This window comes from Corvus cornix, chromosome 3 (genome assembly GCF_000738735.6).
Source record: "Corvus cornix cornix isolate S_Up_H32 chromosome 3, ASM73873v5, whole genome shotgun sequence".
NCBI lineage: Eukaryota > Metazoa > Chordata > Aves > Passeriformes > Corvidae > Corvus > Corvus cornix.
The window spans coordinates 3,601,844-4,124,667 of record NC_047056.1 but is presented as its reverse complement, the minus strand read 5'-3'; the positions used below and the strand labels follow the sequence as shown (position 1 = coordinate 4,124,667).

The 522,824-nt window shown below is 42.8% G+C and overlaps 10 protein-coding genes and 3 long non-coding RNA genes across 44 annotated transcripts; 4 read left to right on the top strand and 9 right to left on the bottom strand.

Moving 5' to 3' along the window:
* The first annotated feature begins 10,044 nt into the window (after nt 1-10,044).
* XPO1 (exportin 1) lies at nt 10,045-46,875 on the top strand. 4 transcript variants are annotated; one of them, XM_039568789.1, is made up of 26 exons: nt 10,045-10,178; nt 10,708-10,763; nt 14,405-14,536; nt 18,235-18,336; nt 22,192-22,264; nt 29,608-29,669; nt 29,749-29,793; nt 29,881-30,062; nt 30,535-30,583; nt 30,675-30,794; nt 30,897-31,025; nt 31,622-31,780; nt 34,155-34,352; nt 34,926-35,064; nt 36,361-36,542; nt 37,366-37,522; nt 37,629-37,792; nt 38,383-38,517; nt 39,385-39,568; nt 40,599-40,705; nt 41,059-41,253; nt 41,711-41,879; nt 42,626-42,760; nt 42,878-43,037; nt 43,116-43,212; nt 43,927-44,073. In XM_039568789.1, exons 3-26 carry the CDS (start codon nt 14,411-14,413, stop codon nt 44,071-44,073), a joined length of 3,216 nt encoding a protein of 1,071 aa, XP_039424723.1. In that variant the 5' UTR covers nt 10,045-10,178; nt 10,708-10,763; nt 14,405-14,410. The 4 variants fall into 4 exon arrangements, with proteins under 4 accessions (XP_039424723.1, XP_039424722.1, XP_039424724.1 ...); XM_039568788.1 differs by lacking the exon at nt 10,045-10,178 and having other exon boundaries at nt 10,290-10,763; XM_039568790.1 differs by lacking the exons at nt 10,045-10,178; nt 10,708-10,763 and adding an exon at nt 11,384-11,404.
* Nucleotides 46,876-51,783: 4,908 nt separating this feature from the next.
* USP34 (ubiquitin specific peptidase 34) lies at nt 51,784-164,158 on the top strand. 8 transcript variants are annotated; one of them, XM_039569383.1, is made up of 81 exons: nt 51,784-51,932; nt 69,295-69,382; nt 72,741-73,161; nt 78,331-78,381; nt 78,544-78,693; nt 82,908-82,975; nt 90,019-90,211; nt 93,124-93,185; nt 99,728-99,809; nt 99,902-99,994; nt 101,979-102,104; nt 102,513-102,642; nt 103,226-103,261; nt 103,617-103,747; nt 104,198-104,814; nt 105,313-105,527; nt 107,231-107,346; nt 107,430-107,557; nt 108,854-108,943; nt 109,463-109,558; nt 110,642-110,724; nt 111,309-111,463; nt 112,324-112,437; nt 113,116-113,215; nt 113,356-113,515; nt 113,928-114,054; nt 114,151-114,298; nt 115,942-116,042; nt 116,398-116,607; nt 117,224-117,349; nt 118,107-118,229; nt 118,346-118,429; nt 118,754-118,840; nt 119,661-119,861; nt 121,242-121,303; nt 122,443-122,483; nt 124,247-124,371; nt 125,448-125,600; nt 126,274-126,402; nt 126,885-126,940; nt 127,043-127,163; nt 128,732-128,915; nt 132,012-132,175; nt 133,187-133,252; nt 134,622-134,768; nt 134,858-134,914; nt 135,012-135,089; nt 135,774-135,868; nt 136,832-137,004; nt 137,311-137,464; nt 138,270-138,348; nt 139,218-139,271; nt 139,367-139,462; nt 140,388-140,452; nt 140,549-140,624; nt 140,722-140,769; nt 141,145-141,276; nt 142,412-142,492; nt 143,646-143,731; nt 144,907-145,075; nt 145,159-145,233; nt 145,773-145,924; nt 146,330-146,378; nt 146,472-146,576; nt 146,699-146,743; nt 147,760-147,864; nt 149,917-150,064; nt 151,049-151,683; nt 152,712-152,869; nt 153,682-153,760; nt 156,038-156,164; nt 156,516-156,623; nt 157,650-157,754; nt 157,879-158,003; nt 159,028-159,180; nt 160,065-160,188; nt 160,882-160,961; nt 161,530-161,670; nt 161,797-161,943; nt 162,374-162,533; nt 162,792-164,158. In XM_039569383.1, the coding sequence occupies exons 1-81, from the start codon at nt 51,890-51,892 to the stop codon at nt 163,394-163,396; spliced, it is 10,872 nt and encodes a 3,623-aa protein (XP_039425317.1). In that variant the 5' UTR covers nt 51,784-51,889; the 3' UTR covers nt 163,397-164,158. The 8 variants fall into 8 exon arrangements, with proteins under 8 accessions (XP_039425317.1, XP_039425323.1, XP_039425318.1 ...); XM_039569389.1 differs by having other exon boundaries at nt 121,221-121,303; nt 126,298-126,402; nt 141,145-141,210; XM_039569384.1 differs by having other exon boundaries at nt 121,221-121,303; nt 126,298-126,402.
* Nucleotides 164,159-166,732: 2,574 nt separating this feature from the next.
* LOC104691509 (activator of 90 kDa heat shock protein ATPase homolog 2) lies at nt 166,733-176,404 on the bottom strand. The gene is made up of 9 exons (XM_039569390.1): nt 176,270-176,404; nt 175,984-176,174; nt 172,218-172,303; nt 171,486-171,600; nt 170,086-170,174; nt 169,756-169,878; nt 168,886-168,987; nt 168,034-168,085; nt 166,733-167,788 (listed from the first exon to the last, which is right to left on the bottom strand). The coding sequence occupies exons 1-9, from the start codon at nt 176,347-176,349 to the stop codon at nt 167,613-167,615; spliced, it is 1,014 nt and encodes a 337-aa protein (XP_039425324.1). The 5' UTR covers nt 176,350-176,404; the 3' UTR covers nt 166,733-167,612.
* A 389-nt stretch (nt 176,405-176,793) lies between these two features.
* LOC104691559 (protocadherin Fat 4-like) lies at nt 176,794-207,504 on the bottom strand. The gene is made up of 37 exons (XM_039570070.1): nt 207,487-207,504; nt 206,773-206,863; nt 206,097-206,206; nt 205,699-205,872; nt 205,117-205,245; nt 204,699-204,854; nt 203,672-203,852; nt 202,568-202,701; nt 200,634-201,578; nt 199,525-199,650; nt 199,133-199,390; nt 198,734-198,832; nt 198,460-198,632; nt 197,376-197,524; nt 196,162-196,469; nt 195,281-195,550; nt 193,975-194,112; nt 192,966-193,182; nt 192,175-192,333; nt 191,610-191,761; nt 190,327-190,495; nt 189,208-189,416; nt 187,648-187,827; nt 186,841-187,060; nt 185,698-185,834; nt 184,874-185,017; nt 183,529-183,773; nt 182,940-183,049; nt 182,094-182,228; nt 181,802-181,938; nt 181,426-181,623; nt 180,995-181,089; nt 179,768-179,923; nt 179,056-179,253; nt 178,354-178,476; nt 177,753-177,963; nt 176,794-177,283 (listed from the first exon to the last, which is right to left on the bottom strand). Exons 1-37 carry the CDS (start codon nt 207,502-207,504, stop codon nt 177,071-177,073), a joined length of 6,867 nt encoding a protein of 2,288 aa, XP_039426004.1. The 3' UTR covers nt 176,794-177,070.
* Nucleotides 207,505-209,518: 2,014 nt separating this feature from the next.
* LOC109145084 lies at nt 209,519-211,643 on the bottom strand. The gene is made up of 4 exons (XR_005604057.1): nt 211,499-211,643; nt 210,365-210,409; nt 209,921-210,019; nt 209,519-209,599 (listed from the first exon to the last, which is right to left on the bottom strand). It is a non-coding gene; the product is annotated as an uncharacterized LOC109145084 (long non-coding RNA).
* A 6,857-nt stretch (nt 211,644-218,500) lies between these two features.
* KIAA1841 (KIAA1841 ortholog) lies at nt 218,501-240,980 on the bottom strand. Of its 4 annotated transcripts, none has more exons than XM_039569632.1 (21): nt 240,815-240,980; nt 237,624-237,789; nt 235,542-235,728; nt 232,284-232,377; nt 231,070-231,308; nt 230,164-230,222; nt 229,368-229,528; nt 228,458-228,565; nt 228,216-228,326; nt 226,326-226,449; nt 225,998-226,150; nt 225,629-225,804; nt 225,184-225,283; nt 224,150-224,182; nt 223,445-223,544; nt 222,381-222,475; nt 222,245-222,273; nt 222,079-222,152; nt 221,341-221,429; nt 220,887-220,978; nt 218,501-220,484 (listed from the first exon to the last, which is right to left on the bottom strand). In XM_039569632.1, exons 2-21 carry the CDS (start codon nt 237,771-237,773, stop codon nt 220,448-220,450), a joined length of 2,211 nt encoding a protein of 736 aa, XP_039425566.1. In that variant the 5' UTR covers nt 237,774-237,789; nt 240,815-240,980; the 3' UTR covers nt 218,501-220,447. The 4 variants fall into 4 exon arrangements, with proteins under 4 accessions (XP_039425566.1, XP_039425567.1, XP_020440384.1 ...); XM_039569633.1 differs by having other exon boundaries at nt 228,458-228,544; nt 240,815-240,979; XM_020584795.1 differs by lacking the exons at nt 235,542-235,728; nt 240,815-240,980 and having other exon boundaries at nt 237,624-237,704.
* A 2,865-nt stretch (nt 240,981-243,845) lies between these two features.
* PEX13 (peroxisomal biogenesis factor 13) lies at nt 243,846-250,261 on the bottom strand. The gene is made up of 4 exons (XM_039569434.1): nt 250,078-250,261; nt 247,402-248,099; nt 246,843-246,968; nt 243,846-246,602 (listed from the first exon to the last, which is right to left on the bottom strand). Exons 1-4 carry the CDS (start codon nt 250,143-250,145, stop codon nt 246,307-246,309), a joined length of 1,188 nt encoding a protein of 395 aa, XP_039425368.1. The 5' UTR covers nt 250,146-250,261; the 3' UTR covers nt 243,846-246,306.
* A 114-nt stretch (nt 250,262-250,375) lies between these two features.
* PUS10 (pseudouridine synthase 10) lies at nt 250,376-275,954 on the top strand. Of its 3 annotated transcripts, XM_039568240.1 has the most exons (18): nt 250,376-250,454; nt 252,090-252,226; nt 253,208-253,474; nt 254,752-254,838; nt 259,000-259,034; nt 259,478-259,589; nt 261,200-261,261; nt 263,750-263,795; nt 265,971-266,035; nt 266,461-266,546; nt 268,720-268,845; nt 269,660-269,716; nt 270,624-270,700; nt 270,794-270,849; nt 270,977-271,094; nt 272,219-272,361; nt 272,923-273,022; nt 273,272-275,954. In XM_039568240.1, exons 2-18 carry the CDS (start codon nt 252,101-252,103, stop codon nt 273,308-273,310), a joined length of 1,602 nt encoding a protein of 533 aa, XP_039424174.1. In that variant the 5' UTR covers nt 250,376-250,454; nt 252,090-252,100; the 3' UTR covers nt 273,311-275,954. The 3 variants fall into 3 exon arrangements, with proteins under 3 accessions (XP_039424174.1, XP_039424173.1, XP_039424172.1); XM_039568239.1 differs by having other exon boundaries at nt 272,923-275,954; XM_039568238.1 differs by lacking the exon at nt 273,272-275,954 and having other exon boundaries at nt 272,219-273,013.
* REL (REL proto-oncogene, NF-kB subunit) lies at nt 275,794-319,959 on the bottom strand. 5 transcript variants are annotated; one of them, XM_010403008.4, is made up of 12 exons: nt 316,238-319,959; nt 315,450-315,556; nt 315,178-315,210; nt 300,351-300,493; nt 297,557-297,705; nt 293,608-293,699; nt 283,522-283,662; nt 279,769-279,873; nt 279,273-279,485; nt 278,853-278,921; nt 278,674-278,751; nt 275,794-278,326 (listed from the first exon to the last, which is right to left on the bottom strand). In XM_010403008.4, exons 2-12 carry the CDS (start codon nt 315,466-315,468, stop codon nt 277,614-277,616), a joined length of 1,755 nt encoding a protein of 584 aa, XP_010401310.4. In that variant the 5' UTR covers nt 315,469-315,556; nt 316,238-319,959; the 3' UTR covers nt 275,794-277,613. The 5 variants fall into 5 exon arrangements, with proteins under 5 accessions (XP_010401310.4, XP_039424167.1, XP_039424171.1 ...); XM_039568233.1 differs by lacking the exon at nt 315,178-315,210 and having other exon boundaries at nt 316,238-319,958; XM_039568237.1 differs by lacking the exons at nt 315,178-315,210; nt 315,450-315,556; nt 316,238-319,959 and adding an exon at nt 314,131-314,217.
* A 918-nt stretch (nt 319,960-320,877) lies between these two features.
* On the bottom strand, nt 320,878-339,912 carry PAPOLG (poly(A) polymerase gamma). Of its 9 annotated transcripts, none has more exons than XM_039568225.1 (23): nt 339,840-339,912; nt 337,088-337,246; nt 336,930-336,996; nt 336,222-336,303; nt 336,029-336,138; nt 335,399-335,452; nt 334,173-334,284; nt 333,206-333,295; nt 332,489-332,627; nt 332,276-332,348; nt 332,073-332,193; nt 331,699-331,783; nt 331,351-331,404; nt 329,716-329,835; nt 329,394-329,503; nt 327,437-327,558; nt 327,180-327,349; nt 326,178-326,266; nt 325,862-326,100; nt 324,890-324,961; nt 324,241-324,294; nt 323,443-323,537; nt 320,878-321,129 (listed from the first exon to the last, which is right to left on the bottom strand). In XM_039568225.1, exons 1-23 carry the CDS (start codon nt 339,854-339,856, stop codon nt 321,069-321,071), a joined length of 2,295 nt encoding a protein of 764 aa, XP_039424159.1. In that variant the 5' UTR covers nt 339,857-339,912; the 3' UTR covers nt 320,878-321,068. The 9 variants fall into 9 exon arrangements, with proteins under 9 accessions (XP_039424159.1, XP_039424158.1, XP_039424162.1 ...); XM_039568224.1 differs by lacking the exon at nt 339,840-339,912 and adding an exon at nt 339,415-339,795; XM_039568228.1 differs by lacking the exon at nt 339,840-339,912 and adding an exon at nt 339,415-339,795 and having other exon boundaries at nt 326,030-326,100.
* Nucleotides 339,913-389,599: 49,687 nt separating this feature from the next.
* Nucleotides 389,600-410,706, bottom strand: LOC104691504. The gene is made up of 3 exons (XR_752195.4): nt 410,632-410,706; nt 390,763-393,538; nt 389,600-390,633 (listed from the first exon to the last, which is right to left on the bottom strand). It is a non-coding gene; the product is annotated as an uncharacterized LOC104691504 (long non-coding RNA).
* Nucleotides 401,621-406,850, bottom strand: LOC109145103. 2 transcript variants are annotated; one of them, XR_005604051.1, is made up of 2 exons: nt 406,278-406,850; nt 401,621-406,038 (listed from the first exon to the last, which is right to left on the bottom strand). It is a non-coding gene; the product is annotated as an uncharacterized LOC109145103 (long non-coding RNA). The 2 variants fall into 2 exon arrangements; XR_005604052.1 differs by having other exon boundaries at nt 406,434-406,850.
* On the top strand, nt 407,375-483,117 carry BCL11A (BAF chromatin remodeling complex subunit BCL11A). 4 transcript variants are annotated; one of them, XM_039568119.1, is made up of 4 exons: nt 407,375-407,973; nt 413,622-413,951; nt 468,981-470,708; nt 478,303-483,117. In XM_039568119.1, the coding sequence occupies exons 1-4, from the start codon at nt 407,919-407,921 to the stop codon at nt 478,392-478,394; spliced, it is 2,205 nt and encodes a 734-aa protein (XP_039424053.1). In that variant the 5' UTR covers nt 407,375-407,918; the 3' UTR covers nt 478,395-483,117. The 4 variants fall into 4 exon arrangements, with proteins under 4 accessions (XP_039424053.1, XP_039424055.1, XP_039424054.1 ...); XM_039568121.1 differs by having other exon boundaries at nt 468,981-470,860; XM_039568120.1 differs by lacking the exon at nt 478,303-483,117 and adding an exon at nt 471,083-471,610 and having other exon boundaries at nt 468,981-470,976.
* Nucleotides 483,118-522,824: the final 39,707 nt, after the last annotated feature.

Genomic DNA, 522,824 nt, shown 5'->3' with positions numbered 1-522,824 from the left:
CAGAGGAGGGCTGACAATGGCACATTTTCTTCTAGAACAATCTGCTGCAGCCAATTCCCCCCAGCCAAGAAAACAACTGAACTATTCTGAAAGGTTAGAGATTAGACTACTTATTTAAAAGAGCTGAAGAATAGATTTTAGTCTTCCCGTTATCTGTTTCCATGAGAAAATCTCCATGCTTGCCCCAGAGTTCTCCTTTTGTGTCTAGTCTAGACTATCATAATAGATGTGACAATTGTTTTTATTACATAACTTTGGAAACAGACTCCGAGAACTTGGTTATTAGAAAAATTCTGCTTTGAATAAGATAGGACAATGTGTGGCTTTTTAAAAGCAAACCATGAATGCCTCTATTGTTGGTTTGCTTTCAAACTTGATTTCTCACTCTAGAAAAAACCAAAAGCCATTAGATATATTTTAGATTGCGCCAAACAGTAATATCCATAGGAAGATTTCCTTTTCCTACACTTCTTCCCGTGCATAAGGACATAGCAGAATTCTTCATGCAGGGAAAAATAGGATTTGACCTTAAATTGCTGTCCCAAATGATAGTAAAGTGATAATCCCAAATCAACACTAGATGAAACTCATGGTCACCAGTCCACCAAGTTATCTATTAAATCATCAAGGCTGGACATCCTGCCAGTCACAGCTAAAAACTCTGAAGTACTTGTGTCATCCTTTACCGTTATTTGCTCCTCCAGGCTGGATACATTTCATACTTCTGAGGAGTGAGGTGTAATAAACCTCTGTAAAGCAGAGATTCATGGCCATGATACTCCCCTCTTTACTGAAGAAGTGCCCTCACTGTGCCTCTCAGCTGGACAGCAGGCACAGGCAGGCTTACAAGACATTTTGTATTAAAAATAAGGCGCTTTAGATGTGGTTTCTGCTAAGTACCTTTATATTAAACTATTTTTGGTGCTATTTTGACTTCCTCCACAGCTCAACCTTCCAGATTACTTCTCTGTCCTGCTTTACACTTGGAAGGGATTGAAAAACTTGTTAGTGGTGTTAAATGGAACAGAGATTCCTGCTAATGGATTATTGATCATACAAGAGTGATCTTTAGAGTATCACAAGCAGAATGCCTTTCTCCCCTCTGTATAAAAATCTAGTACTAAAAATACTAGCATTACATGCTGATTATTTTCATGAGGGAAAGCATTAAGCACAAAACATCTCTGCTGTAAGAGGAGGTGGCTTCTCTATTTTTAGCTACAGATTTTATAGGGTATTTCATCAAACTCAGAGAACCCCTTTACCAAAAAAAAAAAAAAAAAAAATCAGTATAAAAGTTCTCCATTACTTGGCCATAGCCACAAGCTTGTTTGGCTGAAACTCATCACAAAGTATTTTGCTAACTCCCCACAATATCAGTTTTAAACAGAGCAAGAATGAAGGACTTGGCAGATGAAAAGTGCAATTTTATTTCATGTCCATTGTCCTAGAAACTTTTTCCACCTTTGTGAGTTGTATCTGACAGGCATCTTGAAACTAACCCAAAGTCCTTTTCCATCTACAATCCAGGATATATTAATTTGGGTTTAAGGCTAATTTGCTGTTAGGTGACACTTGACTAAATCATACCATATTTCTTGCCTTCAGCTGGAGTCAAATGGCAATAGTTTAGTTTTACTTTATAAAAAGTCAGTTTTCAGAAATAGTTTGGGCAACAGTCTGGTAAAAAAAAATCATATGTAAATATAAATCTTCATCTAAGATCCTGCCAGGGGAAAAATCATCAAACTGGAGACCCTATCAATAAAAACCCCCTGTTTTCAACTAAGTTTGCAATGAGGTTAGAGTGGTTAAAGGCACCCCAGGTTTGCATCTGTACAGCGCTGTCACACTGTGCTAATCCAGCCTTTCACTCTGGCCCAGACAGCTCCCTGGAACTCACAGCACAACACATGCTTCTAATTACCCATTTTCTTTGTGCAGGCAGCTCTCAAGACCTGCATTTCCCAAATCGTTGAGGTCTAATTCCCCAGCAAGAAAACACATCCAGCATCTTTTCTGCAGTCCTAGAAGGCAAGAGGGAATGACAAAAGGCCTGTCCATCCACACAGACAAATTGATCACCTATACCAGCATCTTTCACATTTTGGGAAGTAACTGGAGGTATTTTGACCTAATCCTTCACTACAGGGGGAAGTGAAGCTGGCTTTTGCCATGGAAGGTGTCGCTGATATCCCCCTCGGAAGCGTAGTGACCTCTGTCACATGAGGAATGTGTGGCAGCTTCTTTGGCAGCCCTGTCATTTTCAGTCTGTGATGCCAATTTCTCATTCTACCCTGGCTACAAAATTGCATATTGCTACCTGAACACAGAGCTTGCAGGGATGCTCCCTTAAAATAAAATTCTCCAAGGGATGCTCACAGGGGAAAAAGGATTCTAAGGATAGAAATACTTTTTTTTTTTTAAGTTCTAATTTTCCCTTCACAGTGGAAAAGACCAGCCACAAAGGAACGTGATCAAAGACTAAGTTTAGCCACAGGTATGACAGAAGAGAGCAGCATTTTAAAAATACAGATTGCCAAAGGGTGAACAATAATTTATGGACTGAAATAGAGAAATGAGTGAAAAGACACAAAAAGCTCAAACAAAAAACCCCCATACCTAAAATCAAGGAGTTTACTGTGAAAATATGAGAAAAATAATAAACAAGAAGCCTAATGAATTGGATGATGATTGTGTACATATTATATACATTCAAAAAGCTACAAGCTCATCTTCAAAACCTTGGGAAGGATGTGAGATCTTTTCCTTCAGCACAGTTATTTGCCCAAAACTGAAAGCTGCAGCTTCCTCCAAATTGTTTCTTAGTATCACCTCTCCAAGAAAGACCTAAATAGTGATTTAGTTTCTACTCCTTCCATCCTTCTACCTCTTTCTTTTTCCAAAGAAAAAGGTGTTGCTGATTTCCAAAATGAGCAAGCTAAAGGAGCTTGTTTTGGAATCATAGCCCTATGTTCATCACTTGGGGAATACATTTTAATCTCAAGGCTATTCACTGTAGAAGGGAAAGGACAGCCAAGTTGTACGTGCAACAACATGGAAGGTAAAGGCAATGCAATAAAAACACCTGGAAATGCTGAGGGACAGTTTGGAACTTAGGCTCAGTTATAAAGCTGAGACTGGACTGAGATAAATCAGTTATAAAACAGTCTCACTTGGAGCTATAACCTGTATTTTATCCTGATGTGTTTACAAATTCGGCAGCCACTAAAGCCACCAATTATCATGGAAGTGACATCTACCACACTCACATTAATACCCTGGATTCATATCCTGTGGTCCACAATTCCAGGTACAGAAGGATGCAAGAGACTGGCTGTTACTCCAGAAGGGGCATTACTGTTACCCCTGGATATAAAGTAGAGTTTTCTCAGGTTAAATCAGAATAATGACTGAAAGTTATCACATGCCCACTAAATCATAGAGAGGACAGGGCTTCACCAATCTTGTAAATATTAAGAACATACTGAAGACAAAACATTGATCTTTGGTGGATCTATTCCTCAATTGCCATCTGGAGTTATTTTACTTGTTAGAGAGAAAAGATTGTTGCCTCAAAAGCTAAAAGATCGAGTAATGCTCCAAATAAAGACATTACCACAATGAAGTTAGCAGTTCCATTTCAAATACAAAGTGGACCTAAGTAACAGACAATTGCCCAGAGACAATTGTTAGATTTAACACCGTGTAAAGTTTATTGGGGAGAATCAATAGTCTCTGCCAATGGCATTTAGAGCACTGACACTACGGAATATTTTATCTCAGATTCCTCAACCTTTACAGTTTGATTGCTGTTTTGGAACACAAATCCTACTACCTACCTTTCCTTAAAAAAGCCCTTAAGGTCCTTTAAAAGTTTGTTAGACCAAAAAAATAAAGCGAAGTTATTACATCCAAAGCAGGTAAGTAAAAAACAAACAAACCAACAAAATAGCAAAACCAACAAACAAAACCCCCAACACTTTCAGAACTGGTGAATGTTTCAGAGATGACCAGATCTGGTTTAACAGAAGTGGGACAACTTGGGGTTTGCCTCCTTGCAAGGTTTTATTAACATGGCTTTACGGTAGTGCCTGTGTCAGCAGAACAGCTCAGCAAACTTCACACCATCTTTCTGACAGTCACAGCATCACAGAAGATGGTTCACAGCTGCAGATTCGAGAATTGTTCCTAAAGCTGAGCCTGACAGAATTTGTGCTGAGTTTATTACAGTTAAACAGTTCTTGAAGAACAGCTGACTTCTCTTAAGTTAGGAGTATTACTTTATAGGTATACAATGCAAAAGCAGTATTGATAGCTCACTGTGCTCACTTGTTTACATGCAGAGTCCCATGTTAAAGAGTTTTCTCAGTAAAAATTTTGTAAACTCACTTATTTGAACTTTACTAGAGGAAGGGGGAAATTTCTTACCTTTGTCTTCTGACCTCATCTCAGCATCAGCACAATTCACATGAATGTGGAAAGCAAGATTTGGCTAACAGAAGAATTCAGTTATCAGTGAGACACCAAAAAGACGACATCTTTAAAAGACTGCAGATGGAGAATTTGTTCCTTGCAATATACAGTGTTTTCTCCCAGTGGTTTTTTTCACTTCCTTCTTAGAATCTGTTTTTTATGGATTGGTACATAATGTGAAAAGTTACTCCACAGTCTGAAGTTTAATGCCTAATCCTTATTGAGAGCTATTTTAATTATCTCAAAATATTCATGAACTGTGTTTACAGTTCATCACTTTAGGAAGTTTATTGATGAATAGATCCCTATCCAGTTTTTCCTCAGATATTTCATTTCCTAACATTTCCTACCATGTTTTCCACATTTCAAACCTTTACTCTCTCAAGTGTTAATTACCAATCATCTCTGAAATTGTGCCCATCTATTTACAACACACTGATAATGAGATACCCGGCTTTAGTTAAAATATTATTTGAGTGCTCTAAAATTACTTTAGGCCACTGCCCTGCTGCTGTTCCAAGAAATGCTCACAGATACTCCCTAATTATGTTGTCCTTTCCATTGCCTTGTCACCAGCAAAGGAATAACTAATTTGCTCTCCACTTTCTCCCTGAGCTCTATTTTCCAAGTTTTCCCTTGGACAGAACTTCTCATTTTTTCCTTCCCAAGGACACATCAGTTTTTATTTCTCCTCTCCACTCAGTTACATTCAATTTCCTGTTTCCAAGATTTTTAGATTGTTGTATTATTTCTTCCTACTTGTGTTTGTAACACCTGACTTAAGATCATCTGCAAATGCTGTTATTATTCTTCTTACATCCAGCCTCCTTGCAATCATTGATCTGGGACATTCATCAAAACAGACCAGTTGCTTTCTTCCACATAAGAATAAATGCAAATAAATGCAAAACTTGTTTGGCCAAAGACACAGTAAAAGTGGAATCAAACAAAAGTAATTAAAGAAAAAAGAAGTACATTAGAAGCTCTCCCAAAGAAAATAAATCAATTAAGAATGGCAGCAGATGCTCAATGAGAAGAGGGATGCTCAGGCAGGATTAGTTCTGCCATTTCTAGAATGACATGAAGCAAGAGTGGAAGGACAGAACAAATTCTCTGCATTCCTTTCATTAGCCAAACATATTTCCTGGTCCTATCATGTCAATAATCCCAGAACTAAGTGGGACAGCTGCAGGAGAAAGTGGAAACTACAAGGCATCTTTCTCTGCTTTGAGAAGAAATCTTTGGCAATGGACACAGCATGGTAAAGTGAAAACTCTGCAGTCAGGACACACCCCCCACAAAGGCACGGATGGGGAAAGGGCCTTTCCTGAAAGATGAGGTGGAGGCTGGAGCTGTTTACAATGACATTCATGACATTAACAGATTGTTTTAGTTGTGTGTTGCCCAGACATCCTTGAAAATTTACAGCTGGCAATTTCCTCTGAATGCTTCATTCCTTTCACTTCAGCCTCACTCAACACCTGCCTTCTCTTTGCCTTTTTTCCCCAGCCCTATTTTTCTCCCTTCCCTGGTCTTTCCATTTACAAGTCCTACTTCACCAGTCAAGAAATTATGACACCAACTTGATATTTTTCTCTTATTTGTATGCCTCCTCCTGCTATCAGAAGCCCAGCTTTCCTGGGTGCACAATCCCTAATGCTGGCACACCACCCAAGAAAATCATACTGGTTCTGAAAAACCAAATCGACCACAGCTAAAGGAGATGATCTGCTAAAGTAAATTTACAGGAAGGGTGTCCAAAAACAAACAAAAAAAGCTTTAAAGAGTAAAAATTCCTGCATAAAAGGTAAAAGGAAGAGCTCTCTAACTTCAGGGTGAAAGCTAGCAAGCACTGCTTGCCCATCCATATAACCTTTATTTTGTGGCACTCTCAGACCTTGGCGGCCCACCCCATCACCCCTGAAGAGCATGTGCAGGGATTAGACAAGCATTCAAAATGTATAAACTCCCACAAATTGTAGGGCCCTTGTGAAGAACAAACAGACAACAAAAGCTTAGTCATTTAATTCTGCCCATAGAGTTCCCACTCCCCACTTTAGTTTGTGCTGCTGGGTCTTCCCTCACCCATTTTTTTTTCCCAGGATGAAGAAGCCCAGTTCCCCCAGTCCCTTCTCCACCTTGGAGATGGGCTCTGTTGGACTTGTACAGGGTTTTCCATCTCTTTCTTGTAGTGATGGACGAAAACCCAGCCATGGTGTGCCAGATGCAGCTGCTGAGAGACCAGCAGAGAGAAAGAATCACTTCACTTGATGTCCTGGTTATGTTCCTTTTGATCCAGCCTAGTGTGCAGTTAGCTTTTATTACTACCAGGCCACACTGCTGACCTGAAACCCAAGCAAATTTTTCTATTGATTCCAACAAGGCTGAAATACCAGACTGAACATCTAATAAAGGAGCCAACAGACAGGGAACAGTGGCAACAAAACAGCAAGCACAAGCTTACAACAACTCCTGATAGCATGTGTGGGAGAAAAGTTGCAATCAGATACACCCATCCTGCTAAAACAGCTGCTTTTTACTGACTGCCCTGAGTTTCTGAACCAACTTTCACCTGGCTCCTTACAGAAGGGAGATGGGAAGTGATCAGTTTTCCCAGACCACAGCTTGCAGGAAGACAGGGAGGCTATTTCTAAAAAAAATTAATGTGTTATTTGAGATAACAGAGGCAGTGATAGTGATGAGGCAGGAACTCTCCCCTACTCAGGCACAGGATTTAGTAAACAAACTGGCAGAGCCAACCCCTGCTGTGTTTGTTACTTCTGCAATTTATTAAAACCACATTGCAATCTGGGGCATTACCAACACCTGATGTAATTGTGAGGCTGTATCTACTCCCAAAATAGTTAACATTCATTTAACAAACTGATTTAAGGATTAAAACATTTGTCTCTTACACACACAAAAAGAAAATAGAAGCAAGTCTTCACCACAAGCAGAAGGAGTTAAAAGCATCTGACTTTCTGGTCTCTTACATCACCAGAGCTAGCTAGAACATCAACACACACCTAGGAACTGTTTATTCTATGTGCTAGAGTTACAGCCCTGCTCTTAACCCACCAACAGCTTGCTATGCCTGACCACTCTACTGGAATCACTTTCAAATTCAATCCCAGCAGCTCCACTGCTATCTTCAATTACAGTCACTCTGCAAAAGCCAACCCAAGAGAGCAAGACAAACAAGCTGAATTAAACAAAGCACTGTTACCACCCTGACACAGATGTTAACAGGATGCAGTTCCTTTTAGGCATGATAAAAAATAAAAGACACCATTCACATTCCAGCTCTTCAAATCTTAAATGCAGCAGAATTTTTTCCAAGAAACTTAACTGAGGAATTAAGTGCAGTAATACATCACATTAAGCCAGTATTACATCACCCAGGATCTGAGTTGGCACTACATGGTCTTGCATCCTCTGAGATTCTGCCCAAAACACAAATGTGTATTTGAACACAACATTTCCCCAGTTGTCCCAGAAAGAAAGTAAAGAAACCACATAAATCACACCCACAAAATGAAGACTGAGGAACTGGAATCTCCACAGCACTTCTACAATTGGTCAGGCAATCAGAACAGTGTAAATACGTGTAATTGTATTTATTTATTCAAGTAGGTTATGGTTTTCATTGTACTGGCAATCTTTTGGCGTTGACAGATGCCTTAACTTTAAACTGTTGCATTACACAGAAGGTATGGATCAAAAAAATCATGTGGAAAAAATACAGGTTTTGAGCCCCATCCAGCAGCCAGATGGCTGAGCACACATTATCTGTAAAGTTAGAAAGCCAACAAAGGCTTCAAAAACATAGCTAAGCGTCCTTCTTACGACTTACTAGCAACAGCACAGTACCTGCCTGCTAGACACAAACTTCACAGCAGTGGTAATTTAGCCATGACCTCCACTACTCTGGAGTAGCCCACACACCACACTATTTTTTTTCCTTTTAAAACTGTGCAAAAGTGCTTAAGCATCCCTCCCACACTCCCAGCCACAGCACAGGTGAACGCCACCTCAACAAAGCTATAGAGAAAGTTTCCTTTGGAAACCACCCACAGGGCATTCCACAAATCAAAAGTATCCCTTCTATAACAAGTTTCACTGACCAGTGTAACGCCATCCCAAAAACAAAGTAACTGCTTCAATTTAAGTGATGAGAAAGAAAGTTTGTTCCTGGAAGGCTATTGAAGTATTTCATAATAGTAGCCTCCTCATAGAAGTGAGTCATAAGTTGCCTTTTTCAAATAAGGACGTAAGACTCTGAAGAAATGCATATGTAGGTACAGAGTACATCCACTGATAGGAGCTTTTCCACATCAAAGTTGGCAAGCACGTTCTCTGCTCCTTCAGGCAGTGATGAGATATGCAACCATAGCCTGCTGAGTTTGCGTCGCCACTGAAAAGCCCTGTTCCCGTCTGGCCATCTAATACACCTCACACAGCTCGAGACTTAGATAAATCTAAAGCCAGCCTTGCCTGAAGCGCACTTTGGAGGGCAGCTGCAAGCTGGACACCTCATGGACAGAGGCATCGTAGAGGGGACACACCTCACTTGCGATCTGCACGGGCTTTGGTGGAGAGCACAGGGCTGCCAGGGTAAGGGACGGCTAGCACCCACCCAGGGCTGGCCCCTCCTACTCACAGGGCCCACTCTACAGCGAGATATTCTACTCCACTCCCTCCCAGAGACAGAGACCGGGTGGGGTAATGCTCGCCATTGCCATAGAGCCCCCTCACACAGGGTGCCCCCATCTCCCCGCTGCACGCCCCCAGAAACAGCGCCTCAGCACAAACGGGATGGTGCCCGAACCCCTTCCCCTGACGGACCAGAGACCCGAACCCTTTTCCTCAAATCCCTTCCCTTCACGGGCCAATTCCACTAACATCCTCCCCTCACGGGCCAGGCCCCTGGATCTATCCCTTCACCTCATTGAGCAGAGCCCCGCGAACCCCTTCACTCAAACCCCTTTAGCTCGCTAAGGAAAGCCCCCCGACTCCCTTCACTTCACTGCGGAGAGGCTCCCAACCCCTTTCAACTCACTGAGAAGAGCCCCCCCGGCCGCCCTCTCCTCACACGGACCAGCCCCCCGAGCCCCGTCCCCTCACGCACCGCCCGCCCCGCTCCCGCCATTGCCCCTCAGGCACGCGCCCGGGGGCGCCCAACGGCCGCACCTTTCCCGCCCCCTCCCGCCGCAGCCCCGAAAGCCGCGCTCAGGCGCGCGCGTCACGCCGCCACCGTCGCCGGCCAATGAGAGCGCGACGAGGCCTGCGCCCGCGCTTTGCGAACTCGGGGGCGGGGCCGCTTTGAGTGACAGCTCGTCTCGGCCTATCGAAAAGCGGCGGCCCCCCCCTCAGCGCGCAAAGCGCTGCTGAAGAGGGGGCGGGTCCCCTCTGCTCACCCCCCCCGCCGCCGCTCGCTCCCCCCGCCCATCCGAGGCGCTCAGCGGATTGACAGCCCGTTCAGCCAATCAACGTGGCGGCCGCCTTCGCGGCGGCACATCTCGGGGCCAATGGGAGCGGCGGATGGGCGGGGCCCCCGAGGTTTCCAAACGCTCCGCGGCGCCATGGGCTGAAAACTAAACCGAGATGGAATCTCCCAGTCTGAACCGGTTTGAGCCGGTTCCGAGCCTGTGGCATTAGGAGGGGGGAGACGCGCCGCGCTCAGTCCCCGCCGCCGCTGCCGCGTGTGTGACCTGCTCGTAGGGGACCCGCAGCTGAGGGGGCGAAGTTTAGTGCGAGCCGCGGGGGGGGGCGGCGGGAATGGGGGCGAACTGAGCGCCGGGCGGGGAGGGCGGCAGCCGCAGGGGCAGCGAGAGCCGGCGGGGCCGGGCCTGGGCGGCGCGGGAGGCGCAGCCGGGTAGATCCCCCCGCACTAGCGAGGCCGGAGCGCTGCGCCGGCCGCTTTCCCGGGCTGAGGGGAAGGCGCGGAGCCGAGAGCGGAGCCCCTGGGGCCGCTTCGGGCGCCTGGTGCAGCCAGGCCGGGCACGCTGCGAGGGGAGGAGTGGCGCCACTAACCCCGACCCACCACCGAGGAGGGAGCGCTCGCCTTCCCCCCCACCTCCTGCCGTGGTGGTTTTTTCCCTCCTTCTGTGGTGGTTTTTTTTTCCCTCCTTCCGTTTTTTTTTTTTTTTTTTTCCTTTTGGGAGGGGGTTATTTTTGGTGGTCTTTTTTTATTTTCTTTTTTTTTTTTTTCTCGTGGCGTGTGGTGGTTAGAAACTTGGCTTGCCCGCCCCTACTTTCTGAAGGAAGAGGCTGTGAGAAACCCGTAGGTAAGCGAGGGTTGCGGGGGGGTCGCGATGGGCAACGGGGAGGGGGGCAGAGGGGGGGATTTTGGGGGGCAGAAGGGGGGATGTGTCCGTGCAGGGGGGCACAGAGCCTGGCCTGTGCTAGGAGAGATGTGATGGACCCCGTGGAGAAGCCCTGAGGGGCGGGGGTGCACTTGGATGGGGTTTGGGGTACGAGCATCCCCGGCCTGGCCGAGCGCAGCCACGGATGCTGCGGGGGATGCTCTTCGTTAGGAGGGGGCCGGGCAGGCTGGGATCGGGTGCGGGCAAACCCGGCGACATAATCTGTAAATTATTAGGAGTGGAAGTTTCCAGAAATATTTTTTTGTGTGTGTGTGTGTCTGTGCAGCAGTATTGAAACGTCCGCCTGGATCACGTGGGGAGCCCTGTATAGAGCGCAGGGCTGGAGCCCAGGGGAGGAGGAGGAGGAGGAGGAGGGAGGGGCTGCGGGGCCGCCGCGCTCCGCAGGGCCCCGGCCCGCCCGACCCACCGCCCGGGCCCGTTCCCCGCCGGGAACCGGGGCCCTGCCGGCCCCAGCCGGGAGCCGGAGCGGCTGCCCGGAAGCCAGGGCGCTGCCCGCCCGCTGGGGCGCTGCGGCAGGAGCCGGGGAAGGGCCGCCGTGCTGGGTGGGTGTGAGTTATTTCCAGCCGAAAATGAACGCTCCGAGGTGTCGGGCAGATGTTACTTAATCCGTCTCGTCCTTCTCCTTCACGTGTGTGTGAAGGAGCGAAGGGAAGGGGCGGTTTCGTTGCCATTGCTGGTTTGTGGAGTGTGATGCGAACGCGTTTGTCGTGCGCTGCGTTTCAGAGCCACTCACCCCTCCTGGGTGGGATTTACAAGTGATGCAGCTAATTCCTTGGAAGAGGGAGGCAATTCATTTGCATTGCGTGCTTAGAAATGGGGCACAGTGACTCTCCCAGGGTGGGTTTGTTTTTTTTTAGTTGCTGCCCCCAATGAGCTTTAAATATCTGGGTTGAAGGTGCTGTAGGATTCATTGTGAATGCTCAACATTTCTTACTATTAAATGCCTGCTGTTCTTCGTGTGTGCTACATGCCAAAATGAATCGGGTCTACCACAACAAGCTAACTGTTGTGTTAAAGGTCCAGGGTCATCGAGAGTTGGGATAACTGTGTAAACAGTGCTGTAAATGCAGTTCTTTTGACCTTCGGTAGATGTCATATTCTTGCTATGTTGTAGTTCAGAATTTTTGGGGGGTTTTTTTTTGATTTTTTTTTTTTTTTTAACTTTTTGTCTTTTGTCTCTGTTTGCCCATTTATTAAAGGACTGATCAGTGGTGGTTCTTGGAGCTGAGGCTTAAACATGTTCTGGAGTTCAGGCATGATGGGGGAGGGAAAGTGTAGGAGTACCGTAAATCAGAGATTATGAGCTTCATGTGGGTACAGTGTTAGGAGTGGGAGATCGAGTTGGTTGCAGGTGGTGGTGGCCACAAAGCCGCCATTTCTGTGTTTCGGCTGGCGAAGTAGGTAGGTCATTTTGAAGATAATGCTGGGAGTGGTGAAGGGCCCCATTCAAAACATTTCCTTTCTGCTTCCATGTGGTGAATAACTTCTCTTGGTCACGCTGCTTCTCCTTGGCGCTCTCAGGGCGGCCTGAAAACCACCGAAAGAGGCTCAGGTCTGAGATGAATGGCCCTACCTGAGGAGCGACTGGTTCACGACATTTATTGTAGTTTGAAAATTGCTTTCCTGGCTTACGGCTCAGCCATGGAGGCCAGATGTGGACAAAAAGGGGCGTGCCTGGGAGCACGAGTGGTTGAGGGGAGCATTGACTGCTCTGAGCCTCTTCATGGGTGCAGTTTCCTTCTGGTGGTGCTGCTCACTGCCTCTCATCTGCCTGGTGACGTTTTCAGCCTCCTCCTGAGTCAAAAGAATGAAATGAAGAATGAAGTCAGCCTTTCCTGCTGTTGTGTTTCTTGCTTCCAAACTTAACATTGCGATTTTGAAAACATTAGGAGTCGAAGGAGGGAAGAATAGGCAGGGATTGTTAATTTTAATATATTTTGTTCTCTACTTGATATTTATTTTCTCCTGGTTTTGCAGGTACATGTTGTGAAAAGACTTAATAGGATGTTGAGATGAAGCCCTTAAAATGGTTGTGTTAGTGTAATAATATTGAGTTTTCTACTTGAAAATCCAATTAAAATATTCGGGTTTTAAGCTATTTTTATATATTGAAGTAAAAGAAATTACTGGACACTACTTGCAAATACACGTTTCTGAACAAAAGGTTTTCCTTGTCTGAATGCTACTGCAAGACTTTCACTTAATTAGTAATTACTAGGGTTGAGGCACAGGTTTGTCTTGCTCCTTACTTTTGAGCATGACTTAAACACATAAAGCATAAAACAAATTCTTACTTATACATGGAGTTTAGTAAGAGCAAATCTGACTTTATGGGGTGTGTTTCTGGAAGAGTTTCAGGTTGTATCTTTCTGAGTATGCAGATGACTCTGGTGTAACTTTTTGATTGATCTTGCACTTGCCCAGGCTTCTGGCTGTTTGTTCAGTGAGCAGTTTTATGTGAGATTTGTAGGTTTACAGGGTTTGAAAAGGAGGGTGAGTGGCACAGAGGTGCTGTAGATGGCAGGGTGAAAATATGTGTCAGAGTTGCCATTGACTGTGAGAAGAGGGCAGTAAACTTGATTAGGTGTTTCACACGTGGGGGAAGATGGTGTGGAAAAAGTAGAGTTTAACTTTACCATCAAAAATTCTGTGGCTTGTGGCTTGCTTTCCTGCTTTTCATGAATGTCTTTATCTTGCACCAGTCTCTAGCTGGTAAAGAATCTTACGTGCACACCCCACCTGACTCCCTTTGCATAATATCAAGGCTGCTCTATCTAGGACAAAGAGTTAATGCATGTGTTCCTGGGTTTAGGGGACCTGAAACCTCCAGTAGAATTCCGTTTCAGTTTGAAGTGATCTCACGTGGAACACAGAAGTAACCTGCTGATTTAACAGTCCCTTTGCTTCAAGTTCTCAAAGTGCCTTCAGTCAGCTTAGTTTCAGTGGTAATTTTTTACTTGGATGTGGTTAACTTGTAAGGTGGTTTTCTTTTTTCTCCCCAACTATTTGAAAAATGCCCTCTGGCTAATTTCTTGCTCTGTGTGTAGATCACATTTCACCTCCATACCCAAGTGTTTAAAAGCTTTTGGAACTGAATCTTCTGAATGTGCATGTTGGCCTTGGGAACTCGATACTCGGCTGACATTGCCAGTATGGGTTTTGGTTGTAGTGACACAAGGCTTTTCCACCAGCAGAAGTGTTTAGGGATGGTGGGGGTTGATACCTGCTTTTGAATAAGCTCTAGGGTGCTGGTAACACAGCCTGTTCTCTAGTCAGACTGCTATTATGTGTTCTACCTGTTGAAGACCCTGAGAGTTGAGCTGGGGTATTAATGTGTGAATTTTTCAGGAGGGAATAAGAGAAGTTTGTCCTGGTATGTGCCCCACAATCAAAGCAGTGTTGTATTCAGTGTTATCTACTACTGCTAACATAAGCATCTTGTTTCAGTAAGACAAATGAGCTAAGTTGAAGCACTTGCTTTGCAGCTGCATCTGATAATAATTTCTTATTAATTGATCAGTTTTTAAAAATTTATTTTGCAGTAATCTATGCCAGCAATTATGACAATGTTAGCAGACCATGCAGCTCGTCAGCTGCTGGATTTTAACCAGAAACTGGATATCAATCTCTTGGACAATGTGGTGAACTGCTTGTACCATGGAGAAGGTGCACAGGTAAGGTGGATTTGGAACCTACATTTATTGACCATGTTTAATCTTACAGCAAATCAGCTGAGCAAAATCAATTCACTTAAATAACAATTAGTAGTATTAGTGAATTTACTGAGCTGGTGACTGGAATATCACTGGCAGTCACGTGAAATGTGAATTCACATTGAAATGACACTTGGAGAAATGTTTGTTTGGCCTGTGTTCATTCCTAGCTTGCCTTCTGCTGTTGAGAATTATTAACAAATATGATTTGGTAAGGACACCATGCAGCTCACCTTTTCTGACTTAGTTCTTCAGGAAGGTCTGAGCTAGCTGTTACTTGATATCATGGACAGGATTGTGAAGCCACAAATGTAATGTTCGCTTCAGTGAAGAATTGTATTTAAAAGAAAAATCTTAGTGATGTTATTGCTGTGTTTGTATTTATAAAGGAGCATGTCATGCATATTTAATAGAAGAGTTTGTTCCTTTCTTGTGTCTGGTCTTTTTTATTTCCTGTTACAGTTTGCACAGGTTCTTCTTGCACTCTTTGGACTTAGTGCAGATTGCGAAGTATTAAGTTGAAATGGAGGCACTGTGCATTTGTGTGTTTGCTTATATTGCCTTGAAAGTGAATCTTGTATTGCTTTTATCTATTTCTTGAACTTCTTTGGAAACAAGACTTAAATGTTGAGAGCAAGTTTTGCTACAAAGGGTGTTGGCATAGTTCCTCTTCCGGCAGATTTTAATTGTTCAGGCTCAACAAATTGGGAGTTTCAGTGTTAGGCATCTCTTACTAAGATAGTCTTGCACAACAATAAGTGAATTAAATGGGACAAAGTAGCTGATGCTTTTCTATTCTTTCCAGCTGTTAGAATAAACAATGATATGTACTTGCTTTGTTTATCTTTTTAGGGGGGGGGGGAAAAAAAGCTTTTGTAAAGCTTACTAATGTGAATTCCAGTAGGTTTTGAAATACCTTGTTGTTTTCTGAAATATTTGCATTTTGAGTGTTCTAAATTCAAGTAGTTACTTGCTGTAGTTTTCTAAGTGCTTGAATGACAGAAAACTCCTTGCAGCTTTTTGCCCTAAAAGTGTGGACATCTGTAGCATTTGTTTTGTGATCTGCTTTACTGCCCTGCAAAATAGGTGATGCTTGTAATATTGTTTGGTTTGAAGAGAGTGGAAAAAGTTGGGAAAAGTTTATAAGGAAAATAAAGGATTAACACTAAATACAGTGATCAAATTGCCATTGTTCCGGCATTGTGAGAAGTTGCTTCACTTGAAACAGCTGGGAAAAGTCTCCAGTATCTAGAAAATCAATGCAGTAAGAAGCAAAAATTCAGGAGGTGGTGTTTTACTGGCAAAAGTGAATTATGATAGAAACTTGTTTTAAATACATATATCACCTCAGTGAAGCTTCAGTCAGCTGTTTGGGTGCACTTCCAAAATGGAGACATTTCAGGGAGTCTGAGCTTTTCCCTCTTCAAGGGGGTTCAAAGGTTCCTGCAGGAAAAAATGGTTCTCAGTGGAGTCTCACAGCTCAAGCCCGGTACTAAAGGGTGACAGGAATAATAGGAGTTGAGGAAATTAAATATTAAAATTGGGAGATTACCAGTGGTTTTCCTGGAATAGGTCAGGGTAATGTCAGGGTAAAACAGGTTTAGAATGCAACCTGAATGGCCTGTGCTGAACTTGCTTTCAGATTCACCTGCCTCCTCCTTCTGCTTAGTTCTTATCTCTGCTTGCAAAACTGTTATCTGTTGATCTATATTAGTCAAGAAATAAGCTATTTTCTGTCCTGGAGATTTAAATTTTTTTCTCTTAGCTTTTTTGGGTATACTTCTCTGAAAAGAAAGAATGTCCCCACCCCAGTGCAACACATGACTAAGGGAGATTTCATGCAGTTCACAGATATTTACCTGGACTCATTCCAGCCTCTTAATTCCATTGATCTGTTAGATCTTCACATGTCCAGAAAGATTATTTGCAAATTTTTTTTTGGTACCAACAGTACCGTGAGACTTTGTTCTTGATTAACCATTATTACTAAATTTATACTTACATTAAATTTATTATTAGTTTATGAAACTACAGTGTTTGATGTCCAGAAAAGGGGTTAATGGGTATGAGAGCAAACCTCTCAGCGCTGGGAGAAGGATATGGAGTGTCTGTTTTGTTGGTGTTGAAATTCGATCCTGGGATATGTCACCAGTATTAGAAGCAAACAGGAGGCCAATATACAAACACACTTTCAGATTGAACCTGGAAGTAATACAGCTATTTCTTCCCTTTTAAAACTAAAGTGTATTAAAAGTGCTGGTTTTCTGTTTGGTTGGTTTTTTTTTTTTTGAACTCTGATGTCATACTGTAACAATATGGCTGCACTGGTTGTGGACTTAAGCAGAACATTTGTATGGTACTTCTCCATGTCAAATCTGCAGGGACCTACTTGCTGGTCCAGTTGCTCTGCTGTACTCAATTCTATCAAGTAGGGGTGCAAGTAGTGTTGTACAGATAGTTTAGACATACTTGCTCTTTCCTGTTGGAACCTCCAATTTTATTTTGTAAATCACATGCCAATTTTGTCTGTTTCTTGCATTTTATGTATATAGATTTGGGGTCTTGATTGGGTTTCTAAGTTAACTGAAAATACGTGTTTTCTTACACCAGTCGATGGTGTAAGTATGGCTCAAGTATGTACTTGGATGAGACTAGAAGTCTGCATGGCTGTAGTAAGTTCTAACTTTTGAAGTTAATCCTAAAGTAAAGCTTTAATTGCTTTGCAGCTCTGTTGAGTTGGCTCTGCAGTGCAGTGAGAGAATGAGCTAAGTTCTGTTAGTTGTGTTTTAAGATGTCCACCTCGTTGGGAAGGCAATGCCTGATGCTTGTAGGGGATACAATTTGCAACAAGATTTGTCAGTACACTGCACTTTTGGAAATGGCTGACATCAGTTCGGCTCCCTAAAGATTATTGACTTGAGGACATCCAGGATTTTGAAAAGGATGGCTAAAATGAGTTCAACTATTTCAGTGTGTAATTGCTTCAGATGAGGTTTTCAAGAAACCACAGTATGTAGGACAGTAATTGATAATGTCAGTCCGAAGGAAGAGCAAACCATTAGCATGACCAACTCCCTTCCTCCCGCCAGTAGGTTTTTATTATGGTTTTGTAGGTTGTTAGGTACACCAAGGATCCCTCAGAAGGAGGGATTGGAGACCTCTAATGCTCTGCTCTGTGGTTCTTCAGAATAAAATCAACAGTTCCTACATCAGCACCTTTGCAGCACAATGCAGTGCTCCTTAAAGCTGGCAACTTCATATGAGTGTTTCTACTGGAACTAGAAAGTTTGGGTACCCTAGAATTAAGTTTTATCTGGATGACTTTGTGGAAGGGGAGAAAACTTCATTCCCTAGTAGGTTTTCCCCATAATGTGTGCTGTTCTTGCGTGTTCACTGCTGGTCTGGATGAATCATTCGGGATGGAAGAGTGGAAGTGAGTTATTACTGTCCTGCATCGATGGGCTTTTGGAGTTTGGTTGTTACTAAGCTTCAGCTGTTACAGAAGGAGGCTTAAGAGACTTGTTGCTGCTGGTTGAGTTCTGCCTAACGCTTAGATAAGTAGTTTAAATGCAGTGTTACATATTGATATCTTCACTGGCAGTATATAACTTCTTAAATGATCTAATGCTAACAATTTTTCAAATCAAATTTTCTTTTAGCAAAGAATGGCACAAGAAGTGTTGACTCACTTAAAAGAACATCCTGATGCATGGACAAGAGTTGATACTATTTTGGAGTTCTCTCAGAACATGAATACCAAAGTAAGCAAATTAACTTTTATTTATTTGGGTTTCCTCTTTCTTCCATTCATAAACTTTGAGGAAGGTGTCTCATTTTTAGCCATAGACTTTCTTGATTCAAAACACATTTTTTTTTAATTGTCTTGTTCTCAAAGTCGGCTTTAAACAAGAGCTGTAAATGAAAAAATATTCAGACCTCCTTTTACATTGCCAAGAGTTTCTCCCTCCCCTTTTTTTTTTGAGGATGAGCTAAATTGGATACACAGAGTTTTTTTCAAGGCACTTACAAGCATTATGCCAGTTCCCAAGATTGGTATTGTGTCTGTATAAATCTGAGTAATGAAAAGTCTCCTAGAGCCACATTTTGTCCTTGGATAAGTGCTTGGCTATTTGTGATCATAATGAAAGCCATGTGCATGTATCTGAGGAGAAAATTTGTGCCTAGGTGTGTTAAAAACAAAATAAACCTTATTAGGCGAAGGTTTTGAGAAATCAGTAAAGGTTAAGCACCCCGAAGTTTGTAGCACATCAATTCTTTGCTTCTGTGCAGAACACATTTGCTTTGTACTGCTGTTGGAAATCCATCCATCATGGTAGAGGCTAAAATGGGCAGCATTCAGGGCTTTTTCTGCAATTTGAAATGCTTTACCTGAGACTTGTGAAGTTTGAGCCAAAAAGATGATCAAAATGTGTTTTCACTGTCTTCAGTTTGATGATTATTATCTCAAATAACTGACATGCATGTTTTTCTGCTGGATACACGCTGTGTTCAAACAGAAAAAATTGTGTTTGGATGGTTTCTGAAATCATGTGGTATTCATGAAGCAGTTCATTTTTTTTTTCATTGCTCTCTGAAGTTGAGGGGAAAACAGTTTAAAGAACTTCCTCAAAGTAACACCTTTAAGCACCTTTAAGTAACAGTGTTTGCCTGTTTGCTTGCCTGGTAAACTTTGCTTTTTATACTGACAGACATTACTAATGTTTAAGTTGATTTATCAACAGTATTTTTAAAAACTCAAATTTGTCTTGTGAAAAATGAGATGATTAGAGGAACAGAAAGAAAGCAACAGGTAAAGAATTCTTCAATTTACATAAATTGCGAATGATTTGGTGCTAAATTTATGCACTATGACATTTGGCTTTTATGCAATCATATTTTTTCTTTAATTAAAGCTGTTAACACTACCTGATATTAATCATAATGTTCCATTATGTTGATTGCTTGTAATAGGAAGAAAAGGGGTGTCTTCCTGTGCAACTGACACAGCTAGGCTTTGACGGCAGGCCTCCACAAGGTCTACCCTTTTGATTCCCTTTAACTGAATTCTGTTCATCAATTGTTTTTTGTTTCTTGGGAGGTGGGAGGGAAAGGGATTCGGTGCATAAAATAAGTAATAAGGGTGCCATAGAAATTTCTACCATAGGGATCATTTCATGCCTTTTTTTTTTTTTTTTTTTTTTTTTGAGTCTTTGCTGTTGCCTGTCCCTCATCTTCATAACTGGGCAGTGAATTAGAGATAGACAATTAGCAACAAGCAAACCAGGAGCAAATGAGTTTTTGAGAGGCTTCTGTCTTACACGAAGTTAAAAAGTGTTCACATGTACTGTTGCAGCAGTTGATTAAAAGGCAGAACTTTGTATTGCTGTCAGTGACTTTTTTGGGAGTGGTGTTTGTCATTATCAGAGAAACGAGAGTAACTAGACCTGTTGAATCAAATGAAACAAAGTAAAAACCCCAGAAGGCCCCTTGCGGGTTGGTGAGGCTGATGGAGCCCTTTCAGTGTGGTGTGGCAAGGAGGATGTGCAGGTGAGGGTTGTACTGCTGCTGCTTTTCAGTGTCACATGTGAGTGTTAGGGGAAAGGAATATTTTCAGGACAGAGGAAGAAGTGAACAAGACACTGCAGAGGGCAGAACTGAAGTCACTTATGTACAAAAGAGTGAGTAGAAACCTTTACAGCATGAACAGCTTAAGGTCCACGAACCCAAATGAGATGTTTGAGCAGGTAATGAGGGATAGGTGTGTCAGATTGCTAGAGGTGTCTGTCCTTTTCTTTGACTCGAGGAAATTCTAAGTGAAGGGAAAAACCCACTAAAGATGATGTCTGTCCTTAGTCTGTTGTTAGGTTTTTCATTTAAGTTTCATTTGGTCATCTGATGTTTATTTAAAATGAAATTAGACTTGCCATTTTGGTGTAAAAGCTAAGTAAGTTCACCTGTGGAAAAAAGTTTGGAAGAAAATGAACATTTCTAGTTAGTTGTTACCTGAAAAATTAATGTGTATGCCTGTAGAACGTAGAAATTTCACTAGTGTTTAGATGTGCTTCAGGAAAGTTAGCACTGTCTGATATAAATATGCATACTGTCAACATTGTTAGGAGCTTTTGTAAGTATGTTTTGTATCCTGAGCCTGGATCAGTTGCAGATGGTGTCTGTAAGCTTATAGCAGTGGCTGAAATCACTTCCTGTGAAGCATTTTGCACGTTTTCCTTCATGAAAATTCCCTTGATTTCATTTAGCTTTTATGTCACATAATTAAGTCAATTTGCAGGTTAAAATCTAGTTGATAAGCTTTTGCTGCTGACCATGGAGGAAATAAAACTACCCTGCCAACTTTCTGTAATTCATAATTTTTCTTGGTGCCCAAGGTTTTGGAAGGGGACAGAATATTTTGCAAATACAGGATGTGCACCTGAAATCTCCTGGGAACTGGGATCAGATAGAAAAGCAAAGGGATGTGTAGGTTATGTTAAGATGAGAACAGCAAAAATGCTCTTTTAGTACAATGTAGTTTGGGACAGTCTACATTGTGTTTTTTTAATTAAACAGAAGTCTGTATGATCCCTTTGGTCGAAATGCTAATGATCCTACTTTGTGTAACAACTAACCATTTTAAAGAGGAACTCTTATTCTCAGCCAAACTTGGAACTGTGAAAACTTGAGTTTACCTTTCAGGCATTGATGTGACTTTTTTTTTTTTTTTTTTTTTTTTTTTCTCTTCCTAATCCACTGCAGATAAAGTAAATGCAAAACTCCTCATCCCCTTTTCTCTCCTGTCTATTCATGCTAATGGGGTTTTACATATTAAAGTTCTTTGATCATACCATGACAAACTTCTTTCCCTGTTACTGTGAGTTGGCAGTAGGGACAAATGGGCAGAGGGAATGGCCATTTGCAACGTTAATGGTTTTGGGTAAGAACATAGGAAGGAATTCCTGAAAGGTAAAATGATTTCCAAGAGCTTATTCACATTTTTATTGTTCTTTGACTGAGCACAAAAGTTCATCTTTAAATAGTAGAAATAGCTGCCATATTGGGGTGGGGATTGAAATTAAATAAACCTGTGGGTTGTCTTGCTGTTCCTAAAGTAACACACCAGTGAAGCTTGGGAAATACTTTCTCTAGAAAGTGCCAGTGTCAGGACATGTGATGCTAAGACAAGATTTTTTTTTTTTTCCAGCTCTTAGAGGAACAATAGGTAGCTTGAGACACCATCCAAGCTGCTAAATATTTTAGGAGCCTGGTTGTGTTAATACTCAAACGTAGGAGCAGTCATTTATGATACAAATTCATATCTGGCTGCTGCTTTTCCAGATAGTCAAAATTGTCTGCCAGAGGGCTTTTCATTATAGTTTTTTCCCCCCCTCCTGGTGTGAGCATGATCAAACAGCAGGACTTAGTATAGCCAAGAATAAAACAAGAAAATGCAATGCATGAAACCTCAGTAAATGGGTGAATAGACATATATTTAATAAAATTGTTAGTTTAATAATCTTGAAGTCTTAGACATTAAGTGTGAATGTCTGATTGAATGAGAGTCCTGCAAGTTAGTTAGTCCTACAGTAATGTACTCACATTTTGTTCTTCTCCAATTTCAGTATTATGGACTGCAAATCTTGGAAAATGTGATAAAAACAAGATGGAAGATTCTTCCAAGGAACCAGTGCGAAGGTATGGAGAGATTTTTGTCTTCCTTCATAACTTTGTGTATTAGCTGAGATTCAGACTGTCAGTCTCTAAGTAACTTTCTGTCATGTGTCATGATCATCTTGAATGATGAAACCACGTCTTTCCCTTTTGTGATAGTGGTCTCAGTGGGTTGGTGAGCAGCTAAAATTCTGTAAATTTGTGGAAAAGGCGTGACTGGTAGTTTTGAAACATCTGAGGTGAGCCCCTGGCATTTGAGGTAGAGGTTTTCATTCTCTGTACTTGGCACAGGGGGTTTTCTTCCCTCTCTCTGAGCTATGTGTGCAGTCCCAGCAGTGTTCTGTCATTTTCTAGTACACTCTGTGGTCCACTTGTTACCTTGTGTAGGTTTATGTAATTACTTTGAAATTGTAACCAGCGACAATGGTTTTAAAATAGAAACACTAAGTAAATGCACTTTCTTACCTACTGATGGTCACTCATTCTGTTAGGCTTAATTCATGGAGGAGTATAAACAGGCAGATTGCTGTAGTTGGTGCAGTGTAGGGTAACCCCCAGTCTCCCATCACTGCAAGGAAGCTGGAAGTCTTAAAATAAACGCTGTGTTTGGTTTTTGGGTTTTCCCCTCTCCTATAGCTTGCAGTGTTGCTGGCTTTTAGACATTGGCTACAGTAAATGGAGGTCCACCTGTGGTACAGGGTTAGTGCTTATTCACATGGCTGGCTGTCAGGTCATCACAACTTGGACTTCAAAACATAACGTGCAACCACTTTAAATTCTTCACATTAAATGCTGTCACTGTTCTATACCTGGCTTTTTACTAAAAGCTGGTCTTGGAACTAATTAAAAGTATTCCAGATTTCTGTGTTCTGCTGTGAGCTTTTATTAACCGTGCTGAGACATGCTTTAAATTTTTACTGCCAGTGTTTCAGTTCTGAAACTATATTCATTAAAACAGATTGTAAATGTTGATGAAAACAAATGCATAGAGAGACTTACTCATTTTTGTGCTTATTCCTCTTCTCACCTTTCCCCCATCTCTTCCAACTATAGGTTGGCAAGGGGTAGCTGTCTTTGAAAGTAAAACTGAAAGTGAAACATCTATTCATTCTGGAGGTTTCTAAGGAACAGCTTCAGCTCAGGCTCAGATACAGCTATCCCCTTTTGAGAAACTAAAAGAGAGCACCTTAGTTAGCTAAAGTTAAATGTTCTTTGTGCCTTTAATTATTGGAGTATCTTAGCTCAGCCATATTTTGTTACTTTCTTGACTATGAGAACTTAGTTTCAGCATTTGGAAGTTTTCTCCTAAAGTTTTTGGCTGTGGGAGCCGAACAGGAGGAAGAGGAGGAGTTGTTAGTACCTCCCACCTGTGAAGGGAGGTGTAGTGGAACAGATGTCACAGGGATGGACTTGACTTGATAGTTTGGAACTGAACAAGTGCCAAATACAGGATGTAATGCAGGAGTTCAAAGTCTTAAAAGTTATGCTCTTAATCCATAGGAGAGCTGAGAAGTAGTGGTGGTAGGATGAGGTTGCTGCTGGCTGTGCTTTGGGTCATTTTATCTCTAGCAGTGATAGTGGTGTGGAGTGGTTCCTGCCATCTAAGAAGATGCAATAACTCCATGTGTTACAAGGCAAAATAAAGTTACTGTCTGTAGTTGTCTAATCATCTTGAGGTATTTTATTCTTATGTTTCCTGACTTACGTATCTATGAAAACTCCAGAGGAAATAAAAAAATCCTTTATACTGGCAAAAGTGTGTTGTTTGTTCAGCTTTTAAAACATTTTCCCTTTGACAGCCAAACTAAAATTGTGAAATTGACTTTTGTCCTGTTTTAGGGAAACTGGGTTAGCTGGGTTTGTTTTACTTGTGTGGTAGAAGAGGAACCAAATGTATTTACTGTACCATGGCATTTTATCCAGCTTGGCCTCAGTGGTGTAGGAGGGAGAATCTGTTTCATCTCTAATCCAGTTTGATCTGGTCTGTGGTGGTTGTTTTTTAATTTTTTTTTTTTTTTTTGCTGATGATACTGGCTGGTGCAAGAGAACTGCTCCAGAGCTTATTCAGGTGGCTTGATTACTTGGGAGATAGTAAGGCTGGTTAAATTGAGGTTTCCTTGACTCCAGCCATTCTTTGGTTGACAGGATTTTCCTGTTTGAAGTGTAACTGGTGGAATGTGTGTGCAGGAAACTGAAACTCAGCATGCAATGGAATGCTTAGTGACAAAGCAAACCATGCAGGTTTCAAATCAGTTTTACTTTATATCTTAATTTATAAAAGATGTTTTCTGTATGTCTCATTGGTTTGTGTAGTAAATACAGCTGACAAATCTTACTCTTGGTTAAGAGGAAACTAAATGCATTTATGAGAAAAACACTGTTCCCCCTTTGTAGCAACAGCAGCTGAAGTTAAGAGCAGATCTGAATTAAATTGTCAGTGAATAAAAAAAGTTTTTGAAACGACTTCCTGAGACTTGTTGGGAGAAATAAAGCAATGCTGTTAATTTCAGAGCCTGAACTGTAACTTTTAAAAAAAGTTGTTGTTGTTTTTTAACGAGTCGTACATCAGAATGAATTGTTGGGCCTTGAGGTTAGCCAGAGGCTTGTTACTGCTTCTGTCTGAATGCTGGGAGGTTTCAGCTTCCAGCCTGGAATTTTAAATGCAAGGAGGAAAATGTTTTCTTCAGATACATTCTTTAGACTTGAAACTCTGTTCTGAAGTTTGCTTTTGTTTTAAAATAGCTTTTGGGTTTGGGCTTTTCTGGCCCTGGTGCCTTTAACTTTTGTAAAGTAGCTTTCTGCTCCTCAGGTGGTGGTGTTTGTGAGCACTTTTGAAGAGTTCATTTTTATCTTTCCATAATTCTGAAACAGGATTTGGGCAAAACAATCAATTTACAGTTCTAAAGTACTTGTGACTACTCTGCTTTTTGTTATTCTTGATTTTTGGTTTGCTTTTGGAGTTAGCAGTGGGAACCAGTTGGTTCTGTAGACAAAGTGGAGTTTATAAGGCACAGAAGGGGCAAAATTCAGTTAACTCAGATGCCTGGCCTGCGTGTTCAGCCTTGAGACATGTTTGGTCATAGCCCCCAGCAATGGTTAGCCTTGCTCTGGGTGATTTATGTAGTCCTCGGGAGAGTGCTTGGAATGGCTCTTCCACGTACACAAATGATGTCATGTGGTTTTCATTGAAGCCTCGCTGCAGCGGGTGATGTATTCCAGAACATCCCAGGCAGTGCTGAACTTGGCTCATTGCCAGGGTATTTTGCCATCATTCTCAAGTTGAAGTTCTCAGTTTATTGAGGTGTGATACTAAATTGCTTTAAATTCTGATATCCTTTGGAGTTGATTGTTTAATAGCACTCAGAAAGGATGGCATTTGATTAGTGCTGTGGTCTCAAAAGGATTTTCTCTGGCAGTGTGAAAACCTGCCTGGAAAGAAAGGCTTTTTGGTCTTCAGTGCAGTGATACGTTTCATTAATCCTGCATTGTGAAATGGAATACTGTTCCCCTGAACAGAGCGAGCTTGTCTGGAGTGTTTGGAGTTGGAATGGATAAAGCACTTCTTCATTACGAAACACAAATTGCTTGTACCATTTTTCTCATTCTGAAATGAGAAAGTGAAGTGTTCAGAGATGCAGTTCAGCGTTTTCCAGGAAGGTCCTGGAGTTGAGTGTAAAGCTTTTGGTGCAGTGGAAGCTGCTGTAGAGGAGGTTTTTCTGTGCAGTGATGAGATATTTTAATGGAAATTCCTGGCCTGCTTCATGAGGAAGATGTTTCCTTGGTTCTTGGTAATGAAGGGGGGGATGAGCTACATGGCACTTCCGTGTGTGTGTGTGAAGACAAACTCGGTCCCTTTTTTCAGAGTTTTCTTGAGTTTTCTGTTGAAAAACAAATAAATTATGAATTGATTCAGTTCATCACTAAGGGGGAAAGATCATTTGTGGGACTGTATGGGAAAGAATTGTTTCTTAACACTAAAAATAAGATAGTGTTTCGACTACCTTTTGGGGCTAAACAGTTCAATGTAAGTGTGTATGCATATCAACATCCCCAGAGGGGACAGCTCAGCTTTAGCATTTGAAATTCTAATTTTGATTGCAAAATAACGTTAATTTGCTGAGTTACATTGCCCACCTGATTCATTTATGCCTATTATTCTTTAATACAAGCACAAAATTTAGTAATTTTAGTAAATTAGAGTGAGCTTGCATCTGCAGCACCAGCTAGAATAATTTCTGACACTTGTTAAATGCTTGTGCTCTGTGACTGCACAGAAGGCTGTGCTTGTGTGCCTTGAGGACAAGAAGAGGGTTTGTTGCAGGTGTGTGTTTGCTGATTGTGTCCATGGTTATTTACCTGCTGTACTGGGCTGTGACAGGAACTCTGTGCTCAGGTACACAGAGTACAGGAGAGGTAATGGCTTCCTAGAGCACATCCAAAGGTTAAACTGTAGGATATTGCCTCAAGTTCAGGCTGCAGAAATTACTCATATTGGATGCTGTGACGTTCCTCACTGTCCCAGTTCCACTCTCAGCATTGGGTCACTTGGGAAAACAACTTTCCCTCCAGGAAGTGTTTCAGTTTTACTGGATGTTTGCCTCTCTGTCGAGGAGCAACTTTCACAGAAGGATGACAGTATCTAATGGACATCCAGGAATGTTCTAAAAGGCCTCGAGTTCATGTCCTTGCTCTGTCATCCCTTTTATGGTACTTGATACAAAAGTAGTTCCTGGGCTTCACTTTCCAGAAAATGCCAGCAGTGGGGCTGGTCCAGGCCTGAAGCAGGGTCTGCTCCCTTTGGTTGCATGTTGTCCTGAGATCAGTGCAGTTGTAAGGTCAGATGATCTTTGGAGAACATTTTGTGTGTCCTGGGTGTTGTGGTTGGTGTGGCTTTTGTTTTGTTTTATTGGAAGGTCCTGCACTGTCTATCTCTTCCTGCTTGGCTCCATGAAGGGCCTGAACTTGGCAGTTGTGGTGTTGGCATCTACAAGACTTGTTCAGCGGCTTCTGTGATGGAAGGAGACCTTCTAGGCAGTGGTTGTGGGGCTTGTGCATGTCTCGTGCTTTCCTTTTTAACATAACACTTCCTTTTAAGTTCCCCAGACATGGTGCTTTTAGCTTATCCCATGGACTTCTACCCCTGAACAGTTTCTTGGACATGTTCTGCTGAAAAATGGTAATGAGCCTCTGGGTTGATTTCTATCAGAATATAAATTTGACACATATTTGTTCTGCTGAAAATTATCTTTCCTATGAAATGACAAATAAATGAGCAATTAAATATGGAGCAGAAACTATAACACTTGAAGTAAAAAAAGAAAAAGTAGAAAATGACATCTGATCCAAAAAGAGCATTAGCGAATTGGATAGCTGCTGCCTTTAAGGGATTAAGAATGTGACTTTGTTCTCTGGATGGACGACCTCAGGAGCCTGCAGCATGATGTGTGAAAAGGAGCAAACTTTGGAGGTTGTCTTTTGAGCTGTGGTCACCATTTTTACTTTTATTTTTCTAATGGAGAAACTGTGGAGCAGAGCAGCTGTTCTCCTCTGCTGATCTCAAAGCTGGAAGGATGGCAGCACAATATTCAAGTTGTTACTGAATTGCACAATGCCATTGATGCAGCAAGATGGAAAAGACCATGGATTTGCAGTTGGAACTCTAAGAACAACTTTTTAATTCCTTTTTGAAACGCAAAGAGTTGCAACAGTAGGCTTCCCTTAGTGGTTTGGCAGATGGTTATAATAGTTTAGTTTCTGGCACTGCAGACCTATTACCGTACTATTCTGGGGGCTTTCATATCTCATTTGTGAATTACTGTAATGTTTCAGCAAAGAGTGTGTTTTAGGTTTAAAATATCAGACCAGGCCTATGATGTCAGACCAGCGCTTGGTAATAACTCTTACCCAGTGATACTTTATTAATGACCATTCTCCTGGAGTAATGTGGATTGATCCCAGTTGGTGATGATGAATAGTTCACTTGTAATTGGAACTGCCTGTAGAACAGCTCCTGGCTAGTATGTATCTAATGGCTCAAAGTCTGGATCTAGTTTTTCCAGTTTTCACGAGGATGCAATTAATAAACTGTCCCCTTTAATCCTGTTGCTTAAGCCTGAAATGAAAAAAAAATTCTTAACTTTGGCTGAGTCTTAGACAAGTTTTAAAACTTAGAACAGAGGCTGTGGATTATGTCTGCAACAGAAGACATTCTTCTCCTTGAAGTGACAACTTCTGAAGTCTTCAACATATGCATGTTGTCTGCGTGAGTCAGCTGACTTGTCTGGTTGAAGAAATGATTGAAACAAGATTTTTGGGTTCATGAATTTGAATAGTAAAGCATCCACCAATTCTCAAACTTCCTTATGACAAGAAAACACTTGCCCGGTTTGAAGCGTAGTGTCAGGGCTGAACTTTTGGAATGTTGCCTGGGTCGTGACTCCAGGCCCTCTGTGCGTGCCTTTTCCTGGGAGTCAGGTGTTCTTGTACAGAATGGGTTTAGACACGGATATTGTCACTTGGAAAGTCATTGTTTCCATGGATTTAGGAATTAGGAGTGAGCTGGGGATTAGGTGGCAAAATGAAACTTTTGGCAGTGTGGCTTTCTACAGTGATTGGGGATTTTTTTGTTTTATGGTAGAGCTGAAAGCTAAAATAATTCAAAAACATTTGTAGAAGAAACACACTCTGTGCCCCTGGTTGGCCAATTGCCAATGTAAGAAGAAAAAAAGCAATAAAGTAGAATTTATTAAGAGTTTCTGGACTCACGGCATCCATATGTGCTATAAATGCACAGTGGTTCACACTCAAATGAATTGTGCTGTATTAGTGAATGAAGTTTTAAGTTCTGTTCTTGTAAGATTTCACAGCTAAGCTCTGGCACAGTGCTTGACTTTGAAGTGCTGTGTTTAGGAATTCCTGTCTTTAAAATGGATCACCTAAGTAGACTGGAGCATCTCTGAACTTCTGCATGCAGTGCAGGTGATGTGTCAAAGCTTTCCGTGCAGTTTAGCAAACTTGGCCTTGAAACTGGAGTCACACTTAGTTAAGTTCTGTTTATTCTTTGAGTTCACTTCGATCTGGTACAAACTACTGCAAGGACACTCTAATCCTTAGTGTGTTTTCCTTTTGGTTTATTGAAATAGTTTAGGTGTAAAGCCTTTTTGTACATCTAAAATATCCCCTGTCAGGACTGATAAAGGTGAATTTTTCCCATGTAGCACACAAGAAGGATGCTCACTGATGCATGCTTATCTGACCCTTAGAGGTGTTTCTTGTTTAAAAACATGAAGAATCTGAATTCAGAAATATTTATTGCTACATCTGTGATATCTGGCATAGCTGAAAATAAATTCCTACATCTTCTGCAGGTATTAAAAAATATGTTGTTGGCCTGATTATCAAGACCTCATCTGACCCAACGTGTGTAGAAGTAAGTGAAGGGTTCTCAGGCAAGGGTGAGGGAGGGGGGAGTATTATGCAAAACTTGACTCTTCTCTTCTCTTCTCCAGAAAGAGAAGGTGTATATTGGGAAACTGAATATGATTCTTGTTCAGGTAAGCCAGAGTTCACAACATTTTAAACCTTACTGTAAAGTCTCTGACTTTGCTGTGTGTCTCACGTGTGGCTGCCTCACTTTGCAGATCCTGAAACAGGAGTGGCCGAAGCACTGGCCGACGTTTATCAGCGATATTGTGGGAGCCAGCAGGACCAGCGAGAGCCTCTGTCAGAACAACATGGTGATCCTGAAACTGCTGAGTGAAGAAGTGTTTGATTTTTCCAGTGGCCAGATTACTCAAGTAAAAGCTAAGCATTTGAAAGACAGGCAAGTATATATGTTTAAATCTTAATGATCAGAGTAGACTTTGTGCTTGCTGCTAAATAGTTGCTCTCACTTGGAGCCTTTGTGTGAACACCTACAGCTGTGCAATTCCATTTCTGAGCCCAAGAGGGTTACTGATTTTTCTTTGAAGCAGTACTCCTAGGGGATCCCTAACTTCATTTTGAACACACAGGGATTTGTACCTTGCTACAAGTAGCATCTGTTGACTGATGGTTCCCACCCTTTTAACACAGCATTCAGCATTGATTGATTGTATTTTCTTAGCCAGAATTTGCAGGCACAGGCTTCAAGCTACTTAAAATATGCATTATTACCATGAAAATGGGGAAAAGCCAGGTGGCTTTTGAATGCCTCCATGGGCATAGGTCTTCAGGACCTGTCCTGTGAGCATAGATATTTTGATTTATGAAATGTGGAAATGCTTCGTTTTTAATTTTTTTTTTTTTTTTTACAGCATGTGTAATGAATTCTCTCAGATATTTCAACTGTGTCAGTTTGTGATGGTAAGTCATATTTCTTTAATTATGTTTTCAAAATTCCCCCTTTGTGCCTAGCAGTGTCACAATGTCATAAACTCTAAATGGTCATTTACAGGAAAACTCCCAAAACGCTCCCTTAGTCCATGCAACTTTGGAAACTTTGCTACGATTTCTGAACTGGATTCCTCTGGGATATATATTTGAGACCAAGTTAATCAGCACACTAATATACAAGGTACTCTTGCAAAAAAATGACAGCTCTTAAATTTAAATACAAGTTGTGGAGAAGCTGTACAACACTTCTGTAATACTCGTTACTTTTTTCTTCCCTCAACAGTTCTTAAATGTTCCCATGTTTCGAAATGTCTCTTTGAAGTGCCTCACAGAGATTGCAGGTGTCAGTGTAAGCCAGTATGAAGAACAGTTTGTAACACTTTTTACACTGACCATGATGCAGTTAAAACAGGTAAATGGTTTTCGGAAGTCTTTGTATTTCATATCACAAAATCAATTTCTGTAGAACCTAGTTGAGTTGACAGGTTCATGTTCATTATAGAGCTCTTGATAGGAGAAGTGTTGTTCTTCGGTGGTATTTGTGGCTTGATCAGAAGATGCCAAGTGTGCTTTTCTGAACTTGATTGCAGCTGTATTTCTGCTGTATTGATTTGATTAGTTTAGGAGATATTTTGAGCACTTGGGCTGTCTGATGCGGAACCATGAACTATGCATCTCAAGACCTAAACTGACCTAACTTCTGCAAGTTATTCTTTAATCTTTGGAACAGATAGAAAAAATTTTCATAAAAAGCCATACATCAAATTTATATAATTTGATGATTCCCCTCTGAGCAGTTCAGACTCAGGTACATGAGTCCTTTCCACAGTGTGTTTATATCATAAGAGGATGGGTGAAGGGGTTTTTTTAACAGTCTTTCCTTGTCTTGGCAATGTTGGTCTGTCTTGGGGATTCTTCATAAAAAACGAGCAACATCTTTGTTAATACACAGTAGTTGTTGTGTATAAAAAGGGAAGCTCTTGATGATGTCTGTGCTCTTTTTGTTAGATGCTTCCTTTAAATACCAATATCCGACTTGCGTATTCAAATGGAAAAGATGATGAACAGAACTTCATTCAGAATCTCAGTTTGTTCCTCTGCACGTTCCTCAAGGAGCATGGTCTGCTTATAGAAAAAAGGTTAAATTTGAGGGAAACACTAATGGAGGTAAGTAGCTTGGTTTATCTGGTTTAAAAATGTAGCAGGTGTGTTCTCATGCTCAAAGGATGTGATACTAATGTAATTTCTAGATCATTATACTTGAAGTGGGTAAGAGGAAAAAAAACTAATCATAAATAGAAAAACCCCTTCAAAGTGTTTGTTTCCTGGTGTGCTTCAGTGGCATTCTGCTTTCGGTGATCCTTCACCAGTATAATGTCTGAAAACTTAACTCTGTCTCACCCTCTTCTTACTTGTTCCTCCATGGAAGTGTCAAATAGTGCTTCAAAGTAAATGGATATATTCTTCTTCCATGGGTATACGTGTTTCTGTTTAACTCTCACATGAAGAAGGTGTGTTGCTGTGACTTTCATCAGTCTCTGTTTTCACTGAGCATCCAGAGCAGGGTTTGAGCACATGCTGTAGGCCAGTTCCTCCTTCTTGATGTGGCTTCTTGCCTAGTTTGCCATTTCCCACCTGAAAAGCTTTAAATAATCCTCAAGGACAAGTCTGTTTCTGTGTAATAAAGACTGTGTGTGCCAGTGGCAGAGCCCTACCAAGTGACTGTGACAGTAAAACCACTGGGACTGTGGCAATTACTGGAGATTCAGATAAGAATGAAGGGTTGGAAAGGCTGAAACACTGAGGGTACAGCTTCATGCTCTAGTGGGGGTAGATCACAAATTAGGATTTTCAGTTGTGTTGTTCTAATTGTGAATAAGAATTTTGCTGGGACTGAACTATTCTATGGTGACTTTTTTGCTACTGCTGCACTCCAGAGGAAGGAAAGCGGATCCATAGCCCTTGAAGCACCATTTTCTGTGTGCAGAATCAAGCCCTGTGCAGGTTTGGAGGTTGTAGGCTGAGGAACTGCCCTGAGACAGGGAAAAAAACACCACCCCAATTTTTAAACCTAGAGACCAGATTCCATTGGGAGGGGGAAGTGCATCTTGCAGGTTGATTAGCTGTAATCCAGCGTATCCATCTGAATTCCAGTCTGTGTTCCAGCCAGTGTTCTCAATATATTTCTTCTGGAGGTAGCCCTCTACAAAAAAAAAGGCATTTTAATAAAATTGCCTGCAAATATTAAATTGTAGCTCATTTAGAAGATGGACTCAGAGGAGTATCACTTTATTTTCAATAGAGCAGCTGTTAACAGTTCCAGATAATTCCTGAATTTGCAAGTAGTAAGCTTTCAAAATGACTGGGAATCAGGGATGCACAGCTCAAGGCTCAAGTTTCTATTACGCTGAGGCTGTATTAGGAGGACCTGTGTAAAACAGGCATTTACAAAACTGGATTCTGAAGACTTTCAGTCATGGATAGATTGGTGAAATGTTTAACGAAGTTCTTACGCCTGTCTAAAATGGTTGCAAATTCGACTTCTGTAAGCTCTGGTGTAATAGAACCTAGGCACAGCTTTTCTTTAAAAAGCTCTGTGTCATTTTAACCTGTTAATTCCTGCACTTTGGATGTAGCAGATCTCCTGAAATTGTTCCATGGATTCATTGGATCTCTGTAGACTAGCAGAGGAATCTACATAAGTTATTTTAAGTGAAATTACCAAGAGAAATTGATGTGTAAAGATTAATGTATGGCTGTTCTGAGTCCCTCTTTTGACACTGTAGGTGGAGATGCTGAATCAGGTCTTTACCTTCTAAAATGCTCTAAGTTGTTGTAGTGCCTAAGCTATGAAAATATCCTCAGATTTTATAATTTCATTCTGTTTGTTCACTAATGGGCAATTGCTTTGATATCTTTCACCAGGGACTGCATAATAAGCTTAGGCAAAAGAGGTTTGTCTGTGTAGTTTTAATTTCTCTGGTTGGTATCTGAGCTTGTCAGAATTACATCAGTGGCTTTCCCTGCTCAGCCTGCTCTGGCTGTTCTGTCAGGAAAGAAGTTGAAAATGTTCTGGTAGATGACTTCTGTGGAAAGCAAAGGAGCAGTATTCCAGGGTCAAAGGATCCAGAACAAAGCAGCAGCAATAGTCTTGAGAACAACAATTACTGACACCAGCTGATGAGGGTTTTTTGAGGTTCTGAAAATGCCTTGCAGAAGCTCCAGAGGCTGTGGGTTTGATAATTTACAAACAGGCTGGTTTGGTGATGGCATTTTTGAAGATGTCTTTAGGCTATTTCAGTTTTAAGAATTCATACGGACTTTGAAAATAACAATAATTGACAGGAGTCCTTGGTTTTTAGTTGCTCTGCCAGTCACAACTCTGACTTGTAAGTAATGTCATTGCAATGTTAATGCCTCTTTTTCCAAACTCTGAGATTAATTTGGCATTTTGTCAGGACTTGGATAACTGAACTTGAAGCAATGTGGTTTGACCTGCAGATACACTCAGTAATTGGATGTTTAAACCACTGTTTTCCAGGCTCTTCATTACATGCTGTTGGTATCAGAAGTTGAAGAAACTGAAATTTTCAAGATTTGTCTGGAGTATTGGAACCATTTAGCTGCTGAGCTCTACAGGGAAAGTCCATTCTCAACGTCTGCTTCTCCACTGCTTTCGGGGAGTCAACACTTTGATGTTCCTCCCAGGAGACAGCTTTATTTGCCTGTTTTGTCCAAGGTAAGCCATGTTCAAGTGAAGGCACTGTAAAGATTCAGATTCTGTTTGTGAATTAGAGATTTTGCTTCATGTAAGGAGTGACATAAGAACTTATCTTAGTTGATGGTTGATTCAACTCTAGTTACATAATCAATGTGAAAATACTTTAAGATGATACTAGTATATAATAAGAGTATTAATGTGCTGTTTCAGCTTTTTTAAGGTACTTAATTTAAAAATAAATCTGTATTGAACAGTTTCTGTAAACAGAAAGGCTGGAGTGTTAGAGTTGGAGGAAAACCTCTGTGTTTGGGAACAGAGGTCTTTAAAAGACCCCGAATATGACATAAGCGTTTTGAAGCTCTGGAAAGTATAAACACTACATAGGTTGGGTTTTTTTAAAGTACTCAGCTTGATCATTGGAGGGAGAGAAGTCAGCAGGCTCTCTCCTTAATGGCTTGTTAGTTGGCATTTCTGTATAGCTGGATATAACCTTCCTGTGGTTGAGGCTGCCTGAGCAGAGTGCTCTGGAGACACTTGTGGAGCTGGGAGAGTGTTGGTGTTGCAGTTTGATGGAGTTTTAACTTCCCCCAGGTTCGATTGCTCATGGTCAGCCGCATGGCCAAGCCTGAAGAAGTCCTGGTTGTGGAAAATGATCAAGGGGAGGTAGTTCGGGAATTCATGAAGGATACGGATTCCATAAACTTGTATAAAAATATGAGAGAAACGTTGGGTAAGTGAACTGGCTGCAGCTTGTGTGCTGTGGGTCTGTGCAGCTGCATCAGTGTGTTGTCTTAGGATCTGAATTGTTGTGTGGGTAAAAGGGTTATCAGCAAGGTGTACTACACAGACTGGAAAGGGAGAAGGCAGTGGCTGCTCTGAAGTTTCCTGTTTGAGGCATGTAGTGTGTTATAACCTGGTGTAATACACTACTTAATTTTTGTCCTTAGGTATTGCAGTGATAACAAGTTTTTTGAGGCAGGAAAAAATAGTGAGAGTCCTAATTGTAACTTGAGGGAGCAAAGGAAGTAGAGTTGTCAGATTTTTTTTTAGGACATTAGACCTTCAATAATCAATTTATTTTATCAAATGCAGATGGGAACACTGAGTGTTTAGCAACAGGTTTATGCACTAGGAATGTGTGTATTGGAAAGCTTGTGAGATGCAAAGTGTATGTGGGTATTTTTATTCTCACCTTTCTACTTGTGTTGTAGGTATAGCCAGTGTTAAATTAATTGTTCTAATGCATTTGCAAAACATTTTTGTTTTATGAAACAATTACTGCATGTCCTGAGCCTAGGTTGTGTTGCCAGATACAGGATTATTTATATGAAAATGCAGGTCAGGTTTTTCTTGCTTATGTTGTATTACCTATAAGATTCACTTGGCAAAAAAGGGGGAGAATGTGGTGGAAGCTGTATTCTGTGGTACAGTAAAAATCTATTTCTGAACCTGGCCTTAAATTGCTCTTGACTTGCTGGGATTTAGAGTTTTATATTGGAGACGCTAATCCTATTAGGGGCTGATGCAAGTGACTGAGTTGTGATACCTGAATCTTCCACCTAGACCTGTTCAGGAGCACCAGCTCCACTTTAATCGTGGGTTATTGCAAGCAGCACATGTGGTGACACTAAACTACAGAGCTGAAGAAAATGCATGGGTTTACACACTGTATAATGTCCCCAAAGGCAGCCAATCCCATATTCCCTATAGACCATCAGTACAGATGCCTTTTGATAATCATTTGCCTTGGCATTATGTGGGACATGCATTGATTTAGACTTTCCACATCACCTGCATGTGATGTTTTGCTGAGATCCCTTAGAACATAAATTCTCAATAAAATTTATGGTCCATCTTTAAAATAATTGTAACAAATTTCTGCCTCAGTTATTACTTCATGCTGTCATGACTTCAGGCAGGAAACATTACACTTTTACCTGACAGCTTCAGTGGGTTTTTATGTAACTGCTTATGGAGTTGAGATCCAGGCTGCTGCTTTAAAATGTTCCATGTTGATATCTTTCAGTTTATCTCACGCATCTGGATTATGCAGACACGGAACGAATTATGACTGAAAAGCTTCACAATCAAGTGAATGGCACTGAGTGGTCGTGGAAAAATCTGAACACCCTGTGCTGGGCTATCGGCTCCATCAGCGGTGCCATGCACGAAGAAGATGAAAAGAGATTCCTGGTTACTGTAATTAAGGTATGGTGGGGCAGAACTAACAGCTTGGTCACACTTCAGTTTATGCTGAAGAAACCAAGTTTGTAGAAATACTGCTCTGTGATCTTAGAAAGATGCCTTGGTGGGTGCAGGGGGATAAGAATGAATTAATGGGAAATCTTACATCCTGCATTTAGGGGTGACGAATAAGTTAGCTATGAACAACACATTGATCCAAGTAGCCTTTTCATCAAATAAAATTTAGTTTATGATGAAATGTGTTCTTTGGGGATTCAGAAGAGATGGAAAGGGATTGCTTATGAAATACAGCAGAGTGGCAAAGTAACCTTTGATTGTAACTAGCCTAGCACCTTGCTCTTTTGCTGTATCTCTATATTCATTGATTAAACTCAGTTTGATTAATAGGTGGATAATATCTTTACAAGACTAATCGGCTTCAACAATTTATACAAAGATTCTTACAGAATATGTAGTTGTAAGTCATACAGCAGATGTAGTTTAATTTCTTCTATATGATGTGGAGTCTTGAGTTTTTATCTATCAGCTACTCAGGCAGTATTGGGTACTATAAGGCTTGTTGAACTCCCCCTGCAGGAATCCTTAGTTATAATTTTAAATGGAGATTCCTTAGTTTAAAACAGTGGTCAGGGTTTGGATGAAGCTTAAATGATTGCATTGCCCCAATCTTAACCCACTTGTGTGGGTTTTTATTTCTTTATTTGGATTTTGAGTTTGATTGTGGCAACCATCTTTAATACAGCTGCTTATAGGATGTTATGCTTGCAATGCTTTTAATGGAACTGGACAAACTTGAAGAGGAAACTAAGAATCTGTTGTGTTGTAGGATCTCCTGGGACTCTGTGAACAAAAGCGAGGAAAGGACAACAAAGCCATTATCGCATCAAATATAATGTATATAGTAGGTCAATACCCACGGTTTTTGAGAGCTCACTGGAAATTTTTGAAGACAGTAGTCAACAAGCTGTTTGAATTTATGCATGGTAATTATCTGCTTTTTTTAATTTGCTGTTTTAATTATTAAAAAAAAGATGCCTATACGTGGAGGGGGAAAAAATACAACGCAGTAACTGCCTTGATTTCATTTAGAAACCCACGATGGCGTCCAGGACATGGCTTGTGATACCTTCATAAAAATAGCACAAAAATGCCGCCGACACTTTGTCCAGGTTCAGGTGGGAGAGGTCATGCCATTTATTGATGAAATCCTGAACAATATTAACACAATCATCTGTGACCTTCAGCCACAACAGGTAGGTTCGATTTGGGGTTGTGGATAATCCCTGAAGATTAATGCAGAGTTCCTTCCTGGGGAAATGTTTTGCAGGGGTTGAATTGTATTCTTCAGTTTTTGTTAGGGACAGTGTCAGGGTATAAATACCATGATCAAGTTGCATTGCTGAGATCACAGTTGGAGTGTTTGGAAGGAGAATTAAAGTACATTTAGTTGAAATTTTGATTTCTGGAATGCCTTCAAGAAAGAAGACACTCAGTGTAACTTGGTGATTCTGCTTTGGGAAAGAGCAATATCCTACTCTAACAGTATATACCTGCAGCTCTTGTATTTGTGAAGGAGGGGGTGAGGAACAGTTCAAAAAGGGAAGATCCAAAATCCAGTCCTTTCTATACAAGGAGGGGGAAATCTGTCTAGGAAGGGCATGGCTCATGACATGAGAGTAGTCTGCACCTGCACTAATGTACTGAAAGTTCAGGTAGAGTGGATCTGGCATGTGGAAAAAGATACTTCCAGGATTGATGGGAGCCAGTGCATAGCTCTGGTAAAACAGAATTTTTCCTTGGTCCTTTTTAATCTCTGTGTTCGTGGTGTTGCTGTTCCCATCAGGTGCACACATTTTATGAAGCAGTTGGATACATGATTGGGGCACAGACAGACCAGACTGTGCAGGAGCATCTGATAGAAAAGTACATGTTGTTGCCTAACCAGGTGTGGGACAGCATCATTCAGCAGGCAACAAAGGTGAGCTCATACATTTTGATGTGTTTGGTGCTCAGGTCTAAAACCCTGCTAAATGTCTGCCTTCCCCTGGTTGGATTTTTCACAGTAAGTGCACGGAGCTGGGCTGGACTTCATTACATAATGGCTAAGACAGAGAGTGACATGACAGTAAAAATGTTGTTTTGAGAGAGGAGACTTAAATGACAAAATAAATATTTGTTTAAATCTGCTTTAAAGTACAGTCTGTTACTGTACAGTATTTATTTCAGTAGATTTTTCTAATGCCTCCCTTTCACTTGGCTTTTGGGTAACAGAAAAGTTAAAATGCTAAAAATACTGTTCACTGTTCTTCCTTTCTTCTCCCACCATTCTCTTAAAGTACATCTTTTCCTACTTTTATCTTCTATTTCTTTCAGTCTTTTGAAAATACTTTTATCTTTCTCTACAAGTCCTGCACTTCACAAGAGACAGTCCATTTGCAGTTAATCTAATTAAAGGACTTGAAACTTAAGCAAGCTTGAGTTACTTTTCCTACCCTGACTTCTCTCAAGAACATGCTGCATTTCCTTTGGACCCCTTCTATCTGTTTTTAACTTCTTCGTCTCCTTAGTTTTTTGTCTTTCTCTAACGAGAGTAATGCTTGTACCACTGCAGCAAAAACACTTCAGCAGAAAAGTAGAGTGAAATGAAGTTTTATCCTGCCTCTGTTGGAGGTAGTGGTAAATGCCATGAAATAAACCACAGGATCTCTATAAAAAGTCCATAAATTTGAGCGATCTGTTCTTTAAGGCAGTGTATAAAATAAATAGTTTAAATGTAGCCTTTTATAGTGTAAGCCAAAGGGTGGTTGTATTCACTAACCACAATGAACTCTAATTTTTTTCACAGAATGTTGATATTCTAAAGGATCCTGAAACAGTTAAGCAGCTTGGTAGCATTCTGAAAACCAATGTAAGAGCGTGTAAAGCAGTTGGCCACCCCTTTGTGATTCAGCTTGGAAGAATTTATTTAGATATGCTGAATGTGTACAAGTGCCTAAGTGAAAATATTTCTGCAGCTATTCAGGCTAATGGTAAGAAATTCCATGTTCTTCCTGAAAATGGGGGTTGGCAGTGTCTGCCATTAGGTTTCAGAGTACATCCCAGTTAGATTAATTTTACTGTTTGGGAAAGTGGAGAAGGACTGAAGGTGCTCACTTAAATCTTTTTTTGTTCACAGATGTTGTATTCAAATAAAAAACTCCCAGCTTTAGAGGGAGGAGGAAATATCTATGAATGAGCAAGTTTAGGAGAATGCAGAACCCCAGAGATGCTTACTTAGAATTAATAGGCATCTTGCTGAGATGCAGTTGTAGCCTGTGGTCTTGTAGCTAACCCTGGTTTTGAGTGTTAAAGGACTGTCTGTAAATAGGATCTCATTCATTCCTTCAGAAGATGTCAGCAGGGTTTTGAGATGAGACTGTGCTGCTACAAGGCTGTATTGCAGAAATGTAATGAGTGAAGATCCCTGAAAGTCATGGTAAACCAGGCTTGCAGTCACAGAAGGAATTCTCAATTACCTCCCCTATTTTTACCAGCTAACTTAGGGCCTGTGGCATCTCAGTGGAATGTGCTTCTGTAGTAGTTCATTTTGAGATGAAATGGGTCAGTTGCTGAATTCTGTGCTGTGCCCAGTTTTCTGGCCAGTGCACAAGATGTACCTGGAAACTGGAATGTTAAATGCAGCTTGGTACCTGTGCAGCTGGTTTACCTTGAAGTAGCTTCTCAGAATTCAGACTAAAACTGGCTGAGAAATCAATAACTTTTCACTCAGCTGATCTAATGGCCAGAATTTATCGTTGCCAGACACAGTGAAGTTGAGGAAGCGGTTGCTGGGGCTGTGGGCCTGGTGAACTCCTCGAGCAGCAACTGCTGTGATTACAGAGAACGTTTTTACAACTGGCAAAGATTAAAGGCAAAGGAGGTCTTTAATAGTCTTTGCAATTCAGATATAAAAATCAAGCATTCTCTGTTTTGTTAATATTGAGTTAATTTGGGGGGGGGTGGAGTTGTTTGGTTTTTTTGAGACCTCACACAATTAACTGAAGCTTTAAAATTTTCCAGGTGAAATGGTAACAAAGCAGCCCTTGATTAGAAGTATGAGGACTGTAAAAAGGGAAACCTTAAAATTAATTTCTGGTTGGGTGAGCAGGTCCAATGATCCGCAGATGGTAAGTGGATGTATTTTATACAAATAACTTCTAAGGCAGAATTGGGAAGAACTCTGGTTTGCGTTCAGTTGTTGGTCACAGGAATTTGCTTCAGGTGGTGTGTAAAATATAATGGAGGAAGTGGAATTATGATGTAAGCCTGAACAGTGTTTGAGATACTTCAGTTAATTTTAGCTGAGAGTAATCTTAAAGGGAGCCAAGGAGATTTAAGATGGAGAGAGAGGATGGGAACCTATTTCAGCTTCCTTAGGAAAAGTGTCGCCTGTAACTAAAGGAGGAACTTGGCTACAAACTGTGCTGGAGACTTGGCTCAGTAGCTGCACTGCTATAACCTGGCTTACTCTTCCAACCAGGTAGCTGAAAACTTTGTTCCTCCGTTGTTGGATGCAGTTCTCATTGACTACCAGCGGAACGTGCCGGCCGCTCGGGAGCCCGAGGTGCTCAGTACCATGGCTATCATTGTCAACAAGCTGGGGGGACACATCACTGCTGAAATACCTCAGATCTTCGATGCTGTTTTTGAGTGCACATTAAACATGATCAACAAGGTATTTATATTTAAAACCTGGGATAAGACATCTCCCTCTGAACATCACTACAACACATGGGATCTTGTGATTCATCTGGTTTTTTGCCAGTCAGAGCACATTTGTGGCACCTGATGAAATTTCGACTCAAATGAGCGTACTTGTTTTATAATTGAGCTGTCTAGTTGGATGTCTTAAACTGCCTTAAACTTCTCTGGTTAGTTCCTGGTTTCAGCCATTAGTAATTCTGCTGGGGCCTCAGAGTGTTGCACTTCTGGAAGCAGAAGTCACATGTCAGTGTAGGACATGTAACTGCTAAAATTGATAAATATTTAAAGTGTAAGAACACTACTAGTGGTAAGTCATGTTGAGTATTTCCTCGCTAAGTGTGCAGTATTTACTGACTTGCTCTGTTTAGTGGAAGATGTTAAGATGGAACTTAAGGAGACTTGGCTTTTTTCCCCTCTTTCCCTTCAAGGACTTTGAAGAATATCCTGAACATAGAACAAACTTCTTCTTGCTACTCCAAGCTGTAAATTCTCACTGCTTCCCAGCCTTCCTGGCCATTCCACCTGCACAGTTCAAACTTGTCCTGGATTCTATTATTTGGGCTTTCAAACACACGATGAGAAATGTTGCAGACACAGGTAAATGAAAGTGTTTAATACAGATCAGAGATTTTCTGGTAGAATGGTGTTCTTTTTCTTCCTTTTCTTTAATCAAACTTAGCATATTGTTGACATGATTCTGTAGTGCATTTGCACAAGGATAGAATTCCTCTGTCTCAGCTTCAAGGTGTCAGCCAGGTATCCATGGATGGGCTGAGATGTTTGGTTGTTGTTTCATTCCGGTAGCTGGAAGAGAGCACTATTACAGCTTCTACTTGCTTTCTTTGCCATGTGAGCATTGGCACTCTTCTGAAATGGCGGAATGGGTGCACCAGCTCAAAATGGTGTCACGAAAAAACTGAGAAGCCACTGATTGTTTTAGCCATTTGGGATGGGGAGAAAAGATGTTGTTCAGTTGTATTACACCAAGTAAAGTAACTAAAGTTTCCATTTAAATCTAAACATTAAAACACCTTTCCTTGTTTAATTAGCCAACACTTATCTGGATAGAGGGTTTTGCTCATCAAGTGGTGTGATTGGCTCTTTAGGCTAATGCTATGCTAATAGTATGATAATGAAGCCAGAGGGGCGTGCTGTGTCTGGGAGGCAGTGCTCTCTAGTGCCAGCCTGGGGCACTGCCTCACAAAGCCATCACGTGCCATGCTGGGCATCCTGCCGCCCGTCAGGATTTCTTGGGATATTCATGTTGTTTTGGAAAAGGTCAAAATCTCCCAGCTCTTTGAATGTTGTTCTCTTGGTCACTTTCTTCGTGCCTGTTTTTGCAGGACTTCAGATCCTTTATACCCTGCTACAGAACGTTGCACAGGAGGAGACCGCTGCCCAGAGTTTCTATCAGACGTATTTCTGCGATATCCTCCAGCACATCTTCTCCGTGGTCACAGACACCTCGCACACTGCAGGTGAGAATGTGCCTGCGTGTGAGGCAGGTGATGGAAACCATCCCTTTGAACATCAAAATAATGTAACACGTCCTGTTCTGAATAACAACTGCGTGTGTCTGACTTTGATCTTTGCAGGTTTGACAATGCATGCGTCAATCCTTGCGTACATGTTCAACTTGGTAGAAGAGGGAAAAATAAGTACTCCTTTAAATCCTGGAAATCCAGTGAACAACCAAATGTTTATTCAGGAGTACGTGGCTAATCTCCTCAAATCTGCATTTCCTCACCTGCAAGAGTAAGTCTGGCATGATTTAGTAATGCTTCTCAGTGGGTTCTTACCTCTCAGAATTCTAACTGATGTGTTTGCTGTTAGTGCCCAGGTTAAGCTGTTCGTAACAGGACTCTTCAGTTTAAACCAGGATATTCCTGCCTTCAAGGAACACCTAAGGGATTTCCTGGTCCAAATCAAGGTATGTTGGGTGTGCTTTTCTCAAGAAATTAAAAACAGTTTTCAGCAAGGTACTGTTGGAAAGCTTTTTGACAGTGTGGAGTCAGTGTTTGTTTGAGAAATACAAGTTATTTTGCATCTTTTTAAAATGCAGTGAGAACTCTGTCCAGTGGCTCGTGTGACTTGAGTGGTGTTCATGGAACCTGCTTCACTGGGATTTAATTTCATAAATTGGACCTGAACGTCATTGCTTGTGTTTTACATTGTGCACACAATCCTTATGTCTTAGGACAACTGCAAAATGAAATCTAATGGGAAAAAAGTTGGTTTTTAACCAGCTTTTTTTCATTCTGCTTGGAATTCGGACCAGTTTTGAAATTCGCTCCACCAATGCTATGCCTTTATTTTCCTAAGGATGCTGGAAGTCCAAGATTTGTAGGGAATAGTTTGTTAATTAGTTCTGAGACTGCAATTGTCAGGTATTTTAGAATTGTAATGATTCTGCTTTAATGGTGATACACTCCAGATGCTGGGTTACTGTGGCATCCTGTTCTGTAACACACGGTGAACATCTTTCAGTATTGCTTTATTTTAATTGTGACTGTAGGAACAGAAAACCATGCAAGTAGCCTGTCAGGGAACAGGAAGGGAAGATGTTTACTTTGTAATTTTGGAAGCTATGACTCTGCCTAAAGCATTTGACAATAAACTAATGTTTTTATGTGAATTATCCCAGGAATTTGCAGGTGAAGACACATCAGACTTGTTCTTGGAGGAGAGAGAAACAGCCCTTCGGCAGGCTCAAGAGGAGAAGCATAAACTTCAGATGTCTGTACCTGGCATCCTTAATCCACATGAAATTCCTGAGGAGATGTGCGATTAAAAACAAAAATAAAACAAGTTTTGCAGTTTTCTTTCTGTACAGCTACTTTGTTGTGATAGAAGAAAACAGCACTTGGATATTTGTTGACCAAAATGATGCCAATTTGTAAATTAAAATGTCACCTAGTGGCCCTTTTTCTTATGTGTTTTTTGTATAAGAAATTTTCTGTGAAATATCCTTCCATTGTTTAAGCTTTTGTTTGGTCATCTTTATTTAGATTTGCATGAAGTTGAAAATTAAGGCATTTTCAAAGTAATTACTTCATGCCCATTTTGTGGCTAAGGGGAAAATAGGCAAAACGTAACTTGTAAAAGACTATATTGCAAAATAATACAATTTCCTGTAAGAGTATCAATTTTTAATTCGGAGTAATTTTCTTTCTAGTCTGTCCTGCAGTCTAGGAGAAAAGGTAAAGAGTAAAGCAGATTGAATTAATTGTTAAGCAGAGGATTCTAGTGCTGCGTTTGTTCTGATCAGTTAGCAGCTTTCTGGACTGAGTGGTAAGGCTATAGGCTACGTGTATTTGCAAGTTGTATGGCAAGTTTGCAGCAAGATCATGTGCATATCATCCCATTGTAAAGCAACTTCTAAAGAGTATGGGAACACAGTACAGTTAGTTATTTTTACACAGTTCTTTTGTTTTTGTGTGTGTGCTGTCGCTTTGTCGACAACAGCTTTTTGTTTTCCTCAATGAGGAGTGTTGCTCATTTGTGAGCCTTCATTAACTCGAAGTGAAATGGTTAAAATATTTATCCTGTTAGAATAGGCTGCATCTTTTTAACAACTCATAAAATAAAAAAAAAAAAAAAACTGGCTTTTGAGATGACTTATACTAATTTACATTGTTTACCATGCTGTAGTGCTTAAAGAACACTACTTAAGAGCAAAATAAACTTGGTTTACATTTATTTTTCTTTCTTTGGCTTATTCTTTTATTGGATGAAAATGCTGTGATCATATTTAAGATTTGTATTTGAAGGCGTAGGAAAAGTTCCTTGAGGTCTAGATAACTTGCTTCTGGCTTGCCTCATCTCAAGGACTTTGGCTGTGCTTGAAGTTACCATGAACTAAGTTGGGTTCCATTTGGAAGTACAGTAGCTGTTCTGACTTACCTCCATGGATAACTATTCCATACCACGTTACTATAAAATGCCAGGAATAAGGTACTCTTGCTCTTTCTCTCTCTGGACTCTTTGCAATTTATTTCAAAGAGGTATTGCACTGTATCTTGACGAAGCAGTTAATAATAGTCCATGTTAATAACATGTGTAGACAAGATCTATGGTTATTTTTCTACCTAAAGTTTTGTAGTTAAATGATTTTCACAGATTTATGAAGCAGTATGAACACTACGGTTGTGTACAGTCTTGGCTTCCCTATCTCTGTCATGTCTTGTCTCTGTTCTCTAAGTTGGTGTCGAGCTCTCCCAAAGTTTCTCCATGGATTTGGTGTTCAGTCTCCAGGTTGTTACTTGGAGGAAGTGTAGCCATTCTCAGAGAGCTGTAACAGGAGGCCAGGCAGGCGCGGGAGTGTTGTGTGTCCGTTTGGGTACTGTAGTTATTAACCTTGTGCTGTGTGTTCCTTTTGAAGTAGAAGTGCATGAGTTAGCGGTGTTCCTGTAGGATGTAGCTGTGCCCAGAATGTTCCCAGGCTGAAGTGTCGGCCCCTTTGTGTCTGTGAGCATCTCTCTGTTCGTTTTGCGTGGTCAGCCCTGGCAACGCTCAGCCGCTCCCACAGGAAGGGCCTTGGGCAGTGTCACTGTGAGCTGGCACTGCTTGGAGAGGTTCCTCAAACCCTAATGGCTGCAACTGCGTACAGCCTTCCAAAACTCTTAATTACTGCCAGAGTAACAACACTTGTTTCTTACTCTCCTTAAAGCTCCAAGTTCCAGCTTTTTCATGTCTTCCCGTCAACGTGGAGCTTTCTGCTCCACCCTGCCAAGGCATATTGTCTTTCTTGGGCAGTTTAAAGTGCAACAGTTGAAGTCCTGTTAAAGGACACGTCTGGAAAGGACATGAAATGGCTTGTGACCAGGCTGAGTCACAGCATTAGAGCTGCAGATTACCAAAAGCTGTGCAGTGCAGAGCAGTAAGAAAAGGTTATTAAAATGGAAATAAATCCCACCACTAGTGGGATGGCCGATCCCATCCCGTGAGTCACAGAGCTGAACACTGAATTGGTTCTGATGTGCAGTGGCATTAACTCTGCATTCAGAACAGTTCTGAACAAAAATATACACCTATGCATTTATGCACCTTCCTTCCTTCCTCAAAGGTTCAAGTTAGTCTGAGGCTCATGGTCTGGCTGTTCACTGAAGATTTAAATGTGACCTAAACTCTCAAACAACAAACCCAAAATGTATTTTTATGTTGATTTCAGAGAAGAGTTGTTTCATTTTTTTTGGATACATTATGAGTTATCTAGTAACAACATTCTAATCTTAGGTTTTGCTTCCCTTTTAGATCTAAAAATTTAACTGTGGTCTTGTCTTGTTCTCTTAAGATAATTGGTGCCTTTCCCTGACCTCTGCAGCTGTTATAAAAATACAGCTTCTGTGGAGTTCTGGATACCATTAAAGATTTGACTTGTGTTTGTGCATATTTCTAGTGCAGTTATCCTGAATGTGAGAAAAAAAACCAATGTACATCTAAAAGTTTTAGTTCTAATGCACACTCTGTAAATCAAAATATATGGATAAAAAGCATGAACCATCATATAAACATCTCCATAACTTGTAATTATATGTAAACCAATGTTTTGTGCATATTTCTATACAGATTTTACAAAAAAAAAAAAAAAAAAGAAAAACAGAACAGTTCTGTGTACTCCAGGTACATTGATAAATACAAATATTTCAGGGTGTTTTCTGTGTTTACATGAATTGATTGTCAGCTGATGAAGACACCCCAAGTACTTGTTTCAGGCTGCCATGATGTGTTTGCTACTGTAACTGAAGCAGATTATCTTCCAAAGCATTTTAGGTTAGTTGGGTTTGGTTTTTTTAAACTAGAATAATTTGGTGTGTGTTAATCTGATTGGTTTAAGTGAACTATTTTCCAATAAAGCTAATATTTATGCAAAAAAAGCTTTAGAAATGCTCATCTCTCTAGGAAGCTTTAAGAGTTACTGCTGATAGTTTTTAGCACTGGAAAGGCAATAAAACTTTCAGCTTAAAGGGGAAAAAAAAAGAGGGCAAGATGCTGAAAATGACGCATTAAAATGCAGAGACTGCCCGAGGTGAGGAACTTGCCTTGGTGCTGTGACACGGGGCCAGGCTGTCCAGAGTCCATTTGTCACTGGGTAAATGACAATTACTGATCCCAGACTCCCGGAGTGCTGGAAGGTGTGGCTAAACTTCTTCCTTCTCCCCCTTACTAGGTTTGTCTCCAGATGTCACAGAGCCGAATTGAGATGTTGGCGATAGCTCTTTAAAAAGCATCTTGGTGCCAAAAATCAGTAAAAGAATAACCATCTCCATCTGCCCATCAGGAATGCACCTCTGCACTTCATTCCTTGAGATTGAATTCATTTTCAGGCTTTCAGCTTCAGGACATCCTTGCTTCATTGTCCAAGGATGTCCTTGTCAGCAGGGTTCCCTTGGGAAAAGGCTCGACCATTCCTTTGAGGGTATCATTTTTCAGGTCATTATCCCATGTACCATGCTCCTCAACTACCTCAAAGTTCCAGATTTCAAACCTACAAACCTGTGAGCACATTTTTTGTGCTCTAAGTGTGTACAGGGAAAGATGGGATTGAAGAGGGATATTTTGGAGGCTAAGATTATGGAAGAAAACAAGATATTCAGATTTTCACTTTTATTTACTCCCTGTGAGTTAAAAGTCACACAGCACTTTTTTTGGGTGATCTCTTGGGTAATCTCTTCCCAGTCTCACCTAGGCAGGGGCCTGTTTTTTGGTTGTGAACACCCTTTAAATCTTAAATCCTTCTAAATAGTCTCAGCTTTTCCTGAGTCTTGAAGTCTGCAGTCTCATGGATCCTGTGATTTCAGCAAAGATTATCAGGAAGAATGGGCCAATTTAACAACTGGAGTGGGGAGGGGAGTTAAAATTTTCCCTCAGTGTACCTGTGCTGGAGAGCAGGCTCCAGCCCACTTCCTACCCCACTGATATTTGTGGCCCGATATGGCCAAAATTTGAGTATCCTCTACTATTTGGGGTAAATCAAGTTGCATTTGTCTTCTCAGGGTGCTGGGACACCAAAGTCTAGCTAAACATGAACCCTGTTAAAAAGTTTAAAATGCTACAAAAGCAATGAAAGTCAAGTGCTGAAACTTAAAAGTGGGTAAACCTAAACGGATTCTGTTGCATGTGGCTTCCAGCAGCACTCCAGACACGAGCTCACAGATTTAGCTAGACTCCAGCAGTAGCTCGGTGTTGGGACATGAATTTTGGGAAGTGCATATGTTCTTGCTCTTAATCCAGCCCCAAACTTGGATTAAGAATTTTAGTTTTGCCTAAGTCTTGCATTTATCTAAGTTACTCCTCTAGAAGAACTGTGCTGGCACTTTACCAGAGCAAATATTTCCAGATGAGGAGCACTGCAGCCAGGGGAAGGGAAGAGGCCTCCTGGGGATAAAACAACCTTGCTGGGATGGCACACTGAGAGAATAAAGGTTAAGAGGAAAAACAAAGCCTGCAAGAGCAGGAGGCGGATGATCTCTGTAACCAGGCCACTTACAGCTCTTGTCTTCAGCTTGGAAGCTAACATTTAATTTAAAAGAATTCAATTTAGTCTCTAGTTTTAAAAAAAAGAAGAATGTACGCAGTAAAAGGAATTAGGCTTTCAGTGTTCTGCTCTGCTCAAAAGCCGGAGTGACTCAAGGTCACCCATGCTCTTCTGCTGTATTCCTTGAGCTTGGCATGTGACACCACGCTCCAGAAGGTCCCTTCTGCTGACTCTGGTGTTTACATGGGGCTGCACTCAGATCAGACAGCTGATTTGTCAGGAAAGCGATCTTTGAAGATGTTCTGGCAGCTCATTTTGAGTCTGCTACAAAAGTTACTGCAGGGCCTGAATAAGGAAGAAAGAGCAGGCAGAAAAGTGCAAATTCAAATCAGATGATGCAGATTGTAGAATGAGGTGTTCTATAATAACTGCAATAATCTTGGACACACAGAAGGGAGCACATCATCAAGTGAAAACTAACATGAAAATGCACAACATAAAATCCTCTGATCTAGCTTTTGAGGGACTTCAAGCTTTGAAATCGGTGCTGTAGAAGAGAAGGGTGGTCACTACATTAATTCAGGCAGGAGCACAACATAATTGCAATATTCTGGACTCCTTTCATTCTTCCATTATGAGTTCTCAGGCTAGCTGGAAGAGGTGAAACAACCAAAAAAGGCTTTACAGGGTCCAGTACCTCAGTGTCATTTTATTAACTAACCCAGTTAGGTATTAAATAGTAACTATTATGGAGGTTTAGTGAGATAACTAGTTAGTTTAATAGCTACCTAGCTCGTAGTGGTCAGATTTCTATCAATAGAAAATACATAATGTAGAGAGACGCTGTCAGGAATTAAAACATCTATAAATGAAATCTAAGGAGAAAGATCAGTAAAAAGTTTCAGGGAAGTTTCTGTGGTTTTACTCACAGTCTTCATCTTCTCTCTTGCATTACTACTCTTTGTGATTCTCGGAAATCATTTGAAATACACTTGCATTTACATGTTATGTGAATTGAAGTGACAGATAAGGAATCTATGTCTCCTGTAGACTCTCAAGTTAATTTTCTGTATTAGTTTCAATTAGTAAAAAGGAAATGTCAGCAGGCAATATTTATGAATAACTATCTTCATTGATAAACCTAACTTGGAAAGTATTTCAAAACCAAGCAGTGACAAGAACTCTGGGTGAAACATCATCATTCTAGTATATTCCTGACTTGCACTGTAGTTGTTCCCTACCTGTTGTTTACAGTAAATTGTCTCTTATTTTTAAACAGCAGGGGAATTTTCTGTCTTACTTTAACAAAGTGATGCCTTGAGGATTGTTTGGAGGTGAGCATTCTGTGGCCCTGGAGTGGGAGGTTACACACAACCACCATGGTGTTATCATCCTAGATAAATATGCACATGGAATTAAAAAAAATAACCAGAACTGCATCTGCACAATGCCATCAGATTTATTTCAAGTGGAAGAAGTATGAGACAGCCACTAAGGAATTCAAAACAAATCCCACCCCCCTTATTTGGTGATTCTATTTTACTTTCTACTAAACTATATTGCATCTGCATTGCGGCTATTAATAGATTTGGGTTTTTAATCCTGTGTACAGGTCGGTAAACTCGAAGCGTTCAGAGTAACACACGGACTCACCACTGGGTGGTACTACAGAAGTAAAAAATAGCGCTTAATACTCGGGAAGTGCCTACTTTGGGGAGAAAAACCAGCCAAGCTCTATCATGTGATCCATATTCCAGTTACATGTACCTGGGAGAGGCAGCAGGATCGAGGGATGGCAAAAAAAAAAGAAAAAAAAAAGAAAAAAAAAAAAGTTGGTAATGGTAAACAGATGTTTCCCTGAAAATTTGTCATCCACGGATTTGAACCCTCATTCAAAATCTATCCAAGATAGAGTAAACTAGCCGGTAGTTGTAACAGCATAAATTATGTATCCTCAATTAAAGTTTTTCGTTTATTTTGACCGTGTCTTTTATTTAGAAAAGGCTAATTCCAGCCAGTCAGAGATGCCATTGCTCATTGTACAGAATAAATCACGGTCCAAGAAGGGGAGGCAAAAAAACCAGGGCAGAAAACTATGAGGTAAAAATAAATTCATTATTAGCAGAAAACGCTACCGTAGCCCTCCAAATGCCCATTTTCGGGATCCGGGTCGGCGGCGCCCACAGGTGCCCCTGGCTCCCCTCAGCCGCGCTGGGCGGGAAGGAGATGGCGGCGGCTCTTCCGTCCCGCTCCCCGACGGCGGAAAACGCCAATAAACCACCCAAAAGACCTGGAAACCCGCCTGGAAGCCGGGAGCTTCCTCGCTACCGAGCTCGGCTTAGCGTGCTAAGCGCTCCCTTCAGGCGGGAGGTCCCCGAGACAGCCCGGCGAGCGCGGCAGGAGCGCGGCTCCAGGCACCGAGGGAACGGGGACGCCGGAGAAGCCGCTCCCACGTCGCTGTCACAGCGGCGGCGTGCGCGCGTTCCTGGCGGAGATTCCCGGCCGCGGGAGGCGGGAAGAGGGCAGGGAGAAGGGGAGAGGGCAGGGAGAGGCGCTTCCCGCCCTTCCCCGGGCGCGCGCCCAACCGCCGCCGCCGCCATTTTACCCTCCCGCCCCCTTTCCTCCTCCTCCCCGCTCGCCATCCCGCCGCTCGGAACCGCGGTGGGAAGGCGGGGCGAGAGGGAAAAGGGAGGAGGAGGGACTCGGCCACCTTCGCCTCCCCCTGCCTGGTCGGAAACTGCCGAGCGGCGCCCGAGCGCCCTGTCCCCCGCTTCGCTCCCGTCCCCTCCTCCTCCTCCTTCCCCCTCAGCAAAATGGCGGCGCGTGGAGTCCCTGGGAGCCAGTGAGTGACTCGGCTTCTCCTCCTCCTCCTCCTCCTCCTCCCCGCCGCTGCCGCCCGCCGCCGCCGCCACAGGCTCATTTGCATTGATCAGCCGCCCCGGATCCCAGACCGGCCCCTGCCTCTCCCCCCCCCCCCCCCCCTTCTCTTCCCATTCCTTCCCGCCCCCTCCCTCCCCTCCCCCCCGGTGACCCCCGCCCCGGCCCCCATCAATCATCAATCAGCAGCACCGAGCGGATCAATCAATGGTCGGGAGGAGGCGGCGGCGGCGGCTGCTGCTGTTAATGAACAATGTGTGAGAGCTGCGCCGAGCTGCTGGAGGTGTTAAATGAGAGTAAGTGCGGCCGCCCTCCCCCGCTTCCCTCCCCCCGGGCCGGGACCCCGCGGACCCTCCTCTGCACCGGGTTACAGCCCCGCTTCTCCTCCTTCCTCGCCTCTCCCCGCCCGCCTCGGGCCTCCCGGGCGCGGGGTTCCCTGTCTCCCCGGCCATGGAGGAGCTCCCTCCATGCCCTGCTCGGCGCTTCCTTCCCCCTTCCTTCCCCGCGGCCTGGGGCGGGCCCGCCGCCGCCGTGTCCCCGCTCCATCCCCCCTTTCCCTCGGGATCCGCATCCCCGGCAGCCGCGGCGAGGCCTGGCCGGGCTGAGGAGCTGCCCGGGAGCCGCTCCGGGGGCAGCCGGGCCTGGGCTGGGTCCCTTTTAACCAGCAGCAGCAGCAGCAAAGGCGGCTCGAAGTGATCCTGCCTTCTCCTCCCTGTGCCTGGCCTCGGTACGCGGTGCAGGTGCTTTTCGGGCACCGATTCTCCCGAAGCTGTGAGGGAAGCGGCGCCTGGAGGAGCCTGGCTCGGCTTGGCGAGGTTGGGAAGGTGCTCCCGGGTGTTCGGCTTCGGGGGTGGTCTCTGGCTCCCTCCCGAAGTTTTCTCTTTACGAGTGTTACCGGCAGGGTCGGAGGGGTGATACAGCAGGTGTTCCCCCCGCTGCCGCTGGAATCAGGAGCGTTAAGGGCACAAAATTCCCTGTAGGCCTCGTGTGTCCCTTGGAACCTGCGCTCCGTGGCAGCCGAGGTACCTTCCCAGCTTCTCAGGAGCTCTGCCTCATGAACAAAGACCAAAAAAACCACCATTTGTACGGATGCTGAGGAACTGAAACAACTTACCAGCTGAAGTTTGTGATTAGTGGGAAGTTTAACTATCTTGGATCTTGAACATGGCATTTTTCCTGGTTACACTGCAAATCCTGTTCCAGGAGAGTGGAGCATAGAATGCTGCCTAGGACAGGGTTTGGGTAGAGTTGTCCTCACTCTCCTGAGGCCCACTTCCATGTGCAGTTTGTTCTTCCTTAGGATCCTACAGTGCTTGAATGTTGGCTTCTTTCTTGCTGGGGAAATAGAATATTTAGTGGTGGCCAGCTTTGAGAAGTAAAAATGTAGGTGTAAAAGTAACTTTCAGGAGAGTTCAGAGGCTGGAATAAGTCAGATTATGTTGGTATTACACACCAAATGGTTATTTAAACAGTAGGTTCAACGTAAGACTAAATTATCGATGGTATATGATAGCTTCTTGTTGGAAGAGAAAACTTCAGTTGCTTTGAATGGATTGATAAGTAATCGTTGCTTAAACTTGATTGGGATTGGTATGATCATGTAGAAAAAAGTTGCCACATTAAATTTGGTATTTCAAGGAATCCCTGAAATTCCAGTATGAATTGATTTTTACAGGTGTTTTAAGGTAATTGGGATTGATGTAGACAGATATTTCCCTACAGGTAAAGCAAGGTCTTCAATCACTTTAACAATTCTTTTCGTATATAGATATATATATATATATATATATATAGCAAACTGGGGTATGGATAATTTAATGGTTCTGCATTATACAAGATATATCTCTGCTATTAAGTAGAAGGAAATATGTATTTGAAAGTCAAAATCTATTAGGAAAATTCTGAAGTACTACTGCTATGTAGTTAATTTCCAAAAATGCTGTTTAAGTAACATTAGGTTTGGCCTTCCCTTCAGAGAAAGAAGCACACTGAAATTCACCAGAACTGTTTGGTGTGTGTGTGTTTGGATACAAAGACATGTGATGGTGCTCCCTTCTCACTGGATGAGACTGAGCTGTGAGGGAGGGATGGTTTCTTTTGTAACTTCCAGTTGAGTTATTTGTGTTCCTTAAGTAATAATGAAAGGTACATAATACAAAAATGATGTCAAGCCTTGGTTTTTTAAAACACTGCAGCAGAAATGAAAAGTGGTAGTAAAGAATGAGGTCATGCCCGAAATGTGTGAGCCACAGGCTGCCAGCAAAACGTTTCCTTTGCTGCCCACGGAGCATTTGGGAGCAGCTCTGCACCGGAACTACCCAAGCAGGGTTTTCAGAGAGGTCCAGGAAACAGCATCTCCTTGCTTTACAATCTTCTTGCTAAACAAAACATTTTTACATGGCCACACATTGGCTTTTGTCTTCATTTGCTTTAATGTTTACAGAATATAATTTGGTATCAATTGCATGACAGGTGACTTGGAAAGGGAGTTGACAGCAGCTCTCAACGTGGTGTTTGGGAAGGAACACGTGGGAAGCTCCTGTTTTCTTCCTAAGAGGTTACCAACTGATGGGTGACAGAAGGGTGAAACTGAGCAGCTCTGCCAACAAACAGGCATATTTTTATCAGAAGCATATTAGTTCCACTGCAAACTGCTACAGTATTAACCCACACCCCATAACAGTGTGCAGAGCTGGGGATTTCGTCCAGCAGCAGTGACCTTTGTGTAGGCCCAGGGTTATGTCCTGGGAAGACTCCAGGTCCTCAGGCCTGGTTTTGTCACAGGCAGTCAATGGTCCTGGGTCTGTGGCACTCAGGGGCTGCCTGAGGTGCTGAACTGGAAACCTGTGGATTGAAAAGCTTATTTTTTTGGCCAAAGGTGTGCAAGTGTGCATGTATATATTTAACATATATTGCTGTGCTTAAGCATGAGAAGCAGGCAATATTCTGTGGGCAGAATCAGCAGTGTTGGTTTTTTTGGTATATATTTCTTTTTCTTCTCTTGCAGCATCTTGATTTTCAGCATTTGATCTGCATGTTAGACCCAGTAAATTCCCTGATCTTGAAGTTAGTTCCTGAGAAGAAGTAGTAATTTCAAGTTATGATTTGATCCAGGAACTCAGTAAAATGCAAATTCCCCTATGAAATGCCCAGACTTTAGAGGAGTTTTTGCACAGTAAGACAATCTGTTCAATCAGAGCAAACAGTCTTAATTTCTCACTGTAGGTTTCTTAGCATCATTTACATTATCCCAGGCAAGGTTTAATAGGAGTGAAGTCTATAAAGAGTCTGATTTTTCTTTAATTAATCTTCCACAATATAAACATTTTTAGTAGCCTTTATTAGAAGAAAAAAGGGAAGACACAATGGGCTGTTTTTTAAGATAAGGCCACTTATTTACAAAAGGCTTAAGAACAGATTCTCATGGCATTAATTATAGGGGCTCATTTAAATGTGCACAGATTTTACAGGAAAAGTGCATTGAGGACATTCTGTGCTTTTATGTTAATTTACAGCATTCTGTATCCCAAAATGAACCCTGATACACTTTGCATTCCTTGGTTTCTTTGGATGCCAGGTCTTGTCAATCTAGGAGGGTTTATATTGAGTTTCATTTGTTCTTGTGTAATATTTACATTTCTGTGCTGTCCAGAGGCCCTGATCAGAACAGCTCTGTTTTGCTGGGCACTGCACGGATACCCAGATAATCTTAACCCTAAAGTGAGCCAGAAAATACAGAAATGGAGCATCAGAGGTGGGCTTTGCTGTCTCAGGTCTCTTACAGGAGTTCTGCAGGTTGCTGTGTCCCACCTGGAGCCATGGGCATAGTGTGAGCTGCCTGTAGATTGATGCCATCCCTGTGGGGGCTTCACTCCCAAGTCTTGAGGATGTGGTGCTCCGTGCTGAGTGTTTGTTGAGTGCAAGACTGTCCTTGTGTGCCTGGGAGTGCCTCTTCTTAGCTGGAAGTGCCAGTCTGGTTCTCAGACCAGTCCTGAGTCAGCATCCTCACAGTCCTGGCCGTGGCGTGTCCCAGAGAGCCCAGCTCAGCTTGGTTGCCTACGAGGCTTCCCTTTGGGACTGCAGCTGATCTTGATGTGTGTTGACTTAAAACCCCGTAGATGATTTTGGTTTAGGTTTGGTTTGTTCTTCTTGTTTGGTTTGGGTTTTATGAAAGTAAGAAACAAAGATTACAACATGGAAAAATAGGTTTTATTATGTAGTGGCAGCCGTGGTTTTAGGTTACCTTGGTAGGCCTTGGTTATTCCCAGTTCTTGGTTTCTGGGAACAAAGTTTGTTTTCTTCCCAGCATTCTGCTTCACTTTTTTTAATTACTACCTCTTTAGCCTGGGTTTTTTTTTTTCCAATCATCTCTAAAATCTTATAGAATCAGTTCACACTGACGATTAGAGCCTTCTAGATGTTTTTCTACTATGCCAGCTTGCAGGCTGTCTTTCACCTTATGTTTTCTCTTTAGTAAACCAGAAAAATAAAAAACCCCAAGGACCAACCCAAAGCACCCCCCCAGTTTACTGAAGCACAGGAGATGAATGTGGACTCACACTGTTGTTTTCTGTCTGTTATCACTGTCAGCTGGCCTGCAGAACTGCTCCCAGAATGATCAGGTCCATAAAACCCTTGAGGTACTGGAGTGCTTTACTGTTTGTGTAGTTTCAGGATAGCCCTGTATTTGGATGCTGGAGATTCTTGGCTTGACTCCTTGTCATGTTGTTTTGGCATGTAGGAGGTACAAAGAGTAGCCTTGGAGGTTGGATGAGGGTATGTTTACCTTGAGGTAGGTGAGAAATTGTATTCCGAAACATTGCAGCATTCAGTTTGCTCCTTGGGATCTGGAGAGGATCAATATTTTATGCTGTGAGAACTCAAATATTGAGGGTGTGTTATAAAATTATTACAAATATTGCATCATTAACATCACTTGGTCTCCAAGAGCTGCTCTCACTTGTTCAGTGGTTACCTGTAAACTTCAGGATTGATTATTCGATTACCTCTAGTGTTTTGTGCAGATCTAAAGTTTCATTTGGCTGTTTGATGATTCCTCTTGTGCAAAACTGTAGAAATTGTCTCTGTTGCATGGCTTTTTTCTTTCCTTTTTTTTCCTGCGTTTTTTAAAAGATTCATCTTTTTTCCCCCCCTTAAATGATATTTCCATGTTCAGAACCTCTGCAGAGGTGCCATGGAGGATTTATTGGGGTAACTGCCCAACCTTATAGATCTTTGCTGTCTCCTGTTGAAGAAAAGAAAGTCACTTGTTTATAACACTGAAATTCACTAATTTTTTCTTGTTTACTTTTGGCTTTGACCCTTTTTAAGGCAATGAGCCGCCAGGCTTAAAGGAAAATGAAAAGAACCTTTTATTTATAGCAGTACTGCCAAATTGCAGTTGTGGATTGTGCTGAGGTGCTACTCCAAATGAACTGGAGTAAACAGAGGCAAAAAATGGAAGGAGGAACTTGTATCCTTGATAACTGTGAACTTTCTAAAGTGAAAGGGAAGGTGACACTAAGACAAAGTTGTTTTCTTTGTAGTTGTAAAGCAATTGAAGGAAAAGCTCTGTGACTTTCGTAGCTAAAAGGCTTCTATTTTTGGAAAGATATTTCAGCTTTTGTTCTGTACAATTATTTCGGTTCATGTTACTTGATGTGATCAGAAACGATTTTGTCCTGAGACTTTTCCTGTTCAGGCTGCTGCAAACTGGTTCCTTCTCATTGCTCAAGCCACTTGATCAGTGATGCCGAAGACGAGTTACGTAAATCCCATTCTGCTGAGTTTTGTTGTGAGTTACAGACCATTGACGAGTATTTACTGAAATGCTTTTCTTTGTATATAGGGAAATCTTCTGTTGGAAGTACTTGGAACAATATCCTTAAAGCCACGAGGCTCTACCACTGTGGAGTGGATTAGTTAGTGGATAACTTCAAGGAAAATGAAGAGAGCAAGAGAGGAAAAGAAAAGCATCCCTTGCTTCACATTCAAAAGATACTTGATCAGTGTAGAGCTAGAAGTCATCATGTTTCCCGTGTAGGAAATCTTCCTGTGTGATTATTCTTCTGATGTGTTTGGTGCCATATTGCTTTCCCTCCACAAGGGTAGTTTTCAAGTTCCCAAGTCTCAAGCAATTCCTGAGCCAAGTCCAAGGTAATGTGTTTTAGGCTATCTGGGATGTTGTTGGTGTCAGTTCTTCTACCAGAGCCGCTCTTGGGGCTGTCCTTGGATACAGAGGTGGTGCAGAGTGTAGTGGGGCACTACAGATGCTTGGGCTCAGTGTCACTCTGGGGTTCAGGGGGCAGGATCTTGGAGAGCAGACTTGGCTCCATTTCCTTTGGCCTGCCTTGGAGGTGATGCCTTGGTTTTGGGAGGATTGATGGTTTTGTCTGCCATGGAGACGCTTCAGGCCATTATGAGCCTCGCCCATTCTTTTAATTCATAGAATTCCTTTTTGCTTCTTTTTTCTTCCGTGTTAAACAGTAAAATTGCTGATCCAGACTTTCTGTGTTACAGGTTTTAACTCCTTGCTGCTTGATTTCTCCATGTCACTGCAGTTTGCTCCCGTCTTCCTGTGTTCAACTGACATTGAGTCAGAAAAGCAAATCCTGGAATCGTGTTCTGTGTCCAAGTGATGAGCACGCTGTGATTTGGCATTTAAGTGATTGGGAGGGAAGAGCAATGTTTACTTCTTGGTTCCTTTTATTGGATCTGTTTACTTCTTTGAGTTCTTTTCAGGTAGCTAATAGGGGTTTCTGTAGCCCAGGCTACACCTTTGTAGTTGTCTGGATGTTGGGACAATGTGAAAAAGATTCTTACCATCCTCAGGAGCAAGTGGTTGTGCTGATTACTCAGTGCTGCTCATAGTAACAGCATGCTGCAATTAAACAGAGTTGTGGCCATTTAATTTCTGTTGTTTAAGCTGATATTGAGGTGATTTCTTCTTTCATTTTGTGCAGCAAATTGGCAATTTCTTGAAAATGTGAAGAGGTGAGAAGCCGTTCTTTCCACTTTGTTCCTTTCCTTGTATGGGAATTGATTTGCAATCTGAATGCTAAACATGGACATGCAACTGTGAGGATTTCTGTGGTGTTCTTGTCACTTAGTAAAAATATCCAGCTCGTTTGTAGATTTGCAAAGTCTTATTTCTGGAATTGTTCAGATCCAGTGCGTCTGATGTATGGTGAGCTTCTCAAGGGAGCTCTGGTGCAAGTGCATTGCAGTTCTGTGCATTTGTATAGAACTGCTCATGAGATTTAGTGCTGGAACAACCGGTGGAAGAAGTTGAAACTAGTCAGAAAAAATCCTTGTGGAAAATGCACCTTTGGGAGTTGACCTTTATTCAGTTAATTTGTAGAAGGGCTGTAAATAAGACTTGAGAAACCCGTGACAACTGAGACTTGGTTTCTAGATCAGCATCCCTGCAGACCATTGGTTCCCATCAAGGAGGTGAGTGGCAAAACTTCTTTTGCCTTTTTCCGTGCTTTCCACACATTGAAGAAGCCTCCAGTTCATTGCACTGACTTCCACTTGAGAGTTTTTAATCTATGTAATTGTGTATAGAAGCAGGAGATACATGCTTTATGCTGTGCCACTACAGTTGTTCAACAGTCATTGTCTTTATCTTTCTATTGTGCTTCCCAGGTCATTTTGGGGGGATTTGATAAATTTTATCAAGAGTTTAATTTCATCTTTAGGAAGTGTTCGGTTGCCTATTTATTATTCTGTGACATGTAACTATTAAATTCTTCATCATTTAGGTTTCAATACAAGCCCCATGGTTTTCACCAGCAGTAAAATTACTTTTAAGTGGGTGTGAATTGAAAAACAGAGTCATTTTCTGCCAGTAGTTTCTGTTCTTTGCAGATCTCTTCACCAGATTTCATTCTGAACTCCGTGGGCATCAACAAAACTGACAGTGCTTTCACTTCTGTGCTCTATCTGCTTGGAGAAGCTGTGAACAGTGCTGGAAATGGACAGTGGCATGTTTGGGAGGGCAGCTCCAGAAAAGCTGTAGAGGGGCCAGAATATCAATATCTACTGAGGAATTTGGGAAATGGGCTGTCTGTGAAAGGCATGTGTAGCACAGTTTATCCACCCTTGTCAGGCACCTGTGTTCTGGACAGGAGGTGCATGGTGGGATTACACTCTGGGCTCACAGTCAACAATTGATACAAGATATTGAAAACTTTATTTTTTCCTTCTTGGAACTTACGGGATAACACTGGGGAGTGTGAGCTCAAAAGCTTGGTAAAAGTAAGTTCTCCTGCTTAGTTGAAGGACAGTCAGTGAAGTAAATCCTTGTCTGTGTTGGCTGGTCTCTGACTTCTTTCACAGTTAACAACAAACTGTTGCTGGTTTACTTAAAGGTGAACTATTTTTTCCTCTAAACTACTTTCTTTCCTTAATGTATGACGTGAAACTTGAATACCACAGTATTTCAAGTCACAGGTGTCAGTGCTTGATCTGCTGATGTAGTATTTAGAGTAGATGCAGTCTGATCAAGCTGATCAGAAATGGAAATCAGTTTCCATCAGTGTCTTGGAAACTTGATGGTCTGAACAACAGCGCCAGTTTGAGTCTTTCCAGAGTGACTTGGATTTGAGCTCTGTGTAGCCATAGCTACAGATACTGCCCCATGTGTACTTGCTGATATGAGACCTGTAAAAACATTTGTTTATATCAAAATGGCATCTGTAAATACATTTTCTGGTTGTGGGGGATGCTTGTCAGGGAACTTCACTGCTGTCTTGGATGTACTTGTATAGACCCCATGCATTGCCTTCAGCCATCTCTTATTTTTTATTTCTCTTATTTCTTTCAATCCATCATCTTCTAAAAATTATATGTTTTAGCCAGCAAATTACCTAATACATTGTGTGTTTGAGAGATTTACTAAATACAGATTATCAGGCACAAAGGAATGCAAAATTTGAGTGTGTATCTGAAAGTTGAAAGACAGTGACTTTATTGCTTGCCTATCCTTCCTCAGGATTTTATTGTCCTTTCTGAATGAGTGTTGCTTGCACCTGTGCTGATGGAAACAAATAAAGCCTTGGAGTTCAAATGCTGAGCAAGCTCTTCCTGGGCTTTCAATGAACTGCCTGAAGCTCCATTGAGGATAATGACCCATTGCCCATTTACCTCTCATCTCCTTGTTTAAGGAGGCTTAAATATACTTTGTAAGAAATGAATTAATCATATTTTCCTCTCACAGATTTTGTCCCTGAAACCTGGAGCACAGTCATTACATGCTTTTGTTGTAAATCTACTGGTAATCTGTTGCTTCTTATGGGCCAGGGTGGCTCAGTCGTGGGCCTTTTCTTTCTGGTTGTGGGGGAAGGCTGCTGTTGTTGTCTGAAACTGATTCACAGCGTGCCAAGTAGTACAGCTGAACTAATTTGCAAAGTTCTCTCTTGAAAATAGAATGCTTCCTGGAGTAGGTATTTTAATTTTTGCATTCCTTGCTACTTCTAATTAAGACTAATAGAAAACCTCTTTAGTTTTTGGAACCTTGTTCATGTAATTAAATCTTTGTTTTACTTACGAAGTAGTTTGATAGACTGAGTTCTATGTCTTCACCTTAAAGGAGTATTTTTAAAGAAGTCCAGAGCTGGAGTATTAGAGAAAAATTATTCAAACGCAGAGTCATTCAAGTACTGATACATTATGTTATTGAAAGGAAAGAATGCAAGTACTCTCTTGTAAACTGAAAGCAAGCAATCCTTTATCTGAGCAGTAGTTTTGGCAGTGTCGGTGTCAGCCCTAGCTTTGAAATTTACCTTGGGATAATTAGTGATATGCTAGGAAATGCTGGAATTATGCAGTGCTTGTCCAATCCTGCATTGATTCCTTAAGAAACTTGCAGTGGCTGTTGTCAAAATATTATGATGGGCAGCCTGACTTTCCACATCTAGTATGTGTTTTGGTGATGTCAGGCAGACTTGATTGTGGAAATACTGCCTAAATTGAGATGGTTTTTTTGGTTTTGTTTTGTTGGTTTTTTCTTAATTAAAAGAGGAACTATGACGACTTCAATATAAAGAAAAAACCACAGTCTTCCCAGAATTGTAACATCTTGGAGTCAAAGACAATTCACAATCCTGAATTAAAATAGGACTCTGAAATAAGACTGCTACTTTTTCTTTGGGTTTTTTTTTTTTTTTTTCTGTTGCTAAACTCCAATGAGTGGCACAGATGCTTTGAAATTGCTTTTTGGGGTTTTTTTTCCTTAGTAATATGTAACTTGCCTTTCCCTGGAGAGGGAGGACTGCAATATCTTGTCTGCTGAGAATTCCAAGATAACAGAAGCATTAGGAGGTGCAGAGATCCCACAGATCCTTCAGACTCCTTCTGTCTGATATGATTGACATGGAACCAGTGCTGATGAACGCTCCTGGGCCCAGGCTCAGCCCTGCTGTACTGCCAGGCTTCCATGGAAATGCAGCAGCGTGGACATCCCACTGGCTGGGAGCAGCTTTGTACATTCCTGCTGTGCTGTGCTGGGCCCGGGGAGCCCTCTCAGAAGCTGGGGGTATGAAAAGGACAATGTGGAGACTCCTGGAGACTCTTCTTGGGCCAGCAGAGCCAGAGCAAGGTGCAGTTTGGCCCCGTTTATTCCATTCCCAGCCAGATACTCCACAAGCTGGTCTTACCCCATTTCCTACTGGTGTTTGATCAGAAAGGCTGTATGTGCATTACACAGTGTTTAACTGATGGAAGCACATTCTGCTCTTTGAACCTTTGATGGGAGTCTCCTCCTTCTCTGTATCCGTGCCACTCTGTGCTGCATGGGATACTGCTTGTTCCTCAGTCCTTGGCATAATCCAACCTGAATTACGTATTTCACATTCCCATTTTATCCAGGCCAGATTTCCACTGTTAGGCATTCTTGGATTCAGTATTGGTGAACTTGGAGCTGTGGCTCATTGAGTGGGAACAGTGTGAGTTTACATGGTGTAGCAACTTGGGCTTGGCTTTGTGTGGAAGGTGCAGTGCTGCTGCTGGACCTGGCGTGGCTCGTGCTGTTTTACACTTAAGATGCTGTATCTAAGAGTTTATTTAGATTGTAGTTGACTGGGGTAGTTCTGGGTAGACCCAGCTCCAGTGTGCTGGGTAAATCTGGGTATCGTCTGCTCGTTAGCATTTAACTGCATTTAAAACAGTGTGGAACTGTTCCTGGAAGCAGTGCCTGTGGCAAGTTCTCTTCGGGAAGGTGAAAGTTGTCAGATGCTCTTAAGGACAGCTGTTGGCTTAGGTAGACTTCTGCAGCCATTCTAAAGGGGGCATTTTAACCCAAAGCAAACGTGACCTAGCATGATGAAAACTTTAGGGTGGCATCACTGCTGCAAGGTGCCAATTCTTCAATTTCATACAGCTGCCCAGAGCCAGCTGCTGCTGTTTTGCTCCAGATTGCATTAACTTATTATGATTAAAGGAGAACAGGTGTTTGCTGGAGAAGATAAGGGAGGTGGGATGGGAAGGGAAATGTAGAGATTGAAAGAGAGAACTTGCTGGTGTTTGCAGAGAAACAGGAGATAAAAGGTAGCGGTTACCTGAGGTCAGCTGATTTCCCTGTTCTGGTGAAATTGTATCTTAGAAATGCTGTCTGGTTGATGAACATACCAAGGCTTGTTCTGCTCTTTGTGCAACTGTGCTGTGCACTGGAATACTGAATTAGAATTCCTTAGGTGCTTCTGATCTCATGGCAGCTGTGAGGAATTACTCAGGTGCTGAATAACCAGCAGATGACGTTGGGGACACCAGTTGTAACTGCTTTTTCCTTATTCTTTTGAGTAGCTCCTGTATTTCCATTCCTAAGAACACGGTATTGTTTAGACTTGCAAACCTTTGTCAGATTTGTTGAAATTGCCTTTGTTCAAAAGTTTGTCTCTGACACAAGTACAGCTTGTTTTTTTTAAGGAAATGAGACTCTTAAAGTTGCTAATTCCTGTCCTTAAGCCATTATGTTGTCTTCACGATATTTGTGTTTTAATATTTGTATACTTCATAGTCAAAATCTTGCAGGAAAGCAATCTATTTACCGAGTTGTAATATTTATAAATACAAGAAGTATAGAGTTTGATGTAGACTTAAAATGAGTTGAGGTGTGTTGTGGGCTGGAGGTGTGATGAGTGCTCTGGTGGTGTGATGAGTATCATCAAGGTAGCATTAAAGGCACTCAAGCACCCTAACCAGGCCATTATAGAATTGTATTGCTGTAGTGTTTGGGGGTTACAGATCTGATTGTTCCTGACATTTGAACAGTGTTTCTAATACCAAAGAATTAACTTTTTGTGTTTTCTAGTACATTCTGCAGTTGTGTTTCTCTTTTATTATGCATATCTAGTCAGTATTCTGGGATGCTTTTGTGTTCTGGAGACAGAGAGGTAGAAAGACGACGTTTTTTCCTCACTGAAAAGTTGTAGGGAAGTCTGGACAGTTAAACTCTGGCCATTGAACTTCAAGCTGATGCTGTCCTATTAAATACTTGTCAAGGATGGCTCCAATAAAGGTCGGGAAGAACTGTGGTGAATCAATCTAAGGCAGTCATAAATTCTTTATAATAAAAAAAAGTAATTCTAATACGTGAAAGTAGAAAGGGGATGGGAGATGCTGAACTCTGTGGCTATCATCTTACATGCTGTTGATCCTAAGCAAAAAGAAACCCCCTACTAATCACTGAAAACATCTCAATGCATTGAAAAAAATGTGCTGGTTCTCTGTGCGAACAATGGTACTCACACAAAAAGTTACACATTTTTATATCTATATACATATATATTTCTGACAAGATTAGTGTTATTGCTCCTAATGCTGTTTTGTTTAGTGTATGGCTCATTTCCTCTGTTTATTCTGTACCGGTGAACAATTTCTGAGAATAATGTTCATTCTGCAAGTGATCTGGTCTTTCCCATGTGAAGCTGATATCAGATGAGGCTTGGGGGAGGAGGGGGAGGGAACACAATCCATATGCAACTGGACCTCGTTACAGTTTGGAATATGGAGAAATTAAAGATTTTAAAGAGTTTTGTATTATTTACTTTTGACTAGGTTGTGTTTCTGAAAGTAGAGAAAAAGTATGCTTTCAAAAGTGATTATTTTTGCTTGCCATTTGATTTTGTACTTGGTATGATAAGTGACCTTTGGATATAAGATATTCCCCACAAGTCCAGCATGATGGTTGTCCTTGAGGTCTAATTACAGTGTGTTCCTCTAGCTCTGAAGTTCTTGCTAAAAATGCACTTAGGAGCTCAGCTTCATTTGGCCACAGTTGTATTCTGAAATTGTATTGCCCTGTTCTTTGCAGTTGATTTGTATTTTTCTCATCTTCTGTCATTTTTTTGGTTTAGTCAATTTATTTATAGGGTTTTTTCTGAGTTTGGGAGCTAGTGTTGTTTCTAGTACTGTAACACACTTTTAGCAAATCACCCTTCTGTGAAAGATTAGGTAAATCACCCAAGGTTTCATTTAAAGCTGGCCAAGTAAAACAGGAGACTGGGGAAACAGCAAGGAAATACTATTTTTTAATTTTTTTTTTATATGAAATGTTTTAAATTTTTACTTTGACCATTGTGTGTTTTGGCTTCTCATCAGCTACTTGAATAAACAATTACGCTTTAAGTCAGTCTGATTTTTTTTTTTTTTTTTTTTTAAGAATATCTGAAAACTTATAGACTAGATGATGTTAAATCAGGTTAGTTAAGCAGCTCAGCTTTTTCTTCTGTGGTGTTACTGTGATAAAAAGATCTCTAAACCATCTTGTGACTACTCAGTGAGATGAGCCCTTGCAAGTATGTGGAAAGACCCCATTTACTGCATTATATTGGTAGAATATATTTAGCTGGAATTTACCTACATCCTGCTCTTCCTCTTTCTGCTGGTTAGTTCTGTCTTGAATGGATCTGTTTAAAGCCTTCAGTGTTCTGGTTTTTTGAGACTTTAATAGTAACCACGTCTTTGCCTGCAGATGAGCAATATTGGGGTGAAGTTGTTCCAGATGGGGTGTGGCAATTTTACAACTCTGGTTACTGCAAAGGTGTTTACTTCTCCCAGCTTCACATTCCTCACATTTCCTAGCTTCCCCTGCTCTCAAACTGCCAGCCTGAGTATTCCATGGCTTACAAAGCCAGCAAGAATGTGGGTAGTTTTCAGCTGGATTGGAAGCTGGATTTGTGCGGTTCCCTCACTGTCTCTCGGGGTTCCCGCAGGAGTGCTGATGGTGTTTGAAATGCATGGCTATAGGTGCCATTTTAGTGTGGGCTTGAATTGGGATATATTGATTGTGGAATTGGATCTAGTTCAGGATGAAGGTGTTTGTGTGCCTGGAAAGTAAGAGGGAAACTGGAGGGTAGAAAGGTTTAAGAGGCTTTAACTGAGAAGAAAGATTTGGTAGAGCAAATTTAAGGAAGGAGGAGAAGGTTGAGCTTAGAGATAGGGAAGGAGAACATCTCTGATATTGCTGCCTTGTGAGTGCCTGGAGAAAGAAGCAGCCAATGCAGACACGAAGGAGCTGAGCCTAGGATTGGACTGCCACTGCTGAGACAGAAACTTAGAGATCCTGGAATGCGTGGCTGGGAAGCTCTGGGGCACATATTATCGATTCTTACTGGGGAGAGCACGTAGGCTGCCACTTTGATGAGGTTCAGAGGCTCTCAGAGCTCACAAGGATACCATAGTGCATCCTGTGGGAATCACTGCCTTAGGTGTGAAACTAGGGAGAAGTCCTGTCTACCAAATCAATTTGCAGGAAGGAGGCTGGGTGAAGTAGAAGTTTTTGGAAAAGTTTGACATGGTTGTTACTGCTGGATTTGAAACAGTGAAAGTGTGAGAACGTGGGGAGGCAGCAGATTGAGGAGGTTCTGAGGCATGGCAGGATGCTGGAGCATGGGAGAGAATAAAGGGCTTGCTTTATTCACAACTGAATGAGTCTGGTATAACTACTGGCCCATTCAAGGTGGAAGAGAACTAATTTAAAAGGAGAGGCCGACACCATCATTTGGAAGTGAAATCATGTGGCAAGGAAGTTCTTACAGAACTGACAGAAATCAGAAAATGCCCAGGACTGACAATGAGTGTGTTTGTTCCTATTGCTTTTCTGTAAGTACTTTTTTCAATTAAAAAAATCTTAGAAATGCTTCAGAACCAATTGTTTCTGTGCTTCAAGCTGCATGTGTCCCTAAACAGAGGTGCTGTAAATCAGGGGTATCCACAGAGCTGATACTCGGAGAGGAACTCAAAAGCCTAAAATTGAAATTTTGTTGTGAGGACACAAATTAAGAGGTGAACAAGATAATTTCTGCTAAGGAGCAAAAGAGAACTCGACCTAAGGTCCAGGAGAAGAAGCCCTGCCACGTGTCACTGCCTGTTTTGGTAGCACAGACCTAGCTGAGCTCCATGGAAAACTGCAGCCTCAGTGTGGTGCCTCCTGTCTTTTCAGGAATAAACTCAGTATTATTTCTAGGTACAGAAACCCAAAGGGAAATCATGTCTGTAGCCACTGTATTAATTAGCAGTGATTTAATAAATAAGACCAGTTGAAGTTGGTCAGTGTGTGAGATGTAGAATGCGTAAACAGGAAAATAACAGGTTTCTCCAACTTGGGCAAATACCTCCCTATTTTTTGACCTGAGGCATTAGTTTCAGTATTTCCATAACTTCTCTATTCTGTCCCCTTTACATGGCAATTGTAGCTTTGAAGGGGCCAGTTTGCTTAACTTTCAGTTCTTTATAATCTCAAAGAGGGAGGTTTGGGAGTGATTCAAACTTTTGCAGTGAAAAAGCTGCTCTGGAAGTTGGAGTTACTGTCCTGCTTGGTACAGTGTGTGTTTAATCAGGGTGATGAGGGGATGAAAGTAGTGTTAGAAATGGATGTGTAAGATCCTACAAGGTAAAATTAGCTTTGTTGCTACTAAATTGCCAACAGTTTTTCTGTCAAGTTTGAAGGAATTCATCTTAATGAAACAATGCTGACAAAATTGGGAAAACAGAGATTTATGAACCTTTGATGCTGGGCAGGGTTTTTTTTGTTGTTTTCTTGGTTTTTTAGATACTATCTATAGCTAAGGATCTGTCTTTTGTGGTAGGCTTGACCTAAGTTGTGTGATGGAGTTCTTGGTTTCTTCAGTGCTGTGCTTTGGCCTTGAGAGAGTCAACTGTCATGGTAATTAGTGGTGTTTAAAATAAAAGGTGGTATTGAGTGGTACCCATCTTTTAGTCTGCTTCTCCATCTTGTGCTTTGTCCAGTGCTGCGTAGGATCTTTAAAGCCTTACAGGAGTGAGACAGAAAAGTGGTTTTTAAAGTTTGATGGTATCCTGTTCAGAGGCTGCTTTTGGGATGTTTTTATATTTGTATGTATGAAAATGTGGATGTATGTGCATACATGATATCCTTATTTCAAAGAAGTCGTAAGTATTTGTTCAGTGTGATTATGCTGTGAAGTGGTTTTCTTCTGAACTTTGCTTTCTGATCCATGCCCACAGACATTCATTAGCTTTAGTTTTTGGAAACCTGTGTGGATGGATCACACAGGACCTTGCAAGGCTGAGGTTGGAGAGAAGGTTGAGGCAGGGATTCTGAAGAGCTTGCTGCTGTTCGAGAACCTTTCCCACAAAGTTTGCTTGTGAAGTGGATTTGTGAACATGTAATACTTGAAATTTCTTGTGAAATGTGGAGATGAAAACTTAGTTGTGTTATAAATGCAAAGATCCACTTAAAAGGAATACTTACCTTGATTTGTGTAGCAGTTAGATAATTGTACAAGTGTTTGGAAATTTAAGACAAGGAGGAAGCAAGAATTGTGCACTGGTAGTTGGGGAAAGGTGTGTGGCCAGGAGACAGAATCCAGTGCTCTGGGATATAAATAAGGTGCTGCGTAAGTGGAGCTGTGGACCTACTGATGTTGGCCTTATTTGAGTGTAGAAGCATTTTTAGAGGGAAGTGGGGCATTTGATAATCCCTCAGTGAAGTGTTCGGGGTTTGAACTCAGTACAGAACTGTTCTGGTTTCCTCTGTAATAAATGTGGTAAGCCTTTATCATTTTGCCGATTAGTGATTCATTATGGTTAAATGTCACGATAGAGGTGTCTATATTTGAAAGCAATAATCATCAGCTCAGTCTGAAATAACCTTATATGTACCCAGCACATTGTTCTTATCTTGGTAGTTCTGTTGTGGTTTGGTTTTTGTTTGTTTTCTTGTTTTTCCCAGTCTTTATTTGATCAGGAAAAGGAAATTGAGGTCTCATGGTCATCTCAAATGCAGACATTTAAAAATCAGAGCGGAAAAAAAACCCCAGCAAAACAAAAAACCAAACCCAAGGCATCTGATTAATGAGTAAACTTGTTGAAAGTTCATACTTGAAAGTGCACATCAGATAGGGGTTCCCAGAAAGCTTATGAGGAATATTTCATAAAAATAGGATTACGAGAAGGGTCTGGTCTCAATCATGAATTTTTGCAGTGGTATTCAAGAACATTGTGCACTAAGAGTTTTCAAGTCACTTGCATCTAAACCTTACCTCTTTTAACCAAATCTACGTGGTTTTGCTTCAGTATTTATTTTTTGTGCTGTCAAAGGTAATTTCTAATAAGAACAGAGCAACTGCACATTGGGTTTTTTCCTTCCTGATGTATTTATGTTTTTGTTTTCTTTAGTATCAGACATTGAAGGTGGTGATGCTTTGCAGCTCAGAAAGGAACATGCCCTCAAGATATTTGCTTACATCAGTTCCTGGACGCAAAGGTAATTTTGGATTGAGTTTGAATGCTGAGGATGCTGGATCTCAACAGCAGTTTCCCTTTTTAAAATACAGTACGGTGATTAGAATTAGCAAATTATTATTGTGTAGCTAAGTGATACTTGGGGAGTAGAGGCTATTTTACTACTTAGAAAATAAAAATAAACTCATTACCCAGTGCATTTTGGGCAAAGCATATTTTGAATGCAGTTGGCATTCTGGAGGCTGTAATAATTGTGTAGAAAAACAAATAGCTATATTGTGGTGACAAACAATGTGCCTTGCTGCTTTAACGTGAAATTTTGTGACCGTCTTCTGCAGAGGCAGGGTAGGCTAAGAAGATTTTAAAAAAAGGTGACTGAATGGAACCATCATGTTAAATTTTCCTCCATGTCCCAATACTCTGAGTCAAGGCGTTGAAGGATTGCAGCCCATAGCTACTAAATTGATAAAGAAAATGCTTTGCACATGGTTGTCTTAAATCAACTACATTATTCCTTTTAATCTAGTATTTAAATTACTGTTTTGGGATTGTTTCTTTAAAGTTATGATACCAGCTATTGTGCTGAAGAATAGTTTATTCTTACTTCTCAGCTACTTCTTTCAGCACAAGGAAGTATATGGATATTACTTTTTAGAAAGAATTTACAGTAAAGATGTTTGGAATTTAGTGTTCAGCAGTAGTTTTAAGACCGAACTGAATCCACTAAGTCATAAGAAATATTGGGGGAAGCATGTAGAGGATAAATTGGAAAACATTACTTGGGTATTTAGAAGATTGCAAAAGAAAAAAAATGGATTTTGGATACCTGTGAAAGTGGAAACATCCTCTTTCTCATTTTGCCCAAAAATTATAAGTTAAGTTCATTTTCTTCTAAAAGCCATGTACTTTTAGACACAGAGAAGGAGTTTTTAAATCAAAATAAACAGCAGGCACAGAAACCAGACTCCTGTCATTTTGTGACAGGTCCTAGATCCCAGGTTTGTCAGAGAACAATTGCAACCCAGTTTTCCAGGTCATCATCTGTTCAGAGTTTTGTTCTGTTCTACAGCTTGACAAATCCAACCTGAAGAAAAAAAATAAAGACTGGATAACATTTAGCTCTTTTTTTTCTTCTGGTTTCCTTGTTACCTTCCATATGTAGTGGTTTCATACTGGAGAAGTCTGGAGAGCAGTCCTTATGCTGTTTAAAGGAGAATCTAACAAAGAGGTCACAGGAAGGAGTTTTACTTGACATTTTAATTTCATATCCTGTCTCTACTCTGCCAAATGGGCTTTTGAGAGTTCTGCTTGTTTTGAGTTTGAGGCCTTCCTTAAAAACCACTTTTTACTTTGTTGTCTGCAGTTTAAATCTCTGCTTTCCTTCAGAAGATCATTTAGCAATACGTCCTGAAGAGCACCTTTTTCTTCCATCTGCATGTAGTGTTTCCATTTTAGCTTTCTTCTGGAAATCATTACGTTCGAAGAAGTAGCATGCTCATTTTTTATTGATCTTCTCAATTTTTGGTGGAGCTCTTCTTCCTGTGAGCTCCACATTCCAACAGAGGAAGACTTAGAGGTTTTGCACATACCTCTGTCTTGGAAAAGAATTCTCCAATATGTGAGAAGTCTTCACCAGACTGTTTTCATTGTTATTGAGGATGATTTGTTATACCCGAGGTGGGCAGTAATTTGTAGGCATAAGTGGTGGACCTTTTGAACATAATTTTCCCCCAGGACAAACGCTTGAGGATACACTGGGTTTTGCCTGCAGTCCCTTGCTGTCATTTGTTAATATGGAAATACATTTACAAGTAAATGGCAAGAGTGTTTTTCACATGGGTAAGGGCACACTCCATTTATACAATATTAACGGGATTTTTCTTCCTGCAAAGATGGAACAAAAGGGTTTAGATGCTTCAGTCACTGTTCTGTGCTGGAATTAGGGAATCCTGAATGTTATGTTTTTGTTTAACCCACTGAAAAAAAAATAAATGTCTGTATTCAGAAAGTATGTGCTTTAAGAGCTGTAGCTCAAGGGCATGTTTGTGTTCCATCAAGAGAGGCAGCACCCTCTACCTGTCACAGCTCTGGGTTCTCTTGATTTTTTTCCCTAAAAACTAAAATTTGTTAATCCCAGTTTCTCAGTGAAATGCTTTGGTTGCAGAAAAATTTTTAATTGCTACTTATTGATGATTTCTCGCCCTGTCTTTTGTCTGCTGATTTCTTTTAGAAATGGTACATGTGATTTTTATATTATTTTAATATCTCAGAACTCTGGTTGTGGACTGGAGTCCATTATTCTTCATCTAACAGAAGGTGGAGAAGATCTCTGCTGCAAGAAAGCTCCCAGTTTATGTAGCAGAATTTGAGTAAGAAAGAGCTGAGTCCATCTCCCAGAGTCTGTTACAAGCACGTAGCCTTTAATTTTGATTTTCTGTAAGGACAATGCAATGATGGCTTTCTTTTCTGTGTTCTCCAGGATTTAAATCCTTTTACAGGAATATCCTCCACCTTTTTTTTTTCAGAATGAGGGAAGTGCTTGTTTGTATGGAAGAAGCAGCTGTTCCCAGACAATAGGTTTAGAGTACCTACCTTAGGGGTTTATGCACCCAGAATCTATTTGGCATACATAGTTATCCTTGCCCACAACTAGATATGTTAGAGTTTTTGAACTTCATGATTTAATTGATTTTTTTTAATGATATTGTCAAAGGGTGTAGGGTTTTTCCCTCTTGTTCTTTGCAGTGTGTCAGTAGATAATCAGGGGAATAATCGCTGAGCCTGCCAAGTGAAGAAAGTACTGAAGATACTTGAGCTGCTTTTTCCTAGACGGATAAAGGATATCAATGTGCATGGGATCACCATGCAAATGCAGATAAAGGAAGTGAACTTAAATACTCCATTAAAAATAAAATTACTTTGGAGCCCTGTTGATTTGAAAATAACAATAACGAGTTCTTACACAGCTGACAAGAATGTCAGGATGATTTATTGCAGTAAAGAGCAACAGAGAAAGCCAGATGAGGAAACGGAGTCAGAAACATACTGAAAAACGTGACTTCTTCAGTAGCACAGTGACCTTGCCCACAGGACTTTTTTTTTCTATATTTTACTTGCTGTAGCAGCTGCTCAATGATAACAGTTACTTGATAGTTTTGGTAAGCATTTGGAAATAATGGGATGTTCTCGAGGAGGAGGGTTCTGTGACTCCCACTTGCTGCTGGGTAGAGTCTGTTTCATTTGGATTTCCTTTATTTTATGATTCTGTCAAATAACTTGTTGTTTAACATGTTTTAATGTGAAGAGTTCTCTTGGTTAAGTACCTGCCTGATTTTAACTGTAGGAATTTTTATTTATGTTTTTCTTCTGTTTTCTTACAGACAATGTTTGTGCTGTTTCAAGGAGTATAAACATCTGGAGATCTTTAACCAAGTAGTTTGTGCGCTTATTAACTTAGTGATTGCCCAAGTCCAAGCTCTGCGGGACCAGCTCTGTAAACATTGCACTATTAATATAGATTCAACATGGCCAGAGCAGAGTAATCATGCTGATGAGCCCCTGAATGTAGAAAGAGAGTCTCACGAAGAAGAAAATGGAGAGCGACAAAAATCTCTAGAGAAAAAGTTTGATTCCGCAAGAACTTGTATCCTGAGCGAGGAGGAGCCCACAAAGAGCACGGATGCTTTTGGCTTATGGAGCACTGATGAGAAGGAGAAGCTGCTGCTGTGTGTGGCAAAAATCTTTCAGATTCAGTTTCCTCTGTACACAGCTTATAAGCATAATACTCATCCCACAATAGAGGTACATGTTCTCCTTGTGTCTATCTGGAATTATTTGGTGAAAGGTTAATTGTTCTCGTTAATGAGCAGTTTTTTTTGGTGCTTGTTGCTTTCACACGGGATGGGCACATTCAGCTCTCCTGTTGACTTCAGTAGAACTTTCCAGAGAAACTTTCAAAATGACACATACTCTTCCACTTTCTTTAAAATATGCTGAATTTTTATAGGTAATACATTGATAAGTGTTGGCTGGAACTGTACACTGAATTATTGTACTGTTTAAATAACAGGAAGGCAAAAAGAGGAAGCCTTTCTTCCAGAAGGTAACCCATTAACAGTTTATTAATTTCTTTTCATTGCAATCTGTGGTTCTAGAAGCAAAGCTTCAGAAACTAGACTTTGTGCAAGACCAAACTTGTTAGAACAGCTGGTTAATCAACTGGAATAACTGAGCTTTGCACAGGTTGCTTTGTTCCAGGGTACTGGTTTTTCTCTCTGATATTTGTTATGGCTGCTATTCACATCTTCCCTATTTGCCTCTAAAAAAAAAAAAAAAGAAAAATTTTCAAAAATCCTGCCATGCTTAAATCACAGTTTCTGAAATGAGTATGATGGTGTCAGCATTTCCTAGTGGAAACATCACGTTTTTGGAAAGGTTGGCTTTTGATCCAACTTGTGGTAGTCTAGTAACAAGTAAACAGTTATTTTACAGTATTTGTATGCAAAGAAGATGTACAGTTCACTGTCTAAGAAAAGCTTCTATCCAACAAACTTCTGAGAATGTCAAAGTGGAGAATTAAAGTGCAGCCAACCTACTCTTTTTTATTTTTTATTTAGAGACTTGTGGGAGCTCACTGGAGCTCTGAGGGGTGAAGTTTGCTTTATAAACTTAAGTCCAAAATGAGAAGATGCCGGGTCAGATACAATTATGTAAGTTAGGGTGGTCACAACATCTGATCAGTTTTTACTGAATGAATGCTGCCATATCTGACCATAAATGTAGTTAAAACCCCCTACACAGTGGGTTTTTTAGGTGGGCTGGATTTTGGTTCTTGTCCTACTCCAAACCATATGGGTGTAAGTTAACAGAGGTAGTTTCAAGTGTGTGTGTGTATAGATATAAAGTGAATTGATTTATCTTCTGCACTCCTGTGGGACATGTACTAAGACTGGCTTCAGAGGAATGTGGAATGAACAATTCCTGGAACAGCTCTTCTGTGGACTATCCCACCTGATTCTTTTAAATTACTATTTCTTCTGGTTTTTTCCTTCTCTTTGAATTTCACTTCCAAAGAATCAAAAGAAAATCTCCAAGTGCCTGATGGGGTTTCTTTTTCCCTTGGTGTGCAGCCTTGGAGTGATTTAGATCCAGATCTGCTGTAGGTTGCTGTACTGTGATGATGCCCAGCACTCCAGACATACTAATGTGTATATTATGTATGTACCGTACTGTTACACATCACTTGAATTACCTAATACATTCATTAGCTATCCTAAAAACACAAGTTAAGGGGAAGCTGAGAATGAAAACCACTTTCCTGAGGTACAGGCAGGTAAGGGAAATTTTTTTTCCTTTCTGCTAGACTTGGTGTGTTTGCAGGTCTGGATTATGGAGGTGTGCCAGCCTGCCGTATTTGTGTACCTTTTGGGGCGGGGTGGGGGGGTGGAGGTTTTTAATTTTGCTTTTCAAAGGTCCCAGCATCAATAATTTTTCTTACAAATTGATATTTTCCTTATTTGGACAGCACTAGGATTCTGTTACTCTAGAGTAGTGTTAGCTATTTAATGTCAAAACTTTCTACTCCCATGAGTGACTCACTGAGGTTTAGAATTTAATTTTGGATTTCAGTCTAGAGCACATCTTAGTTGAATTGAGACAAGTTATTAGTCCCAGTAACAAGAGCACTTCTTATTTTAAATCAGGCTTGCTCTCAGTCCTCAAGAGATGCTAAAATAAAAAGTCCCTGGTTTAAGTGCATTATCTATACTTGTAAGTTAAACAGATTCCTGAACAGCTGGAATCTGCCAAGAATTTGTTGGGAGAAGCTGCTGTAGCTCTCTCCCTTTCCCATTAAGCATTGTGTTTGCCCTGGAAAAAGGGAAATTTGCTGATTCAGAACAGACTCCAGTCTCCACTCTGACTGACTTTAGAAATTCCTTGTTCTAGATTCTTGAGGTGAATTTCCACAATTTCATGGAGTTATCACACCCACTGAGGTTTCACTGTGCCTAGAAATGGCCTCTTAGGCTGCCATTTAAAAATTCCCAATGTGAGGCTTTCCCACGGTAACAATTAGCAGTGTTTCTGTTATCTTTTGCTCTGCAGACACCTCCAAGGGCTTTGTTCTCAATGGTAGCAGACAAGTCTTGAAGTTGGATCCTCTTCTCAGCTGCTTGCCAAAGCCATTTTACACTGGGCTGTCTGGTGGAGAAGAAAAACATTCATGTGGAAGCAGGAGGCTTTCCCTTGTTCAGGACTTCATAAAGTTGGATTAAAATGAACAGTAAAGCAAGATTTGTTGTAGTCAAAAAGGTTTCTACCTGCAGGATCATCCAGCTCTCTCCTTAAATGATACAGGCTAAGAATTGCTTTTGTCCCTTGCAACATCTCTAAAGTGAGAGTGAAGACCATGACAGCCTGATTGGTAGCCAGAAGGCCCATGTACACATCTCTCTTAAAATCTGTCAATATTTTTGGTGCCCAGAGGGGCCTTTGTGTCTATTTTTCATCCTAAACAAAATTAACTCAAAATACTTTTAAAAATCTGGTTGGTTTTTTGAGAAATGTTCATACTTTTTTTTTTTTTTTTTTTTTTTTTTAAATGGGATATTTTTAAGAACTCTTGCATACAGGGTGGTTTATGGCTGTATGCCCTATCCTTTTCATACTTTGTGCTGCAAGTGAAATACCTGGAATGGACACTTTCAGGAGGGGAAAAAAGAATCTATAAAAGGAGGCTCTTAAAATCCTGTAGAGAAAGAAGCAACAATGTGAAGTGCACTCCTGAACCTGGCACTGTCTCAGAATGAACGATGAATGTGGAGGGAGTTACCCGACCATTTAGCAGATCTTGACAGAGGATGAAATGAAAGTGGAAACAAAATCAGTTGTTGAGGTGTCTGTAGCTGCAATCCCTGACTCTTTGGGGTCTTGTGCTCTCTGCTTCTCCTTTTCAAGTAAATATTTTCTTGGAAGATGTCTGTGCTTTCCACCAAGGTTGTCTCCAGGTCAGACCTCAGCCAGTACATTTTATTATGGGATGTTTGGAAGGGGCCTTAAAGCTCATCTCATTCCAATCCCCTTCCACTATCCCAGCGTGCTCCAAGCCCTGTCCAGCCTGGCCTTGAACACTTCCAGGGATGGGGCAGCCACAGCTTCTCTGGGGAACCTGTGGCAGGGCCTCACCATCCCCACAGGGAAGAATTTCTTCCTAATCCCAAATCTAGCCCTGCCCACTGGCAGTTTGAAGCCATTCCCCCTTTTCTTTTTGCTGTATGGCTTTGGGCCAATATCCCTGCCTGCCTTTCTCCAAAGTCCCTCTGCAGCTTTTCTCCAGGTAAAGGTCTTGGGGAGCTGCTCGAGGTTCTGCTGAAGTGATAGTGGGATTTAATGCCATATGAGATTCTCATGAGGAATTCTCTTATTTCCTCATAAACTCGAGCTTAAGGAACTCTCAGACTGTTCTGTTTCCCATCTGCAAGAACAGAAGTCATGTTTCCAGACTCAGTCTCTCAACTGCAGCCTTTTCCAAGCTTTGCAGGACTCATGCAACAGCCCTCTGTGAGTTTGGGATTTCTGCATTCTAAGAACTGCAGTTCACTTGGCAACAAATCTGCTTTTTTCAAGAAAACTAATGAAATTTCTCACACCATTTCTGCAGTTTTCATGAGCAGAGCACTGAACACCTTTTCTTGCTGCTGAAAAACATACCACCTACTGCCTTCAAAGCTGTTTTAAAAATAACTGGTAGAGTATCACGAGTTCAGGCATGACTTAGAGTTCAGCAGAAGGAAAAAAAAGAAAATAAATGCTTAGCTATAATATGAGCATATTGAATAATTCAAAATGTTTGTATCACACTTAATCCATCCAAAATTGCTTGCCTCCAGCATCCTCTGGTACAGTTCTAAGAAGCTTACTCCTACACAGCTATTTAAAATATATTCAGGAAATTTCATTTAAAAACTTTACTTTATGTTAAACTTGCATTTGATTTGTGACTATCAGTACTGGGTGTTTGGCATGGAGGGGTGAGAAGAAAAGGAATGTGTCCTTTACCTACAAGTATCCATGGCAATGTAGAGTTTTACAGCCACATTTTATACCTTCAGTGCCCTTTTGCCCCCAGCAATGTGCATGAAACCCACAATAAGTTACAGCCCTAATAAGGAAGCTTCCCACTCTATACTGCCCAACAAGTGGATGTTGTAGACATTAAAAAGAAAAGCTGTTTTCCCAAACCCTTTCCAGTTTAGTGCTTCCAGAAAATAGATTTCTTGTTGCAGCAAGTAGCCAGCAGAGTGATAAGGTGATACAATTCCTTCCCCATCGTCACTTAGCTCACTCCTGTAAAAATTTGGCATTTATTAAAAATAAATATATACTACATATATATAGTATATATAGTATATATACTATATATAAAAATATAGTAGTTGAAATTAAAGATTTTTAATATTTATGACAATGAATATTTTGACATTTTAACCCTTTAAATCATTATATGTAGGATTGTAGGATGTCCTGGATTTTCGTCTAAATTCAGATGTTTGCATAAATGTCTCATGTTTATTAGAAATTGCATTCCAAAGTCCCTGGGTTGGTTATGTTCTGTATTTCTCAGGCTGGTGTGACAAACTATCCCCTTTACCATATTCCTGTTAAAAAAATTGGTGATCTCAACAGGGGTGGGATTGAAGAATAATCTGTTAATCCAGCCTTTGAGAGCCACTGCTGAAATGTTCTCCTAAGTATATTTGTGTATTCATATATATTAGCAGAGGTAAAAAGTACAGAAAAGTCTGTTTTGCATTGTAAAAGTGGAGCAAAGCTTGAGCTTCTGTCCTCCTCTGAATTAGGAATTTGGTCTTTCTGTTGTTGACTGTGATACCTGGTAAATGGCAGTTGCTTTTTTTTTCTATAAATGTGCTTTTATTGCTTGAATTAATTTTAATTTTTTTCTTTAAACAGGATATTTCTGCTCAAGAAAGCAATATATTAGGGGCGTTCTGTGATATGAATGTAAGTTGTCCACTTTTAAATAGGTGCACATTTCCTAGAAACTTAAAATAACCATATTCATTCCTCTGTATGGATTTGTGTTACACTGATGTAGCTTTTGACTTTCCTGTATGTCTGAATGATCTACTATTGATTCTTCTCCTGTTTTTTGACTGTTTCTAGGATGTAGAAGTACCATTGCACTTGCTTCGTTATGTTTGTCTGTTTTGTGGAAAAAATGGCCTTTCCCTCATGAAGGATTGTTTTGAGTACGGAACCCCCGAGACGCTGCCATTTCTTATAGCACATGCATTTATCACAGTGGTGTCTAATGTGAGTATTCCCTTTAAACTCTGTGACTTGAGCACAAAAAGTGAAAGGAATCTGAAGTCTGGAGGAACTCTGTGGGACCAGGGAGGGATAAAAAGGCTGTAAATTTTCCGTGTTGGGAATGAGGTTTGCTCATCCGTAGAGCATTTCATTGTCCAAACCTTCTGCATCTCCTGGAAGCACACAAGTAGTTTTCCAAGTTCGTACCTAGATAGGAAGATTGTAACAGCTCCAAAAGATACATACAAGAATGTTGTCAGAGGCCATTTCTGTCCCTGAAATTGTGCCGTGGAAGTGGTTTCAGTTTCTTTAGGGTATTCTAACTTCTCAGCTATTCCCTATGAGGCCCAAAGGATTTATTTTCGCTTCAATTTCATGTGATTTTATACCATTATACACATTTGCAGCATAGAGGTAATCATCTTTTTTCCCCCTTAGTTTTAGAATGCATCTCCTCCATCATTTCTGCATTTTGAAATCTCAGGGATTTTTGTCTGGCAGAATTACGAACTGATTTTAGTGGAGATTTGAAGGAGATTGGTGATAAAAATAAAACCCAGTCCTTGAAGGACATATGAAGACTTGGTGTAATGTGAGGGTAGAAGTTGTGACCTGTCTTGGGGATGGGCAAAAAGGAAACCAGTAGTTTGTTATGCCTTGTACAAAGTGAGTTTGACATCATTTTGACACTGTTTGCAATTTTAAATACTTAAAATCTGATCCTTCCTCCCACACATCTTCCCTTCCTTGTTGCTGTTATCCTCCAACCAGGAGGATGTTCTGAGTAAATACTGGAATGGCTTTGCACAGAGGGAGCCAGTGACTGAAATCAAGCTGGTGTTGAGGATCTGTATCCCACTCTCCTGATCCTTTAGTGTGGTAATTCCTGACTTGTAGGTCAGAGACCAAATGGGCAAGGCCATGGTCTGCTCCATTCTTCTAAAGCTGCCCAGGGGGGCTGGTGCAGTGCCTCCCTATGTTTGATTGTGAGGTATGTTCTCAGCCTGTGAGATTATGTTCTCTTCTGGCCCTTTTTGTGTGAGCTGATGAGTTCTTCATCTCCAGCTGCTGTCAGTGCAGTCCTCATCAAACCATCTGCTGAAAGCTGTGTTCTTGTAGCTTATTCTGGTTCAGAAGGAAATTTTGGTTACAAAACGTTTTTGCATTTTTGTTTTATTTTTTGTGAGAAGGGGCAAAACTGCTTGAACAATGAGTGGCAGCTCCCTATCACACCAACATGTTTTTAAACCAGCATTCTGACTTCAAATCCCATTTCCTGAGTATCCCATATCAGTGCAACTGCCTTTCTTCTTTTTCCTTTTTGAAAGTCTTTATTTTTCTCCACATAAATTGTTTATTTTCTTTATTCTTAGTGATGTGCCCTATTCCAAAATACTTCTCAGCCAAGTTTCTCCTTTCAGTTACTTAGCAACTTTGCATTTCTCTTTGGTTCTAGTAGGTAACCCATTAAGCTGGCTTTTGCAGCTGTTTTAGAGGAGTTCTATGGTTAAACTTGGCAGATAAAATGAAATTCAACCCAAACCATTACCAAAAGAACTGTTTCTTCAGCCTCTTCCAGCATTGCATCTTTTCCCATTCAGCGAGCACCTTTCTTTTGTACTCTCTCTGGCTTTGCTGGCAAATCTGTGTGTGAGCTGGAGGAAGACTGTTTAAAAAAATTATATTTAGATGTTATTTATATGTCAGTTCACTACAGAAAATATAAGAAAATATTCCACTGTAATGTGCTTTATTCATCCACTTGCTGCATTTTGATGTCACTCAGTGTACTTGGTAGCACTGCTGCTGCCTTTCAAATGCAACATACTTATTACAGCCAAATGAAGCAGCTAATTTTTTGGACAAAATACATTTTACCTTGCCAATATTTAAAAAAAAAAGGTATTTCTCCCCCTCTATAATGATGCATGAACTTAGGATTTTGTTATAATGTTTCTCTTTCTCTTTTGGTTTTTATATCATTTCACTGTATAGTTCATATCAGTTAGATAAATATAAATAATTTAATAAATTTTTCTGATTGTGGACCAATACACCAAACTCCACTAAAACAAAAAGAAGCATTCACAAAACTGAGCAAGGGTTAGTTAATTGGTGGTCTCAGCAAGAACTCTGCTAATCTGACTTGGTTTTATCCCAGAGCATTTGATTTTATGGGATTTAGAGATATTTATTCCAATAAGAACTCTGCAGCGTCAATTGTTAACTTGTTCCCAATGTGTAAAGCAAGACCACAGTGTGTAGTAACCCTTAAATGCATTTTCACAGCTGTAGTAGCTCTTGAGAATGGCAGTTAAGTAGCCATTCTTGTAAAGATTCCTTGAAATATCCATGCTGGAATTTATTTTCAAGTCTGTAAGGTGAAGGAGTTCTTTAGCCACTACCTTCTAGCAATTAATTACCTCTGATAAAGAGCAAATAATAGAAAAAAAAACTCGTTGAAACTTGAGAACAGAACAGATGCAGTGACTACTTTGTCTTAAAAGCAGGTGGAAACAAAAAGTGATGTAATTTCATGTTATTTTTTGTCTTTTTACAGGTGCGAGGTGATGTAATTTTATATATGTTACTTTCTGTCATTTAAACAATTTAGTATGCAAATGTGAGTCCATATTCAAAATCACAGTTTCATTTGTAACATATGAAATGATGCATTAATTGAATTCTGAGGCTGAAGGTTGTGTGTAATACAAGTTTACAGATGCATGATTTCAACTTACGAGTTTGAATTGATACAGAGTGAAATTTCTGTGAACAGTGAAAGCTATAAAAACAAAATGATAACATTTCATACTTTTATTTCACAAAGAAATGTATTTTCTTTGGTGTTTCATACTGTATTCGAAGCAGAGTACATGGTGTTAAAAATCAAATAGTGTAACCACAGTAGTATCTTTGTCATCCTTGCAATTCCTTGTCAAAATGTTGTTTAATTCCTGTTTCTAGAACAAGCATCTTCTAGTGACACTTTGTATCTTTGGGATGTTAGCATTTTTTCCTTCTTGAGGCTGCCAGTTGGATCAGAGGCTTATTCCAAATGTGGTCTTTTTTGCAGTGTGAAGATTTGGCTGGTTTGTCTTGCAAAGTAGGTTATATTGTTTCTGTGCAGTGCTTGTTGCCTTGTAAAAAGTGAGCCTGCAAATATTTTTGTCAGAACTGACTCAGAAAGTTCCTTGGCAAATGCTGGAAATGTTGAAAAGAAACTGGTGATAAGTTTGACTGCAGCCTAATAGTTTTCTCTCCCGTCAAAAAGGAATATATACATTTTCTGCATGTGGAATTGAGTCCTTAGGCAGATTTTCTTGCATCAGTTGCAAAGCTGAAATTCTTTTAAGAGCAGAGGTGGGGATGCAGAGGGCCCTGGGTGAGTGACAGGGTTGCTTTTCACAAGGGTTCTGCGTGCACATGATTGAATTTACGTGGGCAGGAGCAACAGCTGCTGCTGTTTCATCTGTGCTCCATCCCTTACCTGGCACGGAGTAACAGGTTTAGCAGGCTCAGAATTCCTGTTTGAAATGCAGATGGCACTTCTGACTTTGCCTGTGGAAGTTGTTTGGTTGGTGCTTTTCCTCACAGCGGTGCTAAGTAGCTGTTTCAAGGGTTTTTTCTCCTCTGCATATATTTTCTTCCTGCATTCAGCTTTGCTAAGGTGGTAAAGGCAGAATGGTAAATACGAGAAATGCAAATAAGGTAGTAAAAAACTGTGCTTAATCACTGCTTGTAAAACATTTTATAGGATATGTAAGCCCTGAGATGGAAAACAACACAAGTCAATGTTACTTGGTTTAGGAGTGGTTTGCAAGGAAGTAAAAGAGTGGAATAATTTTCATGTAGCGTTTTAAGGAAAAAAGAAAAGAAAAACAACCCACAAGGTGGAGTAGCAGTTTTTCCTACTAAAGAAATTACAGAAAATAAAAAAATGAGACACCTGGGCAGTATGATACTATTTATACAAAGTTTGTATTTTCCAGTTGACTAGCAGGAAAGATACAAATCCTCTTTATAAGCCATGAAAGCATTCCTCAGATAACAGTTTGGAAAATTAGAAAAGTAAGGAGTTGAATGGAAACCACCAAGAAAGCCTTTTCTTAAAGGGGGGTTGCATGTGCAAATGTACCGACAGTATTTCAGTTTTTTGCTGATCTCTTTAAATGTCATTAATGAAATTTTTATCTATTTATGTTTTTGCATTATAGATCAGAATATGGCTACACATCCCTGCTGTCATGCAGCACATTATACCCTTTAGGACTTACGTTATCAGGTAAATTTTTATTTTAAGAATTTTTCTTGTGGGGCTTTTTGACGGCACCTATTTCTAATTGCAGCTGATACACTTTTAATTGTACAGGTTGGTGCTCTGACTGTCATTTCAACAAGGAGGGTGAAGGTAATGTTTAGAGTTAGTTTGGGCAGCTCCTTGCATCGGATTTCAGTATCGATCAGATCAATCTTGTTAAGAACATTCTGAGTGTGACATCCAGCCCCATTCTGACGTGTTGGGTCAGGTTCAATTGTACCACAGTCTCCCTCAGAGTGATACCTTCATAAAACTGTACATCGAGTTTGCAGCGAGATGCTGTAAGTAGAAGAGCAATCTGCAGTCACCGAGAATTCAGATCCTGAGTTTGAACACAGCTTCACATTCTGATGTTCGGTGTTTCCAGCTGGCAGGAACCGAAGTGCGATCAAAAGTCTACTCACACTTTCATGTAGCTAAATATATCCAGCCCCAAAGATTTCCTTTCTATCAAGCTGTCTATCATGGAAAACACTTTTAAACTGAAGTATTTGTAAGGGTATTTAATTATACAAGCCATTTGTTTTTATTGGGTTTCTCAGGACAATAGAAACATTTCAGTGAGCTGCTGATGAAATTATCTCTGTGTGTATCTGCCTGGAGGTGGAGGGGTGTGGTCACAGCTAATTCCCCTTTCAGTGGCCCAACATTAAATTTTCCTGGTGCAGGCCACTGCTTTTGCATTGGTCCACAGCTCCTCCAGGGTTCTGGGTTTCCTCTAACTGTAATGTTAGAAATGTGCTTACACTGGTCATAGCAAAAACGGCCTTCACACATTATTCTGTCTTAACTACACCAGTATAAAATAACACTCAACAAAAATAATTACATTGGCAACAAACAGGTTCCCAGAACAATGAGATTGGGAATTGTTTCATATTTTAAAATGGTCTGGTTTTATTTTGACTGTAAAAATTTAAGTACTGGCTTGGCTGTCGATCTATTTTGCTGTACTATGGTTTCTACTAAAATCATACCAGCAGAGAGAAGAGTATTTTGATCTTTTATTAAAACACATCACTCTTGAGTTACAGTCCAGCCAAGTGCACTCCTTTAATGCTGATGTGCTATCTTTGAAATCTTATAAAGGTAATCATTAATCATGAGGCAGTCAAGAGAGAGCAGGCAGAGGATTTTCAAGTGCTTGTCTCCATACATATTCCATTAATGCTTGTTGGTGTTCCTGGGAATTTGGTCATGAGCCTTCCCTGTCTTCTTGCAATGTATGGAAATGAAAAAGGGCATTGAGGCATCAGCAGTTAGAGTTAGGCTGATAATAAGGAACTACTTGAGGGAGACAGAATAACATGTCCTGTAGTTTTTGTTGCTAATCCTTGCTTGTCATCCTGTAATGCTTAAAACATTTTCTATTTCATAACTCCAGTTGTAATTGGGGTCACTGGAATGTATAGAAGATTTTTTTGGGGGAGTTCTCATGTCTTCCTCTTTACCCATTAGAATATTCGCATCTGGTTTGAAATGTGATTTGTCAGCAGCTTCTTGCCATAAATAATGCCCTTGATGTCTGTTTGTAGAATTTACAGTAGGTTTACATCAATCAGGTAACATTGACACGGGATACATCTATGGAAAACCTGGTTTAGAGCAGGATGGGGATGTTCTCCCAGTTTTTATTTTTCACAGTTGAATCCTGATGGGATCTGAGGTTTCTCAGTGTTATGAAATCCAGAGCTTTTTTAGTGATGATTTGCTTATGGAGTGGGACTGAAGCTTGGAGGCCATAGAGCAAAAATAACCTCTAGTGCTGTACCTTTATGTGGGACAGAAGTGAACACAGATGCCTTCAGGGAAAGATGACTCTTGATGGATGCAGCTCACCCCACGTGGCTATCAAACTTACAGATCTTGCCTTAGCAGCTTGGGTCTCTGGGTCTCCGTCTCCTTTTACTTCAGGAAAAAGACAAAAAAAAAAGGGGATACAATGCTGGGCACAGCAGCACAGCACCTTTTAAAGAAATCCTGCAGAGCTTCTGCTGCCCTGCAAACTAAGAGGGCTTGGAGGAGGTTTCAGTCTAGAATGAGCTCCTGGGACTCTGATTTAGTTCCAGTTGCTGCTCCTGTAGGTTCCCTGCAGGAAGTACATTTTGCAGAGCTGACCAGCATGAGCAGCAAGAGAGATCACCTGACCAGCATCTTAGCAGAACTTTTAGTCAGCTGAGGTTACCCTTTATGTTATGGTTATTTCCACAAGGAGTGGATGAAGGAAACAGCAAAGTGTGTGTACTTGTAGAGAGGAGACCACTGCTGGAATTTGCAGAGATCATGGGCACAATCCTGCTGTCATTATTGCTGCTCCTAGAAAAAGATGAATAAATGTTATCTTCTGCCTGGCCAGTGGAGCACAGACATTCACATCTTGCCTCTGAGGGGCCTGTGTTTTTAAGCAGTTTGGGAAAGAAATAAAGGATTAAATTGAAAATTACCTAAATTAAAATTTACATCTTTCAGTAAGGAAGCAAAGTGATTCTGACCTCCTCAGAAGGAAGCTCTTACTGATCCTAATACCTTAGAATTCTGCATTTAAAATTGCAAAATTCTCATTAAAAGACACTTGAAAAAGTGACTTGAGAAAGTAAGTCCTGACTTCCTGCAGTTATAAATGAGGGTGAGTTGATGATGTCTCTTTATGAACAAAGGTGTTGGTTCCATCTGTTTTGTGTCTCAAGATCAGAGATGAGAGATGCTCTCCAGGGTTCCAAATCCTGAATGTCTCAAGGGTGCAGGAGCTCTCACCAGTGGTGTTTTGAAGGCAGTTTTTCAGTGGTGAGACTGTTGACTGAAAGTGCCATGAAGAGTTCTGTCCTTTAGAAAGTGCAGCAGTAGCACTGACCAGGAGCATATTTTGTTCCACCCCTTTCTGCTCTCATCCCCTTCTCGCTGTCTCCTGCTTGAAGATGGATCTGAGACATTTTTTGCGAAGGATTCCTGTCTCTGCCCCAGTTAAGCAGAAACAGAACGTTCTGTGATGGAGCGCATTGGGAGGAAATTCCAAGTGGCAGTGGCTCCTGTGTGGCTGTGGCATGGGGTGCACACAGCACTGGTAGCTGCAGAGGAAGTGGAAACTCCAAACAATTCCTGATCCATGGTGCTTCCCATAGAAAATGCAGCTGAGAGAATTCAAATTACTCTCCTGTTAAAAATACTCATCTTGAGATGGATTTTATGGGAGTACCCAAACTACTCCTTGCTACTACATGTCATGAAAACCTCTTGTAATGAGCCTTGAAGGTTTTAATCACAAAAAATATTTCCATCCTCCAAAAAATCTGAAAATTTAAAGTAAAAAGAATAGATAGGTCAGAAGACAATAACTTGAGAAGCACTGACTCATTCTGCTGGATGCCCTTTTGCAGCTGTGGTCCAAAGGAGTCAGATTAAAGGAAAAAAAGATGATTTCACAGCTGAGTAGCTGAAGTCCTGAAGTATAAGATGTGATTGTAAGCGTTACATTAGCATGGAACTGCATGTTTAAAACTGAACTCTCTCTATCCCTGAATACAGCAAAATGAAATAATTTAAGTAGGTTAAAACCGATACTTTAAAAAATTGAATGTAGATTTTATATATGAATTGATTATTTGAAGTATGCCAGGCTGGCAGGACAGGTCCTATAAACGTGGAGTATCCTTTTTGCAGATTTATGAAAAAGGTATGTTTCATTCTGGAAGTCTCATTTAGGTAAAAACTCCAGATTAAGTAGATTACCCAGGTCCTGTCATATCATTCATCTCTTCTTTTGAGACTTAATGCTCATCAGACTCAAAAAGATAAAAATGTAGGAATTAAAAAAGTAATGAAGGACAGAATGGAAGCTATTATTAAGCCATTATATGAGTCAGTCACACATTCACATTTCTATACTGTCTATATAGTTCTGATCCTTCCATCCTGCAGATAATAACAGAACTACCTCGGTGGTAGGAAGTGTGACAAAGAAGGTGGCAATAAAAAATTTACGTTGAGAAGAGGAGAGACAGTCTAGGAGGGTTTTTTTTTTTGACAGGGCAATTCATATCGTGTATGAATGATATGAAGATAATAAGTAGGAAATGGTAATTCACAGGTTTTGAAAAACAAGGAATGGAGAATGTGCCACCCAATTGTCAGGTTGCAGATTTAAGAAGTGAAAGGAGTTTGTTTTTCACACCAGCATAATTGTCAAACTGACTGGCACAGGTTAATGAGAAAGCCAAAAGTATAAATAGAAAGAGATAAATGAATTCACAGTAGTAGATAGGTTCATCCATTTTTTTTATACGTGGGGTAAATCTTTAATCCGCTTTTAGAGTGGCTATTTTGGGTTAAATAGACCTTTTGCCTCCACTGTTCTTACATGAGGCAATGCAGCAAATTTACAGGTAGTCAGTGTAGGGAAAGATGTTAATTGCCAAGTGCTCGGTAAAGATTTCCTTTTTGTTAATAATAATAATAATAATAATAATAATGTTATACCTCTAAAAACATAAAATGTTACTGATGCAGACAGGTTTAGGCCATTGCGTCTTTCCACAATAAAAAAGGAGGTGTGGCCTACTCTGCAAGTTTCTGTGGTTTTAATCTTTCTAGTAAAGATATGATCATGTTTGATTTATGACCAGTGTAGTAGTGCCAATAAATTTTCTAGTGTTGGCTGCAGTTACACTTCTAAAGAGAAGTTTGCCATCTTCTGCTTTTTTACTGGTTAGTACAACCCAGTTGTGTCAAATACCTGGGCTGAGTGAGTGGTGACAAGTGCTCTGTTCTGTAGCTTTCATTAGGGCCTTGGCAAAACAGAAGGTTTTGTTAAAGTACTTCTGTAGCTATGAAAATGCACCTACACCACAGTTTCACTTACTATAACTTGCAGTTTTTTTAACAACACACTCTCAATACTGTAATACAGAAAATATGACACAAGCCTGATTCAGGTTAAAAATGTGGGTAAATGAAAGTAGGTTTAGACTGATAATATTGCAGTAAAAAAAGAAATGTTCTGTTTTATAAACTAGATTAATGTAGTAACTTCACCAAACTTTGTAGTATGAGGAAGATTTCAGGTCCAAGTCCTGTTACAGAAATTGAGTGAAGCCAGCAAAGCGCCCTTGCTTTGTTTATGTGGGTGTGTCCATCCCCCTGCTCAGTGCATGCAAACACTCATCTGTCCTTTGTAAAATGAGAGAGTTCATATGATGTGTTTGAACATGCCTGAGATCTTCAGAAATGCTTCACCAATCTACTGACTCTGACTTGATGTGCATTATGGACATGGGAAAGCTCTGGGAACAAGGGCTGATAGGAATTTGCATACAAAAATGGGGAGAGAAATTGGTCTGATATTGCTGAGAGTCATAGAATCATTAAGGTTGGAAAACACCCCTGAGTCCAGCCTTTAACCCAGCACTGCCATGTTCACCACTAAACCATGTCTCCAAGTGCCACTTCTGCCCTTTTCTTGAACATTTCCAGAGACAGCAACTCCAAAATCCCACAACCCTGTACCTGCTTTTTTGTGATTGGGTGTGGGAGCTTAATTATGGCCTTGGTTCTTTCATTCACTGCCTCCCCCATAAAATAAATCCTCAATATTTGATTTGCTGTTGGCACAGCTGGGCAGAGATGCAGGATGTCCCTTTGTCACTAGGGCAGGACGTACATGGATGGTGGCTGGAACACAAGCGCTGTCATCACTATTTTTTGATGACAAATCACCTCATTTGCTAATCACAAATAATTATGTTTGGTAACACAGACCAGGACATTTTTCCCTCAGAGTGTAACTGCTCTCACCTGTCTGTAGGTTAAAGGCAGGTCACTGGGCCTGCTTTGCTGCTGGACTTTTTAAATGAATGTTCCCTTTCCATCCCTACTTTGCTTCTGTTTAGAACCCATAGCACAAAAGCAGCACTTTCTTGCCAGGATTTGATTTCCAGTGCTCCACGTGAGAAGACAAATTTCACAACTAAGAACAGGGAAGGATCTGATTGCCTTAGCCTGGAATGTTCCTTCTTTTGTTCTCCTGTTACTGATCTGTGATTCCTGTCATACATCTCCAGACTCTGGGATTATTTGCACTGAAGTCTCTTTTCTCTGTTTGACAGTGTTAAGTATCATTTAAGTGTGTTTATTTTAAGGCCTCTACACAAGAGCTGTGAAAAAGAACCATAATCTAAATAAGAATCTGGGCCTGTAGTTTTGCTTTTGAAAAAAAATTTACTGATGTTTATGTGATGTAAATGCAAAGGAATGGTGCATAAATCTGGTTAAGTGTAGTTTAATATCTCGTGTGTTTTTTAAAAGATTCATCCATCTATTTGGCCAGTCTCCAAGGATGGATCCAGGCTGAGGCTGTCAAACAAATGGATTTTTAACGCATTCCTGTGTAGTTAAATCTAGTTTGGATGTAGCTGAAACTTCAAAACGCTGAAGTACAGCAGAAAAAATTAATTATGCTAACTTCATATGCATGCACCTTTCAGTGTGCCATCTTTAATGGCATCAAAATAAGCTCAGGAAAGCTTGTTTCTAAACGTTTTTCTGTTACATGTTCAGAAGAAACTCTCAGTTGTGTTGGTGTTCTGTATGTGAACTTTACAGGAATTTCACTCCAGATTCTCTCTGTGTTGGTCTTGTAGTTGCTTAGGTAAGACTGAGGTTCCACCAGGTTCTGTAAATTAGTTTTTATAAGTAATTATTTCTTATGCCTTCCATTTGCAGAGAATACTGTGCAGGATTAGATGAGCCTTCATCTAAAATGACTGCAAGAGAAAGGACTTAACTTGTTTGAAATCCTTTAGCAGTTTATTTACTTTGTAAAAAATTTTACATATTTCTGGTTTTCCTTGGTGTTTTTCTTTCATTGTTGCCGACTTCCGATAGTGGTATTTTAAGGCTGAATATTCTTAGAGCTATTGGTCGTACGTCTTGGCTAGAATCAAGATGGTGCTCCAGGAACATTCTAGTTTGAATCATACCCTTTTTGTTTTTCTTCCTTTTGTAATTTCTTCCAGGTATTTATGTAAACTGTCAGACCAGGAGTTGCGGCAGAGTGCGGCCCGGAACATGGCAGATTTAATGTGGAGCACAGTGAAAGAACCCTTGGATACAGCCTTGTGTTTTGATAAAGAAAGTCTTGATCTTGCATTCAAATACTTCATGTCACCAACTCTAACAATGAGATTGGCTGGGCTGAGCCAAATAACAGTAAGAACTTTTAAAAAATATCAATTACAGTTAGCAAAAAGTGTTTCTTGTCGCAATTTACGATTTACAGGCTTGTTTGGAGGGCGTTTTTTAATGTGTGAACGCAGCAGGATCCTCTTACATGCAGCCTCAGGAAATTATAGTGATGATGGTGAGTGTAGGGTTTGCTGAGAGCTGAGTCCAAGTGGTGGCTGTGTTCTGCACCATATGGAACTGGCTCACGTTACCTGAACAATTCACATGCTAAACAACACGCTTAGAACCGTGGTTTGTGACAGCTGTGTTGAAATGAAGTCCCTTACCACGGCAATATTTGTTGTTTGGAAAGGCTTTCAATCTCTTTGCATTTTTACCTTTGCAGCATCTTGACTCTGCTGCAATTAGCTGCTGTTTTGTATTGCACAAACCTCATTTTCTGTTTGTTAGTACAGTCTGTTTCTCGAGAGAGAGCATTTCTGCATTAATTAGCAGAAGTCTGAATTGAAGAGGTAAATATCAACAGCATTCAATAGAAAACAATTAAACCAAAAAAAATCCCCATCTTTCCCTTTCCCATGGAAATGCTGCACATTGCACCAGGCAAGAGACACTAGGCATTCTTGATTTGTCATGGCTTCCTACAGCCATTAACAGTCCCACAGGAGGGCAAAAGTGAAGTTTTTTATCCATCTGAGCCTTTTCAGTTTTGTGTTTTCTAAACATATTTGGCCTTCTCCCTTCTAACTGATGATGTGGAATCACTGAGGGACTGTCACTGAATACAAGTTTACTTAAAATTGATTTTGTTTCTCACTATAGTTAGAGATAGAAGTACTTTCAGTTGAATAAAGGGCAATTTAAAGAGATCTGTAAGTACTTTTAATCAGATTATTGCTGGCTTTTAACCAAAGTAAACATTTATTTACATACAGGTAAATTACTAGGTTGTGAAAAAAGGCTGTGGGCTACATCCACGCAGTATAATTGGTCTTAAAATATATTTCCACTTTTGCATAGTTTCAATTGCATTAGATTTTTAGATTAGATTTTTACAAAGGATTTAGAATCCTTTCCTTTGGTTTTATACAATGCTCCTTGTTCAACTACCAGTGTATGTCTTTTTGTGTATCCTTGCCAAAACAAAGTCCGAAAATAAGAATACATCAACTGCTTTATTTATTCAGGCATTTAGCTCACTTAAGGGAGTGTGAAGTTGTGTTAAGTAGTTACATGTTTTCACCTGTTGTGATTGATAAATACTGCTGTAAAAATGAGAGTTTTTAAATAACAAACTTGTATTACCAGAAGAAAAATTTTGCAGTATTTTTAGATGAAAGCCAATAGTTTTCAGCTTGTAAAAATGGAATATTGTATGCTACTAAGTTACTGAGTCTGTCTCTTTTATGTGAGTAGTCTTTAAAACTGCTCTGGAACACTGCGACAATTTATTCCTCTTTCTCATTCAAGTCATGGAAAGTTTTATTTTTGTTGTTACCTTGTTTCTCTTCCATTTCACCTCTCAGTAACCTGTTGAGGTGGTTCAGCTCCAAAATACCTTCTCTCTCTACTATTGCCTCACAAATAGGACTTTCTTTTCCTGTCCTTTGGTGCCTGGCTCTGGAGATGAGACCCGGGAGATGCTTTTTAGTGCTCAGCGTTCCTTGCTGAAGCCTTTCTCCCTTTGTGTCCTTCATAACTGCCCTGCCACATTTGTGCTGCATCAGTTGAGTGTCTGGGCACAGGTGCCTTTAGTTTCTGACCATGTTTTGTCGATAGTAAAAAATGAAAAAGGATTTTATTCCCTCTGGCATTCAAGGAAACAAAACTTGAAGTGAAAAACCTGTTAGGAGCTGAGGGAGAGCAAGGTGTTACAACCCTGTCCCACATGTGCTTTGTCTTGTGCTGCTGTGTCAGAGCTCTGAGCTTTTAGTTGAAGTTATTGTAAAAATTGTTTGCAAATCCCAACATGAAAAAGAACATATTTGTCAGAATTGCTTTGGAGAAGGATTTAGTGTGGGAAGTGTTGCTCAATGGTGACCCTGGATTTAAAATTGGTGGTAGGAACAGTTCAAGACTCTGTCACTCTGAGCCCTTTCAAAACATTTTCATGTGGAGGTGAATGTTCAGAAAAGTCAGTGAGCTTCCACTGCTTTATGTGACCCAGTTCTAACTGGGCACAACAGCCTTTTCCTGAAGTTCTTGTCACGTGTTTTTCCACGCCTAAATATGTTTCATTTGAAATTCTCTATTAGTAACCAATCTATTAATAATTGTGTAGTCAGGCTCTCATGTCTCACCAATTTCAATGCATATTTTCCATTTTGTTTCTTCAAAACCACTTTTGCCCCCTGAAAATCGTTGAGATTAGACACAAATAAGTCTGTGTGAAAAGATTTGAGAAGATTAGTGAATTCACCTGAATTGTAGAGTGCATGTACTAGATTTGTTTCAAGAAAGGAGTAAATATTTTGACAAAGTTATGCAACAAGTATAATTTTAACTTCAAAAATCAGATTACTGTGCCTTTAAATTTTTTTTTTTTCAAAAATAAGATGCCAAATAAGTTCTGTTGCGTAATTTAGAATCTTTAAAAAGATGTTATGTACATGCAAAGAATTGGATACAGAGCCATCACTATGTCTGGAAGGTGATGCTGAGGGAAGAAGTGGAAAAGAGATGTAAAACTTCTAACAGGCTTTTTTTCCCTCTGTAATGTCTTAAATTTATCAGTTCAGACGTGTTTGAAAGTTTCATTTCATGTAAAAATACCGGGGTTTCATTCTCTAATTTTGTCTAAACAACTTACTGAAAAACATATAAAGTCTTATAAAAATTTGTTTAATGTCACTAATACTATTTTGAAATACAAGAAAACTACCTCACCAAATATTTGGATAAAATTGTAATTTTTTTCTTCCTTTTTCTAACCATAGAATCAACTTCATACCTTCAATGATGTGTGTAATAATGAGTCATTAGTTTCAGACACAGAAACGTAAGTAGGAACCTTATTCTGAATACTTCAAGTGTTTCCTATGCTTGCAGTTCTTCTCTGTTGTTGCTATGGTTTATACACAGTGGGGGAGCAGTGATAATCTGAGACATTGATTAGAAATATTCTAATCAGGGGGTTAATAAATGGTTTTAAATGGTGACTATAAAATATTTCTAAATGTTTCTGGATTTTTTTTTTTTTGTATTAACGTGTAGAGTCAAGGTAAGCTTTAGAAAAATGTAGATCCTGAAGTAATAAATACCTATAATGGGTATTATTTCCATTGTGATATATAATAAGAACCAGCTAATTCATATCCATTTCATACAATTTTTACCATCTTCTCATTTCTCTGGATTATTTATTTAACCAAGACTTGTCTTGCCATCACTGGCTCCCAGCCTTGTTATTAGTTTTCTACTGAGTTTGTGAGGCAGTGCTTTTGGGTTTTTTTTTCAAAGCCATTATTTGTATAATTTGGGTGTGTTGAACAATTTTAAAAGGACTCACATAAATCTTCAAGAAGATTGACCTGTGGGATTGTATTTCAGCCAGGAAATGTTCATTTCTGTAATAACTCAACTTAATGTTATAACTGTCAAGAATTTAAATTAAAAATACATATTTTGATATTTGAAATAATTGTTCTTGTGAAATAACAGGCAAAGTGTTTAAATTATAGAATTTTACTCATACTATACTTTTAAAGTTTCTCTTGGGGGGTGATGTACTCTGTTTATCTTGGGGGCCACTGACACACTCTCCAGTACCTTTTGCTCATTAATGGGAAGTCTGTCGCAGCAGCAGTGTCTTGCTTTTGTCTGGATACTTTAATTACAAATAGTTCTATTTGTAGTGAAATCTGGCTGCAGTCGTGACCACAGTTCTGTAGATTTCATGTAAAAAGCACCATAGATATTTGAAGAGAAATTTGTGGGAGTATGCTGGTATTTTAAAAGAGAGAATCAAAATCTAAGGCACTTTTGCTTTCGTGAAGATGTGGAAATACCCTGGGAATAAGAATTAAATAGTAAATACTCCAGGAGGGAACATGTTGGGAATGTGAGGTTGGCTGGGGTGTTTCCTACATGGCACTGCCAGTTCATGGGTGAGTTGTTACACTGGGACTGACAAACCTCAGCTTTATCCTGTTCTTCTCCTTCCCTCGCACTGATAATATGAAACAGAGGTAGTTTTTAGGTCATGGTAACAGTAACAAGTGATTGTGCCACTTAAACCTGATACAAAGCTGTTTGATTTTCTGTGTCAAATGTAAAAAAGAAAAGTTATCAATGTGGAAAAAGAGAAGAGTGGTTAAATTTCCCTGCAGAAGAGCAGATGTACTCTGCAAGAGCATCAGAGTTATTTTAAAGCTGAAGGAAATTGTCAAATTCTCCTTTGGGATATTACTTTCTTGGCAGGGGCATCTGTAAACAGGCTGTCATTTGAAAGGAATGCAGCACGAACAGAAAACCTTCTTTTCCACTTTTGTAATATGTGATTTTTTTAAAAAATCAGCATTACAGTTGTTCTGGAGTTTCACCTGAAAGGTGGTTGCAAATCAGTATCAAGTATTGCTGCTCATCTTCAGATATCTTTTGGAATCACTGATGTCTTCCAGCCAAATAATCAGAAAGGGCTGGAGCAGGAGGATGGGGAAAATGTCTCACTTCTCCAGTTTGTTCAGTACAAAGCTTCCCTCTCATTACAGACTCTGCTCATGAGAAATTTTTGGATGAAAAGGCACTTAGGGAGTTGGCAGTGACTGAATGAGCAGCAAAAGGAAAGCTTTTCATTCCTGTGTTCTTTCCTTAGTGGAGAAAGGAAGTCTGAAGTTTTATTTTGTACCTTTGTAGCCTCTGCAGATTTGCCAAAAGAAGATGTTCTGCATTATGTCTGGTCATCCCCATTATATGCTTTGACTTTTCCAGATGCGTTTGGAACTGTCAACCTTTGGGATTTCTCCTTCTGTATCTTGATAAGGTGGGTTTGCGGGAGGTATCTTAAAAAAGAAACCAGCTTTCAGTTAGTCCTAGCTCTTCCTTGCTCAGAATTGATATCAGGATTTTTTAGCAAATATTTTCCAACGGTAGCTTCCCACTTTTATCCTCCTCACTGCAGTTTTTCCATGGTAAGACAAGCTCTAAAGCATCTTCTGTCTAGGAAAACGCTGGATGTCACAAATTGCACTTGAAAGCAGCAGAAAGCTGAGACACACGGATCTGTTCTGTAGCTATCTGTGTGTCTTTTGAGATTTCATTTCCCTCCCTTCTCAAAGGTTGAGGCTTTGTGGTGACTGAGGATGGGCGTGGTCCAGATGTGGGCAATGTCTCTGCCACTCAACTGCATCATATCCCTCAGAGATGGACTTTTAATTGAGCTGTTCCTGGCTCTAAAGATAGAATCAGATTCTTTGCAATCTGAGGTACTGAGGAGTGTGAAATCTACTGAAGCTAAAAATAATGAGACTGAACAGAAGAGTCTCCAAGTCTTTGAATAAGTGATTCCTGCAACTGTTTCACTGATGTCACAGTGAAAAATGACGATGCTTTTCAGGAAGTGAGAGATACTTGGTTTGTTTTTTTTTTTTGGTGTTACTTGGACCACAAGAGGAAAGCGTGTTGTTTTTTTCTTTAGTGAGGATACTGTCAGCTTCTGGAAATAACATGTGTAAAGAGAGATTTTGTTTTACTCTTCTCTTGGCAGGCAGCCAAGTATTCGGGTTTCAGGTTCCAGGTTGACACTGAGACAACTTCCTGACTCATTTAAAAACCTTGATTACCCTCACTTAAAAAGCTTTCTGCAGATCACTTTCAGGTGTCCAGAATTCCTTTCACCTGTGAACAGAAAGAACTGGATTGTTTCTTCTCCTTTCTTTCCCTCTCTTTCCTTATTTATTGAGATACTCAACTGCAAGTTCTGTGTTGCTTTTTCCCTTCACTGCAATTTCTTACCTTATGTTGACTCTTGCTTTCTCAATTTTTATTTAAGCTTACCGACTTCAGTTTCTGGCAGCTTTATTTAAACACCTCTTCTCCTCTCTCTCAACCAAATTTCAGAGATCTTTTCAGATTTTCTTTGGGGGGGGAAAAAGAAAAGTGCATTTTTTCACTCAGCTCACTAATATTTCTTTCTTGTGGCCCACACAGTAGTTAAACAAATATTCCAGATGATGTCAGAGTGGCGGTTTCAGAGCCTGCAGAGCATCAAAGAGGAAAATTTGTGCTCAGAAGCAAAAACATGTGCTTGAATGGGTGTTGGGAAGGTGCCTTCTGTATCCTCTTCGCATTTCTGATCCTAAATAGTTGAGATCAGGGTTTCACATCTGTTGTGTTGTAGATCCTATTTCAGTGATGTTGTCAAGAGGTGTTAGCGTTCCTCCCTTGCAAGCTGCCAGTTACAGAGCTGCAGTTTTTCGTTGGAGCTTTTATATTCTGTTTCTCAGTGATGTTGAGGACTCAGTGTTGTATTTCATCCAGCTCTGAGCTGGTGTGTTTTTGTTGCTTCATGGGGAATTGACTGGTTGAATAAATAAGGTTTCCTTTGAGGGGGGGTTACTTTGCTGTGGGATTTGTTCCTGGATTTGGGTCATCATGTGGGTACCAAGTATTGCACCACAGCTTTAGATTAAAATGTTTTTAGGACTTTAACCCAGTCCTTTCATAGAGAGGTGTTCTTTGACTTACCAGGAAAATGCATAAACTGGAGGACATGAACAAAAATCAGGCTCTGCTCCCCCTCTTTGTAAGTGCAGTTCCAAACATCAGGTTATATCACCAACTGCACAGCTCCCACTCTCTTCCTTGCACTCTCATGGAATGCCTGGGGAAACTTAGGTCAAAAATGCTTGAATTTCATTTCCTGGAAGTAAACCAGTTATTTTTGACAGACATGAATTATCAGTGAGTTTACATGAAAAGTTCTAGGGAGAAATGGATTAAGTGTTGTGTACATTTCCAGTGTGAGAGAGACAATTAAACCAGAGTAGCTGCTACCTTTGCCTTTTTATTCTCTTCTCCTCCCTCAGCCACAACACAGACCCCCAGAGAGTATCAAGTTCTTTAAATGACTTTTCCTATTGCTATCCAATTATTAAATCCATGAAAAACAGCTAGTATGTGTTACTCCCAAGGTGAATTCTCTTACTCCTAAGGTCTGTCTGAATTGGATATCTAATTTGTAAAACCATTCCTTGTGCTGCTGCTTTCATGTGAGAGGGAAAAGCACATCTGTGCTTTGATCATAACACATGATTTTTACTCTTGCCATTTCCTTTAATACGGAAGAGTAATTTTTTTCAAGAAAACCTTTCCTGAAGTGGAAGTGTTCAGAAAGAAGTCAGACATCCTTCATTTGCACTGAAGTCAGCTTTTTTTGATGAATCCTTGAATCTGATAGTGTAAATATATTCCTTAGTAAATCAGAGAGCAAAATACTTTGTGGGAGTAATAACTTGATCATTTTAAAAGGTAGTGATTGCTATGCTTTCAGCCCTCAGTTTCTGGGAGGAACAGTTCTCTCTGGGAAGCACAAGGGCTTCATTCTGCTTTGCACAAGGATCCTCTTGTTTTTGGTCCTCCTCAACAAATCCATATCAAATGAACATTTGATGTACCTTCAGAAATCTGAGATGTCGTTTTACCACAGTTGAGCTCACCAGAAGGATAAAGAGTTTGTTACTGCTGAGAATACATCCATTAAAAAAGGCATTCCTTCAAAAGAATTATCTGTGGTTTTTCAGAAGAAACATGGTGTGAATTAGAGACAGAACTGCCATGGTAATTTAATAAAATGTGAGGGAACTCACTCCAGAGGAGAGCTTTTGTTCTTTCCTTTGGAGTGGTTAAAATGCAACATACGACTGCTTACAAAGCCTAATGGATATTGTGCCATGAGCAGGAGTGTTTGGATAAAGAGACCCCATGAGGAATATGTCCTTTCGTACTGGCATTGCCTAGTGAGCCTGGCAGTGTTTGTTTATCCAGGATTCCTTCTGAAAACTGCACCTTGAAAAATTCAGATCCAGGAAGAAAGGAAATGTCTTTCTTCAGACTTTGGTAGACAGAAATCCAAGCCCTGGTAGAGTCAGAAACGTGCATGTGCCAAAGTTTGGGTTGGGTGGGCATCTTCTGGGTATTGGGGATAGTTGGGTTTTGGTTTGGTTTTGAAATGAGGCTGTGGGAAGTTAAGGACATCTTGGATTCATGGAACAGATGTAGCTTATCTTTTCAATCCCTCTTTGAGCAGATCCCCTGTCAAACTAACTTTACAGTGTGAGAACTAATTTATTGATAAGCTGTAAATGATAACTGTTGGCAAACTTCTGTACCTTGTGAGCCAGTTATTACTTAAATGACTTAAATTACAGGACATTATCTTTGAACAATGTGAGAATATTTGATTCCCATGTCCTGGAATTAGAAGAGAACAGTATGGAAATGATGTGGAGTAACAGGAACTTTGCTCCTTGAGTTCAACCACAAGGATCAGGCAGTTCAAAACAATCGAAGCACTGGCAGCGTGCCCCTGAATAGTGAATCCTGTTTGGAAAACCTGCATTGGCAATCTCTTTTTACCTAAAGAATCCTGTTTCCTTCTTGAGCATGATAAAGATTCGGCAGTCCTGGATTTTAATAGTAACCATAAATGTGACATGGAGAGAAGTGGTAAAAATAACTCTTCCTCAAGTCCTCTATGACACCCCTCCCTCCATCCTCTCCTCCCTGTGAAACAGAGCACTGTTATTCCAGGGCCTTTTAAACCAAAGGCTGGGCTTTAAATACTCTGATGTCCTGTAATTGCTTCTGGTGCCAAAATGGGGGTAAACAAACGTTTGCTTGAAGAGAAGGAATAAAAAGGAGCTTATGCACTGCTTTCCAGACAGGGCAGTGCTTTCTGGAAGTTCAACTTTTGTTTTGGAAAATTCAGTTTCCTTATCCTGGTCAGTTTGAATATTTGCTTATGGAATGGCAGTGGGTAAGTTCCCTGTGGTTATGGATGAAGCAGAATGAGGATTTGGAAGTATCTGTGTGCTGCACGTGTGTAAGTATGACCATGGCAAACATGGTTTGGGAGAGTTGCCATTTGTGTAAGAGAATCTAAAACTATGTACATGGCTTCTTTAGAAAATAATTTCTGTCACTCCCACCTTTAGCTACATTTCAGTACTTTGGAATTTCATTATAAACTTGGATTAAATAGCAGTGTCAAAATCTTACCTGTGAGGTCTTTGGAATTGTTTGCACGTGGTCTGTTGAGCATTAACTAATAAAATTAGTAGAATGATTGGTTATGTTTGCTGATGATCCAGAGGGGAAATGTTGATATTTGGCCTTAGTCTTCCAGTTAAAGAAAAGAAATATGGAAATCATTTGCTTCCTGCTTGGAGAAATGAACATTGACTATGGTTTGTGTTCAGAAGGTTTTTGTGCCCTCACTACAACTGCAGATATCAACTTGCAGGATGTGCTATGCTAGGGAAGAGCACAGAGTAAATATTACAGGGAGATAATTTTATATTTCCACTCTTATTTCATCTCCAGGTCAATTGCAAAAGAACTTGCAGACTGGCTTATCAGCAACAATGTAGTTGAGCACATTTTTGGACCAAATTTACATATTGAGGTTTGTATTTAATTACTGTTAATTTGGTATAAACATGGAGCATTAACTTGTTGTTCTAGTAAATCTTTCCTCACTGTGTTCTCACTTTGCAGATCATCAAACAGTGCCAAGTGATTCTGAATTTTCTTGCAGCTGAAGGGAGACTTAGTACTCAACATATAGACTGTATTTGGGCTGCAGCACAGGTATATATCAAATTTTTGTAATTGCAGGAGTGATAAAAGAAAAACAATATAAAATAAGTTGATTTTGTTTCACATTCCTAAAGTTGAGTTTTTTTGCGTTTTCTTGGCTGCCTGAGGATTTTGCTGACCAAAATGTCAAGTTAGGTAACTGCCACAGTTACTGGGTTATTTATTAGATGCAAAAAATCACCCTGGCTACTTTTTTTTAAAGGAAAAAAATGAAGTTGCATAGCAAGGACAGTGTTTTCACCAAGAATGGGGATGAAAGTTGGAGGGTAGTTGCAATATTTTTACTATTGTGCAAAATTGCCTTGCTCCTGTGTATTGTGGCTTCCATTTCTGGTACTCCTGGTGGGAACAATCAGGTGAAAATTGTGGCAGTGAAGTTTACAGCTGTGCTCCTCTGCTGGTGTTAAAATCTATAGAAGGCACTGAAATTTTATTTTTTGCTTGCTAAGGCTGGAAACTCTGATAGGCTTTTTGCCTTCAGGAAGATTTATTTGTGTGCTACTTTTAATGGATCGCTGTGCTTGTTATTTTAGGTTGTGACATTTTTTATTTAGGGGTTTGAATACAATAGGTCTGAGCAGGCCTAGGGAACACGCTGTTACACAGGGTAGAATTTAAAGAGGGTTTTTAATGTGTTCAATATTTCTTTGTAATTTCTTTCAATCAAGTAGTACTGAACGCACATTCTGAAACCAGTGTGGTCCATTGTCATTAAAACATGCAGCTGGAATGTTAGTAAATGCTCATTGGAACAGCATTTGCTCCAACATTTTTCTGTATTAGAGTAATTAATAATTACTTATTTCACACTACATTTTTAGAACAATATTTTCACTTCCTTGATGTTTCCACACAGCATCTCACACAGTGTTAGACCTCTGGATTTTTTAATACATTTTATACTGCTTTAAGAATAATATAATTACCTAATATTGATAATCCTTTTACAGTTTAAGTGTTCATTTTGGCAGAGTGACGTTTTCAAAATATGTTTGATATCAGAATTAAGTACATCCTGATTACTTCCTGTCAAAGGCTTAAACCTCCAATGTTGTTTAGAAGCCCGACACCTTTAGACTAAAAGAATAGAAGACCTTAAAGTGTATTTTCCACTTTTTAAATGTACTTTTAGACAAAAACTCATCTTCCCTAAGTTGAAGTTATCTCAAGATGTTTAAATGCTTCCTTGTATAGAACCCACGTGATTTCACTCTGCTGTGAATCCTGTGAAAGTTGGACTGTACTATCCTGTACATAGTAAATTGCTGACACAGATATTTTCATGCCAGGAAGGCAAAATTAAATAAATGAAGAATTAAAAAAACCTCTTTTGAGGTGCATGTGTGGTAACCAGTGTAAGAATTTTTTTCTAGAAGTTTCCTGTAACCATTATTTTATTTTTTGAATAACAACATCTTAACAAACATAATGAAACTCTTTTAAGTGACTCTGAAAAGCAGCATTTACCCAAAGAGGAATCATCCAGGAGCCCTGGTACTTTAATGTGGAAATAGAGTAGTTACCTGAACACACTGCCGTGTTTTTTGACATCCATTACTGGAAAGACAAAAGAATTCTTTATAATCCTCACACAGTCTCTTCCTGAGTAGTCTTCCTTTGTATTTACCGCTGCTAATAAGGTAATCATTGCAAATACTGCTTCCCTCAAGATTTACCGTATAAACGAATATTTTAGAAGTTGTATTTAAGTTCAAACACAAAACAAACTTCCAGTTCTTCTTTTCACCTCATCTCTCAGAACTAGAACTAAGGAAGGAACTGTTACATTTGATTGGTACATTTGCAGACTTTACAGTGTCAAAATAACTTTAGTCAGAATTGCAAATCTGCTGGAGTTTGGAATCATTCAATAACTGCTTCCTGAGAATTTGTACAAATATGTTTATTTGCTGCAATATTTGATTGATTTGTTTATTTTGCTGTTCCTGTTACTTTCTCTGTCTGTACCTTGTAGCTGAAGCATTGCAGTCGTTACATACACGACTTGTTTCCTTCTTTGATCAAAAACTTGGACCCTGTCCCGCTTAGACACCTTCTTAACCTTGTCTCAACTCTTCATCCCAGTGCTCACACTGAACAGGTAAAGACAAGGCCAACAGAATCGCTGTCATGAGAAAAGCAAGTAAATGAGAATGTTAAACAATAATTATGGATTTGTCTTCCTGAAGGAATGCAATAAAAGGAATATTCACTAATGCAGAAAGGGAGAACTCTATGAGTAAAGTTGTCATGTTTCTTCAAGTACACCTTTTCTGGCTTTTGAAGTCTAATCTTTAGAGATTTTCAAAGACTTCATAACCACTGACAGAAGATTTTAACTTCCTGTCTGAAGTTAGAATGTGTTTCACACAACATTAGTTAGTTGATTTGTTTATTTTGATGAGTTTATTTTGGTGAGCTGTAATATTGGCATAGAGAAAGATGAACAGTGGATCTTTATATCCAAAACCTGCTGCTTAATGGTACTTTTCCCTGGTTTTCTTTCCAGACCTTGTATTTGGCATCCATGCTGATAAAAGCCCTGTGGAATAATGCACTGGCAGCTAAGGCTCAGCTGTCAAAGCAAAGCTCCTTTGCATCTTTACTGAGTACCAACCTGCCCATGGGAAACAAAAAAGGTGCGTGGTTTTCCGGTAGATCTGGGAGTTAAATTTGGAATTTTCATAGTCTCCTTGTTGAGTTTGAACAAAAAGCAGGTATAGAACTTTCTCCTTTAAGTATTTTTCAAAAGTGTCATGCTGGCATATTTTTCCAGCAGAACTTGAGGCTGTAGATGAAAGCATTAAAAGTCTGTGAGTGCATTTGGAAAGCTTTGTGTTTCAGATCCATTCTGTTTGTATAGCTAAAGTAGTCTGTGTTTTTCTTTCTTCTTTTCTTCTTAATTCAGAAGATGATCCCTAACTCATCAGTTAACTATTCTTGTTCTACTGCACATCTGTAACATAATAGCTACATAAAATCTTACAAAAGCTTACCTGCTTTTTACCTAGTTTTTGGTATTGCATGCTGTTTCTGATTTGGTTGTTTTGTTTTTTACTTGACTGTGTCTTTCCCCACAGTCATTACTAAAGGTGCTGCCAAGCCATTTTACTGTAGCTTCCCTTTCTCTTCCTACTGCTGGTTTTTGTGAATTATGGACAACTATATGCTGACAAAACGATTTTTAGTCACTTATTTTTCCATTCTGCTTTTTTCCTTCAGAAGAAGAGGAGCTCAGAAGAGCAGCCCCTTCCCCTTGTAAGTATCGTTTTAGTTGTACACCACAATTTGATACCACAGTGCTTTTGAATTTGAGCAGGATTAGAGTAAATTTGAAGTTCTGTTTTTATGAGAAGTCAAATGAAATGATATTTTGAGTAGAACCTAGGAAATTTGTGTAACTGTGGCAAGAAGAGACATCGAAATACAAACTTTGTAGTAAAATGCTCAGTGTTCTAAATTAAATTATTAGTGTTTCGGTACACAGATTGTTTGAGTTATATATCCCTGTTTGCTGGAAGAATGCTCAACATTTGAGGCAGATTTATGCAATGCTGTTACATTCCAGTAATTACCTGTCACAGAGTAACTGGGAAATGTGGTTTTGAATTAGGGTCACCAGCAGCAAGCCCTCAAAGTAGTGACAACAGTGACACCCATCAGAGTGGAGGCAGTGACATTGAAATGGAGGAGCAGCTGATTAACAGAACAAAACATGTCCAGCAGCGACTTTCGGACACAGAGGTATGAGTGAGAGTCTGAGTCTGGGAATTCTGTTACTGAGTTGCCTGTTATTAGCTATTAAATGATATTTTAATCTGTACTTGTTTCAAAACCACTTCAGACAAATGTATTCCTGCATTTAAATTGTGTTTCAGTTAGGTTAATCTCTTAGTAAGGGACTGCCAGACGTCGTTTCTGTGTCGCACTGTGACTCTTAGCACGTGCAAAGTCTGCACATACACCCTGTTAGCAGCAAGGTAATGCAAAAAATCAATTATTAAATATGAATCTTGCTCAGAGCATTTTGTCATCAGCAACCAAATTGAGAAAGAATGAATTGAAACTTGTAGATGTGACACATTTCCTCCTAAAGGAAGAATGATGTTTGAATGATGATGATGGTATTAATTATGTATTTCCAGTGGTCCTTTATTTTCCCACCAATCTTAAAAAACCCCAAAATAATTTCAGGAATCCATGCAAGGAAGCTCTGATGAGACAGCCAACAGTGGTGAGGATGGCAGCAGTGGGCCTGGGAGCAGCAGTGGCCACAGTGATGGATCCAGCAACGAGGCCAACTCTAGTCACGCCAGCCAGTCCGCTGGGAGCCCTGGCAGCGAGGTGCAGTCGGAAGACATCGCAGATATCGAGGCTCTCAAAGAGGAGGAGGATGAAGAGGAAGAAGACAGGAGTCACAACCCCCAGAAAAGCAGTAGGAGCACAGATCTACGAGGCAGAAAACTGGAATCACAAGCGGGCATTTGTCTGGGAGATGCCCAGGGGGCGCCGGAGAGGAGCGGCGCCAGTAACGGGGCGGGCAAGGACCATGTTTTTAACACGGATGCGGTGCCGCCGGTGGACAATCGCATCCGTATGCTCGATGCTTGTTCTCATGCTGAGGATGCAGAGCACGACATGACAGGGGAAATGAGCACTGCTCACATTTCACAAGGCTCTCAAGATTCTTGTATAACTCACACAGGGGACTTCCTCGGGGAAACTATTGGGAATGAATTATTTAACTGTCGACAGTTCATTGGGCCACAGCACCACCACCACCATCACCACCACCACCATCACCATGATGGGTAGGTAGCTTGGCATTTCTTCTGGCTCCTTCCATAACAGAAATAAAAGTGGTAGCAGAATCCTCCATTTGGGCAGAAATTGGTGTATGGACATTTTGCTGTAGCTCAGGATAATTTTGTCCTGCAGAAATGACATCATTTATCACAGACATTTATCATGCTATCACAGACAGTTACACAGAAATCTGATTTGTTGACATCTGATTAAAGGTTTCATTTAAGTTTTGCTGTTGAATAAATAAGACAGCATTTAAGAAAATGTTAAGAATGTTTTGGAAAATGCTGCATTTAGTTAACATTAAGAAGCCAACTCAGTCATCATGCTAGTGAGGCCTTCAGTTTATTTATCTGTAATTGTTTTTCTAGTTCATACAAGGGCTGCTGTTCAAACAGATGATTCATCCTGACTTTAGCTTTAGGGAGATGTCTGCTCACTTGTAGTCTGCTTTAAACAAGTTCCTCTTTGATATTGTCCATTCTGATATACTTCTTTTACAGGCATATGGTCGATGATATGCTTAGTGCAGATGATGTCAGCTGCAGTAGTTCTCAAGTCAGTGCAAAATCAGAGAAAAATATGGCAGATTTTGATGGGGAAGAGTCTGGCTGCGAAGAAGAGCTTGTACAGATTAATTCCCATGCTGAGCTAACATCTCATCTTCAGCAGCACCTCCCTAACCTGGCCTCTATCTATCATGAACATCTGAGTCAAGGTAAGAGTGATAAAACAAAACCTGAAAAACTTAGTTTGTAATTCTGAATTAGTCTCCAGTAATTAAAATAAAATAATGAAATTATTTTAACCATTTTTTTGTATTTGTTCTAAGAAGCCATGATGACTGCTGAGAACTTAACATTTCTCCAAGAGATAGATTTTTGAATCTGTGTTCATTAGTGAACACAGAAACGTTCATTTGTGTTTAGTTGTGTTTATCTTTTTAAATCCCTCCCCCCTTCCCATTTCTTCTGGAGCTTTTAATGCAAATTAAAACAAATAAAGGCACAAAAGAACCTAGTACGTGTGTCTTCTAATAGCTTATTTAAGTGTAAAGAAAGGTGGTACTGAAAGCAAGATTTCTTTCTATTTTCCTCTCTGAAACCTTCTGCAGTTTTTGTTCTGGTGGGTGCATATTACTGTGAGTTTGTACATTTGACATCATAAATTAACCTATAAATGAATTAACCATAATGGGCTCTAGAGAAGAGAATTCTGGAAAAGTGACTTAAAATATGACTTGATGCTTTTGGGAGCTTGCTCTAAAGGGCATTTGATGCTATTTCATCTTACACTGCCAAATCTTCTAGTTTACTTCAGGGTGCAATTTAAGATGCTACTAAAACACTTCTCAAGAATTATATCATCTTTCCATATGCTATTTTGGCAGCTTTATTTTCTCTTTTACCCTCTTTTTAAACATAATGGAGAGCAGAGTTGATGAAGGGTTCATGGTTTTGTTCACTGGCCTGGAAGAGCCAAGTTTGCTCTTATCCAGCAGACAGCAAACCCAGTGCTGTTTATGTATTTCCCTGAAATAATTGAGTAAGAAGTTTTTATAATAGTAATTTCAGCCTGAGATTGAACATTGGGATTTTTTTCTCCACTGCAGAGTTGAATAAACTATTAAAACTTCATAAATCTATAAATCAGCATATTTTTTTCAATGTTTTCCATAGATATTACTCATCTAACTGAAGATTCAAATTACTGGTTGAGCATGAGGCCTTCAGTGCAGATTATTTTTGACACCCCTAGTTTTGCATGTGCAAATAATTACAGTGTTCTATGTGCAGTCTGAATTTTCTACTTGACTTTGCTGTTGCATGAAAATAGTATCAAATAGTAGATCAATGAATGGTGCCAGCTGTGGGCACAGAGAGGAAGGAAAATGTCTATCAGTGTTTATGAAAACATGATGAGTTTCTAAAATCCTGCACTTTGATGCTTTAGCACATGGAAAAATGGTGTTTGTTTTTCCTGGTTTTCAGTTGGATGGAGGGAATCTTGTAGCAGGAGGGGAATTTATTAAAATGTGCTCCTTTCCTGCATTCCAGCCAGGGTGGTTATGGAGATAACTCCCTTTGGACCACGGCACTACAGAAAGGCTTAAGAAACATTTTAATTACAGTATGAATTAAATTAAAAAGCAATTGCATCTGCAGTTCTTCAGTGCTGTTTTTAATTGCACTTTGCCATTAGCCAAAAGCAGTGTAAATATTGGCCCAACTGCCCTGTTGGCTTCTTGTATGGTCTTTTAAGAACCCATATGTGGAAAAAGGCTGCAATTACAGTGTCGTTGCACTTTGAAATAGCCAAGTTAACAAATAAAATGTGTTGTTGTTTGTGCACTTAGGGAGTAATGTTCAATTCAGATGGTTCCTTCTGTTTACTCACTAATGCTCTTTATATTTTGTCCAGGACCAGCAGTTCACAAACATCAATATAACAGCAATGCAGTGACGGACATTAATTTGGATAATGTTTGTAAGAAAGGAAATACCCTGCTGTGGGATCTGGTCCAGGATGAAGATGCAGTAAGTTGAATACCTGAAAACACTGGTTTTTAAAAGAAAATAAATACATAGTATTCATTGACTTTTCTTTCTACTTGCTGTAGATTCATCTTTCTGAAGGGTTAATAAATGAGGCAGAGAAGCTGCTCTGTTCTTTAGTGTGCTGGTTCACTGACAGACAGATTCGAATGAGATTTATCGAAGGCTGCTTAGAAAATTTAGCAAACAACAGGTAACTTTAATCATAAATTGTCTGTTTTATAAGTATTTTATTTCTGCAACATACCAGAAATCCAAGTTGGCTGTAATAGTTATTTCATTTTACAGGAAGACAACGTAAACTAGGCAAAAGCAAAAGAATAAAAATAGTTTCCAAAGTGTTGTGGATGTTTCTGATGCTCCATTTTTTTTGTGTCTTGGTTTCCTGAATTTCTCATTTTGTTGTATTTGTCTGTCCTCCCTTCTGCAGAGGTTTTTGCCTTCCTGCCTTTGGTAGAATCAGGTCTGCACCTCAGTCAGTCGAGTGCAAGGTCAGGTGCCTTGGCCATAAGCATTTTGAACTCAATATTTAGATTTTACATACAAGTGGCTGAGGAACAGACAAGTTCTTTTCCACCAAGTCTTTTATGGGGTCTCATTTCTGTGGGGAAGGAACAGCTTGACCTCAGATGACTTGTTTTAATACCAGCTAAAGCTGTGAGATTGTACTGGGCAAAGTGGCATTTATTTTCACGATACAATTGATAGCTGGACATCACCTGCTTTGTTGTGGTGTTACCTTTTTGCTGAGAACTGCATTTGTGAGATGAGCTTACAAGTATGCTGAGAGATTAATCTCATCTGTGTGTCCAGGGAGTTACATGTAAAGAATTTGAGGTATGTGTAGTTCAGGTTCAGAAAACTTCTTGGTTGACTTGATGGGAGATTGCACAAGCACGGGAAGGACATGGACCTGTTGGAGCACATCCAGAGAGGTTGATTAGAGGGATGGAGCCCCTCTCCTGTGAGGAAAGGGTGAGAGAATTGGGACTCTTCAGCCTGGAGAAAAGAAGACTTTGGGGTGACCTAATTGTGGCCTTCCTCTACCTGAAGGGAGCCTGCAAGAAGCATGGAGAGAGACTCTTTACAAGGGCCTGGAGTGAAAGGACAAGGGGGAGTGGCTTCAAATGGAGAGTAGGTTTAGAGTAGATACAAGGAGAAAATTGTTTATTGTGAGGGCAGTGAGGCCCTGGCACAGACTGCCCAGAGAAGCTGTGGATGCCCCATCCCTGGAAGTGTTCAAGGCCAGGCTGGGTGGGGCTCTGAGCAACCTGGGATAGTGGAAAGTGTCCCAGCCCATGACAGGGGCTGGAATGAGGAGACTTTTGAAGTCCCTTCCAGCCCAGATCACCCTATGATCTATGATTTACAGAGCTTTCCTTTAGTCAGTTTGCTCACAGAACCTGAGCTTCTCAAAGGAATTTTTAAATCAATTATTTCAGTTTTGTAGCAGTCACATGTTGTCATTGTTTCTCTCTTTCTCCCTTAGATCTGTAGTAGTTTCACTTCGTCTTCTTCCCAAGCTGTTTGGAACATTCCAACAATTTGGGAGCAGCTACGATACACATTGGATAACAATGTAAGTAGGCCCCTGTCCCAGCAGTGCTGGCATTTAGGGGGCTCTTTGGTGTATTAAAACCTTTGAAAGTTGAAGATAAAACGGAGTACAGCATTTCTTTGCAGAACAAACCATGCAACTGCCTGCTGTAACTGTAGAGAACAGACTGACGGAACTTCTGGGAAAGTGACAGTGATTATGAGGAACTTTTCTTGGCCTTTTTGACATGACAGTTGAACATATGCCCAGTCCTGAGTTAGACTTTTTCTGTATTAGGGCCATGAGGAACAGTTTTCATGGGCTCAAAAGGGAGTGTTCTGTCAGTCCTATGCCTGAAAATCACATTAGGAAACCTTAAGAATTGCAAGGAAGAAGAGGGTACAGTACTGGAAAACGCTCCTGGATTTGTGGTAGATGGAAAACTGAATGTGTACTTTGGGGTTATGTGTGTGCCATTTTCCTATAACAGCTGTCTGCTTTCTGTGGCTTTTCTGATCTTTTGAAGCAAACCATAATACTTTGTCCTTTAAATTGCCACAGGTGGGCAGAAAAGGAACTAAATATGATGAAACTTTTCTTCGATAATTTGGTACACTACATCCAGGCAGTCAGGGAGGGACGACACAAACACGCACTGTAAGTACACAGCTGACTTGGAGCGTTGGATATTTTATGGTTTGAAACATTTCTGCTCTCTTCTGTTACTTCTGATGTGTTCTTGTAAGTAAATACTTTCTATAGGGACATTTTCTGTTTAGGGAGACAAAGGTCTGTAAAAACATTTTAAATAGCTCCTTTTTCTTAAAAAAATCCCAACTCTTGTCATTTTTGTTAGACATCATGTTGAGTATTTGTGTGCAAATAAAAGATGAAGGTTTAGATATTCAAGTTAATTTAAAGTGATTTCATATCACTATTCAAATGGTTTAGTTTTAAAATTTGTCATTAGCCTTTGCGTAATTTTTTTGTTTAAACATCCAGCTGCACTTTCTAATCTGTGTGATTAAAATCAGGTATATATAAACAAGCAGTACAATTTCCAGCTCCCCAATCCCAAAGGAAGAGACTGTTCATGTTTTGACAGATGTCAAAGTCAATATGGGCACCCACATCTGAAAAACGTTGCTATTTTTGGGTCCAATTTAGCTTCTTCAAATGTAACTTCACCCTTTATATTAGATGTTGCTTTAGTGAGGAATTACTTAGAAAGGTGGGATCCTTTAAATTCAGGTAAAATGATAAATTATTCTGCTCCTTTGACCATCAAGCTTTTACTGTATAAACAGAAATAAAGGTAATCTTTTTATATAAGTTATGAAAATATTTTTATGAAGAATATGTATCATCTGGAATCGGAAATTCAGAGTAGAAATACCAGCATTTTACAAGTTTGGGGGAAAAGAATTAAGTAGATCCTGCCAGGTGACAAAATAATGCACTTGAATTGGACTGTAAGCCAGAAAGCCCAATCCCATTCCCCTTCTCAAATCCCAACAAAAAAAGGATTTTATCTAGTGACAACTATTGTCATTCCGCTCCTTGGGGTGGTTTTGCAACATCTGCAGCTGGAGCCTGGGCCATGCACTGAACTAGAAATTCAGAAAGAAACTTGTAAGAAACAATTATTAATGCTTTTAAGAGGCATGTGTCTGAGTAGGATAGGAATTATGACAATAAACAATCAAATAAAATTCTGTTTTTATCCAAATTTACATTTAGATACAGCCACAGCGCAGAAGTTCAGGTTCGTCTTCAATTCTTGACGTGTGTGTTTTCAACTTTGGGATCTCCAGATCATTTCAGTGAGTATTTGAGGTTATCTTACTATAGAAGCACCTCAGAGTAAGCAAAAATACTTCCTAGTAATCCATGTCAGCTTAATACGGTATTTTAAACATGCAGTTTAAAATAATCTCTGAGACAGTTTCAAAAGAAGGAAGATTTTCTGGCAAAAGCACAGAACCAACACTGGAATTCAAATTCTGTTGCAGTTTTGTGAGAACAAATTTTCATGTTCTCTGTGCTTTGGTTTTTCTAAATAATAGAATAGTAATTATTAAAGGAAGATAATACATTATGTGCTTATGGGCTTTGGTTTGTGTCCATAATGTTCCCAGAGATCTTTTACTGAAGTACTGTATTTCAAAAAGGAATAATTCCTTAAATTTTAATCCTGTCAGAAATAAATTTTCTTTATGAAGAAAGAAATGACACTTTTTACAATTGGTATTTGAGTGGTCTCATTACAGATAGTCAAAGTTACCATACAATACATTTATGTGTTGTGATCTGACATAGATATTCTGATTTTTCTGTGTGTATCCTTGGGTTTTGTGGAATATTTGGTGTTATAAAGGAGTAGTTAAAAATACTTCCCTAATTGTAGGGTTGAGTTTAGAACAAGTGGACATCCTGTGGCACTGCTTAGTAGAAGATTCTGAATGTTATGATGATGCACTACACTGGTTCTTGAATCAAGTACGGAGTAAAGACCAGCATGCCATGGGTATGGAGACTTACAAACATCTCTTTTTGGAAAAGGTACGTAGAGAGTTAATTGCAACCCTGTAATTCCAATAGAGATGCTTCATTCCTATCAACACTATTTAGTGGATTTAAAATTGTTTCTATGGAAATCATCTCTTCAGTAGCCCAGGAGGGCCCCACTTGTCATGCAGACGTTTTTCTCTGCTTGGAGAGAGGAGGGAAATGGATTAGTGGGAGTTCTTTTCACACTACTATTTACCCAAGTGTTTCTTTACAAATAGCCCCTGTGTTGTATCCACAGCTGTGTAGCACTTTTATTTCAATTAGGAAAAAAAAAAAAACCTGCACAAAACTATAGTTTGCTTTATGCTGTACAGCTTAACCTGACTGAAAAATGGACTTTTGTTTTTGGGAGAGGCCTATACATCTCAGCAATACAGACACCAAAAAGACAAATATGCAGAGCTTTTTCCGAGGGGTTCCATTCATCCATTTTGACAGATGACATTACAAAATGGATAGATTGTGCAATAATTAATGTAGTCTAGTTCTTTCCCAAGGTTACACGGGTTTTTGTCTAGTTTTGTAATGTATAAGGTTTTTGAATGCTAACAAATTCTTTTGCTGTTGATAAGTTAAGCAGCTGATGTTGAAATAACTTTTTTTTCCCCTCTCCATTGTTCAAATCAGTGGTGAACTGTTTAAGACAATTATAGTTGATTTTTTGCATTGTGTCTAAAATTCAGGGTGTGATCTTTTGCAAGAACAAATTCTATTTGCTCTACTACATTTGAATATGGTGAATAATAACAGTGATTAGTAATAACAGTGCTAGTGAAATAAATACCCTGTAATTGCTCTCTATTCCATCACTGAAATTTTTTTGCATACTAAAGCACGTTGATTTTGTTTAGATGCCACAACTAAAACCTGAAACTATCAGTATGACTGGCCTAAACCTCTTCCAGCATTTGTGTAATTTGGCTCGGTTGGCTACGAGTGCTTATGATGGTGGCTCCAACTCCGAGGTGAGCCTGAGTTCTGTCTCTTGCTTTTCTTCTCTCTGGCATGTGTGGATTTTGTCTCTAAAGGCAGAGATAGAAAACCACAAAGTGATACCTGTTGCCTGCATCTCTTTGTCCAGTTTATCATATTGTTAACATAACTGACATGTATCTACTGTTGAGTTCAAGGAATGGATTTGTAACATTTACTTATCTAATGAAGAAGAGTGAGGTGACATTCTATTAGTCATACTTATTTCTGACTAGAAATCTGTTGTAAAATGTGCCTCAATTTATGTATTATGTGCTTTAGAAGTTTTTTATCCAGAGAAATTACCTCATAAATGAAATTATACTTAGAATATATTCTCTGAATTTGAGGCAATATCTTTTTCTTGCAATGAATACTGATTATAGTTGTGATTTTACAGCTTCATTTGAAAGTATTTCTTTTTGTCAAAAATGAAAATCGGCTATTTTGAATTTCAGCCAGTTCTCCTCATGTTTCAGACTTTGAAAGTGTTTCTGAGAAACCTTGAGTTTTGTAGTAATTGGGTGTGTGCAGTGATGACAGTGCAAGCAGTGGAGAAAATGAGATATTGTTAGTGATTGAGTCAAGAGGCAAAAAGAATGTCTCAGATCAGAAAAAAGTAAAATAATGAGGCAGTGTTTTGTTGCTGTGTTTTTCCTTTTGTCAAACAGTTGTGTGGCATGGACCAGTTCTGGGGCATTGCTTTGAGGGCACAGTCTGGTGATGTCAGTAGAGCAGCCATCCAGTACATCAACTCTTACTACATCAACGGTATGAACTTTAATTTTTATCTTTTTTTTCTGTTTAAAGTGTTTTAAAGAATACTTAGCACTATTCTTTTTTTATTCTTAGTGTTAAAATGTGTTGTTCCAAGGCTGTGCCTATATAATTGACTTGAACTGGTATTACAGGTAAAACTGGTCTGGAAAAAGAGCAGGAATTTATTAGCAAGTGTATGGAGAGTCTGATGATAGCTTCGAGTAACCTGGAGCAAGACTCTCATTCGAGTCTGACCATTATTGAAAGAGGGCTCTTAATGCTGAAAACACACCTGGAGGCTTTCAGGAGAAGGTAAAAAACTCTGTTGACATACTTGGATGCAGAATTTATTTCTACTCCTCTTACCATAATGATGAGTGTGTTAAGAGTTAATATTAATTTAAGGAATGGTTTCTTTGTGTAAAGGAAAGCCAGTAGGGAATAATTGTGAAATGTAATAAATAAAGTTTAAACAGTTACCAGAGTGGGCCCTTGTTCTTGTATGAATGTGTGGATGTGGTTCATATTTCCCCATCCCTCACCAGAGAAACTTCTTTAAAGTTATTTTATTAGAAAAAGAGTGAGGATGTCATAACTTCCTCTTATTTTGAAAAAAAAAAACACCCCAGAAATTATTTGCAGGTTTTGTCTTTCTCTCATTGTTTAGCAAACATTTGTGTTAAATAGGCTTTGACAAAAACACTTTTTCTATGTTTTTCCTAAGGTTTGCGTATCACCTGAGACAGTGGCAGATTGAAGGCACTGGCATCAGCAGTCACTTGAAAGCCCTGAGTGACAAACAGTCGCTACCTCTAAGGATTGTCTGTCAGCCAGCTGGACTTCCTGACAAGGTGAGTGAAAATTCCTTTTCCTGGCAGACCCTACCCTGTGAAATGTTAGGAATTCCATAGTGCTCTTGGGAAAATAAAACACCTGTTTTCTTTCAGATGACCATAGAAATGTACCCTAGTGATCAGGTGGCTGATCTCCGAGCAGAAGTCACACATTGGTATGAAAATTTGCAGAAGGAGCAGATAAATCAGCAAGCACAGCTTCAGGAGTTTGGCCAAAGCAGCCGCAAAGGGGATTTCCCTGGTGAGCTGTTTCTACCTGGAAATTTTGCCTTTACAGCTTAAGTGATGGTGGGGTTTTTTTCCCCCCCAGATACCCCAGCTAAGCAAGCATTATGATTTATTTTCTTTAGCTCTGGTTCTAATTAGTACCACCCTCACTTCTAATTAATAGTGTTGTTTCTTAAGCACTACAATTTATTTGAAATTGCAAAGAAAATATGCATCTGTCAGAAGTCCTTGGATCTATCCAAGTTCCATGTTCCAGTAGATTTCTCCCCCAGTTTATTTTTCTTCTTGTTGTTTGAATTATGTTATTTTCTCTAAACTGGAGATACTGTTCCACACAACTTGATAAAGTTCTATATTTCTGTATATCTTATTCTGTATTGCATCTGATTCATACACTTCTGGCTGTGCCATTGATTTAGAGTTTGAAGCCATAATTCAAATTCATAATTTATGCTCTAGATACATGTATTCCAGTCAGGTGGAAGATCTTCTTTACTCCTGCAATTGCTTTTTAATTTATGGTCATCCTGTAGCAAAAATTATTCTTCTGCCTGCTTTGAGGCTTCTCATTTGGAGTGTCACCTTGCTCCTGAGATGGCCATTGCTTGCTTAGTATAGTGAATATGCATCCTGTTGTTGTTCCCTCTTAATGTGTTTGTGAGTAAATGAGAATTCCTGCTCTATCCTTCAGGAGGATGTTTTCTAAATCCTCTTGATGTTATATATTACAGCATTCTAATCACTTACTGCTGTTCAAAATGTTTTCTCAATTATCTTTATGTTTTCTTGGTTTTTCTGTCATTGTAAGCATGAGATAGCATGTAATGAATAATTATCTGAACAAATTCTGTCCATGAACAGCTCCATCCAGCACCACTGTTAGTATATGTTTAAACATGATTCAGACTTGCTTTTCACAGTTTAACAACTTTTAAAAAACATGTTTTAGTGAGACACAATGTAAGTAAACCAGACTGAATTTTGGATGCATTAATTGCCTTCTTTGTAAAATCCTTTTCCAGCCACTCATCAGAAGCAGTTTTAGTAAAGAAATTGTCTTGTTTTCCACCATTAAGCAGAAAATATTTATTTTTGTTGTAACTGGGATTTTAGAAACATGTGGTCGTGTTGGGCAAAGTGTGCTGTAAGAAGAGAGGCTTGATTGTCTGCACCAAATGAAATTCTTATCTTTTAATTGGTCGGGTTTCTTGTTCGGTGATGAGTTCTTTGCAGGGTGTTCTCAGTTTTTTGTTTCTCAAGTGGGTGTGACTTCTTTGCTTCCAACTTACATTTAAGTGAGATTAATCATTGCTTCTTTGATTTGACTACAAGTGTGTGGTACAAGGGGATTTTGTTGATGATCACAATCATTTTCCATTGTCCTTCTGTGGCACAGTGTCATTTACTACAAAATATGGAAGGCATGTTTAAATTTCTAGTATAAACACTTTTCACTACAAGGTTGGGTGACCTGTTATTGAAAAGGTTATTTCTTAATACATGTAAGTAAATTTAGATTAATGTAATCACCACTTTTCTTAAGGAAAGGACATTCAGTTTTTGCCTCTTTTTCTTTGCTACTGAAGGGTGTACTATTCAAACTATGAAACTGAAGCTATGATTCCAGAATTTTGCTGAAATAAGCTTTTGTCCTAGGTGGCCTCATGGGACCTGTGAGAATGATTTCATCTGGGCATGAACTGACAACTGACTATGATGAAAAAACGCTCCACGAGTTGGGGTTTAAGGATATGCAGGTACTGCCAGCATGGAGAGCAGTCACTAGAAACAGTGGCCAATACTTTGCTTTTAGTGTTCTGCAGCTGGTTCCTGTGTGTGGGGCTGGGTGTGATCAATGTGAGGCTGATACCAGCTCAGGACTGGAGTCTCCCCAGCCTCAGGGGCAGAATAAAGGAGTTCAGCTACACCATGAATGCCTTAAGTGAAGGCAAACCCGAACTTCATTTGTGGCAGTTGTTGAAAGTGCTGCAAAGTAAAGCTTTGATTACAGAATAAACATTTATCTTTAAGTTTTTAATTCTGATCTTTGTGAAAAAATTCCATGGCTTATCATAAAATTGTCTCTCTGCACCTTGTCTCTCTCTGTTCCAGATGGTGTTTGTGTCCCTGGGTGCCCCCAGGCGAGAACGGAAAGGTGAAGGTGTCCAGCTCCCAGCTTCCTGCCTACCTCCTCCTCAGAAGGACAACATTCCAATGCTTTTACTCCTGCAAGAACCTCATCTTACCACCCTTTTTGATTTGTTAGAGATGCTGGCCTCTTTTAAGCCTCCTTCTGGAGAAGTGGCTATGGAAGACAGTGAGGTAATTTAGAGTAATTTTATTAGAACAATTACATTTAAGTCTTACTTAATTGGATCTGGCTTTCCTGTGTAGCCTACTTCTTGTGTGCTCTGGTCAGTTGCTGGAGATGTTTATTGCCTGCTTTTTCACTTATGGTAAAATCTTTATCATCATTTCTCTTATTTTCTTAGCAATATTGTTCTGATATATTTTAATGTTCCAAATACTGTAGAAGCTGTAAAAGTAATTCTTAAGAAACAATATTGATTATTTAAGTAGGTGTGGTGACTCACAGTGGGAGGTGGCTTGAAGACAGGTTTGTAAAGTTGTATTGCAAAAACTCAAGCTTTGTCTTGTATGCTATCATTAGCTTGAGGAAAATTAAATAATACATAGTAGATTTGAACCTGTAGTTTACTTATAAGGTTAATGTGCATTTAAATATTCCAAAATATGTGATATGATTTAAAGATCATGTAACTTATTTTCTTACAAGTTGAGACTTCAACTATCATGTCCTAATTATTTATTAGATAGGAAACAGCTGCTTAATTAAGGATAAGTACATTTTTGGGCTTTGAAATCTCATTTTCTCAAAGAAGTTCCCAATAAGAATGGCTGTGGTTTGGTTTTTCAGAGTGCAAGGTGTGAAGAGCTCCATCTCCATGCAGAAAACTTATCCAGACGTGTCTGGGAACTGTTAATGCTCTTACCAACGTGCCCTAATATGCTGCAGGCATTCCAGAATATTTCTGATGAGCAGGTGAACAACGTTTTACATATTTATCTCTATTATACATGAATGTTTTGGCATGCAGTGTTTTAGTTGAATTTTCCCCAAATAGGAATGTTAAATAGTAAATATGTTAAGTGTGCTGAGATACAAGTAAACCTAATAAATCTAAAACTAAACTGAGACGTCAGCTTAGCTCCCAAAGTTTTTTATCATTTTTTTTCAAAACTTATTTTATAAATGAAAAGAATAGTCAGCACTAATGATCACAATCTTTTGGCTTGAATTCAAAGAGCAGTTTCTTCAGCTGCAGCCTGGCTTTAACACTGTGACTGTTGTGATAGTGATACTTCTGTACTCTCTTCTCTAAGTTCACAGCATGGGTTGGTTGGAAGCATAGTTGATTTTGTGTCCCACAGATGAAAATATTATTCAACCTCTTTAAAAGTGGTTGAAAGTACATCCTAACAGATCTTAGATATAACAGCTTTTTATGCACATATGCATCAAAATTTTGGTGGAAGTTACAGTTCAGACTGTAACGTTTGCTTTCCTCTAGTTTAAAGTTGTGTGTATGTTAGCTTGCAGTAATGTTGCCTTTTCATTATTCAAATTGTTAATCATGTATACAAATATGCTTGGAATTGTCTAATTTCAGATAACAGGTGAAATTAAACTCCAAATAATTTGTCCATGCCACTTGAAAAATCTTCTGCCTTAACTTTTAGGTAAGCAGCATTACATATAATTGTGTTAATTGTTTTCTATCTTTTTTTGCTCTTTTAAGGGTAATGATGGCTTTAGCTGGAAGGACCTTCTGCGAATAAAAAGTGCCCATAAACTTTTGTATGCCCTGGAAATTATTGAAGCTTTGGGAAAGCCCAACAGGAGAATAAGACGTGAATCCACGGTAATTTTCTTGCACAGAATATCTGTGTTCCTCTGAACCAACACATATATCAATGATTTATTTTATAATATTATCATTCTTTAGCTGTTTTTACAATTAATCTTGTTTATCTTTAGGGAAGTTACAGTGATCTTTACCCAGACTCAGATGATTCAAGTGAAGATCAAATAGAAAACAGTAAAAACACGTGGAGCTGCAAGGTTTGTTTTTCCTACAGTATTCTATGATACTTAAGACAGTTTTTCATGGGAGATATAAAATAAAAACCCTTTTAAAACATCATCTATCTTAAAGTTTCTTATCTCAAATTTAGGGATAACATTTGCAAGTTTTTCTGTGTTATCAGGCCTGTAAATTTGTCGCAGCCATGTACAATTATTTCGCTTGTTTTCATGAAATATCCAGCTGACTAGTTTATAATTTATTTATTCATTAATTTACAAAGCTTAGGTTGGTATCTAACTGATCTTAGTGACATTTCTGTGTCTGCTTCATCTCACATTGGTTCCATAATATACTTACAGTTTGTTGCTGCTGGGGGGCTCCAACAGTTACTGGAAATTTTCAATTCTGGAATCCTAGAGCCTAAAGAGCAGGAATCGTGGACTGTGGTAGGTCTTTATTCACCCTTTCTCTCCAGAAGAATATTCCTGTTATTTGTAAAGACTTTTAATACTTTGACCCTTTGTTACAGTTATTTTTCTGTTGTGAAATGGATTCATTCTCTGATTGAAGCCACCAGAATCTATGCCAGTAGCATCTGTTTTTTGAGTATTTTATATTCCTGGAAGAGTTTATTTAAAAGAATAAAGTGTGTGTGTGTGTGTGTGTGTATATATATATATACACACACTTCTGCTTTTTTATGTTTTAAAATCACCCTTCCTGTTTTTCTGTGTATTTGGGGTAGATCATGGAACCTTAGAGGGACAAAAACCCAGGTTCCTTCCTCAGGAATGATTGCAGCTGCATTGCTATTACAATAACAGATCACACTTTTTTAAAGATTCAAAAGTAGGCAAACAAGAACGGAATACTTTATTTTTGCTCTTTTTTTTGCTTATTTTAGGGAAGGTTGTTATTTGGAAAATTATTTATTATAGTCTGTATTAAAAGCAGTGATCTGTTAATTATCTTTCCCTTGAAGAGGCCAAGAAATACCATTTTCCCTTGCTGTCAGTGAGACAATTAGCACAGTGGCTGTGGTGTTAAAAGACACTTCTCAATAATGAGCGTGATTATTAGTCATTCTTACATAATGTCTTTTTCATTATTATTCTGTCATTAGTTTGAGCTAAATCCAACTTACTTCTGGTTTTTTATCCCTTATACCTTGCTGAAGCTTTCAGTTGCAAATTCCATAGTAGGCATTGAATTATGTGTAAAATAAATCCCTCAAAACTCAAGATTTCATTTCCTCCTTCTTCCCAGTGGCAGCTGGACTGTCTTGCTTGCTTGCTGAAGCTGATCTGCCAGTTTGCAGTGGATCCCTCAGATCTGGATTTGGCTTATCACGATGTCTTTGCCTGGTCTGGGGTAGCAGAGAGCCACAGGAAAAGGACGTGGCCGGGTAAATCCAGGAAGACAACGAGTGACCACGTGAAGGGCCTTCATATCCCTCGTCTGACAGAGGTAGGAGACAGACAGAGGTTCTGTGAGCTTTACAAAAGGACTCTTTTTCTGAAAGAGTAAATGTGAAGTCCTTATTTTAGTGTAAAATACTGTAGTGGAAAAGGTAGTAGGACTAATTGATATCAGTAATGTTAATTGATACCCTACTTGTTCTCTAAAAAAGTATTTTAATAGCTTTAAACCTGGCAACCAAAAGGTGTTTTGGTGATTGGTGAACACATTAATTGGGAATTCAGAATGCCAGTGCTTTGTCCCTGTTTCTTAGATTTTGTTTCCTAAATTGGTCAGTCTTTTTTTACAGTAACATATTATTATTAACTTATGCTAGCATGGTTATAACACGAGCTGTCCTCATCCTCGCTAAATCCATTTTGGATTCCTTTAGTAAACACTAAAATAACTTCATTAGGGGTATCTGAGTGAGTGTATGGTGAACTTACCTGCAGCTGTAAACCTTCCTGCCAGATTCCTGCATGCTGATTCCCTAAAGCAAGCCAAGCACATGGAATATTTTGGCATCAGGGAAACATTCACCGTAAATCGACTTTCTTGGGCCCAGGACCAGCTGTGACTGCCAGAAAGTGCAGGTCTGAACTCTGAGCTGGAGCCAAACTTCCCATTTGTTATACCTGGAAAGACCTTAACCATTCTATTAATGTCAGCCATTTCTGACAAAACAAATCCCTAAATCACCAGGGCTACTGTCATACAGGGAAGTTATCAAATGTATTAAATTTTTAACATGTAAATGCTGCTGTCGGTTTCTCTAACTGGTTTTAAATTTTTAATTGTCAGTTGATTAATATTTTTGATTGCAGTGGATTTGATATTTAAATATTTTAAGGTTTTCTTCAGACTTGAAGTTTAAAATTCAGTGTAGTCTGTCAGGTTCTCTAAAGATGAATTGTTTAAGTGAATGTGTAGTCAATAAAATGTGTTGATCACAGAGATAGGCAAAATGTATGTGTCCAACCTCATCCTCAACCCTGTCTCCTCAAGCTTAAGGTTTTTAAAAGGCAGTGAGTAGTTTATGCTTTAAAAAAAATACCGTGTTTTTACTGGAAGGATTGAATAAATGGTTGATTTTCCTATTCAGTTGCATTGTCTTTCTTAGAGAAACAGAAATATTAGCATCTAGACCTAGTCAGTGAAACGTGGGATTTTAGCTGTGCTTTAATAAAAACAGTAAATTGTTAACTGTGAAGATGCTGTGATTTGCTTTTGGCTCTTCCTCCTCTGCACAGGTGGGTTTATTTAGATTCACACAGTGTGTATAATTGAAAAACAGATCAAAAAGCTTGTTGTTATATTAACTTGTTTTTTTTTTTTTTTTTTTTCTTTTGACTTCAATTTTTAAAGGTGTTTCTTGTACTTGTCCAGGGAACCAGTTTGATTCAGCGACTTATGTCAGTTGCTTATACATATGACAACTTGGCACCTAGGTACAATATTTTTTTATTTTTGTGATAAAGCTGATCGAGTGTGCACATTTTCATCGCTGCTTTAGTTCACAAGTCCAGGGCTCTTCCAGCTGTGGTCCCCATTGACAGCCACATCAGAAATTGATTCCAGAGGCTGTAGACTTGCTTTTCTTAGTCACCTCCTGTGGTTATCCTGCCCTCAAAGCAGTGTGGCGCAGAGGAGAGGGGTGAGAACTCTGTGGTGAGGGTGTAAGGCATGGATATATCACCTATATTTTGTAAATTCTCATGCCAAAATCCCTTCTTCATTTTCTCCGGAGCATTCTCAATTTCAAGGCAGCGTAAAGGAGAAATTAAAATAAAAATTCACTTTTATGTTGCTTAGTCGTCTGCCAGTTTTGACTTTATTTTTTTCATCCTGCTGAAATTACTGTTTTAGCCATTGTGCAGATACTGAAGGCAAAATTTTACCTATTGGAGATTTTGGTCCCGTTGCCTTTTTGTCCTGAGAAAAGCAATTCTGTGTAATTGACTGCATTGTGGCAGTCAGTCTGATGCTGGGAGGTCAGATTTTTGTTACGTTGGTGTTGTAGAATTGATTCCAAGTGATGGATAGTGTGCTTTACCATATTTTTAGAAGATTGTTAAGGACATTCAGAGCATTTCCAGTCAAGTCTGCAAGTGTGCTTAACTTCGACCAATAGTTGAGTTGCAGGAATAATTTTAAGTATATATGCAATGGTTTTGGTTTCATAACCTTTTATTGTAATTAATAAAAATGTAAGTAAATAAATATAAGCATTAAATGTTTATTCACAGTGTGGTTTCTTTAGAAGAAAACTAGATTTCTTCTGTGTGGGTCAGTTCTTAGCTCTGTTTGACATCTGTATTTTGGATAAAATAAAGGGACTGTGGGTACTTCTCCTTGACTTTTAATCTTGTAGTTAGTAAAGCTTTATGGGGGTGACTTGAAGGTTTTCATAGTTTTATTATTGTTGCTAATTTTGAATACTGCAAGAAATGAATCCTTTTAAGATGTGTAATTTTCCGAGTGCTTACTTAAGAGTAACTGTGTTGTGCCTGTGTGTACTTGTATTTCTAAGTGATAATCTGTTACGTTCTGTGATAAAGTTCAAATGATTTTCCCTTCTTCCCATCAGGGTGTTGAAGGCTCAGTCTGATCACAGGTCAAGGCATGAAGGTCAGTGCTGCAAACCAGCTGTGTCAGGACCTAATAATAGGGACAGCAAATTGATGATGATAATAAGCTATGGGTTTGATTTATTCCACCATTAGAATGATGGAAAATTGTGTTACTCCAAGGAAATAGCCATGGTTTCTGAGTGAAATCCGGTCTGGGTTTTTCCCTGATTCACTTTCTGGCTTAAATCCAGTCCGAGTTTTCTCCCCAGTCTTGATTTAGGGTGAAGTCCGGTCGTGGTTATTCCCCGATCCACTTTCCAGGCGAAATCCAGTCCGGGTTTCCCCCCCGATCCTGACTTTGTGTGAAATCCGGTCCAGGTTTTTCCCTGAGCCACTTCCCAGGGGAAATCTGGTCCGGGTTTTCCCCCAGCAAGTTTCCCAGAGAATTCCTGTCTGGGTTTTTCCCGATCCTGTTTCTGGCTGAAATCTCGACTAGATTTTCCTGATCCACTTTCCAGGCTAAATCCCATCTGGATTTTCCCCCACTCTTTCTCCCAGCCCTGATCCCCAAACTTTATATCAGACTTGGAAGGGAGGAAATTCAGTTTTATTTTAGAAGTGAAGCTGGGGCAGGGGTTGGAAGCATCTCACATCCAGTGAGTTTTTCCATGGGCAGTAGCTGCTTCCCTCTTGCCTAACCATTCGTGCTTGCGCTTGTGGCAGAAACTCCATGTGAGAATTTTCAGCCCAAGTGGCTTCAATGAGAACAGCAAATGCAGACAAATCCCATACAGCGCTTCATCCTGCATTAGTAACCAGTGGCAGAGGTATCCAGGCAGGGTCCTATCAAAATGGAACAGTTTGCAAAGAAGAAAATACGAAATTCAGGTGGAAGTTAAGGAGAAGATGAGGGGGCTATCAAGAATAAACTCTTGCTGCACTGGAAAAGTTGAAATTAGACTTGATTCCAAGAGCAGCTTTCTTTAACCTGCCAAGAGAAGCAGCTTCCTTGGCAAGACAGGTGGGATCCTATCCCATAAAAAGTTGTCCTAGACACCCTTGGACACATCTGTAATTGAGTGTTCCTGCCTTGTTTACTTGAACAAACCCCAGCAGTTGCTGTCATTGGGTGCGTCTGTGCCTGGGCTCCTGCTGCTGGCAGTTTCTCTCCTCTAATTAAAGATGAAGAATGGTTTCTCCGTTGATAATTCCGTTAAAAAATGGGGTATTTAGAAGTGTAGTCCTTGAAAGCATTATTGAAACTTGAAAGTCCTTGAAAGCCTTATAACCAGAGGAGAGGTGACACTGGATGGAGTCTGAAGCACTCCAAAATACTCATTTCTTGCTCTAATTTCCTTACAAAGATGCTACCTCAGAATTTTCAAAGTTACTTGGGGGCTGCGAGATGATTGAAATGGAACTTCTGTGTGAGGCAACACAAATGTGGCCCCAGAAATTAGTACAGAACAGGAAATAAGTGTGAAGATGTGATGCAAAGCACCAGCTCACTGCTTAAGAAGTAGAGAAGCAGGAAAGGGTTGTGCCCCTTACTGGTAATATTTAGTCTGATTAAATGGTCATCATTAGTACAGAGTCAGTATTTAATAAGCATGTTGGTAAAACTCTTGAGTTTAGGTTGTATCCTGTGTGCCTGGGCAAGATTTGGTCTTGCCTGTTAATATGACTGAAATAAATGTCAAAGATTTGGTCTTGCCTGTTAATATGACTGAAATAAATGTCATTTGGGCTGGAGTGTGCAACCCTTCCACCCAAAAAGCCTTTGTTGTTACTTACAGTGGCATTTCTCTCCTCCTCTTTCAGTCACTCACTATTCCATGTGGCTCTTGGTGAGCTGGGCTCACTGCTGCTCCTTGGTGAAATCCAGTCTGGCTGACAGTGACCATTTGCAAGACTGGCTCAAGAAACTCACCCTTCTTATTCCAGAGGTATGGGAGAAGGGAGGTTGTTGCATTCCTAATTAGTGCCATTAGCTTTGGTTTGCCATTAAATTCAAGACATGTATTTTCCTGCTGAAAGTGGCAGGATCTGCCTCAGGTACTTGCAGTGCTGTGTAAGAAGTGATCATTGTAAGGTGGCACATCTGTGGTCGGTGGCAAACCATGTTATGAATTCTCACCTTTGTTCTTGGCTTGTGTTTGAAGGCCATTCTTTCGTTGTAATTTGTTAAAATTCCTGGGTAATTTGTTGAAATTTCTGGGTGATGCCACCTGACTTGAATTAGCTTAAATGTACTTCCCCCCCTTACATTTTCACGTTATTTTTTAAATTATTATTTATTTTGCTCTACTTAGAATCACAAAATGAGGTGAATGAGAATGGATACAAAAATCTTTGTCATGGCCAAACCTTTGTCTAGCTTTAAGTAATTCTTTCTCACATAATAAAGGCTTAAAAATTGCATCAATATATTCACAGTAGATAATTTTTGTATTTACAAGTTGTTGCTTAAAGGTGCAATGTGGGTATGAAGTGATAATTCTTATCTGTTGCTTTATTACTCAAGCACAGGAAAAGCTTACAGGCTGACTCCATTTAAAATCCCTGGAGATGAGAGAGTGCAAACTTCCAAAGCTGGGTTAGAGATAGACTGTGGGTATTTTTCTTAACAAAAGAAAGAAGAAAACAATTCTTCTAGTGAAATTAAATTAATTAATTGTTAGGAATGGGTAAGGGTAAATTCAGGATTCACATAGATTTCCTTGATTTGCCAGATGGGATATTTTCTGTTCTAGTCACTGTAATCTTTCCTGTAGAAAATACATAACTCAAGAGACACAGGGCATGGACAAATCATCGTTTTAGTTAGAACAATATAGTTTACATTTTTCTGAAAGCAATTTAAATGCAATTTTAATTTATAATAGCTGTTTTTAGAAAGACACATTCTACTCTGATAACCTCATAGATGAGAGGAATTTATGTACCTATGAAAGGAAAACATAGAAAAGAAAAAATCTTCCAAATAACGTGGGTAATCATTTAATTTTATGATTTTTCCTAGACTGCTGTTCGCCATGAGTCTTGCAATGGTTTGTACAAATTATCTCTCTCTGGCCTGGATGGGGGAGACTCAATCAATCGCTCCTTTCTGCTCCTGGCTGCATCAACCTTGCTAAAATTTCTCCCTGACGCTCAAGCTCTGAAGCCAATTAGGGTAAGAGTTTAAGAACTGACAAAGCTTTATCAAAGATATAGTTAAATATATTTTTTAATATAAAAACTAAAACTGGTAGCACATTATCATTATGTCTGACATGCTGTTTCAGATACACAGAGATAATAAGGCTTCTGGTTTGGATGTTTCCAGAACCTTTAAAAAAGTGGATAAACTGTGACACTGCAGTAATTTACAGCTTAGCTGTGCCTGGAGAAATGCAGAGCAGCTTTTAGAAAGTGCTCTTGTTCTTGAATTTCAATGTCCACATAACAGATATTTTTAAAAGAGTTAAATTAAAACACTCTACGGAAGATTTTGCAGTATTTGTCTCATTTTCAGAAGAGTTTAAAATTAGATCTGTATTAACTAATATTGAAATCAGCCCAAGTTCTTCATGTTTTGTCCAGTTGAATCCTGAATTTTTGTGATCTGCAGTGGGTGGGATGAACTCCACACTATTCTACAAATTTTTTACAGGTCTGGCAGATCATCCTGACAATTTTTCAAGAAAATTAATAACTATTGCAGAAGAAAAATAGAGCACACACAGTTACCATTGTAAAATACTTTGTTCTTATACCTTAGAGACTTGAAGAAAGTAATATTCTTCTAACACAGTTACTGGCTTCGATGTGTTTTTTTAATACAGTTATTTTGTCTTGTACTTCAGAACAAAAGCAATTTCTTTCTACAGATAGAGGATTATGAAGAGGAAACTGTGCTGCGCCCTGGTTGTAAGGAATATTTTTGGCTGCTGTGCAAACTGATTGATAACATCCATGTCAAAGATGCAAGTCAGGTAGGTTTGCTTTGCATTCGTACCAATGTTTGTTTCTTTTTAATTTGTGTCTTCAGACATTTTTTCTTAAGATACGGTGAACTGCTGTGATCTTTCCCATCTCCTAGCTTTCCCTACTCTGATGTGCATTTAGTAGCTCTTGGAAGCTTCAGGTGGTGACTCTGTGGAGTCGAGAAAGGGGGGTTGTTTAACACATAGAGAAGGTGAACTTAGTTGAAGGTCACAGACATGGGAATACTTTAATTATCTGTGAGATTCACTGCTGATAATTTCAGTGTGTTCCTAGGAGGAGCTAATCAAGTATTTGATTAAAGCTGAAAGAGTTAAATTCAGTTAACAGCCACTTAGCAGAAGTTAGAAAACTTATGTTTGACAATGAGTTTTAATTATCTCTGGTTTTCTGTGTGCAATAATAAAATTTCCTTCAAAAGAAGTCCATAATTATTTCCCTTTTGTATTCCATTTTCTTTATTTTGAATCAGACAACCCTGCTTGATTTAGATGCACTGGCGAGACACCTTGCTGACTGCATTCGGAGGTGAGCTTTGCCCACAGCAATTCCACGTGTAATTTGCGTTGTATTTATTGTTAGTGGGGCAGAGTTGTGACATTGCTTCTCTCTCTCTATGTGCACATACAGCAGAGAAATCCTTGACCATCAGGATGGTAACATAGAAGATGATGGGCTCACAGGACTGCTTCGCCTCGCAACCAGTGTTATTAAGCACAAACCACCCTTCAAATTTTCTCGGGAAGGCCAGGTGAGTAGGACACTAAGAGATCAAAAGAGTGCCTTTTTTTACCACATTTTCATTGCAGGGCTCAATATGTGAAAGTACATCATATTTCCAGCCTTAGGATGATGGACAAACCTATACCTATTCCTGTATTAACGAGTAGCCTGTACAGTGCCTTCTCTTTCTAACTATATTTAATTCCAGAATAGAGTTCTTATATCCCTGAAGTTTTATTTATTTTCATTTATTATCTTTAGGTGTCTTTACTATTAATCAGCATTAACTGGTTTAAGTCCTTAAGCACAGCTGGTTTTGACTGAATCCTGGGACAGTTTGATCTAAAAGTAACATTTAAGCACCACATCTGTGCAGTGGCAGAGATCTGTTACAAGGATATTACATTCCACTTGTGCTTGTAAGGTGGGAGAGTGGTGAGGCAGGGGAGGTTGCTAAAAAACTTTTCATTTTGTTTTTGAGAACTACATTGTCTTAAAAAAAGCAAATTGTGTGTAAAAACTGATTCAGACGGATGGTTTTTTCTGTAGACTGTACAGAACTTATTGGGCCTTCAGTGAGGTTTGAACTGAAAAGTAGGCCCTGGTGTCTAATGATGTTGTTTATATCTTGTCTGTTTATTCTGTTACCGTAAAATGGCCCTGAAGGTCATTTGATTGTCCAAATGTGACATTGCTGACAGCATTTTAAAAGGCTGCTCCTGTAGTTCTACTGGATAAGTGTATTTTACTTCTGGAGAGTTTGCAGATTAAACTAGAGTAAGAATTCAGTTCACAGAGGGCAGCGTCGGGGAGGATGTGCAAATTGAAAGAGGTGTTTGTAAAGGTCAGATTTATGTAGCTTGGATGTATGGAAAGCTTAAGAAGAAAGGAGAGGGGAAAGCTAAATAGAAAGGAGTGATGCTATCCAGAATCCTAAAGCACATGGTGAGCATGGAGTGTATCACAGGGAGGCCAGTAATGTGCAGTGATGAATGTGAGCAGAGCAGTGTCCACAGCAAACTCCTCAAAAAGAGTTTGGCTTTACTGAGGGAAAGGGACTTAGTACCTTTTCTAAAACTAAGTCTTCATCTAGTATTAATTTTTTAAATTGTGTACAATTAAGAGCACTTGTTAACTGCGAAGTACATTAGTGAAGAGGTTTGTGTCCTGGTCAGTGCAATAGAACAGGACTGTGAAATCACCTTGCTTCCCTCTGGGCAATTGCAGTGCAAAAATTTACAGTGAAGTGTAACAGCTGGATTGGCAGCTTGTGTTCTACAAATGGGGGAAGAATTCTGTCCCTTCTTTTTTTTTTTTTCTGTGTAGAAAAGAGGTACCCAAGTTCAGACAGCTGCATGTGTTTTTTAGTGTATTATCTGGCATGGTGAAGATAAATAACAGTGTGAAATATGTGTTCATTATCCAAAGACAGCCTGACTTGGTGCAGCAGGGCTTTGTGCATGAGACAGGTCTGGAAAGTTCTGCATGGTAGAGGTCTGGAAAGTCTGCAGAAGTTCCTAGAAAATTGTTAATACATGATTTATCTTTGAAGAATACATTCAAGATGCTAAATGTGCCAATTTAACTGTTTTCCAGGAGTTTCTGAGGGACATCTTCAATCTCCTGTTCTTGCTGCCCAGTCTGAAGGACAGACAACAGCCAAAGTGCAAGTCCCACTCCTCCAGGGCTGCCGCTTACGATTTGCTGGTGGAAATGGTGAAAGGCTCTGTGGAAAACTACAGGCTGCTCCACAACTGGGTCATGGCACAGCACATGCAGTGTAAGAACCTTAGTTACACACAGCTTTGGAGTGTTTTGTGGCCACTAACACTGCTCTGGGAATTCCACTTTATAGCTCTGCTATTTATCCCCCATTACCTGGGGTAGTGTCACACAAGTGTTGGCATCTTCTGCTCCCCTACCAAATCAAATCCCGTAATAATTTCCATGTCACCTGTTCTTAAATGTGGGTTATTTAGAGTGTGTGGGCCTGTTAAATGACACGTACACACAGATGACATTGGATTTTACATGTATCATCCTCTTGTGCTGGATTTAATTTCTCTTTCTCCTTTCTAACGTGAAGAAACATGGAATCTCTCTGCACAAACCCAGAGTGTATAAACCACACTGAGGTACTGGGATTGTGCTGGCTGTGAACAGCACTGTGATGTTTTCAGAGTGTGATAGCATTGTAGTTGACTTCAGTCTGTACCCAGATATCTGCATAAAGCAGTTTAGCTGTGCCTCTTGGCTTCCATGCTTTCTGCCTTTTGGAACCACAATTGCTATATATAATATGGAAATCACCAAAATTTGGAGTTAGTTAATATTTTATCTTTGATTTGCAAATCCTCAGTATGCATTTTTAGCTTGCTAGATTTCCTTTCACATGCCTGGTTTAAATTCCTGTAACCTGAGGTTCTGTAATTTATTATAATCTATGGAATTGATTTTAGTGCCTTACAATTCAGGAAGCAAAAGAGAAATCTGATCATAATAATGCTTTGTGTTCTATTCTCATATGCCTGGGGCCTTCCAAGGGCTCCTGTGCTCAGAAGAAATATTATGAAGAATATATTTTATGAAAATATTGGATATTTATGTTTGCTCTGAGCACATTATCTGCTGCTGAGGTTGTCTGTATCTCTCCAGGTGCAATCATTCATTTTTTACAATCAGTGTTTTCCTCACTCCAAATCTCAGTAATTCCTTGGTGTGGAAGTTTTCTGTACCATTTGCCACAGTTGTTACTTTCTTCCAAACACTCTTCTGTAGGTTGTTTGTTGCATCCCAAGTTCTCTAGAGCCGTCTGCTCTGTGCCCCTGCTCCATATCCAGTGTTTCTCACTTGCATGGATGTTAATTTTGTTATAGCTGACAGAGTGCTGTTGTCTCTGTGATGTGCACCCAACACAGGACTTGTTATTCCATTGATGAGATCCAAAGATCGTTGAAACTGGGGTTTTCCACTTTGTTATCCCTGTAATCTTTCTAGGTTCCAAAAATCTTAGTCTTAGACCTATCTCTCCATTCTTCTTAGGAGAAACATTAAGGAAAGCATTAGGAATTTCCATCCTGTCTTTGGTTTTAATGTGTTTTCTTAACAGAGAGAGCTCACAATTCATTCAGGTTGTTCTTACTGAAGAGTAGATATAGATACCTTCAGTTGTTCATAAAATTTCATGCAGTGTTTTGGATTTTGGCTTCTTTAAAGACTGATAAAACCCTTTAGTTCAAAGAGCAGGTGCTTTGCTTTCCAGCGAGGTTAAGATCATGTCTGGTGGTATGGATGGAGCAGGAGCATCATCAGAAGGTGGAATACAGAGCAATGCACAGTCATTCTGAGGAAAAATCGAGCTTCATTTTGCTTAAAATAGAATATGAATATTGCAAGTTTGGTTTCAAGTTTCCTCATCTCTTCCTGAGAAAAAGCTGGTTTCTGTAACAACAGAGAGGAATAAAGGAGATAGACATCCACGAGCCTCAAATTTGCATTTCTAGTTAAGATCCATATGGAAGACGGAAAAACTTTATTACACAAATGAAGACAGTCACTTAAAAAACCCCAGGGTTGTCCTGAGAAAGTCCTTGTCAAATTCCTGAATGCTCTCTGTCAGATGGAAGGAGGTGGAAGATACTCCCAGCTGCTCTGTGAAGTGCAAAGAAGTCAACTGATTGCTTTGCAATTCCAGCTTGATGAGCTCTAAGCAGTGATAGATGCTGAGTCCTTGCATCAGAAGGGGTGAATTAGGATGTTGTAATTTAGCGATTGCAGTTAAGGGAGAGAATTTTGGATTCTTCTGCCATGCTGATGACCTTCTTTAGGAGGTGAAACGTGCAGGGGAGCTTTGTTGCAGCTGGCTGACCAGCCCGTGGAACCAGGTTAGCCGAGGTCACACCACTGAGATTTGTTGTAACAGGAGAATTAAACCTCTTTCCTTCCCTCCTTGGAGCTTCAGGGCTAATAGTTGTTTTGATGCCAATGCCAAAATAAAGATTACAACTATTATTTGTTGTGCAACAGAACATCTTGTGGGGCTGGTCTCTGAAGATGTGAGGATGCCAGATAGTTTCCTGAATTTCTATCTGATAGTGTGAATGGAGAAGAATCCTTAATGAGTCTTTCATCTGTGACAAAATAATTAAGGATTTAAAGTTTAAATCTTGAACTCCACGTAGCTTTTGTGGATTGTAAAATAAATAGACCATTTTGGGGGATATTTTTTCCTCTTTGAACATGTACTTCAGTAGAGGTACTGAATTATTTGTGGGACACTGTGTTTTTGGAGAATGGTATTTTTGCGGATGAACAGCAAAGCTGGATGCATGGCAGGTTTTTGTGTCCAAATCCTTGGATACCAAGGAAGATTGTCTGAGCTGGTTACCATCTTCCTGACTGGCAGGTGAGGAGAACTTCCCCATTCTTCTGATTTCTTGACAGCCATATCAGACCAAGGCTGATTAAAGAGTCCCTCAGAACTGCCAAACTTGTGTGGTGCCTCCCTGTGTAAGAAATCCATCGCTACATCTGGTATGAAATACAGGAGACTAGAAAGCTTAGAGGGAAAGAAAATGGCTTTCTCAATCTGATTCACGTGTTGCTTTGGGGAGAGCACAGCGAGCCCCTTGCAGGCCGGAGTTGTGTGACAGGAAGGCTGCTGCTCTATCTAAAGATTTAAAAGATTTTCCTGAGGAATATATAATCCATTTTCCTTAAGATCGGGCACAGTGTGGCTCGTGCCTCTAAATGAACAGTGCATAACCAGGTGACATTTTGTTAGTGTGAGGATCAAGCTTTTCATTGTATTTCTGTTTTTGCATATTGCACTTTGAATTGATTGTTTTCCTGCCTGTGTGCTTCCTGTTTCTCACAGCTTCCCATGCACCTTACAAGTGGGATTATTGGCCACACGATGATGTTCGTGCTGAGTGTAGGTTTGTGGGTTTAACCAACCTTGGAGCCACATGTTACTTGGCCTCCACTATTCAGCAGCTGTACATGATCCCAGAGGCTAGACAAGCAATTTTCACTGCAAAGGTGAGTGTGGGGCTTGGACAGAAATTTACATTTAGAGTCAGTGCAAATGCTGAAAAAATACAGATTTACTTCTAAGACTTACTTCTAGATAAAGAATATTTCCTCAGCAGTTAATTTGCTTTTTGTTCAGTTGGGTTCTTTTGCTGGTGTCTGAAGTGATTTTTTTCTTAAATATGTGATGTGGTAGGTTCTTAAGGTGGCACTGAAATAAAATGTTCTAAAAGTCTTATTTCTGTTGCTTTCAACTAGGTTGATTCAGGTTTGGGTTTATGTGAGTTGTCTGTTGTTTCTTAACTGCTGGTTTGCCATTTTGGTAACAAATTTTTTTTCATGAATGTTTATCGAGTCCCAGAGTGTGTATCTCATGCTACCAGAAGTACAGCAGGTGCTGTAAATTATCATACATTGGTTAACTTCCAGAAATGCAGTATTTTTAGCTCTTTATTGTAACAGAGAAAGCATCATTTTGGTCCCTGACATCAGCAAGGCAGATAGAATGGGTGAAACACCCTCTCTGGCAGTGACCTCATCATTTTCTGTTATTGTTAATTGCTGGTACTTGTCACTTAACTTCTGGAGATTCCATTTATAAATGAAAATAAAAAGCTAAATAAGAGAAGCTGCTGGTCTGCTCATGAAATGCATTGTGGAGACGGTTGTTCAGAACCCTCACAATATCTGTGAATTAAAAAAAATTATTCCAAAACCACTAATACTTTGTAATACTTTCCCAAAAGCTCCTACCTGCAATAAATTCTTAGAAAGTAGAGTTCTTTTTCTCTCAGGTGTAATGTTGACATGCCAAAAAAAAGTGTAAAATAAGTATAAAAACAATAAATGTAAGATTATAGACTGTGGGTTCTTGTACACAATCATTTTTCTTAATGGTCCATAATAAAGTAATTGGGTTTTTATTTGAATGTTCCATCTTTTTTTACATTACATTTTAATGTCTGTTTTTGCAAAGTAATAAGCAAAACCATAAGCTCTCCTTTTATTAATTTCTGTTAGTACTCAGAAGATATGAAACACAAGACCACTTTACTGGAACTCCAGAAGATGTTTACATACCTAATGGTAGGTGTGAAAGAGTATTTTAGAAAGTATCCTGTTTTTGAAGAGGGTGGGGAAGGCAAGAAAACCATAGTTGAGACAATGGACCAGTTTGAAACTGGGTAATTGGCTGTATTCTCCCAAGGAAGGATTTGTCTGATTGTTACAGGAGCCCTCCAGGTAGGCCTTTGGGACAGTCCTGCTGTGTCTAGGCCACTTCCCAAACTGATTTTGCTAAACAGTCGATAGAAACTGTCCCTGCAGAAATGACCAGAGTCCTGTGTATGGATTTTAAGTATTTAAGGGGTTCTTTGTGCATAGTTCAGGTGAATCAACAGTATTGAATTACAGAGGTGCTGGGGATGTGGAGATTCCCTGGTGATACAGTAAAATACATTCTTTTTATTCACTGCATTTTCCTTGCTCCAATATTTAAAGATTAATCCATTGAAATAAAGTGAAAAGTTGAGATTCCAGGACGAAACAAAATTAAAGCAGTTCACAGGTGTTCACTGCTGTTAAAACACTGAAACAATTCTGAAATAATGAAAAAAACCTGAGGAGAGATGAGTGTCTGGACACTGGTTGTGTGTAAGAAGTTCACAACCACTTTGAAGACAAATGGGGAAAGGAATGTTGACTTGCAATGCCTGCCCATGAATCATAGAAATTATTAAATTAGGTGTTCACATAAGTAGAAAATAATCTAGGAACATAAAGTCATACAAAGACTTAGCACTATTCAGAATAGTCTTTCTTCAAGATCTAAAACAGGCAATATTTACAGGAGGTACTGTCTTGCTACATGTCCTTAAAAGAAAACAGAGTAAGTAAGTCCTGCATTCCCAGTGTGCAAGGCAGTGGAATGGAGATATATTCTAAAGAACTGCTTTATACTGCAGATTCTTTTCTCTGGCTAAACACATCCTGTTGAAAACTAGATGATAACACAGGGTCTGAATGAGAATTGAGCACTTGGCAGGATTTAAGTCAGCGGTGTCCAGAAATACATAAACACAAGCTGATGTTCTCACATTTTATTTTGTGTCAGAACAGATATGCAGGAACTGCAGGTGTCACATCTTCCGCCAAGCTATTTTATTTTAATGATTCATTTAATGAAGTATTTACTAAATATTTTAATACTTTTTTACTAATGGTGTTTTACTAATTGGTATCACGATAATAGCAATCAATTAGTTAAAAGCTGCTTTGCACTTCATCAGAAACCTTTAAACATTTAATAAACTATCCTGCCTAATAAGCATATTGTATGTAAAAGTTTGTATTTTTAAAAACAGATATTCATATGTGTGTGTGTGGTACATCTGTGTAACTTGAAAATAAAAGGGTTTGTGTTGATTTGGTTTTGTTTGATTTCCTTTATCCAAAGGAAAGTGAATGCAAGGCCTACAACCCAAGGCCTTTCTGTAAAACCTACACCATGGATAAGCAGCCCTTGAACACCGGAGAGCAGAAAGATATGACTGAGTTCTTCACTGACCTAATAACAAAAATAGAGGAAATGTCTCCAGAACTGGTGAGTTATTAAGAGGGAGCAAAAGGGAACTCGAAAACTTACGGGATTTGCTCAAATTTCCTTGACAGAATTTATTCATTCATTCCCAGAAAAACACAGTGAAAAGCTTGTTTGGAGGTGTTATCACAAACAACGTCGTTTCTTTGGTAAGTGTTCCTTTTCTACCCTTGTCTTCTAAAGATTTTTTTTTTTCTAACTTCTCAAAACAAGTAATTTCATTGCTTTTCTCTTCTGTTTGTTCAGGACTGTGAGCATGTGAGTCAGACAGCTGAGGAGTTCTACACAGTGAGGTGCCAGGTGGCAGATATGAAGAATATTTATGTAAGTAGTGCCAGGCTGAGATGAGTCTCATAGATCTCAGTTACAAAGGGCACAAACCGCTGCCACACGCTTGAAGGTGTCGATGCTTTTTCTGCACTCTAGTTTTGGGGTGTTTACAGGTTGATATTATGAGGCAATTTAGTTTCATCTTGTCAGTGCAGTGTGCTATCAGCTGGGGCTATTTGCCATTGACTGTTGTTTTAGAGTCAATAATCACTATTTATTTCTGTTCTAAACATGCTGTGGCCGCTTTATGTAGATCTGTAAATGTCAAAAGATTTAACGTGTTCAGGTAGTACTGCTTATTAAGTTAATTTAAAGCTTATACCAGCATAATTCTATGTTTTCAAGCTTTTTAAACAATCATTAATCTCCACCCTTGGAATTTGAATTTAAAGGACTTGAATTCTTTGAGAGAGCTTGGAATATTGAGTACCACTTTTATGAGTTGGATCCTTAATTCTGCGTACGGGTTAGGAACTGGTTTTCCTGTCAAACTCTTAGTTCAAGTGTTTGCTCTTCCGTGAAAAATTTTGGGGCCTTTTACCACCTTTCTTTTCATAACTTGTGGAAATGTTAATTAAAGTAAAATTGAAAGAGAGGATTTTGGAAAGCAGGCCATGTAAGCACAAGATAAAAATATCCAAGATAAATGTAAAGTCCTTTTTTGGTTTTTCCATGCAGGAATCTCTCGATGAAGTAACTATTAAAGATACCTTGGAAGGTGACAACATGTACACGTGTTCTCATTGTGGGAAGAAAGTGCGGGCTGAGAAAAGGTGTGACTAAGGAGAAATAAATATTCTTAATGTTTCTTTTTAGTAAATTACTAGAATTACACTTGGAATAACAGTAATCCTTTAGATGGAACAGGACTGCTCTTTCATTCAGTTTATACCCTGTAGGCCTATAAGGATGTGATCCCTGTGCAAATCAGAAATAAGAAGGAAATCAAATTTCCAAAACCAAGAATCTGAAGTATCTTAGCAAAAGATGACAGAAAAATGTCCATGATCTTTTCTAATTAAAAAAACCCCCAGAAATCAGTACCTATTGAAACATTAGTCCTGGGTTTAAAATATTAAATGCTTTCAAAGGTTGGTTACTCATTATGCAGGATAATTGCTTAAGTTTCATCCATCACCCCAAATTTCTTAATTAAAATCATTAGCTTTAAAAATATTTCCATGTTTTGAAAAGTCTGCTAATAAAGAGAGAGTAAATAAAAATGTTATGTTGTCTTTGTATTGCAGCTAACAAATTTCTTCGTTAGAGTTGGAAAGCCTCATTGTTGTTTTAAATGACATGGGTGAAAGAGTAACTTACTTGAAAGTCATTATTGCAAATTTTATGAGATTTAATGCAGGAGATGTTCTGCCTTGAAGGTTCTCTTTTGGAAGATAGTAACTCCCTGCAGTGAGGGGATTTGCATTGTCGAATTCATTGACGGCTCATTTTATGATACTATTTTAGAAAACTGGTTCCTGCCGTATGAGTAAATTTGCTGTTTCTCCCAAGGTACAACGACAGCCTAAATAGAATTGTTCAGTGGGCTAAATGTGACCTTCCTGCTGCTGGTCAGTCTGCCCTGCTCTGGGGCACTGTGAGAGCTGGATTTTATACTGATGTGTCTTAGCAACAGATCTCCAATGTTACAGTTGAAATAAATGTTTAAGTTCTCTGTGAAAATACAATTCACCCTGCTAAGGTTTTATAAATCATGGTTATTTCTGATCCTTCAGGGCATGTTTTAAGAAACTACCTCGTATCTTAAGCTTCAACACCATGAGATACACATTTAATATGGTGACCATGATGAAGGAGAAAGTCAATACCCATTTTTCATTCCCTTTACGTTTGGATATGACACCCTACACTGAAGATTTCCTCATGGGAAAAAACGACAGGAAAGAAGGTATGCTCATAAAATGGATTCAGCAAGCTTTGGCTCTTTATCTGTGTATCACTTTCTGTATACAGAACAGAAGCAAAGAAAATCAAACATAGCTTTAATCAACCTGTATTCCCAAAGTCTCACACTGTGTTTCACATAACAAAAACAGCCAGTTTTTGGTTTCATATACTGTTCAATTTGAATTAGTCTTAAATTTGTTTTTAAAACATGAGAGAAATTGCAAACAGTTACATACAGTTTGTGGCTGATGTTGAAGTTTGGGTGTTTAGGAAATAACTGATTAAATACTGTATTGAATTATTTCAGGTTTTAAGGAAGATGGTGGATATTTGAAAGAAACAGAGAGTTATGAGTATGACCTGATCGGCGTGACAGTTCACACAGGAACAGCAGATGGGGGGCATTACTACAGTTTTATCAGGGACATTGTCAATCCTCATGCTTACAAAAACAACAAGTGGTGAGCTATGCAATTTATAGTTCCATATTCTTAATAACTAAAGCTTGTTGGCTTTGTTAGGTGCAGTTATATAGGGGGTACATCCTGGAGGTTCCTCTGAGAAGCACAGGATGTTGGACTTTGATAGGTGTCAGGATATTCGTTTATTAGCCTACAAATTAGCATGTTGTAACCAGGAGAGTTGTGTGGTCCCTTGGACACAGGGGTGGCAGGGAATGCTGTGCTGGCCTCACCAGAGCCAGCCTTGCTTCCTGATGGGACTAGATTTGAGTTATTTCAGTACAAAAGATTTCCTAGATTGTCCTTCATAAAATCTACTTGGTACCTTGGATGAGGATCCAGCTGCATTTATGGATGTAGAATTTGGGAAAGGGAAGGGACATGGTCATGGAAAGGAGGAGGGTCCTGTTAGGAGGAGGGTCCTGCTAGGAGACACAAGAAAGCAGGGAACACTCGGCCTGTAATTTTTGGATGTGGTATCTCCATTTCTCACTGGAGCCCTGGAATAGGAGACAAGGTTTCCTCCTCTATTCCTGTTCTCTAGAATAGCTGGAGCATTTTTGAAGCAGGACCAGCTCGTGACCTAATCCCTGCTCCAGTGGGGATCCACAGCAGTACCTCCTTCTCTGATCTTCCTAGAAAGAAGTCACTTTTGGGACCAGATTTTCATTTGCTGGGATCTAAACAAGACATCAGAAATTAATGGGAATATTTCAATCCAAGGAATCATTGGAAGTGCTCATCAGGCTTTATTTGCCCTTAGAGATGAGCAGCAGTTGTTCCAAGGCTTCTTCCTGTCTTGCAGGTACCTTTTCAATGATGCTGAAGTAAAACCCTTCGATTCTGCCCAGCTCGCTTCCGAATGTTTTGGTGGAGAAATGACTGTAAGTTTAACCTGAATTTTTGTCATGTTCAACTCTAATACCTGTTACAATCTGGTACAATCCAGGTCTTCTATGAGGTTTTAAAAGAAAGCTAAAAGAAGTAGAGTACAGGTATTACTAACGAAGCAAAGTTAATTAGTGAAGTGTCTCTCCAAAGAAGAGGTATTTCTTTACTATATCTGGTTTTTATCATACCATTTATTCAAGTGTAAAAAAGTGAGTTTGCAGTTAATTTAGGAACCCTTGCTTGGGTGGCTGCTTTGTTCACACCACTGATGAAGGAATAATTACTTCAAGCTGAGGTGTATTCTGGAAAAAAAAAAAGAGCATTTTGATCTTTGTCTATGCCTTGTGTCACTGCCTGTGATATCAGTTGGAATATTTTTACACACTATTAATACAAACAATACTCAAATGTTCTCAGTCTGTGCTTGAATCGATCATTATTTACAGCTGTGTACATGGTATAAAGCACATTATAAATAACACAGTATCTTACTAAAGCAATCCTGGGCATTAGACAACTTTTCTTGTCTGGGAAAGGCAATATGCTGAAATAAAATGAAAAAATTCCTTTGTTTGGCAAATGGATAAAATACTTTTCGGTGCCTCTAAAGAAGAGGTGTCCGTGAGATGGATGAGCCAGGAAATTGCTTGGGATGGAGGTACAGTATTGCATAGCAGATTTGAAAATTCAGAAGAGGTCACTATAGAGGAAAAAAAGAAACAAGACTGCTTTGAGCAAGAACTAAACTATCAGCAGCCCTCATAAGTGTCATGAAATAAATGTGCAAGTGAGCTATCACAAGCTGTTAGAAACTAAAGCATTAAAAAGCTTGTAATTAATGGTTTTACTTTCTTCTTGACAGACAAAAACTTATGATTCTGTTACTGATAAGTTTATGGACTTCTCCTTTGAAAAGGTATTTCTCTTCCAAACCCTTGTTCTATGATTATATTTCTGATTTCATGATTTCTCTCTCAAAGCAAAAATTATACAGATGTTTTTTTCTCCAAGACACACAGTGCTTACATGCTGTTTTATAAACGGATGGAGCCTGAGGAGGAAAATGGCAAAGACTACAAATTTGATGTTTCATCAGAATTGCTGGAGGTACAAGTTGATTTGTTTTAACACCAATTTTAAAGCACTCTAGAAGACCCTAAATACATCAGAAATCTGAATAAACATAGGAAAGCAAAAATAATTTAAATCACTAAGATGACAGTCCTTTGTTTTCACTGTCTTCCCTAGGAGATTGTCATGGGATAGGAAGGGAATTAGGATTTACATTTCACGTGAATTTTAGACATTTTCTCATTCTCACCTGTATAGGGAATATATCCCTTTTTATCACCTGGAAAATCCAGTGTCCCTGCTCCCTCTGGCCAGAAGTGTTGTTTCAGCATCTGCCACATTTTAGATTCTTAATTGAAAAAGACTCTTCATTCCTAGCCAGCAAATCAGATCATGCTTTTTCCCTTCTCAGTCTTAAAAATATTAATAGATTTTATCAGAGTTAAATGTTGAAACTATATTGCTGTGAAAACCACTCTGAACTGATTTGATCAAAAACATCGCTTTGGAGAGAGGAACAGGAGGATGTGGCATGAAATCCTGTTCTGGTTTGATGATGGAGATTCAAATCTTACTCTTTAGGAATTTATCAGAAGTTCTCAGGGCTCATCAAGCTTTGGGTTAGACTTCAGCTGTGGTTCTTCTTAAACTTGTTGGACCAATTCTCAAAATCTTAGCCTAAAACTCTGAATAATTGAATTGTAAAAATGAGGTCACAGAAAGAGGAGAAGGTTTGAAGCTCTGTTCTGCAGTCCCATGGCAGGCAAAACCAATACTTGCTATACTATGAATAAAACAACTTCGAGCCAGTTCTTTAAACTAAAGTGCTTCCAGAAATAATTTTTCATACCAAAAAAATTGGTTTTTTTAGCCTTGGCAATCATTTAAATATTTTTAAAATCATGCTTAAGTAGTGAAATAAACTGCTTTCTTGTATCTGATGGTAGCATTTTTTCTTCAGTGGATATGGCATGATAACATGCAGTTCCTTCAAGACAAGAACATTTTTGAACATACATATTTTGGGTAAGTTTTTCTTTAAAAATGTAATATTAATGCTTCTTTTCTTCTTGCAGATTATCATTATTTATTTTAATTAACAAATAAAATTACTGACTCTAGGTTTATGTGGCAGTTGTGTAGTAGCATCCCAAGCACACTACCAGATCCAAAAGCGGTTTCTCTGATGACAGCAAAGGTAAGGGTTTCCAAAGTATCTCATCTTCTATTAACTATTTCCTTGTTGACATTTTAATTCATGCATTCTAAATTAATGGTGCCATTTTTTTTTCCAGTTAAGCACTTCCTTTGTACTAGAGACATTTATTCATTCAAAGGAAAAGGTATTCTATTTACTTGTAAATTCTCATTAAGTAGCTGCATGAATCTAGTGAAAAGCTTATCTGTACTTCTCATTCTGCAAGTGGGATTTTGAGCTGTAAAAGTAGCATATAATGATGCAAAGTTAGTGTTTAGAGTGTCATTTACCACATTTATAGTGAGCACTGCACAATGGAATAGAAAATGTATGCGAAAATGTATGGACTGGTATTTTTCTGTAGGTGCAACTTATTATGAGTTCATGAAATGTTTATTGTTTATAAAATGTTGTGTTGTTTATAAGATTTGGTGCTTTACTGAACCACTTAGAAATGTTTAAAGATTATGCTGGAATTCGTTATTTGAAATTATAGTTTTTTCTGTATTTCTTTTCACAGCCTACAATGCTTCAGTGGATTGAACTGTTAACAAAACAGTTTAATAACAGTCAGGCAGCTTGTGAAGTAAGTGACTTAGGAACTCAGCAAAGTACAAACCAACTTTCTATATATTGTTTAACTTTCCTGGAGGTTCGTATCCCTGGAATATTTTGGACTATGAACTACTGTATTTGGTATATTTGTGCTCTGTGAGATGAAATTCATCCTGATTACTGCAGATTCTGGGGAATGACTTAACTTTTATTTGCAGAAACCTATGTTGAGATCACAGACCAAAATCATTTTGTCACTGGAATAAGAGAGAGCCAGTGTCACAAGCTCTTGATTTGATTAATTATTATTTGGTTAATTATTGTGCAGTGATTTCTGTTTAGATTAAGTCACACAAGAGACATGGAAAGACAAGGAATTTGCTGTGGTCTTGTTGAAAGCAATTTTGAGATACTGAAGAAAAGTTTGATAGTGTTTCTGTGATAATATAAATGTCCAAGGAGCCCAGCACAGACTGTGTCCTGCATTAGACTCATTCAGTAGAAAGGAATTAAATCCATTATTCTTTTATAAATTGATTCTAGGTTGATAAATTATGTGACATTCATTATTTGGGTGTACAGTTGTTTCAGTGGGGTGTAGTCCTAAGATGTTTAAGTGAAGACATTAAATATAGTAAGGAATTCTTGGCTACAATTAAAATAAAAGGAAGAACGTTGATTCTTTATTTTAAACTGTTTTTCCTTGTGACTTGAACAAAATTCTGCGAGTCAGAAGACTGAGCTGTATTATTTGCTGAGTCTGACTTGGAATGAGTCATTCTCTGTTAGTTTTATACCTTTTGGGTCTCTGGAGGCCGTGAGGCTTTTCCACGTGTTAAAATGCAGAAGGGATCTAATTTGGGAAGCACTGTCTAATCCTATTACTCTTCTACAAGATCCTTCAGCTAATGCTTTATTGTAAGCATAGTTTTTATTCTGTTGACATCACTTTGCAGGACAAGTGTGTTCTTCCAGATAATTTTCTAATGGCATGCAGAGCACAGGGATAAGAAGATACCAGATATAAAATTATATTGCTGTTTACTGCTATTGATCTTTATTTCTTTATTCCTCCATGCACAGAAGACTTTTAGATTTCCCTTGGATTAAAACTTGCCTATTCCTTAATAATAGTAACATCGATTTCTCTTCAGACTTTAATATCATGCAAAAAAGAAGATTGGACTAGAGCAAGTGTGGAACAAAACTAACACAGTATGTATCTTCTGCAGTGGTTTTTGGATCGTATGGCTGATGATGATTGGTGGCCAATGCAGATTCTAATAAAGTGTCCCAATCAGATTGTGAGGCAGGTAAGAAAAAATGTTCCCTTCCAAGTCAGGTGACTGCTTGACCTGTGACCAGAAGCAGACAATTACAATGGCAGATCCAGTGATTCTGACAGTTTTAGTGAATACCTGTAACTGTCTGATTCTTCTCCATTCTTGCAATGATTTAGGGAAGGTATTTGGCCACGGCAGTGTGACTGTTTGAAACAGCCCCAGCAGAGCTGTACAGTCAGGATCACTAAATCACAATAGATGCAAATTAAGGTTTCTACGACTCCCCCATGATCTCTACAAATCTGAACACTTTACATTAAAAAAATTGGGGTTTTTTCTGAATTAGTTCAACAATAGTTCATCAAGATCCACATTCAGAAGACAAAAAGGAATAAACTGTTTGCATTCAGTACTCCTCAAAGCTCCAATTTGAAACTTCTGTAATAAGTTTTTGTGGGTAGAGTTAATTTTACAATATTATGCCACAAAGCTTTGTTAAAACCCTTTTCTGAAAATACTTCTTTTTAAAAAAACCCATATTAGTAGCATTTGGACATTGACAAATACAGCTATTAATAGTGTCACTTACAAGTATACTTACTTTCTTTGCAAGTTGCTAAGGTATAAACTTTACAGTTACTTTATCTCAGCTGAATTCTTCAGTTGGATTTCTGGTTATTAAAGTGATACTTCCATACAGACTCATACATCATTTTTGTATGTAATGCATCAGTGAAGGAATATATTTCATGGGAAAACTCTATGCAAGGTCTTAGGCAAGGTCTGCTCCTCATGAATGCTTTACAAAATCAAAATTACTGGAGGGAATTTCCTTCAAATTTTCACATTAATGCCTGTGAGCCAGCAGCAAAATTAAAAAGCATCTTGCCAAAAATATCAAAATGTTTCAGAAAATAGAGATAGAAGGAAAAAAGAGAGTCATGTTTCAGTGCACACCAATAGTAAAAGCTGGGTTTAGGGTTCCTTCATGAAATCTGTTCATAAAAACCAGGTTTGACTCTTCTGTTAAAATACGATCTCAGCTTTGCCTTTCAAACTTTGAAGCTGTGAAGAGCTGGCAGTGGGACTTGGAGACAGAATATTCTTTGCTTAGGAATGACATATTGACCTTTCTGTAAAGGACTGAAGTTGGAGTGGAGTTCATTCCCTTCTCCGTTTGCAGATGTTCCAGCGCTTGTGTATCCATGTGATCCAGAGGCTGAGGCCAGTGCATGCACACCTTTATCTGCAGCCAGGAATGGAAGACTGGTAAAAGAAACCACCTGCAAATTTCTCTTTATTCCCTGCATTGCTGTAGCTGCTTTTATTAATTAATTACTCAAAATAGTCATGTAAAGCTGAAATAGTGCTAATTGTTCTTCATTATTCTGCCCAAACTGCTCTGATGTATTGAAAAATACCAGTAGGGTTGCAAGAGGCACTGTCAAAGAGACATTGTTTGAAACATTTGCTCCCTTAGAGTAGGTTTTCAGCATGGTCTTTATTTTCTCTGTCACTTGGACATTGCAAGTGTAAATCTCACTCCTTAGACTTGAGAGTCCTACTGTGAATTAGATCTGGAGGCACAAAGGTGGAAGTTTTTATTTGTACATCCAGTCAAAGAGTTTGGAGATGAGAGGTTAATCCTGTAACTAAATCACAGGTTTTCTCAAAAAGGAGGAAGAACCCTCTTGGATTCTACTTTGCTCTGCTTATTATCAAGAAAAGTGTCACTTTATCTCCAAATATGAAATGCTTAAACTCTTTTTGATACGAGATAAGGAGAAAAAAGTGGTTTTGCTTTCACCTCTTGAGTTAAAGTTGTGATTGTGATAATAGCTTGTTACCCAGAGTGAAAATGGCAGAGTTAGTAATAACTGTGCTGCTATATCAAAACTCAGGACACGGAGATCCAGTTTTCATGGCAAAAAGTAGAATTTAATTTGCCCTGGAAGCCTTACTTGAAAAGAGTCTGTGACTTGTTTTATTCAGTGATAAGATCCGATTTTGAGCAGATGTCTGAGGCTGAAGGTGAATGTTCTCTGCTTTGCCAGGGTGCTCTGTGTGTTCAGGAGGGTGCCTTGCCTTGGTTCCACAACCTAAATAGCTATACTTGCATTCTCATTAAATTTGCCTTGCAAACCAAGAGGATGATTTTAGGTAGAAGATCCCCAGTACTGTTTCTCTCAGAATTCTTTTCCTGATGGGAATCTTGATTCAGAGCACTGATCTGATGAACCATTCAGCATTTCAAGTGCCTGATGCTCCCTCAGGTTGAGCTGTGTTGTTATCCAGGGGCTTTGATCAGCGGTGAAAGATCTGAGAGCAGGAGAGAGCAGCAGACAGGAGTTTTGGTGCATTTCTTTGTTTGGACTGGCTCAGGATGACTTTATGCTGCGTGTGCTGTGGGAAATACCCAGCCTGGCTCTTGTTGTTGCTGGCAGTTCGGATGACATGGACGGGCCCGTGGAGGACATCGGGAGCCGCTCGTGCGTCACGCGCTTCGTGAAGACGCTGCTGTCCATCATGGAGCACGGCGTCAAACCCCACAGCAAGCACCTCACCGAGTACTTTGCCTTTCTTTACGAATTTGCCAAAATGGGAGAAGAGGAAGTGAGTATAGCCTTGACTTGGGGGACTTGGTGGTGTCTGTGCACGAATGTATTTTCAAGTAATTCCATCCCTGCATTTTTCAGAGCCAGTTCCTGCTCTCTCTGCAAGCCATATCCACAATGGTCCATTTCTACATGGGAACCAAAGGGCCTGAGAATGTACGTCTGAGTATTTTCTATAACGAGAACTAATCTTTCCTGTTCTACATCTGTGATCACTGCTGCTGTGTGTCTTGAATCATCTGTCAGCTGTTAAATTTAAATTGCTTCACTTACACAATTTTTTCAATGTTTAAGTGAATATAATGCTTTTTAAAATACGTTGAATTAAATTTTTTTGTTTAGTATAGAAATAGGTACTGAGGAAAAGCAATTAAAGCTGCCCCTAACTTGATGCTAATGGTAATGCTGTTAACGATTGGTTACTTACTCCTATTGTACAACTTAGGTTCTTAAATTGACCTGCTTTTTTTGTTCAATAGACCATATCTTCAGCCAGCCTACTTCCTGCATTTGTAAATACAATTTAGCTTATGCAAAATTAATATATCAATGTGAAAATCAATTGATTAGCTATTTACCTTCTTTGATTCATGCAAGTTGATGAAGTTGTTTGGAATAAAGGACAGGATATATGCAAAGGCTGTTTGAAACGACGGCTCAGAATGTCCACACTGAAGTTCTCTTTTTTTCCCTAGCCCCAGGTTGAAGTGCTTTCTGAGGAAGAAGGGGAGGAAGAGGAGGAAGAGGAAGATATCCTTTCTTTAGCAGAAGAGAAATACAGGCCTGCTGCACTGGAAAAGATGATTGCCCTGATTGCTCTTCTGGTGGAACAGTCTCGCTCAGAAAGGCAAGAGCTCCTGAAAAACCAAAAAACAATTGAGAATTGATGGTTTAGAAAGGAGTCCGAGATTTTATGGGTTTGTCTGAGGGTTTTATTGGGGGCTTTTTTAACAGCATAAATGAGCTTGTGTAAGAACCCATTATATTTTTAACCATTTAAAAGAAAAAGGGTGTTGACCAAATGTAAGACTTGGGTTAAAGACTTGAACACATTCAATTGCCCACATCTGATTCTTTTTTTTAATCTGGTCTGAGTACAAAATTTTGGGGTTTTGGTTCAGTTTTGCATCAACACCTTTATTGTCTCTTGTATATTGTGAAACTGAAGAACGTGAACCAACACTCAGTCTTGAATGTCTCCCTGACCATAACCATGGCTGAAGTAAAATGATCATTTTCTTTTGTATTTTAGGCATTTGACCTTGTCACAAAACGACATGGCAGCACTGACAGGAGGAAAGGTAATCAAGTTAAAAAGGACTGCTTTAGCCTCCAAAAACCCTCTGTGTGCGTGTACTTGTAGGCAGTGTACTGCATCTGCTTATTTGTTGCAGGGTTTCCCTTTTTTATTTCAACATATCCGTGATGGGATCAACATCAGGCAAACCTGCAACCTCATTTTCAGCTTGTGCCGGTACAACAATCGCCTTGCAGAGCACGTGAGTATCAGGGACCTGTAGCTATTGATTGAAATCTTCTCTAATAACTGTCACGGGGTAATTGGTATTATTTTAACTGATTAAGCACAAGTCTAATGAGTTCTGTTTGTTTTCTTTTCAAGATTGTGTCCATGCTGTTCACATCTATAGCAAAGCTGACTCCTGAGGTATGTAAACACACTCCCTGTCTAGTAAATAATCTGTATTCATATTTTCCTGGTTTAAATCACAGAAATAAATCCTTTGCTCATCAAAAATCTTGCATGGAAGTTCTTGTGCCATTAAATGAAGTCTAACTGCACTGTCTGTGAAGTTTTCTAAAACAGAGATTTGCTGTGCCACTTCGAATGAGTTTTATTCAAATCAAATAATAGTTCTAGATTCTCCACCAGTATGAATTTCTTTTAAAAAATTGGTAACATTAAAATATGTGTGCAAGAACAAGTGGAACAAGAATAAGTAATTATTATCTGGCTGTTCAAGATGCGGGGCACTATTTTGCAGTTCTGTGCGGGCAAACAAATTTCTCATTCAGAGTAAATTCCTGCACTTGTAACAACAGAAATACTGAGAGTTCCAAATGGATTCCAGATGCAAAATATGTAATTATAGTTGTAAGCACTTTGTTGAAATGTTGTTAAAAGCTGGGTGAGTCTTGGCAGTGTAAAACCTCAAAATGAGATGCTTTTGGATAAACTTTCCAGGATCCATATTCCATGTTATGTAAATACATGAAAATAATAACTTATCTGAGCTAGTGAAATTTTCTGTAAATACAAACCAGGATAAATTGGTGAATGCTTCAGCAGTGGACAGCTTGATTCCTTTCCTTTTTCCACAATAAGAACTGACTTAAAATGTCACTGTTATTTCCTATATATTTCCTATAATATTATAGAAATATGTAAAATATCTATATTTCCTATAACTTCTTCTAGACTGATCCTGTTGCTTTGCAGTAACTGTAACCAGTGGCTTAATTCTGCTGTATCCATGTGTGAATATAGATATATATGGATTATGTACAGATTAAATAGTAAAGGATTAAAGTGTTATAAATCTTCATGTCTGAAGTTCATAGAAATCTTACAGACATTGGGGTTTTTAAAAAATTACTCTTAAAAAATGTGGATGAAATTAAATAGATCAAAGTGAATATTTTTTTCCCTTTTCTGCATTACAGGCAGCCAATCCTTTTTTCAAATTGCTCACCATGCTCATGGAATTTGCTGGTGGACCTCCAGGAATGCCACCCTTTGCTTCTTACATCCTGCAGAGGATATGGGAGGTACAATATGTAAAATAAAACAGAAGCTAAATTGTCTTTCTCTTGTTGGTTCTTTTATGTCTGTTTTGCATTTTGTTGTCATCCTTCCTGCGTCAGTCCATGTTTTTTTTATTACTATTCCTCTTCTGAATAAACGGCAACAGCCAATAGACATTAAGAAGTTCTATTGTTACTTTTAATGTATTTTAGCAGCATTTGGGTTAATGGCTCTTTCAGTTGAACTTCAAATTTTAGTTTAATGAGAAATTAATTGATTCATAATAAGGGTTGAAGAATGCTTTTTCTAGACAAATTCTACATAGTTTTCTCAGTTATCCTTTTGCAAGGACTGTAAAATGTTTCAAGACCCATCATTCGTTTGTGGGTTTTTTTGGCCTTTATGTACAGATTCCTTGAATATTCATTTGCCATGTTTGGTTCTCTGTAAAATGTCCATTAACACTTTCAACCCTTAAAATAGTGCTGAACTGAGTCTGGTGGAAAATCACTGTGTGCAGGGCCAACCTTGCTTGTGTTTTAAAGTGAGAAAGAGGCTTCTTAACCAAGTTGGCACAGGGATGGCACAGATTCCTTGATCTGAGCCATAGATGAGGAATTGAAGCTTTCTCTTTGCTTACCTGCTCTTTGAGTTCCCAGTACAATTTCCTGTCTTTATTCCTGGCTGAGAACAGCATGTCCAGCCTGGAGACTGCTGAGGACAAGCTCATCCCCTTTAAATCCCCTTAAAAAACAGGGCTGGAGTTTTGTAAAAGGTTTTTACTGTGCAGCATTGAGACCTCTGGTGAAACACAACCCTTCCTTACCCACTGGAACACTGTGGGATTGGACATGGATTGCTGTTCCAAATGGTTTTGCTCCTGGTCAGGAGCAGCTGTAGGGTCACAAGTGTTGCAGGTGATGTGATGGATGAGCTGTAGCTGCTGCACCTCAGGTAAAGGGAGTTCAAGCAGCACATCTCAAGGTCCACAGTGACACCCAGCTGGTGACACAGGCCCAGGGATCTAAATGGTGTGGGCAAGGGTGTGAGACCCAGCAGTGAATGTCCAGGCTTGGGGTGCAAAACCGACTTTTACAGCCACTCCAGCTTCTAGAAGTCATTAAGGAGTGATTGAGCTCTGCAGACACTGAGCAATGATTGTCTCTTTCTCGGACATTCCCTCCAGTCATTACCCAGGAAACCTGACAGAGCAATTTGTCATTTCTAAATAAAGGGAGGAGAATGTTCTTAAGGTGTTTATTTTTAAATTGAGATAAAAATTTTATAAGCAAGAGTTATGGTCGTGTCAGCTGCTCGTATTCTTCAGGTGGAGTAGAGGAACTGGGAACAGCTTCAGCAACCCAGTTATTACCGCTGATTACTTAGATAGGGTAGACTTTTTTCTTGGATGGGCACCTGGGCCTTGAGGTAAAAAGAAAGTAGTTTTTAAAAAACTAACAAAAGAACAAACTACATTTATTGGCCTCATGTCAACAGATTTCCAACTACAGAGAGCCAGAAAAGCACAGGAAATTTTCTCCCTATTCTCTGAAGGTTTGCTGACTGCATAACAGTACTCATTGCTTTTGGAAAGTGCTGGATGAATTTATTCCTTGAAATTGTATATTCAATAAAAAATGTAATAGTTACCCTCAGCATGAAGCTGTGTGAAAATCTTTGCATACCATTTATGTTCTTTTGAAGTAACTTATAAAAATACTGATTCAGTGTTAAGGTTTTGTGTTAGATATTTTTAAAAGATACTTGTTTATAAAGACAAGGATGTTCCACTTTAATATTTCCTAAATATCTCATAACATGCAGAAAAAATAAGCAGAGTAATTGCCTGGGCTTAGACTGAACTTTCAAAACTGTGAACAAGGTTCAGAAGCACCAACCAGGGAAATTTAATAAGGGTTTTCTTTGTGTGCAGAGCAGCTCAGTCTTACAGGTACTTTCATAGCCCCAAATGATTTTAAAAAGAAATGTTGAAAGTGATTTTAGGGTTTTTTAATGCAGTCAGTACATAGTAGGAAGATTAATGCATTCCTTTTGATTTTTCCCCTCTCCTTTAGGTCATTGAGTACAACCCATCGCAGTGCCTGGATTGGCTGGCTGTGCAAACACCTCGGAACAAACTCGCTCACAGCTGGGTCCTGCAGAACATGGAAAACTGGGTTGAACGTTTCCTCCTGGCACACAACTACCCTCGAGTGAGAACTTGTAAGTGAAGTTTAATTGAAGGGAATTTGTCACCTGTTGCAGTGAGTTGCATGCTCCTGTGTTTGTCTTTTCCTCCTTTTCCAGTGGTTTTAGAATTGCTGGGGTTTAAAATCTTAGGATAACTGTGGTGCCTCATCCAGAGGTGTTAGCAGTTTTGATGAACACTGTGGGTTCATTTGGTACCTTGAATGATACATTGGTAGGCTCTTTATCTGAAGTGACAAATCTACAAGGTCCAGGAAAACCTAAAGAAGGAAAAGAGGTAATTCCAGAGGTTTTCCATCGTGTCCATCACATGGCTGTACAATAGGTGGGAGTAGTACATGTTGTTCTTTCACAGTAATCTTCAGCTGAGTCCTCTGAGCTTGTGGATCAAGGAGAAGCCAGCTGTGCTTTCCCCCAGATCCCCGGGTATCCTGGCTCTCCAGTTTGTTCTGCCAGGAATCACACTGTCACATTGCTAGAGAACGTTTTCGGCCTTCGCTGTGTCCATTTTTTTTACAAAGGAGATTCCACAGGTACAGGCCACTGACCTTTAACACATTTTTGTGGCTGAGGGAGATGTGAAAACTTGAGCTACAGCTTTGCAACAGGCTCCAGTTGTAAACATCTCTGAGGAGGTAATGACCTCTTGATTGAGCAGTGGACAGTTCAGTCATGGAAAACCTCTGGGATGCATTGTGTGATGGGATCTGGGATCACATTCTGTGGTGGGGTGCATTGTGCTAGCCCAGGGAGAACCAGGCAGCAGACAGGGCTGTAGGTGAAGAGGCCTGAAAGCACATCCCAGCACCACTTTAACAAGCTTTGTACTACTCTTATCCACTTGGGTTTTTCTTCTAGTGTGAATATAGTGATACCAGGTTGTGTAAAATGCTTTGGAATCTGTAAATGGAACGTGCAGTGCAATTTAATTGCTGTTTACATGGCTGTTAAGCAGGTATGTCACTGTCAAAGGTGTAACAAATCTGTTTTTATTTGAAGCTGCAGCCTATCTCTTGGTGTCGCTTATTCCAAGCAATTCCTTCCGTCAGATGTTCCGATCGACCCGCTCTTTGCACATCCCCACACGGGACCTGCCCCTCAGCCCAGACACCACAGTAGTTCTGCACCAGGTCTACAACGTGCTCCTTGGCCTGCTCTCACGAGCCAAACTCTACGTTGATGCTGCTGTTCACGGCACCACCAAACTGGTGCCCTACTTCAGTTTCATGACGTACTGTTTGATTTCCAAAACCGAGAAACTCATGTTCTCCACCTACTTCATGGACTTGTGGAACCTCTTCCAGCCGAAGCTCTCGGAGCCGGCCATCGCCACCAACCACAACAAGCAGGCCCTGCTGTCCTTCTGGTACAACGTGTGCGTGGACTGTCCCGAGAACGTGCGCCTTATCGTGCAGAACCCCGTGGTGACCAAGAACATTGCCTTCAATTACATCCTTGCGGACCACGACGACCAGGATGTGGTGCTCTTCAACCGCGGGATGCTGCCTGCCTACTACGGCATCCTGCGCCTGTGCTGCGAGCAGTCCCCTGCCTTCACCAGGCAGCTGGCTTCTCACCAGAACATCCAGTGGGCCTTCAAGAACCTCACCCCTCACGCCAGTCAGTACCCAGGAGTAAGTGACCAACACCAAAATGCACCAGCCCATTGCTCCCCCTCACCCAGTGTCTCTTGTAACTTAACATATCCGGTGGCAACAGTATTAACTGCTGGAAGTAATTCGTGTGTTTAGATCCATTTGCTGGACTTTGTGGGGGATTGGTTTGGGTTTTCGTTGCAGTGTAGCAGCTGGAGAGCAGTTGTTGTTTTCTGGGAGCAGACACTGGTGTTTCCACTGTTCAGTATTCCAACGGAGTCATAAGAAACAAGGAATAATCTTTGATGGTGGTCTCTAGGAAGGGGGTTGCACTATAGCATGCAAAGTTGGAGGAATTCCCCAGTTTCTTTTTGCTTTCAGTTTCTGGAATAGGGCCAAGAGTTAGCCTGCTGCATTCCAGTGGAGGGACAGCCTAGTGTTCCCCTTGGGAACGCCCACGTACCTTTGGGAGTTGTGCTGTCACTACAACAGTGACACCTGCAGCCGAGAGCAGGTGCTAGTTAAAGTAGGCCATGTGTGATGGTCAAACAACAGGCTTACAAAGGCTGGAAGAGACAAAGGGCTTGGGTTTGCATGGTCACGCAGTGAATATTGCTTTGGGCTCCTTCAGGGGTGTGCAGGACAGAAAGAATACAAAGCTTCCCCATCACTGTGGAGAGGAGGATGCGTGGAGTCCTCCATGTTGAACTTCTCATAGCTCAGCTCACAGGGAAATTTACCACTCTGACAGTCCTGTTGCTCTTCTTGTTGGCATCTCCCCTCAGAAGTCTCACTTTGTCTTGCAAGGGACACGAGTTCCTCCACTGTGTTCAGTGTTTGCCAGGCATGGGACTGCAGCAGGTTTTGGCGCAAGCAGCTCTCTGAATGTTTGGTCCCAGGGATGGGGATTTCAGATTCCTCTGTACATATACAGATGTACATATAAATGTGGCTGTGAGCTGTGCTCTTAGGAAGCATCAAAACATCTAATCTTATAACTTTGGAATAAAGTCTGAACCACAACACAGTGAGAGAGCTGACTAACCAAGTATTTCTGTGTGTTTTAGGCAGTAGAAGAGCTGTTTAACCTCATGCAGCTGTTTGTAGCTCAGAGGCCAGACATGAGAGAGGAAGAGATAGAGGACATAAAGCAATTTAAGAAAACCACCATAAGCTGTTACCTGCGCTGCTTGGACGGACGGTCTTGTTGGACGACTCTCATAAGGTACAACCCTGTGCTCATCCAGCATCTCAGCTGGAATTCCATCCTCAGCCTCCCCCCATGAGCAGAGCTGTAGTTCCAGCTGCTCTTGTTGGCAGTTGTTACTTGGGAGCAGAAATGTGATGTAGAAATTGTGCCTGTGGGACAGTTTATTGTATCGTGTCTTCAAAGAGTTTTTCGTGTCTAGTTGTAGGAAGTACAGCTGAAAGTGCTGCTTGGGCATTCTAGCAAAGCTAAAAATTGCCTGTGCATGTAGGTCAGCTCTGGGGTTTTAAATGGAACTGGTGGTGCACTGAAACCCTTGTGGAAAGGACAAACTGTGTTACCTGGAGGGGCTACATGCACTCACCCGTCACAGAGCAGAGCCACATTGTCCCAAATAATCTTTATGTTGGGAGAAAACATTCATTAGCGTAATCCTTTGTTCTGCTGTAAGCATAAAATACTCTGATTAAAATGTTTTCAGACATTTAAAAGGCCAAACATATGCTTGACTGAGTCTGTTTAAATGTATCATTTAAGAAGCATAAACTTCTGTCTGTGGAAGTACATTATTTTCCACATTTTTGCAGGGGTTGTATAGGAAATATTTCTGTAAAGGTTATTTATCAATTACTTTCCATAACATAAAGGAGGTCAACAGCAGAGGCATTTTTAAATTAAAAAGTAGGGGGGTTAATGATGAGAGGAATTATGTTCTTTTGGGGCTTCTTTGTTCTTTTGTGATTATTTTCCAAAATAACAGCATGAGTGTAACAATTTTAAGCTTGGGATGCGACTTTCAGTGTTCTCAATGTTTGGATATTTTTTCCTAGTGCCTTCAGAATATTATTAGAATCTGATGAAGACAGACTTCTTGTTGTGTTCAATAGAGGATTGATTCTGATGACTGAGGTAATTATTTGTTTATTTAGTTAGAGCAAACATCTCACCCTGGTACTTTTCCTGTCAGCTTTAATAAGATTTCTTTTTAGTACTAAAAAGATCAGGAAATTGTTTGTCTGCTTCTCAGGACAGAGGGAAAACCACCAACAGATTATGCTGAGAGGAATAAATTTATGCTTTTTTGGTGTCATTCTCTTTATTACAGTTAATTGGGAATGAATGGCTGAGTGCAGTCACACAATTGTTATTAGTTAAGCAGTGTTGAGGTAACAGGTTAAAAACCAGAACTAACTTAAAGGGTGCTCAGCTGCAGTTGTGGTTAGTATTTCTGACCCTCCTTTGAGGCCCTCCTGAGGCAGTTCTCCTTTTCTTTCCTACCTATTGTGCCTTTGTTTGCAAGGAGTGGTCTAAAAACACATAAACTCAATTTCTTTCTGATGGAACTACACCTAAAATGCATTTCTGGAGCCCATTTAATATATTCAAGTTTTAAGTGGGGATTTGGTCCATGAGACCAGACCAGAATTAGTTCAAAATCGAAAAGAAAAAAACTTAAATAATGCACCTCTGAAATGGATACAGTTGGAGTGTCAAGCCCCTGCCCTCAGCAGTTTCACTCTACAAATCCACATGTCCTGATGAGTGGAATATCCTGGATTCCATTCAGCACTTCCATTATTGAGGTGATGGATGAGAACCTGTGTTCACTAAAAGCACTGGCAGTGCTCCATGGGGAAGGATCTCTTTGAGAACAAGAATAAAACTCTGGATGTGTTGGAGAAAGCATAAAAACAAGATTCAGTTCATCCTTGGCACATGTAGAACAGTGTATTCAGGAGAGATATTAAACTGGGAAAATCCACGGTGCAAGACAAGTATCTCAGAGGTAATTGTGGCTGTACAGAAAATGGGATTTTGGCATAGGTTCCTGCAGGTGGGGGCAGCCAGCACAACTGGAAGTTGTCAGGAGGTCTTGGAGCAAACATCTGTCAAGGATATTTAGTCTGCCTTTAGGCACGTGGCTGGATTGGATGATGCTTCGAGGTGATTCCAGTCCTGTTTTTATATAAAAATTCTCTTAATTCCTTTTATGTCACTGGTTTGCATTTTCTGGGAAAAAGTGTGGTAGAAGGAGCTGGAATTACAGGAACAGCACAGTGCTATTTGAAAATTGAATTTCAGGAGCTTGTTATAAATATAAGCCTATAGATTAATTAATTGTAGTTAATTACTCCAGAATATCTGTTCCTTTTTGTTATGAAAATGCCTCCATCCAATAAACTGGGTGTAAAAAGTCAGGAACTGGGCTATGAGGTTATCCACACATGAGATGTAAGTAGATTAAGGTACATACATAGAGATGTATAAAAAGAATTTGTTTAGCTTAGTTAGCCCTCATCCATACTAGCAATGGATAATTAAGTTTATATGAAGTGTGTAATCTAAAATGAATTTATCCCGTGTAAAACATTGCTAGAAATTAGGCTAAACTGGTGTTACATTACAGCTTGAGGTTAGCTGGTCTTACATTGTCACTTGTTGGCTGGCAGTGTTTTGCCTGGTGACAAAACACTGCATTAAGGAGTTGTCATATCCAGAAAAGTTTTCTACTTAGGGGTGGCTGTGTGTCTTTTATCTTCACTGTAGTATAAAAAGTGCCTGGCAAGGGTTTGCATTCTAGGGACTGAGGCTATCTTTCAAATACCCCAGCAGATTAAGTATCTTTTCTTACATCCTGTGCTAGAATTTTTGCTGTTCGGAAATGAGTTGCTTTTCCTTCTTTTTTCCTTCCTTTATATTTCTATAAATCACAGATGCCCAGAAGGTATAAAAGGAGAAGTAATTCATCTGATGTACAACCATATGTCCTTCAGCAGCATTTTGAAAAATGACTGGCATCTATCTTAATCCTACCTTTATTTCCCCAAATTCATACATCTGTGTCTGTCTTTGTGCACCTCTTATATGGCTTTGTCTGCTGGCACAGAAAGTTTGGGATTACAGGGATATAAAAACACTGTCTCTCAAATGACACTTTGTTCATTGGGTTGTAGATAAAGGTGTGAAAACTTGGCAATTGTTTCAAGCTGGTAACACAAAGCTTTTACCTTGAAAACAAATTAAGAACTTTGTGATTATATCCAACACCTTCTATTCTCTGAGCATAAAATACCTTGTTTGAGCATAAAATAAATGTAAATGTATCTGCAGGATAACAAGAGGAATACTAACAAGTACCTTCCTTTGGCAACATAAAGTTTTGGCATTTTTTTTTCTTCTTCCCAGTCCTTTAACACGTTGCACATGATGTACCACGAGGCCACAGCTTGCCATGTGACTGGAGACCTGGTAGAGCTTCTGTCCATTTTCCTTTCGGTTCTTAAGTCCACACGTCCATACCTGCAAAGAAAAGGTTTGATTATAACTCTTGAAAGGTTTATGCCTTTTGTCTCTACATTAATTTTCCTCACCCAAACCCTAGGTTTTTTTGTCTTGGTCAATGGTTGTGTTTAAAAACTTGCTGTACAGTAGGATATGTGCCTGTTAATGGATATTAAATTGTTAGTTATTAAATTACTTGTTGACTTAATGTGAAACTAGGTTTCATAAATTTAATAGCAGTAGACCAGTGAGATTTAATCCTTAGATGGATTAAGATCATGGTAGAGGAAAAAGAGATTCCTCAGCAGTAAAATTCTGTGCTTTATATAACGAGCTTTTGAGCCATGAGCTAAGCAGCCTCCTGGGATGTTTGCATTTGCAGATGTGAAGCAAGCTCTCATTCAGTGGCAGGAGCGGATTGAATTTGCCCATAAGCTCTTAACTCTGCTCAATTCCTACAGTCCTCCCGAGCTTAGAAACGCCTGCATTGGTAAGTCCTGGCCATGCAGGACCTGTCCTGCACAGGGACCTGCTGTGAGATGGAAATGCCACTTATGCAAGTGCACGTGCTCTGCTAGGAACTCTGGAGGTCGGGATTGTTTGTGTAATACTGTCAGTGCATCAGCACTGGTGTTCTTATTCCATAGAGTTCTGGGTTTGGCAGGTTTCGCTGAATATTCCTGTTCTCAGTTAAGGCACGCAGACTGGGGGCACAAAAAGTCACCTGTCACTTTGTGAGACCAACTCGCCCCCTGATAAGGGGCATGACTGAGGAATTATTCCTCAGTTCAGGTGTCAGAGAGTTTAGAGTCAAATCCCAAAACTGACATTAAAGTTCAAACACGAACTAAAGCTCCCCTCAGAAGGGAGCGTGGAGACCAGGTTACTCTGAGAAACAGCTTTGCTTGTTCATTTTTATGATCCAGTACTGTGAAGTGTAATAGTGGAAGTAAAGCTTAAATAGCTTGTAGAAAGGAATGGGTTTGCTTTTTAAAGTGTGGACACAGATACTTTATACAAATGTCTCTCTTGCATTAGTGGAGCTATTTCAGGAAGCTCCAGGTTTTTTCTAGTTCAGGCTTTTTTAATATTATTTAATGGATTGCTGATAAAGGCCTAACACTGTGTCCCAAAGTACTTTTTTTGTGTGATTTGTATGCATTTCCCCCTATTTTGAGTATTTTCTCGTTGTCCTCCTGACTGCTGCTGGTTGCCATTTTCCAGACGTCAGACCTGCTCTGTTAAAGAAGAAGCTAAGAGGGTAATTTTACTGAGGTTCTCATTCTGCAAGCTGGCCCCTCCCTGCTGGGTGCTGCACCACTGAGCAGGGTCTCTCCCAGTGGCAGAGGTGAAGGGAATCGGGATGGAGTCAGGGGTGTCACTCAGGTGTTGCTCACGGCGGAGCTGCGGCAAAAGGGATACGAGAGAGAGTTTGCAAATGCATGAGCCTTAAGTTGAACTGTTTGCTGTTAAGAATTAACAATTTGTAATAGCAAAAACAACTTTTTGTTCGTAGATGTCCTCAAGGAGCTTGTACTTTTAAGTCCTCATGATTTCCTACATACTCTGGTTCCATTTCTACAGCACAATCATTGTACATACCACCACAGTAATATCCCAAGTAGGTATTTCAGTGATTGTATTTTGAAGTTCTCTTACACTATTATTACTCTATCGTGTTCCTTGCTGATGTCAAATATTGACCTTTTTAATATATCCCTATTTTATCCGAACTTACACTACAGTGTCTCTTGGACCTTATTTTCCATGTCGTGAAAATTTGAAATTAATAGGGGGGAAAAGCAATATTCGTCCTCCGCGTCCCGAACTCAACATGTGCCTCTTGCCCACCATGGTGGAAGCCAGCAAGGTATGTAAACAAGTGGTCCTGTAAAGAATTGTTTCTCTATTGTTTTCCCATTTTTATAAAAGTATTCGAAGAATCCAGTAGCTCAATGTATTTACCTTTTCTTTGTAAGCAAAGCATAATTCTTCTTCAAGATGTGTTGTCCTCATATACTCCATTCTAGATGTGCACTCCAGAAGCACCATTTCCCTGCCCTTGGTGATACACAGCTTCATATTCCAGACACCATAAGGGTTTGGGCCTTTTGTGGTAGGAAAAAAACCCATAGCACACATTTTGGTAATTTCCCAGTCTGTCTGTGGCATTTATAAAGGAAACTGAGGCACCACCCAGGGACTGTCCCGATGGGTTTCACACTATGTTAAGGTTTATTGCCAGACAGCCAAGTAGACCCCGCAGGTTCCCTTAGAGTCCATTCAGCTGGGACTGAGGCGTAATCTCCTATTTGTTTGGGTAAAATCCAGTGCCTGAAATGTCATACAGGGCTTTTTAAGTCTTTCCACTTCCCATTTTCCCTTCTGTGGGCTTCCTGATGGGATGCCAGCTTTGGTGGGGCTACTCCATAGTGACTTGCCACGTCCCGTTGTTACAGCTGCAGCAACGGTGGGATTCAGCTCACGTCACTTTGCCTATCTAAAAGGTCAGCATCCAGCTCTTCCTGGGGCTCATGGCCATAAATAGTTACCCTGGGAAGGAGAGAAAGAGTTCCCCTCCTTCCTGTCCCAGGCACCTGAGTGTGGATGAGGCGACTCCCTCTCCACGGAGTGCAGGGAACACCAGTGACTAGATTTTAGATAGCTAAAGTCAGGTCAGGTGAATCCCACCCAAAAAGGAATATGTATGGACAATCATTTGAAGCAGGAGAACTGGTTACTTGCTGTCCGGTAACTGTGGTTCTTCAAGATGCTTTGTCCACACAGATTCTGTGCTCCTCCTGCTGTGCTAATTCCGAGTCCTGTCCTAGGGGATTCTTACGGGTGAAGGAATTGAGTGGTGGTTGAAGCCGCCATACCCCTTGTGCCCTCAGGTACAGTGGTCGCAAGGACACACTGGGTGCAGGCACAGCCCCAGTGGACACAGCTATTCAGAAAGAATCCAATCTCCTGCACATGGGGCCTATGTGCACGTAGATGGGAATCTGTGTGGGCAACACATTTCGAAGAAGCACGGTTACTGTAGGGTAAGTAACCCTTCTTTTTTAAAGCTTTCAGAATGATGCTGTGTCTATTTGTGCACCATCAAATTGACTGTGTAATCCGAGTGTTTGAAAAGATGTTAGAGAGCCAGAAACTGTCTCTAGTGGGTTTCCCCATCATGCATCCAGAAGTGACACTACATAATGTAAATATTTGGACTTAAAAAGTTGTCATATTACATGGCACAGTATTTCACCCTTTATATCGAATTCCTGATACATTGGGAAGCAGAATATTTTTAAACCTCTAGAAACACATCCACAGTCACATTCCCCTGTGGTTTTGCATGCTTGTTTTTCATTCAGTTGCTTTGTATAAGGTTGCATTTGTTTGCTTGAGTTTTAGAGGTTTTCTCTTGGCTCTCTGATGCCATTTTAAGCTTATACACGTCCAAAATATTAAAATATTGATATATACGTATCACTGGGTTTGAGACATTCCTGAGAATTCTGCTCTGATGCTCGGTCTCGAGAAAATTCTGATTTCTACAGATCAGAACTGGCAAGTTATGATTTAAAAAGCAGTAGTGTATATATATTTAGGTGTCTGTATGTGATACAAAGTTACTGCATTCTTTTCCTGTCCTCTTCGAGCCGTGGTATTTGCACAGCTTTGCACCTTCTCGGTGTTGGCTCAGAACTCTCCAGTAAAAGATTTTACTGGCAGAGAATTGCATTTGCCATCTGTCCTCCTATCACACCCTGGTGCTTGCCAAGGGCTGGGTGAGGAGGCACCTGGAGATTCCCACTGTTCGCCTGTAGTACAGGATGAAACATTGCAGGGCAAGTGACAGGAAGGGAGATGCTCAGGGAATCTGGGAGCTGTCCTGTGGCTTTGTAGGTTAAATGAGGCTCTCTTAAATCTTCAGGGCAAAGACGATGTTTACGACCGGATGCTGCTGGACTATTTCTTCTCCTACCACCAGTTCATCCACCTCCTGTGCCGAGTTGCAATCAACTGTGAAAAGTTTACTGAAACTTTAGTTAAAATGAGTAAGTATCAAGGTGAAACAGCCAAAGGATGTTTTTTCTCTCATAACTTGAGTACTTCTGCACTAAGTGTTATATTCAGAGTTTTTAAGAAAAAGCAGAGCTTGTGAAGCTTGTTGTGTTTGGATATTACTTTTATCCACAAAACTGTTACCTGTGTATAAGACAGTGCAGCCTTGCCCACGTGACTGGCACATTTCGGGCCTGTCCACAACGGAGCTGAGGTAACCACTGCGAGTTCAGTCTTGCTGTACGTTTAGAGTTCAATGCAGGACTCACTAAGGCTGTTTTTGGGTGGTTGGCAGTTAAAATGGCTTTGGATCAGATCCTGGATCCTCAGCATCTCAGCAATGGCAATTAATTGACAATATTTACATTTTTGTGTTCCCACACAAACCTGAGGGTGAGTTCCTCAGTGTGCACAGACCTCAGTGTCACACCAGTAATCTTGTCCAAAGAGCAATGACAGAATGTCCTTTTATCCCCTACATCACCCATCTGCTTGTTGTTTGTCACACTTTTCCAATGTATTTATTAAACAGACTGTAAAAACCTGGCAGACACTACAGCTTTCTGATCATGGACAGTGCTTGCAAGGTGATCCTATAAAATGCACCTTGGCACTGCTTTTCTGAGGAATTTCCCTGTCTCCCACAAAGTTCTCCCAGACTGACTTCTTCCCTCGTGCCATTGCAGGTGTCCTGGTTGCTTATGAAGGTTTGCCACTTCACCTTGCGCTCTTCCCCAAACTCTGGACTGAGCTTTGCCAGACTCAGGTAAGAGCTTCAGAACCAACAGTATGGAAGCACAGGCAAAACACTGAATGTGGAACAAAGATCCCACAATTGTAACGCTGGGTGGTGTTTAATAAAACACCTCTGCCTGTGTTGCTGCTGTCTGAGAAAACCTTTTCTATTTCAAATACAAAAATCTGGTTCATTGTATTTGCTCGCTGTATGTCCTGCAAAAGCTGAACACAGCAACTCCCCCCAGTAACACTGGTGGCATGGTGGGTGTGCAGAAAGCACCTCATCCTGCCTCTGAAATTCCAGCTTTTTATGTAGCCCGAACACTGGGATGATGAAGGAAAAATTAGGAGATGTCAAAACCTGGCTATCATTGCAGAGGACCCTGTGGCTGGCTCACAGATCAGGGGCTCTGTCCCTTCGCATACACACTGGTGGCCTTCCTGGGGAAGGAGCTTCATCACAGGAAAATGGGAAACGAGAATTGGCAGTAATTGATTTGTACAATTTACTGACACCTGATAGCTCTGAACTATTTCTTGGTGGGCCTGGCCTGCACATGCAGTGCTGACTCTGCCATCTTCTCTCTCCTTGCCAGTCTGCGATGTCCAAGAACTGCGTGAAGCTCCTCTGTGAAGATCCAGTTTTTGCAGAATATATCAAATGTATTCTGATGGATGAAAGGACCTTTCTTAACAACAACATTGTCTACACCTTTCTGACCCATTTTCTTCTCAAGGTACACTGTCTTTTAGCAATAATTATTGTTCCAAGGAATGCACGCACTGATGCTGCTTCATTTTGGGATGCTGCTTTCACAGTCCCAAATTTTTGTGGCTTTTAAAAAAATACTTTGTTTCCACAGGTGCAAGGGCAGGTATTTTCTGAAGCAAACTGTGCCAACTTAATCAACACTCTAATTACAAATCTAATAAATCAGTATCAAAGCCTAGAATCTGACTTCAGCAACCAGAGAGTCGAAATTTCCAAAGCAAGCTCTACGTTAAATGGGGTGAGTCTTTTCTAACAAACACGAGCAGCGTTCAGGAGGCAGCTCATTTCCTACAGAAACTATTCAGTGCCCTATGCCAGGTGTCAGGCACTCTGTGCCTCAGCTGGGCTCCTGGGCAGGGCATGGGAAGCTGGGAATATTAACCTGACTTCGGGGAGCAAAGTAATGCAAGTGCAGGAGCATTATAATGGCAGGCGTGTTGTAACCCAGCAAGGTTTTGTGTCTCAGCACGGTATTGTCACCCCCAGGACAGAGCTGTGTAAGGTCAGCAGGTAGTGAGGGGGGAATTTCAGTGCTGTGAGCAACTCTAGAAGGGGATCTTTGGGCTGCTCAGAATATGAACAGCACCTCCTTATTGCACAATCTCTGTGTGCAGGGTTCACCAAACACCAGTTCGAAGTAAGGCTGAAGTTTGTTTCTCTGTTTCCAGGACCTCCGCGCACTTGCCTTGCTGCTTTCAGTGCACACTCCCAAACAGCTCAACTCGGCCCTGATTCCAACTTTACAAGAGCTTTTAAACAAATGTAGAGCTTGTCAACAACAGAGGAACTCATTACAAGAGCAAGAAGCCAAAGAAAGAAAAACTAAAGGTTTGGTGTTACTCTAATCTACCTTTTACAAACTTGTATCAAATTAATGTAATATTTTATCCCTGCAGGGTGGGCCATTCCTTGGTTCCAATTCCCAGCAGCACACAAAAATATCATTGTATTATGGAGCTAAAATTCATGAATGGCATGAATTCTCTGCAAGGAAATAAGTATTTCTTGAAGGGCTGTGTTTAATGTGGAGAAGGGTGGGAATGTGAGCAGTGCCTGTTCCCTGAGCCAGTTGCCCTGTCCCTGCAGACGATGAAGGAGCCACTCCGGTGAAGAGGCGGCGGGTGAGCAGCGACGAGGAGCACACCGTGGACATCGGCGACATCAAAGCCGAGCCCCGCGAGGCGCTGACCCCCACCAGCACCTCGGACAACGAGACCAGGGACTCCTCCATCATCGACCCGGGCACGGAGCAGGACCCGCCCTCCCCCGAGAGCAGCTCTGTCAAGGAGTACAGGATGGAAGTGCCCTCTTCGTTTTCCGAAGACATCATGTTGGCCGCGCGCTCGCAGCACACGGAGGAGCAGCCGGGGAACGGGAAATTTGAAGAGTGCAAGGAGTTCAAAGACCTGCAGACTTCCAAGGATTCCATGGGAGCCGAGGAGGACTCGGAGTTTCCTTCCACGTCGATTTCAGCGGTTTTATCCGACCTCGCAGACTTGCGCAGCTGCGATGGCCAAGCCTTACCATCCCAGGACCCCGAAACTAATTTATCAATCAGTTGTGGCCATTCCAGAGGACTTTTTAGTCACATGCAGCAGCATGACATTTTAGACATCCTGTGCAGGACCATTGAGTCTACGATTCACGTGGTCACACGGATATCCGGGAAAGGAAACCAAGCTGCTTCTTGACATTAGATGGAGCATGTCTGCTTTTAAGTCTTTTTTTTTTTTTTTTTTTTTTTTTTAAAATCCTTCTTCCCCCCAAAAATGCTGTTTGTATAAGTTTTGCTTATTTCTGTTTTGTGCTTCAGTTTGTCCAGTGCTCTCTGCTTGAATGGCAAGATAGATTTATATGCTTAATTCTTGGTCAGGCAGAACTCGAGATTTTTTTTTTTTTAATTTTATTTTATTTTGCATCTACCGTACACTTTCTTAAAGGGCAATCAGATAATGGCTATGTTTTATGTAATTAAGAGTTCACTGTAGTGGCTTTCATTTAATATGGCTGTCTGGGAGACAGGGCCTCCTGGCCCTGTATGATGTAATTTAAACTTATGGCATTTTTACTGTGTATAATATGGTGTCCTCTGTGCCAGTTTTGTACCTTATAATCGAGGCAGATTGCCTCAGATCGCTGTGGTTCTTATTATCAAAATTAAGTTTACTTGTATACTAAACAACCACAAGAAATTTGATTCTGTAAAGAATCCTCTTTAGCTGTGGCCTGGCAGTATATATATGGTGCTTTATTTAACAGAATACCTGTGGAGGAAATAAAGCACACTTGATGTAAAATTAATTGTTTTATTTTTATTGACATGATCAATTGCTATTCTGTGCACTTCATTAAACTGATTGTGATGACTTTTCATTTGTTTATAATATGTTGCTTCAGTCTTTGGCTTTCTCAGCAAGGAACTTCGTAAGTGAAACAGCAGCAGGGAGAAATGATGGTCTGAGGTTCAGATTTGATGTAAATTCTGGTGCTTGTTTACTGTCCATGAATGTCCAGCCACACAGTGGAGAGGGGGCTGGTGGTTGGTGTTGGAACATGAAGTGCTGTCAAAAGCCAGTGCAACTTGGCATCTCTTTTCCCTTATTTTAACATCTCTTACGTCACTTTTCTGCACCAGTTGCAACTTCCTTTCTTTTTCCCCTCTGCTCTATCTGGCTCCATTTCCTCACTTTTTGACAGCTTCTGCACCCCTGGAATGACTTTACCATCTCTCCCATCATATTTGCTCCTGTTATTTCTGAGTAATACCAGTTTCCTATGTGACTCTTTGGACTGTCAATGCTACTGGTTTTAATATCTGATTAAACTCCATTTTCAGCTTCATTTTACTGTTGCTCAGCTCATTTGTTTTTCTCTTGTCGTCATCTACCTTGGTCTTTTTTCTTCAAAGTTCTTTCCATCTACCGTTCACTGCAGTTTTGCATCACTTGCTTCTCCTTGAGTCTGTGATGCTCTTGCTGCATTTGAATTTACTCTCATTGGTTTTAACCTTCTGTAATTAATTCGTGTTTCAAGTATACAATTTATATTCCTGTTTAATTAGCATTTTTATCCTGCATCTACAGATAGTGCCAACACTGGTAAGTGCTTAAGGTGGTCTCCTCATTACTCAGACATGAAATCATCATGATTTTGTTCTCTTTGGGAATAATTTTATTACCTTTTCTGATTAGCTTTCCCCAGATTCTAACTCCAGAGAAATCATCAACAGCTTCCAGTCAAAACTTGTACAATCAGAATTCGTCTGTCAAGGAAAACATTAGCCTATGGATCAAAACCTGGGATGCAGCAGCTGTTGGAACCCTTTGGGTGAGTAGTTTTGTTAATTAGAACAGTGCAGCTGATTGTTGGGATGTTGTCTGAGCTGGTGCCCTTTCCTGGCTTTAGCATCTCCTGCAGGATGGGATCACCCCAGAGTTGTGGCATTCTGGATTTGGGGTGGCTTTTTTTAGCTCATTTTCAAGCAGACCAACTCTTAACAGTACTTGATAATTATTTCATAAAGGATACACAAATGCTGCACCACTGAGCATGTCAGGATTACCAGAAATACGATTACTCCTACTGCTCTTCCCTTACACTACCTCCTCATTTCCCTTTTGAGTATTCCTGCAATTTTTACAGATTTTTTTTCTCAGTAGAGTTTTTTTGAACAAAATCAAGCAGCACCTGCTCAAATGTGTCTTTCTTTTCCAAAGCCTGGTTCCAGGTGTTTGTCCTCTGGCTCCTGCACTTTCCATGCTCTCTAAGTCAGTATTTCTTCCATTCTGTTCCCCTTCTCTCACTTTAAATCAGGTTTCTGGTTTGTATTTTTTTGCCTTCAGAAACATCCCCTTATCCTCCCTTTGAAAACCTTTAACCCTAAACCCTTTAATCTTCTACTGGCTTCCTCAGTCTCTTAAAGCTTTGATTTTCTTCCAGGCTTGATCCCACTTCTCATTTATGATTATTTATTTCTTCCTGGAAGTTCCACCTTCCATTTAACCCCTTCAGAATTAAGCTTTTAAATACCTTCTCCATGCACAGTCAGCCTCTCCTCTGGCACTCAAACTGCTGAGATCTGTAAAGAATTTTGGCCATAATCTCATAAATCATGTTCTTCCTATTGAATTATTTTTCCCTTTGCCTTTCTCAGCTAATTAATCATCTAACATTTTTTACTTTTTATTGGAAAGTCTAGGAGAAATTTTAGCACCAATCTTGGAGGGGCGTGGGGCTGTTCCTCCTCATTTTCCAGGGGTTTTGGCAGCCCCACACCTGGAGCAGGGACTGCAACACTGGAAGCACAAGTAAGTCCTGTCTTTTTTAATACCAGTGATTGGCAATTGCTCCATTGCAGTGAGGTCAGGGAGACAGGAAAATTCAGAGGAAACCTGTTTGTGACCCACAGAGGGAAGGGGATTTCAGTCACGAGGGAAAATGGGTGAGGCACAATTCCCAGAGTACTGGGTCTGCAATTTCACTGTTTGAAGAAACTTGCAATTGCATAGAACCACCTACTCTCAAGTATTAAATTGTTGCAAAATCTCTTCAACCATCTACCCACAGACCTGCTGAAGCCTGAACTGTCTTAAACCTTAATTTCCCTTTGTCAACCATTACCCTAAATCGTTTTTGTATTCAGAACATCAGGCTTTTCTTCCTTGAGTATTGAGGGGGAAAAAAGGTAGCTAAATTTTGAGCATTCAGAAGCAGACCCTAAAATACAACACAACTGAAGAGGTTGTTCCCCACCCACCACCTGGACACCTAAGGCAGCAGCAGCAGCAGCAGTGCAACACCCAGGAACTGCTCTGTGCCTCTCCTGTCCCTGTGGGGCTTTGTTCTGGTTCCTTCCAGGAGACCCTGGCATGTAGCAAGGAGCAGCACCTCTGTCTCCTCTGGAACATAGAAGCTTTTTGGTGGTAAGGTTGCCAAGTGCTGGCATTCTGTAAAAATAAAAAATATAGGACTTATCTTCTAAGAAACCTGATTTAGTGTGGCAGGATCAGTGTATGGAGAAAAGCAGCTTGATGCAAAGTCACATTTTTATTGAGCCAAGCATGTTTTTCCAAAGGCAGCCTGCCCTGTTGTGGCCAGTTTGTTTCAGATTGTAGATTTCATTTGTACACTTTACTTATGAAGCACTTCAGAAGTAAGTTATCCTTGCTCACCTCAAGATGGTTTAATTAGAAATTACAATGTGTTCCTGTCAAAATTCTCTTAACAGTTGTTCTCTCTGAGGTACAGCAGTGCAGAGGGCTGTAAATCATTTCAGTGGAAGGTTTTACAAAGCTGCAGAAAGAAAGCACTATTACTGTTTGTTTCTTCCTAAATAAATGTCACACGGAGGTCAAGTAAGGGAGTACAGTGCATGCAGACCTAATAATTACATGACATTGTTCATTATCTTTCCTAAAACTGCAACTGGAAAGAGTCTGCAGTGAAAAGCATCTAGCAAGAGGCTGTAAATGATACCCCCATTTCTTGAAATGGAGCAGCAGTTTTGTAATCCCTTTCAGCTCACCTCTGCTGCGAACTCCGTCTCCTACAGGGATTTAATTTTGCCACTTGATACACTGAGTATTAAGGAACTGGAAATGTTTCCTATTGATTGGTGTAGCTCACCTACCTCTGAGGGCAGGACTCACTGCAGCTGAATCACTGTCACTCTCTGAAGCTGCAGGCAAGCAGAACAGAGATCACTGTCCCCAAGTAAAGCTGTTTATATACACAGTCTGACTTGCCTCTCATTCCCTAAAAACCCGTAAATAGCACTTAAACTATGTACAGTCTCATAGAAGTGGGTCTTTATTCTTCCCACAAATAAATTATATATATATTTTTTTAGAAAACCAAATGTTAACAAAGTATAAAAAGTAATGCCCTAACAAAACTACAGTGCTGTTATCATTCCATGTTGTCTTTAGACTGCTGCAGTAAAGTATGTATTTCTTCAAAATATTGATTCTTCCAACATTGTCTTGTACTCTCTTCATGGGACACAGGAACCCCTTTGCATTCCAGCTCCAGTTCTGACTGAGCCACCAGGTTCTGGAAGTTCAAGGCCACTGTTGCATAATGTTCTGAGGGAAGAAAACAGGACCCTTCAGTGAAGTGCTTTTTAAAGAATGACTCCTGTTGTTGTTGCTGATTCCCTCTCTGCTCCGCCTGTCTGAGCACAGCCTCTTTTCACAGCTCGCTGGGCTGGGCTGTTCTCCGAAGGACACACACCGAGGAAGTGTCCAGCTAAGGCTGTTCCCTGCCAGCTTTGGTCCTTCCCCCTGCCAAGGAGCCCTCCAATGAGAGAGAGATCCTTGGAAAAACTCACCATCAGGCCAGCTCCTACACCGCCACTTCAGGACAATTCTTTGGCTTGGGACCTGTGGGAAGATAAGGTTCTCCTCATTAGCAGGGGAGAGAATTCCCATTACAGTTCTCCCTGAAATACAGGGAGAGGAGCATTATCTTATGGAATATTGGACACATGCATGTAAACAAGACCAAGGTTGGGGTTTGTTTTTGAAATAAACTCTTTTCATGGAGGTCTCAGCGTGCTGCATTCCACTGTTACGGTTTTGCCGTGGGAAAAGATCAGGACTCACTGGTTACTGCGCATAAAACACTGATTTTCTTGCAGACTTTGAAACAAGGACAAGCCCAGTTTTCCCCACTGAAATTCTGAAGTGTGACGGAGTGATTGTGTTACACAACCCAGCCTGGCCCAATGCACAAGTCGGGCACTCTTGCAGATGAAAATGATTTTTCGTTTTCAAGGACATTTCAAAAATGCAGCTGAGCTCTAATTATCAGGTTTTCCCTTCTAGTTGCACCAGCGTTCAGTTGGGACAGGGTAACATCTGCCCTGAATAGAACAGAGCTCATTTCCCCAGTTAAAAAGGGATACAGATTTGGGAGATAAACCTTAAACCTGCTTTCTCCCTCCTCGTAGTTACAAAGGATTGTGCTGGGTTTTCTCCTCCCCATGCAGGTCCTTAGGTGTGGTCAGCCCCGGCTCTGTTAATGGGACAGAGAAGCCACACACCAAAAGAGCAACTGTTTGGCTTTGAAACAGAGGAATATGCACTAGAGAAACTGAAATTCATAAAATGACGCTGCTTTTTAGCTCAGGGAAGAAGCCACCACCCCCTCCCCATTTTGGAAGCAGAGAGGAGCTTTTTACCAGTTCTGTGTATTCCCCGGTGACACAGCCCTCAAACATCTGAAGTTTGCCTCCTTTCTCTGCTTCAATCACAGCTGGGCATTTGGAGAACTTCTGTACCAACTAGCAAAAAAGAACAGAGCACAAAACGCACCATGCTGGGAGACAAGGGCGGGGTGCTGAAGGAATTAACACTGATACGCATCGGGCTTCTTGATTTTACACAGCCTTGCTGGGGTGGCGGCAGGGGCCAGTGCGGTGCCACAGTGAGACTGCAACTGCTGAGAAACTTGCACTGGCAGCCCCAGGCCAGGACAGGCTCTGCCCCCAGCACATACACAGGCACAGACACCACTGGCTGGGCCCAGACTGGGACAGGAGGGAAATGGAGCAGCAGCTTTAGGAAGGTGCAGAAGAGCTGCCAAGATCCATTTCTATTTCCCAGAGGTAGCCCTGGGATTGTAATTTAAAGTTCTCCAACACCAGCCCAGACTCTGGAAGGACACGAACCCAAAATTAGCGATTGTGTATTTCATACCCTATAAGCAACAGTATCATCAGCACCAGTAATTAATCTAATTAACCTGCAAGCTATGGGTAACAGCAGTGCCAGTACTGAGCCCCTCAGGCTCCTGAGCAACACCTACAGCAAACTGCAAAGCTTTTGGTAAGGACAGCACAAGGAAGCTGCACCCAAACCACATAAAGATGCAGCTTCACTTTGAGTACTTGGCTTTGTTAAGGTACAAAAACAGGTCTAAGGCAACCTAATAAACTCTCATCAGATGGAATCTCTACTTGACACAGTGACTGTGACACGTCTATTACACAACACTTCAGCTGCATCAACATCCACATTCAGTTAAAATGCCTCCTGAAAGTATCACTTACCTCCTTCTTTGTGAAGATGCTGTAAAGTTCATCAGCTGGAGAGTTGAAGACTTCCCTCATATGTATCCTCACTGTTGGAATTTTTACTCCAACCATATCCAGAGACTGTGGTGTAACAGCATCCTGCAAAGAAAAAAAAAATATTGACAGGATTGAGTGTGACATCTTAACACTTACAATGTTCTGGCAGGGCAGGACTGTTGGCACCTGCACATTCTCAAACACAGAGTGTGAATACATGGTAATTATACAGTGTATTTCTGTATTTACTCAGCAGGATTATTAATCAGGAGTCTCTAAATCCAGTGAAGAAACCTGAAGCCAACATACCTGCATTGTGCTCCCACTTGGTTTTCGCTCTGTGGCCAGTTCCTGACCAACGGGAGCTTTTGTTGGCAGAATCATTCCCAAGGTGAACTCTGCAGTGAAGAAAAGCACTTTCCAGTGTGAAATTGAGCTGTTCAACCCCCCCAACATCCACATACACAGTGAAGATCACCAAAACCCCGGGGAATGGGTATAACTGCAGGAGCACTGAATAAAACTCCAGTTTCCCTTTCTGTTTCCATCAGGAACAGACCTAAGAGCAATTTCCCTTAAAAAGGCTTTTCTGAGTTACCTGACCCCAAATCAGTAACATCTGCACAGACTTCTGGCAGCACAGCAGATGTTCAGATCAAAGAGCAATAATACCCAAAGAAATTCTTCTAAACTGGGAGGAAACTAAATACAGAATGAGAGCCATCCCTGTCAGAGGCTGCTTCCCTTTGAGTTTCCAGTGTTAAAGAACCTTTGGATGCCCTAAAAATCATACACAGTCATTTCTCAAGCCAAAAATTGCTGGATCCAACTTGGGAAAATTACACAGCATTTGACAAAAAAAAAAAGAGGTAATAATTTAACAAAGTAGTGCACAGTCACAGAGATGCACCTGATAACAGTTTGATTACAATAAGTTGCAAATGCATCAACTCCAAATTTTTTACATACACACACACATCCTTTCTCATTTTTAAGGGACAGTTTCACAGGAATGAAAGCAACAAGGATTAAAATGAGTTGAGAGCAAACATCTGCCTAGAAAATAGGAATTATCTTTGAGAATTTTTTGAGCCCACTTTGCTAGCTGTAATTCACAAAAATACCACAGTTCAAAAAATAGAAAGGGAAATTTAAGTTTGGTTCACCTTTGGTTTAGAAGAGCAAGTGAAAATTTAAAAATTTAGTAATAGTTTGGGATAATAAAACCTTAGTTTCTCAAACCATTATGGCAAGCTTAAGGATGAGCAGAGACTGTAATTGTAGAGTGGAAAAACAGAAATAAAGACAGCATTTCAGAAATTCCAGGAAATAACTAATTTAATTAATAACTAAAACAAAGGGACACAAAAATAAGGCAGCAGTTCAGGCAAGGAAGGCAGTTTTTTAAAATTAGGTAACAAAATAAATCCTAATAGTGGCCAATCCTAGTACTGCCAAGCTGAGCCCTGGCAGGGCCTGTGTGACCCAGCACAGCCTCAGTCACTGCAGAACCTTCTGGACAGGGCCACATTTGAGAGCAAGAAAGATCCTGAGTGTCAGGACTCTCTTATTTCATCTCAGCTGGTGACACTTAAAAATAAAACCAGTGCAGACCCAGGGATCTGTCAGTATCAGACCAAGCTGTTCAGGAGAGGTGCCTGCACAGGAACACTCCCAAGGAGCTGATTAATTCACCTGCTTTAATTTACCTGTTTTAAGTGCTTTCAGATAGTCCCTCAGGGCCTCTCTGACTTTGGTGGTTCCTTCAGTTCTCATCAGGTCCTTCAGAACATCACCTTCCCCTTTCTTCTTGCTAACATTTATCTAGAAACAGAAAAATTACAGCATCTGAGAGACCCCAGTCATGAGCCTTTTGGGTTCTGGCAACAAAGGATAGCATTTGGGCTTTGTTTACTATGCTCAGAGGACAGCTGCAATTTCAAATTCATGATCCTGGGTTAGCCAACCTTTGCTAAAAATAAGTCCTCTTAAGACATAAATAAATGTAGAACCTCCACTCAGTCCAGTTGATCAAGTACAGCCAAGAGCTGCTTCTCAGCAGAGGCTGAAGGATGTGTGAAGCCCAGTATCAACCCCTACCCGACCAACACAGGGACTCCGTAAGGTCTTAGGGCTGCGAGTGGTTTGCTGTGTTGGCTTGGGGTTTGTTCAAGACTACAAAGCAGAGTTCTTCTCAAATTTGTAGTTAAAATATCATCACAATAATTAGCAAAGCAAACCGTGCACATTCCTCACTGGAAAATTTGAGAACAGAACAAGGCATTATTCCCAGTATAATAAACAAAAGCATGAAATAAACTATGCACATGTAATCATCCCATTTAATAACGGGATATATCAAAATATGATGCCTAGATGTTGATTAATGCTTTATTTAAGGATTGTGGACCTATATAGCCATACCAGTGTTGCACACCTACCTCTGTATCATCTACCTCATTTTCTTCTGACAGGTTAGGAATTTCAACAGATCCCTTATGTTTCTCACCAGACTCTTTCACTGTACCTGTATTAACATAATGAATTCTTAAATGCATCATTAAAAACTATTTCCCCCACAGCAAGAGTTTTACACTTGGAGCTCAGTTGTACAAAGGTGTTATCTGAAGGGAGTTGCCTCAAGGCTGATTTAAAGGAACTGAACAGCAACCTGAGCCTTTCCTGGGAGCTGGATTCCCTATCCAGGCGCACCAAGGGATGGACACGGACCCACCTGCTCCCTGCACTGCTCTCCCCTGCAGTTGTCACCTGCTCTAACACCTTTAAAGCCTGCCACCAACACTGAATATGCATCTAAGGGTGGGTAGGGGAAAATCATCTCCTCCTCCCCTGTGTCCGCTCAGGATGCAGCAGCTCCCTGGAATGCTGACCATGGCCTCTTCACTTGTGTGAAAGCTCCCACCACGCAGGCATGTCACCAGGAAACATACATGTGGTATAATGGAGACATACACAATTGACAGTTTTTAAAATAAGAAATTCACACGCATATTCAGAGCGCTTGATGTTACTTTTAACCATGTTACAATCACTCTACACTGCAGAGAGACTCAGCAAGGACAAGAATTAAGCTCCACTTCTGCATCCTTCAGGGCCAAGGCCCACCCCACTGAGCTGTCCCTGTGCTGCTCTGCCTCAGATCCCCACTGCAAAAATTGAATTTAAGGTCTGAGGCTTTTTTCATTACACTGAAGACTCTCCACCTTTGCCTTGCAAAAGCGTTTTGTTATTTAAATTAACTCACTAATTCGATCACGATAAAATCTCTTCAGAAAGCAACAACAGAAACATGCAGGTCTGTCAGCTCAGTGTCAGAACATAAAAAATCTAACACGATGCTTCATCAGCAAAACTCTCAATTCCAACAGCCCAGGGCTGAGCATGGCTGCAGAAGGGGAATTATCATGAAGGCAGATGCATTATTTCTGGGGATTCCCACTTTCACGGGAGCCACCTGGATCCCACTGTTCCTTAACATCACTCTCATTATTTAAATTACTTCCCTGAGCCCCCATGAGATCGTGAGGCACCGACAGAACCCAACTGGTCGAGATCCCAGTGAGGGACTCAAACAAACGCCCAGGTGTTTCCTGGCAAGGAGAAGGTGAAGGGCTATCGGTAACACCAAGTGCAAAGATCCCTCCCCACTCGGGTCTGAGGCAATGAGGGACTGATTGCACAACATGCTCAGTCTGTTAATCCACAACTGCACAACCACATCCACGCAGGGACAGCTGAACTAGACCTCGGAGTCTTCCAGGAGAACCTGTCACTCAGTGAAGCCATGGCAACTGGTTAATGCCATCCTTGAAACACTCCTGGGCCCACACAGCCACCTCAGTGTGCTCTTCCCTGCCCCTTCCAAGCACCAGGATGAGTTCAGGAAAACCACACAACGTCGTCTTTGCAGACAATAAAGCCAGTCTTATTTTTGGCTGCTCTCCACAGAAAGGAGGTGCAGGCATGCAGGAAGGAGTTTTGGGGAGCAGAACCCAAACCTGACTTCAACTAATCCTATTAGCAATTTTCACAACTCTTAAAACAGAGTTTCACAAAGAACAGTGAACAATGTCTGTGCTGGGCAGCAAAGTCCAACCAGTGAGCAAACAGAGCTGGTGGTTCAACATGACACAGCTGCAGCTCTGCATTTTCAGTACCACTGTAATGCAAACAAAGCTTTATTACCTTTTTATCAAACAATCAAATTATCTGATGGAATTCCATTGGAATAAATTATATTTTGGTTTCCTGCCAATCCAGTGTGAAGCACACACCTCAGAAAGACCCACCTATAACAACACACTGTTGAGATACCTGCTTTAAAAGGACAAATGAGTTTTCACAAAGTTTCCATCACAATGTGGAATAAGCCATTAAAATCCTCTAACAAATGATAGAACAGCCATTTTGCTCAGTTTAAGTGCCATTAAGTACCCTCAGTTCCTCACTTTCTTGTTTCTCCCTTATCTAAATTCCTAAGAACGATGTTTTTCCAACACTGGACTTTCCAAACCGGCTGCAAATCTCAGGATTTTTATCATTTGTCCTTACATAGCCACATTTTAATCATAGCTTGAAGTCCCAGTTATCCTTGAAGACTTGTAGAACTAATTACAGCAATTACAATTTTTAGCAGTTCAGTCTGAACTCTCACTTCTAATTTAGAGCTCTCAAAACACACAACACGATGGCTATCACAGAAAAAATCATCAGCCTCTGGGTTTTTTTAGAATTTCCTGTGTAGTAGCCAACTTCTTTAAAATTAAGCTCTCAAAGCCACGATTCACTCAGTGTAGCAAAGCACCCAGCACAAGTCAGAGCTGTCTCTAAACCCTGAGCAGCACAAAGACCTTGCAGAGAAACAGTTTAGAAAGAACCTACGTAGGAATACAAACAAAATACTGTCTGTCTGCTTCTAACTTTATACTGAAATAAGCCACACAAAGCCAAACTAACCTGTGTTTAAAGCTTAAGGTGATTTTAGCTGAACTTACAGAAGTCAAAAAGCTGATTACAATAGTTTTATCTACACTGATTTCAACTGCACTAGAGTACAATATTTGCCTTGCTCTCTCAACATTGACATCTCAACTCTAAGTATGTTCTTAGTTTATAACACACTTGGAACATTTAAAACTATCTAAAACAAACAGTGGTACTTCATTTAAAGTCCCCTCTTATTGTAAGAGCAGACTTCAATTCCAGATCTGGTCTCAGCAATATTCCAGTCAGGCAAACCCACACACCCGAGATCTAAGAAATAAGTATTTGGGGAAGCACAGCCTGTCACTCGGCACTGCAATATCCAGGGACATTCCATCAGCTGCTCCTGATTCTTACTCCACTGCAAGTCACGGGCCACATTTTGCTGTCACGTTTTAGGCATCTAATAAATGGAAAGAATTTCTTGGTATCACCAAAAACCGAACTGCAAACGAAGAGCTTGTCATGGGACAAGCACAGCAGAGGGCAACTCCAAGAGCTGGGACTGCAAACGGATATGGCACAAAAAAAAAAAAAATACACAAGCACAGCCCCGGGTATCCCAAATAATTAACTATTATTTCGATTTCCCACTGAAGAGTTTTATCCTCCTGTAATTCCTAATCCTCAATGTAAGTTACAGTTAAGTTTTCGGAAACAGCTGTAATCTGACGTTTCCTAGGTGTTCCTGCTCTCCACAGGCACGGAGCACACAGCTGAAATTGGGAGCTGTAAATCTGGGCACAGTGGAACTAAACCAGCCCCGGCACTCTGCTGTCAATACCGCCACACTGCAGGCATTTACTTCTTGCACAGCCAAGTGAGTAACCCTGCGCTGATACACGGGGCACGCAGTGCTAAGGAATATGGGGTGGGAAAAGCCTGGCTGAAGGAGAAAGAGCCACGCTCGGGTTTCAAGGTTATTTAAGAATACGCATTTATCCAGGCCCACGTGGCTCCCCCACTCTCCCCACGACTCTGAGTCACTGCAGTTCACCGAGACATTCGCGTTTTCCCAGCCCGGAGGGGACAGGTTCCTCTGCACAGGGATGGCTCCCGCTGGCAGCAGCAACCATCACAGACCCCACGGCACCCGTGCCAATGCCACCTCCCCGGCGGGGCCGCGCCGGGCCCGGTCCCCGGCACACGCTGCCATGGCCGGCAGTCCCCGCGGAGCCCCTCGCATCCCCCTTTCCCCCGTACCTTTCCAGCTGAGGCGCAGGTTCCACTCGTAGAAGAAGATGAGTTTCCCTTTGCGGCTGTTGCAGGACGCTTCGCCCTCCACGTGTTTGAGGTCGCCGATCTCGCAGCGCCCGGCCTCGCCCTCCACCACCAGCCCCTCCAGCACCTCCTTCAGCTTCCTCTTGGACCAGCTGGTCGCGTCCCGCTCCGTCCTGCCCCGGGAGCGGCGGGGTCAGCGCCAGCCGCCCCGCTCCCCCCACCCCTTCCCCGCATCCCGCGCCCGTTCCCGCCGCATCCCGGCGCTCACCAGTGCCAGTTGTTCACGTTGGTGGCGTCCGCGCGCTCCTCCACGATCCAGCGCGGGTCCCCCTGTCCCCACTTGGCCATGGCGCTGCCCCGGCCCCGCCGCGGCGCCGCCTCCCCCCGCTCCCTGCCGGCCGCTTCCGCCGGCACCGCCAGAAGGTGCCAGAAACTTCCCCGCCCCGCCGGAGGAGGAGGAGGAGGAGGAGGAAGGCGAGGCTCTGCCCTGCCCTTCCTCCCGGCGCGGAGGGCGGAGGGAGCGGGGCCGCAACGCCCCGAGCCCTCGCACCGTTCTGGGTCTCACCGACAGCTCCTCCGCTCCTGTGCCCAGGAAAAGCCGCTCCTCCGGGGCTGCTCCCGGCTCCGGGGGAAGGCACCGCCTAACTGGAAAAGAGGAGAGAAAAAAATAAGAAAAGGAAAACAGGAAAATTAGAAAACAGACTCTCGTTTTCAAACACTGCGGCGGACACTTCTGTGGAAAAGAACAGAATAATTGATGTCCCAAAATTACTCCATCTGAAGCAATGACACTGCACAGGAATCGGGTTTATTGTCTTGCCCATTTAACACGTGCCGAGAGAAATTAAATACACTGTGAGGCAGCGCTGCTGCTGGGGAAGCAACCCTGCAGTACAGCACTGCAGCCCTTCCCTCATATTGCTTGTTCTCGTCCTTATCCATCCTTACAACAGAAGCAGAATTAAAATCTGGATAACATTCCCATATTCTTATTGCTCATTTAATTCTGAGCTGTTCCAATGAGTCTCATTGTGGTTTTTCTAAGAATTTTCTTCATCGAGTGTTCTTATCAGACAGATACATCATCACCAGGCTTGTCATCTTCAGAATCATCATCTTCAGGCTCATCATCTCCAAGTTCATCATCTCCAGGCTCTGTGTCCAAAATCACTGCCACCTCTGAAAATTTTACTCCTTTCAGTTCTTTCTCAGGGGCAGGCAATGTGGGATGAGGTGTTAAGGAAAGAGCTGGCTTCTGGTACATGTCTGTCACAAAGGAATCCTGCAAAAAAGTGTGACACAGGTGAGGCAGAAAGCTACAAATGGTTGAGTGTGGACAAATTATAAGCAGTAGAAATCATAAAATTGTGAGCCCTTTACTGTACACATTCCGTGAAGATAGAAGGAAGTCATCAGTTCTGGATCGAAGTCCTGCTCCTTCTGCTAGGCAGGGACAAACAGCCCCTCCTCTATGATTTTTTATAGGATCATAGAATGGTTTGGGGTGGAAGGGACCCTAAGAGATAGTCAGCTCCACCCCACCTGCCATGGGCAGGGACACCTTGAACTAGACAAAGTTGCTCCAAGCTCTGTCCAGCCTGGCCTTGAACATTTCCAGGGAGTACTTCCCAAGATTTTTTTTTTTTTTTTTAGTTCCATCAGATTTACTTTCTTGATAATTCCTTCAGTTATTTGATGAATAACAATAAAATACTTTTCACTCCATGCTTTGCAATCAAAAAGCTCATTACCTGTTTTGTTGTGAATCCTACAGTGGGCTGGGCCTCCACATTTCTACTTTCAGCAGCTTTTTCAGGTGCTCCATTTTGCTCACTTTCACTCTTGTAATCCAGCAGCACTGTGTCCAGGTAATTGTCTTTTTCAGGGGCCTGAATTTCATCTTTTTCAGCATCACCTCCTCTGGTGCGTTCCAGGTTGTCAAATGATATCATCTCAGTTCTCCTGAGAGAGTTAAGAGAATTCACAGCACCTTGAGCTAAGACAAAATCTCAGCCTCTCTACAACCAAGAGCAGCATGTGCACTGATCTCAAAATCAGTGGGATTTTACCCAGGGAAATGTTAAGTAGCTTCTTGGATCCTGAAGGTTCTTCTCTGCATCAAGATTAACAATTTGCTAAAGAGTAAGTAGGAATTTGCCTTTGATAGAAGATTAAAGGGTATTAACTTCCTTCAAGTGTAGAGACTTTTAACTTCTCATTTTAAGGGTCTTTAAAAATGAACCTATAGCCTAGTGAGAGATCCAAGGAAAATCCTATGGTACCAGAATAAACTAGAACCACGTTTTTTATATGCAATTTTCTATAAATATGTGATAGCAGCAGTCTACTTACCCATTATTCATGTGCTCTGGTTTCTCTAAGCTTTTCAGACTTCCATTTTTATCAACTGCCCACGGGTTATCAATGCCCTCCGCAATTTTGACTTTCTTAGCCAAATCCTGTTTCCCATACTTCCTGAAAATAATACATTGAAATAATAACAATATATTAAAATAATTCATTCTTTTTGAAGATTGGCTTCCTAGTTGTTTTAGAAACAGAAGATGATTTTTTTGTGTCAGAAGTTTAATACACATTATTTTACACAGCATTTATTTTCAGTATTATTCTGGGGATTAGTTTGGAGTATTTCCTATTTTTCCATAATGGTAGCAGTGTAAATGTTTGCTTCCCTTCTGGAAATTATTTGTTTTCCTCTACCATGTGGTCCTGCTGCCACTGAAGTTAAGCAGCAAAACCTCCCTTGCTTTCATCATTTATGGGGTTGGAAGAGACTCGTAGGCCCCCCTTCCCAGTTAAAATTCCTGCTGTTCACATTTCTCTGATTTAGAAGTATTTATTTCTGCTTTTGCTGAGTGAGAAACACAAGAAGAAACAACTTTCAGCTGTGTGTGGTGATCCAGCATAGCAAATCTTAGGCAATGCTCCCTGCAAATGCCAGTAATTTATCAGACAAATATTTTTCGAGTTGACATTTAATTAAACCAATCAGCTGTAAATCCAAATGGCTTTGCTAAGGCAAACCCTCTGTACCTTTTCCTTCTCAGATCCAGCAGGATGTAGGCCAGGAAGGCGATGAAGGTGCCGGCGAACAGGACCCCGAGCACGATGGCAGCCACGAAGTCCGAGGATGCCGGCGCTCCGGGAGCCTCCCCGATGGCAGCACTGACGGATGCTGAGAACACCTTCTCCAGTTCCGCCTCAATGTCGCCCTTCTGCTCCCTCAGTTTTCTGAGGATGGAAGGGTAAAATGTGTGTGATTTACCAGATCTTCGTTTTGGCTGGAGGAGTAGTGAAAAAAATACAGGATATCCCTCCCTGGTCTGCCAAGACCTTTTCTGAGGATTCAGACTTATCATTTCTTTCATTCAGGAAAAGCTCTGTTTTCCAGCAACCAGCCCTGGTGCTCATGACCTAAAATGCTGCAAAGCTGGGACAGTTGAACTAGACCCACATCACTGCCAGGTTACCAAAGAAATGTAAAATACACCTAAAGTGTGAGTTTTTAATCAATGTTCTGCCGCTCTGAAGTCGATATACATTTTAATTATATTCTTTCTGCTTCAGCTTTTTTTTTTCTTAAACTGACTTTTGAATCTGTTTTGCACAATGAAGCAGCCTTATTCATGTTTTTGGCGAAGTCCGAAAATTAGCTGTCAGTAAATACTGAAAAAGCTTTCTGAACTCTAAAAAACCCTATCTGCATAAGCCCTGCCACCCAGAGGGCAGACTGTGCCATACAGACCTTTTCACATCTTCTGCAGGTACTTCCTGGTGGGCCTCATCAAAAGCAATGATTTTTACTTGGGTTTCATCAGTGCTGCTCCTTGCTTTTCTTTCAGTCTCCTTGGAAGAAATATCAACCACGTAGATATTCCATCCAAGTTTGTCTTCCAGGACCCTGGCATCATATGAAGAAAACATTTTTAATGAACTGGGCAATGACAGGTTCTTTTACTCTGGAAATTAAATAAAGTGGTATTTAATAAAACATTTGCCAGATATTAATTGATACTACTAAAAATACCTTGGCAGGTATTTTAACCTAAGCATGTAAAAATGCAGGATTATCATCAGCAAAGGAATTAAGCTGTTTGCCCAAAATTGTTGGGTGATTGAGTAGCAGAGGAAAACAATATCTATAGATTACTATAAACAGTAAAGGTGGGGAGGAGGGAAATTTAGTCTCATAATCCTCATTGTTTTCTCCTCTTTTTCCAGAGAGATTTTCATGCTGGATTGGACCAGTGGCCCAGTGAATCCATCATTCTGATAGCAATCAGCACCAGCTGCTTCCAAGAAAGTTTTCCATTTTTTACCAGCAAGAAACTGGTCCATAATAGCAGCGACAACACAAAGTCATTTTTTCCACCTTCAGAGTGAATTCCCTTCATAAGCACAGGACTCCATCTTTCCAATGTAAATAGTATGGCCAAACAACCGATCTTCCATCTTTGTTAACATGCCAAAAAGGCCCAATTATGGTTTTAATTGTTGGGTGGCCATCACACATCACTGGCTAATCCCCTGTTCCTGCAGGGCTGGGATGTCCTGGAGAAGCTCTGCTGCTGTGCCATGAGGGGGGATTTTCACCTGTAGCAATGGTGGGTTTGGTTTGTGTCTCCACATTTATCTTTGTCCTGTGTCTCCACATTTTTATCTTGCTATCCATGAAAACCCTTAGGCAGTTAAAAATGACACAAACATTGAGGTGGGAAGAAACCTCTTGAAATTGTCTAGTCCAATGACCTCTTTGGGATTTGTCAGCTCAGGCCAAAAACTTACGAGGCAAAAATTGGTGGATTCCTGTGAATTCCCTCAAATTATTCTGAGCTACATCAGATTGAAGGCCTGGCTTTTCCTGGGCACTGGCTGTATCAGCTCCCTGTAGGATGTCAGACCCCTATCCCAAAGGGACTGTAAATTTATCATTAGAAATTATACCAGAACAAACTCATGGCTTCAAAAATACCTTTGTATTTCAGCACTGTTTCTTTCCACCACGTTGATCTTCTGACTAAGCACCAGCATCACAATGTTGCTGCTGGAACTGGAATCAACAGTTACCTAATAAAGAATCACATGTAAGATTTTCTAAAGCATTTGTACCTCTCATAGATTGATCAAAAAACCCTCAAACAACCAACCCACTAAACAATAACAAAAACCCTCTGATATAAAATAACTGTCCTCCAAAAATCAGTTTTCGTGCCAACATATTTTTATGTGTCAATGAAAATGGCAACATCTTAATTCTAGTATGTAAATATTCATGTAGCTGACAGCCCTATTGACTGTGTTAAGTAATTTTTTGGTTTTGCCATTACCAAAAAAACTTAGCCCTTCTTGTTTACAATCTTGACATGGAAATAAATCAGGATTATATAGAAAAATCTTCCTTACACTGACTGTTGTCCAGGCTGTGAGTCTTCTTGTGCCTTGGTCTGCAGCTTGGACTTCCAGATTAAATGTTCCAGTCTTTCCTGCTACAGAAACCGTAAAAATCTGTCCCGTGTTTTCATTGATGTCAAATTCGTCAGTTTGACCTCTGACTAAGCTGTAGAGCAGAAGTCCATTGTCTCCTGAATCTGGATCTGTGGCCTGGGTTTAAAAAAAGTGGTTTATGACACTCTGCTTGTGGCTTTTAGACTGCACATTGCTCTTCAACCAGTAAACTCAGCTCTCAAGAGCAGATTTAAGAGCTCCTTTAACCCAGTGAAAGAAACCCAGACCTTTCACAGGATTTCTGTCCTCATGAAGAGCACAGGAAATACTCTACCTGGACTGTAACGACGGGGTATTTGTAGGGCACAGAGTTGGGAATGCGGGCAGAGTAGGAGTTGCTGGAAAACACGGGCTCTTCGTTCACATCCTGCACAGAGATCGTCAGCATGGCCACGTTCTCAGCAAACAGGCCTGGAAAAAACACAAGTGAACAACCTTGACTGTCAGCTTTTCACCTTTCATATCAAACTTCACAAGTTAAAGAGAATCACAACTCCTGTGTGGGTTGCAAACACAAGACACATGGCCATTGCTCCCCTGGAATGTCATTCAAAGCAAAAAGCTACCTGAACGCTGGGCTCCTGCAGCAGAGAAGACTTTTTTGTTTGCTTGAATTAAAATCACATACTGAGAAACTTCCTCATAGTCCAAATTCACTGCTGTTCTCAGCTCCCCACTTTCAGGATCCAGTCTAAAGTGACCTGAAAGGAAAAACATGCACTTTTGCTGTTACAGCTGCCATTTCACTTGTACCCCTCCTATCTCTTGTGTCTTAGTTGCTCTTGGGATGTTTCTGAACAATGTGAAATTCAACACTTCCACTGGCCAAACAGCAAAGGCATCACAGCTGGGTGCCCATCCCACACCAAACAGCTCTTAAACGTGCAAAGGAACAGCATATGTGAAAAATAATTTCACATTATTTCACAAATAAGGAGTATTGCAGCTTCTTCTTGCACAACTCCATTTTTTTATGTATTTCCAAGTTTTCTCTCAGTTTCTACACACTTCCTTTGTTGTGGGCCAAGTGGAGCCTGGGCACAGCTGCAAGAGCTGCAGGAGGGCAGATGCCTTAACATAAGTGCAAGGAAATGATGGACTAAAAGTGACTGGCAGGGAGGAAGCTGCTTGTTTACAGCACTTTCTATTTTGGCTCCCCCAGTCTCTAAATTATCATCGTTTAAGACTAAAGGAACCCATTTTGTAGCAAGTTACCACCCTTTCTAAAGCCAGAGATCAGCAAAGTCAATGCTGAAAAGCTCTGAAAGAAATTCTCTGTGTACTCCTTTTTGTAAAAAAAAGTTTATCCATGCTCTCCATCTCCTCACTTGTGCACAGCAGCACCTGCCATGCAAAAGACAGGTTATGATGTTCCCCTGGCTATTTTAACTCATTAGGGGGATAGTACTCACCTCTTTCATTGCCAGATACAACAGTGTAATCAATAGGTTTTCCTGAAGTTTCAACCACAGCAAAATCATAAATTAAATAATCCACTCCTGTGTTTTCTGAAACGGAAACGCTAATGCAGGAAATAAATGATAAATCACAATGTTAAATTTGCCAACAGTTGTTGCCCAGGCAGGCTCTAAAATTTAGCTCTTTTAAAGAGAGTTCTCTGTGGAAAATCTTGCCCCCACCTCCCAGTTGTTTGCTCAATCTGCCCAACTTTCAGAGTGCAGTGCAAACCCTGGTTTTCCAGCCAGATTTTGGGTCATCCTTGAGTAAAACCTAAGGAAAAATGTTTTATAGTGTGCAAGGGGAAAGGAACAAAGTATCTGGCTTATAAAAGCTGCAAAGTAGAGAAATAAAAGGCAATGCCTCAATTCACATTCACAGAACCCCAGCGTAGCAGAATTTCCTATATTTTGCTTAAATAAACCCCAAAACTGATGTCCTTTCTTCTGCATGGAAAAATATGAAAATTACCTTCAACTTTGCTATGTTCTGCACTACCTGGTGAACACATCCCAGTTATATAACTTGATATGAAAGCCTCACCTGATCTCACTTTTGTTAAAGCGAGGAACGAATGGACGGTTGTCAAACACGTTCAGAGTAACCACAGCAGTGCCATTTAAAGGAGGAGAACCTTTGTCCTTTGCCATCACTGTTAAATGCATCTCTCCAGATCTAGACAGGTTTCCAGTTGTAATTATCTTCCCCTCACTCACATCCTCTATCAGGAAGAACGGGCTCACACCAGGATCCGGGAGGATGTAATACTCAATAAGGCCATTTTGCCCCTGCCATGAAAGGAACACAATCTCATGGAACTGGGAGTATGTTTGGAAGGGTAGGGTAAGCACTGAAACAAGAGATCCAAAAAACATCTAGTGAAATTATTTTGAAAATAGTGATTTTTTTTTTTTCTTTTAAGAATGAAAACGTGAGGTTAGCTATGGTAGGATGGGTGCCAGTTCAAAAAAAACCCCAAACACAAAGCAGAAGAAAATACACAATGAATTGGTCATTTAGACAGTAAAAACATGGCAAAAAGATCTCTAATGAAAATAAGTTAGATGTGTAGAGGGGGACAGTCAGAGTAGTGAGGGTGGCACAGGGAGGACAAGTGCCACTCTGCACAGCTGAAGGAGGAGTTTCATGGGAGTCTCAATGCAGACCTCCCACAGTTCAGCAATTTTCAAAGGCAATTTCACTTTTTATACAAGATCATTGAAAAGGCTGATTAAAAAAGGGCTGTTAGATGATTTGCAGCAATGTACCACAGCTGCAGCTATTCTAACCAAAATTATGCGTGAAGAAACAGGAAGGCACCTGCTACACCTATTTTGTTGTCACTTTGAGATGTTTCATCTTGTAAATGATGTAATTACTAGTGATGTTGCCATGGCGATGTGGTTGACTACTGGATATCCCTGCCAGTGCCTGGATACTATTTGATGGGTGTAGTACAGATATATCAAGCAAAATTACATTTAAAGATGGGAATGGAGAGAATTAGCTGGGGTGCCACACTTCAGAGGAGTTTGGCAAGCAGACATTTCCTTGCTCGAGCAGCTGATGTTCAGTTTTTACAGATTCTTCTACCTCAAAAGTTCTAATAACTTCAGAGACACTAAATTGCTTCAGTCCTTGTATACTTCTGAAGAACTGGTGCAGCTCTGTGTAGTAAAGGGAAAAATTAAAGGAAACACAGCTGAGGAAACATGCCCAAAGCCAGGGAGTATGTCATTGTCAAGGCAGAGCCAGCAAAACTCCTAATTTCCAATTCCCAGAGCTGGATTCACTTTCTGCTGCGTTTGGTGCTTCGTGCCTAGAGAGTGGAGCAGGATGTGTTTGTGCTGCAGCGCAGAGCAGTGTCAGGTCCAACAGGAGGCGTTACCTGGTCGCGGTCGGTGGCGCTCACGGTGATGACAGGAGCACCCACAGGATTCACCATGTTTATGGAAGCGGAATAGGAGCTCTGGGAGAACACTGGGGCGTTATCGTTCTCATCGATCACTGCAACACTGACATGGGTAGTTGTCTAGAAAACAAAATGGTGGCGTGCATTTTAGAGTATTTGGAATCTCTTATTTAGCATTGTTTTTTCCTTGCACATACAACAAAGTATAAATCAATCTTTGAAAACGCTGCAGTGAAATGTTGTTTGGGTTTAATTTTGTGAACTCAACATCAGAGATCACTACAGGATTTTAACAGAAGCAGGAATTCAATGTTGCAGTAGGATCCTACTTCTTGAAAGGTGTCTGAATGAGTAAGAACAGGATGTTTAGGAGACCAACATGTCCTGCATGCAGTTCAGGATGCCCCACCTGTTCTGGTTCTGTTAAAAAAGTGTCTAATATCTTTTCAAATAAAAGAGATACAGCAGAACTAGAACAATCTGCTGAAAATTATTCTTCTCCCATGAAAAAATTATCACATCACTTACAGTTGTAACAGCAGCAGGCAAACTCCTGTTCCCCAGCACAGGTCAGTCAGCAAACAATTCAGGGTCAAAGCCTACCATGCATAATTTTGAAGTATTTCACATAATGAAAGTATACTGCTACTCAGTGTGGCTAAAGGCTGTAAAAGTCTGACTCTAAACATGATGAGGTGACTCATTTATTCCACACAGTAAATGTCTGGGATAGATCTCCTTCCCAATAGTTCAAAATCCACTCTGAAGGGTCGCTGTTCATTACAGTAATGGTCTCTTACCTTGTGGAAAGGGGCAGATTTATTGTTGACTGCAGTCACTGTAAGATTGTGTTTATTCATGGTTTCATAGTCTGGAGAGTTCCTTATCTTAATGATGCCCTGTATTTCATCTATTTCAAATATATTTTCTCCATCACCTGAGATAGGTTTAAACAAACATCATCCATTAATACATCTTAGAAACACATAATTAACTACACTCTTAAACTATATGTTTACTTGTGTCCTAAACTCATTAAAACAATTTTTAAAAGTACCAGATAGATAATGCAGAAATATTTTGAGTGGATGGGCATTTGAAACATGAGCCAAGAGAATGGGTTAATGAATTTTACAGGGACGTCTATCACCCTGGTGATCGATAGTTGGTGTTCTGGGGTCAGTCTGTTGAACAAGTTTCTCCAGGTCTGTGCAACTTTTTGAGGCACTTGTGCAGTGTTCTGACCTTCTGGAGGCTCACTCTCATGTTTGCTGGTTGCAGTAGTTATGAACACAGTGCTCCTGCCAAGACCTCTCAGAGGAGTTGTGTGAATTTATTTTGTCTCTAACGGAGGCAGACTGAGTGACCCAGAGATGTAAAGAGAAATCGATGTGGCTGCCAACAGACATGGCAGTGACTTCTGCTGGTTTTGCTCAAAGTTTGTATGCATATTGGAAATAAAGGACTAAAACCATATAAACTGTATTCACATTGCTTTTGATGGTCCTTACAACTAAACCAACTATTTCAGCTCCCTGCAGGCTTTGGTCCAAAGTAGTCTAAATTTCCATCTCTGTTGTGTTCTACAAGGCAGGGATGAATTAGGCCCTTATTCCTCATTCAGAAAATTGTCTCTTTTCATCAAAATTTCTCCTGTTGATTGCAGCTATGGCAGTCAAGTAGCTAAAGATTTTTTATAAAGCTGATTTTTAACAGGATTAAGAATACAATTAAAAGCACAAACATCTGTAGTCTCTGCAAAGTTCCTACTCAGTTGGTTTGAAAATTGTATGAGCATAAGTTAGTAACATTCCAAACCAGGTAAAAGTGAAACCTTCTTGGCTTTCATGGAAAGAGGTTAGGAAATAACATGGGTCATGTTATTTATCCTCGCAGTTGTATAGACAACAAAGTGCCAGTGCAGTGACAGAATTCCTTGTTACCTGTGAGGTTATATAGAACAAAGGCATTGTCTCCTGTGTCTCTGTCTGATGCTGTGATTTTTCCAACTATGAATCCCACAGGCACGTTTTCATTGACTCTGAAGTCAGGCACTGGATCAAACACAGGTGGCCAGTCATTAACATCAGTGATCTTTATCACAACTGTGCAGTAACCCCTCTTCTTCTCAGGGATTCCATCATCTTCAGCATAGACCACAACCTGTAAGTTACACAGTTATTGGTAATGAGAAATCATACAAAGAGGTTCCTGCATAAGGATTAACAGTATCTTGGTGAATTTTGAACTTTGAAATATTCTTAGAAATGTGAAGTCCAGTTCTCAAAATAACGATTAAAAACTTAAGGAGTATTTGGGTCAATTTAAAAAGTCTTTCTATGTAGAACCAACAAATTCACCAGTATTTTTGCTTGAAGCAAAATAAGATCATAAAAAATATCAGCAGTGGCAACAACAAAAAGATTAACTGAGAATCATCTCTGCAAGCTCTCGGTCCAGCACAGATTCAAGCAGCAGACAGTACTGAATGCACGAGCTGGCATTGTGAAATTAGTTATTCACGTGTTGAAGTGCTTGCAGGGCAGGTGAACAATGAGCTGTGCTTGAATTTCATCATAGTCAAAAGGCAGTGGCTTGTTTTAATAATGGCTCACACCTTGAGATGCTCCTATTCTAAACCAGTGCAGAAAATGTTCAAGCATTATCCAGCTAAACAAAAGCACAAGTGTCACCTGTTTTCCAAGAGAAAGAGTTGTGAATAAAGAAGATTTAAGGAATCTAAAGCAAACCTGATACTCTGTAGGTTCCTCTTCATAATCAAAGGGGGCAGTGGAATAAAGGATTCCAGTTGTTTCATTTATCCAGAATTTTAGTCCATGTCCATTGAGAATGCCATATGTTAGGAAACCATTTCTACCTGTGTCATTGTCCTGAGCTTTCAGCTGCACAATCTGAGTAGCAGGTAAATTCTGTGGAGGAAGTAAAAAATGAGGCTCTCAGAGACTGTTTTGCTGCAATTGCTTGAATTATGTGAAAGGGGGCAAAGTTACAGATATTGCACCCACTTACAGTAGTATAGATTCTTCAAAATCAAAATTACAAAACTTGTTCAGCACAGTAAGAGAGTCTCTTGCTTTCTCTAATTTACAGAAAATAACTGTTTTCCTCCCCCCACGTCTCTACCCACAGCTGCAATTTTCAGGAAGAAAAATGATTTCAAACAGCCCAAATGTTAACCTCAAGCATCTGACTTGCTGTTATTTCTGTTTAACAGCCTCTTCTCCTATGAAACTCAGTGGGTGTTCTCAACTCCAAAATCACGTTTCTTTCTGAACACTATTTGGCTGATAATTATCAAAACAATCTAATTCTTCCTTTCTAACAGTGTTATTTGCACCAGGATTGACAGAAGGTATCAGTGTTTCACTTGCAGGGCCATTTGAGACCTGATCTCAAGTTATTTGATCCAACAGGGCATCCAGCAATTCCCACTGTGTAAATATTTCACATGGAAATCAATTTTTTAAGGTTGGGAAATGTGATTCTAGTTCTCCTCCATTAAACTAACTGGGAATATTAAAATTAGGTGTAATAAGTGAACCTATTTTTAACTCGGTGGTAGAAATGGACTAGATTTTAAGTCAGTTGTGGCTGCTATTGAGAACGTGTGTGCATCAGCTGGGGATCTCAAAGGCAAGGGATGTGCTCTATAAAATGCTAACATGATCAATGTGCTGCTTTTTTTAAAAAAGCAACCAGCAGATTAAAGTGTTGCTTGAAAATTGAAGAGTGAAATGTTGAGCAAGATGCTTTTGCATATTTAAATGCTGTGGCTTCTTCTGTAGAGAACCACAACGTCTGAAAATCTGACTGAAATCTGGCTTGTTCTCTGCTGCTGATCACTTGTGGCAGCAAAATCACAACAGATTGGATGTGAGCAAGAGGAGAAGTATTGCTAAATTAGAGACTTTTCCCTGCTACTTCTCTGCATGAAGCTCCCTTAAAAAAGGCTGAGTGAGAGCCTGTGAGGTGCCCAGCACATCCAATAGATTTTGAATGCACCTGAATATTCTCTATGTAAAAATATTCAAAATGGAGTGGTAGTTCTTCCCTCATAGAGCCCCTTATTAGAAAGATTCACTTTCCCTTCAATTAGTCCACATTTCTAGATCATTCTTGTGTATTGGGATTTCAGCTTGAAATAAACCTCACAACATCATGTGGTAGAACAGAACAGCAAGTCTGCCCGTTTCCAGAAGGTTTACTTGTATACTCAACAAAAGATTATTTTTATTATTATTATTTTGAAGACTTATTTTTGTGATTCAGTTTGGCTGACATTTTCTTACCTCTGCCAATCTCTCTTCTAGTAGAGAAGATGGGAAAACTGGAGGGAAATTGTTTTCATCGATAACTTCCACTTTCACTTCAACTTCATTAAATATAGTAGCATTAGATGAGTCTGTTGCTCGTACCTTGAAATTTACTGGAAAATCTTCCACTTCTAGATTCTTACTTGTTTTTATGATACCACTGGATGAATGGATAATGAAATATCCTGTTTAAAAAAAAAAAAAAAATCAACCAGAAATTATTCTGGTTATGACTTTATCAGCTGAAACTGAAGATATGAATCCTCCAATGAAAAATATACATTATTTGCATAAATACTGTATGTTACAGTTTTCTTCAAAGAACAAAATGAAATTCAACATTTTTACAAGATTGTCAAGAACATCAGATATATCCAGGTCTGTAATTAACAAAAAGAAACAATTCAGAAGGACAGATGGGAACCAAAGGGGAGAAAATTCAGTCCACCACTCTCCAGTCAGGTCTTCACCTTCCTCTGAAACAGTGAGAGATTATTTGCCCCTGTTTCAGTTAGAAATTTTTATATTTCCTAAGAAGTCCTGTTCTTAACGAAGATGAGGAATTTTGCAACTAACTTCAAGATCACAACTTCATATAGAACACTTGACAAAATTGAAATACAGATTGGCTGTTTGATGATAGATTAAAATCAGCTCTATATTTAGTAAAAAAAGACATGTGACAAAGCACTGACGCACTTGACCACAGGTAAACTTACTCTAGGCGCTCACATTTGTTAAGAAAACATTGCTGAGTTCGTTTTTCTACTAGAAGTTTTTGTGCTATTAGTTATTTTTTCTCCAGCCAGAGTAACTTTATTCCTGACCAGGTACCACCTGATCTGCCTGCAGCAGACACAGTGCACAGCTGGTGAAGCCAGCCCTGGATCACGTGGCTGGTGCTGCTGTGACAGGAATTCAATCATGTGCAGCTGATGCAGATCAAAGTGGTACATTGGGTTCATTCACATCCAGCATTAATGGCTGTGGAACTGAGATGAGAGCAAAAGGAGAGAGAAGAAACAATCCCAAAGCCCAGTGCTGTGCTCGTTGTTTCACACCCCCTCTTCCCGTTATTCCACATCAAGGGCTCACCCTTCTCATCTCCAGAGGCAATGCTGTAGTTCACAGGGAGCTTGTACAAGGCACTGATCTCTACAACAAATGTATCTGGGGGTGTCTTCTCTGACAGAGGGGCAGGGTGATAGGCTTCTTCCACGAATACTGGGAAGGAGACATCCATGGGAGCTATCATGACTGACACCTGCAGAGAAAAGGACATGGCCATGGGGGTTATGTTTTCAGCTTCAGCAAAAACTTTCCTACTGAGGTGTGAGACAGCACAAGTCCAGGTCTCGGCCAGTGAGGAAAAGCCTGGGATTGCTGAGTGCTGACTTTCACACTGCCCTGAAGACAGCAAATCTTGGTGGAAAAGGCCAGCAACCTTATCAGTTTAGGTTCACCTGGGTGCTCTGCTAAATGCAGAGGGGGATTCCAGTTCCTCACCTACAGCACATTTCAAAGGACTTGTTTAACTAAGCAGCTCTCAGAGAGATGCTCTCAGAGAGATGCACTCAGCTCCAGTCTTCCACTGGAGAGGGTATAACCAGAGCAGGAGCTTGCACGTACAGTATTTTAGAACTATTATAACTGATTTTTAGATTTAAAAAAAGGTGAGAGGTTGTAAATAAATAGTGCCTACTGTTTCACAAAAGTAAAGATAGTTTATTTCTAACTGTTGCCAGACAGCTGCTGTCCAGTCCTCTGAAGAATGATGGCTTGTAAGTCTACATTTTAAGGTTGTTGAAGGTAATTTTCTATGTCTTTATCCATATAGATTTCTAGTTCTTTTTTTAGTTCTGCTGTGATATTTAGTGGCAAAAGATCACCAGCAAGTTAGAAGCACTGTGTAAAAATAATTTTTTTAATCATATTTACATTTGTCACTTTTCAATTTAGAAATGTTTTTTATCTTACATTATAGGAAAATTAACAGGAACACTTTATTTGCCATCTCCTGTTTATTTATCACATACTTCCATTACATCCTTTCTGGCTGCCTCACTCTTTGACCTTGCACAGAAGTCTCCCCTGCTCTAATCCTCCTCCCTCACAGCCTGAAGCTTCTGTCTGTTTTTTCTGAAATGGAATGATCATAACCATTTTGGGTGGTGTGCCAGCAATTGCTAGGGCAGCATAACTTGGTAACTGTTACCTTGTAGCCTGAAGCAGAAATGAATCCCTGACATTCTGATTCCTGGTTTGCATAGTTTTGCCTCATTAACACCCCTTTCCTGGTGCAGTTATGCTCAGTTTAGAATAAAACAATCTGGGGAATCAGCTGTGCAGCAAACAGTGCACGGTATAAATTTTAGTACCTTTACAGAGGTTGAAAGAGGCGGCAGACCCAAATCCGTAGCGGTGACGTTCAAGGAGTAATACAGGGGAACAGTTTGTTTGGATAAATCTCTTGTTAACCTGAGTTCTCCTGTGGCACTGGAAAGACTGAAGAGGCCTTCTGAGTTTCCACCTGAAAGCAGAAAAAGAAGTGGTGGAGATGTTCCCTGGAACCAGCAGAGACAAGTGACCGAAGTGTGTACCCAGGACAGAAGAGAGACAGGTTGAAATCCTAATTTGAACATGTGATTTGGAGCAAGACACCCCCTCTAGTCCAACCTCTTGGCTCAAAACATGGCCAGGAGTGAATTCAGCACAGGTTATTCAAGGTTTTGATCCATCAGGTGAGAACCTCCAAGGACAGCCTCTCTGAGCAGCCTGTTCAGTAATTACTGATCCTCACAGAGGATTTTTTACCCCTTCTATCCAGTCAGAGCCTGCCAGTTCATTTTATGACCATTCTCTCTCATTCTGGTGTCACACAGCTTGGTTCAGCATATCAAGTATCCCAGTAATAAACAGCCCTAAGACCTTTTTCTAACATACCTGAAATACTGTAGAGAATGCCTTCATCATAACCCTTGCCTTCATCTCTTGCATTGATATCTACTACCAGTGTGCCAGCTGTAGAATTGTCTGGAAGGATCTTGTAATATGAGGACTGGTCAAACACGGGTCCTTCTTCATTGACATCTTCCACAGTAACTGAGAAAGAATTGTCACATTTGGTGAGTTTTACCTAAAAAGGTTATAAGTTGTTTTTGGTTTTTTTTTTTCAGCTAATATAAACCAACACAGCTCCTCTGAATGAGAATATATCCAGTCATCCTGATCAGAAGTAGGGCTGGCCAAAAGCTAGGATACCAATTACACAGAAATCTTTATGTCTTTTTTCCCTAACAGAACAAATTTATTTCATGTTTTTAAGGAAAAAAAGCCAGCAAATCAAGCACTGTTATTTTCACAACACTAAAAATCACTGTCAACACTGTTTATCACCCTAGAAACTGCCCTTCTGTATAAAAGCAGAAAAACCCCATAATTATGTTTTTGGAAACCTTTTCAATCAAAATGTCAGTAGGTTCTCAGAAAATAGAAAAAAAATGTGAATATATTGAGGGAAATAACGTCAGTTTGTGTGAAAAATCTTCATTTTTGACATGACAAACTTTTTTTTAGAAAAATTTCGTCTGGCTATAGTGGAAAGATCACATCATCATTTCTGATAATTTATTCTAGCAGACTGCATTAGTATTGGTTTATGCCTCATAATTGCACATACTGAAATATTCCCTAAGGTTAATGAAAGTTCATTTCCTGTGGTGAAGTAGAGTTACCTGTAATGTTTGCTGTGTCCTGGAGAAGTGGCTGTCCAGGATTGAAAGCTTTCAGAATAAACATATACTGGGAATGACTTTCATAGTCCAGAGGCTGAAGGGTTGCAATATCTCCAGAAAGTTCTCCAACATGAAATGAAGTCGTCTCTCCAGTTAGGGTGTAATGAATGATGGCATTGTACCCTATATCTTCATCTGTGGCTACTGCACTCAAAATCTAAAATGAAAGGGAAAAAAGTCAGAAACAAAAAAGTTTCGAACAGAACAAAGAGAGTGGCAAAACCTGCACACAAGACTGGTATTGACCCATAAGGTGTTTACTGATTGAATTACATATTAATTGATTAATTGCACTGCTGGAATTCTGGCACAGCTTGTGGCAGGGCAGTTACGGATTGTCAGGTGATACCTCTTCCCTTGATTCCTGTAAACCATTAGGTCACATCTGCAAGGCAGATATGGAGCCAGAAATGGATACACTGGGAGGTTGCCCAGGGAAGTTGTGATGCCCTGTTCCTGGAAGTGTTCAAAGGCCAGGCTGGATGGAGCTCTGAGCAACCTGGTCTAGAGAAAGGTGTCCTTGTCCATGGCTGGAGGGTCGGGAACAAGATGATCTTCAAGGTCCCTTCCAATCCAAACTATTCCATGATTCTAGTACAGAAAAGTTTAAGAGGAATGCTGGATATATGCACAACACCTACAGCACTGAACATCTTTAAAATATGTTGCCCATAGATCTTGTGGAAACTCCATCTGTGCAGTGTGGCATCGCTGCTGGGGACAGGAGGGAAAGGGGGAGCAGCTCTCACTCTTTGTGAGAGCTTTAGGAAGAATCAGTGGGACAGGTACTCCACTGTCATACAAAGCAAATGTGCTGTGTGATTTTACAGGCCCCACAAAGTACAAAGCAACCTTCACCAGTGCACAGCCATGAGAGATCACTGCCCCTTCCAAGTGCCCAGAGAGAGAACAAGTGCACAGCAGGCTGTTTACTCTTAGTGCCACACACCACGTGCGGAGGCTCGTTCTCCCTCACAGTCACGGAGTAGGATTTCTGGGGGAACACCGGTGGGTTGTCATTCACATCTTCCACAGCAATGCTCAGAACTAAGCTTGCAGATTGTGGTGGTTTGCCAGAATCAGTGGCCTGTGAAGGAACAACTTGTCATTAAAAACAGCACTGCTTTCACACAAGCTTACTTTGCCAGTTCAATTTTGCTCCAAAAACTGTGAACTTTTGCCTCTGAAGTCTTTCTGCTAGACCAGTTATCCCCCAGTGACACTTCTCTAGCCCTGTACTTGATTAGTTGCCACATCTTCCTGCAGCTGGTATCCTCACCCCATCACATGCTCTGCCTCATTTCATTAACAATTAATCAAAAGCTCGAGCCTGGATGCAGATCAAACATGTCACGTGATCAGATGTGGCACTAATCAACACAAAACTGCTATGTACAGATGTCTGTGCTGTGGCAGTTAAAAGAATGAGGAAATCCCTTGCATTTTGAGGGTTTAAAGTGCCTACAAAGCAAGTTGTGAAGAGCATCCAGTATGTAGCAAATTCACAGTCAGTTTTACACTGCACAAACATCTGCCATAGAAAATTCTAATCTGTAGGTACATACACAGATTTTCAATTTGTCTTGAAAAGTGTCCACTTTTATTAACTTGAAATTTTTCAGAAGACACTGCTCTATTTTTAGTATGTTTCCTCTATATCTTCTGCAAGTTCTTTGAGCTGTAAAAATGTCCTTCAAATATATTTGTACTTGATGGCCAGTGCTGGAACACTTCTTTGTATGCACAATAATTGATCTGATTAGTAGCAGTAAAAATCAATAAAATCAGCTGGAATAAATAGATACCCTCATGGATATTGAATGAAAGTTTATGCTTTTTCTTTCTTTTTTTTTTTTTTTTTTACTTGAAAAATCTCATTGCAGGTACTTTTTAAAAAGATCTAAGGAGATATATTTTGGAAAATGAAAAACACAGGGGAAAGGGACAAATAACATGGATTGGCAAGGCAGCTGTATGGTCTAAAATGGACCCAGGAAAGCTTTGCAGATGTCACAGTCAGCTGCTGTGTGACTGTGACCTTTAAAATTTAGGGTTCATAAGTCATTTATTCACTAATATCAATTTACAGAGCAGAAAACAGAGCTCTGCATACAAAACATAAGGAACACTCAAAATTCATTCATGAATTCTAATGGAATTCTCTAAGATTAAGTGGCTTTCTTGTGATGATTCAGTATTTTCTCTTTTTTTAATGTTGAGAATTCCATGAATTTGCATCAAATTTGCCAACTTACCATTATTTTCAATTCATAACTGGCCATCACTTCTCTGTCTAAGGATTTTTTTGTCACCAGCTTGCCAGTAGAACTGTTAATATGGAACGTTCCAGCAAAATCATCTTGCAGAGAGTAGCTTACAAGTGCATTATCTCCTATATCCAGATCAGTAGCAGAAAATGTGCCCAAGTCTAGATCAGGTGTATTCTCAGGAGCTGATAAATTAGTTTGGATCCATGGTGAGAAGACTGGAGGGTTGTCATTGACGTCTTCAACTCTCACAGTTACCTATATTCAAAAAAAAAAAAAAAAAAAAAAGGAAACAAAAGGGAAAAGAGACACAAGTTTGAGCTGTAGAAATAGTGTCCAAAGGAGAATTTTGATTCATTTTAGTCCAGGGAAGCCCATAGAGAAAAAAAAAAAAACAAAAACCAAGGAACAAAACCCAAAGGGATACATAACAACTTCAGCATTTTTCAGCATCTGAGCACTTTCACAGCCTCTGCAATTTGAATGTTTTTTTGTTCTCAGCTGCAAGATAACATATATGTGAGATAGCACACTCTAACTGGAAGAGATGAGCAGAACTAATAACCTGGGGCTTTTTGGCTCATCTACCTCATGCATTTGACAGAACTATGCACAGAACCAGTTTTGGTGTTAATAAGTTTCTCTGGCTATGGACTGTTCACAAGGAACTCTCAGGGAGTGACACAATCTGTGAAGTTGATAATATCCCCAGATGGTAATATCTCCTCAGGATATAAGAAATGGGAAATGAAATAGAAGGCTCTCAAAGCTTCACATTTGCATGACAGCAGACACTTTTGATTGGTAATATTTTTAAAAGATATTTCATATTCCTTGATAAAAACTATTTTGAAATACATCTACCATACCAAAGCAACAGCTGTATTGGGTGGCACCAGAGAATCCACAGCTTCCACAAGGATGCTGTACAGGTCTCCTTCTTCCCGATCCAGCCTGGCAAGAGCCACGATGTCTCCTTGGTCACTGATGGAGAACTTGTCCCAGTGGGATTTCAGGGAGTACCCAACTTGCACAGCTATGCTTCCAGTCAGAGCTTTCACAGAGCCCACTGCAGTCCCTGAGGGTTTGTTTTCCTCAATGCTGAACTCGTAGCTGGAGCTCTCAAAAATCAGTCCAAAGCTGGTGTCATTTACCAGCAAGTAGAGAGTAACAGAGACTGAAGAAAGAAATTAAAATAGTGAAGTCACTGCTAAAATCATCATGATCTATGCTCTGTTTCCTTAAGCTCTTGAGGAACCAGTAGAAAATGATAGAAAATATCAACAGGAAAGAGGAATGATAAGAAAAAAGGACTCAATAGAAATAAAGATTAATATGTAACACAAAACGTGATGCTTTTTATACCTAATTGGTTTTCCAGAATAACCTCACTTCCCTGATGACAGAAGTGTTGCTTCAATGTGACAGGAGAGCAAGGATCACCAATCTGAAGCTAATGGGATGTGCAGGTGCTTCACATGCCTAAAAAATCTGACCCTTAATTGCTTTGTAAAAAGAGAGGAGGGATGTACATAAACCCACTAGTACAATTTCTGCTGTGACCACTCGTCCTATTTTAAGAAAATCAGTTGTTTCTCCTGTTCACAATAAATCAAAGTTAACCTCCAAAAAACACATGAAAAAGTTACAAAAAATACTACGTGATTGAATATTTTTTGAAAGAACAGAAACTCAGTTGAGGGTGATTTGCCAGCTTCTGTTTGTTTAAAGCTGAACAAACTGAGAGAGAAACACGTCATCAATATTATTTTAATACAGCTTTTAGGAGTGACTACAACTATGGAGTCCTGGTTTTTGTACCATAAGTACAACTGCAATAAATGAATTAAAAAAAAAAAAAATTCTAACCAGGGTTACTAAAACCAAGTTTTCTGTTAATATGATTGGCCTGGAGGAGATCAAAAGGCAAAGAGCAAGAATTCATCATTGTTGAAATGTAACATGTCTTTTTTCCCTAAATTCAGTTTGACTTGACAGCAATGGGATTAATTTCAAATTTAAATGTGTGCAGGGGTTATGTTTATGTGGGAAAAGAAAGAAAAAAGGGTAAAAGGTGGTTTACCACTTGAGGCAAGCTGAGGAACTCCATGATCAGTAGCAACAACTGTCAGTGTAACAACTGTGTCAGCTGTGATGTGGTCCAGGTTGCTGCTGAGGGTGATTTCTCCAGTGCCATCATTTATACGGAAATCATCAGAATGGTTCATGAGGCTGATTAAAGAGCAACCAGGAGAGCATTCATATTAATGTCCTTGGAAGTGCCATCTACTTAGTGCTACCTCTGTAAGGAGCACTCAACAGACAATGTTTGCCTATTTGTAAAGAGCAGCTTTTAATTGCTGTCTTTAGCCTAAAATATATTGGCCTTTTACTTCCAAGTAGGTCTTCCATCATGAAAATGTACAGCATTCATGCCTTCAGTTCCCATATACCCCAAGGCTTTGATGTCCCCACTAGGAGAAGATCTTGCACACTCAGCTGCATATTCAGCAGCAGGAGAAACCCAAGTGACGTTGATCTGAAGGCCTGCTAATTCCTGGTGTTCTCTGAACTCTCACAGATAACTGGATTGCTCACAAGTAATGTGTTTTAGGCAGAATGCCATCTCATAGTTAGAAAGAACCTCTTTCAAGGCAGTAGCTTTAAACGTCCACAAGTTTACTGCTCATTCGCCTGTCCTTCTCAATCGATGCTTTTCACCTCAAGGTATCCTGGTATTTTCCAAGATTTAGGGCTCATAGAAATCTCTTTCTCCACTGGTTTTTCTAAGCACAGCGCATTAAAGAAGTTAATTTCTTATCTCCTCCTCCCAGCAAACAGAAGATATGCACAGAGTCAGAGATTCATTTACTTCCTACCCAGAAACTCCAATGTATTATTCAGAATTTCAGAAATTCAAACAAATCTTGGCTGTGGGTTTTTGTTGCCAGTTTATCATTTGGTCGTGCCTTCTCTTATGACATCATCATGATTTGATAAGCTCTAAAACACCCAGTAACGACTGTAATTCTTCCTAAGCATAGAAATCATAACTGATTATAGCGCTTGTAAAATATTTTTGAAGAGATCTTATCCTTCTTAAGATCAATAAAAATACCTCTCTGTTTCTCTTCCAACAGGTACTTATTAACCTCACAGAAATGTACCTGTATGAAATGACAGCGTTGTTCCCAAGGTCGAGGTCAGTGGCAGACACTGACAGGACAAACTCCCCTTCCTTTGCTGTTGCCACATGGACACTGGCTGAGTACTGTGCCCTTGTGAACTGAGGAGCGTTGTCATTCACATCTAACACCTGGATGCTGACGTGTGTGAAGTTCTGGGGTGTGACAGGAGAAAAACATGAGTTAGAAAATGCACAGGCACTTAAGAGTACAAATGAAAGGGAGTTCAGATAAAGCATAACTTGCTACTCCTTACCTGCCTTGGAGGCACTCCATTATCAGATGCCACCAGGAGCAGCTCATACATGTCTTTACTTTCTCGGTCTACAGAGCCAGTAACCACAATGGTTCCATCCTAGAGAAGGCAGTGGTTCAATGCACAGATCATTTTGAGAACTCTTGTACACTGAATTCTCAAAAGGGACGAGGGATTGAAATAATCTGTTTTCCTTTGGACTCCACATTCCATGCAACACCTGACCAGGAACGTCTTAGTTTTTGAATATCAACATGTGTTTCCAACCTACAGGGCACGTGCTGGATGTGTACTAGAATGGTACTGCCTACTCCTTTTCACCTGATGTACCTTACTATGCCAAGTCACTTCATGAACAGCAGTATCTAAATATTGCTTTCAGCATACCCAAACCCTTACCTGCTGGATGCTGCATGGATTATCCCCATCCTCAGCTGACAAGTAGTAAGTAATTCGTGCATTCTCTCCCTCATCCACATCGGTGGCAGTCACATGTCCAACTCTAGTGGGGTTATCCAACCTGTATTCCCCTTCCAGAGCCTCAAAGCTGTATGGCTGATTCTGAAACTCAGGGTTGTTATCATTGACATCCAGAACACTGATGTGGAACAAGGCACTTGAATTAAGCCCATTTATTACATTATCAACAGCCCATACCTGACAAAGTAAGAAAAAAAATGGAATTGTAGTTGACTACATTGCCATTTCAACCACTCATAAAGATATAAAAAGGCATTCAAGGGAACAAAGCAGAGATGAGCCAAAGCTGCAAAGTCTCTCTCCAAATTTACTTGTAAAGTGAATCCAGATGTAGTCTCCCTGTCCAGTTCTGTGTCATTCCTTAATGAAAGTGTTCCAGGGACATCCACAGTAAATGAAGTGCTGTTGTGAATAAAGTATCCCTGAGAAAAGCCAGCCTAAAAAGAAAACATTGTTCATGTAAGTTTAAAATTATTAAGATTTAAGTTCAAAAAATAATCTTATTAATACTAATACCTGACATTTTTATAAGATTTCTCATTACAGAAGTACAAGTGATTTGCCAGGTTTAATAAAGGAAATCCTGCACCCTGAGCTATTGGAATAATAGGTTTCTTTGGCAAACAGGAACTGGGGGATGTGGAAGCACTTGCGGGCTTCTCTATTTGGGTCCTACACATTCTCCCAAAAGCTCTCCAAGACTTATCCCCATGATGCACAGGGCAGCAAAACAGAGTTCAGTGGAGTATGAACTGAGCATTTATGCTGCTTTAAAACTGACATGAGCAAGAGTAATGTTGCAAATCAGAAACCTCTTCCTCCAAAGCATCTCCCCAGTGCCACAGCTACATGTGAAATGTCTTTATAAAACGAGGGGAGAAAGAAACCACTTGTTATAAAGCAGAGGGAAATTCTGTAATTTCCTATTATAGAAGAAACAACTCTATCAGGGTTACAAATTTCCTGTCTAAGCTGAGACTAAAGGTAAGTTTACCAAGTTTAGTTTACCGAGCAACATTCAATCAGAAACTATTATTTTGACAAAAGAAGCAATAAGACAGAATTAAAAAAAAAAAAATCTGTCTCTCTCTGCTGTGATGCATTCATCTCATATGCACATGCACAGAAGCAAACAACGCTTCCTGTCCTGGGTCACATATACAGTGGGAGAGAATCTCTCCCCATCTTCTCTGATCTAGCCAGTAAACTATTTTGTACAAGGTCTTAACTTCCTTGGTTAGGGAGGTTTTACTGCTGGCTCCAGAGAGAGCAAGACAAAGTTTTCATGACCCAAAACATACTTAGCGCCAATCATTTAAGAAATCTCCTTTTGCCTATCCACTACTATGCTTTTTTGCAGATTAATAGAGAAAAAACATGTCATTTTGATTTATCAGGATGAGATTAATTTGGTACCTACCTCGTCCTTGTCAGCAACACTGAATGTGTAGACAGGACTCCCCTTCTGATGGTTTTCAAACACAAACACATCATAAGCTGCCTGACTGAATTCTGGTGGGTTATCATTGACATCTTCTACGTGAAGAACTACAAGTGTTTCATTGCTGAGACTTGGCTGACCTCCATCTGATGCCTCCACTTTCACTTCAAATTCATTTATAGTTTCATAATCCAGCTGCTGGTTCAGGCTGAGCTGGCCTGTGCTTGGGTTGACAAGGAACACCGGGGAGGAGGTTTGAGGTTGCTGGTCAACAATTTGGTACGTCACGAGGGCGTTGGGCCCAGCATCCCGATCAGTAGCAGACAGTGTCAGCAGGGTACTTCCCAGCTCTAGGTCTTCAGGGACGTTCACTTCATACCTGCTCGATGAGAAGACCGGGGCGTTGTCGTTCACATCATCGATGACGATGGTCAGGTTGAGCGCTGTAGATCTCACGGGTTGGCCTTGGTCACTGGCAATCACTGTTAAGTTATAGAAGCCTTGTTCTTCTCTGTCCAGCACCTTTTCCAGCAAAATGAATCCAGAGCTGTCAATATCCATTTTTCCTTCTCCGCCCTTCAGAGAGAAAACCACTAATCCATTAAAGCCCTCATCTGCATCTGTGGCTGACACGCTGGTGACCTTGGTTCCCACCGGCTCGTTCTCCGGAATGGCAATGGTGGTGTTGGTTGTACCAAACACAGGGCTGTTATCATTGACATCTGTAACTCTGATAAACGCCGTGGCATAGTCAGTAGTGCTTCCATCTGACAAGGAAATATTGAAAGTGTAATTTCTCTGGGATTCGTAGTCCAGTTTGGTTTTTGTTGAGATGATTCCCTTGTCATCGATGGCAAATGAAGCAGATTCTGTCAGCACTCGAAACTCAACTGGTATGTGGGGATTTAAAGCCTCATAGTCTACCTGTGTAAGATACAGCATATTATCAATAAATGAATTAAAACACATAAACCACTGTCTGAAAAAAGAATGGCTGTTTTAACTATGTCCAGACTCGTTTTATGGTTGATATTGTGGATTGGTATCAACTTATGGTTGATACTGTGTCTTGATTTTTTACTTCTTTTAATGAATTTTCATTCAGATACTTGTTAACTTCACAGATTCTTTAAAAGAAGTAAAAATCAAGCTTCAGGAAAAATGCAGAGAGGACTGCCTTTTATTGAAATGTGAATATATATAATACATAATAAAATAACAGACTGAACTTTAACCTTTGGTTCTGCCTTTCTTTATATGAAAAAAGGGGGAAAATTAACTCAAGATGTCTATAAATCAAAACCCTAAAACACATTATATTCTCGCTGCTTTGCTATGAGGCCTCCCATGTGTGTTCAGACTTTCATCCAAGAAGGAGCTATTACGGTGCATTCTGGCGCTCCGCTTATCTGAGCATTTTTTGATCAAAATGAAGAGCAAGTTCTAGGGCCTTCTTTGAAAATGCCTTTATGACTTTTCTCTGGTGCGGATTCTCATATCATGTCACAGGGTTTTAGATTTATCACCAAGAGATAAGGGAATATTGCCTAGCCCAAGCTTTGAGCCACTAAACCCTTTGGAGGGTGTCCAAAGTCAACAGAGGGCTACGCACAAAACTTTACTTTCTCAAGCAGTTCTGGGGTTCATTTTGTTTAATTAGGGGGGTTGGGTTTGTTTTCTTTTTAGTGTTAAATGGTAGCTGATGCTGTTTAAATGTTTGCAAAGGTTTAACTGGAAACAAACCCACCTTGGTGATAAACTTCATCTGAGGGATGTACTCAGTAGTGCACGTGAAGCTTGCTATGTAGAGCACACAGTATCTAGTTCTCCATAGCTCAGGGAGGTATGGATATTTAGAGCACATCTATTACAGGATTTTCTTAGAGCTGCCCTGTCCTATATAAAGTTCTTACTTGTACTATTTCAACAGGAGCAACCAGCTCTTCTTCCACAGACACATTGTATGTTTTCTGAATAAACCGTGGTCTGGAATCTCCAACTGCAAAGATTTCTACTGGCACTGATGAACTTCTTGGAACTGTCCCACCTGCAAGCAAAAGGAAACAATCTCCCAGCAGATGCACAAAATACTCCCCCGAAAAAATACACTCTTCTATGGTACTGCCTTTTTAAAAATTTTTAATCTTTAGTGCTACTGTTATAGTACTGCCTCTTTAAAAATTTTTAATCTTTAGTGCTACTGTTATAGTACTGCCTCAGAGGTCCTCAGCAAGACCACAGACAAAGGATGGACTGAGGAATCCCTTTTGTACCCATATTTCCCCCCAGTACCCATTTTATCCACGTGACCCTAAATTTGAAGACACAGAGCTCATATTGACCAAATAATGGAAAAACCACAAGGCTGAAAACCACTTTGTATTCTCATTATACCAGGAGTGGGATGCCATTCCAAGGTTACATTTATTTCTGCCCTTATTCAGGTCATGAATGTTCACCGAGTTCTCTGTTATTCTTTTAAATCAAAGAAACCCCCCATAACTGTGGCTAAGGAAATGCTGTTTATGCTGGTCATCCTAAAAATGGATTTGGCATCCCCAGTTTACCCACATGGATGTGCAAATAAAGACCAAATTACTCAGCACATTTTATTTTCCTTTTACTCCTTATTAACTAATGAGTGAGTTATAAATTTCTGACTTCTGCCTGAATTTCTGTTTCCTATGCTGTGCAACAGCAGTCAGTAAGTTAAAGGAAGATGTGATTATATATATATATATATGTTATTTCACATGTTCTTCCCACAGCCATAAAGAAAACAGATTTGATATAACACCACCAGCAGAAACAGTTTTACCAGAGATGCAGCAATTTCTTTGGATAAATGAGACAGTTTCTTCTTATCTTCAACAAACAAGAGCAGATAAAATATATGCTATTATTCAAACAAAGCCTGTGAACCTATTTGACAGCATTCCTTCCAGTAAGAAACCAAACAAAACCAAAACTCATCACCAGGAATAGCTGTGTTGACTGGTACTGAAACCCTGTCTTACCATCAGTAGCTGTTATCCACAAGACAAACTTCTTAAGCTCGTTGATTCCTAATGGGATTACTGTTTTTAAACTGATTTGTCCTGTGGATGTATCCAATTGAAAGTGTCCATCTTCATTGCCACCAGCTAAGATGAAGCTTATCTCTCCATTTATACCATCATCCGGATCATCAGCAGCAACCTGGAGGGAAAAAAAAAAATTTTACTCTAGTTTCTGTGCTTTATCAAATTTTCTCCCATTTTAGATATACATAAAAATCAGGTAAATATAGCTGCAGTTAAATTTGGTTGTACCTTTCACTGCCCACTTCTTATTGAACTGCTGGGTTAAACCTCAGTACCAAAGTTTGCTCTTGGATGCACAGACAATATCATTCCAGCAGCACCAGCAAAATCCTGCTCCTGTGGAGCTCATGTGAATTACACCCAGGTTGTATTCAGAGAACTGGTTTCATAACAATTCCAAAGGCACTAGAGGCAGATTGTTCAAGACATTTCACCAGGAGCCATGAAATCTGCACATCTGGGTATGAGCTTTGATAGTGACTCCCTATAGATCTCAACTCCTACTTCCTGTTTTATTTGGTTAACTGGTTTACTATGTTAGGAAAAGTATATTGTATTTAAAAATTATCCCCAATGCTCCAGCATTCAGCAGCCTTTCAAAGATGTTGTGCCATTATTTAAGTTCCTGGACTCTAACAACATTCAGTTTTTATTAAACATTTTACAACAACTAAATTCCAGAATCTTATTTTCTGTCATATATTTGTGGAATTCAGGCTGGTGCACAGAACCAGAATAAAAATCCTTTATAATTTATTCCCTGATCTGGGATATGATTAAATTACCCAGGACACTGTGATTATGGAATATCAATAGCTTTGAAATGAAAGGTGGATTGTTTCTGAGCTGAGAGGAGTTCAAAAAAGATCCCCTACTCAGCAGAACTGCTACACAAGTTTAAGCATGGTCTCATGCATGCATTCAACACAAAAATGTCATTTTTGCTTAGTATTTCTAGTACCTGAAGAATGGCCATTCCTGCAGTCATGTTGAGGAAAAGATCTTGTCTATATGGTGTGTCTCTAAAGGTTGGGCTGTTGTCATTTTCATCCAGCAGCACTATGTTGATAGGAGAGTTCACCTCTTTCTGAGGTGGCAGATGATCTCTAGCAGTGACCTGCAAAAATGATGCAGTGAAAAGACTGTGTTGTTCAAATGCATGTTCTGTAAGAAGTAAAAAGGATGAATGAGAACTACAAGCTGAGTAAACTGTATCAGCAGTGGTATTTCCCTCCAGATAACTTTGATGTCAAAGTCTGGATTTGATTCTTCAATTAAGCTGCTGTTCCATATTCAAGATTCAGCCTCCTGCCAGGACAGATCAGGTCTCACCTGTTGGCTCGGGTTACCTTGGAAAGGAGCAGGCTTATTTTTAATACCTGGAGGTGAATAGAGGGTACTCTCTCCCTGTCCAGCAGCATGGAGTTCCTCACAGTTAGGATCCCAGCTGGACTTAGCTGGAAGGGACTGTCCTCTGGAGTGAGAGTGAGCGTTCCCTGGAAGCCTCCCTGCAAACAGGGAAGATATTTGTTATCAAATAGATCAGTCACTCAGCTACTCCCTTAGGATGCTTTCTTCTTTTCCTCATGGAGAAGGTTAAATTTTCTTGTTTAACTGAGATTACAGTTCCAAAAAACCAAAATTAAAACAAGAGAGAGAAGCAAACAACATGGAAGAAATAACATGCAGGCTGAGAAGAACTTGCAGCTTTGTGTTCATTTTGCACTTCTGCACTTCGAGATTTGGGACTTTTTGCAAAACAGAAGAGTTCCAAAGACAGCCAAAATTTATTCTTTGTCTGCAGTGCTCTACCCCTTAAAGAAGCGAAATTAAGATTGCTTTGCTTAAGCATATTTAGGTAGTCAAAAAAAAAAATTCTATTCACAATAGCTGTATAACACAAACACATTTTATATTATATTTCAGTACTTGTAGCAGCCATAGAAACACTGTCTTTTTACCTCATCTTGGTCAGTAGCTGTTATTTGAAGAACTTCCATCCCATTTGGGGAATTTTCTGGAAGTGAGACATTGTAACTTGCTTGTGACAATACTGGATCGTTGTCATTCTCATCTCCAATAGTAACCAGAACTAGTGCATCAGCTGTTTTGAAAAGCTTGTCTTGCTGAGCGGCCTAGAAAACAGAGTTTATAGCTGTAAATTCCATGCCCTGACAACAAGCAGCTTAACACAAGGATGTGGCAACTGCATATTTACAATTATTTTTTCCTTTAGTTTGATTTTTAAATGGCAGGATGAAGCCTTGATACCAATTATTATGAGAAATACTATTAACAGCAACTGGGATTTACATATAATTTTCTGAAATTGAGACTAAAATGCCAAAACAATCTCTACCTGAATGCCCACCACAAGATTTGGACATATTTCTCTGTCAATTGAGGTCTTGACTTCCAACACTCCAGTGTCATTGATTGAAAAGCTGTTGTTATAGGCTGGGGGGTTCACTGAAAAGCAACAAATTGGGGTTTGTGAGAATGAACCAGAACAGTAAGGTTCATCTGTTTGTATGAGTGGTAACGCCTCAGCCATAGCAAAAAGGAACAGACATTCCACATAAAAGACTGGTTTTCAAACACTCTGTCCTCAAAACAATTCCGAGGAAATTCACTCACACTTCAAGGATGTCAAATTAAGCATTTAGTAAACTTTTGACAATTCCTTCAGGAGGAGGAAAAGCTCTTGATGGAATTATCTCTCTAGATGGTCCTGAATGGAAATTCTTTGATCAAATTGAAGCCTCTAGACTGGCTTACACTTGAAATCAGGAATTGAATTTTGTTCATTGGAAGGAGGGTAAGAATATGTAAGTCTTTTAGCCCTTAGTCTTTAACCCTGTGACAATGACTGAGATTAGACTGATTTAGCTCGTGGAGCAGCACTGCAGTGAAGCTGTGTGCACTTCAAGACATCTGAATGAACCCTGCACTTCCTTATCATTATCTCCAGTAACAGGTAAATGAATCATCACAAATTACCGTGTCAATGTCTAGAAGAAAATAAAGGCTCTTACCTAGTTTGATGCTGTAAATTATTCTTTCGTTTATACCTTTGTCTCCATCTTGAGCCAAGATCTTCTCTGGGAGAATAGCCAGAGGACCCACCTAGAAAACATGCATGAACCTGATTAACTTGATAAAAAAAAACACACATTAACTTAAAATCTTTCATGAGACAAGTCACAGTTTTGACTAAAGAAACAAGAAACATGCATTTAATCAATGTGATCAGGAAAAAGTTCTTTCTTTGCCATATATGCTTCAGAGAGGAAAATTATGACCAAGATACTTGATGGATTCACTGTGTTTAAGAAACACCAGATTATAAAGCTGCAGTCACAGATGGAATTTATGTTAAGAACATTGAATATTTCAGTTCCATTCCTCTCCTAGAAGAGGACACACGTGTCTCTACTGCAGCCGAATAAAAACAGTAATTTAAAAGATAAAAACGTTTCAGAAGAGCTAAAATTATTCCTTTCTCTAGAATTAAAGATGAACTTCTAACAAAAGGGACACCAGAGGTGTAACTCTAAAATTAAATGTGGTTTAAAATATGTTAACATGAAGATAATGACCATAGGGATAATAGTCAACCTTTTTAATTTTAGTGGATTACTCTGATAGTACTATACTGTTACTGTTTTTTCTTAATACATACAGAAACCCGAGTGAAACAAATACATTCCACCAAGAAATCCCTACTCTATATAGAAAAAAAAAGTTACAAAAGTAATGTAGACCATGGATTGCCATTCAGATCCTTGTTTTTGCTTACCTGATTGTAGTGCAGTATGAAAGAATTACACTACTTAAAACCAATTAATTTCAGGACTGATGGACAGCCAGTTGCCCTTTGAATTTTACATAGAAAGCCCTGTTAGAACAGGAATATCGAGGTTTTTGCCTTTTCTTTCTTTTTTTTTTTAAATTCTTTTTTTCCCCAAAACACAAAATAATCTGTTTCTGTCACAGAAAATTCTATGCTTCATCTAATACATGGCCTGCTTATCTGGTAGTTGGAGGTCTACAGCTGGTATCTTTTTCACTGATCAGCACAAAGGAAAGCAGCTCCATCCATCTTAAGCCGCTCAAGGAGGAAGAATCCTTGGAAGAAAAGCACTATGGATAGGGATAACCTATTTACAGCAGCATTCAGTGAAGAGCTTTTACCTGGTTTTCACTGATATTTCCAGTGTACACAGATTGACTGAAATAGGGGTTCAATGTATCATAATCTTGCACATGAATTATTAATGATGCAGTGTCACTCTGGTTTCCAAATTTTTCCTGCATCCCAAGGGAAAAAAGAAAATAAGAACCAGTGTTGTGAAAAAAACCGTATCTCAGTGGAAAATACAGCAGAATATTATTATTACATATATTTTGCAGCACTTTTAACCTGAGAACACTCAGCCTGTCAGATTGCTCCATTTCTGGAAATCCAGTTCTAGGAATAAAACTATCAACAGGTAATCTTTCTTTAGTTACTCATTTTCTATCAGGAATGTAGAATATAGTAATAGAATATTTACTACAGCTGTACTAATTGCTAGATACCACAATAATCCTAGCAAAATTACTTCTTTTTAGTTCTAAAAGGAAATGAAGGCAAATACATCTTCAAATCTCAAAAAAGACAAACAAAAAAACCTGGTAAGACTCAGCAAAAATATGAGAGATCTGCCAGAATGAATAGGTGATAATATTTGTTACAATAGTGGAGAATGAATATGTTCATTATTTATACTTAGAGAAATACAGAAAGAAACTCGAGCTGGTATTTGAGAGGAAACAAACAATGGCTCAAATATTAAGAATGTGCTACTTTGTCTCCAGTATAACCAAGTTGCAGACACAACTTTTGGGTTGGGAACTCCCAAAGTTGTAAATTTGTACAAACTGGGATGCTATAAAACAAAGGAACTATCATTGTAGAACTATTGTGGGTCTCATTCTTCTTTTAATTTGTATCATACCTTTGCTTGGACTGTTAAATTGAAAAAGTTGACCTCGTTGTAATCCAGTGGTTTTTGCACCATGATGTTTCCATCTCCTTCCCTTATAGAAAAGTAATCAGAGTTTGGGCCCTATTAAATGAATAAATCAAATATTTTATATGATTGATGATGAAATACATTCTCCTTTCTCTTTTTTCACCTTTATTATTGGACTATTTTTCATAAAGGTGCAGGAATGTCGCAACGACCACCAATGGAAAGAAAAAGGCTGATCCTCCTCCACACATTCTATTGCCTCCCCTGTCGGTGCCAATAGAATTTCTATCTGATTTATCTTATCCTATGGCATACAGGAGAATAGCATCAGCTTCCCTTCACCAACTATAGACAGAGACAGCAAGCTCAGATGTGAAGATTTCCACTGCAGATATCTAAATGTAGTTGAAATACTCTTACTTCAATGGCTTGAGGACTGGAGACCAACAGCAAATCAAATATAAACTTTAAAAAGAGGGGAAGCAGCTCTGCCTCCTGCTACTACAAAGGACCACTGAGCTCCTTAGCTGTAGCTGAAGAGTGCCATAAATCATTCCACAAATGTTAAGAAACAAGATCCAGGCCTCAGTGCATGCCAGGCTGATCCTGTGGTATGATTTAAAAGATCTCTTGGATGCTTTGCAGATTTTTCATCTTCACAGTGCAAGGGAGCACGCTGTGATCGGGTCCCAGGCTATGGATCTATGAAATTCAAACTGGTGTTCACAGTTCCCAACTAACAAAGGGCACTCACCCACAGACTGTAGGTAAGGAGGCTGAATTCTGGTGAAAAGTCCTTATCCTTAGCTTCCACTTTTATAACCGTGGAATTGATTTCAGCTACCTAAGAGGAAATAAAGATCATCAAATGCTCAGTCATAAGCCCCTTCCCATACCCTTCCTAACTTGGGGCAGGAAAGTTGTGCTACCTGCTTAGCGAATCACTTCCCGTTGCTATTTCTGGCTGGGAACGTTTCTCCATCACCCCACTCCCCCAGATGTACATGCAGCCCAGCCTTTCTTTTCCACACCCACAGGAAGGAGCAGGTAAGTCCCATAAGGGTGCATGTAATGAACTAATCTCAGTGTAGTCACATTAGAACCTCCCCAAAAAGTAATTTAAAAATATCCCAGGAAAAAAGTATCAGCATTTGCCATAACCCACCTCTGATACTGAAGCATTATAATTAGCTTGTTGAAATTCTGGAGCGTTGTCATTTACATCAATTAATTCTACGTTCCGTCCATTCTCTACCTCATCAGTCTTTGCAGGAGAAGAAATGACAACAGTGAGGTGGCAGCATTCTGCTAACATTTAATTTCTTATAAAATGAGATCCTCAAAGAGACACCCTTTCATTAAACTACCATTCAGAATTAGGGAATAGAGGGAATTAGACTACCATTCCTAAAATTAACTTTTAAAAATTTACCTTAGTTTTCTGTGAACAAAACCACTTCTTTCAATCAGCAGATTTCAACAAATCATCTTTTACAAGGTACTCTGAACTCCCTGCATCATAGCTTTCAATTAAATAGTGTTGCAGAAAATAATCATTTGCATTAGATTAGACAATTAATGCAGTTGATGAAGCGTGGTTTGTACTTACTGCTCCAATCCTTTGGCAAACAACAGCATACCAGACCATTTTACCCTAAAATTGAATGAACAAGCCAATAAATAATATAATCAATGAACTAATAATATTGTTATCAAAGATAATTTTTGCCAAAATTATACAAAATTTCTTCTAGTACTTGAATCCTCAGGTGTGCTGTACCAAAATACTCTGCTTAAAATTAACACACTGTAATTACTTTGCTCTATATTATAAAGTTTATTTGACTGCCATTCATCTACTGCTGATACCCACCTGCCCAGATCCCACCATCCCTCTGTACCTAACTGCTCTCCCCAACAAAAAGTTGACAGAGAATAGAGGAGAACATGTGCAAGAGGCATAAAAAGTGTTTTAATCCATTTGGGAAATATCCCAATGAGAAATGCAAATGTAAAAAATCATAAGTACTTTTTCATCCATTACAAACATTGATTGTAACAATGTTTTTTACAATATGCCTGGTCCAGGTCTGTTGAGTACAGTGCTACTCTGAGATAGCAGTGTCCAAAATACAAATCCAGTACTACTCCGAAGTAGCACTTGTATAATAAATTGTCTCTATTTACTCTGCAGTACTACACCATTTTCATATTCAGAGGCAAAAAAATGTGCCTATTCAGCCAGGAAAAACACTGATATTTCTTTCTAAATTCCTGGGAGTGCTCCAGAGCAAGAACTGCCTAGGAAGAAGGATCCACCCTTTTGTCCATCAAGCAACAGAGGCCCATAAATCCATGTGTGTGAAGTGCTTATGATTAAGGATTACCTTCTACCAAGTTGTATCTGCTCAGTCTCACTTTGATGAAATAATTCATGTTCCTGAGAGGTGACTTTAAAGGCAAGTGTCATAATGCATATTTACAGCTCTCAGTACAATACATGACTAGGAAAGAACCTGTCTGGCTGTCAGATAGTAGGAAAGTTTAGTTATAGGAAACTGAAGACATTTAACAGATATTAGTGAAAGGTAGATACTGAATTCTATTCAGACAAATCACTTCTTTGAAATACCGACCTGTATTGCGAGAGAATGAGCAATTAAAATCCATTATCTTAATGCCATTTTTTTCACTTGTCAAGAAAACCTTTATCCCTAGCCTTTATATGAAGTAAAACTAATACCTCAAGAGCCTCAACATCCAGTGCCTTAAGAGTCCTCACAGTTGCATTGCTAGATCCAGAAGGATAGTCCAGATCTACATAACCCCTGTGTTCAGGGAATACAAACTCTCGTAATTCCAGATTCACATTGGGTGGGATATCTGTAATCCATTCTATATCACCTGTAAGAGAAAATGTAACCAAATTAGATTGCTTCATGGAAAAGAAATCCATGGGTTCATTTTCTATGTATTGACAGCTTGATTACTGGTGACCTTTGGTTACATTTTATATTATTCTGGCATTTTCAGCTAAACTGTATGATCTGTTAAAGTCACCCTGCACAAGTGTCCTGATGTGTTTTTAAAACCACATAAAGCCACTTTTTCCAATATATGCACACAATATACCCAGAATTAAAAAGCTTGACATAATTTACACCTAAATTTGCACCTTTTTTTTTGAAAATAGCTTTATGCTGCACAACTTTTTTCTCCACATTTACTGTGAAAATGTAATTGAAGTCGGCCAGTGTAATCAAACTCATCGAGAGGCTGCATGGGATGAGTTTCAGTATTTTCCAAACACAAGGGCCTTTCATATATTTCAGCTGAATCTGTCAGGCAGTAGAATCCAGTGTGAATCTGGATTCAGGTGGAAAGTGTGTGGCCTTTTCCTTAATGTGTTCCTGCTTGTACAGGACACAAACACAAAACACTGCAACCTTCAAATCAATTCTTACGTGATTTTCTACAACCATGCATTCGGGAACTATTCTCCTGAAAGTATGAAGGCTTGTTGTTTGTAATTATCAGGATTCCTGTTAGACTGACTGTCATTTCAGTAGTGAGTGTACTACTTGCTTGGTTAAACACCAAATCTGTTTGAAATTGCATTAAAATGTATCCTTTTAAACCACCCAGCGTGGTGTTACTGCCAACTTCATTAAATAAAGTTACCTTACTCGTGTCAAGACATTTGTGTTTATGTAATCATACTTATCTTCTCATGGAAGACATTATCTGGATTGCAAACCTATGATCCCCTCTCTTTACCGAAGTCTTTCCTGAACAGCCCAAATATTTCCCATGATCTTCAGGAAACTTGCAAGCTGTGTTTCTTCCTTACGCACTGGTTTTGTACTCCATCACTACTAATTTAGGTTAGTAAATGCTTTCTGTAACAGTCCCATCTCTAATCTCCATGCACAGTCTTGTGCTCTTGGTCTCCAAGAGTTTCAGGAATATAACCTTATCTTCTTCCAGCAGCAGGGAGTGTCTGGAATGCTGTCAGCTACCAGCCCACAGACACTTAATTGTGTGTGAGGAGAAAGTCCAGTGAGCTGACAGCACCCACAGAACTGCAGGGCTGGGGCTCAGGGGCACAGCTTTGTGTGGTATCACCCTGCTGGGTGCAGTGCTGAAAACCCTCCCAGAAAACCAAGTCCAGCTTTGCCTGCCATAGGCTGTCTGGTCCTCCGTGCAGAGCTGGATACATTCAGACAAGAAGTATCAAGCAGCTGCCTGGGAAATGGCATTCCCGCCAGAGGAGAAAGCCCAAAAAAAGAAGTAATGGGGAAAAATTAAAGCTGGTTACCCCTCTTGCTTATTCATCAGATACGTCAGTAGGTTCATTCACAGATACAACACACACAGAGGGCCAGAGTTCTTGCTGGCTGATTAAAAATTAAATGGAATCAGAGTGAAAGGTAGTTACTTTCCTTTCTAACTCCATGCAAGTCAGACACAGCTATGTTTTCACAGCTCCAAAAGAAAGGTTTCAACAGTGATTGCAAGAAAATCACTGCTCTGGATCATACCTGTGTTCTGTATGTTGTTGAAAGCCAGAAGCAGTGAAGATGGCCTGTGGACAGTCAGCATGAGATCCTAAGGATTATGACATGTCCCAAAGTGAAGGCTTCGGCCATAACTTAACACTTTGACTTTTAAGAGCTGGATCTCCATTAGGGACATCAACTACTGGCTGGACAAGGTGAACTGAGAACATTTTCTGTACTCGTTTCTTTCCCATTGCCTGATGTGTCTATTCAGACAATGAGATCCTTGGATCAGGGAATTTGGGGGTTATGTTTATTTATTCCACTAAGCAGTATGTCATGTAGGCAGCTGCTGCATCCAGCCATGGAGACTATCGTAAATCAATTAATAACACAGACTCATTATAAAATACACTGACTATGCGAGGCAATAAAGTACTGTGTGCATTTGGGAGGAGAGCAGACAATTCTAGCTTAGAATGCTGGTTTTACCTGTATATCCATCCAAAAAGCTTGAGATCACCAGTGGTGTGGGTGGTACATCACAGCTGATAGTTGTGATTTCTAAAAAGGAACAGAAAAGTCACGTACAAAGAACACAGAAGGACTATGTCCAGAAATAGTACAAGGTAAAGAAGCTCACACTGTGTAAACCTAGATGCACACAATAGCTCAAATTAAACTCCAAGACATTTATCATGGTGGCACCTTGAAGGGTTTAAAGCAATATATGACATGGAGTAGGCAAACATTGGTTTCCTGGACCCAATCTAGGGCTTTACTGCCTGACAAGAATGAGTCACTGCTCAATAGTATCCTGATGAACTGTTTGTGGAAATCATACCCGAAACTACTCTTGTACCTTGGCCGTGAGATTGTTTTCTGCTCCCAAGACAGCTGTAAACACAAAGCTATTCCCCATAGAAATGTTAGCAAAAATTGTTTTCTGCTCTCAAGACAGCTGTAAACACAAAGCTATTCCCTCCAGAAACTCTAGCAAAAATCCAGGAGCTTAGGGTGAAGGCACATTGGCAGATTTACCTGAAATTTACTCTCCTTAAACTTTTAGAGAAGTAGCCCTTTGGGAATATATTTTCTTTTCACGAGAAGTGGCTTTCCTAAGTGGTTTCTTGAACCTCAGTCACCTCTCTATATTTTCTCTGTGTGACAGAAGTGACAGAGTTTTGAGTTTTTTTAAGACCTGCAAACTATACACACAGGAATCCAGAAGTCTACCAAAATTATTCCTCCTTCCCTGACTAGAGTTCATCAGCAAAGCTGCCAGGGTGCAATCTATGCTCTTACGGATATCTGTACAACTTTTGTGGTCCTATGTGGGTTTGCACCAATGCTAAGAATGTCCCCACTCCTGTCCTTGCCATCCTTATGTATATTCAAAGGGACATTTGGTATAAACAAGTAGTGGGCTATTTTTTCCTGGCTAGGTAGGTGCCTTCACATCTGCATTACTCTACAGGATCTCATTTATAAGTGAGCAGTGGACAGATTTCTACACAACTCACTGAAAAGAATCCTAATGACTATTTCTAGTCAGCAGCTGCTGGTTATGGGTCTAATTCACTACCTGCATCTCTGAGTATGCAAAAGCCTGGGCTCTGGACTAGTGAAAAAGATAAAAATTGGTAATTTTCTCTGTCTGGAAGCTTCAATACATCAAATAGAACTTTTGGTGGAGTACTTATCACTGTGAATAGCAGAAGTAACAATGGTAACTACTCCAACCTAATTTGGCTGAGCAGCAGCAGCAAGGAATTGAACTGATTCCAACTTTATCCATCCTCAGACTCAGCTTCAGCCTAGATATTTTATTTAATGACTGCTGCAGATATAAAATAACCAAACCCCCAAAAGTTTAAAGAAAACCTGTAAAAACCCTTGTATATACAAGAGCATGGTTTTCAACTTTCCATCCCTCAGTCCCTGAAAGCCACGGTCCACTTCCAAGGGCCCAAAGATTGCTTGTTTAGATGTTATTTTATCAGGCAATAAATCAATGTATTTAAAACTTCTAGGTTTGTGATTCATATGAATTTAATAAATTTGATTTTGTTCCATTTAAATAAAAGCAGTAAAATACTCAGGCATTTATAAACACAGCAATACTCACTTTGTGCATCGAGACAGAGGAATGTAACCCAGCTGACCAAAGCAAAAACCAGAGCTCTGGAAAGAGCCATGAACACTGCAGGAAAAATATCCAACTCAAGGCAAAACCAGATGGTTGTTTCTCATCTAGAATACTTGCAAAGAATCATTTCATTTGCCATATCATAGGTTAGTTATTATCCTGACAAATGCTTCACCGAGAACAAGACCGGAATAAGCCTCTGAGAGCAACCCACAAATTATATAACGTGCTTATCATTTTCAGCTTGTGAGATCAAAGTCCTTTTGGGCAATAAAAAATAAACCAACAAGGAAATTCACATTGCTGCTGTAACACAAAATGTGACAAGTGCATTTTTATTTTAACATTCCAACTAGACATGAGAATAAACTAGCAAGATGTCCTGGCCAACGTGAGAGAAATGTACATATTCTCTGGGAAAGAAAATTAACGGGGTGTTAAAAGCCAAAGGGACCAGCACTGCCCCTTTTGATCTCGTAATGATGGTGGAGTATCTTCACATAGCTCTGTTCCACAAGGAATAAACACAGAATTCCTGTTTGAAAACTGGTTACTAACTGATGTGACGAAAGCAGACACCTCTGAAGCATGTCTAGTATTTTACAGATACTATACACTGAAAATAAGTTTAGCAGGCAGCTAAAACTTTTTACTTCAATGAAGTTACCTAAAAAAAAAAAAATCCCCAAACCACCAATATTTCAAGCTCCTAGAGAACATCAAAGATTACAAATAATGGAAACAAACTACATGAATGAATGCATCCCTTGTAGGTAAATATAGCTTTAATTGGAAGGAGCAACTGATACACAGAAAGGAAACTGCTGCCAGCCCAAGGTCTTTTCGTGATTGTGCCAGCATGTTTAGTCACCGTGGATACTAAAGTAATTACTGTAGGCTGAACAAGAACACAAAATACAATAAAATTGCATATAACAACTAAAAATAAAATTACCATTGTGTTGTCCTAGCCTTGAATAATTGAAATGTGGGAGCAACTCAAACAGAAGCAATTAAAGAAATATTTAAAGAATTCAAGCATGGGCACTGTGAATTTTGAACAAAGGCCACATGCAGCAGTGATTATGCCTTCAGTGGTGTTATTTATTGCTGGTGCCAATCTCAGGTAGGTAATTTTCCTCCCTGAGCTGATTGTTCCCCATGTCCATGCTGGCCAAGCCTTTGCAAGTTTATATGGCAAAATAGGAAGGCAGGTCTGTGCACAAAATGCCTCTTGTGAAGAAGAAAAAGGAAAAGAATTTCCCTTACCTCATTCACTGAACACCTTTGGGCTATTGAAGCCAGGACAGAGCTTACATAATCTGATATTTGTACCAAAAACTTCTAGGGACCAAGCCTCTTGACCACTGGAAATATTCACGTGCTGAAAGCCTTAATCCACTGAAGAAGACTTACTTTTGGATATTCCAAACCAGAGGGAAGGCAATGCAGCCTCAGTGTGCTCTGGGAGCTCTGTTAGCAAGAGGCTTCCCAGAGAGCTGGAAGCTCAGCCATGAGAGGTGGCACAAGACCTTAGAGGATCAAACTCCAGCAACACCTCCCACATTATCTATGGGGAAGCAGCCCAAAAGCTGAAGGAAGGAGGCCTCTAGCGTACACAAACCCATACAGGCAGGTGTAGAATGAAAACTGCTCTGACATGCAGCACTACTCTGTTAATTCTCTCTTTAGAAGCTGCAACACTGGTTTTGCTGTGAGGGTCTTGGTCCAGAACAACAGCAGCACCTCCCAAAAACTAGCCTTCAATGCCCCTATGATTCCCAAAGTAGAGGAGCTCACAGTCTCCTGTTAAACTTTGCCACTTGCTGTAGCTTTCCAATGAGCTGATGGATCCTTCAGCCTCCACCATTGTGCTGCCCCAAAGCCAGGACAAGACACTGACCTCAGGGACACAGCCCGTCACTTGGCCTCAAGCCTGGAAAAGCCTTGGGCTGCTTTTGTTTATAGATACAGCCAGGAGGGGATTCAGCAGTGAATCTATTCCTATGATAAGATAAATTTAGCATGAGTCAAGTCTTCTTTACCTCCTCAAAAATAGAACTCAATCTTGGAGGTCTTTTCCAACCTAAAGGATTCTGTGACTCTGTAACTGTTAAGAAACAGAGGAAGAAGCTCAGAACACAGTGGTACAGTTCATGAAGGTTAGTTTTCACTGAGCTGCAGGAGGAATGTCTGCAGGGTCTGTGTGTGTTGCTCTCTTGAATATCAGGAATAACTTAAGGTGTTACGCTGGCCTAGAGTAGGGAGGGAGGTGCCTAAATGGAAGCAGAAACTCGATATAGTGGCTCAAGCAAGCATCTGATGCACAGGACCAGTTTCCCAACACAATCCCATATGTCTGAGCACTCAAGAAGAACAGAAAACAATGATTTTTAAAAAATTGATTCCCTTCTGTCCAAGAGAAGGTGTTACTCAGTCACATCAAACATGCCCACGCTATTCATAGACTGGGGCAACCATATGTCCACACTTCTCCTAACACGACATCTTTTTCCCTTGGAGCCATCACTGAATCTAAAATTCTGTCCCTTTCTCCAAGATTTCTGGGCATGCAGGGAACAGCCACAGCTCCAGAGTGCAGTAAGTTCGTTTATACCCACATGTGACAGCAGGATGTACACTGCAGCCTTCCCAATACACCAACTGCACAAATACAGGACACCCAAGACATCCATATAGCAATTCCTAGAAACAGAATCATGGAAACTAATCGTATTCACAGATTTAAGAGATTGTTTAAATGGTACAATCTGCACTGTGGCAGTACAAAGCAAAGTTAAATGTTTTTTTTAAACATAGCTTATTCTGACATTTTGCATACTTGGGTCAGTTGTAGGGCAGCTCACTCAGGAATTTTTAATCCAGCTCCAAAACTTGATGAAGATAAAAATTCTTTTAAGTTCTTGTAGATTTGGAGTAGCTCTGCATTTAATGATATCCTGTTCTTGACAGATAAAAAGCCTGTATGAGGATGCTGCAATTTAATCACAAATACACATGCATGATTGAGACCATCAAACAATATTTATGCACATACTTAGTTCTTAAAAGCATCTATAAAGAACTCACACACTTCTTAAATTAATAATGTTTATTTCCATTAAACCAAGACAAATTTTCAAAATTAATACAAGATAAAAATTCAAGGTGGTTGGCATGGGGAAAAAAGATACGACTGCACATCATGGATATTATTTGTATATGCTCAAAAATATTTTTGAGTAAAACAATACTGGCACGTAGAACTTGCACTTTCCCACAGAACAAAACCAGCAGAATTTTCCTTTCTCTTCTAGTCAGTAGTTGTATGAAAACTAAACACACACATGCAGCCTGCAACTTTCATAGCCAGGTTTACCATGGGAATTTGGAACAATCCTCTATCAGAAGTCACAAAATTGTAGCAAAACACTTTTTCTATTGCATTTTCATATCTGATGGATGTTATAATACTTTCAACAAACAACAATTAGTTTTTCAATATTGACTACAAGTGCTTCAAACTGCCTTAGTACTTGCAAACAGGCCTGAGGCATTCACAAAACCTTATTTATTTGATACAGATTAAAGCACTCTGCAAAGTTACCGCTCCTGCCCGAAATCAAAGCCACTGAAAACCCATTTTGCTTGTTGGTTTCACTGGGCTCCAGATTTGCTACAGCATTGGACAAAATACACAAGTAACACTGATTTTTAATTGTTTCAGTAAAAATCTTTCACCTTGACAGCAGTATTTTCAAGTATTGCTATCCTAGTCTTCTAACACTTATCGAAAATCATCAAGAAACAAGACAAACAAAAAAACCCAAATGGAGAGAAGAGCATTTAAACAAATCCCCCTCTCCTTACCCCACCCCGCCCTCCCACCCAGGATCTTGCTGACTTAATTCCAAAACTCACAATTTATTGTACAGCCAGGAGCTGGAATAAGCTTTCCCTGAGCGCTCTTTCTACCTGTTTCAAAAAGTCAGAACATGTTTCCTTGAATTCAGCCATTATTATTGCCATTGTCTTTGCTAATATGCAACACATTTTCTAGACAAGTTATTTCATTTTGGCAGCCCTGGATTTGTATTCTATTGCTCCAAATACAGACCTTGAAAGTGCATCTGACTTCTAAACAGTATTAATCAGGCAAGTTTCAGGGAGTAACTAGACCCAAAAGATCTACATGCACAAGCCTTTGTAATGATACATCTCCATTGAAAGATACAGAATCAGTAATGGATCTGCTCAGAAATTTAGTGGCATAGCATCAATTAGAACTGCTTTGCATCCTAAGGTTTGGGTTTTAGAAAGGAACAAAGCACTGTCCCGTGCAGGAGGGGGTCAGGAATGGGTATAGATTTCATATACAAGAAAAGCAAGTGGTTCACATGCAAGATGCAATGCTGCACCATCATGGCACTGAGAGCATCTTTGGAGGTCTAGTCCCTACCTGCTACCCACCTTCAGAGGAGTGGGCATTGTGTGATGTACACAAGGAAGCCTCAGAACTGCATGAAATTTTGCTTAAACTAGTCTAAGTCACAGCTATTGTCATGGACTTTAAATGCAAATCCCCAGAAGACTGACCTAAAATGTACCATTAAATACAACACAATATAAATACACGAGGAGACTTGGTTAATGCTGCTGACTGCATTCAGAATTCAGTAGTCTTGCTTTTTCCTTCTCAGTATTTCTAGCATACCAAAAGGCATATTTGTGTCTTCCCCCATAAATAAAGTTAGTCTGATAATTTAATTTTGTAGATTTATAAAATATTATTTTCTATGCAACTTAACGCAGTAGCCTAAAAAAAGCAATTAAATTTAAATTTAAGAAACAGTATATTTACAATTAAAATAAGTACAGACCTTATTGGGTTTGCATTCATTTATAGCACAAAATAATTTACAAGGCTTAAAGTAATAAATAAGTCACTGGAAAGCTTTCAGAGATGTGCATTCTCCACCTGGCAGAGTGCAGTGGAGTTTCAGGAAGCAAGAACGAGTTCTGGCTAAAGTGTGTCCATGACTCCTTATGTGGGACGGCCTGGACCAAAACGGGCTTTTGACCTGGGTTAAAAACACACAAGAAACATATTTACAATGTTAATGTTGGTTTTTTTACATTATTAATGCAGGTTTTTGAGGTGTAGGGGTTTTTTGGTTTTGTTTTACAAGGTGGCAAAGAACAGGCTAAAAGCCTTAACCAAGACTTTTCCGGTTTTCCACAATTTTCACAAAAAGAAATGATATTGGAGCTGCAGTGAACCTCCCCCCAGCATGGCTCCAAGCGTGTCCTTCTCCCAGCTCGACTGGGAGGCAAAGGGAAGCTTTCACACCTCAGAGAGCTTAACCTGGTGGAAGCTGATCCATAAGAGGCATGTGTGAAATGAGGTGTGTTTTTCTTTAAACACCCACCACCCCACACCCCCAAAATCCCTGAGTTTTTCTTGCTGTTATTTTAAATCTTACCTGGGATTCTTCTCAGCATTGCTTTGTCGTGCACTGACCTGTGCTGAGGCTTTTATCTGAGCTTCAAGTCTAGAATAAATGCCTCCTGCATACTGGAATCCAGAAAAAAATAATCAAGTTTTGACATGACTTCAGTGTAATCAGTGACTTTCCATAAAAATCACTAAAAGTCAGCAGAACCTATGGCATTCTTTTGTCCATTACCACAACCCAGTACTGAATTTTTTAACCCCATTCTATTTCCCATGAGCAGTTTTTAGAGGCAGTAAACTTTAAATACTATTTTAAACTATAATCCTCAAAAAATCATGCTTGGAACAAAATGAAGATTGATAAAATTCATTCTTTAGCTTAAGTATTGAACAGATGTTATTTTGATTTGTGTTTAATATTTTTGCTAACCAAGGCTCGCTTCAGCTCTGTAATCACTACATTTTGCCAGGACAAATCTTACTTCTTTGCTGTCTTTGGACTTGACTCGTTCAAGGTCTCCCAGTCTCATTTTTATTAAGTGCCCTGTGATCTCAGACATTCTTCTCTGATCTGCCAGAAATAAGAAAGGTTGTTTAGAACAGCACTTTTCCTTGCTACTGAATACAAGGAGGATTAGACAAAGACTTTAGTGATACTGGATCTGTAATTTTTTTCAGTTCATATAAAAATCTTGAACACCCAAGATCCTAAACCCTGAGGCAGGATGTAGCCTCAGCAGCCTTGGCAGATACCAGAATCAGCTTGAGGCACTACACTGAGATCAAAATCTCTGGAAATGGTTTTGAGGCTGAGGTTTTCAAAACAGCAAAATTGCACAAGACTCTCAGAAGAAATTAAAAAAAGGCAGAACAAATTAATACAATTCTGAGTATTTTTAGTCAGAGAGACTGTGAAAGAGATAAAAGTGGATGTTTCTCTGTTTATCTGCACAGACAACAAATGCCACAGGCATGCAGGAAAAAATATCTGCATACTTTTATAATCATGAGATGACACAGCTATAATCTCTGTAGGTTATGTGCTGATATTCCAAATAAAGCCCATAAATCACACAAAATCCCCAAACCCCAATTGCTGTATCTGAGATTAAATTCACCCTAAAGGGGCTTAACTAGCTATATTTTAAAGAAATTAGCGCGGAATAATTTTCTTTGCATAATATTAACTCTAGGAAAGCTAAACTCATGCAGGAACAGACCATCTTCTCTTTGAGCATCTTGGTTGAATCTCAGGGACCTGGAGGCGTCCCATTTGTTCTGCTGCATGCTCACACTGGAAGAGAAAGGTGCACACCCTGTTATCATAACAGCTTACAAAGAGGGAGATACTAAAATGTGTTCTCAAGGCCTTTGAAAACGACTTACATGAACGGAGATGCATCTCGGGAACTTGACTGTCGAAGAAAGAAAACCACATTTTTAAGGTCAAGTCCAAAACTTAGAGAGAATTCCTCATTATTTAACCCAACCAGAGAGCCTGGATTCACAGCTGTGATTTTACCTTGTCAGACAGCTTCTCCTTTTTCTGAACACTGGGTGAAGAAACCACTTTCTTTGGGTGCCTGTAGGACTTCTTTAATTTCTCCTTTCTCCCTGCTAATGGAAGAAATATCTATTCATACCCTCAGATACTTGGAATTTCTCAACTACAGAGCTGCTGAAGTATTCTTCTCCCCTCTGTTTCTTAACAAATAAGTGTAAATTAACAGGCTGTTTTCCTTTTATTAGTGTTGCAGGCATGCTAACACACATTACTCAAATGCTTTTCTATGAGAAGTATACAGAAACTCAAGTATGTATTTAAAATGCAGAGTGGTTACACATAACAGCATAAATTTTTTACATTTAAAAATAAGTACACATACAACCTACATTCTGGACCATAACAATTAAATGAACAAATTCTAAACAATATCAGATCAAACAACTTTAAAGGACAAAAATTTTCTTTCAAATTTGATTTTTTTTTTAACACGCTGGTACAAATCCATACCCTTTGAGTAAAGACAAAAAGAACAAAAACTGCCTCTCTGTGTGAATGAATCATTAGCAGGGTGAAAAATTGCTTTTTGGTTTTCCATGTTCCTAAAACCATTATCACGTTAAAAAAAGAAAAAAATGTTTTTAGACCATAAAAAGTTTAGCTTCAATGCAGACACAATTTTAGCCACATTAACCAGTCATTCCTCTATGTAATCAAAAGAATATTCTGCAGGTTTTTTTTTACATGTAAAAGCAGTCATGTAATTGCTGCCTTTTCTTCCAACATTTATTACATGAAATTTCATTAACTTCATAGTTTCCTGCAAAATAAGTGCTTGATAACTCCAAGGACTTCTCAGACATGAATAGCTACAGATTTCCTTGTTTGCCAGTGATTTTTGATGGCGCTGAGCAGTGGAGTAATTTGTACCTAACCACAGAAAAACTAGAAATAAAATTCAAGTAACACTGGTTTTTAATTTCAAAACAGCTAATGTTCAAAATCTGCTTAGAGAGGACTTCTGCTGCCTCAAATCCCTATCTGGTAACTCCAGAAAGGAGGACTGTAAAAACTTGCTGTACCTGGTTTCTTGCACACTTCTTCTTCATCCCCCACTTCATCCTCAGTGACCTCTGAGCCAGTGGTGTACTCCTCCTCTTCAGATAACAGTGATTGCTGTTTCTAATCAACACCAGGAGAAGCCAGGGATTAAAAGTGAGGCTGGGTTTCTATTAAATGATACATATTAAATCTCTCTTGCAGGAGCTGATATCCGACAGAGCTCCCTATCTCAGTGATGTAACAGTGAACAGTTCCTAACAGCTCAGCATGGAATTATGGAAATGTTCAGGAATGTGATGTTTGCATTGTTTGAATATACACATGTATCTAAATTAAGTGATAATGGGTGCCTAGTAATGAGGAATGAGGAAGCTTAACAATGAAGACATGAAGCACCTCAGACCAGCCAACAGAGACAGATACTCAAAACCTTGGATTTTGAGTTATGTTTCTGTCAGCCTAAAAAATTATTAATAACTGATGCATGCAGTTCTAGTGTGGGCTGTTGTCACTTATAAAAACATTTAAGGGAATTTTTGATTTCTATTAAGGCCAAAGTAGTACTTCACACTTCTTGTAAAAACTGCTGCTATACTGCAACATCTGAAGCAAAGCAAAAGCAAGGAAATACAACTTCTGTCTCATTAGCTAGCAAATGATAATCAAAGCTAGTTCTCTGTTAGTACAGAAGACCAAATATTTAAAGTAATAAGTATTTTACTAACCAGCTGCAAAGTCCAGTTCTTCAGAGACAAAAACTGTAGTCACAAAGAGAGAGAAAGGCATATAAGTTAACAAGCCAAAAATAATTAGAATGAAAAAGTGAGATGAATTCTAAAACTAGGGGTGGTATGTTATAGTACAGCACTCTACACTGGTAACTCCCAGGTCTCCTCCCATCTTAAAGTCTAAATTTTGGTGGAATGACTAAACCCAAGCAGGATGCAAAGCGGTGACCAATTAAATGCAGCCAATTCATGTTCTAGTGCGCCTAAGCTTAGCATTAAAAATGTTTACAGCTCATTTTTGATGGAAAATCAGTCCAGGACAGGAGGGAAGTTATGTACCCTGTTTTTACAGAGATTAAATTTAATAGTGGGAGAACTTCTGATACTCTGATTGAAATTCTCATGGAGTCAACAGCATTGTGCTACCATCAGTATCACTAAGTTATCAGAAGTTCCAGAACTTCAGAAACTTATCATTGCATGAACATTGTCTTTAAACCAGAGGCATTATCATATCAGTTTCCTTAAATATGCCTTAGAAAGTATCTCTGTTGACTTGCTGTGGAAAGTAAAATCTTGCACATCTTGAAAGGGAAAAAACCCCCAAACCAACCAACCTCAACCAAAACACAACCCAAGCTGCTGGTCATCTTTTGTGGACTTGCAACAGTCATGGAGAACCTCAGATACATCAGCAGACAAAACCAAGGCAGCAATTACTTAAACATTTGCCACACGATGTATTTTACAGCTTGACTGGATCCTTAAATATCATCAATTTGAGAATGGGGTGGGGAAAGCACCAGACATAAGGAAAATTCCCTCTTATATAGTGAAATATTTCCAGCAGACATGGGAAAAGGTTTGCCTTTTCACCAACCAGGAATTTTGTACCTATGTTATCCTGCAATGCCCAGCAGTGTGCTTCTTCCTCCAACAATGTAGGGGGTTTATTTATTAAAACTTGTTCAACAAGTTCTTCAAAGAATCCTCATTATTAGAAAAAAGGAAGGAAAAGCATCAGCACTCACAGCATTGATTTCTCCAGTTTTGGGGCCCCACGGTGTATTTGGTTCTACAAGCACATCACATTCAAGGCCTTTGTCATCACTGAGCCCAATACCAGAATCACTTAGAGAGAAATACATAAACCAAAAATATTTTCTATTCCACAACTTCAGAATCAGTCTCAATTCACTCAACACGTATCAGTCAGCCACATAGCATTTCAATAGCAATACATTAAAATATAAAGATATAAGTGAATGCTTATGAATGACTAAATGCCTGCTTGAAAAATAAAAGGAAAAAGTATTTGTTCTTCACTTCCCAGTTTCCAAGTAAACAACCAAAAATAAGTTACCCTTAGAAAGTCCTATGACTCATTTTGAAAAGGGAGAGAACTCAAATATAACAAGCACACGTGTTCACTGTTGAAGGCTGAGTTATTTCAGTAACACAATACAATGTTCTTACCTATTCTCATCCTTAGTGAAAGGAACAACGATAACATCTCTATGATGCAGCAGATCATTCAAGATCTGAGTCGTTTGAGATGGCAAAGCATCCCCATCTTCACTTTGAGATGGCAAAGCATCCCCATCTTCACTTTCTGGAGGTAACTCCACCATGTGATCCCTCACTTTGCAACCCTGCAGTACACAGAGACAGAAGATCAAATATTGGGAGTTAATGGGAAGAACTAATTTCAGCAAGTATAATAACAAAAGTTCAAGTTTTGAATTACAATCCTTATTTTGGAAGAAGATCCATTTTCCTAACACACATTTTTTTCCCCCCCACTATGTGTTATGCTCTTTTAAAAGAGAGCTGGTATTGAAGTACCTTTGGGAGGGTTGTAGGGTCAAACCGAAGAACTTTTTGGTTACAACAGGGATACACTCCTGTGCCAGTCGAGCCCAGAGCACTTGCTACACCTGGATAAAGGACTGGCTGCGAATGGTACTGGCAGTGGGAGAATTCAGTGCACAGGAAAGACTACATTGGAAAAAAGAGAGAGAGAGAGAGGGGTGAGATGACCTATGGAAGTAAAAATTTTGCACTGTAAAGAATGCATACCGAGCTTTATTACCACATATTTTCCAAACTGCTTTAATCCCTTCTTCACCCTCCAAAAGTCACCCACCACAAGCCAAAGTGAAACGACGCGAACCTGGTTACATCTTGAGCAGGTCAACCAATTGACAGTCCCCCAAAGACGCCAGTAAACATCTCGCCAGGATTTCAGCTCCTCATGAAGGCAAATTAAATACTCATGGACTTCCCAGGTTTTGTCTCTGAAAAAGCAAAGCATCAGTCATGACTGTGTTTCAATCCTGCTGCCAGAACCGTGAGGTGGAGAACGAGCAGAAAACACACTGGTGAAAAGCCTACAGCAGAGTTACAACCAGAAGGCTACAATGTGAGACAATGGTTATTAAATTCAGAGCATGACAGAAGAGCCTTTGTTCTTTCACAACATCCTAAACTCACTCGTAACCAAGAATTACAGCTGGACTCATCTCAAGAGCCATATACTACAAATTTATAAGCTAAGATTAACAACTTCTATGTATTTGCACCACAACAATAATTACTTAGCTAAGAAATACAGTTTCAAAACACAAGCTCATGCCCTTTTGATGAAGGTCCATACCTGACAGTTCTAGTCTAAAAAATACAGGACTTTGTTTCTTCCTTGTGATCAAATAAGACACACCTCTTCAGAACTCAAAAGAGAATATGCAACTTGCAGTGGGGTATGTTATCTTCAGAAAGAGCAGATAAAATTTTCCCCCCAATTTTAAGCCCTAGCCTGAATAACTTTTGTTATATATGCGCCTAGCCTAGACTAAGAAAGCACTACTTCCAGTCAAAAGTTAGTTCTAGGCACCATCAGAGGACCAATAAATAGAAACCTATTTTTAAATCATTAAAGATAGAATTGTATTAACTCCTGAGCCTGAATTCATTAGTGGCCAGCATCACTTCTCAGTAAACATATTCTGTGTAGCAAAGCATCACAAGTAGCACAAGGCAGATAATAAGAATCTGGATAATCCTCTGAGTAACTTTAAAGCCCTGCACATTTATCTGCTGGGAATTGCAGAGCAGCTACATACACTCAGCTTAAGTGAAGTAATACAATTAATGAATTCTACGTGACTAATCAGCAGTGATCTTAAATAGGTCAGGACAGGGGCACAAGATTTGGTTCTATTTAGATTGTGACACAAAACTTATCCCACACCTTGGAATAACTGGTGGGAGATGATATGGAACTGTTTGGGTTGCTCTGAACAAAACGAATCTGATGAGAAAGGTCTCCTGTCATTCATCTCCCAGCATCCTCCTTGAAGGGGGCATGCGGGGAGGGAGGGAACGGCAGCTGATCATGGACTGATCTTCATTAACAGCAGAATCCAGCTGTTCACAGCCATGGATCAGACAGACAGAATTCAATTACACATTTGTGCCAAACGAATCAGGCTTACACACAGAACAGGTCCTGCAGGCTCCTCTGACAAATACTTCAGGAACAGAAAAACAACTGGCAAAGTTTATTTATAGCAGTCTTTAAGCAGGTTGAGCATTTGATTTGACAGTATAAAGTCAGTCTAGAAAATTCTCCTTAGCCTTTCTTTACTGGCATGGTGGGGTCTATCCTTCACTAACAAACCTTGCAGAAATGCAGCATTTAATTCAATCTGTCATCAACCACACACATCTTAAAACCATCTGATGAAAGAATTAGCTGAGTATTTTCTATTTAAAGCAGTGCAACCCAAAATAGCCCTCCCAGTAATCATGGCTGCAGTTTTCCCATTTCCATTCAGCAGCAGCACTGCTGAATGAATTTCAGTAGTACATCATCATAATCACACCCCTCTGTTTTAATTTTTTTCCAGGTAATACAAGGAGTTGAGACGTTTCATACACTCTTCACATATCTATGACTTAATTTTGTAATGTGTCTGAGCATGCAGTACTTCTAAAATCACCCAAAATCATAGAGTTGAAGAAACATTTTATGTATAAAAAAAAAAAGGTATATATTCACTACCTTATATGAACATAGACAATATTCCCATGTTGGTCTATGTTGATTTTTCCTGGCACACAGGGAATTCTCCTTTCAGTTTCTTTAGTTAGCAGCTTTTTACATAAACAACACCTAGATTAAAAAAAAAAAAAAAAAAGAAAAAAGAAAAGAGAAAGAAGGAAAGAAAGCACTGGAGTAAGAGCAGGACCTCTAAACACAGGGACTGTCCTTGCTATTGAAATAGCAATGAAAAAACACCATACCTGTATAATGTTGCTGCATTTCCTCTAGAATCTGGATTTACATACTCTGGATCAAACAGTCTCTCAATCTTCTTGCAGAAAAGTTTACTATTAATGACAGTAACACAGCTCACCCATTAGAAAAAAATTGAGAATTGCTTTATGCATAGTGAGATTAACAACTACATTCTGACATGCAAAGTCACTCTCAGAATCTAACTTTTAATATAATTGTCCTTTAAATTATGCTGTTCATCTCATCTTTACACAGGCATGACAAAAGAGATACTTTGATTTTTTCCCCTTTATTATATTGCTTGCCAATATAAACTGCCAGCTTCTACCAGACCTTTTACTAATAAATATTGCTGTGAAATTGCACTTCATTCTAAAAGTAAGCCTTCATCCCTACTGACTAAAGACCTCCCTTACTTTCACCTTGCTTATCTGTCAGTCTGTACTCCAGTAATTGGCCCTTATCTCCACACTAAGCTGGAGTCCTGATGTATGAAAGAGCATTCCAGCACAACTATTCAGCCTCCCAGCCATCCTGAATTCTAAGTCTAAATATCTTGAGTTCACAGGATGCTGAAGCCAAACCATTCCCTACCAATTAGGAGCATGTCATCTCATAAAAGGTTTCTCACTCTAATCCTGACTCCCATGTGAGAATTCATGAATAATTCGCCCGTGCCATGCTCCTGGTGTGGCCTCTCCTTTTGCTCATTTCCTATAAAAGCTCTTTCCTTTTGCTCATAATGTTAAATACCAAATTCTGGAGTCACACCACTATAATTCTGCATGAAAAATACATTACATGAGAATATATATATAATATATAATTTCAAACTCCACAGCCTTAGCAGTTACAAAATATTATCCCAAAGCTCAACAGCACTTCAGTAGTGTACTACAGGGCAAAAAAAGTTACCTCTTAAATTTGTCTCTTTTGTCCTTCAGCTCTTCCACTTCATTGTGCCTGAAGAGATCAGCAATGTGTGTAACAAGATTAGCGTTGATACAGTTCATGTTACACGGCGTGGCTACAATAGCATTCATATTTTTGTGACAATAATGAATACATTCTTCTACCTAGGAAAAATAGAAATATGAATGTTAAGGAATTCTAGACAAAAAACCCTCATACTAATCACTTCAAGATTTTTATTTTTTTTAGAGTGTGATGATTTGGAAAACTACTTCAGTTTGACTTAAAAATAAAAAGCAAGCCTCAGATTTGCCTAAAGGGGATGCTGAATTAACATGACTTAGTTTATGTTTTCCTCCAAAAATTTCAGTAACCTTCCAATTGTTAAAATAGAACCACAAAACACATGGATCTCAACTTCAACAGCTGTGCTTTACTGTGGATCGCCCCAATGACAGAACTTCGGACAAACATTTTAACAAAGTCAGCAGATACTCCTTATACAGAACTGGAAAATCAGATCCTAAATTGCAGAAGAGTCATTCATGTAAAAAGGATATAAAACAAGCACTCCAGATCACACCATCACATTTAGAAGTAACTTACTCTAAGTTTTATTGCACTGAGATTCTGTAAATATTTGATAACTGCACTGAATAGGAAAGGCGGTAAAAATCTCAAAGTGTTCTCATTGCAGCACCTGTTTACATAACAGCCAAAGCACAACAAACAAGCTGTTAAGACACCTGGTAATTAACTGTGCCCTCAAGCCAGAAAATCAATCTTTCTTAATACTTACTAATGAATCCATCTTCAAAAACTCAGAAGAAATAAGGATTGATATGACATTTGATGGCTCTAAAAGGAAACAGAAAAACGGTGGGGCTTTTTACATGATTTTTTTTTTTTGTAATTTTGTATCACATCCCTCCCTCTTCATATTTAACATCTGTGTTAGTGATTATTTTAGCAATCAACCTGTCATTCCATCTTCTAGTATCCAGAACCTTTTAACCACCTTAAGAAGCAAACTTTTGGTTTACCATTTCAGTGGTCAGAGTACAACTATAACAATCTGGAATTTATTAGAATTGGAGAAGGAGGCTTCATAGGGATACAATGACTAAACAATTACACAAGATTAACTTCTATCTGTAGCCATCACACCCAGCTGAGATTTTCTCAACATAACCTTTGCATTGCAAGTTACAAACAAACCAAGAGAAGAAAGTTATATCTTTTTAAATGGTAGCAAAGGCTCATTTAAAAATTTAAAACTTGCCTCAAAATCCATAAAGGCAAAGGCTCTTCTATCATTGTATTGGATTGCATTGAAATTGCAGAAAACATTGCAATTGTACTAACAGGGAGCAGAGGAGAAACAAACAAACCAATCAATCATCAGCATTTTAAATCTACCACCCTGTCCTTGGTCAGAAGAGGTCTGAAGACTCTTAATTAAAACATCACATCCCAAAATATATTAGGGTTTTTTTATTGCTTCAACTTTCAACATGTTTCCTCAAAGCTGTCAGTGCTGGCAAAGCAGACATCTGCTGAAATGACCACAAGATCTCTGTTGCAACACTTCTATAACAAATGACAACAGTCAGAAACGAACCAGCTGGGGCTGAACTGCATCAAACCCATTCATCTTCAGTTAGTACAGAACATAACAAACCTACAAGAAATTATCTACTTTTACCTAAAGTGGGCATTTCATTAGCCTCAGACTCCTTAGAGTTCCTTTTGACATATCTTATCAGCCAGTCAAAGATGTGAACATCACAGTGCACGGAAATGTCCACCTCCTCCCAGCGCTGGGCATCCACTGACAGGTACTCAGCAAAGTATTTCATCTCTGAAATCAAAAGGTCTCGAGGACACACAAAATCTTCTTTGAGGTTTTTGGCTTCATCACACACATGGATCACCATATTTGGCCTCAAAAGAAAAAAAGCCACAAAGCAAATTAGGAGCCTAAGCCAATTAGGACACTCATGTCCAACTCTGGATCACGCATTGCAACACTGATGTCACCAACAGGGTTTCACTGACAGAGGGAAAACAAAGTGCAGCTATTAACTATTAATAGAAACTATTCTCGGATAGGTGAAGAAGACAGATGCATATCTCCTATAGATAATGACAGTGATTTAATTGAGGGAGCAGAAATAGAAAATTTCTAGCTCCATTCCACAATTTGGTCACCTCTGTTATAGGATGCAACCTGAATTATATGGAGAACTTATTTGTTCTCCCTTCTTAATTTTCTTAAAAGAGTAACCAGATACAGATGCCTAAGTTACGGAGGCACCAGGGACAATAACAGCAATTTTCATCTGTGGATATTAAGATTGGTTTACTGTACATTAAAATGTCTGTTTCTTCAGAAAAGCTCAAAGCTAGAATCAGTAAATGCCATCTTTACAGAGATGCTTAGGTTTCAAACAAACATTATTTTATGTGTACTTACACAGTGTGAAAAACAGGGATGTGATGGAATGAAAGTGACCTGGATGGCTATTTGAATTCATGGGGAAATTCTTCATTTACAGCTTTCTTTTCCTGCTTTTATACAGGACAAATCTGTGCTCACAGAATATTTTTTTAAGTGTAATTGAGCATCAATCTTGTTTCATTCCTCTTTAAAATCAGGTATGTTTCCCATTCCTGCCCCAGCTATGATCAATCACCCAGAGGAACACTATGCACAGATTTATATCTTACTGCACACAACACATTCTCAAACAACTCCTTGTATTTCTGTAGCAATGGAAGGTTTCCAAATTTCTTACAGCATTTATTAGGATGTTTCCAGCTATTTTCTTTCTGGTAGTAGAAAAATACGAGCAATTTAGACATCTTCCTATCAGTTCTACAAGCCCCTAGATAACAAACACACAAAGCTTTTCTTACCCCTGGGTTTCGTCAGTGCTTTCTCCACTGTTATGTACAGGACCTTTCTCAGATTCTGAAGAACAACTCCTTGTGGAGGCTGCACTGGGCCTTCCTTCAATGTAAGGAAAAAAGGCTGCATTAGAACAAAAATTCCTGAACTTTTGCTCTTCAGCATCTTGGAAATGCAACTGAAATACGGCTGTCATGGTGGAGTAATGGCACACAGCTAGGAACAAATCTGTTTCCATAAGGGCTACTAAACAATCCAGATTCCTGCTCTGAGTGCCGTACACTGGGAACTCACAGCAGCAGCATTGCTGGGTTGCCCAGACACTTGGCTACAAACCCAGATCACTCCCAGCTCAACACAGAGCTTAAGACTCATAGCCTTCAGCACTTCCTTCTGGGAATGCGACCCATCCCTTTAGCTCTTCTTGTCTGCTTTGTGGGATGTGGCTCCTAAGACCCTGCCACATCAAAGCTTCTGCCAGGCCATAACTTGAGACCTATCCCACTCCTTACCCATCATGTGCCAGCTTTGGAAATCAGCAGCTTCCAAAAAGAAGTGCAGAAGACTCTCAGATTGTGTTTGTTTCTGCCAAATTTCTCACACACGTGGCTTAAACTTGCTGATCATGTGAAACAATGTTCAAAGAGAGCAGACCATGAAATTTGCCTGGTCCTAGAGCTACATCATGGAGGTTATTCCCAGAATAAAGGACAGATGCACTTCAAATGGGTGATCTTCACAAAGGCACTACAAGCAGTGGAAAGTGGACACAACAACCTTGTGAGGTCACCACATCCATAGAGTTCTGGATCAAGGATTAAAACAATGAATCTCTTTTCCAACTGTGAATGGATTACTGCAATCTGAAACTTCAATGATCTTGCTTAAAAGTCAGAAAGATCATTGTCTTTTTTAAACAATGGAAGGGCACATATCTGTCTGCCACTGAAAACGCATAAGGTGGTGATTTTCCATGATTACGCCACTCTCTCAGATTTCAAGAGTTCAGAAGCATCTTCTCCCCTCTTGCGTAATGTAAGAGGCTGTACTCTTCTGAAGAAGATTAAGATAGACCTCTTATGGCTAAACAACTACAGCAGACTGACAACAAAAATGATATGGCTCAGAACACAGCAGTTACACCCCTCAGGAAAGCAAAATTACTGCACTGGAGGCAGAAGAAACAAAACTCTCTGAAGGTGCAGCCTAAGGCCTTGCACAGTTAAGCCTTAGCAAGGCCTTACCAGAGGGAGCCCACTTAAGAGAAGGGGAAGATTCACTCAACAGATTCACTCCCAGTAAAACCTTGGAAAGGGCTGGTGAAGCCACAGCTTTCTGGGCAGCCATCCCACTGCAGGCAGATGAGGTGGGAGCCCTGGGTTTGGAATCAAAGGTGCGAGTTTTAAAAGAAGGGACTGTGGAAATACATGGTATGAAACAGTTCTGTCTGCAAATATTAACAAGTTCCTTGTGAACACAGTGAAGTGATTTATTGAAGGCAATAATGCTGACAAGAATATGCAACACAGCCAAATTAATGGGGACATCTGAACTTCACCATACGTTGCTTCATATCTTTTTAGCCCCCCCCCCCCCAAAGCTTACAGATTGATTAACTTTTGAAACCTTATAATAAATACCTTGGGTAAAAGGCTATCCTATGTGCTTGTTTACTGCCATGAAATGCAATCAGAGGGACTTACCAGCAGTTTGCCTTATAATTAGCAAGTATTAAATGAGCTTTTATAACTCAGCCAAAACCAGAATGCAGATCAGAATGAGTATGGTCTGATTTGCTTTTTCTTGCTGTTACTCATAACTACAAACAAATGCAAACAGGCCCAAAATTATTGATATTGATCTTAACAATAAGCTAATGTGACTAAATCCACTAGGAAGCAATTAATTAAACAAAAAACATTCACATACAGGATTTTCTCAAATCCCCAATTCTAAAATATAGGAGTACCTCACAAATACTAAGAAGGTGAGTTCACCCAAGCCTGTGAGAAAAAGAGACTGATTACCCTAATTTCATATCAACAAATTACACATAAACAGGGCAAATGATTTATCCAAAGCTGCAAAGAGAACAGAGAATAATCTCAGGCTAGGATCTTGTCATAGGAAACATTACACTACCGGACTTAAGTGCATTAATAGTCATTATATGTATTACACTGTTAGAAAGAAAACATGCACTAACTGTCTGAGGAGTTCTAGAAGCAGACTCAGCTCGTTAACTGCCTACTGGGAAGCTACTAATCCTGTAAACCAGCATTTGGGTGCCAGCAGCATTTATCCCACATCATGCATGCAACTACATATAATTGAAAACTGATGGGAAGCACTTTCAGTCTTGACACTCCATATACAGTTTTCCAATAGCATCCCTTGATTAGAGTTATTAAAAACACTTTATCCAAAGTTCAAACAGCTGTTTTCTGCTGCAAAGAGGATAGTGAAAGCTGGAGTGAAGGACATTTTAACAGAGAACACGTTGTTTAAACATTTCACTGACATCTTAATTTTTCACATAGAAATTATTTATTCATCACTGAAGCAAATTTCTCATGCAATGCCTTTACCAAGTCCTATAGCCACTGGAACATCTCCGTTTACACTGAAAATCAGAGAATAACACACACATTTAATTACAAGTTCTGACAGAAGTTGTACTTAAGGAACTGTTAACAATATTTAATTGTGCTGTGATTGAATTTACAACTATTGTGTTTGGTCCTCTTCTGCCCATATAATTACTGGGACATAATTGACTAGGACACATTTTATGTCAACACAAGACTGTCTTAAAGCAAAACTTAGCTACATTTTGCTCCAACTCCTCTGTACCCATCCTTGTCAAACACAGGGCTTCTATCTGGGAGAGGAAGGTTTGCCCATGAGGGATCACCTCCTCAGCTTCCTGCAGCTCTTCCTCACAATTCTCTCCAGTTATTTTAATAACGCTGCTTAATGTGACTTCAGATGGCTGTAGGGTTAACAGCACACCACTGAAACTCCTGAACAGAGGATTCAGCAGAAGGATTCATGCCTCTTGGAAGGACAAGTTATCAAAAATACCCAAGCAAACATTGATTCTTAAACTAAACTAATGGCAAGTGCCTTGTTGTATGCATGACATTTATACTAAACTTCCCCAAGATGAATGACTATTATTCCTGAGTGGACTTAACCACTCGGGACAGAAGCATGCACATACTGATTATCAAAGCCAATATATTTCAGAATGACTAAAAACATACCAGTTATAGTAATGGAATCCTGCCCAATAGCAGGCTCCTGAAACTCTGTCTGTGTATCGAGCAAGGAGGATTTGATGTACGTAGCTAAAGTTTCCACGGGACTCCCACCAGCAGCCATCAGGGGATTATACTGGTTGTCAACAGGTGAACTTCCACTGCTTTTTAGTTCATCAAACCTTTTTGCACACTGTCACAAGATTAAATGATAGGACAATGAAGCAGTAGCTTTCAGTACATTTTTAATAATTATGATTTGAGATGGATATTGCACATCTTTTGCACATGAACAGTTACTGATATCAAACTTACAAGGCTTCCTATTTAGTTAGTGCTATCAGAAAAGTAAATAAAAACACAGTAAAATAATAGCTACCATAATTAAATACAGAAAGAGAAAAAATCAGATAGAACCTGTTTCAACTTTCATTTCCTTAAACCCCATGATTTTAAGCCTCATTTTCAACAGGGAAAGTTATGGGGAGAATTTGAGTTCTCATTTTGTAACTAGTTCTTTTACCATAAATATGGTCAAATGTTAGTAAGAGTGGCTACAGAAATTGGTTCACAATCATTATTCTTTTACTTTATGACCTCCATTCCAATTTGGACAAAAGGGACTGGTGTTTTCCACTGCAGTTCTATTAATTTTTCATTCCCACTGCAGTTCTATAAACTTCCCATTCCCTGTTTTTGATGAACTAGAAAGTCTTTCCATTCTGCAAATTTGTACCAACAGAGTCATAATTATAGGTTTGGTTCAGCCAAGTCCTACACAGAGGTAACTTGCACATAAAATCTACTTAATTCTACAGGTGATCCTCCCGTGACACAGGTATTGGGCTCCATTAGCAGCTGGTTTTATTTATTTATTTGTTTAGGGTTGAACTAACAGACATTGCTCCATGCCAGTGTCCCTTTGGGCCAGGGGCACACAGGGACATCCTTCTGATATTCACAGTCTTTCCAGTTTGGGATGCCAGTCTACTACATGCAAGAGATAAATAAAGGGGTATCTGTGCTTTTATGTAACTGCCTTAAACAAGGACTCCACATATTTGAGACATTTAGTTCTTTAAAACAGAGTAATCAGACATGTACTAATCAATCATATTCATTAATATGAGGAGAAAGCTCACTGATATTTTATTTGCTTAATGTGCACAGTGCTGTCTGCACTTTGAAAGGTGAACAGTAGAGACGTCCCCAAGCACTTGAAAGGCAGCAACATTCCACAGAAGCTTCTACACCCAATCCTTCATTTTTATGTTCTAAATACAAGGTTACAGCAACGCCCAATAGCACTGCTATAAATGTGAGCTGACACACTTGATTAGGTTTGCAAGAAAGTCAAGACCACTGGCTTGTTTTCTTTCAGCTTTGCTGATTCACAAGGGCAAAAGACATTTTCTTTTCTTGGCTTACACCCTCTCAGAAATGAAAAAGTCAAAATTATTATTAAAAAAAAAAAAAAAAAAAAAAAAGGGCATTTCACCAGGAAATTCAGCAATCCAGAAAGAGAAGTAAGTATACAGAGGTTCTTCAAATTCTGTTCCAACCAAAGAAAGAAAAATCCACATCTTGGAGGATCAAAAAAGAAACAACTGCACTCTTCACCTAATAGAGGCCTGTAAATCCTCCTTGTTTAGCATTCTAACAACAAGCATAGAGAGTTATTAGGTTTCCTAGTAAGGATACTACAACCTACATGAGGTTAGTGGGTACTGGCATCCTTTCCACCCAAGTCTTAGCTATGGAGTTTGGAATATAGTAGCACAGCTCCCTTTTTTTATTACACTTTTTAATTTTTCCTTCCCAGTAATTTTCATTCTTATTCTGTATAAGTTCTAATGAAATCAAATGCAGAATACATTTCTTAATTTCAATACTCAGGTTCTGTAGAAACAAAACAAAAACCCCCACCTCTTTTCAATCTACTGCTCATTTAACATTTTCAATTAGGTGTAAATTACTTTAGAAAAAAACCCCTTAACTTCCATTTCCCTCCCTCCCTCCCCTGAGAAATGTTTTCTTCTCCATATAACACTGCTTAAAGCATACAAATTCTTTTATCAGTAAACTCACTTCTTTGGATGTATATCCTGGCACCAGCCTTGCCACACTGTCCCAGTCGATAGGCTGAGGAACACCAATTAGGGAACACAGGATCATATCCAAAACCATTTGGTTGTTGTCATAGGGAAAGTTATTGTTTTCTGAGAATCCACGACTCATCTTTGGCTACTTAAGCCTAGAAGAGAAAGAGTTTTTAGCAAGTCTCACTGCATGGTTTGCTAAAGCTTGATCTACTTTACCTGCAGCACTCCATAAATTACTGGGGGAAGCGTTTACCACAGCATTAAAGTCAAGTACTGAGGCTTCTTTGACAAAATTTACATATTCACAAAACCCTGAGGGAGAAGCAGATGCACAAAACACACCAAACCAAACCCAACCCAAGAGCAGCAGGTATTATCCACCATTCCCCTGAGGTGCCTCTTTCCAGAGGGGAAATCACACCTCTGAGTGCTCTAATACAACAGAAGGGCTTCCCACAATCTCAGAATAAACGGCCTAAGTTACAGAGGGCCATGTTAATGTAAATTTACTCACATTCAAACACAGTTATGTGTTCCCACAAACCTTCTACTCTCAGCTTTGCTCTCTCTTGCTCTCCCCATCTGCTCAGCACACCTGATTACCATTATTCAGAAGCCAAACCAGGATACCTATTTAAGGGCCATCAATATTTCGGAGTCAGGAAACAACACCTGAATCTCGTTCAACTCTCATCCCAAACACCTGACATTCCTAACTCCTTATTAGCCAGGATAAGCCATTCCAAAAACCTCTTATTCTTCAGCTTCAAGCTGAACACCACAACAACGCATATGAGGACAGCAGTAAACACCTTAAAAAACAGGATTATATTTAGTTTTGGGTTTTTCTTCTTTTTCCAAATGGATTTTATACACAGCACCAGGGAACAGAGTAAAAGTTCAAAGTACTGTTTCAGCATATGCTGGGAAAGAACTGCAGACATTAATCAAGAGTTTCATGCTCAAGTAACACACACAGCCAAAAAGCTCAGGAGAGAACCACACTTGGAAAGCAACTTGGACCTTTTCTGAAGTACCTTAAAGAGATCCCATAAATAACAGAACTTAAAAGCCACACACAAATTTTTGACTTATAATGCAAGAATGATGGAGAATTTGAGAGAAAATACACCCAGATAACACCTGGTAACTTGTTACTAAAAGCACACTATACATAAATGTTTCTTTTGCACCACCCTCTTTCTAAAATAAAAGATGCTTAAAATACACAAAATCTCCTTGATTTTTTCTCCCTCCAGAAGCTGTTCCAGCTCTTTTTTTCTGCTTGTTTTGCTGGTAGAAACAGAAATCAGCGCAGCAGGTAACTGTAAGCTTTCATCCTCTCAAAAGAGCAGCTGAATTAAATCAGGAGAAAGCCCAGAACCCACCGAGAAAATTCTTGTTTCCCACAGTCATGAGATTTAAAAAGAAGAAAAAGAGCCACAAAGCAGAAGACAAGTCCTATAGAAAATTTCATACCCTTTTAGCAATTCTATCTAAATGAAATCTGCTGTAAAATATGCCAGATAGCCAATTCTAAAGGAGAAAGGTCCTCGCAGGTTATACGAGTCCAAAACTTCCAAGTAAAATAGATGCCACTATCAGGTAAAAGTGGATCAGTCCCTGAAGTCACGGTGCCCTTATCCCTCACGCCGAGAGCACTTTCAAGCAGTGTTACTGTGGTGATTCTGTGTTGGAGACTTCTCTCTGTCAGCGTGCAGACAGATGTCGGTACCAATTACATTCCAGCCCCGGAACATCCCCCATTTCTGCTGTTAGGAGGAGAAATAACCGGGCCAGAACAGGTCAGCACCAGGGGCAAACCTCAGTGGTTATGAAATACAGAGCTGACTTCTTGTGCTAGTTCATACACATGTAGCAGCTGGTTTAAAAATATGTTTGGATGAGATAAGTAAACGATGGAGTATTATAATCCCCTGGTCTCACACCATAAAATAGGCTTAATGTAAGTAAAATTGCCAGCAACGTCAATATTCCATAATAAGCATTTTGAGGGCTAGTGCTATGGGATGATTACACTGGGAAATCAAAGAAAGAAAGGAAGAAAGAAGGAAAACAATTTTTTTTGGCAACATCTGAGTCTGCAATTTACAGGGAAAAATTCTGGGTGCTTCACTGGTAACAAGTTTACTACACATCAACTCTGTGGACCATGATGCAGCCCGAGCATGAAGGGATGACAGGTGCTCTAAAACATGATGACAGGTTCAGAGAGAATCAAGTCTTTGTCTCTCATACATGTTTCTTTATTTGCTTATCTTGCACATTAAAATACAGTTCTGTATGTGCTTATTACTGCAAGGACAAATGAAGGAACAGACTTAATCACAGGCGTACAGAAGTTAAGTGTTTTTATTTCTATTCTGGAAAGAGCATGGGACTCCTCTTTGCAGCTTTATACAGGACATTCAATATTTGCTTTTTTCTCCTTTAGGAAACCCTGTTGGAAATACAGACACATGCAAGATTCTGTCTCATGCAAGAACTCTATAAAAGCAGCAACATAAAGCCTGTAATAAATCATATTGTTAAGAGAAAAAAAACAACTTCTACAGATTCTCACTGCTCTGTTATTGCAAGGAAAGCTCAGGTTAACCCTTCCCTCAACTATGAAAATTGGAGAAGAAAAAAGTTTCCAAATTATTTAACTCTGACCAACTCATTTGAGATGCACAGCATAGAAAGATACGTGAGAACAGAAATTTCTATTAATACTCAGAATTCCAAATTAAGTAGTGCAAAGGATTCCTAAGAGTTAAATTCATCATGGAATCACACAATCTGATTCTACTTTTTTATTATTTAAAGCAAATAATTAATGTAGAAATGAAGAATAACTACCCCTTGCAGGCGCACAACCTGAGGGAAGGTGAAGATGGTGGGATGGGCACAAGGTTTCCATCCACAGCCCTGAAACGCAAGGAAGTGATGGTGCAGAATGAGGCGGGGGAGAGGAACAACAGCAACTTTGTAGCTTGCCACCGTACCAGCCAACATTAAAAATTACAACGCGTTTAAATTAAAATAATAAAAACCGGTCTCGGACACCCTACAAGTGCAGCAGCGTCCTCGTGTGACGCCCTCAGAGCGGGGACCCCGACGGCCCCCCCGGGCGCTCTCCGCCGGGACCCCTCCCGGGCGCGCTCCTGGGTTTACCTGGCGGTTCCCAGGCGCGGGGTCAGCGGGACAGGACAGGCAGCGGCTCCTCCTCGGGACGTGCCGGGGTAGCAGCGGGACGGGGACTCGACTCCACCGAGGGACGAGCGAGACCCGCAAACGCCCCGTCCGCACCCGCCGCGCCGCGCCCTCATCTGCCGGCACCGCCCGGCCCCCCCTCACGGGGAGGGGCGGCAGCGCCGCCAGGGGGGCGGCCCCCGCCAATGGGCGCGGGGCGGGTGACGAGGCCCCGCCCCCTCGCGCCGGGCGCAGCCAATGGAGCGGCGCGGAGCGCTCCCGCCCCGGGCGCGCGGCGGCCCCGCCTTGCCGCAGTGCAGCGGCGGCGGCAGCGCCCCCTCCCGCCCCGCGCGCGGCGTCCGGTCGCCGCGGCAACGCGCCGCCCCGCGCGGCGTCACGGTGACGTCACGGCGCGCCTCGGACAAGCGACGCGGCCCGGCTCGGTCCCGGTCACTGCGGCGGGAAGTGGGGGCGGACACGACACTGCTCCGGGCCACCGGTGACGTCACGGCGGCCTCGCCCTCGCTCCGTGTGACGTCACACCGCCCCCCTCCCTGTGGTGCTGCACCCCCATCCCGCCCAGCTCAGCTTTCCGAGCGGAACCCCACAGCGGTAACTCTGCTTCTCGCAGTCAAAGTTCACCGCCGCATTCCCACCTGCCAGAACCCTACAGGGAAGGAAAAGCCTGGCCACGAGAAGTTCTTACCGCATGCCAAAACAACGCATCAGACACTAGAATCAGTCTCGCTAATAAGCTCGCTAATAAGCACAGCAAATTAATTAAGTGGGAATGTGTTAACGCACTCCACGCTCCCACCAAAGAGAAGGAGCCTCCGTTTAAGCTTTCCCGAGTTTTCAGCTGATGGAAATACTTGATCCACTGTGAACTATAAAAAACAGTAGCAGAAAACTGAAATTAGAGATAATTACACAGAACAGCCCAACCACTGGGAGTGGCTCACCAGAGTTACTCTGCAAAGGCTCAGACAGTCCCAATCCTGTTATTTCACCCACACAGTTTGATTCCTACTGCATGTCTACTACTGCATCAAGTATTCCCAAACATTTTTAAATTACTTCCTGTGGGAAGCCACCCAAGCCTGATAAAGACCAGCCCAGATCCCCATTTCCCACATAACAATCCTTCCCAATCATGCCACACGTAACTTTTGTTCCTTCGTGGCAATTTGGCAAAAATCGGGGAAACGAATAATTTTTTTTCCGAAAACCTCACTTGGAAATTCTGGAATAACACAATGAGGACAGTAGAATGCAAGAAAAGCATAGGAAAATTCAGAAAAAATGTCTTTACCAACCTAGAGAAGTATCTGAAATCTAAATTCTCAAAGTCAGTCTGAAAGCTTCCCTTAGGTCTCAGAGAAAGCAAAGCCCACTGATTTCATACCACCCCACAGCCATCCACAGAATTAGCTAACGATGGAGTATTGCTGTGATCTGATGACATCCACTTATTTCATGATGAATGGAAACTGGATGGCATGCCAGAGAACTGGAACACGGTTTTTTAATCAACCTGAGCTATTAGGCAGTTCAGTCCCCCTCTGTTGGTTTTTTTAAATGAGGAAAAAAAAAAATCCGTATTTGAGAATAAACAAAAAAATCAGTATCTTAAATTTTACTCATTTGCTGTTCTAGAGACTGTGCTTGATCAGTTACAATCATTCAAAGGTACCGGAACTATCTTTTAGTATTTTTCATTTCTAAAACCAAAACCCTGTGTTTACACTCTGACAGCATCAATAATCCCTGTCATTTGCTCGAGTCTGGTAAGTTTTGTGACTATTGTGAAATTCAGGGAACTTCAGTAGCTCAAAGCAGGTAAGAAAGATGCAGGGGTGCCCTGCACTGACATCATGCCTCTGTTACCAGTCAAACCAGTTACACCAGTACACTTGTTCCAAGGAGAGATTATCCAGCTGCTTAAAGGCTGAGCTCCACGTGGCCACAGAACTCAGGGGACAGATTTATCAGCCCAAAGCTGCTTCACATTGCTCTGCAGAGGAACCAGTCCAAGACACAAGGAGAAAGGAAAAGGATGTGTCTCACCACCTGTGGAGACACACAATTACTGCTTGCCATTACAGCCCCAAAATGTTCACCAATCTCAACACTTGGGCCACACCTGCATGGATAAAAATCTGGAAGGAGTTACATAAGAACATAACTTTCTGTGTTACGTTTTGCAAAACAAGTACAGTTCTGCCATGATTGCAGTCAAGAGTATTTCTACACTGGTGCATCAAGAAATTCCTCTGCTGGTTTCCAAGTTTGCACCTCCTCTGGAAGACTTTCATTGCAAACAGATCAGATTTGTAAGAAGCTGCATTTGCTTTGTATTTACCCCACTAACAAATTTCACCAAGACCGCCAAGTGAGTCAGAACAACCTTAAAATCTCAGATGGAGTATAATTCCACACAAGGAAGCGTTTTTGAACCTGTGCAAAAGTGGCCAGTTTATTGGGTTTTACTAGGCAAACTGAGTATTTTAAATTTATTATTCAGAAAGCTGAACAAAGCTTTGACACTGTGCATGTTCATACTCTGTTTGCACCCAGAGAACCACTCAGACATGGAATTTGTCAGTAGCTCACATATTCAAGCAGATAATGGTTGACCTACTAAACAGGATCAGTAAGATTTCAGTAAGAATAAACTAAAACCTTATATAAACAGATGTCAAAGCTCTGTTACAGACTTCCAGGTCTGCTACAGGTATATAAATAATTCCAAATAATAACACAAAGGTAACCAAGTATGTACAGACCTCAAAATAAGAGCTGATTGCCTAACGCTTAAGTTAAGCGGTATTTCAACAACCTCTCTTTTCTGATCTCCTCTTCTACACTCTCCTGTTGCAGCCACACCTGCTCCTTTTGGTCTTCTCCCCTTCCTAAAGTTGTGCAAGTCTTGAGCAGCCTGTCCACCAGCCTTCCTTTTCACCCAGTGCTCATTTAGGTCTTTTTTCTGTAGCCTGACACATGGACAGAAACAGACAGTGAATTGTAATGTGTATTTTACTTCAATTAACTTTAATGCCCTCCTGCAATCAGTACAATTAATTGTGAGTTAAATAACTAAATTTCCTCAGAGCCTTCTTTTCCAATTAAAGTAATTGCAAGACTGAAAGGATCAAAATTCTTGTTGAGATTTAATAGATACAATGATGATGGCGACTTGTAGGCTAAGTAAAACAAATATAAAGACAACTCAGGTAAGAATAACCTATCTTCCTCTAAAAGAATTGTTATCAAAAGAGTACCACCTGAAAGTGAAATTAAACCTGTCTTTCTAAAAATGAGACTTAAAACATTCCAACAAACATCATGGCACTGCCTTCTCAACTTGTTCTGAGCCAAAAAACAGAAGAGAGAACAGGAAAAAACCAGCCAGAAAAACAAGAAATCTACCTGAATGGATACTCTACCAAAACCCACAAAGTTTGGGGTTTATTTATTCATTCATTTAAAGACCCTTCCTCTGACTGAAATCTTTCACTGCCACAAAAGAGGCTGACAGTCCATTAATTACATCTCAGGACATTAGGTAATTCCCTCCAGGGACACACTCTGCACACAGAACTGTACATTTGATGCCCCCCTTCCCCCTTTTGCCTCTCTGTATTTTAGCTTTCAGATTTTTTTTTTTGCTATTTTCACTTCAACAACAGATATAATTTTCAAATACAGATAATTTTCTTCTATGCCCTGGTACACAGGGCAATGTCTCAGGAACACGTCCTGTTTTAAATCTATTAAACCTATTTTCAAGTTTCTCATTTGCCCTTTAACTACTCTTTCCTTTACAGCTGCACTTGAAAATTGAACAATTTACTATAAATTATTCTAATCACCATCTCCCAATACCTGAGCACAGCCACTTCAATGCATGTTCTATTTATTAATAACAGGCATTCAGAGATTACTTTAAAATCAAGGTTCCAGCATAATATCTGTCTTTTCAGCCACCCTACCTTGATAAAATTGTGTTCATTTCAGGTTTTTTTAGAGTTTTGTTGTGTTGAAGAGACTTGTAAGAACCCAAGGCCAGCAAATGCAATTAAAATATAAATACTGAAAGCTTTGTTACCACATAATGGGTGTTGAAGATCCCTGTAGGAATGATCAAACTGAACCTTCTCAATCAATTAAGCAAAGGCCTGTGCCCTACTTATATTTTCGAGTACCTTTAAAATAAAACAGCTATTTTAATGATTAAGATAAACTTAGTTATTTAATCCACTGGTGTAACCTTCAGAAATTCGACATGTTATACATACATACTGCAAGGAAAAAAAAAAAGTTTTAATTATCTTTGCTTCATTTAACAAAAAACCAGAACAGTATTTCAAGACAGAAGTCTCAAACACTCATTTGAAGAAAAGACTCTGAACAGTCTTAATATTTTTATGGCTTTTGATAAACTGGAGCCCTCAAATTTTATGGGCAGATGCAAAATTTACCACCTGAAAGGCAGCATAGAAAGTTTGTCCAAGACCTTCTCTAACTGAGACAATTAAGTAAGAAATGTTACTTTTTCTTTGATGTTCCAATTAATTTTAACTTCCCCCTACTCGAGGCTTTCCTACTGCTTAAAAATGCAGGATAGATATCCTAACACTCATATCAAATCAATACAGAACAGAAATAGGCTGAGATGCAGATGGCTGCTGATAGACTGTGGACAGGCAGCTAACAGGCTGCAACACAAAATGGCTGAGAGTGATGCAAAGTTAGTTAAGGGAGTTAACAGCTAATGAGTGCCTGACTGCAGAACACCCTTTCTTCTGATGTCTTTTAATAAACAAAAGAGAATAACTGAACTACTGGTGATGCCTCACTGTTATCCCTTTGTAAACTCTCTTTCTCCTCCCTTCCTCCCAAGTCCCTTTTTTCTAAGAGCTCAGTTCTTTATGACAGAACCCTACTTCTTATGAAAAGCAACTCAAACCTTTTAACTATTCAATTGTGTAAATCTCCTGCAATTCTCCCTCCTTTCAGAGGGAGACAATGTGCTATTACTCCTTTATGGTTCTGTGTGTGAACATTTGGAGGACATCTCACAGAAATCAATCTTCCCTTTGCACATGTATTGAAGAGGCTTCTTATCCAGCAAATATTCCTAGGAAAACTGGGTGTTAATTTTTCTCCTAAACAAGAATGGCAGTCCCTTATTTTTTTTTTTCTTTGTTTGCTTTTTTGTAAATGCCTCACTTCTCCTATCTCAAGATCTCAGAGTTGCTGCCAGGTGGGTGGATAGAATCACTGATGTACAGCCTTAGGTGAGTCAAAAATAAATACCACAAATTTGAGCAATCATTTCTCCATCCCTTCACCAGCCAGTAGCAGCAATAACTGGTACAGACCCACCAGTGTTCCACTACAAACCAGATTTTCAACAAACCCTAAGTGGTATCAATAAAGCACAGTTCAGTTGCTTTGTTGATCAAAGTGCATCAGAGTTCCTGCTTCTCTCCACCAGCCACAGCGGAGTCCGATGCAACGGGAACTTTGCTACTTCCAGCAAAAACAGTTTCAAAAGCAGCCTCCTGCTCCTCTAAAGTCACAGCAGCAGGGGCTCCCCTGACAGCTGTGCTGGGAAAGGCTGGCCGCTGCTCCGTAATCCTTTCCAGGTCCACTGTTCTCCTACCTCTTCTTTTACCCAGGACTTTGATGTAATTAGCTGGCACGAGTCCTGTTGTTTGGCCATCATAACTAGCCAGAAGCCAACCACGGATCTTGGGTTGTTGTTCTGAAGAAGAGAATGCAAACGCTTCAAGTTACAAAACAATTCAACAAAACGGAACAAAACTACTCATTAAGTTTTATTAGAATGCAAGTAATCATTTAATGGGGAGAAAAAAAAATCAGTGTGGGTGAGAAATTTGGTCCAATAAAGTGGTATGGGAGTTTTTTGTTTTAATTTTCAAACTCCTACAGTATAGCTTGCTTCCCATGTGATTAGGAAGTAAAGCCAAAATTAAAAATTTACCTTTGGGTGCTAATCTTAGCATGTCACCAGCACGGAAAGAAATTTCTTCTTCTGAGAGAGCATTGAAATCATATTCTGCTCTTCCAACCACATGGTCATCTTCTCCACTTGCCCAGTTACTAGACACTGTTTTCAAACACAAATCACAAGTTTATCTGCTTTGAGTTACCAAGTTTGGTTTGTTTTTCAAAGGAAAATGAAGAAAACACTTTAACTTCCTTGCTAAAACTTCTCCAATAGATAAGTGACATGAAAAGCAAGACTTGTTGAGTAAATCCAACCAACAATTCTCCCACCCAACCCAAACTGCCACACCTAATAGGAAGGAACCAGAAACAGAGAGGAACCATGATTCTGGAATCACAGAAAGCCTCAGCATGAAACCACATCCTAACTCAACAACAGGCAGGCTGTCACTTGCACCAGATGCCTAAAACTCAGTACCGTGCCCCAGTATCTATTAATTACCACTGCTGTAGTGTGAGATTAATCACTATACAGGCAACAACAAAAGGAACAATACATGCTGCACTTCTCTGGTGCTGCAGGTCATCTTTACCTGTTTCTTCGTCACTGTAGGTAGAAAGCAGCTTCCAAATCAGGTAGGGGCCTCCCATTATAACAGCAAAGAACAAGAAAATGGGCCAGGATTTTGCAGAGTTAGCCACCTTGTCTTCAAGGCCAGCACGAGCTACTTTGCCCTCACTCTCAGCCCACAAATCCTCGTTCTCAGAGCTCTGCTGCAGACCCAGCAAGCGCTGCAGGCGTTGGTAGAGGTACCTTATAGTTCTCACTAGAGCAAAAGCTGAGAACACCTTGGTGAAGTGAATTTTGAGGCGGGAGAAGTGGTTGGCCACATCCAACACAGCTCTGAAGCTGTTGTAGACTGCTGAGAAGGTTGCGTCCATCATCATGCTGACCGAGGCAAAGGCATGCACGATGCTCTCGATGGACTGAAAGGCACCTCTGCTGCTCTCCTCAGCCTGCTGGACGAACCTGCTGGGAGGAATGCCATCGGCACAGAAGCGGTTATAGCCCAGACCGCCGTAGCCATAGCTGTAGGGACTATAGCTTCCATAGAAAGAGGTGCCATATGAACCATAGGCTGGAGAAAAAGAACTGCTATAGGCTGGCCTGAAAGTGCTCAGGCTGCTGCTTCCTGTTTGCTGGGATGGCCTTGGCAAAATGGGTGGAGGGATTCGTGCCACCGTGGGTTGTCCGGGCCTGGTCAGCAGGTTGTCACCCAAGTCAGCAGACCTAAACGAATTCAGATAATCAAGATCAGCACCCAAAGTTTAATTTTTCCTTTCCACAGAGCCCTCGGCTAACTACATAAATACCATGGTGAGTTTCAGTAGTGCTGGGATAGGGAAGTTGGGAGCCAAATGCTCGGTATGCTGTACAGCGTTGGCTGGAAGTAAAAAATCTGGTCAGGAAACACAGACTTTACGGGGAATAAAACCCCCATGATGAGATATCCAGTGTAAATATGGAACTGGAATGTAAACATGGAAAAGCTTTGTCTATTTATTGTATAATTTATTATGTATTTAATGTATCAACACGTGAAATACACAACCCAGAGCCATCAAACCTGCTGCTCTAACACCCAGGGTCATTCTTCTGCACATGAGAGCCTCTCATAGGCCCTAAGAGGAATTTTTAGGAACTTTCCAATCTGAAAGCTTTATTTCCAACACTTGTTCCCAGCTCTTCTATACAATGAGCCAATGATATAGCAGGAAGGAAGTTTGAGAGCTCCTTTGGATCCACTCTTAAAGGGTGGCACGACCCAATTGAGAATCTAAGTAATTATGCAACAATGTGTGCAAGGGCTTTGGGGTCCCCAATTTCCCTCTCTACCCAAACTACCTGATCACCTTTGTGCAGATTGTCAAGGGGTTGAATCTGCTACTGGTAAGTGTTGGCAGAAAGAGGTATTATGACTCCATTATTTGTACTTAATTGAGTAATTTTTCTTTTCCTTTGTATGTCCGTAAGTTTAAATCATTTTACCAACACCCTTTGTAATAAAACTCTGCAAGTACTTGACTGGCATTTGACTTCTGTCAAGCAGCTTTTTGTCCAACTTCTGCCATTTCAATAAAAATATATGTTTCATCCACATATTATCACCCTAAAAGTCAAACATTTTATTTCCCATGCTTACTGCCTCATCCCATGACTTCCCAGAAAAAAAAGAAGAAAGTCAAGCTGGAATGGCTACGGAGCTGCTGCTTGCTAAACTATTTCCATACAAGGCAGGGAACAGCTTCCTCTCAGCAAAACTTACAGGTTTCCACAGCAAAGAATCACTGCTGTTTTTTCCATCACAGACTGTAACTCTCTCAGCGGTTGAAAACAGGAGGAAAAATAAGTTATTATCCCAGCAAACAGAGCCACTGTAACTCAGTAAGTCACACTACAGTCCTCTCCCCAGTAGTCAGCTTGGGACACCACACTTTAAAGCTGCTTGCAGCCATTTAAAATGTGGTAAATAAACCCAGAATGGAAAACTAACACCAAGCTTCTGGCTCAGCACGCTGCAGGCTGCAGAGAACGCAGCGAAGTTTCTGCTCAATGTTTAGTGTTGGGCCACCCTTTTGCCCAGTTTCAGCTCTCTGCGATTGCAATCACCAGCACCAAGCGAAAAACAAGACGAGTATTCAGCCACCGAGCGAGCTTTCCTTGACTCCTCATGAAAAGGAAGGAGCATACAAACACTTTCTGTGCATCTTTCTCCACGGGCCGGTTGGGTTTTCTGGGAGAGCTCCCAGAAGATGGGAACACACACGAGACTGGCAACACACAGGAATGTTTTCCAAGTGCTGGGGGTGACACGCAGCTCCCCCAGTGCTGCAGAGGCTCGGGGGCTCACAGAGCTGCACAGCGGCCAGGAACGGACTGTGAATGCCCCAAGGAATGGACTGTGAACTCACACCGGTGACAACACAGCTCTCCCTTCCCCACACCGCACACGCAGCTTCCCTCAGGCGCCAGCGGGGTTTGACTCGAGCCCCGCACGCCGAGCCCACCCCTCCCCGCCCGGCACAAGCCCCTCACAGCGCGGGGCCGCCCCCGGCCGCCCCCCCCGACCGACCCCCGGGGCCGCGCACAGCCCCGGCCGGGCCCGACCTTTGAGCCCGCCCCAGGGGAGCGGGCCCGGCCGGCCCGAGGGGGCGAACACCCATGGCCGCCGCGGCGGGGACACCCGGGGAGGGACGCGCGCACTCACTGGAAGGAGGGCGCGGTGCCCGGCAGCCGCCGGGACTCCCAGGGCTTGGGCGGCGGCGTCGCCGCCATCGCACCCCCTCGGCCCCGCTCGGCTCCGCTTCGGCACCGCTCGGCTCAGGCTCGGCTCCGCTTCGGTCCCGCTCGGCTCCGTTTCGGCACCGCTCGGCTCAGGCTCGACCCCGGCTCGGCCTCACTCGGCCCCGCTCGGTTCGGGCTCGGCCTCTCTCGACCCCGCCCACTGGCAGGCACCGCGCGGGAGCGCCGAGCTATTCCACCAGCCGCCCTTGCGGGCACGGCGCCCCGCCGCGCCGGCTGAGCGATGCGCTCTGCCGCTCTGCCGAGCGAGCCTGTGCCGGTCCGTGGGCCGCCGAGCGAGGGGTGAGCGGGACCGGGAATCGGGAATGGGAGTGGGAATGGGAGTGGGAGTAGGAAAGGGAGGGGGACTGGGAATGGGAATGGAGCGGGAACGGCACCCGCCTCCGGCCTGCGGGGGCCGGCCCTGTGCTGAGCGGGCCCCGTTCCTCCGCGCCCCTCCGGCTCGGCCCGCGGTGTGGGGGCAATGGGCCGCCCCGTCAGACAGGGGCTGCCGAGCCCCCGCAGTCCTGAGGCTCGGGCCGGAACGGGGTCCTGAGCTCCCCCTCACTCACACAGGAGGGGTGCTGAGCTCAGCCCTGAGGTGCTGGGCCCCAGCGGGGCCCCGATTCCTCCCCCCACATTGCCACAAAATGTCACGAATGTTGCCACATTTGCCCTTAAGCGTCACCCACTGCCAGTATTTCAGTCTCATGAAGGTGAATTGAGGTTACAGTTACCTAAAAGCGTGTTTGTGTTTGCTCTTTCCTCTTGAAAAGCAGCTTTGAAGTTTTCCAGGTAGCCCTTGGTTTTACAGCTTACCATAAAGCATCCAAACCCAGGACAAACGAAATTCATGGAAGTAAGAACTTTTCCCATGCTGTGGAGGTTTTCCACGGCTGCAGTATTTCTGTGCAGGGTAATCCTGAGTAGGATTGGATATTGCAGGTGTAACAGACTGTGGCTGGCATGGAAAACGTGGATATATCCCATCTCTTGGGACACAAGAACTAGGAGAGTATCAAATGTCGCTTGCAGGAGCTAAGCCCAAACCAAAATCAGGTGGTTCATTAGTCTGTAGGTATTGTGGAATTCCTTGCTGAATTTATTCCCTCTTTGGGTGATAATAGACTCATTAAACCTTTGGTCTGAACAATTGTGGTTATCCTTACATGCCTTCTGACATTTCCTAGGTGTCCAGTAAGGGTGAGAACCTCACCCAGAATCTCTCTTCTTCCAAAAAAAAAATGCTGAGTTCTATCCCATCACAAAATTTCGGCCAAAAAAAAAATTCAGTCTGTCCTAAAGTTCTGGGCAGAGAGAATGACAGGAAACCAAATCAGCCATGATTTTTTTTTGGGGGGGGGGGGGGGGGGGGGAGAATCCATTATGAGATTTCTCACAAAAACAGGAGTTCTTTATTGAGAGGGGAAATAAATCTTTAAGCAATTGGAGGGGATTGTATGACAGAAGGGGATGGCTTGAGGCTCTTTTTTTTTTTCCCCTGTTATTTTAACACACTGTTTCTTTAGTCATTGCAATTTTAGGAGGAATTTCCCTTTTAAATTTGCCTCAATATGTCTTAGCTCCACCCTCCTTCATTCAGTAAAGATTAGCATGTCACGTACTTTATCCAAGATAAAACTGGGCAAAAGCTCTGCATTCCCTTGTCAGAACTCGAGTTCAGGTTTTCTAGGAAAATCCTAGGAAGTACAGGAGATTTTCCCCCAGTCAGTGGTCTTTTTGGGTTGGTCTTCCACTTTTCTTGTGCCTGTGACTTAAAACAAACATGTATCCTAAATTTTCTGTAGAGGACAAAAAAAATTCCAGTTACTCTAAACGTGGTGCAGTCAAGTCTAAGCTGAGTCTTTTTATTATTGAATTGCTGAACTGTGTTTATTCTAAGCTTCTTTCTTTTTACTTTTCTGTGTTGAATTTTAGATTTACCCAGCATGTCTTCACTAACAGAGAAGGACAGACCAATTGTTCAGCTGTTACTCAACGCTGGCACTTGCCCGCGATGTATTTTGAGGTTTTGCTGCGTGGGATCACAGATGCTTTATAGACATCCACACAAGGTTTGTCCTTCATTGTGTTCTTGGGCTCTTTGCCTGAGAGGAAAAGGAGTTATGAAAAACTGTGCTTTTTGCTTTGATGGAAAGGAAATTTACATTAAATTGCAGAATTGGTAGGAGGATGCCACTGAAGAATTGAGAGCACTGGGTAAGGATAAATCAGAGAAACACGGTGTTATCAGACATCCTTTTTAGCTTGCTCTAATCCCCTGTCTCTGTGCTTGTGTCTGCTGGTGTCTGTCTTGATTGTTTCACCTTTGTTCAAGTTTAGACTCTCCAGAATTAATTTTTAACATCTTTCTTCCCTATCCTTTTCCGTTTTTTATCAATTATTTGAGGAGTGTTTGTTCATTTTGCCCTTTTTTGTTCTTTTGCATCTCTACCTGATTTTCCTCTGAGTTGCAACAGCACAGTAACTGCTGTCTTCCTTACTGAAAACCTTTTAATGAACCCTTCTTCCTGAGCTATGTCCTGTCTCTCATCCTTCCAGGAATCAGAGACATGGAGGTAATTCTTAATTTTTGAAGGCTTCTCTCCCGACACAAAGTTCTTACTCTGTGTGTTTCATTTCACACCCACCTGTGTCTGCTCCCTTTTCTTTTTATTATAATGGCCAACTCTCTTCCTGGGCTAGTGGAGTTGGAGGAATCCAATTCTAACATAATCTAAATGACAAGAAAGCACTAAATGTCTCTTTTCATTGAATAATGATGGGGCAAAGATAAATGTGTTTGTGCAAGTCTGGAAAATGTTTTTGTTCTTGGATGATAAACGAGTTGTTCAGCAATATTTTCTCTGGAAATTTCTATTTTGAGAGAAATGCAGCTTGGAGCTGTTGAATTGTGTCTTAAAGATGTCTTTGGGTATAAATTCCAAGTTGTTAATTCCATATACTGAGCCTCAACTGGAATAGTACTGCCTTATGGAATTGTGTTTGTTAAAGAGGAGAAAACAACCACAGTGCGATTGCTCTGTTTGTGTTAGGATTTGATGAAGGATTTACAGGAATTTCTGAAAAACAATCGGGAAAAAGAAGACACAGTCTCTTGGGATGTGGCTGACCCCCCTTGTAAGAGAATCAGACTCGAAGACAGGGAGGAAGGTGCTGATGATGTGAACCACAACGGAGCCATCCCGCAGATTCCTGAGGCTGGCGATGGGAACGCCGCAGTGGAGAGCTCGGCTGCGAAGGTTTGCAACGTGTGTTTGGGAATTCTGCAGGAGTTCTGCGAGGCTGACTTTGTTAAAAAGGTACATTCTTAGCCTTTTGAGCTACTTTTTTGGAGCTTGTGTATGTTGGGGCCTACGGGATAGAGCTGCTGACTGAAAACATTGTGCAGTTTTTTTGGTTTTTTTTCCAAAGGGATGTTTTCTCTTTCTTTTGAAAGAAAGAGACCAAAAAACAAACCAAAACATTTGCCTATTTGGGATATTTGGAATGTAGATGGCAGCATTCTACTCCGTCCTGCTCCTGGGCAGTGTTTGCACACCTGTGCAGCTGGGAAGTTGCATCTGTGGTGGGACTGAATTTTGCCCAGACTTTGCATAGAGGCACTTTTTAAAAAATAGCAGTGCAGGTGCAATGGAATGACTGCAGGGAGCACACTTTCCTAAGAAAAGGACTAACAGATATGTGGTTACATGAATTTAGTAGATGGCCTGAGGTTCAGCTGCTTTCAAGGGAAACCTCAGTGGAACAGGCAACCTCTCTTCACTTTTTTATGTGACAGGAAAATGAGGAGTCATCAAGTGCTGTTCTCTGAACTACCTGTTTCTAATACAGCATGAACCCATCTTTAGGAAGTACCACAGGGGAAGAAAATGTTTTGGTGGTACAACAGGTTGTGGATAACAGAGAAAATGTGAGTTAGGAGAGAATGTGGGCACGGAGTGTTGCAAACACCATCTCTGAGCAATCAAATTGCTCATGTGACAAACTGAAATATCAGCTAGAAAACTCACACTGGCATCTGAGATGTTTAACAGGGTTTTGATTGAAAAGGATTTCGTTTAATAGCAGGAATGTGTCAAAAATGGGACTAGACAGAAAGCATAGTATGTAGTTTCTGTTGTTGCAGAACATAATTGTATCTTTTTTGTTTCCATTGGCAGAATATGTATCTTTTTACAGAATCCACTGCTAGTGTTTGTTTCAGAGTTACTCTCTTCTGTAGCAATGGAAAATCTGACAGCACTTGTTAAGGCACCACAAAACCTAAATATTTGATACATAAATTTCCTTATCTGAGATGCTGATTTCACCTAAAATTTCAATATACAATTGGCCCTGGCCTTAAAATAGTGAATTTGATTGTTTCATAGCACTAAGGATACAGTTTGTTAGTAAATTTTTTTAACAGGACAAAAAAGCTTATATTTCAATAAGTTGTTAGTGATTACTCTGGTTTGTATTTTGGGCATCTCTCTGAATGTATGTTAGCATGCATGAATTCACAGTGATTATGTAGAATACAGATTATCAAGTTTATAAAATTATAAAGATTAATATTAAGCTCCTTCTCTTACAGGTGTGCCAAAAAGTTAATTCTGCTGACTACCAGTTCACCAGTTTTGTATTTTCTGTGTCACTACCCCCACAGCTGTCTGTTAGGGAGGTAAGTAACTTAAATAATTAAATACATATTTAAGAAAGTAACTGTGGTGTGCACGAGCTGGAGGTGGTTTAATTTTTAATTGTTACTGGCTAAAAAAAACAAAAGCACATGCTGGAAGTGGAGTCTGCTCTCCCCTTCCTTGTGGGTGAGTATTATTGTAATTAATAAAGGGCCTGAGTCACTTCAGTTTTCAGTTAGCCCAGGAGTTACTTTCCATCTGAAAACCTAAAAGGAGTTTGTTTAAACCCTCAGTGAATTGTTCCCTTTGGTGCAGATGCCAGCCCTGCTGTGAGGATCTTCTTGGAGACACAGCTGGTGCCTTTCCAGGGAGAAATGAAAACTGGTAGTGCAGAATGCAAAGGAAGGAATTTGAGAATGAACTCTTGAGGTGTTCAGCATTTTACGTGACGGGAAAAGACACTCAGTTGTGAGATATTTTGCAATCTTCCCCTGCTTTCTGATATAAAATGATGCAAAAGTACTGTTCTAAAAGTGATGCAAAAGTGGTGTTTTAAAGAGCACCGTGTAAATCGGTGCAATAGATGCCTGCTGCGGTTAAGATGTGGTGGAAGCTTCAGTGAACATGGCAGAAAGAAGCATAGGTGGTGTTGGATTTGTATGTAAAGCTGTGTTGAGGCCTCCTCTGCTCCCACACAGTTTGTTAAGTAATCTACTGCACGTGCAGTGGTGATTTGTGCTGTTAGTTGTGGCATCCTGGGCAAATGCCACTCTCACAGCTGACAAATACTCTGCTCCTAAGTCTTCTGGAGCATAAGATTCTCTGCTTCCCATCCTAAATCGAGCATCATTGGTGTGTTTGCTTTGTTCTTTCTGGCTGGGTGAACTGCCCTGATTCCCATTTTGGTTTTTGATGCCTCTAAAAAGTGAGGTGTGTCATAAAGCACTTTCAGGCTAGGTGAGTATTGGGATGCCTGTGGTGCTCTGGGAAACGCCAAACGTAGGTCAGACTTCACCAAGTTTTACTCCAGCTTTAAGCCCGGTGTAAGCTGAGGTGTTCAAAGAGCACCGGGTGTTTGCAGGAAGCCTCGGTAGAGGGTGGTGTTGCGTTGCAGTTCAGGCGAGGGATGTCCTCACTGCCTGGGCCTTGCGTTCCAGCAAAGCAGCACTGCTGGGCACAGCCAAGGGAGTAAGAGCTGTGCTGTGCGCCCACGAATCAATAGATGGAGTGAAATGAGCGAGTAGGAAGCTCCAAAACCGGATCTGTTCCCTTTGGAAGCAGTTTTGGTTTGACTGGGAGAAGGTTTGGATTAAGAAGTTCCTGCTGTCCTTTCTATTCCTTGCCTCCAGCCTTGCCAAGTGCTAAAGCAGCTGTTTGCTCTGACTGCAGGGGTGAAAAGGGGTGATGGTGGAGGAAGAACTTTAAAAATCACAGGGGTTTATTTACCTCCTATCCCTTTATCACTTAAATAATTGGTGAGAACCTGTTTTACAGCCACAGAAAGGCAGCAATATAATATGTAAAAATGTCTGAAAATATCAAAATCAGATATCAGAATATCTCAAAATGCTTTGTGCTGAAAAGAGGTCATTTGTTAAATTCTGCTTTTAATTCTTTGACCTGCTCTGTACAAGAACATGTGTAATCCTATCATCAAAGGACACCCAAAGGCAGCCTCTCCCACTGCCCTCGGGTGTGACACACAGGTTTTCTCCATCATCTTTTTAACAAAAAAATCAGAAACTGCCTTTCAGTATTACCTTCAACTCATTTAATTATGGCAGTTGTCATCCTGCCAAGTCTAAAATGTACGAGGGGAGCTGGAGAAGAGCGGGACATAAAATCTACATTTGCATAGTATTTGTATCTGTGATGCAAGGAAGCAATTGCCTCCTTCCACAAGTAGGAGATTTGATTGAAATAAATCATAAATACGGGAGTCCCAGGTTTATGTCAGACAACTCTATTAGAATATGAAGTGAGTCGTGCCCTTCAGAAGGGTGACTGTTGGCTCTGTCTGTGGTCTCAGTTGTGATCCATCATCCTGGTGCTTGCTACAAGGACATTGATGCAAATAACATCTGTAGTCATTACTCCCTGTAGGGGCTGCCTGTGCCTCATCCTGGAATTCCCCATCTCCAAGCTCTTTTCTCAAACCACGCTGTGGCTGGGATTGCACATGGTATTTCAACTGTTGCCACTAAGCTCCCTCAGACAGCACCAGAATGATATCCTGCAGCTTGTAATCAATACAGCACCTGAGCTGCTGTATTCCAGAGATGTGTTTGCTGCTAAGCACTGCCCTGCAGGCTTCAGCTCTGTAATGAGCAGTCTTCATTTTCAACCCACTTCGCAAACATGAAGTAATTACGAAGTAGAGGGATCTGATCCCCTGCTCCACGTACAGCTGGGAGAGAGTGGAGGGGTTTGGCTGGCTTGGTGGTTGAATGCGATTTGGAATTTGGGATCTTTTGGCCTCTGTGCTTGCAGTACCCTCATCTATTGTTTCCCCTTAATTGAAGGGGGAAAGTGATTTCTTTAATTCTCTTTCAGCTTGGAAATCAAGAGAGAGAGGAGATGAAATTTGACCTGTGGTCTCATTTTAGCATAGCTGCTCCCGTGCAGAAGTTTTGCCTATTTTGTAGTTTTATCCCCAGAAAACAGGGAAGAGGAGTGAGATTAGCCACCCCACTGAGCCCCAACCCTGCATGTGCTCTAAATCAAGGCATGGGAGAGGTTTCTTTGTAAATTGGCATTTGTCAAATGCAGATTCCTAGGCCCAGTTCTGTGGTTGTCATATCCTCTAGTTCAGAGCTACGTTCAAGGAATTTCAATTGAAGCTATTTTTATTTATGATTTTATCTGGGTTATTATGCAAACAGGATTACGAGATACTTCAAGTAAAGCAGCCTTACTCATACTGTCTACAAATGCAGGATAATGAATCATGGTGGATCTGAGCAAACAGCATTTCATCACTACAACTGCATTTGTTTCATTCAGCAGTGTGGGGGTTTGTGTATCATGGATCTAACAAAGTTCGTGTCCTCTCTCCACCATCCCTCTTCCCTCTTAATTTCTAGCACTGTTTTTAGGGTTCCCTCATTCTTTTAGATGGACTAATGGAAGGCTAATAGACTTGTTTTTTTGATTGAGCTCCTTATCAGCATGGAAAAGGGATCTATGATGTGGTTCCTTCTGATATCCATGTGATCCTGGCCCTGCTTCCTGAAGTTTGAGACCTGTTCTCAAACCTAATCCTTATAATTATTTCCTTGACAAGGGAGAGTAATTCTTGCAGCAGTGTTTGGGGGAGGTTATGCTTTAAGCACTGTATATGAAGAATGAAAGACAGGGAAGGGATTTAAAAGTCTGCAGCCTACAGATTGAAAACTGTTTCACTGTGGCTGTTTCAAATCAAACAACTTGATTTTTGGAATTATCTTCAGTGAGGATGGTGACACAGGCTGAACTAGTTAAGTGGTTTCCTGCCAGTCCTAATGTATTTTGTAGTTGTTGTTAGTAGAGAACTGAAAATGTTGTTGTGCTTCATTGTAGGAAGTTTTGAGGGGAGTTTTTCTCTTTGTACTAATTGTTAGTGAACTCAAGCATTTGTACTAAAAACTCCCTCTGATTTCTAGAATTATTCCTCTTGTTCCTCACGTTTTCCATATTTAACCTATTCTCCTAAACTAAGTGGTGTGCTTCAAATAAGGGGGTAATTCTGGGATTACCATAAGAGCAAGTATATTTTTAATTTCTTTCTTTTTTATAATGGATGATAGCTGAATTTGGGGTTTTATTAATTTATGTCAATCAGCTTTCATATACCATTCATTTAGACACTTTTTTAAAAATTTCTCTGTATGGAAGACAACTAATGACTTAAGAGTCTTTTTGTAGATACAGTATTGATAGCAAGTTCCAAACAGTTTAATGAAACCTCTTTTGTTTTTTTTTAAAGCCAGATAGGATTTGAGGTGAAGAGCAAAGTGATGTCTTAGAAATAAAAACAAACACCAATTCCATCTTTCCACTTCTGAAGCAAAAACTAAATTCCTGATACTTCCTTTTAGTCATGAGTTTTTAAAACACTTCTCCTTTTGCAAAGAGTCTCTCAGATTGTTGGGAGTTCTGAGCCTTAATTTCAGTTGCTTTTGTTTTTTGCTCTCTTTTCCCTGGGCATGGCTGGTGACCTGCAGCGTGCTGCTTGGCTGGGGGTGAAGCAGGAGATGAGGTGAGTAATGGCTTTTGCTGTCTGTCTGACAAGACCTCTTCATACAAACACCATTTGTCTACATAAATGTTGATTTTATAGCCCAGTTTACCTGATGCTTACAAAGAATAAGGTGGCAGCTGGGTTTTGTGTGTTTGGTTTTTTCTTTTTTCCCTGGTTGGACCTTACTTGGGGTTCCTTATCTCTTTTGCTCTGTAAGTTCCCAAACAAGTGGTTTGAAATGCATCTCTCTCTTTCTCAGCTTTTCTCTGGGCAGGCTCTGTAAAGACTTTGGCAACTTTTGATCTCCCAGCAAGCTCTGGCATCAGTTTCCTCAGTGCACAGAAAAAAAAGTGCATCTGTTTTACTTGGCAGTAGTTACTTAAGTTCCTCTTGAAATACTGTATGTCATGTATCTATTTTTGACAGACCCCTGTGCAAGTTATTATTTCTTTGTGATTCAGAAATCTGGGCCTTCCCTTGGCAAAGGATGACATTGTTCAGCTGAAAGAAGCTTATAAGTGGATTATTCATCCCCAGTTGTCAGAAGAGTTGGGTGTTCCTGCTGATGGAAAGGTCTTGTATAAATAACAGAACGCCTTTTTCTTTGGTTTTTTTATTCTTTTTTCATATGTGTTTGTGTGTGTATATTTGTACACTTACACACATGGTGGGGAAATAAAAATCTATCCTGTTTTCCTTATTAAGAGAGAAACAAGCTGAGTGGCTCCTAAATTCACTGTAGGAAATTGGGGGGGGAAATTCTTTTAACCAGAGATCTCCAAGTGTGCGTCCTGAGGGGCCCAATCTTCATTTTTGTACACACAGATCATTGCATCTTCTGAAACCACCACAGCCTTGTGCTAAATCTCTTGTGCTGCCATCCTCCTTCTGTTAATGAGACTTTTCCAGTTGTCTCCTGTTCCGGGATCCCTGTTTTGCGGAGGCTGAAGAATGCTCACACATTCCTTCCTTGCTCTCCTGTCAGTGCCAACACTTGCTACTGCTCTGGGAGCTCAGTTGTTCAGGTTCTGTGGGTAAAATATATTTCTGAAATGAACTGAAAGAGAAGAGACTGGTCCCTGTTCACTTTAATGAGCACTAGAAATCGGCTTGTTGGGACCTGCAACACCCCTAAGTAGGCAACAGAAATGTTTTTTTCAAGCTGTTTTCAACTTGAAGATTCTGACTAATATCCTTAAAATCTTTCTGAAAGGCGTTGACTGAACATGGCCATCAAGTGTTGCCAAACTCAGGAGCACCTTGAATCATCTTGAATGTAAAATTTCTGCAGTTGTGGCTGTCTGTAGTTTTTACTTGTCACCAGCCATAGCACTGACCCCAGGAGTAGATTCACTGAGTCTTTATGTTGATTTGTCAGCTTCCACAATAATTACAGGCTGTGTTTTCCCAGGAGTGCTAATTGAAAGCATCCCTTTTTTCTTAGTGAAGAAAAAACCCACTCAGTTACTCTGAAGATGATGCAGGAAGAAACAAACTTCTTACATAGCAACTTAGTAAAAGCTCTACACCACTTAGGCACTGAGCCACTCCAGACATCCCTGTACCATAAAAGTTGTTTTTCTCGTGCCCTTTATCTACAAGGCACTTGAATATTAGCCAATCTTTTCAATAGCCCTCCTGAGATGTTCTGGTATCTGAGTAACACAAGTAATGAGTGTTGTTTGCCCAAGGCCAGAGAGGGAATTGGGGGTAGAATTGAGATTACGCTGGAGGTCCTGGGCTACTGTCAATCCACGAGGATGTGTTGCCTTTCTTTGCCCCAAGGCCATGCAGGCACTGCAAAGGAAGCCCCTGACAAAATTTTACAGTGGTGACTACAGCAGGGTTTTTATCTGTATTGCACTGCCAGGAGGGCTCTGGGGTTTAGTGACCGTAATAGGCTTTGAGCCTTGGCTGCCTCTGCCCTGGCCCTGCACAGGATGGGACCAGTGCAGGTCACTCATGGCTGTGAAGTGCTCTCACATCATCTCTGGTGACTTCAGAAAGGCAAGTGCTGCTCTGGCACGCCTTTTAATGTCTTGAAACATAAATAAATGGGTTACTGTCTCTGTTGCCTCTACTGTTTTCCTGAAACTACAATGTGGGTACTTGAGAATATCCTGCGTGGTTGTTTAAAAAACTATTACCACCCTCTTGTTATTTTTTCTTTCTTTTTAATTTAGAGTTTGTTTGAAGTTAGCGTGGTCTTTGCTCACCCAGAAACAGACGAGGAGTGCCATTTCCTGTAAGTTTTTCTACAAGTAACAAAAGATCTTTATCTAAATGTTGTGCAATATTGTTGGTTTGGATTTGTTACAGAGGACAATATGCCATGTTTATAAACTAGACTGTGGCCTGCATCTAGATTTCCTCATATCCATATAAAGTTGCAGAGCTTGAAGTTACACCAATTCTGCTCTTTGATGCCAATAAAAAAATATCATCCAGAATTCTGATTTGAGCTGGAAGGAGAGCATTCAGATGAGTTGTTCATTTTCAGCCCTTCTCAAAGTCATTCCCTGGATCATTTTTAAAAATTCAAACCATGTAACTGCAGGTGGGGAATCTTTTGAGGTTATACATAGGTTTTCCTCCTCTTGTAAGACACATGGACAGGAGGGAGGGCTTAGAAGTGAGTTAATCCAACGTAGCTGGTTGATGAAAACAAACAGAACTTCCCTGGCCACTACACACAGCCTCTGGCCTGGCCCAGTAGGGCACCTGCTGTACACAAAGAAGCAAAACAGTTCTGTGAATTTAGCTGCCATTTGATCTGATTTCTCAAAATCTAGCTGTAGTATATTCTGGATAATTAGGGTCACTCTTCCTGTTTGTTGGTGCTTCCTGGAAAACTGAAAGTTTCACTCAGTTAATTTTCACCTACTGCAAGCTCTTAGCACAGAAAGACGCTCAGCAGAGACATCTCTGCTGAACAGTGAATTCACTTCTTGAGGCTGGAGATTTGTCTCGCAGCCTTTATTTATTTCCTGATTTCTCTTCTGGCAATTTGTGATCTTTGAGTGCTCAATCCACCACCTTCTTGGTTTTCCACAACTGCATCTTTAGTTTGTCTTGAGGTGGGGGATGAGGGAATGGAAGCTTGGGAAGGAGCAGGTATTAGGAACAATGATAATCAGTGTTTGCTGAACATCTTTCCTTTCCAGCTTCTTCAAGGCTGGGCAAAAGAGGGAGAAAATTGTAGGGGGCCAAACTACAGTTCTCAATAATGGTACCTTCAATCCTGTAAGAACTGAAGTGTTTCTGGATCCTTCACCCTTTTGTTCTCATTTATTTAATTTTACTTCCTTCATCTGAAACCTATTCCCTGGTATTTTCAGCTCATCCTTCCATCCTTTTTCTGGCATTTCAGGAATATTGATGTGGAACATGCTATGGTGCCAGTGCTAGTGCTCCAACCAGAGCAGTTGTAGAGGTGAAAGCTGTAAAGAAGTTCCATTCCACATTCCAATTACTCAGGTTTATTCCATGTGACCTGACAATATCCCTTTATTTGCCTTCTCTTTGTAGCACACTTAAACAGCAATTAAGGTTTGAGAGGCTTTCTGAAGTAACAGCACCTTACCTAATTTAATTACGCGGTGGTTCCTGAGGTGCCAAGGCATTCTGCTTGTGTGAGTGGCTGGCTCTGGGCACATTCTGAGGCAGTGCTTTGGTTTTGATGTGAATATGATAAATTTGGCAATTGTCACAGGAATAGTGACAGTCATGGATTTTATGGAAGCAAAGTAGGACTTTGTCTCAACCTGGAGAATTTTTGGATTGGATTTCCAAGCATGGCATCTGCAGTTTCTCTCCTGCTCTTACACAGTTGTGTGGAGGTAGCTGTGCTGAAATGACCCAAGATTGGATTGGCTCTTGTCAATTCATATTTGGAGATATTTAAGGGTAAGGTGATACTGAAATTCTGGAAGAGGGAGTTTGCGCTGCTTTGTGTCGCAGACTGGCCAGGGAAGTTGTTTGTATAGAAACTGCAAAACCTGCTTCCTTAGAGTCTGAAAATAGATACAGAGGTGTTGAAAAGCATCAGCAAGAAGTGATAAATTGGGTTGAAGGTCAGAAATATCTCTGACTGCATACACAGAAATCCAGAAATCGTCTCTGACTGCATACATGGAAATCCACTAATAGGAAGAGCAACTTCCTCTACACTACTCAGAAAAAATGTTTCACTGACTTGGCTTTCACTTTTGTGAAACAGCCAGTAGTTTCCTTTTGAACAGGCAAAGCACAAGTGGTGTGAACACCTGGGGCTACTTTTTCAGTAGGAAATTGAATTTTCCTCTCCAGAAGGGACAGTTTGAATCTCAGGTTTGTAGTAGGCATTGTCTAAGAGCAGCAAGTACAGATTTCAAGGTGTCAGAAAATCTTGCCTAAAACTTAAAACATTAAACATGACCTTTATTGAGAAGGATTGGAAAGGACTGAAAGCTAAACTTGTGTGCTTTTCCAGCCCTTCTCAAAGCTGAGACACAGTGGTGTTGGTCAGAGCAGAAGAAGAGAGCTTTGTCCATGATTTCTCTGGATCAAGCAAGGCACATCTCGCACCATTTGTGGTTTAGGATAAAGGGAATTTGAATTAGCTCTGAGCTAAGCTGCGGAAGCGAGACACTGGCTGTATGGGTACAAAAACCATTCACGTGCTGTGCTTGTGAGTCTGCCTGTTTATTTCTTTCTCTGTAAGAGGAGCAGCTAATTTTCATTTCTGTGTTTAGAGCCACAGCCTGCCCAGACTGTTTCAAACCAGCAAAGAACAAACAGGTAAGATCTCCAGCACTGTATTTCTGTTCAGACATTCAGAATTTCACAGCAGTAGCTACAACTTATCTGGGTATTCAGTCAGTGCTCAATGTCTGGTTTTCCTTCATCAAAAAGCTCTCCAGTTTTCAATTGTCTGAAAATAAAGTTGTCTCCTTTATTCACTTCACAATTCTCAGCTGAGGAAAACCAAGAGCTTGGTGCTTTTCTTTAGGTCATTCATTTTCCAGGCTGTCTAAAGGCCATAATTTTCGGAATGTCCTCTGTAAATACCTCCCTTAAGATCTAGGAATTTGATTGTCATGCATTAAAAGTAGCATAAAAGATGATCCTCAAGCTCTCTGTGGGTGAAGCAGTTCAGATAAGTCACATTGTGAAGATGAGACTCGGCAGCCAAAAGGGAAACGATCACTCTGTAGTTTTCATGTCCTCTGATCTGAATGAAAGCCAGGATGCATGCAGGATGGTTTTATCCTCTCTGCCTCTGGAGGAGGGGGGGAAAGAAAAGGGACCTTGCCACTTGTTGCAGACCCTGAGCACACACACAACCATTGACGGAAAGGGGGACATGTGAGGATAAAAAACCAGTCGGAGGGAAACTGATACAAGTGGGACAGTTGATGTGATCAGAGGGAGAACAAGTAACTTCTGTGAGAAGCCATTGCAAGGCCTTTTATTCTTTCTGGTGAAGAGTCTGCCAACGTTTGGCAGAGGCAGAGTCTGGCCCAGGAATTCTGCTGACTCTACTCCACCTGACCAATAAACGCCACTCTTTTTTTAGCAGGGCTGTATTGTTATAACTCGCTGCTTGCTGTCCTTTAAAGGGGGGAAATCCCACATAAGGAGCTAAACCAGCAGGGCCTGGCTGTTAAAACCACATAGGCAACAAAATGTAGGGGAATCTAAAGAAAAATACCAGCTCTGAAGAGCTGTCACAGGTTTGTCCTTACAAAGAAGCTGGGCTTCAAGGGCTGTGTTAATCAGAGAAGTGGTGTAAAAACTGGCTTCTGAGGGAAAATTTCTGTGCTGTCTGTAGATAGTTATTTAAACCTGCTGCTGCTTGCAGGGCTTTCCAGCTCATCTGTTCTATGAGGAAGGGAAGTGCTATTATCTCTAATTTATGCTTAGAAGGAGAAAGAGCAGCTTTCCAGAAGACACCCTGGAACTCTGTTTAGAGCCAAGACTTGAATTGTCCCAAACAGTGACCCAGTATTTTTTTTTTTTTTAAATTTTTTTCCCCAAATCCCCAGTCCAGTTTGCAAAAAAGACACCATTAAATTGGAAATTCAGCAGACAGCCATCAGGGCAGTCCCGGGGCTGGAGCCCATGCCTGGGAGGAGAGGCTGAGGAACCTGGAATTCTCTAAGGTTCTTGGTGAAGGCTTTGGGGAGGATCCAGCTGAATCTCCTGCCAGTGCCAAAAGAGATGATCGAGAGCAGGGAGCCAGGCTGGTCTTCACAGAGCATGACTGGAAGGATGAGACACAGCAGGAATATGCTGAAATGAGAAGTTCAGAGGAGATGCAAGAAAAAACATTTTACCTTGAGGGAACTGAGAGTGGAGCAGGCTGTGGAGAGAGGGGCTGCAGGCTTGGTAGATTTCAAGACCTGACCATGCTTTGATTAGGAGCTTCATTTAGAGACCTTCTCCTGCGCTCAGCCTTCCCAGAGCAGGATTTCACCTCAGCTGTTGCAACGCTTGTTTCTCGTGTCCTAGGAACATCAATTCTCACTGGCGTTACCCCAGCAGCAGCAGCTGCACAGAGCTTGGCAGTCGTGGCTCCTGCTCCTGCTGCCCTGTCATTGCTGCTTTTGCTGCAGCCTGGGAGTGGGAAGCTGCTTGCTTTCCACAGGAGGAACTGCCCAGCCCCACCGTTCAGAGCCCTTAGTTCTGAGAATCAATCAACTTTTGAACTTCAGAAACAGATTCCTACTCAACAGGCTTATTTTCAGCAGAACTACCTGTCTGCTGTCACTGGCATAAAAGCTGGGGCTTAGGTATATTTAACTCTTGAAAGTGAAGCTGGTTTAGGTTCATGTTCATGGATTTAGGATTCTGTTTTTAAACTGTTTTGCAAATTTGGACCTGGGCTCCAAGTGAGCAGTGACAAAACTGCACAGTGTAATCCTATCTTTGCTTTTCTTAGTTCTTGACTCATTTTTTAATTTCACTGTGCAGTCTGTTTTCACCAGAATGGCAGTTATAAAAGCCCTGGAGAAGATAAAAGAAGAGGATTTTCTCAAGTAAGTATATACTGAAACTATTTCTTAGTACTGTGCTTTTGTATAGAATTAGGGAGGGGAGGAAAATAGTCAGTGGGCAAGTAGTGGTAGGGTGGCTTTAAAAGAACTTTTGACTGTTTAAATTCTGTTGGTTTACTGGTTAAAATGTGTTTTCTTTCTGGCAATAGAAAATCACTCCTGATCTTTTAATTAAAAGGATTATTTTGAACTTTAGAGTTTGTAAGGTAAGCTTCCCTTTCCAAGGAATATTCTCATAGTTCCAAAATGTTAGGAGGTGAGTTTTAGGAAAACACCAAGTGCTGTTAATATGGTAAAAATCACACACGGTGGGAAGCCAAGAATTGACACTTTTTACTGCTCTGATGATGCTGCATCATGTTCTGGTAGTGACAATATATTTTACACTGGTTTTACTTTCAATGCAGGCATTTTCCATGTCCTCCAAGTTCACCAAAGAAGCTCTGTGATGCTCCGGAAATTCAGTGCAATAATGGTGCAGTTTTTGTGGCTGGTAAAGCAATCCATTTATTTGCTGCTGTGTTTTGAAGAGAACTTTGTAACACTGCCCTGAGACCCAGAGGATTCTTGCTGTTTGTTAATTCCTGTAATGAAGTGTAGGGAGCAAAGAAACAAATCCAGCTCTATCCAAGAGTGGTTTGAAAGGGGAAGAAATTATATTTGACCCCTGCTGAAGATATTTTTTTTTGTCAAAAGTTAGGCATTACGGATCCCCTCAGAATAATGGTTTGGGAAAGGCACCTCTGCACCAAAAAGCTCCCAGCAGTGCTGTTCACTTCCTTGGGTTTTGATTTGGATTCAGGGGTTTTCACCATCTGGGTTTCTCTGCATATTATCCCATCCAAGACTGCAAATCTTAATGGGATTTATAGAGGTTTGGGTGAGACAGGTAGTGCAGCAACACTTGGGTGCCCCTGCGTTGAGATGATTTAACTTCTTTATCGTCTGCCTGCCAGAGTATCTGCCCTTTTTCTAATCCTTTGTATGAACAACTTATTTAAATACATGCAAACTGATTATTATTAAAAAGAGCCCAACCTGCAATTTAAATACAACATACTATGATGATAAAAATCCTGAATATAGAGAAATGGAAAATGAAAACATGCAAAAGTGAATGGCAGGGTAGCTGATGTTCAGCATATAACCATTCCTATTTTTAATTACTGGTTAGACAGCTAGATGTACATTTTCGTGAATCCAAGATATCCAGCTCCTTATAGGCCTTTCCAAACACACTGTTTTATTTTAGGGTGCTTTTTGGGATAGTTTTATCAGAATTCAACAGTATGAACAGCAAAACAGAGGGTTTGTTTTCTGCCTGTCATTTAATACTGCTCTTGTCATTTATAGTTTATATCTTGCTCCAACAAACAAAAATCCAGGGAGGTATTTAATTTTTGAAGAACTAAGTCCAGAATAGAATTTATTGAGTACAGTGCAGATATTTTGCTTTTAATAAATGAGATGGGACCTTAATTTGTAAGCACAACATTGTCCTCTTGACCTTACCTTTGATGTTTAGTGATCACTTCCCACCCCAACTTTCTTTAAGGATTATGGGGCTGTCAAAGCAAGAAACACCTTCTGGTTTTTTAAACCTACTCTTGTTCAGATCAGAAGTTAAAATTATTAGAATGGGGAGCTGAGAAAAAAAGAAAAAAAAAAAGCAAACCTTCTTCTCCTTTTTCCATTTTATGGAAAGAGAATTTAGCAGTGTGAGGTTGCATCTGAATGATGAGTCATCCTACTTTCATTATTTGCCCCAGTGAAACTGTTACTCAGTTTCCCCATTTGTTTGTGTCGCTTTTTCTGCAGCTCAAACTGCACGGAGGAAACATTGTTCGAGATAGGAAAATATGATACGAAACTCCAAACCCCTGAGATGTCAGAGACACAGAGAAATGCACAGAGCTGAGCTACTCTGTCATTTTCTCTATGCAAAGTTTCAGGTTGAAAGTGGTTTAAGCAAGGGGTTGCTCTTTGGCCTTTATGAATTATTTCCTTACTTTGGGAATATTTTCAGTTCTTATCAAACCTGTCCATAAAAACGCTCATATTGGTCATCCACATCAGGCTTGTTCTTTGATTATAGCCTGTCACGGAGGTGCCATGAAAACGTCCCTGGGATCATCCAAGGATGCCAATCTCTTTACATAGCACCTTCTCAAGACTCCTGCCATTCCTCCTCATTTATTATTGGGACTTTTTGCTCCTTGCATGGTGTTCCTTGTAGTGAGCCAAAGCATTTTAGTGTGGGTTTCTTTTCTTAAGCCTTCAGACAATGGCAGAACTGGCTTGGAACCTAGATTATTTCAAACAGGAGGGATATACCTGGAGGCAGGACTGCAGCCACAGGCTCCCTAAGTCCATCCTAAGTGGCCATCCTGGCTACTGCCACTCTCCTGGCAAGGAGAAAGAAACTCTTCATGTTTCTTACCTCGATTCATTTATTTTCCTCAGTGTATAAAGTTCTCTGAATCCAAATCAGAAACCAAGCCACATGTGTTCCATAGTGCTGGTGTAATGCTCCTGCCATAAAAGAAGCTCGAGCCTGTCAATTTATTGTCACAAAGCTCCCATGAAAGTTAAATGTGCTGTGCAAGAGTGCAGCTTTTGCTCATGGTCATAGAATGATTAGAAATACTGTGGTTGTTTTTTTCCAGGAAGATACAACAAATATTCCAGGAATTTACCTCAGACTCCCTGGATTATTGATGGGGAGCGGAAGCTGGAGTCTTCAGTGGAAGAATTGATTTCAGAGCATCTCATGGCAGAATTCAAGGCAGACAGTAAGAATTTAGGAGATCTCCTACCACACACATTTTTCATCATTACTAGAGATTTTTTTCTTGGTAGCTACCCACTTAATATGGGAGTATAATGGAAAAAACCATGTTTCTTTATCCTCTCTTATCCTTCCAAGTCAAAGCTTGTGAACTTTATTTAGCTGTGATCTGGGACTAATTAGATCCTTTTATCGTGCTAAAGTAGCTTTTCAGTGGATCTGATGATGCAAATATGTTGGTTTCATGTAGCAGTGTTTTTACCTAACCAAACTTCTTAACCGTTGGTAATTCATGAATTACTTGTACCAAGGAGGATTTTGCCACAGGTATTTCACAATATCTGCCTGGCTTTTGACCCCTTCATGTTTCTTACCTCGATTCATTTCTTTTCCTCAGTGTATAAAGCTCCACAAGCTAAATGCTTATCCAGGGATTATCCAGATGAAATAATCACTGCCCATCATTTGTCATCTAACAGATGTGGAATTAGAGACATAGAAGGCCCAAGGAAAAACTGCATTAAATATTAGTTTGGAAAAAAACCTGCTGCTTCCCCCTCCTCTCCTCCCAATGGATATGGTTAGTCTGGTTGTGGCGGCCTCATTCAGGCCAAGGAATTGGGAGAGCTCTTCAAGAAACTTGGGAATAACAGGAACTCTCACAGTTTGTAAAGTGCAGGCTTCGGTTTATAAAGACAAATCTTTGGAGCATATTTTGCAAACAAGTTTAGAAAGAAAATATTTTGCCTTTTAAAAGTTGTAGAGAGTATTAAAAATGTAAACTTAAAGCTCACCTGCCTTGTTCAAATCTGTTATAGGCTTTAATTTTAGTTCCTCTGGAAGAGAAGATGTGGATGTAAGGACACTAGGCAATGGTAAGGCTTGGAAGACCCCTTGTGAAACACAGAGATGAAACGGGTGTGTGGAGCTCCTCTAACAGATCCTGCTGAATGCCACTAGGCATGCTTTGGAATTTTATCTCAGAAGCAATTTAGTGAAACTTACATATTTATTCCCAAAGACCAAACAGCTTCATAAAACCAGCTTGAAACAGGAGCCCTTTTTCAGTGGCCTTGGCTGCATGGAAAGGCATAGTTAGTTACCAGTATTTTATTTTATTCACTCCCTACTTTTAAGCCCTTTATGTCAGACTGATTTCTCTCTTGTTTTCTGTTGGATCCTTCTAATTCCCTCACTGTGACTGCAGAGTGGGGGAGCTTGTTTTCTTTATGAACTTGAGTCCCTTATAAAGGTCAGCTGCTTTCCAGCGTGCTGAAGCTGCTGTAGCCAAGGGAGGAGGGAAGGAAAAAGTAAAAATGAACAATTCTGTGTTTCAGTTGCTGTCTGATTTGTAGTGTGATTCTTGGCATTGCTTGTGCTGGGGATTGTCCAGGCCCTGAGCACAGAGTTACAACTCTGGCAACAGATGTTGAGCTGAGGGAGTGGGATTTAACATCGCCGTGCACCTGGGCATTGCTGTAGGTGACAGAAAATAAGCTAATTAGCTTTTTTTCTTATTTTATTTTTCAATTAGCACAGACTTGTACAAGATGTCTTCTGGGAAGTCATAATTTGCACTTATTGCTGATACTGGGGTTTAGTAGCCAAAAAAAGGTCCCTTGTTTCTTCCCTTCCATCTGATGCTCCATCCCTCAGCCCGCCAGTCCTCTCCCTGTTTGTGTAGCAGCAGAGCGTCTTCACACCTTGCAGCCTTCCTGTGTAAACTCCAGCATTAATTTAGAACAACATGTTTTTGTGTTTTATGCCTGTGCCTGTTGCCAGGAAGGCCCTTTGCAATCGAGCTGGTGAATCCTCGCAGGATACATTTCACCGCGGAGGAGATGAAGAGGCTTCAGCAGGTAAATCACTGGCACCTCACGGAACTCGTAAAGCACGTGCTGCCTCTCCAACCCAGCAGCTCTGCTAACTGATTTCTTTTTTAAATATCGCAGGCAATTAATGACTCTTCAGACAAAATACAGGTTCGAGATTTACAGCTTGTCACCAGGTCAGTGTTTGTCGTTGCTGGCGAGGGATTTCAAAGCGACACTCGGGGGGGAGTTGGGAAGTGTTCTTGCTCACAGCCTTGTATAATTATGCTGATGTTAAGTGAGTCATTAATTTCTTTTGTTTAGAGAGGCGATTGGTCGTATGAAGGAAGGTGAAGAGGAGAAGACAAAGACCTACAGTGCCTTAATATGGACAGACAAAGCAATACAGAGAGAAGACATCGCCTTTCTAGATGATATCAAGGTAGCAGGAGCTCTTGTTGCTGATTTCAATGGTACCTGTCCTGATATCCCAGGGAAGAGTTAAATACATGCACTCATGGGCCTATCTCTTGCTCTGTGCTTGGTTTTTGTGGTTTTTTTTTTTTTTTTAATCAGGGTTTCTCTTGCTGTAGGGACTTCCATACCACCCTTCTTCCTTCCCCAGTCACTCCAGCAGGACAGGGGGCTGGCTGATAGCAGAGACAACAAATCTTTGTGTAATGTTCACCTCCCAGGAGACCAAATCATCAAAATCAGTGGATGGGAGAGGAGGAAACCTGGTACCTGCACCCCTTGACCTTAGATAGTGTCCTGTGTAAGTGAGAGGGGCAGAGAAGCTCTTCTGTTCTGCTCTAAAGCCATTCTCCCACAGCTGCAACCATTTGGAGGTGGAAGTGTCTATGACAGAGTGCAAAGAGGCCTCAGGAAGGCTCAGCATGTGCAGGAACGAGAACTTTCTCCAGATGTTGGCCTGATGGAGAAGTGGGTTCAGTTTTTGGTGTGTTGCACCATTTCCTACAGGACTTGCCAACAAGCTCATTCACAAAATGAGGGCTTGAGCAGTTGCAGCTCAGGCAGACAACTGTTGGAAGCTCTTCCTTTAGCTTCCCTTGCTCCTGAGAAGTTGCCTTTCAACCTGCTGCATCTCCTTTGGGAAAGGGAGTTGGGAATGAACTTTTGAAAAGACTGTTCTGAGATCTAATCTCATTTAAGGCTTTTTTTCCCTCACTTTTATTTCCAGGGGGTTGGCTGTAGTTTAGACAAAGCGTTTTGTGGGTGGGATTTCTTTTTCCTGATTGCCCTGAGGCTCTGAGTGAGCTGCCAAATCCTGGAGTCATTCCAGCAAAGGTCTATGGAGATTTCAAGGTTATTCCTCTGTATTTGTGATTGCATTAGTTTGTGTTCATGTGAGATCTCCCTTGGCCTCTGAGAGGGCTGCCCTTTTTCCTTTGATAAACTTGGAAAAAACGGGTCTTGCCTTGAGATTACTCAACTACCAGAACAAAAGATAAAAAAGATGGGACTGGTTAACAACACACAATTCCTACCATCTATGCAGCGTTTGCACATTCCCTTCCTCACGTTTTTGGTTGCTTCTTGTACCAGGAGTTGAAGCTGGAGCAGAAGACCCCGCTGCGGGTGCTCCACCGGCGGCCTCTGGCTGTGCGCTGCCGGCTCATCCACACCATGAGGTCCGAGTACATCGACGAGCACCACTTCCGCCTGCACCTGAAGACTCAGGCAGGAACGTATCCTTGGTGCCCTGACACAAGGCAGGTGCCAAACAGCCTCCTGATGGGAGTGATTGGGATAATGGGAAGTTGCCTGCTCTGGTGGTTGCGGTGTTGCAAAATTCCTGCTCTCCGGCAGTGGTGTTGCTGCACAGTATTTGCTTTTACGTCACAATTTCACACTGGAGTTTTCATAAAGTATGTGAGAGATATAAAAATTGTGCTGCTTAAAAATACACTTCAGCTTTTTCTGATTTAACTGAGAACTTTTCACCTCCAAAAAGGAGCTTTTCCACAACATTTAATGCGCTTCAGGGCACACTGGAGATCACTGCTTCTTAAAAGTTACAGTTGTGTCCTAAAGTCACCACTCATTTTGGAATGAAACAAAATAAAGGCCAGCAGTGCAGCAGGCACCAGAGTCAGAAGCCAGGAATTAGGAGCTCTCTTAAAGATAAGTATGGGCTTAAGAGGATATTAACTGAGAAATTACTTAGAAGTAAAAAAAAAACACTTCACCCCCCCCGCCTTTTGATTTCTTTGGTGTGGAATCCACCTCTCCTCAGCCAGTATTTCCAGCTACATTAAAGAGTTTGTGCACGGAGACTTTGGGAGAACAAAGCCCAACATTGGGTCCCTTCTGAACAGAACTGCTGACATTCTGGAGCTGGATGTAGAAGTAAGTTGTTTGCTATTTGTCTTTTCCTGGAAATTACTAAGGGAGTTGCCCTTGTGAGATGCTTTCCATGGAATTGCTCCAAGTGGATCAACATTCCTTACCACAGGACACATTTCCTACTGCTACTCTCCTTTGTAAATGCAACCCAACAGTGAGTGATGCTGTCAAGAAGTAGCAGAAGGAGTTGTGATTCTTTTGGTATCTGTAAAACACCAACTCTGCTGCTTTTTTCCCCCTCTGCTTTTCTAGTCTGTTGATGTTGACTGGCCTCCAACCCTGGCTGATTAACTTCTGGAGTTGGGATGAGGAAGCAGCAGCTCCTGGGCAGCAGCTGGAGACCAGATACTGTGCAGTGTTACAGCCTGGGTGCCAAGGGTGTCCCTGGAACATTTGGATCATGTTGATCTGGCAAAGGATACCCTTGGACCCTACTTTACACACTCTGGACCAGGTAGTGTTGGTTCAAGCTCTAGCCTTACTTTTATTTCTTCTGTACATAAAAAGGTTTTGGGAAGCCAGTGTATATAACCCTCCATCAAGCCAGATTTTATTTTAAACTCTTTATATGGGATACTACAGCATTCCTTGTGTGGATGCAGGTAGCACTGAGTTACCTGAAACCCACTCACAACCTTTTCTGAGCGGTTCATGCAGGAAATCCCAAAAGGCAGGGAGACTGCAGCCAGCAGGACAGCGCCTGGAGCAAGTCTCCCTGAGACACTGACTGCTTTACGGCCAGTGGCAGTAGAGATGAGCAAATTTCTCTCTCAAAGTACTTTTCAAAGGGAAAAAAAAAGCTTTCAGAGGAAAACTTTGCACTTAAAACCAAGGTTTTCTCATTTAAAAACATTGGGGATGCTTCCTAGAAACAAGAGTTGTGGCCTCATCAGGTCTCTTGAGGAGTAGGAATTCCCCAGTGAGTCACACTATATAAAAAGATTGGGAACTCCTGGCAGTGGTGCATGATGGGAATCTAAAGAAAAACAGGAATACCAAGAATGTCGGAGTGCAGGCAGAAACAAAAGGTGCCACAGGATGTTGGTATCGAGAGACAGATAAAAAAGCTGTGATTTAGTAGCATAATACATTTTTTCTTGTACCTCACCTTGGATGGATGCCTGGAAGAGCTGAACACAGCCTAGGAACTTGCCTGGAATAAGGAAGATGTGAGGTTTTCTTTGGTTATTTTAAATATTTCATACTAAGCACCACCTACATATTTAGGAAGTAATTTTTTATACTTGTATCATGTTAATGCATTAGGGAGGTGCTTCCCTGAAGAACAGAAGAGAGTTAAACTATCAACAAGAAACTAAGGTTTGGAATTTCAGAGCTCTTTGTGAACATCTTGGGAATAAAGAGGGGAATGTTTGCAAAGACAAACCACTGTCTGGGGACAGGGAGGATGACTGGGATGTCTTGCCTTGAATTCAGTGATGCCAGGACCTCATGCTAGAAACAGCTCCATGAGAGCTTGAGATAGAGGCTCTAAAAGTGTTAATGAATACATTTTTAAGGAGCTCCTTTAAGGCTCTGCCTGTGCTGGGCTGTCAAAACTTGTGTCTGCAACATAAGTAATTCAGAAGCTCCTGTTTCTCTAACACAAAAATTTGATTCAGACAGCAATATTATTTTTGGTTTTAATACCAAAGCTCTTATGAGCAACAGATTCCATGAGCAGTTCTCAGATAATGATCTGCAGCTAGGAAGGAAGTGTCATTAATGATGGAAAACTAAAGAAACTGAATTCAGAAAACAAAAGAGAATTTCGTATCTGTGTGATTTCTTAAAACTCAAAGTGAGATAAAATATGATTTATAAATTCCATAAGCTACAAGGGAAAAAAATGTAAACAAGACTGTGCACTCTGGACACAACAGGCATGGGAAGAGCTGTTCCAAGGGGAAATGGAGCCAAAAGGGGGAAAGGGCTGCTGCCGTAGTGCCAAGGACACATGAGGCGCTTCCCTCTGCAGCTCCTGCTGCATGTGGGGATCCCAGGCAGAATCCAGGATAAACAAGGCCATAAAGATGACCCTCAAAGTGCTGAGCCTGAGCTCTTCTCTGGACCAGGCAGAGAGCTCCTCCCAAAACTCCCAAGCTGTTTATTTTTACGGTAAATCTGAAGTATCCAAATGGGGGGGTGGAAGCTGATATGCAAATATCCCTGAGCTCTTGGGGCAGCTCCTGGGCACCGATCATGTGCAAATATGAAACTGAGAGATGCAATCTGGGGGTCTGAACTTTGCTTCCAGTCCAGTTTCTGAACCATCATGTACCAAATATTGCAGCAATAATATTCCTGCTGTACTCGGGCCTTCAACCTGACTTTTAGGAGTTCTTTGAGTGCTCAAACTGGGTGTTTCGTGAGAGCAAGACTTCATCTTGTATTTCCCCAGCTGGACACCTCTAATGCCTCCCCCCTGCATTCTGGTTTTGCATCAGCTCAGCTGGGCCTGGAGAAAGCTGTACCAGCAGCACAGCTCAGCCAAAAGCATCTGTACCCTTGTCCCCTCTGCCCAAAAACTCAACAGCTCTGCCACAAAACCTGCTGAGGCAGATGAGCCCTCACGTGCCTTTAGGGTATTTTCTGCTCCCTGCCACCAGCAGCAGGGAGCAGAAAATACCCTAAAAAAACCCAGGATAAGCAACCAATAACCTACCTTCTCCCTCTTCCCTGCCTTTCCCATGATGAGGGATGTCAGGAGCTGAGGAGGTTGCAGAAGCTGAGCACTTGGTATAACCAGTTTTTTTAATTACCAAACCAACTCGTTTACAAAGGAAAACAGAACTTTGAAAATATTTAATTATACAGTAAAAACAAATTGTACTATAAAGAGCTTTCTATGAAGTGAGTAAAATGTTTACATTTAATATACTTAAAACTGAGAACTTCAAAAAAAAAAGAACTGAATAAACAACACATTTCAAACTTTGTGTCTTTAGTCTTTCTATTGCTTAAGAGTGTGGAGGAGAGGTGCAGAAGTGAGGAAAAACTGCTTTGAAACAGGGAGAGTCAATTCATTTTGTTGTGCACCTGGAGTTTGGGGAAGCAGTTTCCAAACTTCACCCGCCTGTCAGGTCTGTGTGATGGAATTCCAGCAGCACCACCAGAGTACTCCCAGTGCAGTGGATTCCTGCAGGGAAGGCATCCCTGCGTTCCTGTAAGCCACAGAGGGGTTCTGGAGCACCTTTCCTTGTGTACAATTCTACATCTCAAGTGACTTTTTTGATTTGGGGCTGAGTTTTGGACTTTTTATTGCTTTTTTTATTGCTGCTCTCATTGTGCAGTTTTATGTCACCGAAAGGTAACAACTGAGAGCCTTAAGCCTTATCTGCCCTAAAGAGCAGCTGTGTCACTTAAGAAATACTCAGACATTTCTCTGTGTTGCTTCTTAAAAAATAACAGTATAATGAAGTAGCCAAGGCCAGAGTGTCTTACCCAGCCAGTTACCTCCAGCTGGTGCCAGGAACAGCTCAGGCTAAGAGCGAAGACTGGGAATCAAGTGGGAGGGAAGAAGTTCTGGTTCCTGATACAGAGGATAGAGGAGTGTTTTTAATTAGTACTGACTGAAATGGCTTTGAAAGTTGTTAATAGAGGTGAGGCTGCAGCAAGGCAGCCTCTGGCTTTGCCCTCCTGGGAGGGGGTGGTACTGGGGAGGCAGGATCTGAGCCTTCTTTAAGCAGTCACTTGCATAGCAGGAAACTGCCGGGATACCTGAGGAAAGAGTAAGTGGATACTTTGGCTCCAGAGATTTCTGCCTTTGCAAATCTCACTCACATCGCAGCTACACACACACACGACTTGCAGAGCAATAACAGCTTCATTCCTAAAGCAGCAGGGGCATGGCTTGTAAAATAGTGCACTCTGGATGAAGTGCAGGCAAGTCCTCACTTTCTGTTCCTTTTCTTGTGCAGTGATTTCCTTTACAACAGAGCTCGACTATTTAAGAACTCAAACCTTCCGGTCTTTTTAAATATATCTAACAATGACATAGTCATTAAAAAAAATTTACGAGTAAATTTGCCTTCAAAGCAAATGGAGTGTGGTGACAGCGTGGAAAATCAATGTATGTTCTCATTTTAGGAGAAGAATATTTATAGAAAGGGGGTTAAAAACCCAAACCTTTCAAGTAAGTTGAGCAGAACTCAGACGTCATTAGATGAAACTGAACTAGAGTGCTCACGTGCAGGTTTTTTTTTCCTAATTTCTGTCCTATCAAAATTTAATTTCTATAGCAAAAATGGCTATTTCAAAACAACTTTAACCCTGTGAAGTATTTGAAATTTTAACCCTTCTGAAGATGCCAGCTTTTACAGTCCCCAAAGATAAGGAAGCTTTAAGTGTTAACAGTTCCCACTTCCGATAGCGCAAAAATATGTCTACAAGGTACTTTTAAGGTAGAGAACCCCAAACCCTACTCCCACCGCCCTCTTTATGGGCACCACTATGGGCTGCAATAAATAACCTTTAAGTTATACCACGAAACTTGCACAGCAACATTCTGAAAGAGAAAGCAGGGACTCCAGAAGGGTCAATTACTCCTCTCCACGCAGCGGCACCCGGGGAGCTCTATGTACCCAGCGCTGGCTCACGGGTTATAGCTCTGTAAAATGTTATCAAAGGGGAAGGACTGATAGAGCTCATCAGTGTGGACACCGTCGGTGTCATAGAACTGGCCGTCTGCCAGGCTGCCCTGGTGGCTGCTGGACAGTCTGGGTTCGCTCAGCACCTCCTGGTCGATGAAGCTGTAAACGGGGTCGGCCAGGCCGGGCTGCGACGCGAAAGTCGCGGCGCCGCTGCCCGGGGCGGCCGGGGGCAGCTGCAGCTGCTGCCGGTGGCTGCCCGCGCCCAGCACGGCGTTGAACTTCTCCAGGCTGATGCTGGTGCAGTTCATGTCGTCCGTGTCCATGCCGAGCATGCCGGCGCTGGAGGCGCTGCCGCCGGGCAGGCTGTGCAGCTCGGCGGCCGACACCACCGCCCCCGGCCCGTTCGTGCTGCCGTAGGTCCGGAAGAAGCCCGAGTCCTTCTCGTCGGGCCAGGCCAGGGCGCTGTCGTGGAAGGCCGGGAGGGAGCTGCTGCCCGGGGCGGCTGGCGGGGGCTCCGTGGAGAAGCTGTTGGGCGGGTGGGCGCCGAGCAGCCCGGCCGGGGCCGCGGAGCCGTGCAGCCAGCACGGGGACAGCACGTCCTGCTTGCCCGGCCCCACCGCCGGCGCCAGCTGGGAGCAGCCGGGGTACAGCTGACTCGTGTTGGCCAGGGCGCCTAACCCTGGCATCATCAGCGCGGATGGAAACATGTTTGGTTCTACGGAGAGAATGCCTCTTTTTAGGGTTTTTTTCCGAATTACAAATGGTAAAAAGCAAAGACAAGACAGCAGAATCTTTGTAAGACTGTACGTGCATTTCCACTGTCTACTTGGTTCACTGCTCTCCAGGATGGACCCCAGAGTTCTGGACAGCAGCAAGACAGCTGCCTACCTCACGTTTCTATGGCCCATACTGAGGGTGACATAAAAAACTGATAGTTTTAAGTTTGTACAGTCAGAAGTATCAGTATCTTACAGGAAAATACCCTCAATGAGATTAGAGTTTCAAGCAAAGAGGAGGGCACTATGTGCTTAAACAACTGTCAGACTGCAGGCAAAAACCTACCTTTCTTAATCAGCTTCCCTTCAGGGGTGACGACGGGGAATGGGGCTACTTTGGGCCTCTCCGTCGTGGTGTTTGATCCTGCAAAGGAACAAAACATGAGTCTGCAGCATTCAGAGAAAACAGCTCCATCTAAATGTAAGTTCAGTCAAACAGAAGAAAAAGGCAAATATTTTCCTTACCACAGTCCTGTATGAGCTTCTGCCAAGCCAACGTTGATCTTTGCCTTTTTGCTTTGTTGCCATATGGATCTACAGAGAAAGGAGTGGAAGGGCAAAGAGTTGCATTTCTCTTTAATAAATACCCAAGTGGTATTTATTAAAGTGGTATTTAATAAATACCTTGGTGGCACCAAGTTGTAGTAGGATTTATTTAAAGGAGAATATTGCAGGCATGGCAGCACTAACAAACCATGCCAGTGTTACCCGATGGAAATTACGGATATTTTCACCGAAAGAGGGAACAAACTGTCTGCTGTAATTTTTAAAACCCAAAACTCCACTTTGCAGAAGCAATGTTGTAGTTTTTTTACTAATTAAGCCACTACCACGAGTCCTGCATTGATCATGGCTGTTCAGAAGCTCATCTCATTGGAAGCATACCTTTTTCATCTGGCAGGTATCTGAAATCCATGGGTTCACTGACTTCCTGGTCAGAGGGCCTCCGCAGCTGCATCTTCACCGTGACGGGCTCAGTGATGTCTTTGAGGAACGGCGGCGTCCTGAACACGATTGCGACCTGGCGGTGAACGTCGGCTTGGGAAAAGGAACCTTTGGCCTCCCAGTTGTCCAGGACAAACCTGACTTCTATGTCATCTGGGCCATGAGAAACAGAAGCTGCTTGTTAAGCTGGAAAACTGAGAACTTGCAGCAGAAAAAAGGGGAGCAAAGTGAGGAGCCTGACTCAGAATTCAGATGCAAAGTAAATGGATAAACTTTAAAGGCAAAAGATCCCATGAACCTGAAAGCTGTTCCACCCAGCTACAAAACCAAACCACTTTGAGGTGTGTGGTGAAGGGTTTCAGCCCCCCAGCAGGAAAATGGTTATGGAATGTGTTCATTTGGGAAAAAGGGAGAGAAAACACCTAGTCCAGGTTACCTTTCTGAACTTTGTCACACAGCAGAAATATTTCATCTCCTCCTTTGACGCTTCCACAGTTCTTGTTCACACGACAGATTCTCAATTCTGCAGTGTTGGGAGCTCCTGGAAGCAAACAGGCAAATTTAATGACATAGAATCACTGTGGCTTTGTCACTATTGGATGGGTACTGGGAGTTCAGGCATATAAAGGGAAGGCAACAGCTGGAGGAGTGTGACACCCTGAAATCCACACAAAGCAAGTCGCTCCATACAGGAAATTCAGCAGCAGGGCCTAATATTCCATGATCCTACAGCTTATCTCCAAACACAAGACACCAGCAGTGCTGTGCCATTCACTCCCTAACTATTGTAGAACAGTCTCAAATACTTCCCCCACTGACGTGGTTGTGTTCAGCCCCGCTGCCCTTCAGCTGCAGAATTCAAAGCAGCTCTGAGTGACTGATTACCTGGTACAGTCACACTTCTCTGGAAAGAGCTGGGCTAGCGAGTCAGGAGAATTCCCCTCTCTGAGGATCTGGCTCTAGTTCTATTCTATCTAGTTCTATTCTCAGAGGTACTTGGCCATCCAGCCTCTCCTCTGTTCCCCTCTGCAGGCGTCCAAGAACAGCTCTAGGACCATAATTTCGTACCTGCACCAAGGGCAGCAGGTTGCACCCCAAACCACTCAAATTTCAAACTTCAGACTGTGGCTGTACATGAACAGCCCTCAGGATAGCTGTGGGTGGAGAGCTGTCTCTCACCATGAATCAGCCCCCACTGAAGACTGCACACTGCATTCCAAACAATCTCATGGCTATGGGTGACTCCAATTGGATGGAGCCACGCTCTGCTTGGTGGTGTCTGGCTCCGTTCTGGAGCAGCAGCTCCAAACACATTTAAAATGTCTGGAACAATCCAGCTGGTGCTGCTTTGACGCCATGAAACTGATCCTCCATGAGGCTCCACCGCCACAGGCTCCCTCATCCAGACATAGAGAAGAAATACAAACTAAAGCTCACAGTGTCACCCTCAAAAAAAAAAAAACAACCCCAAAAAACAATCAAACCTGCTTTAGACTCTCAGTTGGAATCAATTCCTGCCCAAGTACAGGTACAGCACAGCACAGACTACACCTAGAGCAGAGTTCCTGGTAACCTGTCACCAGACCCTGATTACGTAGTTACCATCTGCAGTTATTACTGTCATTATTATAAGTGGGAGCTACAGCCTCATGTACTACATGACACACACCACTTCATTTGCTGAATGAATCAGAAACCTTCAAGGGAGGGGAAACCAAACAAACCCAGAAACAGGGCCATGTGATTGACAGCGTCATGGTGCACTTTTCACAGGAAGGGTAAATTAAGAATTGTGAGGAAAAGCCTAATTTTACCATTGTTTCACTTCTGTGTGCTTGAATGGCACTCAATAGCAGAGAATCAGAGTGGTTTGGCTTGGAAGGGACCTTAAAGATCATCCAGATCCAACCCTCTGCCATGGGCAGGGACACCTTCCACTATCCCAGGTTGCTCCAAGCCCTGTCCAACTTGGCCTTGGACACTTCCAGGGATGGGGCAGCCACAGCTTCTCTGGGCACCCTGTGCCAGGGCCTCACCGTCCCCAACAGGGAAGAATTTCTTCCTAATATCCAATCTAACCCTTCCCTCTGTCAGTTTGAAGGCATCACCCCCTGTCCTGTCACTGCATGCCCTTGTGAAAAGTCCCTCTCCAGCTCTCTTGCAGCTCCCTTTAGGTCCTTACAACAGATTTTTGGGATGGTCTCCTTCACTGGAGTTTGTTGTTTTGTCCTTAGACAAGGAATTCAGAAGGGAAATCGACACACACAAATGCCAGCAGATGTGGATGCACCACCGTGCTGTCAGCAGGAGCGCTGAGCCCGGCACCCACCTCAGAGGGAAACGTTCCTCACCTCCTGTCACCTCAACTCCTGCCCAATTCCTGTTCCTCACTCCCCTACACCACATCCCTGGCGACAAGTCCCTAGAGAAATGAGCTCCTCACCGAAAATCATGTTGCTTTCAACAAGGACAGGACAACATGTTCTATCTATCCAACCCCATTTCTCAGAAATGGTGACCTGCTTCATCTGACTCAAAAACTCTGAGTTTTTGATATGCAACTTGGGAAATTCTGTTCCAAACCAGTTAACTTTAGAAGCATTTGGAAACAGAAGGTGCTGAATTTGAGACCCTTGCAGCCTCTGCTAATGGGGCTGCCTGTGTGATGTCAATATGATTCTTCTGTGTCGCACTGTGCAAAGCAAGAGGAGACTACAAAGGAGGAGAAAGTGAAGACAACACTTGAAGTGTCTAAGCTGATTTTCAGAGCATCTCTCTGCTCCTAATCCAAGCAGATCCGTGAAGGCTCAGCGCTCAAGAGCCCAGGGCTGTCCAGCCTGCAGTCCCTGTCACCTGAGGGTACAACCTCAGAGCAGCTCTAACCAGGCTCACATCTCTAAAAGCAACTCGGATCTGAAACTGAGTGAGGCCATTTTTTTACGATTTGTGGTTGCAGCTCTGCACACATTTATTTACGTGGCTGCTGCATTACAGGGAGGGTTTTGGGTGCCTCCAGTGCTGCCCACAGACACCTCCAGCACCACCCCTGCTTCCCCCACCACGCTCAGCCCCGGCCTCTCGCGGCTGTGCCGGGACTGACGTCAATCCACGGGGACGAGTAATCATGATTTGGCACATTTCTAAATGGCATCTGAGGCAGAGCTGCAAATCTGGTACATCAGTTTTTATCTCAGCCCTGATTATTTCAGTTGCAAGGGTTCTCAGTAACACAATGCTCACAGTTCCAGCTTCTAGATCATTCTAGAGGAGACTCTAAATATATCAGAGCCATCTGAGTTCAGATTTTCAACATTTTCACAATGGTTGTGCCCACATCAACACAATCCTAACAACTTTAGGAAATGCAGATCTCATTTTATCCAGTAGTTTCAGCTAAAATAAGGACCTCAAATATTTAGCATGGAAACACTCATGCTGCAGAAATGAAAAACACTGCAGGAAAGTTTTCCAGGATTAAGAGTTCTTTTGCTACTCTGCTCCCAGAGAGGAGTCCAGCACACACCGAGGGCTAAAATCCTCAGCTGCTGATGCCCTGGAGATATCCAGTTTTGCAGCATGTGGAAAACCGCTTCTGTGCCAAGAAGGGGTTTCATGTACTTCTGCACCCTCCTGGAATATGATCAAAGACTCCCCCATTACCCACCTATATAGCGAAGCAGCCACCAACCAGGACATGAAAGGCCTTAAGACAGGTGCCCACTGGGATAAATCTCTCTTGCAAGTCCCATTCCAGAGCCCTCACAAGGCAAAGGCAAGATTCCTCAAGGGCACAAACAGGATCCAGAGGACTCTCTTGGAAAACAGATCAGCCTTGAGGCAGCCATCTATCTCACTACTCTATCAGCCATCTACCTATATCACTTTAATCACTTGGCACGTCAGGAATGGGCCTTTCCTTGCAATCACTGCTGCTGTGTGTGAACAAGGGCTGGAAACAGACCTGTGTGTGAGTCCATGAATGCCATGGACAATCCTTACTCTGGCTGGCCAACATTTCACCCTGGCATCAAGTTTGAATGTATGCTCACTGTGAGTTGCCACGTGTCAGTCATGCAGAAGTGACCCAGAACTGGCATAGACCTCAGAAACCTGGCATTTCTCATCCCAAGCTAAAGAGAAAAATAAAAGGGAGAAGAAAAAAAAGCCATTTGGCTGAGCTGGTACTCACTGTTGTCATAGATGGGGTTGGAAATCAAAGGAGGAAGGGCTCTCGTGTAGTTGCCGTGCTCATCAGGAAGGAAAGCTTGGAAGCAGAGTCGCACAACGTTGAGGTCGTACTCGTCGATGTTGTGCAGCTGCTCCTCGGGCACTGAAGGACAGACAACACTGCGGGTCAGTCACGGAACCAGCAGGAGTTCTTTACCAAACTGGGGATGAATCCTCACCAGGAAAAGAGATGGTGTTGCCCAGGCGCACGTGCCCGTAGCCCCCGGCAGCTGGACAAGGGCTGCATGAATTATCCCTTGTTCACAACAAATGGTACTGAAGCCTTTAACGCTTTCCCTGCACTCAACAGGGCTCAGCTGTCCGAGTTCTCCAGCTGTTTCTTGTGTCTGGTTTCCTCACCTTGCCTGCCACAACAGTTTCATGTATCTGTAGTTGAAAAGTCATTTTTTATTCTTCTTTGTGCATGATAAAATTTACAAAATTAATGTTGTTGTCCAAGAGAAATATTTTGGTACAAAAGGATCCTAGGATCTCATGAAAGAATTTCTGCAGCAGTGACAGACTTTGGCTACATGGTATCATTATCTTCCTCTAGAAACTGAGATGGAAAAAGAGTAAGAAGGCAATTCCCAGGGCAAGAATGAAGCTGAAACAACAGAAACTACCTCCCCACCCCATCACCACCAGTGTCACCGCTGTACCTTTCAGAGCAGGGATTAGTGGAGCCATTAGGATATAGATTTGTAAAACTAGAAGGAAACTCTTGTTGTAAAGGATCCATTTCCTTGCATATCCCTCCCAGTGTAAAACCCAGCAATGCATAACCTGAACTCAGCATTCCAATTTTGTTCACTCCTTATTCTAACTACAAGACACAGGACCTGGAATATCATTACTGAGCATTTCATGTATTCCCATCTCAATGGACAACTCTGGGAAGAGCAGCCCCCTCTGAATTTGACACTTTCCTTTAAACTTGCCTTTGACACTTTCCTTTGACACTTTCCACTAAACCATTGTGTTGACATTCAGTGCTAGCAAAAATGAGAAACTGACTTAATTTCACTTAAGTAGAAGTACTGATAATTAAAATCATTGTGAGTGTTTCTGTTTCCCCAAACCCCTCCAAGCAGCAGTTCAGCAGTTTCACACTCCTCACAATTACCCAAAGCCAACATGTGCCAAGTCACCAGATCACCAGCTCCCCATTCGCTCCCTCCCTCCCTTTCAAAGGCCTCTTGCAAGAACAGAAGATTAAACATGGCTGTGATAAGAAGTCTGGGGACCATGCTGTACTGATTAGATTGCCTGCTCTGACCTTTAGCATTTATTACTGGCTCAGGTCTCCACCCTGCCATGAGTGGGATTCCACAATGCCCACCTGAATGACTTCTTCCTTTTACTTTTTGATAGTGTGAAATAGTAAGTGTGATGAGCTCAGAATACTTTCCACTGGCATTTTGAGTCCTTCTGGTGCTCTGAATATCAGTTTCTCCTGGTCTCTGCTGCAAAGGGAAATCAAGTCACCTTTCCCCTTTACAAGCTCGTGATCTGCAGTATTTCAAGACAAATACAGCAGCGAGTACAAACTAAGCAACAACGGTGTGAGCTTCAGAAGTGGTGAGGCCCAGGGGAGTTCTGCCCGTGAGCACTTTGCAGGCTGGTGCTGACTGTGACAGATACACAGAGTTTTATGCTTTGATGCACTTCACCACTTCACCTGCTAGCCTGAAACAGGATCTTTAGGAAACAGGTTTGGAACAGACAGCTCCTCCGACTGACTTGGATCTGGCCAACTCCACAGCCCAGCTCTTGATACAGCCTGATTCAGAGAGCACAGAAAGGAAAGTGCATTTTCCAAAGTGCACCTTGCAGAAGGGCTATCAGGAGAGCAGCTCTAATCCACGCTCTGACATCAGCTCCCAAGGACACCCTGACCTCACGGCCTATGTTCCTGTGCTGTGTTAGCCATTGGTGACCACGTGGATCCTTCCAGAGACCCAAGGGGTGGTCAAACCTCAAACCTCTTCCCAGTTAAACTGAGCACAGAGATTCAACACCTGTGCCTGAGTAAGCTGTCTGTAGCTGGAAGCCGAGCACGAAATCTGGATCTGGCTTTTGACCCTGAACCAGAAGTGAGGACTTGGTAGTTGTGCAACCAAGTCCCTCATGCTAAAGGAGCCTCAGTCCTGCTCTGTGTTTTCCACAGGGAAATGTGTCTCTTCCTCAGAAACAAGTAACAGCAGACTAAAGCCTAAGAGTACTCTATAAAAGCAAAAATACTCTAGATATGGAGAAAACTAGCAATGTTAATGTTCAAATGACATCATTTCCTATGCTACAAACTTGCGCAAATTCCCAATAAATCTGTTTAACACCTGACACAGGAGTGGTGTGCCAAGAATGGCAGGGGATAGAATCACTGTGTACAGCTCATTCCATTGCAGCAAAACCCACTGCTCCTGATTTGCATATTTTTATAAACGATTTAATAGAATTTTTTAAAAGTCTGTAGTTTGAAAGAGGAACTTTTCAGTCAAGAATGATTCCTCTTGAGCTATTCTTAGCCAGACAAGAAGAACATAACAGAGCAAAAGAAAGGAGAACAAGACAGCTGCAACTCCATCTTGTGATGACATGCTTTAAAAAATAAGAGAGAGACCAGATTCCACGCACATATGAAGAAGCACACCGCTTTCACCGATTTCAAAACATAAAAGACAATCATCCAAACAAAATAAAATGTTGTTATTTTTAACAAACGTCTAATTCTGCTCCCTCTGAAGTCAATTTGAGAGCAGCCACCAACGTGGAATGGATGCTGGCTTACACCTTAGGAATATTAAAAGCAAACAAAGCCGAGGCAGACAAACACCCTGAGTAATGCCTGGAGCATGGCCGGATGGAGGATGGTCGTGTCATTCCATGTTGTTCCAACAACTTCTGTGCAGGAGGACAACAGACAGGGTTAAACCTGACAAACCTGAAGTTATTAAAGTTAGGAAACGCTGTCGAAGATTTTGGGAACGCTATGTACTGGAGAGGAGGAGCAGCCACTGCATCAAGCCCTGCGAGCTCCGCACAAGCAGCTCGACTAAAACCAGGGGCATCACACACATGAAGCGCAAACGTCGCCCGACGTGGCACCTTCGGGGCAGGTGTGGTAAAAAAAGGCTCCAACACAACACATGAACCAAAAAAAAAAAAAAAAAAAAAAAAACAAAACAAAGAGGGAAGAAGTTCTCTGGTTTTGGCAAGAGTTCAACTTCCTCTTCTGACTGCTGCTCACTGTGTGGTACCACACCTTAGTGTCTTCATCTGAATCCAGACGAAAGAGCTGGAACCCAACCAAAAGCCTGGGTATGTTCCTGTGGTGGCCCAATCTAATTACAAAAAATAGCCTTAACCTGGCAGAAATCCTTCAACTGTAGTTATCTCTGCACACAGGAACACATGAAGGACTATTTATAAGTTTTACAAGGAGCTTTCAGAAGTAACTCACAGAAATAATACAGAGAAATTAAAATAATATTTAAAAATAATTAAAACTCTAAGGTAAATAAAGAACATGATGTCCAAAAAATACCAGCAGCACCATGGTAAAAGAAATCCAGCCCCACTCACCAAGATTCTGGCAATAAGGTTTCAAAAAACCTGGGGAGGATTTGCTGTTCATCTGGAAAGGGGTTACAGTAACTAGTAAATAATTTCATTATATATCTGTTTACAACTCCTCTGAACAAAGTGCTGATTCCCCAACTTTAATAAATAATTATCTTGGAAATAATTCCCTAATCCATTGTCTAATAACATGGGAAGAGACCAATATAGTCCCAGTGTGGGCAAAACGCCCCACAGGAGCTAAACCGTGAACTCCCTCCAGCCTGAGCTGGCTAATCCAGGCAACTCACAGGCATTAGGTTTGGGTTGTCCCTGTCTCCAAGACTGTGTCTCTAAAATCCAGAGATGCCCCACTGGGATTCCACTGAGAACCTGCTGGATTTGCTTCTGTGACACAAAACTGGAGACTTCCTGGGTTCAACACACCAATGTGCAAGCCCAAGTTCCAACACAAAATTAAAGATGCCTGTAGTATCAGGCCTCCTGTTCATTAATTTCTAATTATAGTTTTGTAGTTCTTTTAGTATTTCAACAGCTTTCAACATCCAGCAAGGCCAATAAAACGCCATTTATCTGATTAAATAAATGGGGGATTAAAAGCTTTGATGTTCACTCATAAGGTGATGCTTCAGGGAAAGTGGAAGTTTATTCTGAATACTGAAGAGAAATTATCAAGGGTTTGGTTTTTTGACTGATAATGTGACACCTGATCAAACAGCAGATCCCTCACACAGAGCCCATCGCCCAGCTAATGATGTCAGCCTTCTGGAGTGGGCAGAGCTGGAGGCACTTGAGCATCTCAACCTGCATGGAAACTTCCAGGGCAAACATGGTGTGACAGTCAGAGAGGGCTCTGTGGAGAGCACCAGCTCACCCTGCAAAGGGACATCCTGTGACCTTCCCCTCTCAGTGAGGGGCTGCAGGGGCACATGAGCCACATGAGATGTCAAAGAGAGTGACCTTCACAAGTTAAAACACCCCAGCGATCACACATCATTAATAATCATCACACATCACTCCCCACATGTGTGGGGAACACGCATCATTAATAATCATCATGAGTTGTTTCTCTCTTACGCAGATGAGGGTTTTTAATTTAGGGATACATTGGGAGCTCAGTTTCATTTAAGGGATGACACAGAGGTGGTTTGCCTCCAGGGTTTTGCTCCTGGAGTACAAAGATACCCCCCTTGGCCCTGATACCAACTGGGCAGTCTAACTTGGTCCCTGCCAGAGGTTTTGCTGCAAAAGGTGGCTCTGCCCAACCTTTCCAGCGCTGCTCAGGCTGGCTTAGCTCTCATGTGGTGAATCAGATCAAGAAACTGGTCTGGCTCAGAACAATCTTGCCAGAAGGGAAGAGGAAAAGGCTTGTTTTCAGCCAGCTGGTTCCCACGACAGGTAGCCCTGGTGCAAGCAGAGCCTCCTTCCAGAGCTGCTGCTGATTTACACCAGGTTCAACCAGGCAGGGAAATAGGGTGCAAGTCACAGGTCCCTCTTGGTGCCCAGGAGGTCCATTTCAGACCCAGCTTATGCCCCCAGCCTACGTCTAAGCTGCAGCCACAGCTGGTGTAGCCTTCTACCAGCACTTCCAGAGAGGTAGAATCATGGAATGGTCTGGGTTAGAAGGGACCTTAAAGATCATCCAGATCCAACCCCCTGCCATGGACAGGGACACCTTCCACTATCCCAGGTTGCTCCAAGCCCCATCCAGCCTGGCTTTGGGACACTGCGAGGGATGGGGCAGCCACAGCTTCTCTGGGCACCCTATGCCAATGCCCCACCACCATTAAAGAATTTCCTCTGTATAGCCAACCTAAATTTCCCTCTTTCTGTTTGAACCCATTACTCCTTGTCCTATCACTACAGTCCCTGATGAAGAGTCCTGGTGAAGCTGGGAACAAGGGGAGGGAAGGACTTGGGCAGCACTGTGTTTCTTCTGATACACCCACGCGTGTTTTATTCCACTGAGATCCACAAAAAGGTAATATTCAATCAATTCTGAAGAAAAAAAAAATAAACTTTTACACATATCTTGAAACAGAATGTGCATCAGCAACACCCATTTTTTAAAAAGCAAAAACTCAGGAAGCTGATGAGTGCAAACAACCGAAATTCAGACGCCAATCTACAGTCAGTAAATGCCCAACTTCTACGGATGCATTTCCCTGGTTTACAGAACAAAGAAATGCAAGGAAGGTGGATGGCCTGGCCAAGGGAAGAACTGGAAATTCTTACAAATTAAAACTTTCAAAACTCAGTCCTTGTTTTGCCTAGACAATGTTTCTCTGGCTTCTTTTCCTGTTTCAAATTCAATATGAGAAAGGTAAAGTTCAAACAGATTTAAACAAGTGTATCCATCAGCCTCTGTAGATTCCTAATACCTTTCTTTAGCAGTTTCTATCAAAAAAAATAAAGAAGTCAGCATTTTTGTCTTGCTACTTGGTAATTTTCCTTTTTAAACAATTTGGAAGGGGGCTGTCCTTTAGATTAACATACATATTTTGGCATAAGCAGCAAGGGGCATTTGCATGAGAACAGAAGAACAAAGGGCTTTCCAAAGCTAAGTGGTAAAGTCATGCCATGGTCAGGACACGCAGCTTCCCTCGAGTGGGTTTGCTCCGTGCCTCTTCAAAAGCTGATGACTCTCACTACTGATATTTTATACTTCAGGATTTAGTTGGGGGGTTGCATATTCGTTTTGATACAAGAAAAGAAGCTTCAAGTTTCTTGCGATATCTGAGGCGCTCGTTATAGTGGACACTTTCAACCCATTCCCAACCCAAGGATTCTTGCCAAGAGCCGCTCGTGTAATCCATGGCTCCATAAAACTCGCCCTAGAGCCGGCGCAGGTGCAGAGGGGGATCCTGGGGATGCCGTGGGCGAGTGGCGTCAGAGGAGAGGGGGGTGTCTCATGGAGGCAGTGCTGGAGGAAGCTGCGGAGAGGGGAGCGCGCGTGGGCAGGAAGCGAGCGCGGCGGGGGCGCGGAGGGGGCGTCACGGCGGAGACGGTGACGAGCGCAGAGCCGCCGCGGGGTCAGCTGCCCGCGGGTGGAAAGGGGAAATGGCAAAGGAAAGACTGCGGAGGCACACGCAGACGTGTTTAGGTGTGGGTGCAGGGGAGAGCCTAAAAATGAACTGCACGCTCAAACGCAAAAGCAGTTGCAAAGGAGCAGGAAGGCTAAGCCTGTGGCAAGCTCCAGGGAAAGCCAGCTTATCCCCTCGGATAAAAACTGCCTGGAATTTGGTGTTTCTCTGGGTTCTCACTCCAAGATGAGTCCAGGGTTTCCATACCGTCATGCATTTGGCTGGAAAAAGGTCAGCCCTCTGTAACACTGCACTGAGTTCAGTTTTCCCCTAATTTAAAGAAAACACTTATGGCTTTTCCTCATTGATAATTAACTCGTATTGTTATTAACTCACTTGTTGTCTCTATGTCAAGTCACACCCACTCACAAAAGCTCTTAACTGAAAACTGGCTCTTCTTTTAATTTGAGTTGGCTGTACATCAGACAGTGCATGGGAAGACAAGGATATGGCACAACTCAACAGCTACTAAAGGAAAACAAACACCATAGAAAGCAGACATGGACTAGCTCCACTGGAGGAGTAACTCTGCTCCTTCGATGCTCTGCTATTTATATCATCATCCTCACCATCATCACCATGCCAAGGAGTTCTAGTTACATGTTAGGCTGACACCGTGCCCCATTTCCCCGGAGTGCTCAGGGATGAGAGACAAAAGGGATTTTACAGAATTGTTTAGATTGTTAGAGGACAAAAATACATGGGATGTGCTTTGGGAACACAATGGATAACGAACACGGTGTGGACACAGCAATTCCCTCTCTCTCAAACAAGGCTAACACGAGGAACAACCTGATTGCAAGTCATCCTAGTGAATGCACTCAGTTCCTACAGCCTGAGCTGAGCTTCATAAGGGATAAATGCTGCCAGCCAACCCTGGGAATTCACAGGGAGACAGCTTTACACAGGTACACTTGCAGAGTGACGCTGATGCAGACACCTCCAGCTGGGCACATGGCAGTGATCTGCAAACAAATTCCAATGACCCAGGGATTCTGAGGTAGGCATTGATTGTTCAGGGTCAATACTGAACTTTTCTGCCCCAAAAGGAGGCTCAGGACAGGGAATATTTGTTCCAGAAGAAAGTGGGAAAGAAAAAGAAAAGCCAGCCAACACACAAGCACCCTGAAGGCTCATTTTCCATGAAGTCTCTTTGATGATGTCATACAAGGAATGAATAACACCAACTTGCGACCTGCTTAGAGGATGCACAGCTCTGGAATGTCTCTGAACAGGGAAGTCAGATGCCTCTCTGAAGACACAGAGGTAAAGCACAGTGCAGGATGGATTCAGCACAGCCTGCACAATCCTGGAAAATGTACCAGTACTCTTCTGACCTTAAAAAACAAACTAAATCCATACATAAAACTTTCAGCCTTATCAAGCAGCAAACACTGCAGTGACTGCTGCTCACAAAACCCTGTTCTGATCAACTAAATAAACATATAAAAATATTTCTGTCACTAATCCTGTTTTATTAGACCTTGGTCCCAGGCCTTTCTAGGCTCTGCTCAGCGTGGGACTGCCCTGGAGGCTGTTCTCAAGTGGCTCTGCTTTGTGCTGACACGTTAACATGTGCCGAAGGGCAATGATGCAGGTGGGGATTGCCAGCGGCCCCTTCTCAGCACAGCCCCTGCCCAGAGCAGGGTGCTGCCCTGTGTGTCACCCAGGCAGCCTCTCCTCTGCTGCCAGGGCAGGAATGTGGCTGCCTCCACTGCTGCACTGGCAGGAAGCAGCCCAGGATCTGCCTGGATGCTACCAAGCACAACCTTCTGCAATCGCCCAAAATTTATTAGTGAATGTGGATTTAAGCGCCAACAACTGTAAAAACCTACTTCCTTCTACAGAAAAGTTCCCCTTCTATTGTTTGAAATCAAGGCAGAGCTGGCCGAGTCAAGGCAACATAATTCAAACCCTTAAACTGTTTAAATTGTGCTGCTGAACTAAACTCTTGTCAAAATACTTTGTACATACATTATCATAACTAAGGTAATTGTTCAGATGGGTCATCAGGGCCATCAACCTGACTCCAAGCAGTTGTCCTAAAATTAAGAAAAATATCTAAGACATTTCTTATTCTGTGATAAATTCAACATCCTTCTTTTTGTCCCAATTCAGGGACGTGTATTTTAAAGCCAGCCAGCAATCCAGCTCTCAACTCTCTATAAAGGATCTTACCTGAATATAGCCAAGAATTCTGTGGGTATTAAAAAACCCACCAAAGTGTCTGGAAAACCTCCAAGCTTCTGCCACACTTAGGGAAATACATGACTACATTGACACTGCTTAGCTAATAATTTGGGGGTATTTATGCTTTTCATCTGATTCCCCCCAGTTGTGCCTGCACTCTGCATGTGTTGGTCTGACTCCAGTTGGCCCAAAACTTTGCAGTGTGCCCCCCACCCCCTCTGTGCAGTGAACTTGGCAGTTAAATTGCTGTGAGAGGAGTTGGTTTAGCAAGTTGATCTGAAGGGAAACCAGTCTCCTATTTTTTTATTTTTTTGTTTTCAAGTTGGTTTTCCATTGGAGCAATTCGCTGCTTTCGTTCGCTGCGTGGCACGCAGCCCCTGTGTGTGGTGTGAGGAAAGGGGTGGGAGTGTGTGAGCAGGGATGGAGGGAAGAGCAGGATGACTCCTTCTGAGAGCAGCCCACAGATCAGTCGTCGCATCAAACAAAACCCTGTGGGCAACCCCTCACAGGTGTGGTTCTGCAGCAGTGGGTCCTGCCTCTGACTTGCTGAGACAAACCACAGCATCACAGGATGCTTTGAGGTGGAAGGGACTTTAAAGATCATCTCGTTCTGACCCCTGTCATGGGAAGGGACACCTCCCACCAGATCGGGCTGCTCCAAGCCCTGTCCAACCCAGCCTTGATATTGCAATCTTGCTGTGGGTATCTGAGCTGTGAAATCAAGTGAGAGGCAGTTCCCAGGGGTCTATCAGCCCCCTGACCTGGTCACAAAAAACACAGCAAGAGAAAAGATGAGAAAGTGGCAAGTGAGATTTGTATTGGCTTAAGTTGTTGCACAGTTATTCTAATTCAGTCTTTTACTCTCATCACTGCCAAAACCGGGGAATCCAATTCCCAAGACACTTGGAGAAGTTTCCAGGAAAGGCTTCTGCTGCTATCCCATTCCTTCTGTCCAAGCAGCAACTCAGACTGCTGCCAGGAATTAAAAAGCTCAAAAAAAAGGGCAGCTATCCAAATAGATTCATCATGTGATGACTGGGAAGAAAGACTGGGAGGGACACAGAAGGGGAAGAGTGTTTCTCAGAAAGAGGTTTTTTTGGAAAAAAAATAAAGCTCCAACACAAAAGCAAAGGCAGGACAGGACAAACAAAACCCCATCACCGTGCCAAGAGAACCAGCTGATTTCCACTCACCATTGAAAGGGTTAATTTTCTTCGAGATTCGTAAAGAAATGGATTCCTTCAGGTCTTTCTTCTTCACACACTGAATGCCCAAGTTCTGAAAGCTGAAGCATATGTGGCAAGATTTCAGCAACTAGTAACATCTTCAGTGTAGACTATTAAATAAAATATTTGTGTTAATTAGTGTGATAACATCCAGTGTAAGAAATGAAAAAAGGCTTCTTTTGAGAAGGGTGTACAAGACCTGAAGAGCAGAGATGCTGCTTTTCCTAAAGTAAGGGCAGACACAGAAGCAAAAAAATTCTAAAATAAAATCCTAAATAATTTATATTATTAAGAATATATATTTCTATATTGAAAATTATTACTCTGCAGTAAGCCTACAGTGATTAAAAAGATACTCAGTCTTGGGTGATTTATAGTGACAGTCATTTTTGTTATCAATAAACCTGGTAATCTGCATTAGTTAAAGGATTTGCTCTCCTGCTTTTATCAGGGAAAGTAAATCTTAAAAAAAACCACCTTTAAAATAGTGTTTAACAGGTCAAAACAGGTTTTTAAATCTCACATAGTTATGGAAAAGTTCTGAAGAGCTGCAGCTCCTCCTGATTTGCATAAAAGTGCAGGTCAACCCAATGCAGGAGGTGGGGGGAGTCCCAGGCAGGGTGACTCTTTCCCACATGGAAAAACCATGACATCATCAAAGCTGAGTGGATGTAAAGCAGGAAGTTAAAAAAAAAAAAAAAAAAAAAAAAGAAAGAAAGAAATAATCTGTGTTTCATGATGTTACAATAAGCTCCTGAAGATGGGTTGTGCCAGCAGGCATCTTTCTCCAGAAGTACCAGTCATTTCCCTTCCTTTGAAACTCCACAAACCTTCTTTGCTTTACCAAAAGAGCATCTTATTGCACCTAAAGATACTCCTTGTTCCTGCCAAGAGTGGTTCTACACTTCTGAACGAGACTATCCTAGCATGATGTTGAGCTTAATTTTTCTAAACTCCCTTGTCTGCGCCCCACATGCTGTGTTCAGAGGTTCCCAAACCCTCCACCATCAGGTTCCACTTCCAGAACCTCTGTTCACTAGAGGAAGGCACAGGCTTCCTTTGCAAACTGAACATGACATGACTGAGGGAAAATAAAACACAGCAGCATCTCATTCACTAAAGCATTTTGCCCTCATATCGTGGCTATTGATATTCAGACTGGGACTGTACCTTGATGAGCAATCCTACTTCCACCTGCTCCTGGAGGAAGTACTTTCTTTAGGGCTTGATCACAGCACACAGTACTTCCCCCCTCACCCCCCCCCAGAATACCCACTGTATTCCACAGGTTGTGTGAAGCACACTTCAAAGTCCACAAACAGGCCTGATTCCATATGATAGCCCCAAACAAAGCCTCTCGTGGACAGGAGGCTTTTCAGCACCCCAAAATTGTCAGATTATCAGTGTTTTCTGAGGCTGGGCTGTCACAGTGAAAGTGTGTGTTTAACCATGGCTAGGCAGAGGCTGGGTCAGAGGAGGAACTGCCGAGAGCCCCAGCAGGGCTGTGGGGTTTCACATCGATGCGCGCTGACAGGAAGCAAGTGAGGTAACGAGAAGAGAGAGGGAGAAGTAGGAAGAGAGAGAAAAAAAATGAAAAACATCTAAAAAACTATGATGATATCCTCACAGAGAGAGGAAACTAGGAAGTAAAAATCTGAGTACACAGGCAGCCCCACAAGCTCTGACTTTCATACTCTTGCCTTGATGTCTCGGCCAGGGAGGGCTCTGATCAAGTTTGGGCAGCAGTACAAAGATCATTATACCACAGGCAGAACAAAACACTTGGGAACTTTAGAACATGGGGAACTTTGAACAGCAGAAAGCAGAGTAATTACTCAGAGCAGCCCAAAATCTGTGATTAATAATTCCACTTCTACTGCGAAAAAAAATGGATTTTTGCTCAATTTGGGATGCTCAGCAAGAGCAAAGAGCCAGAAACACTATTGACAGAGGACATCTCCTGTTCACTAGTACTGGATGAGGCTTTTCTCCAACACAGACTCGAAGAGAAGAATGTGAAGATTGAGTCACCAGCCACAAAAAGGAAAATGACTTTAAACATCCAGATCCAATTATGGATCACACTGTTCTTTCATCTTAAAGCAACCAATGATTTGTTAAAAAAAATGAGTGTACCAATGCTGGAAACATTTCAAAGGGAACGTATCGAGCCTCCTCCCATCAGGATCTCCAATGTCAAACACAAAGCTCACAGTTTCACATTATCAATAAAATGAAAGCAGCCCACTTACTATTCTGTAAGAAACCGAGAGGCTCAATTCCTAAAAATATTGAGAAGAATTCCTGGATGGAGCAAACAAGCACCAGTGCCTGAAGTGAAACAGAGGCATGGCATTATGCCAAAGGACAGGACTTGATGCAAACATATAAAGGAGATGAAATCACAATCCGCAAATAAATATTTGCAGAGCATCCCAGTGTTTCTTGGCATGACATCCTGTAATGGCTTCTCTAACAGCCTCACCTCGTGCCTACACATTGAACCTTGTGCAACAAAATGCCAAGAGGAGAAACAATTATCAGTGTCTTCCCGCACTCAGTGATGGGAACACAGGGCCAGAAAAGGTGTTAAGCAATCGGGCTTTTCTGCTTCGGATCAGCAAGCACAGAGCTGAAGGGAGGAAGTGGGATGGGCCAGAACAGCAGACTTCCTTTGACCTTGGCTGAGGAAGCTTGATTTGAGAAGACAAAGGGGAAGCTGGTCATGGATGGTCAGAGGAAGGTGCAAGGTCCTGTAACAGTTCAGGATGTTTGCAGGTCAGCGTGCCTCGTGCCACCAGAACACACTGCAGCACATTCATGATCCCTTGAGCCTGGGCTGGATGCTGAAGAAGCATCTCCACTGTTTATTTCACCATCAGGCAATCACCACCTTCAGAACAGATGTGTCTTCAGCTCTCTCCTTTAATAGTGTCCTACTGACTAAACCCACGTAAACATGGAGTAATTTCACTAACACAACAGAATCCCATTGGCCTGAGAGCTGTGTGTAAGAGCTACTTATACACTGAAATATTTACCTGATTTTCTTCCCAGCTCAGTTATGCTTACCCCAGAGCAACAGCCTACTTCCATATTCCCTACATTGCAAACTGTGAACCACAAACAGCTTGCTGGTTCTAAATTCCCCTCTCCAGCAATAATCACTCCATGTTTGCTGCAGCTTATTCTGCTTCCATTTGATTATACAAGACTTGGTAAACTTAGAGGAAATGCCATCAAATACAACTGTATTTGAGATACTCTTAATAGCACTGAGAAATGTCTTGTACATATCCCTGAGTTTTCCTCACTGCATCCACAAGCAGATCCTTCCCTGGCACACTTACTCTTCAGAGCTGGGCCTGAGCAGAATCTGTATTTTCACTCAAAAAACCCCAACCCAAACAACAAGCAACAACAGTGACAGCTACTAACACATTTCTAGATGTGCCACAACCACTGTCTTCTAGATTACATGATACTCAGCCACTACAAACCTTCTCCAGAAAGTCCAAATATAATTTCCATGGAAGATATGGACTTCCCTCATCACCACGAAGTAGCTGTTACCCATTCTATTACTCACCATTTTCACATGTACCAAAGAATCATGGTCAAGAGTAAGATGTATTAATGAGCAAGACTAAAAAAAGTAAGTGTGAGAAAGGAAAAGAAGACAGACATTGGGAGAATGGATAAAGGAAAGAAAAGGGTGAAAGGAAAGAAAAAGCGCAAGTGTAGTATTGAAAAAAGAAGGAAATACTCCAAAGGGAAGTTCCCCGAGATGCATTAGTAAGCTACAGCAAAGACAGCATTCTAATTGCTCTTTTAATCATTAGTGTGAGTTTTAAAACACAAGATTAGCAAATCACTTGAATAATTAATCAAACTCCCAAGGAACACCATTACTCACGAGAGGACTCGCCGTTCTGGCCCAAACTCAGCTTCGTAGTAGCCATCTCTGCAGTCTTTTCCAACCAGATCATGAGGGTGTGGCTTGTAGGGTTCATTCTTCGTTACCAACGTAGTTCTTATTTTGACTTTTCCAAAATAGTTCAGAATCTACAAAAAAATGCGAGATATTTTAGGTAACAGTCCCAACCTGTTACAGAAAATAAATTTTATCCTGAAATACTCTATGGAAGAAACAGCAGAGCTACGTAGGTGAACATACAGAAATGTTGCTTGAAGAACAAGTCTCCCTCCAAAGATTTTAGGAAAAAACTCATAAAGCCTCAGGGATGAGGATATTACCTGTGCATGGAACACTAAGTAGTGAAAGAGGATCTTAACAGATACAGCATGACACAATCCCCTCTGAAGTTGTTGGGTTTTTTCCCAACTAATTCTCAGATGAGTATTCAATCTTACATTCAAGCTGGGGAGTACCAAATTCTCAAGCTCCCCTACCAGAGCTTTCACAGCAGTCATCAGCCTAATTCAGTGTCCTTTCTCAGGTGCATAAAAGCAACCTCGAGCTGACGGCTACCAGTGAAGTCACCGAGTGTGGGGGAGTGTAAAAGGAAAAAGAAAAGAGGAAAAACTGTTTGGCCTAAAGTGTTTGACGCATAAAAACTTGAAAGCAAATACAAGACTTGCCCAGGCACACGTTTGCGCAGAGGTGAGCTCGCCTCCTCCACTTCCCCTGCCCTATAACTAACAGTTCCTCTCCTTCCCTTCCTTTCATTCTCCTGAGACTCCAAGGATCCATCATGTATCCCTTTTAGTCAACACCTCAAACCTTTGACTTGACCTGTGCTCTTCTACCTGTCATCATGTGTTCGCTTCTTCAGTCTTCAATTCCGCTCCATTCAGTCTTCATACAAGTCACTGGTATTTTTTACCCTTAAAATGATACTTCACTACTCCTTCACTTTGTTCAACCATTACATTATTTCTCCCTCATTTCACACCCAGCCCCATGAACTTGAAGCTGACCTAGCTGCTTTTGGTTCTCTAGTTCCTCCTTGATGTTCATCTTCATAACCACACCAAGAAATTTAATCTCTTCCTGGCCCCTCTCTTCTCATCCTCATTCACGTTTCCATCTCTAGAGGGGACTCCCCTGGCACCTAATCAGCACTAAAGCCTCCTACGGGCTTCAGGGAGGCAGGAATTCACCTAGAAATCACCTGCTATCAGTACAATCAGCGCTGTCATCAACAGTCACCTTTCAAAAGAACAAACTTGGCCAGCCTTGCATGGTCACCTACTCATGTCCCATCTCCCCTCTGGGTTCTGCCTGGCCTTCATGTCCAGCACAGTCCAAGAAAAGAGGAATCAAGGCTTGATTCAGCCCATTCAGCTTGTGCCCTGACACAGACTTAGGCTGAGAGTCCGTGCAAGCCTCTGCTCTTGCCAACAGCCTACACAGTTCCTTGTTCAGTTGGCAGAGAACTGAAAAAATGAGTCTGGCACCATCTCCATTTCCTGCATTCCCTAACCAAATCTGGCACTGTGATAGTCAAAGGGAAACCTTCTCTGCTTCTTCGCTTAGTAATTCTGGCTCCAGGGCTGGACCAGCTTCCACAGTTGCTTTATGCAATAGAGACTCACTCTGCCGCTCAACACATGACTGCCAACACTCTCTTTCTCAAATCCTCCTTCTTAAAGAGCTTTTATGTCTCAGCATAAAACATCTCATATTTTTCCCATTTCACCACCTCCCTATCAGTTGCTTTTCTGCTGTGATTCCAGAGACTCCATTTTTGGCTCCACATTGGCTTTTTTGTACTTGCACACACTGCAAACACAGATACACAGCCTCTGTTCCAGGGCACTGCAATGGACTGCAAGATGGCAAGTGCTCTTAACTTCCCATTTAAATTTGAGGTTTCTCCTCTAATCTCAGCTCTGACAGACTTTCTCCAAACTGAAATAGATCAAGGAAACAAAAGCAACTTAAATATCAGATAGGGGACCAGAAATTCTTTTCTCCTACCCTATGTGTCTGAGGTCTCCTTTGTCCAACCTATGAAAGCTATTGCCCAAGTGGTTCCATTCCAGCTCTACTGTGTATCTTTGTCCCTGCTTTGATCACAGCTGCCAGGGCTCCTCTGAATCCCTTCATTCTGAATTTCCCAACCCATCCATGGTGCAACCATCCAACTCATCATCATTGCAGATGCTCTGAGGACACAATTCCCTTTTCTCAGCTCATTTTTAAGTTCTGTATCCCCTTTCTGACTTCACACACCTCACACTGGTGTCTTTTGCAGAGCCCATTCACTGCATCACGGGCGATTGTTCGCTTGTACAAAGCACCTTCTTTCATGTTGTGCCCAGCAATGTTTCAAAGCCTTTCCACATTTTGTAGGCAAATTCCTTCAACGCTCTCCCAAAATTCATGCTGTAGTCCAAACCGTAAAACCAAACCTACGTCACCAAACTAAGAAAGCAGAGCAAACATGCATACAGAGAAAGCTACTAACAAATGGCTCCCAGAGCTTGAGTCTTCACTGAGTCCCCTCTAGCAGCACTTTGTAAACCACCTCTGCACCTTCTCCTCTTTTTGTAAACCCAATCTTTTCGTGACCAGGAGCAAGTAACTCTTTTCCCACTCGGCTGCAACTCCATTTGCATGCCAAGGAAAGAATCAGAGAACATGAGATGAAAAGCATTGTATTTACTGTGCAGAGCCCAACGCATAGCTACGAGCATCACGGTAACGTGGGCAATGGTAATTCCCGGATAAAAGCGGTATTTACCTGGATGGAAGGGAAGGTCTTATTGTTTTCAGTACTGTGTTCTCCTGGAATGCTGCCTGCTGATCTTCCCTCACATTTGTATCTGAAACGCATGCCCCTTTGCCTGGGTTGCTCAAATATTTCAATGTAGGGCTCAAGGCCACCTTAAAAATAAAATATTTTCAACGTTAGGACACAGTAGAGCTTAAAAAGCAGCAGAAGATGCAAGAATTAGAATTTCTAGACTTTTGATTTACATTACCATCTTTCCACTTGGTCTACCTTATCAGAAAAATCTACTCTTTATGTACATGCACATGTTGAAGGTGGGGTACAAGGGAAGAGGACAGATTTGGATGAAACATCCATGGTATCAGTGCCATGGAAGTAACTAGCAAAAAAGACACCCTTCCTTCCATCTGATCTAGAACTTAGCTTCTTTCAACCATCATAGAAGACATGTCTGATGAAAGAAGATTTTATACAACAAAACCCATATCATTATTTTGAGGGAATGGTTGACATTTTTAGGAATAATACAGTTTTAAGAATGGCTGTCCTCTCCAAGCACTGGTACGGTCAGCTGCTATGATCTCTTAAGCGTCCTCCGAAAGTGAAGATGTTTGCTCAGAATTGATTGATTTAGTTCCTATCACCGTGTAGCAGAAACTATTCAAATTCTGCAAAAACCCCCACCCTTCTGGGTTGAATACTGTCACTGTGAGCTCAGAAAATACCTGATTGCTCGTATTGAATTCTACATTTTGAGCTGCCTATCTCCCACGGGGCTCGTTTCTAGTTGCAGTATCTCCCCAGACAATGAAACCTCAAAAAAGCTATTGGGCAGCTGTCAGAAGAGAGGTGTTCAGGAAACACAGAGTGATAGACGAGAATAAGAGACAGCAGAACTCTTAAATGGGGGGGTTAGAAAGACATTAACTTAGCAAGAGCCTAAGTACTTTTCAAGTGATGTTTTATTGCCAGACAGTAACAAGCTATTTAATATATCTCACTGAGAACATCAAACAGGACAGTCAATCAAACAGTGACAACAGTGGGATGGCATGTGAAAAACAAACAACAGAGGCTAAGTAAATATTGTTGAAGTTGAATCATCACAGTGCTACACGATCAGAAGAACGTAGCTTATGGAAATGTCTACTGAGCTCTCTGTCATCTTCATATAATAGCATCCTCCTCAAGTAAGGCTGAGCATCACAAACAAACAGGACAGACAATATCCTGTGGCACAGCACTGAAAAAAAAGTGCTTGGACTTCAACATAATAAGCAAAACAGTTATTAAATATATTGAAAGTGCTGAAAGGGTAAAAGAACCCCTACTTCCTTTTGCCCAAGGTCTATGCTGCCTGAGAGTCCACAGCACATGAGTTTTGGCCAAGAGGTGGATTCCAATCCTAACTCCATATAAAGGCTTCTCTTTTGCTGCACCTACAATGGTTTAGGTACCCCTGCCAACACAAAACTTGAGCTTTATGCCTGGGATTTGTTGACCGCAAAACATTTCCAGTGCTGCAGCAGTTCATACCCAAAGTAGGAAAATATTATAACCTATGAGATAAAGTAATCAAGAGCAGCAGAGAAGGGATGGATGGAAAGAACGACATCTGAGACGTCACCTTGGTCTGACCTGAAAGCACATTGATCGGTCACACACCTACAGCCAGTGGTGGAACTGCATCTGCCACCGTGTGAGAGCAGCTCCGGTGCTGGGATTATCTTCAACAACGAGAGCCTCTGCAAAACCTGAATGCCTCTTCAAAAGCACAATGCACTTCTACTCCAGGCTGTGTTTGGGGTCAAAACCTTTGGGAACTGTGGTTCAGGACTCTTTATAGACCTTTCTAACAATCAATCAAAGTGCAGTTTCTAAACCGACCACCTCCCATAAGGCAGATTTTAAATAACTTTCTGATCACCAGCCATGAGCTGTCACACTAAGTACACATTAGCCACTAGTCTAGGTCCAGCCACTTAGAAGTCCCCTTTCTAGATACTTCCCAGCTCTTTACCTAACTGTCCTTTAGATGAGCTTTGCGTATTTTCTCTTTCTGGAAAACAAGCAAGTCCAGCAAAAGGGAAGGGGAAGACAGGCACTGAAACAAAAAAGCCTAAAAATGACGTAAAGCTAGTTTCAAGGAGAGCAGAAGTCTGAGTTTCTCACAAAAATACGCTCACACATCTGTGTATGGCTATTTTAACTTTAACACTTCAATTTACTTATGCTATTGCATTGATCAGCACAAATACAGACACACATCCACATATGAAATTAAAAATCTGTTTTACAAGTTTAAATGACAAAATTGCAGCAAAGTACCTACTAATCATTACACTTGGAGATTCTCATGCTTACATAGCTGCTAACCAGACGTGCAGGACACCCACAGACATTACGTATTTGTCAAAACTAGCCAAAGCCTCACCGCTTGAAACTACAAGAGCGCAATCACTTGAGGTCTTTAACTCTTGCTGCTTTAACCAACAATTTCCCTTCACATTCTATTAATACTCACTTGAGAGGGCTATTTTCTCACCTATTAAGAGCTCTTTATTTTAAAACTCTGGGCTCAGTGATCTTTACAGGGCTGTGGTCGAAACAAATGTCATTGAAGGTAAACCCACTGCTCAGCAGCAGGTGTGTTTGTGGGAAAGTAAAGCTCAGTGACACAGCAGCCTCCAGAGATTAAACATTAAACTTCATTTTGTCTTGGCTGCCTCTCTCTCTATTTAAGAATCACGTTATCATCACTGCTGTGCTTATCAGTGTCATCATGTTTTGCGTAGAGAGGAAACACACAGAAGTGTTTGTGCAAACGAGAGGTATTACCAGCACTCTGCAGCCAAGTGTCCAGTGTTCCCCATTTCTGTAAATCAGCAATGTGCTTGGAAAGTGGCACAGCGTAACTATTTCACAATCTGCTCACACACACACACACACACATACATACAGAGGTCTGTTAGTTCCCACACAGTCACTACAGACCTGTCCTCCTCAGGTCTCGCTTTGTTTGTCAAACAAATGTGAGATACGCCAAAACCCAAACTCTCACTAATTCTGGAAGAGAAATGCACAGCTACTTGTATTACCTGCCTGCCCACAACTACTCCATAAAGCATTTGAAATGGAAGAAAAGAAAAAAATCTAGCTAATCCTTCATCTAAGTTCTTAAGAGTTTAATTTGTCTTTGTAATTAATTCTAATTGCCTATACACATGCTAGTAATAGAAACATTGTGCTACATATTATAACCTGCCTGTCATTCTTTTTGTTATTAAATTGCTTTTCCCCCCTCTTGCCCCGAATACAACACTGAATAATTTTAAAGAGAATATAGGAGACCAAGTGTCCCAATTATATACTCAAGGAAAACAGGTAAAAGCAGTGACAGCTCTGAGAGTTCAGAAAGGAAAAGAGGTAAAAGCAGTGACAGCTCCAAGAGTTCAGCCAGTTTATGCTCATTCAAGAACAGAAGGGTGTTTTATTCTCACATTTTGAGCAATACAAAGAAGAACAAAAGGACAATCTCTAAAACTCAGAACAAAATTCCTCAGACCTCTCCATGACAAGAAACGCGGGACGGCTTAAAGTTTAACATAGTCTGTGCCATGAGGGAGGAAGTGTGACATGCTGCCACCAAGCAAAGTGACAGGCGATCAAGGGTTCTGTCTCATTCCTTTCCTCCAGGAAAGCAGGCTCTGGAGGAACTGCCCAATTTGGCATTTGTGCCCAATTTTCTTGCACAGCCAGGAGTGCCCGGTGAACAGACTCTCCATCAACATCTGCATGTGAAAGCAGAGCAGCTGCGGGTCGTTGTAGAAGATGTGAAAGTATCACCCGAAACCCTCCCTCCCGAGGTGACTGCAGTGAGACACAGATGGGAGAAGCTTCGCCCTTTAACTCCAATGTCACTGCTCTGTACAAATCCCTGGTGGCCCTAAGTCTGTCATTTCTAAAAAGCAAGAATCTATCCACTTATAACCTTCTGCAACACCTCAGGCATAGGGGGAGGATGGTGAAAGCTTTGTTGCAGCACACCCCAGTTTAAGCCAAAGCAACTGGAAACATATACATGACTTAATTTGAAAAAGCAGTAGTCTACCTACGGCTCCATGAACTGCACAAATTCTAACAGACCGAGAAACGCTCATGAACTTCCTCTTTACTATCGTGTTACATTATAAAACGGCAACTAGAAAAAAAAAACAACGACAAAAGCTAGCTAGTACCAGGAAGTTATAAACTTCCCCCGCTGAAAAATTCCTTATCTGGTCCCTAATTACACTGAAAATACATAAAGACATGAAGAAAAAAAACCCCGAAACTGCTCTCTCCTGCTTCAGTGTTGCCACTCTAAAATACATCATAACATTTAAAGGACAAGCCTAGCTGTTTTCTCTCTATGTTGATAGTTAAGCACACCTATATATTTATCAGGAGTGAAAGTTTATACCTTGCTAACTAGAACAAGAACAGAACGTACAGCTTTTGAAAAGCAGCTTTCCCTAGAAATACTATTCTAATTAGTATAGCCAAGTTTTAAATTTAGGGACTTTTTTTTAACCCTAAGACAGATACCAGAGAGACTCCTCCCGACAAACTCGGTTTCATTTAGCCTGAAGAAACTTAATTGTGCTTTTTGTTGTAATTACTCAAAGCACGATCCCTTATCTGCGTTACTTTCATTTGTGCCATCACTATTTCTCATTCATTTGCATTCTCACAGCCGAGTTCCGATGTGAACAGGGTCCTTATGAGCATCACCCAACCTTCAGCCTGTTGTCTCCAGCCCAGATACGGGACCCGCGTGCGTATTTAACACCTAAAGGCTTTAACGTCGCAATTTTAAGGCTTAAGAGATCCATTTGAAATGGAACAGCCTCGTAAGATCTCATCGCGACTCAGCCGAACAACCCATCCCTGCTTCGGCCTCGCAGTGTGAACACCCAACGCGACCAGCGAGGGAGGGCGGAGAGTGCTCGGAGCCCCCCGGGGCCGCTCCCCGCGCCCCCCGCCCAGCCCCGCCGCTCACCGGCCATGCTGACAGCTCCGCTCCGGCCTCTGCGCCGCGGGGCTCCGGCCCGGGCCCGCACACCTCGCAGGAACGCACGGACAGCCACAGCTGCCGGGCTCGCTGTCCTTTTCAGGGGGAATTTCCCGTGGGGCGGGCGGACGTGCGCGTTAGCTGCGGGGCGGTGCGGGGCCGCCCCCCGCCCGCCCCCGCCGCGCCCGCCCCGCCCGGCACAGAGACCCCGCTCCGGGACTGCAGCCGCGCCGGGAAGGCAGGCACGAGTCTGTGCTCCGGTCCTGCCCTGCCCGGTAGCCGAAAGTACAAAGGAAAAAGTTCAACTCCTCTGGTTTCAGAGCACGGCAGATACACCGAGAGCCTGTTTCCTTCCATACCCTCACGCTTTCAGAGCATCATTCCTACACCCCGCTCTCCCGCCCTGTCAGCCTCGAGACACCAAGCGCTCTCGTTATCCATCTTCTCGGTTGCATGCAGCTTGGTGGTCAGCCCGGAGAAGGGAAAGCTCCAGGGAAGACTGTACTGCAGCCGTCCAGTGCCTGTCTAAGCCCCTTTTGGGGTTTATAAGAAGGACAAGGATAGACTTTTTACCAAGGCCTGTAGTGACAGGACAAGGAGGAATGGCTTTAAATGGCAAATGTCAGGGTTACATTGGATACTGATAAGGAATTCTTGACTGTGAGGGTGGTGAGGCACTGGAACAAGCCTACCCCGAGAAGCTGAGGATGCCCCATCCAAAGGAAGTGTTCAAGGCCAGGCTGGATGAAGCTTGGGCAGCCTGGCCTAGTGGAAAATGTTGCTGCCCAAAGCAGGGGGTTGGAATGAGATGGGCTTTGAATGCCCCTTCCAACCCATTCTGCGATTCAAGAACTAAGCTGTATGTACTAGGGATAGACCAACATTGCAGGTGAGGTAAAAACTAATCACCAACAAGCTTATTAAGTCACAATTATCAGCTTTAAATCTACCGAACCTTCAGAGCATCCCAGATCCTCAATCTCACAGCTAGGCCCCGACAGCAAGATGAAGCGAAGGAGTTGGACACTGGGAACAACCCCATAGCCCCATGTTTGGATCAGGTGGAGAGGTCAGTAACAAACAAATCTGAGGGAAAATTAAAAAACACCTGAAAAAAGAGGAACACAAAGAAACAGGAAGGCCACACCTAGCTGGGGTGTTAAGACTGTTTAGTTAGCAACAAAATTTAAATTTTTTTCTTACCTCTTTACTCTGGGAGTGGAATAAACTGTCCCATGTGAAAATGCAGTTAAATCAATTAGTATCCCTGAGAAAGAAAGATTAATAAAATAACAAGAAAAGCCTGAAAGAACACTCAAGTAAGGTACAAAACTGACAGGTTTTTACTTTTTTTCGCTATCCTATTTCTAAAGCTAAGGTTATTGGGACATCCAGAAATGAAGCTGAAAATGCTGTTCTATGATCTGCAAATCAATACACCAACCCACATAACTAAGCAGAAGGGGCTGCCAAATGCTTATTATTTTTCCTGCTCTGTAGTCCATCTCATATTAATAGGGCTTCTCTTTGTAACCTTAATTTTGCTCAGCTATCAGCATATTTCCTACAAATTGAAATCATCTATCTTTCTTCACCCCACAAGCAAAACTTTCCTTATTTAAGATTCATGGTTTGTCACATGGTTGCACCACTGTCAAACTTACAACTGAAATTGGAGTAGAAGAATCCTAGGGAGCACACAGGATAATCAAAATGTCTGTGACATTAGCCTTAGATGATTAAAGAAAAACTACATTATTCAGATGTTATAATAAAATAATTCTATGGCTGTGGGTTAGTTTCTTGCCAGAAGAACATAATTTTTTATTTTCTCTCCCACAAAAAAGCCAAAACAAAACAATACAAAAGATAAAAACCAGCAGTGCCCTAAAAGTATGAGAAATTCAGACTAGATTTTTACATCTTCAGGGATTTCTTGGATTCCCTATGATTGATGATGTACAATAAAGCAGGCAAGTGGGTCTAATATTCTAAATCAAACTTGGACTTTACCTACACAAGCACACATGACCCCAAAGCACGAACTGAAAAAGAGATCACAAATAAAATTGTGCTGCTCTACAATAAAGGCAGCAAATGGAAAACACATAACCTGAATTCTCTCTGCTAAGTGCCCCATCCAAACAATCAGCTCGTCAACATCTCATATTAGAAGATACTTCAGGTTTTTAACTGATAACCTGGTGGTTCAAGTTTTGTACAAGCCTTCCTTCCCAGGGTTGAACAGCCAGAGAAATGCCCCCAGTTTGAGGGCATGTCTGGAGATCACAGGAGTGACCTGGAGAGGACTTTTAAAAGGAAAGGGATGCAGTTCCTCTGGGATAGCTGAAGCTGTAGATGTGAGTTTGGAGCTTGGATGTAAAGCAAGTTGTCAGTACAGACGTATGAAGTGACTAAATACTTTTTCTTACTTATCTTCAGGCTGGTTTGCCAAACCTCTGATGATAAAAACTGTGACATTTCAGAATGAATTTAGGTGCTTCCCTAAATACAGTTTATATCCCTGGTTCCCACCTATTTTTCCAGCCCATTACACTACTGAGTAAACATGGACCAGGGAGACTGTGGCTCAAAACAGAAGTATCTACTCATTTCTTCAGAAGGAAAGTGTTATTGTAGGGTACACAGTCTAAACCAATGTGAAATTAAGGGCAGTATTCCAGGCAATACAAATACCATGTTATGACTAAAACATAATAAACATTCCCTACGTTTCCCCGGCTCTTTTGAACTCTAACTCTTAGGGCTTGCAGGAACAGGCTACTCAAAGATAATCCTTAAGATTGCACGTTCGAAATTGAGGTGGTATCTCACATACATACCAGTGTTTGGTACAAACTGCTCCTTGATATTATTTTTAAGAAAAAAATATGAATGGATTGCACTTCTTAGAGCATCCCAAAAACTTTACCTCCAGCCCTTCCTTCAAATGAATACAGCTTGTGATAAAAGGACAACCAACCATATGAAGAGTTTAATTGTGTTAAAACTGTGCGCTCCAGTCATCAGAATACACAGACTGAACAAAGTGATTGGAGGAAGCACAGCGTGAAAAGGAAGTGTTTTCTTGATGGTTTTTCTCTAGCAGTAGCCATAAGCCGATGGCCAGGGAAAAGCACAACAGTGGGACAAAAGGAGCTTTTAGTCTAAGACCACTGTAGCTGTTTTATAAAACATTCGTGTTCCTAAACTCTATGGAAACCAAGAAGCCTTCCCAAGAAAAAGGCAAAAACCTAAGCAAATGAAAGAGGCCTTACTCAAAGTCGTGCAAGCATGAGGCTATTCCTCTATTCCTGACTACCCTGTAGGCAATTCTGCTCTGCTGCGATCGGAATCCCGGGCACAGGGGTTATCCCGGGAGAGTGTGGTGAACTAGAGGATTGCAGTACAGCTTTGGCAATCACAGAAACCTCGTCAGCAGCTGAAATGAAGTGTAAGAACATGTCATAGCTTTGGTTATATGCAGATCTCTGCAAAGAGCAGACGGAATTCCCCTCCTGCAGCATTGCATAACAAAAGCCAGGTGCTTCACTATTATTTTTGTCAGCTGACTTTGGCTATAGCCAGAAGCGAGATACCAGAATTCTTAGGCCAGTCTGATCCAGTGCTTCACTTCCTGTCTTCCAGTTAAAGCAAGTGTTTTAAGATCCCATTTCTCTCCACTTATCAAGTCCAAAGACAAGTCCTCACCTCCTGCTTTTCACTGGCTGCTGCACTAGCACAGTTAACACCTATGTTGCTGTAAGGAGTAAAGCTCCCTGTTCCAGCAGGGAACGTTATGGGGCAAGCAAGAGTAGAGTGGAGGGATAAAAAGCCAGCACTAAAACCTCCTACAGCAGAGGAGTGAGTGTTTGACATGGTATTTGTCAAGCCTAGGATGATGGCTCTCTAGTGGTGCTTAGCACAGGCATTGCCCAATGAAGCTGGCTGTGACAGGAGAGCAGCTCAGGCAAACTGTTAAGTCTTTATTTCCTGTTCCCAGCTATCTGACTTCGATCAAAGATAAGGCCCTTGTCACTGGCCTGGTTAGGCAGACACTAAGGTACTTTCAGCATATGGCTCTCCTAATAAGGTACATCATACTAGGAGTAAGAGTAGTATTAATAAAATCATTCCCTCCTCTCTTTATGTAGGGAGAGTCCTGTTTTCTTGTCCACTCTATCTCAAGCCTCACCTACTGCCAGATTAGAAATTTCCAATCCTCTATGCCTTAAGAAACCTTTTGCTGTTTGAAGTATGTTTTTTTATCTCAAAGGCATCTTACTTAAACACCATCAGACCTTTTGGTGGTTAAAGCTTTTGTGGTTATTGGTCCTGAGGAAGGTTCTAATGCAGAAGCCATTCTCAAAAAAGTCATGGCTTTCAGATTAATGATAAACTCAAAGGTTGTTCAAGTCATTCTGCTGGAAGCATTCCTGTGCCACGGTTTGAGTTTGTTTGACATAGAACAATGCTACTGTGCCTCCCTCAAAACAGGGTGGAGAGAAAGGAAATGCTAATAGAGAAAGGTTGGTCTTGTGGATAAGGCACAAGGCTGTGATTCAGGAGACTGGTATTTGGCTCTTGGCAAGTCAGCCTTTCTACTCTTAGGCAAGTCGTTTAATTCTCTAAGCCTCAATTTCCCCAACTGAAATCAGAGAAGATACTTCCTTGCTCCCACACTTCTGTCTTATTCACTGATGATGCAACTTCTTCAGGGGATGAACCGCTCGTTACATTAAAGTGCCAAGCACAAAATGATGAGGGGTCGTGTCAGAAAAAGACACTGTCCCCTCTCTGTCTCCTTCCATCCAGGTAACTCACTCCTGTGTGTTCCTACACTGTCCCAAGCACTCCTTTGGAGACACAGGAGCGTGCTTAAAAGTAACCTGGTGGAAACAAGATTATTGGTTTTTTTCTGCTGGCTCAGTTTTTACTGAGCCAGTTCCACGTACAATCACAGAAATGACTCTGCCAGCAGGAAGGAATGTGGTCGCACCAAGGCCAAGAAGTTTCTGGAAGACAAATTTGGGCAGAGGTGCCTGCTTCCTGACAGAGTGCTAACGTCATGGAACTGTAGCATAGCACTGTATTTTTAGCCTGAGAAATTGATAAACCTTCCTGAGATTTCTAATTTACACTCCTTCCTTCCCAGAGTTAGTATTCAGAGCAGAACTTCTTGGGCACTTTCTCCCCCAGACCTCTCAAGTGCTTCCTATTCCCTTCTCCTCATCCCAGTGCTATAAACACATACCATGGTTTGGGAGTTGCATTATTTAACAGAGTAAAACTTTAAATGTTTGTTGGCAGGCAAAGAAAAAGATGGAGTAGTGTTTTCATTTTCCACTGTGGTACATAAAAGCCTCTCACTACAGTGAAGCTGATTAGTGACCTCTGAAGTGGTCACTAAAACTGTAAACACCTTCCTCATGCCACAATCGAGATTCATCTGATGCAGTAGAGCTGTAGGGAGAGGACTTAGGGAAGAGATGAGCTCAAGCTGAGCAGAAGGAGCTAAGTCAGCAGAAAACAACCTTTTTCTGCCCAGAATGATTTTTTTCAAAATAGGTTACCTCTATAAGCCAGATCACTGTTGCTGCTTTCAAAGGGAAGCAATAGAGTTACTCTATCTGCAGCCACAAAACAAATATAAGGAGGAAGAAGGAAGGATGGGAATTGTCCCTTTGGCAACAGCAAGCTGTTAGGGTACGGAGTTTATCATGAAAATTGCATACTAAAAATATATAGGCAATAGGTGTCTAAAGTAATTCTGCTGCCCCCCAAAATGCCAGCCCATACCAGCCAGCCACCATGCACCAGATCCACTACAGAGCATAACAATCGCTCATCCAGGTTTTTATTACAAGGCTTCCCTTTTCCTCAGGGCTCACAAGGAGTTTAAGCTACTTAACACCACCCTGAGCTTCAAGAATCTCAAAAGACTGTATCTACAGCCAATAATCAGAATCAATTAGGTTGGAAAAGACCTTTGAGATCAGAATCCAATCTTTGACTGAACACTACCTTGTCAAGCAGACCATGTCAAGCACCTCCAGGGCTGGTGAATCCACTACCTCCCTGGGCAGCCCATTCCTGTATCGAATCACCCTTTCTGTGAACAAATTTTTCATAATGCCCAACATAAACACCCCCTGGTGCTGCTTAAGACTGTGTCCTCCTTTCCTATTGCTGTCTGCCTGGGAGAAGAGCCTGACCCCAGCCACAACCTCCTTTCAGGGAGCTGCAGAGAGTGACAAGGCCACCTTAAAGAGATGAAAAAGGTACCTTGTTTCAGCACAGCCCCATCAGATATATCTCCTCTTAATTTGGAGTCTCACACCTTAATTTTCAACCTCTAGCCTAATGACTCCTGCAGTTCTGACTTGTACAGTTAAAGGATTACCCCCAGGAATGACAGAGAGACACTCTTTGCCTCTTCAGGCCCAAGGTAAACACTTAAAACCTTCTGGGACACGTTTACACATCAACTCCTCCTCCATATACAAAGCAAACCTCCAGTTTGTAAATTGGCCACTACATGTCTTATCTGGCCCTACATTAGCCCTTTCTTACAGATTGCCTGGGGCTGTGTGTCACAGGTGACACCTCACCATGCAAAGTCTTACAGGCAGTAGTTGGCCACAATCAACTTCGAGTAAGCCACCAGCAGGCTGCTCACCCCGCTGCTGTCCACATTTTGTGCCTATGCATCCAGTTCACTGCCTTGCTGCAACAAAATAATTCAGATTTATTAACAAGGCCTACATCTTAGTAAGGCTATCATTATTAGTTTGAGCTCTCTGAATTACAGGGTTGAAAGCCCTTGATTTCTCACCCAGAACAGTGATGAGGTTTGCTATTTCATTGTCTTGTTCATTTGGCAGTTGCTACATGACCTGTCAATTTTGCTTTTAGGACATTTGGGGAAAGTTTGACATCGTTTTTATAATCAACGTTGTGGTTAACCTCTCATATAACAATGACTTTGATAAATACTCATTCATCTGCATAGGATTTCCATTTGTGAGCCTTAATATTGCTGAAAAGAGATGAAATCCAAAAACAACCTCTGAGTTTTCAATCTGAAATACTGTGCCTTAGGTACAGTAAATGTGTCAGGCACCATGAGACTCAGAACATTTTCAGATGTCTGAAAAAAATACTCTATGTACCTTACCCACTGTAAGCAAGTAAAGAATACACATATCAGTCTGACTTTTTTGGTTTTGAATTAAAAAGAACAATAAGCCAAGAAGACAACTAATTCTTGAAGAGATCTCTTGTGCAATAAAAATTTTGTAAAAAAGGAACTGAAGTGATTTTTTGCTCTGTGCAGTGGAAATAACAGCTCTAGACTCAGGCTGTTGAATGGAAACACAACAGACACCACAAGCTGCTTCTGGCAAGTACGTGCAGGAACCAGAGAAAGGAGAAGGCCTAACCCAAGAAAGAGCTGACAGAAAGAAGCCAGTGGCAAGAAGGATTAATTAGAACAAGGGCTAGTGTTGGTTACAAGGGCAATGTCATATATAAAGCTGAATATGAAGAAAAGGCAACTGCTTTATGGAAAAGTTCCTTAACAGCCAGATGCAAAAAAGACAAATTATTAAAGCAACTGATGTCCCAGCTCCACTTCTGATTAGAATCCAATGAGACCCTGGGGTGCAAGTCAGGTCAGCAGTGCTGAAAGTCAACCTGTTTGGTTCTCTGTTTCTCAAAGGCTGAGACAGGTACCGGCTACCTAAACTTTTCCATTGCACCAGCCCCATGGATTCTAAGACAGGCATTACAGGCTCCAGTATCCAAAGAGTAGAAAGTAAGGAATGGAGGGCATTTGGAATGAAGTCTCTGATTACAGCTCCACTGCTCTTACTCCCAGTTCTCACAGCAGCTTGTCCCTTAAGGGCCTTGATACCATTGCCTCAGCGATTGTGAGTAACACCCTTGGGTTTGTGGTGTCTCAATAAAATGCCCCCTCGTGGTGACCACCACGATTTCTTCACAGGACACAAATCCTGCTTCCCTCACTGCTCTGGTTGTCTGCTTCTCCCAGAACACGAAGGTAAAAATTTCCATGTGCAAAGCAGAGAACTGTAGACTCTCTGCACTATCTTGAGCTCTCATCTCCAAGAAAAGTAGCCAAGGAGAGCTGACTGTGCCTTTTCCAGGAGTTTCCATTAAAAGGAAACCTGCATAAATAACCATTGGCGTAACTGAAATTAAACTGAGACCAAAGTTCCCACTTGAATTTGAAAAGTATTTCTGTCCGTATACATAATCATTTGCTTAAAAAAACCAGACAAAAAGCAAAATCCAGAAGTCTAAACAAGCTTGTTACTTTTTAAAAATAATACAGCTATTTCAGTTTTTCTTACTACCTTCTCTTACGCTGTAAAAGCAAAATCCTGTGAGTAAACCAATCCAGATTTAATACCACTTCAAAGCTTTAGAGATACTAGAGACTCATAGTTCAGTAAGAGAGATACCAAATCTGGTCCCAAAGGCATGGATGCTGTAGAGAAGTAAATCTGTAGCTGCCTGATTCCAGGAGATTCAGACATGGTAATAGCAGAGATACTTGCCTAAAGTAAAACTGGCTACCACACTTAATTAGTAGTCATTAGGCTCCACACCCCCTATAAACAGCCTGCAGAGAGACTGTTGCAATTGTGAGATCGGTAGTGAGGCCTGATTCACATCCGGACACTTTTACTGCCCTGAGTCTTTCAAACTTACCTGCCCCACCAAGTGAGACGTCCTGTGGCCCCCAGAAGAAAGCTCCTGCTGCAAGGAGAGCTTTAACTCCACCTTTCCTTAACTCCTTCTTAAATTCCAGCTTTCTTTTCCCTAGCGTTAGACACTTTTGAGATTCAGCTGGAAAGGGCACTAGGCCATCTTGTCTAGATCATGCTTTTGCCAAGAAAGGTTGAACCAGATGGTCTTGAGGTTCCTTTCCAAGACAGTACCCCATTCCATGACAGATGCTGTCTTGTAAATTGCTGGTGCTACCCTGTTTTCACAATTTTCACCTGTTTATTTGAGACTGCCAGGGCTTTGGGACAATTTGGGGGGATTTTTCATCCCGGCTCCACAGCACACCAGGGTGGTCTAAGACTACAGCTCCTTGGCTGCGTGGCAACCCAACTCTTACATGTGATGCACTGATTTCTTTTTGGGTTCCTGAGCTCTCTTATGTTACTGCTCCTAATTCTCTTTGCCTAACAGTGGGCGATGTCTGTGCTCTCGGGGTGCAAAAAGCCCATTAGGAAACAGATCTGAAATAATGACATTAATTCAAAAATCCACGTTGTTTAGCTGCTGGATTGTTTAAAACTAGAATTTATATTCCTTTTACGTATTTTAATTACACACGGTATTGTTTCTGCCTCCTGAATATGCATCTTTAAGTTTCAATGTCAATGTAAATACTGGTACAGCTATGCAATTACAGCACTTTTGCTTCTGCAAATATTCCCATGACCTACATCACAAAAAACTCTGGCAGGTGACCCAGTTACTACAGACTTGGTCAGTTCAGGACTTCACACTTGCAACACAGTTAAAACCTTATTTGCAAAACAGCACTGCTGTAACTGGTCAAGTGGAAACCATGTGACCTGACATGTTTTTAATTGCAATGCAGACAGAACTTTTAATTTGCATAGCCTAGGACTAGCATATACTTCTGTTCTGATGCCAGAGGACACCAGAAATGTAGGAAGTGAAAAAAAAGAAAGATGGCCACTTGGATAATTTACTCAGACAATTACTGCCTCATCATACCATCTCTGCTTAGAAGAATGTTTGCCAGTGCCCCTAGAAGAAGAATGGAAAAATAAAATTAAATATATAGCTGAATGGAACCACAGAATAAATTACACTTAGCATAGCAATTACAGTTTCTCCCAGACTATATGTATTATGAACAGCTTATATTTGTGTGGTCAACAACCCTGCCTCATAAACATCCCTGTAATTAATTTGAAATAACAAAAACCAGGGGTAAATAAACATGGTGTTCCTTTTGCTCCCTTTAACATTGTTTGGCTCCTTACCTACATACAGGCAGTCCATTCACTGCAGCTGATGAAGCAGAACTCTCCAGCCAGGAAAGAAGAGAAGGACTCAAGTTCTCAGGGATGAAGGTGGCAGCAAGAACCTCCTAAAATGATAAAAACCCAATTGATTGTGGTTTATAAAAACAATACATACCAAAGTAGCTACTGCTTAATTATATATTACTAAAGGGTTTTTTTTCTCCTCTCCTTAACAGCCATTCTATGCTCTAGCAACCCTGTCCACTTCTCCTTTGCAATATCCTCCCCTTCACAAGCCTCTAACCAACCATTCTTTCAACTTTTGCAAAAGTTACTGGCTGTCTTCCAACCCAGAGCTTCCTAATGCCATGTGCACAGCACTGCTTTATGAACAGATGTTTGGTTTCCTCATAAACTCCTGCCCTGGCTCAGTAAGATGGCGGGGAGCCACAATTCTCTGTGGTTCCCTTTACAAGAGCAGCTCCATCTTGGCTCATAACATGCTCAAGCAGAGACTGCTCAACAGCATTATTTGGGAATTTCAGAAAATTCACACTCTTAAAGCTGGAAGACAGAAGGGGTATGTCAGCTTCTCTCAAATGAGTGTTTTTCCAGCTTTATTTGAGGGGCTTTGAGAAACTCATGAAGCAACAGCACATTCTTGGTGCTGGAGACATGCTCATTGTGCACATTCACTGCATTGAACAAGCTTTGAGTCCAGGAATAAGTTCCTTAAATTTGGGGTCAGGCAATAACACATTCACAGCAATAGAGTACAGTTAAAAGTCAAGAACCCAATCACACACCTCACTTTCAGACAACCCTTCCATTTGAGCTGACTGAAATTTTGAGTGATAAAAGTCCACGGCCCTGCAAACAGAACATTCATGTAAGTATTAAAATATTGTAAGGGAGGTGGATTCCAGAAACTTGCTTCTGGAAACTCTTTCATTCTTTCAGAAAGATATAACAATACACCAGTTCACATATGTAACTTTAATCATGTTTTTAAATAAATATGTACACTTAGCATCCATTCCTTTTCTGGAAATACTCCTTACAAAATAAGTCACCCTATTTTTTTTTACAGTTTTACTATCAAGAATTATTGGGATTCCTCCTTACCACTCTCACTCACCTCCATGATAGTAGGAGATAAGAACTTACCTAGGAGCACTTAATAAGGTGTCAACCTGCATCTGGCAGTCCTGTGGCACTGTGTGTTGTGCTAAAATTCTTAGTGAGACTTTTTTTATGGAGAAACAAAAATAAGCAGGAAACAAATTTGTGATTTTTTTTTTTCTTGTTAGGAATATAGTCTGAAAGGAAAAGTTGTTTAATTTGCAAACTTATAAAAAAGCAACAGGAAAGAGTAGTGGGCTATCATGTAAGTAGTGGCTTAAAAATCAGTAGCTGGTGTCAGTAGTCTCTAGAAATAGCTACCAGAGCCCTTACAACAGGCCTTAGCCAGATACAGTAACTTATGCACTGGGAATCCCCACTGCAGGCATAGGCAACCTGACTCTAAAGAAAAAGGGTCTCACACATTCAGGGAACTTGGCTTTAGTTTCTGGTCTTAGCCACAAAGTTTCTGTCTGACCCTTCATAAGTGGTTAATCTCTAGACCTTAGATTCATCTGTTCAAGCAGAAGGAAAGCCTTGGAAAACAATGCATGATCCTTCATTCCAAAACTTAATACAAATAAGGAACTTTTGGTGGGCACTCTGTCCAATTATTCCGGATAAGAAGTCACCTTAAACATTGGTGTTAGTGGTATCCATTACTTAACAAATAGATCATCCCACGTTTGTCAACAAATCATCTTCTCAATAAGTAGCTGAAAACCAAAACAATCTAAGCTAAAGGAACAGTGACTGAGAACACACCAAAGTTCACATACAAGCAGGAGCTGATGAAATAATGTGGTGTTGCTTAGAAGTCACTGAGAACCTGTGGTTAGTTTCAATACTGTAGCCTTAAGCATTTCTAAGTAATGGCTTTGCTTTTGTTTGACGTTTTTAGACCTTTGCACGAGGACAGACAGAAGTGCAGCAGGGTTTCCCCACTGACATCACAGCCACTGAAATCAGGAGTGACCTTTAAGGCTCAACACACACCAGATTTGAGTTTGAACATACAAAGCTCTGTTTGAGCTCCATAGTTGGGCTGCTGGACAATCCATCTCAGTTTACTTGTTACTGAAAGGTGAACTCAAACCAACTTCAAATAACTAAAGTCTAGAGAAAATTGAGGTATTACCTTTACCGAATTTTCCCCACTTGAAGTCACAACATGTATGAATGGGAGAGAAAATTAACATGCTGCTGATTACTCATTTCTGTAAGAGGAATAGTATTTAGTAAACTGATTGATAATTTTACAGGCACGTACCAAACATTTACCCTGAATTACAGCAAAGTGAACATCTCTGTACTTGCACAACTTACCATTTGGTGTAAGGCAGGATTTATTTGGTGGGTGAACAGAGGAACAGAAACAGGGGATTCCCTGGCCTTCTCATTGCTAGTACTTCACTGCTTGCAACACCGTCATTTTCCTCAAAATACGATCCCTAGGGGCATATTTTTGTCTCATTTGGTTTTAACTAAATTACTGCAACTAATCACTCTACAGCAAATACTGTTTCCATGATTTTCCAGTTGTTCACTATTTGGCAAATCTGGTAAATGCTTTGAACAAAAGCTACACCGGGTTGCTTTACAGACTCCCCCAACATGTTATCCTACATAGCAAAAAAGGGACAGTATCAATTAAAGACCTATGAAAACATTCAAAATGAGGAGAAAATTAATATATGCTATACCATCTAGACAAAACCAAAAGTGAATGTAGCGACCAGTTACAAGTCTTGCAAGAAATAGAGACTTCAGTTTCCGAAATACAGACCCAGCACCAGCTTTCAGTTTCCTGATAGTCTAATGCCTGTTTCATTTGAGACCAGAAAATGCATAAACTTACATAGCTGGTATTTCTTTAGCTTAGTTATTAGAAATCTCTATTGGATTGCTCATTATGACAGGTTTATGCCTTTCTGCTTAAGGCTGTACATAATAAAATGAAAATTCAGTATCAAATAAACAAAAGAAGGGAAAATAATCGAACAAAATCACAACAAACATTGTTCCAAAGCAGTGCTGAAAGCATTTAGCCAAGAATTACACATCAAGTGATTCACAAAAACTCAGCTTTTCTTCCTTGTGTGCATGCACTCAGAGTAGGTGTGATAACTTTCTGTTCTGGCCAAGTGACCGCACTGGAAAAACAGAGGAGAATTAAAACTGCAGGGATAAAAGAAATTCTAGCATGTTCTAGTTTTAGCATCTACTTACTATAGCCTGAACTCTGTTTTGTTTTTATCATATTATCACCAACACATTGTTGGTTATGGCTAGTCAACACTTCCTATTTTAAGGCCACATTTTTAGTTACTCCCAGTTTGCCAACACCTTTTCTTCACATGATCACATACACTGCCCCTTGAGATGATTTTTTAGGAAAAACAGAACAAATATGACTCAGTCATTTCTACGAATGACCACGGGGAACATATGCTTTAACTATATTCAAAGAATTCTGAAAACTTTTAAGAAACTTCTTTGCATTTCAGAATCAGGGACATGAAATTTAACAAAGAGGCCGTGCTGGTGTCACTACTGGGATTTTTTGCTCTTCCTTGGAAAAGGCTGACCTTACATATGCTTGCCAGACTTGCTTTTAGTAGCCAAAATTTTCAGCTCTCTCTCCATTGCACACACATGCAGAGAGTGAGCTGGATGGTGCCTGCAGTAGGCAGCTGATTGCCAGGCTGCCACAAGCCGAAACTGAAACAGGTAAGATTATTTCTCCTCTGGTTTCAGGACTCACGAGAGTTTTACTCATCACCATCGAATAATGTATTGCCCAGTTCAGATTCAGAAAGAGGGGCTCAGGTGAGAAAGGGAAATGTGAATTATCAGAGAGAAAAGGAAAACAGGCAAGAGCCTGAGATCAGAAGAAATGAAAAAAAGATGAGGTGCAAATAAGAAACAAGGTTGGGAGAAGACAGCAGGAGGATTCAGAGTGTCTCCTCTTCCCAAGAAAGAGGAACTGCTCAAGGATGAGCAGTCCGTATCACTTTTCTTGAAGGTCAGACAGCTGAGAGTTTAACAGGCTGTATTTTCCAGAATGAGAGAAAAATCAGCCCCCAGGCTACTGCTTTGCCAAGATCCTCCCATAAAAACACCCAAGGTCCAAGAGCTTGGAGCCCTGAGCCCTTGGGCCACGCATAGGGCTTGGCAGCCTGAGGTAGATGATGGTTGAAGAAACCCTCATCCATGGGAAATGACCAACACGATGAAGGCAGCAAGGAGTGCCCACCACCCGCTCCAGGCTGGACAACAGCCTCCTGCACTCCGCTTAGTCCCGCAGGGCTCAAGGCAAGGCAGGGCACAGCAGGGCTGGCCAGGAAGCAGGGGGCCGCGGCGGCAGCAGCCCAGGGCAGGAGTGACGTTCCGAGGTGGCCGTTCCCGTTCCCCGCTGGCCACACGCGGCACTGTCACAGCACACGCAGCCCGCGGACCCCGCCCGCCCCCGCCGCGGGCTCCGGGCCAGGAACCCGCCCCGGCGTGGGACGGCCACCGCTCCCTGCGAGCCCCGGGGAAAGGGCACGCAGCCCCCGCAGCCACCCCGCAGTAGGTGGAGGGGGGAGAAGGCAGCAGCCCGCTGGGTTCTGCAGGGGCAGAGGGACCATAGGACCGAGATCCTGCATTTGATTTCCTTTGGGACAGGGCACGGGCTGCCTCCAGCCCCGGGGTGGGTGTGAGCCCCTCGCCTGCACTCTATAACCACGGCTCTTCATTTACTGGAATAATGCACAGGATCACGCTCTTTATAAGAAGTGTGATGAGGTAATTACAAAAATACAGCCAGGAGTTTTTGCTGGTCTTTTTAGTGTCAACAATTTATGTCACTAAGCATTACATAAGAGAAAGTTAGTAAGCCCCCTCTCTCCCACAGTCAAGATTAACAAATTTCTAGATACCTTTTTTCCTCTTTGCTCTTTCCTCATTAAGGCAAAAAGTACGTATTCTGTTACTTTCTCTCAGTTTCTACATGAAAATCAATGGCTACAGCCAAAATGTAGGTGACTTCACATTAACTGCTTCTTTGCTTGTACCTAACAAGTAAAACCACAGATGTTAATTCCTGCAAAGGAATTTCTTGGTCAAAGTTACTAATCAGACAATTTCAGTATAGAGTTGCTCCTCGTGGAAGAGATTGAGCATGAGTCCCTCATCTCAAGCCACGCACCCAGCAACCAGCTAAGAAAGCAGAGAGAAAACAGCAACATTTGGAAGAAGTCTGATACCAAAGAGCCTCCCTCACTGAGTCCTTATGCAGGAGTAACTTCCCTTTCAATCCCTTTAACAGAGGAGAACACTGAAGTTGAATACGTTCGAACTTTATTTACAAACAGCTGAATTCTAATCTGCAGAGTCCTGGAGCAGCATCGAGCTTCTGCAACATCCAGGGAAACTCCAGAACACTGACGTCACTTAACATCACACTTGACATCTTGTATGTCAAGATACATTAAGATAAGACGTGTAATTCACCAATGGATCAAGTCTGAGAAACTAGTAACCTAAATTCTTCCTGAATGTTCTTCTCAAAACCCTGAACATTCTTCTTAAAACCCTAAGAGTGAGGAGGAAAATAAAAAAGTTTTAAAAAAGAGCAATGAGAAGGTAACCACAAAGCAAGAGTAAAATAAAATGATCTGTGTAAAGGTATATGCACTAAAGACGTTAGTTTAATTTGAGAATAATTGCAGAAGTGCATGTACTGACATTAAGCCTATGGGAAAATCATCCCTTAAGCAGTCTTGGAATACTCACGTGGAAGAATTTAAAAGCATGGGAATATTACAGGATTGTAGTCTACTACAAAACACTCCCCATATTCGCTTTGCTGTTTATCTTATCGCCTACTTCAGCTTTAGTTCCTTCAAATTCTTGACAGATTTGTATTTACACAGGTGCTGAAGTTGAATACCTACTGTAACTGGTACACAGAAGTGACAATATTTGAGTACCACTGTTTTAGAACAGGTCACAAAACTGAGGCAACTGTTTTATAAACCCAAGGTGTAGTTCTGCTAAAAACTACTTAGGCAATATGGGTACTCTTTCTTAACTTTAACCTGTGACTAAATCAAAGCCTTGCAGTCTAAGTTTTGGGGGTTTTGGAGGGTAGAAGGAAGAATAAGGCCTCTCAAACCCACTAAGGTAAATTTTCTAAGGGATAAACTGCACCTGAAGCAAGCTGGAAACCAGAGGGTGAGGGAAAAATCAAGTAGATTATGATAAATATAGTCATGCTTTCTCCATAGGTTTGGGATAGTAGCAGCAGAGGGAATGCTAAAGAGTTAAGACATGACAAGACAGATACCACCTCTTATTTCTTTACAGTCCTTCAATCTTGTCACTAAGGTAGATACTTAAGATGTTCAGAGCTCAGATTTGCTCTTTAAGACAAGCAACTAATTTAAAAACAATTCAGGGGTATCTTTGTCCACACATCATACTGGGACTTCAGCAGAGTCATGCAGTTTGCAAACTGCAAAATTCAGAGGGCATTAAATCAAACCCCAGATCCACCAGAAGCAGGAAAGCAAAACAGTGTTCCTGGTCCCCTCAGATTTACTCTAGCATGGCAGTTTAGTGGTGCACTTGGCAGTGTCAGATTTACAGCTGGACTCTAACTTAAAGGTTTTTTCCATCCTAAATGATTCTATGACATTATCATTTTGTAGAACACTTTTTTCTGGCACTGCCTTCCTCCCATCCCTTAGAGTTGGTTTAGTTGTCTAGATTTTTCAAGCAGATTGCATCTGCACTAAAAAAAAAAAAAAAAAAAAAAAAAGAAAAAGAGACTAAAGATTTTAAATTTCACTTTGAAGACAGTTTTTTACAGTACATACAAAAATACTCTGGAAAAACAACTTACAAGTTCACTTATGAAACCACCAAATGATGAAGAAATTACAATAGAGAAATAGCATAATACTTGTTTCATATGATCAGAATTTCTCCCCACCCCCCAAAACCCCTAATGCACTTAGCTGGGTAAGCAGTGTAATCAGTTTACAGAACCAGACTCAGGACTACTACAGGTTTTCACGCAAGCATTTAGAACAGCTCTCAAGGTTTTTCTGAAACCACTTTCTGCACACAGCTTGCAGGTGGGCAGTAGTGTCAGGACAGCCTCAGCTGTTGCAGTGTTTCAATGCATCTTCAGCTGTGTGTTCAGAGTTGGGCTTTACTACCCAGTGACACAAAAAACCTCTCAAGTCTCATGCTGGAGAGCAGTCTTGAGACAAAAAAAAGTATCAGACAACACAGCATGGGACATGTCTACCATCTCCATACCTTGGCAGCATCCTCTGCTGCATTTCCTTCAATACTGAAATCATTTATGGGCCTCCATGGGAGGCAATACCTGTGTAGTGCATGGCTGTGCAAGACAGTGGAAGGCTGCGAGCTAAGGAAGCTGAGCACCATTGTGAGAGATGCACAGGAGTGTGTGTGCCAAATGGGAAAATAATTGGAGATAAGGACAATATATGCACATGAATTAGGCAAACACAGATGAATACAGGCACATTCATAAACACTTGAAAACAGAATGTGGTTGCAGCACCTAATTAACCCTGATGATATACATTTTGAATCCAAGGCACAGGACAGGTTGGTTTTAGCAGCTGCTTCAGCTGGTGGCAATTTAGACTTCTTAAAAACTCATAAAGGTAACTGTTACAAGCCCATGCAAAGAATAGTTCAAAAGGAAGCAAGCATCTAACAACAGAATAAAAATAAGACCATGATTTTAACTGGTCAGTTACAGTACAGCCACAGTAACCTTCTACCTTTGTTAGTAACTACAACACACATTCAGAATAAGGACTGGTAACAAGTGATTATCCTCTTCACCTGGAGATAAACCACTTACCCATTAAGGGTAAGTTTGATGGATCTTTTAATAATACGAATGCTATTCGTTGGAACAGGAGATGAAGAATCTGGCAGCTCTTTACTGGAAAGCCTCTATAACACACAAACAGGCCAAAGAAAAAAAGAAAAAAGAATTTTTTAATTAATTAATGAATTAATTTAAATTCATTAATTCAAAAGTAGCAGCAGAGCCCAGACCCATTTTCAGAGAAGATTTTTTTTTTACCACACCACTGTTTAACTACCACCATATGCAGAGGAAGAGCATTTTCCCCTCTGCACAGTTCTCTTGCATGAACTGAGACAAGTATATCCCTGATTGGGGGGGAGGGTTGGAAATTAGCTGTGAGTTGCTCAACAGCACAGTAAAGAAAGATTTTGTTCAGATCCATGGATCAGGAAAACAGAGTCTCTACTGTCTGGATCACTTCCAGTCTTACAGCCCTCAATTTCGCAACATTTTACAGGACACACAGCAGTTAAAGTCACCTATAGACTTCAAAGCTTCCATGTCTCATCACAGAAACCAGTATACAAGTACTGATAACAGTACAAGAGAACCAAAGCAGGACAAACTGGCCGTTTCTGAGAGCACAGAAACATGTTCTTTCAAGTTCAAAACTTGGAAACTTTGGCTTTAGTTTTGTGAAGGTCATTCAGTTATTTAATTTGTTGGAAGCACAACAGGCAAAACCTTACTAATCTTCAAACTACCAAGTTTAATGGTATATAAATCTTACATAAAATGAAAATGCTAGCTCTGCTTTACCTACAAACACAAAAGCACAATAAATACCTGTGATCTTGATGTGATCACTGGAATCTGCATGGATTTTCCATCAAGGACACCCTAAAAAAGCCAGAAGGAATTTGTTAGGCAGTATTGCCAGGCTCCTGACTGAGAGGCAGCAAGTTCTGGCAGCTAGGATACCTTAAAATCACACATGCATTAACAACCTCCACCCCGTGGAGGGTGGGTTTAGGTATCCTGAAGCCCTAAAACCACAGACAGTGGTTCAGGTATTTCAACCTTGACCAACAAGATCTCATCTTGATTTGAGGGTGTGCCCTCAAGAGTTTATGCCTCAGTAACAAGCTACATGAATAGCAAAGCTCTTTATCTTCCCTTTGAGAGGTCAAATGCTTTGGTCTTTATAGCAGTTTTAATTTATATCAGTGAAACAAGTAGTTTTAAAAAGAAAATTCAAAGAAAGAAAATTCAGTATTATTTCAAGCATGCAAGGAATTAGACACTACCAAATCAAACATTTAGAAGATAGGTCATACCAGTGTAATATTTGAGGAATGAGGACTGAAATAAGCTAAACTAAAAAGTGTATTTTTGTTTCCATCAGTAAACATGCAGAGTATTTATGTGAGGCAGTCTAGGTACTAAACTATTCCACTTTTCAGTTAGTCCACTGAGAAAAATCACTTAAAATTACATTTTTTGTGGCTCTCTTCCTCCCATCTTGAGGGCATCCGCTTTCTGTGAAATCGGAGTCCCACACGTTTAGCTGGAGGAACAAAATACACACTCAAAATAATTGCTGTGCTAAAATTCCCTTCTTATTTGGGTACAGCTTCCAGTCAACACATTAAATGTATTAGATTAGGGGCCATTCTTAAAAGAATATTTATACAAGTCCACCATTACCCCACAGGAATGTCAAGCCTCTGAAGAAGTCCTACTACCCAAACCTTGAAATCTGTACTTGCAATATTCAGTACTACATAACAGTTCTACAAGATGATTCTTTTACAAGTGTCAAAACTGAGGGTTCTTTTTCTAGTTGTTCTTTGCTTGTGCCTCAAACCACAGGTCAAGCTCCAAGAACAGCTATTTAGGGAGATTTACATGTAGCAATAAAACAAATGAAATACTAATCTAAAAGTTCCACAAAACCAAGATTTAACAAGCAACTCCACACTACCATTTCAGAAGTAATGACCTGTTGAGTAGGCTGCTGACTTTTAAAGCAGCAAAACTGTCAAAAGGCATTCAAAAAGCATCTGCCAGAAACAGATTAACTCATACTTGTACAGTTATAAGATTCATATGTTCTTCATTTGAATATGATTTTTTTCTGAATTAAGAACTGCTTCCAGATGAGACAGTTCATTCAGCAATTGGTCACTGCAGTGACAGATAAGTACAGCAGTATTTAGAGACCTTGGCACCAGATGAGAAGCAGTCCCTAAGTGCCAGACCCTGAAAATATGTTGTTTAATAGTTATACATTATATTGATTACAATTTCTCACATCTACATTCTAGTACAACTAGATATGTTTAAATTTAGATTCCCAAATCCTTTGGGGATGTGTAAATGCATTTCTTTTCAGTTATTTCATTTGTTCCACAACAGTAATTAGTACTACTTCAAACCCTCCTTGGCCTAGCCCCCCCCTTCTTGCCTTTTCTCCATCTATGGCTTTTTGGGGGCATTCTCCCGATGTAGGTGGACGAGATACTTTAAAGGTTGGTGAATAATGTTGCTTAGGTGAAGCATTCTTAGGATCCGTGATTAGAGTCCCACTTAATTTATGCTGTCCTTGCACAAAACACGTTCTGAGTTGACAAACCGTGTTATATCCTGGAATGGTGCAACCAATTGGAGGTCCCGATGCTCTTAGTGCAACTGTAGCCTCCATTTCTGTAGGAGACACCTGGCTTTTAGAGTTTGGCCACGAAATTTAAAACCACATTCCACCTACCACTTCAAATACATACTTGGATCAGTCACAGGAATGCAAAGTCCCTTAGACGTTGATGGCTCAGCTACACTGTTGGCACCACTACAACTCTGACATGCAACATTTCTATAAAAGTCAAACACTAGAGTTATAAAATGCTAGTTTGTAAAATACTGTATATGTCATTTCCAGAAAGTGCATGCAAGACAAACATCGACCTCCTTAGCTCATTGTCAGAGCTCTAGTAAACAACACAACCTCCCAGGCAACATAGCACAAGACCATCATTTTGCTGAATTTCAGACTGCAGATTTAAACTCAAGCATTTTCTTTACTGAGCTTTTATGTCCTGATATATTTTCCCAGATTAGTAGCCTACCCAGCACACTGTGCTGCTTTGAACCATTCTGCTCTACCCAGATGTGCACACAATTTTTTGTTGTTTTTTTTTTTCATGTGACTCCTACAGTATCAAACAGTCTGAACAGAGCAGGTATCACACATTTGGTAGGACAGGGCAATTACCCTCAAGATTACATATTCTTCCTGTGCTTCGGGAGTAGCTTAGGGATAAAGAGAGTTCCCAGGAAGTGACAGACACTTTTACTGCCTGAGTTCTCATACCACACCGCTACGTCAGCAGCGGCTCTAGTGTTTCTGGTACCAAGATCAGTACTTCATTAGAACTCAACCTACTTGGCATCAACTTTTTGTTAGAAAGAACAGTTACTTGCACATAAAATACTCCAGCTTCAAGTTACACGCTAACCTATAAAGATTTATCTTCAAGACTAAATAATTTCCCTGGTATCAAATTCTTCCTACCTATGTGTTCATGGACATTTCGTTTTTTCAAGAATTCCTTTAACCTGGTCTCCTACCATGTGCCCAATAGAGATTCCAGCTTTGTTCCTGAAGCTCTTAGAGCTCTCCACATGTTTATGATCCACACAGATTCAAACAAGAAATCCTAGACTTCATTTACATTGTGAGTCGGTTAAGAGCAGCTTCTCCACAGTTCCAAGGTTATGGCACTAACCTTTCTGTCTCTGCTGTAGAGATGTCCAACTTAGATATCTTATTTAACGAAGAGGAATTAGAGGGTGTTCTGGAATCTCTATCTTTGGAACCATCCGAACAGCTTTCACCTAAAGAAGACCTTTTGCACTGAAGTCCACTATTATTTTGACTAATATCTGACACCCTTTGCTGAAACGACAGTGAAAAAATAAAGTCTTCAAGTAATTATTAAAGGTTTTATTAAAAATTACCAGAAGAGCTGAATTTTTATTATACCTTCTTTCTTTTCTGTAAGGTTCCTGCTGGCAAAAAATAATGGAGTTGCTTTCTCTTCACGTAAGTTGCCTCAATCTTCATACCTTCCTTTAGGATGTTGAGGGCACTGGCCTGCCTGTAAACTGACATCAAACACAGTGCTGTAGCTTAGTGGGGATGTTTGCCTTAGTACTTGTCAAAGTTACAGATGGTTCCTTTAGGAACATGTCTGCCCAGCCCACATGAAGAATTCCCAGCCTAAGTGAACATAAAACTCCCAAAACTCACAAGAGGATGAATGTGACCTATGATACCCCTTTCACATTCACTACAGACCACCCACAACAGCTATTTGAGTTCAAATACTCGTTTATAAATTCTCTCTGTCTGAGGAAGCAAGACTGGATTTTAGGGACATCTGCTTTAACAGACTTGCTACAATTTAAACAGGTTTTTCTCAACTGCCTGCGAGCAGCATTTCGTGCAACTGAAAACTGCTATAGCAGCACAACAGTTACTACAGAATTAAGTCACATTTAGATAAGCTTATCTAACTGGCCTATCATGAACGTAACTGGAAAGTCAGCTTACTAACATGCAGAGTGGGAATCAAAGCAAGGACATGCAATTAAAAGGCTTTCTACAGGAGACCAGACGTGAAATAAAAGCACAGACAAGAACATACACACCAATATGGACAGTTACTTCTAAGGAAATTCAATAATGTTTGTACATAAAAGGGAAATAAAGTTCACTGAACAAAAGCCCTCCAAACTGAGTCTTCTATCCTTGAGCTCATCAATTTGAAAGTAGTCTTTGCCCTTTAAAATTATTCCCTCAAAGTCAAGGCACATGATAACAGCTCTCTAGCACAGAGCTACTGGTCATCCCTACAGCTGCAAAAGGTTTTCACACCTCTCAAGGAATAGCTTTTCTGTTCAATTCTCTCTGGATTCAAGTCCTCTATCCAACCAATACCATAGGCTGTGCTTCGCTGAAGTAAGAGCACAGAGCCATACTAACAATTTTTGTGCATAAAGGATCTACCATTAGTTCCGGCCTCTTAGCAGCACGTAAATCTCATTAACATAATTTACATTTGCCACTGGATGTAATGTGCACGCACAGATAACAGTGCGAGTCTGAGGAAATCACCCCACCTTGAGCTTGTAACTCAGACAAGAGTTTTGATGCATTTTTCTGTGCTTTTCTCATATCCCAAGCATGAACTTAGAAGGTCAGGTTTTACTGCATTTACTTGTTGTTTGAGCAAGATAACACACAGGTCATCATGCTGCTAATACGGATAAACTCCAACAGAGGATTTCACTGTTTAGAACTCCTTGTCCAAACACACTTGTCACTTCAGAAGAATAGCCTGGTTTCCTTATTATTGTAGCATTATCTAACAACACTTGCAATATTAATTTATATCTACATCTATCAAAAGTAGTATCAGACTATGAACATGAAAACTTACATGCAAGACTGCATGTAATTAAAATATGACAACCCAGTGACCTTCACAGTTCTAGGATCATCTTATACACAAACTGTCTTGGAAAAATACCATCAACAACTCATTTCAGAGCTTGACACAGTCAATTCCCACTTTCACAGTTCAGCAGCTGACTACTGTTTGACAAGTATAGCTATCCCAGCAAATGGGCATCTCTGGGCTTCACATCTGACTGTCCCCTACAGAAGATGCAGCTCCTTTGGGAGTCTTTACACTATGAGCTACAGAACCCTTATCTCGCATATGGTACATGGTGTATGACTGTAACACACTTCTGTTTCAAGATGGCCTCACTTTGAGAAAGTGTCAACACAACCTGTTTTTCAAGCTAATCTTTTTATGTTGCTATCTACAGGGATATCTAGTAACAGAAGGAAGCACAATTCACTTCGTGAAGCAATTTCCACTGGAATAAAAAGAACTAAACCCTGCAAGTCTAGAGCAAAAATAGAGCCTTACCTGTATCAGTGAACGACTGTATCCCATGTGTTAGATCAACATTAGTCTTTACTGCACTTTCTGCTTTCTTAAATACAAGGCCAAGAAACCACATTGATACATATCCACTCCTAAAAAAATACAGATTCACAAACCTTAGTTAGGCACAGATACCAGTGATTTGGACTCTAGTATATTTTACTTGTTTAGTTTAGAGCCATCCCAGACTTAAATTCTCAGAGTACTTCTTCCTGACGTTCTCCCTTCTTTAAAAAGATCTTCCATGCTCAGGACCCTGCCTGTTAGAGCACCTACTGTACTTCAGAAAAATAACAAAACTCACTGTTTATAGAGATCTTTGTTGCCAGGGAAAGACTGTGGCTGCACATGTGCAATAGTTATAAATTCATTCCTTTCCAAGTTTCCAACCAGCACACGGATTTTAGACTCAACGAGGCCAATCCTAATAAGAACAAGAGGTATTTTATTAATTTTAACTGGATCCAGCACATCAGTTAGATGTCTTTTTGTAATAGAGTGTTAACCAATCAATAAGTACCAAGTTTCATACTAGATCTTTGTATCACACACACACACTGTAATTTGAGATGTTTCCAGTGACATCTGTGCTTTTGTTTCTAAAGACAGAGATAAGTAAGTTTTACATGTACTCTGAACAGTTCAGATACAACACTTCCACCTATAACCTATGATGAAAATAACAAGGAGCAGATCTCAGCACCTCTGGGGTGCAGCAAAACTCCTTTTTGCCACACGGATCAAGAAGAGTGGTTTTGAAAAGGCTCAAGCACACCACGATGCAATTTTTCCTGTAGATTGATCAGTGAAAATGGAAAAATAGAGTTATTTTAATGAACAAATGATCTAGTCAACAGTCCCATCAGAAACTTCCCTAAGAAATGAATCATCACCATGAGAGCTTTAATTTCAATAAAGTAGTGGCATTTCAGCCTTCTACCTAAAACTCTGCTAACTTTAAAAGCAGTCAGAAATCTGTATGTTCTTCAAAAGTATCTTACATTGATGAATAACACAGATGTGCTATCTATTCCCAAATCCACCCAAGAACTGGTGAACTAAACTTTTTCTTAAAATAAACTGAACAAATTTATCTTCTGCTTTATTGTTTATCCCAGCTGCAAAACTGGAAAATTTGCCTCTGTTTCTGTCACTACAAAAACATCAGCTCTTACCAGAGCTAGAATTTTCCTTGTCTTTATTGTGAGGTACAGTAAGATTTGTTCACTCAAGAACATTTCATATTAAAAATTAATTGGCCCTCTGCCCATGCTCCTTGTTGTACACAACTGTGACTGATATCAAGCTGTAGCTGATAAGGTTTTTAAGTGGATATATTAGAAAGTTCAGATAAAAGGTATTACGTATTAAAACTATTTTTAAACATTAAGCTGTTTTTTAGAGATGGCACAAGAATTATCTAACTTAAAGCACAAGCCAAACTTTGAAGCAAAACTAAGGTGCCCTCAGAATGGGGGTCTGTTACAGCGAGTTTGCTTACTTGAGCAAAGCAAGCAAAGTACTCATTTCTCAGCAAAGAAACCCACTGGAAAGTCAATAAACACGCATTACAGTGCCTAATTCCTCACTATTTCCCCTTATTTCAAAATTCACGGTGAGTCAGCACATTCGCATAGGTTAAGTAAGTAATTATTGGAATACCTCCCTTCATTGAAGAAAAGTAGGTCTGGAATGGGCTGACTACACACCAGTGCAATCTAGCACTGAGTGCAACCTAGTCCTTAAATACTAAACTCTTTATGAAATCAAGTCTAAGGCTCTGTAACAGTGGTCTTCAAAGCAGGGAGGGAAGGGGGTGTATTCCATGCCTAGTTGCATACTTACAGACTTTATTTGTTAATACAGTTAACAAAAATACGGTACAACATTGAATTGAGTTTCAGTTTTGCATTGGACCCACGTTTAAAGCGAGGCTTACCAGTTTAAGTGGTGCTCTTCTGTAAAGGCACTGGCAGTCAGCACAATGTAATGTCTAGAAGAAGAAAGGAAAATGAATACACTAGCACAAAACTTTATTCTATATTCTAAATTTCAGATGATTATTTTTGGTAGGAAAAATTGTATGAGTGGCATGAGACAGTTTTTCCTATGTTCCCTATGCTTATACGTACCAAAATTTCTGTGACCCCCTCCAGTTTCTTTAAAAAAAAAAAACCCCAAACTGAAATATATCAATACAATATTCTATTTAGGCCCCAAGTTAAAACTCATTATGCTAACCACTAAGTAAATAATTTCAAGTTCAGACAACAGATTTCATACATACTTGTACTTCTGAAAGAAGTTCAGTGGTTCAAAGAGCTTTGACCAGTCTGATTTTCCTTTGAGAATTTCATCAGTAACTTCAAGACCTACAAATATGGTTGAAAATCTTATTACTACTTTTTAAAGATTACCATGACAAACTTTAGAAGATTGTAACAGTAACTGACAGAACAAAAAGCAGGAATTCCCTTGACACAATGCAGATCTACAACAGCTTATTGGAAAACTGGTCCCTTATTGCCTGCAACAGGCGTATTTCCCAGAGAAATCTTATTACTAGAACACCTCACTGCACAAAACTAATTCAGATAAGGTGGTTTCATAGAGCAAGAATTAGACTGTTTAATCAGTTAATAAGCACAGAATGCACTTTACCACGTTGGAACTCCTCTACCATGACTGCTCGTGTTGACACAGACACATTGTACGTGGAGTTCTGCTGTGGATAGGCCGGGGTGATGATGGGCATCACGTGGTACCGGTCTGATGGGTTCACCTACGAGGTTACAACAGCTTTGTTTAGCACCAGTTTAGGTCAGAAGAAAGTTTTAAGGCTTCTGAATTCAATGGCTACCTACCCTAGGATCCCAGACAGGTAAGTTAAGAAAGCTCTCTTCAAGACGTTTCAGCAATACTGGCTTGGGCCAATCCCTAGAGAAGACAAGGCAGTAATTAAGTGTCTGTGTTAAGATCTGCTCTGAATTCAGGGCTGCACAGGATGCTGTCAATGTACATCTTTATATAATTACAAGTGTTATTTCTTGATGAAAATTAAAATAAACAGCTCTTACCATTTTGAAAAAATCAAGAAGAACTTGTTAACAAGAGTAGAGGCCAAAGCATTCGGGTAGAGTTGACATATTCTTGCTACCAGCATTGCCCAGGAGACTCCACCAAGAAATCCCATGATGTTGGAGTAAACACCACGTCCTAGAATGGATACCATGCAGTTAGTCTATGGTCTTTCAAATTCACAGCACCAGCTGCACTATCTATAGAATACTTAATATATTTCAGCCTCAACGTCATTTATTTTTGCAGTGCAGTGGGGCCAAAATTGCTGGTCCTTATAGTGATGAGAAAAAGAATCAGTACAACACCACTTCCCAAAATATTGCTACTGTGAAACTTGCTTGTGCTGCTACACCTACTGCTTCACTCCAGTTCTCCTTAAGAGAAAAGTTCTGCCATTCTTCTAGTACTTGCTCTGGCCACATAGGCAAACGGGATTTTCTTATTCCTTTTACACTTAATTGGGAATTTTTATTATTTTTAGTCAGGTTCCTGACAAACAATGCAGCGCCCTGTCTCATAAGCACTCCCCTCTTCTCCAAACTCCACCCCCACTAAAAAACACATGGAATTTACCACATGGACAGACCACGAACTAAAAGGGTTTTGATATAACAACTGCCATTTAAATAGCAATCCAAAGCTGCGGTACATCCGATAGCGAGCGTGAGGTGCCTCTGAAAAGTTAAAAGATCCCAAACCATCCCATCACTCACGTTTTGCCCACAGTTTAACGGCACGGAGCGTGAGCCGGAAGTTCTCCAGATTGGGCACCAGGCGCAGTATTTCATCTGTAACCCTGCTGCCTGCAAGACAAAAGGTGAACTACAGAAGTTCCCGGTAGCAGGTACAAGTCAGGTGATCTTATATAGGATCAACAGCTTACAGCTTATGGTTCAAGTCTAGGAAAACAAGTTTGGATTACTTGCTTTGTATTACCTTAAAAATTATAGACTACACATAACATTCAGCATCACTTTAGGTAACTGGTGCCCTCAACAGCCTTTTCACAGTTTAGACTACAACTAAAAACTTTTAAATAAAGCCTCTCTACAGGATGTGTTGGCCATAAACTAAAACACCAGAAGTTCCACCTCAGCACAAAGAACTTTCCATTGAAGGGTGGCAGAGCGCTGGAACAGGCTGCCATGGGAGGTTGTGAAATATCCCTGTCTGGAGGGATACAAAACCCACCTGGGTACATTCCTGGGTCAGCTGCTCCAGATGACTGTGCCTAAGCTGGGGGATTGAACTGGATGATCCCCAGAGGTCCCTTCCAACCCTAAATATTCTGTGATTCCAAAAGCTAGGTTTCTTTTAACAGCCATTAAACCAATCGGTGTTAAACAGCAAGCCAGTCGGACGTCAGGTATTTCAATTCCTTTTTTTTTATGAACTACCCTCTTTATCATTCATACATTCTTATCAACTGCCCTACTTAGTCATCAGAGTTTCTGAGGCAAACTGGAGCACTGCTCACAAACCAATCAAACAAACATGAAACACAAGTCTATGTAAACACACAACTCCTTGAAATATCTAAATTTAGGCCCTCTGGTCGCCTCCTCAGAACTGAGGTCCACAGGAGATCAATTTCTGCACCTTGCACAGAAATGTTGGTTGTGCAATGTGCATTCTATGCCAATTTCAATGTCTTTTTAAAGGTGTGCAGAACATGCTCACCATTTAAGCTCCGTATGCATCTTATATCCAGGCTTTTGAGGCACGAGTCATCCCTGAGATCGAGATCATCGGAAACTGTTGGCAAAGACAGCTTTGCAAACACGAGATCAATCTTCAAGAGAAAAAAGTTTCAACCATGACTTACAATGCAGCACTGTTTGCAAACAGGACACTAGTGAAGGACATTTAGAGTTTCAGCTCTAAAAGGAGTGGTTAACATTCGTATTTAGAATTATGTGACCACAGATATTTATTTGACAGAAAACAAGAAAACTACTCTAAGTTCCCTATTTATTTACAAAACCACCTCTTTTTTTTTTTTTTAAGCTAAGGAAAGGAAGGGGTTTTTTTGAACGCTGGAAAAATTACTCTAAACTTAGAATTCCTATTAAAATGAAATTTTAAATTAACCATGACATTAAGACATAAATTTAAATCACCTCAACTATACTTCAGCAAATGAGAAAGCATTTTCTTTATGCTGTAAGCATAAGGCATTTATGCCTTAAGCATCTGGTTTTTGGCACAGTCTGAGGCAAGACAATTATTCTGTGAATGTCTGTAGCAGATAAAGGCCACAGGAAGGTCATTGAATAAGTGTCTCCATGATAGTAATACCAGGCAGTAACTTGCTTAGGTATTACAGCAAGTAGGTATTTATAATCTACATGAAATGTATTCCAGATAGAAGGATTCCTGCAGCTGACAAGCTGAGGCAGGAGTCAAATGAGTACTTTTACTTTTCATTTTCCATGTTGTTTGTCTCACAAGCACTTCGTTTTTGATTTGCAACAAAACATCAGGTGATTCATGCAGTGAACCACAACATGAACACCCCCTGCAGAAAGGGAGCTCTGTCAGAGCTCAGGGGAGTTAGCAAGGACACTGCCTCTACTCCCACTCTGCACATCCTTGGGAGATAAATGCTATCCAAGTAGGCTACCCTGGTCTGCAGCATGGGTTTAAAAAAAGATGTCCCTCATGTTCCCACGCTTGCCAGGCTACCTAGGGGCTTATTTTCCTAGAAGATCCCATTTTACTTCTTCTGGGATATGTCGTGGTCAGGCTGTTTAATTACAGTTTCCTAAATATGCTGCAACACACCAATAATCTCATAAAAGAGCACGATCATAAGTCCCCGAAAAAGTTAATCCTACTCCAAAGCAAGAAAGAAAAACATCTCACTTAAAGGGAAAGAAAACCCAAATAGAAATTAAAATTCTTACCTCAATGCCATCAAACTCAAATTTGATAACTGGTACATATGCATCCTCAATGGCCTGTGAAGGAGAGGATATCTGTAATAAGACATCCTTTTGCTACTTTAAAGCTTTTCCTATACTATGATAAAATACAGAATTTACACTAAATTACTCAGTATAAAGACTGAGTTCCTTCCAAAGACAAAAAATGCTAATAACTCTCAAGCAGAATTATGGTCCTAAGACTAGATTTTATTAAAAAGTTATTTAGGCAAGAGATTCAGAGGCTAATTGTGCATTGTAACCAACAGTCAGTGCACAACAAACCACCAGTCGCAGTGGTTGTAAGCCCCCTACTACATCCAAGATGAAAGCATAGCTTGGAGGGAAAATCTTGCTTTTTGATCCAGCTGACTCATTCTGAAACCATAGTGGGGGGGAGAGGGACCACAAAAACTCTGACGTGATGTAGTCACTGGGGCAAGGACAGAGAGAGCTGGACATCAACATTTTCATGCTGCATAAACCAGTATTTTAGAGGGTACTCAAAACTGATTTAATTTTGGCTTGTAAGACATTCACTACCAACTCAAGTCTTTTACATGAATATTCTTACTGTAAAATGTACACATCTATCAAGCAGAGTTTACTCACTCTTAAGTTTTTTACTTCCTCTAGATTCTTCAGTTTTTCAAAGAATGACTGAAAGAAATCCGACCTTTCCACATGACTGGGAGCAACACAAAGGGCATCTATGTCAGAACCTGCAACGAGATTCCGTTTCTCCTCTTACTGTCGGAAATCACTTTCCACCATCAGAACTATGACCAGACACTGAAAGTACTACCTTTGGTGTGTACTCCAAGCCTGTAGGAACCAAATGTAAATATTTTGCCACCAACTTGTTCTGTTATTGAAGGGGGAAGATTCTGTGGGTAGAAGAGAGAGTTTAAGATGCGCACTGTCCTCTGTGCAAGTTTAAGTTGCATGTAAGTTATTTAGGAAAACTGTAGCAGCCTGCATGAGCAATGTCTTCTCACTCCCATATATTTCAGTTTACTAGGTTGATACTGTTTTTCTGAAATAAATTGAGCTTGCAACTCCAAAAAAAGATTATAGGTGATGTTGCAGTACTTTTATTAATTTATACAAATTAAGACCTATTATTAGCCTTCCCTGCAGCAGAGGCACATAAATTAACACAACCTAAGAGCCATTCAAAAGGCATGTCTAGAGTAATAATTTCAAACTAGACTGAATGCTGTAGGCTGTTTGGGGCAAGATTAGTGCCAATCTTACCATCTTTCTCATCCACGATGCCTTGTTTTGGCTTTGTTAACAGCTGCAAGTAAACTGATTGAGCCAATGCAGGAATTTATTCAGCTCCCCGAAGACTCTGAGATCTTGAAGTATCCTTTATAACTTATTCCAATGGGAGTTACTACAGCTCTACTCAATTCTTAAGAAAAGTTGAACTTTAGCACAGATCCCAGTAGCAGAGCTTTTAAATCAAAAGGCTTCAGCTGTTTTGATAAAAACAAAAAAAACCTCTTACCTTGCTCTCGGCAAGTTCTGAAATCCATTCTCTGACAAAGTTATTAAGTTTACCAAGAACAGTTGTCCTGTAAAGAAAACCCATGCTAAGTTTGCTCTAAAAGAAAAAACCAAACCAAAAAACCCCCAAGAGGTTAACAAATTTTAGTCTCGTTATACCTGTGAAAGAGTTCTTCCTGATCCTCAAACACCCCAAATGGCTTCATTGCTTCAATCAGCTTCTGAGTATGAATGTGATCTTTATCGGTAGGAGGAGCCAAGCTAATTGGAGAGGTAAGTCCATAGTGCCCTTGAGGCTGGTTCTGCTGCCTGGAAGTACTGGGAGAAAATAAAGGAATGAGTACACATGAGAAAAAAATCTTATTAGATAGAAACACTTTAGCTTACACTTTACAAATCCATTTCTGCTTTTTTACCCACTGTTAACAGAAAGGAGAAAAAATCTCGCTTATCATTTTTAGATGACTTGACCTCACTTAGAAGTCACAACTACTTTAAAAAAAAAAAGCATTTATGGATGTAAGAAATGATCCAAGTTGCTGCCATCTTAACACAATTTATTTGCATTGCTCTAGCCCATCAAAACTAATCACTGGGAAATAAAAAGGTTTGAAACCCACCAAGGACAACCCTATGGACAGTTTTGGACATTTCAGTTTAAGTTTAAGGATACTTGCAACGGTTTCCTGCTAGCACCAAACACAACAATTAAACTCGTTTTAATTAAATGTTTTTGTTAGGTTTCTACTGATTCAGGAAGGGCATTATAGTTTATTGTAAAGGCATATAGGTCTGTTAAATAGAGTTGATGCAATAAATTCAATATATTATTAAATAAACCCCTGGCTTTAAAAAGGGGGAAATGGAGAAAAAGCACCTTATTTTGCATTATCAGCTGAAACCAGGAGAGAGAAAGGAGTGGGCCAGGAGGTAAGAATGGTGCTTAATACATCAAGGGTCTCTACAGAAACACCAGGAGCAAAAGCGGGAGACACCCCAGAAGGTCTCATCACGCTTGTCAGGGTCCGGATCCAGACCCTAAGGCTCAAGGGAGTGATCGTGCCATTATTTAAGCTGGATATTTTCCTCCTTCACACATGTACAACTTCAAAGATTAGCTGGGTTAGGCGAGAGATGTTTATACCTATTTAAGGTACCTGACCCATTCTGGCTGGAACAAGACTGGGAAATGCTCAAAGGCCAGCTTCACCACTTGATTTAAAAAAACAAAAAGCTTATTACACAGCTCCTCATTTCTAATTGGTGCCTTTACTCCCTCTCTTTAAGTATCTTTATGCAACAACACACAGAACTTGTAGTCACCTAGGGGTTTCCCCCCCTTCCTCTCTCCAAGCCCATTTTTCAAACCTTTTTCTCTGTGCTTTCCAAAAAGCTGGGGGCAGGTATTAGGACTGTAGTCCTATCAACTGGTGTCCCAGTCAGAACATCTGTTTACTTACAAGCATAACTAGGTCTTGACCTAATTTGCCTTGTTTATAGACATTGACAATTTCCACTTCATAAATAAAAATGTTCATAATGAATATTTTCTTTCCTATGATATAATTTTCATAACAAATACAGGAGGAAAGCCTGTACTTAGTTGGTGTGCATTACAACTAAATTAAAACACCTACAGCAGCAACTGCTTCCATGTTTTATGCATTGCTTGCATTGCACAACTTGCACTTCATAAAGTTTGCACAAAACAAGAACAGGATTTAGACTACACCAGCATTTAAGAGCTTTCCAAGGTCCAAGAAGGCACCACCTGCCTTTCATTGCCTCATTCTGCCTACAGATAATATAACTGGAGATTGACGTAAAGCACAGTATCAATTAGATAAACCTAATATTATTAGCATCGAATATATTTATTAAATAATTATTATTCATATAAAATTATTCTAGTCAACAGTAGATATTTTCCAGTTGCTTATACGTATTACTGATAGTTTGACTTCACAACTTAAAAGGTGAGGGAAACAGCACCGGGGAAGTTTCACTGAGTGAAACTCCATAGAATTTGTTGTCCTTTTGGAATAAAAAATAAGTAAAGTCTTACTTTGCTCTCTCAAGCATATACAATTAAGGGTTCTTATGGATCCTAACACATACGGCTGATGTTCACCCATCAGCCTTCTGTTTAATCATGCTGCAGTTTAATATTTCGCCAAATCTTGCCACAACCTGTGCACCACAGCAAACACCTCCAAGATGTGTCTGCTCTAGTAAATCATACTTTTACACAAAAAGCCAACCTAAAGGGATTTATTCCAGGTTTTGCCCCTCCTTTACAGCTTCCATAAGCTGCAAGGCGTGTCTCCCACACACACCAAGAGTCGAAGGGTAAGTTCACGCCATGTGCCTCAGGGCGCTGCTTTCAGCTATCGGTGCGGGGTAGAACGACCAGAAATCAGCTCCTGAGCCATCACAGTCAATAGCAGAAACCAGGAAAAACAAGGAAGGAGGAAAAACCCCACCACCTGGGACCTTCAACGAAGGGAGCCCAACTCCACCCTTCACCGCTGCCGCACCAGCTCATGCTGCGCGGAGCCCGCGGGCAGCTGCTGCCAGGTCAAGTTTCCCTGTCCCCGAGGCTCAGACAGAGTCACTTCTCCGCAGGGTTCCGCAGGACGCGCAGCCCCACACCAAGGCGCAGCCCCGTTACCGCCGTTCCTCGCCCGCCATTGCCGTTGCTTGGCGACGGCGTCGCCACCACACGCGGTGAGACCCGGGCGAGGCAGCCCCGCCACCCGCACTCCACCATTTATTTCAACCGAGAATTCCTCCCCTCGGGCCAGGGCAGGTTTGGCCCCCGCGGCCCGCCGGGGCCCCTGGCGGGGCTGCTCCGGCGGGACCCCCGCCCGCTCTCCCCTCAGGGCAGGGCGGGAAGGCGCCGCCGCCTCACCCGCGCGTCTCCTTCATGGCGCGCGCGCACCGCCCGCGCCGCCGCCCGCGCTTCCCGCCCTTCTACACCGCCGCCCCCTTCCCGACGGCCCCCGCGCCGCCCGCCCGGCGCCCCCTGGCGGCTGCGGCGGGGCTGTGTCCCCTCACGGCGCCCCCCCCATCCCCTCAGAACGCCGCCGGGAGCGCGCAGCACGTCCCGGGGAGGCTGTTCCTTGCCCGTGGCGTGTATTCCTGCCCCGAGGAGGGTACTCCTTCCCCGTGGCGCTGACCGATCCGCCGAGGCTGGGCTGGTCCCCGGCATGAGGGGATCCCGCATCGCACCTGCCTGCCCCTCAACTCCCGTAGGACGTTCCCGCTCCTCACAAACCCCCTTCCAGAGAGGAGGGGTAAGAGAACCAGGACTCGCTCTCGTATTAGGCTCCTGACATCCCCTTCCAGAGAGAACGAGTAAAAAAAACCCCAGGAACCGCTCTTGTATTAGTTTATTCTCATCCAGTAAGTGCAAGCCCAGCATCCCTTGACTACAGCTGGTATTGGGAGGATTTAATACACATTGCTAATATCAGCAAATAGCTTTGAGTACACACCACAGCATAATTGCTATATATAATTATCATAGCAACACGGAGTGGTTTGGGTTGGAAGGGGTCACGAAGCTTACCTCGTTTCACCCCCTGCCATGGTCAGGGACACTTCCCACTGTCCCAGGTTGCTCCAGCCCTTCCAACCTGGCCTTGGACACTTCAGGGATGGGGCAGCCACACTTCTCTGGGCACCCTGTGCCAGGGCCTCACCGCCCTCACATGGAAGATTTTTTTCTAATACCTAGTCAAAACCTATCCTCTTTCAGTTTGAACCCATTCCCCCTTCTCCTGTCACTACTTGCTCTTGTAAATTGCCTTGGCTAATGTTTCCCTCAAAGTTCCATTCAGGCCACAATTATTACACCAGCTTTGGGCCAACACAGTGTATTACAAACTGAGTATTCAACCAACCAAACTACCCTGAGACGATGGCATTTAGATAACAATTCCCCGCTCACATTTGAGTCTGCAAAAAAGTTAAAAGAAATCAAAAACCATAATGTTTCAGTAAAGTTGAATGAATCTTTGGAAAAATTTCTCCTTCCTGCTGCCCTGAGGACTTGCCACATCACAGCCTTTCTCTGAGATAAGCACATGATTTCTGTACTTTTCTGAGTTGCCCATAGCATCTTTTCTGAGGTAAAATACTTGTTATCTTGCAAGATGCTTTGAAGAAACACAAACTTAACTTTTGTCCTGAAATTTTACCAAATTAACAAAACAAATGTAACCTTTAGCGGGATAGTCTTACCCACCCTACTCAAATAACTTAATGGGGAGATGAAAATTATTTTATCTATTGAATATTTGCATGGTAGTGTTCATCCTAACATTTCAAAGCCTTTAATATGATTGATGCTTCTGCAAGGAGTTGTATTGGTAAAGAAAAAAAAAACACCAAGCAAATTTATTGAGAGTTTTTGTTAAACCTCTAGTCAAGCACTTTTTATTCTCAGAAATTCATCAGGGTTTTCTTTAATATTTTATGGTACTCACAACGATAGTGTGATCCTACAATCAGGAAAACCTGTATACTGCTTCCTGTTCTTTTCTCTCAGATTCATACCATCTATTTAGTGTGAGGAAAACACCTGCCTTTATTTTTCCCGAGTTTACAAGGCCAATTACCCAAGTTTATTTTTTTTTGAACCTGTTTCTGCTGTGTGCTTTAGGACCTCAACAGGAGCTGCGTTTACCTACAGATGTGATGGGAGGTTTTTAATGGAGAAGCGATACTTTCCTTTAAATCACCTAGAACATTTAGGAAAAAGTTAACAGCTCATCAAGCACAAAAGATTTTCTTCAGGTGCAACTCTAATGTTAAATGGAAGTGAAGACTAATTAAGCTTGACCATCTTCAATGCTCAGCTGTTAAAGAGAAAAGGCAGGAGAAACAGAAAGTGGTAAAGTTAGGGTGAGGTGGCTGGGTGAGCTCTTACGTGGTTAGAGCTTGGATTCTCAAATAATATGCTTTTCTTGGAAAAGGGACAGTTCTGAGAACAATAATTGAACGGTGTTCTTCTTATTGTCTTGGAGTTTAGGAATTCTAGTTTCCAGTGTTACTTGAGGTGACTGGGTTGGCTCTTCTGTGAGTAGTTTGGCTTTTTTTTTTTCCCACAGAAAATAGGGGTCTTCTGTTGTTTGCCGTTTATTTATTTTAATATTGGTTACTATTAGTTATTTGTTTCTAATGTATAATTGCTGCCTTCTGCCCACGTAATTTCCCCAGTTTTATATGTAGCAGTGACTAAACCATCTCATGTTCCAGAGTGTGTAGAGTATGAGGACAATTTGTTTTGAGGTAGTGCTTTTCTTTGCTGGGTGTGTTACCTTACCTTTAAAATACTTTTGTGTAGTGCCCAGGTTATAGAAATGCTTAAAAACTAACTAAATATTCTAGTTGGGGTTGTTTCTTGGTGGGGGTCTATGTCATCCAGATATGATTACTTTAGAGTGATATGATGGGGGGGGGGGATGCTTGGGTTTATTTGTTCAAATTTATTTTTTAAATTTCTGCTACATTGTCCAGGAGTAAATATCCTTCTCTGTAGTAAAAATGAGGTGATATCTGAGTACTTTTAATCTGTTAGAAGGTATTACTGAGTTATGGAGAGATGCTTTATAGACACCTAAGCTATGCATTTTCCTATGTCATAGTCTGTATAGATTATTTTAGTCTAATCCGTGAAGTTAATGATAGTGTGATGTGGTTTATAAAGCACTTGTGGGAGACCACGTGTTTGATAGACTTAGGAAGTTTGACAGTCTTCTTATTCCTGGTTAAAAGAAGTTGCCTGTATATTCCTTTTAATCGTGCTGTTGTTGTTTCTTATCCTTCTTCCACTTGGGTCTATTCAGGCACCACCCTGTATGCCATAAGGAATTCTGCTTGTAAATGCCTGTCCCTTTTCAGTGGGAAGTGGCAGCCTTGTCCATTTTTCCCTCTTTAAAGACTGCTTTTGTCTCTCCTAAATGAGCTAGTTACCTGTTACTATTTTATTTGATAAAGTTCTTTGTGATTCTTATCATATTTAAATGTTATAAAATTTTAATGATTAAAGATAGATAAGTGAGCCTAAACAGATTTTTTTAAGGCAGCTCTGGAGGAATTTGGGGTTTCTGCATGAAAAGTTATGTACCAGCTACTGCACCTGAGTCTCTCTGCTTCAACATGTGAAATCTGAGAGGGAGACTGCTGCAGAGAAAATATTTTTGTGGTATTAAAATATTGTCCACGTCACAGAAATTTATCAGAAAAAATAGTTTATTCAAGCTCTGTGTTTGTGCAGAGGATCTTATCTGTGTAATGTACTATATTTCACTAGAGAGATTTTTGTCAGCAATAATTTGTATATATACATTTAGGCTCTGATGAATATCAGCTAAAATATGAAATTCAAATCTGGAAAGCTGCATTTTGTAATAAATGTTCCCAGGGTTCACTAATCTATCACGGGAAGATCTATGTTGAGAGATAACACTGAACAGCAGAAGGTGGGGTTACTGAAGACAGATCTTGGATGGATGGATTTAAACAAGTGGTGGCTAAAGGGTTTGAGTAGTTTGTTGCGGATTTGGTTTTTTCCTTTGTTTTTTAATTCCACCAGTTTACTTAAGAGATGCAATTCTGTGGAGTTATAACTGTACAAGCTGCTCAGAATTGTGACTGCATAAACCATTTATTTTTTAAGCCAGTCCTGGCTGCTGCTGAAACACTGAGCTTGCCTTGGAGGGCATCCTTTTGGGACTGTCCTGTTACATTGCCACTTGTCCTTCCAGCCTGGCTTCTTCCTAATGGTTGTCAGCCCCTCATAGGGGCCATTCCAGGGGATTCCTCACTTCACTGCAGTCACTTGGTAGGATTTCAACGTGCCACTGGTGATGAGCCAGCAAAATGGAACCTCTGCTTTGCTTTCCCAGGGAAGGTTTGAATGCTTTGTGCCCTTGATGTAAAATTAGTAGCGCTCTTCCCTGCCCATCAGCAGCAAAAGGCTTCACTGGACCTGCACAGGCTCACAGGGCGGGTGCAAATGTCACCAGGAGATGGACGGGTCACTCCCTGGTTTCACTCCAAATTGGAGCAGAGATTAATGCCGGTGTTACCAGCTCCTAACACAGGTTAGTTAATGGGAGCTAACTGTGAGCTCACTGAAGCAGCACTAATCTCACTGAAGTGTCTGTCTTTGATCAACTCATTCTCTCTCAGCAGGCCGAAAAATAGCCACAGGACAGGAGTGCTCGGTTTACAATCACGTTAATTTCGCTTTAGGTTTGTCTTTAGCTGTTGGAGATTAATGAATCAAAAGGGTGTTTGAATTTACAACCAGTTCTCTTCTAATCACTTGGCAGTGTTATTTCTGGCTGTTTTCTGCTTTGATTACCTGGGCCGGTCATCTAAAGGACGCTGCTGTTCTGCCGTCTGCTAGTGGGGTATAGCTTTAAATGTCTGGGAACAAGCAAGATGACAGTGGAGGGTGTTGAGGATTTTTTGCTTTTCCAGGTGTTTCCTAAGCTGTGTGTTAGTTGCAACCATGTCCGAATCCACCATCTCCCATTCTTCTTCACTCATTTTTGCCCATAAATCAGTCATTTTTTTTATTCCACCAGCATGCATCAGATGTGGGGATAGCAAGTCTGGGATGTTCATTTGTGGGGACGTGTGGATGGGACCTGTGATGCTCAACAGTTAAGCATGAGCAAAGGGTCTGCTTAACAAGGTTTAAGGATGATAGCATTTGGATAAGTAGCTGGCATAGGGAATTGTAGGTTTCTTCAGTTTCTTGGGCTTTCACTCTTAGGAGGAACCTTGTGTCGTGAAGTGCTTGTGTGTCATATGGAGAACCTGGCTATTGTGGTTCTGTAAAGATTTAATTTGAACTCTGGTACCCTCCAAAGATATTATGGGCATAAAATTCCTTACCCTTTCAGTTTTCCTTTAACGTGCTTCCTCTCGGGCAGGAAAATTGAGTGAAAAATGCGCTTGTAATTTAAGATTACTTCTCTATAAAAAGAGCAGTGATCTCTGCTAGCTGCACCTGAAGAAGGAAAAAATCTTAGGGGGTAGGTATAGGTTCAGAAAGCCTCTTGGGTCAGAAATAGTTGCCAGGAAGGTATTGCCCAAATTTAACAGGATATGGCTCTTGTAGTTTTTTCTTTAGCATACTACCTTCATTTTGCAGGTAATACTTATTTTACAGGAGTACTGAAGAGGTGTTACTTGTTATTGTTGAGGAAGTATTTCCTCTGACCTGAACAGAAGTTTCAAAGATGAATATCTTTATGAAAAGCTTTACATGGAGAGCAGACAAGTGTATTTTTTTTTATTTTCTTGATGTAGGAAGAGAACAAAGCTGTTTAATCTTTGCATTTTTCTTTACCCCTCTGATAGGGACCCAAGTCCTTGGACAGCTGATGGTGTGTGACACTGGTACTGTTCCAGTTCCATTATAGTGTGAACGTGGCTGTGAGCCTGTTTTTGAGCATTAAAGCCTGGTGCTAATGCCCCTGATGCACCATCTCTTATCATGTTGAGGAGTCTTCTTTGTCATGAATTCATTAGTTTCATGCAGAGATCGTATATAATTCTGATTGCTGCTTGCAGGGAAACTTTAAAGAGGGGAATGGATACTGATAATTACTGAAACACCTCAATTGTATGTGCGAGTGGGGAGAAATTTTCATATCCATTGACCTTGTAGTGAAACCCTCTCGAAGAGTTTTTTTTCCCCTCACCTTTTTATGTGATGGTGTTATGTTCAACTTCATGCAGAAACAGGAAAAGAGGCCATAAGTAGAGCTCAGCTTCTTTTAGAGGGTTTTGTGATTTTGGCACTTGTATCCAGTCTGGTGCATTGTTCACAGGCTTTCTTTGTTGTAGTCGATGAAGTAAACCATAGATAATTGATAATAATTTATTTTTGAACAGTTTTCTGGTCAGTGAATTTATGTGCAAGGTAAGCATGGAAGTGATGCTTTCTTATAAGTCTTTAAGTAAACAAAAATTAACTGAAAAAGAAGAGGAGATGAAGCAAAGGAGAGTGACAAGTAATGGGCTGAAAAATTAGGGAAAAGCAAGAGGAACATTTTAGAACAAAGTCATTACAATTACGTAGTTTATGTGCGTATCCTTTAGGACTTCTTGCCTATCTGTGTGTGTATAGGTGGATATGCACATTCAATTACTTCTGCCCTGATGACTGGCAAACAAGCACAGGGCAAAATCAATGTTGCACACAAATATGCAAGTGTTTCCTGATAGGTTCGAAATTTTAACGTGTGTTATGTATTCCCTTAGCTACAGGTAAAAATTGAGTGAGAGAATAGAAAGCAAGAGACAAACAAGTGAGCAGTGGATTAGATGTGCATGATGTTCACACCAAACTGCTTTTAAATAAGGCAGTCCCAGGTCCGCATCAGGAATACAGTGCCTGGGATGGGTGTTCCAGTGTGTGGGTGAAATGCTGAAATGTTTTGAGCTCCTGAATACAGGGTTCATTCTTGGGTGCATCAACTCTACTAAAATACAAAGGGTTTCTACCTGGTATAAATATAACTTACTCCTGATTTAGGTTTTCTTTATGCTGTACAGAAAGAAGAAAAGGGCAGTTGTGGAAATAAGCCCCCAGTCTGTGTGAGCTCACAAATTCTTAGTGGTTATCCAGCAGTCACTCTACCTTTATTGTACTTTCATCCACGTGCTTTCTCCTAAATAATGTATATTTGGTCCTTTTTCTATTAACAAATTTTGTTTCAGTCTGAAGGTTCCCTTTTGCTTGCTGTTTGAAGCAGTGCAATAAAGGGGAGTTGTTCACAAGGAAGATTGTTGTAAAGATTTCAGATGCACAGGATTATTGTTTTCTGAGATTATTGAAAATTGATTCACTAGGAATTTGTTGCCAGGTAAGTTTTCCATCTTTGAAGTGCTCTATTTTCCCTGGGGAGCCCTTATTGACTTGTTAACTAATTTATCTAGTTAACTAGATAAAGTAATTCCTTTCTGGGATGGCTGAGTTCACTCTTCAAGCAGAAGTCTCCAGGTGTTCTTTCCTATTTTGCACAGGAGTATTTAATTATTCCAGATAGTTAAGAAATAATGCTAACCTGTGCAAGGTTGCTTTTAATTATGTTCCCATCTGCCAAACTTTGGGGCTATTTTACTATAATGTGAAAACAGGGACAAGTGAGATCTTGGAGTCACACTTTAATCTTTGTAATGTGCTGGTTGTTTGCAGATGAGATACAGAAAAGTAAAGCTAAGAATTTATTAATACACAGCTAAAATCATACACATATTGATAAATAAAATAATTCTGGTCACATCAGCATAGCCACAAAAATAGTGTGCCCTGTAGACTGCTGAAAACTTCTCAGGGGGAAGAAATGTTCTATCACAACTGTTGGAAAAGTGGAGGGAATAACTGGTTTCATGTTTGTGAATTTTCCAGGTAGTCCACATCTGTGCAAGTATCCTTTTTGTTAAGCTGCTGGTTCCTTCCCCGACAGATGACCAGTGGGTTCTTAATATTTCTGTGTACTGTTGTATAATGCATGTGGATAATAGCACTGGCTATGCTCTATGCCTAGATAAACGCAATTAATGGCAATGATTCTTGAAAGCAACGAGTTACTGTTAAACTGCGCTTTTTGGAGTCATCTTCTTAATACTTAAGTAGAAACTTAAGGCTCCTGTAGGGGTTTTTATTTGGTGTATGATCCTTCTACGTGTTTCATACGGTGTGAAGTGGATTCTGCTGTGAGTGAGGAGAATGCTAAGGGAAGGGCTGAGCTCTGAAACTCAGGGCTGAGAGCTTCTAGCAAAGAAACTACAGCGATCTTGCTGTGAGAGAATTGTCCTCAATGTGGCGTCCACCTGAGTGCAACTGAGTCTTTGAGTTGTCTGGTTTTGCTTTAGGATTTCCTTCAATGCACACAAATTCTTGAGGCAAAAGTCAGGAAGTAAGATGAATTTTTTGAAGCATAAATAAAGCGGTGAGGCATTTAGGCGTTTGTGTGGTATGTGTTCTCCACCCCTAGTTAGTCATGGCTGTGGAAGGACCTCCTTGCCAAATACTTGATTTGTAGCTATGCTGTGTAAATTGTGTTATCGTGTAATAGTATGAGGCAGAATGTAAATTCTGGGTGAAGGTCTCTCCTAAAGGCTGGGTCTAACGTGGTAACAGATACAGATCTAGAACTGTTACCCTGCAGCTCAGCATCTTGGTGTTTATTTTGACTCAGGTAGAAATCATCTGTATTTTTCACTAGCAAGAGACATGCATAGACTGCCCTACCTCTTTCCTGGGACTGTAGCTTTATAAATTGATTTTTTTTTTCCTTTAAACTACATGTGGATTCTTTTCATTTATCCTTTCATGTGCCCCATCAATGAAGCACGTAGGAAGATAAAAGTATTAATTACCTTCAACTACTAAGACTGAGAATAAATAGGTTTTCATATTGCTAGTTTCATACTGTACTATAATTAACAGCGTCCAAGAGTGCAGAACTTGAAACAGATTAGAAAAGAAACCTCAGTGCTGTTCAGCTTTTACCTTCAGCCCTGCAGCTTTCCAAAAAGTATACAGTGGATTTTCAGTCTAGTGGATATTTCTTAGCTGGCAACAGATAAAAGCCTTCAGTTTCCTGGGAGAGAACCAGAGCATAGAAAAAGCTGGTTGCATAGCCACTAGTGGAATCCCTTTAATACTGGCTAGGTGATCTTGAGAATATTTAAAATAACAGTAAGGAGAATCTCATTTCAACAAGACAGAGTTCATTCTTGATAAAGGGCTTTCCAGAAACTAGCTCTTTGTAACTATAGAAACACTTAAATTTTCTAATCTTTGATGGAGAATGAGAACAGATTTTGCTGAGTTCTCAGTAAATCCCAGAGCTGATAGTGAATGCTTAACACATTGAATGTAGTAGGAAAGAGGCTCTTTGGAACTTGCTTCCAGTAAAACATTCTCTAAATCAGAGTAATATCCTTACGAAGCTGCTTAATAATGAAAAAGGTGGTCAGAGGAATGTAGTGGTGGATGTCCTTGGAGTTGAGAGAAAAAGGCTGAAGCAATGTAAATTAATTTTCTGAATCTTTCAGCAAATTATTATCTCTGTTCACAGCCCCATTTTATGAAATTGGAATCAAACCCAACTGTACTTCTTCTGCACTTAAAGAAGAATACAAAACTGTTGGTAAAACTAAACAGCAGCAGCAACAATACTTACTGCTATGGAGACAGCTAAAATCTGTATAATACGAGGAAGATGAAAGGCTACTTTAAGTCTATAACTTTAAAGATAAGTGTGCAAGTCACTAAGAAAGTGAGCACCCTGCTTAAGTTTGAACAGAATTTGATATGGAGCCAAATTCAGGTGGAAGGGCTCCATCCTGAACTAGTTCTTCAATTCTCATAGAAAACTTCTTGTTTTTCCTTTAGCTGTTGTTAAATGGGAAGGACTTCCTTGAAGGTGCTTTTGTTGTAAGGAGATCTTTATTTGGAAGACTCCCTCCTGTAGGTAACATGCTTCAGAATGTTTGTGAAGGAATTTAGGGAGCAAAACAGAGTTTAAAAAATTCCAATGTGTGCTAGGTCATATCATGCTGAATTAAATGATGAGTAACAAAGCACAAGGTGTTCAGAGTGGCTGTTCCTAAATAGTATATTCAATGCCAGGCTTTACAAACAGCTTCCTATTCTTCGTGTTGCTGATTTTGTAGATCTTGTCACTGAAAAAGGAAGAGCTGGAGAAAATCTGCATATGTAATCCAACCTGCATAGTTTAATTGCAGCCACCTCAAGCACCTCTGTGAAAGCTGTAGTTTTTACATGGGTAAGGCCCCTGCCATTAGTGAATGCCACTGGTCCAATGCAAAACTTAGTTTGCAAGCAATATTGCTTGAGAACAATGATTCCTCTCTCCACTACTGCACCAAAGAGAGAATGTAACGTGAATGTAGTTTCTTACAATTTCTCAAGGAGCTGCATGGTTAGTCAGATACACAGTGATTCTTTTATTTAAGATGACTTAGCTTTAATAGCGTTATTTAGGAGATATGTGGCTAAATATCCATGCAGGTATTGGAAAACATGGTAGTTGGGTTGTAACAAGCCATGGTGACCCCAATAAGCACTTTAAGCCCAGTAACTCAGTGCTGTTAGGGGAAACTTAAGCAGTGGTGCAAAGCCTGAAATTTGTAAGATTATTTTTCACTGATGCAGGAAGAACCTTTCTTTCATGAGAAAGAGACACTTCTATTTTTCAGGTGTACACAGCAGGATTTTTGATATTACTTTTACAGCTGCAAGTTAACTTTAGTTTATTTTTTTCTTTTTAACTTCTTATTGGGTCAGATAAAAAAATTTCTCCCAGGTTTGACCTGAGATTTCTCCCCATGCTGTAATTTCAATTGTCATTCCATGCTGCTGACTTAACACTTATGCTTTTTCAGCTGAATAAGGTATCTTGCAATTGTCATGACTGTTGTCTATTGTTAATTAAATGCCATAAGCACATCTGTCTCTGAGAGAAGGAGGCTACAGTTTCAGTTAATGGTTATTATATAGGGTGAGTATCAAGGAGAGTGTGCTCATCTCTCTTTTCCAGGATCACACAGGTGCAGGGATGTGCCTCTTGCTCGAACTACAGAAACAAAGATTGATACCAACCGAGATGGATAACGCAGCACCCTTAAGTCAGTGCTGACTCTCGGTGAGAGATTGAGGCTGGCACTGCTCTCTGCAGGTGTCTAATATGTATCTCTCTAAGCCCGTCAGTCCCCCAGACAGTCTCTGAGGTCAGGGGAGACTGACTCTAGTGCAAGGCAGTGCAGCTGTGCTGCTTCCAGTTCTGCTGCCTGGGATGTGGGCAAGAGAAACCCTAAACTGGTGTCTGCCTGGTGCCTTCTACCATGTTATTTTTTCTCTTGGAAATGCCTTACTTGATACATTGTATGATTTCATTTGTGGACTTTTTCCCTTTCGTTTTTCAGGCTGAGGTAACGGCCCTCTGGAAGAGCTGGAAAACACACAAGTAAGTTTTTCGTTTTTTGGGGGTTTTTTTCTTCCTCCTCTGAGTCATCTTTTGGAAGACCATGTCATTTGCCACTCTGTCTAGAGAGCTCTGACTGACTTCCTAACACTGAAATTTAAATTGTTTAAGATCAGGTGGTGAGTTTTTCAGAATCTTGGAAGAATTTCAAGTCATTTTTCAGGTTTCACGGCAGACAAACTTGAAGCAAAAGTGCTTTCAAACAGTCTTTGCTTTTTGTTGGCATCCATACAAAAGCCTTGAGATTTTGGGTGGGAATTTAGAGAAACATGTATTTCAGATTTTTTAAAATTAGAATTTGTATAACTAGAGGCAGAAGAATGGCAGAGTCTATTTTTAATTGACCTTAATATCGTGTTTTGGCCAGCATCTGCTCGGTTACCTGATTGCAGGTGATCTGGATTTGTTCTGTACCTTCAGCAGGGCAAGTGAGCACAGAGCTTGCACAGATTAACCCGTGCAGGCACCTGCGCAGCTTTCCATCCATCAATGTGTAAGAGATTTAGCTTTTTACAAAGTGTGTATTAGTTCTTGTCTGAAACTTCCTTCTGGCAGATGTTCTGCTCCCAACGTACTTTTTTCTGCCCCTCTCGCCCCCCCCCCTCCCCCCCCCCCCCCCAAAAAAAAAAATCTCTCCATGGTTTTCATAAAAAGTAATGAACAAAGGATGTGATCGTTGTCTGCGGGGAACTGAATACAATACTTGGCGTCCAGTGTTGATTTTCCTGGGGAAAAATACGAGCTACTACTCCCTCTCCTGGCCTCATAGGGGAAATATGTGGAATTGTCAAAAGGGGGCATTCTTGCTTTTTCAGACAAATGAAAAATAAGTCATAAAATAAGTGTATAGTTAGACTGTCATTTAGGTAGAGTAGAAATTGCTCCAGCTGAAAGTCTTTAGTCAAAGCAAATATAACAGATGGAATATTAAATATCAGAAGTGATTTGCAGACTAATTTAATCCCTTACTTTGTGGATAGAGGTTTTATCTATTTCACCTAAGGTTTACCCAAAGCTTTTGTTAATTGATGAAAATGCCCACTGCAGTTACACATGCACTGTCTGTGTCTAAAAATATATCTCCCCTCCCATTGTCATTTAACTCTCAGAGGATAATTCTCTGTATCTGTGAAAATACAAATCTGACAAAGTCCTGCAGGCCTGTATAAGGATTTTCTACAACTGATTTTGATCTGGTATGTGTAGAGTTGCCAAGTAGTAGTTGAACAAACTGTGTATTCTTCTAAAAATCTCTTGAAAGGGCAAATCCTTATGTATAACCAATCTGGAGGTAGCTCTGGAAACTGAGAAGGTACTGATGCCCTGGGTAGTCCAAAACTGACTGCAAATAGAAAGTGATTTTGGTCTTAAGCTTCTGTGTTAAGAGATGTCATCAAAGATATTTACTTCTAAGTTTGCCTGAGCATTTATGGATTAAACCTTTTAACAAACAGGTTCAAACTGGTGCTGATAATTCCTGTTTATAACCAAATTTTACTCTGCTCTTAGGTATTTCTAGGGGTTTTATTTGCTCTAATGTTATGGTCCTTATGATTAGTAGAGTCTTCATATACATGGTAATTAATATGCTGTAGCTTTAATATTCTGAATCAACTAGGGCAAAGCAAACATATGACCTGCAATAAAAAAGAGTCACATCTGAAGATGTTTTTTTTCCTCTTGCCTAAGAAATAATTTTCTTTGTAATTCAGTTTATCTAGCTAATGCAAATAAAAATTATTTCTGCCCTAAGATTATAGAATATTATAGTCACTGTATTTTAAAAAGATGCTACTTTTCCACCAAGATGCTGTTTTTTGCACCTCAGCATCTAATTTAAGTGTAGTGGAATGTTAGGGCTGGGATAAAGATTTTTCTCATGCTAAGAGGTATAATCAGAAAACACCAGCACAACAAGAAGGTTAAAAGCACATAGCTGTAGAGAGGGCCATAAAATAGTTTCGTTTTAAAACAAACAGAAAATTTCAGTGATCTTTCTGTACTATCCTTCACCTCCTGTAGTCACTTATACTTGAGGGAAGTGGGTGCAAGGCACTACCAGATACTCCTCACTCAGGTTTATAAGCAACCACTAAGCTGCAGAGGAGCAGGCAGTGCTTACACTGACAGTTTTCTCCTGGTAATGGAAGAAAAGCGCTGGTCCCAAGCACTTGATTCTGAGCTCCTCGTAGCCCTGCTTAGCCAGGGTGGGAGGTTAATTTGGAGTTAACTGCGCCAAATACTCCAGTTTGTTACGCTTTAAACTGCTAATGTAGACGTCCCCTTACAGGGACCTGGGTATTCGAAAAAGATTAAGTTGAAATGAGCTGGAGGTACAGAACAAAGTGCTGACAGAAAAGCAGTTGTAGGTATAAGGAAGAAATCTAAGTGTAATCTGCACTCATCATCAAATCAAAAATAAAACAAGAGCAAAGAATTAATCCACTATGCATGACAATAAAATAAAAAGGTTCAAAGGTGAACAGAAAACAGGCAAGATGGTCAGTCTGCTCCTTGATTAAGTGACTGAATATGTTTTTTGGGCTTGTGCCTGCAAAGATATTCTTCCCCTACATGTCCTGTGACCAGTGTTAGGATTGCTCTGTGTGTGTGTGTATAACTCTTCAAGTTCATCCTGTTTTGTACTACTTTGCACCAAGTGCAGCTCCTGAGGGTCAACTGCAGCGGGATGTAAAAATGCAGATTGCCAGTCTGATTTGGCTGAGATAATGCCCAGGTGTGTGCTTTGAGCATGGTTTTACTCTACTGCAAGTTAGTAGGTCTCCTAAGATAAATGATAGGTTATTACCATGATTTTTTTATTAGGAATCCATTATTAGTGTCCTTGTGGAAGACAAAATGCTGTGGTTTTGTTTAGTGGTGTGTTTGTGCAGGTGTGAGGGAGTGTAAGATATGTAGCTATTAAAAACCCTCCAACAACCAAACAAAAACCAACTATAAATGATCTTCATGTGCCATGAAGTAGAAATCAGGTGGTAGATTACTTGTAAGCTACCCCAAAAATGTGTTTGTGAGAATAAATGAAAGTATTCTCAAACAAAAGACTTGCTATTGCAAGTCAAACCTGATTTCAAGATGCGGAAGAGGAGGGAAGGAGCTTGCAGTGACTGTAGGGAGGTATCAAGTAAAGAAGGCCACAAGCTATGAGGGTAAAGGGCTGTACAAACAGCCAGGAATAATCATTTGTGGAATAGCATGGAGGAAATTCTTCAACCTGGAGTTCTGCTAGCAATGATAAATTCAAGCAATCAAAGTTATTTTGATAATACTATTATTACACAATGAAGTATTTTATATTCTTCCTAACATTCTTCAATTTGCTGGGGAAGAAAAACTCAATGAAACAAAACTCCAGCAGAAACCTGGTGATCAGGAAAATTATCTGAAAGTTCTGCTAGTTCACAGCATTAAGAAGGATGTAACAGCAATGGGGTGTTGCATAAATGCAGGGATTGAAATTCTCCAGAGGAACAAACTTGGGTGAACATGAAATAAATAATCAAAGGACTTTCTACTGCACCAGCCTGACCACTAAAATGGTTCAGTTAGAGGCCAAGCCTGCCCAGCTCATGTTCAAAAAAATGAATTTGAGAGAACTTGGTGTTGCACGTGACCAGTCCTTTAACTGACTGCAGAGTGAGGCTGTGTCAGGATGACAATTGTTCTTGTGTTATGTCAACACCGGGCTCTGGCTAACCCACAAGAGGGACACAATTATGATTCCTCTAATAATATTAATGAGTTCTGTGTCTGTCCAGCTCTAAAGGAGACTGAATACCCACCACTCCAACGCTTTCCTGTTTTAACTTGAGCCAGTGGTGAACTGGTTAAGGCACTTTTCAGCTTGTGGTAATTTTGTTCCAAAAGAAGTGTCAGATCCATTGTTCTTACTGCCTCTTAATGTCTTTGGAATACAAGGGTTAACTTTTCTCAGCAGTGCGATGGACTTCAGTTTAAGTAAGAATCAGCATGAGAGGTTTCAATACTAAATTAGAACTTGATTCTGTACAGAGTTCAAATTTGGTATCAAAAGTGTCAAGATTTGCATGATAATTTGGCTGTGAATTTCTGCATGGGCGGCTGGACATCCTTCATTTGAAACCATGGTTCTGTAGACTTTGATTTCATTTAAAGGGGAAGGAAAAACCCAAAATCCTTGAGAGGGTAATCCAGGGAGCCCTGAAACCAGTCTTTGAACTTGTCCCTGCAATGAACGTAGTGCAAAACTGTGAAGGCAAAACTTTATTAGGAGAACTGAGAAATTAAGTGGATTTGTTCTTCAAACTCCCCCACAGAAACTGCTCCATTGGTTTCACAAGAAGATGAATGTTAGTGAAAATTCCGTGATCAAGCATCTACTCAAAGGTAAGAGCAAAACTCCAATGGATTCTTGGCATTTGGGAAAATGTGAAGCGAATTCTGGAACTCCTGGCTTAGCTTTGTCTTCAAATATTGTATTAAGAAACCAAGCAGGGGAGTGCTTTTGGAGCTAGTGCTGGGTGGGAAGAAAAGGTAAGTCAGAGCAGAATGATAAATAATGTGTTTTTCTCTGAGAGGAGAGGTGTCGTCTTGTTCCTGACACACTGTCAAGAAGATGTTTTACTGATTTGACTCTGTGTTGAAGAACACACAACAGTTACTTAGTAAGTGGTTTTATAGGGGATCTCACCCATGTTACAATAAATGGAGCTCAAAGATAACATGTCTTTTATGCTCTTACGCTTTTTGGATGATAACTGTGAAAAATTACCTAGGGAAGGTTAGCAAGCTGTACCTGTGGCCATTTTCTCATGACCCCTGAGTGATAAAGTTTACTATCTTGGATCATGATGTGTTGTCAAATGACAGGTTTACCTGTCTGGCCAACGAAAAGTAATTGAGGAGTGTTACGGTTTTACAATCCAGGTTTCACCATATTTGTAGCTTTTTGAGCTGTTAGACCTGAACAAAATAGGTCAATGTTGACAGAATAAGGTTGGCTCCCACTTTTCTTCAGATTTTGACTTCTTTGTGTGCACCTCATACCTGAAAGCTTCATATAGGAAGCATGTAGTTTTCTGGAGGTATTGCTTTTGTAATGTCACTTTCAGCTCGAGTTAGGATTTTTTTGGTGTTACGGTGCAGTATTTTTTTGGTTGCTGTTCTAAAATCTGTATCTGGAATCCCAGATCTGCATGAATTTGAAATGGTAATTTCAGAGGCTACTGTAAGTGGGGAATTGGGTAATCCCTACCAGCTGGAACTACTTAATAGTAGAAGCTTTGCTGACCTGAGGTTAGCTGTCCACAAGCCATTTCTTTTTGTAAGTATGGGGCCAAGATATGGAGCAGCAAAATTGCCTCTCTTGCTCTATTTCTCACACCCTCCCCTGCAGTAGTGGTTTCATCTGTTGCACCCACATTGTGTCCTGAAAGATATTAGTAATTGGAAAAAAAACAAAACAAAAGCCCCCAAACAGATGTGTTTTGTATGGTGGTTTGTTTTTTTATTTTTTTAAATACTGTTCAGTCTTGGGACAGAAGTATCTGTGTAAACAGATCCTTATGGCTGAGATTTTCTGTAGCTGTTCAATACCTGCTGACTCTGGGACTATTTTTAGACGCTATATACATTAAACATTACTATTTTTAGGTAGCTATCTCAAGTACCTTCTCCTGCATGAAATGTTTTGTCTTGCCACTTTGAGTTTGTCTAAGTCAAATAATAAAAAAGGAAAGTATAAAATCGGGGTGCTTTACATCGGTTACACTTTTCCAGGTAAGCTATATCTAGAAAAAGGAAACATTAAAGAAAAAAGGCTGTTTTGGTGACAAATGACTTAATTAACTTCTGTGGGGAAAGAGCCTTCATGTGGGTATCATTTGGTGTTTGGTGCCACTGGTGATGCCCTGTTTCAGGGACACAGCTTGGTAAATAGATTTCACTGTAATCTCAGAATAACAAAAACACTGGAAATCCTGAACTTCTGTGTACTGGAGAAAACAGATCTCTATTTGTGCTACAGTAGAAAGATAGTTCATGATCCAGATATGAAGGGTGGAAAAAATCTTTTCTTTGAGGTGTTGGAGGTACTGAAGGACCCCAAGATGAAAATGTTTTTTAGGTTAGATGAGGTGTAATGGTGGTAGCACAGCTGAGATGAGACTGGTGCTCAGTGTACATAAAACAGTAGAAAAGGTGTTAAATGAGCTGGAAAAATTAGGAATGATGGTAGCAGTGTGGTGACCAAATGCTCTTCCTTTCCATGAAGTGCCTGAACTCCTTGGTATGGACTCTGTGCACATATGTTAAAGGTAAATGGAGCAATTAGGATATCACAGGAATTATGAACCAAAATTCCAAAGTAAATGAAGTGTTTAAATATACTCAAGGAATGAAAATATTGTTATATTAGCACTGGTCTTCAGCTGACCACATACTAGATTGAAGCAGCTTTGTAAAGGAAAACACTTGTGGGAGAAAAGTATGTAATCAACAAAGTTTAAGCTTATACCTTGATTGAATGTTTTAGTGGGAAATAAATGAAAGGCAGATTTTTTTTTTGAAGAAAAATCTTTTGCTGCGTTAGGGAAATACTTTTTTTTTTCCCCACTTATGTTTGATATTAAGAAATGGTTTTTACAGGATACTAAGGTACACATTTTCCCAGCCTGCAGTTATCATGGATTTTCTTAAATTAAAAAATCCCACAACCAAACAACAAAAAAATCCCAACTTGAAGCAACTCTGAGGGATTTGCTAGCTTATTATTTTGCCCTGAGGCGGGATCAATTTTACCTGTTATTCAAGACAGAAGTTTGTCTGGCTTCCCTTTAAAGCCATTATAATAAAGACTGAGTCTTCCTGCTTTCCTCTGTTCATGCTTGATTATCTTTACCTGGTATTTTGTCTTATCTGTGTAGAATAAGTAGTGAGTTTTTGCAGCAGCTTTTTGCACAGTGGAAGGCTGCTACAGTGTCTCCTCAAATGGGCTTTGTTACACCAAACAAATTCCCTAAGGGCAGTCAAATATAGCACAAATAGAAAAATACAATGTAGGAAAGATAAGGATGACACTTGATGCCAAACCCAAATGCCAAGTGTAGAAACACTCACCCTGTTTGCTTCTTGATGCAAGAGTTTTTCCTTCTAAATATCGCCTCGAAGGACAGAAACTGTTTTGTGGCTTTGCAATTCTGCCTCTATAGTTAGAGGGTTCAGCTTCTCCACAATGTGGGGACTTTTTCCCAGTTTGTAGCAAGTGGCTCTTTGCTGTGGTCTGCATTGGACAGGGCACAATCCTATGTGCATTCCACTTCCACATTCTGGAGGGGAGGGATTAGATAAGTTGTTTCATGAGCTACTCTGTCAAATAGCCTGAGAGACACCTTGCCTCCCATAAGACTTCCACATCTGAATCTCATCTATCAAACAAAAGTCTGATATTTTCTAGGATGCCACAATTTGTGGAAATGAATGAGCTTAATTAAGCTCATGGGAAGCTCTCACAAATGGCTAGAGATAAATATCAAATGGGGTCAATACACTGTCATGAGACTTTTGGCTTGTTACTGGATGTTCCCATCCCTTTGGGATGGCCTAGAGGGCAAGGACTTCTGAGAAGATTGGGGTCGGCCATGATTAAAGCTATATTTAGAAACTTTTTTAATTGCATAGACTTCAGGCACATTAGAGCTGGCTGATTTTTTTTTTTTTTTTTTTTTTTTTTTTTATGGAACAGTTTTCTGTTAGAAAATGCAGTTTAGTGGAAATTGGAGTGTTCCATAGGACTGTGTCAATCTGATCGTAGCTTTTGACAGAAAGGGAAAATTAACTCAATTTGTCAGTGCTTTAGTAATATGAGTGTGTCATTTGGACAATGTGTGCCTTATTGAACTATTTGACATGTTTCATGTTGGAGCTCAAAGCAGAATTAGAGTAATTGTACTCTTACCAAGATACCAGTTTGCATATATGATAACTATTATCTGCTACACAATAATTTGTTGATGATAAATTGTATTAAAGTGGAACATGTGGGTAGACACACAACTTTTACTGAGTGTCACTACCACAGAATGTCATTTATTATTTTATTCTAATAAAATAAAAATTAGGTTCTAGATTAGATTCTAATAAAAATTAGAAATGCTGGAATTTCTTGGAAAACAGAAGTTGTCATCAGCTTCAGGAAGAGTTGGCAGAATAAAAAAACCAAATCCTGATGTAAATCAAATCTATTGATGATAAAGATTTTGACCAGTCCTGTGAAGTCTCCAATGTAAGTGGTGGCCTCAGATTTTTCTACAGGAAACGTAAAACATTGGAAAGTACTCACTGGCCATAAAGTGTGACCAGCACAGTAAGAATAAGAGATCTGGGAAAAAATACTGTAGGAACACAAATAATATAAAATAATGTGGAAAGCCAGCCTCAGGGAGAACATGGCCTGCAGTTCCTGATGGATGGCTGGAAATCAGGAGCATTGAGACACAGAGAAATAACCATAAGAAAAAGCAGTATGAGTATTCTGGGTGTACCCAAACATTTTTTGTACAGATAAACACCACCAAGAAATTCCTTTTGAGCAAATTGAGCTCTTGTACTTTGCAAGGGACACGATTAGGCAAATTGTAAAAGGACATGGGAAAAATGTTTGTTGGGGTGATGGGATCAGCTCCTGGATTTCTGTTGCAGCTTGCTGGCTACAACAGTGGGTCGATTGGCAACACATTCATTTGCACTTCTTTGCTGGGGAGAGGAAGGTGTTTGCAGCCTGTCAATTTGGAGCTCACTTTAAAGGCTAGGTGAACTGCTTAAGACTAAAAACCTGAGGACCAGTTCATGATTATAGTGTTAGGAAACAAAAGTGGAAAAACATAACACAAGGTCTGAGGGTATCTTGCGCTACTCTCTAGTTTTAGCTTGTACTTGGCATTTCCCCTTTGGTGTTTGTTACAACCAGTGAAGGATCTCCTTGCTAGGGCTGTTTCTCGAGAAGAATTTGACATCTAGGTTTGATTCTTGATTGAATTGGGTGCCTGCTTTTGAATTTGCACAGTGGGTTATAATACTGGACATTTGTGGTCTTGCTTCTAGCAGTTTGGTATAGGGAGTGTGCTGATGTGATATACCAGGGATGGTTTGGATCACAAAAGGATCACAGTGTCTGCACAGGTGAAGTACAGAGAACCCTGCAGAGTGGATGTTTCCGCTTTCATCCTTGCAGAGACTCAGCTCAAATTTAGTTCCATATTTTGTAAACTTCCTATTGGAAGTGTTATTTTTAGCACTATGGCATATTTTTGTTTCCCTTTCTCAGCAGCATGACTGTGTTGCATTCATGGCTTGAGCACTTCAGGTAACTTGCCAGCACTGACTAATGCCATCAAGCATAGCTTGTGCCTCCAGAATCCCAACACCTCTCTAGATGACACAGAACCATACACTGGACCCACAAGTTAAAATTCTTAAGTGGAAGTGTTGACGAAGGAAAAATTTTTTCATTACATGAGAATACAGGAGGGAATTTTTTTCCTTGGTTTATTTTTCACATTAAAAAAACCACAGGAAAATAATATGATACAACTTAATATATGCTGCTGTGTCCCATCTTGGGGGATGAGTATGTCATTCCATATGCTGTAGCTAAACATAAATGAACTGTTATTAATGATTGCCATAATGTTTTCTAGCAGTTAGCTGGCTGTGATTCTAGGAATTTTTTTCCACTGTGTTTTGAAGGGTTAGGTTATTTAAACTTACTATCAAATAGAATCAGATCAAAGTGAGCTAATTTTTCTTAAACACTAATCATTTTAAGGCTATTGAACTAAATATAGAGTCAGTTCATTAAATCATTAAAACAGCCTGCAATAATGCTCACAAAGTCATTATAGTGCTATTCCCCAGCCAGAGAGGTGGTGTTGCCTTAAGCACAGTTTAATCAAATTAGATGGTGGGTTATGTCCTGGGGTTTCTCCTATTGATATTCATTAAAAATACAAGATTTATCACTAATCTCTGTAAGGTATATCCTACTCCTCCAAATGAATTTTGTAAATGTCAGGGGGAAGAAAACAGAATAGTTTATTGTTATAAGAATTTAAGTGTGGTGTGATCACATTTACATTTGTATAATATGTAATTTAGTGATAGATGATAATTTTAATGTGCCTTTAAAATTTTTGTCCTTAGTTAAAAAGTTAACAAAAATGGAAAACCCCCAGGAATAGCCACGTTATATTTTAGTGCTGTATGAGCATATGAATTAACTTTAGAACTAATTATTCTGTAGATTGTCATATAGTTTCTCTTATAGATTGTCTGTAAAAGTTCACTGTTTAATTTCATGTACTCCTTTTGGTACCATTTTCCATTTTTTCCTTTTATTTGGAACACTTCAGCGTAGTAACTCCTCTGTCCTTTCCTCTTCACTCTGTTAATTTTAAGGCTTGCCTTGTTTTAAAAGGCAAGGAAACATTGATGAGAAGACCACACAGAAACATTCCCCTCTGTGCTGTCACTGCTACTCCTTTTAAGTGAAAATTTCTTCATTAATATAATAATTTTTAATCTTGTAACACTCCAAAAATGAGGTAGAATGATTATGTCACCTAACACCCAAACATGCAGCTGGTTAATGGTGCTGTGAGGCTCTACCACACTTCAGACAGGATGAAACACATTGATTAGTGGTTATTTGGAATCAGTACAGTCTTAATTCTTCAAACTGGAATTTGCCTGAATTATCCCAACTCTGAAGTGCCCTGAGAATTTCCATCATTTTTGTATTGCTGTTACTTGTGAATCTTTGATACCACTGGGAAGCCCAGCTGAATATTCCCAGTGATACCTCTTGCTTTGAGAATTTCTTGGTGTTGTGTTGTCACTTCTGTCCAGGGAAGAGCCACATGCCGAACTTGGTTATGGTCCTGCAGTGCTTTCCCTGGGTCAGGGTTTTAAAAGAATAGATTTAAGATTTCTGGGAGAAATGGATCAGGTTCTCAGTGCCGTGAAAATCTTCTGTCAAAGCTCAGAGTTCACCCAACACTGCTTAGCTCATGGCTTTGCTATGTGGACACAGAGTAGTAGGAAACTATTTACTTTATTGTTGGGTATTAATCATGTTACCACAGAATTGCCCCTTAATTGAGACTGGCCTGAACTAAAACATAAGTTGCTGTAATTACTGAGGTGGTTTTATAATTGCTGAGAAGTTCATATAACAACACTTGCAGTAGGAACTTCAGATGTGGTTTTAAAACCCTGTCCCGCTTGAATTTGTCAGCTGAAATAGCTAAAAGCTATTGTCAATTACGCTGAGGTAGATCTGAACAGATTGCTGCTGTCAGGGGCTCTGCTGTTGATTTACACTGGCACATCTGAAAGAGGAGCTTGGTTCTATACCTTTTAGAAATTGGAAATGTTCTTCCAGGTAGATAATTACTCTGCTGGACACTTGAATACCAGTGGCTTTGGATTTTCTTGGCTGTGGCTAAATGTAATTGTGATTCTAGACCAGTTGAAGCCTCTCTAGTTGGTGCTGTTGAAGTTCCCCCCTGCCCCCGGTACACTGCCCAGGAGCTTGTCTCATGCTAACATAAGTAGGTTCAAGAACCTAAACCTGCAGAAAAGCTTTCATATTGGCAGCTGAACTCATCCTAGGATGTCTTACTGTGGGATTTGACAATTGCCAGTTCTAGGTGCAGGAGGAGGTCAGGGATGTACAACATCGTGGGGAGAAAGGCAAGGCAGGAGCAGTGCTGAGAGGAGCTGGAAAGGGTATAGAGCTGTACTCTGAGTTAAAGAACAGTAGTGCTTTTGCTCATGATCTTATTTCCAACCATGTGTGGGTTTTTTGTTTGTCTGGGGTTTTTTTCATACTGAAGTTCAGTGAGTTTTCTGAAAATAGAGCTTTCATTCTACACTTTCTAGCTCTCATTTTGTAAAGGAAAGCTTGAAAAATCCGTCCCAAACATAATGAGGCTTCAATGACTTAAGGCTTGAAGTGCTCAAGAGGTACAGTTCAAGTAGAAAAGATACCCTCTTCTCTTAACTGGCTGCTCTTACCATGGTTTATAACCAAACCCCTGACATTTTTGGGATGTGAGTTGTGGTTGTTGGATTTTTTTCGGTGTCCTGGGCTGGCTGAGTGGAGTAAAGGGAGCAGCCTCAGAGGTGGCTGAGTGGCACAAAAGCCTTGTCTGGGTGTCGGAGCTGCTCGTGCAGGGTGCAGTGTGTGAGACGCTGTCTGCACGCAACCCCAGTGGAGCTGTCTTGTAGGTCTGGCAATCAGCCCACGAGCCCTAATCCTGCAAATGTACATCACACACTTCGTTTTATACTCGTGAGAAGCCCAGCCTAAATGAAATCCTATTAAATTGTGGGTCTAGAGCTAATTAAACATCTGCCTTTCAGTGATTTTTTTTTTTTTGTGTGAGATTACATATAATGTATAGGTAAGTACACACGTATAGGATTCTTTCTATCAATTTTTTAAAAGGCAATATAGTAAATATTTGTTGTTTTCCTGTAACAAGTCCTCATAATAAAGTGGTGATGAATGACACCATCTACTTTACCTGTTTTTACTTTTGTTTCAAAACTTTCCAAAGCAAAGTGTGAGGTACAATAAGGCAGCTGGCTATCATCCATAGGCTCTTCAGCTCCAAAGCCTTTAAGGTGAGATGTGAACAAGACTGTGCCTTAATTATTGGCAGCAACTAGCTTGGCTTTTCAAAGTAATAAATGGGGGTCCTTACAAAGTCTCTTCTTAAGTAGCTAAATGCATAATCCACCCAGGATATTGTTTTAAAATTAATTTCATCTTCAGTAATTTGATCAGAGAAAGAATTGTATTGGTCATTTCTCTTGTGTAAGAACTGTGTCGCACCTTGGGGCAAGGAACATTTATTTTCATGATTAATACCTGTGAGTTTCATGGCCTAATGAGAAACCCCTAGATGTATTTGAAATGAAATTGCCTTTTTTTTTTTTCTTTGACCCTTTGTTCAATTCATGTAAACACTTTGACTACTGTCCCTCTCCTTGTGGATCCGGAGATCCTGTATCACCCACGTTACATTTGTTTGTAGATGCAGTTGCAATATTAAGGTATGGGAGTTCCAAAACAAGTCATTTTAAGTGGACACCTGTATACATTTGTGTAGCTTACTACATTTCTCAAAGATGAATAGCCCTGGAATTGTGAAAGTGAAAGTTAATGGAATATTTTGCCCTACTTTCCCTGGCACCTATCCAACCTGACCAAGAAATCTAGTGCTGGGTTTTGTGTTGCTATTAGGTCTATCAGTCTCTTCACTGCAACCTCCTATTTGTTGAAGTCCAGTCCAAAATGTATATGTACCTGAAAAAAACCCCACGTAGTATATTCCTACCTGTACTGTTTCCATCTCATGTAACAGCTTGACTTAGAAGTATTTTGAAGGGATTTTAAACATCCCAGTCTTCCATCTGCCCCAGTGTAAAGGCAGCATTAGTCCTTGATGATCTCACTGCAGTGTCATCTTGCCTTTCTCTAATGTCAGCTCTTGCTATAGCTTGCCTGCATTAAATTGAAGAACTTTGGTGTGAAGGGTATGTCTTAATTCCCCAAATCCTTTATACCCTTATGGCTTTGAATGAATGCTAAAACTTTCAGACTTTATTTGCTGGTATGTTTTTGCACTTGTTTTACTCTGGTTCTCCTGCTCCTTCAAAATCATTATTTGTAAGTGCATCTTGTTCTGTGAGGACCCAAAGAAATTAAAGGAATGCCTTGCAGTGGGCTTGGGGGGGGGAAGGACTTTGAGCCCTCATGATAGGAAGGAAAATACTGAAGGATAGACTTACCTCTTAGAGCTACTGGTGTCATTAAATCCTTACCCAAGGTGTCCAGGAGCTTAGGGTAGCCAGAGCTCCACTGTGTAAGGCAATTAAAATGACTGATGTCTTGATAAAAAGGCAACATGTTGTTAATATTTTGTCTGTTTGGTGTTGTATAGGCATGGTTTAAATGCTGCATTTGTGTTTCTGTCTTAACATCTGTGGTGGTGAATGTCAACTTCAAAAATAAGAAGCAATTGTGCCTGTTGAGTCGGGGTGCCCTGAGAAAGGCTTGGAGTAGCTGGCTGTGGCCCACCTCATTCAGGTCTCCTGGGCATTAGTGTGATAGTCTGCTTGCAACACTGGTAATGCCCAGCTGCTGAGCTGTTTTGTGCCAGAACATACAGGAACAGCTCTGTGGGGAGTCAATTCAAAATCTGCTGGTCGGAACACCGGAGAGCAGCCTTGGATGGGACTACATGGGCTGGTTCAGTGCTCTGTAGAAAGAGTTGAGCTAACTTGGAGTACGTCATGCAGCCATCAGAAGATGACCTGTGCTGGCTCCTCAGCTGACAGGTGCTGGGTGAGAAGCAGCATGTGACAATGCAGCTGTACTTTCACCTCAGATAGTGGCATCTTTGGGCTGAGGTTGTTTGGCCAGTGCCATTAACTGCAAGATGCTGAGCTTTGTTTAACAAAACAAATGTTACCTTAAAACATAATTGAGCTAAATCAATAGCTGTGCTGCTCTGAATGCAGTGCTGGTGGAGCCAGTGCCCCTGGTTTTCATTTGAGATGCTGCTGGTAAAATTAATTTCAAGGATTAATCCTTCCCTGTGCAGAAGATGAAGCACTTTCGTTGTTTATACTTACTGTGTCCCAAAAGAAGGATAGAGCAACCAAGAGAAGCAGAAGCTTTATTTTACCAGAGAAGAGGAAGTAATTCTGGGAGGGTCTCTGAGGACTTTTGCCATTAGGTCAAGACCCAAGATTGGAAGCTCAGGGTGCAGGGTGGAGTTCCCGTCTTGTCTCAGCATATGAAACCTGCTTCTTGTGACCTGTCACGTAAGCATGGTCTGTTAGTCACTCTTTCCCCTGAAAAACGTTTCTGCAAATAGAATAAACCATCCTTTCATGTTGGTGCAAAAAGTGTAAGTATTTAACAAACTTACATATAGTTTAGTTAACAACTTGTGTGGTAGATTTGCCATCCACCCCCTAAAATAAAGACTGATGTTTCCATTAATTACATGATGATTACTTTCCAGCAGGATAAATCAGCCCCTGCTGAGCTCCAGGCTGCCACAGCTAGTCTGGTACCTATGCCTGAATTCAATACTTTAAAGCTGACTTCAATATTTCTTTCACAAGTAGTACCTGTCTGAAGGCTCCTAGACATAACCACAGACATCTGTAACGTCAGGCGAATCCCTGCCTTCTGGGCAAGTCTGAATCACTTCCTTTGTATTTATCAGAGATAAAAAGTAAACATGCTTATGGAACTTATCATGTTTCTGTTCTGCTTGTAACATCACGTGTGTGCACATCTGAATGCACAAACCCATAAAGTGAGCTCAACTTTTAAAGCATTTGCTTGTTTGATTGGTAAATCAGATATTTCCCTATGAATTTGACATTGTCCTGACTTTATTCTCCCGGGGATTTTGGAAGAGTGTCCAGATGCTATGAGCTTATTGGCTCATGGTGGTTTTCCCACTAATTCACTAATTATTTCTCACTAATTTCCACATTCATGTGTGCATCTGATATGTATGGCGTGTGTGAACATATGCGCTGTTTCAGTGAGAAAGACACAACCATGGTCATGTTATGTAAATAAGAGTTTGTTCAAAGCACTACTCAGGAGCGCATGATTTGGCGATGGAAACAATTTCTTAATAAGTGGTGTCTGGTTTTAGTTCTGGCTGCTGTCTTTTCAGACTAGACGGCTTTTGGCTGTTGCACATTTTTGTTTCCCTCTCTTTCATCCATTGTTCTTTCTAACACAGGTCTCTCACTGCTCAGTGCCTTCCAAGATGTTCCCCAGTCTGAAATGACTGGCCTGTCATTGCTGTTCATAACTTGCCAATTTGGTTTGATGTGTGGTGGAATTGAATTCTCTTTTCTTGGTAACCAAAGATGTATTTTCTGCAGCTGCATGGTTTCTGTATGTACAGAAATGTTGATGGTGATTATTGTGGTAATGAAAGACTACCTGTTGAGTTCTCAGCAGTCAAAAGAGTCACTTATAATAATGAAGACATTTGAATACAAGGCCAGTAGTCTTGTTCCTGTTTTACTTCAGGGTCTCTTAGGAGGTTTATCTATGTTCACAGCTACATTTTCGTTGCTTGCACTTCCTCATGTGTCTCATCTTTAAAAACTCATCATGATGTTGATATCACTTGACATGCCTGGCCAGCATACAGCATCTGTTATTTTCCACACTAAGGCCACTACCCTGGAAGTGTAGAAAGAAGGATTCCTTCTTTTTAATGCTCTGTGCCTCATGATTTGATTGTCATATATGACTTCATCCCCGCTCCATTCACATTCTGAGTTGCTGTCTTTTTGAATAGCCGTCCTGAGAGAAGGACAGACACTTAGGAAAGTCAGTTCAGGTGGATGCATTTTCTGACATCAGTGCTGCGTAGCTCACTGGGATCGAGCCCACATTCTGCATCACTGAACACCCTTTTCATGGGGCAGCATCCTGTGATTGATGTCCTTGTTCACCAGTTCCTTGTGAAGGCTGTGCTGCCTTGAATTAACAGTGTCCATACTGCAATTTTGTCTCTCATTCATACCAGTAGTTCATCTGCATCTGAAGGGCTCAAAAGATGGTGTCTACAAACCCTAATAACCTCTGCGCCCAGCTGCATTTTTAGCAGTGGTATCTTCTGAGTTGCTTTACGGATTCAGCTTGTAGCTCCTGCAGTAAAAGCAAGGATGGACTGTGTGTAGTTTTGTAGCTGTTTCCAGCTTCAATGTGTGTAACTTTTTCCCATATTTGTGCTTTCTAGCAAATGCCTGGAGATACAACTGTGTTCTGCCACCTCTTCTGCCATCCTGTCTCCTGTGCCCATACCCCCAGTTTTGATTCTAGGTTTCAGAAATCCTGCTGGTTGCTTTTGCTGATGACATCAATATTTCTTTGTGGCAGGCTGGTTCCCACATGGCATTCCTTGGCATCTGCTGGTGCTCACTGTGCTGTGAGGTAACTGCTATCCTTCCACAATACCTTTGGCAATGAGTATTGTGACTGCTCTGGCCAAGTCAGGTAGTATTTCTTGATGAGTGTTTTTTCAAAGGCTTTGCACAACTTCTGTGTCTATGCAGGACTGCTGTTACCTGGCTCTCAGAAGGAATCAGGTGGGTACAGAGGTCAGGAAGATGCAAAACAATTACCTACCTTTTCAGCAGCCTTATACTGCTTATCCAGCTTGTGGGTTCTGTGGCTTTAGCAGTGATGCCTTCGGCATTTATTCTATTGCTCCCATAGTTTTTCTTTCATGTGATGGGTGCTTGGTGAAGCAGGTGCTCTATTGGCTAGGTTGTTCTACTTTTCAGGTGTAACGTGCCTGGGAAACATCAACTACTTCAGAAACATTTTGGTAATATCAGAGAGACGTCAATCCTTTCTGAGCTTGGGGCTTTGGGTGTGTGCATGTGTGTGGCTGGTGATGTCTTTGAAGATGCTTGTATTCCACTTACACTTGCAAAAACATGGCTGATTTGCCTCCTAAACTGTTTAGGGACCCAAACCTTGATCTCTAGAGGCCCCTACTGTTGACCTTACTTACACGATGTGGAAGTGGGACTTCAGAGGGGAGGCTGAGGTGGTTAAGGTGTCACCTGAAGTATGGAGGAATGAAGTTTGTGTGTCTGCTCAAACTGAGCAGATGAGGAATCTGAGTTTCCTAAGGGAGTACTTGAAACGGTAGGTGGCTAATTACTCCAGGGGCTCTCCCTCACTTCTTGTTTCCTTGCTGGAGGAAATGGATGTGAATGCTGCATTGCTATGATGCTAAAAGTATCCTTGCTGGATGCTACTGATTGTGGGAGAGACAGGCAGGATGCTGAAATGCCACCAATGCCTGTACACTTCATGCCTGATCAGTTCTGGAGCCTTCCCTATTGCATAGTGCCTCTGTGCCTGTGGAACAGCTTGTATCCAGGCAGTGCCATGTCTCACGGTAGTGCAAGGCTGAGCATTGCAAAATCAGAAAGCTTTGAGGACTCCATGAGAGGATAAACTTCTCCCATGGTGAGTGCTATTGCATTCATGACTTCAGGTGAAACAGTGGCTTCTGTGCCAGGAGTTTTTCAACCAGGTGTTCTTTCTCCTCAGTCTACTTGCAGATTGAAGGCTATGGTGGTTGTACTGCTGGGTCATTTCAATTTTGCTTTTGTGGGTACAAAAGTGTTGCTTTCTTCTTTTGTGTAGTGCTGGGGAACTTCTTGTAGCTAAGTGCTGTCACTGATGACTTACAAGCAATTTGGTGTTGCTTTTATTTCATGCATTGTTATCCTTGACTGCTAAACTATTTCAGGCTTTACCAAATACTTAACCTTGGCTGGTTTGCATCACACTAATATCACATATGTCCAAAAGTTAAAAGCAGTAGTTTTAAGAGTATTAGGAAAGTTGCAAGATTTCCAAGGGCAGGAAAAGCCAGAGTCAAAGCTGCTTGGAGAACTTAGCTGGACTTTGTCATGTAAAAGGATGAAAGAACCTGAAGTTTTGAAATCATGCTCTGCTTCCCGAGTTCACAAATAAAAGAGAAATCTGATAGTAGGAGTAGAATGGTGTGTGGGCATGCCGTGAAAGACTCTTTGAGTGCCCCAAAGGGCCCAACTCAAGGAATTACTGGTAATCTTCATCCTAGGGCTTCTTAACCTTTTGAAGCCTAAAGCTGGCAAACTAAAAGATTAAACTCATGTAGGTTTTGGTGAATAATTCCCCATGTTTTGAAGACTACAGAAGACAAGCTCTTTAGGTCTGCCCTGTGGATATCACTGCGTGCATTAATGGGATAATGGAGACCTGCAGCAAATTGCTGACGGTCTGGAAGCAGGGTGGGATGCTCTGCCTGCAAGAGTATTATAGGTATTTTCTAGTAGTACAGGTAAGAATTTAAAGGTATTGAAACCAGTTCTAAAGTCCAGATGCAAAGAGTGTGAATACTCCCCTCCCCACACAAAGAAAGGGTGCTGACAAGAGGTGCAGGATACAGTGGTTGTTCGCTTTGGAAGCAGAGTGATCAGTGTGTGTCAGCAGCGTCTTCCAAAACTGAGGAGTCTGCTGTTCAAGTGTTTGCCAACCAGATTTCTGTTCTCCAGTGGGAATACTGAAAAGATCAGCTCTGTGGATTTTAATCTGCATTTGGGATCTCTCAAGCCACTGGCTAAAAGATGAAGACAACTGGTTTGCAACTTGAATTGAGTTATGTTTCTTTTATGTAGATACAGTGGATTCAGTATGTCATATCAGTACGACAAAAAAGGGAAGTGAATTATCCTGGGCCCTAAAACCATTGTTGGGGAAGGAAAAGATTTGTAGATGTTAGTTAACATACTTTGACAACTGTTTGCCAAAGCCATTCATTACATCTGCCTCTGCATTAGAAAGGGCACAATATTTCATTTTCCATTTCCTTTCACAAATAGAAAATTAATTGCATAGACTTGCAGAAAGTGCAGATATAACTCGTTATGTATTGTTAAGGCTGTCTGTGATAAATTTATCAAGCTTAGACAAAAAGTACTCTGAAATCACAATGGATCTATCTTAATTAACGTTCTTTAAGAGACAGTTACACCTGTTTGGAAATGGGAGGTAAAAGACAAGTTTTCCAGAAGCACAGTAATAGTGGTCTCTGGTTACTGAGTAATAATGGTCTCTGCTAGAGGACGCTGGCAAACATAAACTGTACTTTGTTTTGAGCCCTGTTACTACCTTTCACTAATCAAATTTGAAGTCCTGTTTTGCAAATTAATTATTCCTGTGCATCTGTTAAAAAAAACCAAACCTCAGCTGGGCTGTAATGACCATGCAATAATGGTTATCTTGCTGTTACCAGTGATGTAATTGAGCAGTTATATGGGGTGAAGGTGAACCCATTAAAGTCCGTCTCTATTAATGCAGTTATGACATATGCTGTTTATAGAACTTCCAGCCATAAAACTATCCTACTGTTATCCATTCTTGGTTATATTTGCTGATACAGCTTATCTCTGCTGGTGCCACTGGAGTGGTGCTGTGGAGACTGTACTTAATGACAGTAGAAACCAGAGGGTGATCAGAAATGGTGTCACAGTTAGAAGCACAAACAGGAGGAGGTCAGGGACATGAAGACACGTTACTGGGGTGTGCCGAGTTGCCTTGGCAAATAAATACCACAAGATGAAAAGATAAGGGAGAAAATGGGAAGTTTTGCACTTGTGGGTGAAGGCCGGTGGACTTGCTGATGGATGGCTGAGCGCTGAGTTTTCAACGAGCTGATATTTCACTCTGTTTTACTCTGGATTGAGGTTGCATCCTGGCTATAGATTCCATGGGGGAAGAGCACTAATGGACTGGCAGCCAGAGGCTCTCGGGCTGAGGCCTTATGAGGTTTGGGTGAAGAGGGAGTGTGGTGAGCACCAGTGTCTTCATCACTGTCAATCTACAGTAAAACACCTTCTGTCAAGACAGCCTTAATATGTATTTTAAGTTCCACAGTTGTTAGATTGTGATTTAGGAGTTATCTTGTTATCTGCAGGTTTGGTTTCACAGATCATCTGCTCTTAGAGCTTTTGTTACAGGCCTCACTTTCAGCTTGTGGGTTATAAACAGTCAGAAACTTCTGCTTTTCCCGAGTGCTTTTCTGACACCATCCTCTGACCTACATTTCACCCCTTCCTGCACTCCTTTCCCCCACTCTGAATTTTTTGAGTGCTGAGATCAGCTCTTCATTTTTACCAGTACTTTTTAGGTTTGAATTCTAACAAGAGAAAATAGAACTAAGTTTAATGCAGTGTCTTTCTATTTTTCTTGTTGTGTTTGCTGAGAAACTCAAACTTTAAAAAAAGAAACCAATCTGCAGAAGCCAGTATCAGCCTATTTCTGTAGTTGCTTCAAACAGTTCTAGAGTTCCTTGAGCTTTTCTGCTCAGCTATGCAGATGTGAAACATTCCTCCCTCGGTCTGAGCATGTACAGACCTCTCAGTGGCAGAACACGATGGAATTTGTGTGATGCACATACCTCAGTCCAGTCACAAGTGTCATTAATAGCAAAACTATGTTAGAATTTTCACCAAACAAGCCTGAAACTCAGACTTCAAAAAGCAGGTATTTTTGGGTTTTTTTTCCTGAAATGGTGTTTGTTTTACTTAGCTTCTGAGAGTATCAAGGGTTTAGCAGTGCAGGGATCTGACTAAATTAGTGACTTAAAAGGAATCTGGTGGAGAAGATCTAGTTGTGGGTTTTTGTTCTGATCTGTACATTAGTGTGTACATGTGAAACAATCCTTCAGTCTGCAAGGGCACTGCTGCTGCTGTTGGTGGAAGGAGTTTGCAAAGACATCTTAGTGCACTTGCTGTTTTAGTGATAGACCCATTTCCTCTCTGTTTAGAACCTCGTTATAGCCCTGTTCTGTAGGAAAATACACAGTGGTGTTAAAAGGGCATATTTCCTATCCTTCCTTCTGTTTCTTTCCTTGCTGCAGCTCCAAATGTACTCTTTGCTATTCACCACTGTCCCATTTTCTCTGTTACAATGCTGTCAGCAGAACAGCTGATGCTGACCTCCTACATGCCATTGTTATGCTTTAGTACCAACATCCCAAGGTAGGTGACAGAGTTTTCATTTCTTGGCTGTTATTTGAAATTCTAACTTGGGTGGGTTTTACTGCCTTGGTTAAAACTCTGGGCATGAACTGAAGATTCTCTTTCACAGACAAACAAGGGAAAAAAGTTCTGACACCATAGAATTGGAGTATGCTGTTCAGGCTCATAAAATATACCAAGTAGGAAGAATGGAGCTCCTGGCTTTGAATTTAGCACATCAGTGGTACGTGGACTTAAATTTATGACGTCTCAGCCTTTTTATTCTCCTGCACTTTTCAGTGGTGGTCATCACTGCTTTTTTCATCTTATTGATAGAAGACCTTGAGGTTTAGTCTCATGTGACTTTTACCTCTGCCAGTGCCATTCCTAGATTAGATTAGAGATTAGGTTTGTCTTCTTTTTCTTCATCCTTCTGGCTCCACATATTTGAGTCTACTGGCTTCCAGTCTCTTTGAGATCAAACTACTGTGTCCAGCAAAGACAAACCTGTGTCTGATTCTGTAATCTGAGCAGTTGCTCTCTTTCAGTCAGTAATTATCCAGAATTTTTGGGCATTTACCGCTCTGTCTATTTTAAGACCTCAACCCATTCCCTGGTTTAGAAGACGGTGGAAAGTGAATGGAAAAAAGGGAGATTTGTGAGGAGTTGAATGCTTTTCATTTGCTTCCAGAGCTGCTTCCCCATGGAGGACTTCTAAATCAACTACCAAAATCTTTGGTTTAAACTTTTGCTTACATCCAAGAAATAGGTTTTCTATGTCAGTTGCTTTATGATAAATCTGAATACCCATTTCTGGTGTCCAGTTTGAAAACGTTGATTCTTCTCAAAGAATATTTTAAAAACAGAATAATGAGTAGTATGTATATCTGACTTGTGTTGCTTGGATTTGCAGATGAAGAATATGGGTTTGGATCATAGGTTTAAGATGCAAGGCTAGGTTTATTAACAGGATTGGTATGTATCATAGAAGGTGAGCTCACAAGCCATGGTTTGGCACAGCACACAAAACATCCAGATAACCTTAAGCAACTGAATTTCAGACTGATTTCAATTAGATCCTTGTCAGGGTTGCACCAATCAATTTTAGAAGCAACAGCATGTAACTTCTGTGACACAGATTTCACAAACTGCGTAATTCATAATTAATGTTATGTGGACCTTAAGAGGTAGAACAGTGCACAAATACTCTGCGGCCTGTTCCCTGTGCATGAAATACTCAGTATTTGCAGTGAACCTCTATTGAATTGGCCCATACCCCGCAGAAGTTTACCTCAAACTGAAGAAGAAACAAAGAAATTGTATTTAAATTTTTAATTCAAAAAGAATAGTGAATGCTAATTACCTACAGCATAAAATAGGCTGTTAAAGCAAGACTTTGTGATTTCTATTAGTTAGCTCATCTCAAAGGCTAGTGTGTGTGCATAAATGTGAGCGAGCTTAGAAGTTTAAATGTAGTGTGATTTTTAAAACAAATAATTTAAAGATATAACTTGTGGACGTAGAAACATTGCTGCAAAAAGTGCCCTGTTTCCACGTTTCCCATCCTTATTCCTTCACAGGAATAGCTGAAAAGGATTAATGTCCCTCAGTAATGCAGAGCCATGGTGAGATGCCCTCTTTGGGCTCCCTCTCTGCAGGCCAAGGGCAATAATGCTCCAGCTGCTAATCAACACCAGCACCAACAGTCTCTCTTCTGTGTCAAGCAAAAGTGCCAGTCTAGTTCAACCGGTTCAAACAGCTGGCTTGAAGTCACCCAGCTGATTTTGTCTGTCATGTGTTAGGAAGTGAACATCTGAGCTCCTCTGCTGGCAGAGGAGTGGATGGGGAGAAGAGTTCACAGCAGCACTGTCCTCAGTTGGACTGTGAAGAATCTATCAATGGCCCAATTGTCTTCACAGGATCTTTTGTGCTACAGTTAAGGCACTGCCTGTTGTGTGTGGACACGGCTGAATGCAGAGGAATGGATCTGCATCAGTCATAGCCACATCAGTAGGGAGAGAGGAGATATTGCTGTGTGGGCTACTTGTACTGTCAAGAAAAAAGGGAGAGCTCACTTCCTCTCCCTGCAAAGCCATCCCTTCCTTCCCAGCCCCTGCAATTATCTGCTCCAAGCTGTTTTTCCACTAGATTATCTGCAGAGTAGTTTTACAAGAAGCATTGAGAAACAAGCCAGCATAGAAGCAGTAGAAGGACTCGGGAATTAATTTCTTTCTGATGTCCTGGTGTGTTCCAAGTCGGCTTGATACAAGATACACAGAGGTGGCCACTAGGCTGTGTGTCTTTAGTATGAGCAAAGAGACAAGATTTCTCAAAGTCTTTTCCCTTCTCAAGACAAGGAGTGTGCAAGAAGCTCCTGTTTTTGGAGTTTCCTAGTACATCACAATCTGCTTTCCTCTGGAGATGACCAGAAGGGGGAAATTGATGAATATTTATTCATCCCAAGGGACAGCATGAGCTCCTCCAGTTTTACAACCCATCATGATTCACCCAGCCATGTTTGCTTTTTTCAGTTTGATAGAATTTATATATTTTACACTGAGCTGTACTATGAGCAGAGTTCAAAGCAACTGCATGTGATGGGATTGATTCTTTGTAAATGAACTATTTTCTGTTCCAGAGGTCAAACCCAGAATGTCATAGTTACTTTTTCATTTGGGAAGGACAACCTCTTTTCTCAGGCAGGAAACAAAGGCTTATGGTAGAGAGCATTTCTTGGAACCGTGACTCTTTAAATAACTGTTCTGTAGAGCACCTAAAATACACCAAAATACCTGGTCCTAGTATGAGCCATGGAGGAAGTTTATGCAGCTATTTACTAATTTGACACTTATGTCAGTGCTTGATGTGCCGCTCCACTCCACAGTGTAGAAGCAGTGGAGAAGTGGAGAAGCCCCACAACTGCAAGCGTGGTGTGACTGCACGTTCTTCACATCGCTGGGTTCACAGCAGGACTGGGGTTGTACTTCTGAACCTGGATTCAGAGAGGACTTTTAACATTTCTAGGTATGTACCTCTGCTGAACCTCTAGCAAAAGGTGGAGTAAGGCCTAGTGTTAGCATGCTGGACTGAGGAAAGCGTTAAGTATGTATCTGTATCAGCATCCAGCAGCTGTCAGGATAAAGGAAGTTGTGTGCCAGTGGGTGCATGCAGCAGCATCCTGTTGTGGAGAAAAGTGCTGACCACACTTCACCTTTTGAGCCAGCTGTCTTCAGGGATTTTCTATCAGAATCCATCTTCAAAATGCTCCTTGTCTTCCAGCCTCCTCTAAAGTTGTCTTTGTCTTCAGGTCAGTTATTCTTCATAAGGTTCTTCTCCAAATTTCTGTAAAAACCCAGGGGATACTTGACAATCCACCGGAACTGAGTAAAGCTGAAGTCATGACTTGGCAATGTATTTTTGATAAGCTGACTTTCAGGATTTATTCATTTCTACTGCATGTGTCTGCAACTCAATCCAGTAGGCATAAATGACACATAAGCAATGGAGTAAAGGTTATACCTGAAGTGAATTTTTCTTTTATTTTTTCCCCTTTTAAAAATTGTTTCTGCAACAGACTTTCAAAATCGCCTGTACCATTGTGGGGTCATCTCAGATGCCTTTGATATCCAGGTGTATTTTTCTTAAAAAGCTTAATTTTTCAGACCATAGATACTTGGCACAGTTTTGTTTCTTAGCTCTGAAAAATTAAACCTTCAGAATCACTTACCATTGTGTCCAGTTGCTCTTTATTTTACCTGCAGTTAATAAACTTTGTAATATGGACTGATTGTACCTAAATAGTCAATAACATTTTCATTATCAGCTTTGTTATCAGTTTCTCACGGAGGTCACAAAAGCAATGAGTCCTGTATTATGTTGTGGAGGAAGAACAGGGCTTTCAGGATGAGTTTATGGAGGGGGCAAAGGTGAGAGGGGACCCTTGGGCGTGTGCAGTATTCTGCATGTGAGGCTGATGGTGGTTTAGTAGCAGAACTGGGAGTGCTGGGGCTCAATAATAGGAAATGAGGATGACTAAGCAGAGGGGAGAAGCTCAGAACGAGGCATCTGAAGATGATGTGATGACACAGAGGAGGATGTTAGAGGAATTCAAAGCACAGAGTAAAATGGCTGGGGCAAAAGGCCCAGGCAAAAGGAACATTACTTTCATAATCTGCATGGGAAGGAAGGGATCAGGAAGTGCCTGAAGGGAGAAGGTGGGTGTAGTGGTTTGGTCCAAAATACTCATTACTGTATGAACATTACAGAGAGAAGGGTTACTGTGACATGTTCCTTGGAGATAGATGATGAATGTTTTATTCTCTGAAACCAATTACTTTAGAAGAGCACAAAAGGATGGGAGTCACTTGACTAAATGTGGACACCTGCATGTAGGTACTGATACCTCAGCTTGCTATTTAAATCTTCTATATTGTCTAAGTCTCTGTGAATGGGAGAGAAAAATATTCACAAATGGGTTGGGTTCCTGAGGGCAGGGCCTTTACAGAACCCTGAGTAGCTCTGCAGTTTTACAAGTTTCTCTTCATTCTGCAGGTGCTATCACCCAAAAGGCCCTGTAAATTGCTGGTCAATTTATTGGTGCTAGGTTGTTTTTTTTGGCAGTGCTTAAATGTAAGCTGATTTCTTCTGAAAATAGGATAACAAAGCAAAGGTTACCCATCACTCCTAACTAGATGGCCATTTAGACCCAGATTCACTAGAAGCCTGTGATGTACCTGAAATTAGAAAGCAAGTGTCTCCAGCTGATAAAACCAGAACCAGAGGAACACAACGCTGTGGTGACTGTAATAATATGACTGTATTGTGTAATAACTATAATAGTGATGGTATCTGCAAGTGTAACCTTTAATTACTCTGCCTGTTTCTGCAAACTCTTTAGGAAGGAAAAATAACACCTATTTGACACATGTTGTGAAAATTAAATTTCCCAATAGGAAAGGAGTGTAGGAATGTCTCTGCAATGTCAAACCAAACTCCCTTCTAACACAAGGTTTTTGTCTCTGATGGTGACCAATAGTAGATGCATAAGGGAGAAAAGAAAATATGTGACAAGTAGAGTGTGACACTGACTGGATTGTAATTTCCTACTTTCAGCAGTCTGCAGAATTTTCTGGGTCTGAGCTTGCTTTCGAAGCATCTTGTGTAATAGCCCAGAATGGTGCTTTCCTTCATTTATGCATCTATTTGCTTTGATTGCTTCTGTCCCCTGGCATTGGGTCTTCCTGTCCAGCTCAGTGTCACATGTAGTGCATTCCAGTTGATTTAGGAGCCTAACACCCATTTTTACAAGGGATACATGAAACCAGGTCTTCTGAGAGTCGCTAACTATTGCCCATAAAGGGAGTTTTCTGGAGTGATTTTTGGGAAAATGTTGTCGGAATCTGTGTAGGGTTTTGGGAATGAGGGTAATGAATCAGTTAAATGCTATTTTGTGTTTGAAGAAGAAATGGGGGGGGGAAAAAAGGGCTATAGAAATGAGATGTTTAAGTTGGAGTTATCCAGTATTAGAGAATTTTACATGTGACGCAAGAGAAATATCATTGCCACTGGTAGAGCAGACATCTGAAATACTCGTGTATTGGAGTGCTCTAGTCCCCTTTTTAGATGAGGTGTAAGCAAATAAAAAACTGTATCATCTATGGCTGGTGCACAAGACTACAGTACAGTAAAAGATTTATTTATCAGCCAAAACTCTGTTCTGCTGTATCTCTGCCTCTGTTATAGGCACAAATATTAGTTTCTTTTACACTGTAGGTGGTTCTTGTCAAAGGGAAGAGGGGAAGAAGGTCATCCCTGCTGTCCCCTTTTTTGTACTGACTTCTCTCCTAACACTTGCTAAAAGTAGCGCTGAAATCAGTCCAGGTCCCTTAACTTCTCCTGAGGGAGGATGTGGAGCGAGGTGAAGGTGTCTACTACAAATACATAATTTTCTTTTCACTTCATTGTTCCCTCTCCATCTGACTTGGCAGGTGAGTGGGAATGGTGTGCAAATCGATCTCGAGGCAATCAAAGACACGGCAGCTGGCCAGAGCTGAACACCGATGCGCTGATCGCCTCCAAATCAATTCACATGCTGCTCTTGCTCAGGTTACCTACCACTTCAGCAGGGAGGGATGGATGGGGAACTGAGGAGAAAATTACACAAAAAGTATTCTGGGACCTTTCTAAGTGGGCCACTTTTGTGCAACACTCCTTCTCTCATACGTACATTTATACTTTACATGTAAGGATATGATAAGGTCACAATGCAGTGCCTTGTTTGAAACTCAGATGTTGCTCAAAGGGAGCAGAGTGGGGTCCTGGAGAATGCCTGGGAAGTTGTGTGGAACAGATGGAGCAATCCTGCACCTTCCTCACTGTTTTCCACCTTGGTGTTAGGTATTTAACTAGTCAAGCATTGCTGTTGGGATGTGCATAAGCTTAAATAATCCTGTGGAGTGTTGTGCCATGGGGAACTGTGTCTCCTAATTTCTAAACACTCCTCAAGGTGAGCAGCTTTTGTTTTGCTTTAATAAGCCAGGAGTTGTGCATGTCGAAAGTGCCTATTGTACAAAGATCTCAATTTACTTGGCAAACTTCCATGCATTAAGTCTCTCTGCTTTGCTGTCAAGGAATGAGGTATTGTTAATCTCCATTAAGAGCAAGTGAGCCAGGAATAAATGCCTAGTCTCTTCGTATTGCTGCTGCTTCCTTTTATTTTCCTATCTTCTCATGGATAGTAGCCCTTAATTTAGAGTGTAGATTGTTGAGACTAGAGATGGTTCTGGCTCCTACAGAAGGGGGACGGCACCTCATCCCCATGCCAACACAAGGACATCTCCCTTTTTCTTCTACAAGTGGCTGGCTGTGACCCAGTTCAGTGCTGTCCTTAGGGATTCTCTTGTCTGTGCCACAGTTGCCATGGTCCCTAGGGAAGCAGTCAGCAAATAATTTAGGGGTAGGACCACCCAGCAGCCTCTTCTTCCTGCCAGTCACTGACATGAGACCTTGGCAAAAGGCTCAGTCTCACGTGGGAACGTGTATGCATATGCACAGAGGGTAATCCTGCAGGGAACCCTATCCTACACGAGGGTAGCCATGAATTGGATCTTTTTGCTTCATACATGGAACATGTCTCTTGGCGGGGGGAAATAAATGCAGCTAGCTGAGTGAATTGCTCAAAGCAATGCCGAAAGGCAGTGGCAGATCTGTGGAAAGACTTGGATATTGTGTGCTCCAGCCATGCTGCTTGCAATAACACCTGGATGTTATATATGTTATATATGCTGGATGACTACATATATTCAGAGATTATTGCTCTGTGTGTCCCCTTATGGTTGAGGGTACCGTAAGATCTGACGTGGCACAAGAGCTGTGTTCCCCTTGGAAAGGAAGGTAGGAACAGCATGCACGGAACAGGTACAGCCATGTCAATAAGGAAGAACTGGCATTCATTTATTTTGTTTATTGCCCATTAATTTTAGGGGGTGCTGATACACTTGTCTATTTTCAATAGTCCAATTGCCGCTAATCATAACAGGAAGTAAATATTGGCCCCTGCCTTAGGAACACATTGGATCACAAGCGGTTTGTGGCAGAAGTTGTCTTTTTGCTCGGCACTTGATGAGACGAGGCCTTATTTCTGTCTGGGGAGTAAGAGTTCGAAGGTTGCCCGTCACATGTCCTCTCCTGCTCCGAGATAAAGCTGGCAGGTGGAGCCAGGCAGGTGGCTGAGACCTTATGGCAGGGCCCAGGGGTGAGCTGCTGCCATTTGTGAGGTACTCTGAGCACAACGAGGAGGTCCAGGAAGAACTAAGTGTCTTAAACAACATAAGCACAATATTTCTTGCTGTTCTCCCGGAGAATGGCACATTCTGTTGTTTTATGTAAATTATAAGAGGATGCAAGGTAATCTGCTGTTCACAATCCAAATTTATGGTGAAGTTTTGTTGGACTGTGCTGTTGAAGTTGAGATGGAGTGTTTTACTCATCTGGTACTTGTGATGATGTAACAGGCATCTCTTAATCCCACATGGATGGATCTGACCTACTCAGCATGGATACTAATTGGATGTGCAAGGGATTAGTGATGGCTGTTGAGCTTCCAGAGCCATCTAGAACTTTTTTGTGTTAGTTTTCTTGAGAGAATCCTGTCTGTCGTGGTTGTGTCTCAGCATCTGGAGAGGGTTACCATGTGATGCTTTGAATTATATGCCAAAATTAGTGTTAACTGTAAGTATACGATAATGGCTTAAGGAGTCTCCCAGCCCTTGGAGCATTCAGGTAATAGTCCTCTTTGAGTTGCAAAGAAGCTGGAGAGGGATTGTTGTTTTAGGAGGCTAAGAGTCTGGAGATGCTAATGACCATGGAAAAGTAGGATGCATGGCCAAAGGTTCTCACAATTAATGGTGCTATTGTTTAATGCGCCAGCGGTGCTTCAAGTGTTACTTCCTGTGATAGGGAAACAAAGACTTTAGCATATTGAGAATGGTTCTTGAGGACTCGTTAGGTGACTCACCCACATCTGGCCTTCATCCAGGTAAGCCAGGCTCTCAGGCAGGTGCCCATGTTGAAGTGTAACCTGAACCATTCGCTGCCCAGCTCTGATCTCTCAAAAAAGCCAAAGGAGCTTTACTGAGCAAGCCTGGGATTGTCTGGAGTTGGGCCAAGGCCAGAGCAAGTTGAAATGCTGTCTTTTGGTCCTCTGTGACTCTTGTGGACTTGAGCTGCTTTCCTGGTGTCTGAACACTGGATGTCACCTGGCAATAGAGCTATTTACTGTGATCCCAGCAGTCCCAGACTGGTATGGGACACCCTTCAGAACTGGGGGACTCCTGCACACGCTGAATCTGAGCTATGGAGGTGCTGTCATGGCAGGCAAAAGCACCATTTGGGCAAAGTGGACACAGTATTTTTTGCAGTAGATATATAGATGGTATTTTGTCCTTTACTGGCTTTGTGAGAAATTTTTAGAATAATCTGAAAATAGCTGAAGTCTCTCTTGAGCTTTAGGCCTTCAGGTCTGCTCTTGTTGAGCTTGGGAGGTCTGGTTATTATATTTTTCCATCTCTAGAGTGTGGGGATGGAAGACAATGCTGATTACTACCTTCTGATTACATCCTTAGTCATTCCCATGTTTGGCTGTTGTTTGGAAGTAACAGCCTGGATTACAACTATTTTCTTGTCTGGGAGAACAAGATCTAATTCTTCATTCTTGAGTGAGGTTCCTCTGCTGTTCCACTGACACACTGAGCTCTGACCCAGACATGTGGCTGCATTCATTTGTAACTCTTCCGTTGGAGCCTCTCCTCCTGCAGGCCTTTGGTGAATGATGGAGGGAGGCACAGAATCACAGAACTGGTCAGGTTGGCAGGGACCACAGTGAGGCATCTGGCCCAGCTTCCCTTCTCAAGGAGGGTCATCCCAGAGCATGTGGCACAGGATTGTTACCCAGATTGATCCCCAGACAGTTCTGGAGTATCTCCAGTGAGGAAGACTCCACACCCTCTCTGGCCAATCTGTTCCAGTGCTTGGTCATCCACACAGTAAAGTTGTTCCTCATATTTAGGTTTAGGAACTTCCTGGGCATCAGTTTCTGCCTGTTACCTCTTGTCCTATTGGTTGGCACCACCGAGAAGAGTCTGGCTCCATCTTCTCAGCACCCTCCCTTTAGATATTTATATATTTATGATGTCTCCTCAAATTGTCTCTTTGAGGCTGAACAGGCCCAACTCCATTAGCTTTTCCTTGTAAGAGAGATACTCCAGTTCTCTAATCATCTTGTTGCCCTCCTCTAGACTTGCTCCGACAGTTCCATGCCCATCTTCCGTCGGGCGCTTATGACTGTGGCACTTCTTCCCAGCACCGCTGAGGTTGGAAACCACCAGCGGCATCCCCGGGCGAGAAAAACCCCAACTTGGATGTGCTGTTTTCGGGCAGGCGCTGCCGGCGCTCCGGGGCCGGGTCAGCATCCCGGGACACGGCGGGAGCGGGGCCGGCAGAGCCGCGCTGAGGCCGCACGGGGGCGCCGCCCGCCCGCGGACGCGGCGGTGGCTGCGGGACAAAGGCAGCGCTGGCGCCCGGCACCGCCCCGGGCCGGCACGGGCGGCGCGGGGACGCGGCACCCCCGGGGCACGGCGCGGGGCCTCTGGGCTGGGAGCGGGCTGCGCACGGGCACGGGGCCGCGGGCAGGGACCGGCCTGAGACGGCACGCGGGACTCCGGGCCGGGAAAGGGCTACTGGTGAAGGAGGCTGCCCACTGATTCAAGCCTGCAGTTACGTTATCGAACCTTCCCGTCGCAGGAAAACCCCGGGAGGGAGTGAATTTATATATGTGGGGGTTTTTCCCAAGAGCTAATGAGCGCGATGCTTTTGGGCAGAATCCCATCAGTTGCTTTGCCGGGCCGGGAAGGGAAATCACTTGTACTTTCGTTCCCCTCTTTGATCCCAGCCAGTATGTAAAAGAATTGCAATTACACTTAAGCAGCACCTTTTACCCCACAGCGTCCAAATTCAAATATAAACCTGAAGATCAGCTTCTGCCTTTTTCTTTTCTCTCTCTCTCTTTTTTTTTCTTTTTTTTTTTTTTTTTTTTTTTTTTAAGGTCCCGGAAAAACTTCTCGGGTGGGCGCTCTGGCTTTTTCCTGATCTTCCCTCTACGATCTCCCTTTTGTCGGTTGTACGGGCTGAAGTCCCCTGGGTGGCAGCCCGAGCTACTCATTCATCATCATAACAACCGTTTAGTGTAAAATTAACAACAACTTAACTACTACAGCAATAAACATGGTCCTGCATTACCACAGATTGATGAGGATTACTTAGTTACAATCAGCTGGGGCACAGACAGGAGAGGAGAAAGGCTGCCAAATCAATAGCTTTCCCAAAGTTTAAAACTTAATCTCCTCCCTTTAGTGTTGCTGATGCTCGGGGGCTTGTTTGTGGCTAGATTGGGAGGAGGAAAAGGGAAGGAGGGGAATTTCCTTCCCCCCTCCCTCCGGAAAGTTGGCACTTAGTATTTGCTTTGTGGGAAGATGAGGACAAAGTCCTCTGCGTGCATCTGTTCATACACCTGATTTCTTCAGCTTTTATCTTGCAAAGGGTCCGATTGGTTGATTATCTAAATACGTTTTGCATTTAATTCCTTCACTGTTTAAATTCTCAGCTTAACCTTCTAAAAGGCAGCAGCGGACCCCTAAACGAGCTGCCAATCGATCCCAAAACAACAATGCATGAGAAAGAGGGAGCTCTCAAGCAAATCGGTCCTCGCTCTCACTAACACAATGTGCTGGTTATCTGGCTCGCCTTCCCCGTGTAAACTCGGAAGCGCTCATCACAAGAAACAAAGGACAAGGCGAAAACAGCTAAGTGCACCTAGAGCTGCATCCAAACAAAAGAAAAAGCCCAAACAAACCCAAGGTTTTCTATTTCTTCCTGAGCCAAGTAATCCCTTTGATTACATCTAATACCTGCCAAAACCCAGATGGTATGCCCACCCATCGCACAGTGTGATAATGCCACATTGTGAAATCTACCCATTAATATTAATTGTCAGCTAGAGAATCTGTCTGAACTACTAAAGCTCGAGGTTGCCTTGAGAAAGCAGGGCATGATTTAGCAGGGATTTAAAGATAATTCTTATTCTTTCGTTCTCTATCTCGTATACGTAGAATGTTAAACAACAGGCCTAGAATGCAATTCCAATTTCTGCCTCTCACAAATCTGATCTTAAACCAGTGTGTACTTGGGGTCTCCACCTGGTGACCAAAATATTACCTTAAATTGCCGTGGGTGTGCAGGTTCCACATAGGTGCACCCTGCTGCCCTGACTGAATCCTGACTCCCTGCTCAAGACAGACGTGCCCTACTAAGCACATGTGACTTTTCTCCTTTCTTTCCATTGCTTCCCAAATACACTGGCCATAATGGACTTGGTAATCCTTGAGAATTACTAAGTAAGTCTTTTGGAAACTTTTTTTTTAGTTGTATACATTGCAAACTCAGTGGTTGAACATGGTGGGGAAAATGAGTGTAGAAAGATGTGATGGCCCTGCAGTGGAGATGCCCTCCTCAAATTTTGGGGAACTGCAGCTGAGGTTGGGACACATAAAGGTCCTGGAGTCCTCTGAAAAGACAGAAAGAGAAGTGTGAATGAGAGGAGGTAGGATGAATGTGTACGTTCTTCATCTGTTAGCTCTTGCCAGCTCCTCTCAAGCCCTGTTTTCAGGATAATAGTAATCATTAGTTGTTAAAATGCCTGGCTCTTGTCATTCATCTGTAGGCCTCAAAACCAGTTTTAAACTGATTGTGGCTCTGTTGACGTGCAAAAAAGCTACCCCAGGGTCCTGCTGTGACCCAGGCCCAGCCCCACCGAGGCAGCTCCTGGTCTGGACAGCACTGAACTGTCCACGAAAGCTGTGCTCAGTTTTGATATATGTTGTTCTCAAAACGGCAGCAGCTCATGGCCTGTCCCTAGAGATGGCCACTTTTACGTGGATGAGGGGTGAGCTCCAAACGTTGGGCCTGAAGGCACAAACATTTATGTTCTAATCCCTAGTCAAACTGCCCTGTTACTAATCTCTACCATAAATGCTCTGTGTATGAGTGGCTCCAAGTAAGCTGGCACTTCTAGAAGAGAGTGAAAAACCTACGCAAACGAGACTGTGGCAAAGCTAGTGAGGCCTTGAAATTCAGGTTCCAAGGTCTGCTATTCCGTCCTTCCCTCATTCCTTTACAGCTGGCTGTTCTGCAGCAATTTAGGCAATAAGACTCTTTGAAATGGGAACAGTTAGGCATATAAATATATGAATATGTAAATCAGATTTGTATTATCAGAGGTTCATATCAGTATAGGCGTACATGAAGATGTGCTGCTTTCTTTGTCGTTTTTCTTCCTACCAAAATCCTTTGTGGCTCCTTTGTCTCCTTGCAGTGGAACCTGGGTTTCTCAGGATTTTACCAGAAGAGCTTTTTGGTAATTTTTTGACCTTGGAAAGGTACAAACTGCACTTACCCAGCACCACCCTGAAAGCATCTTGGCCTGGGCTTTAGAGAATGCCTGAAAATCTGCATGGCTTTCCCAAGTAGCTGCCACCACCCCCTCCAGCAGCTCTTGTGTCACGGGCAGCCAGCCTGGGCCTGCTCTGGTTACTTTCGCATCCTCTCCCCGGGATCAGCTGAGCGACACCAGGAAGAGAGAGATGTGAAATAAAAAGTGGAACAAAGGACCCTTTTCCTGCCACTGCTGAAGCTGATGGCCAGTGTCCTGCTGACTTCAGCAACATCAGTGTTGTTAAGAATAGGCCTGTTCTAAGCTCACTGTTGTGTCTGCAGCTGGCATAGACTTCTCTTGAGTTACAACGTGTGTGTACATGCATGGTGAGGGGAAATGCACAGTTTTTGGCAATTGAAAGTTTAATCAAAAGGCCACTTTTCCCATCTGTTATTTTTGGGCCCAGCCTCCCGAGGGTCAGCTTGATAACATTTCATGCTGCTTCTAATCAATTTTATACCAGGAAGCAGTGTGAGAGCTGACTACCAGAGAGCTGAAGTGGCATGGAGCTCAGCACTGGGAACATAGCTGGAAAAATATGTTGGGGATTTTGGGGCATAAACAAATGTTTCCTAATCTGGACTGCAACTCTGTCAGGCATGTACCGACAAGCAGATGTCGATTGGAGCTGAAAACCAGCAGGTTCTACTACGGTGTAACCTGTAAATCCACATCTTGACAGGCATGTTGTGGTACGCAGAGCTGTAGTCTCTGAGAAATAAGGTAACACAGGAATCAGATCATGGAATCAAATAGAGTGATTATCACTGCCTTTTTCGCTTTGTATAGACAAAGCAAGCAGGTAGTAGTTGGTACTTATTGTATTCTATCTGACTGTTTAGATCACACTTGATTTTTTGGAGTTTGCAGCCTTGGAGGATTAAATTATCGTGAAGACACAAAAAAAAAAGGGTCTTTTTGGTTGGTCTGTTTCTCCCCTATGTCCATTCCATCCTGCGATTGTCTCTTCCATGACTGGGCAAACACAGGCATATATAACTCCTGGGGGCTCTGTTCCTTGCTCCACACACCTTGTAGGGAACCACATATAAGAGGAAGAAGAACTAAGAGTACTGGGGTCAGAGCTGGAGCAAGACTTCTCAGCAGGGCTGGCAAGACTGAATTTTGCTGCCTCAGCTGTGAGAGCTTGGGATCAGGCTTGGCGACCTTGGAACTGTCAGAAGTTAGAAGGTGGGGAAAGACTGCAGCTGCCAGAAGGGAGCTGCTTTTCCAACCTGGTCTGCAGCAGTAGCCCTGGTTTTGAGGGACTTGACAGACCCTGACTGGTTGTTGTAGTAGTCAGCTGCTGTTTCTGTTCCTTGAAATACAGGAGCCTTGATTTATCAGGAAGACTCTTAAAATATCAGGAAGAATCTGCAACAGTACAATTGAGCCTGGTGCTCGTGCTCTGCTTGCATGCTTTTGGCAATGCGAAACTTCCATTTTCAGGGATTTCTAGCATGTTTGAAGGCAGAAAATGCCAACAGCCCAGCTCCGTGGGCTGCACTGACCTCTGCTTTTCAAGTAGATTATCCCTACGTCGTTCTCAGCAGCACCTGTGGACTTGTGAGCCAAAGAAACCCAATTAAAATAACACCACATAGTTTGCATTGCGTGCAGCTGTGGCTCTTCCTGTGCCCAGGGCTGGCGCTTCTGACCAACAGTTGTTACTTTCTGTGGCCAGGTTTCCCTCAGCACAGGCAGAGCACTCAGGGGTGCTTGCTGCCTGCATCGGCAGTGAGGGATCTGCAGGATGCTGAGTGCCTGACTTGATCCCAAAGCTCGCTTTTGGGATAAGGAATGAGCTTCTTGAGGCGGTAATAGTGGGCAGTTTGGGATGAAGTGTGCCCTGTTTTATCTATTTCAAAAATGAACAGTCTAATCTCATAGGGAAGAGGTGAAATATTAATTTTATTGCAGCAGGCAAACACTGCTCATACCAGTGTATCTGAGGAGCGTGATCATTGTAGCCCACCCTGGAGGGCGGCTCTTTAGTGATGCAAATAGAGTTCTGATGGTTTGGGCTTTTCTCAGTGTAAGGAATAAAGCTGGGAGCAAGCATCGTCTTCCAGCATTTCAGCTGCTTCGGTGCCAAGGATTAGACCAAACTTAACCTTCATCAGCAGTTTAATCTAATGGTGTGGTTGTGCAGCTGATTTAAATCAGTGCTGCACTGGGTTGCTCTTCTCCGCCCTGCAGCTGCGTGCTCTGTTCTGCTGCTGCTGCTCCTCTCCCCTTGCTCGTTCCGTGCACTTTGCTAAACCAGCAAAAACCCTCTCGGCAAAAGGGAGCAAATATTTTTGTGTTGGCTTAGAGAGCTGGATGATGAGGTCAGCAAGGTGGCAGGGCCAGCCCTGGAGTGATTCCATGAATTGGGTGAGCCACCCTAACAGCTCACTGCTGCTGGGAAGAGCGTTCCTACACACAAGTGGTGTGGGGCCGAACCTGCGGATGATGGACCACACTGGCCTGCGAAGTCTCAGCTTTCCGTGTGGAGATTCCCAGAGGACTCCCTGTGACAGGCGTCGGTGACTCGCCCGAATTGCAAAGACAGCCGGTGGCAGAGCCAAGATCCCAAACTAACAGCAGAGGAACAAAACCCTGCTCCTTTTGTAGTTTAAATCAGTTTTATTTTGATTAATAGAAGCTAAAAGGGAATTCGATGCACTTTAGAATAGTGGTACTTGGAAAGCAACATCCTGGACTAAAATCTTTTTTTTTAAAGCACCTTTTGTTCGGGTTAAGGTACAGCAGAAAACGGAGTCTTTCAGGCAGTGGGAAAGGATGCAGTTCTCCTGATCTTCCACTGGGCTCCTCTGCTGCTGCAGTCAACAGAAGAACCAATTAAACGCTTCCTGGTCTGAACCGAGCTGGTTTCCAGTCGAGATTCCAGCCTGTGGACTCGGTATTGTTTCTGTCCAGAGGTCTGTATTACAAAAACTGACAGGTGTCACAGAGGTTATTCTGTTCTTAGCACTATTTTGAATTTTAAAAAATCCTGAAATATTAAAAATATCTGAGAAGAAAAGGTGTTTGTAAGATACTGGAAATCCTATTACGTGGCACCGTTCTGTTTTCCAGGCTGTCCAGATGATAGGTTATGGATGATATTGAAGCTCAGAATCATACAATGACTATTGTGTTAGACTTATGCAATGAATACAGCGCCCCACAGTTGAACCAGGTTTCTTTTCCCCTTAATGTTTATTTTATGTCTAAGTGAAACGAGAACTCACTTTTATATATTCTCTCTATATAAATATTTCTCTACTTTTTCAAGTGCTCATGAAAAATGTGACAAGATGTCCACCGAGGTCACAAATGTAAGCATAAATAGCTGCAATTTAACATCAGTAGTTAGCAAACAAGATACCCTCGAGGTAAAGAGGCTGATAAAAAGAGGGCAGCGATGCATTAAAGATGCATTATTTGGGGGTCTATGGATATAATTTAGGCTTCACAACAAGGTCAGACTGATTTAATTCTCTCTGCAAAGGTCAGTCCAAGGCCTGGCTGTACTAACCCCTGTGCTCTCCATCTGTCTGCACTCCAAGCCAGACACTTTCAATAGGTGATTGTGTGCTCATGACTGGATGAGAACACATTGAAATTACCTCCAGGTCCAGGCCTCTAAACGCGTTTACTTGGAGCCACCGCTGACCCTGGAGTAGCTGGTACCTCTGGAACTTTGCACTCAGCTGCAGCTTTGAAGTGTTGAGGAGAACATCTGATATTGGTGTTTTCCTAATGTTGTAAGTGCCCGTGAGTATTTAGCTTCATAAATGTGTTACCGCAGTGTCATAAACACTTTATGCAGGTTTATTCTAAGACCCTTGAAACGGGAGTTCTTTTCAGCACTGGCAAAAGTATAATAATATAAAGTAAAAAACCTCTAACTATTCCAGTATCCACTTCCTCCAAAATGAGGAAAAATGAAGAAACCGGTGTTTGTGGACATCTTTATTTAATAGTCCAGGTTTTTAAAAAATCTTCCTCCATAAGCAAGGGATTCTTTAAAAATAATTGACAGGACAAAATAAATATGCCATGTCCCAGTACCCGTTAGTCATTTTCTTGCTGCTTTTTTCACTTGATGCTAAACGTTTCTGAATTCTCTTTTCATTTTAAGTGGGAAACAGGTTTATTAATCTGAATGCAACAACTAGAGAGAACGAGGCCAGTGAATGATTTGAGTTTTCAGTAGACATTTAGCTCACTGAAATAGTTACACACAGCAAACACTTGCTTTCGTGAAGAAAAAAAAAAAGAAGACATGTAAGATGAGTGGAAGGCACACTTAATTTTAAAAATGTAAGAGACCTTATTTTTACCTGTATGATTTGGACTAAAAGGAGGATATGAACAGATACTGCTTTTATTATAGGCCAAAGCAGAAAGGTAAAATGATATAAAATGGCATGAAATCATTGATGCACTATGCTAACAACCAAACTGAACAAAAAAAACCCCTTCCACACAGTGCTCTTTCTCAGGTACTGTAAGTATTCCTTGGGCACAATACTTATGTACACCTGGTTTCAGTGCTTATTTTACATTTGTATAGTAAACAGTTTCAAAGGAAAAAAAATGGGTGAATCTGGTTTGGAACCAACAAGATTAAAATCAGGAATTCAGACATTAGGATCCAACTCTTTACAAAGTATCTTGTCCTGTGTTGCTCAAGCCTGCCTACTGTAAAGTCACCTAAAAAGAGAACTGCAAGAACAATAATATAGATCATAACAGAGTAAATTAAAGGCAGATTTTCAGATTTCTGCCTGTCTTCCTCAGGTTAAATAATGCTCCCTGGTAAACAAATTCTGATCTTAAATGATAAAGACTTTTTGTTCCAGGTATCTTACGAAATCAGTTCTTGCTCTTGTGCATGATGCGTGCTGATGAATCAGAGATAGTATTTGGCTCTTGAGGCTGTTTCAGTGGCCCTGCTTTTCTAAGTTTGAAGAAGGCAGAGAGAGAATCTGTGCAGAGATCACAAACAAAAAAAGGTGGTAAATTGTACAATCCTTCCTTCAGTTTTTTTTAGAACATGTGATACCTGACCCCATGCCCCCATGCACACACACTCCCATTTCTGGTGGCTAGCTCACCTTTTCGCTAGGTCCAAGGGTTGCTGGAACACCTCTTCTGCTGGAAGGTGTACAGGTGTGCTTGGATTAGCCACAGGGAATCATTGGAGAGTGAGTGGTAGAGGAAGTCACCCTCCTGTGATATAAACTCACAGCCTCCGTGGGTCCTAACTCCTGTTCTCTGAAGGAGCTGGGCTCTGAATTTGGGCTCTTTTCACTGAGTGGGTATTTTTATAGTTGTTACTATTTGTGGTATTGTATTAGAAGTATTAAGGTATTCATTACACCAACTGTTTGCTTTAAAATACTTTGTGGGTGAGCTTTTATTGCTCAGCAATGGTGCCAGATGGACAGTCCTGAGGAGCAAAGTCCTCACGCTATCTGCAGGTCACAGCACAAGAAGTGGCACATTAAGTTCTTCCTCTTCTGTCTTCCTCCACCACCAGCCTGACAATTCAGGAGGAAAAGGGCATCCCGGAGGCTGTGGTGCCTCTCCACAGAAACCAACATCAGGCCCACCTGTTGAGGTCGCAGATTTGAGATGCATTTGTGCACCTGCATGAGGCCTTTCCCAGAGGCTGGCTGGGATCTGGCTGTTTACAGCTTCTTAAAGCATCCTTCCTGGAAGCTGGGGCAATTTTTGAAGCAGTTGCTGTCTGTTGCATAAGTCCATACTGAACAGGCTTTACCATATTTCTATCTCCAGCACCTGGAGCTGTGATGTACCTTTTTGAATCAGTTTTGTCCCCACAATTAGGGAAGGGGCACAGTTTCCAACAGGGATTGAACTGGTAATGCCCATCCTTGTGTCAATAATGGAAGCCATTCTTACAGAACAAAATAACCTGTTGTGCCTGGTGGTTCCTTAATGCAAGCCCCTGTCCTTTGTTTGCATCTCACTTGGAGTGCTGCTTATCACTTTCCACTCTAAAATCTGTCTGGCTTCTTGCATTCCTGAAAAACTGAGCCTAGGATGGGCTGAAAAAGCCACCCAGCCCTGTCAGCACTCTGGAGATGTGCTCATCTACCTGGCTGGCACTTTTTTCCGGAAAGCCTTTGTACAATCTGGCCTTTAGGCTAAGGATGGCTTAGACTTATAGTGGAAACCCTTTATATTACAATATTGACAACTTCCACCCTAGGGTGATATTCTGCTGTGGCAACTTCTTCACTGGGGAGGCACTACTCAAAGTACAGCGCTGCTTCTCGTGCTTTGCTTATGTTCTGCACACTCAAAAAGGAAAGCAAATAGCAAATCTGGAGGTCTCATAAAAACATCTGATTTTCCTCCTCAAAGCAGTGAGTGCTGATCTGACCTTACACTGCACTCTCAGGGGCTGCAGGAGTTTAAGGGTTCAGGCTCACCTGGTCTCCAAGCACACATTTTGCCCTCTGAAACAGAAAAATCCGGTGCCACAAAAATGGGCAACTGCTTTTTGATTGTGCACTCGGTGCATTTTTTCACGTGTGAGACATGACATGCTCTGTCAAGCCACCGTATTCAAACTTCCCCTAATATATTTCATTTTTATTAGCGACGGAGGACAGGTGATTTGAATCTTAATCCTAGGGGGTGATGTGTGTGTGAGGTGTAGAACACCTAGGCGTGCGCTGTGGTGCAGCTATTGCAACAAGCTCACATGCTTTGCATATCAATCTCGAGGCTTTTGCTGTGCCCAGCGTTTCTAGGGGCATTTGGTGGAAATTAAAATATGAGGGGTGCAGGCCACTTTACACCATTGTATTTCCCTTTCCTATTGTTAAGTTTTTGATTCCTCTTTTCTCTTACTGTGTATTTATACTCCTGCCAAGTTCCAAGGGAGCAGGAAAGCTGCTCCTTGTATTATTATTAAGCGATGCTTTTGACAAGTCAGGCTTTCAGAGAGGAGAAAGCATCAGGCAGGCAGGTGAAGACAATTTCTGCATTGCAAAGTTACTGTCTTACATGTGCTTGTCCTGTGGGATGAAACTTAACAATTCACAGCTCTCCTGTCCTCACGCTCCTTGCGAAACTCAGTCCAAGCCAAGATCTTCCAGTTTGCCTCCATTTGGTTTGAATGGTTCCCTGACTCCAGGAACTCTCTCCCCTCCAATCCACAGGTGGTCGGAGCAGTGTTTGGGGCAGGATAGCTGAGCTGCTGTTAGGCAAGAAACGGGACAAACAGGTTAAAAAAATTCTGTGTTCCCAGGTGGATAAAGCTGAAGGACAGCAAAGAAATCACCCCAGCTGAGCAGAAAACAAAAAGATGTTATTTTGTCCTTTCTGTTGTAGCGTTTGTGTGGAGCAGCACTGCCAGCACGGATGGTTCCCTGAGCGCTCACAGGGAGTCCTGCTCCCGGCAGAGACCAGGGCAGGCACTGTCCTGCTGCGGGGCCTTTCTCCTGGGACGGGCAGAGGCCTCCCCGTGCTCTGAGCCGAGTTCACGGCCTTGTCCACACAGCTCTGGGGAAGGTCACTGTTTGCAGGCGCTGGAGGAATGTGCTTTTGGCGCTGGGAAAGCTCAACACCAGAGGAAGCAGTCCCAAGGGCTTCCTCAGGTTTTCCCTGCAAAAAGGGGGCAGGGGCAGAGAGAGGACAAAGACAAATTTTTCTTGCGATGGACACGAGTGATGCAAAGCTCTACATGAAAGCTGGGTAACATAAACCCTTCCCTCTTCCCCTCCCACACAGGGAACCAGAACAAGTTGTGTACGCTGCTTTACCTGTATTTTGATGTCTCAAGGCACGCACAGACCTCAGGCTAGCTCTGTATCAGGGACAGCTTCCATGTGGGCAGCAGCATCAGACTTTTAATCCCTGAAATTAAAAAGGCCATCTTACCTAATAGGGGGAAAAAATACATTGGGACATTTGCAGAGAGTTAAAAGAAACAGTGTGTAATAGTGTGGACAAAGTCCTGACACAAAGCGCAATGAACTGCACTAATGCCTTTGGTACAGCTACAAGTTTATAGTGTTCTGGAGTGTTGTTTATGTTACTATAAAAAAAGGTGAGAAAATATATTCAGTTACTTTCTGTTTCTCCCCATTGAGCAGATGGCAATTCATAGCTCAAACTGTTTTTTTAAGTCATTTCACATTTTACTAATAAGTACAATATGCTTTTCAACAACAAGCCGTGCTCAGGCACTTCTGCAGAGGTTTTGTGGTTGCTCAGGTAGCTCAGAAATCAGAGACTTTATGAATCCTGTTGCACTGTAGTGGTAAGGATTTTCTGGTCATGTCTCATGTGGTGGAAAACACAAGCTGAAACCTCTCCCACTTCTTGTTTCAAATTATTTCTAATTTTGCAGGCCACAAATAATAGTGTGCTTACCTGAGCTGCCTTGGTCTGAGATTGTTTCTACCAACTATGTTCCTGGTAGAACAAACCACACTTTTTAAGGTGCTGAATATTCTTTACATTTTAAGTGTATAATAGTAGGTGGAGATGGCCATTGGGAAAAGTGAGAAAACATTGAGCAGTTCTGTTCCAGGAAGTTTTGGTGCTTTAGAATGAAAGCTGTTAATATTGCACACATTGGAAAATTCTCACCATTACATCCATGGTTTTCTCAAAACCTGTTAAATTATATGAGTGCAGAAATAAGGAAGAGTGGGTTTTATTATTAATTGACACTCATTTTTAGCCGGCATGTGGTGGCAGGTCCTCCAAACAAACCCAAGGCACAGATTAGAGCTGAAAGTTTAGGAAATGTCCTAAATCTTTGTAGCATTGCACAGAGGAAGTGTAATATTAAACTGACAAATTGAATATATCTATTTTTTTCAATGTAATTCACAGTTTCTTCCTATTATTTTTTACTACCCATGGAGATAAAGCAAAACAAATTCCTCAAAACAGAGAGGAATATATTTCCAGATACCTTTTCCTATTAAGTAATATATCTCTCTCATACATATGTACTGTCAAATATCTATCCATTCCTTTTCCACACCGCATCTCCAGCCAGAAGTGTTGGCTATGCAAATATTTCAGAACCGACTCTTAACATATGTGCTGTGTGCCTGGCTACAGCTACACGGGAAACTCTAGGTAATAATTAGAGTCTGCATCTATTATCTTGCAATTATAATTTTACATAATCGGTTATGTAATCTCAAGGCTGGTATGCGGTGAGAAACTGTGGTTACGTCAGAATTCTTCGGAAGAAAAATAAAATTATTGATTGTAAGTGCACGTCCTAGCGAGGAAGGAGCGCAGAGGGATGGTGCAGCACGGAAAATCTCGGCGGTGAAAGCCACGCCGGCTCTCGCTAAGGCGGGACTCGCCCCCCAGGAGGGAGCAGGGGCAGCCCGGCGCTTCCAGGGGGCTCCGGTGGGGGGGCCGGGGGAGCGGGGAAGGGGACAAGAAAGAGAAGTGGGAAGGTGACAAAGTGACGAGCGCTGATTTATTGTAGGAGCCTGTGCTCGTTCCCAGCTACTGAAACGCTCCCAGAGAGGAGCGGGATGCGGAGCTGGGGCCGCGGGCTCGGGTCCGCTGCGAGCCGCGGATCGAGCCGAGCCTGTCCGCCCCTTCCCTCGGGGGCTACGACAGCGGCATCCAACAGCCCCTGCCCAAGCCGCTGCCACCGCCCGAAAGGGCCGGGGGTGTGCGGGGGAAGCCCCCGAAAAAAAAAATAAAATAACCCAGGCACGCAGGGAAAACAGCGGAGTGATAAATAAACCACAAAGTGAATCAGATGAAATCGCCAGGCGTTCACTCCCGATAAACAGCAAGCTTTATAATACCCAGGTGTTGGGGAAAGCTGTTGTCTTTTAGTTTATAAATCCCTGCTGGTGGGAGGGAGGGTGAGAATCTTTGGAGGTGAATGAAATATCAAATCACGAGGCTGTATGTAGATTTATGATTGCATAAGAGGCTCAATCATTTCCATATATTGAAATGTGCTGTCCTTTCCACGACTGCCCAGCCCTTGGAGGGAGAGAGACGCTCGATTCTGCCTTGATCAATGCTGACTGTGAAGCAAGGAGGAGGAGAAGGGGGGGACCAGGCTGGCACCAGATGGAGCAGGGTCTAGGGAAAGGTCAAGGTTAGCTCAGGCTGCTATTGAATCGGTTGCAGCCTCACAGATAGATCTCTGCCTCCGAGGCACCCACTGGGGCTTCTCAGAATCAAATCTAATAGAAAAGGCAGTCACAGAATGAAATCGCTTCATCTGAATGCTAAAATTGTTATTAGGCTACATTAGAGAGATACCGGGCACATGATTACCAAAAAAGGAAGCATGCCTAGCAGTTTGCGACTGAAATAAAAGCTGTGAATATGTTGATACCATCGGCGATGTGCAAAGATAATAGATAACAGGAGAGAGGGGCAGGGAGAGACGCGTGTGTGTAACGAACAGATTAACATATTGATGCGGATGTATGTATCCATATAAAATTATCCGTGTGCGTCGCCGTGTCTGCGCCGGGGTGTGTTTGTACGTACGCGGAGAGGAGTGCTCGGATTCCTGTGTGTCCTGCAGTGGCCGTGGTCCTCGGCACTCCCAGGACATTTGTTAACCGATTTGGACCGTAGTTATGGGCCGAGAAGCGGGGGCCAACTTGGAGGAGAGGTTTGGTGGAGACTCCTTGCAGGACCCAACTCATGTTGCAGTGGTTGCAGTCACTTTCATTTTTGATTGTAAGTCTTCCTGGAGGCACAGGGCTCAGACGTTGTTCAAGGACACTCATTTTCTGGCTCATCTCAGGCAAAACTCCGAGGAAATGCCATTAGGTCCACACACGTGTGCAGACACCCCACATCCCAGACACAGGAGTGTGATGTGAGCACACACATACATGTTTGGAGCAGCGGTGCCGTCAGCTGGCTTACAGAGATCAAAGTGAGGCTCTTCCCAGTTACCAGCTCCTCCATGTTACCAATTCCTTAACCTACAGCACAGCTGTATCTTAAAGGAGGATTTAGTCTTGTAAAATAAATGCTGGCTACACTAGATTAAACATGATGACTGCACTCTAAGGGTTAATAAATTTAGAATTAACAGATCATCCCAGCTTGATACAGCTACTATAGATGATTTAATATGCAGCCTAAGCAGGTTGACAGTCAGCTCACAGATGCAGATAAGATCAAACAGTCTCTTGATTCAATAGATTGAATGGTTGTACTGAGTGTCTGGAAGGTGAGTGACAGTACATATATGGCAGGGGTTCTGGTAAAGAAGGGCTTACATTCCCCACTGCTGTGCACTGTACTGGTTTTCCTTTTCGAGCAGTCAGCCTTTTCCAGCAATCAAACCCGGAGTTAACATGAAAAAAAAAGTCTCAAATATAGTTCAGGAGAGTTATTTGAAGTTTTCAGTAATGAAAAGCTCCATGCTTTATTAGTAATCACCATTACTATCGCTAGTCTGCACTTTAGATTCCTTTTCCACAGACAAGGCCATCGCCACCCACTCCATCCCACAGAGAGTCTCAGCTGTCCACAGGCTCTGTCTGTCTGTCCACACCAGTCCCCTTCCCTGGCAGACCTAGATCCACAGGAAGAAGCTATTTTGGAGGCCGAACAAGGACACCTTGCCCCAGACAGCCCCTGGGACTTAGTGAGTGCAGCCTTATCCTAATGTGATTCACTGTCCAGAGGCTTTGGCTGCAGGAAACCTCAATGGATGCAGAGTGACAAAGACAATTCCCCCAGAATGGAACTTCCTTCTCAGCTCTTTTGCTTTTTTGGCTTAAAAGTTAATGTCTGTAGTAACTCTTCTGTGGTTTATGTTTTCCTTTTTTGCTCTCCTGTCCTATTTAAACAGGAATGTAAAACAGTCCTCATGGAGGCTGGTGAGCAATGGGATGACAGAGTGGTCTCTAACTATTTTATTATTTGATCAAGAGTAAAAGCTCCACCTGAACCATTAGATTTTACAATATGAATGTGTTTCCAGGCAATTTAAAAAATGCATATTATGTATTCAATAGACCATCACAGGTCTGAATTGTGTCTTATTGTATTATATGGGGCCACCACCATACTGATAGGGATATTTGTGCTAAAGATACTGCACTTCTGAATGCTTATAAATTAGCTGTATTGTTTACTTTGGTGGGGTTTTAAAATACTGCCATGGTTTTGATGAATGCCCTGCAGAAGGTTGGTGTGATGAGCAGTGCTGCTTTGAATCTGCCAGCAGAGCAAACCCAGAACCCACCTGAGATCTCTGTTTCTGTGTGATTTTTAAAACTGGGCTCATTTACTTTTGCAAACACTTACCTGTAAATTGGGGTTTCATTTTAATTTGGAAGCCAGTGGCTCCCTTTCCATCCCTCAAATGCTGAGTTAGAAAAGAGAGGGCCTGGGTGTGTGCTTTGGATACAGATCCACATGTGAGCGTCCACAGATTTTCCTGAGCAGGTCTGTGATGCCACACAGGGATGAGCCAGTCTTTCTCCTACCCGATGCCTAGGAGCACCACTCAGGTGGGCTGATAGAGGCACGAAAATCTTCATCTTGTAATTAGAGAGAGGCGATATCCAACTGCCAGCACTTCTCAGGGCGAAGGAAGAGCACTCAGATATCCCTTGCAAAAGAAATGCCCAAGCAGAAGAGCCCACGAACACACTGAAGAAGGCCCCGTGAGCCAGCGTGAAGGCTGAGAGGACTCAGGGAACCCGTGGGACTCGGAGGAGCGCTGTCCTTGCCGCCGAGCCCTGCTCCGGGGGCCCCGCGGGGCTGGGGGGACTCGGGCGCGGAGGGGCCGCCGGGCCCCCCGGATGCCCCCGTGGCGGCGGTGCCGCTTCCCAAGGCGGAACCAGCGAAACCAGTTATCTGGCAGCAATTTGCATATTGATAGTGCCTCCTGCAGTTCTCCCTGATTGCTTTACAGGAAGGAAAGGTAACAGGAAAATATAGAACCCCCTCTCAAAAATGGCAAAGAGGCTCCTACGTGCACGGGGGCTCTGATGGAAGAGTAAAGCCTGATAAAGCCCATGGCAGGGGATTTTTTGCCAAACTGATTTTTGTCTTAGAATTTGAAAGCAGTTGTGTGGGTTTTTTTTCTTTTTCTTTATATATATATATATATTTATATATATATATATATATATTTTTTTTTTTTTTTTTTTTTTTTTAAGTTCTGAGGCTGAAAATGTGAGATCCGTGCTGGAGACGAGCACTGATCACTTCAGGGGAAAATAATTAGCCTCGTCATATTCACTGAATGTGTAAGTCTAAGGAGGAGGCAGTCCTTGGAGATTGAGAAAGGCATTGAACAGACACTTTAAAAGTACAGTGTCATGGTACATATATTTTTTTAGTCCCACTCATAAGCAATGTACAGATGTGCAGTATGGCATTGAATAGAAGAGAGAATTTGGGTTCTATTAATAGAGAACAGTTTCACTTTTATTGGCTCTGAGTACAGTGGCTGCCTAAGCTACACCTATTGTGAGGCACTTTTGGCCTTCCTCGTAGGAAGGGCCACGCTGTGTCCTTGTACATCCCTAAGTGTTCAGATCCCTTCAGTCCTGGGCAGCACCAACCAGGGTGCCACGAGCCCGTAGCTCATCTAACCCCGGGCTGAGGGGCTGTTCAGGAGGAGATGGCTGCGGATCACATTGCTCCAGCCACATCTAGACCAAACTTGTCCCTGCTGCCTGTGGGGGATAGCACTTACAGACTGGTGCTCTGCTATGGCCTGGATTTACCCTGTGGGTATCTGTAGCACCCAAACGTCTGAGGGAGGTGTGTGTCAGCACAGACAGTCCATGGAGCTCTCTCTCTCTCTCTGTGTTTACATCCATTTCTCTCTCTCTAGGCTCTCAGATGCTGGGAAACTAAATATGATAGGGCAAATTACAGTCTAAATTGTGAATACATTAATTTCAGTATGGTAATATCAAACATTGTACTTATTTCTGATTTCTGTATTTAATTTCCCCTGCTTTTTAAAATGCTGGGGAATAGTTGCTCACTGAACAATAGCATTAGTACAATAACTCCCCCCAACCCCAGCATTCATACTTAATGCACATCAGCTTTCTATGTAATACCATACAATATACTTGCATGTTATTTTAATTGAGTGAAATCTTATTCATTCTGGTGGGAGAAAGCATTCTTTTCACTGCAGCCAGGATTCATACTGCACTGACAGAATTATATGTGCTGACAATAACAAATGGTGGCAAAACTATCCAAACTGCTCAAAGAGGTGGGCTCTTATCACAGGTTATTCACCACCACTCCTGCTCCCCCTCAGCACTGTGTCTTTCTGTGCAGCTTTGGGCTATATAATAATTTATTCTACTGACTACAGAGCGTTGCATTAAAATATTATTGTAAGCATTTCAACAATTAAGCTGAAATTTTGCATGGAATAAATATGGCAAAGGAGAAAACCCACAGTAAAGCTGTCCTTATTTTTAAGCACAGAGAAAGGACTCTGCTCTCTCATCTATTAATTATTTTTCATCTAGATCTTCACACAAACTATGTCATGTTCTGCAAAGCAGGCACATTTTTTCTTGACTGAAGCTAAAAGCTAAAGCTAAATGTCACCTGAAATAGTAATATAAAATGAATATAGAGAATGATGATTGTGTATGTTAAATTTCAGTTCAATGCATTCTAAGTGACTAAAAGTTGAAGCTCTAAAAAGCAATGCAAGTTATTTACAGAAGATGTTAAGGGACCAATCTAACAGCATGCTTGAGTACATGCTTACTTTAAGCATGTAAGTACAGCTGATGTACCCAAAGATAAATATGTGCTTAAGACTTTTGCAGTACCCAAGGCCAAGTAGATTCCTCTGGCAGGGGTTATATCAAGCAGAGTTAGAGGAGGAAAATCCTTTTTTATTGCACTGTCCTTTCTACTGTCCCTCACACCAAGCGTGCCAGGAAGGAGGGACTGTGTTCAGCAGCAGATAAGTAAACAACTAAACCTTTCTTCATCTTGTTTAACAAAACTAATTTCTCAATGGAAATAATTTCTTTTTGATTGCTGATGTTTGGTTTCTCAGATTAGTGAGTTATTTTTGTTATTCTACTTTTTAAAATTCGTTTGAGGTGTAGCTGGATTTATTTTTCAAAACAAAGTATTTGCCTTTCCCTGCCTGCCACATCCAGAGTAGGGCATTCTAGATTTCCTCATGGGGAGAGTTTGATCCCCTTGGATCTAATCTTGCACAGAAGTGCACTTTTCGGCTCAAGTCAGAACAGGAATTTAAAAAGCTGTTTGTGTCAACGACCTGTCTTCCTACTGCTCATAGGCTTGGACACAGTGACCTGCTTAGATATATGGCTTGGGATCTCACCAGTGACTCAAAAGGACCAACTTGTGCCATCAGGGGTTCCTGTGAGGCAAGACAGAGTAGTCCCGATGAATGGGGGATTTGGATGCATGGAACATCTTTCCGAGGAGAACCTGGCCTCTCACAGTGCTTTGTTTGGGAATGGCTTGCACACGACACAACCTGCAGTGAGAGAGCCTCAGGCTGCAGCCTGGCTTGGTCAAAACTCTCCTGAAACAGATGGAAATGCTGCTCTTGAGTTCGGGTGTAACTGTGTGGGGAGGTGGGCATGGAAATGGTGGGATCCAGCTCTATGAGAGAAATCCATTCACACCTTGTGGCTCATCTTTCTGGCCCCGGGCTGGGCTTTGTTTGCTGTAGGTCAAGGAAAATCTCAAGTCTTCGTCAAAACCATTCTTTGTCTTAGTGTGATTTAATCTGATAAAAACTACCTTTTGGAAGTTAAAGGCTAGAGAAAAGTAGGGAGCATTTATCAGCAAAATCCTTTGTAACACAAAGCAATATTTAAACTCAAGCTCAGTATTAAAATCTGAATGGCTCATCCCTTTCTTAGTGATGCCAGCACACAGGTAGGACCCATTTCCACATATTTCCGGGGAGAAGATAAAGCCCAGAAAAACGAAAAGATTAGCAAAGGTATTTATTTATGTTCTCTTTATCTTACACAGTTAGGACCCTCTTTGGAGATAACTAAAGCGTCATTTCTTGTTCCTGGCCTCTTCTCAGTGTATAGGAACATGCAGGTGGGTCAGGGTGCCAGGTGTGCCCTGTGAAATCCTCTGGGTAGCTGTAGCTTTACCTTGGGTATCTATACATATTCCACTGAGTATGGAGCTTCAGAAGAGCTAGAAGTACCAAATTCATACCCTAGATGTCAGTAAAAGAAAAAAACATTAAAACCCATTAAAAATCATTGTATAAAAGTCTGTGAATCAAGCAATGGGTTAGCCAATTATTCATAAGATAATTCCCTATATGGACTGACAGTTGGAGTCCCAAGTTTCAGCTCAATCAAATTTACACAGCCCAAGTTATAACCTCTTCAAGGTGGGGATTGTAACAGGAGCACTGACAGACCATAACTACTGTGCCTCTTCAGTAACAAAAGCTCAACTGCCTCACTCGTGCCGTGGCTGCTGGTGCTGCAATAATTAAGACTGTATGGATTTGCATTATAGGTCAGGTTCTGGAAGGTTTTAAATGCACATAGTTTAAATCATGTTGGCTTGAAATGTAGCATAGAAACGCTCAGGGGCAGGTTACGTGTTTACTTATAAAAAGATTTATAAATATTAAACCTACAATATGACAAATAACTAAGTAAGTAGTGCAAACTAAACCCAGTTTGGCTGAAATCAAACATTTGATTAAAAATGAGATTTTTAGTGATGCCTTCCTCTGCCTGCCCACACACAAGCAAAACTCTTTGTGTGCTTCAGGGAGGGTTTTTGCCATTTCAAAGTCTGTTCCATGAGCACTTTGTGCCATTTATTTTATAGTCATCCCCAGAAAGCCCAGTCAAGGTTCAGGGCTCCATTGTGCTAGGTGCTGTGCAAGCAGAGGCAGGCTGAAATCCCAGACCTTGCTGAAACCCATGGAAAAAAGTCTCCCCAAGTTCAGGGTTTTATTCCAGGTCCTGCCTAGGGCGAGCCGATAACGAAATCTTTCTGTCACCTGGCGCTCAGATGTCTGTGATCCTGCACGGACTCGCTGCTGTGTGTGCTGTGCTTGCTAGTAAGAGCTTGCAAAATCGGAGTTTATTTTGAGCCTTTATTAAAAAGGGGGGGGAAAGGAGAAAAGGCAAAGCAGCGCGCCCAAATTTCTCCTGCGGGAATACTAATGCATGTACTATTTCTAGAACGTGCAAGTCCTCTGCTCATTCACGGGAGTCAGCCTGGTGTGATAAGAGTTCCACCCACGTTGCCTCCGCCTGATTGAGACTATCAAGACAGTGTCGGAAAGCACCCCGTGCGATCTGCCATTACATAATGCAGCCCAGCTCCGGGGAACTGGCAGAGTTTTGGAATTTGTGTTTGGTCCTAATGTTCTGTAATGTTGGCAAGTGAGATTCCTGCTCTGAGTGAGTGACAGTTGGAGCTTCGAAGCAGGAACATTTGCCCAACCAAAGTTGCTGAACTCACCCACTGCCAAGTCTGTCACCGAATTAGCAGATAGGCAGGGACAGCAGTATGTGGCATGAACTGTGTCACACTCCTTTGCACCTTTGGGTCCCAGTCCTGTGTGCCTGCCTGTGAGACGGAGGAAGGCCACACTTCTCAATGTTAGACAGTTTTACGTCCCTTTGTACAGCAACCTCTAAGTATCTCACGTGCTTGAATGTAGGGAGGACTACACTTTCTCAGGCAGAGAGCTGAGGTATGAGGAAAGGGACAGATACATTTTGGTAGATTCAAATCTTAGGCTAATTTTTACAGCATGAATGTTCTCACCTGGGCACTCTGTCCTGCTGCTGCAGGTTACTGCCATTGTTGTGGGACAGGGATGGGTTCCCACCCCTGCTCTCAGCTGCTCCAGGGCACGAGCTGGTGTCTCAGGGCTCTGGTTCACATGGGACAGTTTGAGGTGAGATGGGCACTCAGTCAATGAGACAGACCCTTCTCTAAGGTTAGCTTCCACCTGGAGGCAGCCTGAAACCCACCATGGCTCTGATTTCAGCGTGTACCTCAGTTTGCTGAGGTGTAGGGCCACATTTCCTCCAGCTGACTTTGCTCTGGGGCTAGGAGTCCATAGCCAAAGAGCAGCTGATAACATGGCCAGGGTGACAGCAGCTCCAAACGCTGCAGCAGGACTGCAAGGCATCCGCTGCAGCTTGGGCAAAGAACGGTTGCGGAGGAGCAGGAGGTGACACAAGTTTGTGTCAATCCATAGAATGTGATCACTGGGTCATCTTCTGTGCTGGCCTGGGTTTGTTTCACCTGCCCTTCCAATCTGCCAGTGTTTCTGGGTGTTAGCAGTCAGCATTAGGGCATTTCTCACTGTGTTTACCTGCCACTTGCACTGGGTTTGTTGGTACAACCCAGCAAGGGACGGCAGTGTGCAAGAGGTACAGACAGGGCTAGAGATGCTTGGTGTGTCACAGAGGTGCTGTCAGGGTGGAAGCAGAGATGCAGGAGGGGCAGCTTGTGGGGTGCAGTGGGGCAGTGACGGGGTGCAGCGCCCTTGCTCCACAGCTCTCCTGGGGTGCTCCCAGCCCCAGCTGTGCCCCTGGCCCTGCCTTTGCCGCCGGTGCCGGGGCCAGCTCAGAGGCAGCTCACCCCCCTGCGCCCGGACGCGCCGGGGACCGTCCCCGTGGGGGGCTGACCCTGCTGGCACCATCAGCCTCTCCGGCAGCGCCGGGGGCCATCCGACCCCTCCTTTCCGCGGGGTGTCCGAACCCAGGACACTGACGGGGGGACCCGGCGGGGGGTACCGTGTCTCGAGGGGCTCAGCCCGGTCCTGCGGCCGGGGGCGGCCCCGCATTCCTCCCCATAGCGAAGGCAGCGCCCGGCACTGGGCTGAGGCTGTAGCAAACTCCCTCGCAAGAGCTGTTTGTTGACCACATTCACGTTCAGAGCCCTGAAGCTAAAAGCACTTTACACCATAAAATAAAAGCACTGTCTTTTTTTCTAAAAGGTTACGTCTGGAGGCCACGCTGTTCATACTTCATACAGAAAACTACTGAAAGGGCTATGAAATCCTCTATGATTTACACTCCCTCTCAGTGCATTAGGATATAGATCTACTCGACTCTAAAAATACTGTGGAGTTTCTAACCGACGTGAATATATGTGCATTATTTCAGAAAGTCTGTTAGAAAACTTGTCAACACATTATAAAGCATAAACCAGGACTTGGCCATTAAATACAGAGATCAGAGACAAAATGTATACGGCAGGAAGTACCGAGAAAAGTCCCTCCATTCAAAAAAAGTCTATTAGCTAAAAGTTTACACACAATATACACCAAAAGGTTTAGAGCGAGACCGTGGACCGCAATTACAAGGCATAAATGGAATCAGTAGGGGCTTTACAGTCCCCAGCGCAGTTAGCTGGGTTGCCAGAAAATAATTTTAATATTGTCATAATTTATTACCCACCGAAAGCCACATCAAGGACTGTAAATACAGTCACTTTGTGTCCACGACCGCTCGTTAAACAGCCTCCTTCCCTTCCCCTAAAAATACAATGAAATAAAAACCCACCTGCATTATTAATCTGCGGTCATGCCGTGTTAAAAATGTCTTCTCACTCCTTTTCTTTCTTGAGGTTTGTTATCTCCCTCCAATCACATGACAATGCGAAGCGCTGGGGGGGGGGATACAGGAACGAGGGGGAGCCCAGCACTATAGCGATCAAATGCTAATATTAATAATTATCCAGCCAGGATGAAATATTATTTTTAAGGCAGCGAGTTTCCATTTAATTCGAGGCATTTTTACGGTGCTGGAATTAAGGGCATGCTGATGGTAAGAACATCCTCGCTGCCATTCATGAAAGCATCTGTAAAATTAGCTCCTGACTGTAGGTTTTGAGATGCGGTCTGGGAAGTCACCTCTGGAATCTCAAACACGGCACGATAATGAAACAGATTTAGTTGTCACCAAGTGCTTAATTTGCTATGATTTTAAAAAAAGAAAATCAATGAAACGATGCCTATGATTGGGAATAAGCACAGGTAGGTGTTCTGATGCAGGTTGGCTTTAGAGAGAGTAATGAATTGTAATTCAGAGGAGTGTTAACTGCGAACCGCAGAACCTTTCAGGGGTAATAAAGTCATTACTTTTTACATTGCAGCCACCTTCAAAAGCTTTATACGTGCCATTAGATATAAATCAAGCCCCATATATATATATCTACATCTCCGGCACAGACACACACGCCCGCGTTTCGCGCAGGGACATGTGCACGCCTGGCACAGCCAGCCTTGCGAGCGCCGTGAGCCCAGGAGCCGTCGCTCTTGTCACCTGCGGCTGGGTCCCCCCGCCAGGTCCCGCATCTGCTCCTGCACCCTGCCCCGGCAGCCGCGGGGCGCATCCCCGTGCCTGTGGATAAAGGAGGGGAGCGGGGGCTGAGTGGGGGCTGAGCGGCGGCGGGCGGAGCCGGGGGGCGGCTGGCGGGAAGCTGAACCATCCCACGGCGGAGCGGCTCGGCCCGGCCCCTGACAGCTCCGCCGGTGCGCGCTCGGGCTCGCCCCGCCAACAGGTCCCCGCCGAGCCCCGGCCCCCGCCGCCCCCTCGCTCCCCCGGGCGGCCGCGGTTTTGCCCGGCAAAGTCTCCTTTACGGCGGCGGGCAGCTCCTCGTTCCCCCGGGCTCTCGCCCGGCGCTCCGCTCCGGCTGTCCGCCGCCGTCCCGGGCACGGTTACCCCCTCGCACTCCCTTCGCAGCCGCACTTTGCTCCGCACACCCGTTCGCCTCCAGAGCTTATTTCTACCGCAACCTGATCCCTCCCGGTGCCGGCAGCGTCCGCCTCGCTCCGGGTCCTTTTGGCGAAGTTGCAGCCGCCGCCGCCGCATCCTCCCAACTCCAGCCACTTCTCGGTGCCTCCTGCCGCTTCGCCTCCCCCCCTCTCCCGCCCTCCCCCGTTGCCAGCCCGCTGCCCGCGCCGCCCCGCCGCCGGCAGCCCCACGTTTCGCTTTCGTTCAGAGCCCGTGGCTGCGGGCAGGGCTCGGAGCGCCGCCGGAGGAGGAAGGGGGGCTCCAGGGCTGGCGGGCGCGAGCAGCCCGCGGGGAAAGCTGCGAGGTCCCGCCGCCCTCCGCTGCCCCCCACCCCGCTCCTGCGGCTTCTCCTCCCGTGCCTGCCACTTCCTCGCCCGCCAAACTCCGCTCACTGCTCCCCCGCCCGCCCCGGGGCAAGGCCCGCCGCTCGCCGCCGAAGTTTCCCGCGGCCCGGCCCCAGCCCCCGCCGCCCCCCAGCTCCCCGCGGGGCCGCCGCCGCCGTCCCCCGGGGACGGGCCGCAGCTCCCGGGAGGAGGGGACTCGGCGGCTTCGAGGGGGATGGGGGGGGGGGGGCGAGCGGGGAAGCCGGGAGCCGGATGCTCCCCCCCTGCTTTTTGGGTGGTCTCCGGTCCTACCTGGCTTCCCCCAGCTCCCCCACGCCCGCGGCCAGCCTGCCCCGCAGCCCTCTCTGCCCGGCTCTGGCTTCACCGATGTGTGTGCTTTTCCAGCGGGGGTGTGCGTGCGAGAGCTGCCGCTGCCTGCCTGCCTGCTCGCTTTCTCCCGCTCCTTTTCCTCCCTTCTCTCTCCCCGTGTGCGTGTTTAATTTCCCCCCCTCGCCCCTCTCCCGGGTCTCCTCTCGCACCCGCTCCTCCGCGGCCACTCGCGGCTCCGGCCGCCGCCCCCTCCGCCCCCGACCCCCCGGCTCCATTCGGCAGCGTGCGCCGGGCGGCCGGTGCACCCCCCCCCCCGCCGCGCCCCCTCCCCTCTCCCCCCTGCGATCACTGTCCATTGGCTTGTCCTGCTCTCTTTTTCATGTCCAGCCCCTGATGAGTGTCCATTGGTGTTGCCTTCGCCTTCCCTCCTCCCCTCTCCCCGGCTTGCCCTGCCCATGTTTTGTATGTCTCTGTCCATCCAGGCTCCTGACGTTCAAGTTCGCAGGGACGTCACGTCCGCACTTGAACTTGCAGCTCAGGGGGGCTTTTGCCATTTTTTTCATCTCTCTCTCTCCTTCTCTCTCTCCCTCTCTCTCTCTCCCTCTCTCTCTTTTTTTTCCTTGCACAAAAAAAAAAAAAAAAAAAAAAAAAAAAAAGCCATGACTGCTATCCCACAATTCATCTTCCCTGCGCCATCTTTGTATTATTTCTAATTTATTTTGGATGTCAAAAGACATTGATGAAGATATTTTCTCTGGAGTCTCCTTCCTCTCTAACCCGTCTCTCCCGATGTGAACCGAGCGACTCACAAGCCACCGAAGCCACCAACCCACCATGTCGCGCCGCAAGCAAGGCAAACCCCAGCACTTAAGCAAACGGGAATTTTCACGTAAGTAACCCGGAGAGCAATTTATTTAATTTCCCCTTCACGGATTTAATTTTTAATTCGAGCGAGAGCAGGGAAAAAAAAAAATATAAAAGTGAGAGCGAGTGAGCGAGTCGGGGAAAAAATTAACTCAGCGCCGGTTCGGGATTCTCAGCATTCCGGTTAATTTCTCCCTCTCTAATTTAATCACCTTGATGACTTTTCTTCTCTTTCTGCCCGTGCCCCTCGCCCGCCGGCGCGCACTCCGCTGCCCCACTCCGCGCTCGCCTCTCGCCTCCCGCTCTCCGCGCTGTTTGGCGGCAAGAGCGGCAGCTCTCGCCCCGGCACCGGGAGAGGCGCGGGCGAGGTGCGGGGCTGCCGGGGGCACAACCGGCCTAAAGTGGGAAGAAATTCCTGCGGGAGCGGCAGGCTGGACGCCGGACACCGCGGTGGCCGGGCGGGCAGGATGTGCGGGCGAGCGGAGCGCGGAGAAAGTCCGGCGGCCGGAGCCCCCCGGGCTGCCGGCGGGCTCGCCCCCTCGCCCCGCGGCGCCCTCCCGGGGGGGGCACAACCGAGCCGGGCCGCCTCTCTTTTGTTACTGCCGCGGGGTGCGGGGTGGCCGTCCCGCCGCTCCCCGCCGCCCCGGGCCGGCGCCGTGCGGGGCTCCGCCGCCCCGACCTCGCCCCGCGCCCGCCCCGCCGCCGCTCCGGCTGGGGCTGGGGCGGGGGGCGGCACCGGGCGGCGAGGGAGCCGAGCCGAGCCGCGCCGCGCCGGCTGGGATTCCCTCCTCGCCCTCGCCTCGCGTTCTCCCGCTCGCTTACTATTTTTTGGAAGATTTTCAAAAAAAAAAAAAAGTGGAAGTGGATTTTGATTGGGAAAAATCTCGTGTCTGAATGTTTACAAGCACCGCGTGTGCGGGGAGCCTCCTGCCAACAAACACAGGCGAGAGCGAGCCCGGGCTGAGCACACACGCGCGCACACAGACACGCACACACACACTCGCACCCTCACACCCGCGAACGGCCCTTCCTCGCCGCCGCATTTCAACCCCAAACCAAATCCGCTCTCCCCGGGAGAGAAAAAACAAACCCCGAGCCCCACCACACCGTTCGCAACAAAAACTCTCCGGCTCCCTCCGTCCCTCCCTCCAGCCGCCACCACACACACCAGGGCTAGATGCAAGATAAGCGGGAGCGCTCTTTGCACAACAAAAGGCAACTCGAGCTGGAAAGGTTTGGGGCGAGGGGGGTGGGAAGGAAGGGAGAAAAAAAAATCCCCCTTTCCTCGAGGTGAGCCGGGGGGAAGGGGAAATGCTGCATGCTTCTCCTCACTCCTTTTCCCCCCTTTTCTTTATTTCTTCCTTTCTCTCTCTCCCATTACTCCCGGCGGGTTTTGTTCCCTCCCAGGGATTGCAGAAAACCCAGGGCCAGTTCTTCCTGCCAACCATCCCCGGCTCCCTCGGCCCTTCGCAAAACCCCCCAAACTTTCCGCCGCGATTTCTCTTCCCCCTGGGCCGCCCAGACATTCCAGCCAGGTTCGCACATGGAGCGAAGGAAGCGGCGCTGGCTCTATGCAGGCGGCCGCTCCGCCGCGGGCAGGGCCGGCCGGGGGCTCTGCCTGCCCAAAGTTTTGCCCTAAAACCCGGGGGGTGTCGGGGGCTCAGCCCCTCCCCCTGCCCCCAGTCGTTTTTCTGCTCTTCTCCTCGCTAGTTTTCGGGGCGCCTTTTTTTAAAAAAAATTTTTTATTTTTTGTTACTATTTTTTTTTTTAATCGCCTGGCAGGGGATGGGGTGCAGCATCACTGGCTTATGGGGATGGGGGCCCCCCTGGAAATGGGGTACGGGGGGTGCTTTTCCTGGGCAGCCCTGGAAGTGGGTTGCGGGAAGCGGGGATCGCGGCGGGACCGGAGGAGGGGGTGGGGGGTTCCGACTCGCCCCCCGGGGCAGCGGAGACGGGCGGGATCCCCGCGGCTACTTCTCGCCGAGAAACCCGCGGGCCGGCGCGGAGTTCCCGCACGTGCGGGGCGGGAGCGGCGGCCGGGACGGGCCCGGGGGGTCCCTCCGGCGAGAGCCGCCCCGGCGGTGAGGAGGGGGGGTGTGGGTGGGCCGGGAGCTGGGGGGGAAAGGGAGGCCGGGCCGGGGGAGCGGCGCGCCGGGGGATGCGGCGGCGGGGCCGGGGCCGGGGCGACGGAGGCGGCGGGCGGGCTCCGTGCCCGCTTCGGTCGCTAGGAGGCACAGCGAGATCAAACAACCGGGCAGCCCCGCGAACTTGAACCTGGCCGGCTCCTCCGCTGCCTCCCGGTCGGCGGGAGGGGGAGGGCGCCCAGCTCCCTCCCCTCCACCCCCCCAACCCCCCCCCCCCTTCCTTCTTCTTTGTTCTTAATTTTGCGCGGAGTTTGCTTGCTCCGGGAGGCAGCGGGGGATGCTCGCCTTCCCCCTCCCCGGGTTTCCCCTCCCTCCCCAAAACGTGTTGGCGGTTCCCATTGTACCCCCAAGTCTCCCTTTCCTTGCACCGCACGATCTGAAGACACAAACTTGGGATTAAACAACCCATCTCCATCCTTCCCACGGTACGGTGCGGGGAAATGCCCCGGCAGCGCATCCGCATTGCCCCGCGGGCATTTCCCCGCACCATACTGTGGCACACCCCCCCCCCCTCCCCCCCGCCCCATCAGCCCCAGTACCTCCTTTCTCCCGACACTCCAAAATCCATCCCGCTTTTGCCGGTGTGGTTGTTTTGGTGGCTGGGAACAGGGGGAAGAAGGAGGGAGTAGGAGGGCGAAGGGGGAAAGCTGAAAAGACATGTTGGTGGAAGGGCAATTTGCATGAAAAATAGAGATGGATGATTAGGGACCCAGGCAGGGAATTTTGATTGCCCCAGAATTAAAAGATACATCCTGCAAATCAGAAGCAAGACCAGGTGAATAGTATTCTGGTGTTTTCTTTGTAATCACGGTATTTTATATTATGTTCTAAAAGTAGCAGTAATAATAAAAAGCATGGTTTTTTTGCTGCCTTTGCCTCCGTCAGGAGCCAAATGTTTTGCAGCGAACACGGTGTCAGCTGTATTTTATACATTAGTATATAATTCTTGTTAATTAGCAATAATTTACGTTAAGAGCATAGAAAATGTTGAGGTTACAGGTTTTATATCTGTACATTTGATCATCTTGTTATTTTCAAGAACTTTGCCTCCTATAAAATTAATTAGGTGAAATGTGGAGGTGTAATCAGCAACCTCTGAATTACCACTTCATTTCCTGGTTTTGATTGTAAATCAGCCCAGTCCGTACAGACTTTTAGCAAAGTCTATTTTTGTTCAGTGCCACTTTTAACTGTCTGGTGTCGAAGCAGCGGGTTACCTTCCCCTGCTAAATAATAGTGACAGCGTCAGAAAGGAATCAGGCCGCGGGAAAACATTATAATTGAGTAATGATTATGCAGCGCTCCTTGCTAAGCCAGTTGTAAGGGGAACACGGGTGGTTTTGTGTCTTTTTGCTGCGGAGGGTCGGTGAGCTCGAAGTTAGATTCGCAAAATACCTTTGTCTGCGGCGTGCAGCGAGCTACCGGTGGAATTAGTCCTGCAATAATTTACTCCCTCGGTCCGAACGCAAGGAACGGCTTGGGGAGAAAAACGCCATGCCCGGCAATCCTGCAGAAACAGCCTGCTCCTCTGCCGGCTTCCCGAGGAGCGTGAGACGCACGTTGTGCCTCCTCTCCTGTCGGTCTGTAAGTTTAGAAGAAAGCCCCAGCGATTAAGACATTGTTTTTATTAATACGAATGTAACCTTCATATTCCTGTGGTTGACCTTACGTTAAATTAGAAGTAGTACTAGAGGCAAGAAATGATGGACTGGATCCCTGTGTCCTAGTTGGAGCTGAGGTACGGCGAGGTAGTGTGCTCTTTCAATATTATTTTACGCAGCACAACTGGGAGCTACTCCAGATCTTCCTCCTCAATATTCAGCCTAGGTAGGGTGGAAATAAATTTAACCTGAGTTCACTGGATTTTTGCACTTTATCAAAATCAGTTCCAATATTGTGCAGTCAAATTAAAATCTATTTTTTGATTCTCTGTGGCTTTAAGTTCATTAAATGTGAAATTGGCAGCCAACTAAAGAAGGTCAGGCTGATTAACTGTTTAGGAGTTGTATTCTGTCTCACTTGCGTTACCTGGCAGTGTTTTGATGTGGGTTGTATTTGTAGTACCCTCTCCTCCTGCTCGCTTGCTGTTAGCGTGCCTGTTGTGTTGCGCAGACAGAGGAACACCAACATGCTGCTGGTATTTATTTTTTTTTCCCCCTCGTGAAAGGCAATAGTGATGGAGACTGCACAGAGATTGCCAAGGTATTTCTCTGCAAATTTAATGTAAAAAAAAAATAAGCCAACAGAAAAGAGAGCTGAGTCTGCCTCGTTAAAGCATCCACTGACGATTCTGTGAGCAGAAATAGCCTCATAATGAAGCTTTTTGGAGCTCATTCAGAAAATTTGTCAACTTTGACAACATTAGGCAAGGTATTTTGAGTTTAAAGAAGGCGCTTCTCACTGTTACGAGGAAATGTGGCAGTTGCTTGGCCAGGCTGATTTTTAGATGCTGAAGGCCACCAGTGCTAACATGTTCAAGATAATTTAAGCATTCCCTTATTTCAGGATTAAAAAACGCAAAATGACTGATTGCCTGATTTTCTTAAGTACTAAAAAATATCCTATCCAGCTAATATCTTTGAGTGGACTCGGTGGTGAATTTGCTGTTTATTTGGATCCTGAGGAGTAACTCAAAAGTGAGAGGTGCCTCCCCCACCCCGAAGGCATTTCTGCTGCACTTGCTTTTTTAACATTTTGGTTTTCTGCCATATATGTATATTTATTTATTTATTTGCCTCGTCCTGTCTCCCCTCCTCCCCCCCTTCGAATAACTACCGCCTTCAGGATTTTTTTAAATTGGAAGCTGCTAACGGGCCGATGGGGACAGTGACACAAATCCACGCGTTTCCATCTGCACGTGCATTCTGAGGGCTGGATGTGCCCCCCGTGTGGGGTGCCTGGGTGTGTGTGGCCATGCAGGCTGGCTCTCCCCCTCTTCTCTTTTACACGCACACATTACCTGCACGGCCTGAACAGGCAATGTGCAGTGTCTGTGTGTATTGAAACTCCTCCTGTCCATGCTGTGTTTCTGAATTTTAGAAAGTGGGTCTGGTCTGGCTGGTGGAAGATACACACCCATGTGTGTGAGAGTGTGTGCAGTGCTTTTAGCCTTGAATTCACGTACATAAATAATACATTCAGCAGTAAACCACTGTATTCCCTTCTCGTCGTAGTACCACAAGAGTTTCGCAGTGTATTCTTTCAGCCTATCCATTTAATTTTAGCACCGAATTGTTAAAGGAGTCAGAAATTTGCTTTCCTGTAGGAACACAGAAACAGTTGCTGTGCTTGCCCTCTGAGTTCTGCATGCTACAGCTGCTCCTGCAAAATCTCTTCCCTGTAACTGATGAATCCCTGTCCTCAGTGCTGTGCTGACAGCCGTGTTGCATGGGTTTGGCTGGGGGGGAGCAGGCGGACTCGGGAGCGGGGTGTAATATTCATGAAGAGGGGGCTCGGCGCTTTCCTCCCCCCGCGCCCGGTGCCTTTCCCGAGAGCTCTAACCATTCTCCTTTTGTTTCTCAAACTGCAGCCGAACCTCTTGAAGCCATTCTCACTGATGATGAACCTGAACATGGCACATTGGGAGCTCCGGAAGGGGACCACGACCTCCTCACTTGTGGCCAGTGTCAGATGAACTTTCCGTTGGGGGACATTCTTATTTTTATTGAGCACAAACGGAAACAATGCAATGGCAGTCTCTGCCTAGAGAAGGCTGTGGATAAGCCACCTTCACCCTCACCAAGTGAGCTGAAAAAAGCATCCAATCCTGTGGAGGTTGGCATCCAGGTTACGCCAGAGGATGACGATTGTTTATCAACGTCATCTAGAGGAATTTGCCCTAAACAGGAACATATAGCAGGTAAATTAAAGCAAGGAGAAGTGTTTGCGAGTTTATTTCTGTTTCAGTTGCAACGTAGCATGTTGGCAGTCGTGCGCTACTGTGTCTGTGTGTTCTGCTCGCTGTGACGGCCGGGGTGTCCATGGCCTCCCTGCCTTGGGTTAGCGGTGTTTCCTGGTGCCTGCGCAGCGGCAGGAGCAACAGGCACGTGCCGTGCCAGCCGGTGTTTCTGGCGGTATTGTTTGAGGCCACTCTCGCGATTTGCCTGCATTGTAGTCACTGTCTCCCGGTGCCTCGCCTGCTGGAGTGCCGTGGGAGGAGGGTTCCGAGCCTGCCATGCGAGAAAGCGAGGAGCTTTTGAGTCTTTGGCAAAGTCAGGGGTGAAAGAGTTAACCGAGCATCAGCCAGCCTTGGTTCCATATTGGCTGTCAGCGTATGGACTGTAATTAAACACAGCCCCATGGCAAAGTGACACCACCGACCTTGACTTTAAGATGCCATTTTCGACTGGCCAGGCCAGAGTAGAGAGGGCAGTTGCTGAAGCGCACAGACATGCTTATTCGAAAAGTTTAAGGGCATGTTGGAAATTTCAAAAGGTTGGTTTGACAGGAAAGGCTACTCTCTGCAGCCTGCCTCCTCAGCCAAATGATAAATGCTTCGCTGTGCTCTCTCTTGTCTCTGATGTGGTTTTGACAGATGTATCTTGATTTTGTTTGCGGTTTACACAACCACATGTCAGCCGTACAAATGTCCAAGGCAGAGTTCTGTTTTGTGCAACAAACAATGTGAAATGTAATTTAAAAAAAGAAAAAAGGGTAAATAATTCCATTTCATAGCATATTTTTTTATTTTTTAAAAAATCAGAAAGCCATTGGCCATGCAGGTATTTTCACAAATGAGGTTAAAAAAATAACAGTATACCATGTGAAAGAAAATCGCAGAGCCCTGGTAGTGTACCAAGGCACGCTCTGCTTTTAAAACCCTGCTAGTAAACAAAAGTACTGCCCATTTGCAGCGAGCATTTCAAATCACTTCAAACCACGCTAATACTGCCAGTCGAAAAAGGCGAGACCGCAGCGTATCAGCCCCAACGAATGCCTGAACCAGTTTCAAACTCCCCCTCCAGTGCTGTTTGGGATGCGGCACTGCTGGTACCTCTCTTCGGGGAGCCCACAGGACCGCTTGGGGTTGTCAGAGGCGCAGTACATCATCCCATGATGTGCTGGAGCTTGTCTTGGGCTTGCTTTGGCCACAAAGTTAAACCATAATAGGGCAGTAGGCGCTGGGAGGTTCAGCGGGATCCTCAGCCTCTCTGTCCTCCAAGCTGGTCGCCAAACTGTGCTGGAGAGCTGCAGTTTTGGAGGTTTTGTGGTGGCAGCAGATCCATATCGGTGCATGGGTGTCTGCCTGCGCACGTGTCTGTGTGCAGAGCCATGTGCGTGCACATGCAGACGTCATGTGAATGAGTGTGTGCTGTTTCTGCAGAGTAATTGGTATTTCCTTGAAATGTGAATATCTCTACATTTAAGCGGAAACAGAGGCTCAGCTACTGCTGAGCTACATTTTGAATGAGACTTAAACCCCCAATAATTCCCCGTATTGCAGTTTCCCAGACAAGGATGTTAAAGGTGAGGGTTTTTTTCCCAGAGTGGTAGAGGGCAGTGCCCATTTCTATGTGCTGCCTGCAATCTGATGGAAAGCGAGCAGAAGTGTAGGGCATGATTAATGAAGCAGGAGCCTGGCGGAAGGGATTTGTAGTCTTCCAAGCTCTGGAGCCATACTAAATCACCAAATATGGAGGAGCAGCGGTATGATGTAACGCTGTATTTACGTACGGCGCCGCTCCGCTCAAAAGACAAAACACAGTATATGTCAAGCAAGAATTAAACATGCTGTCGTCCCCGTGGTCCCAGATAGGTCCCTGGGCTGAAGGGATGGCCACGCCGAGGAGTTCTGCACGAGGGGAGCCTCCTCTGCTGAAGGATTTGCTCTGGCACTCGTTTGGCGCGGGAGGCTCAGCGAGCCAAGTCTCCCTTTCGCGTGGCGCGGGTGATGCGAAGCGAGGAGGATTTGGGCTTGCGTGCCGTCATGGGGCTGTTAATTTGGAAAGGGCCGTGGTTTTAACTGACTGTAAATGCTTCGCTGGGCAGAGGCGGTGGCTGAGGACAGGGGCGTGGTGGCAGGGCCTTATCCTGCTCGCTCTTACACCCTGCTCGCTCTTACACATTGGTGGGCTTGACTGGGAGCAGGCCTGGTGTCATGCAGGAAGGTCCACAGAGCAAGCCGTGAGTGTGTCCTGAGTAGAGATGGAGTTGCAGTTGTCAGGGCTCTTCTGCTCCAAGTTTTCTGGCTGTGGTGCCCAGCTGTGCCTACGGATGGGAAGTCCACAAATGCAGGTTCTCTGCACCTCTCTGGCTGGGCCAGAGCCGAGTGACACTGGGGTCCCTTGGTTATTCCTGTTGGTTGGAAATGCAGCCTGGCTTTGGGAGAAGGAGAAGGTGCACCAGGACTTGCGGGGTCTTGTGCTGTTCCTCCCCTTCGTGTTTTCATCTCCCTTTTCACTTGGATGAGTTCAGCTCCCTCGTGTCACAAAGAAGTGTGGTGATAGCTGGAGTGACCCACTGCTCGTAGCCAGTAGTTTGTGGAGTCCAGCAGTAAAATTTCCAGTGAGAGTCTTGCAGCCTGAACTGTGGAGTTCAGGCTACAGGAAGGCCCCTGCAGAGAACCTCAAATTCTTCCAGTTCAGCTATTTATATCTGACTTCTGTTCAAGAATGCAAAATGCAAAAGATTTGAGTGTGTAATTAAAACAGAAAAGACAGAGGGTGCATTTGGAAAAATACACAGAAGTTGGGGGAAGTGATTCTTTTTGCTAAGAGACCAGAAAATACATATTTTGTAGCAATATAAAAATGTACCCAGTTAGTTGTGAGGCTGGAAGAGGTGTTCCAGGTTAGCCCTGGATACAGAGGTGCTGTGGGTGAGCTCCGGGTGCAGTTTGTTCCATGCCTGCAGTTTTGTAGTCTGTAAGTTGGGGTATTACAGTAGAAGAGAATCTTAAGTAATGGTTAAAGATCTACAGACGAGAAAGGAGGCAGCGACTCATTCAAATGCAGGGAGAAATGATGTCTGATTTAACTGTCACTAGGCTGCAAGTTATCCTGCCGATTTCCAGAGACAGGGATGAGGACAGGAGCTTGCTTACATGTGTGCGTGAAACGTGTGCAGCAGCCGTGGGATCCGTATAGGTGCAGGCATATGTCCGTACCTGGCTCTTCCATGTGGGTGTCTGCCTGTGCACAGCTCTGCCTTGCTATAAAATTTTGAGTGATGCTGATCCAGCACTGGAGCTGAAATGCCATAAATTTAACTGAAAATTAATAGGATATGTTGTGTGGGTCCAACGAGGCAGCTTTCATCAATATGTATGTCAAAGCCTCACCACCAGATACCGGCAGCCCGTGATTTGCAGTGAGGGCGACGGCAGGGCTTTAGTTATCCGCTCTCGTATTTTACAATAGGGGGAAATATTAACTGAAGTATCTGGAGATCAGTGAACGTAAAATCGCTGTTCACTTATTGTAAAGGCTGAGGAAATATTTATCGCCCGCCCGTGTCAGGTTTTGGCGGTTTGTTTGTTGAATGTATAAATCCGAGGGAATTAATGAAAGGCTGGGGTTTGGGTGAAGAAGGATCTTAAATGTTACTTGGATGCAGTTGGGGGAACACTTTGGAGTGCTGCTGCTTATTCCCCTGTATGATGCCGAGTGTGTATCCGCGGATGCTCTATTTACCGTACAAAGAGGGGGAGGAGGAGGGGAGGTCGTTTTTACTGCTCGAATCCTATATTCTCAAGCTGCTTGTGACATTCGAATAAAACACGTGGGAAAATAATGTAAGAAATCCCTCTCTCTGCTGCAGTCGGGGGAAGGTGAACGTCATTCGGTACTAAATTTCAGACTGAGTGTATTTGATTATTACAGGTCTCGGGAAGTAACATCTTTAAGCAGAAATTTTCTTGGGCTGTTATTAGTAGTTGCCATTATAATTCTGTAGGTTGTGAATGTCGATTCCTTGTTGTGTTTTGTTCTGGAGACAAAAAAATACTGCTGTCTGCACTGAATAGTTAGCATTGCATCTGGACAATAACATGAAAGCTTAAAGATAGAGGAGGGGAAAAAGGACTATGGGAAGATTTTGAAGTCAAATCTGTCTGCTGTCCTCATACAAAGAAACAGAGAGCACAGGCTGGGTAAAATATTGCAGGCAGGAAAAAATAGTGAGGGTTCTACCCAAAGGCTCCCGCTCCCGAGATTTGGAGCGCTGCGTACAAGCTGTATTTGTAAATAAGACAGAGAAAGGTTGTGAACCGGCAGCTTGGCTGTTTTGTCAAAGTACAATGTCAGAGAAACTCTTTCTAAGACAAATTGTAAATAGAAGTGTCACGATGATTGCATGATTGAGCTCTAGAAGTGTCTTGCAATTGTTGGCATTGTCAGAAGACTTTTGAAAGCTTAATTAAAGGCGGTGGCCTGTGCGGCTGTGAAATTTACTTCTCGGGGGGGAAAAATGTAAAAAATGTAGGGGATCAAAAAGTTGTAATGCTGCTCGCACGGGGATACAGAGAACAGTCAATAGTTTCCCTGTTTTCCCTGTTGCCTTTTATAAATAATGTTTTTTGAAGAAGCAAGCACATGACACCAATATCATCCTTTGTACGAGGTAAAGATTGTGTTAGTTTTCCTATTCCCCGCTGTTCCAGACAGTTAATGTAAAAATGGCTCTTCATTGGAAGCACAAATATGAGTTCACTCGAAGCACAGAAGCAGGGTAGAAAGTTTCCTTCTGCCTCTGCCTTCCAGGGGAGCATCCCAGTGTTGTGGTGCCCTGAATATTTCTAGTGGATTTTTTTGTTTACTGCAAATCAGATCTTCGGAGAGGATGAGAAGTATATTTTCTGTTCTTTCTCCTATTGCATGGGACACTGAATTGTGGAGCTGTCCACAAGCAGAAGCATCACTGCATCCAAAATGCTGGTGGTTCAAGAGGCAGCCTGGCACACGTTAAGTTCCATATAGATCTTGAAAGGTGCATGTTGGCATCACGTGCCGAAAGCTTTGAAAATCATGCGCGTAATAACGCAAGGCTCTGTGTGCAGAGTCCCAGCAACGAATGCTGGGTGATGGAAACTGAGGCAGGGAGTAAATTAAACACCTTCTAATTAGCCCGGTGGGAGAAGTAAAGTCTTCCCTAAACATTCCCATAATTTGGTAATGCCTCTTTTAAAGAGGAGGAGGCCTATTAGCATTACCCCGTTTTGTACATGCAACTCTCAGCCCACGAGCTCTTTCTTGTTTCATTCAAATAATAAAGACAATTAAAGAGGCTTGCGAGGCACCGTCAGGCAAGGGGAGCAGAGCCTCCAGTTGTTTGCCTGCACGCATCCTCATTACGGAAATTTTTTTGGACGAAATTCCCTTCAAGCTTCGGTCTGTTTTTGTGTCCACTAGTACCAGCTTTGTGCAATAAAAGGCGTTTAGCATCAAGCTGGACATGGGCTGGCACAGTGCCACTTGTGTTTTGTTGGGGTTTTTTTTAGCTAATCGCTGAGGATCTCTTGTTACCTTTCTGCTTGTTGTGATTTTGTTCGGGTCATGATGCTGCCAGGGATGTCGCGAGTCCAAGGAAGTTGTCTTCTCCCCGTGGCAGGCATTTGAACCCAGCTTCCATCCGGGAGCACTGGGTTTTATGTGTCAGCTACTGGGGTATTGCACAAGTCCATAAAACACGTCAAGTCCATATATTTTAATACATTAAGACTTACGTATATATATATTCATACTGGTAGCATGGCCCTAAAATTAACCATTGGGTGGTGGGTTTTTTTGCTTTTCCCTTGGGCTAATGAACATAATTTTGTCTCACTGTGTACACAGACAGTAGCTGCAGCCTGACGCCTGGTGACGTCGGATGTAGCACAGGTTTGGGCCCACGTAGGTAGACACCGGTACATGGATTGCTGTGATTTATGGCATACTTTTAAAAATAACAGGCACATTAACGGACCCACAAACCACCCAAGCGGTTGGGATGATCTGATAATGAATTTCCATGAAACACAGCTCGCTCTGGAGAGCCCCCATCTTGGGTGTGCGTTGCTCCGCCAGACGTGGATCAAACTCTTGCAGGAGCGGGACCAGTGGCTGTGGACCCCTATGGATGAGCAGACCAAGTGCTCACATTATTCACACCCTCCTGTGTTAATGCCAAGCGCGTTTTAAAGCCCATAAACATCCTCCCTATCTCTCTAATCAGGTTTAGTATGCAACGCATCCTGCACGGGGTTCAGCCAGTTTGTTTTCCAACCTTTATTGGCCAGCTGCACTCGCTGTGCATCTTTAAAATATTTCAGCGAGGTTTTTTTTGCTCTTCTATCACCCAGGCTGGTAACTTGGTGGCTCATTCTTCATTCGGAGGTGGCATTGCCTGGGGTTGGCGAGGGAAAGGTTTGCGGTGTGGGGTGTGGCGAGGTCAGCCCTGATCCCAGCAGGGAATTTGTGTTCTTCATTTGCCTTTACAATCGGAGCACAGCTACTGTACCTTGGAGCAGCTCTCAGGTGTGAGCTCAGATGGGCGCATGTAAATGTCCTGTCAGATGCAACACAGGAATATTAATGTTTCCTCAGCACCGTGCTATAATAAAGCTGTACACAGGCAGCTTAATATGCAGCCGGGCTGGGGAATTGTATAAAACTTCGATAGCCCAGTGTGAATGACAGCGGTGGAAAAAAATATTCAATATGCCACAGTTTGCATTCTTGTTTGCCTTTGATCTAAAGCAAAATGAAAACATCCTCTTCTTTCCCTCCTTGTTCTGAATAGGTGCCCTTCTTCTGCAAAACTGGAGAGTAAGTAAGAAAAGAAAACAAAGTACTGGGCACGGTGCAGAATTATTTGAAGCACATTAACTCCAGCACACTGGGGGATGTAATTTTTTCAAGTATTAGCAAACATTTATTTTTTATACTTGGGATTGTTGGCATTGCTTTTCATTCTTTTTTTAGCATCTGGGTCTGGTCGAAACAAAGAAAACAGTCACCACAAACAGGTCTGGAGCCCCCTTTGCTCCCTGGCTTGGGCATAGCCCAGGCTGTACATCCTCCTCCAGAGGTTTCATTTGCATCTTCTTGTGTGTTCAAATCTTCAGCTCCATCCAAAGGTGTCTGTTTTTCAGTGTGGTTGTGTTCGAGGATTTTTAATGATGTGCTCATTTAACTGAATCAACAGCTGTCAGGAGCGGTTGTAGTAAATCCACAAAATGCACAAAGAAAAATACATACGTTCCCTGAAACAAAACACTTGAAACAAATTGGCTGCCAAAAAAAGCTGCTGAATTCTGGGTTTGCAGACAGTGCACCAAAGTGTTTATTCTCTCCGCTTTCCCCGGAGACCTCTCCCCGCTTGCCTGCTGCAATTCTGCTGGAACTTTTTACCTGAACAGGTTGCTGTTAAAGAAAAATCCCACCACTTCCCCCTGTTTGGTGGGTGCAGAGCTCAGCTACAGCTCAGATTTTTGTTTTTCACACTTACTAGCTGAGACACCAAGAGTGGGGCAAGAAGCAAAACCCAAATAACTGCATTGCCGACAAGGCAGGGAGGCTCGCTGTCCCTGTGAAATAGGTGCCAGGAGAAGCAGTGCTTCCTCTCTGCCCTTCCAGGTAGGCGTTGTCAGGGTGCTTCAGAGGGTGCACGATTCCCACCGGTGTGGGTGTGCTGATGGAGGGAGACCTGGGGAGCTTTGGTCAGTCAGAACCAAGGACTTTCTGCTTCCATCCTCCCCTGCTTTGCGTAGATGCTGAACAATTACACCTACAATTTGATCTTTGCTGCAGATAGAAAAACCTCTGCCTAAATAAACAATGGAATTACTGCTGAACAACAAAGGCTTAAAGAAGAGCCCTGCCTTTAGTGGTGTTATTGTTGTTGTGGATAATAATATTATTATTATTATTGTTATTATTACTGCTATTACTACAGCTATTACCTTTTTAAAATTATGCATCACAGTTCCTTTTTCCTTTAGGAAGTAAGGAGTTTAATTTTGTATTAATTGCTTGCTTAATTGATTTATCAGGTAGGGAAATACAAAATGCGAAATAAAAATGTGTTGTGTTGTATCCTCCTCCCCCCCCCCCAATATTCACAACAATTAATTTGTCACCCAGCGTTACTTTGCTTCAGCGTCACAGCTGGCGTTTTTTTCTGACATTGGATGAATCATCTGCGTTTCGTTGCATTTTATACTGAGTTTATTCTTTGTGGAGCAGGAGAATAGACCGGCAAAACTGTCGTTCTTCAGCCAGGGCATCGCAAGTGCTCGGAGCATTTACTGTGTGACGGTGGCTGGGGGCTTTTCCCCGTGTTTCTCTATTACTGATGCTGATTTTCATGTTTAGGGAAGAGTTGCTGCTGTGCAACGAGAAACAGTAGTCCAGGAGCCTTGTTCTCTTTGAGGAGCTAGAACACAGTGGGATACATTTGGAAAAAGAGATAGAGGCTGTATTATTTTGTAATAAACTATAAACTGTCCTATGTTAAATTTGTGTTACGTTAGAAAAAATCAATAAGGAAAAATTAAATTCTGATAAAGATACTCTTGGATCTTTGAAAACAACTGCTGTTCTTTTAACTAAAACATTTGAGGAGCTTCAAAGAGTATGTATTTCTTCTGATCTTAGAGCTGTGTGACTGGTAGCAGGGAAAAAAAATCTTATTCTACATACAAGTGGATTGCTTAACAAGTCAGCACAGACACATACTTGTTTGTACCATAGAGATAAAAATTCCTGTATAAAAATAATTCAGTTGCTGACAGCAGGCATTGTGCTGGGGCTGCCTCTTTTGTGTTGGCCGGGGGTCAGGGACCACGGCTCCCACTTTCTGCCGGGGGGAAAGCTGTCACGATCGCTTGCTGGAGCCTGGAAATAAGTTAATTGCTTTATTTTAAGGAATGCTCAGAGCCCAGTAGTGTGGTTTTTACGTCTCTGGAAACAGAGAAAGAAGGGGGGGGGAAATCTCTTAATGCGGGACATGACTTGAAGGCAGTTTGGGAGACGTGGCCTTCAACAGCTCGGCGGCCCGGCAGTAGTTTCTAAACTTTTGTTTTTAACCTAATTCTGATTTATGCTGTCACGTCCCGTACTGGCCTTCCCTGGGCTCTTCTTGTGTGAAGTAATGTTGGTGTTGGGGGGAATTGCTTAAAACTGGGGACTCATGGCCAATCCAGATGTTTGCTGTTGCGGTTGTTGCACGGCACCAGGTCCTATTTTGTCCAATAAATGTTAAAAAATGGGGCATTAGCACAGCTCCAGGCATCCTCTGTTTTGCTCTGCAGGGGTGCAGGTAGGATAAGCTGTGAGGTTGGAGAAGGCTGGTGAAGTGGGAATAGGAATTATTTGAACATTCATCCATCCTTCAAAGTCGGGGTGCCAGGGAGGCAGCCAGTGCTTCCCTCCCCAACCTCCTCCTGGGATCTCTGGCAGAAGCGTGTCTCGCTCCCCTGCTCTGCACCCTTTGCGATGGCTGGATCAGGCCCCGGCGGGGCCGGCCCAGAGCGGAGCCAAGTTTGGGAGCGGCCAGCGGCGCTGAGCGGTGCCCCCGCAAACTCCGCTCGCTCGGCGGCTGCAGCTCCGCTCCCCGGGAGCACAGCGACTTTCTCAGTGGCACGCTCCGGTGCCGAGATCTTTTCATCCCTCCCTTTTAAATGCAGCGAGTCCCTAAAATTAATGCTGCTGCACTTTGATGAAAATAATGTTTTTATAATGCATTTGCTGTTTACGTGGAAGATGTGACTTGAGGGGAAAAAGGCTTTTTTGGAGGGTGGTGGAAATCTTGTTAATCTGCTCTCGGAGAGCGGCACACAATACTGCCTATGAGCAAGTCTGTGCTGCTTTTGATAAATTACCATGTTTAGAGATAGGTTTGGCTCTTAAGGGCTTAGTTTTCTGAACAAAGTCCATAACAATGTTTTCTGCCTCTGTTTGTCTCCAGCCCCTTTGGCTTGACTCGGAGCCCTGTGTTTAGTTGAAGCTCCGTCTGGAAGATATAACAATTTTGCATTAAAAAAATAAGGAAATCACAGGAAGAAAAACCCTTTTGCTTTTTGGATGAATCTTACTGATAATTTGCTAAAGCTCATTTGAATTTTAAGCACTTCTTTAATCTTCAAAGGCTAAATTGCTTTATGAATATGCATGGTGTGGGCAGACTTTAGTTCATTACCTAGTTGTAAATTCTAATGACCATTAGGTCCTTGCAGTAATTGCGAATTGTTTTGCATTTTTGATTGGCCTATTAACATGTGCATTCGGCACACATCAGGCCAGCCTGTCAGGCTGCTGAAGGAGAAAAAAAAGGTGAAAATTGTTTTATAGCACCAAGATTCTTAGATTTTCAATCTTGGAAAATTGATGATGTAAAAAAATTAAAGCGGTGTTTTTTCTTCTCAAGATTGAAAGTTCACCAAGAGATTTGACATATTTAATTTACATGATGACTTTGCACTCCTTCATTAATGCAATTTGCATATGAAGCTGTTGTTAATCACTTTTGATCATGTTTTGTGTATTAGCTGCCTCAGTGGCTCTTCTCCCTCAGATGCTCCAGTAGAAAGCAGCAAAATGATGCATCTTCTTGCCAAGTTTCCTTTAGTGAATTGAGGAATTAGGAGTCTAACCTTGAGTAATTAAATACGTTCTATCAGTTCTCTTTTAATGTTAAGTACACTTGGTTGGAAGTGTAGAAGGAAATTGTTCCCATTTGGGGGAGACATTCCTTTAAAAAATAATTCTATATGTATAGATAGACCAGAATTATTTTCCGTGCTCTGGAGACGCCAGGGCCGGAGGGAGAGGTGACAGCAGGGCAGGATGTGGCAGTGCCTGGACCCTTCTCTGCGTGACCAGTGTTGAAAGGACGTGCCCCAGGCCCCATCCTGTGCTGCCTGTGGGTGCAGAGCTGCTGCTGGTATTGGGGTGGTGGCTGTGCCTTTGGGGGATGCTGTGTAAAGGGCAGGGAGCGCCCTGTTCGTAGCAGCAAATCGTGCTGCTGGCGCTGCTCCTCTTCCACTCCAGTCTTCCAGTTGCCTCATCACAAGGAAGGGTCTTTTTCTCCTGCCTGTCCGGGCAAGGCGTTAATCATCCAGCCCTGGGAGGGGAAACTGGGAGCAGCCTGGCTGGAAGCCTGCCCAGCTCTCATAACCTGCCCGGGCATCCGTGCCCGGCCAGCACCGGAGGCCATCCGCCACCCCTCCTCCTGCCTGGCTGGGGCTTGGCCTGGTCCCTGTCCCCTGTCTCTCATGCTGGCAGCACCGCAGTTCCTGGCTGTGGGATCGGGGCCTTGCCTTTGCTTCATCCTTCGGTTGTCCAGCCTTGGTAATTGATGCTCAGCTTTGGTTGGAGAGTTTATCACTGGGTAAGAAGATGAATCGGAGGGGTGAAATGGATACCCTGATTAAAGGAACTGCTTAATGAAAGAAAATAAACGGAGAGGGAAAAGGACCATTCTGGAAGGAACAGAAGTATAATTTTAACCTCGGAGGAGACCTGCTGCTGCCCTTCCATGACTTCCACCCATACCACGCTAAAAGTGTGGTTCAGTTCAAAGCTGTTAATATTCAGCTGGGAAACAGTATCCAGAACACAAATAAATTATTAAGTGCATGAACTTTTTCGGCAGTAAGATGAACTGATGGGGTCCATCTGCGAGATCCAGGGGCTTTTTATTTGTGTGTGTCGAACGATTCTGCCCTCCGACTTCATAGCCTTTGGTCCCTGGCCAAGTGCATGCATAATTGATTCCACACGCGCTATCATTTTCTTGATGTAATTGCTTTAGTAAGATATGTTGAAATCTGATGGATAATTTACTATATGAGAATGACAAAAAGGTAAACGTTTGCGTTTTGGGCCAGGCGCGGAGAGGAGGGTGCTCAGGTGACCTGCGTGGTGAGGGGAAACCCACGTGGACCATCTCCCACGAGCAAAGATGGAGGTAGATCGCTGGAGAAGTTCAGAGCAAACTCTCTGGAATTAATTGGAGTTTTACAACACAGGTGAAAGCAAAACAGTGGCGTTGTTCGGAAACTTTCATTTTTTCTGGAGTGATGACTTTTTTGCTTTCCTAATTGCCAGAATGTGAACTCAGAAAAAAGTTCTGCAGAAGGCAAGGGGAGAGTATTTTTAGAAATCAGTGTGTCCTGGACTTGCTGCCCTGTGCTGCAGAAGGTCCTGACACTGGTGCCTTGCCTGGCAAAAAGATCTTCTCTCTTGGCTGTTTAAATAATCCACCAAATTAAAGTCAATGCCTCACTTGGGCTGGATATATTTTTAGAGATTTCAGCAGTCTGTAAATATTAAATCCACCTATAATTCCATCCACATCCAAAGGAAAACACTCCACTTGAAAATTTGACATCACATTGGTCTTTAAGAAATGATTTGTTAATCTTCCTTTCCTTCTGTATTCCTTTCCGTAATTTTTTAAAATAGATTTTGAGGTGGTGTAGACACAAAAACATTTTCTCATTTGCTTCCCCCCCATGCCATGATGTTTTCAATGTACTAAAAGAGGAAAAAATATCGAAGGCAAACCCACATAACTGTAGCAAAACTGTTTTTGAGCAAGTCATAATAATGAACAACACATGATCTGAAATGTGATCAGCAAACATATACTTATGCCAAGGAATTTTTGCCATTCACATACCAAGGTTCTGTAAATCAGTAAACCGCGGCAGAGGAGCCCCCGGCACAGCGAGGGGAGGAGCAGGAGCAGGAGCAGGAGCAGGAGCAGGAGCAGGATGGGCTGCCTAGCAGAACTGTCTTGTTCACAGAGCAAGGAATGGGAACAAGTTTTCTCTCTTCCACCTTCCTTGTCTCCCTCTTGGTCCACACACCAAAATGTACAGCCTCTAAAGAGGGACAGTGCAGCCTGATCTGTCCTCAAAAGCAAAAGCAGACAAATGAGTAGCAAAGGGATGAAATTTCATCACAACGTGTTTTACGGGATTTTTTTTTTTCCTTCCCCCACCTCCCCATCTTACACAGAACCAAAATGTAAATTACTTTCTGGTCCTAATTGGATTTAATTATTTCTTTAGGAGAGGATGGGTGGGAGGGGGTGGGAATGGCACACAGCTGTCCTAACAAAACAAAGGAGCCAGAAAACCCTCACTTTCCCCCATGTTGGCTAATAAACGGTGCAGAGGATCTTAGTGCTGGCAAGCAAATGGAGTGCTGTGTAGACCTGGGGAAGGGGTAAGCGCTGTCGGCAGCCGGGAGCATTAGGAGAAGGCCAGGCTAGCTGTTAGGAAGTGCCCTTAAATGGTGATTCGTGGTTTCCTATTAATTTCTGTGACTGCCCTATGTTTCAGAGCACCCAGCCTGGCCCTTCCCTTAACTTAAACCACATTGCCCAGATGCCTTGGCCCTGTGGTGAGACCCACCCTCACAATAGTGGGCTGTGAATCTCACCAGCACGGCTCACCTGGGAAGCACCAGCTCCCTGTGGCACTGCTGGGAGGGACTGGGGGTGGATTTGGGTGCCCTGCACTTGGTGGGGTGTTCCCTGTGCCCTCCAGGTGGGGTCTGGGACACTTGGGTGCCAGTGGTGGGGTCCGTGTGAGCTGAAGATGCTCTGTGGGTTGGTGGCACATCACGCCCGCGGATCTCCAAGAGCTTTACAAGCTTTAATGAATGTGACCACTAACGTGATTTATAGTGCGATTCATTATTGGTATTGGAGGGACTGTATTCTTATTTTGTCATTTGCTGTTAAAATTAATACACTCCATGCTGGCTATAAAAGTGTATTTGCATTTAATTGCAAGTCAGAATGAATTAGTGGGTATGATTTAAACCTGAACTCACTCCCTAAAAAGAAATCTTCAGTGGGGAAGGAAAAATCAAGCTCTGTGCTGGATTTCTTTGGTGGACGTAGGGATGGAGATGGGAGTCGGGGAGAGGAGGGGGCAGGCGGGGGCTAGGCTCTTTTTTAAATTATTTTTTTATTTTTTAAATTTTTTTAAATTCTTGACGTTGCTTTCAGCGAAAAATGCCTTTGCCAGGAGGGGCTTAGGCAAAGTGGTCAAGCACATCTGCTCCTGGGAAGGTAGGGAAGAAAAGAGGTTACTAGTAATAGGGCAGCAGCACAAAGGGAAAATTGTACACTGGAAGCATTAGTCTCCTCGGCGGTGGTGTGGCCAGACTGGTTTAGCAGACAGGATGATAGATTGCTTTGTCAAGGGTCCCAGGGTGTGCCCTGAACTTGAAGCACTTTGTTTATCTTGAATAGAAAGGGAAAAGCACAGACATAATCGATGTCTAGTTTTTTAGGAGGGAGGAAGAGGTAGAGGAGGGAGCGAGGGGGTGGTGGCGGGGGGGGGAGGCCCTGGCTGTGGCTCTCCATTAACAGATGAACTTGGCTGAAGTCCAGAGTTTGATGAGAGAGTGTCACAGCTCCGGAGCCGGCCAGCCTTTTCAATAATTTTTTTTTTTTAATACCTGCTGACTGTACATCAAATGCTCCCAGGTCTTTTGGCTAAAGGCAAGAAGAGGGAGAGAGGGGGGGAAAAAAGACACAGCTCCATTTTTTCCCTCTGAACCAGTTGAGACCAGTCCCTTGGCCACGCATGCAGGTTCTATCATCTTTCCTGGCTTGCTGTTGGGAAAAAAAAGAGTTGTCGCCGTGCCAGTAACCTGAGGGCCCAGGACAGGAAAAAAAAAACGGGGTTGCTGTTCTGAGAGGCAAACTAAAGTTGAGAGTGTGAGAGCAGGAGGGGCTTGCGTGTGTCTGGGAGATTTCAGAGATAGCAGGAGTTAAATTGGGGGGTGAAAAGCATCTGCAAGGCAATGCCTGCCTGGCTGGGGAGGGTGAACCCTGGGGGCAGACCCAGTGCAGGCCCACAGCTTATGCACGACAGCACCTTTCCATGCTGGCTCCCACCCATTCAAATGACTTTATGAGAAACAAAACCAAATTGATCCCCTAGGGCAGACCTGTGCTGGTCTGTGTGAAGGTGGCTGCACTTAAAGCCTTCATGCAGCCCTCACAGAACGTTTCTGGGCCATCCCTGATGTCGAGGTGCTTCGTTGGGTGGTGAGAGTATAGACAAAATGCTGTGGTGCTGTAATAAATGCTGTGGTGGTGAGAATGAAGACAAAATCCTTGTAATGCCGTGGTGGTGAGAATAAAGACAAAATCTGAGATCTTTACTGGGTTACCGTTGTTTTTACTCAAAAGTTCCTTGCTGAGCGAGAGGTGGATGTGGTGGGGATGTAGTAAAGGAGGCTGCAGGGATGCTCCGGGTCGGAACTTCCCAGGGGTGCCTGGCTGGGGGTATGGGTGGCCCCAGAGCACCTGTGACTTGGAAACACAGTCTGAATTCATGGTTGTTTTGGGTATTTTTATTTTTTTGTTGTTTCCGATTATGCCGTTTCTGACAGTTGTTCAGCTACTTACCAGTCTTGGCAGGAGGCTGAGCCTGTAACATCCTGACATTTTTGCTTTTTAACAGGCCAGTCTCATCGTGCTGGAACAAACAGCAGCTTAACTGCGTTTCACTCTGGCTGATTTGAATAACGTGTACTCTGGTCAAACAAGAAACTCCTCAAAGGAAGAGCTCAGCGCCTTGTTTCCCGTCATGCTGATGGACGGTGGATTTCAAAATGCATGGAAAGGGCATAGCTGGGAAAACACGGGCTCCCCCCGCTGCAAAGGGCAGCGTTTTCAGAGGTGTGAAGGGTAGGTCGGAGTGGGTTGGGTCACCTGCCTGTCCTCCGTCCCTTCGATGCATTCCCAGCATCACGCCTTGCTGGGAATTATGAGGTTTGCTTGGCACTAGAGGCTTTATGTCACGTGACTGTCCCTCTTGGAGAGTGGGCATGCATAGGGACAGCCTCTCTTAGTTAAAGCTTTGCCTGACCACCTTGCTCCATGTGGGCATGCAGGTCTGTGAGTCGTAGTTTTTGAGGAATCTGGGAATATGCCATGGATTGAATATCCCAGCCTTGTTTCCTCTCATTCCCCTTTGCCTTCTTAGCCAGCAGCTGGTGACGTGCGGTGCGCTGAGCCCTGCTCTGTGGGAGGAAAGTACAAAGGCTGGGAAGAGGCTGTGGGATACAGCTTCATGAAACCGAGTGCCAGGGCTCTGGGGCTGGAAATCTCCTTCCTTACACTGGTCCTTCCCTCACTCCTCATGTTGCATGTCAGACTGTAACTGGTTTGATGGTGAGCTTCCCAGCGACTTGGCACCCCGTGTTTTTTCCCAGGCGTTTGCCTACGCACGTGCACAGCTCCCGTGTGTGTTATGCCTGCACAGGACTCCCTGTTATCTGCTGATCGAGGTGTTTACCTCTGCAGCATCCATTACGTGGGGACCTGAGCGCCTCGGAGATGTTAATGAACACACCCTCGCACTGCCAGGGCGAGAGAGGCAACTGCTGTGGCACAGGTGGGGTGGGTCACCCCAGGTAAGGCCAGAGAGCTTCAGCAGAGCGGGAGTGGGAGCCCAGCCTCACTGCTCTTCCTCCCTGCTGGTGGCTCGGCAAAGCTGGGAAGAAAAGCAAAGATGTGGTCGCGTCTCCAAACTAACCTGCTCTTTACCAAGACCTTGGTAAGGAGTCCGCCTCGCTTCACCTCTGGCCCTGCGGAGATTCAGCCCCTTGGTCTGGGGGCACGTGCTCGGCTACGGTCATGCAATGCCACATCCCTGGGTTAGATTCGCCTGTACATCTGTGGGGAGGCAGTGGGATTTGCAGGGGCTCCCTGTGTTTGGGCAAAAGGCATTGGTAGCAAAGGTGGGTTGCAGGTCCAGGAGACAAGGTGGTGACCTTTGGGTCAAGTACCTGTGTCTGGAGAGCCCGCGATAAATATTGTACAGTGGGAACAATGGGGCTGTAACAGAGCTGCGCCCAAAGAGGCTCGGGCCGAGCAGCCGGCTGGCTGAGAGGCTGCTGGGGGAGCGGTGTAGTATTTCTACTTCCAACTGATTGAAATGTCGACTTAAAATCAACGTTGTTGACTAGGGATAATTTACAGTTTTCTCAGCGCTAAGTAGCCGTGCGCGTAAGGATGCGCTCCGGGATGAGCGCTGAGTGGTCCGGGCGCGGTGCTGAATCAGATGCATTATAGGTCAGCTCTTTATTTGTTTCATCACGACTTTTACACAGTTGTCGTGTAATTTATGGCTGCTTTCACGTTGTCAAACATTTTCATTGTGGCTGCTTCTTAACACACTCCTGACACAAACACGGCTGCTTTAAAGACACTGTATTGTTTCATAATCTGAGAGGAGGACTATAAAACATCAAATTACACTATCTTCAGGCTAATCTAAATGCACTACAGATTGAAATCAGAGCTCATTTGTCCCTGATGCAAATTATTAAGTTCTAATTATAAATATCCATTTAATTACCCCATACATTTTTATTCTGCAGACCTTTTCAGCAATTCTGTCTGAGATACAGTAGATGTATAGGAGAAAATCTGCAGTAATTAATGTGCATTTCCTAAATAATAAAGAACAAACATGAGCCACTTTGTTCATGGATGACATATCCGCACACACATTTTTAGCTATCCGTGTCACAGCAGCAGACACTGAATGCTAATTCAAAAATAAATGGAAAAGACAAAAATTAAAAGTTTGGGGGTTTATTTCCCTCCTTTCCCAGCCTGTTGTGGAAAGAGCTGGGTCTTTCAGTGCCTTGTGCCCCCTGGGAGAGGGATGAAAGTGGCTCTGGGAAGCATGGCATCATGTCCCTGCCCTCTGTCTCGTGGAGGTGCTGATCCTGAAGCTGCCTTGTACTGGAAGCCCCACAAATCCAGATGCATCTTGCAGTTAAATAAACTGGGGGAGCCACTCTCTGCCACTCCAGCTTCTCCAGCTTCTCGGTTTCATGCCCAACAGCGGCTGCACAGGTTACAAAAGCTCGTCTCAGGCAGCAGTAGGGAATGTTTGTGGTCCCCTCCCTGATTCTGTGCTCATGCAAAACCCAAGGGCAGGGATAGACACAGAGGAAGTGTCTGTGGGGGCAGATCCTGCTCAGAGTTACCCCAGGGGTAAATCCTAAGTGGCTTCCTTGCAGTCAGGAGAGTCATTTGGTAGGCACAGCAGTGTAAAAGAGCTTGGGCTCCACCCCTTACGGTTATTTTTGTTCAGGTTAACAGAGAGCTTTGTCTACCAGCCACTGGAGTCTAGGAGAAAAACTTGGAGAAGGTGGCAGGCATGGAGTTGAGCCTGGATACAAGCGATGCCTGTCAAAAATCACCAGAGGAGCACATGTATGTGTGAGCCTGTGTACCCATACCCATACATGGGGTGGGAGTCTGACTGCACAGCAGTTAATGTGAGCATTGCCACAGGCTTCATTGCACTCCCTATTTATACCCATATTTGCATCTGCTTTCTGGGTGATAGAGTAGGCTTTCTGGAAAGGATACTCGTGTGCTATCAGTAATTATAAACAGAAATTAGCTTTGAATTTTTTCAGACATATATTCCACTAAAGCTCCATTCATTTAATCAGTTAAGAAGATGAGGGGCTGCAGCAGTGTCCTTAATTCCCAAATAACTTTGTCCTTATTTATTATAATCGTTTTATCTCAAACTTTGTCCTAGAGTCACAGGGCACTAAGAAGAAAATCGTAGAAGTGTTGGTAGGAGCCTAAGGACCTTTACAGAAAGAAACCAAACAAAACCCAAGCCTGATTTCCTAAATAGAAGAATAATTACCTTGGCTTTTCTAGCAGCAGTATATTTTATGGAAAGATCAGCCTGTCTTTTTTGTTGGTGGTGGTGGTTTTTTTTTTCCCCCAGAATCACAATTACTGTGCTGCTTTGAAACATGTTTTTTATTATGATTCCTCTGCAGCATAGTCACTGTACAGATAATACTGCTTGAGATTTTGCATCTTGTCATCTCTGTTATACAGAAACTTAAACTGCAGCCTAACCTGGCAGTCGGATGGCAAGCAAGCCACGCCGCAGGCTTGCGATTGCTTTAATTCCCACATGATCTGCTTTTACCTGAGCAACTGAATGTATATCTCTGCTCATGTTGTTATTGTCTGGAGCAGAAAGTAAACTACGTATCCCGCCACTCACACTAGCTTTTCACGGCTTAATAGTATTTACCTGTAGTTATTATTATTATTACATCCTCCAAATGCATCGGTTGTTACATTGCTGGTGTCTGGTGGGGTGCCCCGGCTGGGACTCGCTGATGGGGTCGCCCATGTCAGGGTGTGATGTATGGATTATGTTTACTGCGGCATGTTTTGTTTGTGAGCGAGGCTGTGGCAGTGGGGCAGATGATGAATGAAGATACGCCATGGTTTCATGTTCATCCCTGTGGTTCTAAGTCTCCAATACAATAAAGATCCTCTTGTGATATGGAGGGATTTATGTGCCTGTAGTGGACTTAGAGCTGGACTTGAAGGTGTGATAGTCCAGTGCTTTGGGGTATTTTTGGTGAAATTTTGGTTTATCCACAACCTGGATAAGCACTTGGAATTTGTTGTAAAAACCATGGAGGTGTGTGAACAATCCAGTTAAATAATTTGCCTGGCTGAAATACTGGTCTGTTTTTCATCTTTGGGCCTCCACGAGTCAGCTGGGTGATATTCATCACCAAAACACAAACGGGCAAAGAGAATCACAGAATGATTTGGGTTGGAAGGGACTTCAGAACTCATCTGGTTCCAAGTCCCTGCCATTGGCAGGGTCACCTTCCACTGGACCAGGTTGCTCAGAGCCTGATTCAACGTGGCCTTGAACACCTTCAGGGATGGTGAATGCGCGTGTGCTGTCGGGGACCCCAGTGATTAATGCCTTTAGAGGCTTCCTTACCCTCCAAGATGCAAGTAAAGCATTAATTCTCTTAGAAGTCAAGTTTGCTGTAGTGCCTTTACACCTGGGCTGTGGAGTTTGAAGTCGGGGCATGGTAAGGATGGCCTTCACCCTTGGGGCAGCTGGCTTGTCACTATGGCAGAAGGATGCTCGGAGCTTCCCACTCTTCTCTCCCATAGGTCTCACTTTCCCTTTTTTCCCCCCCCCCGTGCATCCACTTAAATGGACAACTGTGGTCTGTACACAGGTTCTTCTTACTTATTTTATCTCCTGAAAGACTCCAACAAGCTTTTACCAACTGAGTCTATAGAGAAAACGGCCAGGCAATTTTTGTTTCAATTTAGGCGTCTCTCCGGAGCACTAGTTCCAGAGACTGATCAATAGGTTTTATTGTAGACCTCACTGTCTCTAAAAGCACCGTGACCTTATCCTGTCTAAAAATAGCATTTGCTCTTGCTGCCTGCAGAACCTTGACCTGTGACAACCCATTTGGAGCATAACTGACACGTGCAGTCAGCTGTGCATCCAAGACCCTTGCACGCCCCGGGAGAAAGCTCCCCGTGCTCCTTGTAGCCCTTGTTGGGAAGAAGGAGAGAGGGAGGGCTGTGGTGGTGGATGAGGTGCCCTACTCCCTCAGAAATCCTAAAGTGGATGAGGGTTGGTCTTTTCCAGGTCCTGAGCAAGCCCCGGTCCAGCCCATGGGCAGTGGGAAGCGAGCACCTCTGAGCGTCCATCCTCTTTTGGGAAGAGCCTTGCATGCAAACCTAGATCCACATTCACACCAGCACCTTGTGCCACATCCCTGCGTGAGTTCCTGAGCTCAGGGAAGTGCTGCTCTGGAAAGCATACTCTTCTTTGTTTCTAAGCTATTCTTCCTACATTTGCACAAAAGAAGGTCACCTAAGTTACACCATTTCCTTGGTCAGTGGGTGTGTTTAAGGCAGTTCCCAAGGGCAGAGGGAGGGGGGAGAGCTCGGCATGGATTTTGGTGACCTATTGATGCAGCTCAGGGGCTTGAAGTGGCCACCAGGTACTTCCTGCCTATGGCAATGTCAGGCAGAGAAGAGCCCTATTGCACACCTGCATCCTCCACCAGAAAGGGCTTGTTTGGTGTTTTCTGTGCAAATGAAGGGATGTGGGAGAAGAGGAGCCTGCAGGGACCCCGGCACCCCTCCCTCCCTCCTGCTGTGGCTGGGCTGCCTGGCAAGGGTTAACCGTCGTCCCTGGTGAGCAAGGTCTGGTGCAGAGCCTCTGGGAGATGAAAAGGGAAGCAGCTATGATTGCAGAGCTGTAAAAGGTGGCATTTTGTTCTGCCCGCTAACAAAAGCCAGGACTATTGTTGCCTCCGAGCTTGAAAGAGAGGTCACCAGTGGTATTAGTGCAGCTAATCACAGGAGAGGCCGGGTGGGCTCGGGCGCTGCTGGCGGGGCTGGGACCGGCCAGCGCGGGCTGTTCCCAGGCACAGGTTCCTCTTTGGTTACACAAAATGTCCGCTCCCGCTCCCCTAATGCGCAGGCTATTATTAGCCGGTGTCACTCGGTTATCTGAGAGTGGCGCTTTTAGCTGCCATCTAAGTGCTTGACACTTGGGTTTACAGCAGATTAAATTAATTTTTAGGCTGGTTTGGCTTTACTGGGTGTAGACAAAGGGAGCAGCTGCCGTGGAAATGTAATCTGGCACTGGTGAGGGTGGACAGCCTTAGCTGGTCTTCCCCTCTGCTTGCGCTTGGAGGGTCTCGACATGCAGGGGACAATTTTGGTACCTAAAACACCATCCCTTGGAGCATGGGCACCTACATCCCCAGCTCAGTGCCAGGCCATGTCCCTGTTAGTCAAAGCATGTTGAGATGGAGAGCTTGTGGATGTGAGCAGCTGGCAAGTGCAGGCACCAAACTGATGCTTATAATTGTGTCTGTTCAAATGCTGTAGTGCAGAGCTCATGATAAATATTATTTACTTATTGATGAGTCTGTTGGTGCAAGTCATTCCTTTTGCTCCTGGGCATGTTTTTGTCTTACTTATTTTTGGCTAAAAAGCAGCAGGCCTTCAAGAAGATTCTGCACAAGTTTTTTCTGCCCTAAAAGCAGATCAGGTCAAGAAATTAGTCAGAGATGGAACGGACTTAATTGCCAATTATTGCTGTGGGTGAGTGGCACAAGGGATGGCCATTTTGAGTGGAGGTGGTGGGAGGAAAGGAGTTTAAAACAGGGTCAGTGTCAGAAACCGAGTTCTTCTGAGCCAGCTCTGGATGGAAAAATCTGGTTGAAGACATCTCCCTGAGGTCTTCAACTGCTGCTTGAAGGGCATTCTTAGACATTGCATCTAGTATCACTCTACCTTTAAAGTTAGATTGAGAGGGACCAAAGACACCTCTCAAGATCAAGACACAGCTGGCCCCGCTCCAAAACTGCTTCCTCAAGAAGAGAAGGGTAGCAGCAGGCCAGGAGTTGGCAAGGTTGGTTGTGTCAGGAGATGTTTGTCTCTTTAGCCGGCTGATGAGGTTCCAGGGCAGCTGGTGCCTTGTGCTCCTGACACGAGGCATCTGACCATCGCCCCAAAAACCTGAGGGGGTGGGATTTGTGGTGCATGGGAACAAGGTTAGCCCAGAGCTGGGGTGAGCAGCCGCTCCACACGGAAATAGCAGATGTTAGAAAAGGTAATGGCTGGATTAAAACTCAGCCCTCATCTTAAATTCATTGCTGTCTTTTCTTGTGGCTTTGGGGTCAACGACTGATGTAAGCAAGTTCCATTTTCCCTGTGGTACCTCGGCATTGACTGGTGTGCAGCTCTGGCAGGCTGGGCTGCTTTCCCTTGAGTCCTGCACCCTGCTTATCACTGTTCTTCCCATTTATTTGCCTCCTGGCGTGGGAGAGTCTCTGCGGCTGTGGTTTGCGCACAGGGTGCATTTCAGGGGAGCATGCACAGGTGCTGTATGGGCGTCTCTATGGAAGGGGAGGTATGGGCTTGGAGGCTCCAGAGCCAAGGCTTTCATGGGTAAAGCGCAAAGCAGGAACACCTCTGGGGTTTCTCTGCCCAGCCTGGCTTTTGGGTTTGATCCATACGAGACTGATGATCACGTTAAATTCACCACCTTTCAAAATGAGGTCAGTGGTGGGAGAAGGTGCAGAGCTGTGGTGAGGGTGCTGTGCAAGCCTTGGCGTGGGAGGCTGGTTGCCCCTTGCAGCCCTTGGCATGTGCTCCTTGAGCAGCCTGCAGGCACATGCAGCAAGTCCGGCCAAGTTTCGATCCTGGCACTTTCCCTCATTCCCTGGGGGACTTCAGGAGAGGCACAAATAATTCAGCTTGGTGTGGTGCAGGGGGAGGATTCTGTCTTGATTTCAGCATGTGGTGGTGTGTTCACCTGAAAATGAGAACCTTTTCTGGGCAGGTAAAATATTTGTTGGAAAGTGTGGTTGGGTGAATTTAGGTACAGCTTTGGCTGGCAAAAAAAAAAAAAAAAAAAAAAAAAAAGGAAAACTTTTGGTCACTGAACTGAAATCTAAAATTCTTTTATTTCATTTCCATTCTGGTTTTCCCTCTGAATTTTCTGTTAGGAAAATGGAGCTCCTGTGAAGGGGATTAAGTTTAAGTTACTAATGACTGCACAGCGATTTGACGGCCTCCATTGAAAGAGAGTTATCTGCTCATCTTGTCTTATTTAGGGTTTTGTTTAATGTTGTGGCAAGGTGGAGGTTTCATGTGGATTTCTGGGCACATCTGTAGGTACACTTCACCTATATGCTTTGCCAGTAAAAGTTTTGCAACAAGTGGATAATGTGTTTTAATCCCAACAGAGCAGCCAGCACTAGCATTGCTTTGAAATGTGTGTTGTTGGGAGGGAAGGCCCTCTTTGTCCGTGGTATTTTAGGAGTTAGGAGGCGGATTTTATGGAGTGCTGACTGTGCTGCTTTCCATCTTGATGGGGATGTCCATCTTGATGGATGTTGGCCTGGCCTTGGGGAAGGTGATGGTTGCTGCTCTTGCTAAGAAGCTCTTGGAAACCTGGTTTTCCATTCCATAACTCTCAAATTTAAATTAGTTGTTGGGGCTGCAGTATGTCAACCCAGTGAAATTCGAATCATGTTTGCATAATTCACACCTCACGTCTGATGGGAGAAAAAGTGTTTCCTTAAATTAACAAAAGCCTGTAATTATTTTCTTCTACATGTTGAAATCGGAAAGGCGTCTCCTTGAATTTTATTCTTTCTATAATTTGTTTTTGCTGTTGTTTCAGAATAATTTAGTCATGTATTTATTAGGAACTGGCAGCATCTGCTAATTTTCAGAGCCATCACAATGATGGCAACATAAAAACTTGAGGCCAGAAGTGGGGCCAACACCTTATTTGCAAGCAGTCACATTTATTTTGGTGCTAACGCTGCTCTGTTAGCAGAGGAATATGGTGTTCAGCATAATAAAGAGTATGAAAATTTGGCCCTGAGCAATCACTTCTGCTGTGTTAGGGTCAGATTGCGGAGCCTTTACTCATCAGGGTAAGTATTTATTAACCTTCAGAGAACAATGGCTGTAATGAGATTACCTGGGTAAATGCTGATCCAGTCGGGAAGGAAGTTTTGGAGCCTGGGCCCAATGGTATTTTAAGAGAGATAAGGATAAGGAGGGCTCTTTGCTCTGCCGGTCGCTTTCCTACCTGTGCCTGGCAGGGCTGGAGGGCAGCCCGGACTGGCCAGGAGTTAATGCCTTTTGAAGTGGTGGTTTCACTCTGTGTTGTGTTTCCCGGATTAGCCGTGCTGAGGAGGAGAAAAAGCAGTAAAAAAGTCAGTGTTTGAGTGACATGAACAAAGTAATTGACTATCAGTATCAAGAATTACTGCACAACCATGCAGGGGACAAGTCAGAACATAACTTGACAAAACCCTGCAACAAAGGGCTGCTCAAACACACCCTTCAGTCTCAGGAGCTGTAAATTGAGCTTCAATTCCAGGGAAATACTTTTAGGCTTTGTGTACGTTTTTGTATCTGCTTGCAGCGCTTCAGTGCCACTCAGGAGGTGACTGAAGTCCCCAAAAAGAAGCAGCAAGCACCGTGCTCAGCCAAGCACCAGGATCAGTTGTTCATGATGGTTCATGGCAAAGTGGCTTCAGTCTTCACAATCATATAGTATTTCTCTGATTCCCACCTCATTTTCCCATCTGGCTCTGTGTACTTCTCAAGAAAACTTGGGGAGGTGAAGCAGCTCCTCAGTCCTGTTTTAGTCGCTGTTTCTCTTATAAGGGAGAAACAAAGCGGGGGACCTTGTACCCTGCTGTGTGAGTGCAATGATCATCCGTGAGCAGCTCCACACCCATTTCTTCCTACAGGTTAGAGACACATTTTTGGCACTGGACACGGTAAGCGTTCCAACATGTTTTTAATCTGTGGCTCTCACGTCTTTAAAGGTCTGGTGTCGTGGCTCTGGTTGCGTGCGCGTATTTCAAGGTGTCTCAGTAGTGCAAAATGTGGCTAAAATACTGTGACGTGAGTTTAATCTGTTGGTAGGAGTTTGCTCTGTGTTTGTTCTGCCTGTCCTTCGGTGACACTTTCTATGTCCTCAGCTTTTTGCCTGTGACATTAGATGACTCTTCTGGATTTCCTGGTGTCTGGCAAAAGGCTAGTGACAATACTCTGTTGATACTTTCCGCATTTATTCCTAAAACCTGTCGACTGCTTTTGCTGGGCATGCAAAGTGAGAAGTTGGATTGTTCATTTTCTGCCCAGCGTGCACCTAGGTATTGAAACACAGTGCCAAAAGTGTGGAATTCTGTTGAATTGGGTTTTTGATCAGACTCCAGATTCTGATTCAATTCCTTCCCCATTTGCCCGGAATGCAGACTGCGCCAGTTGATTTTCCCCCTTCCTCTCTGAGTGGCATTGCCACAGTCTGAACTCAACCAGCCTCGTGATTTATCAGATGCTTTTTTTTAGAGGCAGAGCTGTAAGAGCAAATGTCTGGGGAGGACCTTCCAGGTCACTGGGTACAGTCTGTGGCCTTCGACATCCACAGGTGCTGAAATGGCTTCATGTGGCCTCGTTTTGTGCTTTACTCAAACACTCTGAGATGAGAACAGTGCCCGGGGTGGAGCTGCGGGCGAGGAGGAGGGAAGAGGAGATGGATGATCCCTCTCTTGTTGTGGGAAGATTCAGCAGTTGCCCGTGGTCCTTTCACCTCTGCGGGGCCACGTAAGGGTTACAGCATTTGAGATGTTTCCCAAAGTGTCAGTGTCAGAGCACCATTAGGAAAAGATGAGATGAATGACCAAAATCTAGGGCAAAACAAATTAGGCAGTTCAAAAGCTGCAAGCAAGTCATTTGTGGGGAATAACGAAGGCTTGCGGTTGTGAGGCCGTCCCTTCTCCAGCCCATTGCCACTGTGTTTATAAATCAGGGGAACAAAATAGGAGCCCTTGTTAGGCCTGGGTGACATTAAGGGTGCATTTAGCTACAGAGTGTAACACTGGCTGCTGTGAAATCAGATGGATGCTCAAGCTATGCTGCAGCTTGTGGGGAAAGCAAGGCTGTGCCTTTGGGACTGGGTCAGACCTTCCTCAGGTATCACGTTTCCTGTTCCGCAGAGAGGGCTCCATAGGTCCAAGCCAGGTTTTTCCCCATTTGTGGCTCTCTAGTTCTGCCTCTTGAGACATTGCTCCAGCCTCTCCCTGCCTAATATCCACCGACCTCTGCTCCCTCAGGGATAGACCCGACATGTCCCCTTTAGGCAGTGGTGCCTCCTGTCCGCTGTAACTCCATCTGTAGGGTCCCTGGACATGCTGCAACCCTCCTGGTTATCCTTGCACACCAGGAAACCTGACTGGCTGGCGTAGGTGCTCCTAAGTGAGCAGTATTATATTACCCCATATAAATGTCACATTAATGGAGCATTATAACCAAAAGATGCTCGTAGATCACTCTAAACCATTTTAGGCATCTGTTGTGCTTCTGTCATCTGCTCTTCACCCATTTGTTTGTGTTTGGGATGGGAAGGACGTTGCCAGGAGAGCCTGGAGGGGACCTGAGGGGAGGTAGGGCTGGAATGATGAGCAGACCACCTTTTGTCTGGCAGCTACGCCGGGGTGAAGCCCAGCTCCACCAGACTGTGTTGGCCATGCTGCAAGAGGCGTCACAAGCTGCGACTTGGCTTCGAAGGGGTGTTGATAGAAAGTGCTGACTTATCTGAGCTGGCTCAACGCCTCCTGAAAGTCCAGTGTAGGCATGGGGGGAGCCTGAGCTCGGCGCAGCCGGAAGCCCACAGTGCCTCGTCTGTGACGGCTTTCTAGATCACACCATGTAACACAGCCCAACAAAGGGCTTTTAAATCCTAGTCAAGAAGACAGACAATAGAAGGTCAGAGTTTAAAAGAGAAAGTGTGCCTCAGACTGATGTAATTCCCCTTTCTCCCCCCTTTTCTTAGTGTGAATCCTTTGATATTTGAGCAGGGAAATCCTCTTTATCGGGAAACTTCACCTCCTCTTATCTCATACTCCCTCAAAAATACTATCTTCTCTCCCGCCTTTCAGCCTCCCAACCCAATTTGTGGTGGGAACCTCCCCGGGTGGGCAGCACTGCCCTTCCATCCCTCTCGCCAGGTGTGCACAGCGAGGCCTGGGGCTCCACACTGGGATTTGCTGTAAGTGAACACCCTCTGGCTAATGATTCCTGTGGGGATCCATGCTTGCCTGTCCTGGTCAGGATCCTGGGAGTGTACAGGGTCTGCAGATGAGGCCACCTCAACCTGTCATGACACTGCCCTTGCAGCAATCAGCTGGCAAGGCTTAGGTGGTGAAGCCGACCCATGTTTACCTTTCAGCCCAGCAAATAAAGGTCTCCCTCACCTTCTTGTACTGTGGAGCAATCTTTTTCAAAAAAGATAGGAAACTGGCCATGTTGAGTCAGACCAGAGATCTGGTGTTCTCTTTCTGACCTGTACAGAGTGGGAGCCCTTGGAAGCAGCAGAAGACACAAAGCAGGTGCAGGGAATTTCCTATTCCCTGCTGTGCTCTCTTGTCTTTCCTCTCTGGCATTGTGGGTTGGGCCAGAGCATCCCCACTCTTCCCTCAAGATTGTGCCCGTCCCTTCTGGTTACTTGCATGCATTTTGCCTGAACTGGGACTTGGGAGGTTGCATTACATTGCTGATTGCATCAGGTAAGTCGTGTTTCTTAACCTCCTTGCAATGGGCTCCAGTAAGTCTTGTTAGCACTCTTAATTTGCTCTAACAAACAGTTCCAAAGCTGGGGAAAGGAAACATCCGTGTGTGTGCACTCAAAGCCGCTGGGGATCTCGGTGGGGCTGCTGCAGCTTTGGAGACCAAAGAGCTTCTGTCCCTCTCCCGCCCTGTGGAAAATCAGGTTGTGGCTCTGACCTGAGCTGGTGGTAATCAGAGGACCGGGCTCTCCTTTCACACAAGCAGATTTTCATCCGCTGCGACTCTGAGGATGGCAGTAGGTGTATTCTCAGCGTGAGGCAGGCAAAGGTGCCCAGCACATCTTTGTGTGCGGAGGACACCAGGTACCTGTTCTGATGTCCAGCTGGTGTCAGCGACTGCTGGGATGATACCTGAGGAGTTTTGTTCTTTCCACATCCAGAAGAGCCAGTGAATCACCTGTAGCCACACCTAGGGCAACCCTTGAGGTGTAATCAAATGAGACCTGCCTGGCCCATTTGCACCAGCAGCTGTTCTTAATCCTGAAGGCTCATTCCCGAAGTCGTACAGGATTGGCCACTTAATTTTTTCTCCTTAAGACATTAGAAGTGACTTTTCCAGTACGATGGATTTTGGTATTTACATTGCTCTCTCCCCTCCCATTGGCCCTAAAGTGCACAGGGCCAGGGCAAGAATTCACAGGACTTCTCAGCAACATTTTACAATCTTCCCAGTATACTGTGCTCCTGCACTTCCAACTTCATAATAGTCTGGAAAAGAGCTTGGCTGCAAGAAGTCTGTGAAATGGTGCAGAGTGAAAGGAAATCGTGTCAGTAACTGTGCAGTTGATGTAGATTGTAATTCTTGCAGTTCCAACCCAGATTAGCACTCCCTTAGCTTAAAATAACAAAAAGGGAACTGTCAAAATCAGAGCAAAAATGTTGGCATGATGAAACATGTTAACAGGTAGCCATTAGCACTTTATGTCTGCATGAATAGTGGCTCTGAGTGTTTTTTATTGGTAACAAAGCAGGGAGGATGGGCAGAAAATGGCATTTGTTTTCAAACTGGCTTGTTGTTTTAATTGCAGTTTTTTATTGTCATTACTTTGTGATCAGGGTATGCTCTGGGCTCGGGAGGTGGCCTTGGGACGCACAGCTGGGTTTCGAGTTTTTTGACAGAGAAGGAGGAAGGGACCAGATAGTCTGGATGGGACCTGTTGTTATTCTTATTTTGCTCTTACAACGTGTTTGAGATACCCAGCTCTGGAGGAAGAGTGAGGGGATGGCTGTGGTGCGGACTGAAACATGGCTGTAACATCCGGGGCTGGTTGGTCCAGATGTGTGAGATGTTCCCACTGCTGAACCACGGAAAAGTCACCACACTGAGAGCAGCTCTGGGTTGTGCTGGTGCTTTGTTGGTTGACATTTGACTGATCATTCATGGTCATTCCCAGGCGCCAGCATCCAGAGGTTGCTTAAGGGAATGGCAGACATTTATTGGAAGAACTAAAACAAAAAAAAGAGGAAAAAAAAGGTGTGGGGGGGTCTGCGTAGACACCGGGAGTGTTTGCCCCAGAAATAAAGGTAAATCTTTCTGGGCTTTTTGATAGTGTTGATGACTGTGGATGGGAGGCTGTTGGCTCCATCCCACCAAGCAGCAGCATGTGCCGACTCCGATGGCCGGAAGTGACTTCCGCTGTGTGGTCTTCCTGACTCACCCTAAGACCCATCACAGCCTTGCTTGTCTCTGTTTCCACCCTCTTTGACCATCCATGTTTCCTGTGGTGCGTGGAGCTCTCCAGCATCCAGCTTCTGCCAATGTGGAGGTCCTTGGAAAAAAAAAGATAAAAAGAAAAGATTAAAAAAAGAGGTGCATGCTCTTACTGTCTCCTCTGGACCCTTCCTGTTTCATCCCTTGAGAAACATGCCTTGTGAATGTTTTGTTTGTGTCTCTGCAGCTGGCAGCCCCTCTTGTTAGTGGAAATGTCAGCCCCTGCCTTGTTGCTGACTGCAGGGCTGAGTCTCAGTGTCTCACTGCTGGCGAGGATCTGGCCTTAGGCAAAGCCTCTCTTCCACCCACTCTCTCTGCTGCTCTTGGGCCCATGTGTCAATGAGCATGAGTTGCCTCCTATTGTTTATTTAGGCAAGATTTTTTGGGGAGACAGCCTGATGGCAGTTGGTGTCTTAGGTTGGTTCTCCAAGGGTGAGCTTAGTAGTTGCTCAGCTACTTTTACTGTTGATTTTGCATTTCTTGTGAGGTTTTGCTCATGAGTCCATATGTGGGCTTGGGTTCTGCTGTGGGGAGAGACACTGGTGCCCCTTGTGTAGCCTGAAAGCCTTGAAAATCTCAGCCTTGGGTGCAAAACGTGCCTTTTGAGTATCAACACTTCCTTCCTTCCTTCCCAGAGAAAACAGAATAGTGCTGGCAGTTGTAGCACAGTGCCTTGTTCTTTTCTTAGGGGAGCTGGGGATTAATGGCAAAAACATGGTCTGGATGCTGCTCTACAGCCTTCAAAAAATCTGTTTGTTTGTTTTTCCCCCTCGGCTGTGGTGCAGCGGGCGCAAGGATGCTTCCCACCTTTCTGCCATATGTTCTTGGGTTCTTGCAAGACGGTAGCAGGGTTTGCACCTGGACAGCTGAAGGCCATGGGTGGCTCTGTGGGACCCACACTGCCCTCCCTCCCTCCCACGCACGCTAAAACGATCCTTTCCTCCCGCTGAACCTTACAAGGTTTTCCTCCATGTGCACTTCAGTAGGTTTTAACTTTTTTGTCTTGAATCCAAGCAGCTTTAATCAACATAAATGCTTGCGGTGGGTATAGGCTGCTGCATTTAATAAAGGGTGAGCTTCCCCCCTCCCTTTTTCTTTCTTCTCTTCTTTCTTTTCATCCCTTATTTTGCGTTCTGCCGCCCGTGATGAGCGTTTAATCCCTGCCCTTCTGTCTGTTGAGATATTATGTTTTTTTAATAGTGCTTGTTTATGACTAAGGTCAAAGACAGTATTTCAGAACAAAAATTAGAGTTAGTTCATAATTGAGTACATATGTATGTTACTGTTTATTTTTATAGTTTGCTAATTTATTTTTAAACAGCTCGGTTGAGCCAACATGTTTATAGGTCTGTTTATCACATGTCTTGCCAGTCGGAGTGCTAAAAGACACATGCTTTTCAATAGCACAGATCTGAAGTGAAATTAGATAATACCGCCAGGTAGCAATTTAATTACATTAATTGAATGTTTAGGTTGAAATGTAGTTTTGCAAGGCTATAATGGAATACATTTATAAGTGTCTGCGTATAAATCTTGGCATTTAAAATGTTATTCAAGCCTGCTGGCAGGGAAATGAAACTCCATTGAGTGTTTTTGAGGCAGAAAGGGGGTATTTCACTATGAGTGCTGTGCTTGCCTTCGCTTGGGGTTTGGGCCCTGTCCCGGCTGTTGGGAACCTCTGCGGGTGCTCCTTTCCGTGGGGAGATACCTGGTCAGGAGGATGCATGGCCTGATCCAGAATGATAGGATCAGGAAACAACAGCCCCTTCAAGTTCCGATGGGAAGGTAAGGGGTGAGTCCCGATGGAGACATAAGGGGTGAGCTGGCGCTTGGCAGGAGGGCAGAGAGTCCTGTGTGGAGAAATGTGGAGAAAGTGTTTGTCCGGCTGAAACCAAGTCCTTGTGGTCATGCACTGAGTAATTTCCCAAGTTTGCCAGCTGCTGCGCTGGATTGTACCTGTGCGTTCTGGCCGTGGGCTGCCTTCCCTGTCCAGGGAGCTGCTAAACAGCCCTGGAAAGGCAGCTCAGGGGAAGCTCCACTGAAGAGCAGAAGCTGTGAATGAACCACGCTCTTCAGCCCGGATGAGGAGTTAATCCTCAGCGTAAACACGTACAAATAACGTATTGTCAGGAGAGGGAAAGGGAAAATTCCTTTGGTTTTGACGGTGCCCAAGAATAGCAGGCTTCATTGGAAGAGGATGGGAAGAACTGCTCTGGCACTCTTTGGTTTACCTTACACTACTGCCTATTGCATGCACCCATTTCCAAGCAAAATTCTAAAATCGTGGCATTTCTAGTGGGGCTGGGCTTTTTCCAGATCTCTTCTAGGATCCCAAGAGCTGAGCGAGGTTTCAAAAGCAAAACATAATATAAATCAAAAGGAGCAGGAGGTCATAGGTGGATTTTTATCGGGACTCAGGGATAGATAAGGAGTAACCAGAGGAGAGTCACAGCTTGTGCAACATTCTTGTGCCACGGTGGGCGATCTCCTTTTGGGTGCCTGCATGCCGGGAGGGATGGAGGAGGAAGAGGGGGGATATGCAACACCTAAACAGCCAGGCAGTGGGAAGTGTTTGGAATTAGGCTGGTGGCGAGCAGGCCCATGGCATTTCTCAGGCTTTTATATTGCATACAACCCAGGAAAAATGCTTCAGGCTCAGCACAGGAATCTTTCCACCTGTTTTGTGCATACACTTTTGTGTGGGAACCTGAAGCCTCTCCTCCCTTATCTGGGTTGAGGTGGTCAACTGAGGTGCGGGCTTTTTCCCCCTGGTCTTGAAGGGTTGACGTGTGCTTTCAGCCCCTTGCCAAAGCCCAAGTAACATTGAAATGTGGCTTCTCAAGTCGAGGTGCCTCCAGTGAATCTGGCATTTTGAGCAGTCATGGCTGGTGTTTTGGCAAGAGCTCCAGTTTCTTCTCTGTCTTTCGGATCAAAGGAGGCTTCCCTGTGTGTCTTGATGGACCTTTGTGGTGGGGTTTGGCCTCATGGGTCAGGGTCTGCTGAAAAAACACAGCACAAAGTGATTGCTGGACAGGTTTTGATGCACATACTAAAATATTTAACTGTGTTAATATAATAGCATTTGCTTTCTTTCTCTCTTACTTTCCCCACCAGTCTATAAAGTGATGATTCTTTGAGGGCCTGACAGGCATCTGAACATGGGGTGGCTATTTGTCCCCTCTGGTAACTTGAGACTAGCTGTCTTAAAAAGCTCTTATCAGTGGGGTTTTCCCGTCTCCTCTCTTTTCAGCTGAAAATAAGTGACTGATTTATATTTTTTCATCTTACAAAAGCTCACCTCTGGCTCAAGACCAAGGGAGGGTCTTGAGGGAGAGTTTGTGCTCAAAAAAAAAAAAGTAGTCCAAATCAGAGGGTTTCAGCGAAAGTCACAACATAAAACTGAAGTTGGAATGGCCTCCACCAGGTGATTTCCGTAATGCTGAGTGCTTATTGCTGGGCTCAAGGTTTCTGAATGCTTGGGAATGATTCCAGCTTGTTTGGGCTTAGGAACAAAAGCTCTCCGTGATGCTGCAGCCGGGGTGGAAGGGATCCAGGGAGCGTTGGGAAGCAGCGCAGCACCATCCCCATGCTGAAGGCTTGTTTTAATGACTAAAGCTAACACAGCATTCCATGGCATTGCAGTGGGAATGTTTGCAGGCTGAATTCAAAATGCTTATTTAAAAATAATCAGTAATGGCCTAAAAGCTGACTTGCTTTAGGAAGGAGACCGAGAGGTAGGACTGCTGTATTAAGGATGCTGAAGTGGTACATGTTTTAGGATCAGATTGCAGTCTTTTTGGGTTGGAGGGCATCTTCTTCAGCCCTGATTCTGCTGCCATCCTTGCAAACAAAACCAAAGTTGGTTTTGTCTCAGTTTTTGTCTCAGGTGACAGAGCTGGTGGAATGGAGAGCAGCTGCAAACACTGGGGATTTATGTGGCCTAAGCCATGAGAGCTGAGCACAGGAGTAGATGAACAAGCTCTGCTGCTGATGGTCTTCTGTTACATTTGCAGTGGGATCTGTTTTTTAAGATCATTTTTTCCCCGAGTCTTTGAGAGTAGGCCACTTAAAGGACTCGCAGAGCTGTATTTTCTTTACAGTAATGAGGCATCATGACATACCAGTCGTGGAAAATCTGATAGACTTGGGAGACCCTAGGAGGGTAGAAAATTACTTAATTTACTTTGTGTGCCATAGTCTTAATTTTCAACCATTTGAACAACTGATTGCTGGGGCAATCATCAGATCTCCAGAGTTAAGATGTTTCCTGCTGGAACTGAGCATTAGCTAAATCAGCAATGGTAAAACGGAGCGATTGCGCGCATCCATCTGAGGTTAAGGAGGAGAAATTAAATCCCTGAACCCGAGCTCCAGTGCTTTCTTCTTTTGTGGGAAGGGTGAGGCAGGTGAGGCTCACCTGGTCTGGTGGTTAGTTACCTGGCTGGGGAGCTGGGGCTGCGTGGCTTTGGCGGTGGCTCTGGTTGGCTCCGGCGGCAGCTCTGGCAGGAAGGAGCTGGGTCTGGTTTCCTTCTGAGCTCTCTGCTCAGTGATTCCCCTGGTATTTGCTCATTGTGAGTAAGAGCGATAAAATCTAGTGGTGGAATTACATTATGTCTTGGGTGCTTTCTTTCCAAATTAGCAGTAATCCTACGTGTCTTTGACCCATTTCACGGAGACAGAGGGCTGGATTCTGCTGCCTGCTTTCTGTGGGCAGCTGGCTGAAGCAAACAGACCTTGAGTAAAGGGATTAGAAACCAGCGCTTCACTTGGGTGAGGTGTTGCAGTCCTTGTGCGGTGGAGAGTCGTTTCTTGAACGAGTTTTCCCCACAAGCCTTGCATAGGTACCTGATCATGAAGAGATTGCTGGTTTAGCTCGTGGGAATGCGAATAATAGCAGCGGAAGTGCAGAGGGAGGCACCCAGGGTGATGGAACCCATTTTATTCACCAAGATCAAGCTTGTACTGGAGCAAAAAGGACAGAGGACTTTTCATTTTGAAAACTCTACGCCACTGAAAAAAAGTATTTGAAATTGTTCAGAAAGGCAAATAGGCATGGGTGTTCAGAGACCTTCTCCTGCCTTCCCGTGCCAGCAGAAAACGAAAAATCCAGTGTGAAAGTATTTCCTTATTAAAGAACCCCAAACTGGACTGTAAAATGCAATACTAATTTCTGAAGGCTGAGAGCTGCATGAACGAGAATATTTAATTACAGTGTCAAAGTACAAACATTTCCTAGCGAGCATTCATTGTATTAATAATAATTAATTAATTCCTTGGCTAAAACATACATCCTGCTCCTATTCTTTTTTAGTGGGCCGGGAATCCAGTCCCACTTTTTATTTTGCTGACAACCTCCCAGCAAGCAGGGAGGGTAGAGGCTGGAGACTATTTATATAAACAGAGGCTTTATGTTTCGCTGTGTGGATGGTGATGCTGGAGTTGCCCGGTTTTGGTTTAGCAGAGGAGGCGAGGACTTGAAGCCGATCAGCTGATGCAGGGGGCCCAAGTATCTGACTGCTCCAGCGATAAGTGTCTGTACAAATATTTATACAATCCCGATAGTCTTTTGAATTGCATTATTACAGCACAAAAAGCTCTCAGATTTCCAGGCTTTCCGAGGCGTACTTCTTACGAGGCTCGCGTTCGTTTTGCCAGCGGACACGGGCGAGCTCCGCTCCCGCTCAGAGCCGGCTGGACCTGTGCCATGGCCCTGCCGGGAGTGGGGTAGGTGCTGAGCCCCTGCAGCCCCAGCTGATAAGCCCCGTGAGAGCCTGGCTCTGTTAGTTCAGGCTTAGCACTGAATTCATGCAATTATGTGGCACAGGGCTGATTCAGAGCAGCCCAGAGTGAGATTGTGGGCTGAAGAAGCTCGGAGCAAAGGATGATGGAGAGACAACCCCTGCATTTGAGAGACACATTTCTATGCCAGGCCGCAAACTCCCACCTTATCCTGGAATGCTGCTCCTCCCCAGGGTCACTCACAGAGAGGGTCTGATTCCAAGTCTGCAGCTAATGGTTGGAGGCAAATGTCACATCAGGCCCCACATAGGAAAATGGCAATTGTCACTTAGAAGGAGAGGTTAAGAGATTTTGATGGCTTTTGTGCAGAGCCAGGTGTAGATGGATTTGGATAGGTGTAGAGGAAAATTCACCTTGTGCCTTTCTGTTGGAAGTTAGTCCAAATATCCACATAGGTAGGTATCCAGGCATTGCTGATGGTTTGATGGTGATTCTCACTAGATCTGTGTTTTTTCCTAAAGCTTTCTTGGAGCCATGGGATTACAGGATCCTACTGGCGCTCTGGAATAGAATTTGACAACAGGACTTCAGTTCCACTTCAGACCGGATATATGCAGGCGGGCTTCACACTGCTTGCTGCCATGAGGCCAAAGGGATTATTCCAGATCTGCAGAACCAACAGGAGTTTGAGTCAGTGGTAGGGAAAGCTGGAGGCTTCACCAAAGTGACTGGAATAAATCAAGTGCTGTCAGTGGAAAGCAGTGGCTGTTCTGGAGCAGGGTTGGAATACATCAGTAGCTGCCCCAGCCCTGGCAGAGAAAGCCCTCTGTTTTCACATGCTGATAGTGATTGCCTGTCCTGTTCCACTTATTTGTAAGATTAGGAGTTTGGAAAATATTTGCAAGGTTGTGAAACCACAGTCTGGGGTTGCTTAGGGCCTCCTGGTGTCCTTCAGCGTCACAGTTCGGGATAGCCTTGGTTTTAAGGGACGAGTGTGTGTCTTTTAACAGCTATAAGTGTGTCTCCAGAGCTTTCAAAGGAGTGGGCTCTTTACTTCCAGTGCAGCATTTGTTTGTTTTTAGGGCATGTTTTTCCCCAAGGAAAGAAGAGCAGCGATCCCATGATCAAAGATACAAAGCAAATTGCTGTGCAATTTCTGCTTAACAGTATTTGAATTTAAAAAAAAAGTAGTATATAATTTTAGTATATAATTTATAAATGAGTCATGTGTGCCTCAGCTCTGGCCTGCTGGAGCAGTGTCAGAGCAGTGTCAGGTTCAGCAGCCTGTGTCAGCCCATCACCTGGGATGTGGTGTTGTACAGGGGGAGCAGAGCCATGAGGCTGCTCCATCCACATCCCTGGCTGTGGTGAGCCCCTCTGCTGCTGCAACACTGGCTTGGACAGGTGAGCTGCATGCAGGGGAAGGATCAAGTGACTTGGGGAGGGAAAATCACTTCCTGATGCTCGTGGTAAGGAATAAAGCCAGGTTTTCCATGGTGGCTGGTTAGTTTGCTGGGACTGCTGTGTGCCCTGCTCCTGCAGCTCCCCGTGCTGCAGCATCCCTGCTTGGCCAGTATCACTGGACAGACCGTGCCCAGCACAGCAACGTGGTTAGCCAGATAACAAGGGCATTAATTCTGTTTTTCTGCCTGTATTCTAACAGGAATAGCCCCATTCCTGAAATTGTACCTGCAAACCTTATGTCCCAGCCATCTCATTTGGCCATGGATGGATTGCTGATGAGCCTGGCTGCAGGGCGTGGGATGGGGTAGACCCCTCCCTTCATGCAGTTATTTGAGCTCTTGCGGGGCAGTGCTGTGCCCAGAGAGGCTTTACCAGGATAAGAACAATTAGGGCTGGTTTTCTGAAAGTAGTAGGGTTGTGCTTAAAAATGCCTGTTGGGCTTGGAAGGGCTGCATGTGTTTCCCTGGCAGCCTCTCCTTTAGTTTCCAGCAGGGATGTCCTCTGCCTCTGAAGCATCCCGACTTGAGAGGAGGCAGATGGAAACAGTAAGTGCTCAGGGCAACTTTAGGGCAGCATTATTAACGTGACAACACCAAAGAGAAGTCTATGTAGTGTATTGCTCGATGTATAGTGTCGCTGGACGTTGTGGTTGGTGTCTCAGAGGCAGCATAGCTGGAGCAGGCCGGTTTTGTAGCGGTCACCTGTCCCCCTTGCTGTTTCCTCTAGTGCCAGGAGCTCTCTGGATGGACACAGTGGCATGGGACATCCTCACCATGAGTCCATAAGTGGTGCCTGCAGCGACACACCACTTTGGAGGGCTGTTAAAAGCTCAGCTTAGAGGAGATGGGAAAGTAAGTGCAGAATTGCTTCAAACAGCCTAAAAATGTGGGATGTGCGGTGGAAGGCACATGCACTGCAGCTGTTTATGACCTGATCAGATCCTGATCACCCACATGTCCTGCTGAAGGGGGCAAGGATCTGCAGGTGCTGCTGGAGCTGCACCAAGGGGATGGATGGCTTCCATGGCTCCCATTTTGGTGTCGTCCAAGGCTGTGGAAGCTCAGCGGTGGTGGGATCTCTGTAAAGCTGAGAGCTCAAGAAACAGCAAAACTGGCAGATACACAGGGTCCAGAGGGGCAGATCCTAACCCAAAAGCGAGGGACCCACAGTGTGCCTTAGGATTGGGTCTGTAACTCTGGCACTCTCTAAACAGAACCAAAGTCAGCCCCTCAGTTCTGTGGCTGGTCTCTCCAGACTGACTGCACCTGCACTTCTGCGGGACAGAAATCAAAGCTGTGTGCACCTGCTTGCAAACACCCAGGTACTGACTAAACACTGTGAGCGGCCTCAGCACCGAAATGGCAGATCTGCTTTGGAATCGGCCTTTAATCACAGCAAAAGCTTTTCTTCTGCTTAGGTGGTGACCGGAGCGCAGGTGCAGGGGAAAGGACTGGAGCTGCTTTGGTTGGTTTCTCAGTCTCTACCTGGTGCAGGGGGGTGGTGAGGTGCGCTCTGGGGACAGCTGGGTGACAAGTGATCTGGGATGTGCCATTCAAGGGCTGATTATTATGACTTTGTGAGGATTTTTAATGTATCTTATCTTTACTCCAAGCGTCTTCTAGCAGTGGTACATGCCCGAGTGGACAGACGGACAGGTGGTGGGATGCTGCCCCACAAAAGACTACAGGGAGCCTGCAGCAAACCCCGCTGGCCACACACCCAGCTGCTGCCCCACACGTTGCCTCAGCGGGCAGATGTCGGCGTTGCTCAACGCCAGCAGGACCTGGGTGTCTGTTTATTAACGGATAAGATGGTCAGGCCCGCACACAGCTCCCGAGCCAGCCTGTGCAACTCCTGTGGTTTCCAACCGTACTTATCGAGGGAGGGGGCTGCCTGCCCAGTGAGGGTGTTTCCTCTAATCAGTATTTTCACATGCCAATGGCAGGCAGATGTGCAGGGGGCAAAGGCTCAGCCATCTCTCAACAGCTGCTCAGGGGAAGGAGTCACCTAAGGCAAGGCTGGGGAGGTGGGAAGAAACATACTGCTCAGAATAAGTAAATATTCCCCAATACAGGGTAACACAGGGGGAATTCACACACGCACCCTTGGCCATGAATTTTCACTGTCCCATCTAGAAGGAATCAACTCCTTGCAATATCGCCTAGCAATAAGTTCAGTTCCAGAAACCCTTCTCCAAGTCCCCGTAGAGGCTTCTCCTATTGTCTGCCCTGTGTCCCCGAGGCGCCGCGGGCAGCGCATGAGAGTGTTGCGGGCTCAGTTTAACGGCATCTCCCCTGCTTATCAGACTATATAATAAACATGGCTTTTAGGGGGGACTTTTTGGGGAGGGGTGCGAGGCAGGCAGTGAATGAAGAGGCCAGACACCATTGTCTGGCAAGAATGTGAGTCGCCCTGGGCTCGCCTTCCAAATTGTCCCAGCATCAATCCCCCCTCCTTTGCGGGATTTCCTTCTCCAGCCGGGGTTTTGTTTCAGAACAAGCGTTGGTCAAACAAGCTTTTGTTTGCGGTCAGTTGCTTGGCACACATACACCACTTCTGGTGGGGGACAATGAGGAAGCTGTTTCGGGGGCAGCTGCGGTGGGACTGAAAGGGAATACTGATGGAAAAAAGGGCGCGGGGAGGAAATAGCTGGGTGGAAATTAATTGGGAGGATCTTATGAAGTCTGGGTGCTCTGCAGCAGTTGGGAGAGTGGCGGGGAGTCCTTCGATCTTCCTGCCTCATCCCACTCACTGCCTCGTGCTGGTTTATGTGACTTCTTCCCCCCAGGATACCCCACCTCAGGGCAGAAAGTTGGACAAAATATTTGTGACTATGAATCCAGAAAGCTTTCTTTCAGGAAGAAGTAAATTTATTTACAGCAATAATAGAGTTTAAAGGAATTGTATAAGTGAGACTGACTTCTTTGTCAGCAAAAATTGCAGCAAAACTGTTCATAGATGACATTACCTAAATGACATTACGTACGTATGTCCTTTCTTTCACATTTCCTGTAATCCTGTTATGGCATTGTCCCATTACCTCAAGCACTGTCATCTTTAAATGCTGTCAGATCTTAACTGGATGGCCAAGGACATCAGAAAAGGATCGAGGTGAAGCTGATGGCAATTTCAGACCTGTTGTATATATGGCCATCTCCCAGCCTGCCCCAGATGGGGTGTTTTCTGATAACATGTTCAGGTAAAGTGATGGCTCAAGGACTTGTACATCTTTTATGGAGCCACTACCTATCCCCACCGCATCCAGCACCCTTTTTTGGGAAGTGCAGGGTGTCAGCCGCAGACAGAGTGTTGGAGGTGTTGGAGGTGGCAAGTGTGAGCTGTGTGCTTGCTTGTACTTGTTGGAAACTGCTCCCATCTGCAGGAAAATGAGGACCCAGAGTCAGTGAATGGAATGAGCAACCCTTCCACTCCCTGTACAGCCTTCATGGCATTAATGACATTGCAAAGCACACGGAGTTCCTCGGACTTAAGTGCAACATCTTGGTGTTAATACTTTTTAATGTTATTGCTCTTATTATGTTACTGCTAAAAAATTACATGAGGCCAATTTCTTTTACTCCAACCATGAATGGGCCTCTGTGGCTTTTCAAAAGCGCTCCGAGATGTGGCAGCAAACGAGAGGATTGCGACTTCTGCCGCTCACCAGCTGAAATACTCGGCGCTCTTAAGCCTGAGGAGTGGGGAGTGTTGGCGTGGAGGCAGTGCCTGTTTAAACTGGCAGCCCCTCTCAGCAGCTCCTAATAGTGATGGTGATAGCTGCCAACTCCAGGGGCAGGAACTGTCATTTTGTTATCTCTGGGTGCAGTGCTGCGCTCTGAGGGGCTCCGGTCCCCCGTGGTGGCCGCTGGACCTGACTGCAGCGTGAACAACAGCAGCCCTGAACCTGAAGCGCTCGCTGCAGACAAAAGTCTGTGGTCAGGCATGCACAGATGGGTCTGGTTGTCCATCTTTGGCCCTTTGGGCTGGTTTTCCTGAAAAGCAGAGCTGCTCTGTGTGCTGGCAGCAAGGGAAGTGATGGGTTGTCCTGGCTGTGTGGATGTGGAGGTGCTGCTGGCAGGTCACAGTGTGCCCTGTGTCCTCCTGTGCACTTGAATGTACAGCAGAATGTGTGGGTTGCCTGTGGTAGCATCAGCAGATGGGTGATGGAGATCCCACCCTCCTTATGACGCAATGTGTCCTCAAAGTTAGAGAGATGAAGAGTCAAAAGAGGAAGACTCATGGGTGAAGAGCAGGAGAGTGGCTCATTCAGCCACATTCATTTGGCCCAGCACAAGGGTTAGACAGCACCAAGGCTTGGTTTAGTCCCAGGGATGCTAAAGAGCAGGGCCTGGATCCTGGATGTGAATTCAAATTTTCGTTCTGAAAAATAGCAGTGGAACAGCCCATGGAGTAAGGAAGGATATTTTGATATGACCATGTAGACTATCTGGGAGATGATTTGCTTGAACAGGTGAGGTTAGGGGTTTGTTCTAGAGGCTGTTACTGGTATCTAAGTGCTGGCAGTTACAACATTTAATTGTGTTTTCCTGTAAGAAAATGCTTATTTTGCTGAAAACTGGGGTTCTCTACAATCTATTTTGTATGCTTGAAAACTCTGGTTTTCATTTAGTTCTTTACCATCAGTGCTGTCTTAATGCATCCTCCGAGGCCAGTCCTCAGGTCTTAGCTTCTGCCAGTCTGAGGCTGTGCACGGGCAGAAATGTCCATGCCCAGGACTTGCCACACGAGTGCAACAGCTCTGTCCCCTTCTCCTGCAGGATATGCTGGAGCCATCTCATCTCTCCATACCTCCCACAGCCCCCAGAAGACTCTCCCTGGAAGGGTCTCAATCCAGTGCTCCTTAGCTGGACACGGTTTGTGCATTGCTGCCTGTCTGGCTACTGAACTGATGGTTTTTTGGATGCTGGAGGAGAATTTTTCTCTCCTTTCCAAATCTCTTAATAACTGAGGATTTGGGTGTGAAAGCACTAACTGCACACAGTTCACTGGGGTTTTTTGCAGCCATAGCTTGGATTTTTTTCCCCCTATGGGCACAGGAACCATTTATAGCTGAGGTGGGCCGAGTTTGCAACTTATTAATCTCTCCCTTGCATGTGGGTTGAAAAGAGACACCATGCCTTTATCAAAAGCCAGGCTAGCACAAAAGCCTATGCAAAATCATCATCAAATCCTATTAGAGGTGGAAAATATCTCTTAGATCATCTCATTCATTTCCCTGCCAATGCTAGACAGTTCCTGAGAGTTAATTTTCTAGCGTCTGCTGCCAACTCCCTGTGTGACTGCGGGTCTGTCATCTTGCCTTTGGGTTGTCACTGTAACTTCCAAGCGTTTCCATGCATTTCCAAACAAGCCTTATTTTGTTCAGTGGTTGCCTGTGTTGCTTTTTGCCCTGCATTAGGTGTTATCAGTGGTTTCCACTCTGGAGAGCATCACCGGACCTTGCTCGTGACTGGGAAAGGCATCCCCATGGAATGGGACATGCTGGGTGCTCAGGGAAGCCCAGGAAGTGCTGTCCCCTGGGCAGGGGCTTCATTCTCTGCAGCCATAGGCATTGGGGAAATGAAATCTCAAAGGGAGGTTTCTCTCCTGCAAAGAGTTGTGGATGTGAGTTGAATGCAAGCAGGCTGTCCCCCATAAAGCAATTCCCTTCTCCTAAATGCTGCTGGTGCCACCTTTGATAAGCTCCCACCTTGAAGTTCTGGACTGGCTGTGACATCCACTCAGCAGGGAGGAAAAATAATAATAATTCAACACTGGAGCTATTTATAGCATTAAGCAGATGCAGATTTCATCAGGGCTTGTTTCAGAGAAGGAAACGACATCTAGGAGCAGACTAACCTTACTTGTAACTTCCCGGTGGCGCTGGCGGCCGTGATTGAATATCCCCGGCATGGCGAGGTTCTGGGCAGCCCTGCCAGCACTGGAAAGGTCAGTCTGGCAACTGTCACCCGGAAAGCATCAAAAGCAGGAGCTGTCGATAGTGACCTGCATTTGCAGAAAATCTGAGGGCTTTCTAATTAACTGAGGATCTCTAAATTAGAGCGAAGCCACTCGACAAGCCCCCTCGTACGCCTTAAGTGTCAGGGCTCAGCTGATCGCCGCATCTAACAAGCGGCTGATTTTTAACAGTAGCTCTGAGACTCAATCAGCTCCTAATGGCTCCGTTTCAAAACGTTTCAGTGCATTTTTCATCTCTTACTCTGGAATTTATGCTCTTTGTTCCCTGCTCAAATATTCTGGCTCTCTTCCTTAATTTCAGGCTTCTGCCTTGCGACAGCTCCTCTGCCCTAACTAGGCAGCTCATTGCCTGCCTTTCCCCGCATGCGATTCTCTGCCGTGGCCACTCGCTCTGCTTTCTAATCAGTAAGTTTCAGAAATTCCCCCTCTCTCCCCTGATGTATAGGTAGTGCTGCGGGGTCTGGAATTTCATAATTAGAAGGAAACCCAAGTTTAAGCAGGCCCTCAGCAGCTGAAAAGTGGTTTTATTCAGCTTTAAGATAGGGAGGCAGTTCGGAAATGCACCTGGTTTTGACTTTCCTCTCGCTGCCGTTCTGTGGTGCCACAGATTGAGGTGGTGGTGCTCCTGATTTACACCACGGACAATGAGATTGAACCCTACTTGGAGCTGCGTTCACAGCAGAGTTAGATTATGCACATTTAAACTGAGGGCTTCGAGCTGCTGGGAAAACGACCAGCGGATCTCTTCTGACACGTAATTCCTGCCGCTGGTAATGAGACCGGTGGATGCATCCTTGGGAAGGCAGCAGGATAAACTCCCACACAAACAGTGACTGGGAACAGATAAATTCCACTCAGGAAGATAGAGAGTTAATCAGCAACTCTTAAAGACTCCTCCGCGTGTGTTTATGTTCCAACAGCTTATCCATATCTTGGCAATTATTCACGTGAAATAGATTATAAATCCCACAGCCTAATTTTTCTTTGAAAAAATTTCCCCAGGTAATCAAATCCTGAAGTGCATCTTCTATTCCGGTGGTTTTATCAGTAAATCAAATTTTTATCATTTATCAGCAAAAGTTAGATTTAAGCATCTTCACTGTAATGTTTGAAAGATGAACATTTGTTTCAGTGGGTACTGTGCCAATCAATAATCTTCCAGCTTGACTCAGCTATCAATTATTGCTGCAATTATTTGTCTAGTTGGATATTTAAAATGTCATCAGAAAGAGATGATTACATATTCCAGAAAGCAAGGCACTGTATAATCAGATGAACTGAATTCAGTTAAATGTAGTGTGGTACTAACCTGTCCTTCAAAGCTGAATTCTGCAGCCACGACTGAAACAACAGCTTTCTGCATTATTGTAAGGAAACGGATCTTAACCTTGGAACAGCGCGTGTTATTGGGGTCGGGTAATACTTGGCGAGAGGAGACCTTGCAAGCCTGGAAATTGAATCAGCCGTACTGACATAAAAGAGGGAGGTGGGGGTTTTTTTTTTGGAGGGGGGAGGGCTGGTTTTGTTGGGTTTCATCTGCAAATCTATAAATAAGGAAATCCACTCTTTATCTGCCTTTCTGGGAGTTTCAGCTCCTGAGCTCGGAGCGCCAAATTTCCGCATGCCCTTTTTGCATTCCTTGACTTGATGTATGTGTGGTAAATACTCTCTGTGCCCCGAGAATGCAATAAAGCTGTAGCAATTCTTGCAAGTCTTACATCCTTCCAAACTCCAGATATTCGGAGTATTATATCATTTTCAACTTCAAGGATATCTCAACGATGGAGAGGAGACAGGATAAACCGGAGAAGACTGGACAACTTTACGACACCTTTTGGTCCTATTTGCAAAGCAGAGAGGGGAAAAAATATATATAATTTATCGATTCTACTAGTACTTGCTTGTGCAAGTTATGAAACTAAACGTTGTAGGATCTGGTTCAGCACTTGCTGTGCTTGCAGCTCCATGGTGACATTGAACTTGCTCAGGGACAGAATAAACCTTTGCCTTTCTGGCAGATGATTTGCAGGCGGAGGTGTCGTTCGGGGGACCTGCAGTTCCCCTGACCCACTTTGTCAGGATGGTTTGCTGCTGGCTAAATATCATTAATTTGAAAGTGAGAGGAAAGCGAGCCAAAGGAGAAGGCTGGGAAAGAGGAGAGTCTGAAGAGGATCTGTTCTGGGAAGGAGATGGTGGAATAAGGCTTCCAGGGAGTTCCTCAGCCACTGACTTGGCTGAGGGCTGGCGATTTTTGGCTCCACCGACACCCTTCCCAAGGCATGGGTGGGAGCTGGGTGCTGTGGGCTGGGGAAGGGGACGTTGGTGGTGCCTGGCTGATGAGAAGGGCCAGGAGGGACTGTCAGGGACCACCGTATCTCTTCAAGGCGATGGTTTAAACGCACGTGGCTTTACAGAGCTGGGCACATCAAATAGAGACACTGAGATGTGAAAAATCAGCAAAAATAAAGCAGGGCCATCGGTGATGAGGGGACTTGATGGCCCAGTGATACTCTGGCAGCAGTGTCCCTGCTGGCGAGCAGTGGTTGGAAGGTGCCAGCCCCACTTTGTCCCTGGGATGGGGCTCAGCCGGTTTGAAGCACACTTCATCTCTCCAGGATTGTGCCCCCTGCGGCAGAGCTGCCGTGTCCTCCAGCAAGGTCCTGCAGCACTAATCAGGTCAGCAGGCTTTAGCAGCTCTTCCTGGGAAGGCAGTGTCCTGGCATTGGTCTGGGAGTCTCTGTGTGTAAGAGATACTTGAGTGCACGATGTGCATTGCAGAGCAGCATCTATGACTCACCCTCACCTGGGCCAGGTGCTGGCTGCACAACTGAGTGGTACCAAAACCACAACACAAATAGGGAGAAACACCCTCTGCCCCACACCGGTGGGGGTGACCTGAGATGTGCTAGAGCATCTCCTTCCTCTCCCTTGCAAGAAACTTTCTGAAGTGTGCTCTGGCTTTCCTTCAGATGCCACCAGCCAGGGAGAAAACGGTAGAAAGGGAAACAATTCAACGCGTAGGTGTATGAGTGAATGAAGTGATTTGGAAGCTCTTTGTAGCTGTATAATTACAGCACTGCATTTAAAAAGTGAATTATTGACTTGATTGTCCCCAGCAGCCACTGGGTAAATGCATAATTATGGACTGTTGGAGCCAGGTACCATTTGCTGGATAATCAGGTGAGGCTGTGGAATGGCTTTGATACTGTTTTTGGGGCAGGGCTTAGATGAGGCTTGGTCCTTGGTGGGTCCAGGTGGACCTTCCAGCAGGGGATACACCTGGTGCCAGGTAGATCCAGAGGGGCTGATTTAGCAGGTGTCACTCCAGTGATGCCATTCCTGTTTGAATCCTTTACAATCCCTATGCCTGTGCTCGGGGAGAGGCAGTCAGGGACAGGCAGGTGGGGAAGATTGTGCATCACAGAAACACAGAATGGTTTGGGTTGAAGGGACCTTAAAGACCATCCAGTTCCAACCCCTCTGCCATGGGCAGAATCACTTTCCACTAGACCAGGTTGCTCAGTGCCCATCCAGCCTGGCCTTGAATACTGCCAGGGATGGCATCTGGGATGTTGGTTACTTCACTGAGGGTGTTTTTAGAGATGTGTGATGGTATCAGTGGAGAGTTCCTGCTGCAGAGCTGAAAACACTGCATAGTTCAGCCTTTAGGTCCCACCACTGGTGTCTGTAGTTACTGGAGCTGCTTCCCATGTCTTGCTGAGGTCTGCATCACCTCTCTTTATCCACCCCATAGTGTTAATGTATAGGGTGCATCTGTGCACATGAGCAGGTCATCTTTGCTTGAGGGGTTTCTTCTAAAACTCACTCAGAGCTGAATTTCAAGCACAGCATTGTTTTCCCATGACAGGTTTCCTCTGTTCCTCACTAATCAAGGCGCGACAGATTTCCACCCCTCTTAGGTTTTAAAAAAGCACAAAATCAGTCGCAGGCTGATACCTTACTTGCCAAGTTGGAGCTTGAAGCAGGTTTTATTGGTGGCCAAATTGTCATTGCCTTGAAAGTGGTGACAGACGCTGAGGTCAGGCCATGAGACCCCAGCACCCCACTGAGGCTCTGACAAACTGTGTGTTCTGTTGCTTGTTGCTAATGAAGTATTTTTTGGGGTGGAAATCTTAAGTGTATGGACTTTGGTTCTGGTTAGAAGAATGAGTAGTGTTGAGGCTGCAACCAAACTGGTTACCCATGAAATACCCACTTCTTCTGCAGGCAGGAACTGGTCTCCCTCATCCCACTCCTTCCCACCCGCTCTTTCTTCAGGCCCAAAAAAACTTCTGCTTTGTGGAAACTTGAGCAGTGCTGTAAAACCCAATGAAAATTTGGCTTTGGGAGAAAATGGGGAATTCTTGGAGTTCCTAACTCCAGTCTAAATCTTTGACTGGCAAAGCAGTGCCAGCTGCTGTTTTATTATTACTGGGGCTTGGATTTCTTTTTGAAGTTTGAGTCACGGCATTAATGTTTTGGCCTGGTTCTTTCTTAAGGACGGTTTTTAAAAGGAGGTGTAATGAAAAAGTGGTGTTACTCATAGTTGGTTTGCGAAGCATTTCCCCAGTTTTATTAGTATGATTTCAGGAAGTCTGAATTCGCAGGCAGAATAATTATTTTCAAGAATATAAATATCAATATTGATGTATCAATTTCAGTATTGAATATCAATTTCAGGAATACCTTTTATCCATAAGTTACAGTAAAGAAAATGTGGTAAAGATGGCAGATGGAGCATTGAGAGTCCTGCAAAGCAAAACCTCTTCTAGGTTTTTTGACGTTTTCATGACTAAGCTGGTCCCAAGACCCTCCACCAGGCCTTTGCATAAACAGTGTGGACTCTGTTTGCAGAGTTCCTTCAGATTGTTGGGGATATTTTCCTTTTTCAGTCTTTCTGAATCTGGTTCCTCTCACGATAAAGAGAAGAGGTTGTAGAGAGGAAGTACTACACAAATGCAGCTACTGCTATTATTTAGTGTTATTCCAATTATTATGGGAGCAGCAGTGGCAGTGCTGATGCTCCCAGTGCCAGCAGCTGCTTAGGGCTGGGTAATGATGGACCAGGTTAATCACGTGCCTTTTGCAATCCGGAGGATCAGGAGGGGGGAATTAGTGCAGGGAGGAGAAAATACCTTTGGACAGTTACAGTTTCCCTTCTGAACTGATGCTACCAGGAGTCACGCCAAAGCAGCTCTTCCTTACCAAGGGAGAAGTGGCTGCTGCAGGAATGGAGCAGGACCCGCTTATCTCCTGGCCCTGCGATGCTTCCTGTGTCCCAACTGTTCCACTTCACTAGTTTGCAGTTGAAAGGAATTCCAACAGTATGGATTTCCAAGAGAGAGAGAGAGGAGAAAAAAAAAAGAGGTATTTGACAAGCCAGATGGAGAACTGAATCAAGGACAAGTGGTAACAATTAACTCAGTTTTTTTTCTTCCCCCCTTTAAATACCATAACAACTCTGAATTTATCAGTCCAAAAATCAAGCAGTCAGTTGACATTAAAGCTGAATAAAGAAGTTCCTGGGTTTGGCTCAGGCTGTTCCTCCCATGATTGTTGGGTGGCAAGCAGAAGAGAGAGGGATGCTTCCTGCACGTTGCATGTGTTTGAGTCAGTTTTAACTTCTGTCTTTGCTGTTTGATAGAGAAAGGTGTGTATGTGCAGGAAGCCTGGCAAAGACTCTGGCTTTGCTTACACATTCAGGTTTCTTGGGAAGGTGAGGGAGAACACAGGAGCAAAGCCATCAAGGCCTGTGGTGCTGGTTTGTGGAGGGATGCTGCTGAGAACAGGGCCTGGGCCGTCCAGGCAGCAAGGGCCACATCCAGGTCTGCTTGGAGATTTCTCTGGCTTGGGGATTTCTCTGAGGGAGTAAATCTGCAGCTGTGAATGAAATCCTTGTGAACACCGCTGGCACGTGTGCAGTCACTGCTTACGCTGCCGGTTTGTTTGGGAAAACACTGGGAAAACTGGGGTGTCTCTAATGCTCCGTGTTTGTGTGCAGCTCGTGCAGTGCCCTGGGGTGAAACACATCTTATGTTTAATATCCTGCTCCTTAAGCTGGGGCTCCTTCCCCAAACAGTGTCCTGTGCCATGGGCCTGGTTAGGTGCACCCAGAGGTTGCTGCGTGTGCTGTGTCCAGCGAGCAGCTTTCCTGGATCCAGCCCTGACTTTTGAGAAACTAAGGAAGCTCTTCCAAAGCACATTGGCAGCAGATTATTCCATTACTCACTTGGCAGTGCCTGAACTTGCATGCCTAGCTCCAGAAATGCCTTTTTTTTTTTTTTTCTTTTTCCCCCTCTTTTCCCTCCCAGCAGTAGCATCTAGCTGACAGCTTCTCCTCCCAGCTGGTCTTCTCCGCAGCATCTTGTCTGGCTTTGCTGCTGGTGGCTGTGGACATGGCTGTGGTTCTTGCTTGGAGCCAGCTCTATTGTGCCTGGAGGTGTTGGCTTGCTCCAACTCGGACTCGGAGCGCGCTGGGTGTATCTGTGAGCGCAGTACAGAAGCGCCAGCTTTTCCTTAATATAAAAAAAGCCCCTTAATGCTGAAAGCAGCCATCTCTTCATATTTTACTGAGTGATTGTGCCAACTGCCCTTAAAGGCACTCAAATGCCAATATCCATCCCGCTCATTTGTTAACATTTTGCAGATCAGAAGCTAAATCTGTCAGTCGTGTGTCACTGGTTAAGTCACTTCTTCTGGGGGCATGGCAGGCAAGAGCTGTTCTGCTGCTTTTTTTTTAAGCAGGAGCCAATAACTTGAGAAGCGCTGGACATTTGTGCTGTAGCGAAATGCTGTGTCTCATCACTGGTCTTTTGCCATCCAGGATGTAGAGAAGGAATAAAAATGTAATGGTGGTGGATGCTTCACTGGGTGACGCCAGTCAGGTGTCATGTTGGCCCGAGGTTTGTATTTGGGTCATGGTATCCCCATGTAATTCTCCTACAGGGGTAATTTCCCAAGTAGGAGGAAAATGAGCAGTAAAATTGACTGGGAGGAAAAATGTACACACAAAAATGCGAATGGTAATTGGAGGCTATTTGTAAAGAGTTGATGAGCTGTCCAGGAAGGAGAGGGCAACTTTGGCCCCAGTCCAAAACCCACTTCACTCGCTTCAGTGGTGAGATGAGAACAGCAATTAGATATTAAAAAAATCAATATATGACAATTAAAAAAATGGAAAATGGATAGCAATCAATCGCAGTGAGAAACCATGGCGGGTAGAGAACGGGTCAGGGGAGCTGAAGATGCCGAGGAAAACTTGTGCCTGGCACCAGTGGGGAGAGGAGGAGGGAGAGAGCTTCTCAGGATTCTGGAGAAAAGAGAAGGGATAAATGGAAGAAGCAGTAAGGTAGAAATTCTTGATAAGTATTTCTGCTGTAGACCTGTAGAGCAGCCATGATACGTTTCTGTATCTTGGGTGGCTGATGATGTTTTTTTCCTAGCTTATTAGTAGCCACGGAGGGTTTTACACAAGGAGAGAGAAAAAGTTTTTCTCCTTCAATGGAGAGAAATATTCTTAAATAAAAAGGCTCTGAAAAGTTGCACCCAAGGAAGCCTGAAGAGTTGACACATGATGCTGGTTTCTAAAAAAGCTTATGAACTGGGAAAATGCTGTCAAGAGCTGGTCAGGGTAATGTGGGAGAGTTGGCAACACTTTGCTTATCTCTTCTGGGCAAAATAGTGGAAGAACCAACATAAGATTCAATTGATAAAGAATTAAAGGATAGAAATATAATTCGTGCCACTCAGCCTAGATTTATGGAATATAGATCTTGTCAAATAAACCTGATTTCATTCTTCTAGATGACAACTTTGGTTGATAAATGTAGATGAAATAGACTCTGCACAGCGCTGTGACATTGCGTGTGGGAAGATCAAGCACTGGGTGGTACTGCTAGCACAGGTGATGCAGAGCTGGCCACCAGATTTGGGAATGTGCGGGCTTAGCTGGAGAGCTCAGCAGGTGCTGATGGGAGCCTCAGTGGTGCTTAGTGCTTCGATGGTGATTTAGAAATTAATATGCAATTCTGGTTGATTGGCGTTGTGGGTAAAGCAAAGGCGGGTGCAGAGCAAGAGGGGCAGGTTAATGGGATGGTCTGGAAAGACTGTCAGGAAGGGTGTGTTGAGAAGACATTGGCTCCAGCCTGCTGTGGTCCTTGGCTGGAAGAGTGGAATTGGGGATGTGCTTACAGAGCTGGGTGCAGTACCCTGGAAGGCAGCAGCTCTGTGGGAGGCTGAAAGGAAAATCAGGTCCTTCCCAGCATGATGCCAGGATAAGAAGGGCTAGGCTGGTCCTTGAGTAGTGAAGGGGTGGCCTCAGGATGGAAAAATAACTGGATTTTGAAGTGTGCCTCGATTTCACGAAGAACACCTTGGTGTGTGTGAGGGGGCCCGTTGTGTATCAAGAGCTTTTCCATGTTTCAACCACAAAAAACCTCAAAATATAAAGAGAACAGGTAGAAATTAGAGCCAGAGAAGTTCAGGTGTATCCCAGTACCTGTCTGTGAGTGTGATTAGCTGTGGGAACTGACTGTGGTGGCAAGCAGTGGGTGCTCTCCATGTCTGCTGAGCTGGTTTGAATACATTCCACTGGGATTTTGCGCTCTGCCCCACAATTTGCGGGGCTGGAGGAGGTTGTGCTTTACTGAAAGACGCTGTGTTGGTCACAGTGACACGTACTGCAGGGAAGGTCGGAGGGTGAGAGCTGGGGATCCCTTTCAGCCTCACATTCCTGAATGAGAAGTAGCCAAGGATGTGAGCTCCAGCCCCAGGATGTGAGCTCCAGCCCTGCTGCTGATGGCCAAGGAGAGCTGGTTCAGCAGTGACTTCTCTTGGAAATCAGCTGAAAGCCCCAGTGGCATCTCAATTGATGACATATCCCATCACATTATCCTGGTGGATGATGAGGCACAAAAAGCCCTGTGGGGCATTCTCCAGCTCTGTCCTTTGCCAGCACAGGCTATTGCATCTCCCTGCTGTGAGACCCACCTTGCTTGCCCGTGGTCTTGCCCACATGTGTTAGCTGGGAAAGCTGTGTGGACAGGGGCGGCCCACAGCTAGGAGACATCAGTGGATGCAGCCTTTGGGTCCTGCAATCCCATCTGACTCTTGAGGGGACCCAAACAGTGTCCCAAAGAACCCATGGTGGTGGTTGGATGGGAGCAAGGAAAGGCGAGTCCCTTCCAGACCCGGGGATTGCCGCAGCAGTCTAAGGACCCGTCTTGTTGCTGTGGATTAGTGCCATAATTTTCGCAGTTTTGCAAGGCTGCATCAGACTGGAACATATCTCTAGATGGTGATATGGTCAGTCAATAGCCTTCATAATTAATCAAGCACTAATAGACAAATTAGAAATCATGTCTCTTCAGAGCAGGAGGTGGAGACAAATGGTGGATTTTAACTGTTTCGCTCCTTCGTTTTGTTGCCTGGTTTTACATTGCTCCCTTGAAAATGTTGGGTTGTTTAGGGAAGTTCTGTACATAAACATGATTTTAAATGTAAATTATTATCTTGATTACCAAACACGGACAGTGAATTGAAAACTTGTTTTTCAGGCAAGCACATGAAGAATAATCTTACATTTTACACTCCACTAAATCAATGTAGCCCTAATTTTGCCACGCAGGAAATCAATTCCAGTCTTTATAACAGTCGAAGATGTTATGAACAAAGTAATTTTGCAAATTATGGGAAGTAACACATTTATTGATGAGTGTAGCTTAGGAATTTAGAATTTGTGAACGCTGTAATATAATAAGGCCGCACTGGCAGGAGCTGAGTGAAATACAGATTATACGGTGAAACTGTAATGCATCATTTGCTATTAGTGGACTGGTAATAATTACCAGTTTCAAAGCAGCTTTTTCCATGTAATCTTTAGTCTCAGTCGTAACAGCCCTTCTCATTGACATTATGATTACACGAGCTGCCCTTATGATCTAGAATATCTAGTTGATGGGAATACTAAAATGTGGTAGCAAATGCTCGATGTTGTATCCTCATTATAAGATAAAATGCTATTTTCTCTGACCTGATCTATAAGGTAGAGAGGCGAGGTAGTGTTTCGTTGTTAGCTCCTACCGTGGTGTTAAAAACTTCCACTTCATTATGGTGAAGCAAGATTATTTTTTTTTTCCCCCCTGAGCTCACAAATGAGCATAGGAATGTGAAAGTCCAATTGAATTTCCCTCTAATTTCAGCAGATTGAAGTATTTATCTGTGCTCACATGCCTGGCACATACTAAACACCACAGTGCATTTTATTCCAACGCCGGCTTCAGGATGAAATGTTAAATATTATTCCAAGGGCTTTTAAAGTGATTAAAGTGTTAAATGCCTGCTGTAGACGATTGAGGCTCTTTGCTTGCCTGATTCAGCTTCTCAGGCCAAACGTAGAATAGCGGCAGAGCCAGGAGGCAGGGAGGGAAGCTGGGATGGAGCAGTACAGCCAATGCTGGATCTCATAGGATCACAGAATGGTTTGGGTTGGAAGGGACATTAAAGATGCCTAGTTCTGTCCTGTATCCCCAGATCACTCAGAAGGAAAATGATCACATGATGTTTTTCCTCCCCTCCTCCCCTGTGAGATGGGAAACAAGATGGGCGCAGATTGAGCGATGTTCCCTTTCCTAATTTGCCTTATTTAGTTTTTTAGATTTTCTTTTCCTTTATTTTCGGCAAGTAGGGGAAACCTAATGGGAGCAACTCTTAGTGCAGACTGTTTACCCAAGAGAGATGCCTAAGGAGCAGATTCCTTGGGATACAAATGTTGGGTCAGGGCAGGAATATGTGGTGAAGGCCAGTACCACCCCAAGTGCTGATGCCCTTGGAGGGCTCCTGGTTTATCTCTCAGCAAACCGCAATGTTATTTTTATTTGTTAAAATATCACTAAACAACAGCTCTGTGAGAACTGCTGAACAAGGCTGGAAATGAATTTATATCCTTCTCTTAGCTCCAGCTTTGGTTTACCAGCGTTTAGCAAAAAGCATCCATGTGGGGGTGGAAGTGAATTATTCGCAAAATCCCAGTAATCAATAAAGGCACCCTCACCTTCGCCATATCTCACGCCGCTCTTCCCTCGTGGGCGGCCCTCAAAAAGTTATTCATCCCCCTTGTTTTGCCATATATTAGAAGGGGCTGCTTTCTGCTGTCATTATTAGCCGGCTTTTTGTTTAGTTATTTATTAGTTGGTTGCTCTTTTATAATGTCCGTGTTATCTCCAAAAATAAATTATCATGAAATAGAGTTAGCTCGCTACTTGCCAAAGTGGCATTTACCATCCTCAGCTTCTTTTCAGCGCGAGAGAAATAATGCGGCTCTGGCAGGGCGCTCGGCCAGGCCTCCTGGCCACCCTCCAGCTCTTTCCCTGGCGGAGCTGCCGCTCTCTCTATCTTCCCCTTTCCCTGTCCCATGCTCGATTTTTTTTTTCTTTCCCTTCTTATTTTTATTTTTTTCCTTGCCCCAGAGTTGAATCTCTGCTAAGGAGCAGAAATTGATGCTTAATTTTATACACATTGTTAGTCTCAAAATAAGGAGGAGACTAAAAATGTGTCGATGCCCAGCTTGCTGGCAGTTCTGATGCTTTGAACTGATCTATGTGGAGTGCTTTTCAGAAGGGGATTTATTTATTTTATATTTATTTATCCATTTATATATTTATTTACATATTTATTTACCCGCCCTCTAAATCCTAGCAGCCTCTTGCAGCATAATGTCTGTTGAGTTGGAGCTGGCACTGACTGACTTTAACATCTCCTTTTTTTCATAGCTTGTTTTGTGCTATGGTTACCCGCCGTGGTTCATTTTTGAACCCAGAGCTGGGCATGGTTGGGATGAGGTGGATGTGCTTGGCGTGGGTTTGGATCTCCCCATTGTGTCCCTTAACTCTTCCCATCCGTGTCCCCTGCGTGTCCCTCAGCTGGGATGTCCCTTCCCCAGCTCCCAGCTGAGTGTCCCGGAGGGGGAGAGGAGGTTAGGCGGGGAGGCGAGCGCTCGCCCGCCGCTGGACGGCCGGAGATTGACGCTGCTTGTTGTGTTGTTTTGCAGGTAAAGACGAGCCCAGCAGCTACACGTGTACGACTTGTAAACAGCCTTTCAACAGCGCCTGGTTCCTCTTGCAGCACGCACAGAACACGCACGGCTTACGGATCTACCTAGAAAGCGAGCACGGCAGCCCCCTGACGCCACGGGTTGGTATCCCAACAGGACTAGGTGCAGAGTGCCCTTCCCAGCCACCTCTCCACGGGATTCACATTGCAGACAATAACCCTTTTAACCTGCTCAGAATACCCGGCTCGGTCTCGAGGGAGGCGTCGGGGCTGGGAGAAGGGCGTTTCCCACCCACGCCGCCCCTCTTTAGCCCTCCCCCGAGGCACCATTTGGATCCGCATCGCATTGAGCGCCTGGGTGCGGAAGAAATGGCTCTGGCCACCCATCACCCTAGTGCCTTTGACAGGGTGCTGCGACTGAACCCCATGGCGATGGAGCCCCCCGCTATGGATTTCTCACGGAGGCTGCGGGAGCTGGCCGGCAACACCTCCAGCCCACCCTTGTCCCCGAGCCGGCCCAGCCCTATGCAAAGGTTGCTGCAGCCCTTCCAGCCCGGCAGCAAGCCCCCGTTCCTGGCCACGCCGCCCCTTCCTCCTCTGCAGTCTGCTCCTCCTCCCTCCCAGCCCCCCATGAAGTCCAAGTCCTGCGAGTTCTGCGGGAAGACCTTCAAGTTTCAGAGCAACCTGGTGGTCCACCGCCGGAGCCACACGGGGGAGAAGCCCTACAAGTGCAACCTCTGCGACCACGCCTGCACGCAGGCCAGCAAGCTGAAGCGCCACATGAAGACCCACATGCACAAGTCCTCCCCCATGACAGTGAAGTCGGATGATGGGCTCTCCACCGCCAGCTCCCCTGAGCCGGGCACCAGCGACCTGGTGGGCAGCGCCAGCAGTGCCCTCAAGTCCGTGGTGGCCAAGTTCAAGAGCGAGAATGACCCCAACATGATCCCTGAGAACGGGGATGAGGAAGAGGAGGAGGAGGAGGAGGAAGAGGAGGAGGAGGAGGAGGAAGAGGAGGAGGACTTGAATGAGAGCGACAGGCCGGACTATGGCTTTGGGATGAGCCTGGAGGCGGCCCGTCACCACGAGAACAACTCACGGGCTGGCGAGGAGGGCCGGTCGATGCCGGACGTCATGCAGGGCATGGTCTTGAGCTCCATGCAGCACTTCAGCGAGGCCTTCCACCAGGTCCTGGGGGAGAAACACAAGCGGGGCCACCTCCCCGAGCCCGAGGTGCACAGGGACACTTGCGACGAAGACTCTGTGGCCGGCGAGTCCGACCGCATCGATGAGGGGGCCGTCAACGGCCGGGGCTGCTCCCCGGGGGAGTCCGCCTCGGGAGGCCTGTCCAAAAAGCTGCTGCTGGGTAGCCCCAGCTCCCTGAGCCCCTTCTCCAAACGCATCAAGCTGGAGAAGGAGTTCGACCTGCCGGCCGCCGCCATGCCCAACACCGAGAACGTTTACTCCCAGTGGCTGGCGGGCTACGCCGCCTCCCGGCAGCTGAAGGACCCCTTCCTCAGCTTCGGCGACTCCCGACAATCGCCCTTCGCCTCCTCCTCCGAGCACTCCTCGGAGAACGGCAGCCTGCGCTTCTCCACGCCGCCGGGCGAGCTGGACGGAGGGATCTCAGGCCGCAGCGGCACGGGAAGCGGAGGGAGCACCCCCCATATTAGTGGCCCGGGCCCTGGCAGGCCCAGCTCAAAAGAGGGCAGACGCAGCGACACTTGTGAGTACTGTGGGAAGGTCTTCAAGAACTGTAGTAATCTCACCGTCCACAGACGGAGCCACACGGGCGAGAGGCCGTATAAGTGTGAGCTTTGCAACTACGCCTGCGCCCAGAGTAGCAAGCTCACCCGGCACATGAAAACACACGGGCAGGTGGGAAAGGACGTTTACAAATGCGAGATTTGTAAGATGCCTTTTAGCGTGTACAGTACCCTGGAGAAACACATGAAAAAATGGCACAGTGATCGAGTCTTGAATAACGAGATAAAAACTGAATAGAGGTATATTCGTACCCCCCCCTCCCCATCCACCCCCGTCCCTCACCCATCCCGCATCCCCGTAGAGGTTTTCTAGTCCCTTGTGATGGAAGTCATGGAAGCTAAGGATATTTGGAAAGTGCTTGTCACCAGCACACCCTGTTTATTTTCTTTTTGTTCTCACCGTTTGAATGCATGATCTGTATCGGGGCAATACTATTGCATTTTACGCAAACTTTGAGCCTTTCTCTTGTGCAATAATTTACATGTTGTGTATGTTGGGGTTTTTTTTTTTTTTTTTTTTTTGTTTTGGGTTGTTTTTTTATTTTGGTTGGTTTATTTTATTCTATTTTTTTTTTTTTTAATTTTTGGATTAGACAGCATGTATGGTATGTTATGGCTGTTTTTAAATTGTCCCTGATTAGTTGCTGAGCAAACACGTCGCTGTTTCCAATTCCGTTCGGGAAAAAAAAAAAAAAGGAAAAAAAAAAAGAGGAAAAAAGAGGAGAGGAGGAGGAGAAAAAAAAAAAAAAAAAAGTGAAACAAAACCAAACCCGAGAGCAAACAAAACCGACCATGCTGCATACATCCTGTAATACATATCATGTACAATGTACAGTTTTGTTTTGTGACGTGCGAAGGAAAACTCGCTGTGGGTGACCCTCTGCGGACAGGACCGATAGCACCGAAGAAGCGTTGTGTTAGCCTAGATCGCTGTCTTAAACCAATAAACCCACGATTGGAGACAGAGTTCCCCTTGGGAACATAAAAAAAGGCCTTTAATTGGGAATAACCAACCGCCACCAGTCAGGAAGAGGTAGATTTCTCTTAGCGTTTGATTTCAGACATGCACCCACCCACCCACCCACTAATAATAATAATAATAATAATAATAATAATAATAAATAATCCGAGTGCCTTGGATCTGTCGCGGCCGATGCTGATGGCTCCTTTCTGCTCGTCCTCCACGCGTAGCTCGTCGCCACCTCGGCCGTGCTGGGAGCCGCCTCGTGCCCCTCACAACGCCAGCCACCTAGGAACGAAGAGGGAAGAGGAAACTAAGGAAGAGAAAGAAATGACCCACTCAGTCCTAGTTAATCATCATTCTCCTCTGCCTTTTATTAATTATTATTATTATTACTATTATTTTTTTCAAACTGATCATCCCAGTCTAAAAACCTGCTTGGCTCGTGGAGAGAGCTTAAAACGAGATGTAGAACCTTCCCCCCCCCCCACCCGCCCTGCCCCAAACTTTTATTCTCCCTCCCCATCAATGATTAAATAGATTGTGAAACGCGCAGAGGCCCTTCAACACCATTAAACACACAATAAAGGAAATCCATTTTATGAAGATATTTACTTTTAATAATATCTTTTATTGATTCTGGCACCAAAACAAATAAATCCGGAGCCACTTGGTTGTCAAGCTGACAATCAAATTATAAACTTTAAGACCTCTTGTATACCGTATAAAAAATAAAATAAAGACTGGCAATAATATTTTACTGAGTGTAACAGATAGAGGAGCAAAAAAATAAATAAATTGTGATTTATTAGCACAATGTGGTACTGTTTGCCATTTAAAACTAGAACAGGTGTATAAGCTAATACCGACACAGTGGTAATTAACTATGAACTCATAAGACTTGCCTTTAATGTGATGCTTTGGAAGAAGTAACAGAAAATGTAAAAAAAAAAAAAAAAAAAAAAAAGGAAAAAAAGCGAAAGAGTAGCAGTATCTGTCTGTGCTCCCTAAAAGTTGTCTTCTTTTTTCTTTTTTTTTTTCCCATCCTCTGTGTGCTATTTGTGTTGACGTGGAAGAGGATTCCTTGTTTTATTCCTAAGCTAGCGCCCGCCCCGGTTGGTGTTCAAATAGCACTTGACTCTGCCTGTGATGTCTGTATCTTTTCTTTAATCAAAGGTACAGAGGTTGAGTATAAAATAAGACTGCTCAGATAGGACAATTAAGTGCACTGTACAATTTTCCCAGTTTACAGGTCTATACTTTAAGGGAAAAGTTGCAAGAATGCTGAAAAGGAAAAAAAATAAAAAAAATAAAAATTGAACACACATTGATGAGCATAAAAAAAAAAAAACAAACCCAAACCACAAAACCCCACAAACTTTGCCAGCCATTTACTTGACTAATGAGCTTATCTTCTCGGACGCGACATTACAGCGCTGTGAATGGAAACAGACTCTACACTTACATAAAATGAATGATTGCTTTCGCTCCTACAGTGCAAGGATTTTTTTTTTTTTGTACAAAAAAAAGGATTTAAAAAAAAAAAAAAACAAAACACCACAAAACCTTTTTTTAAATATAAATGTTAAGAAAATTTTTTTAAGGAAGAAAAAGAAAAAAAAACCACAACACTTCATTATGTTTAGGGGGAAACTGTATTTTAGGGTTCATCGTCTTGGTGATGTACAAGACTTGTTACTCATTTTAAAATGGTAGTGGAAATTCTATGCCTTGGATATACACAGCTCTTCAGGTTGTATAAAAACATGCATTGGGGAAAGGTTTAAGATTATATAGTACTTAAATATAGGAAAATGCACACTCATGTTGATTCCTATGCTAAAACACATTTATGGTCTCTTTTTTCTGTATTTCTAGAATGGTATTTGAATTAAATGTTCATCTAGTGTAGGCACTATAGTATTTATATTGAAGCTTGTATTTTTAACTGTTGCTTGTTCTCTCAAAAGGTATTGATGTACCTTTTTTGGTAGTGGAAAAAAAAAAAAACCACAGGCTGCCACAGTATATTTTTTTAATTTGGCAGGATAATATAGTGCAAATTATTTGTATGTTTCAAAAAAAAGAAAAAAGACAAAAAGACAAAAAAGGTGTGACATTGTACAGATCCGAGGCCATATAATGGCCCTCTGGGGGAAACCTGTTCCGATGTCACGCTGCTGGCCGTCACAGAGGGGTGTACATATCTTTTTTCGTTCTTTTTTCCTGCTGCCATACTGTATGCAGTACTGCAAGCTAATAACGTTGGTTTGTTATGTAGTGTGCTTTATGTCCCTTTCCTTCTATCACCCGACATTCCAGCATCTTAACTTCATATGCAGTAAAAGAAAGAAAGAAAAGAAAGAAAAGAAAAGAAAGAAAGAAAAAAAAGCTAAAAAAAAAAAAAAGGAAAAAAAAAAAAAAGAAAAGAAAAAACCGTTTTGCAGTTTTTTTCATTGCCAAAAACTAAATGGTGCTTTATATTTAGATTGGAAAGAATTTCATATGCAAAGCATATTAAAGAGAAAGCCCGCTTGAGTCAATACTTTTTTGTAAATGGCAATGCAGAATATTTTGTTATTGGCCTTTTCTATTCCTGTAATGAAAGCTGTTTGTCGTAACTTGAAATTTTATCTTTTACTATGGGAGTCACTATTTATTATTGCTTATGTGCTCTGTTCAAAACAGAGGCACTTAATTTGATCTTTTATTTTTCTTTGGGGTTTTTTTGGGGGGGGATTTTTTTTAAATTTTTTTTTAATTTTTTTTTTTTTTTTTATTATTTGGATGACCAAAGGTCATTACAACCTGGCTTTTTATTGTATTTGTTTCTGGTCTTTGTTAAGTTCTATTGGAAAAACCACTGTCTGTGTTTTTTTGGCAGTTGTCTGCATTATCCTGTTCATACACCCATTTTGTCCCTTTATTGAAAAAATAAAAAAAAAAACCTTAAAGTACACAGTGTCAGCTTCTGGTGTCCTCATTTGACACACGCTGTAGGTGGCTTCCAGCAGCAGGCTGTAGGGGAAGGTCCCGCGCAGGGGCGTTTTGGGGGGCTCCGATCCCCAGGGAGTGCCCACCACCCAGCTTGGCCTTAAATAAGCCCCCTCTGCCCAGGAAGAGGATTTTTGGGCTAAGGAGTTCACTTTCCGGCCAGTGGGAAGTGTTGGTAGTCTGGACCTGTAGCTTTGGGGTTTTTCCCCCATCTAGATCAGGACTGAGCTGTGACCCCCTCACCGCGATAGCCTGCGGCCCCCCGGCCTTCACTCGGTCTGCAGCAGGGATTCCCTCCCTGTTTGGTAAATCTGTGGCAGAAGAGGTGAGCAAAGCAACAGCTCTGCGGCCCCCCGGGACTCCCCCATCCCCGGCTGCTTTTGGGGACGGGGTGAAATCAGCCACTGGCGCATGCGGGCGCATGGGCAGGAGCTGATTTCTCTCGGGGGGCTGAGGTCTCCCGCCGCGGCTCCGGGATCGCACTGACCCCAGCCCAAAGCTCCCAGCCCCGCTCCCGCCTGGAGCTGGGAGCTCCCCTCTTTTCTCCCCGGGCTTTGATATTTTTTTGGTGGGAATTGCAGGTTTCTGTGCATTGTCTCTAAAATCCGGAGTTCAGGTCCCCCCTGTCCCCCCCTTAGGGGTTTGTATATGTTGTCAGTTTGACAAATACTGCATGTTGCAGCATCTCTTTACTTTATTAAAGCACGTACCGCTGTGATACTGTCTCTTGCTGTTCCTAGTGTAATGGATTTAATACTTTTTTTTTTCTTTTCCTTTTTTTGATTTCTGTAAAACCTTCCAGTTGTTCTGTTGTCTTCTTGTGATGGCATCGTTTGTTGCCTGTATTTTGCCCGGCGCCTTCTGAAGGGGAGGTTTGGAATTTTAAAAAAAGACAGAAATACCTATCTAAAGAAAAAAAATTACTCCTTTTCTAAGAGAGATTTGAAAAGAAAGTAGTAAAGGTCCATTTTAATCCTGGAAGAGGAGGAATGAAGATTTTGTTGTCTGGGCTAGTGGGATGAGAGTGCAGGAGGGCTGGAAAGGTGCCGGCAGTGCCCCCTGAGCTGCACTCCCCTTCAGCAGGCTGGTACCCACTGGCTGGAGCTGGAGTTGTGCCACAGGGATCCCTAGCACACCGTAGGGGAGGCAGAGTCCAGCCCCCGCATGGGGAGCTCAAGGTGACAGGCATGGATGCTGGCAGTTCCCTGGAGGGCCGATGTCCACAGGGATGTGCTTTGCAGCTGCCTTGATGACACGTCTTTTGATCCCAGGCCATGAAATACCTGTACGGAGTCCGGTCTCTCTCTCCCTGTCCCTATTTTTATTGCTGGTTGTTGAGACCACAGTGGAGATGTTTTCTAGAGGACTCAGGTTAGCTGTGCCCGGGGTCGAGCGTAGCCTGGCTGTCTTTCAGAGTGGGAGCCTGTACCCTGTGTCGGTCCTGCGGTGGTCGTTGTCCCACTTCCTTTCCCTGTCCTGCATTTTACTTAAGAAATAATCCTATATAAAAGCATATAGACAGGCATCTGCATATATCCATATACAGGCATCACTAGGCAGACCTGTGCTGCTACAAGATTAACCAGTGGAAAGCAAACAATTGACTTCTTTATTAAGTGACACAGTGATGCGTGTGATTCACAGGTTTCCCAAAGCTAAATTTTCCAGGTTTCCCAGAGCTAAACGAGCCCAGTGGGCACCGCGTGGCACACAGGGCAGGGGCGGTGGTTTGGAGGAAGGAGCTGCAGGGGAGGCAGCTCGTGCTGTAGGGGGAATTGTCTGAACACCGGCTGGCGAGAGCGTAGCTTGCGAATGGCAACGCGCCGTCACCCCGACACCAAAGCAGATGTTCATGAACGTGGTGGTTTTCTGCCAGGGGCAATAAGTTAATGGTGTGATGAACCCACTGAAGTTTGTTGGGTTGGGGCATGGATGTCCCAGGCCCCACCATGTGCTGTCGAGCTGCTTTGGCATCCTGTGCACGCGTGACCTGTGCTGCCTGGAAACTTCCCTGTTTCTAAGCAAAAAAATGTCTCTAGGAATAAGTGATATTTGGGTAACAGTGTCTCTATATTTAAAATCTCAAGCCCCGTCAACTTTTGAGGAGGAACGTGGTTTTATGGCATAGACCCTTTCGTGTCTAATCTCCTCCAAACGGGATGATTAATGTAATGAAGGTGCTGAAACAGTACCCAGAATTTAGACTACAGATGTTTCATATTTATAATGTTTCCAAGGGCCGAGATAATACGGGATTAAGTGATACCATGTCTTTGCTCGACATTCAGGAGGCTGTGGCGTATCTGATGAGACACAGTTTTGGGGTTTATCTCAGCGCAGAGTTTGTACCAAACAGGAAAGAGATACCAGCTGCTCTTTTAGATCCCTCCTTCTCTTTTCTCCTCCAATAAAGGTTGAAACCCACTTTTGGCGGATGCATGGACAAATTCTAGTATTGACTAGGAGAGAGTGATACTGCCCAGAGGGCTCTCTGCCAGAGCTGCTGAAGAGATGCTGCTCCTCGAGCCCAGATGCTCAGCTGCTGGTTTCCACTGAGCCACAGGGATGCAGGAGGGCCAGGAGGTGGGGGGGAACCCCAAGGTGTTGTGCCCCTTGGCAGGACTTAAGCTTTGCAGTGCTGTTGTGCTTGTGGCTGGGATGGCTGTGCTGCTCTTGGCTGCCTTGGAAGTCTCAGTCAGCTTTAACATTAGCCTGGAAACTGTTGGGCTCAGACAGCAGCAGCAACAAGCCCTCCCCAGAGGGAAGTCGGGTGTGGTGCTCTTGACTTCAGAGGAGACACTCCAGTTAACACCCAGTGAAGATCTGGCCTAGGAAGGAGCTGGTTATTAAGTCCTGATGGCAGCTCACATGTAGTAGCCCTTTAACCACTCTTTTAAGTATTAATGAAGTAAATTCCATAGAAACCAGCTCCCCGTTGGGCTGCCAAGGTGGATTTTTAGGGGTGTGTTGATGATGTGCCAGCCTTGCCACCAGTGTAGCCCTTAGCCTGTCGCGTGGGTAGCGTGGTGCTGGGTGATCGACGCGGAGCAGGGGCTCGGAGCCGGGAATGATTGCTGTCCCAGTGCCCCATCCCACGCTGCTGGAGTCAATGGCTTTGCTGGGCGTGGGCTGGGGCTGTGCAGCTTGAGCTTTGCTGCCGCAACGCGCACTTCCGTGCCGTGCGATATCCACCGTGCCGGGAGTTGGGAAAAGCCCTCCGCGAACCACCCGCCGTGTGCCGTGTTAACAGTACTGATGGCTTTAGGAGGGCCTTCAGCACCTGGGGGAAGCCCATGAGGGTTTGGGAAAGAGTAGGAGGAGGTTTGCAAGACAGGCTGGCTTGGTCCTTGCCCAGTAAAATCCGGAGGTTTTTCTTCCTAAATGATCCCCGTGGTTCCTGCGTGGTGCCGAGGATGCCGGATGTGAGAGCATGGCCTGAGAGAGGAAGGGCTCCGTCCTGCCATATCCCTTTGTGGCAGTTGGGTGTCCCTAGTTGTTAGAGACAAAAAAGAGACAAAAAGAGAAGTAGGATAAGGGAATGACTCACACCGTGGGCCATGTCACACCTGTTCTCTCCTCTGTCCCCATGCTCTCTTTAGGTTCGGCGTACCCCCCCAGCTGGCGCAGCGCCCAGGGAGCCCCGGATGTCTGGCAGTTTTCGGATGGAAGTTCAAGAGCACTTAAATTCTGAAAGGAGGTGAAGCTGGGGCGAGTGGCCGGCGGCGTCTCGGCGTCCGGAGGTGGCCTCTGTCCTGCTGGCTCGCCGCATCCCTGGGAGAGCCTGAGGAGTCACCCGCCGAAGGCAGCGCTCCCCGGGCTCCTCCTGCCTGCAAGACTATCGTATTTATATTTTGTAATAGAGTACAACACTTCTTTGGGGTTGGTTTTCTGGTTTTTTTGGGGGTTTTTTTGTTCATTTGTTTCTTTTTTCATTTTCTAAAAACAAACAAACAAAAAAAACCCATGCACCAAGGTCAAGGGCTTAATGATGGCTTCGACTGGCTCCTTTCCCCATGGAAAAGACTGTCTTGCTCTCGTGGACAACCCGGCCTGTTGGTTATCCCTGCAACGTGCCATTCCTCGGGAGGCACATCTGATGTGATGAATTAAAAATAAAGCAAAACACAGTGTAGGTCTGTGGGTGGGTGGGAAATTGCCATAATAAATGTTGGAGCTTTAGGTTTTGTTTGCTCTGTCTTTAATTTTTAATGCTAACAAGGGCCAGACGGCTGGTGTGACTTTGTGTTCCCGTACTGGCTGCAGAAAAGCAAGTGCTGAATTTTCACTGGGGATGGTGTTGGCACCAGGGGCTGCCTGGCCCTGGCAGACAGAGCTAGGCCAGGAGTCGGGCTTCGGGCTGGGCGCCCCGAGCAGTGCTGAGCCCCCTCTGGCCTTTGGTGGTGCTGAAAGCGGGGGCTCTCCCAGCTCTCCTGCATCACCCGCCCCTCCTTGATGAATGCCAGCTGTCGTGTTGCATTTCTGCTGTTAAGCTACGTACTTTTGGGGCTGCTGGGATCCGTGACGTCCGCTCGTGTCCGCGCGAGGAGAAGTGAGGCCAGTGCAGGTTTTGGGAGGAGCGATAGCGGTGCTGTGGAGATGCTGTCAGACCAGGGGATGCAGAGCCCTGCCCTGAGCTGGGGGAGCTGCTGTCAGGTTGTTGTCCCAGTGTTTCCCAGACTTTGCACCAGGGGCATGAGCTTTCCTGCTTGCCAGCGACGCTCATCCCTTGCTCGAGTCTGAGCACCCACCCAAGGAGTCTCCTGGTTCGGGGCCCAGGCACTTTGCCTGAAGAAGATGGGTTATGTGTGAGCTTTGTGCTGTCTCTGATGGGATTTATAGGCTGTAGCTGCTCATGCCTGTGCTGATGAGTGGGAATGGACCTTATTTGGTGAAAGAAGCCAGCTGGGTAGCGAGTGGAGTGGCTGGCTGGCCGTGTCGGGCTGCCGGGATCAGTTGGGATGGAGCCGAGGCGTGGGGAAAGGGACAATGGATTTATTGACTTTGTGTATTAACTGCAATCTCACTTCTGTTTTATTCATCTCCTTCCTTACAATCTGAGCGAGACGCTCACTTGGGGTGACTCTCTCCCGGTGAAATGGCCGTAGGGAAAACAGTGTTGCCTTTTCCATGAGCGGTGGTTGCTCTTCTGTTTTTTAAAACCCTGGGCTGTGGTTCTCATGGTGGCCTGGGCACAGCACAAGCACAGGCACTTTGGTACCTTAAAATTTGGCTGGGGTGGGCAGCAGGAGGGAGCATCTCCAAGGGGTGCCACACTGGGAGCCTGGAGGACTTGGTGCACTGGGACACAAAGGGAACTACTGCTGCTTCTTCTAAGGCGATTTGGTCTTTGAGGGGAAACTACCCAAAAATCTACGCACAGCCTCAGCTTTTTTTATCATTAGGGGATGTTTTTAAAGGTTCTTCCAATCCCAGTCTGTACTGCCACCTCTGTGTCTGCTCCTAAGGGGGTTTTGAGCCTTGGAAGGGTGAATCCTGTTGGATTAAGCACCTGATTGTGAATGCACTAGTGGTGGGGAGTTAGGCACCTGCTCCTGCCCTGGGGCGGGGGATCTCTGCTCCAGGCAGCTGTGTCAGATCAGGGCTGATGGAGTTATTTACTGCAAAGGGGGTTGCTCTGCTCATTTCTCTAGACTGCGAATCAGGACTCACCCGGTCTGTATCTACAGCAGGCGTGGCCCAGGGCAGCTGGGAAGCTGCTTTTAAGGGGTTTCAGTGAGCTGGCTCCTTCTGGGGGTGTCTGACCCCTGCTTTGTGTGAGCACAGGTTAAACTTGGCTCATGGATGTCTTCTGGGGTAGCTGGTTATGCTTTTGCTGCTCTGCCTGGTGGAACAAGCATGATGGGATCTTGCTTTCTCTGGCTGTGGCTTGTCCCTCCTTCAGTAGGCAGCGTGAGGGCAGGGGTCTCTCCCCAGAAAAGCAGTAAATAACAAAGGCGGGGAGGGCTGAATGTGTTCCGCCAAGCACAGAAGTGATACCTGAAGTGCTGAAGATGCAGTGAAATAGTCTTTAAAATGTCTATTTTTTAATACAGTTGTTAAACTCTTCCCCCCACTCTTAGGACTTTGAAACATCTTCAGAATTGGTGTTGCCTTAAAGTTGCACCCAGGTGCAATGTCTGTGCTGAGCCCCTTGCAATCCATGGGGCTCCGGTCCCTGGCTGCCAGCCCTGCTCCAGCTCCAGGCTCTGCTGTGGCCCTTGCAGAGCTCCAGGACAGCCTCAGCACGGGTGGAGATTCCAAAGGGGTTTCCACTGCCCTGGGTGACCTGAGGGGGCTGTGTGCTTTAATTAAGGGTGTTATTAGGGTCCTCTTTTTGTCTGACCAGGACTTGGCTGAGTCCTGTTGCTGTGTCTGTGCTTGGGATCACCTTAATCACTTAATGAGTTTCTGCCAATTAGTAAGGGTCTGAGGTTTCCTGCGAGGGGAGGGCTGGGAGCCTGTTGGCCTCAAAGCTGGAGGTTGCTGTGGTTTTGGTGCAAGAGGGGCAATCTTCCCAGGGGTTTTGTATTTTAGCATCTTCTCCAGGTGTTGGTCTGCACATCCAACTTTGAAAGTAAGTATGATTGGTCTTTATTAAAAACAAAAAAAGCTCCTGAAGTTTTAGAGTTGTTAATAAACGAAAGATAAATGTTCTCCTTCCCAGTCCAGGGGGTTGAGATGAACAAGATTCCTGGGAATCACCTGGCTTAGCTTTGAGGTGTTGGGTTTAGAAAGCTGCTTTCAGACTTGGAGATGATCTGACTATGCTGTGTTTGATTTCTAAGCACACTTTTCCTGACACTAAAATGCAGCGAAGGTCAAGCCTGTTATGAAGTCTAGCTTAAATTTTGCTTTCAAAATAATGTAAACTTTGGATTCATGATGCATCTGGGCTGTGGAATTTTATGAGATGCAAGACCTCTCCTCAGAAGGGATCTGAAAACAGATTTTGTGAGTGAGTTTCCAAGCAAAGCTGCCAAACTCCCTGTGTTTTGTATCAACCCCAGCTTTGTGTTGGGTCCCACCAAGTGATGGTGGGACCAGCAGCAGCATCCATCTGGGGAGCATCGTGGTGTTGGCGGCTGGCAGTGTGGGCTCTGGGGGAAAGTGGAGGGAAGCTCCATCCTCCTTGGGCGGCTGGAGGTTATTTTTACCATCTTTAGCCTTTCCTTTGGGTTTACATCTCCCATCTTGTGCGTATTTGAGCTGTCTGGGTGCTGGTGAGACTTGGGGTGAGCTTTTACCTGTGGATTTTTGGCAGTGAGGGGGAGGACCTGCTAAACATCCCTGCTGTTCCAGGGCTCCCTGCTCTGCTGTGGTGTTTCACCTGACCCCACTATAAAGTCTTACTGAGGAGTGAGCTGAACACCCCTGACCCTCAAAAATGAGAGTGGTGCCTCATTTGCTTCTTTTCTTACTCTCTGCTTCTCCTCCTGCCCAGTTTTCTCATTTCAGGCATCATTCAGTTGTGTGTCGTATCTGCTAAAAGTCAAACATTGTTGCCCCTCCGTCCCAATTCTCTCCCCCCAAAAATCACCCTCTTAGCATTCATCTTCTACAGGGGTCCAAGTAATCAATTATTCCCAAGGAAAGATGGAGTTGCAGGGGGCAGAACAACAACAAAATAAAGCCCCTAAACCCCAAATATGGCCCTTACTCCTTAATCTCACTGGATAGAGTTACACATCTGGTAGAGGCTTGTTCGTTGTTGCTATTACTTTTATTGCGTCTTTAGCAGTGATGAAGTTCAGATGGCAGAACCAGTGGGCCCCAATTTAATTTTGCCTGGCCTCCCGTAAGGAGCACGATGTGATCCCTGGGAATGCCGGCTCGGCCGCGGCTCCGTGGCCATGGGCAGAGTGCTGCGGGCTGGGCAGGCAAAACCCCACGGTGAGGGCGGGAGGAGGGGGAAAATCTGGGACTGGGGATGGTAACAGGTGGGTGGAGGTGCCTGTGCTGTGTGAGCATCAAATCCTGCAGTGAGGGGGATGGATGGGCAGGTGGTTTCTCCTAGCAAAACCCAGATGAGGTGGATTCCCACCTTTTTTTGGTGGCTGGGGTGTGTGCGCCGCGCCGCTTTCCGAGGTTGGTCCAGCCCTGATGGCTCTTCCCTGGCGATTTCCATGACCCTCCGGGTTTCCAGTGGTGATGTACAGAAGCTCCCACCTCTCCCCCAATGTCTGCATGTGTCTAAGGGCTATACAGGACTCATTTACGGGCCTCCCATCGGTGGGATATGTGCATGCAAAATGAAGGTTGTATTTGGCTTCTCATATTCGGATCTATATTCCATATTGTGTTGACCAAGAAAAACTCCTCAGCCCCTGTGCTGAAGAATGTGATGGACTGATGACTTTCAGAAACGTACTGTAAATCAAGGAGGCTAATAAATACTTGCTATTAATAAAACAGGGCTACTGCCTTTCAAGTTATTTTCATGTTTTACAGCATCCCAATTTAAATGGCATCAAGAAGGTGGTACCTTTGGACCTCCCCTCCTCCCCCAGCACGGTGTGGCTCAGCTTAACCCCCCACAGGCTCGGGCAGGAGTTTTTCCTCAGTGACGGGGTTTAGATGGAGCAGTAGGGCCCCTGCCCAACCCCACAGAGCTGATGAGGGGTTGACTCCAGTGCCAGGGTCCCCTTGACAGAGGAGTGGCCTTGGGTCATCCCTGTGGTCTGGCAGATGACGCCCAGAGCTTGCCGAGCCCGGTGCATCAAAGAGCCCGCAGCCAAAAGCTCCACCACCTGCACCAGCTCATGCTAAACCTTTAATGGTTCCCAGTTGTGAGCGTAGCCGCTCCAGGTGGTGAGTGCACAGGCAGAGCATCCACAGGCTGCTTAACCCTTTCCCTCAGGTTTCTCTGGATCTGTGCATGAGAGGTTGGGTGAAGGTGGTGGTGGCCAGGGGCCTCCCATCACAGACACCTGCAGGCAGCAGAAAATGGGGCTTTGAATTTGCTTCCAGAGTATCTGCATCCGTGCTCCTAGTGCCTACAGGGGTGCCAGATCACTCTTTATGTGTGCCCTTGGAAACCTGGGACACTCTGGGCAGGGAGGGAGCAGGGGATGGATAAATAAACCTTTTTTCTCTTTGAGTGTCTGTCCTTTCCCTGACCTCCTCCTGCAGCTCTACATCGGCGAGCAGAGCCTGGTGGCTGTGACACTTCTGTCCCCCTTCCCTGTGGGCTGAGGGTGTCCTCTGGCAGCCCTTGCTCCATGGCTTGTGCCCACGAAACCCCTCGCTGGTGGGCAGTGGGGTCCCTGCCTGCACTGCCATCCCCAAAAACCCCCTGCACGCCTAATTCCACCATCGATAAAACTTATTTTTTATGGTCTCCTTCCTTTTCCCTGCTGCCTGCCTGGCATGCTCCCCTGGGCTTTGGCTTTTCCGTTTGGAGGCTTTGGGGAGGAGCATCCCTTTGGGAACTGCTCTGCACCTGGCTGCTCCCGTTGGCTTTTTTTGTTGCCTAAAATCCCTCTTTAGCTGTTTTTCTTACTTTTTTTTTTCCCTCCTCTCTCTCCCCTGCTGAAGAGACAGCACCTTCTGCAGCTGTAGTGATTAAAGGGGAGGGGAAAGAAAAAAAAAAAAAGCTTATTTAAAGCAGTGCCTGGCAATATAAAATAAGGTGTGGAGGTGATGAATGATCCCGGGGTACATTAAAGCAGGGGCTGGCATTTTCGACATCGCTCCTACTCGCAGCGTGTTTGAGCGCTTTCGGAGCCCGGCTGTTTGGAAACACCAAGCATCCGCCCCTGGGCCCTAATTCGGGCAAGTTTAAAAACGTCCTCTGGGATTTAGGCAAGTTGTTGCTGTTTTTCCTCTCCTGAAGACCCGGGTGCTGCTGCTCAGGTGTGGGGCTGGAAGGCCACAGGAGATCCCACCCTGGCCTTGCTCCGCCTCCCGAGGGTGAGGGGATCAGAGGACGGGCGCTGCTGGAAGGTGCGGAGACGGGGAAGCCCCTCGGCTTTTAAATGCTTTTTGAAAGCTCTTGGAAGTGCATTCCCAGCATTGCTGTGGGAGGCAGTCAGGAGAGAGGGAGGAAAAGAACAGAGCTCATTGCATGCGAGGAGCAGGGCAGGTGCAGGGAAATTATGCATTTTTCTGGACCGGCTTATTCCCTTCTGTGTATTAAACATTATTTTAATATTCGAGTGACAATGTTTTATAATTAAGCTAAATGTAAGAGCTGGAGCACACTGGAGAGCTGGGCTCGGTGTGGGGAGGTGAGGAAGGTTCCCTCCCTCTGCCCAGGATTAACCCCAGGCTGCAGCATCCTCTCTGGAAGGTACGGAGCCTGGCTCTGGAATTCCAACACACCCCGTGCTCCGGCAAGGAAAACCTTTAACTCATAAAGGTTGTAATGTTAATACAGAAGAAAAGCCTTTTAAAAAATTACATTAGTTCACAGACATCTATTGAACTCATGAGGGGAAATCTAGCCCCTGAGAGATAGAAACTAAAGAGCTGAGCCATAAACCAGTATGATAACATCCTTATTATAAGATGCAAATTAAGGGGCCCAATTCACTTTAAAAAAGCATTATGAGTATTTAATTTTTCTAGTGGGAATATCTCTGAAGTTGGCCTGTGTGTGGTTTTTTGTGCTGTGTACTTAAAATAAAAAAGAAGAAAGTAAGTCAGGCCATGAAGGAGCTGCTGAAGGCAGAGTTGAGGATGCTGAGCGGTGGTTTGGGTGTGGGAGGAAGGAGCTGGTGCTGATGGGGGGCAGGAGAGGATATGTTCACACTGGGTTCGGATGGGGAGCCCGTGGTTAAACCCAGCAGCATTGCAGTGGGGTTTCAGTGGTGTAAAACAGGGTCAGACCCTGCCCTGGGGTGTGTTTTAAGTGTTTCATCTCCAGAGCAGCTGGCTGGGTCCCTGTGCATCTCAGCTCTGACACTGGTGCCCTGTGGGTCGAGGACAAGCACTGGGTTGATGTCCCATCTGTGTTGTGTTTGGGATTTTCTGGACAACCTGCTCCCTGCCCTCTGTGTTGCATCTCCTTCTGGGCTGCCTTGATGTTGGTCACAGAAAATATTCAGTGGCAAAGGGACCACGAGACTTTTGGGTGCTTTGCTTGTGGCACTTCTTCACAATGGGAGTGATTTGAGGCTTAACCTTATCTGCTGAGTTTGGTTTTCCTGGCCATTTCTTGTTTCCTGGAGCCTTTTAAAGTTATTTTTCCCTCCCCTCTGAAGTTGGAAGATGGTGTAATCGCTGCCCTTGGCTCTGTCCTTGCTGTTTGTCACATGCTGGAGGTTAAACTCTCGAGCCAGGAGAAGGACTTGACGTGAAAGGTGGGGACAGCTGGGACAAATAAAAACAAGAGCTTCCGAATGCCAGGCCCACTCTCCATCCAGCTTTAGGGTTGAAAGGTCAGGACTTGTTCAAAAAAGCACAGAAAATATGGTACCCTTGTTTCACATCCTTAAAGACAAAAGGGCCGGTTCCGCCGCCTGCAAACCGGAGCCATCCGGAGCCTGGAATTGTCTTTTCAAATGTAGAAAATAAAACAAAAAGCCCTACCCTGGAAGATTGCTTTTCAGAGGGGCATTGTACTGCTCTCCTGTATAATGTGCAGAGGTCACAGGCTGAGTAAAACAGCGAGACCAGGTAAATATGTTCATTTGAAACCCGGGGATTTTATTTATTTTGTGGCATTGGAGAGCGTCTCTCCAATTGTGGGCATGAAAGGGGGATGGGATGGGGGCTCTGCAGCTTGGCTTTGGGGTCAGGCTCTGTTCCCTCACCTCAGCTGCTGCCTGGAGCTCAGGGCATGAAATAACAGCGTTTTTAATCTGTTGAGGAAAACCCTGGTCTCCAGCTGCACCCCAAAGGCTGAGCTTGGACAGGGTCTCTCAGCCGTGCTTTGAAACTTGTTTCTCATCCCAAGGCTGCCTCCTTATCCTCTTTCTGACAATCAAGTACTTGTTTCCAAACCACCGTTTACAAGGAATATTGCTGCTTCTTAAAGCAGCATGGGTGCCCCCAGCCAGCAAAGACCATAAAATAGTGGTGGGTAATGCTTGTGTCAGGCACCGGCCTGGCTGGGCCCTGAGTAAAAGACTCCTGGCTTTGAGGGAACCTTTATTTAAAAAAAGAAAATAAATCCTTGTGTGCCCTTTTATTTTGTTTAAGAATCATAAATCCAGCAGCTAACAGGGCTAGTGGTCCATCTGGGCAGCTGTATGGGGCCATGGGCTAGTTAGCCTGGGAATATTTATGGGGCTTTGCTGGCCAGGCACATTGAGGGGGCTCAGCACTTGTTGCACAGAGTACTAAACACCCATTAAAAACCCCCAAAAAACAACAACAGACCAACCTTTTCTGACAGAGCAGGCCATACCCTCATCCACAGATCTATAAAAAGAGGTGTTTTAGTAATGTTTCTCCCCCACCTCCTCCCGAATCTGCAGAGGAGCACCTGGAGCATCACGTGGCCAAAAAAAAAAAAAAATCACCTGGCTGTGCAGTGATGAGACTTTCACTTGTCATTTCCAAAGTGAACTTTGTGGGAAGTTCAAGGATAAATATCACAGCAATATGAAGCCCGTGGACAAACCCCAGCGATAACTTTTCCACACCATTTCCAGCTCGCCTCGTACCCCCTAAACCTCCCCTTCCTCGTCGACTTAGGAGCAAGAGCCTCATAAATCCTTCGGACCCGGCTGCTTTATCAGGTCCCCCAGGTTGTCCCCGCGAAACCACGGTGTGGGTGGCGGGGATGAACATCTGCACGGGGGAAATCCTCCGGCTCCCACAGCTCCCGCCGGCCGCTATCGCCGCCGGGAAGGCGGTTGTGGTTCCGCAGCTCCGGGGCTGTGAAATGGGGAAGGATGTCCTTCCCTGCGGTTGGCAATTACGGAGCGGAGAGGAACAGCCGTGTTTCTGCATCCCGGAGTCACTCTCCGGCAGCCGGGCGCAGATAAGGGGCGACGTGTAGGAAAACAAAGCTGGTGAGCGAGTTGGGCAAGGGATTGTAAAAGCTCCCCAGGAGATTAAGTGCAGGTCTGTGCCCATGCGTGGCTCTAGCAGCCCTTGGGAAGAGCGTTTCATATCACACAGCACCTTGCTTTAGGAAAAAAATTTAAAGAACAACCAAAAAGCCCAGTGTCCCTTTGTGCTTGTGCTTGTGTTTTGTCCCTGGAAAACCTTTAGCTTTTGGGAGCAGGTGGTGTGTTTGTGTCTCACACCCCTTGCACCACCAGAAAGGCCCAGGGATCAGCACCAGTAGAGAGTTGGCCTCTCCCAGGAGCTGCGATTCTCCATCACTGGGAATGCTCTGGAAAGGCTGCAGGGAGGGTTTATCCAGGATGGAGTGATGCCCAGTATCTGGCTCTCCATCCCTCCAGAGATGGCTCCTGGTGTGGCTGGACTGCAGCTCCCTGCTGTGGGGTGCTGTGGGGCTGGATGAAGCTGGGGCGTACTCGCTGTGTGTGCTGCGGTGGTTGGGGATAAGGAGCTGGGAAACACGGAATTATTGATCTGCAGCAGCACGAGTGGCTGCCTCGTACCCGCTTACAGGTGCTCCCTCTCATTCCTGTGCTGCCTGCAGTGGATCAGCTGGCTGAGGGCTCCTGGCTACATCCAGCCGAGGTGAGAATCTTTCCAGGTATGTTTTTTGTTTGGTTTGTTGGTTTGGTTTTGTTTAAAGACTGTGGCAGAGGTCCTGCTTGGTGCCAGATGTCTTTCCAGAGGTGCTTCATACCTCCCTCACACCTTACCATGAGCATGAGGCAAGCTCTGACTTTTCACCTGCTCCAGTAACCCCCGGCCCTGGGCCTGGAGCAGCAGAGGTGTCTGCAGACCAGGGCCTGCTCAGTTCTCCTTTCATGCATCCCTATATTCTTCTTCTCTAAAAGAAGCAAGTGAACCCCTCTCTGAGTTGCACTGAGGTGGATTTAAGGAGGAAGCCTCAAAATCAGTGAGCTGCCCCAAAATCAGCAAGCAGCCTCAAAATCAGCGGGAATCCTGGAAATACTTGATCCTACTGGCTTTTTAAATTTTAACGCTTCTTGCACTGCAGTGAGAAGGCAGAGGTGAGTCCTCCTTGGCCAGGGAGGCACAGCCAGGAAGGGGATGATCTTTGCCGATGGCTCAAGCTGGGATGTGCTGCTCCTCCCACCAGGAGCCCCCGTGGCTGGGGCCCTTCTCCCCACACTGCTTGGCAGGTTTTGGCACGACTTGCCGGAGCCAGGGACAAGGTGGGGTGTTTTCTTCAAGGTCAGGATTTAGGTGGATCGGCAAAGGGCTGTGGGAATGCTTTTAAGGTGTCGTGTTGCATGTTTGGAGTTTTTATCTGTTTTGTTTTGTTGCAAGCAGTGTCAAGCTCTCCTGCCCTGCCTTTGTCCGATGGATGAGCAAAGAAGAGTTTGGGCTGCTGGAGATGCACGTTTATCCATCGTCTGCATCCCACCCTGGCCCTCTGCTCAGCATCTTTCCTCTTATTCTCCCCACCCACCCCCCACAACCACTCTCCAAGGAGGTCAACGGGCCCCCAATGCACCCCTTTTCCTCCCTCCTCATGGGCTACGTAAGGGATGGGAGTGAACTCACACTTTCACATACTCATTGCCACACTTGGAATCATAAAAATACCAGCATGAGAGTATCTCTGCAACACACAGGGAAGTTTTTCAAGAACTGGAGTCCAAGCCTGTGAAGAGATAAATAATAAGCAGTAATTAAAGATGCACACACCGTATCTCTCGGAATTGCAGGAGTTTTTGCAATGGATGGTCGAGGTGCTTGCTGCAGGAGTTTGGGGTGGCTGGGAGGGTGTGCAGCTCAGCAGCTGCCTTGCATTTGTGTTACTATTATTATTTAATGTGCTTTAATTGCCTCAGCTCCAGCCTGTCAGTGCTGGGCTTGCAGCCTGGCCACTGCCCACTGCCCCTGTTCATACCCCCCTGCCGCAGATTAAAGACCTCGTGCCACCAAGCCGGGCTAACCACAAGGATTTGTGCTACTGGCTCCCATCAGGATTACTTATCTGCATGGGATAGGCCCGAGGGCAAACCATCCTGGCACTCCAGCAGTGCTTTCCTACGTGTGCTTCTGGGAAGTGGGGGGCAGCCACATGCATGACCTGTTCTTCTGGCCTCTTCTCCACCACACTGCAGCTTCAGGTGCATTTTTAACTCCTCTGAAACATTTTGGGGGTGGTTTTTTTCAAGCTAGTGCCTTTATTTTTTACACCTCTTTCCTCTCCTCTGACATGTCCGAATTGTCTCATCCCTTCTTTAGTATTGACATAAAAATGCAGCTGAGAAAACACTGAAGCTGTTTCAACAACTGCTGTGCTAAGAAGTAAAGTAAACCAGAAAGTAGTTACTACACTGGGAGCTTACTCTTTAAATCAGCTTGTGGGGGGGAAGAAGTGAGAGTCCTTGGTAATTAGATTCTCTCCCTCATCCTAATTGCATTAACAATAAATCAGCTCCGAAGATCTGTTCCTTTTTAAGTTTTCTTGAATTTAGCCTTTGTCTGAGAATCTTGGAACAACAGAGCTGCAGTAAATATGATTAACCTGTAGTTAATGACTGGCGTATTTTGGCTGTGCCCTGTGGATGCTCAGCCTGCCATGGTTAAGCATCAGGCTCTCGGAAAGCAGCCCCTGCCAAATCCAGGGAGTGGAGCAGCCAGTGTGGTGAGCTGCTCCCTCCTGACCAGTGTTGTTTAAGGCTTTATGTTGAGGGATAATTTGGCAGTTTGGTGGAAAACATTACCTTTCCCTCAGCATGGCTTTTTCCCCCCATCTCTTTTCAGGGTCGCTAAAAGGATGGGGAGTTTTAGTTTGGCAATGTCTCTTTTAATACCATCTATAATTTCAGAGTCCCAAATGCCTTTAAACTCTGATTAAAGCAGGTGTAGATTGTGTATTTTTTTTTAGAAGAAGAGAGGATGTTTAGTTTATATTATTATTTATAATATAGTCATATTATTATTTTAATAATATATTTATAATATTTATATTATTTATGTATATATATTTTGTTTACATTATTATTTATAATTAGGTGCTGGGCCCATGGGCTGCACAGGGCCATGGGGAGAAACCCACGGGCAGGGAGGATGAAGAAAAGGCCTCCCAAGCCAATGTGGGATGTCCCCTTTCCCTTAAGTGAGGTCAGGACAGCTCTCTTTCAATTAGAGGTGAGCACCGAGGGCTTCTTGGTGACCTTCCACCGAAATTCTGTGCTGTTGAAACCTGGTGGTTGCACAAGAGGCAGGGCAGCGATGCTCGGCACGTGGTGCTGCACTTCGGGACTGCGGTGAGCTCCGAGCACATCACAGCTCCCCATCTATTTGAAAAACCAGTGCTGATGGTTCAAAAAACTTAATTGTTGGGGATCTCTGTAAATTCTGGGTTGAAGGAGTCTGTCCTCCCTACTGCTCAACCCAAGTCTGTGCTCTGCAAAGGTTTTTCTGCAAGAATTTCTACTGGGTGTGAAGACCAGGACCAGCGTGCTGATGCAGTCACCTTCAGCAGGAAAAAGAGAGTTCATGTCCCCAAAACACAACTGGATGATTTTAACTGGGAAATTTGTGGACAATGCTGTCTCCATTAGGAGAGCATCAGTGAGGCTGCAGCTGCTCAGTGATGGGGGATGAGCCAAGGGTGATACCAGCACTCGGTGGGACTTCACTGTCCCATAAGGGCTGACCTGTGAGGGCAGAGCTGGCTGCAGGTCACAGGCTCCTCTCACAGCTCCAGGGACGAGCCAGGACCCACCCAAGGGGCCTGGGTAGGAACAGCTGAGAGCTGGGGACAGAGATGGAGAGGGTGCAAGAGACACGGCTACATCCTTTAGTATTCAGACACCTGTCCCACTAATCACCCTGTGTGCTCAGAGAGCGTTGAGGGCTGCCCTGCTTGGCCAGGGATGTTCATGCCCGTCAGCTGTGGCCGTGCTGCCCTCACTGATTGCCCTCAGGTGGGGCACCGCCCCTTCTCCAGGTGCTCCTCGTTGTGCTGATTAGAGCCCCTCATAAAGCCACGGTTAACAGGGAGTTTTGGGGTTTGTCGTGGTGTTGTCTGCGTGTCCTCGGTGTCTCTCACAGCTCTGAAAGGTACAGCTAACAGCAAGTTTTGGGGGTTTGCCTTGATGCTTTCTGCGTGTTCTGGGACTCCCTGCACTGTTTGAGGTGCTGGGACCAGCTGGGGGCTCACCCCCGTCTGCTCTGCCTGGTGTAGCCTACTGCTTGTACCTCAGCTGGCTCTGCTCCTTGGCCTGCGCCTGAGAGCCGCTGCCTGGGGTCTTCATTTGCAATTTGTCTGGCTCAGGAAAGGACATTGTTGGGCTCAAACTCCCCCTGGGGTTGTGCAAGGTTGGTGCTTAGAAGTGCCAGCTTACTGTGAGTATCCAGCAAGCTCTGGATGTGGGGAAGCAAAGCTGTGCTGCTTTGGGAGCAAAGAGAGGACAAGCTTACAGAGGATGGAGACTTTTGTGAGGTGCTTCCAGTTGAACTTCCCTTGTGCACCATGCTGAGTCTCAGGGGGCACCTCATCTACGTGACCACTGTGGATTTTTCCTGATGGGAAGGACAGGAGGTTCAGCAGGGAGCTGCTCTCCACGGGGCAGGTGAGTGGTTCCTGTACCTGCTGCTCTTTAAAGCGCTCCTGTCTCTGAGATTCCAGCTCTTTGCAGATAGGTGTTCTCTCTTGAGGATCTCCCCGTGTCCATGGGATGGCATCTGCTCTATCTGTGATATCACAGTCCTTCTCCCACATTTGCCAGAGGGGAAAGCTTAGTGTGGGCTATGTATTAGGATTTTGGAAAACCTCTCTGCTCACTGGCACTGAGGGCTCAGCTGAGCCCTTGATCTGGGCAAAAGAAATACTCTGGGCGTTAGGAGTGTGCACGGCTGTGCAGTGCTGTTTTGAAGGCAGCTCCAGAGCTGCAGGCATGCTCTGTGCTGGGCTAGTCATTGTGGGAAGATGTGTTGCTCCATTTTTCTGGGCAGAAATACTTTTATTTTCTTCTCTGTACCTGAAATCCCTGTTTTTGGGAAAGGCTGTACCTTAATGTTACTGTGGGCAGAACATTTTAAGTTTCTGGCAGGTTTACCTTGGGAGTTTGAGGTTCATTAGTGGTCCCTAAGTGTTGATAAACTAAAAACAGATCGCCAAACTACATTGCTTGGACACATCAGTGTTTCTTGTAGGTGCTGAGAGGGAGGGAATGCTCAGCCTCTCTGATGTGCAGCTTTGTGCTGTGCCTGGTGTTTCCCTCGCTGGTGAGTCAGGGATGACACCACGGGTTAATTCCTCTTTGCCTTGGGGAAGTTGCAGAAGCAAATGTGGTGACTGAAGACCAGGCTGTGTCAAATCGCTGGACTTTGCTGTTGAAATGGCCTCCCTACACAGGATGGGCCGGGAGGGTTTGGAGCTGGGGGATGCCCACAGCTGGTGCTGCTTGTGACTGTTTGCGTGGTGCAGAGCTCAACCCAGGTCTCTTGGGACACAAGGATTTGTCTCCAGGCTTCATGGCTCTCCCTGTCCTTTGGTGGGGTTGTATTGCCTTGTACTTGAAGGCACCGCAGTCCTGTTCTATCTCCCTCACAAACCACCCTCCTCTCCTCTGAAGGGGAGCAAAGGTCAGCTTTATGCATTTCTTGGCAAACTCACGCCACAACTGGCTGGACTGGTTTGAAAATGCCTGGTGGTGGCTGTGGCCAAATGCAAGCTTGTTTTGGGACTGCCTCTCTGAGGGAATGAGTCATTGCCCAGGCCAGCGTGGCTGCGCACTGTTAGGTGTCCATCCCGCTATCCACACAGCCTGGATTCAGCCATTGTGCTCCTGCTGCGGCCAGTGGCAGCTCTGCGTGAAGCTGGTGGTGTTACCTTGGAGGAATAGGAGGGAATCTAGAAGTTATTTTGGCTACTCCTTCTTGTGCCCTCCCATCTGTGGCCCAGGGCACCAGGCTTTAGCTTCTGAGTAACTCCAGCAGCCGGGATGGCAAGATAAAGGCTTATCCATTAAAACATCACCCTTGACTCCTGCGGACCCGAGCCGCACTCATCAGTCCTTGTTTGAGCGATTAAGGATTGTGCCATTAGGCTGCTGCTTAATGAATATTGAAATGCTGTCTGGAAATGAAAAGGCATCTCTTTTTCTGCAGCACAAACAAAGCAGGGATGTTTTCCACTTAGAGGGATGGTCCCTAAGTGTTGGGTGTCACCCCTCTGGAGCTGCAGTGACGCCCTCCTCTTTGAGCTGAAGGGAGAAGTGGGAATCTTGTGGCTGTAATAGTGAGGCCATTATTTTAAGGATACAAATGTTTAATGTACAATAACGAGTCACATAATGAATGTCCAAATGAGTGATGTTTTCTTCAGTTTTACATTCCCAGAGGCATAGAAAGTATTGGTCACTTTGACACGGGAAGCAGTCAGGCAATTACATTGGTGTGCTCTGAAAAGAGGAGAGTTTATTTCATAACAATTTCATAACAAAAAACTAGAGGAAATGCCCAGAACACCCTCTGCTTCCTGGTTACTGCTTTGAATTCAATTTACCTCTGCTCCAGGTTAAAAAGAGATGTGGGGTTTGGGGCTGTCAAGCTAGTTTTGGGTTTTTGGAAGTGAGGAGGAGGGAGAGAGAGCAGGAAGACATCTCTATAGGGTTTCTTCTTTCCATGGAAAGAAAAATTAGAATTAATGAGGCCTGGTTGCTGCTTGTAGCAAGGGGAATGCCAGAAGGGGTGGAGGTGGGTACCACCAGCCAGGAGCAAAGTTAGGCTTGCTCTAGGTGGGACAGGTGCCCATGGATGTGCAGGGTTGGGTGCTGGTCTGCTCCGACCCTGCTGTCGTGTTACCAAAACTCTCTGTGGCTTCAAGGGGTTTGCCCAGAAGCTTTCAGTACCCTCTTTTTTTTCTTTTTTTTTTCCAAGCTTATTCATAAATGAGTTAATGAGAGAAGCTTTGCAAAATTATTTTGAGACTTAAGATTCATTTTCTTCCCTTACTGAAATTTTGGGGAAAGCAGTACCCCTGACATTTTAGCTGGGCAGGACCACTTAAATATTCGTCATGGTTCAGAAAAAAATGAAACCTGGGTAATTTCAGTGGTGGTGGAAAATCATATCAGCTCATGCATGCATGTGCAGGAGAGGTCTCAAATGTTGCCTTGGAAAGCAAAGTTTTAGTGTTAAGAAAAAAAAATTCCAGGTTTTATCTATATCACTGAAGGCTAAAATGAATTCTTGTGTATATTTTATAAGAATATTTGTTTTGTGTTTAGCCCAGCGTTAAGGATACTTTTTTCTTAATAAGCTCATGTCAGAACTCCCGTAACCGTAGCCCGAAGGACGTGTTTTCTGAAGATGAAAAATGAACATATTATTTACCTATCAATAGCAGGCAAGGCTGATCAATGCCGCCCAGCACTGCCCCACCGTGCTGGCAGGAGGGCTGCCCTGTCTGAGCAGTGCTGGGACTTTATCTCTAATACGGAGCTTTCAACCACTGGGCCGACAAAATGCCTCTCTGACAGCCAAGCCATTAATTACCATCATCTGAGCCTAATTCATTCATCCCTTTCCCTCTCATGCAGAGGGACAGGGAGGGCTGAGGGCACTTGGGGAAACATAGGCATGATTCCATATTCGTTATGCGGCGAGCGCTGCCTGCGACTTTGTTGGTTGCAGTGGCTTTAATTGAATTGGCTTGCCAATAAAGCTGTTGTCATTCAGTAAGTGAATTTGTTGTACTACTCGCACCACAGCTGCTGCATACAACCAGGCGTTTCCTGAAGGCAAGCCAACCTTGTGCTACCCTGGCTGGAGGGTTTTTTTTGCCTTCCCCCAAAACTCATCCATGACGCGCTGTAAAATATCCTTTGGGTGTTGTTTCCCACCTGGGAGAAACAGGGCATCACCTGCCTGAGCCCCTCTTGCAGGGGTATGTCCCAGCCCCAAAAAGGGTGGCTGTGAGTGGGGGGGTGCTGGTTACCCATCGGGGTCTGGGGCTGACTGGTCAGACCATGTGTTTTTCCAATTAAGGGGCTCTGACCTCCGTTACCCTGCCCTGGTGCTGATAGAGCATCATTGTTCTTTGCAGGAAAAGTAAATACAGAATATGACAGACAATATATTTTGTTAGTCAGGAGCTTAGAGTCCCATTAAGAAGTCTGGCAATATTGATAAAATAAAGCAACATTAGGAGAGGCATTTATTATGGGATATGTAGGCTGCTGGGCCAAAAAATACTCCAACTTTCTGCAGTTTATAAAACATTAGGGCAGGAGAGGGGGCAGACTGCTTGATTTATGGTGGCTGTAAGTGATACTGAGATGAAGTAAAATATCCAGAGGTCTGAGAAAGTGTTACTTTTGTGTTTTAATGCGTGGTGTGAGTGTGCACACAGAGGTCCACGTGGCAGCTCAGCCCTAGTTGAGGACCAGCACTCCCTGCACAAACAGCTCAACCTTCTCACAGGGACTGAGATGCAACCCCACATCTGAGCTACCTCTGCCCCTCTTCTCTGCTGGGTCAGAGCGAAACCCTGTGTCTTTTCACCCCCCAAGAAGAGGGGGGACAGATCTGGATCCATTTCAAGATGTTGTGGCTGGATCCCAGCTCCTATTGGGATGAATTACTTTTTCTTGGTGCTGTGCTGAGCTGGGGGAATTACCCCAACAGAGAAGTTTTCTTCAGAGGTTTTTTTTTTGTTTTTTTTTTTTTGTTTTTTTTTTTAATAACAACCTCATAAAACTTCACATTGAAATCCAAATTCAGTCCATCAAATTTATGCTTATTGTAGATTATTTTTAACACATGCAAAATATGGGTAGGTCTGGTATTTCAAGCCTCTGCTGAAACTGGATCATGCTCACCTATACGTTGAAATAATATTTTGAGTGTTGATCTCACTTGAGGTAAATCCTAGATTTGAAGAGATAAGCTGCATATTAGATGGTGAAACTTTAGTACATGAATGCCTGTTTCTAGACAACCAATAAAACCCCTGAATTTTGCCCCATATAGGCCCATGTTATTTGAGTAGTAACTCATGCAGAGAAGCTTAAAAATTGCTTGATAATGGTAAAACTTTCTTTGACTTCAGTACTTCAGAGGTAGTTTGTGATGGGGACCTGTTGCCTTCAGTGCTGGGAGCCTGCTTGTCCATGGAAATGGTTTTGGTAAAGATGGTGGTGCCTATTTCCAGCCCAGGAAAAGTCCCTTTTCCTGGTGGATTGGGAATAAATATCAAGTATAAAGCTTGAGGACCTTCAAGTATTTGGCCTGCCTTGTCTTTGTGGGGCACCAACTCTAGGAGTAGAAACATGCTGGGAAATGTCCCACTGAGGCCTATAAGACCATGGCCTTCTTCCCCCTCACCGTTTCTTAGGATTTTCCCTAGAAATTAAGATGATGACCTACCACTCTAGGAAATAACTGCATGGTCAACTGAGAACTATCAGCCAAAATGTCTTGTATTAGACAACATATCTGGAGTCATGGGGCAGTGAGGGTGTATCAGAGGGTAAAGCCTGGGGTTTTAGGGTGGGAACCCACAGCAGCCACCCCTGCTGATGGTTTAGGGTGATGCTGGGTTCCAGCAGGTCTGTCTGGCAAACTTTCCTGCTGCACCAAACCTTGGTTTGGGTGTCTGTGGCATGGGACAGCCCCTTGTGTTGGAGCACCTGCCTGCTGGAGTTTCAGCTCACTGGGGGCCAGAAGGACAGGGAAATCTTAATGGTGAACCTAAACCTGTGGTTTGGGTTACTCCAAGTAACCCAATTTGCTGTGAACACTCCCCTTTGAGCAGTAACACTCCGTAAGCGGCTGTGTCAGTCAATTACAGACTTAGGGTGGCCAACACTGTCTTCTCCTATCATCTCTTCCCACCACTCCCCAAGCCTCTGCCAGAGAGGACAAGCCCAGTGGCAGCAAGCACACATCAACCTCAGGATGTCATGGCAAGGAGCCAAGACAAAAGCTCTGGATAGCTTCATCTTGTCTTTTCCCTTCCTTGGGTATAACATTAATGTATGTGGAATGCAGCTGCACTACTATTTAAAAAAAAAAAAAAAAAAAAAACCAAGCTGACAAGGGCTTCTGTGTGCTTGTATCCCCCATGTTATTAGAAATAAATTTTCATTAGTAAGAGCCATGTAGCTCTCAATTAGCAGCTAATCAAGTAGGCTCTTCTTTATTTAGAAGGTTTATATTTTTCTTAATTCTTCTGTGCCCACCACATTCACAGTACAAGAAAATTGTGCAGGCATGCTGGCCTTTCTTCAGAATGAGATTTCTGTACAGAAAACACAAAGCCTAATTTTTCAGAGATTGAGTTAATGATTGGGAGAGCAATGATTTGGAGAAGGAGGACTTGAGTGAAAGGGAACTGCTCACTGAAACCAGACCCTAGAAGTGCCATAAATTTAGGTTTGTAGCAGGCCAATGCTTATTTTTCTTTCTCTATGCCAGGCACTGCTTTTGCCTTTAAACCTAGTAGGGTTGAGAAAGAAAGAAGTCCGTCTTGGGGAGTGAAGAGGAATTTGGTGAATGGTTAGATCACAGAACCTGGTTATAACTGTCTGAAGGGTTCTCACTGAAATCGCTTTCACAGAACAATGGAATGGTTTGGACTGGAAAGGACCTTAAAGACCATCTAGTTCTGACCCCCCTGACATTCAGCTCTGACAACACAGGCTCGAAAACTTCATGTGCCAAATTTACTTCAAAGTAACCTATACAAAAAAAGCACAATCCCTGTGTGTGTGAGCTTTGGAGTCGGGGGAAAAACCCCAGGGAATTCCTTTAAGACTCATGAATACCCAATCTGTAAAAATTAACTCGTGTCTCACCCAGCTCACGGTGCTGGTGGGATGTGCCTCCCGGTCTTCGTGTCTCTGCGAGCCACGGGAGGGCCTGGATCCTCTACACCCAGCCCTTTGCTGGCTGTCAAAGGTGTAATTAACTGCGTGGGTGGCAAAATGGCCCAGGGCTCCCCGTTTGCATTTTGTGCAACTGGAACGTACCCTCCTTGTTCGGGTAAGGTGCAAATAAAACCCGAGCAGGGCAGCGGCGGGTGTTGGTGAGGAGTTTTGTAATAGCATGAGAATGGGTTTTATGACACTGTATCACTTGCTGAGACTGCAGGGCTGGTGCGAATCATCTGTTGGGAGAAGGCTTTTGTGCAGCTCGGTGGTTTTTTTGGGAGGTTTATGGCTTGCCGAGCAATCGTTTGCTGCGCGAAAGCCGGGAGGTGCGAGGCTTCACGGGCCACGTTGGCAGCGCTGCCGAGTGTCGCAATGGATGCAGAGGTACCCGCAGCTGGAGTTATGGAGCAAGATCCCAGCCCTGCCTGCATGGCCCGGGCTTCCCCAGGGCTGTTCCCTGACCCTGCCCTGGGTTTTCTTTGCCTGTGCAGATTCTGCCTCCAGCAGCTGGACTTGTACTGTCACAGCAGCGCCGAGTCAGACGTGCGCGCCCTTGCTGTGCACTAAACCACACAACCTCTCTGTGTCCGGGATGGGCACCTGAGCCTTTTCTCTTACCTTGAGGTGCTGCTGCAAGAAGGTTTGGCACACATGCTGTGTCAGGGGTCTTGAGTGGTGCAACTCTGCTTGTGTTGCAAGGGAGAGCCAAGGGGGTCCCTGCTGTGCTCCAAGGAGCTGGGATTAGACCTCTCTTGAGCTGGCTCTGTGACCCAAAATGCAGCCTGAGCTTTAGTGGCCCAAAGCTTCAGCTATGAAGGGTGAAGCTAAAAGCCAGGTACAGGTGGGAAGGGGTCAGTTGAGTCTGACACTCTACTCCCTCGTGGGTTCATGTTCTTTGCAGTATCTCCATGGATTTGGTGATTTCAAGGCTCTCACTGTGCAAAGTTTTATCTGCTCTTCGTGGATTGTCTCTGCTCTTAGGTACTTTTTGAAGGAGCAGTTTAGATATTTTGTTATTTTAGGAGCGCTTGACACCTCAAGGGCAGCTCCCATTTTCCTAGGCAGTGCAAGGAGCCTCTCCCTATATCTTGGCAGGTTGAAATTATCAGAGATTGCTTTGTCTATGGTAGAAGACATTGCTTGAGTTCCACAGCTGAGACCTAGGAGGACATCTGGCATTCACCCCAGTGGTATTCTGAGCTTGATGTCCCCACAGCTCAGTTTGGGGCAACCCCTTTTGGAGTAGATGGTTGCCTGTCTCCAAGAGGTCTTTTTGGGTGGACCTGAAGGTCTGATGGGAGCCTTCTCATAGCTGTGCCTTGTGACAGTAGCTCTCTGTTTGCATAGATTGTCCACTGAAGTCAAAAAACCCCATGAAGCTGAGGAAAATCTTTCTGTTGGCCTTACTGGGCATTGCTCCAGCTCTGAAAGAACAGTGTGCAATAAAATCAGAAGTCAGAACCTGCAAAAATGTGTGGGTGAGATGCAGAAAGTCAGAATTTAGCCCTAGACAAAAAAGGGGGGGAGATAATAACAACCCCACACCCAACAAAATGTGATACAAGTGCCTTTCTAAACTTTCTCTTCTGTTTATTTTCAAGTGCTGTTTAAACGTTGTTTCAGTATTACTGGACTTTTCATGGAGACAACACTTGCTCTGAACAATTAATTTCCAGGTGATCCACTTTAATTTATTTGTGATCACCAGGAAGGGAGGATATCCACTTCAAAGCAGCTGGCCTGAGAGAAAGTCACAATGATGAGAAATACTCTGGAGCTGGGAGTAAGACAGATCACCATGCTTTACTGCAAACCTCTGCATGAGCTGGGTGTTGCCTTTCCTAGTCCGGCTCTTTCCTACAGCTGGAATTCCTAATGTACAGTTTCTTGGCTAGGGCTGGACTGGTGTGCAGTGGAAGTTGCTGAAGTTGAAGGATGCTCCGGATTTATTGTGAAATGACCAAAATCCAGCCATGGGCCTGAGTCTTCTTTCTGGGTCTTCAAGACAGAGAAATTGTTGTTAAGCTCCTGCTGGTGTGGAGGAAAAACAGAGCATGAGAGGGGAGGACTGAGAATTGCTCCATGGTCCTCCCTGAAGTCTGAACATCCTAAATCCCATAGAGCTCCACTCATGCTTGCCCGACTCCCTCCCATCGCTGCCGGGCTGAGCAAGTGTGGACAAACCCTGCCTGGAGCTGCTGCCAAGCTTCTCCAGCTCTTTCCACCAGTTTGCCCAAGTGCTCAGGCGATAAGATTTGTCCTGCCCTGTTTTTGCAGAGGGATTTGGTGATTGCAAAACATGTCACATTATTGACTGGAAGTTGTTACCATCTGGTGGCTGTTTCAATGGTCTGGTACTAATGAGTGGGTAATCTCCATCGAGTTTCTAGGGGACAGGTGTCCCCTCTCACTTTCTTCCTCACGATCACAGGCATCATCACTGTGCTGGACACTAATTGGAATTCTTAGTTACAAGCAGCAATGGAAGCGTTTTCCACAAGGAGTGGGGTAATAGGAGGAAAAGGGCCTTTCCAGCAGCTGCCTAGTGTTTTATGTGCAGAAAGGATCTGGGGTTTCTAGCACTGTTATACAAGCCTTAAACACTCTCTAAAGGGGGAATCAAAGGACATGAGCTATAGTAGATGAAGCAAGAGAAATAAAAACACACTGCTATCCCTTTGGCTTATTTCCTAACCCTCCTACCAGTCAATAGGTGCCTGCTCCAAAGTGCCCTGTCTTGTAAATGCATGCCCAGAAAATGCAGCTCAAAAAAAAAAAAAAAAAAAAAAGTCTAGTGCATATTCAGAGTTGTGATCAGGTGGAAGCATTCATGGTTCTCACTGGTTTGATGATATTTGAAATGTTATTCAAAATCATGCAAAGTTGGGTTCTGCACTGGAGCCGTGGAGATGCGGAGATTGGTGCTGCAGGGGATGTTCCCATGGAAGGGAGAGGGCTGGAAATTGTGGGATAGTAAATGCAGCTCAAATACAGCCTGTGAAGTGTCATAGTCTTCCACCTGTGAAGTGTCATAGTCTTCCTCCTCAAAGTGACCTTTCACTGCTGCTTTAACACCCCTTGTTCTGCTTTTTCTCTCTGGTCCCTGTCTGTCTCTTCATGGGGTCATCATGACCCCACACAAGCCCTCAGTGTGGGTGGAGGGGCTTCTACTCACATGGGGGTCTCCAAGGGACACATTTTCTGAAAGCCAAGGCACGCTCTGAATGCAGGGATTACTAAAGCTTGTTTAAAGTTTCGCACGTGCTCTGCCGTGGTGGGGTCGTGCATCCCCGGAGACCTCAACTTCCAAGAGTGGGTTTGGGGTCAGCTCCTTTTGCTGTACCATATCTCCTGTCTGAGGCCTTGAGTAGTTTGCATTTGGCTTGGACTTCCTCACTGGCGAGTCACCCGTGATTGCAGGTGGCTATTTACTCGTGTATGCGGTTCCTCTTATCTCCCTCCTTATCTCAGCTGTCTGCGCTGACTTCAGGCTCCTCTTAAATCTGTGAGGAGCTGTGGTGGTGAATGCGGTGTGAGCTTGGTTTGAGCTCAAGTCAGCAAGGAGCGATATCTCAGCCTGTTGGAAACTACTCGTGGTGGCTGGATATCGGTGTGTGCGATGGGCTTTCCTTACTGAGCAGCGAAATACAACATGAAATACGATAATAATACCCGCTTAAAGACTTGCTGGGGGAAAAAAAATTGAAAGCATTCTTTTGTTCAGTCCTGGAGCAGCTTGGGGGTTTTGAGGCCAAAGAGGAAGGTAGGCTTCGTCCTTATGATGGACCATATGTTTTGCTACCACGCTGGCTCGATCCATCAGGAGCCCTGCACAAGCGCCCGCCTTGGCCACAGATGTGAGCATGGAGCAGCAGCACTGAATCACCTGTCATCCCGTATGGCTGGGGTGAAAGGGGAAGCTATTTACATAAATTATTGGAGAGCAGTAAATATTATTTCATGATATCACATCAAGATTAACTTAATCAAACCTGATATTAAGAGGCAGGATGATTTGCTTTTAGCTGAAGACACAATTAAAGAAGGTGCTTGAGGGTAGAGGAGAGTGCCTACTTAGGAAGATGTTTATCACACAATGGGTGATAATGGGTTGGGAAGCTTATGACCGAGATCTTAACTCCTTTGTGGATTTTGGAGCTACAACTCCTAATTTTAGCAGCTGTTGCAGTCTCAGGAAGGAGAGTGTGAATGAAATGTAGTTGTTGGATTTTTTTTGTGGGCTTTGGCTGGAAGGGAGCGATATCTTAATATTTTAAATGCCTATTTCTCATTTTAAAGATTTCTGGAAGATTTTTCTCAGCAAATTTCATCCAAAGTAAAGGCAAAACATTTAGCTCTTCCCAGCTGGACTGGGAATCTGCCTGGCCTCAGCCATGCTGTGGGTCAAGGTTGTTCTTTTTCTTGCCTGGAGTCTTTAGAGGGTTAAAGATATTGCAACCTTCCCTTCTCACTGTTGCTTTTCTCATGGCCAATAGATCCATGTCTGCTGAATAAAGCAATGGAATCATAGAATATCCTGAGTTGGAATGTCATTTGTTTGCTAGGAATGGGTTCACCTTCTAGAACCTTGGAAACTCAATGCCTTGAGTTTCCCAGTGTATCCATAACGTATGAATCGTGTGTAGCTCTTTCCAAAGGCTTAAGTGGAAGCTCAGTGTGTATTAGTTGTCTGAGAGAACAGATCCTGTTGTAGCTTATTGCCTTCAGAGCTGGCTGCAAGGAGATTACTCTTACACAACTTCTTAAACTATTTTTTGCAACATTTTTGCAGAAAAGCCAAAGCTGACCCATTTGGAGGCAGTCCCTAAGTGAGTTCCTGCTCCCTTTCTTTTTGAGGCAGGCTGAGATTTTCCTCACTCTCATACTTTTTAATCAAAACCCAAATTATCAGTTGAGGGGGGTGGGAGTTTGAAATGGAAAATCTTGGACAAGCCCAAACCGCGTCTCCTCTTTGTGCAGAGCGCATTCTCTTCGATTCCAGACAGCACCAACACCAGCTGGAGGAGCTGGGAAAGGTTCAAGACGTGCTCAGCGCATTCCAGGATTAGACCCATTGTTTAGGTAATAACACTCAATCTCACAAGCTCGTCTTTATTTTTATTTTCCACCCAGTCTTTCTACATGAAAGGTGTAAGGGCTTTAGATTTTCCTTAGTTCTTTCCCTGTCCTTGCATTCCTGGTGTTTTCATGACCTGCTGTGCAGGGTTATGTGGCTCCTCTCCCTCAGGTCTCAGGTGACAGAGAGCAGACTTCTGCCCAGGGTAGTAGTAAACTACTAAAAAAACAGAATATACATAAAAATCTGCATCTTAATTATTTCATGTTTGTTTAGTTCAAGTGATGCATAGCACTGGTTCTTCAGCAGCCACCTGTGGGATGCTCAGGCCTTGTCAATACATCTATCCCTGCTCTCAATGCCTGAGTAATACAAGCATCTGCTGCCACTCGACAAGTGATGCTCTGCTGACCATTGCTAACAACTCCCACCTGTTCATGTTTGCAGAAGCAAGTTTGAAATGCCTGGCCATGGGAAGAACAGCCCTAGCGCTGCTTTGTAGCCACAGCTTTTCCCTCCCTGGCTTCTTCAGGAAGCTGTGGATCGTTGATTTCAGAGAACTGTAAAATGGTTTGGGTTGGAAGGGACTTTAAAGACCATCTAGTTCATTCCCCTGTCCAATGAGGACAACTTCTTTTAAGGTCTGGTCACCTCTTAGATGTTACACATTTCAGCCCAACCTTGCCAGGCCTAAAAGCTGTAGGATTTAATTTCATTCTTTAAAATAGCTATAGCTATTCATATCCTTTTCCAAATCTTGAAGGTGTTTGTAGGTAGAGCTGTTAGATCTTCCTGTAATGATATTCAAGCTGCAGTGCAGCTTTGACAGTGAGGAGATGGTGGTGAAAATAAGACTTGTGATGTCCCTCCCAAGTCAGGGGGTAGGTAGTGCGTTTTCCTGAGGACAGGTCTGGAGCTTTCAGAGGGGCTGGACCCTTGTTTTGGGGAGGTCCTTTTCTGACAGACCCTGTGCACCTGCCTTGGTGGTTGGATGTCCTTGCTTTGTCTGGCAAGCTATTCAAGCTTGTCCCCTAGTGCTTTAATGCTACATTAACACTGGTTTAATGTTTCTGCATCAGCCTTTAGTCCCGTAATTCTGATTTGATGCTGTATGTCCTCTCTTCCCAGTAATTAGCAAGCAAATCTGATACAGAAACTAATTTTTCCATGTGTTGCTGCTTCTTTCCTACTCCTGTGGGAGAACTTTTCTATCTCAGTTGTGTGAACTCTGCCCAAAACTGCAGTTTCTGGAAGTGCCCCTTTCTGCCAGGTAGCTGAAGGGGAGGTGGGGTGACAGCCACGTTTTCCTTACCAAGCTGAATTTTGTTCTTTCCAGCACTTGGTCATACTTGCTTTGCTCAGACAACTTCTGCCAGGGGCAGAAGAGATGGGATTTGGGCTCAGCCTGTGTTGAAGGAGAAGCTGGTGAACCAAGTGGCTTGATCTCAGCATTGGAGATTGAATTAATTATTATAAACCCTGATAATCTTGCTTAGATTATACTCTCTTTTCATCAGAAATAGCCTTAGCAGTAGCTTTAGCCGTGCTCAAAACCTGATTTGTCATGGAAGCAAAAAATGAGGCTTTTTTCCTTTGCAACTCAGTGCTTTTGGGCCCAGGAGCATCTGAGTAACTATTTTAAGGAAAAGATTTTTGGTGAAACACAGGTAAGACCTTAGAGACTTCAATGGCTCCTGTGAGAAGTCAGCCCAGGTTAACTAAAACCTGGGGCTGTGGGTGCCGAGCCCTCGGGGGCCAGGGAGGGAACACCTCCTCTGGGGATGGCTGGGGAAGCAGGTGTGGGAATGAAATGAAATGGATGTTGCTGGTGCAATATTACTCAGTATTTCTGCTTTGGAGTCACAGTGAGAAGTATTTTGTGGAGACCTCAGCCAGTGAGATAAGTGTTGGTGTGGCAAGGTCTCACCTGGGGAAAAGTCAAGTGGTGCAGATCAAAGCATCTCGTCTCTGGCTCAGCTCAGCCCACCTTTCCTGTGGCTAAGGCATTTGTTGGAGACTTGGGCTTAATTCTTGGCTCTAGTTGAGGCTTTGTGACATCTGGAAGTTTTAATCTGGAGTTTTAACCCAGAGATATAGCTCAATCTTTGAGAGGATTGTACAGATAAACTCATTAATGTTTGTGGAATACTTAGGAGCCACTTAAGCATATCAATAACTTTAGAGTGTTATTACTGCATGGACTTTGATTAAATCCCTTTGTGTCAGATCTCTTCCTAAACATTTTCATCAAAAGCCTGTGCTTTTTAAAGAGTGTTTTTTTTAAAATTTGTTTTGTTTGTTGAGTGTTGATTTCAATTCCAAGTTTGCAGAATCTGAGGCAGTCCTGAAGCTGCTTGGGAATGTTCAAAGCTTTTCCAGGCTTATTTCTTTAGTCAGGAATATTGTAGTGAATTGCAAGCTCGAGGTGCAGAGAGTTTTAGCAAATCTTAATTTTGCCTGTGGCAGCTCTGTAGGTCTCTGCATGTGCAGCCCTGGTGAGGTGAGATCCAGCCTCCTCCCCACAGGGATGTGGGAATGATCTGATGAGGTTTTCAAGGCAAGAGTTGGGCAAACCCATGTGGAAACACTCTTCTGCTCCTTTGGCTGTGAGTAGGCTGAAACTGGGAAGTGCTTGCCCGATGCTCAGGACAGATGAACGTTGAATTTGATGTAATCCTAGACCTCAGGCATGAAACTCAGCTTGACCTTTCCTGTCGGGTGCTTTTGTGCAATTCTGCTGGACATTTAGCAACGAGAGAGGAAGCGGAGGAAGGATATCGGTTCAACCATATGTCAATGCTGGGACGTGAAGTGACAGGGAGAGGAAGGGCTGAGACGTGTGTGGAGGCACTGGTTAAAGCAAGAGCCTTTACAGAGGGGAACTGGGGGGCTCAGGGGACTGATATTCTTGCTGGAGGTCACCAGTTCAAATGCAGCTTGTGGAAGTAGTGTCCAAAAATGATATTTAATTAATGAACTTCTTTCTGTACCCACTGAGCATCCTTCTCCTGTGGTCCTCCCCAGCCTGATCACGGGTCATAAAACTTTTTGCCACAAGTGGTCCCTTTTGGCAGATTAATGAAGGGTTTAATGGCTCTGCTGGGGGTGGTAAGAGGTTTGTCTTGTCCCTAAAAGCCAGCTCTTAGGGAAGGTTATCCTGCCTTCAGAAAATGTGGATTTTGAGCTCCAAACTGGGGTTTGTACTGCTGGATCACAGATAACAGATCAAAGCCAGCACTGGGATGAAGATGGCATTGTCCCTGATGCAGTAACAGGCAGTTCTCACCCAGTTCCTCAGAGAGATGCAGTTTTTCTCGTTGGGCTTTCTCAGCAAAAGCCAGGGCACAGAGCTGCTGCTGGTCTGAACATTGGGGACTGAGCCTGGATCACAGCAGCCTCTCCCAGCAACTTCTGGCTGGGGAGGTGGACGCTAGGATTTGACCAGATTTGCAGTGCAGATTTATTTGTTTTCCTGCCAGAAACCAGAACCTCTGGCTCTGGGCTCATTTACTTCAGACTTGCATTAACTTTAGAGTTTGATGGCTCTGGCACTGAGCTTGAGCTCACAAAATGCACCAACAGCGTGACATCAATTCTCTTTCAGCAGCGTAAGAAGCATGACTGAAAATAGATGCCAATTTAAAAATAATAATTCAGGGCTTGCTTGGTGCCAAATCAGACCTTTGGCCATTTATAGTATCTGTCTTTCTGGCAGAGATTGGCTTCTGATACTTCACATCAAGATCTGGTGTTCAGTCAAGTAGGGCATAAGGAAATGTATTGCTGAAAAGGACGCAAAAGAGGAAAAAAAAAACCTTCAAAGGTCCCCCAGACAACACTTCTCCCCCATCCTGCAAAGCAGCACAGTATTGGAGATGGTCTTGCAGATCCTTGCCAGTGAATAGCTGCTGCCCATTTAAAGGGAACTGCTTTTATTGAATAAAGCTAACACAAACATGTGAATGCTTGTAAGTTTGTATGTGGAAATTTGTGAACCAGAAGGAGCTCGATTTGCAAGGAAAACCTTAAGTTTCAGTAATTTGTAACAGGACTTTGTCATAACTTCAAGTCAGTCTAGTAGCTGCCTGTGATGTTTTTTGGGAGGCTGGATGCTGAGGGACACCCTACAGCGGCTTTATTTTTTTTTTTTTTTGGGGGGGGGGGTAAGAGTTGCAGCTCCACCTGGCATTTTTCTGGCCTGAGAAATGAGCTGGATGCATTGATCTCCTCTCCCTGCATTCATTTTTAGGCAGGTGGACAGATCCACTCAAATGAATCACCCAGAGCAAGCAGATCCCAGAATGCTTGGGGTCTCCAATGGGACATCCTTCTTAGCCCATGAAAAGATGTCCTTGAGTACTTTATTTAAAAAACACTTTTGGTTTTAGAATTTAATTTAGTGCAGCACATGATACTTTATATTATTGTTGTGCTGGACAATAACAAGAGTGTGAAACAGTTTGAAAACTTTCAGGCAGGATCTCTGGACAAAAGGGTGGCTTGCAATTGTTAATTTCTGTTATGCAGGGGTGAGGAGTTGTTACTGGCCCTGCTGGGGAGAAGGGAAACTGGGGAACAGAGCAGTGAAGTGATGAGTCCAGAATCTTGAGTTGCTGCCAAAAAATGAGACCAAGATTTTTTGGTCACTGGCCTCAGTCTGAGAAACCAACCTTTGTAGGAACTACACATCAACACCAACCTCTGCAAGCAAAAACTGCATTTTCTGTGAATTTAAGTCAGGGTGGCTGGTGGATGGGGGTGTGGATGTGCACGAAACCCTAAGCAAAGCATCCCTTCCCCATCGTGGGAAGCCTCCCCAAAGCAGCTATGGGATGGGCTGCACCTTGGGAAGGCTCCTGAGGCTGTGGGCAGCCCTGGTGTGGGATGGGAGCAGAAGAGAGCAGGACTCAGCAGTTCCTCTTTCTTAGTACAGGGCTGCAACTGAGACAAGGCAGGCACTCTCCCTTCCCAAATTTTCTAAATTCAGGTTGGAGTCACATGGGAATGTTTTTCTTTTATTTTTTTCAAACGGGCAGCAGAAGCAGGGGGTGTCATGCAAATGGTTATGGGGGTTTATGGATTTCCTTGGAGTTGTTTGCCCAAGAAAGGGAAGGCTGGTTCCATGTGGGTCACTGGTCTGGGTGCAAGGAGCTGACTTGTCAAAAGCAATATTGATCTGTAAAGAGGGGACTTTCAGGTGCTGTCTGTCTGTCCAAGACAGTTTTATTCTGAATCAAAATCTACCGAAACTGTGAAGTTCTGGGCTCACAACTGTGGGAACTTGTGTGGGTCTCATTCCAGGAGATTCCCGCTCTGGCATGCCAGCTGTATTTTGGGGATTTCAAGGAGAAGCCCTTTTAACCTGATGCTCCTCCTGTAATTCATGCAGAGGTGGCTTCATCCAATACAATCATCAGGAGAGGAATGCTTTGGGATCTCATTGCATCCTTTCTCCTTCCCCACAGCCAGTGCTGGCAGATCTCAGGTGAGGGAAAATGGGGAGCAAATGTGGTGGTGGGGGGGATTTGTTTGTCAGGAAGCACCTTTACAGTACCAAACACCTCTGCTCTGCTCTTTCTGGGGCTTTGGGCTGGCTCTGGACATTGATTTGCCCATAAGAGCTCCCCAGTGAGGGATGCCTGGGCACCTCGAGTGATGCTGTTTGTGAGATGTGGGAATTTCTGAGACATCCCATCAGCGGAAACTTCCCCTGAGTGCCTGTTGGTTTGGGACAATCCATGTCTGAGGCCACCAGCTTGTCCCTGGCTGGGGAAGTTGTGAACAAAGAGGTGCTGGAAGGTCTCCTTAGCAGGAGAACAGCATTCTTATAGGCCCTTTTTGTGCTTGGAAGCATCCTAGGAATTAGGAACAGACTTTTCAGGAGGTGGAATAATGCCCTAATTCTTGTGGCAAACCAAGTGTACCTAAATTAAAAAACCAAACCAAAACAACAACAACAACCCACAAGAACCCCTCAAAACCAAACAAAACAACTAAAACAGCCTACCAAAAAACCCTTCTACCTCACTGGCAAAAAGGTCATCATTGCTTTTTCTCTCACCTTCAATTTTTTGGGGTTCATTTTGAAGCAAAAAAGCCAGTTTTGGGGATGCTGCCACAAAGCTCCTGTTCTTTCCTGCATGTTTGGGCACCCCCTGGTATTTTCCTCTTAATTTCACTGCTGCATTAACCCCTTCCAAAGGCATATATGCAGTGGCAGAGAATTTGGGTTTAAAGCACCCCTCCAAAATACTGTGCCTAAGGCATGTCCTGCAGGAGTGCTGGTCCTGAGCACACCTGCCCCAGTCCTGGGAGGAGGACTGTGGAAGCAGGAGCAGATAACCATGCTTATTCCCTGTCCTCAGGAGCACATTGATGTCAGCGAGATTGTGGGAAACAGGGCTGCTCCAGAGATGAGAGGTGGGACCTCTGAGTCTGAACCTCTGCCTGTGTATTTTTATTTATATATACACCCAAAAATCCCCATAAACCCTTTTAAAAAATACCTATTTATAAGATGACCAAACCCTGTGTGTTTAGTGACCTTTGAAAAGAACTTTTTTTTTTTTTTTTTTTTTTATTTAAACCCAGCCCCTGGGTTCATCTATCTCAAGAGTTTCACTTCTACCTCCTCTCTCTCATTTCCCCTTTACCTTCCCACTTGGTACTTTTCCTGGCCACCCCAGTTAGGGTCTGGCTGGATTAATGCCAGCCTGATGGATAACTTGGAAGTGGTCACTGCAGAGGAGCTCACCCTTAACAACTCCCACCCTGGTAAGGTGAAACCCAACAGACAAAAGGATCGAAGTATTTATACAAATACTGGCGCTGGCCATGCAAAATAATTTAAATTTTACTTACCATACTTGAAAAAAAAAATTTGTTGTTTGTTTTGAGGTGTTGCAATAAGCCTGGGATGTTTTCACAGTTGCACATGTATATTTTACAAACTTTTACGCAAAAAAAAATTATTGTGCTTTTGATAGGTTGAAAATATATTATTATGGAACAAAATGGAAATCCAAAGCACTGTATGCTTTGCTTCCCAGGTGAAATTCACTGGGTGAGCTTTTTTTATTTTTCCAGTTCTTGTAGAAATTAATTTGGCATCTTCATTAAAACTGGTTCACCTATTAACTCAACACAGAGTTTCAAAAGTTTTTTTTAATGAGTAAAAAATATTCGTCATGGGGGGTTGTGTGTGTAAAATAGGAATTATTTTACTTGTAATGCATTTGCATAAAGAAATATAATACAGATGTGTCTGTGAGGCAAAAAAAGCTTTCTGTTTTTAATCACTGCATGTCTCATTGTGATATATGACTGTAGAACTCGGGGAAGAAAACCCAACAAAAAAACTGTTTAATAGTATCTTTTTGTATTTCTTCTATAGTGTAAACGCTATGTTCGTAATAACGTATTGCACAGAGATGAGTTAAAACAAAAAGCTCACATCAACAGCCCAAAACCTCTGAGCAACACATCAAACCAAAGCCAGCATCCAAACAAAATTAGAGGGGGGAAAAACCACATGGGAAGGTAAACCCTGTAGCAGGGAGGAAAAACAAAAGTGATTAGTTAAAGTCCTGCCTCGCCACTGTTTGCCTTGCAAAGAGGGAGGCTGATTTAAAGGAGGAGGGGAGGGGGGGGGAAAGGGTGGATTAATGTGAACTTTAATACTGAAGCAGTGTGTGTTTACTGCTGGTGACCACAAGACATAAATCTTGCGAGCACAATGTACAATGCGAGGCAGCCCCCAAGTTTTTTTTTCTCTCTCTCTCCTTTTTTTTTTTTTCCTCCAGCCTCAATTTGTGTGCAAGTGTGTGTTAAGTGCCGTTGAAAAATAGTGACCTTTAATAAAGGATCGTATCCTGAGACTATTTTCCCAGACACACAGTGACCTTTCAAACCAGACTGGGGTGAGGGGGTGTGGGGTTTGGACTTTGAACCGGCCAGTTCCCGCTGCGTGCCTCTGTTTGCCAGGCTACTTTTTATTGTGTGGCCGGGGAGCGCTGGCTATGCAAAGCAGGCTGAGCTGCCAGCCTCAACCTTTGCAAATCAATTTGTCTGCACCCGAGTGAAAGATGCTGCGACGGGGACAGACTGCGGCGCTTTGTGCCACCGGCGCTTGTGGCACTCCTGGAGAGCCCCCCCCCCCCCCAGCCAATGAAACATCACGTGCCTCTATTTTTATTTCTTATCTCATTATTTTATTTATATTTTTGAAACTTATTTTCTCCCGCTGTAATCCTGAAGAGGTTGCCATGGGGGGGGGGGGGGTGGGGGAAGTGTGTTCCTCTCCCTGGACATCCCCCAAAACCCCAGGGGTGGCACTAGGAGACCTCTCCAACTTTCCATCCTGCTTGGAGAGGATAAACCCCAGGCCATCACACATGCAGCATTCTCTACATAAATGCAAACACTTCCTAAGGGTTAATGTTATTGATTTCCCTGGGCTCCACATTAATCAGTACCTAAAAATGCCAGGAAAAGACAGAGAAACACAATTACTTCAGGCCCTCTGAATTTCAGCTTCTCCAGGTGGCCCCTCCCAAAGAAATGGCAAGCCCATGCTTTTTGTAAAGCTGGATCGATTCCTGCACGAGCAATTAATCACTCCATACTCCTCAGGAGCTGGGGAGCAAAGGACAGGGGTCCCTCTGTGGGGAGCCCCCAGGACCCCAGTGGGATGTCACCGGTGCTCTCCTCCCTTCTGTCCTCGTCTCATTGAGCCGACCTGTGAAATTGATAGTTGGGCTCCTTTGGCATTTCTCGTGGGGACTATCGGTCATCAAATTCATTTTGGGCTTTGTTTCTGTGTGTATTTTGTGAGCTTCCATTCTTAGAGCAGCTCCAAGGAGCCAGGTGTGCTCCCAAAAGTTTTATCCTCTCGAGCTCCATGTTTTAATCCTCCACGGATGCTTTTTGGTCATTGTTTGCCTTGTACCTCTAGAGTCACACACAGCCAGGCTGCCAAGGGTCATCCTTGCTCAATCTGGGTTTTGACATCAGGCTTTGATTAGTTTATTTATTTATTAATTGATTTTGAATATCTTACTCTAATTTTATTTTCATTCTTATTTCCCTTAGCATTTGGTTAACCAACTTCTCCAGCTGGTGCTACAGCAAGTGGTCCAGGGCCATGAGTGCATGGGGCAGGTCAGGGTGAAGGGATGGAGCACATCATTTCCCCCACAACTCCAGCTCCTATAGGAGCTCTTATTCCCTGGGGAAGGTGAGGTAGCTCAGTCCTTATCTGGAGGGGAGAAGCCATCTTGCCCTCGTGCAGCTGTCTTAGGGCTGGGAATTCACCTCCTGGAGAGGGGGAGGAGCAGGGATCTGGATTACTTTTAGAAAGGCCATAAAAATGAAAGAGGAGGAAAGAATTTACTGGAGTCGAGATGGGAAGTAATTATGGGCTGGATAGAGATTTCGGCAGCCGGGGGGTCAAGGTGAAGATGGGCTCTGTCAGAGAACCAGAGGTGGTGACAGGCGGATTTATGGGCATGGGAGACAGGAGGGAAAGAAAGCTGGAGTGTCAAGGATGGTTCCAAGGTTCCTGGCCTTGGGAGAAGGTTGGAGTCAAGGAGAACACCAACAGTGTGTTGGCACACAGGGTATTTGATATTTCTTTTCAGTAATTATCAATAATAGAGGTGGAGAGAAAGGCTATTTTGCCATAATACTGAAGTAGAGGGAGGTTACAAGCAGTGATAGATGGTGTAACAGGTTGTGGAGAACTGGGTGGGTCCCACAAGGAATTACTAAGATGTACAGAGTTTGATGTTTCATCTAGGCTGGGCTTCTTATAAAGTTTTTAGTAGGTGAGCTGGAGATGGGAGGCAGTCACCCACCACCACCTCTTGTGTGTTTGCTGGGCAGGACGATCCCTGCTCCTGAGCTGCCCCTGGCAGGAGGGACCCCAAGCTGTGGCTGATGCACTGCTGGGCCACTCTTGTTCTCCCTTTATCCCTGTCTGTATTGGGAGGCTTTGGGGTGACACTGGGTTTTTGAACACTTACTCCAAGACCTTATTCATACCGAGAATTCATACTTTATTCATACCGAGTTTATTCATAGCATTCTGTCTCGTTAGCCCTCTGATTCAAGGCATACACAAGGCTATGAAAGGGGGGTTAGCAAGTGCATGTGTGCTCCGAATGCTAATGGCACCTGCTTTATTTTGGTGTCCTTCCCGACGAGTATATGGCGGATCAGCGTGCCCAGGTCTCGTGCGGGAGTGGGCCATGGATGAATGGCAGCTTTGATTCAGGCCAGCCTAAGGAAGCCACCAGAAACACTGGCTGTGGGCAGACGGGGTCTTGATAGAGTTGGGATAAATTTTTTTTCTCCTTCCTGCAGTGAAATATGTTTCCATTAGTGAGAGAAGAAATTAATTTGTTAAAATTTTATGTGTAAACCACTGGCTTTTGGGGTTAAAAGAAAAACCTGAGAGCAAAGCTGGGCATTTTTTTTGTCTTCACCTTTCCCTTCCCTCTCTTCTGTGAGGGACTTGCTTCTCCTGTGGAACACCTCAATTTCCTTTACTTGTGTGAATAACTGGAGTCACTCTTGGTGGAACATCCAAATACATTCCCAAACTTCTCAAGCCTCACCTGTGGAAGCTTATGTGCAAACACTTTAATTCTTGTTTAAAACTGAGCCTTTGTGTCTACTTGAGGCATCCTCTGGCCGTTGAAGAGCAGCTTCTGTCCCCTCATCCTAAAGCCTGGCAGTATCCTGGATGGAAATGGCTGGGTTGGTGCCATGAGATGCCCTCATTACAGCCACTGTAGCTGTAAAGCTGCTGTTCCCATGTTTTCTGCATCTGGTGCCTTGCATGCTCTTAGCCGGAATGATTTTGGGGTAATGTTACTTTTTTTCCAGTTTTAGTAAAGAAGCAATATTTGGGTAAGTGGAATAAACATGGTTTTCTGGCAATAGGGGCTTGCAGGAGCTGAAAAAGCTTTTGAGGCAGGGAAGGGTCTCTGGTCTGGCTGCTGAACTGAGCTGGGACAGGTGTCTTAGGGAAAGATAGTTTTAATGGATATAGGGTCTAATTTCTCTGGCTAAACTGATTGGATTCACTCAGGGAGAGCTGGTGGAAAGTAGTGATGAGAACACCTGATGGTGAAAAATAAGAAATCGGTATCCCTTTCTTTTGAGAACTTGCTCATGAGCATCTCATCCCTGTGAATATTTGGATATAACCTGTGATGCCTCTGAGGTCCCATGAACACTTTGCCTTGTTCTTGGAGTGGGACATTTTAAAAAAAGATTTCAAACTAGTCTTTATCAGTACCATTCTTTTCATATGTTCACCTGGACATCTTTCTTTTTCTGCATCCTTTTACCTGTCTTGAACAGGTTTCTCGCCTTCCTGGCATTTGTGGAAAGCCTCCCCTCTGTGTATGTGTAGGCAAACACAAAATTTCTCGGATATCAATTTACTTGGTTCAACACGAGCCACACAGTATTTTCCCAGAGTCTGCTTTTTTTTCTCTTTTTAATTTAGATTAAGTCAGCTGTCAATGGGTGGGGAGGCTACATGGCTATCTAAATAATCACAGTTCCTTTTTAGAAGCATCAAAAATCATTAGAACTAAACTTCTAGGATAATTTTGAACATCTGCAAAAAGAGGATTTTTTTTTTTTTTTTCTCCTTCTTGGAGAGGATTCGAAGCAACTTTTCTTAGATGAAGGTGTCCCTGCCCACGGCAGGGAGAGTGGGACTAAACAATATTTAAGGTGCCTTTCAACCAAACCCATCCTAGGATTCTTGGGTTTGGTACTTAAGGGCGTCTGCGTCTGCCTCAGAATCGGCTGAATTAACGCCCCCAGGAAGGGGAGTTTTAATCGTCCTCATCATGTTAGTCATGGGTGCTGAGGATTGAAACCCTTCGGTTTCCACCCGTTACCACCTGGCTGGAGATGCAATTTCTGCACTGCTCAGAGCTCCTCACACTTTCTGCTCGGGCCCCATGGACTTGGGTAGTTGAGTGTCTCACCAGGGTGATGGCCCAAAGTCTGTGGGGTGAGAAACAGCAGCATTTTCACTCTTAAACTTCCTCCTGTCCACACTTGGCTGCCTCTGCAGGTGTGTCCTGCAGCTGTGAAATGGACTTGAACGTTCCCCACGCTGTGAAAGATGCTGGGTTAGGCCAGCGTGGCCAGTGGGGCAGAGTCAAGGGTGTGAGTGGACCCTGCCCTTTCCTCCCTGTGTCCCCTCAGTGACCTTTCCCCCTCCTCCTCCTTGCCATGGCAGCAGATCTTTCTGCAAGCAGAGTCAGGTCTCCTGGCTCTCTCAGCCCAGTGAAATCTGTGTTTCCTAAATGCATTTCCCCCCTCCCCAGCCCAAAGCCAGGAGGGAAGGTTGGGCAGAGGTTTGACACCTCCAGCACCTTACTTCAAACTCCGGGTAAATCTATTAAATGTGTGTTTTGTGAAACTCAGTCTGGGTGGTTTTTTTGTTGTTGTTGTTTGTTTGTTTTTTGTTTTTTTTTTTTTTAAGGAAAAGCAAAAGAAGAAAAAGTTGCCTAAATGCCCCTTTTCTTCCCAGCTCAGTCCTCGGGGAATACAAGGAGTTAACGCTGGTATTTATAGCAACAAACCAAGCTAATAACCACTGTGGAGCTGGGAGGGTGGCTGGGAGGTTATCAGCAAACACGGGACTGAAAAAGAAGTTGGGTTTTGAAGAATTAAAGAGCTCTGGTCCCCCTCCCCTCCCAGCCCAAAGTGTGGGACCACTGCGGCTGTTGGTACAGAAATGAAAGGTATTACAGGAGAGTCATTGTGTGACCGGGGGTGGGGAAATGTGTCTGCCTGTCTCTCTCTCTCTCTCTCTGTTTCTTTTTTTTTTTCTTTCTCTCTCTCTCTCTCTCTCTTAAACTTCCTGGTCGGTCAGGCCGGGGCTGACAAAGGGGAACCAGTCGTGTCCAGACACATTGCAGACTTCTGGCAAAATAGCCCAAGCTCACGAAAATTTACACATTTCCTGGCGCCCGGCCAGGCGGTACTTGTAGGACTTGGCATGGCTTTTCCTTCAGTTAAAAAAATGGCTTTTTTTTCCCTCCTCTTTTTGTTCCTCCCCCCTCCCACCTCCTTCTTCAGTGGGCCAGGAGATGGAAAGCTCCTGTGTGCTGGGTCAGGACAGTGGAAAAGTCGAAGTTTAGGCACGGGGAGCAGTTCTCAGATTTAGCAGCGTGTGTAGCTTGCCTCATCCTTGATCCCAATGGACACAGCCTGCCTGATTCCCACCTCCTTGTGAAGGAGCATCCTTTGGCCCAAATAATGCAGATAACTACTGCTGTACGTATTTTTTGCGTTGTCTTAAGTGTTCAGATAGGCAGGATGGATGTGCATGGGTGGCAGCTCAGCCTGAAAATAAGAATTTGGGGAAAAAATGGGTCAGTTCTCGCAGATGAAACTCCTTGCCTGGCTGTGGGCTCCTGGCTGGCTCTGACACCTCGTCTCAGTTTCTCTCAGGGGGGATTGAAAGCAGCCCCCCGCCGGTCAGCAAATCCTGTGTCACTTCCTTCCCTCCGCCAGCCTCACTCTTTCCACAGAACAGACTTTCAAATGAACATTTTCGGTTCATTAAAGGTAGTTTTGGAAACGTTTTTAGTTCTCTGAAAAAAAGAAACAACCAAACAAGCAACAAAGTTGGGAGCTCATCTGGACCCCGTGGTGCGGGCTCCAAACGAGGGGTGGGAGCAGCTCTCTCCATTTGGGGAGACTATTGTTGTTTAAGTACTCCTATCCATTTTTGACAGCTCTCCTCAGTGCCTCCCATAGCTACACCTCTTCGTCTCAACATGGCTCGTCTTCCTTGCAAACTCCCCCAGGGCACGTTCTCGTCTCAGTCATCGGGATCTGTGGATGTGCATCCTCCTGGATTAGGCTGGGAATCTCACACCAGCCCCTCCCTTGACACACATGTACCTCAGGCAGGGAGGTCACAATATGTGTGAGCATGTGAGGTACCAATCCAAAGCAGGGAGAAGAGGGGAAGCTGGTAACCATCAGACTATTGTGGGATTGGGGTGGCTGGGGTCTGGTAATTCATTGTACTCGGAATAGAAAGGGGAACCTCGGATTTTGGTTGTAAATTTCACAGCACAGAAGTGATCCTGGCCCTTGGCTTTTGAATATACATCCTTTTCCCCACTTTTTCCATCCTTCTAAAGCACTGAAACTTTTGGCACTGCAGAGGACTTCTCTGCTTCTCCTTATTGCAGATCTCAGACGTTTTTGGGCAACATATGAGCAGATTGACATTTTAATCCTCCGTGCTCATATCCCAAAGGATCTTGCCCAACCTAGGCACAGCTGTGTCTGTGCAATCCCCTGCCCTGCCAGGTCTGGGGCTTTGGCTCTGCTGGAGTGGTAGAGGGCGATTGCGAAGCTCAGGTTTGGTTGCAGGCTCCCCGGCAGCAGTAGGGTGAAGGAAACAGATTTGGGATTTCAGGTGGAGAGCCAAGACTCATTCTCCTGGCTGGAAGCAGAGGGTGGTACCTGCAGTCAGGACAGCGGAGGACATCTCATGTAGGTGGCAGGTCATCGCCCTGGAATCCAGGCAGGGTTGAGACCACATCTCTTACGAAACAGAGCCCAGGGTCTTTCATGTGCACACTGACTACCAACCATGTGGCTGGGGCTGGAGATTTCCACGTCCTAAGAGCACCTGGAGCATAGATCTGTTGTTGATGCTGAGGGCAGAGTGGTGCTTGCTTTGGTCTCCTGTGCCCTCAGAAGTCAGTTTTCTGAGGAATGGATCGTGGGCTTCGACCATTTTAATCTGACCTAAAGATCAGAAAGTGATTTTTATGGGGGCAGGGGTTTCAGGATGGTAAAGCTTATTGAATATGTGTGTGTTTGACTTTGATTCACCTGCTCTTCGTGGCAGGGCAGAGAAATACTGCTCTGCTGCTGATTTTCTTCGTGTAATCACCTGAGTGATAAGTTCTGTCACTAAATCCTAATTTCTTCCAGGCAAGAGTCCTGTTGTACAAAGCCACTTGCAGCAGTGAGCACGGTGACTCTGCAGCTGTATCACAGATCATTTTACTGCTCAGTTCTCTTTGCTCAGAGCTGCTCCCACTCTGCAGTGCCTCACTCGTGCTTGCTAAGAGCACGGAGGTTTATTCCCATGGGTAGTTGAGTCCTGGGAGTTTTTGGGTGCAGCTGAGCGAGCTACCTGTGCAAATAAGGATCCAGAAAGCAAAAGTTTTCTTGGATTTTATCCTCAGGGGCAGGGAAGCATAAACGTTTTGGACTTCGGGTGGTGATGGTGGTGCTCTTTTACTTCCTCCCTGCCTCGTGAGGGAGCGGTGATGAGTGATGCTGGGTGCCAGCCAGGTGTCCCCTCCACTTCCCCAGTACACCCTCAGGCAGCAAACAAACAGCTGGGAAGGAAAACCCACAGAGGGAGCTGCTCTCTCAGATTTGGGTGGACAACGGAGGGGAAGTTAAAACTTAGAACAAGATGAGACTATTTTAAGAGTTCATTTTTTCAGTTCACAACCTTATTTTTTTTTCTACACAAGAGTGCAGGGACCTGTGAAGATACAAATCCAGGCTTCTCTCTCTTGTCCTGAGGGACACTGGCTGTTCACACAGTAATGGCCAGAGCAGGGAGATCACAGCGGGAGGCATGGGGTAAAGCCGTGTTCTAGAGCAGTCATGTGCCCTGGTGAGGCTCCCCCAGTGCCTCTCTCTTGCCAAGACTTTTCCTCATATCTATTAGATAGTAGGAAAAATGTCTTCACTGAAAGGGTGTTCAGGTGTTGGAATAGGTTGCCCAGGGAACCTGGGAGCATTCAAAAGGGGTGTGTGTGGCACCTGAGGATGTGGTTTAGTGGTGGACTTGGCAGTGCTGGGTTAATGGTTGGACCGGATGATCTTTTCCAGCCTTAATGATTCTCTGACCTGTTTGTCCATAGGGAGGTCTCCATGGCTTGCTGTAAACCTGCCCTAGCAGAGCGATAGATGGCTGCTGGTACCTGCTGGCTTTGGTCCAAGTGAGGTCTTGGGCAGTTGATCCTTCTGCAGGCTGTTCGAATTGTTGTTGGCATCAGACACGTCAGAGTTGCAGGGTGCTGTAAGAGGACCTGCCAAGTCTCTAATGGCACTGGAGACTCACAGCTGACAGAGCTAACCATTAAGATACTCTTGGGCTGCCTGCGTCCATCTCCACCTAAAATGTGGAGAGAAACTTCTGTTTTGAGGGGAAAGCATAAGTGGCGAAGAAAAGACGGCAGAGGTGCACCCAGTGGTGAGCCCTGAGGTCCCTGTTTGCAGGAGCATCCTCTGTAGGAATAATTGTTAGACAAGCAGCTGGTGGTGGGTTTCTACTCTATGGCAGGGTGGGAACCACCCCATGCTATGCCCCCAAACCGAGGCCCACAGGTGCAGGTGTTAATGAACCAGTTCTGCTCATTCTTTTCTAATTTGGTGTCTTGAGCTTCGAGATTTTCTGTATTTTTGGAGATCAGTCAGGTAAAACACAGCAAGGCAACTTTATTTGGTGAGTTGGAAGTCTCTCCGGGCAGGAGCGGGGATGGAGGTGTATGTTGTGGGGGCTCACTTGAAATGCTGGAAAAAATCACGTTGTGTTTGGAATAGGTCTGTGTGCTGTCTGTGATGCCTTCTCCTTGCAAGGCTCTCTGAGCATGTGCTGAGGAAGGCTGAGCTCTGAATTTTACGAGGAAGGTGTTTGTCCCCCAAGTACAAATGTCTAATTAGACCTGACACAGCAGAGGCATTTCCCTGACATTTATGTCACCGTCTTTCAAATCCTCAGGAGCACACAGTCTGGTGGGAGGCACCACAAACAATGTCAGAAACAGCATAAAATTCTCCATTAGCCACGACCCCCAGAAAAGAAAAAACAACAAACCAACACCCAACCCTCACACTACTTTTATTAGGCACACTAAAAGTGAAAGCAGAAGGGTGGGGCTGGGTTTGTTGGTCTCTGCTTGTAGAGAGACATAAAATGGCTCATTTAAATTCTTAAGAACTGCATAGGAGGCAGGAGACACAATGAGGATCTCAGAGAAGAAAGGCCATCAGCTGAACAAACTAATCGTATGGTAATCAAAGGGGAGTTCTGCAGAGCCCAGGGAAGTGCTTCAGACGAGGAGGTTCCAGCTCAGCATAGCAAGAACCCTGTCAACTGAAATCTTTAATAAATGATAAACGAAAAAAAAGCAGGAAAGGGACGTGCAGCAAAAGGGAAAGAGAGGCCTGAGATGTTCCTAAACAGTACACGCTCCAAGTGGGTGCCGTGGCGGCTGTTCCTGCATGGGAGACTTGGCAGAGTCGGTGGTGTTGAGGACAACTCCCCAGTCCCGCTTTGGTGAGCTCGGTTGTCCCTGGTGTGCGGGAGGGGCACACTCCGTGCATGGAGCAGCTTCCACAAGTTTTGCTCTGGAGCTTCAGTTCTCTGAGAAAGAGGATGCAGCAGGAGTGTGCTGGGGATGAGGAACCAACCTGCAGGAACAGGGGCCAGGCCCTTGTTGCTGTCGATATCTGCCGTGAAAGCACGAGCTGTCAGGTGCTGCCAAGCACCGTTCTGAACACAAAGGGTCCAACAAGGCTTAAAGATAGAAAAATCAAAAAATCCCCAAATAAACCCTAAGTGATTGTGGGGTGTGTCATCTTCAAAGCGCTGCACAAACATTAATTGAGCTTCACAACACTGCTATGTGGTGGGGCAGCAATGCTGTCATTTCTACAGGTAAACACTTTTCTACAGGTAAACATGTTTTTACAGGTAAACTAATCATGGGTTTTTTGTTGTTATTGTTGCAAAAGTGAAATTGAATATCACTTCTGATAAAACAGGAAACTAAATTAAAAAGATGGGGGAACAAAGTCTGCAAAGTCAAAACCAAGTAGTGTTAACCCACAGAATAGGGAAACAGGAGGTAGCAACAAGAAACAAAACAACTTAGAAGCAGAAATATCCTGAGCTTTAGGAGTGTGTTTGGTTTTAACCAAAAGGCTGAATTTCTCCTTGGTTGGTGCAAGTGTATTTGGTTAGACTGTGGAGAAATTTGGTCTCAAGGAAAATTTATTCCCAGAAGTGGTGGTGGGGACAATTTAAGGAGGGGAGGCTTGAGCTCAGAAGTATCTGCTGATGGAGATTGATATTAGAAACCAAGGTTGGACTGGACAGGACTTTGAGCAGCCTGGTCTAGTGGAAGGTGTCCCTGCCTATGGCAAGGAATTTGGAACTAGATGATCTTTAGGTCCCTTCCAACCCAAACCATTCCATGATCCTATGAAATTCCTGGGAGGGCAAGAATACTGCCCAGCCAAGGTGCTGAGATTTGTGTCAGTCAAGCATTAAAGCATCTTGGTTTTGTAACTGTAGTTTTAAACCAACCATTGCTCTCATTCCACACAAGAAAAGCCTTGGAATTAAAATCCTACCAGGATGGAATGCTTCCCTTTAGAAAAGTGTTTGACCTGATGCAAACTTGGCTTGCTTCAACTTGTGGCGTTGCTTTTTCAGATCTCCATATAAATTAATAAAAGCTTGAAATCAGTGTCAGTTTTAGAAGTGTGAACACAGACCTACCTGCAAGCAGGGGCCAAATGTGGAATGACAGCAATTTTTTGGTGGTTTAATTTAAAAAACCTTTGGAATTAAACTCCTGGGAGGATCCTGATGGAAAGTATGTCAGAACTTAAATGAAGGGTAACAGCACAAATTCAATGCGGTTGTAATGGCCATTTTCCCTCTTTACAGATTCTGGCTGGGACCTATTGCCTTAGCTTTCACTTTCTTTTCCAGCTCTCTGAGTTTTGTTACCTTTCTCATCAAACTGGGATGCTCAGGAGGAACAGAACCTGCTGTGTACTTAAAACAAAACCAACCCAAAAAACCACACCCAAATATTTTTAGATAATATTATTATTTGAGAGTGGATGTGTAAGGGGGTTGCAATGTATGCCTGCTCCATTATCACCTTCTGCAGGGAATGGCTGCCAGATCCCAGTGCCTGAAAATTCCACACTCAATTTCTTGCTTTGCTTGAGTATTCAGCAATATTTGCCTAAATTCAGAAAATAGTTTGCTGTTTCAGGAAAAAAAAAAAAAATGCTCAAAGTTAAGTGTGAGTGCATCATCAATAAAATTAAG

Bases quoted from the DNA above. Each gene is read 5' to 3' on its own strand.
- LOC104691559 (XM_039570070.1), bottom strand. The intron at 194,113-195,280 runs GTAAGTTGGCAA...GTTCCTTCACAG, and splicing joins GTTATGAATTGAAAATAATG to GCCACTGATTCTGGCAAACC. The intron at 190,496-191,609 runs GTACTAAAATTT...TTTTCTCTGCAG, and splicing joins CTCTTTCAACCTCTGTAAAG to GTGTCAGTCATGATAGCTCC.
- KIAA1841 (XM_039569632.1), bottom strand. From the start codon at position 237,773: ATGAGTCGTGGATTCTCAGAAAACAATAACTTTCCCTATGACAACAAC. The intron at 226,450-228,215 runs GTAGTGAATATA...TTGCTTTTTCAG, and splicing joins ATTGTCTATGTTCATATAAG to AGACAAAACCTGGGAAGTCC. The intron at 222,153-222,244 runs GTAAGTCGTTTT...TTTCTCTTCCAG, and splicing joins CGAGATGCATCTCCGTTCAT to TGTGAGCATGCAGCAGAACA.
- LOC104691509 (XM_039569390.1), bottom strand. From the start codon at position 176,349: ATGGCCAAGTGGGGACAGGGGGACCCGCGCTGGATCGTGGAGGAGCGC. The intron at 168,988-169,755 runs GTAAGTGATACT...CTTTTTTGCTAG, and splicing joins GCATCTTCACAAAGAAGGAG to TTGGTACAGAAGTTCTCCAA. The intron at 167,789-168,033 runs GTGAGTTTTTCC...TTCTTCCCTCAG, and splicing joins GTGTAGGAGCTGGCCTGATG to AACATTATGCAACAGTGGCC.
- BCL11A (XM_039568120.1), top strand. From the start codon at position 407,919: ATGTCGCGCCGCAAGCAAGGCAAACCCCAGCACTTAAGCAAACGGGAA. The intron at 407,974-413,621 runs GTAAGTAACCCG...CTCAAACTGCAG, and splicing joins AAGCAAACGGGAATTTTCAC to CCGAACCTCTTGAAGCCATT. The intron at 470,977-471,082 runs AACTGAATAGAG...ATGGAAGTCATG, and splicing joins GTCTTGAATAACGAGATAAA to GAAGCTAAGGATATTTGGAA.
- PUS10 (XM_039568238.1), top strand. From the start codon at position 252,101: ATGTCTTCACTAACAGAGAAGGACAGACCAATTGTTCAGCTGTTACTC. The intron at 266,036-266,460 runs GTAAGTATATAC...CTTTCAATGCAG, and splicing joins AAAGAAGAGGATTTTCTCAA to GCATTTTCCATGTCCTCCAA. The intron at 266,547-268,719 runs GTAAAGCAATCC...GTTTTTTTCCAG, and splicing joins TGGTGCAGTTTTTGTGGCTG to GAAGATACAACAAATATTCC.
- USP34 (XM_039569382.1), top strand. From the start codon at position 51,890: ATGTGTGAGAGCTGCGCCGAGCTGCTGGAGGTGTTAAATGAGA. The intron at 109,559-110,641 runs GTAAGTACACAG...ATTTACATTTAG, and splicing joins GGACGACACAAACACGCACT to ATACAGCCACAGCGCAGAAG. The intron at 145,234-145,772 runs GTACGTCTGAGT...TTTTTTCCCTAG, and splicing joins GAACCAAAGGGCCTGAGAAT to CCCCAGGTTGAAGTGCTTTC.
- XPO1 (XM_010403015.4), top strand. From the start codon at position 14,411: ATGCCAGCAATTATGACAATGTTAGCAGACCATGCAGCTCGTCAGCTG. The intron at 22,265-29,607 runs GTATGGAGAGAT...CATCTTCTGCAG, and splicing joins TCCAAGGAACCAGTGCGAAG to GTATTAAAAAATATGTTGTT. The intron at 43,213-43,926 runs GTATGTTGGGTG...GAATTATCCCAG, and splicing joins ATTTCCTGGTCCAAATCAAG to GAATTTGCAGGTGAAGACAC.
- PAPOLG (XM_039568224.1), bottom strand. From the start codon at position 339,473: ATGAGCTGGTGCGGCAGCGGTGAAGGGTGGAGTTGGGCTCCCTTCGTT. The intron at 332,628-333,205 runs GTGAGTGATGGG...TATCCATTCTAG, and splicing joins CGTTAAACTGTGGGCAAAAC to GACGTGGTGTTTACTCCAAC. The intron at 332,194-332,275 runs GTAGGTAGCCAT...GTAACCTCGTAG, and splicing joins TACCTGTCTGGGATCCTAGG to GTGAACCCATCAGACCGGTA.
- PEX13 (XM_039569434.1), bottom strand. From the start codon at position 250,145: ATGGCGGCGACGCCGCCGCCCAAGCCCTGGGAGTCCCGGCGGCTGCCG. The intron at 248,100-250,077 runs GTGAGTGCGCGC...GAATTCGTTTAG, and splicing joins GGCACCGCGCCCTCCTTCCA to GTCTGCTGACTTGGGTGACA. The intron at 246,969-247,401 runs GTAAAGATGACC...GTTTGAAAACAG, and splicing joins CTACAGTGACGAAGAAACAG to TGTCTAGTAACTGGGCAAGT.
- REL (XM_010403008.4), bottom strand. The intron at 279,874-283,521 runs GTGAGTACCAGC...GTTTGCTTCCAG, and splicing joins CAACCCCATCTATGACAACA to GAGCTCCCAACACTGCAGAA. The intron at 278,922-279,272 runs GTATGCTTCCAA...CTTTCTCTGTAG, and splicing joins ATACCTGCCAGATGAAAAAG to ATCCATATGGCAACAAAGCA.